This window comes from Sturnus vulgaris, chromosome 3 (assembly GCF_052056855.1).
Source record: "Sturnus vulgaris isolate bStuVul1 chromosome 3, bStuVul1.hap1, whole genome shotgun sequence".
Classification (NCBI taxonomy): Eukaryota; Metazoa; Chordata; class Aves; order Passeriformes; family Sturnidae; genus Sturnus; species Sturnus vulgaris.
This window is the reverse complement of record NC_142245.1, coordinates 16,462,929-17,039,644: the sequence shown is the minus strand read 5'-3', so window position 1 is coordinate 17,039,644 and position 576,716 is coordinate 16,462,929. Positions and strand designations below refer to the sequence as shown.

General features: G+C 42.5%; 6 protein-coding genes and 2 long non-coding RNA genes across 32 annotated transcripts; 4 read left to right on the top strand and 4 right to left on the bottom strand.

The window, feature by feature from the left end:
* Positions 1-45,578: 45,578 nt before the first annotated feature.
* Positions 45,579-57,473, bottom strand: LBH (LBH regulator of Wnt signaling pathway). The gene is made up of 3 exons (XM_014877460.2): positions 57,284-57,473; positions 56,428-56,530; positions 45,579-48,051 (listed from the first exon to the last, which is right to left on the bottom strand). The coding sequence occupies exons 1-3, from the start codon at positions 57,307-57,309 to the stop codon at positions 47,854-47,856; spliced, it is 327 nt and encodes a 108-aa protein (XP_014732946.1). The 5' UTR covers positions 57,310-57,473; the 3' UTR covers positions 45,579-47,853.
* A 37,781-nt stretch (positions 57,474-95,254) lies between these two features.
* Positions 95,255-107,497, bottom strand: YPEL5 (yippee like 5). Of its 20 annotated transcripts, none has more exons than XM_088161056.1 (7): positions 107,436-107,497; positions 104,182-104,315; positions 104,019-104,083; positions 103,691-103,846; positions 102,853-102,956; positions 98,957-99,129; positions 95,255-97,422 (listed from the first exon to the last, which is right to left on the bottom strand). In XM_088161056.1, the coding sequence occupies exons 6-7, from the start codon at positions 99,095-99,097 to the stop codon at positions 97,198-97,200; spliced, it is 366 nt and encodes a 121-aa protein (XP_088017182.1). In that variant the 5' UTR covers positions 99,098-99,129; positions 102,853-102,956; positions 103,691-103,846; positions 104,019-104,083; positions 104,182-104,315; positions 107,436-107,497; the 3' UTR covers positions 95,255-97,197. The 20 variants fall into 20 exon arrangements, with proteins under 20 accessions (XP_088017182.1, XP_088017188.1, XP_088017183.1 ...); XM_088161062.1 differs by having other exon boundaries at positions 104,019-104,078; XM_088161057.1 differs by lacking the exon at positions 107,436-107,497 and adding an exon at positions 107,046-107,158.
* A 28,817-nt stretch (positions 107,498-136,314) lies between these two features.
* Positions 136,315-142,896, bottom strand: LOC148224199 (uncharacterized). The gene is made up of 3 exons (XR_015802163.1): positions 142,757-142,896; positions 138,344-138,559; positions 136,315-138,242 (listed from the first exon to the last, which is right to left on the bottom strand). It is a non-coding gene; the product is annotated as an uncharacterized LOC148224199 (long non-coding RNA).
* On the top strand, positions 141,902-154,715 carry LOC106853893 (ankyrin repeat domain-containing protein 9-like). 2 transcript variants are annotated; one of them, XM_088161054.1, is made up of 3 exons: positions 141,902-147,130; positions 148,409-148,525; positions 152,573-154,715. In XM_088161054.1, the coding sequence occupies exon 1, from the start codon at positions 142,224-142,226 to the stop codon at positions 143,112-143,114; it is 891 nt and encodes a 296-aa protein (XP_088017180.1). In that variant the 5' UTR covers positions 141,902-142,223; the 3' UTR covers positions 143,115-147,130; positions 148,409-148,525; positions 152,573-154,715. The 2 variants fall into 2 exon arrangements, with proteins under 2 accessions (XP_088017180.1, XP_088017181.1); XM_088161055.1 differs by lacking the exons at positions 148,409-148,525; positions 152,573-154,715 and adding an exon at positions 148,151-148,172.
* A 5,747-nt stretch (positions 154,716-160,462) lies between these two features.
* On the top strand, positions 160,463-167,260 carry LOC148224198 (uncharacterized). Its single transcript, XR_015802164.1, has 3 exons — positions 160,463-160,922; positions 163,423-163,508; positions 166,772-167,260. It is a non-coding gene; the product is annotated as an uncharacterized LOC148224198 (long non-coding RNA).
* A 34,489-nt stretch (positions 167,261-201,749) lies between these two features.
* ALK (ALK receptor tyrosine kinase) lies at positions 201,750-512,270 on the top strand. Of its 4 annotated transcripts, none has more exons than XM_014877491.2 (30): positions 201,750-201,795; positions 285,306-285,425; positions 296,657-296,821; positions 344,647-344,848; positions 406,655-406,782; positions 432,993-433,124; positions 440,421-440,552; positions 441,487-441,587; positions 451,391-451,560; positions 464,153-464,247; positions 465,604-465,747; positions 477,091-477,253; positions 481,449-481,599; positions 483,898-484,029; positions 484,848-484,992; positions 485,771-485,953; positions 487,403-487,501; positions 488,181-488,333; positions 489,535-489,633; positions 491,355-491,541; positions 493,737-493,827; positions 494,718-494,782; positions 495,659-495,788; positions 501,394-501,491; positions 502,568-502,660; positions 504,328-504,429; positions 505,307-505,441; positions 506,020-506,110; positions 507,420-509,496; positions 511,402-512,270. In XM_014877491.2, exons 2-29 carry the CDS (start codon positions 285,383-285,385, stop codon positions 508,122-508,124), a joined length of 4,134 nt encoding a protein of 1,377 aa, XP_014732977.2. In that variant the 5' UTR covers positions 201,750-201,795; positions 285,306-285,382; the 3' UTR covers positions 508,125-509,496; positions 511,402-512,270. The 4 variants fall into 4 exon arrangements, with proteins under 4 accessions (XP_014732977.2, XP_088017176.1, XP_088017175.1 ...); XM_088161050.1 differs by lacking the exon at positions 201,750-201,795 and adding an exon at positions 202,596-203,178 and having other exon boundaries at positions 485,771-485,833; XM_088161049.1 differs by lacking the exon at positions 201,750-201,795 and adding an exon at positions 202,596-203,178.
* Positions 512,271-515,262: 2,992 nt separating this feature from the next.
* CLIP4 (CAP-Gly domain containing linker protein family member 4) lies at positions 515,263-548,725 on the bottom strand. Of its 2 annotated transcripts, XM_014877479.2 has the most exons (18): positions 548,632-548,725; positions 547,290-547,326; positions 545,080-545,141; positions 544,355-544,501; positions 539,309-539,448; positions 538,381-538,474; positions 537,350-537,511; positions 534,104-534,222; positions 531,639-531,875; positions 528,257-528,392; positions 527,398-527,538; positions 524,717-524,800; positions 522,283-522,423; positions 521,740-521,868; positions 519,374-519,497; positions 518,534-518,598; positions 517,812-517,884; positions 515,263-517,186 (listed from the first exon to the last, which is right to left on the bottom strand). In XM_014877479.2, exons 4-18 carry the CDS (start codon positions 544,485-544,487, stop codon positions 516,865-516,867), a joined length of 2,100 nt encoding a protein of 699 aa, XP_014732965.2. In that variant the 5' UTR covers positions 544,488-544,501; positions 545,080-545,141; positions 547,290-547,326; positions 548,632-548,725; the 3' UTR covers positions 515,263-516,864. The 2 variants fall into 2 exon arrangements, with proteins under 2 accessions (XP_014732965.2, XP_088017179.1); XM_088161053.1 differs by lacking the exons at positions 545,080-545,141; positions 547,290-547,326; positions 548,632-548,725 and adding an exon at positions 544,863-545,029.
* Positions 548,726-555,746: 7,021 nt separating this feature from the next.
* Positions 555,747-563,745, top strand: PCARE (photoreceptor cilium actin regulator). The gene is made up of 2 exons (XM_014877478.2): positions 555,747-559,477; positions 563,616-563,745. The coding sequence occupies exons 1-2, from the start codon at positions 555,747-555,749 to the stop codon at positions 563,743-563,745; spliced, it is 3,861 nt and encodes a 1,286-aa protein (XP_014732964.2).
* The last annotated feature ends 12,971 nt before the right edge of the window (positions 563,746-576,716 follow it).

The window sequence follows — 576,716 nt, the reverse complement described above, 5'->3', positions numbered from 1 at the left end:
GGAACAGGCTCCCCAGGGCAGTGGTCACAGCACCAAGCCTGACAGAGCTCAAGAATCACTTGGACAATGCTCTCAGGAACGTGGTGTGACTCTTGGGGTGTCCTGTGCAGGGCCAGGAGCTGGACTCGATGATCCTAGTGTGTTCCTTCCAACTTGACTTATTCTGTGATGTCAGGAGTGAGTCCTTAGTGCCTCTTTGGGTACAACACATTTTCAGGGCCTTTAAAGAGCAGCTCTGGAGAGCAGTGGTCACTGCTGCCGTGGCTTGGAGGCCACCTCTCCCTGCTGCTGGCTTATGGGGACAGCTCCCTGTTCACCCACGGGTCCCAGACACACCACAGACCTACCCTCAACTCATAAGGGCAGAGAAGGAAATCCAAGCTCCCAGCACAGCCCTATAGCAAAAGGGGTAAAGGAGCTCCTAGTGTGTTAGTGGTGGGGGTACAGAGGGAAAGCAGGGCTTGCTTTCACCCAGCTCATACTGGGTCACACTGGGTGCTGAGGTCTGGGATTTGGAAAGGGCACTGAAACAGTGGGAATAGCCCAGAGAAAGGAAGGAAGAACCCCAAAGGGCACAGGTGATCCTGAGAGGTGGTTTAATTATAACTCATCTGCTTTCATGGAGACACCAACAGGATTCTAATCCACCAACAAAATGTGGTAGACTAAAACACAAGAAAACCACTCACTGTGGTTAAAGGGAAGAGCATGGGACTGATGTTCCTTGCTGGCTTTAAAGTGTCTGGAAGGAGTACTTCACTTATCTAGGTAGCAGACACCTGCCACTTTGGTGTTTAAGTTCCCTGGATCATAGGCAGCCCAGCTGTGTGGCCAGGGTGTGCTGGGGGCACCAGATCCAGAAAAGGGTCTCCTGCAGAGCCAAGTCTGCTCCTCTCCAGCAGCACTGAAGGGGAAGGTGCTCAGAGGCTGCTGAACCAGAACATGTAAGATACAGCAGAGCCTTTGGGGACCATGAAGGACAAAAGGAAAAAGAAAGAAACCACCAAACATCCCTCACACAGAAATTGACACTGCTGAATACCAGATTTTCAGCATTTCTGTGTTTTTTACTATGTCATTTGCAGCAGTCCATGTCTCTAAGAGAGACATCTCTGTCATGTGCAGGCAGCAGAGAGCCTGTGCCTACCTGCCAGAGGGTCTTCTGCTGGGCACCTCTCCACCTTTGTGAGCCCTCTCCAGCCCCAGGTTAAACTGAACACATTTCCTGAATCCCTGCAGGAATGAGTGGCTCTGAGCACATGCCTCCCCCTCCCCACAACAGCATCCTCCAGACCCATCCTCCTCCAGTCAATCACTCCCTCTCCTAGCTGGGCAATCCCACTGCAGATCCCTTGGATGAGTGAGGATTTTGCCAGAGGATGAAGCAAAGCCCACTGTGCCCTCCCTGCTTCCCCTCTGCAGGATCCCCTGTGCTCACCACCACAGCCAAATCTCCCAACCCACCAGCACTGAGGAGAGCCTGAGTTAAAGGTATCCCATAAAACATCCTCTCCTGCTGCCCAGCTCCTTCTATGGGAACCCTTGCCTTAGGAAACCTCCCTCCATGTTTTCAGCTGAGACTTGCCAGTGCCTCTTTCATATCTCCCCCCCTCCTCCTTTTTTTTTCTTCTCCTCACCCTTTCTAAATATTAGGTTTTATGAGCTTCTTGTTGAGATCATAAAATACTGGGTTGGAGGACTATAAATTCATAAGGAGAAACTCTTTGAAGGGAGCTTTTTTTTTCCTTACTATCAAAATGATAATAATAATAATAACTCTAAAAAAAAAAATCCCCATTCCTTCCTCTCTTGCAAACACCCTCCTGTTTTGCAGCACAACATCAAAGTAAGGATCTTGGCCTTTACACATCATCTTGCCTCTTAGATATAACCAGAGCAGAGTTTTGCAGCCTAGGAACCACTGATAGAGGTAAGCAGCAGCCAGCCCTGATGTCAGAGTCTTGGGCCCAAGGAAAGCAATTTCTTCTGAAGTTTTGCAGAGATAATAGTTACCTGTTCATGCTGGGTCCCCCTTCTTCCAGTCATGGTAGGAAGCATAGGACAGTCAGCCAGAGCTGAGGATGCCTTCCTTCACCTTTTCATCAGGAAGCCTAAAACACTTCATGGAGAGATCAGCACCAGGCTGGTAGAAGATGTTTAAAAGCCCAGCTCTTTTCCCTTCTCACACATGGTGGGTGATAACATCATCCCTCAGAGACACACCTGTGATTAAACCCAGCGCTACAACTACCCCATGTCCATGGCAGGACAGCCTGGGGTGCCCTGCCCCTTTCAGGAGCACCACTGGTTTTGCAGGTGGGGAAACTGAGGCTGGGAGAGTTGCTCTGCTCCCCTCAGTGCCCTGCCCCAGGCTCAGTCTGCCACTCACTCCCTGGTGGGTTGGTGCCAATTGAATAATGTCCTGCCCGTGGCAAAGGAAGAGCTGAGGGGGCACAAGTGACTCTCTAAATGAGGAACACTCTGCTGGGATTTGGGGCACTATTAGCTAAACTTGCAGCCTTTATTCAATCAAGCCTTCAGCTGAGAGGCATCCCTGCCGTGCAGCCTTAATTGGCTTATTTAAGAGCAACTGGGCCAGCTGAGTCAGTGAGGGAGTGTAGGGGGCTTTCCCCCATCTCTGTTAAGGGAGAGCATCCCATCCACCCCTGAGGCTCTGCAAACCTTGATTTGGCTCCAGATTAACCCCAAACTTCACCATGGGAGTTGTGGCTGCTTCCATGAGCTGCCTGGTGGCTGCTCTAGGCTTTGGCTCACACAGGAGAGCAGGGCACGGGGTGCCTGACTGCCAGCTCCCTACCCTTGGGCATCTTCCTGGCCTCTCCCTGTCCACAGGTTAAAGAAGGGATTCACAAGAAGCAGGACTGAGGGCAAAATTTCTGCAAGGCAGATCCCCTGGTCCCCCATTATCGCTGCTTCTTTTGAGAGCAACAATTGTGCACAGGGAGGAGGAGGAGGAGGAGGAGGAGGAGGAGGTCACATGAAGGATGCCTGAAATTCTTTCCAAACCACAGCAATTTCTGACCCATCAGAAATTTCCCCACTTAACTCTGGCCTGTGAACTCTGGAAAATGCAATTAAAAGAGAAAAAGCAGAGGCCTGAAACCTCTGATTCAGGCGGTCTCTCTGACATTCATTAATGAGGCCAGCTTTACCCGATGCTGATTCAATAGGAGCGACTGTCTGCTTCCAGCCCCGGTTCATCAAAAGTTCATTATTGCTCCCTTCCAACAGAAACCTGCCTGAAATTTGTCCTGCTTTCACAGGAGTCAAGGGAGCACCTCTTTTAATGGTTTAATGTGACTGAAACTGGCCTTTTCTTGGTTGACAATGGAGATGAGCAGCCTCATATATACATTTATATATATGTACTTATACATATCCACTATAACTTCCCCCATATAGCATCTTCTTTCTATATCTGGATGCACCTTGGAGAGGTGACAGCAGACAACTGTGGCTCCCACCCCAGCAGGAGCCATCTTTTCAGTGAGGGCACGGGACAAGCTGCCAGTGTCACCCGAGCTGAGCCAGCGACTTCTGGGCACGTTGTCCGCCTGCCCTCCACCCACGTGCCAGCAAGCAGATCCTGACACCACCTCACTGATTTGTCACTTGATATTTGGTTCCTGCCCTGGACTCACACAGCTGCAGACACATGGCCACCTCTGAAATGGTTAATTTTAACTGTGGAGCTCACTTCCAGCAGTAGCAGTGGTGGAAAGCAGTGGCAAAGGCTGATGGAGAGGGATGAATGGCTCCAGCATGTTTTGAGGTAAACCTGGGCTGATGATGAGTCTGGGCAAGAGGAGGTAGAGGAAGATAAATGGCTTTGGCATGTTTGGGAGGTCATCCCAAAATAATCCTTAAAATTTTATAAAATTAAACTAAGCCCTTGTGCTCAAAAAGAGGGGCTACACTCTTGGGAATAGATGGGTTTTATTGAGAGTAGGCCACCCATTCCAGGCGGACTTAACCAGCTTCTTTCCCCAGTAAACCTGCGCCCCACCCGCTGCTCCCTGTGATATCCCTCTGCGTGGCAGGAGAGGCTCCCACTGCTGCCACAGGTAACGCTGTACAGAGCTCACCACTTGATCCCTGAGGTAACATTATCCCCCTCTGTTTAATGCCATTAACCAAAACTACCTGCATGGGGCCACCTGTGTAACCAGAGAGCTCCCCGCTGCCAGGGTGTCTCCTTCCAGCTGCACCCACCTCCAGGGCAAGAGGGGCACAGGCTCAGGAATGATCCAGTGGGGCAGGGGGCTGCTCCAGCTGCTGGCAAAGCGAGAGCAGTCCCACCTGCTCCAGGTCTGCAAAGGGCACCTGTGGTGCAGGGGGGTGTGCACCTCTCCCTGAATGCACGGAATCACCTCCTGCCCTGCCGGGCACTGTGACGATGGGAGGGATGACTTGATTTTTGCGGGCAGAGTCCAGATGGAAGAGGCAGGTGATTGCTCCCCACGTGTCAGCGCTCAGGAGAGCTCCTGGCCGTGCCCCTGTGCTGCTCTGCCTCTTGCCACAGGCTTGGCAGCTCCTCCCTGAGCAGCCTGAAATGGATCCCTTCACACGAGAGGCATTTTACTGCTTTCAGTTGGGAATAATAGATATGAGAAAGCAGAGTATGGCCGGGGTGAGGCCCCATGCCTGAGCCCTGGTGCTTGGTATCCACAACACAAATGTCGAAGCCTGACAATCACAATCGGCAGCAATATTGCTTCCTGCAAGATTTGGTCCAGTGCAAGGCTAAAGTCTTGTGGCAAAAATTTATTTTTAACTCTCCCACCATACCAAAATTATAGAGCTTTCAAAAACCACCCACCCCAACCCCCCTGCAAAAAAAAAGGGTTGAACATTTCCGTAATTCTCTTTATTTCAAAGCACAGAATTAAAACTGTTATGGGTTTGAAAAATGGAAACTCACTCAACTTGGAGCACACTGGCTGATTTCTACCCCAAGTTCCCAGAAAAAATTTTAAAAGGAGATTGAGCAACAAACTCTGTTTTGCAGATGGAGAAACAAATCATATTTTGGATAAGCATCTAAAAGTGAGTCAAGCAAAGTTGGTAGCAACATTGGAAAAGCCATCCATGTCTCCTGACTTCTCCACAGGCTTGCTACCCAGTGACTAAACAAGCAAAATAGATCTCAAACCAATCATGAGATTTCATGAGAGAATGCAGTAAACACAGGTGAGATGCCAATTAAAAAGATACTGAGTTGTACGTGGGTACAACACCATGTGCAGTTAAAGCAATTCATTCCTTCCATGGAGAGAAAAAAATGGTTTTGAAGTCTGTAGCTTTACAGGCAGACTCCTCCCCATGAGAAGAGGTGGGGTGAAGGCCTGGTAGGATGGTCTGGGGAGCAGGAAATGCCAAGAGTGCTACCCAGGGTTGTGTGGAGGAGGCTGAATGGGCTAAAACACTGTGTCAAGGGTAGGGCTGAAGTTGGGGGATCTTTTATTCTTAATTTGTCTGGGTTTATATGGAAAATTGTTGTGTTCAGATTCCAGTTGCAGCTTTTTAGCTGCAAGAAATTATTTTGATTCCCAGCCATACAGAGAGCACATCACATGTGGGGATGGAGATTATAAGAATAGAGGGGGAAAGCTCATGGTGATTATTTAGAATAGACATCCATCTGTAACCAGGGTTTTCAAACTCAGCTTGTGTCTTCCTCACCTCAGAGCATTTCTCTGTGTAGCTCAGGTGTCTTTAAGAAGGGTATCCTGAATTGCAAGGAATGCTAGTGTGTATTTAAAAGTGATTTCTCACAAGCCACTGGAGGGCTGTTGGGGCAGGACTGGCTGGAAGGAAAGCTAAAGACTCCCAGCTATCATCTCTAGGAGCTCAGCTTTTGGATATTCAGGTCCCTTACATGAAAAGTGACTTTCCAGAAGTATTTCACTCTTTAAATGTTTGGCATTGGCTGACTGTCCCATAATTCAGGACAGGTGTAGTTTACTATGGCTTCACAGGAAACATCACTCAACACACACATCCCACAGGTTTGTAGCTGGTAAGCTGTTGGGACTGTAAAAAAACAAAGAGCGAGCCCAAACAATTCTACAGCACACAGTTATGTTTTCACTTATACCAGCTTGACTTTTTTTCTTTAAACACATTTCTGCCCTAATTGGATTTACTGGATGTAGCAGCTCAATGCCAATCGTATTTCCATGGAGAAAACAGTAGGTCCATTCTCCCATGTACTCTTATCTCCAGCTCCCTTGGAGGCACTGCCTTTGTCACTGCTCAAGAAGCACCCTTGCACTGAAGAAAGGAGTCCCAGGGAAACAATCATGAACACAGAAAAATAATCAGGAGCATCGAGACACAGTGTGCTCAGAGCATCCCAACAGCCTCGGATGCAGGTTTGAGGTGTCTCCTTTGCCTGTCCTGCCAGAAGCAGACAGACAGAGCTCCAGGGTATCCTAAAGAGCCCAAACCTCCCTAGCTCTGCTTGAGCTCCTCTTTAGCACCAGAAGGTACCCTCTGCCATAGAACATGCAGCCAGGGGTTCAAGGGCTTACAGGAGCTGATGTCAGGGAGTTTACACTCCTTTCTCCTTGGTCTGGGCACTCTGTCTCTGCCTGCTGTAGGAACTAGTGGAAAATGCTCATTGCAACCTCCAAACAAGTAACACATTGCTTCAGGCCCTTCTTGGTGCTCTCTTTCATGTGCAGCATCATTTGAATGAAGCTGCCCTTCATCTTGGAGGCGGAGCTGCCAGAAAACCATGGCCAGGCCCAATCCCATCTTTCACACCTCATTGCTAATGAAACTGGGCTTTGGGAATCCGGTGGGACCAGCTGGCATCCTCAGCCTGGTCTGCTCTGCACTGCCTCAGGAAGCTGCCCTTCTCGGACCTGTGCCACCCCATGCTCCTGAGTGGTACCCACAGATGGGCTGGAGCTGCCAAAAGCAAGGCAGCCTTCTTAGGGCTAAGGGTGGCTCCCAGCTGTGCAGTGGCTGTTGCAGTGGCCTCCCTCCTCCCTCACCTCCCAGCTTCCTCAGGTTACCCCAGCAACATTTCTTCAGGTGCACCAATCTATAAGCCATGGCTAGCCTGGGTATCTATTGAAAACTGCTTATACCCCACTACTGCCCATGTTAGGCAGACCCCAAAAAGCTCTCTATAGAGAAGCTTAAGTGATTGGGGAGTGGTGGGATGAAAAGGCATCCTCCAGCCTGTCTGACAGGGAGAGAGAGGATGCAGTCTCCTGGGAAGTTTGTCCAAAGCCATGGCACAGCAGTGGTCCTGGTCCCAAAGCTCTGAGCATCCTGCACCCCACAGCCTCTCCTTTTGCTGGCAGTCACTGCTTCCCAAGCCACCTTTGCTGCCTGGCTGTGCCAGGCAAAGGGTGTAATCAATGGTAAGCAGGCTGCATTTTAACTACCCTTTATATAATGCAAACGTGACTGCATTAATAATCCTTGCAAGCCATGGAACAGTCTTACACAACCTTTAATTACTCAGGGAGCTCAGCATTTTCCATTGTCGTACAATTTGCTTTATCTTCTATTATCTCACCGGGCTGCCAGGCCCTGCAATACAAAGGGAAACACTTTCTGCAGCTTCTTCCAAGCCAGGCATCTCAAAGCTTTGTACCTGCTCCAAGACAATCATGTTTCCTCCCCTTTATTTCCTCGGAGCAGAAAGCCAGAACATCATCTAAACATGTTGTTATTAATAAGTGCATATGGATAGGGTGGCCTCCCCTCCAAAAAATCCCCACCTTTGTGGTGAGAGGGTTATTCCCACACAACTATCAGTATTAAAACAATAAAAGATAAGGGTAATGAGTGCTTGACACGTTGCATGAGGCCAGACCCAGCAGAGTCCTTAAGAATGAGAATAAAGCTCTTAAGCACATTTTCCCATTGACTGGAGCTTACCTTTTATTAAGTACTGAACACGAGCATGTGGGTGTTCGCAGAAATGGGAATTAGGTTCTGACGTGACATCCTGGATCAACCAGATTTTTCCAGTGGCTTCAGCAGCAGTAGGAAAAATATTACTCATCAGCCTGTACCAGAAGTTGTCCTCATTCATGGCAATTGGCATGCTACAAAGCACTTTGGGGCACAAGAACCAGAGCTCTCATGTCCCCTTGCATTTCATACCCCCAGTAGCACTCAGGTGCCTCCCAAGTTTCTTTGCTCTATGGCCCCTTGAGGGTAAGACTTGCTCCATTTCATCCCCCCATGTCTGCTGTAAGCTGACAGGTCTGCTGAGATATTGGATATAATAGCCCAATCAAGAATATAAAAAATAGCATAACAATAAAGTAAGGCATCACTTTTTTTGCCAAGCATTCAAGAGGTCTTCAAAACCCAATGGATTGTACTTATTTTGCAGATTTAGCATTGAGATGAACAAACTGGAAAAAACAATAAAGGGATGTTCCTTTCTCACCAGGGGCTTCCTCTCAGTGCTGTCCAACCCATTGCTCAGGCTCCTGCTGCTGTGGATGTGGACTGAGATCCATAAGGAGACCTCAAGCAAAACTGCCTGGAAGAGTATTCAAATTCTTGGATGCACTGATAAAGGGACTTAACTTGAATTTCTTCCCTTAGAAGTCTCCTGCAACTGCTTTTTCACACATCTACCAGTGCCATTAAAAAAAGGTCCCAGCTGGCAAAATGATCCTAGAGCAATTAAAATATATCATCTCTGGGCCTGAGTCTGATACTGGTTTGCACTGGCACCAGATTTAATCAACATCATGCTGAAGTGTATCTGCAGAACTGCAACCAGAATACAGGCTATAAATTAACAAATATTTAGAGACGAAAAATTCAGTATTTAAAGCATTTGCGGATGTTTCCCACAACCCCGCCCCCAAAGCTTTTATGTACAATTAGTTCTCCTAAGGTCACTATTGGGGATCATTTCACTGAATAATAGCTCAACTCTGAGTTACAGAGTGGAGTCTATAAAATATTATAAGGCATGTTAAATTATGTGTGAAGCTCAACTAGGTCAGTTGGGGAATAGGGATTTCTATTGTCTAGAAGGTCACACATCTGTCTCCAATGGACATGACAACAAGCACAGATATGCAGGAGCTACCCCACTGGATTAGGCTGTCAGACCTTTTCCTGCTCTACCTGCTCCTGTTCTCTTCCAAGGATGCAGAGAAGAAAAGTCACTGAACAGCCCTCATGCCTGGCATGAGCAAGAAAGTCCAGATCTAGTGAGCTCTGCCTTCTTGAATTAGCTTTAGTCATGAAAATGGTTTCCTGCTACCATTAGCTTTTCCTGATACAGTAATTATTGTGCCTTCCTGCAGAAGGAATACCAATTTGAAAGGTAAAGCCATTGCCTGGAGAGAGCTGGGCTTCCAAGGAAGTGCTAATTAGTCCTTATTTTGAGAAACCCGGCTAAAGCAATTGAGCAGGTGTTGCTAGAAATTGGAAATAATCTGTACAAACATGTCCTTTCCTATGTGACAGCAGAGCTAATTACACCTCATTGGGTCACCACTCCATTTTACTTAATAACTCTTTGTCAAAAGTGTATTCTTGCTGCCTGGCACTGGCTGCCAGAACAAACACTTTAGCACTTGGTGTCAGGGGTGAATTAACTCCTTCTCCCAACACGGATGTTGCTATCAGCCCCACTTGCTCCAAGGACAGGGCAAACCTCTCCCATCTCCTTTCAGGCACCGTGAAGTGCACCCTGCCCTGTGCCTTGCTGTCCCATTGCCAGCCAGTTCCAGGGGCATCTTGCTGCATGTCTGCGTAGGAAGGGCTTAGGGATGGTTATGTGCTCCATCCCTCCGCTGTGGCGTGCCATTAAAGCTCCGGAACCTCCTGGGAAAGTGGAATATTCCCTGGGGAAAGGCGGTGATTGACATGCCGAGAAGGGATGATGCTGTGGCAGCAGCAGAAGTAATCACGAAGCCCATGACTGTTTATATAAGATGTTACGTGTGCAGGCTGTCTCAGACACAATGGTCTCATTGCATTGCCTCGTCTCAGGCTGGGGGGAGGTGTCCATGCACATCTGCAAAACTGGATCTGAGGAGAATGGGAAGCGATCTCTTGGCACAAGCCAGCACAGGAGGGAAGCAGCCAGCTACAGGTTGATTTCAACAAGAATTTCCTAAGCACCCTCCCAAACCAGAGGTGTCTCTGCATTGTTCAGCAAGAGTCACGCAATCTTAACTCCTGGTTTGCCCCACTTCCATAGGAAGAGACGGGCCAAGCACAGCCTGCATGGACCCAGAGACACCCGTGAGTCACTGCATAACCTGGGAGACCCTCACGGCTCCCTGGGCCTTGGTTTGCTTGGATGCATGGATGTTTTGGTAATGCCTGGGAAGCCAGAACTGCTGGAGGGAAGGAACACAAACACCATGGCTATTTTTGGCAGCAAAAACCCGTTTGTAGGGCGCCTGCTGGGGCAGTGAGGTGTGTGCTCTTCCTGCAGGCAGAGGATGCTGGTTCCCTCAGCAGAGGCTCTGCCATGGCCCTCCAGCTGCAGGATGAGGATGCCCCTGCAGCCCAGGATTCCCTCCTGCCATGAGACACCCTGGCCATTGCACCTGGTAGATGTAGGATAATAAATGAGGACAGATGCAACACTGAGGTTGTAAGAAATGAGCTGAGTGCAGACAGAACACCCTCCTGACAGCTGGCCATGGGACGTTTCAGGACAAAGGTGAAACACGGCCCAGGTACTCAAGAGGTCCAAGGAATGGGGGCTAATTCTCAATATACTGCAGGATAATGTGAGTTTTGCCTCTGTTGCAGCTGCAATGCAGGCTGAGCAGGGCAGAGCCCTCAGTAAAACACCACACACATCAGCCAGCTCAGGCAGCTTTTACAGAAAGCCCTTTCCCTACAGGCAGAACCTGCTCAGCATGCACTGCTGAGCCACCTTTTCAGCAGCAGCAGCACTTTCCCCAGCCCTGGGCACACACAGCCAGGTCTGCAGCTGGCCTGAATGAATGGGAGCTGAGCCTGGGGGATGGCAGCACAGCCGTGGTGGTACCAGCAATGGGATAGCCCCTTTCCAGTTGGAGTAAAGGGGTGTGCTCCTCAGCAGTGCAGCTGCCCCTGCAGTTGCTCCCAGCACTCCTTCTCCCAGCAGCTGAGCATGGTCCATCTGGACACGGGGGGGAAGGCAGGGGATAGGCCCCCTTTGTGAAGCTGATTCCAGACATACTGCCCTACATGTGCACCCTGAAAAGAGGACCTGTTAGGGCTCAGCTCATCAGAGCTGGGATCACACTGGGGGTAAAGTGGCGAAATCGTGGTGAGAGCTGGCATTTAAGACACAGGAGTGAATTACATTCCTATGGAAATATTTGGGTCCTATTTTCCTCCCCTGCCCACCATGAACTGCTGCAGAGGTCCAAGAGGAATGTGTATTATTGCTTGCAGAAGAAGATGGCCAGAGCTGATCAAGGTGTTGTCCTTCTCCACCCACAGGAGAACCCACTTGCATGCTCACTTTTCCTAAAGCCACTGCTGACTCTTGACTCTGCACCACTTGGAGCTATAAATTTACTTATCAGAGGGACTGACATGGCCCTGAAATGATAAGGTGTGATTACTTGTCCTGTTAACATGCATGAGGCAGAATGATGGTGATGATCCCATCCCTGAGATGAGGAGAAGAGATACACAAGTAAAGTGTTTCCCCACTGAAGTCTTAGAGCAGGAGCTAATGCTCCACTGCTCTGCTGTCTCCCTTTCCAATCAGAGATGAACCTATACTTGATTCCACAGAGTTGGGATGCAAGTGTCTTAGCAGAAATGTCTCCCTCTCTCAGCTGGCTTGTGCCCTGGAGAAATGTCCTTCTCTCAGCCTCGGTAGGTCGAGTCAGTTTGATTTTTTCTTGTGGAACACACTTCCTTAGTCCAATGTTTGCCTTTCCCATAACATCACTACACTGCTGACTCATGTCAAATTAAAGTTCAAGTGTTATGCAGGAAGCTTAGAAATGTCCTCCCTGAGACCTGGGAGCTGGCTCCAGTCTGAAGATGGCTGCAGTTCAGGCCTCTTTCAGCCATGATGCTGACTTTAAAAATAAATCCTGTTGATTAAAATAAGAGCATACCTTGGATAGGCCTTTGGGTTTCTGAGCCACCTAGGTCAAAGCTGCTAAAGCCAGATGTGGGATCATTTTGTTTGAGTGAAAGCTGAGATTCGTCATTCAGATGACATCTGACAAGGGGATTTTAAGTGAGTACACACATTTCATAGGGTTTCTAATAAACTGCCTCCACTGACAGGTACTTTAGTCTAGCACAAGGAGTGCTCACCATGTATGACTCACTCCAGCCCCAAAGCCCTGCTTTATCCACGGGTGACTTACCAGCCCTTGCAGTAATGGGGAAATGCTGCTGCCCAGGGTGACTTTCTGAGCATCCTGCCTTTGTAGTGTGGGACAGGGATGGGGAATATAAAACTGAATTAGCTCAGCTTCAGAGATGATGGGCACAGTATGGGCTAAGCAAAGCATATGGGAAGTGTGGCTCCGTGCAAATCCCTGCCTGCAGCTGCTGCTGCTGTGTATGTGCATGATTCTGTGGGAAGCTTTCTGCTTACCAGCTCCTCTGCCCCTTAATCCTGTAGCATCTCCTGCTTTCTGCATGGCTGTGGGATTTTCTGGTCCTCAGAGAAGAGTTGGGGTCCAGACTGGACTAGATTTGGGATTGACAATGGAGAAAATCAAGTGCTCCCTGATCAAGTGCTCCACATTACCTGTTGTGACATCAGAGGCAGATAAAATAAAAGCACACCCCTTCTTGCTCCAACAAGAAGCCAGCTGAGAATTGTGCCTTTCTCCTGCAAAGAAAGGCTGCTAATGTGCTCACCCGTTGACAGAGCAGACTTGAAGAACAGTTTATGGCATCTACTGTAATCTCAGCTCAGAGATGTAAAACAATTTTCACTGTAGCTGCTCTGCAGGGCTTGGCTAGTACAGCCATGTCCAGAAATATCCAGCAGGAGAAAAAAAAAAAAAAAAAAAAAGAAGCTATTAAAAATACTCACACACAAGCCAGGAAACATCTTATTATAGATCTTGGTTTGAAGAAGGGAAATTAAAAACCCATACCCACACTCAGCATATGCCCAGCTATATTTGTCTGATCCGTTTATTATCTTAGCCAATGCAATTTCAGTGTTGCACTACTCCAGCCTTTCACGCTAAAAAAAACAACAACAGCCCAATGCACAAGATGCCATCGCTGGTTTACAGCTGTGGCCTATCCTGTTTCTCTGAACATTTGCTGATTTGGCATCAGCACAATACGGAGGGAAGCGGAAGGTGGGGGTTGAGATCTGCCTGGAAGATGTGAATCACAGTAAAGCAAACCCTTCCTATATTTATGGGAGTGCTCCAGCAGAAGGGCAGCAATTTGTTTGTGCACTGATCTTTAAAATTGTGGCACAGAAGGCATCACTTTGACTGGGACCCTTCACTAAAGATGTGCCTCATGCATGCATTTCCCAGGCCATGGAATTACCAATCCAAGCTCTGGCAAGGGCACGCCACGCATACAGAATTAAATATGCAACGGAAAACATTACAGCTCGGTTAGTTATTGCTCCCATAGTGCAAAGACTGGAAATCGATGCTGCAAGTACTTCATGAAGCAGTGGGAAGCTCCTGGCTCTGGATTAAAGCAGTGTACATGTTCATGGGAAAGAGGGGAAGAAACACAGCCATGCTGTGGGCTGAGGTTGTCCAAAGCCACCTGCAGGTGTAGCCATGCCAAAATCACTTGTGAACCCTCTGCCTCCAAAGGAGAGATGCCACGGGCTGCTCCACAGCGTTCCAGTGCAATGGTGCTGTACCCATGCCCCTAATGCAGGTTTGCACTAACTCCTCCTGCACAGAACGGACACCAAAATATCACAAATTCAACATGAGCTCCAGTGCTCTGTTGGCTGAAAGAGCCAAAATAGTTTGGGTAGCAAATTCAATGTCCTTGATGCAGCAAACTTATACCAGGATCTGCAAAACTCGCTTTTATTAATAGCCTGGATGTCCTGAGCGTTTTTCTTTTTCGGTTCTCACGAGTTATTTTCACTATACAGCCTCCCATGATCACCCAATTTTGGGAGCTGGTTGGACCAACTCGTGGGACAAATCCCCACAGATGAAAAAAACCCAAACCAACGCACACCCAGAGACACAAGAGTGTTTCTATAAAAAGTTAGGAACATGTGCATGGTATTGTGGGTACAAACAAGACTCGACACGTATCTCTCTGCCTTTCCTCTGCTGAAAAAGGCTCATTTTGGTTCGTGGGGCTTTATGTAAAGGAAATGCTGGTCATGCATCATGTGCCACTTTTGGTGGTACCAGTCCCCTGAGTAGCCTGCACGTGCTCAAGGTGCCACTCAACACAGGTGAGGGAATTACATTTCCATGCTAGTTCTCCTGTTTGTAGAGCAGTACTGGGGATCAGATCTGCCTGTGACTTGCTTTTGCATGAAAACCTTCCCTCTTTTAATACTTTGAACATCCTAGGAAAGACTATCGTGCAGGGACAGAAAGTCCTCGAAGACACAACGTGTGCCGGATGGGTGGGGAAAAGCCTTTGGGGCAAATGCTTCACTTAATACCCACAGCCTGTCTAGGCAGAGATGTCAGGCTGTACAGCTACAGCAGTGATTTGAAACACCTACAGCAGCATCTTGGTCCTGTAAAGATCAATAGCAAAACCCTCCTGAACCCTGGACTAAGGGCAGGCCATGGGAATAGCAAATTGTGCAGAAAAAGCCAGAGTTAGAGAAAAGCTACCAGGAGAAAAGGAATCAGTGTTCAGCAGGAGTTTTCAAAGGCCTTTAGGGTTTACTTCCTCCAACAAAGAGGTATCAAGGGAGCTTGCAGGACAGATTTAAGTCACTGTGGTGGAACTTGAACAAATCAAGATCTCCATGAAGATCCAACACAGACTACTGAGGGTACAGCAAAGCATGCACTGAGGTCTCTGGGGATTTTAACTCCTTAACTCACTGTGCAGGTAGTACTGCACAAGCACCAAATGCATGACTGCAGACCATTTCCCCCTCCTACATTCAGGTCCCATTCTGGATCATGATCACTCACTGAATGAGAGTTCTGGATTTTGTTTTATGTTCCCCCTTGCGCCTTTTTGTTGTGCCATGCTCCAGTTCCGCTCTGAAGACACTTCTATTCCTATTCTCAGGGGTTTTGTTTGATCTTTGTCTGTATGTTAGCAGGATGAGCACTAACAGCACAGGAAGACATTCTTCTTGCCTCCAACTCAGGTATTTGGACACAGACTTGCCGGCTGCCAAAGTCTTACTCAGTCCCTGGCTTGGACTTGCTTAAAGCATATAAAATCTTCTGGGAATTTCTCTGTAAAATCCATATGAGCATATGCAAACTACTTTCCTGTCCTCCAAGGTTTGACACAGCATAACCCAGAGGTACTGGGCTGGCAAGCAGACCAGGTCCCAACATATTTCATAATTCCCAGCAGTATGAGTAGTAGAGCTACTCTAGAAAAAAACAGCCAGATTTTTAACTGGGGAAAAACACTGCATTTTTACTCCCTTTATTTTTGGAAATGTCTGAGTATCTCTAAATAAAAGAATAAAAAAGTTATCTGGAAGTAGAATCTGCCAAGGTGAAATATGTCAGGATGAGGCTGAAGCAAATGGGAAGCACATGATGGTCCTTGCATGGATCACAGCTCAGCCCTGCTGTAGGGGAGCCCCTGCCAGCACCCCCAAAGCTGCAGTGGATGGTGCCATCACAGCTGAGACACGGGGAAGGGCCCCACCACATTTCAGTGTCAGCACTGAGCCCGTGGGCAAGCAGCACACCTGGTGTGATGTCATCAAGAAGAGCAATGCAGCAAGCAGATCTGTCTGCTGGCCAAGTTGCCAGAGCCTGCTTTCCCCCCAGCACACACACCCCAGACGTCTCTGCATCCTGCTTGTGATGTGTCTGTGTGCCTCTGGGAGAATGACAGAGGGACCTGGCTGACAACAGCACCCAGAGCTGATGCTGTTGAAGAGACAGGGAGCTGGAAGGTATTTTCTTCACGGCCACTAACAATATGGATATTTTAGCGCCATGCCTCCACATAGCTGAGATAAAAAAAACTTTTCTATAAATGCACCACTGTATTCTGTCGTCACACAAGACTCCCAATAAACTCACTCCAAGGCATTAGAAAACAACTTACTATTTATCTCAATAAAGCAAGCTTGTCTCTCATTTTTCCTTGTTTCTTCCCAGTAAGGCCCTAAAGCCCCTAGGGGATGGCTATTTTGATAAATTGCATAATAAATTGCATTTCAGGGCTGTACATCTCCATCACAGAGTATGGATGTAGTGTAAGGCCACCTGTTTACGTGAGCTATTTTGGGACACAGTGGACAGCCCTGGCTTTCTCAGAATCCATCCAGCAGTGTTTGTTCCCAAGCATGCACATGCACACCCATCGCTGCACGTCTCTCGTTGACCCAATGTTCCCACATATTCCCCCCAAACATTTCCCTTCACACCAGCAGATAACCAGGAAGATGTTCCACTTGAGAAGGTCTGATAGCAAAAGGAAAGAATTCCACTCCTCCCCAGGGTGGGCTTCCAGCTTTGATCTCCTGGATAACCACTGCATGCGGTGACCATCTGTGGTTAAAAATGGCTTCCCAGGAAAAAATGCTTAGGCTCAGCATGGGGAGGTCAGTTATTTTTAACTGAAACCCATTCCACCTTGGTGCCTTTGCCCTGCAAAACAAGCACGTTCAGCAGAACTGGTCCTTCAGAGCCAACTAATGCTATCACCACGTAATGTTGCTTTTGGCAAACAAACCGGTATCACCTACTTGCCCGGGCTCATCCACTTACAGCATGGCTGCCAAGGGAAAACAGGATGAAGAAAGGATGACACATTACTAATCTCTAACCACGCATGTTCAAAGTGCAAATGGAAAGAATGAGCATCCTTGACACCACACTCCCCTGTTTATCACTGGAATAACTGGAACACGGGATGTGACCGGGCAACTTTCCCCCGAGCGTGAGCATGCCTCTGTCCTAAGGAGAGGGTCAAAGGGTGGACTGTGGCTCCAAACTTCTTCAGCTCCAGAGTTTCTGAGCTGGAATCTCAGTTCTGAGAAGTCAGTCACAGCAGTGGCAGGGACACAGTGACACTAAAACTGGGCCATGTCAGACCAGCAACTCCCACTGCAAGGCAACAGAGAGCAAGGTCTCAGTATCTGCACTGCCTACTGTTCAAGAAACCCTAACAAAGCAAAACCAGGAACCCATAGAATGGAAACCCTTCCCTCGTCCTGACCATTTGCCACGGGCAAATAGGAAAAAGGGGAAGAACTGCCCCATCTGCATTCTCTGCCCTGGTCAACACCCCGCCTCATCCTTGGGACCATGGAGCTGGGATGTTGCTTGGCCTCTGCGTTCACAGGAGTGATGCAGTGCAATCACTGCAGATCCTGGTGTGCAGGGCTGGGATGTGCATCCACGCTGAGTCACGGCTGCGCTGTGACTGACAGCCCCCTGCTCCAGGAGCCTCCCAGGGCTTCACGGGGGGAGCTCTGTAAGCAAGGATGGAAGTTATGTAAGTGGGTAGCTATTTCTGTCCAAAGTTTGGTTCTGCACTCTGCAAGACTAAAAATATATGCACACAAAGCTAAAGAACATGTTTCTCCATGCCCCTGCTCCCGTCATCCTTTGCCCAGTGGTAGCATCTTATTTTATGTGCACTACAAAGTGCAAAGCTCTCCTTTGTAACCTGCTTCCTCCCCCTGTACCATCATCATCCCCTGAGCCCACAGTCCAGCATTCCTGACTCAAGAACTCCCACTGTACTTTTCTTGCTGGCCAGGAGGTGAGCAAGGGCCTGGGAGCACAAGCCACGATGAATAAGGTGTAGCTCAGACACAAACTAAGCCTTTTATTCTGCCCCATCAAACTTTTTAAACTGAATAAATCAGACTTGTCATAATTTTAATGCTTTGAAAAAAATCCCATTGAACTTCTAGGAGATTGTCTACTGTTAGTTGAAGACTGCAGACAGTTAAATGATACTTGCTAATTCTGGTGCTATCCCTGGGCCCAGACATCTGTCCCTGCTGGCAGGTCTAATGAGGACTTTGGTCTGCTCAAGAAACAGTTATTCATCATCAGATCTCTTTGCCCCTTATGTAAATGTTCTGCTTCATGTCAGAAGAAAGGGGAGGGAAAAAAGTCTATAAATAAAAAGTCAGCAGCTATTTTTGGAAAAGAATTTTCTTCCTGGTGTATGTGTCTGTGTGCGTGTGTAAACAATTGTCTTCTGCATTTTTGTCAGCTTATCTCTTAAACAAATACCAAAGGGCTTTTTTTAATTATTATTTTTATCTCATTTTTTTTTATTCCTGGTTGTCTTTATCAGTTGGGGTCAGATCCTCCAAGCACCACCACATGTCCACATGGTGCCCACCGTGGTAACTGAGCTGCAACTGATGCTCAAGGCAAAGTCTGGCCCCTAGAGCACCCTTGGCATGGCTTGTAAAGACATCCTTCCCTACAGCTTTCTACCTATATATTTATACATGCTTATTGCAGGTACAATTTCACCCACCACCGTGCTGGGGGACTGGTTTTTGGCTGCAGGGAACTGCTCCCTGCACCAGACCCCTGGCCCATCAGCATCCTCTGAAGCACAACACTGCCACAGCCACAGAGAAGGCTCTTTCCGAAATTAATAGGTGGGGAGAGACATCGCTTGAGTGCCCCCAGAGCAAGCTGGAATGCCCTGCCCTAGGCTCACAGGAGCAGGCAGGCCTGAAGGGATTTCAAAGGAAATGAGGTGGCTGCCGTTTCAGATGGATGGGGACTTCAGGGAGGGGAACAGGCAGGATATATATAAAGTGAAAAGCAACTTTAGGAGAAGAAACGAGCTGCTAACGGCAATGGAAAAGCTCTCCACAAGACACAGCAGCCTTATGCATGCTGATAAGAGATAGGGTTGAGTGGAACATCACATTCCTGAACCATTCATAGCTCTCCTTTCTATGAAAGCAACAAGCTCCGGGGGTCAATAACACAGGAATGTCATTGCAGAGCTAAAAAAAAAAAAAAAAAAAAAAAAAGTGTGCTGCTTTAAATATTCCCACATACTCGGGGCTTGTTGTGCAAGCACTCTATTCAAAGCCTGAGAGGGTGATAACTCTGCTCACCACCTGGGAGGAAGGCAGGCAGAGGCAAGGAGGCTTGAAATGCTGTACTGGCCTTGCTGCATATCAAAACATCTCACCATCAGCAAAGAGATAAACAGCACGGGACAGAAAGAACAGAAATACTCAAATGCTGGAGCTGCCAAGACAATAGCAAGCATGTTAGGGGGCTAAAAAAAGTGATTGCCCTTGTCCCCAACCTCTCACTGTAAGCATCGGAGACAAGCTTGTATAGACCTTAGATCCAACAAGTGATAACACTTCCTGCAAGGAATCATAAATAAATAGTAGCTTTTAAACTATTTAGCTGAGTTTCCATCCTGTTGAACTCAGAGTTCTGTCACTGCACTAAGAAGGGCCAGAAATTCAATGGCTATATGTGGCAGAAAGAACATGCAAGTCCAACCCAACCTCCCAATCAAACCCAATACTTGATCCAAATCTGTCAGCTCATCCTTCTTGCAGTGCAAGAACTCTGTTTCCTTGATCCAGTTACCCAAAGACTCTCGGAGGAGAATATGTTGAGTACTGGGCACCCAAAGGCCCTGACTCCCTTGCTCTCAGAGTTTCACAGACTCCTTCAAAGCCCAAAAAGCCAAAACAGAGAACAGGACTGAAAAGAGTTGGTTTTCCACCCTTCTCTAGTTTTATGCTTTGAGCTATCACGGGAAGGTTTTCAGGGTGGGTTCCTGTGTGTCCAGGCTCCAAGCCCTACACATCCATGCCCTAATCTTAAGTGGCAAATGTCCATGTGCAGTCACACAGGTGACACACACATGTGCTACATCTCTCCAAAAAAAAAAAAAAAAAAATCAGGCCAACCAAGTCTCAGTTTTATCAGTTATAGACTGTGATTCCCAAAACCTCTTCCCCAGATGCCTGAATACAATCCTTTGTCTGAACTCAGCTTTCCTTGCTCAACATCACCTACTACACTGGGAAGCAGAAAAACAATCACAGCTTTTTGATCTTCATGGTGGCAGAAAATGTTCCAGAGAGGCTCCTCTGGTTAACTCCCTGTTGTCAGGGCCACAGGATGCTTTTAGCAGGGCTCCTTCACCACACCAAGCAGGAAACTCAGGGCAGCTTCCAGCCAGAGCTGGCTCTGGAAACAAGAGCCTGTGCTCAGTCTGCTTCAGGCACCAAGCTCTCCATGCACCAGCCTGGTGGAAAAGTAAATATTAGAAATCAAACAAAAAACTCCTCCCCCAGTTTCAGGGGTACACAGTGAATGTACATTCACATGAGCTGGCCAAATCCAGGACTGAGGTGTCTCAGCTTCTGTGGGGGTTAGGGACAAAGGCTGGATTCAGCTCACACACTGAAGTCAGTGTGGTTTTGCAGGTGCAAACTAGACTGGAACTTCACTCTGGTAGTTTGAGGAGGATGGAATAACTTAGCTTTGATTTAAAATGGAAAGAGAAACAAGATAAAGTGGTGCCATTGCTTTGCAAATCTCAAAGTCTCTAGTAGTCCTGCTACAGCAGGCTGCCTTCTCCAGTTCATTGGGGACTAGAGATTGTTTCCACCAGTTAGCTGGTCTCCTGGGGCACGAGAATTTCCTATCCTGTTGGATATTTGGTTCATCTCTCTTTCCTATGGTTCCCTCTCCCTCCAAAGCTGTTCCACAAGGGTGAAGGCAAAGCTTTAAACTTCGTGCAATATCAAATTGGCTTTTCTGTACTTACTCATCTTACAAGCACAGTTTGGATCTCTGCTCCGAGTTCTTTTTGGGTAGGGACTTCCTACCCCTGTTTGCTCATCTGAAGCATCTCCAGGCAGCCGAGTGTCTCACAGTCACCCACTCAGCCTTACAGAACAAGCATATTTCATCTCGGTTTCAATGGAATTTGCTGGATTTCCTCTGCTGCTAGAAGCAAACCAAGTTCCATCTCACCCAAGCAGAATTACTGCAGCACGGAGAAGAAAAGCAAGAGAGGCAGAAAGGACTTTCAGGCAGGGGAAAGGTTTCCTGCAAGAAAGAATAGCAATGATGATGTAGTGCAGCACCCAGGCAAACACTGCCTGCTCCCTGTGGCTGCCCCAGGACCCACTCTGTGGCTTCAGACAGAGCCACCCCAAACTATCATGATGGTTTCACACCACCAACATTTGTCCACACTCTGCCACCAGCTAAGATGGCAAGTGTCTCTCACCACCTCGATTTTCTCCTGTTCCTTGACTGAATTACTTGTTTCAGTCCCTGCCTGAAGTCACAGTGGGTTCTTGAGGGGGTTGCTGGGGAGGCAGGGAGGGTCTGGCAGGTTGGGTAGACTCTACCCAATGCCTTGCCACTCATATCATTGCCTTGGGCCACTAGTGGTGGAAAATGTGAAATCTACATTTGCCCTAATGCTTTCCCAGGCAGTGCAAGCCCTTCTAATATGAGTTTTGTTATTCCTGGCTCACACTCCTGCATGCAGAGGGCTTGGAGCAGTGCCAGCATATCCATATGGAAGTGGCACCCACTTAATTCCTCTTGGTGCCAGCAAAAGGTCTTTAACAAAAGGCATGCTTGCCACCCATGGCCAGCAGTGAGAGTCCCCCAGGAGCTGCCCCATCACCAGCTGGGACCATCCAGGTGTTGACACCACAGTTCCAGTGAGCCTGGGAAGGCCAAGCCAAGGAGTGACTGAACAATGGTGTCCCACACAGAGTGCAGAAATGATGCCCAGGAGTAATCCTGGGAGTGAAAAACTCCAACCAGTTCTTCCCCTGCCCGGCTCTGCAGAGAGGGAGGAGGCTCGAGTTCCCCCCAGCACCTTTTCAGGCAGAAACATCTTTACCTGAGCTGAATTCAAGGAGGCCAGTTATACCACAGAGTGGGATGAGACCATGTCTTCACCACAGAATTCCATGCCGGAAAGTAGCCTTCAAATACTAGCTCGGATGTTTTGTCCCCTGGTCAGAAGGAAACCAGATGCCAATATTGTCAGATTCCATGATAAATTCCTTTCCCATCTGGCCTCCTCTTCTGAGGACTTCAGAGAATGACTGAAATAATCAGATGGTTTTCTGTAGTTCCCTGGTTGCAGTTCTCCTGGTAATGGCAATGGTTCAGTGGCCTCATTCACACTGCCTAGGTGTACAAATACACCTCGAACAGTTCTCCCAAGTAATTTCTTTAGGTAGTGAATGGTAGTCTTGGTGTTTTCTTCTGTTTCAGCTTCAGATGATATCTGAATTAGCAACTAAAAATTAAGAAGAATGAAAGAGGATTTCTAGTAACTGGGGTCCCACCTACACTAGGGACACAGCTGAGCTGGCTGACTGGCAGGTGCATTATTACACGATTAATTTTGGTGTCCCATCTCTGTTCTGTGCTGTGACAGCAACCTTTCAGAAGGTGGAGTCAAGCTTTGATATACAAAGGGCATCTCCACTCAGAAAACCCTCAAAGGGCAATAAAAAGCTTGATCCAAAAATATCCTTCATAATCTTTAGGAGCAAAAAGAAAATCAGTTTTCCGAAGATGAGGTGTTTTCTAGTTTTTGTTGTTTGGGGGGGTGGGGGGGTGGGAGGGTTTGTAGCAAGGTACAATACAGAAAAGCAAGGGAATATTTCAGAGCCTCATTTCCTGTTACTCATATACTATAAACTGTCTCCAGCTTCAGCACAAAGGGCTGAATATTCCCAAAAGCTAAATGAAAAAAATAATTCTTCCATGATTCTATATTTACCCTTTATATATTTTATATCTAAATCTACATTCTCCTCAGACACACAGACTCCCTCATACCTGCACACAGTTTTACCTTCACACATCCACACTGCAGCCTATCTAGTTACCATTTAGAGCAACATGTTTTGTTTCCAGCTCAGCACAAAACCTGGCTGCAGAGGCAGGATTTTCTCCAGATGTCTGACCTGAGCAGGACAGGGGTGCAGGGAATTGTTGTGGTCCAAATTGCCAAAAGCACCACTGCAGTGCCAAGCCTAAGCCTCACCCCAGGCTGCAGTCAGGGATCCCTCATCAGCCTGGATCAAGGCTCCCTTTCACTTTGCAGGTATTTCTGGGCAGTGATTGTTGCCTATTCAGGTAAAGGTTTCCAGTAAGGCCGCTCTGTTTTCCTTACTTAATCCCGGTTTTTCCTTCTTCCTTATTTCAGAACCCATCCCTGCTGCTGGGCCCTCAGTAAAAACCCTCAGGGGACACAGGAGCATTGGGACATTTCCCCTTTCCAGCCCTGAGCACTCAGGGGCAGAAAACGCTGCCAGGCGGATCCCTCTTCTCCCAGCACCCCAATGCCACAGCCGTCCCATGCCTGGAAAAGGCAGCTGGCTGAGCTGCCACTTCCCTCTCTCCCAGCCCAAGTGACCTTAGTGTGAAGAAATGCTTTCCTGGTATTCAACCTACATTTCCCCTCGCCCAGTTTATCCCATTGTTTCTACTTAACACTTCCTCAACAGCCTCATCACCCCGAGTTCTGACTGTATTTAGCTGCCATACACATTTCTGATATGATTTAGGGACAATTAATTCAGGTTAACAACATATGTGGCACCCCAAAAGATAGGTGTGTGTTCCCGTGCCTTTCACATGTCCCTTATTTCAGGTCTTGAATTACCCATGACTTTGCCTTTGAAATCATCAACAAGAAATGTAACATCAATGGATCAAAGCTATGGAGAGAGCCACTTGCCCACAAGGAGCATTCCCTTGGAGCTTCCTGCTCTGTGGGATTTCTCTCTGCATGGTTGGTTTGCCCCACACCTGGCTCCTTCTCACGTGCAACATTCCTCATTGGAGGTGCACACGAAAAGACACCAGCACAGCTTCTGTGTCAGACACTGCAGGGCCACAAGAGTTGGGAAGGGACAGTGGAAGCAGAAGAGCTGTGTTTGGAGCTTGCAGTTCCAAGGTGGAACTGAAAACCCTTCTCCTGGGAATAGAGGTTATTGCAGCTGGTGTGGGGCAATCCCTCTGAAGCCAAAAAAGCGTGGTTGTAACCCTTTAAATACACATCATAACACTTTTAAGAGATAATTTATCAGAAGGGTATTAACAGAATAAGTACTGGGGTGTTGCAAAGCACTTTCATGCTGTGTCTGACTACTGCTACCTGCAAAATCAAAACCTGTTAATAGCAAATTTCCTGGAAATCAGTTTGAGCTTTCTCATGATTTCTTGTTTTCTGTGAATTTCCATTACTCCCTCCAACATCCGCAGAGGAATGTTACAGGATGTCTTCCCTGGGAACCACTTAAGTACAATGAGCATCACTTTGTAAAGGCCAGAAGCCCCTCTGCCCTGTGAGCCTTTTTAACCCTTTAATGCCTGTCACACTCTTCAGAGAGCACTTCATGTCCATATCCTTAAGGCGGGCATGTGAGCTATTACTTTACACTGCCAGATCTTGCCCAGGTTTCCTTCCCAGTGATTTATTGCCTTTCAGGCATTCAAAGTTATGTGCTAGGAACTTTCTTCTTGGTCCCAACACTTCTCATTACCACTGAATCAACAAGAAGCAGAGCATTTCTTCAGCAAAAAGTGGTCCAAATTTGGCCAGCGTAGTTTTCACCTTTGCACAAGCTTGTGGATTAATTAGCAGATTTTTAGAACTTGAGGATGCTCTAAGCATTTTTAAAGGGTTAATGCCGAGACTGTTTGCAGACAGTGAAAGGTCTGGCTACAACTTCCCTGTTTCCCTCTTCCTCCTCCCTTTCCCACCTTCCCTCCTGCTGCTTCTTTTATGGATATGTCTTTACTGTGGCTCAAAAAAAAAAAAAAAGCCTATTGACAGCCTTGTTTTCCCTTGACTGCTTGGGGCCATCAGAGATGCAGTCAGAGGGTGGCTTTTGTAATAAGGAAAGCTTCTTCCAGGCGAGGAAGACACTGCCTGGGGCTTCTATATTCACAGCCTTTCTATTTCTGGCTCTCCCTTTTCACAGGGCTTTGTTTGCTAAACCCTGCTCTCCCCCACGGGACATTAGTGAGCATACCTACCTCAGAAACAGAGCAAACAGAAAAGCCCCCAAGGACTCCAGCACAGCCCACCCCAGAGATAAGGGGCTTTGCATCTTACCTCTCTGCCTTTTCAGGAGACTAATTAATAGGAATGCTTTAATGGCTTAAATCCTGCTCTGTGGATTTCAATTTGCCTCTTGAGGTAAAAAGTAATCCTATTTTCAATACAGACAGGGGTAGACTGTGCAGATACGGAGCCCAAAGCAACGCGAGAAAGGTCACTGCAACGATATGATGCATAGGCTCAGAAAGCCCCAAGCAGCTCTGGGGAGCTGGCACCAGATGTTAAGGCACACCTGAGTGCCCCAGTCCTCCCTCTGATCGCTGACAGAAGGATTTCAGCCCATGGCATCAGCCCGAAGCCCTCCAAGCCCCAGTATCAGAGATGCGACTGCTGCCTGCACCAGGTTTTGAGGAAACATCTAAAGTTGCTTGTCAAGGTGCCTAAAACACATGGGGTGGGAAAAGCATTGCAGTCTCTCAAGATCTGCACCAGAAATGCAGGGATATGCTCTCTTCTTCGTGAGCCTTTTTCCCAAAAGCTTTCATCAGTCTTTGTGCAAAAGCTCTGTTTAGTCCAGACTCATCAGTGAAGCACACAGTTAACTGCTCTCCATCTTCTGAGGGCTCCAAAGCTCCCTCCTGGAGATTTTCCATCAGTGGCTGTGTTGAACATTTTTTTCTGGTGTCTCTTGAAACAAGCCAGTGTTCAAGCACAGCCTGTCTGGCACCTATCCCGAGGTCAAGCCAATTATTTCACTCCTTGCCCAGAGCCGCAGAGGCAGTCACAGCTTGCACCAATCTTTCAGCATTTCCACCACTTCCAGCCGAGTGCAGCCTGACCTGGGAAGTTTACACTTTGTCACTGTTGATGCCTGCAAAGTCACCAAAAGCATATGCCACCTCCCCTGCCCTCTCCTGAACAGCAAGTGCTTTTTATACTTCTCCCTTCCTGAATGTCATATGACTGGTCCTTCAGCCAGAAACTCTCTAATCTTGATTGCAAATTTCTCTAGGGTCTGGCACAGCCACATTTTCATATGTTATTGGTAAGTGTGTAATGGTTTGCACCCGCAAGTGAAGCCACCCTTTTCCCAGGAAGGGACAGTCAGGGAGCTGGTTGTAGTCTTGGATGGTTCTCCAGGCTCCCAACTACCACCACCAAGGATTGATCTTCCCATGGGAATCCACTCTCATTCACTTCTTGTCTTGCCAGTCTAGCCAGTTACTGCTTTTTGATATCCAGCCCATCTCTTCAGCTTTTTGAGTTGAGCACACACATTTTCTCACCTGGCACCAAGCAGATGAGAAGATTTGTGTGCCCACGTCACAAGTGCACACTTGGTCTATCAGCTGGTCTAATTGCAGCCTGCTAATTTCCAATAGGGCAACATCAGTCTTGCCAAAAACAGCTCTTGGTTCCCTAAGGGCTTCTCAGAGAGGAATCAAGTCCCTTTAATTTGACAGAAACCACTGAGCAGCTCTGCCAGAGCAACAATATTCCCCTACTGCTGGCCTGGATGAACACTGTGAACCCAGAGGTGAAGGACTTTCATAGCCCATTACCCAGCCTCCTGAGCCATGCAGTTCCCAGCTGCCACACAGAAGCTCAGACCCTGCTCTTTTCTGTTTTTCTCCTTCACTCTCAGCTTACAGAGTGTGAAAACACATTTCCTTCTTCAGTTTTTTTTTTTTTTATGAGAGTCCTTCTCAGCATATCTGCCCCTAGCTTATCACCTTGAGGTGCAGAGAAGAAGACACTCAGCATTTCAGGAGATGTCATGTTTAACCTTGTACATGATAGAAGCTGAAAACATGAATTATCAGTAGCACTGGGGCACGAAGCTGAGAATAAGGAGGGTTGTAACTTGGAAACTTCAGGCACAGTCATGGGAAGATGCAGTGCTGTGTTATTTTATCTCAGCCTAACTCCCAGAGGGTCACTATCCTAGAAACCCTTGCTAAAACCCAGATTCACCTTCAGTCTCACACAAGTTACAAGTTCAACCCCTTCTCCCCTAGTTAAAATAATTATCAGAGATGGTTATTGGATATGTCAGAAAATCTTGTTCCTATCTTGAAACTTTGCAAGCTTGGTGACCCTCCTGACTACCTACACATGCAAGGGAAGCCCATCAGGTCCTGAGTGCCAAGGCAGAAAATCATAAAATCATTTAGGTTAGAAAAGACCTTTAAAATGATCCAGCCCAACCACTAACCCAGCCAAGTCCACCACTAAGCCATGTCCCTAAGTGCCACATCTACATATCTTCTAAATGCCTCCAGGGATGGTGACTGACCACCTTCCTGGGCAGCCTGTACAAGCCTTGACAACGCTTTTGGTGAAATTTTCCCTAATACCTAATCTAAACCTCCTCTGGTGCAACCTGAGGTCACTTCCTCCTGTCCCATTGCTTGTTACCTGGACACACTCGAGCACCTCAATGTCTTTCTTGGGGTGAGGAGCCCAAAAACCGAACAGAGGATTTGAGGAGTGGCCTGACATCCTTTCCCGACCAGCAGCATAGCAGCACTTTTGGGTGTTTCCATCAACAGATACCAGCATGATTTGCAGATGAAAGCAGCCTGTTATCCTCACTACTGCACTTTTTGGAGAGTGGCAAGGCTGAGGTTAAAGAACAGCAATGGAAATGAGACAGAAGCACAGAAGATGGTCAGGGGAGTAAAGCAAAGTTTTGTCTGCTGTCACCAGCTCAGGTCAGGATGTCCCCATTGCCAGTGAAAGCTGCTAGAAATGGGTCTGCAAAGGGCTGCCTAGAAGTATCCAAGATGCCAGGCTGTGGCTTGTCAAAGCTAGTTTCTTCCTCCATGTGAAATTTCCCATTTTTAGTTACATTTAGCTGCTCAGGAAAACTCCAGGAAATACCAGCTGAAAACATGCTAGAGCGTGTCAATTGCACAAAGGGAGGAACAGCTTTGCTCGTCCTCAGCTCTCTGAATTCTTCTCCCAACCCAGCAAAGCCTAAAGCAATTCAGACACTGATGGAGAGACTCTGTTTGGGTAGAGGCATGACGTGCCAGGCTGTCAGGTAAGGACATGACTACAACTCCAGAGCCCATCCACACACCCAGAGCCTGGATGTGCACCAGTCTTCAGGAAAACTCTGAGGTTTAATGGGTCCCTGAGCTTGGAATCAACCTCTATCCTCCAGGAAGACATCATTGCATCGTTCTTCACCCAGAGGGGAAACTCATTCACACACACTGGAACACCCCTCTTGCAATTATCTTTTCTAAGCATCTCCACTGAGACCCTTCCCAGTCCAAACACTTTCTCAAAGTCAACATCAAAGATTTAGCTCAGGCCACAACATGGTTCCTGCCTTTATACCAGAGGCCAGTGCTGCAGGTACTTCACTTACAGCATAGAAAGATAATTATTACAGCACAAAGACTGGGAGATGGCACTTGCTGCAAAGAGCTCAGTGTAATAGGCACAGCTCCATGATCCTCATTCATACGGGAAGCCAGTCACATCCTGGGGAACAATAGGATTTTCCTGGAAAGGCTCTGGCTGTCCTCAGCACCACCTGATGCCCTGCTGCACCACCACACTTCTGTGCCTGCTCAGCACCACTGACCCACACAGTGCTGTCTCTTTACCATGGAGCAGCACGGGCCCAGCACAAATTAATCTTCTGACACCCAAAATCCAGCACTGTCACATGACTCCTGGGCTGCAGGAGAGGGAGCAGCAGGTCTCAGTCTCTGGAGTCTCATTGAAATGCTGCATGCCCGCTCTCAGGAGCTGAAAACACACCAGGTATGAAGGATGAGAGACGGAGCAAGGGAAGTACTCAGGATGCTCAGGGCAGTTTGAAGCAAGCAGGAGTGAAAGTTGTGCTTTAGTAGAGGTCCTGCAGTCTGGCTGACACATCCAAACTCTCCACCTGGTGTGCATCCCCACTTGGATCAACACCCTTACAGGGCACTTCCTAATGGTCTATTGATTTCAACAGATGCCCCAGTAAATGTGTTAGAGAGGGAACAACACTCCAGTAGCAACTGCAATTCCATGTGCTAAAGCCCTCCTGTTTGGAGCAAAAGGGAAAATGAGTTTGGAGAGGGTAAGTTATTAGCAGGTCAAGGGGATATTGGCAGTTCTGGCAACAAGCAGCCTCCCTCAGAGCCGGGGTAACAGGGGCAGGCACAGCCTCCCCTGTGATCTGACCCCAAAACCAGGGTCACCTCCTTGCTCACCTTCCCAAGGCTCCTGCCACCCTCCCGACATATCTCCATCCTTTTAGGAAACATCACTTGCCAGGGCAAGGCACATTCCAAAATCCACCTGCCTGCCGGTTCCAGGTAGGGGATGACTTCCTGGTGACCATGGTACCGATCCTGGGGAACACAGTGTGGGGCAGAGCAGCTCGGCCACACGAGGAGGGTGTGACAGGCAGCATTCCCTGGGAGCAGCCTCTGCCCAGGAGCAGAGTGAGGACTGGGTTTCTATTCGGGGGCTGTCTGTGCTTCCTGTTTGGTGCGACAGCAAGGTGAGTTAGGATTTATAAGGCTCCAGTCACATCATCCCATTGTTCTCACGAAGGCAAGAGGCTGCTGGGGAGAGAGCAAAGCATCTCAGCAGGCTGCCCCAGCCGTGGCTTCCCTGCCAGCAGGGGCACTTTGCAGGGAAGCAAAGCCAACAGCACAGTGATGTCGCTGATTTCCCAGCACTGAGAGGGTAGTCAGATGCTGGGAGCAGAGCTTTTTGCTCCCCAGGTACCTTCTGATAGTGGAAAAGGCAAAAAGGACAGGAGAACATCTTTTCCCTCTGGCAATCTATAAGATTGCATCTATAAACACACTCCAAAGGCTTTGTAGACCCAGTGACAGGAGCTTTAAAGGCTTTTGAGTGATGTCAGCTTCTCAGCTGGTCCGAAGCCATCCCTCCTCCAGAGCCATTCTGTTTTCTGATGTACACAGACCAATGTCATGCTACGAAGAAGCCCAGTGCCTTCTGCATGGGCAAGGAGAGTAGCATCCTACAGAGGGAGGTGATGCCAGCAGGGCCCAGGAAGAGTCAGGGAGGACGGACAGCAAAGCAGAATCAGGAGAGAGAAGAAAATGAGAGTCTCACTGAAGGAGTTTTGGGAGAAAAGGGGAATACAAGACAGAAGGGGGAAGCAGATGTGGCAAATAGAAACTAGAAATAGCTCCTGAGCACACAGGAGCCTTCAGTGAGAAGCAGCACAGCATGAATAAAAGCTATTTTGGGGCTTACCTTAGGATGTTGGTCTTCAGTGTTGCACAGCACCTCCACTAAATAGAGGAAGGGGCAGAGACAAAAGAGAGGTACACCAGAAAAAGATCATGCATCAGCAGTAAGCCACAGGTGAAGAAAAAGACCTTTTATAGGAGAGCCAGCCAGGTTAAGAGACTTCAGTAAATCTCTGATTATTTGCTTCACCTGTGCTAGGAGAGACTTGCACCTCCTGGTGCTGCACAAGAATGAATGCAATAAAGAGGACAAGCACCAAGATGATAAAGTGATGGGAATTGTGCAAGTCCTTACCTAGGAAAAATTCTTTGTTTCAACTTAATTAGCAGTGGAAATTGTTTGGTCACTACTTTTTCCTAGATTTTGAAGTCTCCCTGTACCTGTAGGACCACATTGACTTGATGCAGGCTGCATCTCAGTCTCTGTTTTTTCATGGATTGGGACTCAGTATTTCCCAAGAACAGCATGAAAACAGATTGCAAAAGGTAAATTTTGCAATCTGATTTTAGGCTAAACAGATTTTAGGCATAATGAAGTACACATGCACAGCCTGGTCTGTGAGAAAGAGCCAGCCTCCAGTTTTGACAGCTTCAGAGGACCTAGAATTTTACCCACAGGATTTGCTGACCTATCGAGCAATTAATTGAATGAGAACTTCTGCTGCTCTATAGCTTTGGCATGGTTTTATATGTGATGTTTGAAGAATTTTTTTGTTGTTGTTTCCCTTCCCTGTTTTATTTCCTCTTTGAATTCCAAGACAACTGCCTGTGTGCAAGGATAGCAGCTGTTTTATTCCTGGAATTAACACTCAGTTACCGGCCGGCCAAACACTGGCCTTTCTGCAGGAAACTTGGCTTTCCTGATTTGTTGCTGTTTTCCTTAGGCTGAAGTTAATGTCTGCTAGAGCCAGAACAGACATTTAGGGTTTTGTCTATGGGAAGAAAGAGTTCACTCCTTGTCAGGAGCAACGTGGGACCTTTCAGAAACAGAAATATTTTCACTCTTAGGTTTCAACGAGACATTTTGGCAGCAGTATGAACCCAAACCTTTGGCAGAATTGCACAGGCAGTGAGACAGAGAGAGGAACTTCATGGGAATATGAAGAGCAAAGGAGATCAGAGCTCAGTACTGCACTGGATGTGCAGGAGTCCTTCCCACACAGCCCTCACTGCTGGCACAAAGGCACTGCAGGACAGGGCTCAGACTGCTCCACCTGCTTTTTACATGGAACAGTTCATCACATAACAATGGCTGCACCTCCAGAAATGTCCTGCAGAACTCGCACAGAAATCCCAGAACCCATTTGGAAGTTGGGGATTTGGATGTTAGACCAAGAGCAAAGCCATGGAGAGCGCACTGTACACACACCTCCTTTGTGAGAGTGGTTGGAGTCAGGGGAAGTGTCTTGGGTAGCCAGAGGGCTGGAATTGCCAATTGGCACTGTGCTTGCATTGCCAGGGCCTGCTGAAACCAGAACACAGGATGTGACAGAGCTCATTTTTTGCCTCCGGGAGCCAGGAGACCCAGTTAAATCCAAACACACTCAAAATAAATGCTGAAGCCTCTGGGTGCTGATCCAGTACAAAGTGGAGCTTCTATAAGAATTAAGTTTTCTCACCTCTGTATCTCCAGTCTTGCTCGAGTGACCACTCTAAGGAAGGAGGGGACAGAGTTGTGGTACTGCTGAAAGTTGCTGTAAAAGCTCACAGCCTATAACAAAAAGCCATTTTCTGAGGGAAAGGTGCATTGTATAAAAAAGCAAAGAGTCTTTTTGCTTTCTGTTTGGGAATCCGTCCCACCTCATGTCTGTATAACAACCTGGAAAGGAAGGGGATGTGTTCTGGTCAAGGCAAACTCCTCTGCTCAGCTGCCTTTCTCCTTCCTTCCTTCCTTCCCTCTCCACCATGTCCACGTGGACACTTTAACTGGTCCTGGAGCTTGCACTCCTCAGGATTCCTTCCATTAAGGGTTCAGCTGCCCTGCAAACCCTTCTAGGGCTCCAAGAGCTGGAGAACTGCAGGTCACAGGTGAAAATGAGGAGAGGAGAGGAGAGGAGAGGAGAGGAGAGGAGAGGAGAGGAGAGGAGAGGAGAGGAGAGGAGAGGAGAGGAGAGGAGAGGAGAGGAGAGGAGAGGAGAGGAGAGGAGAGGAGAGGAGAGGAGAGGAGAGGAGAGGAGAGGAGAGGAGAGGAAGGGTAGAGCCTTGACATCTCCTGCCCCACCCTGAAGCCACCAAAGGCTTTTCCGAGCAAGAACAGAACGCTGGGACAGCCAAGCACAAGTGATTGCAAAGCAGATGTTCAGATAAAAATGGTGACAGGTTTCGTTTTGGCATTGAGTTTTTCCAAAACCAAAAAAACCCCTCCAAATAAGCATGGCTTTGATCATGGATCTTTGCATTAATGCTCTGCTTAATTTTGGTATGACCTGAGTTCTCTTTTCCTTCCATGTCTGAACCTTCAGCTTACTTTACTTTCTAAAGATTTTCTCTGGGAAAAAAGAAGAAAAAAGGACTGGAAATGCTCTTTTTTCGTTTAAAAGGAAGCCGAGATTCCCTAACAATGAGATGACTCCAGCAGCTGGGCTTTTAAGGACACTCTGGAAATTACCAGACTCCTGATAAAATCGTAGGAGCTGGCGAGGCTGCATTTCCCCTGCACAATTACAATTCCTTTGCCTGTGGGTATTGCTGTGTTGAAATGCCTCTAAAGTTCCTGCTATGTCATTGCATTTGCATGCATTTCTTTCCAGTTCTTTCCTTCTCCAGCCCCTGCCAGAGAGTAGACATTCCTGAAAATCAACTAACCACACTCCCATAACTTTACAGCCTGAAGACCTTGAAGCAAATGAGCCTTGAAGAGTAATTGTAGAATTACAGGCACTAAATGATGCTGAATTATGCAGCTCTTAGCGGATGCTGCTTGGTGGTTGGATTTGGGGGAAAACACTGGATAACAGGAAAAAAAGGAATTTTTTCAATGGACAGAGCAATGCTAGTAAACTCTCACTGTTTTCATCTCTATCAGCAAAAAAATATGGGATTAAACAGTTAAACCTGCACTGGGAAAGGTCAGGTTTAGGCATCCCCCTGAGACATTTGCATTGCTGTAAGTGCTGAGAGCAATCACACACCAAATCCGAGCACTTCAGCTAACAAGCATCAGCCAGGATCTACCAGGTCTTGGAGGCAGGTGTGGGCCAAAATTTCCATTCTGGTGGCTCAGATGCTGTGGGATGCATGGACCTTAACCAAGATTTATCTTCCTAACAGGATAAATTAAATCCTATTGACTGTGTGAGATAATTTTCTCTATTTAAAAAACATCTCAAGAGCATCATTGCTGGCCAAGCCAGGAGGAATGCAGCAGCAAGAGAAATAAGGAAAGAAACATGATGGAGACACGTGCAGTGATGTCTCATAATGCAGGTTCATTTCAGGGGGATTGGACATACCATCTTTAAAGGTCTTTTCTGACATAAACCATTCTATGATTATACATTCACTAATCATTGACCATCTCTCTATCTTCACCTTCAGGGTGTTTCTGCACATTCTGTGAATAGTCTTCATTATTAGTAGTATTATTGCAATTATTAATATCATTATCATCATTATTTCTATTCATCACAGGTAGGAATCAAGCTGAAATGTTATCATTAATGAAGAAATTGATGTAGAAAATCAGCAGCCTGCTCAACATCACACAGGAAATGGGTGAGGACAGAGGGATGAGGAGCAGGCGTTCCCCTGACCAGACTGTCAGGTTGTAGTGGATTCCTACCAACAGCTTGGCACTGCACAGGACCCAAAAAACACAAGGCTGCTGTAATGTCTGGAGGTCCTCTTCCCCAAGACAGTGATCTTTTTCATGGACAAGAACTTGAAGAAAGGCAGGAAGGGAATGGGGGAAAGTCTGGGTGCTGGAGAGTGATGGACGAGGCGGTGGGAAGAGCTGGAGCTTTGATGGGTTGACCAAGAAATCCCCAAAAGTGGCAGTACTTGAAGGGCCTGGCATTGCCACCTGTGGCTCAGGTGTGCCCTGCTGTGGCAATAGCCCTGTCACTCGCAGAGCAGGGTGCCAGGGTGCCAGATTTCCCACCTGCCACGCTGTTCCACGTCCACCTTCCTGAGCTTCCCTCCAAGGCTGGTTGATGAGAAGGCAGTGAGTGCCACAGCACGTGATGAAGCAAGAGCCTGAGGGAGGATGGGGAGGAGGGAGGGATAAGTGGGTGACAGTCTAATTAAGGACCATGTGATAATGTCTGGCTCCAGCAGCCCAGGCATTTCCTGGCCCCGGGATGCTGCCAGCTTTGCCACCTCAGAGCTTTGTAGTCACTGGCCACAGCCCCACCGGGCTGATGGAGAAGTGTCCAAATCCATTGTCCTGCCTGCATGCCTGTGAGGAGGTAGAAGCAGAGGCCTTAGGTTACCTTTTGGCTTGCCCCTGTTGTTGGGTGTTTAAGCACAGGTGTCTGCTGCTGTTGACACTGAGTGATAAGTGGAGACATTTTTTCCATCGGAAAGAATCTCAAGAATTTCCCTGTTCTCTTTTTATTCATTTTTTTTCCCCTTCTGCATCGTGGTAAAGAGCCTGTTACTGGGGAGGGGGTAGGGGAGGCTGGCAAGAGACAGAGGTGAGGTGGCACTTATTTAAAAATTAGATCCCACTTCATTCCATTCTTACAAGCATAGCCACTCTGGCCCCAAGCTTAGAATTCTTGTTTAAGTTAAATATTCCTCCCTTTCTGCACACTCAGTTGCCTCTAATAGCTGGTCCTTAATGCTCTAGTCTCTGACTTGCAAGCTGGCTCCCCAAAACAGCAGCCAGCAGCCACCTCAGGGGATTAATTATCTCTCCAGAAGTGGGAAGAGCTGCGGCTCCTTCAGTGCAGTCTCTGATGCTGGATTTGCACCTTTGCATCTGGGCTCACATTTCAGCCCCCTCCTTGACCCCCTCAAAAAGAAGAGTAAAGCACTCAGAGCTTCATGTAGCAGCTGGGAGAAAAGTGTTTGGATGTCAAATATAAAAACAATGCCTTTCCAAGAGGGAAAAAGTAGACATGAGCTGGGAGAGGGCTGCCCTTCCCATTGCTCATCTCGTGACACTGACCTGCCACCATAAAACACCTCAGACTGCCACTACTAGGAAGCTCCTATTATATTTTTCATGCTTTACTGTGTCTCAGCTCTGTTTCAGGTCATTTCTTAGGCATTCAAGTCAGCTAGAATTTTTCCCCAAAAGAGACCAGACCTGCCTTACCCTGGCACACCCTGGGGAGCAGGAGGAAGACCCAGTGACCCCACACGTGTGCTCACACACCCTCCCAGCACTGCCACCACGGGGAAAACCTGGTCTCACAGGGAGATGAGCATCTTGTGTGCAAACCTGTGAGGCTGAGGTGCTCCAACACACAGGGGCACATCCCAGCGTATGCAATTGCTGCCCAGCAAAGCTGCCCAGCCCCTTCAGCTCTCCCAGGACTTTTCTGGAAAGCAGACAAGGCACCTCCAGCCCTCCTGCTGGTGCATCGTCCCACAGGGCATCTCTCCCTCTTGGGGTAATGGTGACACTGATAAGCAGGCACCATCCCCAGCATAGCATGGAAAATATAATGTATGTGCTAAAAAAAACTGGTGCAGTGGAAAACCAGGCCCAGGAGGACTCAACCAAGCAGCTTGGGACACCATCTTGCCTAACACACTCAGAGAGCCTTGGCCACCACACAATTGCCTGAATCTTCAGCTTTCTGCAGCCATGAGCTGGCTCTGGTCATCAGCTGCCCCTGCCTGGGAGTGGGGAGGCACAGGGTCCCCACCACGGTGCTTCCTGGGAATCTGGGCTAGCAGAAAGCCAACAGGAGTTATTTTTATGGTTATATGTTTAAAAACCTTGCAGTGCAAAGGTGCCCTCTCTCTGATCTGCTCCTTGGCTGAGGAAGTGTTGGTGGCAGTGAAGCTGGATGGGTTGGGGTCCTTGCTGCAGAGGGCACCAGCTCTTCTGGAGAGGATACAAACCTGGGGTCCAAAACTCATAATTTGCCTTTTTTTCCCCCTCATCTCCAGTCTGCTGTGTGGGGCTGCACATCCTCACCCTCAGGGAATCAGTAAGCTTCCCCACCCATACCTCCCATCTCAGGGGAGGGGAACCACGGGGGATAAGAAGGAAAAGGCAAACAAGGCTAGTTTTGAACAAAAGCATAAAGAGGCCAAACCACAGATGAAACATTACCACTTCAAAGGGGTAAAAAAATCGATAATAACATTAGTCACCAGCAGTTAACGACCTACAGCCTCCACAGCCTGTGGGGGCTACATGGAGCCTTCCATCCCCCTCATCCTCCTCCTCCTTCCCATCCTCCTGCCCCTGTTCCTGCCTGTTTATCATATGGTTTATGACAAAAAAACTTATTAAAGGAATTACGCAACTGAGATCCTAACCCTTTCCATGCTGGATTTTTCCAAAACCTTACTCTTATCAGGCAGTTGTGCTGGAAACACCAGCTACCTGTCACAAGCCCTGTGGTGTGGTTAGTTTTATTTTAATGAGGCCTCAGCTCTTTCTCTGTTGGGAAACTCAATCACATGAGTGCAAAGGTAATCCAGGAAAAGTGCTATCAGTGCACTCAATTTTGGGGGCTGGCACTGCCTCTGGAATTGGCCTCTGCCCACAGGCTTGAGAGCAGCATCCCAGGAGGTCCCTCAGTGACAGGACATCGTTACACCTCGCAGGGCACACTGTGGTGGCTCTGCAGCTCATGGTCCACGTGCCCCACAGGAAACTTGTCCCTTGACGCAGCCCACGTGCTGGCTGCCCTGGGATTACCCAGGAAGCCTGTGAGAGGACTGAGCAGGAATGTGTGAGCCTGTGCATAGGTACCCTCTGTCTTCTGAGGTGCCTTTGGGTGCCTGAGGCTCCTACCCAGGGCTGGCAGATTTGGTCCAGGAGCTACCAGAGCAGCATCCTCCACCAGAGGCAGATGTACCTCTGGCCTTTCTCCACCCACATGCACCAGGACACTGGACAAACCTCCCCAGGGACCCCTGCCCCTCACCGAGGGCTCACCACCAGCAGGGACCAGCCCTGCCCTGCCCTGTGCAATCATCTCAATTTAGACTGTGGAGTTTGGACCAGAGCTGGTTTCCAAATGCTCCTTAGCAAGGGGCTGGCACACACACACAGAGCAAACCTGTCATACGTGTTAGAGTCACTCCCAGGAGACCCAGCACCGTGGCAGGTTTCGAGCTGGGCACCGTGCATGAACAGGGTGAAGGGCACATTGCATGCGAGTGTGGGCTTGGGTAAAAACCCAGCTCCCACACTTGCAAGAAAATTGTTACCTGCTATTTCAGTTTGCTGGCTTCAGACTTCGCTCCAAGTTTGTGTAAAACAAATAAAATCATCCACAAAAATATGCACCCCTCTAACTGCAGCCCACTGGGTCATCTCAAATCTTCTGGTAAACAATGTGCATAATGACAAACACCAGGCTGCTCCAAGGCTCTGCACACATTTGCAATATGTAACACAGCATATGAAAACTATATCTCTGTGTAATTAGGAGTGCTCAGAGCGGTGACTCAGACATTCCAGTGCACTTTCTTCTTGTCGTTAGTGTGCGAAATCTAACTTTACTCATTTTTTCCAATGACTTTGGACTTTAAAAACAGTAATTAGCAAAGGCAACTTGTTATCAGCTCCTGTCGGTTACTCGTCCTCCTGCCAGTCCTCTGCTGTGTTTTGGTCACAGGCAAAGCCTTGGCACTTATTTCTCAAGACTTGCTTTTGCCCAGAGGACCAGGGCAGCCAAGTGTAGAAAATAGGTGTTAAACCTGAAGCCCATCCACACATCTTCGTGTTAAGAAGGCTACTTCTGATCACTGAAGCAGCTCTACACTGGGCCTTTATGTAACACGGTAAATAGCAGATAAGACATGAAATACAACTTTAGAGGCATCATTTTCTCACTTCTCCTTCTAGTTACTGCTAGGCAGGCATCAACAGATGGAAAGTGAAAATACTGTACTCTAATTGTTGTGCTTCTCCTTCCGTGTTTTTTATGGTGCCTTTCATCTGTGCTGCTCACAGCTGGCTTTACTACCCATGCATTGTCACATACTGCTGCATCTGCATGAATGGCAGGCTGCTGCTTTCCACTGCTGTTGGGTGCTCTGCCTTTCTGTGAAAGGTTTCCAAGGGTGCTACAGAGCTTGTGCTTTGTCAGGGGCAGGGGAAGCTGCTGTTCCCTCTAGCACACTGCTGATCCCTGGTGTATTTTCTTTCCTGGTGGGATAGACTGGTTGTGAGACCCCCAGCAAAAGAGGTTGAAAGAGACCAGAATCCCCCTGAAATCTGTGGGGTGACTCCTGTCAGGCCAACCTGCCCAGGTGAGCCACCACTGATAGCACTTGGACTGACGTGTGGAAACAGAAAAGTGTTCAAGAGAAATACCTAAGTCCACAATATTTTTAATATGAAAAATTAGAGTGGAAATAACATTTCCTGAGACATGGAGGTGATTCCTGGTGAGTAGATCGTGTTTGTTGCCATTTGTTACAGTGAATACCTGACACACACAGAAAGCTGGGGTACTCTGCAGGACCCATGTACACACAGAGGTTTTTGCTCTGGATCAGGATCTGCCCCTACAGTTGGGCTGCAGAAAAGCTCAGCTCAGGTGGGATGAACCTCATGAAGAGTTTGTGAACTAGCTGCATGTACTTTGTCCCTGCCATCTCTCCTTCTGCCTCCATGGTCTTGGTGCAGTCTTGCTGTGTGTTCCTCATTCTTCCCATTTGCCACTGGGTTTTTTTCACCCGGTTGTGTCACTTCATGTGACTGATGTCATGCTGGCTTGGGGTTATTTATTAAGAAATATGAATTTTCCAGCAAATTCAGTCCACTGAGTGCACACAGAATGGCTGGCCCTGCATGCATTAATCTTTTTGCACTACAGAAATGGGGGTATTGTCATGTGATGGGGCAAACCCAACAAGGTGAAAGTACAAAACAAACTAAGGGTGAAGTTCACCTCATCTGGATTCAGCTGCTTGAAAGCTGGGCATACAAACATGAAAAAAACATAGAATGGTTTGGGTTGGAGGGGACCTTAAAGATCATCTAGTTCCAGTCCCCTGCCATGGACAAGGATGTCTTCCAGCAAAGCAGGTTGCTCAGGGCCCCATCTGACCTGGCCTTGAACACTTCCAGGAATGGGTCATCCACAACTTCTCTGGGCAACCTGTGCCAGTGCCTCACCACCCTCACAGCAAAGAATTTCTCCTAAAATCTAATCTAAACCTACTCTCTCACTTTGAAGCTGTTCCCTCTGTCCTGTCACTACAGGCCCTTCTAAATAGTTGTTCTCCATCTTTCTTGTAGTACGCTCCCTTCAGGTACTGCAAGGCTGCAATTAGGTTATCCCAAAGCCTTCTCTTTTCCAGGCTGAACAATCCCAATTCTCTCAGCTTTTCCTCACAGGAGAGCTGCTCCACCCCTCTAATCAACTACATGGTTATCTCCATCCTCTTGCCTGCCCGAGGACATTCTTTCCAGATAGGCAGTTAAAATGATTCACCTTCTGGAGATGTTTACTTCCTTCCATGGAGTACAGCAGGAGACCTAACAACTACCTCAGACGAAACACCCAGATTTTAATTACAATGGAGGCAGCTTAGCATGACTAGCCCAGGGCCAGGGTGGGAGGTGGCATCACAGGGTCTGGAGCTTTCGGGGTCTTTTCTTCCTGGGTCTGGAGCTTTTGTTGGCTCTCTGTGTAAAACTCAGCCAAATAAACCGTTTCTTCTTACACCACTGGTTCTGGATACTTCTTCTGATGAGGTTTCCTCAAAAGTGACTGCAGCTGCATCACACCAGGAACCCTCCCTGTAGACAAACATCTAAGGTTTGTTGGAAGAGACAGGTATGGAAAGTCACTGATGGCAAGTCCCTATAAAGAACGAAATACTCACTGAAGTTAAATTTTATACTTCATGCATTCTGTGGCCAATCCTATTTTACAGAGATCAGAAATAGTTGCAGAGGTTTAGTTGCTCAGATCAAGTGAGGCAGAGATAGGAAGCCTTGGAGAAATTGCTTGGGCTGCTGCTGAGAAAAACTAGGAAGGAGCACATGGACAGAGTGCAGTCTGTGAAACTTGCTGCAGCAAACAGGCAGCTGAGAAAGGCCCTGGAATGGGCCAGGACAGCTTGGGAATCCATCTGGGAGCACCAATGGGGTGCACAGTAGCATGCAGCACGACTTTCCCCTGCCCCATATGAATGCCCACAGGCTCTTCCCTCTTCCACATACAGGCACCCGTGGCAGACCCAGCCAGGAATCCACACCCGAGTGCTGCAGATTTGGGCAAATCCCATTTTAGGTCAGCTGACAGCCCTACAGATAGAGACAGATCATGAGACTGCCCACTACAAAGTCTCTTTGTGCTTGAGTGCAGGGGATAATAGCCCCAGCATGATCTGCTGAGCCAGGCAGGGACTCAAGAGCCCCTGCAAAGTTCCCCTGGTCCTACTGTCAGAGAAGTTTATGCATGAGACCCTGCTCTAAAGCTGCCTCTGTGTTCCCCTCTAGTGAAGGTATCCCAAATCCCAGCAGCTGGAACATTACTGGATTAAACCCACCAAATCAATGTCAGAATGTGCCAATTACTCAGTAGGCTGAGCAGAGGGTAAAGCAAGCTGGGCACTGGAGCAGGGCAACGCAGGGCATGGAGTGGCAAATCTCACATGCACACACACACACACACACACACACAGCCTTCTTGGGGAACTTGGGAAAGGGTTTTCCCACCCGAGGGAACATGGAGAGCAGCTCTGCTGCTTGCATCACCACCCACCTTCAGCCAGATCACCTCCACCCCGGGGGATTCAGCATTTTTGTCACCAAAACCAGGTTTTCAGCAGGGGGAAGTGTGGCTGCAGCTCTGGTGGCAGCAGGGGTCAGTCCTCACCCCTGCAGCAGCATCCACGGCAGGCTTGGCAGTGCTGGCAACAACTGCAGTGGAAAAGAGTTGTCAAACACCGCTCAGGAAGGCTCGTGTTTGACAAATATTTGTTGAGCTGATTGCAACTTGCCTGGCTCATACCTCTGGATGCAGAGAACCTGTGGGAAAGAGCTCAAATCCCTGCAATACAGCCACCCTTTTTTCCTGCCCTGGCACAGCTGGAGAAAGCCACAAACCTGAGCCATCTCCTCACCCCAGCTGAGCTGATCTCAACACGGAGAACAGCAGGAGCAGGCTGTTACACGGCAGTGACCACACTGGGATTACATTCCTGTGTTTTCCCTTGTGCTGATCTTCACCTCTGCAGTCCAGAGCCAAAGGCACCAGCCATTGCAGCCCTGGAGGAGGTGGAGAGCTGCCTGCTGCTCCATCCCTGCAGCTTGCAGCAGAGATGCAGGCTGTGTGCATGAGGCTCCCAGCATCTCTGGCAGGGCGCTGTGCATACAGCATGTGACCAGGAGCACCCCTGGGCCAGGGGATGTTTGGGAGAGGGGCAGGACACACTCTGGGACAGACAGGGCAGGAAATACCTGGGGCTCCTGAGCTGGCTGAGGGCAGAATAAAAAAGGAAGCACTGAAAATGAAAGCAGAGCTGCTGTGACATTTTAATGCTTGTCTTCTGACATCCTCTCCCTCTCATACACTTGACTTCCTTGCTTATTTTTATCAGATGAAGCTGATGGTCGCTGCTAAGGTAACCCTGTGTGGTTACAGCTCTAGCAGCGACCCAGTGCTCAGTGCATGCTTCCTTTGTGGCTTGTGCAGTGTTCCCACCCCTCAGGGCTCTCAGAACAGTGGGTTTGACTTTGTTATGCCTCAGCTGCCTGTTGTGGTGGGTGGAGGTTCACCCCTCCAGGCTCTGTTCCCTTGCCAGCCAGCCACTGCTTTCTTCCATCTCTGCTTGTCCTGTCTTTGGTGGGCAACATACAGGTCTCTGACCCCAAGCATGGGGTGGGGGGATTTGTTTCCACGTGGATAAAGCACAAGACAACTTTCACAGAGATAACTTGGTGTGGGAGAAAAAGCTCTTCATTGACCGGAAAAGGTCTGATTTGAAAGAACAAAAAAAAATTACTTCTTTTGCTTTGACCCCAATCCTTCCTCTTTTAGCCATTATAGGGAAGGTGAGACCAGAGAATAAAGGAATCTCTTCCCCAGCTGGTCTGTCTTCAGTCCTGGCACTCAGCCTGCTACCCCAGGCTTTCAGCTCATGCTGGGGCCATCAGCACAGCATGGTACAGTCGAGCTCCACTCATCTTTTCTTCCAGGTGAATTTCCACTGAGCAAAATTTGGGAACTGCAGAGGTCGGTGGGTGCCCCAGGGTATGCCCTGGTTGCACTTCCAGTCCTTCAGGCATGAAACCATGGAGCCACAAGGACTTTTGGCAGAGCAGCTCTCCACTATCACACCTAAGAACCCCATCCACAGTGCCCTCCCTTTCTTTGCATCACCTCCTGTTCTCTGCATCCCTGCTCATCATCACATAAACACACACAATGCTCCCACCAGTCCCAGGCATGCCCTGGGTGAAGCAGGTTTCTCTGCACTCAGTTTTCCTCCCTAGGTGATGGGCATGAAGCCTCTTCCCTCCCACTCCTAAAAACAGCACTCATAAACCTTCATTTGTAAAAGGATGGCTTTGAGCTTAGCTCAGCAGAGCTGCTCTCCAGCCAGGCTTGCACAGCCCTTTCTGCAGGTGGATGATCACCGGGACTGTAGAAAGTGACACATTTTTAACCCAAGTGGGCTCAAAGCCAGTAACACTGTGCTGCTGACACTGCTGGCCTCCGGGAGAACCCGGGATGGGCCATGCCTCAAGGGATGTCCCTCCTGCTGCAGAGACATTGACACAGACTACTGACACATAACTAAACTCTGCTGTGCTCCTCTCAGATCCAGACACAGAATTTTGCTGTCCAGACATAAGCAGAAAGGCATCATTTGGACCATGAAACACCCAGAGCTTTTCTCCTCAAGTGAGGATTCAGGGATAGTATTATTCTTGTTTGTATAGAGATGCATGGTGCTCAGGATTGCTTTTTGAGAGCTCAGAGCATGTGCATTACAGGCTCTTGCTCCTCACATCCCTTGGTTTGTTCCAGGTGACTGTTGGAGGATTTTGGTTTAGTTTTGATTATGGTTCAAGGCATCTCAAAGCAGGTCAGCATCACAAGGATGAAAACTTCGTGTCCTCATCGGCTGGGAACTTCCTACTGGGATTAAAATTGGAAGGAGACAGCTTACCTGAAGGAAAATTCAGCTTCTCCTGCTGCTTGCAATGATGAAAAGTGTGGTTACACCAGAGCATGACTTTGACCTGCACCAAGGGCGCCTGTATCTTAGGGGTGGCTGCTCTTCACGTGCAGTGCTGGTGCATTATGTTTGCATTCCCACAGAGCAAGGATTTCTCCTGTCTGCACGCAAATGTAGGCAAGGTCAGACGCCAGCAGTTCACATGCAGAGGTTCAAGCGACTTTGATGAACAATAGTGGGTGCACACTGAACACTACAAATGAAATATCTGGGAGAGTGAACCCAGGCTGAGCTAAGCAGGAGAGCAGTGCACAGCTTGCTGTCACCTGTTTCAACCACAGGGCAAAGCTTTGAGGAGGACAAATGCCTCAGGTTTAAATGCGAGCCAGGAGAAACATTGTTCTGTGTGCAAAGAAAGGTCCTTATGTCACCCGTCATTTTTTCTGGATGACTAAGGCTCACCCATTCAGCAGCAAGTCCATTTTCATTTGATGATCCAACTTCCAGTTTGGCCACAGCAGCTGGAGCCAAGGAGCAGGAAAGAGCCTCCTTTCCAGCAGCACTGCTCCAGGCTGATACAAGGCAGAGCCCCTGGCTTAGCAAGCCCTGCTCAGAGGCCAATCCTTGTGGTCTCACCCCAAAAAAGGGTGATACATCAGGGCTCATCCTTATGTGAGTCTGAAAAACCCGTTGGTGTAAAGCACATGGAAGCAGCAGACAAGTTCAATACATCTGCAGTTTCCCTAACCAGTGCTGTGTTAAACAAATCGTTCTGGGTCAAGAATAAACATCTTCAGTGATTTCAGACCAGCACATCTGCTTGTCTTGGAAATCCTGCAGCAGCTTCTACGAGGCAAGCAACTCTGTGCCCAAAGAGAGGAAGAAACCAAAGCAACTCTGCTAGAGGCTTACTGAAGAAAAGGAGAGGTCAGCTTTAATATTGCATTTGTTCCTGTGGCATAAAAAAATCCATGAGGCTTGAGCATGATACAACTAATCTTTGAACTATGGGGTTCACATTGAGCATGCCCTCAGTTCAAGCATTAAATGGAAGGGTCATTAGTTAGTGTATTTAAACTAGTCTCATGTAAACATAACACTTCAGTCTCAGCTGAGCTTGTTTGCCTAGGTCAGATTAGAGTGTTAGCTGCCAAATCATAGGAACTCCTATCCATGTACCTTAAAGATATGGGTATTCCAGGTTATTTGCTTCTTATCACTGGGTTTTAGTGGAAAATTTAATCCAATTAAGTACACAACTTGAATTACTGAATCCTGGCATGGTCAGACTTCTACACCCAGAACAGGGCCTTGGTACCAGAGAAGCTCAGACTCACACTCAGAAATGCCCTTTCCTCCAGCAGCACCATGAACTGCAGCATATAGCCATTGGTGAGTGACAAGAAAACTGCTCAGGAAGAGCTGACCTCTAGACCCAAAATGGCCAACATAGGCAACCCCTGGGGAGCTCAGCTGAGACCCCACAAGCCCACAGCAAGGCAAGACTTGTCTTCATGAGTGCTGCTCAGGGCAGGGAAGAGCATGCACAGGGAACATGACTAACAGCAGCTGTGAATAGTTTCCACTCTCCATTACTTCATGCTCTGTAAGGTTGGGTAAGGGGGTAGATGTAGATGACAGATATAAATACAGATTTTTTTTTTCAAGAACAAATAAGCTGGGGCAGCAGTTTGCTGCAGCCTTTCACACGGCAATGAGCAACCACAAGAGGATGGCAGGCAAAGGCACTGCCCTCCAAAGTTGGCTTAGGTTTCCAATGCCATAGGGAATGATCTGAGACCAGCCATCAGCATCTCCAGGCTCAACTGATAGCCATGATCTGGAAGGTTGACCATCCCAACCCACTTTCACAGTAATAACAAAGCCAGTATGTTTGGAAAGCATTTTCAAACTTTATTTACAACTGTCACAGTGACAAAAATGTAGTTTGAAAAAAATGCTAGCTTCTCCCTGAGGCTCAAAAAAGAATTACAGAAATATAGGATGTATATCATACAACAGGAGGAGTTTTACTGGAGTGCTTTGTTCTTTATATACGTTCAACAACAAATAGAAATATACACAATACTTCCAAAAAAAGGATGCAGACAGAAATATGCAAGTCTTTAGGGCACACAGCAGGTCTGAAGTCCAAGGATTGCCATCTCACTGCTGCCCACATGGTAATATCTTTGATATAGAGCTTTGACTTGGTGGTACAGATGGTAGAGACCAATAGAGTAACACTTAGAAATAAGACGACTGGCTGGTATGCAGGTGTACAAGCTCACTCCAGTAAGACAGCAAGACTAGTACAAGTGTTACAGACACAACAGCTGAATCCATTGCTAGAGAAAATGCTACCACCACATCATGGCCATTCGGTGATCAATCATCCACTAAGGGCAGGGAGAGTGTCTGACTGGGCCTGCATGGCTGGACCAGAGGCCAGCTGCAGTGTAGGAGCACTGAATTTCTCCTGCTTTGTGCTAACGCATCTCCAAACTCTGATCCATCCAAAAATAGTTACACAGAGCTGATAAATTATTGCCATTATGTTGAAACACAAGCAAGACAAGACTAAAACAATCCTGCCAATATGTTAAAAGCAGTTCCCAAACCCCACCAGCGTTTAACTACTCATGAGGTATTAAAAATACAAATACACACATGTCCAAATAGATTTTAAAAATGGAACAAGTTATAAGCAATGGGGGGTGGCATTGGTAATATTATGGAAGTTTGGTTAAGGCCTTGACATTTCTTTTCCTCTTCCATGACCCCAGATTTGGTTTAGGTGGTAACTGTTCTCATCCTATCCCAAGACTGACTGGCTCCCAAGCTGGTCCCCAAAGCTGCAAGATCATCCCTTTGCAGGAAAGCAGCAGGTTACCCTGTCTGGCAGCAGACTGGCCTTCTCCTTGAGGCAGGATATGGTGAAGAGAGAAGACAAACCCAGACTTCACAAGCCAGTCTGCACTTCATTAAAACAACCATGAAGGTTTCACCCTCGCTAAGAAGCAGGAATGCATCTTGTCTCAGGACACTCAGGCTAATCCTCTCCCAGGAGACCCCATCCTGCAAACCCCACTGGTGATCCACACTACATCTGGTGTTTCGTCTTTGGATGACCCCCAGGCCTGGCAGCCCTCCTCACAGCACTCCCCACCAGCCTGTCCTGCACTGAGGAGGCCCTGCAGTCCAAAGCTGCAGAAGAACCCCCCTACCTCAGCCCTCTCAAGCCCGCTGACCAGCAAGTTAAGAGACATAAAACCCTACAAGCTCAAGGACACCAAGGCAAGGAGGCATAAATCTCCACCCCTGGGCTTGGGGCACCGTACAAGACGAGACCACCCACAGCAGCCTCAGCAAATAGGAGAGAAAAATCTGAGGTGTTCAAACCTACATGAGCTCTTGCTGCAGACAGAAGCACCTTTTTACATCACCTCATGCTCACCACCTGCAAGATAAGCTAGGGCATCGCAGGAGAGATGACAAGCAGCAGTCTAACACTATCCTGCAAATATAGCTGCTCAGCATTGAAAGTCTAAAGGCAAACAGGGGGAGAAAGTAACTTTGGGAAAAGTGGCTGGAAAACAGGCTCAACAGCAAGAGCAAGAAACCAGACTACTCCTATGGACGCTCACCTTACCCTAGGAGGTGCCGAACCAGGGAGAGCTACAGGCCCCTTGTCACTAGACCATTTAGCCACGCTTCGCTATGGACACCCTTCCATCCCCCAACACACAAAATGGAAGCTGTAAGAAAGGCAAATCTGAGATATTTTGGCTCTGTTCTCATGCTTTTCGCCAGAGGCAGCTCCCAGCCAAACGCTGCCACCTCCAACTTTCCTCCCCCTTCCCAAGCTCCCCCCTCCAGCAGTCCTCGTGTGGTCACCCTCTGCCATGTGCTTGGAATTTCACTGCTGCCTCCGCCTCGGAAAAATACAGATAATGATCTCGAGAACAGCAAACATTTCTCTGCGTTACTTCCTTCCTTCCTCAGGAGGTCTGGTGACACCGAGGGCTTCAGTTCTCAATACAGAGAATACAAAAAAACTAAGATCTCGCAGGTGCAAAATTGAACTTGTCTTTTTAAAAAGACTTTCAAAGAAAGTGTGGCTCTTCCTTCAGAAGGGTGCAGTCCCTTGCCTTTCCCCAGATGCCATTTATTGCTCCTTGTCCTTCTTTGCGTCTTCACAGTTTTCTTCCTCCTCCTCCTCATCCTCCTCCTGCACGAGGAACTCTTCGGGCGGCCACCTCAGCTCCCCGCTCTCCACGTCCCCCTCCGTGGGCTCCACCACGATGGAGGGCAGGCGGTCCTTCAGCTTACAGTAACGATCAAAGTCTGAGGGGTCGGGGAAGATCTGAAAGAGCCAAGGAACAGTCTGTCAGAGGGGCTGCACCCACACAGCCTCAGCCAAAGCCCAGCTCGAGACGTTTAGGTCTCCAGGGCAGACTAGTCTCGACACAGAGTCAACCACCGAGTGATGAGAATACTCTTGAACTTGTGAATAACCTTTTCAAGTCTCCAAGCAATGGAAATGATCACTGCCCAAGAGGCTCCCGAAGCACACGCTTGCTTGGATAGTGCTCAGCAAATAGGTATCTGCCCTTTTGGATATTTATCCAAATGCCTCCCTGCCCCCCTTCCACCCCTGCTTTTGCATTAATGCTCTTGAGTTTGCACACGGAGCTATCTTGATCAGAGAATCTGAGCTCTCATTTCCTGCTGCTGGTCAGTCTGCACAGGAGAACAGGCTTGTTCTCCAGGCTCTGCTGCTGGAAAGCAGGAGGATCATGGAAACCCAGACCCTTGCAGCAAGGGCCTGTGTCTGGTATCACTCCAGGGCCACAATGCCAGCCTGAAATAGCTCAGCTGCATTTTAGAGATAATTCTGGCAGCTACTACAGCGATCATACATCAGCACTGAAACTCCACAGAATACTCATTTTATGGAAGGGCTGGGGACTGGACCGTATTTCTTCAGGAAAGGGCACAGCACGCAGTTATGCACTGTAGTTCTCATGCAGGGAGTACAAGGACTCCTTGGTCTCCAGCCCCTCAAGGTGCATCTTACCCATTCCCTCCCACATGGATGCACAAGCTTGTGCAGTGCAGCAGCACCAGGGCCCATACTCACTGGTAGTGCCAGTGATGCACACTAGGATCCTACTAGGAACTGAGGCAAAGCAAAGTGAGTAAAGGAAAAAAAACTGCTGGTGCAGCATTAGCAGCACCTTTGCATGACTAGATTGCAATGTGAACAGAAAAGGTTGTGTTACTTGTGGATAACTTTATAGGGGAACAGCTTCAAACCCCAGCTCATCCAGGAGGGAACTGCTAGATGATAAAACCCACCCTACATCAGACCTCCTGATTAGTGGCCATAAGATTAAGAACAACCACCACCTGCCATTTCAAACAATTTTATCAGAGCGCCCATTTCACATTACAGTTGCATTTAAACACCCCAAAGAAGAAAATGGCAAAGTGCATTTTCCCCTTGAGGTTGTAGACCAGGTGAGAAGTCATGTGGCTGCACTTTTCTTTGAACATCATCTGCATTCAAGTGAGTTTCAAGAGCATCTTTGCAGGGAGCAGCACTGCCAGCCTTGGCCTCAGTCTGAGAGCAAGATCTGATCTGCTTTGATCTTTGTGGTTCCAGTTACAAAAGCAGGCTCACCATCCAGGTGCCCTGAGCATTAACCATGAAGCCTCATTCTCCTTGTGCCAATCATGTGGCTACCCATCACCTTGTAAAGCCCTGGCCACAAAAAGTGAAGTAACATCCTATCAACTCCTTCTTCAGCCTAGCAACTATTAGCTACAGCATCACCTCCTTGGAAATATTCAGTCTTCTACTGTGCAGCCTCATTTCTCCTTCACACCCAAAGCTTTGTGGCAATCAGATTGAGAAAAGGCATTGGGCTGCTACCTAATACAAATTCAGGCAAGGTAACAGACGGTAATGCACAAATCAGGGGCTGTTTGCACGTGATCATCAGGTCCTGGGGACAGTGCTGCAGGAGTCCAGCTCCCACCAGCCACGTTTTTCAGGTGCATAAGAGCAGCTGTATCTTCTGAACATATCCACATCAACCTGGGCATTGCAGTGTGAGTCACTTGCTATTAGTCACTCCCAGCACCACTGAGACAGCAACTGTTTTTTGGAGCTTTGTGGCTTCTGCCTGGCCAAACAAAATCAGTTGCAGGCACACAGTGCATAACTGAAAAGTACAGTCAATGGCTCTTAAGCATCAAGTTATCTAAACCCAGGATAGGGAAAAAATACCCTTGACATTACATGGTTTAGAAGGTTGCAATGGAAAAAAAAAAAAAGTGTAGTTCAAGAGGTTACATAAGCTGATAATGTCATGAAAATAGCCTCCTATGGAAGAAAAACAGCAGTATAATAATTAAACTTTGGCTGCTATTATTTTAAGCACATTAGGTCAAATTAGAGCAATTTCTTTGAAAACACTCTGCCAGATTTTTTTTTTCCCAGAAACTAAGTAGTAGTCATTTCCTTACAAACAAATATCCACAAAATGTGGTGTGCAGCTTTTTTAATAAAAAAACCCTTAGCACAATCTTATCTCAAACAGCTGCAGGACAGGCCGAACCCAAGGAGGTCAGGATTTTTTCCACTAAGTCATGCTTTTTAATCGTTGAGACAGCACCGAGGGAGATGTTGCAACTGCACTTTGAAGGGGTGTGGACAGTCAGTGGAAAAAATACAGAAAGGCAGATTTCCTCCAATGTGATGGGCACGGTGACAGCAAGCCAAGCACAGGGGCCCAATGAAAAAAGGTTTAAGACTAACTGAACATCCGAGGAAGCCAAGTGAGAAGGTTAACCCAACCAGCCTCCCCATTCTTCTCCATAGAAAGAGATAAGCAAGCACCAGTAGTGCCCTGCTACATTTGTTGGTTTCACAGGCCTAATCTGGTCCCACTCCAGATTTAGACAATGGCAAGAAAAAAGCCTCCCAGACTTGCAGCACTCCACACTGGGAATTGCAGCAACTCATCTCTGACCCAGGAGCTCTGCAGTGTCTGGCACAGCAGCCAGGACAGCAACACATGCCTCTAAGCCTTTCTGCTCACATGAGCCTGCTCAGGAGTGTGGGAGGAAGGCTCTGCACCTCCCAGCCCACAAAGAGGGCAGCACACATGGGTCTGCTTCTCCCTCTCATCCATGACAGGAAGCCACCTTGCACATGGCTTAGGCAGATGCCTTCCCCTGGTGGCCTTGCTCACTTGATGGGGAACAAGTGACAACCAGCTGGTTGTGATGGCCGCCTAAAAGCAAATATAACACCAATTCAAAGGCATCTTCCACCCCTTCACTTGCATGATACAGCACAAGGGGCTGCAACTGCTTCCACAAAACCTTCCCTGTAGCTGAGCCCCACGTCCTGGCCATGAAGAGACACATCCAACACCTCCAGATCCACAGAGGACACGTTATGTTGCTTCTTACACTACTCAACACAGCTTCTTGCTAACAGCAAGACTGGCTCTTACAGGCCCCTCTGGATTTATGTCTGGGAACTGCTCTCCTCATGAACTTATCCAGATCACATACAAATCAACCAAACTCTTGCCTTGCAGCTGGAAAGGACAAGGAAAAGCAGAACTTGAAAAAAAAAAACAAACTTGAAACGATTTTAGGAAGATCGTGTTTGCCTCTTGTTTCAGATGATCTAGCTCTACTATCCTTGGATGAAGTCTTGGCAACAAGAACGGAAAGTTTTCATTGTCCTGGGGAGGCTCATACCCTCTCTCAGCATTCACAGGGATAGAGAAACATCAAAAGCAGGAGAGATGTCAGAAAATTTAGAAGATAAGCTCAGCACTACCATAATCCAAGTGACACTTGTAAATTCAAAACAACTTCCACATGTGTACTCCACACCAACACCCATAGTTAAAATGCCTGTCTCCCCTGCCATGGAGCTGAAAGTGATTTAAATTGTATTACAGGGAGACTAAAGCAGTGTCTTCTTTCCAAATTAAGTTACTGGTTTGGGGAAAGCTCTGCTTGATTGCAGTAGCACTATACAAGACTGCAAAGTCCATGCTGGGAGACATCCCACTTCAGGTACAGGATACACCCCTAATGGACACATCACTCATCCTCCTTGGACTGAAGATCTGAATTTTGTGCCTCCCCAGCAGTATCAAGCCAATATTCTAAATTCCAAATCAGCACTGAAGTTCTGAAAAAAAAACTTCAGTGCCAGTGAGAAGCATGGCAAGCTCATTTCAGGCAGTACTTCAGACATCTCTCAGTGCCCTCTTTGGGGGACTTCTCCAGCTACAATGCATGCATTTACTCACACAGTAGTCATGACTCGAGAACGAGCTCCAAGTATGTACACAGCAGCTATGACTCACGTTGATGAGCCACAACAACTCCCAAGCCACAGAAATACTGCCCCATTTCAGGGCATGATGTCAGGGAAACGTCCTACATCTAACCATTTCCCCTCAGAGTAACAAGGCATTGAAGCAGGGAGGAAAAAACATGCTCCGAGGTGTTCCGATGAGCTGCTGTCCTCAGTTTGGATTTCAGTGGAACACTTCTGCACAGCATAGCTGCAAGCATGATTGCTTTTGAATCTGTTTATCCCATATCCTGTTTCTGCCTTCATTGAGATCTCAGACCCTGGAATACACGTTGAATCTGCCTACTAATCTTGTCCAGCAGCCATGCTTGCTATCACCACCTTTTCACAGCCTCAAAACCTTCCACAGCAGCAAGCTGCACCTCTGAAGGACTTCCCCTGCACAAATCAAGGCTACACAGACATGAAGCACCTGACAAGAAAACAATTACAGAGGAAGTTAAATTTCCATTGAGCCAACAGCCCATGGGCCAGTAACATACTGGTGGCCCATTTTAACTGGAGAGACCCAGCAGACACAGTTCAAACCCCTCAGCTCCCTGGGAAAGCCAGTGCTTCCCCAAGGCTGGTGAAGAGGTGTTGCACTCGCCAGAAATTACTTCCCCAACACCAAGCTTTTGGCACAGCCACTGGATAGAGCCTTAAGCCTATTTACCCAGATTCAGCCACTCTGACGTGATTCCCAGTGAGCTGTGGCTGTGATTAACCCAGAGAAATCCCAGCATGATGCGATCATGACTTAAAAGAGCTCAAGCTCCCCATGACAACCAAACCTCAGCTGATGGCATGAGGCAAGCTCAGCCTCTGCAGGCCACTCTCCTACATGGGAGCCTAAAGCACCAGCAAGTCACCTGCCAGCCAGCCTGCAGCAAAGCAGCACACTCAACTCAGAACACTGCCTTTGCTCAGAACACACACTTTGGGCATTAAAGCGTTTTCAGTTGTGCTCAGACCCTGCTCCACTTCCAAGAAGGTAGGATTCCAGTAAAGGCACTGCTTTGACAACAGCACCTCAAAATGATTAATTCAGTTTTCAGTGGCATTGTTCATGCTGCTGGGAGACAGCACAAAGGACAAGCTGGCAGAGTGCTGATGAGGCTCTTCAAAGAACAGGTATTTCTAGGGTTGGGAAACAGCAAACAATGCATTAGCTCTGGCTGGCAGCAGAAACAGCCTGGCTTACTGGACATTGCCAGGCAGGAAGTGCATGAAGCCCTCCATAGCCACATCTATTTGTAGCAGGGGCAACTTGAGCCATCAGCTGCATTTCAATGAGTTTTTTGTTTAGTAAATCCCATGGGAATTATGGGACATCTATTAATGATCCAGAAATAGCTTCTCACTGCAGGCACAAGACCCAGCATGACATCATCTCTTCAGTCACATCTTCTGTTTTGTCTATGCTGCCCTGTTCTGAGACTCATGCCCCAAATTCACCACTCACTCCTGCTCAGGCTCTTGAAATCTGTTGGCTGAACCATCTTCAGGGGGATCAGACAGCATCTTGCTGTCACAAATACAGTAATAAAAGCTGTCTTACAGAGGATGACTTTGAAGCTAGCACACTAGCTTATATGCATTTCGTGTATTAACTGGAAAAAAGGCAATCCGATGATGAAAAAGCATGTTTGCCTTAAGCCTATGGAGGCAACCTAGTTAATACTGGTATTCTTTCTGCAGTTTGAGTTTTCACACTGTTGAGCAGTGATGACCAGGCCAGCAAAAGGCACAGTGCTTCACCAGGGAGGAGACTGATGTATACAACAGACAGACTCCCCAGCAGGCAAAAAATGCAGAAGAAAAAAGTCAACAACCCAAGCTCCCTTCATAACCACTGAGACAGAGAGGAGCCAAGAAGTTCAGTGAACTCCACAAGACAGAGGAATCAGATTGCTGAAGTTCATACTCAGAGCATGAGCTTGCTTCCTCAGCTTACTTCCAAGTAAAAGCCAAGAGACTTTGAAACAGTTCTCTTGGTAGGACAAGTCTGTCTGCAGCAGGTATTGATGTGCTCTTGAATTCCAGCAGTGCTGCTGGGCTGTGCCACCTCCTCTGGTCCCAGACCGTTTCATGCCTGCCTCTGGTGGCAGAAGCAGCACCCAGCGTTCTACAGACCAACTCCCAGGCACTTCGTGCTCTACACAGCTTGAAGGGGAAAATTCCGAACCCCGATTTGAGGTCATCTCTGTAGTAAAATAAATTCAAGTTCTACTAAAAGAACAAGACAAAAATTTGAAGCGAAAAGCTTTATTCTGGCTCCACTTTTTATTTTTTGCCTCTCACAGCCAGCCAAGGGCTGTTACACCGTGAGTGCCTGACTGCAGATGAGTGGAGGAAGATGCTGCAGCTTAGAACAACAAGCCTCAGTGTAGGAGCAGTCATGCTCCATTAGCCCTGTCTGGTTTTAAGTTATTGCACTACAGCTCTCAGACAAGCATACAATTTTCCATGTACCAAACTCTCTTCATCAGCAAGAAGAGGCACAGAGTGCCAAAGTCTGAGGTAGAACAAAAAGTTCATGGTGCTGTTTGCATCAGGTTTGCCCTTGCTGGTCTCAGTTGAGTTTTCAACCCTTCAAGGACGCTTTCAACTTACCTTGACTTACACTGAGACATTCTCAGCCTAGCAGCCAGAGAAGGAAGGCTGGATCCTGCTCCCCAATCCTCTTTACACTAAACTGATTTAGAGGTAGACCTCATACACAGCCCACACAGTACTAGTGCCATAAGGGTCTTCCATTTCAACTCCTCTACTCTTGCTGCCATCACTCTTCATCACATCAAGGTGAAGTTCCTCACAGGCATTTAAAAAAAATTATCTATAACTAGACTGCTGAAGAGAATAGATCTAGGATGCAAAAGCCCTACACAGATGAGTTGTCAGCTTTTATGATTCACATGTTCAGGTGATCCACTCAAAACCAAACAGTCCTGTTCCCCAGTTGGCCCAAGCAGACTTATCAAGGTCATTAGCACTTGGGGAAGAACCGCACTGAAGGGATCATTACAACAAGCAGGGCACTAGATTCTGCCTCTCCCTGGGAATTTGGATGGGTAAATAGAGGCATTTGACCTGATCGGGTTAAGCCTCTTCATAAGGTGACCCATAAAGACATCCTATGCAGGTTACTTTGATTGCTTCAGATTTAACAACTGTCATTCCCTCTGCACTGTGTTAGAGAGGAAAGAGGCTGTATACTCCCCACTACCTCAAGTACTGAATCATAGCACAGCTATAAACCAAACAACTTGCATTATCCAGAGCCAGAATCCTGACTAAAAGAAGGAATGCATCCCCTTTTACTCCACATAGCTACGGCTTCTGCTGGAGGCCTGAGCTGTGGCCCAAAGTTCAGGCGATTTCATGCTCCAGTGCACTGCTGCTGCCTTGTAGTTCCCTTTTCAGACATAAATATGCAAACATACAGCACCACATATGAATGCACACTTGGAGCAAGTGCCTCTGTGCAGGTTGTATAACATCTGCAAAGGACGAAGCCTGCATCTGGATCTGCTAGTAAGAGTCACCCAATGCACAGAGCAGACACAAGTCATCTGCCAGCATTCAGCATCTGTGTCACATCTCATCAGTGAGTCTCCTGGAAGGGAAGACATCCATGGAGCTAGGAAGCTAAGGTGCCTAACTTGTACTTTCATTAACTACAGGCTAAGAAATGAAAGGGATATTGAAACTAAAGAATTAAGGTTCAATCTAGCTGAAGACCACTTCACTGAAAACACTTCTTCAGTGATCTAGAGATTAATAGCTAACTACATTGTTCAGAAGTTTCAGAATGAATGCAACTCGTGCCTCCAGGTACTGATATCTCCAGTGACATTTCGTGGCTCATTTAGGCTGTGTCTGGCCTCACTGTATCTTACACAGAACTGTTAACCCTCTCAAATAGGCACATCAGTCAGGAAAATCAAGAACTAGATCAAAAAGATGTGGATGCCATACAAACAGCATCCTCCTGCTTTCAGCAGATCAGCTGTATGCTGTGTTACAAGGCTCTCAAGAGCACTCTCAGCCAGTGAGTGTCATGAATCCTTCTTTAACCCATCTCCCACTGAGCCCTGGGAATGCTGAATGAGCAGGGGCTCGGTCACTTCAAAACAAGAGAATCCTCTGCCAACCCACACTGATAGCAAGTGATATTTTAGACAACTATCTCCTGCCAAGCAAACATTCCAGTCTGTTGACTAGTTCTCACTACCGCAAGACCTGCTATTAGGTCAGGCTATGGAAAGGTACGTTAGACCTAGCTTACAGTCTAGGCCAGGCAATTCCTCATGAGATGAGTGCCTCAGCTGGCGGCAAAACACTTACCTGATACGACAGCCCATCCTTGCGGGGGCTTAGTCCAATCTCATCCATGGCTGGGGTGTTCATCATCACTTCAGTCATTTCAGCGGACCTCAGATAATCAGAGCTAGAGACAAAAGACAGCATTCCAGTGATCTGAGGGGCTCCGGCAGGGCTGAGCACAATTCAAGCGGCAAAGCGAGCAGCAGAGGCTGTAGGCAGCCTATTTCTGGTCCCTTCCTTCCTGCCCCCCCTTGGAAGGCAGCGGAAAAAGCTCAGTACCTCGTAAGCCGGAGCTACATCCAATGCCCTGGGAGCACCTCCCCGGCTCTCCCCCCAAAGCCCGGCTCAAGCACAGCCGGGGACGCTCCGGCAGCGGCGCTTCGCTTTTAACTCCGCTTCCTCCAGCTCTGCCCCGCGGGGACGGCGGGAAGCAAAAAACCACAGTAAATAAACTGCAGGAGCGGGGATTTGGGCTTTTTTTTTTTTTTTTTTTTAATTTCTCAAGCCGCTGTGCTTTAGAGCCCACTGACTTATTTTACAACGTCGGGGACTTCCACGCCAGCGGAGCGCGCGGCGCCAATTCCAGCTCGGCTCTGACAGCCTTAATGGCAATTCCAGCGCGACAAAGTGCAGCGAACTCCCTCCTTCCCTCCCGCAGCGGCTCATCATTCATCCCGCTACCGCCCGGCTCGCCGTGGGAACCAGCGCCACCGGCCCCCGTCCTAAATCGCCCCCCGGAGCCGTTCGCCATCCCGCTGCCTCACCCCCTCCCGGGGCAGGGGGCGGCTGAGGGGGCTCGGCCCCAAGCGCCCCCCCCCGGCTCCGCAGCACCCCGCGACGGCAGAGCCGCCATCCCCCGCGGGAAGCGCCCACTCACCAGGGCAGGGGACACAGCACAGACATGAAGTCCCAGCAGAGGCTGCCCCGGGCGGGGGGTGGCGGGAGAGGCACCCAGGCACTGCGGGACAGGGCGGGACGATGCGCGGCGCTGCCTGGGAACCAACCTAGCTCCCTCACGCCTCGGCCGCCGCCTCCCGTCTGAACCCCGCGCTCGCCGCCGAGCCGCTTTAAATGGCCCGGGGGGCGTGGCCCGCGCCCAGCCCCGCCCACCTGCCTGACGTCAACTTTTTCATGAATGGCCTCGGCGCGCGCCGCCTGCGGGGGGTGTGTGGGGGTGCGTGTCCGTCCGTGTCCGTCCGTGTCCGTCCGTGTCCGTCCGTGTCCGTCCGTGTCCGTCCGTGTCCGTCCGTCCGTCCGTCCTCCCCCCTCCCCCCCCCCCCCCCTTCCATCCCCCCTTCCATCCCTGCGAGCGGGTGGCGGTGGCGACGGCCACCCCATCCCGGGCGTTCCCAGTGCACGGAGGTGCGTTCCCGCTCTTTCACCCCGGGCCGAGGTGGGGTGCGGGTCCCCGCCTCTGCAGAGGGACGCACCGGCGGCACCGCCCCGCATCGCCGGGGCCGGGACTGGGACTGGGTCTCACGAAGCGGGTCTCAAACCCACTCCCTTCACGGCAGTGATGGCGGGGGTGGCCGGGGACACGGCCAGAGAGGCCGCCCAGCCCCGCTCCTGCCAGCATCTTCCGTGCCCCGCACCTCTGCCTGGAGTAAAAGCTGAGCGAGCAGCTTCAAGGGACCGAGCTATATTTAGCAAAACGATGTGAATCAATGACGGGAAGGCGCAGGAGAAGAGAGAGAGGCAAATCCGTTCTCTGCCCGGGCAGCATGAGCACCGTGGGCAGCTGTAGGTGAAGCACATTTCCTGCAGTTCCCTCCCAACATGAAACTCCTGGAAAGCAAAGTGCAGCTTTGGGCAAAAGGCCTGTGCACCCCAAACTCAGCGTGACTCCCGACTCAGTGCATCGATGTGTTTGTGTTCATGCAGCCTGAGGATGTGTTTCTGTTCATGCAGCGTGAGGAAGGGGCTGTGCCCTGAGGCACATGCCTGCCTGGCAGGGCTCTTGGTCACAGGATGGGCCAGGCTCCCCTAGGCTGCTGAGGGATGCTCAGGACTTTGGGGACAGTTTCCTCCTCTGTTTGCTTTCCCAGGGAGCAGTATGTGTTCATACTGCTGACAGGTGAAGTTTAGTGCCGGGACTGTTTGGATTCCACCTGTTGCTCCATGCTGCTGCTCAGACTTTGCCAACATGGTGGAAAACCAAGCACAAACACTTCTCGTGTTTCCTTCAAATGCAGAACACACAGCTGCTGCTGTGCTTCACACGTGTGCCTATGCAGGGGCAAATGCTCAGTTTTTAAGTGCTAAAAAAGCACAAGTTCAGTGTGTCTGAAGGGAAGCTTTGCCCTCAGCTACCCACCAGACTGAGTATAAATGTGTACATCCATACATGCATGCCTTTCCTCAGACCGGATAATTTAATCTTCTTAGATTCATATTATATAATGTGAGCGTATGTGGGTGTTTCACATCGGGCTTCAGCGAGCTGCTGCTTTGTTTTCATTAAAATGAATCAGCAGGAGTCAATAGAGCCCCTGCAAGTGTGGAAATTCAGGTGGGTGCGAGTGGGCTCCCTGCAAAGGGCCACCAGTCACCTTCCACAAGGTTAATTGGAGGGAAGCAGCAGAGGGGACTCGGTGCACACATTCCCTTTGCTCTATGCACACAGTCCCTTTGCCCTCCTTGAGCCTCCTGATAATGAGGTTTGGAGCCAGGGAGAGAGGTAAGAGGACAACTAAGTCTCCAAAGTGCTGGGGAAACATCTTCCCTGTTTTGCTGACCTGTCCACCCGGACCCCCTCTCCCTGCTGCATCCCCTGGGACACACACGTTCACGTTGACTGTCTTTCCTAATTTCTGCACTAAGAGAACACAAAGACTTGATTTATAAAACAATTTTTTGAAGCCCAGGTCAGTACCTGCTGGTATGTACAGAAGCTAGGAGACCACTCTGGGAGAAGGAGAGAGACAGGGTTCTGCTTCAGTCAAGTCTCTAAAAATTAATTTTACAGTCTGCACCAAGTGCTTTCATCTCCCACCATGTCCATTAAAACGTGGGACATGGGATGGGGCCATAGCTCAATTCCCTGGGATGTTTCATCCGAAGCAACCCTGCCTGTGGCCCTCAAACATATGCACACCTGCTATGGATTTCCTGGTGGTGTCTGTACAAAATAAAAGCTAATGAAAAAACCACGTGCCCCCAGTCTCTCTTCCACCAGGCACACTGATTTGTCTCTCTAAATGCCCTCCTACACTAAGCAGGTCTTGAAGTTCAAGGTTTTTCCCTCCTTGGGAAGCTCATTCCTTTAAGTATATAATTTTGATACCTCAAAGTCCCTGAAGAAGGTCAAGGGACAGAACTGCGGCTCACCCACCATTGAGAAAAAGCAGCTCAGATCAGCCCTTTGCCCATGTCCTCTGGACACTGCCTTGCCATCTGGGCTGGCATGGGAAGATATTCAAGTTATCACCTGGGTAAGTGCCTTTAAGAGTGCGTGGTGGGGACAACACGGAACAAAATCCCTGGATGTCTCTGTGCTGAGTACATGGATTACTTCCCATCGACTGGGTGAGAACATGGGCCCTGGCCCTGGCCAATTCCCATCGGGAGGCCTGAGGATCAGTGCTTTTACTGCTCACTTTGGCTCCGAGCCACGGCGAGATTTATTTGTGTGATTAACCCTAAGCGCGTTAATAGTCCTTTTGAAAGCAAAGGCACACCTCCCGTGATTCCCATCAGCCGCGCTTGGCTGCTTCCCTGCATGGGGATGGCTGCACGGCCCCTCGCCACCAGCCCGAGGCTCCGCGGGTGAGCTGCGCACCAGGAACGCTGCACCCTTGGCCCGACCCTTGGGGGAAGTCTTGCTGAAGGTATCCAGGTATCCCAGGGATGGGAGATGCGTCATGAGCCTGGGGAGGCATTCTCCACGCAAGGGAGTTGTCCTGTCACAGCTCCTTCTGCTTTGCTTCCCCCGGCCAGGTGTGAAAAGCTGGGACTGCGGAGGTGAGCTGTTGTACCTGCAGCTCCCACCTTGCTAACAACAAGCTTTCCCCTTTGCTTAAGCCTTTATAGCAATGTCTAGGCTGAAAATGAGGGAGCCCAATTAACCCTTGAGCTGCTGAACTGCCACCTTGGAAGCCACATGTCCAAGAAATGAGTTTTCCTTACATCCCAGATCCTAAAATGCCAAGTCTTCACTTCTCTCAGAAAGCAAAGCAAGAGGAGTTCCCTGCCATCCATGACCCCACAACCACAGAGCAGTACATGGGAGTAGAGAATAAAATGGGATCAGCTCAAAGTCTTTGATCACAAATGAGAATGAACCCCTCTGCTCTTTCTCTGCTATCTTGATAGGGGCATTTCAAATTGCTATTTTTTTGTCTTTTATTTTCAGCCAGTTCTAGTAAATGGTGCTCGACCTGCCCTGATTTCACCTTCTTTCCTCATCTCAATGTTCACCAAATCCCTGTTTCACTGCCCTGTATTTTTACATTAAACACTGGGAACTCGCCAGTTACCTGGGGGCTGGAACAGCAGCACTTGGGCTCTCAGCTGGGGTAAAGGGCTTTCCAGGGCACTGAGATGAGGGGAACCAGATGAGCCCCCATGCCTTTTTTATTACCTTCAGTTAATTTTATAAATCCCTATAGTATTTTGCTTTTCAGGACAGCATAAACCAATAGAGGACAAACAAGTGGTAGCTCGTACGTTCTGGATCAGCAGCAATCCAGCAGGAGCAGAGTGATGGTGAAGTACAGACCATCTCTATAGCCCTGGAAGACACTTGTGCATAAGTAGGGCCAAGGAGATTGGTGATTTCCCCATATTTAGCCCTAACCTGCTTGGAATGTCAGAGTTTTCATTGCATTTGCCTCCAAGCAAATACAAGACACCACGTGTCTGGATTTAGATCCCTCTGGGCACAAGCTGGCTGCACAATAGCCGGCCACGCTGGCTATTTCTGCATCCACCATCCTCTGCAGCCATGCACGTGTGCACCTCCCTTTTCCAAGGGGTAACTGAGGCTGCACGAGGCGACGTGACCACCACAGGGTGACCCTCGGGGTCACCCCCATTCGGGAGCAGAGCTCACTGGTTCTTGTCTCCCGGCCAGCCTTGTGAATCCTACGGGGAAAGTTTCCTAGTGAAAAAATAAACTCTTCCCACTTGGAATTTAAAAACAAAACCATGGAAACATTTCTCTCCGTCCTAATGTTTTGCAAAAAGTTATTTTAACAAATTTAAATTTGGGGCTTGATTTGACCGTCCGGTGCCCTTTGAAATAGTTGAATCCAGGCCATCACCGAAACCATGTTGGAGCCAGACCTCGAGCTCTGGCTTGCCTGACATCCCACCAGCCATTAAAAAAGTCCCCCCTCAGCTGAGAGGTGGTCAGCCTCTCCCCAGTTCTGAGTTCCTGCACACACGATGTGCAGTAGCTTGTTTTGATTCACCACGTTTCATTACCCCCTTGCAAATAGTTTGCATGCCCAGGGATGCTGCAGACAAGCTGAAACAGCTGCCACCTGCAGGCTGCCACCTTGGTGGCACCACCAGAGACTGTCCCATGTGCCTCTGCCCAGCAAAATCTTCCTAAGATGTGGTGACTGCAGCTCAAACAAACTCCAGGCTGTCCCTGCATGGCCCTACCTGTGCATGACCTGGCACAAACCCTCCCCTCTCCGTGCTCATGGCACATAATCTATTTATTTCCTTGGAAAAAATCAGGCTCTTGCAGTGTCATTCTTTCCAGCCACTTTCCACATAGCATCGCATTTCACAGTGACTTTCAGAGTGATTGAGAAGAAAAGGCCACTCAACGTTTGGCCTTTGCTCTGTGTGCCTGGTTGTGAAGGGGATTGGAGAGCATGGAAAAATGGGGTTCATACCCTGTGTTGAAAGGCAAAAAGGATGGATACAGCTGGCAGAGTGGAGGAGTTTGATCTTATGGACCCAGACGGGCTGCTAAGAGCCTGGGAATTAGATCTGCTTTTGCAAGATTGCCTCTGGTTTTATTTTACACTGACCCCCCCAGGAAGGAAGGGGCCATGCTGGAGCCGAGGCTGGAGCCTCTGGTGAGGCTGGCTCAGGGTGGCTCAGCTGGTTTCCATCCAGCTCTGCCGGCCCAATTCAGCAAATTTATCTTGTCCTGATAATTAGGTTTATGCTCAAGGACTGTTCTAAACTGGGGCCCTACCTTGGGTGGTGACAGCCCCTGTAGATAACCAGAAGGAGAGTGGAAAGGCTGGCAGTAGGAGGAAAGGACAGAGGACATGGCTTCTCTGTCTCAAGAAACCTAACATATGATGACCTTGGTTTCTTCATGGTTTCTTCTCTTTTCCTCTCTGTTGCTAGAGGTGGCACAGCTTGTTACCTCATGTCCAACCTGGCCAGTGTTTCACCCAGTGCCTGGTCCTTGTTTCACCCAGCCCTGCCTGGGACATGTCCCCACAAAGCCTGCAGTCTTCCTGCATGTGGCTACTCTCTGTGACTCTTCCCTGGCCCTCTCTGTTGCCCACCACTCTCACCAGGGGGGGCAGAATTTCAGAACCATTTTGCAATAAGGTAAAATTCCACAAAGCAGGAGAGAATTGGGCTCAAAATCCCAGCAAAGGCGGTTTGATGTGGACCTCACATGGTGTAGGTGTCTCACCAGAATCCCCTCCACTTTCCTGCAAAAGGAGGTGTCTTCTCCATCCTTCTGCTGAACCCTGATGGCATCTGCAGGAGATCCACTTGGATAAAGCATGGATGAGCAGGAGAGCCCCATGTTCAGGGCAGGAGGATGTGTCCTTGCTGGACTCTCTGGAGTTGCAGTGAGCACCCTGCACCCTCAAGGAAGCCAGCAGATGTGAGCTCTCAATGTGGCTCCAGATCATGCCAATACAAAAGGACACATTGAGAACAAAGAGTGTCTGGATTAATATTTATATTCTGTCAAGGGAACAGAAATGCCTTTTTGGCTGGAATCAGTGTATGGAAGATTTTTCATTTAAAAAATTGGATCCTTTACTCAATCACTGCATTTCCCCTTTTCATCATCCTAGAGTTTTATTTATCGATGAGCTTATTTTTTTTAACAGGGTATGTTTTTTTAACAGCATAGTTTGGGTTTTTTTAACAGAGTTTATTTTTTTAACGCTGTTATTTATTTCCCTTTTTTAATCTGTTGGTCAGATGAGTGGTTCCCTGAGAAGAGTTGACCCTAGAGGCAACATCACCCCTTCCCAGTTTCTGGCAGGTTACCTGCAAGCATCAGGGAGACAGTGGGAGCATGAGAAACACAAAGATAAATCCCCTCCCTAAGAGGGAGAGGGGCAACATGGAAATCCAAGCAGCAAGAAGGCACCAAAACACAGGAGCTGACTGGGGGAATTTATTGCTTATGTAGTATCTCAGCTGTGCTGTTGTACTTGTTTAGCTTTGGCACTGTAATTAAAGCTGTGACCACTGCTATCACAGCACAGAGCAGCTTTTACACCGGTAATACTATTTTTGCACCAAAAGAGGACTAACATTCTCGATGCCAGGCTCATCTGTCTCAATAGAACTGAGACATTGCTCTCTCTATGGCTGCTGTAAGAGCAGGTAAACCATTGTGTCCCCATCACAAAGCACAGGAGAGGATGAACAGGGACATGGCATCCCCTGGAGTTTCCCCAGCAGTCAGCTTTGTTAAATAGAGTTGAAAGGACCTAGGGCAGAAAGTTAGTGATGAAAATTTAGCACTGATTTAGGGGGATAGCTGCTCACCCAGCAGAACCCCAAGCTCTTCTACTTGTTGGAAGAAAGCCAGACTTAGGAAGAGCTATGGCCACACTGCAGAGGAGGGGCAGGGGACAGTTTGAACCAGGATGTGCTGGGTGGCCTGGCTCCCAGCAGGCATCCAGCTCCTCTGGGTTTGTGGCAAGTCCAACCTTGGGGAGTAAATCCAGGCACTTGGGAGAGAGACACTCTGACCACATGTCTCCCTGCAATGCTCATCTCCACACTCTGTCTTGCATGTGCACAGGTGTGCAAGAGCCAGCACAGCCCCTTGTGGTCATCGGCCTGTCCCATCCCTGTCCTGATGAAAGTTTCTTACTGTTGCCTATTAAACCAAACCATGATGCTCAGCACCGACCTTAGCTCTGACCTAAGAGGACTTACATCTGTCAAGGAGCAAGAAGTAATCCCATAAAATCCTCAGCTTCCTACTTAAGAGTGGAAGCTAGTTATCCTTTTGCCTTCTGCTCCAAGAGCTCACTAAGACAGGGATCGATGCAGTAATTGCTTCTTTGGGGACTCAAGGAATGAATAGCTAAAGTAGCTCAGCTCTGAAGTCCTGTGCCTACTCAGGGGCAGCTCTTCCCTCCCTATCCAAATGCTGCAACATAGCCCCAATGGAGATTTGTGTTCCTGCTCTCGGTGAGACTTCTCAATCCCTGGTTTGTGATCCACTGCCCAGAATAACCATGCGGCAGAATGATTCCTTCCTTCTTTCCCTCACCCACCACTACTCCTACCATTCCCAAAGCAGCAGGGAAAGGATCCTGGCCCCAGCTCATCACATCCCATACAGTTACACACATGGCAGTGGGACAGTCTTCACTATGCAAGCCCTTCATCCAGCGAGGTCGCCAGGAAGAGTCACTGCAGTTTGTCTTACACAGCTCCGGGTACTTCCATGGTCAGCAGCAGCCTGGTGGCTCCTGTCCTCTGGCAGCCGCATTGTCCAGCCAGCCCGCAGAGGAAGGGATGGGCTTTATCTTAAATCTGTCACTACTGCTGAAAAATAGTAATCAGACAGCTCAGTCACTCCACTAAAGAAGGGACAAATTCTCTGCTCACCTAGCTCTACTTGTATGGACTTCAGTGCAATTGCACCAGGAGAAAATCCACTCCTTTTGTCCCTGTCCGGGGACCGCTCCCAGCTGCTGAGGGCACCCAGGACATGCCGTGTCCCCATGCCACCCTGTGCCCATAGGTGGGAGCGGCCCCCCTCCTGCCACTGAAACCTTGGCACTAAAATTCCTGCGGAAAGCATTTTAGCGGGAAATTGCGTCCAGAGCGTGAACCGGCGGCACGAGCTGACGCTCATCCAGGTCTCCGAGTCATCCTGGACCGGTGTCAGGCACGCCAGAGCGTGCCTGGGGAGCAGGGAAGGCGGCCGGCTGCCGAGGTCTCGATCCACGGCTCTCCAGCCCTTCTTCCTCCCCCTTCCTCCTCAGGTTCCCGCGGCGTGCGGGACACGCTCTCTGCCGGGAGCGCCCGGCCCTGCAGCATCCTCTGCGGGGAGCGGCCCCGGCGCTGCGGGACAGACGGACAGGCGGGACAGACGGGACAGACGGACGGGCCGGGCCGTGCGCGGAGCGGCGTTTGGCAGCTGCGGGAGCAAGCCTGCGGGCTGGGTTTGCGGGGGGAGGACTCCCGTTCGGCAGGCAGACGGCAGCAGAGGGTTTGTGGGTGGGAAGGTGTCTCCAAACACAGCCTCAGCCACCACCAGCTCAGTCTTGCAGTCGGGGTGTTTCTGCAATATGGAAAACTATCACCATGGTTCCCCTCTCTGCAGAAGAGCACTTGGCAGCCGAGGAAGTAAGTTGTGAGCGCAGTCACAACCGATGCTGCAAAAAGTGGCACTCGTCCCACAGGAAGCCTCTCAAAATACTCCATGGACCCCGTGCATGAGCATCACCGACACCTCTCTGGTGCAGCCACCCCTACAGGAGGGTTTGCAGATGAGGCCGTGCCACCCTGGCTCTGCAGCAGTTTAACAGGCAAGGGGAAGGATGAGGATGGCCTTCTCCACTTTAAATTAAAGGCTACATAAGCAGGCAGGAGAACTAGCTGACCCTCTGCCAGGGCTGAGCGAGGTGGCTGGAGTTGGCATCAGGTGGCAAATGTGCCTAGGCCTTCAGAGCATCTCAGTTTGTATGAAGGAGGAATTGTCCCACTCACCTGGCTGTGGACCACATGGTCTCACCACCATAGGACACATGGAGGCCAAGCCTGCTCCCAGAGGGAGCCAACAGATTCCCTGGATTATGTTGGACAAAGTCAAAACCTGCAGCTCAGCTGCGGTGCCTGGGAGTAAGGGATGGCACAGAGGCCTGACCAGGGATGGCTTTCTCAAAGCAGCACCAGCTACTGCATCCCACCAAAACCAGCACCTCATTTGAAATATGGTGTTCCCTGACCTGGCCAAAACCATGCTGGGCTTGCAAGGTGGGGCTGACTGGCTGGACATGGAGCTGCACAGGAATCAGGCCCCACATCTGTGTCTTCAAGGAAGCTCATCTCCCTTATCAGTGCCAGGGTTGACCCAGCCTTGCCTGGTCTTGAGAATTATCAGCCCCACCATTCTGAGGGTGTGCTGGGGCAGGTCCTTGCAAAGATAACCCAGCTCTGTGTTAGCAAGTGCCTCTGGAGCCATGCCCCCAAACACCACGACACACCCCACTTCTTGTCCCCACAAGAAAGACCCAGCATTAGGGAAGGAGGATGATACAGCAGCAGGGCTGGCCAAGCCTTACTATGAGCTGCGTCAATAGAAAAGCAATCACTCATACTCCACCTAAAGGGCTGTGATTTAATCCTGGGGGACCAACAAGGGGAGATCCAAGATAAACAACATCTGTGCATTCACAAATAGGAAATGGAGTTGCTTTCATGTCCTGAGCCTGTTGATTAACCGGGTTATTGTTTGGCTTGGCACTAGAAGCTTTGTGACTTGGAAAGAAGGTAACTAAAAGGGATCATTTTGTTACACTCCCTGAATTTGAGAATCTTTAAATAGTGTGCGGGTTTGCATTTTGTCTTCAGAAGACTGATGGGAAAAGGTAGCAGAAGAGTGCAGATGGCTATCAGAAAGGAACCTGTGTTTAGTCTGCTTATGCCAGATGGGAATGGAAAGTTCTCTCCCTTGCCAAGTGTTTAAAAGAGGAAATAGGATGTGATATTCTGCCTCCCACTCCTTTCTCTCCCCTGAAACCAACCCACTGCTCTACTTCCATTTGTTGTAAAAAGGTAAAAAAAAAAAAAAGTAGCTTGGCCCATGTAAAGCCTTGGAGACAGTTGGAGACACACCTTGTTCCTTTTTAATGTGTTTATTATGTGGAGATGGATGGATGGAACAGTGTATTTTTATACGCAGCTGGGCCCAGCACTGCACCTGTCTTTCAGTCGCTCATATTCATCCATGTCACAGAAACAAGACTGCAAAGTCCCTGAACCATCCTCTGCTGTCATCTCCTCCACACAACTCAACATTCAAACACCTTGGCTGACAAACCTACCCATGAAATGGGTGAAAGCTTCTTGCCTGAAATTCCTATGATTTCCCTTGGCTAATAAATCCAGGTTGGCTCTGAACTGCGTCTGCCTGGGGAGCTCATGGAAGTGGGGAGGCTGAGATCGTGAGGCTGGTTTAAGGCATTGCTTTAGGGAGTTCCAGGGATTGACCCAACTCTGCCCTGTTGGCATGAGTGCTGTAGCACTTGGTGATGTGGTGCATCAGTAAACTCTTGGGTTAATTGCAGAAATATCTAATGGATGTGGAGCACATGGATAACAGAATCACAAAGCAGCTCTGGGCAGGGCCTCCTGTCCAGCCCCTGACTGGAGCCAAGCTGAACTGCAAAGTTGAGTAGGCAGCTGAGGGCCAGTCCAGGTGAGCTATAAGTGTTTCCCAGGGCAGAGATCCCACCACCTCCTCAGGCAAGAGGTCCAGGGCCTCACTATCCCCAAGGTGAACATTTTTCTTTCTCTCTAACCAGAACTTCCCTCTGCAATTTGTGCCTGTTGCCTCTTGCTATGTGCCTCCAAGAAGGGTCTGGCCCCACCTTCTCATCAGCCCCCCACAGGAGGTGGATGACAGCAGCCAGATCCCCGCTTTGCTTCTTTCTCTCCAGATGGGACAAACCCCTGTCCAACGTAAAACAATGTCCTCACAGCAAAAAATACCCATCCAGCTGGTCTTAAGCACAGGTGCTTTGGCAGTGTCTTAAAGCTATAACTTCTGAAGGATGGCTTTGATCACTTATTTCCCCAGATAATTGAAGAACATTTGTATAACCTTTTCATAGAGGCAAATGGCCTCTTGTGCTCCAGCCCCGATTGGTGTGTACCTAGAAATTAAACCATGACTGAGCAGAGCAGTCCCGTGTGTAACAGCAGGGCCTTCAGGAGAAAACCATGCATGACTTCTATCACATCTTCCCATACAGTCTTCAGGCCACCCCACAAACACACCTGCCTTGTTCACAAAGCCAGAGAGTGCTGGGTCTGGGCATGGTCCCCACTGCTGCAGAAATCCTTGAGGAGGAGAGGGAACAGGGTCCAGCACCCACCCAGCTGGAGATGCTGGGCACTGGCCACATGGCCATCTCCAGCCTGAAAGGACACAGCTCCTCAGAGTGGGGACAGGGCACAGGGTGGAGGGCTGAATGGCAGCTGGAGTGTGGGCAGGAGGGCAGGCAGGGAGCTGGGGCAGCTGCTTGATTCCAAGGAACTGGGGATTTAGTGAGCAGTTTCAGGAATGCTCTCAGCTTTGCTGCCCCTGGCACTAATTACTAAATGTTTTCATAGCTGCTGTTTGTGTGAAACAAGGCCCTTCTTTACATCAGTGCTGCTGTGTGCAGCAGGGCAATACTGCGAGGATGTCTGCTCAGTCTGGAGGGGGTGTGCATGTTATTCCTACCCTTTTATCACACGGAAAGAAAGGATAAGGCCTCTCTCTCACCATCGTTTGAGAGGTGCTGTCACTTGCCATGCCAGGCACCGGGGTGTCCTGCCTCTGCTCTGGGAGGGTGTCAGCCTCTCAGGTGTGGGGAGCAGAGAATGGGGTAGAAATAGGCCTGCCCAAGATGTGGGGGGAACCTTCCTCCAGCTGGCAGGAAATCCAGATGGAGACTGGTGAGATGAGTTTAGTAATCATCGCAGGAGAGGAGGGGAGAGGGAAAGACAGGGATGGGGAGAGATGAACGCAAGATGGATGGGTGGCTGGGGCCTGACTGGCAAAAAAATAGAGCTGTGGAGTTAGGACAGGGCTGGGTACACATGGGGACAGTTGTGGGAGAGAAGCTTGGATAGTGCTGGCTGTTTTTGTAAAAGAGTTGCCATGGGGAATGGCCACCCAAAGGTCAACCTTTCCCCCTGCCAGTGCCTGTCCCCAGCAAAGGCATGGCACATGGGGATGCAGCTGTACTCCCTCTCTGCCAAAGCACAAGTTCCCATCCCTTGTCCCTTTCTCTGCCTGTAAGAGGCAGGGAGAAATGCTTAACTGCATCCATGGGAGTGCGAAGCCCTGCAGTGCAAGACCTGTTTTTTTCTAAGTGAGACTCCCCAGATCACAGCCCCCTCTAAGCTGCTGGATGGTCACAACCTCCTGACAATGTGCAGGCAGCCTGGCAGGGTCTCGCTCTCCAGCTGCACACTTTGCTCTCAGGTACAGAAAGGTAAAGTCTTTTCCATTGCCCTGGGCTCCTGGAAGGGTTAGCCGTGGTTAAGGAGAGCTCACAAACAAGCAGTTTTACAAGTTGTGCTACCAATGCAGAGAGCTGTGACCACATCTGGGCATGAGTAGGGGCCGAGTGCATCCCTGCTGCTGGGCTGCTGCTGGCTGCACTTAGGCAGGGAGGGATTTAGCCCTAAGAGTCTTAGTGACGCATCTTGGGAGACTTAGGCTGAGCCTGGCTTGCAGAGACGTGACCTGTGCTGCATTTCCCGTGGTCACCTGCCAGTCTGCATTATGTGAGCTGTCACCCACTCCCAGACACAACACGTGAGCACTGTGGCACAAGGAGGGGGGAAAGCAGGCCAATTCCTTACTTGGCCCAGCCTTGCCCCTGCACCAAGGCTGCTGAAACACGATGTGGGGCTGCTCCCAAAGGACAAAACTCACTGCTTAAAGCTGCTAGGGAACCAGCAACCAGCAATCCAGTTTGCTGCTACTTAAACTGGAAGGAGGAGAAGATGAGGGACCTCATGTCTCTGGGTCATCTAGGGGAGAGTCCTTCCCACTGCCTTGGGGGATCAGCATTTACGATGGGGAAGAGCCAGGACTCTGATTGCTGAATTCTGGGTCCTGTTTAACCTGTATTCCCAAGAATTGCAGTATGATTCACTGCAAATAAAGCAGCAAAGATCGAGGCACAATTTAATGACATTGTGGTTTATGATAATTCTATCCACAGGTGTATTTTTATAACTGGAGAAAATGGGGAAAGAATAGTAAAGGTCTTACTTTGACTTTCAGAAAGACAGTCCCAGCGCCAGGACCTGCACTGGGAGAAAGGAGCAACGTGCTGGTTTTCACTGTGGCTTGCACAGAGACCACCCATTCCGAGAACTGACCTGACTTTAGTGATCACGTTCAGCTGAGATGGAAGTTGAAACAAGGCCAGCTGTAATCCCCAAGAAACCAGGCCACTCTCAGGACTCAGGACAATCAGGTCCCATTAAAAAGCATCTGCCAGACTGACGTCCTGTGGGTTTTATTACTGTCCTTAGCTAGAAGTCATTGGTGAGGACTGATCTCCTGTGGCCTGGGGAAGGAGCGCAAAAGCTGCAGGTCAGTTTCAGGTGCAGCAATGTCTGTTTTTAGAATTTCTTGTCTCCCAAAGGCAATGGGATGGTGCCTTTGGCAAGTAGTGTACTCAGCTTCTTCCCTAAAAGACATGGAAACTTAGGAAGAGAAATGTGACAGTCTTGGAAGTGACAGGTGAAATGCTCCAAGTACTCAGTACGTGACAGGGCACAGCTAATAAGCAGCAAAGAGGACACCATGGAAATGCCTGCTGTTGTTTGATTTTTTTCCTCACCATTCATCCATCTTTTGAGTACTGCAAAGTCTCCAAGCCACAATTCAGAGTGAACTTGTTGCAAGAATTGCCGGATTTAATTGAGCTCCCTTGAAATGAAACCATTTATAACAACCTTTTGCAAGGACGAAGCATGATGTACTCTGCTCTGGTACAGCCAGGAATATGCTGTCCTGGGGGCCGGGGAGTCCCACTGCAGCACACAGGGACAGCTGCCACCCAGGGACAAGCTCCAATCCCACTGAAATCAGCAGGAATTTTAAGATCCCTGAAGCAGGAGTCGTGGTATGCAGAACTCAGATCTGGCTGCAGGAAATATATTTAGTAGAGAGGAACAAGAGTGAGTTGCTTAGAAGATGATTCTTTTATTTCATGTATCTCATCTTCCAAAGGTAGTGAGATTCCTGTCCCAGTCCCTAACTGGAGTGCATCTAATGGGACCTTGATTAGACTTTTTTAATCAATGAGGAACACTATCTGCCCTGCCTCTTGGCAGGACAGACAAAAATGCTCACATTACAGTGGTGGAAGCATAGAAGGGCAGATCCAGACCTTGGCTCATGTTCTGGACCTCTTGCTCATCCCTGCTCCTGAACAGCTAGACCTGGGTGGCAGCTGAAGATTTCATCATGTATTTTTGGAAAAGAAGTCTCCTAGCTGTCTAGAAATCATACACTTGCATTTCTGCCTGTCTGAGGAAAGAGCACATGATGCCAAAGTCACGAGCTGACCCTGGGTGACACTTGGGCATCTCTGGCTGGTATAGGAATAGAGCCTGGGGTCATGGCAGGATCAGTCATTTACTCACTAAAAAAAGGCTGGTTTGGACTAAAGGAGAATGTTTGCAAATGTCACCCCAAGTCAGCAGACAGTCACACCAGTGCTTCAGACATTAGGGTTAAATCCAAGTACAAAGAAGCCCTGGCTGGCTTCAGACTTCTTTCAGGGAAGTTCTTTCATTTTGCTGAGCAAACCAAGCTACCAGAAATGTTCGCTTCTGACTAATCTAAAATGAACCCACTTTGACCTTCTTTCTGATTTGATTAATAGGAGGAAGAAATTCGTATTTGTACAGTTTTAATAACAAGCCATCAAGGAGAAGCTGTGAACTGTGGGTGAGCCATGTCAGGAACCTCCTGGAGAAGGGACAATTCTCCCAGCCTGACCTGCAGCAGCTGTAGCACCATGAGTTCAGTGGAGCTCCTCAAGGCTCACTGAGGCGTCATCTCCCAGGCCCTGAATGAAGCAGTTGGAAGGGTGCTGGGGTGCTTAGGAACCCTTAGGAAGGGTGTTCATGGCTTAGGGGTGCTGCCAAGAATGGCTGCATTATCAAAAAAGTCCTCATTGTGGCAGATTTTGCAAGAAAAAGCAGAGTCAGCGTGGGGCACTTGTAGTGGGGATGGAAAGAAGAAAGAGTTGCAGCATTCTTTTACGAATAAAGTTATTTTAAAATGTTGAAATGTACCTAAAATAAAAAAGGCCACTATGCAGAACTGGCCCAAGCCAATATGACAATAAAACAGGAAACCATCTGCTTTGTTTTACGGCCTCCTGCTCCCCATACCCAGCAAACAAAGCCCAACACCAGAGGACCAGCCTTATGTCCAAAGAAGTCATGACTTGCAAGAGCAAATTTGGCAGAAGCTGCGTTGCAGAGTAACTTTGAAGAGAAGCACCTTGTTTGTTTCGTGGACAGGGAGAAAGGGATATTACTAAGGAAAAACTGCCGTGACTTTTATCCGTGTGTGTCTAAACCCAAACCTGACTTTACCCGAGGGCCAGAGGCTTCATGCACTACATGAATGAGCAGACGCTGCTGATGGTTGTTGCCCACCTCTGACATACACTTGTTTTATGCTTTAGCTGGACAAATGGGCCTGGCCGGTTGTGGGGGTGACCCGCGGGGGTTTTTGGGTGGATGACCCATGGGGGCTTTTGGGTGGGTGACCCGCGGGGGGTTTTTGGGTGGGTGACCCGAGGGTTTTAGCGGGGCTGCAGCGGCAGCAGCAGCAGCGGTGCGGACAGCCCGTGCCGCGGTGTTTACCGACAGCAGAGGGGGGTGTTGGGCCGCTTTTCCTGCGCATCCCGTGCCGATCCCGCCGTCCGGGCGGGAACTCCGCGGCTCCCCGGGCCCAGCGCTGCTCTGAGGGCCCAGCCCGGCCGGAGGCACCGAGGGGTGCGCGGGGAAACGCGGCTATGGGGGTTCTGCGAGGGCTTCTCGGGCTGGGAGAGGGGGTCTGTCGTGACGGCTCCTCCTCCTCGGCTGCCCCTCCGCTCCCAGCCGGGAAGTGGCCCCGGTGAGCGGGGCGAGCGGTGGGAATTCATCCGCGCCAGAGAGCTGGAAGTGCTCAGCTCTGCCGGGCCTTGGATCGCAGCCTGTGACAGCCACAGGCCCGAGGTAAATTCATCGAACCCGAGAATGGTTTGGGTTGAGGGAGCCTTAAAGGTCACTTAGTTCCAAACTCCTGCCATGCACAGGGACGCCTTCCGCTAGGCCAGGTAGCTGTAAGTCCCATCCAGCCTGGCCTTCAACACTTCCAGGAAAGGGGCATCCATAGCTTCTCTGTGCCAGTCCCTCACCACCCTCTAAGCAAAGAACTCCTTCCTAACATCTAATCTAAATCGTTCCTCTTTTAATGGTTTACAACCATTCGCCCTTTTCCTATCCCAATCTGCCCATTTAAAAAGTCATTCTCCCTTTTTAAAATAAGTCCCCTTTAGGTACTTGAAGGTGCTCTAGGGTCTCTTTGGAGCCTTCCCTCCTCCAGGCTGGACAGCCCCAGCTCTCTCAGCCTGTCTTCATAGGAGACGTGCTCCAGCTCTCTGAGCATCTTTGTGGCCTTCACTGGACCGTCCATGTCTCTCTTCTGCTGGAGCCCAGAGCTGTGCACAGAATTCCAGGTGGGCTCTCACAAGGACAGAGTAGAGGGGCAGGATCCTCTCCCTCACCCTACTGACAGTGCTGCTTGTGATGCATCCATGAGAACCCCTAAGCCCTCATCAGGTCTGCTCTCAAGGAGTTCTTCTCCCTCTCTCTGCTCATGTCTGGGATTGTCCCAAGCCAGATGGCCTCACTCCAAGCAGGTCCTGGAGCAGGACAAAGGGACAAAGCCCCTCTCTGCTGCCTGGTGCTGGCCAGTCATGCAGCAGGTCCCCCTGAAACCATGTATTTCATGGTTAAAGAAGGCCCTGCAGGGGAAGAGTACACCTTTAATACATTGGTTTAGCTCCTGGGGACAAAAGGTATTCTATGAAGTTAAATATTAAAGCAAGCTTGGATTATTCATTAAGCATCAATTATCATCATCACATTTACTGTCAGATGTTTCAATGCTGCTATTCTGCTCTAGGAGGGAACATATTTTTAGGTTGGTTTCCAAAGGAAGGAGGTTCTTGGGGTCGTTGTACAGTGTGCTTGTCTGTCTGTCCTCACCGATTCGATGAGGACATTTCAGCCAAAGTTTTTGGCAGGCTGGAAGTCTCCACGCACTGTGTTGCTGCAGATGAATTAGCCAAGGGGACGGTGGGGAGCCCCCCCAGACCCAGCTAGAGGTGTGGCTGCAGGAAGAGCAAGCTGATGGCTGCAAGAGAAGCTCCAGGCAGGGCAGGTTTGCCACCAGCACTGGAGAGCTCAGCCATGGGACACAACACCGTGAGAGACTCAGCCTCCCTAACTCTGCTGCCCACTGAATAATTTGTACAAATACCTGCCAGCTGTGAATTGGCTCCTTATTCAGATTCTTTCTGCCTCCCCTTGTTTGTGCTTTTATAGCATTACAAAGTTGGAACAAGCTTTGGTTTAACAATAAAGGCAGCCTCATCTGCAAAACAGGATGTTCCAAAATAAGATCTAATTTTCCTCTGTGAGAACCTAAGGCAAAAGTAAATTGATATCCACTCCAAAGGCAAACACAAACAAGGACTTATTATTTATCATTAAAACATCTTTAAAAGGCTCTAGAGCCCTAAAAGCAAAAGTTTGATGCTGTATAAAAGAATTATGTTTCTGAGATGTATCAGTTCAATAATTAAAACAGCATCTATGAAATATAAATGTGAGATATTAATAAATTAAATTAAATTAAAGCCACTGAAAGCCAATTATCTTGTAAAAGATCTCTGATAGCTAAACTAATGAGATGTAGAAAGATTAATTTAGATCTCCATTTTGGGAGGTGATTATAAATTGCTATAATGCCACATCCAGTTACTAGGTTGTTATTGAAACCTGTGAAATACTTTTGGAAAGGTTTTTAAATATTCAGGATGAAGTAGAAATTAGAAAGGAGTTACAAATAATTAAAAATTAGCTGTCTTGTCATATTGCAGCTTTAATCCTATTATCTCTTCTAGTTTACAAAGCTTCAGATGTCTCTCAAAGCATTAATCTGTGGGGACGGTGGGGTTTATGAGCAGGGATTTATGTGTTTTAATAACTGCTGAACTTCAAATATTTCTCTGGTTTTGCTTATTTGAGGGATTGTTTCTGTGTAGGATTATTGCCCTTGCTGCCAGCACTGCCTGATGGAGTTCCTTGGCCATAGGGCAGGACAGGCCATCACCCGTGGTCCCATTGAGCCCCCAAAGGCCCACTGCTTTCCTTGCAGCTGCTGGTGAAAATGCTGAGGAGCATCAGTGATGGTCTTTTTGGTCAGGGCGAAGCACAAGGCCTTTGTGCCTCTATTTCTGTGGCTGTTGTAGCAAAGCACAGAGCTCTTGGGGAATACAGTAGGGTGATGGTGGTGCAATGCATGCTTATAACCCACAAACTATGCTAGAGGGTGGCCACGAGGTTGGTCAACCCTGTTTTGGTTGGGACTTGCCCATCAGCCCTCAGTTTGTTTCCCCTGGTCCAAGGGGTGCCAAAAGGTCTCCAGCAGCATCTCTTGGCTGTATTTTTGCAGAGCAGTGGTAGCACAGCAATCTCTCCTTGAGCCAGGAGGAAAATTGCATGTCGAGGAGGGCAGTGGGGCCTTGAAACCTCTGGCACAGGGTGATAGCAGCAGCCCTAGAGCTGTGAGCTACTCCCCCAGGGCAGCTGCTGCATCCGTGGGAACACGGCCTTGGGACTGGCAAGCCCCACTCACGGGCAGCAGGGAGGCTGAGGAGCAGCTCTGCCAGGTGTGCACAGCCGTGCCTGCAGGATCAGTGCCTGCCAACATCACCGATCTCCGGGCAGAGGAGCAGGGCCAGGGGAGCCTTAGGGGTGGCACAGACAGCCCCAGGTGGGCTCCAGAAGAGGAGGAGGAGGAGGCAGAATCCCACCAGCAGGAGAACTCTGGAGAGGCAGACAGAGGGGTTCCCTCATCGGCACTGTGCTCCTTGGAGGTGAAGGACTTGTGCCAGGACACCTGCAGCCATCCTCGGGCAGTGGAGGGGTGAGCACAAACCGGGCAAAGGCATAGCAGGCAAGGGAGGGGGTGGGTTTGATACTGATAGGGGGTTGCTTTTCCCTTTTATATCCTTTTTTCTCTAATAGTCTAGATTATATCATCCAGCACTGTAAGTGGATTGATTAGTACTCTTTGATCAGGCTGTTAGAACTCTGAAGCAGTCAAACAGCAGATTCTCCTGTGTGAGCTGTGTTTCTCCAGCCCATGTAAAGGCACAAGCTGTGGTGCACAGAACCAGCGGAGGAAGCAGCAGCCCTCCTCCCTCTGGGGAGCCCTTATGGCATTTTTGTGAGTAGCCCTTCTGAGAGAGCCTTTTTTTGGGTGCCATCCTGTGGCAGTCAGAGACAACCAGCAACAAGGCTACCCTGTGTTCACATAGCCTCAAGTGTCTTGCTGAAAGCATAGCACTCGGTTTTGGGGGCAACACAGACTAGTTGAAAATACTGAAGTGGGAAATCCAGCAGGTTTGAAAGGCTTCTTCCTTCTGTCTAGGGAAATGTTCAAGGGATGCCTCTAACCATCCTTGGACAGAGGAATAAAAGTGCTCTGCCTTGTCTGTGAGAAGAGATAAATTTGAAATCCCTGCTTAGGGGATTTCTTGGTTGAGAAAACCTTCTGGAGGGAAGAAATACACTAGAAAAACAACAGAGGAGCAAGCCCAGATTTGGGTGAGGCTCTGCCATCTTCTCTCAACTTGCTTGAGCTGTAGTTTGTAAACAGACCTTTCTGTAAAGTCTGTAAATACCTTTAGAGAAGACAAAAAAGATGTCAGAGCTGGCAAACTGGGTTATTCAGTGGGGAACAAACCCCTGGGGTCCAAACTCTTGCAGAAGTATGCAGCAGGCTGACCTAGAGTTTGCCAAATTAAAAGAGATGACCAAGTGTAAACTCTTCTCCCAAAAATCCTTAAAATGTGCAGGAGCATGGGCTGTGTGGTTAGTTGCCAAAAGCTTAGCTGAAGAAAAACAGGCAGCCCAGGTAGAAATTCAGAGCCTAAAGGAGGAAAACAAGAAACTGAAAGAAGAAATAAAGGCTCAGCAGCTTAAACTAGAGGAGGGTATAACTCGAGAAGGAGTTGTGGCTGTGGAACAAGTGCAAAGTGTTCTCCAGTATCAAGAGGTGTGTGAACAAAAAAAGGCTATTTTGAATGAAAATCAGGCATTGAAGGAAAAAGTAGCCATCAGTGCAAAAGCTGTAGAGGAGGCACAAGGAATAATCCAATTACTGGTGCAAAAAATACAGACCCTAAAAGAGAGGGGCACAGACCACCGGGCCTGTGAGGTCGAGATGGAGAAGTTAAAAGCTGCATTAGAGGTGAAGCACGGGGCTGTCACGGCCCCTACAAAAACACCCCACCAAAGGGATGATGAGCACTGGGATGGAAAGGAATGGGTTGATCCGGATGGCAGTCCCTCCGCAGAGGAGTGCAAGCCTTCGAGCCCACAGTCAGTGGTTTTGGAGAGGCCAGAAAGGCTTAAAGCAAATCCCGTTTCACTTAGCTGTGCTCCAGTGGCTGGGAAAAGGGAGAAGGGAATAGCGGAGCCGGGAAGCGAGGGCAATGTGCAGCCGCAGGCAGAGCGAGTTATCCCAGAGGGAACAGCCAGCGCTGGCCCAGCTCTTCGCCAATTCAAACCCAGGAGCACCCAGGGAAGGAGAGAGCAGTCGGCAGGGCGCGTCTGGGCAAGGGAGGGCAGAGAGGGATCCGGGAGGGGAAGGGAAAACTCCAGGGATGTGCGGGACGCAGAGGTGCCGCAGAGCCCTGCCTGTGCTGCTGTGACCCCCCAGAGCCCCTTCCTGGGGAAAGGGAGGAAAGGAAGGTGGCAGGGCAAGAGGCAGTGGCAGTACAGTGCAGCCCCCCGGTTTGTGGTACAAAACACCGTGGCCAGGAGGGAGTTAAGCACCATGCGAGTGGACATTTGGAGGGAGCTCCGGAGGCAGGGGGAGAACATGGCCCGCTGGGATAATGCTCCCACCAGGGCATTGCTGGACCGCCTGCTGGAGATCTGCGGGAAAAGAGAGGGAAGCGAGCCCGGGGCTCCTGCCCTCCCTGCCATAGCCTAGGGCAGACAATCCCCCTCTTCCCCGGGCTCGTGGTCACACCAAAACCAGACCACTGGGGAAGGCTCCCACACTGGGAGCACTGGGAGATGGGAAGCAGAGCCCTCGAGGTATCATCCATGTCACACGTAAAGCTGGGGCACCAGACCGTGTCTGGGGCAAATTGAGAAGGCTCCTCTGGTGAGAGAAATGCAGGAGGAGTGAAGTGTTAAGGGGTTTGGGGTTTGCTAATTTTTACAGGAGAAACACGGAGGGAAAAGTTGGCTTTTCCAGCAGGAGCAAGTCAGGGCTGCAGTAAAGCAGAGGCTGCTTGAGCTCTGCCACAGCCGCTTTGCTGCACTGATTCTGGGCAGGGGTATCAAGTGCTGCTCAGGCCAAGTTAGCAGAAGCTGTTTTGGGAAAAAAAGAAGGCTGTTAGGATAAAACACTGGAGCTGTGATGTCAGCTGGGCTGCAGCGTTTGTGAGCAGTGATGTGCAGCAGTAGGACTGGGAACGAGCTCTAGGTATGAAGGGCTGTGCAAGAAAGGTTACAGGATAAATGCTTCACCTGAGGGTGAAGCAAGGAGGAAAGAATAACATCTTTTTGGGTCTTCTGCAGGCAATCCAAAAGGCTTTGGACTTACAAAGAGAAAAAAAGCCCATCATTTAAGAAACTAATACCTGCCTATTGTCAGAGGTACTAGCACAGCAAATTCAAGAGGTACCAGCAAAAGGAAGCAGCTCATGTTTAGCATTAGTATTGTTAAGATCAGTAGTGTGTTCTCATGTAAGTGTGTGGAAGTACGTGCAGCAAAGAAATTTAGGAGTGGTATCTAAACAAAGGAAAAAAGGATGGAAACAGATGAATGTGAACTAATTGCTCCCAATGTTTAAAAGTTACAAGCTGGAAAAGTGGCAGATTATGTATGTACCTATCAAGTTTTGGGGGGATGGTTATTAATGATAAAATAGTCTAATTGACTTGGGACAGAATTCACTCTGAAAGCAAAAAGTTAAATCGGTGATGCATGGTTGGTGTGTTCACACCAGCATTTTTTTTCTTGGAGTGGAGAAAAAGAGAAGTGAAAAAAAAGAATTAAAAAAATCCTATCATGGTATACATATTAATGTAATATTTTTAATTTAAAATATAAAGTTCTTCTGTTACAGAGATAAGATGGAACGAGCTGAAGCAATTATGATGGAGGATTGGTGAGCAACTGTTAAAAAATATAAGCTAATAAATTGTATAAAAATATGTGAAGATGCAGTTTATTAGATCCTTAATATCATCAGAAGTTCTATGGGTGTAAATGTTTTCTACCTTGTTTAACTGAGATAATTATTCATAACAATCTTTGCTGTTTTGTCTTTCATAGGGAGCACAGAAGAATAAGTAACAATTCCAAATTATGGATATTATTAATTGTATGATGCTTAGTGCTTGCTTTCTTGCTTTTATTTTGCTTAGTTATCATACATGCATAGATGTGTGTAATAATATAATCTCCTTTCTTTAGAACCGTTGCTATTACTGAAGCTCAAATAAGAAAAAAGAATTAACAAACTGTGGTGACAAAGAAAAAGTTGATCCCTTTTAAAGGGGTCACCATCTCCAAATAAGAGAAATCTAGTTTCCCTTGATGAATATGGACATAGCTCTTTTTATTGATAGTGATCCTGACTGATAGAGCACCTGTATATGTAAAACAAGAAACACATAGCTGAAAAACATAGTATTTTGAAACAGTATGAGAAGCAGAGATGAACAAACGAAGTGTAGAAATTTTTAGCTGGGTAAGAAATATTTCAAAAATATATACATTAATGTAGCTTTGCACAGTTTTTAGTTTAATTTAGAGCACCTATGTATAAATTGATGGTGCTGGGATAGTTAGAAAGCTAAAGGTCCCCAGTGATGGGGATATCAAATCACTGCATACATGGATGATACATGCGGTGTGCTGATGAAAACTTTTATTTTGTTATGGAGGAGATGAGGAGGTGACTATAGACACTGACAGCAGGAGGTTTCCTGAGATGAGAGCTGCACAGTGGCCATGTCAAGCAGCCCAGCAGGGTGGAGTGCTCCCAGCTGCCTCTCTGGAAGGACACCAGCAAGCAAGAAGTACTTAAACATGCAAATTGCTTACAAAAGGATAAGCAGTTTAGAACTGGGTCTAGCCAGAGGTGAACATGAAATACACCCTTTGGTTTCCAGTGGGAATGTAATCACTTATATGGGATCCAGATGTGTTTGTGTGTGTGTATCTCCAGAATCCAGAAATCACTTCTGCATGTCTACATTTTCTGGTAATGCATGACTGTTTAATGTAATTTTAATTTAAATGTATTATTTTAATGACACAATATTTTTAGAAGTGACACTAAAATTGCTAGAAACTTTTTAACTGAGTGCTGAACAAAGAAACTTTCGAATTGTGTACATTTGGGCTAGGTTTTTATCAGTTGTTGCAGATTACAGCATGTCCCTGTAATTTTTGTAGTCTCACAGGCACCAAAGCAAGGTTTGCAGTATGTCACGAAAACGAGCACAAAAACTGTTGTTCTTATTACAACAGCAATGAAAGATGCTGGCCATCATAGGTGTAAATCCTTCCTTGTTGGCACTCCCGTCACCTACTGAAATTTTAACTAGGCTGTCAAGTCTAGAAGTGTAATCCTGGGAATTACAAGAATTCACTTAATTGTGCAAACTACTAAACTGGCTGTGAAATAAAATATTACATAAACCAAGTAGCAGCCATGCACTAAAGTCAAGAGCTACAGGCCACCCTGAGACCCACACGAGGCAAGACCAGGTAGGAAAGAGCAAATGCCTCCGAGAAGATCAGCTGCTCGGTCCTGGTGAGGAGCCTTGAGCCCCAGGAGGGTTTGCAATGTCCTTGCTGGACTCGTGTGACAGCTCATGCCCAAGGGGTGGCAGAAAGGATCTGTTAGCATGTAGCCCATGAAACACAGCCTGGCCACTGCCAGAAACAGGCCACAGGCCGTTTGCTAATGTTGCAGAACCTGAGAGGGAGGTTTGTGAACCTTGCTTTGGTTGGGACCTGCAGGGACCCGGCAGCCCCGGCGCTCTGAACTACTCCCCTCCCCCCCAGGCAGCCACTGCATCAACAGAGGAACAGACCTTGGGGCTGGGAAACATCGCTCACACAGCCAGGAGGGCCAGGAGCAGCTCTGCAAGGTGTGCACGGCTCTGCCTGGGTCACTGCAATGTGCCCAGCTCTGAGGACTGAGGAGCACTGCGAGGGGAGCCTTGAAGATGGGGTAGAAGCAGCCCCAGGTGGACTCCAGCAGAGGAGGAGGCAGAATCACCATGACCATCCTCCCACCATGGTCACTGTGCTGCTGGAGCAAAGGACTTGTTGGGCCAGTGACACCTGCAGCCCTGCCCCTTCTTCTGGGGGACAGACAGCACCTCTGAATCTGGTAGCCTGGGAGTGGAGGGCTGAGCAAAGCCCAGGGAAAGCTGCAGCACCTAAAGTGCTCTTATGTGTTAGTTTTGAGCCTTTCTCTCTAATACTTTAGATAATATTGCTTATCATTTTTAGCATCGTTGTAATTGATGAGTACTATCTGAGCACTCTGGTAAGACTTTTAAGTAAACTAACAATAAATTAAATGTATTCTCATATCAGCTGTGTTTCTCTGGCTAACATAAATGGCAAAAGTAGTGGTAAAACAGCATTGGCTTCCAGGAGTTAAGTATCATCTAAGCTGAAATAATGATGGAGAGAAAGATGAGCGTCCAAAGGTAACCTCAGAGAATTGGATCTAGTTAAGTGTCACTCTTGGTTGTTGCCTTTCCAGGTTACACCACCAAGCCCAGGCCTTCCTGGCCTTTCTCTGCAGTGCTGCCACTTGCTCAACAAATGATTAAATGATTTCTCTGCTCACAGTGCAGGTAATTCAGTGACATGCCCAATCCCCAAAGCACAGCCTCACAGATACTGAATACCAGTGTGCACAAACCCCTTCTCTGGCACTAGCAGCCTGTGTACAGAGCATAATATATCAGGTATTTTAGGATGTGTACAATGTTGTTCAACCACAGAGCAAGCTGCTGGCTCCTCCATCACACCAGGGAATAACTGGAGTACAAATCTGGGTCAGGTCAGAAGAGCAGCCATTGATTTACAAAAGCTACGGGAGAGAAACAGGTTCTGCTGCTGTGAGCGCTGTTTGCAGAGTGGATACAAGTTTTACACTCCCTTAGAGTGCTGTGTGAAAAACAAACAGTGGGGTATGCATTGTACACATCTGTCACACACACAGGGCTGCCAGACCACTCATGGCCAGGCTGGATTCTTTCCTCAGCACAGAAACTGGTTTGTCACAGAGGTTACACAGTGATTACTGCTTCAGGAGACCGGGTGAAGGTTCAGTCAGGGAGCTACTTACACCCTAGGATTTCTACTTCCACAGTCCTCCAGAAGCTCTCCATGGCAATCAACAGTGCAGGGACACTGCCCATTGAATGGAAACACAGAGCTGCTGGCAGCTGTGATGGGGGGTTTATCCCTCAGGAAGGTGGGTGATACAGACTTCACGCTGTGAGACACAGCTGCTGCACCACACATCTGACACTTGCCTGCGTAAATACTTTTAAACAAAATTCCTGACTCCCCACTGTAAGCCAGCTCAGTCCCTGCTGTTGCCACCAGCCCTCAGGAGACTCACCCTGGAGCATTGCACGGTGCAGCCAGTCCAGCACTGAGAGCCACACCCTACCAGCCATGCCCCTGTCTATCGGGATACTCGGCAGACTCTTGCCTGTCAAGAAGGGGATTTGAAAGGATTTGCTTTACCTTGGCATTGACTTTTACACATCTTCTCATTCAAGGTCCACCACACAATTTCCCTGAGCTCTGCATCAGTGGAGTTTCATCACAGGTTCATGTCCCGGGGGTGAGGAAGAGGTGATCCACCAGCCAAGGCTACCTACACTTCTTACGGACACAACAGAGTACACTTTGGGGGAAGGGGAGCCAGGAGATTTTAATCCAAAAATTGCAAAAACAAGAAGAAATTTCCTTCTCACAAGAGCATCTCCAAGCACTCCTGTATCAGGACAAGGAACCAAAACTGGCAAGGTCAGTATTTACAAAATCAGCTAGTCTGAGAACAGCAAAACCTGATTTTCAGAGCCAGCAGGTACCCATACACCTCACTTGTCTCTGTGCTTGCTGTACCCCTGCAAACCTGTCCCTAGATGGCCCAAGCCAAGCACTGGAACAGCAGCTCCTAGTTGATGTGATTGTGTGATCACTGAGCCCAGCGAGCCTGGCACAGTCACACCTGTGTTCAGGAACCACAGTGATTCCCCATCCTCCTTCAAGGCTGCACATAAACCTCTCCTCCTTCTTCAGGGCACTGTGCATCCCTCAGACAGTGATCTCCTACCAACACTGCAGACCCTTAATTTCTTTTAAAGGGGGCTTTGAAACTCCTCCTAATTACAGCAGCCATCAATTTGTTTAATCATCCAAATTCCTCTGTGTCCCAGGTTGCCTTCCTGGCCTTGGGATTCAGCTTTCTGGCATATCTTAAAAGCACCCCTGCACACCTGACCCTTAAAACATTAACTCTCTTCCTGTCTTCTTGCTCATTATTTAAGGTGGTCTTTGACTACATAATCTGAAGTCATACTCCCCAAATTTCAAATCAACATCAAATCATCTGTTAAAATAATGTACAATTACAGCATTTTCTCTTAGGTCTGAAATGTAAACCATTTCAGTACCTTCTGACTAATAACACTGAACCACAATATTGTCCCTTAGGTTTGACATATAAATCATTTCATAAACCTTATGCCTAGTTACACTGAACTGGTGAAAGTGTGTGGAATAGGGAAGGGGAAAAAATTGTTTACTTGCAATGGTAATTCTTCTTTTCTTTGGCAAAAATAATAGAAAAAATATTTTGCATAAGCCTCAGCCTTTCCCTTTGTCTTCTTATCTTATCCTTTTGATGTCTGAATAAAAAGGGAGTAAGGAAAGTTTACATTCATAGAAATAAATGCTGCAAGATTCACAGAATAGCTTCTGTATTGATTGCTCCCCAGCATCTCCCAAGCCTATTAAAGCACTCAGAGGTATTAAAGAGAATACATTGGAGAAACGTTTTTCTTTAATAAAAATCAATTTAGTCATCCAAACAAGTGTGATGTGTCCAAGGGCAGGCTGCTGTAGTACAGGCAGTCCACAAACTGGCCTGTTTTGTTTGTAACATTGCAAAGTTATTCCAAAATATTACCTGCTACATCTCAGCTCTTTCAGATATCTCAAATTGCTCCCATAGAGAAACAACTTTGTCCTTCTAGGACATATGTTTGCATTTTTGCAGGTAAAATATCTACTGGTTGTTGTGATCTCACATTTCCAGTCTCCAGATAGATGCATTCCTAGAACAAGGAGGAATGCAGGGAGGATAGAAGTTAGCATAACATAAGACAAAGGCAAAATAGGAACTGGTACACATCTGGAAAACCCCTCAGGTACGGCTCCCACAACTTCCCAGTCCCTACAGAAGCAAGCAGTGGTGTAACTCCCCAGCTGCAGATAATTACTAGCAGGAGCATCATTATCATTAAGAATCTTAGCAACGAGAGTCTCAACAGCAGTTCCACTTGCTAGGTCGCCATCCAACATATCCTGTAAACTCATCAGTCTGGCTGAAAAAGAGTAACACCAATAAAAGCAGGGAAACTTTGAGTCATTTGTTGCATTCTTTTGTTCTTCCTTCCCCCCTTATCTGGTAATCCTCTTTTCCTCACCCTATTTAAGGCTATTTTTTGTGACTCCTTCAATGTCCTTCAATTCTGGTAGAAAAGTCTACTTTTAGCCCACACCACAGATGTTTCAAAGGCAGTGACTGACTCAAGTTAGTCTTGTGATGGAAACTGTGCTGTAGCTTTACGTTGCCATGGCTTCTTCAGTTGACAATATAGTACTTTTGACAGACAACTTCTACCTCTTTCACAAAGCCCTCTAATTTCACACAGGGTGGTGGTAACTTGAAATACAGGAAGTGAATTGACCTTGTAAGGAAAAGGGGGTGTAGGGGAAAGCTGGTGGCAGCAGTGGACACAGAAGAGACCCAAGGCCTCTTCATTCCCAAGGCTGTACCACCATCTTCCAGATGCAAGTAGGATTTCTCAGGAGCAAAACGTAGCCCAGCACTGGTAACTGCTGATTCACTCAGGCAATCTGTGACAGTGTCCTGGATTCCGTGAAGCTTGACCAATATGTTTTCCTGTGCTCCTCAGCAGTTGCTGGTGGGGTGACACACAGAGCATCTCCCCCTCCCCACAGTGCAATGCTTATTATGGGCTGCAAAGATCAGAGAATATGCTGAATTGGGAGGGACTCACAAGGATCATCAGTTCCTGGCCCTGCACAGGACTCCCAAAGAATCATGTGCCTGAGAGTTTTGTCCAAATGTTTCTGGAACTCTGGCAGGCTTGGTGCTGGATATCAGAGCATATCCACACTTCAGTTCAGTGCTTCTGCATCTACAGTGAAGGTACTGGCCACCAGCTATTAATTTCTGCTTGTTCCTCCTCTCTTCCTTTGGGAAGGGGGATCTAGGGAGGCACCAGTGTTTGATACTGCAGTGCAGCCCTCTGCAGAGCAGGAGGAAATGTCTAAATCAGTTCCTGTCAGATGTAGGTGTTAAGCCACATTCACCCTCTGTGAAGGCTGTATGTCCCAACTTCTCCAGCCAGAAGCTGGCCCCCATCTTCCTCGATTCTTCCCCATAAATTCTATTATTAAGGAAAGGGGGTAGAAAGAGACAGAGAGAGAGAGAGAGATGTCATTGAAAAAAAAAAAAATCAGTCAAAACATACCAGCTACTGCTTCCCTCTGCATATGCATCTCAGCCTCATTATGTCACCTGAACAATAGGAATTCTCCTGGTCTATTTTAAGGTGGCAGCTGCCTTGGAAAGCTCCAAATCTGGCATTCTCTGTGTGAAATGCTGGGGAAATAAAGTTGCTTCAGATTTCCTATAAATACGTCAACATGAGATGAACAACGTTGGTTCCAAAGCTTATAAACAATAAACAGTGCTGAAACACAGCTTTGGGAAGAACCTGACCCAGGTTTTATTTCAGAAGGAACATGCAAACTTGGGATCAGGCCTGTGAACTTGAAGTGATGCAGACATGTTTTATCCTCAAGATTATAGTCAGATATCATATGTCCTTCAAGTCACTCACAAAGAGTGCTTCCCTTTCAAATCCCACAGATACCTAGCTCAGCCAGATCAGGATGAGCTGGAATCATAAATCACTTTAACCACAAATTGCAACAGCAGCCTCCTTGGGAAGGTTGACTGAAGTTATTCTATGAGGACAAATCAAAGTGGCTTTGTTAGAAGCTTTCACCAATCAGGAAAATGAAATGAGAATTTTGCAGGAAAAGCTTTTAAGGCCCAGGTACACTCCTCAGAGAAAGGCTCTCTCCCCAGAAAGGACAGGGGGTCCCAACCCTGTCAGCTAAAAGTTAGGCAGAGGAGATCTGGCAAAGGCCAAGAAAGCAGGCAGGACCATATCTCCAGGCCACAGGGATTCAATGGAAATCCAGCCCACACTTCTTTGGCTCCTAAGTAATAAATAATTTACAGGCTGCCAAGTTCTGCTTCAGGTTTCACTCCCCAAATTCCTAGATGTTAAAACTCCCACAGTCTTTCTTGTGCTGTCAGAAAATAGCTCTTCATTAAAATACAGGGTTGCTAAAGCATGGCATGTGGTATATCCCCAGCCATTAATATTTCTGAAACACAGACTTTGACTATTAGAATGGGCACATCTCACTGCAAAGCTGGTGATGGGGGAAGGGACATGCAGATGTCCCCAGGAGGTGAGCTGGCACTGAACTGGATTCACACCATGCCATGAGGGTCAGCTCCCAGATGCTTTTGGAAGGGAGTGCAACAGGGATTTTTTAACAGCAGAAATCTTTAAAATAGTGATGATGTGTGGAAGACTGATGCTTTGCAGAGAAGCTGGATTTTTCCACACACACATGAAGCAAGATGTGTAGTAGACATTTGACTGCCAGAGTGGCATTCCTCTCTGAGGTCTGGTCACAAAAAAAAGGATCAGAGGAGCACAAAATACCCCTCTGTAAAAAAATATATTGAAAGGAGTATGCAAGGCAATCCACTGTCTATAGATACACACTGCAGTGCCCAGCTGCAGCATTCTCTTTTGTTTCCTAGGCTGAGGGAGGGAAATAATGGTATCACTATTCAGGGGTCCCTGCCACTGCTCGCTTCACCTCTGTGGAAATTAGTTTTGTCACCTCTATCACACTCCACCAGCTGCAGCCAGGGCAGCTTGGGATTTCATTAAAGGTGAGCTGGGGATGGTTATCAGATACAATCAAAGCAGCCTAGTCAGAAGTACTGCATTTGTTGAGGGAGCCATGAAAAGGACCCTACATTAATCTTAGAAACTTCCAGGATCAGTTTCAAAATAGAAAGGGGGAATGTCTGTAGCGGACCCTTGTTTGAATCTCTGGCACTTTTCACACCAATCCTACCTAGAAAAAAAGGAGTCAATAAGAGCTCTGAACCCTACTTGATCTAGCAGGAAATAACATGGATTTGGTAAGGTAGGAAGAGGATACAGACAACAGCCACAGCCAAGAAAATAAAGTATGTGGTGAATTTGGTGAAGGTCAGAGTGGGTGGCAAAATGGTGAGCAGAAGGTCCTCAAGGAAAAGGATGGTAGTTTGAAAGGATGTCACAGTAAGAAATGTTCAGCTTGTGATGAACAGATAGGGACAAAAGACAGAAGCAAAGGCAGGGAAGAAATTAAGATGGCAGACCACCAAATCTGCTTATCTAAGAAGACTAAAAAGAATCCTTCTGAAAGGTGACTGAAAATTTACACCATTTCATTGCTTTTTAATTCAGCACCAGCTTAAGATTTGCCATGAGGCCCAACTGAGCTAATATTTTGAATGATACTGCCTAAAAAACTGAAATAAAAGATTTATTGTTTTTAAAACAAGTGTGTTATTCTGATCTTCTCTGATGCAGACAGGAAAATTTACAACAGCAAAGTCACACAACACTCTAAAGAACACTTGCAGGTGTAAAGCAGGTATTCTTTAGGGAAGAAGTCCTTACAAGTATGCTTCAAGAGACTGGTAATCCTAGCACATGTGCACAGGATCAAGTGAAACCAAAACCCACCAGGTACTATGATATCATTTCTATTCTATATAATTTCTCTCTACGGATATATACATATTCATATATATATATGTATTTCTACTCATACCAAACCTGCAGGGAATTAGTAGCTCCAATGAAGTAAGCTGATGTCAAGAGAAAAAAAAAAAGTGTAAAGGAGAGAAAAGAATCAGGTCCAGAGTCTTTCAAACACCGATTGTTTGGCAGCTAATCAGTGCTTGAAAAGGTCACTGAATTAAGGCATTTCTAAGGCAATACTGTGAACAACTTTACAATATTAAAAGATGGACAAAAGCATATGCCTCTGACGGATTTTACAAAACTGCCCATTGAAGACAAGAAAAACCAGATGTATGTATGCATCCTGAAAGGACATCTCAAAGCACAGTAAATGAAAGAAAAAACGTCGTTTTCCATTCTCTTGTCCAAACTGATACACTTGATGGCAGCTGGGCTCTTTTCTGTTGAGCTGAAGTTTCTGTGCAAAGAACAATTCCTAAATTAGGGCTGCTTGGCATTTGCCAGCACACAGCTCTTTTTAGCTGGCTATGATTTTGCTTACAAAGCATTACAAAGTTGAAGTTTTCATGCTGGAGGTCTTTGTCAGGATAGGTCATTACATTCTAAAATAGCTCCTCTAGAAAGAGGTATTTCTGAAAATCAGGCTCAGGGAATTTACAATGATTCTGCCCTTTTAAAACAAAGCATCCAATTAATTTGTTAAAAAGTTGAGACACAGCACTTTGGAGCTAAGCCTTGAAATTTGGTAGGGCTGTGAGTACCGTAGCTGCCTTTTGCCATTACCTGTGTGTCTGCAGAGGGCTGTGCATGGCCATCTCAGCTCCTGGGACACGCTGGGTGCCAGCCCCATGCAGCAGACATGAGCAGAGCGTCCTGCAGCCCTGTCTGTCTGTGCTGAGCATCAGTGCCAGCAGGGCAGGAGCAGCAGGACCACTTCACCTGCGTGTGCGTTCTTCACGCCTCCCTGGCAGCACACAGCGGCGGGGATGAAAGCCCGATTCCTGCTGCAGTGTGCCAGCAGGGCTGTGTGTGCTGTTTGCGTGCCAGCCGGGTGATTCAGACCGGCAGCAGCCCCTCCGTGCCCCCGGCTCGCCGCGCCACCAGCAGCGCTGTCGCTGTCACCGCCGGGTCAGCAGGAGCCTGCAGCGACAGCGGAGCCGGCACAGGAACCGCGGCTTGGGTACCCGGCGGCCAGGAACCAGGGCACCGGCTGAAAATCCAGCAGGGATGCAAGGAGCAGGGCAGGAAGGACAGAGTGCAGCCAGCGGTGCTGTGGGGAGGTGACAAGCGGCGGAAGCACAGACTGCAGGAGGAACAAAGTACACTGGGGCTGCAGAGAGCAGGGAGGGAAGGGATCAAAAAGGAGACAGGTAAAGAGCCAGTGATGAGCATCACCTTCCCCAAGGCACCTGGAGCCGATATCTAAGCATCGACAACGCCGACAAGTAACAGCAAAACCTCTGGCAGAGCATCCTTCTCTGCCTTTGCTTTCCCCACACTTCCTGTGGCAAGCACCCCCCACCTTCTCCTTCAACCTTTTTGACATAAAAATACCACTGCTGCTGAGGCGAGTTTTATGGAAGAAATGGCTTTGTGTCGTTTCTTAGGAACAACACTAGAATTTTACGTCCTAAATTTGCACTGGACTGAGTGTTAAAAGCTGTTGTTTTTCTGTGCCCCTGGTTTGTTTTGACAGGCAGCCAAAGCTTCCAGAAGCCCTGAGGTTACCTGCAGCTTGATAGAGCAAATGAAGCAGGGCGAGATAGAAAGCTGCCTCCCACTGCTCCTCCCTTTCCCAGGAATGTAGCACATGAATCTTGGTGCTGTTCTCTCCTTGACAGGGAGCATGCATGGAGCAGGAACCTTCCCAAGCTCAGGAAGCAAGAGTCAGTTCGGCAGCCTGGATAGGAAACACAGCACAATTTTCATCTTCCCATTTCTTCCTGCAAAGTCCTATATGGAGCAGGAAATTCACCAACTCCATATGTCAGAAGAGGAAAAACATAAACCCTAACCAAAACCAAAAATCCACAATTGCCTCAACCAAACCTGAACTAGCATATAAACTGAAAATAAAATTCCTTGTCCCATACTGAAACTTTACATCAAATCTAAAGCCTTCATCTCATCTGCTCAGCTTTCTTCACCAAAAATCTTCCTCCAGCTGCTGATTAAGCAGCAGTCAGCCCTGGAGCTTAAGTAGTGGTGATTCTGCACCAAAAGGGGTTCCCAGTTCAAATCCCAGTCATGAAGAAGCCAGCAATTACAAACACTTAAACTCATTTTCTTTTAGTTGTACCACTTAAATGCACATCAGAAAGTTCATTTTCAAATTGCCTTTAGAAACAAAATTAATAACAAGTCCAGCAGTCTGGAGTTAGGGATGGTGGGATGAAGGCTGTAGCTCCAAGTTCAATGCATACCATATAAAAGGGTGATGACAGTGACATCTTGCTCTTGTGACCACATGCCATTTTCATCCCCAAGCTGCGTGTCCTGCAGGGACAGGATAAGCATGTGCTACCCAATCCATGGGAAATCTAGCATTTTTCAGGTGTTCTACTTCTGTGACCTAATTCTTATCTCTCTGATGTACTTTTGGCTACAATAAGAAATCCCACTGAGGAACTTCATCCCAAGAATGCACTCTCATTGAGTGCATCACTAAGCTAATCCCCCCTCAGCAGGGAGATGTTGAATAGACAATCCATGGATCCCTCTGAGCTGCAACAACTAATCCATTGTACTGGTATAGTACAGGATAGTAGAAGTGACCGTCTAATATTTCCAAAAGCAGGCACTTCCCCAAGCCCTTACACAGCACTAATTCTGCAGGGAAGGTGCAACAATCACTACAGACCAGATCAAAGACAATAAAAAATGGGTAGAACGAGGAAAAGATCTGCTGGCCAAATACCAACAGGAGCACAATCACAGAGGCTCTCTCTGCACTCTGCCCATGGGATGTACCTGAGTTCTCACTACCAAATTCAAAGCATCCCACCTTTTTGACCATGCACATGTGCCAAGATCTACCCCTGAAAATAACAAATGTCCTCTTCATTTTATACTCACCGTATACCTGTGCCTGGAATCTTAGTTTTCAAACTCTTCCAGGGACAGAGGACTGTTGTCTCTAAGGACAGCTGAAAGCCACCAGGCAGTTCTTTGGTTAAGCAGCCTCGTATGAGCCATTCTGCTTTGTGTTCCCCTCATAGAAAAGGGATCTCCCTACTCCACTAACTGCATCTGCCATTAGTGTGCAAACAACCATGGCATGCAGTGTGTTCCAGTAAACTTACTGTTTCTAACACCTGTAAATGTTTACAACGGTCAAATCAAACGCTTACAAAGGGACAAAGCAAAATCCTGTATCTAAACATCCTCAAGTCCCAGAAACAGCACTGGATCTTGATGTCAGGCAAACACACATCTCTCTCCTGCGTAGTCAAAATACAACATCTGAACATCCTTTTTTCTCCCATTTACCCCTCATGCTTTAGAAAATCCAAATTATTACCATACCCTTTTGTTCTTTCTCCTACTTTCACTTCTATACAAATGCAAGTTCCTGATAGTAATAAATGCTTCAGGTAATGAGAACAAAAATAGCTTACTTCGAAGGACAAACATCTTCCAGCTGCCTTCATCCAAACACAACACAGAGCCTGTACCAAAGTTAGCCCTGGTGCTGCACTTCCCACTCCTCTGTTCATCAGGGGACCTTAGATCCTTTGCAATGCCCGAGTGATTTCCACTTTCCCTGAACCCACACAAGGCAAAAAGAAAAGGTGCAAGCTTATCTGTAGAATTTCTCCCACCTCTGCTGCTTCAAATGACCAGTTTAGTTGAGATCTCTCACACACACACACACTTTCACCTGTGTTTCTCCTTCATATCCTAACTCCCATTGCAGGGAGATTTTTGGCCATATCTTGGACAAGCACTGGAGTTCATTTTTGCAGGACCAAGTCACACAGGAACACAGCCACCCCTTCCAACAGAGCAGCACACAGAGCACTCTGTACCAAATTTCAGGTCCATCAGAGGGAAACACCATGTTCAAGAGGCACAGACTGCTGTCTCTTAGTCATCTCCTTTTTAAAAGGAGGACTTGCAATGCAAACTTAAGCAAATCACACTTAAAATAGCATGAAAAGGAAAGAGATGCAGCACAGCAATAAAAGTATCCTGTGAATGGAGGTCTTCCTTCACATCATCTCTACCCAGAGCACAATGTTCAGTCAAGCATCACTCCCAAACAAACTCTGCCTAGACTTGGGGATGAGAGATGATAAAGTCACTAATATTCTGCCAGAAGGGCCTTTAAGTAAAAATACAGCAGCAGCCTGGCAGCAGTTTTACTGAGATCACAGAAATCCATTCAAGTAAGAACAACACTATCAGTAAACAAAAGGCTGGAAGGCAGAAGAGAGATCCTTCCCTTACATTTTCCTACACATATCAGAAATTCTTACATGAGAGGTGGGGAAGGAAGTAACTATGAGACCCGGAAGAGCTCCACACTTGCAGAAACCAGACCCTTCAGCAGCTGTTGAAGGCCTTTGCCACACAACACATTAATGAGACAGACAGGAGCTCACTTTCTTTGGACACAGCTTGCACAGGAACATTATCAACCTCCTTATTAATCCTCCTTATTAAGCATACTCCTCCTCCTCACCACTCAAAGCAATCTTTTAAAGTTTTTGGGCAATTTTAATTCCAGGTTATAAAGATAGGAGTGTCAAAATCACTTAGTTCTTTTAAGTCCCGCAAAACCAGGATTGGACAGCAATTTTTATCAGTGTCCCAAGCAAAATAAGAAGACAGAAGTATTTCTTCTTTGTCAGGGAGTCTGCAAAGCCCTTGGGATCCACAGGAAAGCAAGCTTCACTGGATTTTTAAAATTTATTGTTGTTCTAAGTGAAGGCAGGCCCAAGAAGGAAACACAATACACTATTTCTGACTTTTGCAGAATGGTACTACAGTATCACAGCTTGTGCTCCTTGTCTAAATTTGGGGTTATCAACCAGCTAGCCTCTTCCCACATCAGAGTCAGAGCTTTCCCAGCCACCTCATCCTTGTACCTGGCAATTGTGTCCTCAACTGCGCTTCACCTGTTCCTTACCTGCTCATCCACTGATGATCTGCTGACTTTTTTTCCTAAAGCTCTGACCCCAATCTGCAGAGGCAAGCTTGCCCTGTAAGAATAAGACTGTGGCAGTGACCACAGCCAGCCCCAGAGCCCCGTGCAAGGCCAATTTTTCTAACAGGGCCATGACACATGTATGTAATTTCAGAAGTTCTTCTAACATCTCTGGAGAGCAGAAGTAAAACACTTTTATACTCCACACAAACACACCGTCCAACCTTTTACACTTCCCAAAGCTGTGTTTTGCTGAAACAGTAGCAAGGAAGTATTTCAGTTTAGAGTACACCCACAGGATGAGATCACAGGATGGGTGACATGAACTCTAATCCAGTTCATGGCATGCAAAAGTCACAGCACCACTGCTGGCCCAAGATGCAGCCTACAAGCACAGAGTCTGAGGTCTTGCAGCTGATGCCAAATAGCAATGTCTCCTCTGTCTCTAGACGTGCTGTAACCAATGGCCTTGTTATCTGTGTTACCAAGTGTCTCAAGGAGGAGCAGCCAAAATATAGGAGGCTAAACTCTCTCAGAGACATCAAAAGTGATACAGGAGGGACCAGCATGCAAGCTAAAACAGCAAGCCAAAGTCTACTGTTTAAAAGCTGCAGAGGACTTGCTTAATTCTCACGGGATTTTTAAGAACTCACATGTTTTTGAAATCAAAGGCTTTGTGAAAAGTAGTTTTTAGCATCTCAACCAACATGCTTCCAAAATGGTCTTAATGTAAGTCAGAATAAGAGCCCCGGTCTCCATCATACCAACCCAATGATCCTCTCATCTCAGTTCTTCAGCTACAGCTTTAGAAGTTGAACAGCTGCTAGCAGGTAACATTTGAACACAAAGGAAAAAGTCACAGAAGTCCATAAATATAATACCCAATTCATTAATTCTTAAACCATTTCAAAAGCCAAAATCTCAAGTTTCTTGCAGAAAGTGGATTTTTGCTTAGCTTGCTGTCTTTTCAAAGTCACGGAAAGACATCTGGCACCCAGCATTCAATTAAATGAGACATTTCTTGTTTTCTCTTTAACAGCAGGCTTAATTGAAGGCTTTCAAGTGTCCAAGTAGTATGCATGATGGTCTACTTGGCACCTTCCAAAATCAACAGAACTCTTTTGCCACCTATACAGAGAGGGATGCTCATCAACAGCCTGTCACTGTGCTGCAGAAACTTAACACAAGGAATGAAAGATGGGTTACACGATTTGGCTGACAGACTCTACGACAATGACTCCAAAAGGACAGCAAAGATCAGTTCAGGACAAAACATACTTTATTGTACTGTAATGTCAGAAGTACAAGAAAAGTACTGCAGAGAACCATGCTAATGGCGCTTCCAGGCTAGGGTCTGTGAAGGACAGAAGTACAAGATAATGGGGTACTACTGTACTCAGTGCAAAAACTGATTCATTTGAGGCACAAGTACACTATTGTTTAAGCAGCTTGATTCAAGCACAGCTCTGGTATGTGATCTACTCTGTTTTCTTTCTATGTGACATTTCTAGAACAAAGCTACCTTTACATGAAAGAGGCAGTAGATTCAAGTCAGGGGTGTCCAACTTGCCACTTGGCAACCAAATAAAATGAAGAAAAATACTCTGTATAGTCACCCTCCACATCTTAGTTTCGGATATGGAGCTGTGGCTAGAGAAGAAAAGTTATTCTGAAAGGTCAGAAGCCAGATCTGCTTGGCTGGATGGGGTTCCCCCCCTTTCCTGCATCTGTGGGTAACTTATTTCACATTGACCACAATTTATCCAATAAGAAAAAAAACCACAACCAACTCATATTTTAGGTAAGAAATCATACATATCTCACATTCAAATAAATTTCAGCCCTTGAGATCCTAACTTATGGCTTAAGACACAATGAAAGTGTTTGGGCACCCTTGAGTTAAGTTAACAAAGAGCATTTTAGCTAAAAAAGGCAAGCAAGATCACTGTTTTAAACAGAGCTGACCTCTACAAGAACAAAGCAGGAATCCAAGTCACTAGTTACTACTAGGCTGACATGTACTGCTGCCCAGAAAAATAAAAATGTAACATTACAATGAAAAAGTTCAACAAAGTTGAAAGACAAAGGTTTCAACACCAGAAGCAGCATTTGAAAACAAGCTGTTTAAGTTAATTTTTTCAAGAGACGCAGATTGCATAACTCTATGCATGAACAAACATGCTGGCAATCTTCTCCTTTTACACAGCAGCTGTGTTTAACATAGGAAGTTCTGGGTTTAAAGAAAGCTACTTGAAGAAGAATTAAGATTTGCAATTCCCTGTCTAACTTAATGAGATTAGTAGAGAAATGAAAAAAAATGACTACTGAAACTGTAGTTTCTCAGTGGATCCCTATCATTACAAACACAGCTGGATTTGTAAGCAATGCAAGACTAAACAGACAGCTATTACTTTATATTATTACTATGCTCATAAGTTACATCTGTTAAAGTTTAAAAAAGCCAAGCAGTTTTGCCCTATTTCAAGGATAGTTTCCAATCAACACCAGTTTACACGGTGAATGGGACTTCATGAATAAACAAGGAATGGTGACATCTTTGGGTCAAAAATGACAAGAAATAATGGGCTCTGTGCTACCAATCAACCTCAACAAGAATATGGCACATGGGCCAGCCCAAGCTGTACCAACACTGAACCTTTAGCACTCAGCACAAATTCGGATCTCTTCACTTCAGCTAGCAAACCAGATGAAAAGGCTGGGTTTAAAAAGCCCAAAAAACCAAAAACCTAACTAAAAACTTAAGCCAAAAGTTGGAACATACTTTTAAAAAAATCTTTAGTTCTAAAATAACTTGATGCTGACATCAGTTTGTGCAAACTAAAAAAAAAAACTTCATTGAATTTCTCTCCAACAAAAGACAAATCCTGCAAATATTTTCCTTTTAGCCCACTGTACCTGAAGATGCAATCTCAAATCTAACAGATGTATATGAAAGAGAGAAAAAGTTACAGCATCTGCACAACATTCTTTCTACAAACAGCTGCTGGAGGGAAAGTAAAATATAAAAGGAATAAAGAAAGGAAGGTTCCATCTGAAATATTCTCACAATCTTTCCCACTTTGTAGTCCATGAATCCGACTCTGATGCTAAGGTGACAGTGTATGTAAGCAGATTTTTTTGTTGATTTTATTATATTTGAGTTTCAATTGAAGAGAACCTGAGAAGAGAGCGGAGCCTCTTCAGGAATTGTCGGATGGAACATGCTCCTCGAAGCCTTCGCTCTCCCGAACCAAGGCTCTTTCCAGGATAACGCGGCCTTCCTTGTAGCGCTGGCTGTCTTCAGTGGCAAACTCATAGATCCAGCCCAGTTTGCTGTTGCAGTTCTTGCAGCTCACGTCCCGGACCATGTGGCGGCCAGTGAGCATGACCCGGTCCTGAACTTCACTGTACTGCAGATTTACCACCTGGGACAAACACACGGTGCACAGGGAACAAAGGATTAGTGTGCCTAAGGAAACCTGGTAAATGACTTTCAGCACATTAGAAGGAAAGAGCTTGAGGCACTGCACACGAACTGAAAACTGCAGTGCAAAAAAATCTCCTTCATGAGAAGGTAACACCTTAAAGATGTGCTTCACACTGTAAAACCCTCACATTCTACCTGAGACACATGGATTGTGTTCAATTCTGGGTGAGAAACTCCCAGTGAACAGCTTGTGAATTTGTATTAATCCAGTTGTAATGTCTGCAACCCACTTCTAGCAGCTGAGCAACTTCTTGCTCACCAAGTCCCAGAACTCAGAAACAAAATATTAAAAGAGGCACTTCTTTAAAAATCTTGTGGTGCTTTTGAAATAATTACCTAAGAAAAAGCCAGGGTCAGTGACTGAGAATGTAGATATGAAATATGCACCTTTTTGTGTGCTATATCAGCAGTTTAAAATATACTTTTAATCTCTTTTGCAGCACTACCACAAAAACAAGATGTTTAATTCTTTGAAGAGTTGATGTGAGAACTGTACCCAAACTGCTGATATGCAGATTCTAAAAGACAGGACTGCAGTGCTTCCTGAGCTTTGCACCTGACTGCTCCATTGTACAGCTTCTGACTGCAGAAATGCAACAACTCAAACTGAAGTAATTAAATCCCACTATTTAACATTAAAATAATCTGAACTCCAGGATCCAGAGTTTATTGGACGAGGAGGAAATCTCTCACTACTGATAAGATTCAGAATACCAGAAATCCCAGAGCAAAACATAGTTAAGATACTACTGAAGCCTCTACCAACTCTGCCCATGGCCAAATGGCTTATAAGAAATAAAAACAATTAAAATACACCAAGCATTATATGACCAGTAACTTTGTGAGAAAGCAAGGGACAATTATAACTGTTTCAATTAATCTAATGGACCAGTTTATATACAAGGTTAATAAATAATCCTGCAATTCACTCAAAAATTATGACATTGGTATTTCAATCTATTTAATCTGATCAATTAAAAACTATTCAACTAAATCAGAGTATTATTGCTTGTAAAAAAGATTGATTGTGGCAACGTAAGTTGCCAGACTACTGTTAACTTAAATGCATTTCAGGAATTAAAACAAAATATTATCTAGACTTTTTAACTGCATGAAAGTAAAAACACCTTTGGAATCCCTTTGACAGACACCAGATACTCTCAGAGTGAACTTGAGATTCATATTACAGAAGTCTCTGAAGTTAAAACTCCGTAAATTTTGGCCTGATGCCTCTATATACAGTCTTCTTTATAGTCTTTCAGTATTGCAGACAAAACTAATTTAAATAAGTTTCCCATCAACAGTAAATGCCAAATTTGACTTCAAAGATAGTAGAACAAAACAAAAATAAAAGTTAAAATAGTAATTATGCAACACTTTAGCCAAGAAGCTTTTTCCATCTCATGAGGTATTCATATCCCACAAACTCATTTTTCAGAAGTAAATAGCAGTTCCTCCAGGTTCTTACCAACCTTGTTAAAAAGAAAGGCCCTTCCTGTGGCCCCTGTAAAGCGAGTGGAGATGAGCTCAGAGCGGTTGGTCAGGATTGTGTCGCAGTTTGCACAGGAGAACAGGCGAGTGCCACCAATATGATCCAAAAAAATTCTTCCCATTTTTACAACTTAGGTAAGTTTATACTCAAGACCTGAAAGCAAAAAGAAACATCATGTAAAAAAAGCATTATAGCAAAAAAATTGAAACCCCCAAACATCCCATATGTATGGCAGAATATTCTTCAAACCAATTCAGCTAATGATGGCTCAAAGTCATTCCTCTGCTGGTGAATTACTGAACTTACAGTCTGCCTTCACCCTCTCAAGACAAGTTCTTTCCCGAAGTGACCATTTTACCAATAAGACAACTTAAATACAAACTGAGAATTACATTAAATGAGAAAAACACAAACCAAAACCTTAAAAATAAAATTCAGGCTTTTGCAGAGCCCCTACTGGCCCCTACAGTTCTTAAACTCAGGAGCTTCCACTTCCTTTAACACAATACTGAAATTCTATTTCAGTACATTCCCAATAACTCACTCATCTTAGTCAGCACTAAGAAATGAAGCACTGAGAATTACACTGAATCACCAAGACAATTATAGCTTAATTTTCCCAGGTCACCCCCACTTTTTAAAATACATATTTATAATGTCACTTCCCCATAGCTTTGCACAATTTATGACACACGATCACACAACCCCACCACCCAGAATGTTGGTATAGCACCCTGGCTGCTGTATTTGACTTGGCACTTCTTTGTTTCATATACACACCAACACAGGAAAGGTTTGGATGCTATTTCACATAATAAACAATCCACCCAGTCTTTACACCAGACAGTTTTATATACGAATGTTTTAAGTTGTCTAATCCAAATACAAAATACTGTGTCATTTATCCAAGATATTTCCAAAGCCTCATCACTAAAATAGCTCAGCAACTCCAATTAGAAAAATACCCAGAGCTTAAAACCTTTATAGCACATGACCTGAGTGCCTGATAAATCAGCCTCTTCACTGCTTAGGAAAATTAAAGTGTCTCACCAGCTTCACACCAACTAACATAAATTACTCAAAGTTAACTAGTGAGTAGGCACAGAACATACAGCTGAAAACTTAAATCACGAAGGATGATATAACATGACAAAGGAATTGAATTATGATGTTATTTCCCTTTCAACTGCAGAAGTTAACAACTAAACTTCTATAGTTAAACAAGTTAAATGTACCTCCATTTATGCTTAAGATGTGCAATCAGAAAAATGTATTGTCTCTGCATTGCTCTGCATGACAAAAGCAAAGTAAATCTGACACACTGCAATATTAGAATTGTGTGGGTTTTACTTTTCAGAATAGGAGACTGTGCTGTTCATAGAGAAGTCAATCAAATTTTGTGCTCATCTAATTGAATATTCTAAGTCAAACGCCATTAAGAAGCACAAATACCTAATTTAAACTTATTTCAAGTTTTAGAGGATCAGTTTTTTAAAGTCTACTCTTGACATGCACAAAGCAAATGGACTAAAACTTGCACCTTCACCCACAGAGCTTAACATACCATTTTTACATCTAAAAATCAGAAGTCACTGACATAATGATTTTTTCCCAATTGCTTTATTTCACACTTTGTTTTCTTAAAATGTGAGGCAACAAAAAGGGTTCCTAGTATCGAACAGAGTGATTTTAGCTCAGGCTCCTTACCTTCAGATTTTTCAAATCACTATTAATCTTCTGTATCCCATCTGAAGGATACATAAAAATTGAAAACAACATAATGACTCTTCCTTTTAAAGGTGATATAATACCCATTTCACTTCTTCAAAGGTTAAATAAAGCAGGTCTGAATGTTAGAGGTGTGACTCCATTCAAAATACAGAAAGCATTTTCATTTAGATTTCTCTAAGCTTTATACCTTTCTAATATGCCTTTATCTTTCCCAAAAAAGCAAAAAAAAAAAAAAAAAAATGTGAATAGTGACAGAATGAAGGAAAATCAGACAATAAGTGTGAATAAATAAGTATCAGTAAAAGTCTCCAGCCAGAAGAAACCACAAATACAAGCAATTAAGGCAATTTTAACAGATATGCCCATAAGGCACTTGGCCTAGGTCCATGTGCCATCCTTCCTAATTTTGGATGTTACATTTGTGCTGATTGTATTGTAGATTCAAAACAATTAAATGATGGTAAGTTACAGTAAATGTGGAATCAGAACCCAAAGGGGTATTTCTTTCAGAGTAAACACAATGCCCATCCTGTCAGTATTTCTGAAGAAGGTAACACAGCATAAATCCAAACCCATCCCTATCTCACCAGGAGCAACACAAACACAGAGCTTGGTGTCCAGAACAGATCCTTTACACACACTGACCCTGCACAGCATGACATTTTGGAAAATGCACCTAAACACTTCAAATGCAAGTGCATCACCTGCCTAAAATCATAATTCATGTCACTGCCCTCAGAAAAGCAGTAGCCTAGAGACACTAAAAATGGAAATTAAAAACTTCAGAAGGGAGCACAAGTGCAATTCAAACAAGCAAGTTAGAAGTCACAGCAACATATAAATGTATTACTTCTGGATATGACATTATGGCATGGACTGAAGCCTTGAGTCCCAAAGATCTCAAACATGAAGATAAATGCATAAATAAATATATTCAAAGACGTAAGGCTGAAAAATTTGCCTAGTAATACAAAGCCTAAAATCCTACTTATTTATGTCACCTTAAAGAGCTGAAAGTAACCTAAGTCACAGCAGAATTTAACAAATCAACTGGTACCAGAAAACATTTCCTTCAGAATACAATGCATAAGGAAATGTATATTCTTGAAATAGTACACATTTAAGAATTTAGAAAATTAAATTCTACAATCAGCACTGTAACAGTCAAAACAATGCAGATTTTGTGTCTGTTTTCTTGAGAAACTACTAAAATACTGTAAGGTTACTAGAGTGTCTAACATTTTCAAAGTAACCTCAACACTTAACTACTACCTGGTAGACTTCAGTTAAAATACATAGCAGGCTACAGCTACCTCCAACCTCAGTTTTGATTATTGAATTCAATGACTTTGTAAGGGCCCAGCTGAGGCATTATAAAACTAGTCACCTTACATTAATCTTTATGTTACTGCTTGCAGTAGTAAAAAGTAAGGAAAAAAATTACAAAATGACTGCTAGTAATACAGACTTAAAATGCCACACATTATCATGAATTTTCTAAAAAACCTAACATGGAAATTTTGCTTTTTCCTCTCCTGTAAAATAGAGAAACAAATTTCAACTTGGAATCATTTCATGCTTCCCCCTTTCCTTGTTCTTCCCCCAAGCTAAAAACATAACGTTCACTTATAAGACCAAATCAGAAAGTACTTGCTGTGGATAAAGGCTCCTCTCTCCTTATGTAAGGACCCTGAATCCTGTAGGGTATACTTACTGCACACAGGAAAAACCCAGAGGCACAACCGAACAAGGGAAAAGCAATTTTCCATTGCTCTCAGGCTCCTGCCCCTTACAAACAGAAGCGGTGTGTACAAAGTCACCCCGTTAATGGTGCAGATTTTTTTTCCCTATAGTTTCACTACCAATCAAAAAGGTGCAGGCGTCTATTTATGTTCACACATGCATAAATTATCTGAAAAAGCCACTTATAGGCAGCTTTGATAGGCAGTGGGAGGACTCTCTTAAATGAGGAGAAGCCAAAGAATTGTGAAACATGAAAGCATTTCTAAAGCTTAAGATCCTCCAAATAGAGGGAGGAAAATACAGTAAGTGCACTTGGCCATTCATTCACTATTTACACTTAAAAACACAGAAAATAATTTCCACTGATCCAGAGAACCAGTCAGGTTCCCTAATGCTACTTACAGCTCCAGAAAGTGACACTACTGTATCCCACCGATTCCATCATGCTACCAGCAGAATTTTCAGAAAGAGCAGACAGGGATCTCAGTTATTCACAAAGCCAAATGCTGAGGAAAGAACAGATTTTTTTGGCCCATGATTTCACTTTTAAAGTCAGCAAAGCTTTCTTTACTGGGTATGTATCAGTGATGAAGTTCTATTGCTCCTGCCCTCATGCGAATTACTGAACACAAGTCATTATATTAAATGAATGGCTGCAATGTAAGAAAGGCAAACTTATTTAGTTTCCTTAATGGGATATAAAGATCTATTGCTTGTCAAATCCCCCCAGCTCCAAGAGAGAGGCACTTTCATGAACTGAAAGATAATGACACTGCCATTATTCAGCACCCAGACCACCTTCCTGAGAGGACCTTTAGGAAAGCAATCAATGATAGCTCATATTACCTAGCAGTCAGGCTTGCTGACAGTGCATGATTTTGACAGTACATTATTCCAGCATAAACCTAGATACCACTTCTCAATCATACCTCCTCCCTGCATGCTTCTCCCAGTGAGCACATGGACAGGAAACACAAGCACTGTGGCTGAGTGCTATGTGTATTCCCAGAGCAGTAGCATCCAGACTCCCCAAACACTTTCAGTGTTGATTTCAGCAACACTGAGCAACAACCATATCAAAGGGCTAACATTCAACAGCTTAAATTTGACCACTGTCTGAGCACACACCCTGAAGCACCACTTGGCTGGTATTTGTACTACCTCAAATGCCCACCTTCACCATCAATAAAGAATGAAAAGGTAACACAAAGAATTATTTATTAACATCTTTAAAACTAACAGTCAGTGTTTTCTTGTCCTGGAATGCATCCCTTGAAGACACAGGACCATCAACACTTGGGAGAGCCAGCAAGCACTTTCTCTATACACACTGGACTGTGGAAATTTCACAGGAGGAGCCTCAGTGTTGCTTCAGCACCATCTACTGCATTCATATCTACAACAGAGAACAGCTGCTAGTTAAAGGACAAAAAACTGTGACCGTCTCTCTTCCACTATTTTACCAACTAAAAACATTTTCCTTTGTGAGCAAGTAAGCATTCTCTACCCTTTGATGAAGGGCTATGCATACCCCTAAGCACACTGAAACACTCTCAAGATGTACTTACCCTGGAAGCAGGCCGAAACTTCATCATAGCATCTCAGGAACTGAGCTTCAGCTTCCTCTTCTCGTCTCAGAGATGGACAAAAAAGGAAAGAGAATTCTTAGCACAGCTGCACAAGACTACACGTTAAAGAATCAAAAAGGAAAAAATAAAACTTGCTCCTCACCTTCCCAGGTTTCCCTGCTCACAGGTGAGGGTGCGTCTGAAAATACACGCGTGGTCAGTCTCTTAGGAGGTCGGAGATTCAATGTCTGCCACCAACTTCTGCAACTGTCCAAGCAAATAGGGCCTGGCCTCTGCCTACATGCAGAATTGAAACCACCACATGTAGCTAAGTGAGGAAAGAAACCGAACTGGAACAGCATACTGTGCTCTTCAGAACCATCTACCTACTGCAGCAAACTGTGAAAGGAACTTAATGTAGTCCAATGACAGAAGAGGTTTTGGCAAAGCAATGGAGGCTGTGCCCAGATGCAGGGGACAGCACCCACCAACAAGAGGCTGCCTTGCAGGATGAAAACATCCTTGTGCAAGTTGCAGCAGTGTAATTTTGTATTGCAGGTTGCAGTAGTATCATATCCTATTGCAAACTGGATTTTTTCCTAGGTCAGGCGAGCACGGAGATACTGGCATTTAAATTTGTTTACATCACACTGGTGCACTCAAACACTATTCCAGGGTACTTTGTTTCAAGTCGACAGAGACCAGAGTCACACAGATGGGTGCTTGTTTCTCACACAGCCCCCTATCTCGGCATCTCCCACAGAGTAACTTAAGCCCTCACAATACTCTTGATAGATAACATATAAAAGTATTAGTTTACAAATGGTTTCAGACTCAGATTAATTTTCTTTCCCACCACTACAGTCCAAAACCAGCAACGAGACCTGTCACCCTGCTTCTTTTTCCCTGCATTTTCCTCCTTTCCCGTTCCTAATTACTCCACTGTTTCTAAGAAAGCTGTATTTCCTTGTTTCGTAATAAATATATTCTTATACTACTTAAGCAGTTGAGACAACTTTTGTCTATGAATCCATTCTGTAACCTTCTGAAAGCTAAACTACACATTTTCTGTTTTCATTATTTTTAGTGCTGAAGTGATACAAAACTTCATCCAAGACATCCCTGATTTCATGAGTAATTAAAAATGAAATCAAATTAATAGCCTTTTAAGAAATGGTGTAAAGACAACCATCATCCAAACGAATGACATCCAGCTGGCAAAAAGGGTGCTTATACACTAAGTGCACATAACCAACAGATTTTTATATTAACTAGAAAGGTCCTAAACATAGGTAAAGGCTCCAAAATTAGAGACCACCTTGCTAACAAACATCCATAGTGTACAGGCATTTCATCTACACATTTAGCAAGCAATTTTTAAGTTAAATCTTGCTTAAGGGAATTACATATTTCAGTGGGAGCTGAACAACCCAAGATTTCAACACAGGTCAAATGCTAGTAAACAAAATGAACGAATGACCTGACTTGGACAACATTCCTTCAAGCTTGTGATGATTACCATGTTAAATATGGATATATAAATACGTGTACAGCTCTCAGTGTGTGACAAGTAACAAATCCAGCCTGTTCTTGTCATCTTCTCTGCTGGGCTTTGAGGTGCAGTTTCATTTGTCCTCACACACTTGGCAACCACACTTGAAACTCACTCGTCATTATTAAAATCTATATACAAACAATAAGCTCTGCATCTCTAAGTATTGCCCTAAGTACGGAAGTGAAAGCAGCAGATGACAGAAGCCTCCAAATAGTATTTTTCAAGACTGTGTTAGAAGAAGAGAGCAGCACTCAAAAACCGACAATTTTGTTTGTCACACACGCGACTTGAATTCACCAATCCACAATGAGGGTCCATACAAAAATATATATAGGATTATCTATATAGCAGTTACATACAGTCACGTGAGGGAATGTTTACAACCGGGGAGCAAGTTCCCTCCCTTTCAGCCATCAGTCATAAACATTAGCTAAGCTAATGGTTAATCTAGAGCCATTAGTTGCTGACACCAAGAGCTGTTCTGTGATACCACTTTCGAAAGAGTCCTGCCCTGTTTCTCTCTCATAAACCCCTGTGCACTTACTTTGTTAATGCCTCAGTCTAACCCTAAACCCGTGTTTATTGTCTGAAGAAGCCACAGACGAATAATTTATTAAATTCTACGGCAATACCAGTCCAAAATACGGCCTTTATCCTTAAATAAACACGCTGGATTAATCGAATCTACATCTTGCTTGCACAGTACAGATGAGGGTTGTGCACAAAGTAACAAACGAAGCAGACAGACAACAGTCCTCACATTAATTTTTGCTTTGACTTAGAACCTTTCCCAGAGCAGAAAAGGGCCGGCAGAGTATTTCAGCGCCCTGGGAACCCATACCTCCACGGGGAAAACCCCAACCAAAGCGCCAGCAGGCGAGCGTGCCTCGCTGCTGAGCGAGCCGCGAGCACCTCCACAAAGCAAACAAGCAGCGCGGCTGGATCCGTGACAGCTCCGCGCTGGAGGCACCGGTCCGGCGGGGACAGGGCGCTGCCGCGCCGGCCGCGCTCAGCAAGCGGCACCTTGGCGGGGAGAGGGGCGATGCGTCAGGCGGAGCCGCCACCCCCCGTGCGCCAGGGCAGGGCGGTTCAACCCCTGCGCAAGCCCCGCGGCCGGGCCCGGGGTGGCGCTGCGGGGGGTGTCGGTGCCGGTGCCGGTGTCGGTGCCGATCGCGGTGCCGCGCACACACAAAGCCGCGCGCGCGCGGGGGCGGTGCCCGGCCCGGCTCGGCCCGGCCCGCGCGCCGTCACGGGGGCGCGCGCAGCCAACCGGGGCCGGCTCGTCCCGTCCCCCCCGCCGGGCGCTGCCGGGAGCGCAGGAGCCCTGACAACAAACAGCAGGAAACAGCTGACGGGGAGGCACCGCCACCGCCTCCGCCGCGCCGAGGGGCCGTGCCCAGGGCCCATCGCCGCCCCCCATCTCCGAGCCGCCCCCGCTCCCGCACCGGGCCTGGGCACGGCCCCGCGCTCACCCGCCCGGGGCTCCGCACAAGAACCGGCCGGAAAAGTTGCCCAGTGCGGGTCCGGGGGAGGAAGTTGTGTCGGCGGCGAGGGAGGGGACGCTCGGTACCGGCCCCCGCCGAGAAGGCTGGGCGGCGCTGGGAGACGGTGACGGAGAAGGGGACGCGGCGGGGGAAGGCCGGTGCTTTGTGGCGGCGCCGGGTAACGCACCAGGTCAGGCAGGGCCGGCCGCTGCCCCTCTCCGCGCCCGCCGCCGGACCGGACCGGAGCGGCTCGCCCGGGGCTCCGCCGCGGCCCGACAGACACAGCGCCGCGGCGCGGAGCGGCGGTAGCCACCTCCCTCCCCAGCCGCCCCGGCCTCCCCGGGTAGGGCGAGACGGACGCAGCCCCCGCCCGGTTACCTGGCGCCGGGGAGCGGCGGTGGCGGCAGCTCCGTACCCGGTGTCTCCCCCGCCCTCCACAGCCCCGGCGCTCCGGATCGGCCGCGCAGCTCCGCCCCGCCGTGGCCCCGCCCCGCCTGTCAATCAGCGCGGCGAGGCCCGGCCCCGCCCCCTCGCCGCCGCCGAGGCTCCGCCCCGCCCCGGGTCGCCTCACGGCCGCGCCCGGCGGGTCACGGCGGGTCACGCAGTCACAGAATTATGGAATCGCAGAATTACGGTTATAGATTTACAGAATCACAGAATCATCAAGGCTGGAAGAGACCTTTAAGATAATCTAGTCTGATCGCCCACTCAGCACTACCGCTGTAGCCTCTAAATCACTACACCGCACCACCCAGCACCATGTCCAGAAGCCTCTCGGGCACCTTCAGGGACGGTGACCTCCCTGGATGACCTATTCCAATGCCTCACCATCCTAACGTTGGCAATTTTTTCTGTCTAATCTGAATCTCCAGTGTCTCAGTTTAAGGCCATTTTCTCGTTTTTCTCACTGCAGACACACCAGAGAAGACCAGTCCCACCTCCCTACAGCATCCTCTTAGGTAACTGGAGAGCAGTGGGCTCTCCTCCGGGCTGAACAACCCCAGCTTCCTCAGCCATTGCTCACAACATGTGTTTTCTAGACCCTTCATGAGCCTCGTTGCCCTTTGCTGGGCACACTCCAGCACCTCAATGTCCTTTCTGAAGAGAGAGGCTCAGGACGGAGCACAGTACCAGTGCTGAGGACGGCTGTCAGGGCAGTGCTCAGTGCTGCAGGTGTTGAGGGGCTGGAGTCAGGTCCAGAGCTGGAGATGGAGCCAGGCCTGGAGCCAGTGTCAGAGCCAAAGCTGGAGCTTTATGGCAGTGCTCAGCCCTTCCTCACCTGCCAAGTTCCATTTCCATTTCCTGCCCTGAGCCTGGTGCCCTCCACTCCCCCTCTACAGCCTCCCAGACCCCCTTGCCTCCCTCACAGCCTGGCAGAAATTCCCACTCTCAGGGGAGCTGAATTCCAGAGCCACCCAACACCTCCCTGCACCCCTAGAGCATATTGCCATAGGCCTGGCTGGGAGGAAGGGCAATCCTGTCTCCAGGCATCTGCATTCCCAGGGATTTGGCCTACCCTGGCTGTGAGCTTCACCACACTATGGGGCCCTGTGAGGGCTGGAGGTGTAGAAACGCACAGAGATGACTTTTGGCAACATCCCCACCTCAGTGGAGCTGTGACTCATGCTGCTTACAGGCTTGCAGGCCATTTTCACATTGAAATCTTTGTGGGATATCTTAAACACTGCCCACTGTGGAGATGAAGGATTAGAGGAGAATGAGGCAAAGTGTGGCCCTTGGCCATTGTTTGCAAAAGCTATCAGTTCTCTACCAGTTTTAAGTGCTCACAGACTGCTTCCTTGGCAAATAGTGGTCTTGGACAAAATACAATGGAAAAAAATCTTTTTGAGGATTTGTTGGTTAGGAAAAAGAGATGCAAAAAGACGTTGTTTTCCTTCTATGGGGGAAGCCATGCCATTTTGAGGATTTCTGTTCTAGAGAAAGTGTTTTCATTTCTGAGTCTATCCATGTGGTATCACCAGAGGTGCTGCAGTAATGGCAAGAAGGAATGAGTCAGCAGGATTTTCGCATCATTTCACATAGAGACAAAGGGGCATCTCTGTGGATGTACAGCACACAGGACATGCTTACATACCCAGCTGTTCTTCAGCCTGTGTCTTTTGCAAGGATTCTTTTATCAAAAGAAATGATGAGGTAGACGAGAACACAACAGCCTGTGTGAGGGTAGATAGTGACAGGTCAACCTCAATGTACTAAGGGCTACTGTTTGCTTTGGACAGACCTGCAGAAAATCAGATCTCTTCAGCTCTGGCCTGATCCTGAGCAGAGATGAGCACTGACATTTCTCACTGGCCTCTCATCAGCCCCTCTTTAGATCATGGAAAGGGAGTGAAAGGTGTTAGAGCAATCCATCAGACAGCAATTACCACTTGGTTAATGGCACAGGAACAGCAGAAGTACAGAGAATATTAGAAGGAAGCCATAAAACCCTGTCTGGGGCCCCATTTGCCACCAGCAAATGGAGGAAACAACTGGTCTAACATGCCCCCTTTGTTAACAGGCTGACCTAATCTGCTGCTGATCCTTACTGGGCAACCACGAGCTATGTCTCTCGTGGATCTGCTCCGTCTCGTCACAGGAGCTATATGAAAGTTCATGCCTTACTCATCTCTGCACGGCTCCGATGGAGATCACCATAAACAAAGACAAAACAGAGCAGAAAGAGAGTCAAAACATTGGTGCTTTAGTCTGTGAGCTCAGCTCTGCTGAGGCACCCACACATCCCGGGGCAAGCTGGTTCTTCCTGCCTCATTTTCCCTCTGTACAAGGGGCAGAGCGATGCTCCCTGCCTTGTTGGGAGGTTGCAGGTTTGCTTAAGTACCCTTCTCCAGTCTGGGCATATGGAGGGGTTGTATGTCCGAATATTGCAATCATCACAATAATATTACCATGAAAACAAAGCAAAGCCCAAACCTACGAATAGAATTAAATTCTCAGCAATAAGAAGGGTAGCTGTACCAATCAGAGAGAAACCAAATTGACCATGAGACAAGCAGAGAATGGATTAGCCTGTGCTTGACAGATGGTGCCAGGGACTGATGTTTTTATTTCCCTTGCAGAAGAGCTTAGAGGAAGGGGGGGTAGGGGAGGGTGAGGTAGGGCACGTTTAATAGAACAAAGCAGCAGGCTGTAGCAGCTCTGCTGAAAAACACTAAAAATACCAAAAGCAATTTCCAATTAGCTTGTAGGGGACATGCTACGTGTCAGCTACAGAGTGAAAAACAGGATCAGCAGTATTGTGCCACATGGCACTTTTAATTTTCAAAGCAGCCTGAAAACATTAGTTAATTCTCCTCTGACATAGGGAAATGGAGTGCAGTCAGCAGTTTGTTCCTTTACTTCTTATGCCAGGTTTTGGGAAGACCCTGGCCCTTTTCCACACCTAATTCATATCACAATAGCTCAAATTACTCTGGAGGAGCAAAAAAGGCTGTGTTAGGTCTGGAACTTAATGAACCAGAGAAAAGGGAGATGCCCACACCCAACAGCCTTAGTGAGATCCACCTTTAATATTTGCCCCATCTAAAGCCATTTTTCAGTGCTATGAGCAACTCTATAGGAAGCATTTCAGTGAGAATTGGGTAACTGAGGAATTAATCACAATCTCAGACAGAACTGTGTAGTGAAACTTAACCACCAACATATTAATCTAATTGAAACCTGTGACAAAACTTCAGTGGAACTCAGCAGGACCTGGGTACATCCCACTGAATGAGTGTCAGGGCTTGGGGGCTGCTTGTGTACATCTTCTCCCTTTAAAAACTCACAGCTCAGTGGTTTTTGTTCCTGCTCCGTCTCCAGAACCACTAATAATTTTTTGGTACACTTGTGGATTCCTGTGTGTCAAAGTTAAGCCTACCAAACCAGGCATGCCTGAGGTAGAACAATGATGCAGTGGGATTTTCCATTGCTGTTCCTTCCATGCCCAGGATTTCTGGCAGCAGAGAGGAGGCAGCTGAAATACAGAGCCAGGTTTACAGGCTGGGATCTCTCTGGGAGATAGCGTGACTCCTCACTGCCCCCTCTGTGCCTTCTCAGCTTTGCCTCGCATCAAAGGCTGGGTACATCCCACGAGCTGCTTTTGTTATTTGGCAGTGGCTACTGATAGCCTATGTTTTTCAGAGGAGATGGTACAGCCTGCAGCTTCATTCTCATAAGGTAAGCCTACTGGCACACACAAAAAAGGCATTGTCTTTCATTTTATATCACAAGCAGACACTGCTTTTGGCTCACCTGAAAGCTGACACAGTCGCAAGTGCTACTTACAAATACTTTTTCAAATGGTTGTATTTTTTTGCCAGGGGAAATTATTTGTACAGTTAATCTCAATATCAAAAGATGAAGGTCAGTGATGAAGGAGTCCCTCCACACCCTCTCCATAATGACAGAGCTGGTCTCATTAACCTGTCACCATACCTAGTAGCTGTTGGCTGGATTTTAAAAGATGTTAAAGTGCAAAACCCCAAAACACCCAGGAGCCATATCAGAGAAAGTGCTTAATGTCCAAAGAGGGACTTTGAATTTCCGTGCCATTATAAAGACATCAGGAATGGAGCCAGTAAGCAGGCCTGGTGCCAGGGAATGCAGAACGGTGTCCTGCAGAAAGGAGGAGTCATGGCTGTGCACACAGCAGTTCAGGGAGGTGGCAGACGGACACAGAGCCCCTGGAGCCAGGCACTGCCATGCCCTCGCAAAGAAAGCCTGGTTGCTAAGTAGGATGGATGGCGATACAAACATATCACAGTGGGGCAAGGATCTTGCAGGGCTTTTCATTGCTAAGCCTTCTCTTTTGGGTCCTCCACAGTGAAGGACAGTTACTGAAATAAGGAGAACTTTCAAGTTTAAGTCTCCAAGTCCTGTCTTATAAATCCTGTCCAGTGGCAATGCTCTGCAAGATCACATATGTTATCACTTTGGGGGAGATTTTGTCAGGTGTGCAACTCATGGATGACAGCCATCTGATTATGCCACTTCCTCCACACAAAGGCTTGGTTTGATGCACATGTGTTTGAGTGGAGAGAGGATGCCATGGGGTGGTGGTGGGGTGGTGCCCCACTGACCCAGCTGATGCAATGGGCCAGCTGCCAACTCCCCTCTATTTTATAGGAGGTGATTTCAAGGGAGCTTTTCTCCTCAGCTGAGAAACCTAAGCTGAAACCATTCCCTTGGCACAGAAAAACATCACAACAGCTGTCTACCAGGAGATAAACAGTTCGGGGGAGAGCAGCTACTCCAATGCACGTGGACTTCATCAGAGAGTCTGGGCTGTCCCTATTGTTTGTAAGCACTGGGTGAGAACAAAGACAGATTGGGCTAGAAAGGGCCCCATGCAGAGATATTCAGAGCCAGTACAGAGCAGGACACTTTAGTGTCTGCACTGGATTGCTGGGGTTTTTTATATAATCAGAAGAGTCTACTAACTCGGGAATATATAAATGTACACAGACTGAGGCCCAGATGAATTCCCGTAACTGTTTTGTTTTTGGTTGCACTTACTAAGAGATTAAACTGGTTTGTTACAACTGTCACTTCACAGACTGGGGAGAGAGAAGAAATCTTTGTAGTATTGTCAGTCTTTTCCATTCGCTGTTCCTGGAGCTCTGGGTGGAGTTCCTCAGCCTCAGTCAACACAGCATTTCCTCAAAGGTCTTGAAGCTGATTCAGTATTGCTTTCAGTCTTTTAACAGTACCACCCCCTGCTTAGGAGGCACACTTCTGAGTGTCAAAGGTGAGCCTATTTAAAGGAAAACAGCCAGCCCCACTCTAGGCTTACTACTCTCTTTTGTTAATAGATACCTACCCGAAGACATTTATCAAAGATGCTAAATTCAGAGGGAGCAGAGTGAAAAAAGGCAAGCAGAGCCTGGGGGAAGAAACAGGTGGCCCACATAAAAAGGGGAGAAAAGAGATGCAAGGGAAGGGGACAGAACATGGAAATCTACCCAATAAACAGCTTCATCCATACCACTGAAATGGTGGGGTACAGGCTTCTTTTGTGATCCTTTTGTCATAATCAGGATTCATAATCCTTGGTCATCGTCAAGCAGTCAAACATTGAAGGTACAATGCATGTGAGACCAGGAGGTGTTGGAGTACGTAAAACAGAACTCTCTTGGAGTCCCTTGGAGAGAGATCAGAATGCAGGGACTGAATTAAAACCTTTAGAGAAATTAAAGTATATTTAGCCACACAGACATGAAATGAAGTGTAAGCTTTAGTTTTAAGTAAGTAGAAATATTACTAAGTCACATAAATATGAAGTATAAGTTTTAAGTAAGTAAGAATATGCTTTAAGTGCCCTTAAAAAAGCAAAAGCCTTAGAATCTAGTGTAAAGTGTAAGCCTCGGTAAAAGTTCAGAAACTTAGCTCTGGGCATAATGAAAAGATAGTAAGAACATTGCTTACATTTTTTAGATAGAACAGAGAGAACCATTTGCATGAATAGCTAGAGCTGTATGCGTAAATTGTGTGTAAGAATTAACACCACTTTCATACTATAGAGCTAGAATTCTAATATGTTTAGAAGGAATGTTTTACGTTCCTGTTTTTAACTTCTTGGGTAATTAACAAATAAAACTCTGTGCATTGGAGTGAGAGCTCTCTCGCTCTCTTCCTCCACCGTCATCATCATCACTACCACCACATGGGAGAAGAAGAACAGCAACAAGAAGAGAAGAAGTAAAAGAAATACTAGGAAGAAGCCTCTTCTTGAGACTGTACCAGGGAGCTGCTGCCTCTGCTCAGGACTCTGTACCAGGGAACTGCTGCTCCTGCCTCTGCTTGGGACTTTACACCAGGCTGCAGCTTCTGCTTCTAACTGGGACTCTTTGTCTCAGCACGGACTTTAATGCTTGGGACTCTTTGTCTCTGAGACTGATGTGCTTCCGCAATAAACAATTTTACAGCAACTGACTACTCTTGCCTCTTTGAAGACCTAAACCCTCGACAAGGAGGAGAGCTCAGCAGATCTCTGTCTGTGTTTAACACCAGTCTCCAGGATGGAGAAACCTTGAGAAGAGAGACTTCACATCTGGTTTCCGTCCAGCAGCCATGACATGTGAGTGGCACCACTCCCTGCAGAGACAGTGTGTTCTAGCAAGTGACACCTGTGAGAGGAGCCCACACCTGAGGAAACACAAAACTCCCAGCTCCCCTTCTGCAAGTGCTTCAGAGATCTCTGAGGGGACTGAGCCCAGCTGCATGGCTGAGTAAACAGTAACGTGTTTGCCTCTGGGGCAGCCTAGGAGAGATGATCTATGGTTTATTCCAGGGCATTCCTGAGACCTCCACAGAAGTGAGAAAGGATTTATTTCCTTCCCAGGTACAATAGTAACAAAAAGGAGGAAGGTCTCTGCAGGTCTTACATCAGAACACACAATATCATGCACACAAAGATTTTCAAGTAGTTTGCTAAGCTGAGTAAGCAATGCAGTTCTCGCTGCAGAGATAAAAATTAGGAGTACAAGAGGGTACAGGCAAATGATCTGAAGCTCCTTGTCCTGCCAGAGGGGGACTTGACCAGGAGCACAAGGAAAAGAGTCTTCCATTCCAGGCTCCATTTTGGATGAGAGCCCAAAGGAAGGGTGCTTGAGGGTTTTCATGTGGCCAGTTGCTTATATGGTGAGTAATGAAATTATTCAGCACATGTGACTGGCCTGGTGCAGGACAGGCTCTGAGTTACACTAGCAAGGGACTTTTAGTAAAGGCAGCCTGAGTCACTCATAAGCCAGTAAAACAGGTGAGAACAAGAAGAATAAGAATTACTACAGATTTGAACTCAGGTGGGCTCACAAAACTGTAGCACAGGACTCATGAGCAACCCACAATATGCCTGATTCAGTTCTCTCATTTCACTGCAGATTGCTCACATTTGACAGAGGTGAGCAAGATTCCTTCCTTGGTTTGCAGGATGTGACGGGAGGAGGATATTTGCCTTCACACATGATTATGCATCAACAATTTTAATACAGGAAGACAACAGGGCATCAAGAGTGCAGTGATCTGAGCTGCAGCAGTGACCACTTGATATGTACTCTCCATCACAGGATGGAGGGCATGGTAGGCTAGACCCTTGAAGAGGAAGTCTTTAGGGAAAGAGATGGACACTCCATGCATTTTGAGGAGGCAGAAAGCAGGAACAAAGCAAAAAAGAACCCAAGTAACTTGCCAATAAAGCATAGAAGAGTATTTCATCATGCTGTTGTTGCATCATTATTAGTCAAGCTTCTAGGCACCTGCTAATGTGACAACTATTTATTATTATAACAGTGTTTAGACAGATTTCCAAAAGGCGTCATGTAGGTGCCTCACTCCCGTTCATTTCAGAGAGACTTGGGCAATAGGGACTTAGCTCATAATGCAGCCTCAGCCTGGAATGTGGGAGGCTACCTGGAGGAATCACCCTTTCACGAGCCTCTAAACAGCCAAAACCAAATGGACTTTCACAAGTATCCTATTAAAATCTAGACCAATCAATCTAGTTTGGCAAGACTTATTAGACTGAACCAATTAACCACTCTTAGCCCTTGAAAGCACACGGTGGAAAACAGCCTCCTGAGTATTTGCTGGGGCACAGAAATGGCCTGATGTTCCCAGAAGGCAGGCAAGCCAGCAGCTGGAGGCAGAGCCAGCACAGACAGAGCTCTCAGGGATGCCACATGGTCCCACAAGAGCTAAACAGAGACACTGGTGAGGCCACTCAGTGCAATTAAGGTCTTTGAGTGCCCTCAGAACCATGACTATATTTCAGAGGTAAATTGGCACAAGGAAGTGGATGGCAGGAACTGATTCATTTGAATTTCTTGCAATATAGCACTTACGTTGGAATTTCCTAATTCTTGTTTTTCAATGACTCAGCTATTATAATTTAGTGTGATTTTTCTCCACGGAAATGTACTGACTTCAGTCTGGTAGAATCTGAGGTTCAAGTCTGATCAATTAGCAAGAGAAATACATCTGATCTTATTCCAATCCCTTGCAGATTTTTGCCCAAAAAGTCATGCAGACACTTGGCAGCTTCTAACTCACTTTGGGAAGATCCAGTTTTAGATAGTTGAGAACAAACTGATTCAAGACAAAGTGCATCACAAGGACTGGGATGCTTTTAAACTTGATACTCAATTGGCCTGTGTTTTCCTCTTTTCCTGTCTCCTGGTATCAATTCAGTAGTGACCCCACAGAGCCCTTCCATGCTTCTCCTACCCTGACAGATAAAATGTGGTAGTCAAACCTGCTTGGGATTGCACCTTTTTCTGGGGGTTGTTGTTTTTTCTTCCCTTGCTACCTTAAGCTGAGAAGCAAACTCAGAGGCTCACAGAATGCAGACAGTGTACCTGGCTGTGGGCAAAGGGAGCTGGTTTCTCCCAGGTCGAGTAAGGCAGGAGCAAATGTGTTTCTGTTTGGAATACTCGTTGTGGGTAGCTCCCAAAGGAATAGATCAGTGCAGGACTCCCTCCCCCAAAGTAGCGAACAAATAAGATAAATCCAGTGACACTTACACATGAAAAAATAGGAGCTGATTTAACACCAGGAACAGCTCAGAATTAGAGGCAGGAAAGCAAAATGCCAGAGCCAAGAAACGGATTAAAAAAATAAATCGGTCAAATCAGTTTGAAACAGCAGGAAACGCTTTCTTTCCCTGGCAAATTCACCTGAGCAGCTGTAAGTAACCACAAGGAGAGGTGAACCATGTGTCAGGTAGGTGCGTTTTCTGCGGTTGTTCATTATCCCTGGTTTCTGAAGGCGCTGCTAGTGGCTATTGATAGCGTGTGACACATCACTCCTGCCCACATCCCTCACTTCGGGGACAATGATGCACACATGAGCCACGTTAGGTTGCCACACAGCCCTCCAGGGGCAGCCCACATAGTGGCATCTGCTGGTTCGCTGTCACTAATCCTTGTCGTTCGCTGCTGCAAAAGGAACGCGGTGGCTCTGGGGCAGGGGTGGGGGTGTCCGGGTGCAGTGACTCACTGCGTGCCCCCCCTCGCCCTTTCCCGGTGCTCAAACACAATTGGGACAGAACAAGATATGGTTGTTAAATGGTCGATTTAAGTTAATCAAGACTTCATTAATCACGGGTTTTTATCTTGGGCGACCTGGGAGATTTTCTTGTGTGTGGCATAGTTCTGTCTACAATTGACTCATCACACTTGAGGGCAGATGATACTTAGCCCTGTCCTAGCTATTAAATTACTGCTCTGCAGTTTGTTTGTTTAATGTGTTCCTGGCTTCTTTGGCCCAAACTCACAATCTGATCGTTCATTTGCATGTAGGCAGGGGCAGGCTCCAGCTCGGAGTCAGCTGTTCAACACAACAGTCTGGGTAGTGCTGGGACAAAGCCGAGAAACATAAAGTAAATTGGAACCCAGAGATATTTGTCTTGTCACCACTGTCTAAAGGAAGCAAACTGAGCAAACAGTGTGCTGAAATAACTGTGTATACAAACCACTTGAAAATAGCCTGAGGTGCTTTGTTAAGGCAGGAGACCACCTTACAAATGAGACCTTTTATGCATATCGCACTGTAATATCATAACTCAATGGTTTTCTTGCCTTAAGCAAATCAGCATTTGGGACTTTTCTGACAGGCTGTTTTGTCCTTGCTGTGCACAGCTTGATTCACCATTGCTTTGCTTTTTGTGGAGTCATTTAAGCCTGGGCTAAGTTATGCGATCCTTCCCCTCTGGGAGAGTGTTGTACAATTATAAATACTCAACATGAGACAGGACAGTTTATAAATCAATTTTTGGCTCATGACACCAGCTCTCAAACTGAGAGTCACAGCATCGAGGAATTTTTTCCTGCCAGCTGAGCAGGAAACTTTCCAACTAACACTGGTATTTTTCCTCATTTCTAGAAATCAACCTATGTCAAGTGGAAAGGCAAATATAGGAAATAATTTCCTGACATTGCTCTCGTGGTAGTTTTATGTATACCTGTTGGAGCTGTAGCAAGACTGAGCTGTGGCTTAGGAGGGAAGAGGAGGCCATCTGTGCTATGGTGAACAGGAGAGGGGGTCTCCACACTGCACTTAAATCAGTCTATGCCAAGTAAAAGGCTGCCAAAATGCAAGGACTTTGCTGTTAGTCCTACAAGCAAATCACTTTTAGTGCTCTGTGTGATGGTAGAAACACAGCTCAACTTTTTTTTGTATTAAAGTAGAAGGGAGGTAAAGAAATTGGTTACATCCAGGCATAAGCAGCCCTTCAAAGTACAGAAGTAGCATGCACAGAGATGTGAATAGGTGCAGGTTCCTTCTGTGCCCTGTTCCTGCTATGACTGCAGGGTCTTGGGACCTACCCTGCACACACTGCATGCTGCCTTACATTCTCTCAGGCATCAAGGAAATCAATTCCAAGCTTTGTTCACAGATATTTTCCATATCTTTCCTATTTTAAGCCTTGCTCCTGCCCTCTGAGGTCCTCAGTGGGACCTGGGAGCTGAAAGGGAAACATAGCTGGTTGTGGTTGTAAATACTCCTGGATATAGCCTTTAGAGCAGTTTGGATGCTTGAGAGAAAGGGGTTAATGTGTTCCCAGTTGGGAGCAGTCTGCAGGCAGGGATTTGCAAGGCAGTAGGGGCTGTACCAGATGTGAGGGCAGTGATTAACTCACGCCTGGATCACAGAGGAGCTGTTAGTAATTGGCACCTTATTTTAGCGGCTTTTACGATCCAGTGTATAATTAAGAGTTTAGATTAAATTCACCCTGGCTTGAAAGAGAGAAGCTGAGAAAACAGGGATTGTCTGGGACCATAATGGCCTGGGCCTTATCCATTCTTGGAGAGGAGGGAAGAAAAGCTTTAGGAATCCAGCCATTTCTGTCACAGACTTACTCTGATTTTGTTAGAATCAAACAGAAGCTTTAACTACTCAAGACAGTGTGAATTCTCATAAGTGCTTATTTTTAAAAGGAATGATTCATAGATACTTATTTTTATTTAAAGATGAATTGTTTTCTGAGGCATTTAAATCTTTCTTGACAGTATTTGTAACTTGACATGCCACAAAGCAGGGCTGTCACATAGCAATTGAAGGATAATACTGAGGAGGAACTGGCTCTTCTGGTTGGGCTGTCTGGATGGGAAGGAGCTGCTAACAGTGAGCAAACAGAGCCACGTGAAACGCTGCTACAAGCAACCTCAAGAGGTCACCTCTGTTGCTAGGCAGGATCCACTAACATAAGCAAGGAAAGGAAAATTTAACCTTAGAAAATAATTTCAGCTTTAATAATTCAGGGTGGTGCTGACACTTAGGAATGGATTTGATCTTTAGATGCAGATTTTTTTTAGTGAATGTAACCTTCCCCCTTTACTTTGTTTTCCCATCCTAGTTCACTTTGAGTGGGGAATGATTCTCAGCCCAAGGTCATGATTGATTTTGTCTGGAGTTGACATCTCTGCTGGTGGCCCCCGTTGTGATGCCACCAGTGGAACTAAACCACCTGGAAAATTTGGGCTAGGAGACCTTGTGTGGACAGCCCTCTCGGGGGCGACAGCACTTTTTAATTAATTGGCAGAAACTGTCGGTGGAGAATGATTGCCAATTCCATATGAGGGGAGCAATCCCAGCTGCAGGCTGTAATTCCTGTTACGTGTACAGTGGAAAAATCTCCCACCATTAGCCCTTTTTTCCTCTCAGAGGAGCTAAATATATGCACTTTGAAAACAGTGATGCTGGTTTGAGATGGAAAAGGGAAGAAACAGAGATATCTTACACCTATGTGGAGGGCATGCTAACAAATTTCCAAAGTGTTTTCAGGGACAGCGGTTCACAGGGAGTATTGGGTTCTGAAAATCATTGTCATCTGTCCCACAACTAATTTTGTGAGCAGATTAGTCACTGCTGGATTTGGCAGGGCTTTTCATTTAATTTCCAAAAGGAGGCTACGTTCTTCAGTCCTATCTTACCTGCTTGTGGCAAACTGGCCAAGAAAAGGTCTATGAGGACAGCACAGCACTTGTCTGGGCAAGGTAGACAAAGAATATTGAGTGGCATTTTGTGGGGCAAAAGGAGAGCTCCCTGTTCATATTAGCATTAGACTGTTTGACTTAGTTTAGGTTTTTTTGTTTTGTTTTAATCTGGTACGGTGGAAAGCTCATGGGATCAAGTTAAAAGGTGGAAATATGGACTTTCTTGGAAAAAAGTGCAAAACACTTTTTTGCAAAACAGTTTTTTGAGTTATAGGGTCCTGATATCACACCAAGGTGTGTTTGGTATCATTGGATGAGGCAGATTGTACACAGCCAGCTCAAACCTTCCTGCTGCAGAGCAGGACTGGTGCCTGCCCAGCAGCAAAATGTGAGGCTGCCGACTTGAGCCAGCTCAAGAGCTGCACCAAAGCCATCTGAGCCGTCTCACCAGCCAGGCAGCCTGGGCAGTGGGGTTTGGTAACCTCCTCAGTTGTGCTGGTGAAAATTATCTCACCTCAAGGCTCAGTGAGAAGCTTGAAACCACAGCAGCAGCAGCAGCAATGTCTGAGGGAGAGGGCTTAGAGTCTGGGAGTGTCTGATCGTAAACTTAGGAAACCCTGAAGAACTCTTGCACTCAGATATGAATGTGGTGGCTCTCATTCACACTTCCAGCAGATGTTTATCCAAATGCCATCAAACTGCTGTTTGCAAAGGGATTAAAGGGTACAGGAGTCACAGGTATCTCTTACCTAGATCTGGGTTTAACCATTTCAAGTGTAATTGCAGTTTCCACCTTAAACTGCTCTTGGTTACCTACTTTACTTACTTTTTCATGCTTCCACTTTTTGAAGGATCTGTAGATCCTCCAAATGCAATGACAAATACTGGAACATTTAATCAGCGTTGATTCCCTGAAGTTGATTCACTGGGAAACAACATTTAGAGACAAGAGCTGAGCATGCTGTGTTTGCCAACCATGTGTTGGGATATTTTCTTTCATATTGGGCTACACCAGTAGCTTGTATTTACAGGCGTAGAATTGGAAACAACACAGATTGGGAGTAAACAGCATTCAAAAATCATGTTGAGATTTAGCATCCTTTATTTCAGAGAAGGATGCACAAGGAAGGAAAAAACAGAAAATGAGGTAAGGGCAGCTCACATCAGAGGCTGCTGGGTGAACCACAATTCTCACTGGCATCCCAGAAAAGAGGAGCTAAAAGGCATGATTTGAAGGAGGGTAATTTGTAGACGTTTATAAGGAAGATGAAATTATTATGGTTGTAAGAAGGAAACACCCCATGGAACTGGCTGGTTGCCAAATCCCACCATCAAGTGACTTCTGATGAATAACATAGGCCAGGGTTATGCCAGATATGCATTGCTTCCACATGCACAGAGGAGAGAAAGAATGGACCAAGCTGCCTTATCCCTTCAGCAGGTCACAGGACTGCTCCTGTTCTGACTAACCTTATCTCACTGCTCCACACCAGTTCCTCACCCCCTCTGGGCCCATGAAACTTGCTCTACCCCAGACTGGAAGGCAGCTGTGCTGGGGACAGGGAAGACTGTGGATATGCCAGGACGAGTACATGTGAAAGTCACAGTAGGGATGAGGCAACCAGGATACTGCTTAGAGTGAACCAGAAAAGCAGCTGTTTTGAAGGATCCTCTTAAGACTTGAATTCCACGGTGTAACACAAGTTGTGCAGAAATGCACTGCTCTTAAGCCTAGGTGTTTTTGAGGGGTAGGCCCATCAGCTGGCTCCAAAATGAACTTCCCTGCTTGCCTTGACTGCCTCTCTCTTCCAGCATCTGCCACCTGCAGAAAGACCCCTCACCCCTTTCCCACAGAGCCCACTTCACCTCACAAGCTGCTGTGAACTTTCTCTGCATACAGTCCTTGTCTTACTGACCACCTAGCTCTGCTCCAAAGGCTGGATTCTTTTGGTGAATCTCCATGGGACTGACAGGAGCCAGCACACAGAGGGAAGGCCAAGCTGCTTTGGGTCAATGAGACATTAATTTAGATTCTGCTCTTTAAGATACTTTGCTGCTGTAGCTAAGAGTGGTGGATATGGCAATATTTCATAGGTTTTGTAGCCAGGAGAGACAAGAGGCTGTAGCAAAAGCAGTTGCTGTGCACATGTGAGGCTGTATTTGCTATTCTAAACCAAGAAGGACATTTCAGCCTGGCTTTCTAAGGAAACAAAACTTACGCTCTCACGCTGCTTTTCCATCTGTTTCCCCTTTGATTGTTCCTCAGCAAATCTGGAGCTCATTGGCCAGTGTCAGCCAAATTTGACCACGGAACAATGTGCACTTCCCTCTGCAGAGAGGCGGGTGGTTTGATGCAGGAGAAGGCAGGATTAACCCAGCTCTTTAATTGGGAAAGGCCAGAGCCAGCTGGACCAGAGGGCCAGCTTGGCCTGTCAGCCCACGCTTGGCTCTGGGTCCACCACGGTTGTGCTCAACCACACAGGCTGGGTAAGACCTTGGCTACCTCGGCTAGTAACTGTGCCCAGTGAGGAGAGTTTCCTCCCTAAGCATTGTGCTAATCAGCTTAACCCTGCAAGATGACATCTGATAAACTTGGGCTCCCTAAGAAAATATCTCGTAGCTATTTTGTGTTTGAGTGAGTCAAAGTATCCTGATAGGAGATGATATATTATTAAACTCCTAATTTTCTCAAGAATTTGTATTTTGACCTGGCAATATTTTGAGGAAAATGTTTGTGGGATGTCTTTTTGCAGAGCAATCACAATTGTTACTGTAAACACATGCCCCTATCAGTCCCTCTGTCTGACCTCACACCATCAGATAAATGGGCTTAGCCTTTATATGTCCATAGGGATTGCTTTACATCTGTCCATAGCAGTGACTGGGATAAAGTGATCTTTTCTGCAAATACAGTTTAGCCTTTAGGAAGTTACTGCTTACTCATGTGTTAACCTCAGCTCTGAGCAGGCAACCAAAGACAGGCAGAGACTGCAGCTTGCCTGTGCTAGTGAGCTATAAATAAAGAGGAGCCTGCAGCTACAGCTGCCTGTGCTCTGCTGCAGGTAAATATTTGTCCATGGAAGCTTGGTGAGGGCAGCTTGCATTTGAATGGCTGACCACAAATCCCCACAGGAGACTGCAATAAAAATGATTTGGTGGCATCAGGTGCCACGAGGTATTAAGACTCCCAGGAAAAAAAAATAGTCCAGTTCATTATCTCAGTGACAGGTTGTTGACACAGAAAAGCAGTATTTGATACCAGAGACTCAGATAATGAAGAGTCAGGAGCCAGCTCAGGAGATCACCAATGTCTATCTCATAGGCTAAGGCAGGAGGAAGTACTTCAGGATCAATCTAAGCATATTTTAAATATCTCAAATGGTAAAGATTTCACAGTCTTCCTAGTCAAACATAACGTTTGTGATATATTTTCTTTCTAATGGATATTCCATTCTCATTCTCTGAGCTGCATCCTCACTGAGGTGTATCCAGCCTCTGACTTTGATTACAACTGTTCATGTTTTCAGGAGCTGCTTTCCTATGTTCCAGTGACTTTCCTGGGTTGTAAATAATTTTGAATGTCCTACTTTCCCAATACATTCAGGATGGGGATCACTTTTTACAGATTTCTGGCATGCTAATGAAAAGCTATGGAACAGAGAGGTTATAGTGCAGGACAGTTTGCTAGAACTGCACTTCCAGACACCTCTGGAGTTGTGTATAGCCACAACAGGTTGACTGATCTACTCTTCATCCCTACATGTCTCTGCTTCTTTGTGTTCCTGCATGTGGTGATGAAAACAAGTGCAGAGGGTGTGCAGAGCCCCAGCTTAAACACCAGCCCGGGGTATAAAGATCAGAGCCCATGGAAGAGGCCACCCAGCAGAACAGTCTGTTGGGGCATATTTGACAGAGAGTAGGGGCCACTTGGGTGAGACACTGCAAAAGCAGAGAGGGCAGAGAGCAGAGGAGGGAAAAAGAGGTCAGCACACCACCCCAGCACCATCATCATCATCCCCTGCCACTGCTTTGCCAAACTCCTCTGTCAGCAGCACTAACCCCAGATGTCTTACCTTTGCCCCTTAAAGGCCTTTTTCATGCAGTTCAAGTGTCTCCATTTAGCAAAGCAGAGCATTCTCATTGATAAGGTGTTTTTTTCACACCGCACCACGCAGCAAAGGAGCCCCTCTGTTTAAACACCATGACATCACCTTCAAGGTCATCCTATAAATTCCTTCCTATAATTATTTGTCACAAGCTCTGTGGAAAAGGCAGTGAGAATGAGACTGATGGCATGCATTAAATACACTGCCAAGCATGAACCTCTGCTCTGACCCTCGCCTTTGAGCATGGCTGATCTGTGAGGAGTATCTCTGTTGTATCTCACATTGGGCTAAGTTTCTGGCACATGGGCCACCTTTCTCTTTTATCTTTGCACCCCAGTACAAAACTGGAGCCCCAAGCTGAGACACAGTTAATAAGCAAGCTGGTTACAGCAAAATGGAGAATGAGTATCAGTCCTTTTAATGTCAGATCAGTCTCAAAGCTTTGTTAATACAATTTCAGTATTATTCTTTATGAAACAATTCTGTTTAAAGAAGATGACCAGACCTTTCCCCTCTCTGATTTTAATGTGGTTTTATAAAATGGATACATTTGGCGTGTCATCTGGAGACATTAACCAGTGAGGTTAAGAGGTGAGGCTCTTGGGTTTAAAGCATCCATTTAATAGATAGATAAATGAATTGACTAAGTGCAATCCCATTTGTCATAGGGCTATTATACCTGATTTTTTTTTCTTGCCTAATTATAAGCTATTGGTTAATGGGGTAGAATTAGATTTTTACAGAACTCTGAGCAGATAATTTTCTTGGAAAATATTTCGAAGAGCCTGCCTGTCCAGAATATGAGAGGTGATGTTCCACTGCTGTCTGATGGCTTGGTCCTCAAACAGCAGGACTGCAGCTGCAAGTGGTAGCCTGTGGCTCTTCCATTAGAGTTTCTGCACTAGCACAGGAGAGCTGTAATAAAGAGAAATGACATGTTAATGTGGAAGTAATTCAAAGCCCTCAGATCTGAGCATCATGGGACATTAAGGAAATTTAACATTTGATCTAGAGCAGGGCTACTTGGCCTGGGGAGCCTCAGGTCATTGCATCTTAAAATTCTGTGTGCAGACTGTTTAACTTGGGCTCATCTGTCCTCATGAGATTAATCCAAATAAAGAATAATACCAATGTAATTTCCTCACAACAGGACCCCAGAGCAATGAAGAGTCATCTCAAACAATATAAATACTAGGTAATGTAAAACCTGGCTGGATAAAACACTGTCTATTAAATAACAAAAGTTATCCTGCACCAGTGGGGGTAGAAATAAGGGCAGATTTCCCATTTTCCCTATATTTTCCATTAATATTTTCCTCTGAAAAGCTCCCTGCCTTTGCCATATTCTAACATCTCAGTCAGTCTGAGGAAGGTACAAAGGGAAAGCTCTGGGACATTCCAGGGTTATGAAGTATTTAATCTCCAGGACACCCTTATCTAAAGTTGGTTGAGACACTTCAGACAGAAATAGGTCTCATCCTAACAGAAAGTAAAGGGAACAGAGGATATTTTCTAGTGGATAATTGACAGGATTCCACAAAATCACCACCAAGGCATTACAGACAAGCTATTTTTTTTTTTTTTTGCCCTAGCAGTGAGGCTGAAGGATGCATAAAACACAGAAGTGCTCTGCATAAGGTGAGAGGCAATTCCCTATACACTCATCAGAGCTTATTTGCCCCAACAAGAGGTCTAGAAGAGGGTGGTATTATTCCTTCAGTACATATCTCCTTTGATGCTCTCTTCTTTTATCAAGCAACAATGATCTTCTCTTTCCACAGTGACCTTGACCTTACATATGTTCATTCCCAAGCTCTTCATATCATTTTGTTTTGCTCTTTCCTCCTCTTTTGTTATACTTTCCTTAGCAAACAGAGTCTCATGATGCTCTCTGTGGCTGGGAAAAACTCCCTCAGCCCAGCTCCAGATATCACTTGCTGTTGTCTGTTAAAATCCTGCTCAGGAAGCCCAAATGCCTGAACAAAAGCTGGCAGTGTGTAGGCCGACAGGCTGCTCTCATGTTCACTTTTTGCTCCTAGCCATGCTTTGCTCAGGTTTTTTCTCTGCCTTGAAAACTGTTTGAGAGCATCTTGGCCATTTTGCTGTGGGTCTGTGTCTCAGGCAGCTGAGAGGATTGGGTATGCTGATTAGTACCCCTGTGTTTTAAGATCAAAATGTTAATATTGTGAATAGTGAGCTGCTTTAGGACCACAGATTGACAAGTTCGGTCATGCAGAACTGAAAGTGGACTTGCAGCTGAGGTCCAAAATAGCCTGTGAATGCCTCACCAGGGAGGCTGGGATGACAGGCACCCAGCTTCCTAGCAGGTGTTAATTTCTTTCACATGGAGCACTGTTGGAGGTCAGGGCCTCTTTATTGGAACAGGATGTGACTGCATCACTTCTGTTAGAGTACAAAAAAGAGTCATCCCAGTGACACTGGGAATGGGCCTTTCAGTGAGGTGAATAAATAACAGACTCTCTCACTAAAAACCTGTAATGGTGTCAGTACAAATCAGGGGATAACAAGAAAGAGGTGCTCCCAGCTGCCATATCAGATATATTGTCTCTCTCTAGATTTTGTATCAGAAAGCCCCCACCACTTTTTGGGGGGGTCCTGCAAAATGCAAGTGTTCAATTTTGAATCTGATGCCCATCAAGTCATGGAAATATTGGCTGAAAGTCCCCTCTGCAGGTCTCCTAGTGCAAATGTCTTCTCTAAACTCCTACCTGGCTCTCCCAAACAGCAAACCTTAGATACCACCCCTTGTATTGTCCACTGCTTCTGAAAAGTATCTGTTGTTTGTATGTCTCTGCTGGGTGGTTGTGGCCACCTCCAGCTCACCTCTCAGACACCTTTCCCCAGCCTAAGCAAGCCCAGCTGCCTCCAGCTCTCTGAGGGGGTCCACACTGCAGCCCCCTGAACACATGGCAGCCCCACTGGGCCCTGACAGTTTCCCCACATCCCCCTTGACCTGGGAAGGGGAGCCAAGGCTGAACACAACCCAGGTACAGCCTCACCACCACCAAGCAGTCTGGAATAAATAACTTCTCTCAGAGCTGGCTGTCATCCTCCCCAGGAACACACAGAGGCTTTCTGAGGGAGGAGTTGCTGTCAAAGGCACTCTTGGGTTCTTTTTACCCATGAAGTTGTCCGGCTGCTTTTTGAACCTCTGTAAAGGTTTGAATCTAAAATCTCGTCCAGCAAACTGTAAAACTCTTACAGATTTCTTGCACAGTGTGTGAAGGCCCACTTCCTCCTGCTTGTGGAGAGCTTGCTACTTGGTAGTTTAATTTTTTGTTCTCATACAAGAAAGCACAATGAACCATTTATCATCCCCCTGCCCTTCCTGATTTTATAGATCTCTATAAAAGTGATAACAAAAGAGGACAAAAATACATGAGGAAGACAAATGCTATATTCTGCTTTTCTCTCCCTTTATTTCGTGAAACATGTGACTACTCACACTTCATTTGAGCATCACCTTTGGAGATTGTCTCCCATTATTTCCTTCTGCTTTGTCTTTATTTCACTCCACCAATGAACAGCAACTAGGAGTGACTGAGGCCATAAACAACTATTTTCCTGCTCATTTACCTGTGTTGTTCTGGCAATTGCTTAATGGTAAACATATGATTTACTGACACAGTTTAGACCACAGCATTAACAAGTTTAATTCCTTGCCTTTGAAGGACAGGCTAATACAATTTTCCTCTGCATTCCTCCGGGCCATAGAGTCAAGAACAGTCACAGGCAGAGGTGCTCTCAAGACCCCCAGCTGCATTATAATCTGAATTTCATTAGGATTCTGAATAGTACTGCTGATGAAGTTGACTGGGAAAAAAAAGCAACTTAATCTGTTATAGAGCTGCAAAAAAGAGCTGTAATTCTTTCTAAAATATTGTTTTAGCTTCTTGCTCTGCTAATCTGGTGCTTGTGTTTATGAGGACAGTCAGTATGCATCCTTAAGCAACAATTTTAATGTCTGCTCAACATATGCTGTTTACATGATTTCGAAGTCACTGATCTTGCAGGCAGTTTGACATTCAGCAGAGAACAAGGCCTAAAGGGAAGGAGATCACATGCAGGTTAGAAACAACCAGCTGAACCCCACAGAAACTAACCCCAGTCTCCAGAGGAGCTTTGCTAGGGCAAGGGGTTCAGGCAGGGGCTGAGAGAGGGGCAAACTTCTAAGTGGCTCTTCTGAATCTGACACAGGCAGGCGTCCAAGTCCTCAAAATGTTCTGTTCATCCAAGGCTTGCTGGCCATCTCCATGGAGTAGGAAAACTGATGTGGAGTACAGCTGGTGATGTTCTGCTAATACCAAAACAAGGGGCTCCCACTCTTGACTCTGTTGACTACCCTGAGTCTATCAGCAAGGGAGGACAGCGTGTGTCCTGTGAGCGGGAGATGATGATGTCGGAAGAACAAACAGTCTCTGCATGGGAACGGGAATTATCAGGAGGGCTGACAGTAACCCTTGCCAGGGACTTTCCCGTGCCTATTATCCATCCAAAGCAAACTGAGCTGCTTAGTCTGGGGCCATGAGGTTAAAGGAGGTCTGTTTAACACACAGGTGTGCTAACAGTGAGACGGTCTGGACTGTGAGGTTTTTTTATGCTGCAGAGCTCCCTCATACAGAGGAAAGTTCCTAGGGCTGCATGCAGAGGTGGACACGACCCTGGAACAGGGAAAAGGCTGAAGGAGACACAAGGCAGCAGCCAGAATCCTTGATATGGTCCTTTGGATTGACTGAGTCCTAATGCTCTTTGGGTGATGCTTGGCCTACGGTTTAGAGAACAGTTTGTTGTGCAATGGATCGTAATTCGTAAGGGGAGCTGGATCTTGTTTTTCCCTCTCCAATGCCTCGGTGGTGGCTCTTCTCCTAAAATTATTGAATGGCACCACCTTGTGGGTGCTCGGAGGTGAGGAGACTTCCATTTTTATTCCACGTGCGGACCCTGCAGGGGTACATTTGAATAGCGAGGCATGTAAAGGCTGATTCATTCTCACGCTGCTTCTCAAAGACCGGGCGCTCATCAAGAAGTGCTTTTCTGCTTGTTTGCTGCCAGCTGACAGAAACAGATTTTAGTGCTTAGCGGTTGATTTTCAGAGCTTAACTGATTTTGCTTTTGCTAAAGGTTGTATTGGAAAACTGTAAACAGATAAAATAATTGACACTTTCCAATTTTAGAGAAAGTGCAGAGGAAAAACACTGAAAAATACATTAAAGATCATCTGCCCAGGATGCCACTTCTTACCTTTTTCCACGATGTGAAATCCATGTGTCAGCTGCTCCATGCAACACACAATTCCCTAAACTCCTGAAAGCAAGGTGTAGTGGGAGAATTTACCATATGTACTCTTGAGTTTGCCTTTAGGGATTACCCTGGCAATGACAGACAGCACATGTCCTAAACTGCAGTTTCTGGGAAGCATCAGACATATGTTTGTGAAAAGAACAGCCTGTGTACAACGACTCCAAGACTTTCCAGAAAGCACTGGCTGCATGTTGTGTATTTTATACAGCATTAGGATTCATGTATCATGGGTATGCAGGAACTCAGGATGCTAAATAGCAGCTATGGGACAGTGTGAGTTTTCATTTATGGAGTACCAGGTTTTTTGGTCAAGTGGGATTATCACGTGTAAATCCAAGAAGCTCCATGAAATCTGCCCGGACAAGATTTTGCAAAGTGAATGGGCTGATGTCCTACCAGATATATTGTAGCCTAAAGTACATCAAGAAAATGGAATAGAACCTTAAGCAGAATATAGACAAGTGAGCAGACACATTCATACACTTCTGTTGTCCATGGGGGGAAACTCAATAAAAACATAAATAAATACAAATTATTAAACTGTCAATTAAATTTTTCAAGCCTGCTTCTCAAACTCAGTTTCCATTTTGGAAAGAGCATTTTCATTTTACAGTGTTGTCCCCCAGCCATATGCCCACACAGTTTTTTTTCCTAGGCAAAGTTACAAGAGCTGGATTTAAGGTTGTGCCAGAGATGTGCTGAGACACCATGGGCAGAACAACATGGTCAAAACAATGTGGTCCACAACGGAGGAGGGTGCCAAGAAAAGGAATGAGGAAAGTTTGCCAGGGGATTAGAGAGGTTTCTGAGAGCAGGCATTAGGATAGGAGTGAGGAGGCACCAGGCCAAAGCAAGGCTCTACAAGGGGCCCTTTGCTCTGTGCTCCCAATAACCTGAGGCATCCACAAGGATAACCCCATCTTAGGTGTTGCATGAGCACAGAGTGAATGACAGTCCTGTCCCCAGAGCACCTACAGCCTGACAATAGCCCAAGATGTGCTGAGAGGAAAGCGTGTGCTGTGAGAGCAGGTGGGTGATGTGAGAGGAAGAAATGCTGGCACATCAGGAGCCAGCATTCTGTGGGTGCTTTTTCCAGCCATGACAGTGAAATACAGTTTAAAGCAGGGATCTGGAAGAGGAAAATGAGCCAGTCTCAGAGACAGTGATGGGGATTTCCTCTTCACTACCCTGAACACACTGCCTGTGTCAGAAAAAAGATGAAGATGCTTACTTGGAAATTCAGAAAACTGATGACAGCAGTGACCTCTGGGATAAATCAGTCTGCTATCAATATCCAGTTGTTGAAGAGAAATGGTAAGAAGGAAGGGAATTTACAAGCTGATGAGATCACCAGTGAATGTTTGCAAAAGGGATTAAAGGAAGTGAGGGAGCCCCTCTAGTGGGAGAATCCAAGAAAGGCAATCTCAGCCATTAGCTGAGAAAATGATGTGCCATGAGACTGAGCTGCTCTGCAGGATGTATCAGTTTCATTGCATCTGTCGACAAAACTCATGGTCCAAAAAGGCATGAACATATTTTTTAAATTATTTTTATTGAATCCACTACAAAAGAAAACACCAGGCTGTGCACAACTCTGTAAAACCCCATAGTCTGCAACTTATGAGCCCATAATTAACTGCTGGAAGGAACTGAAAACAATATTCAGCCCCAGTGTAATTACAAAATTATTTGTCAGAAAAGTTATTGCAGTCTCTTCTGAGGTCTAAGAGACTGAGAGGGATCTCAAAGTTAATTCAGTCATCAAGAAGGCCAGTTCCTATGCCCTGCATTTTATTGTCTCACAGACAAACTACTTCCTCTGGAGCCAAAGATAACCACTCATTTCTGTTCTCCACACTTTCCAGTGGTTTTATCCGCAAAGGATTTTTAATCTGGGAGAAGTTCACAGTCTGATCAACAATAAGCTTTTCAGAACTACCTGAAAATGGTATTTATCCAATAAGTTTCCTCTGGACTTTATTATCACTAAGGCTTTGTTCAAAGAATTGTATTGGAAGAGTGAATTCCTTGAATGGGGCACTTGTGATGACTCAGACAGTGACAAATTCTTTCTACTATCATGTGTAATGAGTTTAGATCCTTGCTAACCTGCAGCTGGTCACCATTTTCCTTCATCTTTATGGTTGAGTGTTTTTGTGAAGTTGGATACTGAGAATTCACTCAAGAGCAGATGGATTACTAGCAAAATGAAAGCAGGAAGTTCTATAAGGCTGTTTAAAAGAGGAGCATTTTGGTGCCTCACAAATGCTTTGAGCACTTTCCAGTTCCCATCAAGTCCATTGAGGTACAGTGTTCACTTGGAGAGTGAGCTTCCTGTGGGAGAGCTGTCTCAGCGTTCCTTCATCAGCACCCAGGGAAATACCACCCTGGATACCTCTGAGCTGTGTGACCATGCAAATACTATCAATACCAGAAACTGCTGCTAGTGCCCAACAGCCCTTAATGACATCCCAGCCAACAGCTGCTGAATCGAATAGGATATTTAAAGATCTTCACAAAGTCACCCTTTTGCTGACTGAAGCCTCTGGCTCATATATTTGGTTGATTCAGTACAGAAAAATAAATTCTATTTGTGACTAATTAAAGAGAATGAAATATTTATCAGTAATGTTCCAAAGGTTGTTGGACTGCTTGGCATAATGCAGGATTTCAGTTACTGAATCCTATATTTTGTTTTTATTATAAAGAGTCTTCTGCCCATCATGAGCAAAACTGTTCCCGTTTCAATAAAGTTGATAACTGGTGATGAAGTTACTTTTACTGCAAAGTAATCAGAAGTGAAAGGCAGAAAGAAATCAACCGAACTTTCAGATCACTGAAATTTAGAAGGATGGATTAAATTTTAATATACGTGTCAGTTGAATGCTGGTTTTCTTTTGGGTGGTTTTGGTTTTGCTTTATTGTTTTTGTTTTCTTTAGGTGAAAACTTAAGATGTAGATGCTCTTTCGCTCCTTAACATGAAGTCTGCACAAACTCATGTTTAGAGGCGACTCCTTCAAGATGTCAACAGCAAGGTACTGATATAAAAGAAAAAAGTCAGTCTGGCCCTCTTCTTAATGGCACATGAGATGATTTGAAGAAGAAGAGTTACACCACTGGCAGCAAAATTCCTCTGGGTGCCACCCTAATAATGATGCAGGTTAATGAAGGGCCGTGGCCTATATCCATGTTCTGGGAGTGCTAAGCAGCACATGCCGCAGTTGTGTGTAGCACACTGAGTGTGGCTTCTCCCCTCTTGTTCTCAGGATTTGCCTTCTGCACCAAGCTGTGGTCAGTGAATAAAAATCCAGGCCCTGGGGGCCAAGAGTTAGACTGGAGGGATGCTGCTTTCCCTGACAAGGATCATGGTGAAATTCACCAGATACAGGAGGTGCCCTCCCTTTGCTTTGCCTGGCAGCGATGTTGACAATGACAGACAATTCACATGGGACTGCTGCCCTGAAATGTAACATCTTGTGCCATTTGAGATGGGATAAGGGCACGAGACACCCACACAGAGCTGCTAGAAGGAGCTAGTGAAGCTCCTTAACTTTCCACAAAAGTAGCTGGAGGCCAGGGAAAATGACGTGGGGCTCCTTAGCACCAATGTCAGACAATTCATGTGATTTCACACACTTTAGCAGACACTCTGTGTGACAAGAGCGGGGACTCCTCCACCATGTCAGAGCTGTTCCTTCAGGAGGGAAGGGTGGGTGGCATTGTGCTGTGCCCACACCTCATCTCCTGAAGACTGGATTAGCAACAGTCACTGCTTATTCAATGCAACTGAAGTCTTCCGTGGAAGGACTAGAACATTTTTATGGAAATACTTCTGTGAGTTGCTCCAGAAAAACCTCTGATGAGATCTTATTCTGTTAGGGCTAAAGAACAATCGGTTTCTATGACAGCCTCTCTCTGGTCCTTTTACCTCCAGGGTTGCTGTGGAGCCCAGGAACCCCTGACCACAATCCTGCTGTGCCAAGTCACAGAGACAGTACACGGGCTCAGACTTGTTCCCTGAACACTTGGGAAGTGCACAACCCCCTGAGAAAGGTTCCCAGCCAGCCTTTGCTCCTGACACCCCACAGCTCTGTCAGGCAGGTGACAACAGAGCCAGGACTCCTTGTTCTTCCAGCAGCTTGGATAAACACTGGCAGAAGCTAGCAATCAGCAGGAGCAGTGATGCTGGCAAGATGAAATGTCGTTCATCCCTAAATGATATTTGAATTCGGAAATTTAAATCTTGATATGTGATCTGAAAATACCCTGAAAATAGAATCCTCTTTGTGAAACAGAAATTCACTTTCCCAGCCAGCTCCAGTTGTCAAGACTCACTCTTTCTCCAAAATAAGACCATCTGTCATGGAAACAGGCATCTAACTTTAACCCAGATTTGAAACTGCTTGCTTGGAGGTTTGTAAATAAATCCCAGCAACACCCCAACTGTTCTAGAGCTCACACTGAGGGGCCACATCTGCTTAAAGTAAAAAAAAAAAAATCTGAATTTACATGAGTCACACATCAACTCATTCTGTGTAAAGACTCTGTAAAAGCAATGCCAAAAAAACCCTGTTGGTGTGCCAGCAGTGCCATGTTTACATTAAAGCCTGTCAAATACAGCCCCAAAATACTACATAAATAGGTAGAAATATTGAATGTGTTGCTGCACAATAAAATCCAAATGTTAAACTATTACAGGTGTCTAATGGATGTTATCTTCCTCATCCTCTTCATCAGGCAGGGGGATTGGCCTCCTGACAGCCATGGCTCCTGGAGCAGAAGGTGGCTGTCATAAGCGAGCTTGCTCTGCAGCTGGAGCTGTCCACCCCCCAGCACAGCCCTGCTGGTCTGCTGTCCTGTTTGGCAGCTCTGTGCTCAAACAGAATATGCAAGCTGTAAAAAGTTGGTGCCACTATGCATCAGGCCCAGACACCAGGCTGCTTCCCTCTCCCGAGTATGTTGGCATTTCAGAGCTTTCGTGATTTTTAACATGTAACTTTTATAAGAGCTCTTCACACTATTTTACAAATTGGAAACTGAGGTGGACACAGAGTTAGTGATTTCCCCCAGTAATAGAGGCAGACTGTTTTTTCCCTTCCCATTGTATTTTGGTTTTTGACAAGTCTTTCTGGCTACCTCAGATTCACACAAGAGATGGGACCAATATTTAATTTGAGCATTTTAGTATCTCTGTGACCTTCCCAAGCACCCGGTGAATGAACAGGGAGTTCTGGAGTCCAGGCTAAAAGACTATGAAATATGCTATTGTTTCTACATGTTTTAAAATGTGTGTGCATCACAGTGGTGTTCTGCTCACATGCTCAGGCTTTACTCCTTCATCAGCTATCAAGTCAGGAAAAAGTTTTCTTGTAATCAGCTGGTAGAAGCTGTTGGATGTTTTCTTCAGTTTCGAGGGGGTTCTGCCTTACATAATATAAATGATGCCACACTGTGCATTTTGGGACAATATTGATTTACATTTGCGACCATCCTGGATGCTGCATTAGAAAAACTTACTTTGGAGTCTGTCAAACATCTAGCCTTGCTGATTATCATGTAGCACTGAATTCTGCAGGTTAATTATGGCTGGTGTAGAAAAGCATTGCTTTTTGTCAGTATTGGAAACTAAATGTATTCATGCCTTCCTGAGTGCTTTCTCAGCAGTTGACAGCCTTGACATTTACATAGGGGTGTGGTGAAACAGGGCACCGACACCCATAATCATCATAAGGAAGGAAAGCATCCAATGATATAAAACTGTTTCACAGTCTCTGCCTTTCTCTGGAAAAACAGCATCTGGCTCAATGTATCTGTAGGCACAGACTGTCTGCAAGGGCTTTTTTTGTTCTTGAAACAGAACGTAGCTGACAGGTTACTTTCTGGAAGAGGCATGGTAATCTGTCTATTTACATACTGCCTTCGAGAGACATAGCCTCCAGTTAGGCTAGGAATTGGGAACGGAAACAAATGGGTTTACAGAAATGGGAGACACTGGGATTCTTGGTGTGAAGGCTCTGTGCAATCAGGTCTCAAAAGCATTTTCAAAAAAATCTAATAAAAAGAGTCCTGTTGTTTTTATAGCTGATTAAACTGAACTGATGTCTCATCCTCCAGACATGAACATACTGCTTGATCTAACCCACATTTGAAGATGTCTATGACATTCAGGGAGAGTTGGAAACTTCATTATCCTTCCTTTGGAGTTAGCCCAGTGTTCACTAAGTGCCTACCTTTGGAAATGGGCAATCCCTCCCTGGGAGCTGACAGAGGAAAAGCATTTGATTCGTGGTGGTCAGGATGCTGCCCTGACCAGTCTGCAGCATTTGACAATCTTCAGGCTCTGGCAATCCCACTTGGCTGTCACGTGAGTTTCCCTGAAAATGGAGAGCTCAATAAGCCAAACAGTTTATTTGGGCACTGGATCTCATATCCATGAGAGCCCTGTTCAGAACACAGGATGGTACTGATTGCACCTCATTGCTCCGTGTTTTCTCCAGTGCTCTGATGAAGTTCACGCCTCCATTCTGCCACCTCCTCTGGGTCCTGCTCCAGCTCACTCTTTGTCCTAAGCCCAGTCCAACCTGAAACCTTGGCATCTCTCTCTCTTGCTTGTTCAGACCCCAAACTGAGGGGTTGCTGAGGCTTAGGAGGAAGATGAAGAGTCTTTTGGAAAGACTCAATATCCCCACATCCCTCATCTGAAGGTAAGGAAAGTTGTACCTTAGAGTCATCTGCCACAGGTCTCTGCCACTCAGATCACATAATGACAACCAGACAGCTGTGGCATGTCTTTGCAGCTGGTCAGCACCATGCAGTGAAACACACTGGGATTACATATGCTCAGAGAGATGAGAATGGCTCCAAAAAAAAAAAGCAATCAGCTTTCACCCGGGGTAGAGATAGGCACCTGCCAGGCATTCTATAAATTAAGCTGTCTCTATAAGTTATCCTGTTGTTGCAGCAGACCTCTCATTAGGGGTAGAAACGAGCCAAGACACAGACTCTCATTCAACACCATGAAAAGGGTCCCAGTTTATTCTTCTTCACAGCTTTGCCATCCTGACTCAGCAAGCTCCTACTGCAGGGTCCAGCTGCAGACTCTTGACTGCTGGCTATTTCCTGCTGGACTGTGACTGCAAGTATTGGTTTGCAGACTCTGAGCAGAGGCTTTACCTAGCTGGACTATGACTGCAGGCTCCAACTCCATCAGGCCCACACTAACATCGTAGCAGATCTTTTACTTCAGCAACTCTCTCCCTTACTTTATTGCTCTTTGTGTCTCTCTGGATTATTCCTTCTTCCTCACAGCTCCTCTACCTCCTCAAGGTCCTCTTTCTCCAGATTCTCTTCCTTAAAGGTCTATTCTGACTAGCCAGCCCACCCCTTTTGTTACACGTACCTTTATTAGTCACAGCTGCAACCCATTAAAGGCAAGGCTGTTCTCTTGTTTGGTAATTAGTACAACTGTGACTTATCAGGGGCGAGGTCACCTGTATTTCCTTCTTCTACAGCTACATCTTGTGACACTGGAGATACAGAAGATTCTGTTTGAAGATCTATCTTCAGTCTTACACTTCCCTGCTTTCACAGCTGTGGAGATGCACTCACATTTGTAGCAGGCTCTGCTTTGCCATAAGCAGGGCAGCTCACTGTCTGGCATGGTCTGTAACCATGCTCCTGCTGCACTGACTGCTCTTGGTGGCAAATACACTATCATGTTGCTTCTAAAAGGTTTGCTCCCTGTCAACACCCAGATATGCTGGAAATGTTTCCTATATCAGGGGTTCCGTCTACACCTTGAGTTTAAAAGTGGACAAAGAAAGAGGAGGAGGCACACTCTGGCTGTTTGGGGCTTGTTGCCACAGAGCTCCAGACTAACCACACTTGGGAAGTGAGGCTCTGAGGGGATCTTGGACACAACAGGCCAAGCCCTTCACAGGTGGGATAAACAAGAACCTGCAGAAAACACTGTATTGCCCTGGCTTCCCCAACGTTTATAAGTGCTCCAGGTCTTGGTACAATGTCCAGCTGAGCATCTGTAGCAGCATAAGCAGGACACATGTCTGGATTACAGCAGTGGTCGACCAGCAGCATGGACATCACCTGAAAATCCTCCATTTGTCTCCAGATGAGTTCCTCTTACATATCTTGCATGTCTATTGCATGTGAGTTAGTCATCTTTACTTCCAAAGTTCTGCAGGTAAATAACTGTTTGGTGTTTGATTTGTTCTGCATGCAGCACATCAGCTGGTCCCATTACAAGTAATTCAAAGGCTTTCCAAAGTGATAAATCTCTGTTTATTTTCATTTCCTGCCTCTAACAATGTAGTAAGAGATTGTCTCATTTGCTGTTTGAATCCTGCAAGCAGAAGTGAAATATTCTGTGATCCAGGACAGGTCAGACTATAGATTTTTCTACCATCCCAAAGCCTAATTTAGTCAGCTGGATGGTAAGTGTGTAGCAGGGCATAAAAAACCCCTTTCATGCTCTCTAAAAGCAGCCTTGAGGTGAAGTAGGGCTCTGAACAAGGGCATTACTTCATCCCACAGCATTGTCCCCAAGCTGCACTGCACAGCCCAGGCTGGACGTGGAAAGCAGGACACAGTAAGCATTTCCTAGAGCCTCACTGTGGCTGTAGGGTTATCATCCATCCCCAATAGCTCAATTTTTCTTTCCCAAGGAAAGGAAAAAGACCAGCAGACACGATCTGGGAAAACAGTGTGCCTCTGAAGAAAGACATCCTCTTGCTTTGTGTTCAGGCATGTGATATCTGGCGATTGATTTTCTTCTTTGTACGTCCTGGCTGGATGTCCTGTGTCCCTCCTGTACAAAAGGCACAGAAGAATTAAAATCAGTTTTGCCTGGAAACAGATGCTAATTAACATCACTGGAGAAGGGCAGAAAGGGAACAATAAACATCTCACTGGAGTTGTTGACACAGGTAGAACGCTGGAGATGGTCCCAATCTTTCCCAAAGCCTTTTGTTCTTCTGTTTCCCAAGCAGCTTCTTCCTTGAAGTTTTTCCCGTGAGTGTGCAGGCAAAAACATGATGGAAAGAGCTGACTTGAGCTCTTTCTCATTTCTCAGCTGTCTCTCATGGATCCCATGTCTACTGGAGCTTGTGGCAAGGCTGCTCTTCCCTTAAAAGAGAGAAATGTCATGCTCCCACCAGGCAGTGAAATGACAAACGCGAAAGCCCCACTTCCGATTTATTCCCAGTCCTAATGACAAAAGCTGCTGTTGGTTTTGTCTTTTTCCAGGAGGTATCTTCACTCACTCTTGTCCCCACAGTTCTTCTCATTGCTCTCTGTAACTTTGTACAGAGGGGGAGGAAGGAAAAATGAAAAGGAAAGGTTGCTAAGCCTAAGCCCCACTCTCAGCATGCAGAACACAAAGCCTCTCTGCTTTGGCTTTTTCCAGAAACAGGATCTAGTGGAACCCTCTATCCCTGCAGCACAGTTTGGCCATTGGTTCTGTACTGAGTTTGGCTCAGGATCAAGGCCTGCCAAGCTTGCTTTGCCTGGATTACTGCAGAGTACCTGCTGCTCTGTTTCAGTTTGGTTTAGCTGTAGGAACACTTTCCTCTTTCTAGCCAGGTGCCTACGGCTGACTTGGTTTACTTTCACTAGCACTGCATGGTAGAACCATGGTTTTATACCAGCTCTTCTGTGCACTATGAGGTGTTCACATCTCCAGTTTCATACACTGGAGCTAACAGAGGTCATCATGGGCTTGGTGTGACAGCAGAGGTCCTGCGAAGTGGAAGCACGGGGTGCAGTGTGGGGGGCTGCAGGCCCAATGAGATGGTAAGAGATGGGGCACAGGCCTGATTCTGGAGCACTCACAGCTGTAAACCACTCACCTATGGACAACTAAAGAAATGCAGATACAGAGCTGGATGAGAATGGTTCAAGGGTAGAAAAGAGGACAAATAAAAAATATATTACATTGATATAATCAGCATCTACTATTGTAAATGTGGATGTGAAATGGAGTTGCAGTCCAATGAAGAAAAAACAGGTGTAAAAGCCTGTAACAAATCATAAAACTGATCCCCAGGAGGATCTGGAGTGAGGAAGAAGAAACCATCACCATCAACCTCATATTCCTCCCACAGAACAGCTCCAGATGTTGATGACTTCCTGTAACACCACCATCGGAATGAAACCAGGAACCTTAGGATTTAGATGAGCACAGGCAGGGGGAACATAATGCCAGGAATAGGGATAGGAGATAAGAAGTGTGCATAAGGCTTCAAATTATTTTTTAATTATTATTGTTGTTATTGATTTTTTTTATGAGAGTATTATATATTTTTCTGTAATAATTTGACTTGGACTAATAATGATTCTTTATAACAGGCTAAGATTTCAGTTCTACTAATGTTCAATTCTTGTCTTTATATGTAAGGTATATTTCCCTTTTGCCCAGTATTTTGAGCATAACAATGTAAGAAGGTTTCTGAGTAGCTCAGAAACATTCTGTATTTCTCACGAGTTCAAAATAACCAAATACTTTATAAGCTGAAATCACTATGATATGTGAAAAATGTATCTGCCCAGGAGAGATCTAAAGAGCTTCTCAGTTGAATAGGTAAATGGTGTTTTGGGTATAATCAGATTTTGTTTTTCAGTTTTTCCCTCCAAACCTGTTCCTGCTCTCTTGGATGCTCTCTCTGTTAGTCAAAAGTGATTCTATTCCCCTTCTAGACTGCACTTTGCCAAAGAGGAAAGCCACAGTAAACACCTTATGAATTAGGAGACATTATTTTTAGCCACAGACCAAAGTTCAAAGACATAAATAGAAACATCCAAACTCCTAGTCTCCTTCTAGTTCCTCAGTGAAGCTTTCCACATCAATGTCTTCCATTTCTAATGGTTCTATAATATTTTATGGATGTATTATGCTTACAATAAAATTCAGTAGCAATGCATTGCCATCAAACAGGTGTCCTTAGCACCAGGTTTTCTAAACTCCTGGAGAAAAAAAAGAAGAGGCCAAGGCCAAGAGCCACCAGAGCAGATAGACCTGCGCCATTCAGAACCATAAAGAGGTGAGCAAACCACGAGAGACTCTCCTAGTTTTGTGCTGGGCAGAATTACAGTGCAACTTGTAATTACAAGGTATCATGCAATTACAGATGTTTTCACATCCTGGACATCCTGGACCTGTGGTGTAGAGGTGATTGGCCAGAAGCCTCATGGCCATTCCTTGTTCTGCTTCCCTCTTCATTGGAGATACTTGCAGAACATTTTTCTCTTGATTTCTATGTGTCTCTGCACCAAGTCAACTCACAGGACTGCCTAAAACTAATCTGTATGTCTAAGAGCATGGTGCAGATGCTGCTTGAACACTGACAGGGTGTTGTGAGTACTTCCCTGGGGAACTTTATCTTAATATCTGCAGCAGCTGAGGGTTGCTTAGTGGCTATAATGCTTTGGAAGATGTGCAAGATCTAGACCTGTTTTTTTGAGTGGCTTTGGTTTTCTCTTTGGATGACTCCAAAGGACATTTGGAGATCTGATACTTGAATTCTCTCTAGTTTGAATATACTTATTAGATGTTTGTCTTCTTGTGAAATGAAGATAAGAATTTCTTAATTTGCTGTATTCTCCCTTAAAGGGAAATCCTGTTTTCCTACCAAAAAGGTGAGATACCATTTTATTGCAATCTGTTGATTTATAGGACGCATGGAAACCCTCCTTTCTTAAACAGAGCTTGCCATAAGGACTCTTAGTGCATGTCTTTTCTGTGAATTTAATTTTGGCCAGGTCCTTCTGCCTCATCCAATAGGAACTTCCCCCTCAAATCTGCAGACTTGGTCCTCTGTGTTTTACCCGGGCATTGCACAAATCTGATTGCCTAATCCCACTTCCCCCCGTTGCTGCTGGCTCTGACCCGAGTCCCAAAGCAGGATATCTGAGAAATGCTTAGATCAAAGCTCCCCACCCGCCAGTGGGGTTTGGTTATTAGCCTTTTGTTTATGCCCCTGCTTCGAAGCAGAGGCACTCCAGGTATTTCCTTGCTGAACAAAGGCAGGCGTTTAAACCCAGCAATCTGCTTTATGATTCTGGGAACCCTTACTGCACACACCGTTTGTCTTTTCTCTGCAAAGATTAATGCTGGCATCTTAAACATCACTAATGCCTTATAGACAATCCATTAACATCAGTGTCTCCTAAGTGGCCAGCCATACCATTCTTTATAAAATAGGGATCCTTTCCTAGTGCTATTGCTACCAATCTCTTGATTTCCCGAGCATGGAATCGTGCCTATTATCAGCTGTGGGGTATTTTACACTGCTACATATTTTTTTACTATATAATGAGCTGCCTGTGTGTGAGTGACATGAAAAAAAATAGCGGAATATTGCTATTCCACTTACTGCAGTGTATGAGCTGATCTGGTTAGACACAAAATGCAGACAGAAAACTGCCTCACCTCTCAAGCTAATTTTAGTCTCTCCCTCTGTTCTCTGTGGCTGTGTGTGTATAAAATCACTGGCAGTCTGACAGCGTTTCAGTAACCTGTGCCACGCGCAGAGCGGGATGTACTCACCAACCATCTGCTTGCATGGCACGGGTTAACTGATCCTGTGGGATTGTGCTTACCTAAACAAAACCACTGCAGTGAGGGGAAAAACAATGAATGGGTGGAGATGATCAGCCCATGCATTCCAGCTAGTGCAGTCCAGGCAGCAATGACAGCCTGAAGGTTGCAGCAGCATCGGGATCAGCATTCCAAGTGCACCAATCTTACAGTCTGGAGTGATTTTACGTGGAGCCGTTCTTTATTTGCTGAGCCATGGCCAGTAACCAGGCCAGCCTGCAGGATGATCAGAGCAGGCACTGCAAGTTCTTATCCTATATGTTCTACCAGGCTGTGAGAGATCACAAGCCTGTGTGGATGCTGGAAGATATGAGAACAATGGAGTATTTTTACTGGGAGGAAAATGCCAGCCTACGAACCTACTCACCTTCAGAAGCCCTTCTCTATGCAGTGGTGCATAATCACCTGCCTTATGCTCAGTATCTGCTGTCTCATTTTCCAGAAGAGGCTCTCAAGGTGCCTGGGGAACACTTCTGCTATTGCCCATCCTCTGCTCCTCACTTGGCCATGGCGGTCACATATGACAGGAGAGATATCTTGGGACTGATCATCAAAATTGCACACAAGCTCCCCAGCTTGAACTCCTATATCAATAGGGCTGGCTGCTTTCATCTGGAAGATGGGAAAACACCCCTGCACCTTGCCTGCGAACTGCTGAGGTCAGAGACAGTCCTCATCCTCCTAGGGAATGGAGCATCTCCCAGGATAGAGGACAGTAAAGGGCTTACCCCGCTGGACGTCATCCTGGAGCAGATGTGGGACTCCAAAGTCAATGTTGCATCAAAGAAGCTCTGCCTCGACTACCTCTTGCTCTTCATGCCCAACCCACAGTTTAAGATGCGGAAAGTTCTGCAGGAGCATCCAGACCACTGGACAGCTTTGCTGGGAGAAGACAAATTCAACAGTCTGGTGGGGAACACACCTGCTTCTTTATATCTGCAAGCTATGCAAACTATTCTCCAGACTCTTCCCCCTTCCCACTTCCCTAAAAGCATCCAGGAACTACCTATACCTCAGGCACTAAAGCCCTTACCATCCTATGGCAAAAAGCTACCAGCAAAAAATGTGGTAAATGTTTTTCCTTGACTTTATTCAATGGGTCTTGGATTTTCCAAGACAACTTAGAGGAGCTGGTCATCCACCACCCTCTGCATTTCAGTGTGATTTTAGTCTATTAGCCTATTAGGCTATGCTGGAAATTCCAATATTTTGTGACAAGATTTTAAATGTCTTTTCTAACTGATTGCAGGCAGGGCACTTTTAAAGGCAAAAGCCTTCCTTGTTTTCTGTTATGTTGTGCATGTGAAGGGTTAACTGTAGTTGAGACTGTGTTATGTTTGGTTTCTTAATTGTCAGCTGGTATCAGTGTATTTGAATTCCCAATATGATAACTGTATCGTGTGTAATGCACCTGGGTTAAAGGGAACCAAGTACCCAGTGGGATTTTTAAATGGTGTCACTGCTAGAGCTAGCAGAAATACCATCCCCTACCAACAAAGTTCAAACATCAGGTTTCATTTCTAACAATGCTCAAGCATCATTAGTAATAACCACAATGTGCATGGCTCATGCTGCAGGGATGCAGAGGCAGTTCCTGAGGATAACTGATCCCACCGAATTATTTTACAGCAGGTCATGGTGTGGAAGGTATGAGTTCAGAGAGAAGGAGTGCTTGTACATTCCTGGGGGATGGGAGATAAAGATCCACAGAATAGCTAATGGAAAGCATCCAGTCTCACCTGGGAGCAAGGGGGTTAAAGGCAATCCTAGCCCTGATGCCTCTACAGAGTTGTGCAATGGGGAAGGAACCATTTTCCCTGCTGTCTAGTAAACAAATGGCAATTGGAGCAGGGACAGTGGGAGCCATGTCTTTCATAAGTGACATTATTTCTTCTTGACTTGTGTTTTGGAACTATCTCTACAGGAGATGTAGCTCTCTAACTTGATTTCTCTGGTCTCAGAGCCACAGGCATTTGTTTGTTATCCTAATCTGGGGCATGATAATCTGCTGTTAAAAGTTGTTACTTGTTGTCAATTAGAGTATTTTTGCCATCCAGGTCCCGACAGAAATCCTTATCCTGGAAATTACAAAACGTTGCCACTGACTGGGCAATGCAGGCAGGGTGAGTTTGCAGAAAGCATGGCTGGGGCTGGGCCGCCTTCTGGGTAGCTCTGAACCACACTGCCCTCTCTGCTCAAGGAGCTGGCCCTGCTTTCCTAGCTGTTCTCAGCATCATCAGAGCAGTGGCAGAATCCCAGCTCTCATTGGGGAACTTCCCTTATTTTGGACACCAGTGTTCTCCCTCCTTGTAAGCACAACCCTCTGCTCTGCTGAAGTAGCTTAACTCGCCCCGTCTGCACTGGGCAGCAGGGAAGAACTTGCACTCCTCTTCAGCTGGATTTGGAGCCCAAGGCTGTGGGGCACAAACTGCTTTCCACAGGCAGTAGCTAAGAAAGATGTGCAGTCAAATCTAAATTGCTTTGTGCAAAAATGGCTCGTGCCTCATCCAGCTAATTCCCTGCCTGTGCCAAGGAGGTCTTGGCAGTGCTGGACCTGCGCCCTTCTTTCCGTCAGCACAGGGAGCACTTCCATTTAGTTTCCTTCAGCATGGGCTACCTCGGGTGTGCCAGGACACTGGCAATGCCAGCCATGGCCAGGTGGAGTTTTACTGTGAGGCTCCAGAACATGCTGCTCACAGCCACCTGGAACATCCTTTCTGAGACGCTGGGATGCTCCTCCCAGCCATCTCTTCCTGCATGCCGTGGGAGGACCTCAGTTCCAGTGCCACCTGCACTAGGCCAGGTGAATAAGCAGGCTTGCTTGTGAAGCGGAGAAAATGTCAGCCCAGCCCTAAAAGTGGCAAGCAGGCCATGAGTGGGTTAACCCTTCTGAAATCCCACATCCCTGGTGCTGCATTATCCCTCCACCCCTACCCCTGGGGACTTGAATGTCCTTCTCCATCTGTGTCTATTCCTCCTTGTTCGATGGGGAAGGCTGCGATCAGGGAAATGCAGGGTCAGCACTGGGTGAGGGTTTTGGGGGAAGCCTGCTCGCTCGACAGCCTGTGCTGCAAACAGAGGCTGTCACAGCTTGGGAAGCGAAGCAGAGCCCGAGGCAGATCTGCATTATAAGCGGTGGCGGCTCAGCTGCTTCTGCCAAGCCCTCAGGCTCCCCGGCACTGGCACACACTCCCCCAAAAACTCTGAGCTGGAGGTAGAGGACAGAACAGGCTCTCGCTGCCCATGGCTGCCTGGAATGACTGTGCAAAGCACGGCCCCTGTGGCACCCCGGGAGTCCAGAGGAGCAGGATTGCTTTGTCCCCAGCAGCACTGCAATTCTCATCCGGATGTCGGTGGGTGAGAGGCGGAGGAGGCTGGTGAAGGATATTATTAGAATAGTAATTAGGTCCCGGGAAAGGAGGAAATGGAAATCATCCAGTGCTATTTCACTGGCTCAAAACCATGTGAGTTTCAGTGCTGTGAAGAGTTTCAGAAAAGACAGGAGGGAGGGCTGTTCATCTTGCAAATCCAAGGAGGCAGGTAGGGACTGTCGGCATTAATGGAGAGTGCTTTCTATTAAGGCAGGAGGCCATACTCAGAGTGCCAGAGCAGCCCACTGGGAACAAGTGATTGCAAAATGGTGCAAGGTTTCTTGTTGGCTGCAATAGTTGTGGATCAATGCAGAGGTCAGGAATCAGGCACTTCAGGCTTTATGTTTGCAGGAGACAGCAGGATGTTTATGTACATGCATTTGTCTATGTGGGAGGCTCACCTCAATCCACCTGCCAAGAGGGAGGATAGAAGATGAATTGTCTTGAATAGTTTCTTTCTGAGACATTCCTGTGACTGGTGCTCCAGTGTGGAAGAAAGCTGCTGGTCCACCGTTGGCCAACATGTAAGAATTCTGGTATGTCCAGCCCAGAGTGTAACAGGCAGGTACCCACACAGGAAAGATCACTTCACAGCCCCCCTAATTTCTCCTTTTCCTGACCATTTTAGCAAGAGATCAAGCACTAGCTGGCCCTCAATCACATCGAGCTGCCCATGTTCAGTCCCAGTGGGCCAAAGTTTAGGGTCATTAGCACTGTGGTGACAACTCTTTCCTTTGCCTGTAGCAATATGACTGCAGGATGGGCACTCCTGCTTGAAAGAGGGAATTTTCTCCCTAGACCTTGTTTGCTTATATTATGGTGATCTGCCTGTTAGTTTGAGATCCCAGTTGTGTTCCTCCTCAATATAGTGATGTTACATCAGATATGGCCAAATCTACCTCAGCCCTGTCTGTGTTCGTTTTTTCTCTCCATTCTTTCCAAGCCAGGTCATTAGCAAAAGTAAACTCAAAATATTTTGTAGACTTCCTGCAACCTGGGGGTCTTGAAAAATCCCTGTGCTTGCATGGCAAATATGTTGGTGACCTTGTTAATCAAAAAAGGTGCTGGGTACTGTGTGGTGATGTTTACATTCTGCATATCTGCATACTGAGTAAGTGCCACCCAGATCTGTATTTCTGAACTTGGGAAAAAAGAATAAACACAAGAGAGAAACGGGGAGAGGGTAGTCTTTTCTGATCTTTGGATTTAGGCTGGTTCTGCAGGTTGTATCTCTTTAATTTCAGTTTTGAGGAGCAGCATTTTAAGGATCTGAATTGTCTGTATGTGTGAGCCTTTGGTTTTGGTGAGAAGCACTTCAGTGAGCACAGTGGGGGGAGAGTGAGTGAGTGAGTGAGTGAGTGAGTGAGTGAGTGAGTGAGTGAGTGAGTGAGTGAAAACGTGCAAGTGCGTATGAGTACGTGTGAGTGCCTGCCCTCTTGTCACATGTGTGAGTGTGTCTGCCCTCTTGTCACATGTGCCCGCCTGCCCTCTTGTCACACATGGGAGTGCCTGCCTGCCCTCTTGTCACACATGGGAGTGCCTGCCTGCCCTCTTGTCACACACGTGTGTTTGCCCTCTTGTCACACATGGGAGTGCCTGCCTGCCCTCTCCTGGCAAACGTGTAACAGCTCCCACCCACTGCACTCCTCCTACCAGCAGTGAGCGATGCCCCACGGAAGCAGCATTTTCACGAGGTCGGTGTGCGTGTCCCAGGCCCTGTGCTGCTGACAGGTAAGGACATTTCTTCTCTTGTAAAGAGGCAGCAGTTTTGCTCTTGAAATGGGTGTTTTATCCCCGAACACCAAGCACAAGGGCTTCTACTTGCCGGCAGGTACAATCATCCAGCAAAGGGTTTGTGATGCTGGCCACACTTTATTCTAGAACACATTAAAAAAAAAGTCTTAAACATACATCTTTGTCTTTCTATTCTTCTGGTCTGCAAGCAAAATTCAGCTTCCTATGACTTCCTAACCCTATGCTTCTGTCTATTTCTGCAGCATCATTAGCAGGAAGGACAGGCCAGATTCTGACCTCAATTACACCTCCCTACACCTGAAGTAAAGCTTTTTAAGTCGGTTCCATCACTACTGATGTTTGTTAGTGTAAAGGAAAACAAACTGTTTGTGCATTTGTGTTTTTCAAGGCTCCAAAACTCTGACTTCAGCATACAAATAAATGTGACACTTAATCCCTGAAAACATTTTTCTGAATGTATATAGATATATATTTTCCATCTCTAACATCAGTGGCATTTCCTTGATCCCAGTTCCCTTGACGTTTCTGGAATCAGCATGGCAGTGACAGACACTGTTGTTCACTTATTAAGACTGAATGTTGCCATGTCTGAGTACAAATGAATGTTCATTGTATGATACAGCTTTCTTATAAAGCCATACTTTTGTAATTTTGGTTTTTCTTTTTTAGGGGGGAAAATTTTCCTTATAATTGTGTTTGCACATTACTTGCTGCATGATTAAAGATAAAAAGATTGTAACATGCTGGAATAAACTATATATACATAGCCTGATAGAACTAGGTACACTAACTGTGAAAATAATTTAATCTGATTGTATTAATATAATAAAATTGTAATATAAAATTGATGTCTTTTATTAGCCAATTGGTCAAAACCACCTGCGAGTATCTGTTGCTTTTGCTTTGGCTCGTCTTATTGTTTGATGATTTCATTCTGACTGCTAAGCCATTATCTCAAAAAATGCGATCTGAGGAAAATAGTATTTCCCTTCACAGGCTTACAGTAGCTGACTGTACTGTTGGAGGACGACCCCAAGAGATGAGGTGAACCCACACTCCACTGATCTGCTGAAAGGTAGAGATAAATCAGAAGGAGGGGCTCAACAGGGGTTGAATGGTAATAGGTTTCAGAGATTTTAATTTTTTAGATTTGAGTTCAGCTTATGCAGCTGTTTCCCGTGAACATAAGAGTGCTGGTAGCCTGCTCTCCTTCTCTGGTTTGTGTGCCATCAACCAGCTCCTTTCCTTCCTCAGGTGTTTCTCTGTACAGGAAGATGCCCTGGCAATGCTTCCAGCACCAGCCTCTCCCACAGGCTCAGCTGAAGGCCTTCAGGCACAGGTGCACCTGTCACCCTCTGTGCTCTCCATGGGGTAAGGATCCACCAGATTCTGTGCCAAAACCTGAACCATCCAGATCCTCCTCTGCTCTGATAAAAACAGCTACCCAAAGTGTTTCAGGTGATGGGGTAGCTGGTTTGGATAACGATAATAATCATGGGGTGTAGACTCCAGCTCCAGCTGTACCCACAGATTTCCTCAAGGCACACTAGTACATGCAAGCTATAACCAAAGGATAACTCCTTTGAGCCTGTGCTTGCATAGTAAGTTACTGTTTTCGTGGAAGATTGCAGAGAGGGAAGTTTCACTGATCTCATTTAAAGAAGATCAAGACTATGTCCTTGCCTTCATAGCAGGTGATTTATTCCCTGACTACTTCACCACAAGAAGGTGGTCCCCAAAGATGTAGTTTTCTGGCTTATTTGCTTCCATGTTTCCTGTGTTTGAGAAAGGGAATTTGATTTAGTTTCTCTCATGCCCTGGCAGCTCTGCTGGGGCTGACCATTAGGGAGCCCCGGGCTGATGCATGCCTCAGAGCCAGTCTCATGTAGGTATCGGGTTTTTTACAACTGTGGTTAGTTGGAGCCCACACACCAGCAGGCAGCAAGACAGGGATTTAAATAGAGAAATTTAAAGGGTATATTCCCTTGTGTGGAGGGAAGCACTGTCACAAGCAGATGATGCATTGAGCGAAATCCTGCCCACGCTTCAGTTGCTGGGTGCACCTCCCTAAGTGAGTCACCCAAAAAGCAGCTGACAGGTTTGGCATGTCCCACACTGTCCCGTGTCTGCCTGGCCAGCACAGCAGCAATGCCTTGGGGGAGCATGCTCTGCCTTGCTGCTCCTCCGCTCTCAGCTGGTGACATGGGTGACCACCAGGCTCCGGCTCCACAGATGCCTGCCTGTCTCCAGCACTTTGGAAGCTGCTCTGAAGCCAAGAAGCCAGATTTCTTCAGGGATGACTCCTAAGCAGTGCTTGAGCTGGAAAATCAGTGCCATCTCCAGCTCTAGTAAAATATGTGTGTGTTTTGCTATGGATCTCCTGTGAAGGAGAAGTTTATTACTGGTGGGAAGGCTTTTATCGAATTTCTTGAGTTCATAGAGATAAGAGAGCTGTGCTCTGTACACCAGATCTGCCCACCCACGCAGATCCCCGTGGAGAACAGTGAGGAGGAGGAGGAGGAGGAATGATTATCACAGAGTTGTCAGACTCACACAAGAAAACCTGGAAGGAAGGAAGGAAGGGAAGAAAAGGGTTGGGAGAGGCGGTATGCTAGATGCCTTGTGGGAAGCACATCCCACAGCTGAACAGAAATACGGAAAATAGTCTGGAGAATCCCAAACCACAGTACAAGCTATGAGAAACACAGAAACCCCTCCCTGCCACTTCCTCATGGAGCTTGGCTTCAGGGTCACAGAGAATGTCAGGATGATAAAGAAGAGGCTGAAAAGCATTAGAAAATGAAATAATCACTAGAGCTGACTGGGAATTGATGTTTCTATTCCACCAAACCCAACAATATTGCAAAATACATTTCAGTATGAAAATTCAAAATATCAAAACCAATTTTACAAGGAAGAAAACTGATCCAGATCTATCAAGATAGTTCTTAAAGAAAAGTAAAATTTTGATAATTTAATACTTGGGGTTTTATTTTTAACAGTGTTAAAGCACTGAAAAATAATAAAAATATTATTTTTTTAAAAACCCACTTATTTTAATAGCTGAAAGTGTTTGTTCAGATTTCCTTGTACCAGAATTTTTGTCAAAATAGGAACATAAAGCCCACGGTGCTGGGTGCTCCCAGCATCATGCTATGTCTCCAGCACTCGTGATGGGAGAAGCCAGGTAAGCAGAGCACCTTTGCCTGGCTACTTTGAGCAATACATTCCCTATTTAATTCCCTCAGTCCCCATAGCTGTTGCACTGGGGATATTGGAGGCTATACCCTTGCCTAGTCAGTCCTTCAGAGTATTCATCTTTTGACCTAGTGTCTCGAATTTGTCTAGTTCTTTTCTAAGCCCATTGATAAAGTCACGTCCATGACTTCCTATGGCAGCAGTTTACATTTATCTGCATCCAAGCCCACCTGCACTTCTTTCAGTCCTTCAGGGGTCCTTCAGGTGCCTTGGTGTGGTATTTGGATACTTGGAAAACTCCAGTAGCACTGTGAACACACGGCTATCACTGCTCACTCCTTTCTCCAGCCACAGGTTATATACCAAAAACTGGTTCCCACACCAATCTCCGGGACACCCCACTGCTGACTCTTCCTCACCCTTTGCCATTCGGCAAACAGCTTCCATTGCATGAAATAACTCCTGTGATCTCATGACAGCTTCATTTCTTTAATAATCTTTGGTGTGGAACCTTCCCCACAGGTTGAGAATCCAAGTACATTATGTTCACCAGATCTCTCCTTTATCCTCTATCCTTTTGAGTTAGGTAACTAATTTACAAACAATTCCATTTTTATGAAGGTAAACTTTGCAGTAAAATCTGACAGATGGCAGAATTAAAATGCGTTGTCCGTTAGAAGGACCTAAAGATTTTTATGGATCAGGCAAAGTTTGCTTACATATGTATGGCCCATGGTGTGATTCTTTGGGCTGTCCTGTGCAGGACCAGGAGTTGGACTCAATGATTATTGTGGGTCCCTTCCAACTCAGAATATTCTTTGGTTCTGTGATTCTGTAAAATACATTGCCTTGAGACTGCAGGGGAATTCCAGATAGTATTTCTTTAAAAGTGTCTTCTAATTTTGAAGCTTTGACCGAAGCTGAAACTGAGCAATTATAGGACAAAAATCTCAGTTCTTCTGCCTAGAAGGTGTTAGGGAGTGACACTGTAAGCAGACTCTTCTTCTGAGTTTACAGATCATAGTGAGATGCTATTTTCAGCTGTGATGCATATATTTGCAGACACTAAACTTCTCACGGATAGAGGTGATTGCTTGATCAAATGGGGTTTTTTTATGAGACTTCTCCCATGGGTAGAACTGAGCTTTGTTGATAGCTACAGGTTTTGGCTTACTTCTCTACCAGCCTGCAGAGCCCAGCATGGTGACAGACAGAGATAAAATTACATTCCATGTATAATTTGGGATTTCATGAAAGGAAAGCCAAAATGATAGGAAGAAAGAACTCTGCCTAAATTAGGTTTCTGCTTAGAGGTGTGTTTGCTAAACACTCAGAAATTCACATGCTTACTTAGGCTCACTCAGATCTGGTGAGCTTCAGGAAAGTGTAAGTTATAGCAAGTAACCCAAATTTGGGATTAGGGAGACTGAGAGTAGTTTTCCCACAAAATTACCCAGCTCTTCCTTTGCAGAATTAACAGATTCTAGCAGCAGATCGGTGCTTTGTGTTCTCTGTAAAACACGATCCAGGTTTCAAAATGTCTCAGATCTGCCCTGATACACATGGTCATCATCCCGTCAATTAAAAAACATCACTACAATGGCTAAGTCCAAACCTAGACCTGTCCATGCCCTTTCTTATTCCCCTTTTGCAGACATTTAGAGCCAGGGAGTCCTCTCCATCATGGCCTAGGCCTTTGTCCCCACACCTTGGAGGGGATGAGCACACAAATTTCAAGCTGTAAAATGACTGCACATGATACACAGCATACAGCATGAACGCACATGCAAGCACCATAGCTGATGTGAAAGAAGAGGCCCTTCATGAGTCTTACTTATTTTTAGAGTGAAAAGCCCCTGCCTCAGCCAGGCAGGAGTCCATGACTAATGTCCCAGTTCCTTACTGCCAAGCTACCTGTCAGTGCAACACCTGTAAGATTCAAGCAGGCAACTCTGTCTTTAGGATCAGGTCAGACTTTAAACAGGCAACTTCAGCTTTACTTTTTAGTAGCTACTGCTTTCACTCCATGTGGATCTTTATACCATCCTCAACCAAATCTAGAAACTGTCTGACTTGGCAGAGCTGCTAATGAATATGCTCTCATCAGCCAAAAGGAAGAGGGGAAAAAAAAGGGAATGTATTTTGAAATGAAAGCCTGTGTTTAAGTTCTACATTTTAAATGCTTTAAGCGATTTTTTTCTTCTTCTTTCATTCCTTCAGTGTTGCCTGAAAAGCCAGTTTTACTCAGCTATTTTCGGCTTCACTGCACAGCTCCCTGAGTTTTGACAGTCAGTCCTCAAAACACCACAACTATGAAGTGGATCCATCTTCCAAAAGAACACTTTTTCTTCTTCCTCTCCTCAGCATCAGTAGCATGAGCCCTGGGCGGCTTTTGAACTCAAATACCACCGTTCATTAGAAGAGAAAACAGAGATGGTAACTCATAAAATAAGGAAACTCGGCTTGGCAGGGCCACATAGGAATAAAAAGGAATTATCAGCAGCCTTCCCATCTCCCAGGTGTGTTCTGGCTTGTTGGCTGCCTTAGCTTCGGAGAAGTAAAACCAGCTCCTTACACCTCTGCAGGCGCTACCGGCCATCATTTCTGCACAGTCCCGTTGTCGTACTTTGGGTTTGTTTTTTATTTTTTGACGACTTTTCTCACTTTCCACCCCGGCGGCTCCTGCGCGGGCTCCGGCCGGGCCTGGGCCGCGGCGCCGCCAACGGCCGCCAGGTGGCGCCACCTCCCTTCAGCTGCCTCCGTGAGGGCCCCGGGCCCTGAGGGGCCGCAAAACGCGGAATATGCAACATTTCCCTTAAGAACCGACGTTCTTTGGTGTTTGATCTTCATATGCTTCCCAACCTAATCAGCGGGAAAGGAGATTTTAGAAACAGCAGCTAACGAGCGATCCCTGAGTGACGTCCAGGTGTTAGTATGATAAATTACTCGGTGGAGTTACCTCGTTAAGGTTTAGGGTTCTGTGTAATCTCCAACCTCGAGGGAGGTTAACAAAGCCTGGGGAGAAGGATGCACTGCTGACAGTGGACACAAAGAACGCAGAATTTATGGGCCACGAGGACATTTGGCAGGACCCCAAAGATAAGGAAGAAACTAATAAAGACAACTCAGCAACTGTGCTGAAGCAGCTCCAATTGGGTAAAAGGTAATTCTGGCACGGGGAGATGGTGACCACCATCTCACCAACTCATGGACCCAAGAAACACACTGACCCAAAAGAAGAGAAAGACTGAGTATGGGACTAATTAGCAGGAGAAGCAAGAGAATCATTAATAAGCAGAAGATAGAATACTAATTAAAAAGAGAACTATGTAACTTGTAGCCAATGAACAGAAATTCCTTTGTTTGCTAAAATGTATAAAAAGCAAAAGGTTTTAATAGTTAGTGTGTTTGATTTGTGGAATACCACTGAGCATCCAGGCTTGTGCAACTCTGAGATAATTGATGTCTCTCTCTAGTGCTGCCCACCAATAGCTTGTTGCCCACGAATCCCATTTTTGTGGATGATAAGGTGGCTCCAGGGCTGTGAGAAGACCCTGCCATCATGAGGGGACCCCGGGATTGTGAGGTGACCCCAGTGCTGTTGGCTGCCCCTTGCCCATGCCTGTCTGGTGATCCTACAGCACATCTTTTGGATGCAGTGTCCAAACCAAACTCAAACATACAAACCCAGCTGCAGGAAGGTGGTGCGGGTGCCTTTATTGTCAGCTACCAAAGAAAGGTTTGGGGTTTATTCAGCGGTGGAAAGGCCTCAGGTGCCATGGAAGCTGACCCTGGAGCTGTGCTCTAGACAAAAAGCTACAAACAGAAACAAATTCTTCCCACAGGGCATGTGGGGTCGCTGGGCATAGATGAGCAGACAGACATTCTTCATCCTCTCTGCTGCCTCCAAGAAAAAGGAGAAGCTGTGGTGACTTAGCTGGTCGTGGGCAGCTGGGAGGCTCCATATCTGTGTTTAGCAAAGTACCTAAAATCCAGGGATGTGATGCAGCCCTGTTGGATCACTGCTCCTGTGCAGAAAAGCTCATCAGAGAGTGGTGGTGGAGCTGTGAGAGCCACCATTTCCTGCTTTCCCAGGAGAAGGGTAGCTGGGGCACGAAGCACAGGCACTGCAGCCAGCCAAGGAGCCTGCCTGTGCACAGAGCATGTCTAGCAGAAAGCAAAGAATTGCTGAAGGGCCTGATACCTATCAGGAAACAAGGAAAGGTACTACCAAAAATGTCTTTAGCTCTGTTTCTGGCACATTTATGAAACGTCAAATACCTAGACAGTGGTAGCTGGCCCAATAGCCTGAAGTCTCACCTAATAAAACCCAGTCTGTCTTTTTGGAGCTATCATTCTCTGATCTGAGGGTCTGTTCCTTTATTTTCACTCCTCTCTGCTTCAAGGCTAATCAGCAGAGCTTGCAAACCAATAACAAATTGGTTAAAAATCAGCTTTATATGCAAAGCCTAAAATAAAACATCTGTATATATCCCAGAAGCCTTCACAACCTCCTGTTTTATTAGTATTTCTAAAATAACTTTTCTTTCCTGACTCTAATTCCAGCTAGAAGCACTCTGATAATCCTCATAGGACTGTTATGTGTATTTCCAATTAAGCAATTTATAAGCGCTGGCTGTGAGGAGCTTTTTGTTCTTAAGGAAATTATTTCTTCATTAAGAGTAAAACAAGTATTTTTTTGTCCCTGCTTAATATGAAAGCCCTTGTGTCCCCTTCACATATGTTTTAAGTACTGAACTGTGTAGAAGGAGATTAATCATTTTGTACCCCAACAAGCAGGGAAGAGACAGCAGCTGGGTCAGTTGCTCAGGAAATAGGCTTTTCAGTGTTTGTTTTCAGAGACAAGTAAAAGTCAGACAGACAGACACTTGCTTTCAAGCTCCTTGCCTTTGCCAGAGGCAACCCACACAATCATGAGCCCTTCTGGAGTCTGAGTCATGAAAAGCTGCAGCAGATAAAATGGAGGCAGTCAAGAGGGAAAAAAATCCCATTCATGCCCAGCTAATGAGTAGAAGTTCCAAATTTCCTCTTGTTTTGCAGGCTGTGTACCTTAATTAGATGAATCACAGAACACTGAGGGTGGAAAACACAGGCCAGACAGCTCATAAGAGTCCACTTCATTCTTTCACACTGGCAGCATTATCTACCTCCCCCAAACAGGGAAGAATGTCCCTCCATTTTCCTGGACTGTCATGAGGCATGGGCAAACATGGCAAATGAAGAGCAGAAAGGATGGATGATTGAGTTTAGCTTGTATAGTAACACAAGCATCCTGTTCCTACTTTTGTCCCCAGGTCCAGCCATTTACACTTTCTATAAAGACACTCACGAGCCTGTGTTCTGGACAAGGGCAGCCCCACGACCAAATAGCATGAGTTGCATTGAGCAGCAACATGAGAGAGCTTCAAAGGGAGGGCACACTTGCTAATATCAGGAATTAACTCACCAGAAAGTTTCTGATGTGGTCACAGAAGACATTTTGAGCCTTGAGTGTTCCTGGAACTCTGGAAAGAAACCCTAGGTAATTGTCATAAGTAAACTGCATTCCTTTCATTTTGCTCCAAGCCCAACTAGAAGGAGACAGGCTAATAATAGGATAGCTCCTGAATGTTTAAAGTTAATATCTCATATCTGTTTATAGTAACAAATGGAGAGAAATGGAGAAAAATTGAGAGAATTGGAGAGAAATGGAGGAACTGACAACAAATGAAATTACTACATTAGTAAAGAGCTGATCTATATAAACAGGTTAGAGATCGAGATGCTGCAGCATGTAAGCCTGTGCCAATGCTTGACTTGCACAGGGTCAGTGGGAAATGTGTCATGTATTCCAGCAGCACCAGCAGCCACATGTATTTTTCCCAGGAGTGGGTGCCTAAAGTGGCTGATGAATGAAGATAGAAATGGTGAATTCACCTGTACAGTTCAATGTAGACATTGTATCATTCAGTGAAGAAATTATGAGTTTAGAATGATCTTAAAATCTTGAGGTTTCCTTCTCAGTCTCTCTGTTTCATGCTATGCTCAATAATACCATTTATCATCTCCCTTTGTGTTATGGAATGGATTTTATTTAGCAGCACAAGGAAGAAATGGCTGGCTGTAGTTCCATCAGCAAGCCCAATGGAACTGTGGTTTTTGGTTATTCTGGTTTCATGATGTCACTCTCTGTTTTAAAGGGAAATAGGTTTGAAGAGGGATTTGAAAAAAGATGGAGTAATTTGTGACATTGTGCATTGGCTTCTGGGACAGAGACAGCTCTACTGGCACATGGAGAGTCATTGATATGCCAGGTCAAAAAAAAGTCACTTCTGTCATGGCAGCATGAGAGAAAGAAAGAGGACAGAGTGACAAACAAGTTGTTCTTGGTGCTCAGAGTCAGCACTGCTGTCAGAACGGAGGGAAAAACAGTAAAAGAAATGTCAGAAACAGGCAAGCAGGTTGAGAAAGGTACTGCAGGAAGTGGAAATGCACAGAAAATAATGCTGTAGGGAAATGGAGCATGAGGAGGGAAAAATAAGCATTCATGATACCATCATTATGCAGGGCATGAGGTCAATCTGGAAGCTGTGTTTTGGGTTGGCTACAGTCTCATGGAGGCCAGAAACACAGGAGATAACACTGGGCAAAGATAAAGTGGTCAAGGACATGATCTGTCCTGAGTCCTAGAAACACTGCAGAAGAAAAATCATTTATGTTTAGCTATTGCCCAATGTACAATAGAGTACTGTGAGCAATCAGAGCTATCTGGCTACTTCACCTAGAGGAAAAGGGATATGGCAGCATCTCAGTTATAAAAACTGAGAGAACAAAGGAGGCAGTCAAAGAGAAAGATCAGGATTTAATTTGCTTAGTGTTCAGTCACCAAGAGACGTGGGGGTGGCAATATTGCCAAAGCAAAACTGAGTTGAGGAAAATAGATTAAAAGCAGTGAGTCAGATGTGTGAGCTCATAGTGGCACAGCTGATATTTGAAATTGCAGGAAGAGTGAGGATCATAGGAACCTTTACAGGGACATTTCTTCCTGGGTTTTACAGTTCAAATTTCATCAAAATACACACAGTTCAACAACTCTTAGTCACCACAAACCTGCAAGAGCATATCAGAGCCAGAGATGGGAAAGGGAGAACAGTGGGCAGATATGGAGCTGCAGGAATATTCTTTGGATAGAGGTAGGAATTTTAGAGAAAATCCCTCTCAAATTTAGATCCTCACTGAAGACCTCAGTCCTCAGGGGAGTCTTTTGTGAGTAAAGGTTTAGGACTTGTGAGTCAGCTGCTGTAAAGTCCCTTTTGTGGCCATTCCAGGCACTACCAAACTGGATGATCCGAATCAACACGTGGACCATGGAGGCACAAGTCATATTTCTGTCTATGACTACACACAGTAACATAATTTTGTTTAACCAGCTTATCTTTGTTTGCTTTCCACCAATACCACTGTAATTTCTTTTGGTATCCAAATGCATTTTTCTCCCCTTACTCGAACTTTTGTGAAAAGGGAACCACTTTGCAACAGCTCTTTGATTTTTACATACCTGCCTTAGTGTCTGTGATAGTAACATGCTCCTGTATTGCTCTAGAAAGTAGCTTTACATGCACTGTTTCATCTAGTCTTTAATTCTTCCACTGGGGCACTAAATCTGGACTAAGCTGAAATACTAGGACAATAATTCTTAATCCACTGTGGAACATTAAATGAGTGTTAAGAGTGATTTGCTGTATATTATGAACGTGTCTCCATTTCGTTTCCTCTCTGGAGATGCTGATTCACTGATGGAGTGATGTTCTTCCAGGCAAGAAAAGATTAAGTAGAGACAACAGACTCAGAAGTAATAAATAAGGCTGTAGAACAAAACTGCCTAATATTGTATTATTTTTGAAGCCATATATAATCATGTCATCAGAGATGTGCTTGATGCACACATGCGAGGGAGCAGAGTTAAGGTGGTGCCTCTAATCTTATACTGTGCTAGTTCAGGAGGTTACAGAGCTTGCAACTGTATATTTTATGCTGCATCAATCCAGCACTGGGAAGGTTTGCATCTATTTAGCCACAGCAGTGTCCTCTTCATTCCCATCACAGTCAAAGTGTTCTTCAAAGGAATGAGAGCACTATTTCCCCTGCTTCCCACGTGTGAATCCAAGGTGCTGGAGAAACAGCAGGTCCTTCGGTCCCTGAGATCAAAAGCACATGCAGTACAAAGGAACCAAGTTTCCTGCTCCCTGCTTCTGTGTGCAGTATGTGCTCCCACTGTTCCCTTACTCTTGCCCTATTGCAGGGAGGCTGCATGGCTGAAATTCTGGAGACAGGTTTGGATAGTGCCTCTCTAATACAGACAGAACACAGGCTGGGATCACAGGCAGCCTGCCAGAATTGTCACATCACGCTGTCCGAGGGGACCATCTTCAAAACACAGAAGCAATTGATCAAAGACAAGGTTGTTGCTCTTTTGTTTCTGCGATTCTACTGTCCAGGAGGCACCTGGGCTGATGTTGCTGTCCTGGCTGCTTTTCAAGCCTGGGACAGGCAGCACACAGGGAATATTGGGTGTAGGCTGAAAGAAGGGGCTCACTGGATTCTGTTCCTGGGGGGGTTTTTTGGTGATGGCCAAATGGCATATATCTCAGCATGTGCTCATCTCAGCCTGTGGAGCACAGCAACCTACTCCAACTGCAAAGGTAAATTTTAATTGTAACTGTAAAGATAAATGGTTCATTCTCCTGTGCGTGGATCAAGGTGCAGAAAAGAACCTGAGGTTGCTTGTTCATTACAAGAAGCCACATTGCTATAGGAATTAAAAAAGCAGAATGCTCCTTTTGAGCAAACAAATGTCAGAAGACTGGTTGGTCACTACTAGCAGGTCTCTACTGGGAATCCATTTCACTTAATCCAGACTTGCTGAAGATGACTGAAGAGAGGGCTTGATCGTTCCTGAGCAAAATCAGGTATGCAGCGTGCCCCATTTGTTTTTGATGGTGTGTTGTGTAGCTGTGAGAGTTCAAACCTCCAGACACACTCTGGATCTGACCTTCTCCCAGGCCTGGAGCTTGTGCCTGTAATGCCCAGCTCTTCTCTTGCTATAGGAAGGGATGGGTGCCTGTACTGGTGGTCCCAGTGCTCTGTTACTTCTCACTTCATGCTCTGGGGAACTTCAGTGTTTCACAGTAGAGTCAGAGATGACATTCTTAGCACATTCCTTTCATTTCTTTCCCCTGGCATAGCAATTACTATTCTACACAGTGCTGATTCATGTGGTACTTTACAATTTATTTTTAAGGTTTCCCCAAAAACTTGCTTAGTAAGAGTTTTTGCATAATTAGTCCTCAAGATTTGCATTTCAAAATTTCAACACAGTATTTTTTACCTCTTGGAGCTGGCTGCAGGCTTATGTTACCTCCCATATAGCTCTCAATTGAATGAGCTAAATACAGAAAAATGCATTGCTTTTTGCTTCTATTCTCAGAATAGCATTGTTCTTTCTTAATTTTTTTTTTAAACTATTCCGAATTCAATTGCTTCTGCAATAGGCCTTAAAACTTTCCTAATGGAAGGGGGCTGCAGTAGCTGTCAGAAGAATCTTGTGTATTTTTGCAAGCTTGTCAGATTCTCAAGTTTTGCAACCTTGAGTTAGGCCTGGCTGATTTGTGACTGATGGCATCAAGAGAGGTAGTTCTCTTTTTCCTTACTTGTTAATCATATGCCTTAAATTATTGTCAGTGATGGGTTTATGCTCCTCCTTACAGGTTTACAGAGTTTCTGCACCAGTTATATCAATGGATTCAAAGGGAATGATGACAGACTGAACTGTATTTCCTTTCCAAAATCTAGCTTTAAAGTTTCCCTCTGGACTGCAACTCACTGATTTTAATTAATTTCTGGATGGCACTGATTTAAGTAATTTTTCCACTCCTCTCCTCAGAGAAACTATTCGCTACCTGTTTGTAAATGTTCCTTAATATTCTGTCTTCACTTTGCTCTGGGTCATTTTAAAACTCTCCCATTTTTAACTGTTGCTCCTCTTGTGAAGCTTGGACTCTTACCCGCAATTTAAAAACATCTTCTGTCATTTTTGCCTTTGCACTTGTTACTTTGCCATGCCAGTTCTTTTTGATCTTTTCTCACTTGCTCCAAAAGTTCTTTTTTTCTTTTTTTTTTCTTTAAATCTGGCATATAATGTTCTTCAAGTTCAAGCTTGTGATCGTATCTGCTACTGTCTGCCAGCATCCATAACCTCTTCCTTAGAAATAGTTCTTAGCACTTTGCCAAGATGTCATGATGAGAACAAAGTGGGGAAAAGTGCAGTTTCTAACAACATTCATTGACTCCTCCAAGTAATGATCCTTAGCTTTGTCTCCTGACAAAAAGTGCTTGATATGGTGTCTTTTTTGGTCTACCTGCTATGGGTATAAAAATTACCTTTCTCCCTAGTCTTTTGATGTAATTTTAAATGCTATTGCTCCCAACAGGAAGTTTGACTGCCTGGCTTGACAAGTTTAACAAGCTGAGCACCAGTGGCCTATTTCTTTGATGATAAATGGAAGGGGAGGTAAGTGGGGAGTAAGCTACAGGTGCACCATCTCCCTGTGTTACCACAGTCATTCTTTGGGGTTATGAGCCTGTTTGAACCTCTCTCTGCTTGTAAACAAACTGGTAAGGTAGTAAACAAGTTAGTGAACAGCTGGTAAACTCCTGACAAGACACAGCTAAACTCATGCAGCCTCCAAAACAAGGTATCTGCATTCAAACTGCCTATTGGGAATAATTGCAGACTTAGCCCCCAAACCATGCACAGCCATTATCTGGAAGAACATTTGTTGACCCACACCAAAGCCAGGGCTGTGCTGGCAGCTTCACAGCACAGAGACTCACTGTTTCAAATCTGTGTCCAGGCCTACACTTTGAATCCTTTGGATAAGGTGTATGTTGTGCTTTGCTCATTAATTTTTTCTCTGGTGTCACTCCTGGAGTCAAGAAAGAGGTTCAAGATGCCTCTGCCACGCTTCTTGTTCTGGGAATGATGGTAAGGGGTGTTTCCATTACTGCCATGAGATGTGATTGGGCTTTTCAGTACAGTGATAGAAGGCTGACACTGCAGTGGGATCTAAAATGTTTTATAACACTGCCTTCCTAGGCACCTTTTCCTGAAGGTTATATCAGCCACCCTTTGTAAAATTTTATCTGAAGTTGTTCAGTCACACCTAAAAATAGTATGGCAATTATATTGGCCTGGTTAAAAATCTTACAATACTGTGGCTTGGAATGCTTACTTTTTCCAGGCATCATAGAAAAGGCATTTTTGGTAACAAGTAAGCCCTTTTCACTATCTCTAGGAAAACATATCTTGTCCAAATCATAAACTCTGACTAATTTTAATGTGAACACCCTCAATAGAAGCTTGTTCTCTTGGCAGCTGAATTCTTGGCTGTGACATCTGCAGTGAGCATCCTCCAGCTTCTCCCTGGCAGTTCACCTGCCTGTGTGCAGCTCCATGCTGCAACCTGGGACTGGCACCTTCTCCTTTGGAGTGCAGAGCACTGCAGGGTGTGGAGTGGGGAGCAGGCCAGCAGGAGCCAAAGCTAGACACTTGGACTTAATATTACAGGGAGTAGGGAGCTGAACCAGCATCCATACAGCTTTTAATGTCTGTTCTTTCTCATCCAACACTGAAACAAACCAAGGCTTTCTAGAACCTCCGTGTTTATTTGTTGGCAAGTATCTGCATTATCTGGTGATGAAGGATGTGTCCTACATCCTTCAAATTTGTTGACTGAGTTTCTACCTCATGCAACTGATCCCTATGGATGATAACAGACATCTACTGCTACCAATTACTTATTAGCACATGTGGTAGAGATCTGTACTTCAGACCTAATAGGTTTCAGTTCCATTTGGAGGTCACTAGGGTTTCACATAATATCATTTCTTTTCAATTAACATGGGAAGTGACTTGGTAATTCCAGTAAATGACTAGGTACTTAAAATAAACTTGTCTGGAAATACAAATTTCTGTCCAGCTGGCAATTTTAACAATTGACATTTTACTTGAGACAAAACAGAAAAAGTTTCTGTATTTTTGTGGTAGAACATTTTAAAAAATGCCCTTCTAATTTTCTCTGTGAGTTTTGTCCTCAAAGGCTTAAGATGAAGAAAATAGGGTGATCAAAGATTTAATGGAAGGACGACTTTGATTGCATAGATGGTATAAGGCAGGACTTAATCCAAAATTAACATCCTATATGGGTTAATTAAAGGAAACAAATGTGAGAAAGCTTGTTCTACTGTTGAACAGCTCATTTTGCTTGTCTTTAATGCAAATTATCAATGAGATTCCTGTCATGAAAATAAATCTCCTTAAAAATACATCACTTGTTCACACACATGTAAACTAAGGAAAGAGTGTACTCCTACCAGATGAAATTGATGTTATTCAGCTGCAGAGTGAAGGTGATGTGAGTTTCAAAATGCAGTCACTACTTGCTTTTGTCTGGGTTTATGTTTTCTGAAAAATCTTTCTATTTTACTCAGTGGGCTATCAGAGTCCTTAATTAATACGGAATAATGGGGGGCTGCAAACTGATGACTGAAGGGCAGACTTGGAGCAACAAGGGCTTGAAATCCACATTCCCACTTTACTACTGGACTCACATTGCCAAAGGTTATATGTCCTTAGGCTACAACTTCCTTGAGCCTTTCTATAACCCTCCAATTGAATAGAAGTTCAGATAAAAGGAAGCTGTGAAAGCAAATTTGAAACTGTGTAAAAGTGCAAAAAATTATATTTGGCTTATAAATCATGACATCATATTATTATTCTCTTGGAGCAGTTTATGGAGCAGTAAAACTAGAATTCTGTACAGAGATGAAAGTCAATATCTATCCCCATCCCTATACCAACATTAGTACGAAATATTACCAGCCATTGCAAGCTAGGAAGGAAATAAGAAGAATATTAACTAGGAGCCTTTTTTCCATAATATAGTCCCATATTAGAAAACAAACAAATATGTAGTCCTTCTTTGTATACTTACAGAACTTCCTCTCCACAGAGCAATGAAGAGATTCCTGAATGTTTGATTGTGTGACAATTGCAACATCAGGGATATCTCGGGAGGCAGTGATCACCCCCGGTAAGGTGAGAAACTCTACTACAGCACATTTGTATGGGAAGCAGGCATAGAAAGAATTCTAATGTTTTCATTATGTTTTAAAATATATGTGTGAAGGTCACAGCAAAGCTTTTGTTTCATATTTATGGTCCCAAAGGCTTTATCCATTCATTCTGCATATGCTTTTCAGGCTGAGGTTAGAGCTTGGTCACCTCTGTGAACTTTAGGTCAGGCCCCTGACTAGAAAGAGAGTAAGATACATAGTAGCTGTTTAGCACATTAAAAGCTATTCCGTGTCTGGTACGGCCAGGAGGTGGCGGAGCAAGTCTGATTTACCATGTCTGAGTGGCAGGCTCTGGGTATTTTCCAGTCTTGGCACTGTGGAAGGATGGTGAGTTCCTGCAGTTCTCCCATTTGCACCATTTAGTGGAAACTGCATGCACACCACTCACAGCGTTTGCAAGGCTATAAAGAGGCTTCCAGCAAGCTTGCACAGCTCTCTAGGAAATGATAGCTGGTGTTATTTTTTCTCTCCTTTTTTTCCCTTTCTCTTTTTAAATTATGATTTTGCACTGCTGACTCAATTCTGTTGTTCACTAGCAGTTTGGCCAGCACATCCTTTCAGAGGCAAGAATGAGTGTTCCTTGTGCGCACATCCTTGCAAGCAAATGACACTGACCCTGCCCACAACAGCACATAGTCACAAAAGCACATCGATCAAGCAGGGGCCTGACAAGTAATGGCAAATATATATACATAATTCTGCATAACTGTTAATTCAACTGCCTCTTCTTTCTCTGCTTGTTGCTTCGTCACATTGTAAGTGACCATGTGATAAGCAGAGAGAAACCATTTGAGAGGGCAGAGCAGATAAAAAGAAGAAAAAGCAAATAGAGAGTGACAAACTGGCCACTATCAGCTGGGGTACTTTTTGTATCAACTTCATCTGCAGTCAGCTCTGGGGTGGGTCAGCAGATGATGGGTGTTACCGAGGGAAAAAATCAGATGTTGCACCAAAGTGCTGCCAATAATTTGGTAATCTAAACTGTATCTGCTTGTACATTAGTCTGTTGAAAAAGCAATAGGCTTCAGCAAAACCTGTCTTTTTCTTAAATGCTACTGGTGCCCCTTAGCAACAAACACCAAAAGTTTATTAACATAAAGCAACCCCAAAATCTCTGTATGTTAGGTTTAGTGGGCTGCAGCAGCTGCAGCATAGATACTGGTGCCTTTACAAAAGAAGGCATTTACTGTCTTCTGCCTCTCATGTGGAGTTTTTTAATGTCTGATTCCCTGGGGCAGCTGTGAGAGGGGAGATAGAAGATAGTAATTATTTGTGATCATTTGCCCTCATGTGTGAGGGCAAGAAGAGAAGATAATAATAATTTCCTTAGGGTTTGATCACCTTTGAGAAAACACAGGACCAGTTTTGGTCTTACTGTTTTAAGGGACTCAAAAGCCTAATAGATGGCAATGGAAATAGAGGGAAGCTCCTTCAGTCAGGACTGCAAGAGAAATAGATGATGCAGAGGTTTTTGTGCACAGGATCGGATATGAAGTCAAGAGAACCATGCATGAGGGAGACAGGCAGTGAGGAGAAGTGAACAGAGGATTCTTTGCACTGAAAGTATTGGAGTTATTATGCTCTAAATTCTGCATTTATTGTCTGCTGGCTTCAAAGCAGCAATGTACGATAGAATCTGACCCTAAATGGATGTAGTTGTCAGAATCAACAATAGCAAGCACAGATAGAAAGAGATGTGATATCTTCTCTCAATCTTGCCTCTGGTAATAGTTACTGCTAGAACTCAGAACTCCCTCAGAGGAGGGAGGGAAACCGTATTTCTTCGAATACCTCTGCTAACAGCTCTGTTGTTTTTTAAATTCTAAGAAAGGACCAGCTATATAGCTAGGAAGAAATCACACAAAAATCCCCAGCACTGCCACTCTCCAGGGGTTTTCCCCAACCTTCTAACTGTTTTAGCCAAGTACAGATAAGATCTATGCCCTGAACACTAATGCAGACAGTGCCCCCAGACAGACAGACTCAGACCTGAACAGAATTGCTTGGGTAAGAGAAAAGGTCGCCTACCATGGCCTATGTGGCCCCTGACTGCTCTGCTAATACCAGATGCAGAGATGGCATCTGGAAGACCACCTTATGGCCACAGGTGACTGAAATGAGAGCAATTAGCACAAGCAGACAGACAGAATGTGGAGATCCTTGTAACTACAAGTTTCTCCTCACCAGGCTGGACAGGCATCTATCACTGAAAAGCCACATATCTGTGGTTCCTTCTCTAGGTTTGGAAACAGCTCTGTGCATGTTGCTGCAAGTCCTTTCACATCAAACCTGGGCTGTGGCTGCCATGCATTGCTTTAAGCATCCAGGTCCAAATTTCACATCTAAACCAATGATGCTTGGATCAGAAATGCTATTTTGATCCTCCTCTTTTTTTAGTTGCCCTGGCCTTGAGGGTGATGGCTTAGAATAGCAGAAATATTTAAAAACTCTGCCAAGCACTGTGCTGACAAAACAGCGATTTGTATGAGCTCTGTACTTCTGGCTAATCTCAGCACAGAGTTCAGATGCTGAATGAATCTTCTTTTCTCTCATCACTCAGTGTATTAACTCGAGGTCATGCTCCACTGACACTTGCAAACAGCACCCGCCTCTGTCACAGCCACGCATAGAAGGAGCCTGAAAGGAATTAACTCTGTCTAATAAACATCCCTGGCTTGCACACAGCCCCTCAGGATGGGAGAGACAGCAAACTGGGACTGATGGCAAACTCTTGGAGGAGGGAGTAGGATTTAGCCTACAGAAAAGGAAATACTCCCATTTTCAATGTCATCACAAATGAATAATGTCATAGATATTTCACTTATGGCTTGTTTTCAGACATCTACAAAGTCTAGTAGTCGTTGCAAAGCCAGCTGCCTTTGTTGTTTGTGTTTACAGTTAAAAGACACCAAATGATACTTTGCAGCCCTATGTTCCAAAGCACAGTGCTCTGAATCACTTCAGGAGAAAGAAGTGGTGACAGGATCTAAGAATATAGAGAGAGCAGACCAATAATACCAGCAGTTAAAGAACTTTATTTCTTAAAGGAAAATTAATTCAGCAGCAATAAATAAAAGTGCTGCTCACCAGAAAAACCTCATATTGCTGATGTGCAACATCACATAAATGTGAGGTTAGGAGATGTGAGAACATCTGTGCAACTGTTATCTAAGGGCAGATCAATTCTTCTCCTTTCCTCTTTTTTTCTTTCCCATTTCATTCCAGAAGCTTCAGGAGACTTCTTGCGCTGGTGCAAACTAACTATTTTAGGAGTGGAAGCAATCATTTGTATTCTCATCCCAGAATCACCAGGTACTTCACTGAAAGTTTGATAAGACCTTACTGTGTATGTGCTGTAGGAAAAAAAAAATTGTTTGTATTTTGTGCTCCAACAAGAAACTGAGCCTATGGGAAGAGCTACTGAAGATCCCCATAGGCAATAGTCCAACCTAGGATGGAAGTCAGTACTTCTACCTTTTGTACTCTTCTCCCTGATTAATGCTTTCTCACTAATGAGAAAATCTATCCAGGGCAAAAAGGTTAGGAGTATTCCATCCCAAAGATGAACATTTGGATGTTCTGGTTTGTTTTGCCTCCCTTTATGCCCAGAATAGGTTTACTAGGGTGGTTGGAAGGAAGTGACCAATTCTTCTGTGATATTAATGTTACTTATTTGTCGAGAAGACTATCAAGAACTGTCTTAGAAAAATATTAAAGCTGAACCATATACCAATAAAAACAGACAAATTTACTCTGGCAGCTGCAGTAGTGAATCTAGCTTATTTTTGCTGTGTCTCAGCAGTGTGGTATGTGATTCTATGGTCATTTCATTTCATTTCAGAGTTTCCTTTTGACATAAGATGAAGTCTAATAACATCTCAAATGGAGTTACTGGAAAAGGTAACTATTTTTATTATAAACAAGGAATTTTGTGCATCTTCCTACCACATGCAAAGGCACCTATGACTCTTGCTAGAGAAGTGAACAGCTGTTCTAATCATCTAAATTAGATCTGTGCAAAGACCTCTGCATCTCTAACGTGCAGAGGCAAGCAAGCAGTGCTAGAAGCAGAGGTTGTGTGTAGATTTCCTCCTGACACTGCTTTGATCAAAAGTTCAGGGTGTGAAAAACACTGGTGCTGCCTCAATTCTCAAATTTATTCATCAAGATACAGCCTATGGTTGATAACTATGAGATTCCAAAGTGAGAAGTGACATGTTAAGCAGGTGATAGGATATTTACTGTCTGAAATCACGAGTTTAAATATTATCTTTTTCTTTTGAGAAAATATGCCAGTTTTTGAGGCTACAGGCAGCAAAAAGAATGGTGATGTTTTGGCAGCTAGAATGCAAACTATTAAATGGCACAGTATTCTTATGGATCCTGGAAAATGGAGATGTTGACTGTTTTGGTGAGAGCGCAATACTGACTCTCTGACTATGATTAAGTTGCTATTGCTCAGCTGGGGTATTGTTCACAGTAATCTGGGTCTTGCTCATGCTGACTCACATCTCCTGCGTTCTCAGCAGGGATTTGTGTTTTTTCACAAATTCTGGCCTCTAAGGTTCTGAGCCTCCTGTATCTTGACGAGTGTGGGAGGCCTGGGATCAAACATCAGGGAGCAGGAGCAGTCACTGCTAGAGCTTCCTAATGTGAAGGTGTCATACAATGCCCAGGTCCTGGGATCCAGCATGGATTTTTCCTCTTGAGGGGAGGGCAATGGGAGGAAGCCAGAATGTGAGTCAGAAAGGTACAACATTGTACTTAGAAAAGGATGGCCTTTTCAGTTAGTTTTGTTGTTTTATTTAACTGCTCTGCATCCTATTTTATATAATCTTAGGGAACCAACCAGGCCTCGACCATCATGAATGGCAGAAAGTGAACACTTGTGGAAGTGACTTAAGCAGGTTTTCACAAGACAGTGTGGTGGATGACTCCACAACCTCCATAGGCAGCATTTCCAATGTTTAACCCCCCTTTCAGTGGAAGAATTCTTCCTGATATCCAAAAGGAATCTCTCCTGGTACAACTTGAGGCCATTTCCACTGCTTGCTTGGGAGAAGAGGCTGACACTCACCTGGCTACAGCCTCCTTTCAGGGAGTTGTAAAGAGTGATGAGGTCACCCCTGAGCCTCCTTTTTTCCAGGCTAAACACCCCCAGCTCCCTCAGCTGTTCATCATTAGACTTGTGCCCCAGAGCCTTTCCCAGCCCCACTTCCCTTCTCTGGAGTCAATGTCTTTCTTGTAGTGAGGGGTCCAGAACTGGACACAGGATTTGAGGTCTGGTCTCACCAGTGCCACAGACAGAGGGACAATCACTGCTGGTCCTGCTGGCCACACTCTTGCTGATACAGACCAGGATGCCATTGGCTTTCTTGGCCACCTGGGCACATGCTGGCTCATGTTCGGTGATGTCAGCAGGTCCTTTTCTGCTGGGCAGTTTTCCAGCCACTCTGCCCCTAGTCTGTCAGGCTGAACAGGGTTGTTGTGACTAAAATATTGAAGTATGACAAGTGGAACCAAACAAAGAGATGTCAGTTTGCAGGAGGTGAAAGAAAAATGTGGCAGCAGAGCACAGTGGATTAAACAAGCCATTAAGAGTATGTAAGAGGGATGTGCATGGGGTGATGGGTTTTTTTACCACTCTACATGCCTCTTACTGCAACTGAACAACATGGGCTCTGAGTTACAAAATTTTATAGGACATGTAAAATTCTAATCCTGAATTCTCTAGCCTCAATATGGTCTCTGTTGTAAGGGAGCCCATCTGCACCTCACCAAGTCCTCATAAATTTCTGAATAGGTTTGGGATAGATGACTAGATTATTGCTCTAATTTATCCATGTATACTCTCAGTAGTTACCTACTTGTTCTTTTAATTAGGCTAAAATTTGCCAAAGCATATGAAAAATTGCTTATCCCACTGAAAACTGAATTATCTGCTGAAATCTCACAGCCCATTCTTCAACTTTTGCATAAATATTTTTATTGTATATTTTTATGTTCTGCATTAAAAGTGTGTCACTGGGGACATGTGCTGGTTGTGAATGCTTCCCACCAGCACCTGCTTCTTGAGCAGGCTAAAGGTGGAAACATCGTAATGGCTGAGCTGTGCAGACAGTTTATTCTCTGTTCTGCAGCAGCATGGATAAAGCAGGAAAATTTGTATCTGAGTTGACCCAGCGGGAAACCTGACCAAGAGGCTTTAGCTTTGAACTGAATTCAGTTGTGTTGCTGGGAGACTCTCATTTGTTTTAGCTTCTGAAAAGTAAGTGTGACTGAATTTAGCCTTGAAAGATCCCACTGGGATGAAAAATAAAAGGATTTATATTAGAAAATGTCAAAATCAAAACTAGCAATTTCCTCCACACTCTTTTCTCTTTTTTTTCCCTTTTTGCCAGTCATAAATGATTGTCCCAAATGCATTCAGATTTCCCTGATGGCCTGGGTTATGCCATGGCATTGCATTCTTCTGTAAATGAGCTCCTCATCCCAGGTTTGTGGCTTGGCTACTGAGGATGGCCCTAGAGCAGTACAGCATGGGCTGGAGGGAGAGGAGTCTGGAGATCCTGTACCAGCAACAGTGTCCCTGCCTGTGTGACACTGTGACCCTGCAGGCATAGGAAAAAATTCAAACCCTGGTAGCAGTGGGATAAAACTGCTTAGAAATCCTCAGCTATGACCTTTCTTACTGTCCTGCTGGTCCAACAAGCAGGTTTGTCTATGTAATTAGGAAAAAAGAGGTGAATTAATTGGACTTAAATTCTTGGATTATGAAATTTATATAAACTTCCTAATGTTTGTGTAACACCTCTCCTTCTGCACATGATATACAAAGAAATGCCATATTCTCCCAATTCCAAGATCCTTGCAGAGTTTTAGTTGCATTTATCCCAACAGAGCCCATGTTGTCAGCATGCTTAGGTTTTGCTGCCATTAATCCTTTCAAGCCCAGCAAAAAGGCATTGCATATTTGAAGTCCATCTCTCTTAAAGCTGCCTCAGCCAGAGGCTGCGTGTGTTTGCCAGCTGATTGAAGGTCCACCAAGGCAGCCATTGATTGACTCAGCATCTCCTCTCCTCAGGATACTCTCAGTGAAGAAACTTTTCTGTGAGGGACAAGGTTTGAATAAGCCTTGCTATAAAGAGTGCAAAAGGAGGCTAGATTCCCTTTCTTATCACCACACACTTATTTATTCCATCACTTCACTTTGGATTTTACTGAGGTTATCATCAAATACAGGCATAACCTAGAATATGCTAGGTTATGCTAGGAGGGAAGTAGCTCCACTGGAAACAAGTTGGTTTCCATTTGGGATGTTTCAGAAGTGGTCTCTTTTCCTCACTTGTTTTGAACTGGCTAATTAAACACTGACCACTCATGCCACAGATTTTTTTACACTTACCCATCTTAGAAGGAATTTTTTTGTAAACAAAGCTAAAGCAAGATTTCTGTGAATTGGAGGAGGTCCCATTTGCAAAGTCGAATTAGTGAAGAATATAAGAGTAATATTAAATGCTTTTATGTAAAATAATACCTGATGGTTATTTTGGTGAACTATAGCTATTTGAAGTGATATTGAAATCTGTGGTGAGATTCTCCTCTAGGCCAAATGTACAGTCAGTATCACATGCCCAGCAGGGCCTTTGAGAGACACTGTGCAGACTGATACCTCTTTCTCCACAGAGATGATATGGGATAGCCTCACATTGTACCTCTTGTCCAGTTCCCATCTCTTCTCACAGCAAAATTCCTCCTTGAAGGGACAAAAATCATTCTTAGTGGTCTATGGAGTGATTTTAGTTGTGATATTCTGGACAAACAGTACCTTGAATGGATTGAAAACCACCACTTCACATATTGCTCAATTTATGGCAAGTGTAAGACTATAACAAAGATGTTAGATCATGATCCATGTAGCTCTATGTTCATTACCAACATAGCCATGGAACAGATTCTTTCACCTGCTAGATTTGGCATCTTTCATTGTCAGATTTTTCTTTTGTTGTGAAGGAGCCCAGAATTGCTTCAGTTCTGATGTTGTATGTTCACAGAAAAATGTATGTCGAATTCCAAGTGAAAAAAAAAGAATAGGAAAAAAGCATAGGTATTTTAATGGCTGCATCACTCACCCAAACACCAACAGATATCACAAAACTACATCATATCAGGATGGATGTTTTTATCAAAAGCAAAATTGACCAATTTAGCCACCAAGAACATTTTTTTTTAAATTGCTCAGACCAAGCAAGAGCTGCCCATCTGAGCTCACTATTTGTGACAGCTCTGCTGTGACATCTGGGTGTGGATTTGGCAATAACCTCTAGAAAAAAAATACAATGCTTGGGCACTTCAGAGAGCAGAACCATACAGAGCGCACTGTGGCAGAACAGAAACATTTGGGAAATGCTCCCATCACTACCCATGGTTTCATGTCTCTGCAGAATCCTTCTGTCGTACGTGAGCTGAAAACATACTTCAAACATACATCAGCACCTTTCCATTCATTAAGGTATTTATGTAGAGGTAGGATCTGCACTTGAGTCTACCTTGAGGGTGTAATTGTGTGTTGCTAATGTAATGGCTAGAGCTGGTGATCCAAACGGCAGCATATGAAAGGTCAATGTGCAGAATGCAAGGTTGTGCAGAGCAATTGGAGGAAGAATGGAGTCTGATTGAACAGAGGAAGAAGGAAGAGGGAGGGCAAGGGCAGTGAATGAGAGAGTGATAAAATGACTTCTAAAAATGGGCCCTGCAGAGGTGAAAACAAAAGCATTAACTCTATCCGTTATATCCAATGAATGTCTTAAAAGGATAGATAAAGGAAGAAAGACACAAAACCCAGGAACAGAGCTGGCCATTTAAATGATGTGCATGCAGATTTCAGAGGAGCTGTTTCCACATATATATAATCATCATCGTCATCATCATCATCATCATCGTATACATTATGTGTACGTCCTCATGGATGCCCTTAAAACATCATAGGCAATGGTATGCCTTAAAAGGCAAGTCACAGTATAATATTCTGATCTTATATACCCTAGCAAATGTCCAAAAATCGTTTCTACCAAGAGTCTGCATGGCACTAATGAAAGCAAGACTCAACTCCTACATTCATGTCACGTTTACCACCGTACTTTGCATTTTCTTATGTGCCGTCTGGCAAATCCATGTGAATCTCAATTCTCCTGACAATCAGAAAATGTCAGAACCCAGTGCAGCATTATTAAAGGAATTTATTTATTTCCCACATATTAAAAGTAGTATCATAACTTAAACAAACAAAAAATAAAAATCACAGAATCACAGAATGGCTAGGTTGGAAGAGACCTTCAAGATCATCGAATCCAACCCATGCCCTAACACCCCAACTAGACCATGGCACCAAGTGCCACATCCAGTCTTTTTTTAAATACATCCAGGGATAGTGATTCCACCACCTTCCCAGGCAAAGCATTCGAATACTTTATTACTCTTTCTGTGAAAAACTTCTTCCTAATATCCAACCTCTATCTCCCTTAGTGAAGCTTGAGGCTGTCCTCTGTTTCTGTCAGTTGCTGCCTGGAGAAAGAGACCAACCCCACCTGGCTACAGCCACCTTTCAGGGAGTTGTAGAGAGTGATAAGGTCACTCCTGAGTCTCCTTTTCTCCAGGCTGAACAAGCCCAGCTCCCTCAGCCATTCCTCACAGGGTTTGTGTTCCAAGCCCCTCACCAGCCTCGTGCCTCCTCAGAGCGTCTCAAGGTCCTTCCTAAACTGAGGGGCCAGAACTGGACACAGCACTCAAGGTGTGACCTCACAGTGCTGGGTACAGGGAAAGAATGACCTCCCTGCTCCTGCTGGCCACACTATTCCTGATCCAGGCCAGGATGCCATTCCTGGCCACCAGCAAGGTTCATGTTCAGTTGGCTGTCAGCCAGTACCCCCAGGTCCCTTTCTGCCTGGGCACTGTCCAGCCACACTGTCCCCAGCCTATAACACTGCAGGGGGTTATTGTGGCCAAAATGCAGGACTCAGAACCTGGACTTATTAAACATCATCTTATTGGACTCTGCCCGTCCATCCAACCAACCATTCCAGGTCTCTCTGCAGAGCCCTCCTACCCTCCAACAGATCGACACACACTCCCAGCTTAGTGTCATCTGCAAATTTACTAATGAAAGGCTAAATACCCTCATCCATGTCACTAATAAAAATATTGAACAAGACTGGCCCCAGCACAGATCCCTGAGGGACACCACTGGTGACTGATCCCCACTGGATGCAGCACCATTCACCACCACTCTTTGGGCCCAGCCATCCATCCAGTTCTTAACCCAGCACAGAGTGCTCCTGTCCAAGCCGTGGGCTGCCAGCTTTTCCAGGAGTGTGCTGTGGGAGACAGTGCCAAAGGCATTGCTGAAGTCCAAATAGACAACATCCACGGCCCTTCCCACACCCACCCAGGTGGGTCACCTGGTCATAAAAGGAGATCAGGTTGGTCAAACAGGACCTACCCTCCAAATCCCTGCTGGCTGGGTCTGATACCCTGGCCATCTTGTAAATTCTGCATGATGGCACTTAGCATAAACTGTTCCATAACCTTACCTGGTACTGAGGTCAGGCTAACCGACCTATAATTATTAGGATTCTCCTTCCCACCCTTTTTATAAAGGCTATCATGTTGGCCAGCTTCCAGTCATCTGGAACCTCACCAGTGAGCCAGGACTGCTGGTAAATGATGAAGAGGAGCTTCACAAACTCATCTGCCAGCTTCCTCATCACCCTGGGATGGATCCCATCTGGTCCCATAGATTTATGAACTTCCAAACATCTCAGCAGTTCTCTGACTGCCTCCACTTCGACAACAAGGGCACCATTCTGCTCCCTGGCACCATCTGCCAATCCAGGAGGACAGTTATCCTGAGGACAAGCCGTCTTCCCACTAAAGACTGAGGCAAAGAAGGTGTTAAGCACCTCTGTCTTCTCCTCATCCGCAGTTACCAAGTTCCCTTCCTCATCCAGTAGAGAACAAAGGTTGGTCTTATCCTTCCTTTAATCATTAATATATTTGTATAAACATTTTTCAACCATCCTTTACAGAAATTGCCATTTTAAGTTCATACTGAGCTTTGGCTCCCCTAATTTTTTCCTACATGCCCTAGCAGCCCTCTTAAATACTTCCTGAGACACCTTACCCTCCTACCAAAGATGATACATCCTCTTTTTGGTCCTAAGTTCCTTCAAAATCTCATTGCCCATCTAGGCTGGGTGTTTGCTTTGTCGACTCATCTTTCAGCACACAGGGACAGTCTGCCCCTGTGCCCTCAAGACCTCTGGTTTGAAGCACACCCACCTTTCCTGAACTCCTTTTTTTTAAGGGCTGCTTCCCAAGGAACTCTTTGAGTAAGTCTCCTAAATAGATCAAAGTCTGGCCTCTGGAAATCCAATGTAAAAGCCTTATTGATGTTCCTCCTGATGTCACCAAATATTGAGAATTCTGTAATTTCATGATCACTGTGCCCCAAGCGGCCTCCAACCGCTACATCTCCCACCAGCCCATCTCTATTTGCAAACAACAGCTCTAACATAGTCTCTCCCCTGGCGGGCTCACTCACCAGCTGAAACAAAAAGTTATCCTCCACATACTCTAAAAACATCCTGGACTGTCTTTTTTCTGCTGTATTAAGTTCCCAGCAGGTTATAGTCACCTATGAGAATAAGGGCTGATGATGCTGAAACATTCTCCAGCTGCTTATAGAATAAGTTGTCCACCTCTTCTTCTTGGTTGGGTGGACAATAACAGACTCTCAGTAGGATGTCAGCCTTGTTAGCCTTGCCCTTAATTCTTACCATAGGCATTCAACTCCATCACCATTAGTTTCAACACCTGTGGCATCAAAAGCCTCCCTCCACCTCTTCTCCCTTTCCTATCTCTCCTGAAGAGCTTGTAGCTATCCAGTGCAGTGCTCCAGCTATGTGAGTCATCCCACCACATTTCCGTGATGGCAACTACATCATAGCTCTGCTGCTGTACCATGGCTTCCAGCTTTTCATGTTTATTCCCCATGCTGCATGCATTGGTATACATGCACCTCAGCTGGGCTACTGATTTCACCCCTAACTCAAGCTTACCACCTTTGGGCCTCCTTTCAGACAGCCCAGCTACCTCCCCTTCCCCCTTCAAACCTAGTCTAAAGCCCTCTCAACAAGTTCTGCCAATTCATAAGCTAAAATCCTTCTGCCCTCAACAGATGGAGCCCATCCAGTTTCAGTAGGCCAGGTGCCATAAAAGTTGCCCCATGATCAAAGAACCTGAAATTCTGCTGATGACACCAACCCTTGAGCCACTTGTTAACAATGGGAGCTCTCCTATTCCTTTCACTGTTTTTGTCAGCCACCAAAGGGACTGAGGAAAAGACTACCTGTGCCCCTGCCCTATCAACCACTTGACCCAGTGCCCTAAAATCCCTTTTAATTGCCCTGACACTTTTATTTTCAATCTCATCACTGCCAGCCTGGAGTATCCATAGTGGGTAATAATCAGCCCAGGAAGTCTCTCAGTGATGTCCCATACCTATGTCCCAGGGAGGGAGCACACCTCCCTGAGGAACGGGTCTTGTTGACATATGGGGCCCTCTGTTCCCCTCAGAAGGGAGTCACCCACCACAACTACCTTTCTTTTCTCTTTGATGTTAGAGGTATTGATCCGTCTCACAGATGAAGCATAACTGGGAGGCTCACTGGTCAGATCATTTTCTTCTACACCATCTGGCTGACTCTCTAGATACAGGGTCTTGTACCTTTTCTGAAGTGGCACCTGGCTAGGGGATGGGCGTTGAGAGGAATTTTTATTATGGCCTCCCCAAATAGGGACCCACTTCCACTCCCATTCATCCACCAGGTGTCCTCTTATTGCCTGACAGTGGGAGGTTTGGGAATCCTCTGACTCCTGGTGGGCCTCCCTCAAGGATGGGAGGGCAGAACTCCACCAATCTATTTCCCTTTCACTTTCCCTAATACTCCTTAGCCTTCCAACTTCCTCCCTAAGCTCAGCCACCAGCGAAAGGAGATGATTCACCTGTTCACGCCATAGGCACGCTTCTTCTGCAGCACCTCCTGGTACCACTGATAAGCTCAAACACTCCACACAGGAATGGGTCTGTACAGACACTCCAGGTGATCAGGATAATCGCATGGGCCCATGGGAAACTAATGAGATTCAACAAGTCCAAATGCAAGATGCTGCACTTTAGGTTTGGGGCAATCCCAGACATGAGTACAGACAGTGAGAGCAGCCCACAGAGAAGGACTTGGGGGTCCTTGTAGATGAAAAGTTGGACATGAGTTGGCAGTGTGTACTCTCAATCTAGAAAGCCAAATTCATCCGGAAGGTGATTCTGCTCATGCGACCCCACAGGGAGTGCTGCATCAAGGCCTGGAGTCCTCAACATAGGATGTGAACCTGCAGGAATGGGTCCAGAGGAGGGCCAGGAAGATGGTCAGAGGGCTGGATCATTTCTCCTATGAGTACAGGCTGAGAGAGTTGACATTGTTCAGTCTGAAAAAGACCAGGCTCCAGGGAAGCCTTACTGTGGCCTTTCCCTGCTTAAAGGGGGCTTATAAAAAATAAGTGAGATTTTTTTTATGCAGGCAGATAATGATAGGACAAGGGGGAACAGTTTTAAGCTAAAAGAGGAGAGATTTAGATTAGATGTTAGGAAGAAATTGTTTACTGTGAGCATGGTAAGATACAGGTTCAAGTTTCTCAGAGAAGCTGTGGATACTCCATCCCTATAAGTGTTCAAGTCCAGGTTGAATGGGGCTTTTAGCAACCTGGTCTAGTGGTTTGCATCCCTGCTTATGGCAGGGAAGTAGGAATTGAGTGATCTTTAAGTCCTCTTCCAACCTAGGCCATTCTATGACTTTAACTTTCTACTGATCACTTTTGTGCTTCTATCACTGGTTTGAGGTGCTGTCATTCACTTTAATGTAAAATGGCTTGGACATGCTTATAAGGCTTATTTCAGTTTCTGATTAAATATTTCAGTTGCTGCATAGCTCTTATCCCCATAGCATTTGGATGAGTACATCACTTGTTTAGGGCCAACTCCATTGAAATTAAGAATTTAAATCTCATTAAAATTATGCAACCAAAAAACCAAAAAAGGATCATTGATTTTCTTTGTTGGTTGTTCCCTTGCTTTTCTGCAGATGTAAAAACTCAATTTTGGAAAAGAAAAGCTCTATCTGACAGTATTAACCTGATACAACGACAGCTGTTACACAGTCACAAGTCCATGTGTTGTGTATTCCAAATTGACTTGAGTTCGGTATCCTTGCAATGAGACAAAGGAATGCCATGGGTCCATGACAGTGATAATACCATAACCATAGGCAAGACAAAGAGAAATACAACACTGACACTCTCTCCTCATGAGTGATGCTCCTAATCATGTCAATTTTCAGATACAAATGGCCTGAAAACGATGTCACCACACTGGTTTATGTCAGATGAAAATCTGGCATTTCATTGTTGCTAGACTCTGCCATGGCCTCAGAAGGGCTGGAAGGAGGTGTTTTCATGGACATGGAGTTTTCTAAAGTACTCTGAGTTTCCTCAGGTCACAATTTTAAGTGCTGCTGCATAAACCTGTGTCTCAGGAGGGAGGCAACTCACAGCAATTATATGGAAATCAAGGTAGAGATGCCAAGCTAAATTTTTGGCATGCCTTGGTCAAATAGAAGTAGTTCCCAGAAATCCCTATTCCCTTCACAGTTCCACTGCTGTGGTTTCCACTCAGGGAATTTGGTCTTGGAAGAGACTGTTGCTACAGTGATTTCTAAGGAGCGCTCCAGGAAATATGGGCTGTGGATGCATTCAGAGGGATCACAGACCACCTTGGGGATCCATTACCTGGGAGCATGGACCAGTCTGTCTCCTCAGAGTCAGAGACCTGATACTCAGGACAGTCTATTTATTGTATTTTCTGCATGTGCCTCATCTGATGGTTAAGCTTACTGAAGTCTCTGATCTGAACACTCAGCCAGAATGATTCTATTCAATTCTATTACAAAGTTACCTTTTTACATGCAAGAACAATTCCTGACCAAAAATGTTCATTCTCACGTGGCTTGGATCCACTAAGAGCTCTAGTTAACCCTTCTCACTTTTAAATACCTGACAGGTGAAGTTGGCAGAGCAAAGTGTTCAACTGGGCACTCCTTACAGTGCCTCATTTTCCAAAGGGGTGTTTCTAAAGACCAGAGAAAGCATGAAAAGAATTTTTCAAAGCAAACAAACAAAAGAAATTCTGACTGGTCTCTTTATTCTTTAGCTGGAAGCCACTTCTTCTAAGGGAATCTCATCCAAAAAAGAGTAATCATAGCTGCAACGCTGAGAGCAAAACAACAAGCAATTTCCTGTACTTTTGTCTTTCTCATTTTCCACAAGTGCAAATAGCTTCAATTGCTTCCTCAAAGTTTGATGAGTTCCACAGTGGGGCCAGTGATTAACTGCAAAGGAAATTTTTACTTTGCCCCTTGAACTTCTGCTTTTTTGGTAACCACTGAGCCATTCTACAGCAGCACTGAACGTCAGTCCTAACTAATCACCTGGATGGAAACACAAGGGGAAAGGAAGAGGTGGTGGCAGGAACAGCCCAGCCAAAACGCTGCAGATTAAAAGTCTTCCCATGCAGCCCTCGAGTGTCATGAGTTGGGAATGAGTTGAGTCACACTCTGAACACCAGAGCATGAGTAAGAAAGCTCAGCCCACTCTGAAGCTTGGTTTTATTAATGAGCTGACATCAGCTCCTGTTGCCAGCCAAGCTCCCCCGAGCTGAGTCTCTGTGACTTCCTCTACACTGGCCCTCTCTGCCAAAATAGGTATTCTCACCCACCTGCAGCCAGGGCCAGTCAGAGCCACAGTGACTCAACAGAGCAAGGAAAGGGGCATGCAGGAGTTCTGCCTCACCTTCTCATACATTATTGCCATAATACAGAAATAAAGACTGACTTCAGGAGTAGTGGAGGAAGAGGAAAGGAAGCTTTTATGAGTGCCTGCCCCAGTTTTCATGCTGAACTCGTATCACTGGTTGAGGGCCTTTATCTGAGAGGCCTGGTGTTGACTGGTTAACTGGTTCAGGTAACTTGAGAATGACCATGGTATTTAAAAAAAATACCTTTAGAAGGTTTTCAAAGGAGGTGGACTCCTGATGAGGTACATGGGATATTAGACAGTGTGTGCCCTGAAACTCATAGCATGATGCAGGTTGGCTGGAGAGAGGAGGCAGACACTGGCCCAAAGTGTGGCTTTCCTACCAAGCCCTGGGTGCTGCTGCTCTGTATCAAGTGGATCTGCCATTCAGATGAAAAGCACCCAGACCATTCTACTTATGGAAACCACATCTTCTAAGCACACTAAGAAGCAAGCTTTGGCTCATTTGCTAATGTTCCTGCTAAGAAGATGACCATTTTCATTAGAAAGTTAGCATTTCTTCAGTCAGTGTAGAAAGAAGACCACCTATCTAGTCCGTACTGATCTACACAGCTCTACTACTCATCATGACATCTTTGTCAACAAACTCCACTGGGAAAGAATAGCAAATGGAGCATGTCCAGTCAGTAGTTTGGAATAAGAGTGAGAAAGGGCTGCAAGATTCATGAACCAAAAAGAGGACAGAGTTTCCTGAACAGCTTATTCCCTTGGGTTTGTTTGCTGAGAGCAAATGTAAAGTGAGGGAAAGGTGATGAAGCCAAATAGACAGGAGCCTACTGAGTGCCAGGGGGATGGCAACAGTTGCTGCAGGCACTCTTCCAGCTTGCTTGACAGCTCTGGGGCCTTAACAAGGGGACTCTGGAGTAAAACAGCAGTTACAGACCATGAAAACTTATCCATCCATAACACCAGTGTATGGAAATTCCTTGATCTAGAGGTGAATTCTTTCTTAACAGCTCACCCAGCCACTGATTTTTGCTGGCACTATTGGGCAGCAGTTGCTAGTCTGAATGATAGGCTTGTGAGGCAGGAGTTTGGGCAAAGCTCTCTTTGCCACTCTGTCCCCTTTGCCAAACTCCTAAGTTAAAAAGTTTATCTAAATGGGAAACTGAGGAGCAGATAATAACAGTGTTACGTCTAAAACTCCCCATCTCATTCCCTTCTGTATGAGTTTACCGAATGGGTGAGGAAAATGCAGATATAGTGGTGATTTTCCCTGACCTAATGACCCTCTAGGAACTGCTGCAAGCCTTCAGACTTCCTGAGCTATTTAGAGTATGAGGACCATAGAAAATTGGTACATGATCTCACCCACAGCTCTCCTTCTGCAATGCTTTCATTACTTCCATGCAAAACCTATATGCCAAGACCTGGGCTAGAACTTTACACAGAACACCTTTTAGAGGTGCATCAGTATATGATGCAGATTTCTTCAAAAGATTTTATTGCACCACTATCAGTAGCCTGGCACAGAAAGAAAATTTTGTGAATATTCACCTGCTCTGGAAAATTGCTTATTTAAATGCAGTTTCAACTGAATAGAAAGTTATTCACTTTTTGGCCAAATTATTCTGCAGAGTCACTTGCTCTGCAGCTGCTGCATCCTCCTGCTCCTACAGGGCAGCATTTCAGCAATATTTGAAAGGGAAGCATCTGCCTGTCACAGCATTACGCCAAGCTTTGGGATTCTCCCAAGTGGCACTCATTATATCCGTGTACAGGGATATTATTAGCATATTTTCATCCAGCAATAATCAATGTAGATTGCTTCACGATGAGTTCAACAGGCATCAACATTGCAAAAAACCACCAGACAAATGTCTTTTTACTTGACCTCTTTAATGCAGTCATAGATCATTTGCGTGTTTAACATCTCTCAAAACCTCGATGCGTGTGTGCTTACAAAACAGCTATCTTTTCACTCCTTATTTTCCTCCTTCAAGTGCCATGAGAAATTATTTAAGGAAGTTTTAATGAAATGCATCTGTCACTTATGAAGATAAATAGCCATAGTATGGCTTTCCATTACTGGAAATGGCAGAATTAAATTAGAAAATTACAATCCTCAGCATCTTCCCTGACTTGTTTCTGCATAATGTGTTAGAAAATATGCCCACATAGGCAGAATGCTGCAATTCCAATGGAGCATGTCATAAAACAAGACCCCTTTTAATGGTTGTTTTGTTAGTTTGCATTGAGGAATTTTCTCCCATGGATGAATTTTTGTCCTGTTTCTGGGCAAGGAAGCCAAACTAGTAAAGGGAACCTAACTAGAGTGGCAAATAGATAAAAGTTTCCCTCTCTTCCAAAACCTAAGTTCTGGAATTGATTCTATATTTGCTCCCAAGCCAAATGGGAAGACCACAGTAGAGCATATTTTCCAGACTCTATAATTCCTCATTTCCCATTTAAAAGGCATCTCCATTATGTGGAATAAAATTAGTGTAACCATTAAAATCCTTAGGGCAACACTTTGGACAGTAGGAATAAATATTGTACTCTGAGTCTTCGTAGACAAAAATGTGGCTATTAAATGAGACATTTAAATGGAGAGTGGGATGGTGTGTCTCCTACAATGGAATGGCCACCTCTTCGACCTTCATTAACAAGCTGATCTTTTTGTCCTCAGAAGAAGGTTGTTTGTAACTGGTTTTGTCTCTTGTAGTGAAGAGTTAGACTCCTTAGAGTTTAGCCCAGTTAGAGTGAGCCAGAATGTGATTTGTAGCTTTTAGCTCTGCCAGTCCTGGATGCAAAGGTAGCAATTGAATTAAGCACATAATAGGAAACCTCTTACGTTTCTCACCTGCGCTTCCAGCTAGTAATGAAGGATGTTTGCAGAATACTTGTGTCCCTCAGCCCTCACACCTACTCCATACCAACAGGCGTGTCTTGTTTCCCTGCTCCATTGGCCCCTTGACTCACCTAGCACCCTTCCAGTCATCCTCCTGGTGTTTCTCTCTTCCTCTTCTTAGGGCATATGAGTTTTGCTATTTTTGTGGTTCTGGAGATGGCTTCAGCAGAGGCAGCAGTAATTTGTTCATGCCCACTACTCAAACTCAAATTTCTCTCTAGGTACATTGCTAATGAGCCCTCTTCCCTCAGTTCCTGAATAAATACTTCAACTACTGTTTTTTTTTATTCCAAGCTGGTCACCAATGCTGCAATGCCCTCACCAGCTGGTGTGTGGCCATTGCGCTGCCATTCCTGCTGAGCCCAGTGCAGCCTGTGCATGTCAGGAGCATTCAGCCAGGAATCCTGCAGAAATGAGGCAGGACTGCCTTGCATCAGGTCTTGGGGTAGCCAAATGCAGATGAAAAGGTGTGAGCAGAGAATGTGAGAGCAGAGAATGTCTAATGAATTGTATCATGTCATAGAATGGCTTGGATGACCAGGTTAAAAAAGGAGAGAAGGAATTTCCCTATCCTATTCTAAAAATTATGCTTATTTATTTTCAAATAAAATTATTGTAATTTTTGCTGTTCCTGGTTATCCCAACCTGCTAAATACTGGAAACATCACAAAGATTCCTGTGAGGAAAGGCTGTGCGTGTGTGTGTGTGTGTGTCTGCAGTAACTGAAAGTCTCAATATATTGAATACATTTTGGGTAATCCCAGGGCTCTCTGAGAACAGGAGGGAAGCAGATAAAACATATGGGGCACGAAGATGGGCTTGTTGTGAGATGAGAGCTTTTAAAGCCCCAGATGCTTTCCTTTCAGCCTCATCTTAATTGAACTGCTCAGATAATAGCAAACCTGCATGTAGTTAATGCTGGTTATCCCAGCTTTGACCTTCAGTAATCCTGCAGGAGTATGGATAGGGAGGCACAACACATTGCTGTTTCTCTGACTATATAAAGGGAGAAATACTCAGATTTGAATAGCCAGATGAAGAGGAACAGCATAACTGACAAGTATAAATAGCACCAAGGTCACAGAGAAACAGCATAAGCAGTGGTCAGTGTGGCAAGAGTCTGTTCTCCAGCAGGGATTACTGTTCGGTTCTTGCAGATCAGAACACACCCCTGTAATGCTCCCAGTTAGTGGTGGAATTTTGTTTGAGCATTTACATCTCAAGGTTAGCATGTGTTGGTGGCTTATCCTAGGAAGCTTTGAAATCTGATCACCTCCAAGTTACCTGACACTGCTCTGCATGTTATTAATAATCCCACATTGACCAAACTCTTATAAAAATCCAACCTTATTATTTAGTTCTTTGATTTTCTCTGTGGCATATTCTACAGATTCACTGCATCCAGTGCAGAGAAGCATTTGTTTTTCATTACATGTAATGCCATTTAGTTTCATCAAGTCTTGCTTTTCTCTGCTCCTTCATACAATTTGATAAGAGGTGGGATGGGCAACTTCTCCTCTATGTCTCCTGTCATCTGGAACAGGCTTGTCACTATTTTTCTGCTTTGGTGGCTTTCCATCTCATTACAAGTCTCAGCTGAAAACTCCTCCCTTCTCCCTTACTTCTGTCTTCCTGCTCTTATTTATCTTAGAAACTAGATTACTGGTTTCTGTAAAGTGGTTGAGAGATGGACTTTGCATGAAGGACAGAATTCAAAGACTTAATCCTTTAACTTTTTCTTACTAAGATATGTGCCTATAGTGGAGACAATGGGGTTAGAAGAATCTTCAGGATCAAGGCTATCTGCAGACCAAGTAGACTTTCTCCTTGGATACACAGAGGAAAGAGGAAATGTTTTATTTAGAGCATTCCTAATTGTAAATGCTAACATCAATGCCAGCTCTCATGGGCTACAGGTATACTGCACCAGAGTATGCTGCCCCAGCATGGACCTGGGAGACAGCTGGCCCCCTATAATTAGCAGGTCAGGAAGATAAATGACCAGTGATGAGCTGTAGGAGGCCACAGACAGATTGTAGGAGGGAAATGGTCTTTCATGTCAGATCCTGATACAGGCCAGGCAAGTTAGATGGGAGGAGAGGCTGTCAGTATCCAGAATGGGCTGAGGGAGAGGCAGGACTGAGTTCTGTCTAGGCTGATTTTAAAACTGCCTTGCAACAAGCTTCAGCATGATGGTATTGAGTTGGAAAATGAGGCTAGCAGCCTTACAAAATGCTGGAAAGTATGGAAAGGAGAATGCTATGGAAAACTGACCCTAAGGTATGGACGTGGGCTTTCTTTGCACTTCATACTTCACAGCTGATCTCAGAGGGGAAATGCCTGGTTGACTATGCAGTGATGATACAGAATGGTTACTGCTTTGACAAAATACTGATTCTTTCCATGTCTCACCATGCTAAAAACCCTCAGGATTTTGATTCAGGTTTGGATACCAGGAACAGGAAATGGCACCACACAATGTGACATGTTGCTCTTTGGCCATAAGACAAAGAGGACAAAATGAATGCTGGGCAAGAGGCATTCTTGTAGCAACAGCGACATCGCTTTATCACCCTTTGTGTTTCAAAGTTTCGAGACTCACAGGAGGGCCTGTATTCCAATTAGTCAGCCTGAGCTCTGTGAAATGACTGCTTGGTCTTACTCTACCAGCCCTTGTCTGACACAGAATACTTTTCGTACCCTATCAGGAGTCTTAGACTGTCATCAAAGTTTTTCAGCTTCAGCCATCATCTAGGATAAGCAGGAAGCAATAGATTGACTTTGTCAATAAATTTTGCATATTATAATGTCCAAGATATGTTAGATTAAATTCTCAGGTGGTCTTAGCCTATGCCCCTGAGTGAAAACTGAACTAGGAGAAAATTACCCATTGATATTAGATCAGTAGAAACCTAAGTATGTGGACAATTATATCATCAAAACCATCTGGAAGCTTTTAATACTTTGAAGAATGTCTGTGCATCTACCTCTGCTTCCTTCGGATACTTCAGGGCAAAGAAGGAAAAAAAGCTCATGTCATAGTTTAACTCCAGCAGGCAGCTGAGCACCACACAGCTGCTCACACACTCCACCTGTCCCCCATAGGGAGGGGAATTGGAAAAAAAATGTAAACCTTGTGAGTTAGGAGCAGTTTAATAATTGAAACAAAAATCCCCATAATAATAAAACATAATGAAAAACATAATAATAAAAAATAGTAATAATAATTATAATAATGCCACCAACAATAACAACAACAACAACAACAATAATAATAATGGAAAGGAGAAGTAGAGGGAGAGAAAACCCAGGAGAAACAAGTGACACAATTGCTCACCACCCCCTGACCGATGCCCAGCTCATCCCCTGGCAGCAATTGGTCTCTCCTGGCCAGCTTCCCCCAGTTCATATGCTGAGCATGACATTTAGTGTTATGGAATATCCCTGTGGCCAGTTTTTTGTCAGCTGTCCTGGCTGTTCTCCCTCCCATCTTATTGTTCTCCTCACTGGCAGAGCATGGGAAATTGTAAAATCCTTGATTTTTAGAGTAAGCCTTCCTAGCAACAACTAAAACATCAGTGTATTATCAACATTATCCTCATCCTAAATCCAAAACAGCACTCATAAGCTACGAAGCAGAAAATTAACTCTATCCCTGCCAAAACCAGTACAGCCCTTAGAATCAAAATTACGTATGAAGTGGAAAAAATTCTTTCTGTCCCTGGCAGGTAATCAGTAGAAGCTCCAGAGCACTGAATAAATTTTATGTAAACATATAATGTAGCAACACCTTTTTTCCCAAACCCACTTGGTGATTCAAGGACTCATATCACAAGTTTAAATTGAAGTTTCTGCCCATCACTACTCTATTTGAAAGGCTATTCCAGGATGTCATTCTTCTGATGGTTGGAAACCTTTCCCAATTTCCAGTCTAAATTTATTCATAACCAATTTATATCCATTTGATTTTGTTCCGCCATTATCCTTAAGGTTAAATAATCCTCCTTCCTCCCCAGTATTTACTCCTTGACATATCTATACAGGGTCATTTTCTCCCATCTCCAGTCTTGTTTCACTAGGCCAAACAAACCAAGTTCTTTCTCTCTTTTTGTAAGATAGATCTTCTGTTGTTGAGGAAAGAAACCCTTCTCTTCACCCCTGCTACCTCCAGTTTCTCTGCTTGGAACAGAGGATACAGGAACTGTAGTACCAGAAACAAGGCCTTACCAACACTGTGGGTGGTGTTTCCCTGGGTCCACAAACAAAACCTGTCCTGATGCACCTGAGATTGAGACTGGCTTTTCACCACTGTGCCTCACTCCCAGCTCCCTGCCATCTGTCACTGGGACAGAAGCACAGCTTTTTTTCAATGTTGGCAACATATTATTTCTGCATTATTTGCTTGGATGTCAAAGGATATGTGTATTAGGGAGATGAAAGTTGCACTTTCTTCCATGGCAAATTTGTTCTTTTATGCAGAGAAGTTCCCAAAAGAAACATTCTAAAGAAAATTCTCAGAGTGGAAATTTCCATTCTCCCCCCTCTTCACATGAATACAACATGCTCTTAAATTGGAAGCCTAACTCCTAGGAGGACCTAGTAAGCAAACACAAAGAGACAAGGCTATTTTGGACCTTGCTTTGGAGAAATGTGGGATTTTCTGACTTGTTTTGTTTTAATTAAGGCAACTTTAGAAAAAGATGAAAAAAGAAGACTTGTAAGTCTGAAGTGAATGGAAATAAAACAGTCTCAGAAGCCCTAATCTCCAAGGGCCTTGTCTCAGCTTCATAAGGCAGCTGTACCTCTGCACCTCTGGATTAGAGCCTGAGAAAAGCAAGTGCAGAATGCAACAGAAGCTTAAATTGCTTTTAAACAAGCAAATATGTTAGCAATGTGTGTGATCATATGTTGAGCACAGTAAGAGAAATAATTGTGTAGGGAAGCCGTTTTCCTTCTGTTGCTGTTGTTGTTTGGGGGTATTTGGTTGGGTTTTGTTGTTGTTGTTAATATTATAAAGCAATCAGGAAAGGATGAACTGAAATGGTGCAATACTGAACATGGTTAAGATATGTCCAAGAAGTTCCCAGCACTCCTAATAAATTCTGTGAGCATTCTTCATGGCCAGACTTTGCACTGACCTGTGAAAATGAACTTTTTCACAATGGTTGTGCTCAAGTTTGATGCGTAGATGACACAAAATTGGACCTCTTCTTCATACTAAATTTTTGGAAAAGAGGAATAGATCTCATTCTTCAGGAGGCTGGAGAGCAGCTGCCAGTTCATGGTTTGAATATTGTAATTCTTGAAAAATGCAGATTTAGGTCAGTCAAAATCTGATTATGAAACGTTGTTAATAAATGATTTGTTAGCAACAGACATTTCTGACTGGAAGCTAAAATTGTTTGTTTGCTGTTTCCCCAAGGAGAATGTTTCACTAAAATATTTACACTTACATTTTGAAATAGAAGGATAAAGAAAACCAACCTAAAAACAACGTGACATTTTATTTGGTTGAAATGATTGATGAAAGGAAATGGAAGAGGGGAATAAGGGAGTATTTCATACTGGAAAACTGTTCTCCTTTGTTTACCTGTTTGTTTCAGATCTGAATAAATCAAACCACTTTTTGATGTTTTGGTTTGGCCAGTGCTCTTTATCCTCAGGGCTGTCAGTCAGTCTCAGAGGACCTACAGAACAATCTCCTGGGATCATGCTTATCTGTGACCAAAGCTGATATCTGAGGGGTTTTGGGGAAGCCACAAGTTTCTTTTTAGTAGACCTGGATGCATTTTTCTACATTTCAGTTTTACCACCCTTTGAATCCAGCTAAGTTTTTCACATCTTTGCTAAATATGATACAAATTAGTACTTGCAACAGTATCTCAACTGTATGCCATGTGTACAGCAGTGATCTCAGCTCATTTTCAAGACAGATAATTAAGATTCAGTAAGAATAAATGACTGACCCATTGTTACTTTAATGATTCATTTGTGAGGTGTAAATGATTTATTGGAAGTTCTTGCCATCCTTTCACCTGGCCAGAATGATTCTATCACAATGTAGGGAATAGACCATAAACAAACCTCTCCATCAGAAATCTGTAATCTTTAGTTGATGGCTTGCTTGGCAGGCTCTGTGGATACTCTGGGACATCTTCCAAGCAGGGCCCAAAAAATTAATTGTATCCTAACCTGTTTTGAAATATAGGTCAGTCTTTCATGGCTTTCCTAAAGCAAAGGCAACCTTAATCATCTAAGACAGTAAAACCTGGAAAAGGTAGAGGTTTTCAGGCTCTCCCATTGAGGATGTTCCAGGACAAAATAATAATAAAATAATTCTGACTGCCCGGAAAGGAAAGGAAAGGAAAGGAAAGGAAAGGAAAGGAAAGGAAAGGAAAGGAAAGGAAAGGAAAGGAAAGGAAAGGAAAGGAAAGGAAAGGAAAGGAAAGGAAAGGAAAGGGGAAAGAAGGAAAGGATGTCCTAAAGCCCGGAATTTCTTCTGATAGCTTCTCCTACTCTTTCAGTTTCTTCATTCCTAGCTGCCTTTCAATTCCCAGAGCATGAAGCCAGTTTTTAAAACTGGAAACCGAAGCAGAAATAGTTAAGTGACTCAATCAGAGAAAAAGTAACACGGAGTTCAGAAACTTTGGACTCCCAACACTGGAATCACCAAATAGCTCCTCTCTGGAGTGATTAAGTCATCAGATGGGATGATGAAGCTGACTCCTGTGGGAGGCTGCTGATGTGGTTTTGATGAAATTTACTCCTCAGCCCCACCTGAGACTATTGATCCTTCTGGCCCTAGCATGCTGCATGTGCTCTGCAGGGTAAGCAAAGCCAGCCTGATTGGGCACAACATTCCTATGCTGAGTTCTTACAGAGCTGGTTGGCCTCAGCCCAGAGACACAGTGGCTTTCCCACTTAGGCCAGTCACATGTATGAACATGAATGTTTCTCTGCTTGGCTTATTTGCAGAGCATTTTGTAGTGAATTTGCTTCTTAGAACTCATTCTTCCTCATAACAGTGAAACAACGAGTTAATTTTTAACCTTTCCCCACCGAGAGATTTAATAATTCTTTAGCTCCTTGATGCAAATTTACAGTACCAGTGTCAGAAAAGATGATCATCAGCACTTATTTCCTGGATGACTACAGAAATATCAAGACAAACTGCACTTATTTAAGGGTACATTTCTCAATGCTCTCAGGCTTTCCTGCTGTCTTAACATCAGCAGACATTTAACCACTCTGTAAGCTTTCAGTATTTTTCCTAACTTGGTGTAAGCAAATATTGATCGTGACTAAGATAGTAACTGAGTTCATTCATGATAATGGATGGTCCATTGGCTGCACCCATTAAAGCTCCTTTAAAAGCAAGAAACAACTTTAATTGCCTGGAGAGACATAGGATGATATTGCAGCAGATTGAAACCTATTAATAACAGTAAATTCAAGGTTTACCCTAGCTTGTTTATGCTTGTTAATATTAAAGCTTCCCATGGAATAGAAAGATGACTAAAAGGGTCATTTCAGACAGAATACCAGCCTGATTATGCAGCTTTTATAAAACACCCTCTTTAATCACTAAGAATATCATCATACAAAGCTGCAGTACTTTCTTGAAAAGACTCAGTTCTCTATTAAATGGGCTTTTTCTCCATTACCTGAAAGATCTGTAAATTTGGCATTTGTTTTATGCCCTATGATTTAGTTTGCCATAGGAACAGAGGATCAGAGGGCAGCACTGAATTCCTAGGAATTACTGCAGAGGAAGGATGCACAGTTTTTCAACTTCTAGCATCTGTGTCTATTTGAAAACAAGAAGCAATTACAAATATGTCTGCATGTCTCAATGAATGATTTTAGAGGCTTTTGTAAGCCAAGACCTTCAAGATATTAACAAAACACTGCTTCAAGCAAATAATAGTGCCTGGCAGGTGTATCTCAGGACCTCTCAAACTTCAGTAAACCTGGCTTCACGTGATACACAGGCAATGAGTTTCATTTTTGTAGACACTCAAGAAAAGGGAACTTTAGCCAAGAAGAAAGGATTAGTAATCTGAAGATGAGGTCAGGGTTCCTTTAACATATATTATTCCAGAACCACATGGTGTTCCTTCCGTTCTCAGAATCACCAGTACTTCAAGCACGAGAGCTGCTAAACTTCCTCAGCTTTGTCTCAGAGATCTGTGACCCTGCTAGCACAGCTCCTCCTGTATATATGTCAAAGCACTGTGAAACAATAGCAAATTAGCACGGTGGGGTTTCATAGCCATGCTGCATCAAGAGAAACTGTGAAAGAGATCTCTGGCTTCTTCAACCTATTATCTCCTCTGGGAGATAATATATCTCTAATTTATCTGAAACCAACTGCTTCATTAAAATTGGCAGGCATGTGAAGAGGACTCCTGAGGACAGTTTCCATTACACTCTGCAATATACAAAACTTTGATTTTTCCTGAATTTACAATGAAATTAAATACTATATTTACTATGAGGTCATTCCATAATTTTGGGGGTTTTTAATAAAAAACCCTCCTGTGTTTGTCAGGGTGTCTAAAGCTGACATCAGCAAAATCTGGGTGCGCAGAGTAGCACCTCACAGATGCTGAGCAACAATCTCACTGGAGCTAACAACAAAGATATTTGTTCATTGTATACAAAAATTAGGCCCCCGGCCAACACTTTCCCATTTGAAGTTAGGCACTGCAGTTGCTACCGAGTACCACAAACATGTTCCAAATGTGCCTGCAACAGCACTACATTTTTCAGAAAGAAAAGAAAATCTTCTGCAGTTGAGTATTACTGCCCTTTTTATCCAACCTAAAAAATTTAGAGCAAAGGCAAATGGAAATTTTCCAGATCTGTCATACAGAAAGGCAATATCACTACTTATTCTTCAAGGATTCTTTACACTACCATGCCTTGGCCCCTGCCAACAGCTGAGGGAGACCCTACAGTCACCCTGTCCTGGGCAGTTACTGAGTTTTGGGGAAAGAGTACATTTGAAAATTAATGAGGAAAAGCAACTCCTAAGTGCAGTGGGTTCATCTTCATTTTTTTAAGCACTTTGCTGATTCTGCTGTCAGCCCTAAATGCTACCTTATCAGCAGACTGAGAAGTTCACTCCCTAAAGTTTCTTGCATATGCACTTACAGTTCATTATTTCTCTCACAATGCTTGACTCAGCATTAAATTAGCCTCACAGACAGAAGGTAAATAACTGTGAGTATTTTTTGCTTTGAAATGGGAAAAGTCATGCTTCTGTGATAACACAACAAACATCAAATGAAATGGTTACTTGTATACACCAGCTAAATTTAAGACCACCTCTCAGAAAAGATCTCTTTCACTCCATTTGCAATAAGTTGTGACCTGTGTTCATAACATAATAATCCAAAGACCTCCAGTGAACTTATTCCATTTCCAGAGAATGAGATACAGGAGACCTACTGCCTATTAGGAATTCAAAAATGGTTTCAAATCCCACTGAGGTGTCAAACCATGAGTCTAGAAAACAGAAAGCCTTTATTCTAACAGCAATTTTGGAGGGAGAATGTCTGTGTACTAAGAAGGTGGTCTGGCTGATGCTCTGAAACAGCAAAAACACAAATACCTGGGATTTATGTGAAATGCATTTCAATGTAGCATGGACACAGAGCTGGCTGTTCACAATCCCAGACAGGTGGTTCAAAGTCAGCAGAAGCCTTGAAAGCCACAAAACACAACGACCTGTACAAAATGCAGAAGAATTTTAGGCATATGAAGTCTGGACAGGAAGGAGGAAGACAGCACGTCCTTCCTGAGAGGGGGACTAGCTAAGGGTGAAGGGATATAGCTACACAAGGGAGGCAAGTTCTGTGTTTCAGAGGAAAAGCCATGACCTCAAGAGGACTCCTGAGCATATCAAACACCTGAGAATCTATGAGAGCAGCAAAGGAAGGGAGGCAGAGAAATGTGCACAGTATTTTATTATTTCCTTGTGCTGAAAGTAAAAGGAGATAATGCTTCTAAATCTTTCCATAAGCATGTCTGTATATTTTAGCCATATGCTCAACTAAAACCCTAAAGAAATGTATCATAAACCCAGAGCACCCACAGGGAAAATCCCCTAAGCTATAAAGCAATTTAGTACCAGACCTGGTAACTCACGGAAGCTGAGGTTGCTCTTCCTCTGCAGGGTCTGGAGACAGGGATCCTGTGTCCAAAACTTCATTGGGTCTGCAGTCTGTTCAGATAAATGTCCTCGGGAGAAGGCAAGACCCAGCTGGGAGCTGCCTCATAAGTACCTGGGCAGCAGCGAGAGCTCTTGGCAGTGCAAAAGCAAAGCCCCACCAAGAGCTTTCTAGTGAGGCTCTGTTTCCATGAAGGGCAATTTGTGTCAGTCAGTACAGGATCAGGCTCCACACTGGGACATTACATGATGCTGGAACATTTTCCATTTCACAATATAGCTCTTTAGAATTAGCGTGACCAGCTGAATCCTCTAGGAGAAACTCCTTCCCAGATACAGAATTCCACTGCAAGGTCCTTTGGTGTGTGTGGAACAGGAAAGTTTTAGCTAGCTCGACTGCTTTTAAAATTTCAACCATCACTTGAAATGCCATAAAATTGGCCTTTTCCTTCTTGTGAGCACAATTCACTTGAGGGCACTGAAGCAAGGCAAGATTGTACTTGTGCCTGTGTATTGCTCATTCAGGTGATCAGGGAAAAAATCACACTCCATTGGTGATGTGTTGGATCCTGTAAGGTATGAAAATCACAACACACTCTACACAAACGTGCTGTTTTCCAGCATGCTCTGTTCTTACACATGAACTTTATAAGCCCTCTTGTGCACACCAGTATCTAAAGGCTTGCAAACTGGTGCAGATTTAGGAGTAGATCCCTTCTTTTCTGCAAGGTGGGGCAAGCAGAATTGCAGGACAGGCAATGCTCTCAAATGTCCCCATGCTGTTTTACATAGTGCTAAATATAAGATGAAATCATATATATATACACACATGTATATGTGTATATAGTAATTCATCTTACTTTATTATGCTTACTTTATACTCATATATAGTAATTCATCTTACTTTATTTTTGTCCCCCAACCTGCTTTATAGGATGGGGTTTCCCATTTTATAACCTGACACTCAGCGTTGATTTGTTTGTTTTTCTTAATGGGCAAAACAGTTGTACTGATGCACCCTGGTGCTGGGTGATATTAACAATCAGTGGTTCATGGCTGACACTTGAAAGCAGGAGCTTTAAGTGATGGATTAAACTTGTCATTCAGAAGCTCCACTCCGCTTTTATCTGTGGCATGCTCTGTCCTTGATAAAGATTCTCACCAAATAAGAAAAAATACTCAGGGTACTCAATAACAAAAGAGGAAAGATGAATCTGGATGAAAGTTAGAAAATATTTCATACAAGTGGTGACTCATCTATTTTTATTTTCCATGCATAATTCCAGGGATCTGTAGATAGCTGTGGCTAGGGAATAACTTATGAAAAAGAAGCAGCTTGGCTGGAATTGAGAACCAAATTTGCAATCAGGCACTTAATTAGAACACAAACACTGTCAAATAGTAACATTATCACCTATAATTGGTCCAACAGAAAGAAACACTAATTGTGACATTAGAGGATAGAATGCTTTCAGGCAGGATCTCTGTTAAAATGCAAACACTAATTGACATGATGAGGAAGACAAAAATCCAAGGTAATAAAAGAGGCTATTATGCTTTATCTTGGCAAATGGAAGGCTACTTTAGAAACACTCAATAGCTAAAGAAAGGGCAGGTGGCTTAAGCAAAGCAGTAAATGAAATAATGAGCATTGTTGATTCACTGCCTTTGTCTCAGGGAGCCAGAGTGATTACAAAGTGATGAGCAAGAGCCACAATCTACTTTCTGCCTCATTAGTGTAAATCCAAAGTAGCTTCATTGAAGTCAGTACAGTGGATATTTACAGGCTTTCAGGTCTGGCCCTTCAGTTACAAGCTCTGGACTGTGAGCAGCATGGAGGGAGTAGGGAATTCAGCCCATGCCTTTCATGGATCAGATGCTAATTGATCAGTAGTTCAGCCTAACCCTAGTGAGGGAAGATCTGCCAGAGTACAGGCTGGGCTGGCAGCTGGAACCTGGTGGCCTAAGGTATCTGTCAGGCAGTTTAGCTGGGCAGGCTTAGGAAGCAAGAGTGCACTACATGGACAGACTAAGGCTGCTTCTCCTTAAAGTTTGCTCTCTTCCTGTACAGTCCCAAACAAAATGTGCATCACCAGACCCATTGCCAGTTCCCTCTGTATTCTTCCTTCCAAGCTGACATGTCTAGACACTGAAAATTTTATCTAGAAATAGTACCCATCCTCAGCTGTCTCTTTGAAATAATTGTGTACAGACACTTTGCCTTGAGGCCTTGCCACTGCACCTTGGATCTAACATCACACCCAGAGTACAGATAACAGACGACTTGTAGTAGGAATGCAGTGGAAGAGGGAAAACGTAATCTCCCTCTACACCACCAGGAGTGCTGATACTCAGTAGTCACTATTTCTTTCCAAAATCTAGCTGAAAACACTGCTCCTACACATAATCTCCTTATAGATACCTTGGCTTTGTTCCTCAAGAGTATTTTTCTCCTTTTGCTTTGGTGACACTCTAATGTCTGTCCAAATCAAGATCTCCACATTTGGCTGTGGTGAAGTCTTCCCAAAGCAGTATTTCCTAAGGAGCTGACTGTTTATATTCTCAGCTAAGTACAAGCAGAAGTGCTAGAGCAAAGCAATTTCTGATGCTTGCTCAGTCTATTATAAACCCATCTTTCACATACAGTACTCCATTTCCAAGAGCCTTCTGACTGATTTTGAGGCGGCACAGTATCGCTCAGGTCTATTACCCCAGTAATATTTCTGGCAAAGGTTTGATAGAATGTGGATATGTGAAATTTACTGGGTCTTTTCCAACATCTAAACAGTAGAAATTAGATCCCAAACACGTAATACATTTTTCCTGGCATGAATATCTTAATGCTTGAGGTTTGTGAGTTCTTCATCAGCAGAATGTGCCTTCCATGGGTGTCACACCTCACCTCTCACACTCCACTCTGCTTCCACAGAAGTCCCCTGTCTGACTTGTTCTCTTTCACTTTTTTGCTGATGCTGAAATGCAGACCTACCAATGTGACTTTTCCCCTCCACAGTAAAGGTTAGCACTGTATTTAATCCCCCCACATCCTTTGAGACTACCTTGGTTTTCCTCCACTTTTCAAAATTAATTGCCAGCGACAGAGTCAATTCATTAGCTAAATTAAAAACCTGGGAAGCATATTGTCCAGATCTGCTGATCCCAACCTATCACAGAGTTGAACAAAGTATTTCCTTACCTGGCCTTCATTAGCAGCTGTATTGGCCAGGCTTCTATTCCTTTCCAATTGTCCGTACCACTCTCCCTGTTAAAGACCAATTAAAAAAAGGAGATGAAAAAGCGGGCCAGCAAGTCAACCACTGGAGATCCCTCATTGATTTCTTTGCCTCTCTTCATGCATTAATGGGTCCATTTTCACATTTTCACTTTTTCTCTTTCAAAGTATTAACAGCTGTTCCTGTGCCATTAAAAGACTATTAATAAAGACACCTCTTCATTTCGGTTTTCAGCTCTAACTTTCTTATGGTTTGTGGGAATGAAACAAAGTAACAAAGTGGGAAAAGTACACATCTACATGCTTTGATGCACTACCTAATTTCCTTGGCAGTGGTAAATAACAGTCTGTTAGCTGCCACTTTTCTCAGAACCCTACTTATTTTTAGCTCATCAAGCACCTGCAGATTATTTCATTGAGTGCCATGTGTGCCTTAGGCATGCAAGGCTGCATCACCACTCAAATGCAGGCAAAGATCACACTCCTGTTGTTTTGTGTCCAGGCACCTCAGGGCTTTTTCCATATTGTCCTGAAGGGAACATCTCCTCCACAGGTGGCAGAGCCATTTGGATCTGTACAGTGCCTGCACCGGTGACACTGACCAGAAACAAATTCCCATGTGCTGAAGTCAGGCACATCATAATACCTTCTCCTGATCAACAGCTTTTTTTTGGGGGTGGGAAATATAGTAGAGAAGGAAGAGCCTAAAAAGATTAGAATAGCTGATTCCACTCCAGGCAATATCAGAAATATGAAATATGAAAGAGGAGCATGGAAGAAGTCTGCAGTGTGCCACCACACATTTTTATCTAATTCTCAGAAAAGATCAGAGAGCAAAGGCTCCAGTCATGCCAGCCTGACTTATCACTGGGGCCAACTTTAACTTCGCAGTGAAGATAGAGGTCAATGAGGTGCCCATATAATTTCTGAAATAAAGAGTAAATTTGAGAAGACATGGTCTATCTCAGCAAGATGGTGAGCATAAAGGAATCAATTAAATTGTTCTGCAACATTATCTGTAACAAATTATTCTGTACATTAGTTGAAAATCTGAACTGTGCCCAGGGTCTACCCAGTTACACTCAATAGGAGACTTACTAATCACTGAAATGAGCCTAAGCATTAGGCTCAAATTGATTGAATCCCAGAGGAAAATACTGAGAACTGAAACCTCTAGAAGTCCCACAGCAGCAGATTCATTTGATGGAAATCTGATTGATCTGTGCAAGCAGGAAAAAAGCCCATAAGAAACTGTTTGTTGAGATTTTTAGAACATTTTCTGTGGCCAGAATACAATAATCTGCAATAAAAGACATTTTCAGTAGTGCATAAAGCAGTAGCGCAGACTATGAGAGCCCAAAAGAACATGATGAAGAGGGGCAGATTTGAGGATGTCATTCCCAGTCCAGGGTTGTGCACGTTTATAAGGCCACCCACTAGAGCAGAAGAAGAGGTAGAATGAAAAGACAGGAGCACAGGATTAATTCAGTCCACTTAGCATTTATTTCCATTAAGTAATCTGAGCTCAAAGGAATAGAAGCATACAGATCAATTTGAACTCCTTCTGCACTGGATTGTATGTTACAGCACTTGTTTGTACTTCAGTTTGTTTCCAGCTGTGGACTAGGGAAGCACTAGGCATAATACAACATTCTGACTGTTGTGGCAGGAAAACTGTGATTAAAAGAGAGGGTCCTGTGGAGGTGGGGCAGTGCTGAACTGAGCCAACCTCCTGCTCTGCCTGGAGACTTGTGCTCAGGTCTCACCCTGGACTCACTGAGGAGGGTTCCAAGGGCTAGCTGTACATGTATAAACAAAAGAGTGAGAAAAATCTGATTTAGTTAAGAGGCCTACATCAGATTAACTATGAAAGGAAGTGGGTCAGAGCCCCTCACTCTCGTTTTTCCCCCTCTCTCTTTCACTCTCACTGTTTGCCTCAGCTCTGGACCATCTATGTGAACTGATGGTATTCTCTGCTCCCTCTTGTCCACTTTTATTTCTCTTTTCTCTTGCTTTGCTTGGGCAAAGCACGACTATCATTTTCTATTCCATGTTTGTTGTGGGAGTGAGGAGCTTGTGGAAGTGTGTTGTGACTTGTGAGCCAGCCTCTTTGAGAAGTTCCTTTTGAGGACTTGAAAGTCTATGGAAGTGTACAGTACAAAATTAAAGGCCTGTTAGCACCACATGTGGAAGTTTATTGTACAAATTTAAGGGCTCATTAGTCAACACCTTGTGAGTCTCAGTAGTGGGCTGGCTGCTGGAGTTGAATGACTACACAGTAAAGAACAAGAGTTCCCTGATCCATGGCCTGGTGTCTTTGTTCAGCCTGGTGAGAATTTATAACAAACATCACAGCACTCCCTGCACACTCTTCTTTAATTCAACAACAACAACCACCACCAAAACAAACATTAAAAACCCTGTTGTACATCTGGTTCCCTACACTATGTGAAGTTCTCCTCCCTCTCAAACCCTCCCTGGTGACTCTTCCCCAGGAAAAGTCTTTTTCAGGAGAAAGCCTCTTTTTCTAGGAATTTTTAAGAGAAATGGATGCACACGGCACATTCTATTCCAGGATAGGCACAGTTGCTGACAGCTTTCCATGTCCTGGGTCAGTGATTTCCAGGACCAGCTCCTGGGTCCATGTGCACCGAGGCTCCTGACAGCTGTGGCTCATGGAGGTAATTCAGGTTAAATCCTGTGTGCCCTGACAACCCCTGCAGGCCCAGCAGCACAGACAGTCACAGTGGGCTGGTTTGAGCAGCTGCTGCCCTGGGCTGGGGGCAAATGCTGCATCTGCATTGCTGCTCTTTTCTCCCTTCAAGGGCCTGGTCAGGAACATAATCTGTTTTTCCTGGACATGACCATGGTGGCTGAAGACAGATTCTCCTTGCTGCACACCAGCCAAGCTGTGGGTGTCTCTGGCAGGCCTGCTGTGCCAACTTTGTCCCCAAGATGCTGGAATTAAGGTAGGTCCAAGAGAAAGAAAAGCTTTTAATTCTGAGTGATTGCTTTACTTGCTGATTCTGAGCAATGCCATGACTAAAGGAGAAGTGATAGTTAAAAACCTGCCCTTTTTGACAAAAAATAAAGAAACTCAGAGACCTTTGCAAAAGTCTCCTTTGGCTCTTTTACACTCCAGCTGTTACTACACTGCTGTGTAAAAAAGCCACCACTCAACTTCAGTTCACTGGTAAATAGGAAGGATGAAGGAAGATAAATGTCCTGCTTTGAAAGAAATCCCTTTTTGGACTCCTGTAGCTACCAGTGGATGAACTGTCCTGGGCAGCTTGCTTTGGATGAGCCTGCTCAGGGAGGGGAGTTGGACCTGCACAGATCCCAGAAGCTCATCAGTGGACATTGCTGTGCTGAGTGAAGTGACAGAACAGGCAGGGAGCTGGCAGCTGGAGCTGTGGCTTTGGCTTGGAGACTCCTGAAAACTGGCATGTCACTGGGACATGCCCTTGCCCTGCCCTCCTCCAAGCCCTGGGCAGCAGTGGAGGTTCTCTGTCCCCCCAGAACTGTACCCAGTGGCTACCACCCAATGGCTGTCCTTGCTCATTCAGGTGGGTGGTAGATGTCCTCGCCTGGGGTCCTGCACCTGCGTGGTAACACTCATGGGACAAGTGAGCACAGCTCAGCCAAACAACAAGCTTGCCTTTCCTTCCAAAATTCACCTGGTGAACAGCAAAGTTGTCCTCCATTGCCAGAGAGGGCCATTGGAGGCCCTTTCTTGGGATCAGCCTCCAAGAGCCAGGCTCTGCTCATAGAGCAGCCCCACAACAGAAAGAGCACTGGGGAGCTGCCACCTAGCCTCAGCAGCCTGAGCATGGCAGAGCTGGGACCCTCTGCCCTCCTGGGCTCTCTGCCCTGCACAACAGCATTTCTCCCAGTGCCAGTGGCAAGGACATGCTAGTGTTCCTGGTGGCTCTCCAATTCCTCTGCTTGCTGACAGGCACCACAGACCCTTCCTCCCTCCCACACCATTCCACTAACAACACATCCCTGGCACCCCAGCCCAGTCACAGGGCAGCCGTTCTCACCTTTGCCAGGTCCTCAACCAGTCTCTCCAGACACCTGGCTCTCAATGTCATCCATCGGGTAAAAGACATGGAGTGGAAGAAAGGGAACAGTGATGCCTCTGCTGCTCAGCTGGGGGAGCAGAGCTCAGGGACAGAGCACAGAGCAGAAACACTGCATGGCAGTAGCTCACCTCCTTCTCCAGGGGTTAGATGCTTGGCAGATAGGTCACTTGGGCTCCTTTGTCCTGTGCAGCGGGAAGGGACAGGGAGAGAGCTGGATAAGCCCCCAGCTGCCTCTCCTCTCTTCTTAGACAGCTCTGCACAACAGCGCCCCCAAACACAGGGGCACCTCTGCCCAGCTGGGGAGCTGTGTTCCCTGTCCGGCTGCTCCTGGAGCATCTCCCAGCTTACCCCTGTAGTGTTCCCACCCACAGCTCCTTCAGTGCCTAGGAGCTGCAGAAAGAGGAGAACCAGTGCCAATGTCTGCTGGTCTCCCAGCCCAAGGGCAGGTGTGCCTGCACAGCCCTGCCCCGTGGGAAAGGACACAGGGGCAGGACAAAGGCCCATGATGGGGGCAGGACAGAGATGCTGCCTGAGCCATGGCTCCCTCTGAGCTGCCAGAACAGCAGCTTTTACCCTTCCCTGCTGGGGACGAAAACGTGACCAGGGGATGTAGGACACAGAAACTCCCTGCCAGGGGAGGCAGAGATCATTCCCAGGGTGATGTGTGCATGGCTGGGAACCTCTCCTGCCCTACCATGGAGTGTAACATCACAACTAACCCAGAAGTGGCGCTGCAGGAGCCGGCGGACCAGATGAGGATGATGGAGGTCCCATCCTCATCACTGCCTTCCTCCTGCTCCTGTTCTTCCTGTTCCTCCTCTGCCACTGCCTCCCTCCTGCTGCTCAGCACCCACACCTGTCCCAGGCCCAAGCAGAGCTGTGGGTGCAGGGAGGTGCTGAGCTGCAGAGAGGCAAGCAGTGAGCTGCAGGTGGCCTCCCTGACATTCCCCTGGGCACAGCCTTGGTGTCAATACTGGGATGGACACTGGTGCATCCAGCACTAAGATGCTGGGACTTATGCCATGGCATCTCTGCCCAGTCCCAGAATCAGGGATGGCACCCTACTGGTGGGTTATGACAACACTGAGACCCAAAGTCATTAAAACTGAAAATTGAAGGATTAGGCTTCACATGTTGAACAAGTTGATCTGGTGGACTCTGAAATAAGAAGATCTGGGGGAAAGCAAGGCTGTGTCCAAAGCATTTGCAGCCAGAGAAATGCCAGCCTCTTGGGTAGGCTTTGAATGAGCTTACTTGTATGAGGCTAAACAAAGCACAGAAGTGGCTTTTTTTGGTATTAACTCTATTATCTAACTAATTCTTCAGCAATTGCCCTGAAGTTCCTTCCTCGACGCTTCTGTAGAGAAAAGATCATGGTTCCCTTCTCTAGCATTTTGCCTGCAATTACACTCTGTGGCATTACAATTATGGAGGCATTACACTGTGGTTCTGCTCCACAATATCTGTATATTAACATTAATTTGATATAAGCACAAGAATAACTGCACGACAGAATAATTGCACTCTAACGATTATATAGTTATAGAGTACCTGAATTATAAAAATATACATGCATTAAGTATCAAACTAAAGAGATAATAATAAGTCATTAATTCATATAGGCAACTTCCAGAAATATGAATGAGTTATGATTAGCTATCCTAAGGCACAGCACTAATGTAATTACAGTAATTATATTGTATTTATGAAGGGTAAAAAAGGGGAAATTGTTGCATGAACCTTTCTTAAGGCTGTTGTTTTCATGCAGAAATGGAAGAATTTTGATCAGTTTTTTAGAATGACTTATACTCTTTCTCCCCCTCCCTACTTCTCGCTTGTCATCTTTTTTTTTCTTTTTTTTTTTTTTCCTTTCTCTACAGGGGAAAGACATGCAGGGCTATTTTATGGATGTCAGCATTTAAGAAGGTAAGGAAGGAAAGGAAGGGAAGGAAGAGAGGAAAAGGAAGGATGGGGAGAGAGGACAGAGGAAAGGAAAGGAAAGGAAAGGAAAGGAAAGGAAAGGAAAGGAAAGGAAAGGAAAGGAAAGGAAAGGAAAGGAAAGGAAAGGAAAGGAAAGGAAAGGAAAGGAAAGGAAAGGAAAGGAAAGGAAAGGAAAGGAAAGGAAAGGAAAGGAAAGGAAAGGAAAGGAAAGGAAAGAAGCGGACAGGTCTGTTCATCATTGCCTGCACAGAGAGAAGAGGCGGAGAACGGGACCACAGAGCCCCGCACCACACGGGGGTGGCAGCCGGGCTCGGCGCCCGGTGCCCGCCCCCAGCCCCTCCGGGCCAGCCGTGCTTTTGCCGGAGCGCCGGGTCTCCCCCTGCGGGCAGCAGGCGGCCGCTGCCCGCCCCCGTTCCCGGGGCCCGCGAGTGTCCCAGCCCCGTCCCGGGGGACGGCGCACCCCCAGCCCAGCTCCCGCGGCCGCCGGGCCATTTTTTCCCTCAATGAATGCTCCGCCCGCCCCGCCCCCGTACATTTGCATAATGAGGGCTACCGGGGACGCCATTGGCTGCTGGGGGGCGCGCTCGGCCGTGACGTCAGCGCTCGCTGGGTAATGCCTGCGTTGTGGCGGGTAGTTGGAGCCGGCAAAGCCCGCGCAGCGGCGGCCCCGGGCGGACCGGCCGGCGGTGGCCCCGAGCTCTCGCCACACGGCACCGCGCCGGCATCGCGCTCCCCGGCGCCGCTCCGCGGGAGCAGGACGAGGCGCTGCCGGCTCCCTGCAGGTCATGGCTGGGGGCAGGCTGCCCGCCCGCCTCCTGGCCGCCGCCTGCCTCGCCTTGAGCTTGGTCCCGGGGGCGGCGGGACCGCGGGACACCCCCGGCCTCTCGCGGCTGCAGAGGAGGAGTCTGGCGATGGACTTCGTCGTGCCCTCGCTGTTTCGCACCTACGTGCGGGAGCTGGTGCTGGGGCCGGCGGGGCGCGCCGCGGCGCGGTGCCACCTGCGCCTGGACTGCGCGCCCCTGCTCCGCGCCGCCCGCGGGGCGCTGCCGCGGGCCGAGCTGCCCGCCGCCCCCGTCGGGCCCTCCGCGGCCGGGCGGCGGCTGCGGCGCGCCAAGCAGATGGTGCTGGAGGTGGGCGAGGGCACCGTGCGGGACGGCTGCGCCGCCGAGCCGCCGCCGGGCTCCGGCGGAGCGCACCTGGAGTTCAACCTCACCGAGCTCTTCGCCTGGTGGCTCCGCGCCGGCGACGGGCGGCTGCGGGTGCGGCTGATGCCCGAGCGCCGCGGCGCCCTCCTGGGCAGCGAGCGAGGGCTGTCGGCGGCCATCCGCGCCGCCCGCCCCCGCCTCCTCTTCCACGTCTCCGCGGCAGGTGAGCCGTGCGTTGCATGCCGGGCAGCGCCCCTCGCCCATCCCCGCGCAGCCCCCGCCGTGTCCCGGCGGTGCGGTGCGCCCTCCCCGCCGGGACACGCGTCCAGCGCCCCGCACCGCCCCGGTCACTGACAGCCCCGCGGATGCGGGAAACGCAGCTCCTCCGAGCAGTCGCGCCTTCCCCTCACGGCTTGTCTCTAAGGGCTGCGCTTTACCTGTGCGAAATGTATCGAGGGGCTTTGGTGGGGCCAGGAGGACTGTTTTGAAAGTGATGAGGGATTTTTACGAAACGCCCGACAATTCCTATGTGCTAGAAAGCCGCAAGCAGGACCTAAAGGTTAAAGTGTCATTAGCTGAAGGACAGCAAAATCAGGTTCTTTGAAACTTAAAAAATACCATCCTAAAATGGGATGCTTCCTCAAAGTGCTTCAAGTGTTTTCAAGGTTATGTGCAAGCAGACCAGAGAACAGTACAAAATCTCCAAAGCTGGGTCTGTCTCCCGATTTTGTACATTAATGCTACTCTCTCTGTTACTGGCTATTGATATTAATATTATTACTCTTCTTTAAACATAAAAGATAAAGGCTGATTGACATTTTAAAGCCCCAAAGGATCCTTAGTGAACTGCACTGTATCAGCTATAATACAAGAAGTTGAACATCTGAGAAGGCTCATGCAGCACTGGTACTCGTGTAAAGGGAGAACCTAGCTTAGAATTTTGGTTCTGGTGGGCGGTGATTGGCAGTCACGGTTTGGGGCAGCTCCTTTATCTCAAATCAGGACTCTGTTTTGGGCCAGTGATCAAGAGAAATTTCCATGCCGTGTGTGCATTGTATCTTTAACAGAAGCTGTGATTCAACCTTTCCTACTATAAGAGTATAATACTTAGAGGACTGCAGGTCCAAATAATTTGTCACAGTGAGTTAAGTCAGGTACCTTTTATGAGGCTTTGTAGAAGTCAATGGTGTGTCCCTGAGTAAGCCACCTACTTAATGGACCACAGAATACACTAAAGTAAATTCAGAAGAGGAGAGAGAAATCACTGCTGTGCTTTGAATACAGAGTTGGAGCAACTGATTTTTGATGCTCATCTGAAAAGATGGGGTAGCCATCTGAAGAACTATAAATGGAACCCATCTCCTTCCTTGCTGCCTGAAATGAAAACCAAAGCCGACTGTCAGGGTATGGTCTGTGTCAGTAAGTCCTGCAGCTGTGGCTGAAGTGAGATACTCAGGTTAGCTCTTCCTGTGTTGGATCTGGCAGGGGTAACGCAGAGGTGCTGTTCACCACAAGGTGGCTAGGTGAGGCCAACACCCCCCACCTTCTAGCAGGTCATGCCTTGCTACACTGCCGTATAGAAAGAATAATTAAAAATTAAAGACCATAACCTACTGTCTCCTTTCTGTTCAGGGAATTTGTTGTGATTAGCACTTTTTTCGATTTACAGATCTCCTTGGGCAGTGAAGCCTTAGTTTTGAATGGCATCTTTACTCAGGTACTTATAGCAATGATGGAGCTGGAGGACATTTGTCTTCTTAGAGGATGAAGGTGTGTTTTTAACCTGAGGGAAGGGTATGCATAAGAACTAACAGGTTCTCTGATGTGAATACAATGCAGATGAAGCTTTAACCAAAGCTAGTAGAAGTCACAGGCTTTATTTTGTCTGTTGTCTCACTGTTGAGGAGAAATGCATGTTTTTCCAGATGAGTAGGAAGCTATGCCCCTCTCGTGTTTGAGAGAAAGCTCTGCTGTTCTTACTGCAACACAGTCATGTAAAGTCAATCACAGAGGATGCAGGAAAAGGAGAAGCAGAGGGAAGGAATATGGACCTCCTTTGCCTGTATTGAAGTGGTAACTTGTCCTTGCAGCTGTTCATAATCTCCTGTAAAAATCCTGGTCTCGTTATGAATTGTATCTCTGCATTTTCAGCAGTGACACCTTAGCATAGTTACACTGCTCATGGCTTTGCCCCGCTTTTGTAACATGGGTTTGTTTAACAACATTAGGAAATCCATTCCTCCTGCTTTGCTAAGGTGCTGCCTGTGTGAACGCCATGTGTCACTGCCAGCCTTAAATTTGTGCTGTGTAGCCCTGCCGACAGCAGGATGTGCTGACACAGTGATAACAGCACGAACAGCATCCACCAGCTTGTCAAATTCCAGCAGTTATTGACACCATTGCAGCTAATGTGCATGAGGCTTAACTAAAGCCCTTCCTAAGGCAACTGAGCCTTTCCTTTATTGCTTAAGCTAATTGGAAATGGATTTCAAACAACACAATCCTCCCATCAACAATGGAAAGCTGCTTCACTTTTGTTGGCATACTGGGCTTTTTTTTGTTCCTCTTGTCTGCTGGAGATGTCCAGGGTGCAGTACTTCCCAGAAAAAAAAAAATATCATTACCTTGCCAAATTATTTTCACCACATTATCCTCAATGTGAATGGAGAATGAATTTATATTTTAGGGTGAGAAAAAGTCTCAAAGGGGATGAATTCCCACTGACCTTAGAGGTGACAACAGAGTCCTGTAAATAATGCTTTATTTGCTTTAACTTATGCTTTCATTTGCTGGCTCAAAGATAAATTTAACTGGAGTGAACCTTTTCCTTTTTTAACACCATGTTTGTACAAAGTGTAAAGCACTTTGTCTCAGTCTGTTACTGAACAATTAGTAAAGGATGTACTTAAGGGCAGCTGTTGTTCAGCAGACAAGCTATAAAGTTCACAGGAATTTCTACAAGGCTCTCCTGCAAATATTCTTGATGCCAGATTTCTCTCACACTCATCCTTGTGGGAACAGAGCATCCTGCAAGAAGAAGATTCCATTTAGAGAACCTGTGGTCCTCAGCCCATCTACTATTTCTGTGCAGCTCGGCCTTTTCAAAATTGGGTAGAGAGAGTTTTCTTCTCTTGGAAATGCTTTCAGTCTTAATACTGCCTTCTTAGCCTCCTCTGAGTACTTCTCTGGGACAAAAAAAAAATCAAATGTGAATCTTTCTGTATGAAAGACACACGATAAGAAATGCAGAGGAAGGGAGAAAAAAGCTTGGACAGGAGTGCATCGCTGCAGATCTCCTGTATTTGAGATGAACCTCTCAACTACCCTGTTAACTGTTGACTTTGCTCTCATTGTCTATGGTTTTGACTGGAAACTCTATGCCTCCAAGGAAACCTTTCCCAAAAGAATTTAATGAACACCAGTACATTGCCACGGGGAACTGAACAGCCAGTGTGAACATTACTGTCAGGATATTTTCAGGCCTGCTTTATTTCTGGTCTTACAGGATTTGCTGTATAGTGTTGAAGCACAGTGGGTCTCTGTAGCAGTTAACTGGAAAAGTTATTGAGCTTTCTTGGGGGAAATAATCCAAGGGCCCTTCCACTCTAACCTGGCACTGGTATTTGTATTTTTTTCATGTTAACTTCACAGATAACCAGTTCTCTCACTATAGGGCACCTGAGCCACAAATGTTGCTAAATAGGTTTCTTGTGAGTTTACCCAGGAAATTTAATAATCTAAAATGGCCATAAAATAACTTCCATTGAAAACTAATTGCTACTTACATATGCAAAGGTGGGAAGTGTATGTTAAGAAGGGGCATACAGGGTTGAAAATGAGTCATTCTTCCCTCTAAAGGTCAATGTACTTTCATTCATGAAATAGATTTAACATTCCAATTATATTTTTTAAATAGCAATGCATAACTTTTCATCCTCTGGCTAGGCGAAATATTACCCCTGCACTGTGGCCTTCATCTAAAATTTTATTAACTTGCCACATGTATTCTCCCTGAAACTGTCTGCATTCACTACATACCAACGCTATTATAATGCTGAGGCAATTATGCTTTACATCTTTAGGGGACTGCTACTATACACCTGAACTCATTTGCAGGAGGAACCCTTTGCCTAAAGATTAGAAAGATAGAAGATTAGACTAGATAAAAATGTGGTTTTGAAAGTGGACATTTTGTAAATGAAAATCAGAGCTCCAAGCTGAAATCTGATAGTGGTGAAGTCCACAGAATTATTTCTGTGTATTTTAAAGGTACCAGCATTTAATCAAGGCCTCTTAGTTATATTTTTGTTTTGTTTTGCTGCCTTTAAAGAATAGCATTTGGACTTGAGTTATAGTGAGCAGAAAACTGGTAAAAGATATTGGTCACTTTGGGGTTGCTCTCTGGTTTTCTCTCACCCTCAGCTGTGTGTCACACCTGAGATCTGATCTTGCTCTTCTGATAAAGCAGTGGCAGAATTTGGTGGATAAGACTGAGGCACTGCCATCAGGTTTCTGAAAGGTTTTTGCTGTAGTGCAAGTGGCTTTGCTCTTTGCTGAGGTTTTGTGCTTTGCCTCATCTATCAGGCCAGCTTTGCCAATCCAAAGCTTAAGGATATGTGAGTTGCACTTGAGTTTTCTCTAGACATGAACTAGTGCAAATCAAGGCTTTCCTGTTCTACCCTTGGGTTATCAATGGTACCAGTGGGCTGCATGTGGATTACCAGTTGCTAAATCAGGGAATCATGTGCGTGCTTAAAAGCATCTTTCCCAGACTTTCCTGCCCTATTAGGTATGTAGCACTTCCCTCTAGACCTCCAGTCATGGTGCTTTCCAGAAATTTAGTGGATTTAGTCAGTTCACAATGCCTCTTCTTGAACTGCAAATGCTTCTTGAAGAGGAAACCAACTATTTTGTTGTGGGGTTTGCCTGGCTTTGTGGGCAGTATGATCCTTGATCCTACTGCTGTCCTGCCTGTTTCAGTTCAAGTCACTTTCCTACTCCATCAGCACTAAGAAAACCTGAGAAAAGTCACAGCTTATGACTCTTTAGACTCATGATGCCTTGTCCACTATTTCCATGTTGACCACAAAAATTTGGCTTGCAAAGCCATGAGGCTTTCCCAGTAGAGCCACGAGATTTGGAAATTTGTTGCCAATTATTTGACAGGTAAGGTTAGAAATTATGCTCAGTCTTTGAGTGGTTCACAGAAAGTGTGATGTGATCACGTGGTTTTGTTTTCCCAGAGTTATATGGGGTTGCTGATTCTCACTGGGAGCCAGGATTATGCACAATGTATTTATGATTTCTAGGTCTGTTTTCTGCAAATTTTGTTTACTTTTAGGCTCATTGTTCTTATGAATGTTCTTATTCATAAGCATGTTCAGTAAAATAGCCATAAACAAACACCAAAAGGGGCACAAGTAACAATTTATTATGTTTGAATGAACATTTATGGCATATTGAAAAAATACGTTTTCTCTAAACTTGCTGTGCTTTTATTTCCATGTCCTTAAAAACAGGGAATAAATACCTACAGTAAAGAAGTGCACAGGGAAACTTAAGTGCTTTATTATACAAAAGCAGAGACATTCTTCAAAATCAAAGGCAGTTTTGCAGTGTCTGAGTGAATTGGATCCTGAAATAATCTGGTCATTTGGTTCACTGCACATCTCACCCAAACATTACATGATAGGAAATTAAATGTGTGTTTGTGACAATGTTTGTGAATTAGCCAAAAGAAGTAGAAGAGTTGAAGGGAGACTGGCAGGATTTAGCACTTACAAAGTTCTCAACTAAAAGTGAGCCTTTTCTTAATAAAGAAGATCCCACCTTTTGGATACATCAGTGCAAACTCCCTTGGAGTGATGACTTGAGAATCTAAGTTGCTTCCCAAATGGCAGCAAATTCCACACTGTGCCTGGACATTTCCTGTCTAGTTCTCACACCAAAGCAAGCTTTTGGGCTACCCAGAACTAGAGTGCTTTTCAGATCTCTTTTATCCACTGAGCAACAGCATCTGTTTCCTGGGAAGCCTCTTCTGAGCTCAACATGGTTGCTGAGACTGCAGTGCTGGGCTGAGAAAGGTCTTTTATGAAATGTGCCACATTTGTCTTGCTTCTTTAATTCAGAAAGATTTGGTTGGAGAAAAATGTCATGGAAGCATAAATGCAGATTTGATAAGTCTGACCTTTCTTTTCTTGCGAACAATAAATGTCAGAAAGCTTAAAATGACAAGCTGGAATGGCTGGAGGTTATTTATGTGTTTAAATATTTAGGCAAGAAACACATTTTGAGACTAAACTCTAATTTACATGAGTATTTTAACTTATGACTGAGATGGCTGAGTAGCTTCATGGTTGTCACTATCCTGTTTAGTTAGCATGACTGCTCAGAAATTCCCTGTGACAGCATTGATAGAACTTAGATATCTCTAGTTGCAGAAGCTGTGAACTCTGTCAGTTGTAGTGAGGAGAATCACTTTCCCTTGTTAGTCAAATAGGATCTGTGATGTGGTTGAAGTGTTCGAAGTGTATCCAGTAGACAGAGCTGGTGGCTGGCTTCAAACTGACTTCAGACAAGTATCTAACAACAGGCTTTTCTTTGGCCAAAGAACTTCAGCAGGCTGCTGCAAAAACTGAATTCTAGTTTGACTTCCAACTTAATTATCTTGCAGTACACAGCTCTGCCACTGACATCTTTTGTGACACGAAATACTTCCCTTTGTGGTGGTTACTTCCTTTGCAAAGCAAGGGTAGTTTTGACTGCTTTTCAACTCTGTTGGTAGATGGTGCTTTTTTTGTGGATTAATAATGCTTTGACTTTTTAAGAACCTGAATAAAGGCAGTAAGGTGCTGTCTGAACTCAGCTTTTTAAGGGAGAAGCTAAAAGAGCCAGTATACCATATTGATTTATTCCCATCTCTGCACTGCTGATAGTCAAAGGACTGTTTTTTCCTTCATTTTAGTGATAGCAAACTTAGAGTTTTGGTTGATGCTACAAGAAAGTCAGTTTCTCTTTTATTTTGAAGAATTTTGAGTCCTTTGTCTGTTAAAACACTCATCTTGAAGCCAAAGAATGAAATGTAGATTTGAAATTTGAATACTTTGTGAGTTTTTGACCAAGATTATTTGTACACTCATGAAAAGTGAGGACAGGATAGGCTGTGGCCAGCTGCCCATGTGCTTTTGGCAGCTGCAGCTGGGCTCCATCTCCATTTGCAGTGAGGAGCTGCAGGTGTTGGCTGCTGCTGGCTAATGGGGACTGCTGAGCAAACCAAGCGCTGTTTGTCCTGGCTGGGAAAGGAGAATGTTGTAGAGGCAGCGGGAGAAGGTTTATCCTTTATGGTTTCTTCCTTGCACAGAATGGAGGATTTAAGATTGTTATAAATTAGTGGATTACCTGATTCTTCCTGGATTACAGATGGCTGAAACCTTTCAACTAGATGGGTCTAGAAATTTCGGGCATCCCCTTTACAACTTATCGCCTTTACAACTCTTCAGCTCAGTTTGCAAGTCTCAAGAGTTTCCACTGGTATTCCAATGTTTACATCAAGGCAGAAGAACTACCTTTCCTGCTCAGACCAGGGGGTATGTTGAATGCATTTTGGACTGGGATTTCCATACAGTAATATACTGTGAAGAAAGAGGTGCAGTCTCTGCAAGCTTCTCCCCATTTCCTCACTGACAGGCAATTCTCGCTGGTCTCATATCTTACAAAACCTTGTGATGAAAGAAAACCTTGACTCTATCTTCAAAGTTAGAAGCTGGGCAAAGGGAGAGAAGGCTCTCTGTAAGGCGAAGAGCAGAGAACATTTGCGTGGTGAGTGCAGGGGGAAAAGCCGGATCCTGCAGTATGAGAGAGGGAGATATCCATGTGTGAATTCTTGTGCTATGTATTTCTTGATGTCTGTTAGGAAGAGAAAGTACTAGTCTCGGTAGACATACTGGAAATCGTACATTTCACATGTCATACTCCTAAGAATTTTACGTTATTGAAGTTTTCTTTCCAACTCAGTTTTGAAAGCTGGTGTGGTTCTTCTGAATGCAGTCGCTATAGTGCTTGTGACATGAGTATCTGTGACTTCACTTACTGGAAATCTGTGGTGATGTTTCAGAGCTCTGCAAGTTGCAGCAGACCTCTAATTGCAACTTGTACATCGGCATTGGCCTGCTGTTTCTGCTGGCCCATTGAGTAACGTGTTATCTTAGATGTATCAGTGTCTGGGCTTTTTATAGCCTCTTTCATGTTGGATTCTTAAACTACTTTAAGCCTTATCACCCTAGTGACAATGCTAAGTATTATTATATCTATTTTACAGAGAGATCATAGAAGCCAGGGATTGAAAAAGCATTGTTTGATTATGTTAGACTGCAAGTGCTGAATAGAATTTCCTCATATGGAATATACTATATGGGGAAGTCTCTCTCTTTGCTTCAGCCAAGAGGCCAAGAAAAACCAAGAAATTGGAGTTGAGAGGCTCACTAGCTTGCTGGAAATACTGCAGCAGTTATTGGCAAAACTATTTGAGTCTTCTCTGCTCCACACTGTATTTGTGAAACTCCTCTTTAAATAAATCTGGTTTTGTCACATTTCATACGTTTTGCAATACTGTTTTCTTCTTAATTTTGGGGTCATCTGTGATCTGCTGAGCTTCTCCCTATCTTCAGACATCACCCTGTGGCCTTACCCTTTGTAGGGCAGTATATGTCAGCATTACAGACTGTGATGCAATGGTTATTTCCAAGGGCTGTTTCATTATTGATGTTAATTAAACTTGAAACTAATGAGAAAGAATTACTTTTCAGGGCTGGAGAGGAGGCCAGAATAGTTATTATAGGTTAATTATTCTTCTAAAAGACTCGTTTTAAGTAACAATTCATTTTGTCAACTTTTTTCTTACATTGTACAAGAGACTTGTTTGAAGAGGTTTCAAAATATAATTGCTGCACTGACCTCATCTAGCTCTCAATCAGTAATCTCCTTCCATCAGCAAAAGGTTAATAAAATCTTTAAGGAAAGGAATTTGGTGCCTTATCTATGTGTAGATGATTTAGAATAGGTGTCCCTGCAAGTATTTCCTATTACCCTTCTGAATGATTTCTTTGGCATACTTTTTAGATTTGAAAAATGTTGCATTCCATAAAGCTTCCAAATTTAATGGTTACTTTGCAAAACAGGTGCATTACAGAGTCAGGGAGTGAATCTACTTGAGGCTGGCTGAGAATTGTCACATAAGTCAGAACACACTTCTTCTCAAAGATCTACAGCCTGTGGTGCACCTTAAAAATATGTCCTCACTTTTCAGGCCACTGGGGTGTCCATAATGTGATTAGTATTTGCTAAGTAACCAAGGGAGGAGATGAGACTTGTTTTACATGGGAGCCAAGGTCCCTTTCTGGCTGGGAAGCACTGTGGCTTTTGAAGGGGAGGACACACGCTTGTCCACTTTGCTCCTTCCCAGCTGTTATGGTTGAACCTTTCTTCTTCCTGGCTCTTTGTAGAGATGAGTAATGGCTTCAGATTGTTGCAATATTGTACTACAAAAAGGGTAAGGCAGAGCTGCATTAGTGATATTGTGAGTGCTGAAAGTTGAATAAAATCAAAGAACTGTGTAAGCTGGAAAAGACCTCTAAGATCACCAAGTCCAACTGATAATCCAGGACTGCCAAGTCCACCACTAAACCGTGTCTCTAAGTGCCACATCTATATATATTTTGAACACTTTCAGGAATGGTGATTCCACCATTCCCTGGGCAGCCAGTTCTAATGCTTGATAATCCTATCAGTGAAAAAATTTTCCTAATATCCAATCTAAAGCTCTCCATAACTTTAGGCCATTTCCTCTTAATCTGTCTGTTGTTACCTTGGAGAAGAGATTGACCCATACCTGGCTATGGCCTCCTTTCAGGCAGTTTTAGCTTTCTCTTCTCCAGGCTGTCCCCCCAGCTCCTTCAGCTGCTCCTCATCATTAGACTTGTGCCCCAGACCCATCCCTAGCTCTGTTGTACTTCTCTGGAATCTCTCCAGCATCTTGGTATGTTTCCCATAGTGGGAGGCCAAGAACTGGACACAGCACTTGAGGTGTGGCCTTACCAGTGCCAAGTACAGGGGGGCAATCACTGCACCAGTCCTGCTGGCCACACTCTTGCTGATACAGGCCTGGATGCCATTGGCCTTCTTGGCCACCTGTGGAACAGATCCTTTTCCTCTGGACAGTTTTCCAGATGCACTTCTGCAATGTGGCAGTGCAGGGGGTTGTTGTGACCCAGGAGTTGTGACCTGGCACTTCACCTTGCTGACCCTCATACAGTTGGTCTGGGCCCATCAATCCAGCCTATGCAGATCCTCTGTGGACAGGAAGGAAAACAATCTTTATTAGCTGTAAATGTTAGAATAGCTTATGTGCTCCAGTGACTGGTGGCCTGATGCCTTCTGTCAGGGGACATGCTTTGCATCTTGTATTAATGTGAGAGCTGTGAAGAAAAGCACTCATGAATGAAGGTGATGCTGTGAGCAGCAAGGCCTCAAATGGGACACGGGATGCTGTGCCTTTATGAAAGCCCTTACCTACTAACTCCACATTTCAATCTATCTTAAAAGGGCAGCATTCACCAGGCCTGAGTTCAAGAAAAGTTACATCCTCCATCTGGGTGCTGGTATTAAGTTCAAAGATAAATCACCCTCTGAGTAATCACTCTTGCCACTGGGCTCTGCTTAGGCCAGCTCATAGGATTTGGGATAATATTTGAAGTGCCGAGTCCCTTTTGCGATTAAGGTTTTAAATCACACAAAGATTGATCAAAAGCTCTGTTTCCTTCTTTCCCTTACCAGCCTACTGTCCTTTATCTCTTGAAACAAAGCAGCATTAACTTTTAAGATCCGATTCAATAACATTTTATGGATAATAATTATGACTGATATTAAGCCTTCAGCAACCAGTCTGTACAGAGACTTAATGTATTGAGGTTTATTACCACTGTAACCTATCTTTTTACATTGGTTGTAAAGCAGGATCAACTATACTGATAAGAGGAAAGAGAAGCATCAATGAACTGTTTGCTTCTGCTTCTCTGCAGGGTGTTCATATTCTTGCCACTTAATATTGCTGGCACGGTGGGAGTTTGCTGGTGAAGAGTTTTTGTTTACAGAGTCTGTTTGTGCAATTGCAGAATGAATGAATGAATGAGTGCATGAATGAGCTGCAGCAATCCTATGCTGGGGAAAGGAATCTATTACTGGATAGACCCTGGAGACCAACTGATCATACTTTCCCTTTTCATAATGAGTGTGAGAATGCAAAGTTTTTAGACATGAGCTCAACAGTTTTCTCTAAGGCTTGTCCCAATAATGGAAGCTCTTAAATATATAAAACTTCTTTAAACACTCCATATCAGTGATTTTTTTTTTCCCCAGAAGTTTCCCAGTTTCCTTGATCTTATCAGGATATGGTTTTACCTACACATCATAACAATAAATGGAGATGATCCCTAAACCAAACTGAAGACCAGGCTGAGCTAAAGAAAACTGGTTTCTAGGTCTTTAAAAGCTGTGCACAGTGATCTAAATATAAATTACAATATGAGAAAGGAAATTCACCTTAGTTTCCATACAGGATCTGTAAGGAAAGTTCTCCTGTTGTATTCCCACTGAAGAAGTCACCTGAAGGACCCAGGACTAGGTCCTTGCTCAGCTGAACTTTGTGATGTTCATGCATCATTAACTGTAGCTGTATTATGTAGTTGCCTTTTTTGCCTTGCTTCTCCTCATAACTTTCTGTATAAGGAAATCTACTTCCCTGGTAAGTTCAAATAAGATGCTGTCTGCTTATGTCCTTTTTGCCTTTTTGATGGGAAAGCAGAAGGGAATTCTAAAGTGCTCTGGGAGCTACATGGAGGCCTTGCTTTGACATCTCTAAATATGTGAGTAATGGGGTGCTTAGAACTGATTTTACGTGTGATGGATGCTCAACAATAAGAAATCAGAAATTGCGAGCAGCAGAGCTTGGAGAGGAGAGCTGCTCAACAAGATTAATGGGAAGGGAGACCTTTAGTGTAATGAAAGACAGTTCCAGCTTGAAAACAGACAATGCCACACTAGATGGAGTCTAGAGGATTTGGACAGTCAGATTCCCTCTGTGCCTTTGTAGAGCCCCTTCCGAAGCAGGGAGCACCGAAGAGCTGCAAGAAAAGCGCACTGTAAGTTCCCACTTCACCTGCTAGTACACTGGTGCACCAAGGGAACAGATTGTCCAAGGGATGTCCAAAGGATGCACCAAGGGGGATAGAGGTGTTGAAGGAAGACTAGAAATTTCTTTTAGTTCTGAGAAGTGCAAACCGATAAGGTAAGACTGCAGTAGAATTTAGCTGGGTCTGAGCACAGCAGCGTTTATTTTACAACCATTTTCCTGTGGAGAAATGACCTTAGAAAAATCACACAAGTGAAACCTAACTGGAAAAAAACCCCCAACTTGTCTGCTTTCAATTAGATAGTAATTATCTTCTTATTAGAAGAAATACCAAGTTTAAAAGAAAACAAATATCTCCATACTCAAATAATAAAAAAAACCCTAACAGGTGAAAGTGTAGCTCATCCATCCCTTCCACTGTAAGTTGAAAGCTGCAATTAACTCTGAATATCATGACTAAAGGAGTATAAACAGGGAGCAGAATTAGCAAAATGTTAGTGGAGCTGGCTGCAGGATCATTGTTATGACTGCAACTGTTATTCTCTGTCTCTGACAAGGATAATAGTGTGTGGAAATGAAGCCAGCAAACATGTAAAATACATCTAAATATAGAGGAAAAACAACAAATAATAACTGGACCAGTAATCAGGTGCTGAAGGCCTTATCTGTTAGTACAGTGGCTTGAAAGATGGCAGTGCTGGTAGATAAACATTAGGAGGACTATGAAGCTGAGGATAAATAGAGCAATATCCTCTAAACAGTAAAGAGCTGAAGCATAAGACCCTGGAAAGACATTCAGGACTTATTGCTTGAGAAAGATCCCTAAAGCTGTCAAGCAGATGTGCAGCTGGTAAGTAGATGACTTGCTGGGACGTTGACTGAAATGGTAGAAGGAATAAATCAGAGGGGATTGCATTAGTGTAACTGAAGGCAGTACATTACTTTACTTTGAAGTATAGTGTCCTGTGGAGAAAGCAATGACTGTCATCCCATAAGAGTGATCAAACTGAGTGGAGACATGTCCCAGATTTAGGCTGTAGCATAGTCAGGGGTTTCTTTTCTGAGCACTCATAATTTTCAGGTTTTCTTGAAGGCTTTGGACTAGAGTTTGATGGGAGGTGTAGGGGGCTAATCCTAAACCTACTGAAGCCAATGACATCTCCCTATTGTACGTCTGCTCCCTTCTCCTGCTCTCAGGTACAGACAGACAGGACAAGAACCATCTTTTCTGCTCTTTGCTATTGGGCCATCTGTTGTGAGTGCACAGGGAGACACAGCATACCTCATGTTTGGTGTCAGAAGATAAAAAATAGAACTTATTTTCAACCTGGCATTTTTTGTCAGCACTTAGTCTAGGTGGAAATGCAAAAGAAGGCCTTGGTGCTAGGTTTAGTGATTGGAACAGTAGTGTCTGTGCTGTCTTTACACAGGTCAAATGAGCATGGGAGATACTAAGAACTCTTGTTCTTGAATTCTTAGGGTTTTGTGGAAGGGGCTTTTGGGCACAAGCGTTGCACTGTAGCGTGTGTTAGCCATTAAACATCAAACTGCTGTAGCCCACTCTTAGACATTTGGCATCATATGTCTGGGTTTTGAGTTGAATTAAAAAAGGGAAGCATCAACCCAATAAGGGGAGTGATGGCATGAGAGCATCCTAGTGTAAGCAAAGGGGAAAACAGTTCTCCAGAATTCAGTGACAGGAGGAAGGTGCTTGTCAGGCTTACAGGAATATGCCTAAAGAAAGGGAAGTTCTGATACTCACCTCTTAAAATGTTTACTCACCTCTTAAAATGTTAATATCCACTGTTCATTAAGCATTGCATCCTTGAAGACCTAGTTTCGAGTCCTTTACCTTTATTAAAATGAACGGACCAGGCAGGTCTCCAAACTGAGGGTGAGCACCTTTTACCTTTTTCACTCTGCCTATGCTGCTGTGGTCATGCCTTCATGGTAAGGCACTTTTGCATGGTATCCCGGACTTGAAATTGAAAAGATGAACGAATTTGCCCTTTCTGTCCCATGAAAAAGTTCTCAGTATATAATACTAAATTTTTTTCAAACACACTTTTGTCACTTTAAAGTTTGAAAATAAGTTATTTTTAAAAATAGGGATTGGAAATGGGGAAATGAGGCAATATCCTTTCTGAAAAGAAAAAGACATCTAAATTGAGATGTCCATCTGAAAAGAGAATGACTTTTACTACAGAAGGGATAAAAACTGCCTTGTTCCTGCCTCTAAAATCTTTTCCAACATAGCTGTGATAGTCAAACCTATCTGCAAAGATAAAGAGCTGAACTATGATCTTGTCTCTTAACATGTCTTTTATCACCACTCTCATCTCTTTCTCCAGAAGTACTTGAGGATGGTAGAATGGGGCTCAGATTAAAATGCTCAAGGGAAGGAAAAATAATAGGAAGGTCAGACTAGATTGTATTAAAGTCACATCAGCAGAATTAACAGAAGGAAGAACAGACAAAGTACCTAAGTGAAAACTCTTATCCAAACTAGTTTACAACTAGTAATATGAAAATGTCTTTAATCTTCTGTGTTTGTTCAAGGTAGAATAATTCAGAACTTTTCTTTCCTAGTCTCTAAACTGGTCCATTGATTGTTTCTGTGGAGTAATATCTGTTTTTTTCTTAATTTAGATTTAATGGCAAGACCAAGACTTTTTTCTCCTGGGTGCAGTGTGAGCCATCTTAGTATAAACTTGCATTCTGTCTTGGGACTGCCATAAGAAGAGTTTTATGTGGCAATTTTTGAGCTGCTCCACGCACGTCTCTAGCCTAGCAATGAAAGCCTGACTTTCAGGGTGGCTTTGAGAACATGATACTGTCTAAAGCCTTATCACTGACCTCCCAACCCTGGTCACTGCTTTTCTAGAGCCTCTCTCCAGAGCCTCATGAGCACTTTCATAATCCTGAAATGATCATAATGTCTCTTGAGAACAGAGTTCTACAAGGTCCAGAAATGGTTCTGTTTTCTCTGGGTAAAACATAAGTATCTCTTGCCTCTCTGTAGCATCTATTGTTGATACAGATTGATGGGGTCACACACACGGGGTTTCAGATGTTCCTTTCAGTTCCACACCCAAGGACAGGGAAAGTGCTTGACTTCTGGAGCTGCAGTTCCATGAAGGCTCTGTTTTGAAATTCACCTCTTGTAAAATGTTGTGGGTAAAAGCTCCTGCATCAGAGCTAAAGCTGGAGCAAGTGCAGCAGAGAGGTGAGTTCAGCTCTAATGACCTGAATTTCAGATGCTTTAAATGCAGAGACCAGATAAGCTTTATTTCCCAGGAAAATTAATTTCTTTGGTTTTGCCACAGGCTTCTCTGTTAAGGCCTTTTTTTCCTATCTGAGCAAGCTAGGTTCTGTGTTATGATTCTGTATTACAGCAAACAGGAATCATTTCCCAAAGCAGCGTCTTCCTCCAAAAAGGCTATTTACAGTGGAAGTTGTGCCTTGCTGTGACTGACAGTGTCGTGACTTGATTGTACACAGTTCCTCCTTGATGTGTCTTCCTCTGCAGGTTTTTTCCCGAGTTCTTATTTTTATATTGCATTCTGAACAAGTAGCTCTTCTCATAAAGGCACTTCTTAAAAGCACTGTGTGCAGCGCCTCTGAGTAGCTCTAAATCTGTGACAAACCTAAGGGAGGTTCCACAGAAAGGTGATAAAATACTGACTTGTCAACTATTTTGCTGGCTAAATGGGAAATGCGGCCGGCAGCTTTACCCTTTAAAGTGGAGAGAGATAAGGGCAGTTTCACTGTTTCACAGTCAGCTACAATCATCCATAAAACGAAGTGTTACTTTGTTTATTAAACTGATGTCTCAGTAGTGAAGGACTCCATTTTTCACTAGTATTCATGCTTATTCCTGTGTTATTCAATAATTGAAGATATTCACTAATGAATTAAACAACTAAGATTTCACCTGTTAACCATCTCATCTTCCTTGAAATACAGTTTTTTAAAGTTTTTATTTTATTCTAAAAGTTTTGGAGCTGCTGAGGAGGTCAACACAAGTGAGACTGACACCCAAGAAAATAAAAAATTGCTAGACTTGAGAGATGTGCAAAGTGAACTTTTGTAGGAGTTCCATGGTCCTTCATGATTCTCATTTTTCAATAAAATAATGACATTGATGAACTTTGCAATGTTGCTGAAGGAGAAAGGGAATAGAAATTAATTTGGCTTTCTCTCTGAGACGTTGTGCTGTAATCTGAGTCATTGGGAACCATCTCTGATACTGCTGGGAAGATGAGGGATTCTGACCTCCTCTTCTTTGATGTTGGAACACTTCATGGAGTTCACTTTGTTTTTTTCTTGTCCCTTTTTGGTGTCTGATGTGATTTACTCGTTAGTGCTGATGAGTGTGTGCTTCTACCCCAGCGAAACCCAGCAGTGAGTCACAGCCCCGTGCCTGCCAGGTCAGTGCTTGGCCATGGGTGACAACGGGTGGCAGTGAGCTCCCAAGGTCACTTCAGCCCTCATGCCCCTGTCAAAACTCTGTGTCTGTAAGACGGTGTCAGCTGAGCAAGGCCTGAACATCATGTCTTTCCTCCCTACCTGGATGAGAAAGGTGAAATGCAAACATCTGTACCATTGTGGTTTGATTAGGAGATGCAGAGAAGCTTCTTGGCACAGAAACTTTTAAAACTTTTAAAAGTTTTAGAAGTTTTGTCTTTGCAATTTCTAAACAAGTCCAGTTTTTTTTTAGGGCAGCTTGAGCTGTGCTGTGTTACCCTGTGATACATGTTAGCTGTATTATTCTATCTTTTTTGTGAATGCCAGCAAACTGAATATATCTGTTTGGAATATGGGCTCAGATTTATGGTATTCTGCATATGTGATTGCTCACCACGCACATCAGCAGAACAAAGCAATGCCTCTCATTAGGGAGCTGACAGATTTTTGACAAGATTGTCGAATCCCAAGTCATGCATGAGTTCCCTAACTGCTTTTGGGCACGACCTGGGTGTGTGCTTCTTACACTGGACGAATATTTGGCTCACTAAACAGACAACAGGTCATCCCATTGACACCGGCCCGCTCTGTTAACAGATCAGTGAACCTTCTGCTGTCTAATATTTCTATGATAATGCAACACAGTTGAGAATTGATTTATAAAATGCAGGTCACTCAGTAGATGCAGCAGTCAGTGAGGGAGCACAAGGTGACAATGAAACAATTCAGATTAGCAAGCGGGGGCATTGCAGCTGCTTGTGCTCTAATTACATCTCTCCAGATGTTCCTGTGATGTGCAGGAGATGCCAAGTAGTCTCTAAGCATAACTGTATTTCACCGTTCAGCTTTCCAAACACTCTTCTGTGGTCTGTAGAGAAGAGAGAATTTAAGGACCCAAGCCCTTTCATCTTCTGTGCTGTCAAATAAACTCTGTCATTCTGAAGTAGTATTTCCCAGGCATATTTTTTTCATAGATTTCTTTTCACATTAAGATCAGCAAAAGCTCTTTCTGGGAAGCCTGATTAAAAATGCAGTTCCTCTCAGGAAAGAAAAGAAAATAACATTTTTGGCATCAAAAGAGATCACAAAATTATCATGAAAAAATGAAATTAATTTTGAAGGTTATATATTGCAGGAAAGTAGGTAGAAGTGACCTCAGGGCATTCTGCTGTTTCTAAAATAGTTTGTGGGTTTTTCAAATAGACATCTGCTAAGAGTATAGGTGACAAAGACTCTCAGAGACAAGAAATGTCCTGCATTTGGATTAGCTTCAAGAAACTGAGGGAGATAATTTCTTTGCGAAATTTACTCTACTCTGTATACTAAAAATGAACCAGCAAACTAAAAATCCCCACAAAAAACCCCAACAAAACCCTCCAATAAATACCCTAAGAAACTGCTCTTTCTCTTCAGCTGCACAGTGTTAGCAAACACAGGTGGCTTCCAGCTCTGTTGCAGACCTTTGCCACTTCGGATCAGAGTGGAGAGTTAGCAAGTCAGGGTGTGGAAGTACAAGCACTGCTTTTCCTCTTTTGAGCTGGCTTGTTTTCTTCTGGGGTGGTATGATTAACCATGTAACTGTCTTCATTCTACTTGGGCCTTGACTCTGTTAAGAAAAGAGAGAAAATCTCTGGAAAATAAGTAATTTCTGATTTGGCCTTTTTGATATTTTACAGAGGGTTTGGAACAGAGGATTCCAGTGGCTTCAGATGTTACATTCTACATTGCATATGACCAAAATCTTTTCAAACAGTGTCCTTTTTATGTTTCTAGTCCAGAACAAGAAAGATGGAGAGAAACTATTTACAAGAGCATGTACAAGACGAGGAGGAATGGCTTCAAGCTGAAAAAGAAAAAGTTTAGGTTAGATATTAGGAAGAAGTGGTGAGGCACTGGAACAGGTTGCCTCACTGTGAATGAAGCTGTGGATGCCCCATCCGTAGAAGTGTTCAAAGCCAGGTTGGATGAAGCTCTGAGAAACCTGATCTAGTGAAATATATCCCCACCCATGACAGTGAGGTTGGAACTAGATGATCTTCCAACCAAACCAGTCTATTATTTTCTGATCTTTTGAGAAAAATTAATCTAGTAAGATGTATATCATTGTGTTTTGACAGCCTGAATTCTTTGTAACACCGTAACATTGAATGCTGCTCCAACTTGTGCAACCTCCATCCCTAACGAACCTCTCTCGTGTTTACTCCTCAAACATCCTTTTAGATACACATACATTCCACAGGAATAGAATATGTGTGTTGTTATTAGCAAAAAATAATGGTGCTTCCCTGAGGCCCATGCTTTATCAATAACTTATATAAAGTGGGTTTTGCATCTTGAGATGTATCTAGTATTCCAGCATTGCATACCTGGAAGGCAATAAGTGACTGTCTTTCCAAGTCTTTCATCAATCATTTAAGATAAGTTGTGTAAAATCCAACTGACCCTTCTCTAATAACTAGGGGAAAATAGCTTTGAATTGTCATTTTGATAAATTTTGGAGTATTGGCAGTGTTCTGGGACATAGAGCCAGGCATGCAAGCCTTTCATCTGTCAGTGTCATTATGAAATATCTTAAAAGAACAGGAGGAATAGTGATTCGATAAATCTTATCTCTATGAATGAGTGCATTTTGCATGGTTTCATAATCTACTGAACTCTAATAGCCTATATCCTTTGCTTCAAAAATAGCTGTTAGAGCAAGGTGTTTGATGAGTCTGTGTACTGTTTTCCTGCAACTCCTTAGATTTGTTTATGTCAATGAATGACTTTCAGTGGTGAGTACCATAGGAATTATTTGCCTATGTGGTACATGCATAGTTTTAACTATTTATTGTGTGATAAAACCAAATCTTTTGCTTTTCCCTATGTTTCTCTATAGAGTAGAATACCAAAGGCAGGCGGAACACCTTTCACAGCAGCATTCCAAGAAAAAATTCAAAACTAGGTGAAATCACTTTTGTTACATGTGATACCAAATAAAATGCTGGTTTTAATATCCTATCTAATGTCTACTACATGGTTGAGGCCTATATTGATAATTTAGTGCAGTCTGAGGAGCTATTGTGTTTTACTGTGTTCAGTCTTGACTATGTATCCATTTTAGTACAAATTGGAAGTTGAGTTCATAGGTTCATGCACACCTGAGTTTAAATGCAAATAACAATAGTATTTGAAATTAAAATAAGCTTCCATGATAAGAAGAGACAAAAGTCCCATTTTGCCACTTGTTACCATTTGTTTTTTGGGGAGAAGGCAGAAGAGGAGAGAAGAGTAGAAAGAAGAGGAAAGAAGGTAGCTGTGCTGCTGTGCTGCCTTCCTGTTAGTAAGAATCAGACTGTCATGCAAGTTCATCTCCCAAAACCAGGATATTTCTGGCAAAATAGCATGGGCAGCGCTGCAAATGCCAAAACCCTCAAATTCATATGTAAATATTCCACGTGAAAAGACCCTGGTTTCTCACTAAATTGTTTATAGAGTTCCCCATTAAGAAACAGAACATTATTTGAATTACCTTAGGCATATCTAACTCTTCTAGACTATTAAGCATTCTCCATGGTTTCATGTTGAGTCATTGTGACCACTCTTCATACTGAGGCCAAGACAGCAATGTCTCTACAAGATATTTTGTCCCAAAGAAGCTACTGGTGGTGGGCAGGACTTAGTGAATAATGCATGTAAAAAAACTGGGAACATATGTGTAGCACAGGGGTGACTTGGTGGGCTGCCAGGTGGGAATGAGAGTGGCTATCTAAATTTTTGTTTCTTTCCTGTTTGGTGGAGACAATAGAGCCAGGGCTTATTAGAACAGATTTACAATGCTTGTATTTTGTGGCTGTGATATGTCCTTGTGCTGTGGTTGGCAAAGTTTTCTAGGTGCTGTCTTGTATTTGAGGAATGGTCCTGATTTTCCTGAGCATCTCCACATAGCATGGCAAAACAGGATTATTATTTTTTATCAATGATAAAGGTCTCCCACGCTCTGAAAGTCTGGAGAAAAATAGCATTTCCTCAATATGTGTCCGGACAAAGCATTAGTACAAAAATTAGAATCTTTGCCAGGAAGAGAAAAAAAAGTGCAGCAGTGTCATTTTAGAGGAAATTCAAGCTGAGTTTTGGTATCTAATTATTTAATTTAATTAATATAAACACAACTGTGATTATTTTTTTTCACTAATTCAGCTTTTTTTTAACCGCCAGCTTCCATTTGTGTGACTGTATTTTCAAAAACGAGGCAGCTTAGTTTGCTGGTGAATTAGAAGTTCATAGATAACTTGGTAGAAAAGAGCAAATCGACCTGGTGTTTTGAACACAGTGCAAAGAAAGTCTCAACACGAGAGAAATATGAAGAGGCAGCAGCCGTGTCCTGACAGTGCTGATGAATGGCAGGTGGCCACGAGCCTGACTGCTTCTCTTTGGTTGCTGCTGGTGATTCGCAGGCAGGTGGGTGAGAATGTTAAAGGTCTGACACGTGGAGTGACAGATACCCTTAGTGCTCGTGTGCACAGCGCACTGGCATGGCTTAAAATAGAGCCAGCTGCATGCATAATTAAGGAGCAATAATTGCAATGCACTTATGTAAATTATCTTGTGGTTCATCTCCCCCACCCTCCCACCCTGCTCAGTGTTTTCCATCAGGAAGGTCCTGTAGTCAAAGATTCACGTAATCAGTGCGAAACAATAAAATAATATATTTGGAGCAATGAAAAATTAGTTGTTTTCTGTAAGAGAATAAGAACAACATCTTATGGCAGAAATATGTGGCTCCAAAGTATGTAAGAGTGGATGTTGGTAATCTGGCAGTTCGTTCTACAAACAGAAATTAATTTTAGAAACCTGCATGTGAATTTAGTAGTTCTGTCATTCTTGCTGTCTTTTAACTCAGATAAATATCTTATATTTTCTGCTAGCTGAAATTCTGCCTACATAAGCTTTTCCACTCAGCCTGTTAGAATCATTCTGGCAATATATGACTGTGAATTTAACCTCGTTTTTGTTTGTACTAATTATAAGTTATATTGTATTTTTACTTTCTTTGGGAGAAACACAAAAACTCTATTCCATATGTAATGGTTTTATATATCTCCCGGATGACTGTTCTGGATGCATCTGGAGCATTGTTTTCAATAAAATATTCTTTCACTCCCCTTTGCTTATATTCCCCTTTCTTTCTAAATTGAATAAAACTCTGCATATAGTTCTAACAAATTACTGTATTTCCAGATCACTGGTGACTGCGTGCATCAGATTCAAAAACAGTAGTCCAGAAAGTAGGGGATATATTTCATTGCTTGGGAAGTTTGTAAAATGCTCATATTGGCCATTCAGTTTTCTCAGTACATGATGATTGATTGATCACACAGCACAGATCCTCTGATGAAATCTAAGTTCCTAAATCCTGGACTCGATTTGCAGAGCTGTAACACAAGTGGTGGTATGAGCAGCTTCTGTGTCTGAGACTTCATTCTCGCTTTTATAGGACTATTTTTAGGAGCAGCAAGGAATTGAATCACCCTTAGCTCACACAGTTGCTGAACTGTGCTGAGGCTGCTCTGGAGAGTGCAAGCCATGGCGTGTTGGTCTTGGGGAAACAATTGCCTGTTACTCTTTTCACTCAACCTGTGTTAAATACTGAGTATGTCACTTGGCCACTATCAGAGGTCAATTGTTTGTAATTATCCTGGATCTAGTCTGGACTTAAGCTCATACCATGCAAGTTTTTTCCTGACTTTAATTATTCTTCTGGAGCACAAGAAACACGTAGCAAAAAAGAAACATGGTGACTGCACCACCTCCCTACAGAAATTAATTTGCTTTTGCCTAGGATGTCATGCAGGAGGTCAAGAAACAGGGAAGGCAGCAAAGCAGAAAAAGTAGCATAAAGCAGGAGATGCACATCTGCTCATTCTGTGCTACATTCTATAATCAAAGCCGTGGAAGAAGTAAAACATCAAGTAGTATATGAAGCATGACCATTGATTTCTATTTCATAGTCTCTACCTTTTTCGCTCTTAGGGACAGCTGAATTCAAAATATTTATGGTTGGCTGTACAGCAAATGCTGGAATAAGCCTTTCCTTGCTCCTTTTGTGTTGCAGTGTCCTAACATGCAGAGCTTCTGAAACTTCAGAATGTATTTGAAAAAGATATAAGATATGGTGCAATCATGTGAAACTCTGAGGTGGGAAGAGTCCCTCTCATGCAGCAATCATCAGTAAATCTATTCAGCAGTTCATCGACCTCACTTTAAAGCTGATATTCTCCCCTCGGAGCTGGTGGTGGTGGTCTGTACAACTGTTTTTGAATAGTGGGTCCAAGGGAAGACATTTTCCCTTGAAAGCTGGCAATGTGTTGAAATAATTGAGGTTCTGTGTAAGTGCCCAATGCCATATCCATATTGTGGATATGCAGTCGTAAGTCCTGAATTAATATCAAGCATGGAACTGCTGATATCACATTTTAGTATATGGGATCGTGTAAAACATATCACGTACCAAAAAGGCATGGTGTAAAAGCTACTGAAAGGATTAATTTAGATGCAGTGTTTTGAAGAGGCATCTTGCAGCACTCTAATATTATTGGAGCCAAGATCACAGTGCCTATAGAAAATGTAGCCTAAAACTTTCCATTTTTAATATCCTTTGATTGCTTATAATTTTCAGCCTTTAAAGCATAAGAAAAGAGATTTCTCCATGCTGATCATCTGCCAAAAACTCTTTTCGAGTAGTGTTTCAGCTAGGACATCTTATCCTCTCTCTTAAAAAAAACCCAAAAAACCACATATGAAGGTATTTTATTATGAGAAAACTTAAATTCTAGAGAAATAAAGAAATTGATAACCAAGTCCCTGTACTTGCTTTAAGTTGGGAAAGATGGATCTACTGTTGCAATAGAAGGGCTGCTGGGCAATGTCAGCAATAGCAAAATCTCTCTACCTGCAACATATAAATGAAACAATAGGAACAGTTTTGCCACCGTTGGTCTTCCAAAAGGTTGGCAGCAATTTTAAAGCAATGTATTGATTAAAAGGAATTGCTTCTTCAGTGATAAGTAAAATAGAAAAACTCATATAAATTATATGCCAAATTTCCCCATCACACGTCAAATGTTAGATCTTCAAAAGTTGTTGATCTGTATCTATTTTAGGAAAATATGGTTGAGATGGAGTCAATTGCTTTGACAGCATCAATTTAATCATTCCCTAATATTTGCTTTGTTTTGTGTGTGTGTTTTAAATTAATGAAATGAAAGTGCAAAAAACCATCTCTTTTAAGGACATCTGCAAATAATGAGATTAAAATCAATCACAGTCTGATTTCAAAAAAGTAGCCGGGCTTCCATCTGATAGAGTTTTCTGAGAATTGCAGCTTTGAACTGCAGGGACATAACCAGTTTCCTCAGAAGTAATTTTTATGTGTATGCCCACATGCCAGAGTGAACTCTTACACAAAGTGCTGGTTTTTCCCCTCCTTTTTTGTTGAGTTCGATCTGACACTGCATTTGCCATGAGACTGTGGACAGCTTATGTTGTATCTAAGAACAGAGATCTGAAAGGTCTCTACAGCCATGGATGTTGCTTCTTTCTATTCCATATAACATTAATCCGTTTGGGGAAGTCAAGCTTCATGAATTGCTTATCAGGCACTTTTAGTTTGCAATTCTTAGTTTACCATTTGAAGTCTGCCTTATGTTGTAATCTCCATTTTATATAGATAATCTATTAAAAAGCCATAATAACTGGAACATCTGAAAGTTTCTGTCCTCACAGTCCTATTGCCTGTTCATGTACTGAATTTGTCTTTAAGAAAATTGGAGCCTTAAGCTAGATACTAGTAAATTAACCCAGTTTCTAATCTTCCTACATGGTTTTAAATAATATATTAGTCCAGAAATTATTTGGGCATAAGTATTAGGCATTAATGTATAAATTCAGTGTATAATTCATTAATCAGATGAATAATTTCCAAAGTATCAGCAGAAGTAAAGAAATTCTTAAGGGATGTGTATTTATATGCATATGGACATTATAATGTATAAAATTACCATCCTAATATCCTATTGTGGCTTGTGTTTGATACAAATACTGCACAGAATGCAGCCAAACATTTGCCTCTGCTCTCTGTTGGCTTTATTTTTTTTAACTGAAGTACATATACATGGCCTAAAATAGGCTGAAGCTCTAGAGGCTGGAATTAACAGTCATTTAAGAGAAACTTTTACAGATCTTCTTGAAGTCAAGGCTAAGTCTGTCTCCCAATAGGAGACACTTCCTTTTGGGTGTCCTTGTTTTAGTTTGTTTATTTATTTAGCCTGGCTTGCATAACTATGGCCATGTTTTGGGCTTTTTTCTGAACTCTCTGAAATGTTCTTTATTCATGAACAAGGGATACATCTTTCTCATTTGATATATATTTGGACATCCTGAAAGTTCTGTGACATTCCAAATGACGATGAACGTTTCTGTGTAATTTATTTTTCTCCTTCTTTGGTGAAATAGCTTTTTTCAAATACCACCTCTACCTCTGGAACAAGGTGAACAAATGCAACCCCTGAAATGGGTACATTGTCTTCTGTATTACTTAAACAGCTGCTGAATGGTGCCCTTCATTCATGTGGAAAAAACCTAGTCAAACTGGTAGGTAGTTGCATTCTTTAATCGTCTACTGAGGTCTTCTTTATTTTGTGACAATTTGGTGATTATTTTTGAAGGTCAGGCCAAGGAAAACCAAAATCTGATCAGGTCTTGTGTAATTTTCTTAAAGAAAGGCCTGCGAGTCTGCAACTGCCCTGTTGTATGCTCGTAAGTAAGCTGTCAAAAGGCCCTGTGTCTGGCTGTCTTTGGTGGCTATAAAATGGTAGTTTTTTGAAGTCTTTGTTTGCTCATTTTTTGCTCACTTTTTTGAAGTGAAGTGAGATTTTTGTAAAGGTAAACAGAATTATGGAAAAATTTGACTTTATGCAGTACAGAGTTAAAGGTTGAAGATTGTGTATGGCTAGCCGGAGGATGGCTGAGAAAATTCCCTCAGATGAAGGAAAAGTCCATAGAGATATCTGTGTAACATTTCAACATGAAGTAAAGAATCCCCTAAGTAGTTGAAATGAAAACTGGCCTCTCCCACTCTCCTCTACAGATCATATATCCTTCTTTTTGCTTGCACATCTACACTGTGATCTCATCCTAAACTGGGATTAAGGATACATGAAGAATTTGGTTCAGATGATTTATTACAAAAATGACAAATGAAGTTGTGCCAACAAAGGACGTAAGGGCAACCCAGGCTCCCTATTCATGCAAAGAAAAGCAGCATATGCAGATGCTTGAATGTATGTTCCTGTGTGAGTGTTTCAGCTCTCCTTTTTGCAAGCTCCTCCAAAGGCATTATTTTCTTCCTGTTGTCCTGGTTACAGGGAGAGGTGGAGTTCAGCACTGTGTGGGTGTGACCAGGTTGTTATTCTATGCTACCCACATCATCACTGGGCACATGGTTTCAGTGGGAAAACCTAGGGTGCCCTTTTGGAAGTGGGTTATTTTGCCATGTTCTAGGAAGGTGTAAGCATCAACCATTGTGAACTTGGTGTCTCCACTGCCCCGCTGGTCTTCCCTTCTCCCATTCTGTCTGGAGCACAACCATGGACCTTTGCTGCCGAAAGGGACAGCAGCGGAAACACGGTCAACCATAGTGCTGAAAGCACAGCGCCAGCAGGGAAGCTGCTGGCAGGGAATGGACTGGTGGAGAGAGCGAGTCCAGCAGAACTGAGCTGAAAAGAGTGCAGTGGAGCAGTAGGAAAAGTGGCAGAACCCACAGGTGGCAGGGAGTTCATAGCAGCAGCACAAGCATGTGCGCAGCTTGGAGGGGCTGCAGCACGACCCCTGTTCAGACAATCTAACTTCCAGGAGGGTTTCTTCTCCCTGTTCTTTATTATTTTGGGCTGGGGGAAGGAAAACATTATCTGTGGGAGCTCCCCTGCCATATTGCCTTTTTTCCCATATCCCACTGCATGCAGGAACGGTGTCCATATCGTCTTTGTCTGGGAAAACCCTATGGACATGTCCTGCAGGAAACATTTACCACCTTGTTTTTCTTCCCGGTGGTGAATACCTTTTTGTGGTAAAACACCTTCTCTTTTATTGTATACTTCTGCTATTAATATCACTCCTGTGTGCATCTAATTCCATTGCTCTGGGCTTTTAGTAAATCGTTATCTCAATCCATAATCTTCCCTTTAGTCCCTTCCTTACCAGACAGGGCGGGGGAAGGGGAGTGGCTTATTTGGAGTTTAATTTGAAACTGGCATGAAAACCAGCACACCAGTCTACTGTTTTCGGAAGCTTAGCTGTCATGTGAGGAACTTAGGCATTTTTCTCAGCAGATAAGTTTCTTTTCATTTGCATATGAGTAAAAATTTAGATTAGGACCTCACCAGAAAAAAAGGTGTACTGAAATTCTGTTAGATATTTAGGGTAAATTAACCAATTTTCTTAAATACTTCTACAATTGACATTAAAAGCTACTTCTGAAAAGCAATACATAAAACCAAAATTTGAGAAAAATGGGAAAGAAGTCTTTTTCCATGCCCAGAAGACTTTGGTGGAAGCAAATTACTAGGGCTCCCAAAAACCATGCAGGGAAAGAATTAAACGTCAGGTCTGTGTCACAAAAACATGCCAGATAATAAACTGTGTAGAAATTTTCATCAGTCAAATTTGAGTTCAAACAGATTTGCTGTTTTCTGTTGAACTAATGCCAGGCCATGGACAGCAAATGGGATTTTAATATGTCATAATCTAGCAGCTCAGTGACATTATACATTTCAAATAGCAGTGAGATCTTAGTCTTCACCCTGCTTTCCATTCTGGGCATGAAATAGCATTCTGACGGGTGCTTGACTTAAATACATCGAAGTGGTAACCCTGGAGAATAGTGTGGGCTTGCAGAAAATAGCCTTAAATGGATTCTTCTAGTCTGGAGTATTTAGCATCAACAGGTGTTACAAAATTTCACTAGAAGTGGCCTAGAATGGCGATGGAACCTGTAATTTTTCCCTCTCATTTCAGACTGTATTAAATATGGCTGAAATCCAACTCTTCCCAGGTTGAATTGATTCATTTTCCTTCTGAGATCTGAATACTTCTTGGACTTTTTTATTTGTTCATATCCTATGATTGGTCACTTTTGAGCTGGTCTGTAATAAGCAGGGTTAAAGTACTGCAAGAAAAAGCTACTGCTTTAATTCAAGGATCTCAAAACACTTGAAAAATTAATTAATCCTCATTACAGTCCTATTAGGTAGGTGGATTATACAAATGTGTAGACTATGGCTAAGTGACTTACCACAGATTACTTAGTGAGGCTTTGTAAAGATGACTTTCCTGTTGATACTCTTGATTGCACCACCACATTGTCGTCTGATCTCATGGGTTCTGTGTTCTGCCAGAATTTGATGGGGGAGGTGGGGTGATGAAATTCACCAGCGAGGTTCTACTGCACCTTCTGCTGAGAGGTGACTATGGGGAAACCTGGGCGAGAGTCTCTTAGAGTTGACCTGAACTGCCAAGTCCACTGCAGTTCAGAAAATAATGTTTTGATTATTTAGCAAAAATTCAAAAGGTACAGAACACCTTGGATGTTAAGAAGGAAGTGTTAATGAAATTAGAACTAGTACATTTACAACTGATCTCTCCTCTCCTCTCCTCTCCTCTCCTCTCCTCTCCTCTCCTCTCCTCTCCTCTCCTCTCCTCTCCTCTCCTCTCCTCTCCTCTCCTCTCCTCTCCTCTCCTCTCCTCTCCTCTCCTCTCCTCTCCTCTCCTCTCCTCTCCTCTCCTCTCCTCTCCTCTCCTCTCCTCTCCTCTCCTCTCCTCTCCTCTCCTCTCCTCTCCTCTCCTCTCCTCTCCTCTCCTCTCCTCTCCTCTCCTCTCCTCTCCTCTCCTCTCCTCTCCTCTCCTCTCCTCTCCTCCCCTCCCCTCCCCTCCCCTCCCCTCCCCTCCCCTCCCCTCCCCTCCCCTCCCCTCCCCTCCCCTCCCCCTGTTTTTTTTCCACAGAATAGGGATTAAATCTTGTTATCTCTTCAGAAAAATGTTTTTTCTCTGTTCATGCACTCTTGTCTTGTCTGATTCTGAAATGCACTAACTAATTGCTTGTATCTCTTACACTAATGCTCCTGAAAGTTCAAGGATGTTGTGCTTGGATGTCTGCTAATTAATTAAAGGTTATGAGTTGGCTCCTAATCAAGGATTTGGTCTGAAATTCCAATCTCAAATAAGTGTATAATGTTCCTGGTTGAAATGGGCAGGTAATGAGACTATTAGCACATTAAAATGAATCTCCATGAATCTCTGTCTCTGTGATCCAATGGATGAAATCTGGTACAAATGTGTACAAAATTGCTGATCAGTGTGTAAAGCAAAGCTCTGACACGTGGCCCACACCTGGATACCATTTTGCTTTGTATGAGTGTTCACACAGTCAAACACAGTCAGCACAGCTTCGGGAGACTGCTGGAGGTAACAGCAACAACTTTTAGTTCTGTGGCAGATCAAGGCCTGGACTCACCTACATGAAACAGTTTGGACATAAGACGTGTATTTATTTTTCTCATCTCTATATTTCTCCCCCCCCCTGCTTTGGGTACAGGTACTGAGTTTAAATAACAGCATAGCTGAATTTATTGTTCCCTCAGTCACAGTTGGTTATTTAATAAAATAAAAGCAATTATTTCAGGTATTATTTACTGCTGTCTTTTCTGAGGACTGTGTTTTCCTAGTAGTATAATACTCTTTTTTTCCCCCTTTCTTTGCTCTGATTTTCATTATGGCGTAGAAAATGCATGGTTAGAAATTTGCAGAGGAGCACAGAAGGAACGTGAGGGGGCAAATTGTCCCCTCTTCTCTCCCATGAGCTGCCCCTCACCTTGAATGTAAGGTTTTCTTCAGCATTGTCTCATGACTCCCCTGATGTCTCACTTGACAGTTGAACTGTTCAGTCTGAAGTCTGAGTGGTTGGAAACTGGCTCAGAAGATGCTTTTCTATTTTTGTCTAGGTACAGATTATTAATGGGCTCTTCTCAGTTATACACACTAGTATGTAAATTATTCAAATTTAAAACAAAATAGCTAGAGGAGGCATTTAATATTATCTTTAAGCAGATCAGCCCTGAGGATTGCTATCACTAAACCAGTCCCATTTTCTGCTGACCAGGAATGCCCAGCAGGTTTCAGAACATATAACACAGGTTAGTACATTAATGTGGCAGATTTCCTCCAAGGAATCAAAACCAAGATCAGGCTAGAGATCTGTTTCCATAGGATTATATTTGTCATCCAAAGGTAATCAGAACCAGGCTAGAGGAACTCTCCAGTGTATTGAAAGCCTTTATAGGAGTGAAGTGAGCATTTGTTTATGCAGGTATCAGACAGCTACACAGATTTATTTAGCTATTAGGCATTAGTCAATCATGATCACTATTTTCATTCTTACTTCATTATTACTCAGAAAGGTAAAGTACTTGTTCTCTCCCCACTTGAGGAATACAAAAAATGTTAGACCAACCTTTAAAATTGCTTGGTCAGTGGTTCTCAATATCTCATTATTTCATCCAACTGCCAAGACTCTGTAATTAGGATATTAAGACGTGCTCTTGATTAGATAGATACACCTCATTGTAATTCAGATCCTACTTTCTCGGAATCTGAATGTGCTGTAGTACCTTCTCTTGTGTACTCAAAAAGAATCAAAGTTCTCTGTAGCTAAGCCATAAAATCCTAGGTGTCAATGAACTGCACGTCTAAGTATATGGCTGAACCATGGTATGGTCTCTCCAAAGCTAATACTGGCTAAAACAGATCTCAGCTTTGAGTCATAGCCATCTTACTTTTATCACATAGAGAAACAGCTTAATCATAGTATTACTGCCTTTATTTCTTAAGAAAGCATTGCACTCTTGAAAATTTGCAGGGTATGCAAAAAATAAACCCCCCCCAAAATCTTACAGTGTCAAATCACAAATATAATTTATGTGAATACTAGATCTTTCCCTCTCACTCTTGTGATCCATACCTGCTAAACACAGCTAAAAACCTGCTGTATTCTGGGCTGTTGCAGCACCAGCTTTCATGAGCAAAGCTGGACTATCACCATGTCAGTGCTGGAGATGGTACCTTGGGATGATGTCCCCAAATTGTCAGACAGTGGTGCTGCTGTTGCCTTTTGAGCCCTAAAATCAAGAGCCAAACAAGTTTAGGTGATAAAATGTGGTTACCATTAAATGAAGGGTCCCTCCAGGTGCACAACATGCTGAAATATACATTGAAGATGCTCACGTGACATAGAGCAAGTACAGTTTTTAAAGTTTAGCAAATTAGCATAATTGACAAGAATCGCTAATTAGAAACACAGGTAATGAAGTAATTTCCCCTCTTGGTTCAACCCCTTCTGAAGTCCCCCTCCTTGCTAGTTTTTTATGTTAATTACATGAGAAAGAGTCTTGGGAAGGTGTCTTGTCCTAATTCCCATAAGAAGCAAGATTAGAACAGGCCTTCAGGTATTATTTTGTCGTAAGAGGAAAAGTGCTGAAGTTAGGCAACTCTATAATAACAGTCTACAGAACTATGAATATATATGAAGAATACATAAAAACAAAAATCATTTTGGCATCACTGCCAGTGAGGCTGCCTGCACTACCTGGCCCTGCTCTGGCCCATGGATGGATGTTGGTGTGACTGCTCTGTTGGCTTCTAGCTGATGGAACCCACCCATATATAAATATTCTGCAACTTCACACAGAAGAGAATAACAGCCCTTTATAGCTACAGCTGCATTTTGCCAACTCCTGCAATTTTACAGCAAGCCTTACAGTATTTGCTATCTTTTCTTGAAAAAAATGAAACCAAAACCACAGAACAACCCTCCACTCATGGAATCGATACGACTGTCAAGTTTTTCTGGAAAAGCCATCTCTTCTTCATGTGGTGAGGTGGGAGGAAAGGAGCAAGTAAAGCAGAGCATACCCAGCCTCCCAATACTCGGGTTTAAAATCACAAGCTTTCAAAAACATAACAACTTGAATGCTTGCCTGTGAATATTTGGAGAAGAGAACTCCCCTGTGGGGTTGGCATCAGCTCAGCTACACTATCCGTGGTGCTTCTCAGCCAGGGATATCAACAATCCGTGAGTTTGGCTCACCTGGAGGGTTTAGTGCACTGCAGGGGCTGGACTGCAGCAATGAGCAGCAGATTGACTTGCTTCAGCTGTTGTGGCTGTGAGCTGCTGTAGCAACATTGCCAGGTTGGAATCACACCTGGTTTAGCCAGTTCTTTTAAATAGAATTTTGATTTACAGTTTTACGTGAGGTAGTGGAAAATGTTCTTAACTCTTTCTACTTTTTTTTTTTTTTCAGCCTTTTCCTTCCTGTAGAAGGGCAGGAAAAAACAAGGAGAGGAGTTGGCCTTTACTCAAAAATTTTTTTTAAGCATTCAAAGAAGTAAATAGCATTTTGAAGAAGAAGCTTTAGCTGTGCACACACATGTGTATTGTGGTCCCATGGTGCCTGAAAATGTTGCAGTATATCCTCTGTAAATTCCTAATATGCCATTAACAGGTTTCAGCATCCACAATAAGCTGCCTATAGTTTCATCTTGCAGTTGCTCTATTTTTGTCAGTTATGCTAGCAGCTTAGAGATCAGCTAATGTACCATTGACAAATGGTTCCCTTTGAAAGGAGGCTGTATACATTATATAAATTCATTTACATTGTATATATTCATTTGGAAATGAAACGCACAAGAGAAAAATCAGTGCTTTTCAAATCAAACATGACAAATTCACCAGTGGAAGATATTTGATTTTCTAGCTTTTAAAAAGCAGACAAGATATTTACCATTCTGATGTATTTTGTTATAACGTAAAAAGACTAAAATAGAGCTGAATTTGTTTGATTGAGAAAAGTGATCTTATGGGCCCTCTTCTTTTTCTTTCTCTCTGATTTTCAAGATGAGTTTGAATTCGCAAGGCTGTATTTTGAACACCTTGATTGAAATGCCGCAACTTTGATATCCTTTGGGCAGTTCTAATGAGACAGGAAGGAAGGAAGGGAGTACCTGAATGGCAAATGCCTTCCACCTAGAAATATAAACTCTCATACATTATTATTAATTTATGCTAATACAATTTAGAATTTTCTGGGCTTGGATCCATAAAGGTTCCCAGGCACCTACATTCCACATAAATCCTGCTCAGGCAATTCAGTTGAAGACTGAGAACCCCAAAACTGCTGTCTGGTATATTGGGGACCATATGTGCAGCACCATGCCAGATCCTCCAAGTGAGATGCTCACAGAGGTCCCAGCCACTGGGGCAGTTCCCCCATGTGAACTGTGGTCACAGCACTTCAGAGGGGTTGGGAGGGTGTCACTGTACCAGCTCCTGTTAAAAACACTTCCTAGTGCCTTGTGCACTATTATTTACTGGGAGTTTTATCTGATAATGTTCTAATTGTTTGGGTGTAAACTGATGAAGTAAATATTGTTGATTCTTGAAGGTTTTGCCTGAGAACCATACAAGGTCCCAGCTACACTGTTGTTCAGCATTGGGTAAAGAGAGCAGTTCTTTCATCCTTGCCCTGGAGAAGTCATTGTCAAATGATACCTCACTGTTCCTGATTGTACATCTGCAGTAAATTTTTTTTATGAAGAAAGAAATCTATATTTCCTTGGAACTACTTACACATTCTGGATATATTAACTTAATAGTTGCAGCAGTAAAAATGTATGAGGAGTTAGTTTTATTAAAATGGCCAGTGGCTTTCTTTTGTGTATTTAACAAACTGGTTAGAGGGGTCACCCAGGTTGTAGAAAGCTGGGGTTTAATTTCTTTCTCTGCCTGAAGGAGTTTGGACATGCAACTCCCTCCTCACAGAAGAGAACTAAGCCATCAGGTAGTGCTGCATTTAGTGAGACAGGACTGTCTGCATGTCTGTCAGATGTGCTCCAATCTGTGCAGAGGTCTTGAATATCGGTTTCATCAAGAGCTGGTGCTCCAGTGCCAGGTGAGATGTATCTCCAGGAGGCCACTGCATCATCATCTCTCTATTGGATGAGCCACAAACCTTCAGACCTTTTGTACAAAAAGGGACAACTCCATCAGGAGAAACAGAAGGCAGTGTCCCTGATAAGGCCTTGCAACTCTGTGGTTATAGGCCACTTTCCCAGGAAGCCGGTCTCAGATGAGCTGTAGTCTTGGACCAGATCAAGGGATATGAGATGTAAAAACATTGTATCCTCTTTCCCACAGTGACTTCCCCTCCCTACCATACATATTCTCTCCCAGTTCTGCAGCAGAACTGAGAATTCAATTCCTCACATAACATTAATCTGAAGAGAGAAGAGATGAGCAAGTTAGGGCAGAGAAAAGCAGAAAAGAAAAAGAATGAGAAAACAGGAAGTCTTTCTGGAGGGAGCAGTTCAGTGTTTTTTGTTCTGGGTTTAGAGTAATCAAATGAGGTGGTAATAGAAGAGTGTATTTGGGCTGATTTTTAACTGTCTGTGATATTAAATGAACCAATACTCTGCCTAGAAACAAGGGGGAAACACTGCTAGATATTTATAGGTGCTAGTTTTCTGCAGCTCTTTTGTTAGACTGAATGAATGCTGCATAGAGTCTTGTCAAGCCTTTCATTTTCTCCCCTTTTGTGAAACCTAGTGCCTTCAAACTCTTTCTGAAAAAGAATCACTTTTGAGAATCTCTGAAAGTAAACAAGCTAAGAAGGATCAATAATCCTGGCTGGTTGATACATGGAACTCATCACTGGATCAAACAACCAATGCATGTTGGGCTGTGTGTTGCTGGGAAGTGTCTGACTGGGTTAAAATGAGCTAGTGCAGGCTGTGCTTCGCTGTGCAGTGTGGAAACCTCAGGCTGTTCTTAAGGTTATGGGCTGGCTCAGAGCAGGCAGCACAGTACTGGGTACAAGGCTGCTCAGATGGCACTGGGTGGTCTTCAGAAACCATGTTTGAATGTGTTATTTGTAACAGGAACATCAATTAGGGGGTTTGCAAACACATGATTTCCACACTGTTAGTGAAGGATGCAAACCCTGCTGTTCTAAATAATAAAACCTTTTTAAGGTAATTTAAAAAATAGTAAAAAAGAAAGCAATTGAAGTCTCCTTGTGATTATCTCTGAAGGCAGTAGCAGGGGATTAAACAGTCTTCTGGCACCTTGTTAAAATGCCATTTTGAGAATTGCTGTTCATCCCAGGGGTTCCTGCAGGGCCTTTGCTAGTGCATATACAGCTCACCATGCTCATCAGGGGGCTCCCAATCAAGCATGACAGCAGCTGTGTGAGTGATGGTCAAACAAAGAGCAGATCATGAATTTTTCAGTTTGGCTTTATCTGAGTTCTTTAACAGACAGCACATAGTAAGATGCTTAACTTTACAGTTAATGAGGAAACATCATAAAAAGAGCTGATGGAAATGAAGGCAAAGAATTTCTTGGTTATCATCCAGACTGGTATCAGGATCCAGCTTTACTATGTAGATAAAGTATCCTGCTCAGTGGTATCAGTGGTGAGGAGATGCGATCATGCAGTCCCTTGTGCACATAACCCAAACCTATGACTAAGCTTGACTTTTTTACTCTGGCCAGAACTGCAGCTAACTGAGAGAGCCAGATGTGAGCTGGGAACCAAGCTTGAGCTTTGCACACAGTGTAAATGGAGCATTTCTGCAGTAGAGAGGACCAGAAAAGTAATGTGCTGATGAAAACTGCATGGGATGAAGATCTGCTGCTTCCATCTGAATTGTGGTTCAAGACTCCAAGGGGGTATGTGAGGAGTACAGACATTGGCATGAAACCTCCAGAGGGTACAAGAGTAGAGCTCTGCTTACCCATGTTTCTCTTTTTCCTCTGTGAGTCTGAAAACAGTCCCATTCCAGCTGTGCATCCCAGCAAACTGATCCTCGGAGTCCCCTCACACAAAGCAGGACCCTTTTCTGCCTTTTTCCTCCTAGTTTTTATTTCCCTTTTTTACTCTGCCCATGATAGGTTGCCATGAAGCAATTCATGCTGCTAAGCCAAGGTATAATGAAGGGGAGATCTTCCCCACATCCTCTGAAGCTTGCTGCTTACAGCACTTACATCTCATTAAGCAGCAAGTGGTTCTCTAAATTGCCACGTAGATCAAAGAGTCAGGCTTTTTTTAGGTATTTTAATCTTTGTTTCGTGATTTACAACTTGACTGCTTTACTTGTAGAAACTAAATTATTTTGAAGAGACAATTTTTTGAAATAAAAACATGATCTTTAGCTTATTGATGCAACTGAGCCCACAAAGAAATTCCAAAACACGTGTCAATAGAGGAAGTGGTGGAATGCAAATGGTGCTAAGTGAGGTAAAAATTACAGTTCTAGTTAATCATAATGTGTCTCGGAGATCACTGTTTGATTGGAGTAGGGTTTTCTTCTGAGATGTGGAACCTATTTTTTCTTGTTCTCTGCACACTCAGAACTTGTTGTTGCTGCTTACTGCACAGAGAGGGGTTGCATAAACATTTTAATATTGCATGAGGCTTCTGTAAGCCTGAATGATCTTAGGAATGCTAAAACCATGACATACAAGCACAAATGAAAGCAAGCAGCAAAGATTGTGTAGTCTTACCCAGATGAACTGATAGATAAGCCTACACATTTTGGTGTGTTGTCATGTTTTGTTTTCCCTCCTGGGATAATTCAGCCACAAGCCTTAAAAACACCCTCCCTCCCATTATTCTTATTTTCAGCATTCTCTTAATATTTAAATTCACCTGGCAGAATAGCAGTTACACAGCTGCATACTGTGACTTAAAAAAAAAAGAATCATGGGTGAACAAGGTCTTTCATTTGGATAAATGCCTCTGCACTTTCTGATCTTATTAATTGCACAAGGAATGCTGGAGACTTCTTCAGTTGTTCTTGCTGATACAAGTTGTATGGCTGGAGTAAAGTAGCTGAATATCTGAGTAATACCAATTCAGAAATGAGATAAAGACTTGGAATGGTAACCAGCTAAGGCAGCAATCCACAAAGTAATTGGTGACTCATATCATTTGCAGGCTTGTAACAACATCCTCCATGTAGTAGCTGTACTACAAATCGGACACTGAGGCAGAGGTTTGGTGGTGCAGCTCTGTAACATTCATTGGTTCTGTGGAATAAGGAATCATCCCTGCTAGCTTCCATAAATAGATGACACCTGCCAAACCCTGAAAGTTTATGCCACATCAGACCAGGAACCTGTGACTCTGCCAATGGTCATAAGTTAAAAAAAAATAAAAAAATTAAAGAGTATATTTAAAGTGATACAGTCTTTGGTATTATTGTGCCCAAATTTCCAGCAATTCATAGCACAGGAACTTCTTGAGACTTCTTGCAGTCCCACCAGCATCATCTTGTTGAATAGCTTTTAATGGCCCTTTCTTCTAAGGTTTTTTTTCTTATTTCTTTTGGAACTTTCTTTGTACTCCCATAGAACTTTTGAACCAGAGTGTCACTATTTAATGGCTGCATCATTTGAGAAACAATTGTGGTTTAAAAGTTTTTGGATGACATTGCTATAAACTTCTAGGTTTTGACTTATAAAAAATAATTATCATGTATTCTCTGCAAGTCATAACTTCATATTCCCTTATTATAAATTACTTCAGTCATTTCTTTTCCAGGATGATGAACTCTAGTATGTTGAAGTTCTGCAGGTGTGCCATTTGCCTGATCATTTTCCTTGGCTATTGTTGCCTGAAACTTTCTAGTTGCACTGAAACAGGTTCCCCATGGCAGTGGTCACAGCTCAAATCGTGTCTGAGTTCAAGAAGCACTTGGACAACACTCTCAGGTACATGGTGTGACTTGTGGAATATTGTGTGCAGGGACAGGAATTGGACTCAATGATCCTTGTGGGTCCCTTCCAACTCAGCACATTCTGTGATTCTAGTGCTTTCGTGTCTGTGTTGAGAATGAGGGGAAGAGGAAGGCATCTCAGAGGGGAAAATGGGACCAGGGTTGTAAAATCATGACATTTCCTGCATTTTTACAAAAAATATTTTCTGAAGTTGCCTTTTTGACTCTGTTGAGTGCTGAGATGGTATTTTCAGGGAGCTAGGAACAAGAAGTTCAAAATCTTTCTTTAGAGAAGCACTGGCTAATTTAGTCATTGTTGAATAAATACATTGGGGCTGTTGATCACAATCTAATTAAATTTTTCAGAAAGGTGTACTAATTCTTGAGCTGTCCTACTCTGCCTAATAAAGCCTAGTGTTTGATGTTCTTTGTTGAAGAGGTTAATGGATACTCTCTGCTTCATCTCAGTATTTCTCCTCATTCCTCAGCCTGTGTTTCATTGCAGCTGTGAGGGAATACAGGTAGGGCCTGTATGGTTGAGATCTTGTTTATTTCCTGCAATGATAACTGCCTGAGAAAGCAGGAGTTGGTTGTGGGAGGATGGAAGGTACTGAAGAGAAATATGGATAATTAGGGTAGTTTAGTGTGCTTCAATTATCTCAAAGATCTGCCTTTTTCACCTTGCTTTTCTCAGAAATGAAGTGGGCCTCAGGTAGAGCCTTTCATTATCTAGCAATTATCAAGCACATGTTCAAAAGCAAGGCCACTTCTGTCACTCTAAGTTATTAATATCATAACATCTGGGTACTTCACAATCTTTTCAGGTACTTACCTTTGCAGTAACCATGTGGAACTAATGGGTGGTGTTCCCATCTTCAAAACCTTAAATAAAGATTAGAAGACTTCAGCCTGTACCATGTGGCTTCTGGACTCACAGAGTCCAGGGGCACATCAGATGGCAGAGAACTGAACCTTGGTCCTCAAGGATAGTATGGTATTTTCCCTTTTCTCGGCATACAGCACATACTTTCTCTGGCTAATTTTTAAACTGCAGCACGAACCCCATGTTTTTCTGGCACTCCAGGGCTACTGCTTTCTATAGAGCTGTGCACCAGCTTTGTCAGAGAGCCTTACATGTGCTTCTGGTGACAGCAGGAACGGTGGCAGTGCTGGAATCTCCCTCTGTGGTTTGTTTGTCCTTGTGCCATCCTGTCCACAAGTATTGTCTCCTCCCACTACTTGGTATTTTCTAATACATACCCTGAATCTGCCTCTTTGCAGCAACTTGTCCAAGACACCTCCTTCCTTCACTGAGTGCCTGAACAGATCCTGAGTGGCAACAGTTTTCAACTGCTGCTGTGACCCTCAGTGCAGGCAAGACTGACCCTTACAGCAGCAGTGGCATTCAGTTTCTAGTTTGCAGTTCCCTTACCAAGGAACTACTGAGCTGCTAAGAGCCAGGGGCTCTGGCTGTGCAGACATTTGCCTGTAGTCTTTGCTTGCTGGGATTCTTCTCTGTGCCATGTTAAAGTAGTTTCTCCCAGTTTTATGCCAGGCTAAAAAGCCAAAAACTGACCATTGATGCTTTATGACATTTTCAGTACAGGCTGTGCTGGGTTTGGCTGGGGTAAAGTTAATTTTCTTCACAGTGGCTGGTATGGGGCTGTGTTTTGCATTTGTGCTAAACACCATGATGATGATAGAGATGTTTTTGTTATGGCTGAGCAGGGCTTACACAGATCCAAGGCCTTTTCTCCTATTTGAACTGTCATACTGGCGTGGAGACTGGGGTTCACAGGAGGAGAGACATCTGGGACAGGTGACACCAGCTGACCATGAGGATATTCCAAGCCATATGGTCTCATGTCAGTATATAAAACTGGGAGAAGAAGGAAGGAGAGGACATTTTGAGCAATGGCATTTTTCTTCCCAAATCACCATGGCACGTGAAGGGGCCTGTCTCTCCTGGAGATGGCTGAACACCTGCCTGCCCAGGGGAAGCAGTGAACTAATCCCTTGTTTTGCTTTGCTTATGTGTGTGGCTTTTGCTTTTGCTTTCTGTATTGTACTGTCTTTATCTCAACCTATGAGTCTTCCAGCTTTTATCCTTCCAACTCTCTCCCCAGTCCTGCTGGTGGGGGAGTGAGCGAGTGGTTGTGTGGGGCTTGGCTGCTGGCTGGGGTTAAGTCACAGTACATGCCCAGGGTTAACCACATGTAATAATGACATTAACATGTTTGAATGCATTTTCCCCAGCTTTTCCATCCTCCCTTTCATAATCTGGCAGAAAACTCAAAATACACTTCCACCTAGTTCACAATGGACAGGAATGATAGCACATGAACTCTGCTGCCTTCCTTTAGTTTGGTTTGCTATTTGGTTGCTTGAGCATCCTGTTCTGTGCAGGTCCAAGTACATTTACAGCAATACTAGATGCACTGTAGAAGACCAAAAATGAGGAAAAGGCATGCAGAATGTCTGTTACAGAGTTCAGTGGTTTTCAGGTGTGTGCTAAATACATGGTGTTTCTCTGGGAGATGTATTAAACAGAAGCCTCTTAGTAGAAGAACCTTGCATCAATTACTCTGGATGCTATTCGTCTTCATGTGGACTGAAGGGCTTCAGAACCTTCCAAGAACAGACTGGAAATTATAGGATTACAATTAACTACTTCAGTGGCTAAAGGAAACGTTGCTAACACGTGACCCTAACCATCCTCTTACTTTCATGATAAAGAAGAGGTGCTCTGTAAGAAGACAAGGAAGGATCTCCAGTTTGCAGTATTATGACAAAACTAATGTAGGAGGAATGGTATATACTGGGTTATGGTGTTTGCTTCCCCACAGTTTCAGTTGTAAAGAGTTAAATTTAAAAAAGACTTTTAAAAGTAGCTAAGACTCCCTTCCTGCTTCCAATTACTGCTGCAAAAAATTTACTGCTAGACCTTGTTCCTCTGCTGTTCAGAAGTGTTGTTTTTGTTTCCAGGTGTACTTTCTGAGCATCAATTTGTATTTGTTTGCTCATATGCCAATAACACTGCTTGGCTTTAATGACTGTTTTTCCCTGCTATTTATCTCCAGATATATTAAAGACAGCACTCCTCTACCTTTTCACTCTGTATTTCTATTTATTATTTGATCCTCTTCCATTTTTCTGTCCACACTAATAGCCATGCATGTGATCCAAGCCAAACTCATGCTGCTGGAATGCACTAGAGCAGACCTGTACTCAGATTGACAGCTCAAATGTGTCTTATGTTTCATTCTGGCTGATAATTATTGGCTAATAATTACTGTCAATCATTAAATGTAGGTCAATATGGGTACTCTCTCCATAGTCTGGTACATCTATCCAGGTATCCAGTTTTTCATTTGAGGCTCAATGTTCCTCCTCCTCTTCCCAGAAGGGTGAGCTGCTGTCATTGTGAATAACACAGAAATAGTCCCTTTCTGTGTGCAGGTAGCTTCCCCAACACTCCTTACAGCTCTCTAATATATAGTTGTTGCAGTGTACTCTGGAAAGCAGCTACAGAATTTTTATCCAGCAATATTTGCAGGAATGGTCTGAAGACCTCTTGTGTTGAGTTCCCCTTTCAGGACAGCTGGTTATCATTGCTTCACTTTTAGCTACTCCCTTGTTTTTCTCTCAGCTCCCTCATTGACCTTCAGCTTTTCCAGTCTCATAGATTCTCTCCATGGTGTTGCCTCGAATATTTTGGCAGTGCACACTGCTCTTGTTTAAAAAACCAATTATCTTAGCAAATACTTGTGTAGGATCTGCCAGCTTTTGCTAAACCCAAGATACCTTTCAACCCTTTTTCTATTCCTCCCCTCTATCCCCATCCAAAATCTTTTGCGCTGCAGAACATGTTCAGCCTTGAATTCTGGCAGGGTAAGGCTGACAGCTCTACATGTCTGGATCACCCAATTCTCTACTAAATATAGGTGCTATATCTCTGGTCATATGGTAACATCACTGACTTAATAGATTTATTTAAAAAATCTTTGCTGCTGACCTGGAATTACATGTGCCTTGTGGCAGACAGCAGGCCAGAAAAGACTGTAATGTATATAGAGCAGACTCTGAGCAGAGAGACTGCTGGACAGAAACAAAATTCTGTGTTTTGTTTCAGTTCAAGACTGAAACAGTCTGTGTAGTATCTAATGGCATAATTTAGAGGTATCAGGAAATAGTTTTCTGTTTTTCACACGAAATCTCAGTAAAAAAAGCAATTCACTTTCATTAGGAAAATAGTACTGAAAATTTTCACTCTGTGAAAACCTTGTTGTTTCAGAAGAAAAACAATGCTTTCATTGTTCTAACCAGAAGCTTGCAATAATGGTGGTGTAGGCTTAGAGAGGGATGATTGAAAGACTTAGGAAGGAATGGTGGAAAGGCTGGACCACAATTCTACACCTTGGTGCTTCTGATTTTCATTTTAGAAGCTTTGTGGCTTTTCTTTGTTCTGCCTAATTCATGAAGCAGGCAATAGCGGTAATCCTGGGTTTTGGGGGAAGCTAGATTATACTGAAGAAACAGGGCAAATTAGGAGAGAAGGATGTCATTCAAGATGATCCTAAATGGCATGAAGGCTATGCACTCTCTCACCAAATTTGCAATTTGCAGGCTGATAGACATGGTCCAGTTTGCCTAACCCCTCTGCCTATCACCTGGGACTGCTGGTAAAAGCTACCTTTTTAACTAAAGTGATTTGAAATCCTTTAATGAAAAGTAGTCAATATTAAAAATTCTTACATCTTCAATTCAAGTTTAGTGATTGTTCTCACGCTATGGATTATGTATTTCCTGTGCCTGGCTCTTGAAGGTGCAGTGGGAAGTGCAGGAAGCTTCATTAGCTCAGGGTTGCAAAGGGGCAGGAGTGTATTCCTGGCTGTTTCTGGGCTATTTTCTTGTTGTGGCCTTCATCCTGCAGCACTAGCTCTGCACTTCTGTATCTGACATGATATGGCCTTCAAATCCTGGGTGTGGAAATATGGCTTTCAGCATGGCATCCACATGCTGCATATATGTTGTTTTGTATTCCTTCTATTGCTGTTGGGTGTAAATTCGATGAGGTTTCACTGTCTAAGAAGGAAATGTTATCTTTCTTTATGTGGGGGAGGGAGATTTAGTGTTTGAGCCATCAGCAAATTATCATATTCTGAGGCTGGAAGTGTCAGAAACAGTTTTGACTGCTTTCCCAGGTACTGCGCTCCTGTTAGCAACTGTTTAGCTCACTCAGCACACTGGTTTTGTTGCATGTGGAGAGAAGACAGAAAGAATAGGGTGACAAGTAGTTGATCGTTTCAGTGACACCTGGTTGAAGGGCACTGACATTTGGAATAGCATGACTGTTTAGGCGGTATTCCCTTATTAATGTCCATCTCTCCATGGATATAACTTCTGTCTCTAAAGGCAAAACATAGTTCTTCTGCTCTTGCTTTCCAAATTCTACTTGGGGACATTTTGTGTGTTGAGCAGATAAAGGACAGCTACTACTATGTTGTTTGTTTTCATGAGGAGTACATGGATTGCCAGGCCAATAGGATAAAGAAATGTCCCAGGCAAGACTCAGATGGTATTTTTATTCACATGCGTGCATGTGTCTAGATACCAAGGCAGCTGGGCACATCTGAGTCCTGTTCCTTTAAGAACATTGCTAGAGATATACCTCCTGAATGATGACATTTATATATTTTAATATAATTCATTGTGGTCAGAGGAATGTCCAATACAGTAATTTGGTACTCTGTATCAGTTCTCAGCAAGTGACTAATCCATCAAATTTGTTCAGCATTACAAGTCAGAACATGATTTTTTTCTAGCTGCTGATGTGGCTAGCTCACACAGCTTTTAGAAAAATCAAGTTGTGGGTTTTTTCCATCCTATATATCATCATCTCTGTCCACAGTAAAGAATTTAGAATCAGGGCTTGACTGACTGGCTATTTTTCTCAGAGTCGCATGAGGCAAAGCAGTGTACAGCTTACTCATCCAAACCTATTCAGAATTTGAAGGTACCCTGTGATACAAATTTACTGAGCAGATAAGAAAACTTGGAAGGCACAAATGGGGCAGATAAGGACGACTGCAAAATCCCATGGATCCTTTCAGAATTGGTTTGAGAGTTTTTGGTGTTTTGCTTTATTGTCTTTTTCTGGCATTGGTGCAGTGTATTTTTGACAAGCCTCAGCAGTTTTAGAAAAGCATTCAGAAGTTTTTGATGCTCATCTGAACCAATTCCATCTAATCAGAACAAGAGCTGAATGTTACTATTCTCAGGAAGCAATTGTATTCACAGAATTTCATCTTTTCTGATGTCCTCAATTTGTCCTCTGACAGAAGCAACTTTTATTAATCTGTCCTTTCACTGTTATTGATTGGCCGCTTATTATGCCAATGCATCCAGCTTATGTCTGCACATAAGCTGTGCAGTGAATCCAGTTGACAGCCATAATTTGAAACTCACATAGACTGAACAAAAGCAACTGTCATATTCTTGTCACTTGCCATATTCCATCTTCCAGGGCTGATGGGACAGACTTGTGATTTCAAATGGTAGAGTCCTTTGAGTTCCTCTTACATTGCTGCTTTGGGAAGTCCTGTGTTAGTACCTCGTACCTTGCTCTTCAGGTGGGCTCTGCAGCATGTGGTGGTTGGATACTGAGAGCTGCTTTGAAGCCATTACAGTTTGTGTGTGCCTTAGCCTGTAGCTGTTGTGGTACCTGCAGATTCCACACTCTGTGCTGGGAGTTCACTAATGAATGCTGAAGTGCAGAAATATTACCCAGAGCTCATTAAAGTTGATTGCCAGTCTGGGCTAAAATTGCCAAGGCAGTTGGCTTCTTCCTTTCTACTTGAAGCTGAGCCAGGTATAAGAGCAGCTCTCACTGTGTTACATGGATACCATGTGTGTAAGTGGCAAAAGGCAACACATAACCAGACGTTCCTTCAGCTCACTGTTTTTATTTTGGATCAGCAGTATGATGAAGCATGGAATTCAAAGGCACTTTGCTCTGAACAGGCACTCCAAGTGGTCTTTCCTGTAGGTCCTCTTTTCCTTCATGAGAAATGGGATTGTTTGTTCTCAGCACATAAGAAGAGTGACTGCCAAACTAATACCCACAGCAGTAGTCCCTCGAATCACCAGGCTTTAAGTAAATGCACTGCCAACTTACTGGCTGTTTGCACCACGTGATGTGGCTTCTCCAAAGTCACTGAGAACACAGCTCTGCTGTTTAAGTAGTGCTGCAGTTTTCCCTGCACATGGCATTTCACTGACCTTTGTCATGACTCATTGCTAAGCTGTTGGCCAGCTCTGCCATTTCTCAAGTTGGTTGCAGTTGGTTTGCTTTTCTTCGCAAGGCTTGGCACCAGTGCTGGAGGTGCCTGCCAGTCACTCCACGAGCTCATTTAAACCCATTTCCCTCATGTGGAGGTGTAGGGAAGACAATGAAAACAAGGCACTTGTTTATGGATACCATGCAGAAATTGTCATCTGGAGCTGGTTGCATTGAACCTGGTACCAGGAGGCTCTGTTTGTCCTGTGGGGAGCTCTCTGATGAGTGCTTTGCCCTGTGTAGATAGCACAAGCTATTGAGTGCTGCTGCTGATGACATAAGATTGGAAAGAGCCCAGAGCTTGTCCATGAGTTTGTGAGGAGAAAACGGCAGTTTATCCAAGAATCAAACAGATACTGATTTTTGGTGATGTTGAAGTTGGTGAACTGTCAAGACTGGGGAACACAGTAATACCATTTCTCCAAGCACAGTTTTGTTAGGTTAAAAATCACAATTTATGTGGCTTGAGCAAGTGAGTCTGTAGTTTTCGAAAAACTACTTTTATTCTTTCTGAATGAATATTTTCCCCTCTGGTTGTATATTCATTTCACAGCCTCAGTATAAAGGTAAAACTGTTTCATTTCACAGTGGAATTACCATTTTCCTGTTGTTCTCTAGTTTCCTGAGTACCTCATCATAATATCAAATCCAGCTTTGTCTCTGGGTGGTTCCATAACATTTTCCTATAAGTAATTTCTTTGCTATTCTGAGGTGGGCTGGCAGAGGGACACAGTGGTATGCAGATGATACAAGCCCTCATTGCACAACCTTAATAGCTGGGAGAAGGTAAAGGTACAGCTCATACCCTAATGCGTTGGTTGTTTTTGGCTGACAGAGGTTTTCTTCTTGGGGAGTTTGTGCTTATGAGGTTGTTTTCTAAGAGGTTACCTGCAGGGCCTGATGGCAGCTCTTGCAAGGGTGATAAATTAATACTTTGCACACTAATCTCAGAACAGCTACTTGCAAAGTAAAGCAGTCATCAACATGGGAGAAGTTGGCTGCACTGTACAGCTTAGTTGAGGAAGGAAATAAGACTTGCAGTATATTGTCTCCTGTAGGCTCAGGACTAAGTATCTATGTTTCTGTGGACCAGCTTTATTAACTGGGGCTGGTCCTGCAAGGAAGTGCTAAATAAGTCCTGAAGTTAAGTTATTAATGTCACTCTGGAGACTGCAGTTGAAGGGAGACAGAACATAATGCTTCTCTTGATGAAGTCCTGAGGTGAGGCATGAGCTCTGGAACACAAAGATAGGGAGATTTCTTTGGCCAAACCTTCTTTATTCTCATTTTAGTTTGTTCCTGTTTGTTTGTTTTTTCTTAATAAAATCAAATTTTGGGAAAGCTGAAGAGAGGACAGTGTGGAGGAAAGAAGTCATGAGAGGAGGTTATAGTTGTTATATAGAGCAGATCTGGAAAATTTGGAAAGCCATGAGACTGCATCATATTTGGGCATTTCTAGGATGTGACAATGGTTGTAAATAGCCTTAGTGTGGCATCATCTGTTGGCCTTTATTATTTTTATTTGCTGATGACATTCCTGTTAGTCCTTGAAACATGCTGGGCATTTCTCCATTTCCTTTTGGTTAGCTCCCCAGCATGCTTTGTCTAAAGCCTAGTATTACAGCCAGAGCCAGGAGATACACAGTTACTATCCTGCTTGAAAATACGTTTTGAATAATGCTGCATATATTTTACAGATTTTATATCCATTCTGCAATATTCTAACTGCCTCCTTCGCTGATATACAGCCTCTAGATTTGGTCCTATAGTAATGGGAAAAAATACTACATTACTTCCTGGCTCTTCTCTCCTCAGTCTCCAATTCTCTCCTTCCTTGAAATATGATCTATTTTGTTCTTTCTATTTCTGTTTCAAACATACATTGATACATCCATATTCCCATATGCACTTGCTATTGCTGCTTAGTACTTAATTCAGGGTTATTTGACTTTACTGAAGCTAGCTGGCTAGCTTAACCCTCCTTGTGTTCTCCTTCATTCCTCCTCTTTCCCCCCATCCCCATCTCTCCTCTCTCTCCATGCCTCCTTTTCTCACAGAATCACAATATTCTGAGTTGGAAGGGACCCACAAGGATCATTGAGTCCAGCTCTTAAGTGAATGGTTCATATTCTCATCTTCTATTCATAGAATCACAGAATCATAAAATGTTCTGCATTAGAAGGGACCTTAAAGATCATCTCATTCCAAATCCCCCCAACAGGCAGGGACACCTTCCACTAGACCAGGCTGTTCACGGTCCCAATCCCATTCATCTGCCTGTCTGTTTACTTCATTTGCATGGAATTTTCTCAAGATAAAATTAATATATTTATGAGAAAAGCCTTCTTTCATACTCACTAGAAAGACTTTACCAAATATCAGCTGTAAGAGTGTTTTAAAAATCGAGTTTCTGGGGTTTTATAGGGGAAAAATGTGTCTCTTTAAGCATTGTGCTATGTAAGTATAATTTCTTTTAACCATCTATTTTGTGTATTACTTCATCATTTATTTCCCCAGTGAAATAAGACGAGTGAGTTTTGCTTTTTTTCAGTAAGTCCTGGTTTGCATGCTGGTATCTTGGTTAGATGCTGAGTTTACAAGAATTGCAGAGAATATTTGATTGCTTTGTTCCTTTTCATTGAAAGGAATGAAAGATAAAATGCTAAGAAAGTGAAATTTCAATATCTCTTCTTCTGTGTAGCTCCTCATCTGTCACTGGAAAAGAAGGAATTTTTTTAAGCAAATATTTGATTGCTTATGTTTCTATTTCAAAGCAAGATTTGGAGTATCAATGCTGGAAAGCATTTCTGGGGAGAGAGAGATCTGTATCATTCCTCCACACTGAGGATAGGAATGGATAGGACATTTCCCACATATTTCTTTTTTTTTTCTTTTAAATTTCTTAGAAAGTTGGAGGCAACAAAGCATCCATCCCCTTTGCCTGGTAAGAAACAAGGGCTGGCCTTAGCATGGTGCTGATCACCTAACAGGAATTCAGCTGGTAAATCTGTGCCTGGAGGTTGAACTTGAAGAGAGATCAACTCAGCATGGAAATTGCTTTTTCTCTTTTTTCCTTTTCTTTTCTTTTTTTTTTTTTTTTTTTTTTTTTTTTTTTTTTTTTTTTGTATCTGTATTGCTGCCCTTGGAGATGATACTCTGCAGATACTGCAGACCCTGACTTTTGTGTAGGTGTCAGTGGGTACTTTCCTAAACAGCTCTTTTAAATCAGTGGGCATTTTGTCCCACCAGCATTGTTTCTAATCAGCCATAAAATCAGTAGGAGGGTCTGAGATTTGGTTCTCCTGTGAAATGTCAGCTTACATCTCCCATGTCCCTTTTCCAGAAAGTCACTCCTGCCCTCCTTAACTCTGGAATTCTTCCCCTTAGTGTGACTGCAAAACCTGCAGGCATTTCTTGTAGGGGATCTGAGTGCCTGCAGACAGACATCTTGCACCAGACAAATACTGCCTGCCTGCAAGAGGCCTTTGATGTGCTTTTAAAAAGCAATATCCAGTTCCTTCAAAAAGGCTGACCTGTCCCATTTGTGATATACTTTCACTTGCATGTAACTTTGCTGAAGCAATAATCAGCTTCTTTAAAATTCTGCTCTCTGCTCACTTCTAAACCACTTGAATATTTGTCTCTATCCAGGATTCAAGCAGCTTGCTCCTGTGCCTGCTTTCATTTTTTTTAAAGTAACTGAGAAATTTTCATGAACAATGATCTCATTGAAGCAACGAGAATTATTTGGCTGAAAATTCCATCTTTCTATGAACTGACAATACTACAGATTATCTGCTGAGCTATCTGTCTGTAATTCAGAGAAATGCATGACTTCTCTGGCTTTATTGCTGCATTTGTGTGGGTGAGCCAGTCCTACTCCCCTGCATTTTACAGGTCTTGCTGTTTTCCTCCTGCTGACTAACATTTTATACTGCTAAACAGTGCTTTGGTTCCCTTGTTGGGTGTATTTGATGGCCTCACTGTCTTAAATAGTGACTGGAGCAAAAATTGCAACTTTCTGGTTTAGAGCTTCTGGAAGAAGCCATTTTTTCCCCATTTGAGAAGCACTTGTGAACATCTCTGACCTGCAATTACAGATAAGTGGAGAATATAGGCCCATTCTGGTGACTTGTTCTCCAAGAGATTTTCTTTAATAGCCAGCCTGAGATGGCCAAGACTATCCTGCTTTCAGGATGTCATTCCATTAATTCTAAGGAGAAAGTGTTACTCTGACAAGGGTTTTCCACTTAGTCTCTTGTCTGCTACTGCTCTGAGCCTTCTTATCAGTTGGACTTTGGGTTTTCCTTCCATGTGCAAGGGTGAAAATGACTTGTTCCTTATCTCATGTTGAGATTTAGTAAATCATGGTGATGTAGGAGCTAAACAGGAAAATGGAGAGGATTTACACAGGAGAAAAGCCTTGTATTGCTTTTTCTTGCAAGTTCTCTTCAGCTCCAGAGGTGTATATTTCTAGAGAGATCATTCTTGCATTTTTAATCTGAGACAGAAATCAAGATGTAATTTGTCAAACCTATCAAGAGCATTGCATAATGCCAATGAAACATCAGATTTGCTTAATGACATGCAGTGGACCTGATTCTATGTGCAGTGTGCACCTGCACAGAACTGTGCACACCTAAGCATGGCACAAGAATGATTTTAACTTTGAGTAACATCTCATGCAACTGCTCTCTGATCAGCAGATGGAGATACTTGAAAAGGTTGTGAGCAGTGTTGTGGGTTATCTGCCTCCAAATCCAACTGGCTCATCTTGGAAACATTTTATTAGTGTTCAGATGCTGCCTTGTCTTTCAATTTGATCCAACAGAGCTTTCTCTGAATTGCAATGTCTGGTGGATCATGCAGGCTGTGATCCAATATCCTGGCTTTATTTTCAATTTGGTAGCAGCACAGTAAGTTCCTCCAAGTAATTGCACAGGATGGATGAAAATAAAGCAATTCCAAAATGCTGAATAAATATGAATGGTAGAATCCAGAACAGGAAAGTACATACAAGGAGATTAAGGAAGATGGAGGGCTCACACTTTGAATGGCTGCTGTGGCAGGATTCCACCACGGTTCAGTCATGCATGCAGCCATCACCACTGCTTTCAGCAGCCTGTGTGTAGCTGCTGCTCCATAGGTAGACAGACACTGCCTTCTTGATCGTGGTAGAAAAATCCTAGTGTGGCTGAATTTCCCAGGACTGTGAGTCCAGTAAAACATAGTTCAATCAAGTATCTCCACAGGCCTGAATACACCTACCAGGTATCATTTCATAAAAGTAGTCATGTCTCCAGAATCTCAGCCAAAATCACAATCTGTTCCTTCTTTAACACTAGAACTATTTTCTTTCTACACTACACTGTAATGTTACTGTTAACAATAGATGATTTTTCTCTTTGGTACATCCTGACAACACAGTAGAAAAACTGAACATGGCTACAGAGACTGAAAATAAAGATTTATTACATAGTCTTTAGTGTTGTATCAATGCACAGGCAAAGTGTATGTCCTAATCCTTCATTCTTACGGCAAAGAAAGGATTATTCTATATTTAAAATGAAAATGGCATTGAATTAAAATGTTATTTTATTGAAGGCCATTGTAAAACGAGGGCTTGCAGAGAGGAGACAAAACTAATTCATCCTTATTATAATTGCAAGGCTCTGATCTTGTTTGCTTAGATGCTATGGTGATAGACTCAAAATTGGCTCTTGGTAAATATAACATACTTTTTGCATAATATTGGTTAAGCTGTTCCAGGAATTTTTCACCTCCGGGTGAAATTGCCTGCTAAAGCAATGTTGAAATTGGCCTTGGTTGTGTGGAAGCTTTGCCTGATGATTTTGTAATAGATCATAGTAAATTTGTTTCATGGTCCTATTAAGAAAGAACTGAGGAGACTGAGCATTCATCATTATAAAAATTGCTGTTTGACTGAAGGCTCTTTCACAAGTGCAAATCTGCCTTGTTAATCTTCTGTTTCCTTTACCCTCATTGGTACCATTCCTCAAATTTTGTGCAAAGTGCAGATGTACAATTTAGCAGATGTAGAAAACAAAAGCCCTGAAACAATCAGTTGTCACTAAAAAGCCCCTTGTGGTCTCCTGACAACTTTGCCAAGCATGAAGGCTTCACTCTGTGGTGTCTCTAGTGGCAAAGGCAGTTTTGCACCATGTCCTCTCATTCCTGCCTTCATCCTTCTGGCTCTCACCATAGGTGTATCAGCACACTTATTTGAGGGACTTACTTGGAAGACCAAACAATGAAGTGAACAGGGCTTTAAAAAAGTCAATTGCTGTAGGAGTGTGTGTGCTCTGCTTCATTTTGATTGAAGAGAACAGCTGCTTAGCCAAAAAATGGGTTTTCAGCTCCTGAAGTTGTTGATAGGTAGGAGGAGGGATGTTGGTAAACAGTTTAATAGAATGAAAAATGAAATAAAAATGAAAAATGGTGTCCCACTGCACCTTGCTGTAGAGATTCACAAGCTGTAGGAACCAAAGAGCTTTGCTTCTCCCTGGTATCAGCAGAGACATTCCTCTAGGAGACCCATGTTCTCTGCTCCATTTGGGACACTTTTGTCAGTGACACACTCTGACAGACTGCCAGGCATATCTCAGCACTCCCTCCCTCCCTCTAAAGCAGTTGAATTTATCATAAAATAATTGTGTATTGATTGAGATGGAGAGCAAATGTAAAGTTGCCCCAGTGGCTGGGCTGTGGCATTCCCTGAGCCTTTCCATTTGTTGGCTGGGCAGACTGGAGGTCACAGTCTCTCTTCACATGTCTGAGAGCCCTCGCCAGCAGCCAGTAAATTACATCCTTACCTGGCACTTTTTCTTGTGGTATACCCATTATCTGACCCCAAACAAATATTTATTTTCCCTTTATCCACCTGTCTTTGATCTTTTTCTTTTCCTTGCCAAACTGTGAAAATACAGATTGAAAAGACTCAAATGACATTGCACTTGACTTAGTGTAAATCCTAGTCATAGATTCTATAATATCACAAAATTACTGTATTGATCCAGCACAGTTTAAAACATGTTTGAGGTATTTTATTTTATCCAATATGATATGTATGACAAAGCACTACATAATATTGGCCATATTAAATAAATTTAGCACTTTGAGGTTAGAAGATATTGCACAAAGGGATTATTATTACACAGGATTTTCCAGAAACTTCTTTATACATAACCTTGCATCGGAGATCTGGGGAAATTGCAAAATAATTGCAAATTCTGCAAATGAGACAAAGAGCAAGATAAGGTGAACAGCAAGCTTAGTGCTCCTGTGCATGAAGTAGTTTCATCTAGCAGTAGCTAGATGAGCTCTGTTAAGCAACGTGCATTGAAGCATTGCCAGGTGTAAACTCTGCTAAAGAAATGGGGCTTCCTGTCGTTATCTCATGTGGCATGAGTATGCAGCATTTTGCAAAGCCATGGCATTGAAAAGGAAATTTCACCTCTAGGGTCCTATCCTTTAGAGCATTTTGGCTTTTTTTTTATTGGTGGGTGCTCAGCACAGCTAAGGCCCAGAGCATTTGTAAAGAGCTCAGTGTGAATTGAATCATCTGACTTTTCAGCCCTTGACTTTGAGCGCTGTGTTTGACTTTTACTCCAGAGAGGTTGCTGTGATGAGCCAAATGCAAACAGGGCATTTTTCTGACACCGCTCCTGTGAGCAGTAGGAGTTGAGCAAAACATAACATGCATATTTACTTTGCTCATTTAACATGCAACAAATAATTTAAATAAATTAAAATGCTAACACCTTGGTGGGAAATCAATGAATCACTTAACAACAATAGATTCTCCTGTACCTTTTGTGTCTGCATTAATGCTGCATTAAATCAAATTAGTTTCATTATGATGGATGTGAACCGAACTCTTTTAGCAACAGAACAACCAGCACTTTCTTACTCTTAGAATCTCCATGTTTCCATCAGAGATCTCGGTTGAGGAAAACATGACAGTTCAAGCTAGGTGTGAGTTTCTGTACTTCAGGCTTCTGCAGAAATACCTTTCATAAGGAGAGCTGAGGTCGAATGTGTGCCCAATGTGCAGTGGGTTACACAAAACAAATAAAAATGAATTGCTGAAATCTCACACAAATTCTTTCTTCCAGAGTATTTTTGCCATCCAGAAAAAAGACATGAATGGTTTTTGGGTTGGTCCTGTCATCTCTCTGTCCCTCCCTGCCCTTATCACAAAATCAACTATTGAATAATAACAATATTAGCAACTTCAGAATAAAAAAACTTGGACAGCTGATTTTACTTGCAAATTTGTCCTCTTCACAGAAAAATAAAATTGTTTATGTGCAAAACTGACCTGATCTTAGAGTTAACCAGAGATATTTAATTCCTGTTTTAAGACTCTGGGTCAGCCCTAAGGGATTGATACCTGCCTAAGGAAACCAAGGTACCCACAACTTTTGTTGTTTACAATAATCTTGAACAAAATTCTAGGAAACTCCCTGATCATAAAAGGCAGTTCAGCTTAGCTACATGTTTCCCAGCCCATCTGCTGTTTCTTTTACAAAGGTTATGCTGTCATTGTACGTTTTATTAGGAGTGATTTTTGTGTCTAGTGTACCATGTGCCATTAGCATGAGGTACACTGTTCATTCAAGAGACTTGAACCAGGGGCAGCAGGACTAAAGAACCAGACCTTTCCATTAGCTGCAGAAATCATTCTGGCATGGGTGAGTGGAAGGTTCTTCAGGTTCCTCTGACCATCCTCTAGAGGTGGAATGTTGTATCCTGGGTTCTGTATCTTGCCTCTGAAACGGATGTTGAGGGCATACGCACGTGGATGTGTTTAGGTGATGTTGTGGTTCAGGAGTGGTAGTCTCCAGTTTAGTGCTCCCTGATTTAGGCTCTCCAAACCACACTGCCAGTTGCATGCTCTCCCTTCCCCTCTCCCTGCCCCCCTGCACTGAGCTGGAGAGGAGAACTGAAGGCACAAAAGGCAAAGATCACGAGTTGAGCTAAGAACAATTTACTGGAAACAGCAATGAGATAAGAAAACAAACAGTAACAGCAGCAATATTAATAACAAAAGTGTACAAAATAGGGAGTGATTCACATGCAAAAGTGCTCATCAGGAGCTCGACCTGACCACAGCCACACCACCCTGACCAGTCTCACAGGCTTGGAACTGGCATCACCCAACCACTCCCTCTGGCTCAGCATCAGCACCACTCTTCCTCAACCAGAAGGAGCTCCTTCTCCCTGGAAGAAAGACCCTTTCCCTACCCCTGGCAAGGAGGTGAGGTGGTATAGAATAACTTCCATGTCCTAGCCATGCCTCCTCCTGACTATTGCAAAAAATTAACTCTATCATGGCCGGAAACAGGGCAGGCATCCTGGAACTAACTCTGCCTCTATTTGGCATCAACTTATTGCAGCAGTGTGAGAAATCTGATGTATCCCACTGGCAAGGCATGCTCAGAAAGAGTACCTATTGTACTGCTGAATAAGATATGCACAGGAATTCTGGAATGGCAGTTGCATTGTAAATCCACATGCTAGTTTATCCTCCCATACTACATCTGTCTAGTCAGACCCTTAAATTTATTGAATGAATTCTGTGTAAGAGCTGTTGTAGTATGTATAAGGACATTTGACTGTGTTAAAAAGTCCTGCATGAAATTCAGAGCACAGTACCTAACCTAAATTTACATGAGTGGGACTTGGATGTAACTTTTTATTTGCATCTGAATCCTTACAGAGAAGTGAACTTCTGCTGTGAGATAGACTGATATTTACTGAACTCGCTTTTCACTTGCCTCTGTCACATTGCAAGCCATTTAAAAGACATCTTTTTTGCATTTCTGAGCACAGGAGTAAGTGCAGGAGCTTCATGCATTATTGAAAAGCGTGGCCTCGGCTCATACAATATAGCAGGGATCCAAATGATCTCCAGACTCAAGCTTTTTATATACACACAGGCGGGTCAAAAATGAGGTTCCAGAGAGGTGTAAGAGTGAAAGGACTGAAAGCAAATGCAGAATATAAAAAAAAAAGTTGGGCTTATGCAAAAACGAACAGATTTTTACTGGGGAGGCAGCAGATGAAGATACCAAGTGTTAGAAGTTCAAGTGACCTCTAAATTCATTTTTGTGGTAATCTCAGCTGGCCAGGCACTCTCCCTCTCTCTCTCTCAACTTCTTGTCTGGAAGCTACTTTGCTCTGTCTATAACTATTGAATATTCTTTGAAGCAGAACCTCAGTAACCCATTTCCTGGTTGAATGCTCTCACCTGAAGGTCATATTTAGTCATCCATTCCCTTCACCTAACCTGCACTATAATGAAGAAAAGCCTGAAAAGTTATCTAATAGCTGATGGAAATGCTGTAGTGTGAGAGAATTGAAGCACTTGGCCCCTTTAGGAAAAGATCAAGGTGTCACTTTGGGCAACTTTATGTCCTGTTTTTCTCCTTCTGGCACCAGTTATGGATGTTAATCCAACAAAGTGAGATAGGAAAAGGACCTGTGTGTGCAAAGTGACAAATCCCGACATGAAACACAGATTTCTGTCAAGGGGAAGGGGTAATGAGGTGTTGAAACAAAGTGTAAAAACAAATCCTTCCCCTTCAGGTCACAACTGGATGCCTCCTCTTGAAGTTCTGTTTTAAACAGAAGAGATGGGGCTTTAAAAAGGGGCAGCTGGATGAAATGCAGGGGCCAGTACTATGGAAGAGCTCAGATTAGATCTAAACCTATGTCACTGAATTCATGACGTAGTGTGCTTCCAGGTGTTATTTCATACAAGTGTGTGCATTTGAGATTTTGGAAATTTTCTGTTTTCCTGAGCAAGGAAGGATTTTCAAAAATTTATTTTTACTTTTCCCTTTCAGAACAAACAAACAAACAAACAAAAGCACCCAAACCCAGAACTAACTCTGGTCTACCCCAGCAGCTAGACCAAATTCTTTCCCTCTCCAAGATTTTTCCAAAGCGTGTTCCCTCATGAGCTTCCCCTTTCTTGTGCATCAGCTTGAACACCAATACAGCCACATACTGTGCTGTTCACTCATTTGTTGGCATTTAATGTCATTTGGGTTTGTGGTAACTCATGGGTCCCTAAAAATTCTATTCACAACTCTGTCTATTTGTCTTTCCATGTGGTTTTGCTAATTGGGCCTGGAAAAATACCATCTGCAGGCATGCTGCTGTATACCTATAAAATATTCATACTAAGATTGGCAAGTCAGTGTAGCTGGGACCTAAGTTAAGCTAGTAATACCCATTTAAGATTCTGGTAAATATACCATGTTTTTTTGTTATCAGCTTTTTTTTTTTCAAGTGTTAGGTCTACACACATATGAGATGGGTAAGCAGACTTCTTGTTTAAGATGTGCTAAATTATTTCCATAAATCTTATATTGTTGGCTGTTTAAATTATTATGAGCCAAGGCCCCTGGCACTAGAGGCTACACACTACAATGAAACGTGTTCATATTTTCTGTGTTTATGAATCCAAATTATGACAGGGTACTTTTTTTCTCTTCTGTCTCATACTTTTTCTCCTCAGAGCACTCCACTGTGGATATTCACAGATGGGCTAATAACAATCGCAATTGTTGTCTATTTGTCACTCTGTCATAGGTTGCCAGAGATTCTTTATTTATGCTATTAAAAACATACAAATAAAAAACACCTTTTAGTTGTCTGATGGTCCTGCTTGAAGGCCTATTTAGTTTCCAGAGACACATTGAAAAATCAAGTCTTTAATGCCTATAAAGAATAAAGAATGAGAAAGAAACTTCTTTCCTGCCTAATTGTAATTTATCCAGGTCTGCTTTCTGCAGACCAGCCACATAGCACTTATGCAGTGTGTTTCCTTCCTTTATCCAAAGGTAGGATAAGAGCAAGGTTCAGATCACAACTAACCAATGAAGAACAAATGACACAATGTGCTCACCAGTTTGACAATAGCTTTATCTACATCATCTGTGTGTTAAAGGATTTTCTCTTTTTGGGCTTTTTTTTAGAGCAAAAGCTTTTCCTACTTTTGTCAACCAGGTGGCTTTACCTTTTTTTCTCTCGCACATTTCCAGCAATTCAGCTCCCATTTTTACCATTGAAACAATGACTTTTGGGTCCTAAAATAGAAACTAGTTTCTAGTAGAAGGGAGCACATATCCAGCCATTGCAAGACAAGGTGTAATGTTGCACGTGAAATCACAGGTAAAACCTGAGTATGAAGCCCCAAGCAATGCTCCCAAGCAGGACTTACTTGGCACTCTGTACTTCACATCCACATTTCCCCAAAAACCTTCTAAGAGGCTTTTACAGATTAGAAGTCATGAAAAGCTTCCTCTCATAGCTCTGGTGCTGATACATGTAGCACCACACTCATACCTGTATGCTGAGCCTGGCTATTTGCTTGGCATGTGTCTTCAAAAAACCTGTGCAGCAGGATCCAGTCCTCTGCCTGCCAACACACATCTCCTGTGGCTTTGTTCAGAGCACAGAGAAAGTTTTCGGGGCAGGGAATGTATTTATCTTTGTTTTCAGACCACACATAGAAAAACAGAGCTGACCTTGGTTGGAGGTGATAGGTCAGGTGATGACAGAAGCAGGGAATGCTTGTAGTGGCAACCAGTGTAATTCTCCTCCTCTGTGGCTGGACTTTACAGAAAGCTTCAAAGTTTTTGCACAGCGCCATCTTCTAGGAGCCTAATAAATTATGCACAATTGCTGGAGTTGGCTATCTGATCCTCTCCCTTCTGGTGTTTTCTTACACAATTACTTCCTCTGGGAACTTCTAGTAATGGAAGACATGGCCAAGATAAAGTGGGAGCTTGCTAATTGGTAGTGATAGTCTACTGAAGCATTAAGTAAAGTAATCTTGCTTTATACTCTTTTTCTCAGATCTCATTTTTATCTAAATCTGCTGCTATATCTCCAGCTGGAAAACAGAGCTTGTCTCAAAGAAGATGCACTTTTCCCACGTTTTACAACTGGTCACTCATTATAATAAATACGTGCAGCACACTTCCAGAGTTCTGTCCCTGTTACAGTCCACTGTCCACATTCACACTAATGTGGCCGTTTTGCTTAGGGTTTGCTGTGTGGAAGTGATAAAAGACATTAATGTTTCCCTGGAGTAGCTAATGGCTCTTTCATAATTTGCATGTCCCCTGTTGGCATTGGCTGACTTGTGGTCCAGAATGGGCACTTCTTCAGCTTTGCAAGAGGTATAATATTATTTTGCTAAATATAATGGCACTAAGGGGACTGAGTTTCTTGGAGCTGAGATTCCACAGAATTATAAAATCTAATCACCAGTTAGAGATGTCAATTCTGACATGTAAAAAAGGGCAAAAGGCAGGTGAGCACCCCCAATCTTGAACATGAAAGAACAAGCAATAAATTTGTGCATAGTCCTATAGACTCGATCCTAAACTGTGTCACATGGCTGAACCAACACAGCTAATGAGCAGCTGTCCCAGCTCTGCCCAGTGCTGCCCCCCGACTGGGGAACACCCAGGAGGTCTCAGCTAGTACTAAAATGCTTCAGACCCTTATGTAGACCAGACAGACCTGAAAAATGAGGTGGCTGATTGTTTGAGGATCAAAAAACTATGGTTTCTTTTATAGTCGTAGGTGTTCTGTTGCACATGGTTAGTAAGTTCAATAATAACAGATAAATGGCTGATGTATCCTGCCATGGTTGTCCTTGGTATGTATTTACTTTTGACATTCAGGATAATCTTAAGCATGTTTTAAATGTCAGAAGAAGAGGCACTACGAAACATCAAGGCTGTTCATTTTTAGCTTAACTCTTTTATTAATTTCAAATGCTTTCATTCTACTGTAATAATCTTTTATTCACTTCATCTTACTTTTCTGTCCATCAGAAATTACCTTTGCTTAGCAATGATTATTTTTATATGCTTGAAATTTTAGGTCTTGGCATCTTTTGTGAGCTGCCCTGTGTGGGCACAGCACTGAGTGTGTGTGTACATGTGAGCTGCTCTAGCTCAGGAACACCCTCATACAGGAATAATTCAAAGTTAGTTGTGTAATGAAGGTTGCAGCAGTGTCTGCTGGCTCATCAGAGCTACTTGTAAGGCTTCTCTAAACCTCAGTGGAGCTAGGGAATCCTGAGGAGTTATGAATTGCAGTGCAGGATTCACTCACCACCCAATATGTTCTCCTGCTTCTCGGCCTGCTGTTCTTCTTCATGTTCCTTTCCCATGCTTTCTTGTCTGTCTTTTCAATCAATCCAGGTTTTTTTCTTCCTTGCTCCTCTCCAGCTCCCAAGGTACTGACTGTATTTTCCTCCACAAGAGGCCTGGACAAAGGCTACACTGGGATTCGTATTTCTAGGGAGAGTAGTTTGTGAAAGCCTGTGCTGCAGTAAAGATGCATAGTCTCTAGTGAAGCAATGCATGTACCAAGATAGGAGTAGTTTCTCTTGGGTGAGCAATACTGGATGCAGCTGGGTTTTATTTTTTTAGCAACTAATGAGTATTTCTGTTGTTTGACATTGTATAGTCTGTGATATTAGAAATTATACTACCCTTTAAGCCTTAAGTTCAGAGGCTCAGTTGCAGAATATTTTTTTGTTTGCTGAAAAGAAACCCCTCACTGTTCCAGATTTAATGGTAAATAGCTTTTTAAACTTTGAATTGGCACCGAGCAAAGGTGGTGTATTAAAATCATCATAGTTTGATTATAAATCAGGGCAGCAAACACTGGCAGGATCATAGGCACCAAAAATATTCCAGTATCAATAATATTCATCCAGACATGTGCATGTCTCCCTGGAGGAAAGTGGTGGTGCTGTCCTGAAGGCTCTCCTTGGCTTGCCCAAGCAGAGTGGTGGAGGAGAGCTCATGTCCTTATGGGCTGAATGGGGAATGTGGGACTCACAGTGGTGCATGGGGAAGGGCAGATTGTGCTTTGGAAGCCAGAGAGAGGGAAGGAGAGGATCAAACACGTTGCAAGCTCCCACGAGCAGCAGGTCCCAGGGCCCCAGGAGGATCAGATTGACTGGAAGGAAGAGTGAGAGAGAATTACATTTTCCTGCAGCACACCAAAACCCATGTGCTACAGAATAAACAGAATTGTGATATTTGATGGAGGCACAGTCCAGTACCACTCTGATGGTTTCCCCAAGCAGGGGATGAAGTTGTGTTTGACCCATTATTTTTCATCATGGTTTGCACTGTGTATTCAGAGATATTCACTGGGGGAACAGCTTCTTGATGCATCATTGTGTCTTAGGGATGCTTCAGTGGGACTGAGACAGAATTCCTTGACTTATTCTACAGCAGTGTGTTCATGTCCTAAATAGGGAAGAAATGCCGGTGAGACACTATTATACTCACCTTCCAGGTGATGGATTGGTTATTCCTGCCACAAGGTCCATTGAAGTGAGATCAGAAGATAATTGACTGTCAAGCTTTTGAGCAATGTTAAAGTCAATTGCTGCAGAGGTCAGTTTATTTGAACAATGGTCCCGTTTACAAAGGGTTACAGAATGCTAATAATAATTTTTGTTTTAATGGAAGTTCTAATCATTGTCAAGGGAGAATTAACTTTTAAATGTTAAACTTGAATATCCTTTTGCAATGAAGGCACTTGGTCTAAGAACCATTTTTTTCTATTGCAATGAATGTGAAAGATTTGAAAAAAAAATATTATAAGGAAAATGCCAGAAATCAATGCTTGGATTACATGCCAAAAATAATTGATTTTTACCTACAGTCAGTCAGCTGAATTGCAAATGTGTGCATATGTATTTCAGACTTTTTTTTTTTTTCCAAATTTCTCAAGGATTGAGAAAATAACTTGTTGGCAATACATAGAAACATGACTGAGGTGAATAGCATGACTGGGTTAATAGTGCAGAAAAAAAATCTTAATTGTTAATGAGGAGAAAATAAGTTCAACTGCTCAAATTTCTGAGGCTTCTGTCCTGAATGCCTATCAGACTTGAGGCTCAGGACACTGCTGGTAAGGCTCTGGAACAGACTGGAGCAGCTGTGCTTAGAATAAAACTTTTTTTATTTGTTTTGTTTTGTTTCCTGGAGGACTCACCATACCTTAAAAAGAAAAAGAAAAAAAAGGAAAAAAAAAAAAAAAAGAGATAATTCCTTAAGTTATTTTTGCCTACTTCATGTATGTGTAATTAACAGGAAAGCTGTAAGTCCGCCAAGAACCAAAGGGTTGTCTATTGCATGTATTAGATGTTCATACTGCATTTCTGTTTTCAAATCAAGCTTAGTGCTTAGTATCAGTGAGATTTCTGGTAAAAATCTTCAAGATTTCAAGGTTGATCCATTTGTTATGTTTACAGAAAGTGTTCTTTCTACTACTCAAAGTCTTTAGAAAAATCTCACAGTCCTGCTTCCAGTAAAATGTTGGAGAGCACTAATTTTGACACACACTTGCTGAGCCTCCCTACTCTTGCTAGTAGGAGTCCTTGGAAGGAGGAGGAAACCTCTTAAACACACACACAGAAATTACTCTTCATTTTTAGTTTCTCTTTATTTTTGTGTGTATATAGAATGACACAGTGAAGCAGCAGTGATGGGAGCTCCCATGTGTCTCAGCCTGCCCATTGTGCAAGAACACGTTCTTTTTTATCTGTTATTAATACATTTTGTTGAGGGCTCAGTTGACCTAACGTGGAGAGCTGCCACCAGGACCCCCCTTGGCTGCACATGAGCTCAATTCTAAGGACACCAATTCCTTTTGTTACTGTGGCAATAGCTTTGAGTCTTCTAGGGCACTGGGGAGCATTGAGCCTGCATGCTACTGTCGGGCTGTAGCCAAAACTGGATCTATAGGAGGAAGAGATATGCTCAAGAAACCTGAGGAAAATTGCAGGTTTATTAGGAAGAAAACAAATCAGGTCTTGTTCCTTTGGTGGACAGAGCTGGCGTCCAACAGAGCTTTGAACAGCTTACAGAGGAGTGACTGTGGGACTGTGTCTGGTGGTAGGAAGTACAAGGTTCCCTGAAGCCTCTCTCCATGATATTTTGCAGGCAGAGGAGAGGGGTGTTCTTAACCTGCTGATGGTTACAGGACCATGGGAAAGCTGAACCCTTGCAGAGCTGCTGTGCCATGCTGGAAGAGGGGATATTCGCCTGGCACTGCCCCTCTGTGTCAGCTCCTTCCTGTCTGATGTGGGGCATGGTGGGCTTGCAGAGCAAATTCACATCTCCTGCAGAGCACCAGAACGCCAGATACTTGAATGGATCTTTTCAGTTTAAGAGATATGAAACCTCCCAAGTTTCTAGCCTTCTTCAACCATCTAAGTGGTTTAAAGAAGTGGTAAAACACATGAAAATCCCTTTTTTCTAATTAATCACTACACTTGGAAACTAGAAGATTAAATTAGCTCCGTAATATCCCTGAGAAAATGAAACAATCTATAAACTTTTGATTTTTATATGTCTTCATTCTTTTCCTATCCAACACTTCAGTTGGAGTATTCTGACCTACACACTTCAGTTTTATTGCTTTTCTTTCTTTATGATATTTGTTCAAGCTAAAACAACTTTGGGAAGGCAAACAGTACCTCCACATAACTGTTTTGTCTTCTGGGTCTCATGTGCTAACATGCCCCCGAATGTTTTTGCTGTGTTTTCCTTAAAGGAAATCTTTATTGCTCAGCTTCCAGTCCAAACAAGTGAGATCCTAAGAAACCTGGAGTTTTCTAGAAGAGCTTAGCTGTATAATGTAATTACAAGACTGAAGAAATGTTCAAGTGCTACCCCTATGCCATATTTGTATGAGGAATCCCATATGACTGCTTCTGGGAATCTCGTGAGGAGCTGGCTGTGATCCCTTTCTGTGTGAGTGCCACCTGAATAACAGCAATGAAAAGGGGAATGTGCCCAGTGGATGTAAAGTATATGAGGGCTAAGTCCATGTTAGTCACATGCTGAAACAAAAACACTGTACTATCCACTGCCTCAAGGGAATCTCTGTCACATGTACAAAGCCAACTCCGTTTGGATTCCTCTGAAAAGCCACACCTCAGCTGGAAAAAAAAGCATGGTTCCCATATGAATCCAGGTCTGTACAAGATTCCTGTTAGTCTGGAGTCCAGGTAGTGAGAGGTGGTCAAGAGAAGGCAGAGGAGAAACATCAAGAATCTGCTGTAATGCAAATGATGTCATGGGTTTGGTTAAAGCAGCAGCAGCATGTTGCTTAGTGTTGCTGCATCTGCTCCAGTTCATCCATCTCTACTTAATAGTCTTTTAGCTTTTGTCAGTTGATACACTTATAAAATATAACTTATCTGATGATACTAAATATATGATTATTCTCTGTATGTTCAGATGTTTTTTAATGCTTTGCTATATTCTAGTTTCTAAATTAAGACATTATGGGTATACACATATGAAGTAGCATAAGAAAAAAGTAGTTTTAGCATGTCTTCTTTAACTTTCAGCTTAAATGATGACACAAAATACCAAAAGAGAAACAACATGATTACATGATCTATAGAAGGTCACCACAGGCGGAAACAGAAGCAAAAGACAGAATTTGGGATATGATAAGTGCAGGAGTCTTGTTCACAAGTCCTTAAGCAAGTTTGTCTAGGAAGAAGTGAGTTTACCCTGCCTAATTTCTAAGTTCACATTGGAAGATACATTTATTGGTTTTGGGGTTGGACTTTTTTTTATTACCTTTCAAAAAATCAGGTTAACTGTTGCTTTACTGTATCTCACAGTTTGGTGAACTATTTTTCACACCCTTAGGAGTAGTGGATATTTTGTATATAGGGATAAGCCAAAGATTGTAGCAGTGGCTCCTTACTTGCAGGCAGTAAAACGTTATGATGCTCATTTGCAGTACAAATACCCAAGCCTGTTCATCACATTGCCCAACGCTAATGCATTTATATGCTACAAATTCCATTACTTTGTGCAACTGAAACGACAGAGGACTTTGCCAGATAGGGAGAAATCCCAGAGCACTCTTATTAAGAACCTGATGTCAGTCCAGAAAGGGATGGTGTATCTTGTTTTAAACATTCAACAAACCAAAGCTGAAAAAGAATCAAACTAGAGATGGTTTAAGTTCTGCTTCTGGGCATAGGCAGACTGCTACAGAAAGGTAGAGGAGTAATTGTCTGCTAAGCAGACCTCATCACTGGAACAGGCATAGCTTCTTCAGAAAATTATACTAAACTCAGACTATTCTTCTTCTACTCACTGAAGAATGAGAAGTCTTATATACTGCAGGAGGTTGTTTTAAAGGCAGTTTTATTGAAGATAAGCTTTCAAAATATTCCTATAATTTTTTTTTTAAGACAGTCAAGTGGAGCCTGGAATTTTTCTACAGTACTATTCGTTTAAAAATATCACTAAAATCAGAGGGCACAGATCTGCCAGTCTCACAGTGTTCTGATAGCAGAGACTTAGCTCTGTTCAGTGTTTAGAGGAAAGGCTTTCCTAGAAGCCTTTAGTTTCAGAGGCTGATCCAATCCTGGCTATGACCAAGGGTGACTCCTATGGACTGTGGATGTGAAGGAGGCAGCTCTTTCACTTACCTGGAAGATGTCAGGGTAATACTGAGTCTAAAGGCAGCTGGATCTGAGCAGAATCAGTCAGCAGCATAGTCAGGAGGGCTGGGGCAGAGCTAAGGAGCTCTGGAAAGGCAATTTTAGGGATCTTTGTGCAGCCTGTTTGCTGTAAGCAAAAGCTGGTGCCCCTCAACATGATTACAAGGTTGCAGCTCTCACTATGCCAGCTAAAGGTCTGAGTTCCTCAGCCTGCCTTTTTCCAAGCTCTGCTGGGCACAAGCAGGGCCAGCAGAAAATGCATGCAAGTGTAGTGTTTTGCAATTCCTCCAAATGACTCATGAGTCAGAGATGGGGTAGCACAAGGGGGAAAGGAGAAAGAGGAAAGCAAGTGTAAAGGGTAGCTTAGAATTCAGAGGGAGTTGTGTAACCAAAAATAGGAGTCTTCTACTATTTTTCCTGTTTCTCAACTAGAACACAGTCACAACCCAGTGGAGCCAAAGTTGTCAAAACGCCTCTGAAAATCCTTCTGGGTACCCACTGCATCACTAGGTAATTAGTGACACCCAGGGACACTTTGGCACCTCTGACTTGCTGCAGATGACATGGAATCACTTTTGAAAAATCCCTTCTTTGTGAGTGAAAATAAAGACTAGGAGAGTGGTTTAATTTGTGTCTTTATTTTTCTGGTTGGTAAAGAGAAGCCTTGAAAGAGACTCGAGAGCGAAGCAGAATAATCAAGCAACTCATTGATCTAAAGTTAATCTGCTGCAACTGCCTCAGCAAATGCTAAAAATGGCCTCCTTTGCTCCTTTCTATAACTGAGGAAACGGCTTCTGCCAATATTCCTCTAACACCAGCAGCCCTTGGCGCTTTTGTTAAACATGCTCTGTGTTTGAACAGATCAAATGAAACTCATTTGTTGTCATTGTTTAAGATTAAGCTGTACTTATGGAATTACCGTGGCATTATTAGGCCAGTTTCCTAGAACACAAAGAGAATGAAAAACAAAAATTAAAAAGAAAAGGAAATGTTGTTTATTTTTTTGTTTCAGAACTCAGTACTGAGCTTTGAGTTTCTGCTGTTCTCAGTAGTGAATTGTACAGCATTCTTTTCTTCAAAGAAGCACCAAGAAGTTGTTTCTAAAACATTATAGATGTTTTAAAAAGGTACTAGGTACTATACAAAGCATTCAGAATGTTTCCAAAATGCTTAGGAGGTGAGTTTCTGGTGAAAAATAAGAGCAAATCATGCCTTTTAGCTCTGGGCTCTGATATAGAATCTGTACAAGCATGAGCAGGTCACTTAAATGTACTATCTACTGCTCCCTCTGCAAAATGAAGCTATTGAGTACATCAAACTACCCAGGGAAGCCAGAAAATATATCTGTAGGCAAAATGTTTGGTGCTGACCTGCTGGGATTTATGCAAGCTGAATTTTCTTTTGTGCTTTCACTGATGGAAAGCATTTCTGCCAAGCCATCAGAAGCCATAATTTTCTTAAAAGAAAACTCATCAGTCCTCTAAGTCATCTTAAAAATATGCTGTGGCTCACAACTAGTATTTTCATAGAATCTTAGAGCAATTCATGTTGGAAGGGAACATGGAAGGTCTCTAGTCCACCTTCCTGCTTAAAACAGGGACAAGAGTGAATTTTGACAGCACTGCTGCCCAGCTGGGCAGTGCCCAGCCTATATATCATTCCAGCATGGGGCTTCACATTTGTCCCAGCTGAATACCACAGGATTCCCAGTGGCCCATTTCCCTGGCCTGGCCTTGTCCCTTTGGATGGCAGCCCTGCCCTCTGGCACACCAGCTGCACCCCTTGGTTCACTGTCATCCACATTATTGATTTTAAAACAAAAAGCTTATTTTAAATTGAAAAATACATCTAAGCACCGAGGACTTATATTCATCCTTCGTGTAATTCCACTAGTTTTGGTGAATTTAACAAGATTTCAGAAATGTTCTGCCAGGAGAGTTTTCCTTGTTTAAGAAAATTGACTGGCCTGCAAACCTCTCCTGTCTTTGTGTTCAGCGGCAAGTAAACTTCTCCAGCTCCATTAGATCATGTATTCCTGGAGATCAAAACTTTCTTCAGATGCAAACAGAAAAATAGAAAAATAGCACATTCCTCCCTACCCACTGCCATTGCAGTTTGAAGTTAAGTTCCAAAGAATATTTGTTGTAAAAAAAATGAGTCTAGAAAAATCAATACATTGACAGAGGAAACTTTGTTTCTCTGACTCTGCCAGAGGATGCTATTAGCTTGTATCCCACTTGGGTTTAGGATTTTTGCTAGTTCTGTATTGCCTGGAGCTTAGCCACTAGTAAGATACTGGTAGAGGTAATTCTTTAACCACACAGAGGATTTTAGCCAGTGCAGGGAAGCTTTACATATTAGCACAATCTTTGGTTTTGAGGCTACAATATCTGGGGATTGTGCTGACTTTTACTTCCACTTCCAGCCACCCATGCAGGCAGGTGATATAAGATATTTAGCTCTTACTGCAGGACCAGAGCATCCTGATGAACTCCCCAAATGAATGTAATTCCCTACATATCTTAAAATGCTATTTTACTTTAGAGAATGACTATTCAAAAAAGGTCCTAATTTAATCAATAGAGTAACTCCCCACCTACATTCAGACATACATATAAAATCTGTTAGTGACAACATGACAGTTTTTACTGCTTTTTACTTCTGTTAGCATTGCAGAACCAATTCTGATTTGAGCAAGCTGGAATCTCCGCTTTCCTGTATTTTATCCACTGAAAAATAATATCTGGAACAGCACAGAGGGTCTCAGCACCTGAGTGCTGTCAATTATGGTGCTGTTAACCCAGCTTCTGGTGAGTAACCTACCCTGACTACTGAAAGCACTGTGACTGCACCAGTTTTACCGAGACCATTATTTTAGTCTACAGAGGGGTTGCTACTGGGTACATTCTACAAGGACAGAAGGTCTCAATTCTGACCCCAGGATGTCTTTGAAGGTTAGGAAATGATTGTATTTTTCATTGTCCATCTGAGTGCTGTTCCTGCATTAATATATATCCCCATTATAATATTTTTACACAGCTGACTCTTGTGTGATAGAATTATATTAAAAAGCTGGTGGGGTCTCATTCAATTTAGGCAAGGAAGCAATCATTTGAATACTGACCTCCAACACCTGCAAAACTGGGTGGAAAAAAAACAACAGAGAACATGTGTGCCTGCAGAATTCTGATCTATTTCTGTGGCTGGTAGGAATATGCCATGAGTTTATATTACTGGAAAGGTAACATTGCCTTGAAAAGAGAAAAAAAAAAGCCATATTATCTTAAAAAGTTGAGAAGAAATTCTGAGCAATCTCACCTTATTTCATCCCATATCAGTTCTGATTGTGTGATGTCAAGTTTTCAAAAAAAAAAAAAAAAACAGACTTAAAAGTAGCAGTTTGAATTTTGATTACAGCACTGTGATTGACCTGTCAGTGGTGATAGGTCTGCAATAAATCCTTTCTACACTACAACAGGATTGGCATCATCCCATGCAGTTCTGAATGTGAGGTGATCCAGATCCCTCTTAGCCAGGATTCCAGGCTGGATTTTGATACTGCACACCTCAACAACCAGGAGAGTTTGACTTAGATTCACTTTTAGTGGATGCAATGTGGGAAGCTTCCTGCCCTAGCTGGTAATGATGAAAATGCAGGTTGGGTGCTGCTGTAGACGCTGAGGCCAGTGCCCTGAGGAAGCAGGACAGTCTGCATTTGAGAATAGGGAACAGAGAGGAAGGAAGAAAAGCTCTTGATGTTCCCACATGCTGCCCAGGGTGTGATGGTCAGAAAGCAGAATAACTACCAGCAGATTAAAACCTAGAGCCACGAAAGTGAATTTGCAACTCAGGCAGTCTGTACAAGGAGATAATGATGCTAATTCCTATGGGTAGTGAGCTGGATTCTGATCAACCCTGTGTAAGCAGGTGTACTCCAGAGATAGTGAAGAGCAGAAAAACAGGTTAATTACTATTTTTAGCAATGTAATAAGGACAGACTGGACAAGTTAGCACTATTTCTCTGTTAAATATTAGATTGTGGGTTCTCAGGGAGCACAAGCATCTGAGATGGTGACTGCTAATAGAAAACTCTGCAGGAGCTGAACAGGGGCAGGTTTCATCCACAGGAGAACATACTCAGTTCCTCACTGTGAGAATCAGGCTGCTCCCATACCCTTATCATCTGTTCAGTGGCCTTCGGGTGCTCCAGAGTGATACTTGCTCTGGTGAGAGACTCCTGGCTGTAAAATGCCAGGGAAGACCTCCCCTCAGATCCAGTGCTATCTCTGGTATTCACTCACAGAGCCAAAAAAGTAGATACCTCTCAATGGCACAAGAAATCCTATACCTCCCTCAGCTCAGTCATGGATCAGGAGCAGGGATATAGAACAAAAAAGAGGGCAGAAGGAGAGCCTGTTCTTCCTACTTTCCTCAAGTAGAGGAGGGGAAGGGAAGAAATAAGGCAAAACTGACACAGATACACTGAATTCCTGAAGACTGCTTCTAGCAGCCCAGCAGATTGGCTGTAGGACATCAATGAGCAGGAAGACACAACAGTTTAGGGATGCTTCAGGGGGTGACAGATATGCACAGAGGAGAACCTGGATGAGGGGCCTGACTATTGAAATATGTGGAGCAAGTGTCCTCAAGGCAACAAGACCCTGACCATCAACTGAATTAGAGTTGTGGCCAGGCAGTGAAATTAGTGAGCTGGTGGTAAAAATCCCCTTACCATGCCTTACCATGCTCTGTTCTTTTGCATCTTCTGGTCACCTCTGTATAATTTAGAAGCTATTAAGAATTATTCATATCCTCACTCTGCATGTTGTAATGCATCTGGAGGATGATGATGTCTTTCTCTATTAACTATTTGTCTTCAAAGACTTAAGACACCCTGCTGTACTAGGGTCTTTCCTAAGACCAAGTTAACACGGGAGAAAAGCATGCTCCCTGGTTTTATTTTTGCTTGGATTTCTTTTAGTAAATGGGAAAGGAAGAAGGCTGCTTATCTTCCCAAAGTACTTCTTTGCTTAGAGAGAAATAAATACAGCTTTGTGACTCTAACACAGCAGCTGAGTGGGTTGAGCCTGAGGTGCCTTTTGCCATGTGCAATGCTGGGCAGTCTCTGTTCGTGTCTTGAGGCCACACGGTCACCTCACAGCTCACAGATTAGTGGGGGGAGGATGATCTGAGACAATGTTGTGGCATGCAGCAAATCTTTTAAGGCAGGATAACTCTCTACAACAGAATTTAATAACAAGTTACTTAGTACAAGTGTTTTATTCCTCATGTAATTTTATAGTTTCCCAGAATGTCTCAAGCTGTAGTCCTGGCTAATGCATAGTCAGTTCAATAGCAAGCTCTGGAGGGCTGACTGCTAAGGTGATACTCGCTCCTGTTTATTTCTACTTGCTAAGCCATATGACAAGAACTTTAAAATACCCCAAATCTTTACCTGATGGTTTCTATGCTTACTTATACTGCTATTGACAGAGAGATGTTAGGCAGGCCTTGGAAGAAGTTTGGATAACTGATTGTTTTTCAAAAGACATCTCATTTAAAAACCAGTAATTATAAAAGTCCGAATGCTCTTACCTCCCTGATGGGATTCAAACTTGCAGAGAGGTTCTCTTCAGCTCCACGGTGCCAGTTCAGCTTAATGCCCTCAGTGATGAATCAGCTGTTTGCACTGCAAGACAGCCAAAGGTGTGACTGTGACTGCAGGCGTGGGCAGCTTGTAAACAGGAAGGCCAGTATTTTTTTGCAAAGGAAAGAGAATGTGTGCTTTCCATCCTGAAACTGCCTGACTGTTATTAGAGCAGGATATGGATATGAGGAGCAGTGTATCATTCTGGTGGGGATTCAGTCTGTTGTTGTAATTCCCACAGTGTGTTGTGCTGCCTCTGACATGCAGTTCCCTCTCTGTCAATAAAAATAAATATCTGCCTGAGGTTTGTTGCCAATAGAGATTTTTTAAAATTTGAATTTCTTATGAGTTTACCATAGCTGTACTCATTCATTTTGCTCTTTACTAAATTTTCTAAAAGACCTCGTTGACTCTCCACGAGTGTTTTTCTGAGTGGCTTTTCCAGTTCAAGGTCTCTATCAGGGGACTCTCAGAGAGATGCTCTGGCAGCGGAATAGCAAACTCTTATCATGTCAGATGCATAAGAATTAGAATTGCTTAAGTTGTTTTCTAATGGCAGATTTTCCATCAAGAAATATCATTTTGAAAACTAGACTTCCTCTGGGAATATGTCAATTTATACAAAATGCCAAGGTCTTTTTCTGTCTGAGAGAAAATCAAAATGAAGTATTTTGGCCTTCCTATGATGAAGCAGTGCTATAATTTACTTCATTTGCAACTATACTATGGTATATTTTACTGTAAAATTGACATGAAACACTTTAATTTTAATTCCTTTACACAGAAACATTTGCTCTCCAGCTGTTTTCCTATATAAGATTTTATTTTGAGGAAACTTCAGTTTTATTCTTGTTCATTCCAACACATGGATTGGAAACAAAAAGAAATCATGGAGTGTCCTGCAAAGCAGAAATTTGTAATGTTGTTCAGATCCAGCACCTATTGTGTATCACAGGCATTTGAAAGACCAACTGGTGCATGACTGGAGTACCACACAAAGCAAACAAACACAAAACCCCAAGGGCTGAAATCTGTTCCCAGTAAATATTTGAGTAATTTCAAAGTATTCATCAACTGCATTCTGCCCATGAACTATTTGCAGCCAGCCAACAAGTTCCAGATTTCACAAGCAAATGGTTCACTGCAAACAGTTTGCCTCTTCACTGTGATGGAGATGGGCTCTCCTTAAAAGCCAACCGTGCTTCTTACACAAGCTTTTAACCATAGCCATAGTAAAAGCTGCAGTAAAAAAGCTGCTCCTGTGAGGAGCAGGACAGTAGAATTTTAGGGAAATTATATTTTGAAAACCTTGCTTAAATATTTCTTCATAAAAATATTTACTGCCTTTTATTCAAAGATATCTAAACCCAGTGAGAATCATTACTTCCATTTTAGTAGCAGAATAAAACGGCAGAAGGAGAAACTACAAAATTCATCTTAGATCCCATTGCAGATAAAATGAGGTGAGAATGGAATTAGCTCTTGAGATCCAGTTCACAAAACAGTATATATGAAACGATGAATTCACCTTTATTTATAATGTGTGTTAGTGTGGTGTTCATCACAGAAGGTGTTCGGCACTGTATAACTCAAATAAATTCAGCTTAGCAGTTTCCATAGCAGATGTACAATAGAGCATATATTCTTTCTTTCCTGGATGTGGAAAATGAGGCATAGATTACATATTGCTTTGCAGCATTTGAGGCTGGCAGTGGAAGAGTAGTGGAAGGCTCACAGTGCTGCCTCAGCCTTTTCAGGACTCCTCTCTTAATTTGTCTCTCTTATCATTCTCTCTAAATTCACCTTTAGAGCAACTGCCAAAACTACTTTGATTTCCAGACATGCACACAGATAAAACATTCCACACTCAGAGACTAAAAAGACCAAAAACCAACAAGCCCCATCATGGAAGCAGCTCATGAGGACAGCTGGTGATGAATCCTCCTTGATTATTGCTTAAGGACGACTATTTGCAAGCGCCTCATCCCAAGAGATTTTATTTGGGAAAAGTCACGGGAGGAAGTCTTCCCAAAGAGGTGTCATCTGTCATGACAAGTTGCCTGTCCTGATGACCCTAGTGCTGAGATCGCCTTATGATGACTGATGAGGCCGTCAGTAGCAGTTAACTCAGCCATTTGTAATCATTCCTCTTACAGGCTTTTGGTAATCACTTTGGGAAATTCTTATTTGAACAGCGCAGGTTCTGTGGGGGGAAGAAAAGCAAAGCTATTTCTCCTGTTGCAGGGTAGGATTTAGACAGATATATGGGGAGAAATGGAAAACAAAAAATCCACATAAAGTGGCCTGTCCTTCTAGATATTTCTGCAAAGCTATTTTGTTTTATTTTTGAGTAGCTCACAGCCCCCATCCACACACTGGCTCTGTTCCAAATGCTCAGAATTTCCCTTTCACAAGGTAGGGTGAAGTCATTTGACAGACACAGGGCTGGACCACCAGAATTGGGGACTTCTGGGAAGAAGGAAACAGTGAAAGTAGTTTCTTTTCTAAACTCTACTACTGCTTTGCAGTGTGAATTTGAGCAGGTCATTTAATTCCATGGCTTCTTAGTATCCTTACACATAAGAGGTATGTAATTTATATGTCCATTTTTTTTTCTGTGTAGCTCATGTCTTCTTATGGGTCAGCTTTTCAGCCTAGCCTACCTCATCAGTTTTTTCCCCCAAAGGAAGGCTGTAGCAGCATGTAGGAATATACATGTAAGAGAGACACCTCCTCTGTGTCACAGGCAGGTGATGCTAACCTGCCTCTTTCTACTCACCTTAGACTGTGTCTTGTTGGGTATTTGAACAGTTGTCTTTATATCAGAGGCCAAATACAAGCCTGAGTAGAACTTCACAGCAGCATAATTGGCATCAAAAGAGAGAATCTTGCCCATCCTACCCCATACACAGAGGGGGTACCTTGAGCTGGAGCTCCTTCTTTTATATCATATAACTGATCTGCTCTAGTGCCATCCAGCAGGGAATACTGGGAGCTGGTGGCATCAGCTGCTTTACATCACTCACCTCTCTTTCAGGAATGCTGAGGATCAGTTAACAGTAAAGATCTTTGGAAAGCAGCTGCACAGAACAAAATTGTGCCAAGGAACCCAAAGCATCCTACAGAACTCAGGGTATCTTCACAGATACTGCTTATTTTAATTCAGCACCTGAAAAACAGAATGACAAGTAATTTCCCTTTTACAATCTTTACTCATAGTCAATTCAGAGATGTCTGTGTGAGTGAGACAGGAGTTTCTGATGCCTCGCTCAAATGCTTTATGGCCTTCATTTTGGCAGCACTTACAGAACTTCCTTGAGCAGTACTTTCACATCTAAATACCCCACAGTTGTAGTCAGAGATGCTGTCCTTTACCTTAAGCAAAATTAAATGCTGCAGTGAAAACAGACAATATAAGAACATTGGCATCCTTCCCAGTAAAGGGAATATGAAGTAGTTTTTATTGTTCCTGCCAAGACAGCTGTGTTTTAGATTGAAATAGTCATCACACCCTTTTTCTATTTCTAGAAATAATGCAGCTTGCCTAACAATAAAAAATGTCTTGTATTTTCTCTGGTACCAGAACACCCTGCACTTTTGTTGCAACTCTGCAACATTATAGCTTAACAGAAGTGTCTAATGCAGCAAATAAATGGGTTTGGCCATGCAAATAGTAGGAAATGCATAACTGCCCCTTCTTCACAATTTTTGTCTGTTATACACATGTAGGGCTTCATCTGATTCCTCTGAGCATTCATTTCATGTTTTGATATGGTAGGCATAATTTAAATGTTTCTGCTTTTAAAATGCCAACTTTGGATTCAAAGATTTCAGAACTAATCTATGTATTAAGAGTGGACAAGGTCTCTGCAGCTGTAGTGACCTTTCTACAGGTCTTTCCTCTGTTTTCATGATACAGCTGAGGCAAAGTTTCTATGGGAAATATCACTTCATGATTTCTGCCTCTATTGTACAGGAAAACCCCAGTTTTTAACTGGTTTTTTTTTAACTGTTTTAATTGTTGTATTTTATTGCCTTTGTTTGTGGCCTATTTTAAGTGTAAAGTGGTGGGGATGTCTGATTAAAAAAAAAGCCCTGGATTTGTATTTCTATATGAAGAGCCATTATTGAGCTTCTCGCAAACATTAACTTGCACATGTACTTTTGCAGTAAGCATAGAATTCCCCTCCTTTCACCAAAGCAATAATAGTAATAATGATAATAACAAGGAAAAATAAGGCTGACTTATGCCACTGCTCTTGCTTTCTTCCAAATAACCATTATTTACTGGCTGCTCTTTGCTGCTGGCATTATTGCATGGTTCCAGGCAGCAAAACATGGCCAGCTTGCACCTAAGGTGGGTTTATGCCAGAGACTGCCATTCTGATGTTCTGGACATAGTCCCATGCTCTTTGAGGAAGAAGGATGGTGCACACCTTCAAAAAGCTTTTTTTTTTTTTCCCCCACAAAGAAAGATGGATTTGTAACAGTATTATGGGCTGCAGGGAATGAGGGTTCCCAGGCAAATCCAGACAAATCAGGTGGAGCAAAGTAGACACTTCCCAAATTAACTCAGGCTAAACTTGGACCTTTAAACTGCAGTGAATAACAGTGTGGTTTTCCCTTGATATGCAACAGATGTGTGAAACTGAACTGTGTTTCCTCTCTCCTCACTATCCAAGCTCAATGCTGTAGTGCAGTAAAAGAAAGGGTTGTAAACACTCAGGTTATGTGTGGCTGTGGATGGCTTTGGTAGAGAATGGAGGCATTTAGATGCTGTATAGGAAAGAAAAGATAAATGTTCCCTAAACTTCATTACGAGTGTCTCCAGAGCCAGAGGTACTGACATGGCATGAAAGTGTGGGAGGAGAAGTGAATTACCACCTTTTTCATCCTGATCAAAGAAGTGTTTAAAAGATGATGCAGGCTGCCTGCTCTGGGGGTGAAAGCCTTCCTTCAGACCAAAGATTCAAATCTGAAAAGCCTTCAAATACTCATTTCTCCAGCATTTAAATGTTTGAGGAATTTTTGCATGTGTTTTTGTCCACTAACAAGAAATATAGAGATGAAAATAAGTGAGTACTGAATACTGCATCTTAAAGCATGAGACAGAGATTCAAAATGCAGATGTTGAGAAAAATATGAGCTTGTATTAAAATTTGCAGGGGCTGTGGGCCACTGAATATCTAAATATCTGCAGTTGTGTTAAAGTGATAACTGTTTAGTGGTGTACGTTTGTGTGTGTATTCTGATTTAGAAGGCAGTCAATGTAGCACAAAAAAAAGGCTTTACATGTATAAAGAGCAGGGGGTTGTTTCAGGGTTTGTTTCTTTCTATGTCTTTAATCCCACCACTTAAAATTATATAGGAAGTGTGTGGATCTGATGAGACTCCAGCTGGGTGTCTGTGTACCTATGCAGAAATCTGAGGTGAAGGCACTAAATGGTTTGAAGTCAATGTATGTAATGAATTATTAAAACACTGTCAAAACAACTATTTCTTTTGCTTGAAAGTCTGGCAACTGTGGTTCTAGAAGTTACATTAGCTGGGTACAGAGTAGGGGAAAGTACAGAGTGCAGAGGGGTAATACGAGACATGCAAGGAGATGAACATTGGCAATATGTGGGATCAGGACCCCAGGTCTGAAAGATAAGAACCATACTGGTATAGCAGATATACCAGCATAGAGATCATTTTGGTCTGGTGTGTGTGTGTTTGTGTATATATACACACACAATAATAGTCAATATGACAATAATAGTCATATAAATGACAATAATAGTCTTACTGATGAGCAACTTCTCAAAAATCCTTTGGATGAAGAACACTTAAAGCAGGGGGCCAGTGCAGCACATTCCCAATGACCATGAATGAACTCTCTATGGTTGACACACGTACCAGACATTAATTCTGTCTCTCAGTTGTTCCTTTGGAAGTTTTCCTAAGCTACAGCACACAAATACCCCAGATGACAGTGGAAGGGTCACTTTATTTCCACATGTACAGAAACAAATTCAGATACCAGCAAGCTGAAGTACTTTAGTGTGCCTGAGTAGAAAGGTTTCCAATTCTGCAGATTCCTACCTGGCATTTTCCTACTGTTTGCAGTGTCTGGAGGTCTGTCTGTGCTGCAGGAAACAGCTAAACGTGATTCCTTTTGGTTTTCACTGCATGTCTGGTCAGTAATTCAGATGCGTTTGAACCAGTCCAAAGCAAGGACAAGTATTGCCTTGTGTTGAAATACCATAGCCCTACAAAATCACGACCCCAATGCTCCTTTTCCCGTTGTGACCCTGAAATGTCTAATAGCTGATACGAAGAACAAGCATGCAAAATTCAGAAGATGTGTTTGCACATGGAGCTTTGCTGCTGCAGGTCTTCCCCCACGTATTTAGCTAAGCTGCAGGCTAGGCAAGCCAGAGAAGCCTTGACGCAGTCCTGCCAGCAGCCTCAGCTTTTGAGGCTCTGAACCAGAGTTAAGAGCAGTTTGATTATTAATACTCAGTCCTTTGTTTTCTCTGCATTGCCCACAGAGGTGATTAATTCTGCTGTAAAATATTATTGCAGCAAAACTCAGTCTGCAGTAGGATTTTTTAAAGGTTTCTTGTCCACACAGATGAGTAACAACATTAAGCCATTCCTAGCCTGGTCTGTAATTGAGGCCCTGAGTTCTTTATCAGGGAATCATGGCTATTTTGTGGTGTCTTACTGGGCAGGTCTTCGGCAGCTGCAGAGCATCTGAGATTCAGTAGTGTGCCCTAGATGGCAGTACATTTAAAACCTGTATTAATTATTATATGCTTGGTCCTCTTAATTGGTTTATTTTAATGCTCTTTGTAAGGAAAATGTGGATTATTTCTTCTTTTGTAATGAGCAGCAGCACATTATACCTAGCTAATCTTTTCCTATTGCAATGTCTTGGTCAAATTGCAATTTGGGTGTTTTGTGTTTCTCTTCCTCCAGTTCCAAGGTCCAGGATCAGGCCACCTCTCCCAGACTTAGCACAGACTCTCCTTGCATCAGTAAAAGTTTATGGGTCATGTTTGGCAGAAGAATTGCCTTGTCAGTAGAAAAAGAATGGAGCTGTGAAGTGCCTACTTGCTGATTAATCAGTTATGATGCGTTTGGGTTTTTTTCAATAAAAAGTTAATATTCCAGTTGAAAAGGAGGTGGGGAAAAGTACATGGCTAACAGAAAGGATTTAAAAGAAAATTTTAAACAAGGCTTACAAAGGAAGAAAAATGTAGCCAGGGTCAGAAGGATAACCCAGTGGTTGAGTTAATACAGTTTTGTTAGAGACACATGCTTCATGTACTGGAAGTGTATGCTATTCCCAGATTAATTCATCAAGCACTTGCCAGTCAGTATTGTGTATCACTCCTGTGCCTCATGCAGACTGAATTCACTATCTACAGGTCTGCTACAGCCCACTAAATGCAAACTCCCTCTCTGTAGTAATCCAGCACAGTTTTTTTTGACACACACACGCTATAGTTTATTTGCACTCATCAGGTTTTCAATATGACATAAAATCATTGTAACATAATGCATTATTAAATATATTTTCCAGCTGAAAAAGATAAACTTGACAGACTGTCAGTAAACATTTTCATACTGTAGAAAAGGTTCGTTAAAAAAAAAACCCTGGAGTACATCTATCAATGTAAAAAAAGCTCACCAACTACTCACAGCAAGAAACTGCATGCAAAGAGCTTGCCCTCTGCCTTGTTCTGCATCAGGACCATAAACAGAATTTGAATTTTACTGCTAAATTTCATTTAGACAATGATTTGTATGAGCATAGTTGAGTGTATGGATTATTCACAAAGCATTTACTTGGGCTGTTTGTTGGGTTTGGTGTTGCTTGGTCACCTCAATATAATGTGTTTTTTGTACTTTCATGGGTGACTGAGTATGTTGGTAGATGGGAAGAAGGGAAAAATGAAAGCTTCTAAGTGGTGTGAGTACTGTTAGTGTGATTGTGAGGATCAGTTGTTAATTTGAGAGGGAATTCTCAGGAGATCTTTTCTAGTTAGGGATGGAAGGGTACCCTCCAAAAAACAGAAGCCAAGAATTTCTGTGGAGCAAGGAGCTCAGCAATCCTTTATCAAGGCCTCTGGAATTTACACTTCCAGCTGAACAGAGGCAAGCCCAAACAACCCACTGGTCACAGCCAGCCAAGGCTTCCTAAAGGCAGGGTCCTGAGAGCTCTTTTGCAAGATCAAGGTGTTTGGCTTCATGATCCTGCAGTGTGGGATCTGCCTCTTCCCAAGGATGTCTTTGGCCTGCCTCTGGTTCATAGAAGTCTGCAGAGGTTTCCTTACCTGGGGCAGTCAGTTCTCTGTAAGATTTCTGGTTTTAATCAAATGAAGTTGCCTTAGTTCTGACTAGTTTAGTCCTTCTTAACAGTGGAAAGATGACTGCATATTATCCTTTCTGTGGAAAATTGCTACCTTTTACTTAAAACTGGAGTAACCTTTTCTGAAATGTCAGGCTTTCCCAGAGACTGGAAAATCCAGATTTTAATGTTGTAATATCCTTTCTGTGGAAAATCACTACCTTTTTCTTAGAACTGGAATAAACTTTTCTGAAATGTCAGGTTTTCCCAGAGACTGGAAATGTAATGATCATAATGGTGGCTGTTTCTAAACACATTATTGTAATAATTACTAGGAACTGCTCTATTGGTAGCTGTTATAAGTTAGAGCCACAAATACTAATAATGTTGACTTTTGATTTCCACACAAACAAACATGAGGGATTTTGAGATATTTTTTAGATGTAGATGTAGCTGAAAGTACATGTTGATATCAGTTATTATCTTACACATCTGTTGCAACTGTGAAATCTAGAGAACAGGTACATGCTGGTCTGTCACCTCAGATTTACCACTGAGAAACTGCAAATAATACATCTCAGCACCGTGAGAGAGCTGAGTAATCAAGCAGTATCCAAAGAGCAATAAGCAATATTTGGTTACGTGGTGGAGCATCTTTTGGTTAAAGAAAACGTGAGTGTTTTGGGTAAAAATTTGTTTACATTTCTGCACTGCATGAACCCCTAGAAAATTACGTATGTTAATTGCTGGGGATATTCCTTCTTCCAGAGAAGATAAAAAAGGAAGGAAATCCTGTTTGTTTGAAAATGACCCATGTAGAAAGCTCTTCTTGTTCCATTTCAACATGAAGGGTTGCTCTATTAAAGAGGTATTTTTCATTAAAATAATACATAAATATTTTATTTAATGAATTTGTAGCCTTAAGGCTTGATTTCAGCACACATGAGCCATTTTCTTTTTTCCAAAACTCCTGGCAAACTGACTGAATTTCACATCCCCTAAGGAGATACCTTTGCACAAGTTTAAAAAACAGAAATGTCAAATGTTCTCTTCAGGTGCATGTTTCTTGCTGTGATGGAGCACCTAGGGCCAGGATTTGGTCCTGGATATGTCTCCAGGCAGGAATATCAAAGAAACCTCTCTTGTACCTTGCCATGTGTCTGGCTACTAAAAATGGAGTTGTCAGCTTCCAGTTGCCAATCCATTAATTTATTTTTAAAGGTTAGGGTTACTTTTGACAAGTGACAGAGTACCCAGATACAAATAACTGGAATTGGAGGTTAGCATATCTAAAAAGAAGGAGATAAATTTTCTCAGTGCCTTTTGGATTAAATTGAATTATTTTGGAGAGGGAAAACCCCTTTATTTTGTAAAAGGGCTAGAGCGTGGTCTAAGTTCGCATTATCCTTGCTGCACAAGAAGCATTTATTTAACTGAAATGGTCTCCTATTATTATCTTCCTCAATATAAAATGCCCTGAAGGTGGAAGAGGAAAGGTCTCTCCTTTTCTAGCCTAAAGCTGACGCTTAAATCAAATCATTCCTCACTGTGAAGAGTGGCCTCTTGGCTATACAAAAAGCTTTTACCCAGCATCTTTTGTGGAAGATAACTTAATTGGGAAAGATTCATAACTTCTGATACAATCTTCCTGTCTTCAAGTTCAGACCAATAGCCTAAGCAAATCATTTGAGATGAAGTTCCAAAATTAACCCCAAAGAATATGGGGTAAAATAGTTCTAAGGTTAAAATGAATTGAACTGAATCCATTCCATTCTTTAAAAATAGAGGAAAAACTTTCAATTTTTTGTATTATCTCTTATCGACCTCTTGCTGCTGAGGGGAGATTCAGGTGCCTGGACTGCCTTGTCTTCTCTGCTCAGATGTTCAACCTTATTTTTTATCTCAATTTACTGCATGTATTGGTTCCAGAGGGAACGTTTCCACTTATCTGAGGCTGGTAGGCAGGATTTCTGAAGAATGCAACATGAAGAGGCATTTTTTGGAATGTGAGAATTGCCGGGGAATTTGGAGTACTGCAGCTGATTGCTGTGGTGCTGATTCTTGTGGTAGTGATTCCCAGGTAAGGCTGGTCAGGGTAGTTGAAGAGATTTAATTTTAGGTTCTGTGACTGAAGCATTAGGGAGAGAAATGCACCTCAGTGAGTTTCTTTCTGATTATTTTGCTATGGGAACAGAGGTGGGAAGCAGGTCAGTTTTTAAGGCTTTTGTGAAGTTTTCAAAGGATTGCAGCACAAGGTCTTGGCTCTCTGGTAGCACAAAATGAGTGACATCTGCATGCAATTGTGTCTTTTTGGGGTAAAGGAGCCCCGGAGTTCTTGCCTAGGGGAGATCCATGATCTGGGATCAGGATATTAAATCATTCCCTCTTTTGGAGAGTCACTGGGTACAGATGTTATATAACGAGGGTATTGATACTGGTCAGACACCTCACATGAGGCAAAACACATGTGGCTTTGAAACCCAACATTTAAGGGGCTCATTTTTTATTAATATGAGTCTTTTATTTATTATTTTATAGCAGCATCAAAATGAAGCACATTTGTAGGGGAAAAAAATCTGCTTTTAGTAGCTATTATAACTGTTGTAATGAAACCTGACATTATTTTCCACAACCAGCTTTATCAGGGGCTGCTGGAAGATGTGTCTTGATATTAGGGAGGGAAAGCCAATATAAAGATTACTCCATGGTTACCTATCACTTTGTCAATGACAGCTGCAGGCAGAACACCAAGTTTGCTACCTCCCTTCACAAATCTGTGCAGCCACATTTTAGGCAACAATAGGGGGTATTTAGTTACGGCACTTTAATTTAGCATAGAGACCGGGTTTAATTGAACCATTAGGGATATTCATTTTTTTTGCCACTCAAGAATGTCTTACAATACAGCGTCAAGTCCATTTTTATCTTGAAGATTAGTGCTCTAAGCAAGGAGTAGGAGTTACAGCTCTTACATAAGAGTGGTTACTTTTCTCTTGGTTGTGCTATAGTTACTTGGTTACAAGAGTGTGCTAAAAATGAGATTGCACTGAGAGCAAGATAGGACACAACCAACACCTGGTGTTTAAGCTTCTGACAAGTCCTTATGAAATTTTCCAGTTTTTCTTTGTTGGAAGTGGAAAGTAGAATTTTTTACAAAATCGAAGTAGTGTTTTCCCCAAGACTTCAGTAATTTACTTTGTTTACTGTTATTCTCTTAAATGTGTCCCTTTTTTATGGCTTCTGTAGAGAAATCCAGAGATTTGGGGGTTTTTTCTATCAAGCAAATCTCCCAAATACATGTTTTTCCTGCCTGTGTTCCTACACTTTTAAATCCTGCCTTGCTTCTGAGGACACCAGAAAATGAGACCAAGATCCTGACATGTTCAGAAAATCCAACTTAAACATTCACAGGGAAGATTTGTACTTTCAAAGATTGCAGAATTCCACTTTGCTCATTGATCTTGTGTGTTATTCCAGACACTGTTTCTCTTTACACCTCTAATGTCATCATGGTCTTGCAGAGTTAGTGCAGGTTTGCACAGAACTCGCCTATTCTGGGTCACTGTAGTATTTGGATCACGAAAAGCATCTTTGAGATGCATTGGGTTGTTGAACACAAGCTGGGTACGTTTGCTTGTTCCATGTACAAGATCTCCTTATGCTAGCAGAACTTAAAATAAAAATAAAAGATAACCAAATTGGGGGACTGAAAGGTCAAAGAGAACTTAGCGTGAGATGAAACTTGACAAATTTTCTGGATGATTTTCCACTGTAAAGTAGTGACTCTCCTGTGTCCCTGTGCATGCACAGAAGGAAGAACCAACCAAGAAGCAGATGAAAATTGGTGCTTATTGCATATGGTCAATAAAGCTGCTTAAGTTCTTTGCACTTGATGTGTAGCATGCAAACAGCTACATCATACCTAATGGGCTTTTCTTTCTTGGCTTCCTTCTTTTTATAAAAGGTCTGAGCCCTTCGGATCACACAGCAAGGAGCCCTTCTCTTCCTCCTGGTTACTCTGCCTGGAACCTGACCTGGGTTATGAGAGATACATCCCCTTTTTTCTCCCACAGAGGACGACACAGTGAGTAGCATGAATATATTATCCTCGAGATGCTGCAACTCTGTGCCTAAGGTTTTGGTGTAATACTGGAGTAAAGCAATACAAGTCAAATGTTTCATGGTAAAATATCCATACTGGCAGCATCTGAGGGCACTAGTAAGCCTTAGTGTCCCTGATTAGCTGCCCCTGGGACTTCCCCCACCATACCCAAGGGCCCAGATGTCCCATTTCAGCCCAGCCCAGCCTGAGGTCATTGCCATCTCTATGGAGGTGCCTGGTGACCTGGGCTGCCCCAGCCTGCCCTGCTGCCTTCAAAAACAAGGGCCCAGACTGTAATATTTGAGTGATATGTTGAAATTCACCAATAGTACAAAGAGAAGAGCTGTGTACTGAACATTTTGCTTTCCATCTCCTTATCTAACACCTATCCCTTCCAAAATCTGGGAATGTGTTTTCATCTGTTCTCTGGTATGACCTATCCATGGCCATTCCACTGTGAAGTACGATGGTCATAGTTAGGACTGGACTGCACAAGGCAATATCTAACGTGCAGTCCAGAAAGTGACTGCAGTAGAATATATCTACTATATATCTACTACCAGTCTCTATGCAGGGAGATAAGGTGCTGAGAGGCTAATAAGATTTACTCACCCCAAGCCTGTAATTATCTGCTTGAGGGAAAAGTTTGACCTACCTATATGAAGGAGCCCCATATTTCTTCAAATTTATGTTGCAGCCTTTTATGTGTGCAATATATATTCTTTCCACTGGCATACAATATCTGCTCCTAGCTGTTGTATCTGCTTGAGTGATGAGGACACACCAATTTCATTTTGGAAGCAACAGTAGTACAATCTTTTTTCCCTTACTTGGTTTTCTCAGAAGTTGCAAGAATGATTTTTAATTTATCCTTTATTACTTCCTCCTAAACTCTTTCAGTTCCACAGTAATACTATTCTAAGGGAAGGCTTTGTTCTTAAAACCTAAGAGCACTGATTCCATCTGACAGCATCACATGGAGATAAATGTACTGCATCTCAGCAGAAATGATTTATGATGATTTTAGCTGATTGCACAAGACCAAATCCTACCATGTTCCAACCATCTGTTTTGCAAGGAAAGGCAGGAATTTGATGAGGTGTTACACAAAATAGAATATTCACTCAGGACAACTCTAAACTGCTTTCTCCCTCAGCAGGTGTAATTTAGGACATGCACCTTGAAATTTCTAGAGAATCTTGAGGAGAGGCAGGATTAATTTTCTTTTTCTAGCTTTGCAAATTAACATTTACAAAAATTTAAATGTAAGGGTAGTGGCCTTTGATAAAATTAAATTAAATTAAATTAACGGTTAGTAGCCCTGGAAGGCACACATTTCAGGCTGGAACACCCCATAGCATCACTGTGCAGACACTTCCTGCCATTTAAGATTTGCAGCCCACAGAGAGCTGATGTGTGTATGTGCAGCAGAGCCTGTAGGCATAGCCCAAGACTAAGAGGACACTTCTTAAAACTTCTATTCCTCTGCATACCTTCAGCTTATAGCCACTGGCATGTTTATTACTAAACTTCCCAGGGAGCTGGATTTCTGTTGAGAACTGCTCAGTCCATGACAGGGTGGACAGTTCCTTTCAGCGGCTGATTACTGGCCCTGGATCTACATGGCTCTGTGGAGGTCATGCAGGCACTCAGCAGAGTGAAGAAGAAGACAAAGTTAGACCATTCAAGCTCTTGGCAAGTACTCTTGTCCCAGGACCCAGCCTTCTAATTAGTGGTTAATCCAAAATCACACAATAAATCATAAGCAGAAATAAAACTCAGCAGCCTTTTACTACTAGAGTGATTTCTTCTTCTGTCAGCTTTCCTTACTGCTCCCAGCGTGACTGATTATGGAGTGCTTAATAAAACTTCTATCAAAACTTTGTTTGCCTAATCATCTGATGGGACCCATCTAATTAACTGGCTGACATTGCTGGAGTGGGGCAACATTAGTTGTCTTAATTACACTTTCTCTGTGTTCCACCGTTGGAGAAATCTCTGATTGTAAGAGTGAGTAAATTGATATGTGGTGTCCTTCTTCCTCTGCCAAACTAAGTTCTCTTCTCTTTTGCTCAGAATTAAAAATTCTGACAGACTCTCTCTGGTAGTTCTGGCAGCAACTGATGTGACTGATGATATCTTTGAAACCATATGCAGCAATCCAGAAAGATAATCCCTGGCACAAGAAGATACTTGAATGGTGCATTCAGAAGACTTTTCTTCTGTTTTGTCTAGAGATTTTTTTAGATTTGTCTCGATCCAAGCATTGATTAATCATCAGTCATCTCAGAGATGCAAAATCCACATGCCTTTCAGAAAATAGAGTAAAAATCACATGTGAAGTCAAAATTATCTGGGAATTCAACCTGTGAGGCAGGAAGAGACTTTAAAACTCCAAATTTTTTATGTCCTTTTCTTCTCATGAGGTACACTCAGACTGTTTCCTGTGGCTAGAACACATTTTAATGCATTCTGCATATGTGGACTTATGGTAGCATATTAATCTCCCATTTGCAGATCTGATAGATCTCTGTCCTGAGGCTTACATGATTAACTGCACCCAGCCACATATTTCATTTCTTGTCCTGGCTGGTTGAATGTTAATTTTCTCTTCTGTACAGGTATTCTATAAGAAATCAATTGTCCCCTACATAAAATCTTAAAAGCTTGTGTAATAGAGGTTCCAGATGACAGCTGCCCCTCTGGACCTTCATGCAGTTAACACATCTCTCTCTGCCCCATCCTCTCCATCTCCCTGGGCCAGCCAACAACCTTGCACCTGGAGCATGATCCTGGCAGGGTGTGTTGGCAGCTGTGGAAAGTGCTATTGATTGGAGCAAAAACCAAATGCAATTCAACCCACCTAAACTCTGCTTTGAAAGAAGAACACATTTCATGGGACTAACAGGCCTAAGGTTGCCATGCTGGACTGTTGGAATTGGCTTTTTTCTTTTTAACTGTTCTTATATTACTGTGCTGGCTTTGTGTCTCTTTGCCACATTGTCCAGTTGCAGCTGAACTCCTTGGCTGCTCTGAATCAGCTCTGGGCAAAGTACTGAAGTACCTCTCAGAGATTATATAGTTTACAGATTTTTTTTTTTTTTGCCCCCCTAAAGTTTAGAAAACTGTGGTGTTTGAATGGCGAAGTCAACTGGGACTAAAACTTAGAATGAGAGCAAATTTGGCTACCTAGTCACTACTGCACTTAAAAACATCTAGAAAAGGTGAGTTCAGCAGAGGAGGAACACACACCTACAGGAATGCATAATTATTCACAGCTTTGATTTAATAGGTACTAAAAGCCTAATCCACAGGATGGCCTCTATTAACAACTTATTAATAATTTCACTCAGCTCTGTGTCTTCAGAAAACTAATTTGACAGGGTTGTTGGGTTTTTTTAACACTTTCTAATGGAATGTCGTCTGTGATGAGTTCCTAATTTCCTGAATTTGGTTTGCTGACTAAAAAAATAAAAATGCATTGGACTAATTTTACTGTGGGATAATTTGGGGTCATTCTTGCTGCTTGTTTGATGCTCAGTGGCATGGAAGTTGCTCAGCAAGGTGTTAGATGATTAATTTTTTTCCCTGGTAGGTCATATGCACCATTTCATTCATGTCAGCTGGGTACCAGATAGACACAACTGCCACAAATCTCAGTGAGTCTGAACATTGAACGAAAGGGAAGATGGAGAGAAAGAGGGCACCAGGCAGGTGAATTCGTGTTGCAGTTAGAATCCCATGACTACTTGTTTGATAATTCTACAACAAATCATCTACTGACATCTTCAGAATGATAAAGCTGTTGTGATTCTTGGCTCAGCATGGCATAGTGAGATGTATGGATACAAACTGATTGTTACAGCAAGATCATGTTCAGAGGTGAGATAAAGTCAGGAGTGGGACAAGGAGAATTCTACTTCATTCCAGAGGAAAACTGAATCAATGCTTTCTTAGTAAAGACACTGCAAAAGTGATGTGTCATCTTAATTCAAACATATCCTTTTTGCAATCTTACACGTATTGAAATGTAGTTTGGAAATATCTTTATGAATGGAATAGGGCAAGGCTTCAATTAACAGCAGTTACTCACACCACATTAATAGAATTGCTCAGATTGCACAGATACTGTGACTCCGGATACATTTGTAGGAACTCTTCTTTAACAATTAGATGGTTTTTTGGCTAGGTGCAGTGGTGCTGAAGTCCAAAAGGATGAAAGTCAGGAAGTGCAGCATCTGTCTAGGTAAACCAAAGGCTGTGTTAAGTAAGAAGGAAGAAAAAATCTTATTAGGGAGAAATTTTAACTTTCTTTTCCTTATATCATCTTTCATCTGCAGATAATATGTCTATGACAGCTCAATATTTTTCAATAATAAAATAACACACAGTAAGACAACAAATGTCTTTTCTCGCCATCTCTCAAGTATTCATTTTCTCTAGAGATCTTTTGAAATTCATGCAAGTGGTTCCTTGTATGAATTGACAAAATATGACAGTTCATCCAACTACTGTTTTGTGCCAACTGGAGCATATTTTCTAACAACTGCTGTTAGTCAGTACTTCATTTTTTTTGGCCAGAACTGGCATTTGAAATGCATTTTCATGTATTGTTTTTTGCTGCAAGCATGGGAGACTTGGTGGACAAATATTTCTTGTGTGGAGAATGAGGTCTGACACTTCTTGGAGCAGGAGGAATGAAAACGAGAGCTGTTGCTAGTTGTTCTCCCAACACCCGTTCCTCACACCTCTCTCTGTAGCTGTCTTGAAAGACTGTGCTTATAATTGATTGATGAAGGAGTCCTGGCCCTTCCTTTGTAGTTTGATTTTCACTGAACAAAGCAGCTGTCAGAGATTTTGGTGATTCAGTCCCTGGTGTACGCTGAGGGGCTGGGTGGATATAAAGTAGATGCTGTCATTTTTATGATTCTCTTAACAAATAAATGAATAGCTGCATTATTGCTGTTTTCTCTAAGCAGTGGCCCATCCATTGTGGCTCACTCCCCAGAGAATTAATTTAAATGCATCTGGCATGAGGAGAGCTCTGGGCTCCACAGGAAGGCAGGCAGCTTGCTCTGTTCTTGTAATCCAGGCCCAAGCACCTTTCCCAGGATGTTGCTGGGATGTTCCCCAGGTAGTTGCTCCTCTAAAGTTTTTTTTCTGCAGAATGCAATCTAACCTTAAAGCCCCTTCCAAAGGAAACCCAAGTGGTTTTCCTTCAAGGTGGGCATCAAAGGGACGAAGCGGTGCTGGCGGTGCCAGCCTTGACCCTGCCCAACAGCCACCATTCCTGAGTGCTGGGGAGAAACTGCCCCCCTGAACTCTGCCTTGCAGGCAGCAAGCTCTGAGGAGCCCTTGGAGCCCTGTGAGGGTACAGCAGCAGCCCTGTCTCTAATGTCAAGGTCAGGGCATCGTGCTCAGAGACCTGCTGGTGCGGAGGAAGGACACAGAGAGCGATAAGCTAACTTGTGCTAAGTAGCTTGAAATTAAAAGGAGGTCCCTGGTGAGCACGGGCTGTGTCTCAGGGCAGGGAGAGGAGCTGGCGTGGTGCCCAGCTGATCGCACTGCTGCACTTGCAGGTGACTGAGGTACATCAGGCAGGGTGGACCCCAAAGCTGTGCTGAACAGACCAATGCTGTGGGGCTCCTCAAGTGCCTCCCCAGTTCCTCACATCCCCTGTCAGGCATGCTGCTGCTCTCGCGTGTGTCAGCTCCTGGAGCAGCAGCCCAAAGAGCAGGCAGTGATTGTTGGCACAGGCATTTGCTAAGGATAGTACCAGCCAGAGTGCCTGGCAGGGAGACATGTGACATAAGCATCCCTTAAAATGTGCAGTTTGCCCTTTCTCAGGGCTAGACAATGGAAGGAAATAGGTGAAATTGTCTCTTCATACTTGCTTGCTCAGCAGGAACAAGGCAGTTAAGCCCTGCAATTGTTTTTGCTCTTGAATTTGTGTGACTGCCAACACCTTTTCCCTTTTCTTTTTTTGCTGTGCCCTTCCATCCTGTGGTAGATTCCCTTATTTTAAATTGCTGCTGTGACTCCAGCTGCAAAGGTAAAATATAGCACCAGGAATTCATTTGCAAGAAGTTTCACCTCTTCTTTGTGCCAGTAGGTCAATGCTTCCTTCCAAGGACCTGGCCTCTATTTGGGTCCTCCTGGGTGCTCAGCAGGTGGGTGAGCTGACAGCCAGGGAGCACAGTGTCTCCAATTTATGTTCTATTTTCAGGGAGAAATACTTATCGCTGCAGGCTTCTTTGTGGCACCCCACATGTGCACCCTGGTTTGGTGAATAGAAATTCAGAAAGGCCTGATGAGGCAATTGAAACCCTTAGATTGAATGCCTTGTGCCCTTTTGTACTCAGAGGGAATGGGAAGGCTTTAGGAACTGGCTCTGTCACTAGGATTAATAACTGGAAAATCAATTTGTCATTTCTCTGTCATAAATTAAAAGCTTATAGGCCTTATAACACGAGTAAAATAGAGGTTAGTAGGTATTGATGGAGGTCTCAAAGCTCACTCAGCAGAGCAGATCTCTACTACACAATTTAAATTATGTCTCCTCCACAAGGAATATCTATCAATATTTGTATTGCAAAAAGACATCCTCTGCAAGAATATTTTATCTGTTTCTGCACTGCTGCTGCGATTGTTACTGCTGAAAGAGTTCTTGAGGGAGATTGTGGTCGTGACTTGATCGGTGTGAGTGACCTTTACATTGTGCATTTGTCTGTAGATGTTGTATAAATTAGTCATGTGTAAGCTGATGAGGTGCCAGCGAAGATGTACCTCAGTAAGCTGGTCCTGCTGAGAACAGAGAACTTCTCTCTGCTCCCTTGGCTGTGGCAGAGTCCTGAGAAAGCGACCACACCCTTTCAAAGGTGTGCCCCTCTGAGAGTGATTGACGAGGAGTGATTTGTAAGAGTCAGCAGACCAGGAGAGAAAAGGACCTTAGAGTCAGACATGTGTAGAACTAGAAAGGAGCAATCTAAGAGGAAACTACCTGCTGGTAAGATTTTTGTGGTTGAAAGGAGAGGTGGTTTAGACCAAATATACTTAATCTTTTGTTGGACAGCTGAAGAAAGGATAATCAAACTAGTTTCTTTCCAAGAACAGGTTTTATCTATCTTTCAATATTAGGTTGTTTTTGTTCTAAATAAGGTATGTTTCTGTGATGGGTGGTTACACAAATGATCCAAGATGACCCAAAAGTGAATGATCCATAATTTGACCTGCTGCAATGTAAAAGAATGCTTCCCACTGATTACTGTGTTTTGGTGTATTACTTATACTACTATTTTAAGGCATTTGTTTATTAGAAAACTCTAATCAGTTTAATTGAAACAGATGTGCTTGCCAGATATTTTAGTTATCTGTGCCCAAATTATTGTTGTTAAGTATGTTGATAAAATATAAATAAATTGAAACACTCACAAGACTCTAATATAATCAGACATACATAGATTCCAGTGTCTTTTTAATTGAATGGTAGCTTAATTGGCTTTTCAATCCGTGGTTAATATTCTGTGTCTTTTTACATACCAAAAGCTGAACTGGTTTATATCTACAGCCTTTCTTAAACAGGTTATTATCTTACTTTGATTATAAACATCACTTTTATTTCTTCTTTAAAGGCAGAATGATGATGAAATAGACTTCTAATAAATTATCTGTTCTGCTCTCTCATGCCTAGCAGTTGCAAATAAAAGAGATTGTTGGGCAAATAGTTGTTTGTTCCGTTTTGGGGGTTTTAAATTTATTATTTAAGAAGATACTTTACTATTCTTCTTCTATATAGAACTTAAACTCCTGTAGAGCATTTAGGATCTGTAGTGTGAATATAGCTCTGACATAAATGCGTGTATTTTTTTAAAATTTCTGTGACATCTCCTTTCGAAAATCATCAGAAGTCACGAAAAATCACCCCAGTTTACTGACTAGGCACAGTATTCAAGTCCAAAAGCTCTGTATATAGTCAACTTATATTGATATAGGGTTTAAGAAAATAACCACTAGAAGTTTTGTTGCTTTCAATTGCCTTTCCTGCAGTGTTTAGTTTTTCATTTAAAAAAAAGGCAGAAATGGCCTTTTTCCAACTTCCAAAGGTACATGGCTACTGCTTTCTGTGCTTAACTGGGCAAGAAAACAATAAACTCGGTGTAGCCTTTAAATGTTAAGACAAAAGTGAAAAAGGAAAGAGAAACATTGTTTTTTTATGCAGAGGTGTAAAAAAATGGCAGGTGATTTGTGGCAGCAATTCAAGTATTATGCGGGTTTTGTATTTGCAAGTGTGGCTTATGTGGTCTTGTAATAGCTAACACACCAAGACCAGCTTCTCAGTCAAAAAAAAAAAAAAGTATTGTATATAATTCTTTTTTTTATGAGGTATATTACATTGTCGATAGTGAAGGACATTGTGAAAGAAGGAAAGCCTGAGGGTAGGAAGTTAATGTTAGCCTTGGAAAACTGGATGCTGTTTGCACAGATTTTTTTGTGTTGCATCAGATAGTATTTCTTTGTACTGAATAGGATAATAACACTGAAATTTGTGTCTGATACAGGACTAATTTAAATAAGAGCTTATAAAAAGTACTGATATTCTGGTGATGTGAGGGGACTATTGAATCATGTAAAAGTTGCAAGTGTGTTTCCACTGAATCACAGAAAATGTCGGATGCGTGAGCCGAATAGTCTCCCTCTCTTCCAAGGAGCAACCTGTTGTGAAGGGCATTCAGTGTGACCACAGCAGGCATGTTAGATCATGTCCACTCTCTGTAGGCCATTCCTTGCAAGGGAAGGGAATGACATTGCTGCTTGTCTTTTCTTCCTTTACCTTCCCTGCTTCAGGCAGAGGCTTTAGCTGTCTGCAGGGGTCATAACACTGGTTATGACCAGTGACTGGTAATTAATCACGTACCCCAATTAAGTTGTACCAGTTGTAGGTCAGAGTCCTGCTGTGTTAAGGGCTCCACAGCTGATTGATAGCTCTCTTTTGAGATGGGGACTCTGGAAAGTGAGACCAAAGTGGGGAGCAGAGCTGGCTATTGAGTGCTTGTGGCACCACAATCAGACAGTCAGGGGGACTGGAGGAGGAGAATGAGAGTGCCTTGTGGATATCCATAAAGGGCCTCTCTGCTTGGGTCAAGAGGGTTAGAGAGCACAAAGGCTTCTGTTCCCAGCAGCTGGGCAGGAGAGAAGAGGGAGCAAGCAGCAACCGCTGGAAAGCTGAAGAAAATATGAGATTGATCGGGAAGAGAAGTGCACAAAGAATGAAATAGTTGATTTGAAATTACTGTTCTTGCCGTGTGTGGTCCTTGGCCTGGGCTTGCCCATTTGTCATCCAGTGAGTTCCATCAAAAAAATCCTTATATGAGCTGTGTTTCTCCCCTCCATATTTTTTTTGACAGTGCCTTAAAATACATACTGCTCAAGGTGTTCCCTATGACCAGTACAGATAATATATGTTCTGTAAACTATAGTTGAGTGTTTGGTTGCTCTTTTGTCCATCTGAGCTTAGGTATTAAGTTTAACAGACTCCTAACACTTCACAGAGTTAAAAAAAAATTTTTTTTTGGTTTTTACTTTTTGGGTTTGGTTTTGCTTTGTTTTTTTGGTTTCTTTTTAAGACCATCTAAGGGACTAGAAATAACTGGTCTGAGGTTTGATATGATATTGCAGTAGTAAACTGCATGAATATATCCACAGTTCTCTGCTGCCTAAATTGAAGTGTGCTTCATGTATCATGAAATTTATATTGATAACTTAGAGGCCTGAAGAGAGTAGGGGCTTGTGCATTTGGATTTAAGGAAATGTGTGTAATTCTTGTTACTGCTGCTTGTGGTGTAAATGAATTCCTTGTGTTATATGGTTTCCCTGGTGTTGTGAAGTGTTTAAAACACCGAGTGAATGATAAAGTACTTGGTTAAGAAAATCAAATATAAACTGGAAAAAAGACTGTTCCTTCCAACTTGCTGTTAAAAAGGGTAATTAACTGGGAAAAGTATAGCAAGAGGGCAATAGTATTAACCTTCAGATTAGAAAATATTTTATCACCAGGAGAATAGGCTGAACTACATAAATCTGTGCCCACAAAGAAGAAATTAGATTTCAACAGAGAATGTAATTGAAGTTTAAAAAAATTAGTTAATTTCACTAATGTTGATTCAGATTATCTGTTTCACCTGCATAGTATCCCAAGACAGAACGACAGTGCAGAATACTCCAAGGAGCAGCTGTATTTTTTTTCTCCCTTGGCTTTTTCAAATGGATCTAGCCTGTTCAGAAACACTGAGTTAGTTCTAAAATCATTTCTTTCTCTTATTGAATATTGTGTTGATTGCTGACTGTGGTGACAAAAGCAAATGTATACTGGGCATTCCAGAAAACAGAATGATCTTGGCAATTAAAAGTAAAATCCTTGCAGGTTTTCACTGCATGTTGTGGTAAGCAACTTGAGCTGTGTGTGATGGTAAACTGGACACTGCAGAGTGAATCATAGTTGTACCAGCAAGGTAATGGGTTTCCCTAGAGAAACATCTCAAAAAGAGAAATTTCTGTTGGAGGCAATTGCTGTCTGTGCTGCCTGGAGGCTGAAACTGTACAGCAGCAAGTCTGATCTCTGCTGGTTCTGTTGTCTCAGGAAAGAGTTTCAAACCCCAGGGGTCAGAATGTCACCTCCTGGGGTACAGTGCCTATGATTTCCAGCACATTCCATATGCCCAGGATAGGTGACTGTCTTTGTAGAGACCTGGACTCACTGAGATGGAACATGGGTGTGAATCACGTTAGGAGTCTTTGCACTTTAATGGTCCTGGTTGAATTTGAAGCAGCATCCCAGAAAAGATTGGCTTTCTGTCCAATTTCATCCATTGACTAAGCTATTTTCCTTTTAATCCAGATGATGCCTTTCCCTAATTTAGCTTGAGCTGCCCTTTGACCTGTCCTGAAGGGGAATTACTGGCTCTTGGGTATTCCTTTTGATTTGCTGCTGCCTCTATAATGAACCTCCTTGTGCAGCCCATTTCAGGCCCATTTTTTGCCTGTCTGTTTATGGAATTCCCTATTGCTTTTTACCTCATTATAGGAAAAAAATCAAGCCCTAACTTACTGAAGTATAAAATGAATGTGCATGCACATGTATGTATACCTACCTTCGAGCACAGAAGACACGAGATTTAATTAACCTGGCATGTTTTATGTCCATTTTATTTTTCCAGTATTCGACTGCAACTTTGAATCTCCTTGTGAACTAGAGTATTCCTTTATCTCAAAAGATCAAGAAACCCCCAACAATGCCTGGGTCAGACTGAATGCAGAGGAAATCTCGAAGCTAAACTTCCCAGATGGGCTGGAGAGAGATCACTCTGAGGGCACATCCAAAGGTAAGATGAATACAGCTGTGTAAGGCCATCGGTAGTGGTTGGTTTTAAAATAAAAACACCCTTGCTTCCACTCCCTAAAATAACCATAACAGAAAAACCCAAAACCCTGCCCAAACAAACAAGTCCTCTTGAAGTGCTAAAGACAGCTATAATCCCTTTGCTTCAACAGACAATGAATGAAAACAAAGTGACAAACAAAAGGAGGGTCGTTCTGTACAGGAGACATCTGCTTTCACCTAAAGGCAAGCTCCATCATATATCCAGGAAGCAAAGTATCAAATACAGTCTTGTGCAAAATCTGAATTGGGCTGGCCCATGGCATGGATGATATTTGGATGAAAACTGTACTATGGTGCCTGTGTTTAAGGTCATTCAGTGTTTGGAAGAGTCTGGCCTTATCTTTGCTTTAGGTCCTGTTTACCACTTGTGTGTTTGCAGACCATTTTAGGCAATATCCTTTTGTCCAGGGCTTAGGTTGTCTGTTTGGTAAGAAAACAAAGATGGGCTTTGTCCTTAATATAAGAAAAAAGATCCTGTCTCTAAAGAGAGCTAGGAGGTCTCAAAAGATGAGAGTGCAACAGACTTTTTTCTTTTCTTGGAAAAAAAACTGGTTTGTTGGAATTTTTTCCTGCTTAATGATCATATCTGTGAACTGCAGCATATTTCATTAAGACTGTAAGTTTTGAAAAGATTTTTAGGTATATTTGTGTTCTTCTAATCCTTCTTCTGGGAAAGCAGAAAAATTCTTAACATCCTTTCAGCTGTTAGTGACACCTGCTTGGAACTTTTCTCTGGAAGGTGGTGTTGATGAGAATGGACCTACGAAAATGAAAAATGGGGAGTTAGAGCTACAAACTTTATCCAGGAAAACAAAGGTGTCAGGAAGGAAAACATAAATTTCAAGGGATATGGAACAGTTCCCATAGTAGGAAAAACTAAACAGACAAAGATTCACTATTCTATCTCTGATAGCAGGGGTTAGAGGTCTTTAAAAAGCAGATTGAAGAGCACTGGAAAGCAGCTGTGAAGTCGCTGGGTTCCGGGTTTAGGAGACATTTTTCATACAGTACCTGAATAAATGGTGCTAATAAAATACCTGAATTAATGTTGTGGGGCCAGAAGTGTGCATAAGTTTAAAGAAAGATCAGATGAATTCTTGCAGAATACATTCACCACTGGATGTTTAATTTAATAGTCTGTTTAGAGTCAAGAAGCCTCTTACCCCAAAGACTGCAAGTGAAAGGGTTCTTTTCTTAGGTGCCAGCATTGGAGACAGAATTTGACTTTGCAGAGCTGCAGTCTGACTGCTCATGACAGTTCTTATGTTCAGGCAAATATTGAGGAAATTTTCTGTGCCGCTTTCATTCATATTCCATTTTCTCATCCATACCAAGAGTATAGTACTTTTCCCCAGATAGCCATTATAAATTAACTTTTAAGGCCCATTGATTCATCAGCAGACCAAGTCATTTTGCTGTGATCTGTGTCATGTGTAAAGCAGATGAACCACATTTGTGCTGCATGCAAATATCTTCTAATTTCTGCATCAATGAACATCCACACGCATACTGAATTTCTTCCTACAAAGGTACAGTTCAGGGAAAGTTTGAGGTAAATCAGAATTTCTTCTTTGTTCTTCTTTTTCTTAAATTCTAGTGCAAGCTGTCTGCCCCTGAAATTTAGGAGTTAAAACCTTGTTTTGAATTGGGAAGAAGAGCTGTAATTTTCCTGGAGTGGGGGAAAAAATGGGGAAAACCCACAAGGAAGTAAATGTATCATTCCAGGTGAAGAGTCTGGCCAGGACTCCATGGTGCTACGTGTTGTCAATGTATGATTCTTTTGGATCCTTTTCAGTAAAGTTATATCTTTGTCTAACAAAGTTTTAGATATCTGTCAAAGCAGGAGAAAGGGAGATCGTTGGCTGGCCTTGCAGCCCAAAACCAAAGGTGGTATTGGTTGATGATTTCCAATTGCCTATTGGGTTAAAATTCTATTTCTAAGCCCAAAGGTTAGGGGTTCTCATCTGGAATATAGGCAGCTTAGGCTGAAACTTGTGTTCTTCTGTTTTCTTCTATTCTGAGGGGCAGGTAACCAGTGTCAAATTGATCGAGTGGATTTAGATTTGTGGGGCATTAGAGTGGATTATTTTGCATGGATTATTTGCTTGTGTATGTGTGTGCTTGTTTTTTTAAATTACCAGGCATGTTGGACATAGTGGTAATTTTTTCCCAGTAGATCTGTAGGTCTGCAACTCATCGATGACTGTAACTCTTGCATGTATAAAGACTCATTTGAAAATCAACACTTGGAGCTAGCATCTCTCTATTTTAAATCACTTTAATTACAGCTGTTTGGCACAGATAGTTGTGTGGTCTGTTTCCATCTGAAATAATTAAGCACAGTAGTTCCAACCCCCACTGTTTCCTGCAAATTGTACTTGCAATTATCTCAATCTCATTTCATCTCCTTTGCAGACAGTAATGCACAGAGATAAACAGATAGCTTAACTAGATTTTGGGATGGTTTAGCTCATCCTTGTCACCTGGTTATCAAGTCATGGCAAGACATTGATAGAGACAAATGGCTCTGGTATGATTCATTAGATTACACATGAGTTTCTGTAAAACGTTCAGTAGAAAATAATTGGTAGATCTCCCAAAGAGACACATTGGAAGAATTTCTGTATTTTTACTCCTGTCCCAGCAGCATGGTACGGCTCAGTGTCAAGAAATCAGAAGTCAGCATGAATTAAGCCTCCTAGAGGAAGAGCTAACTCCTGATGTCTCAGCATCTGGTTGCAGTCACAGCTGAGCAATCCACTCACTTGGCATGTTCAGCATGTAGTGTCACACAAATCATTGATCTTCTGGATAGGAATAGATGGTGAGGTGGCAGAGTTTGATATTAAATTATTCAGGGTAAAAGATGGAAGGTCTAGTTTGCAAGGAATTGAAAAGGGATGCTTAACCAGCTAATAGTGGCAGGTGAAATTTAGTGCAGATTATTTGAATTGAGGTGGTGGGAGACACAATCAGAGTTTGGGATATATGCAGACAGATTCTGAGCTGGTTACTGTCACTTAAGCTGATTTAAGGGTTAGAATAGAACTGTGAAAGCATCACCTCAGTAGCAGTCACAAAATAAATGTGATTTGGGGGCTTACTGGGAAGGGAGTGGAAAATAGGAACTCTATGCTGTAGTGTAAATGTGTGGGGCAGCTGTATTTAGAACTCAGTCTTCTGTTCTGCATCCCATGCATCAAAACTCTTTTAGTACAGCTGGGAAAGTTTTTAAAAGAATGGAAACAAAGATGATGAAGTATGTAATAGCTGTCTTCTAGGAACACTTAAATTGACTAGGGCTACCCTGCCTGCAAGAGGCATCTAAAGGAATACATGCAGGGTTGTATAGAAATCAGAAATTTATAAAATATATATAAAGGTTTATAAGCTCCCAAGGGTTTGTAAAGCACTGAAAGGATGAGTACAGAAGGAATATTTGATATTTCTTCTAATACAGTATTGAACAGCATCAAGCAAAATTATTAGATGTCAGGTGAAACAAAAGGAGATCCCTCAGTATTTAACAAACAGTGAAACTGGAACTTTTTTCCCAGGGTATTGTTGTTGCTGGAACCTTCTGTGGGTGTGCAAATTGACAGGATATGTGCAGAGAAGAGAAATAGTTACAGCTACTAAATTCTCTGTAGAATCTTTTGTGGTTCAGAAAGTCCTCGTGTGACTGGAGGCCAGGGTGGTGAGGGACAACTGTTTGCTTTCCCTGTTCATACATTCTTTTTCTATTTCCAGCTGTCTGTTCTCAGAGGCAAATGTTTAAAGTTAATAGATCTTTGGTCTGAGAGGGTTGGTGTGGTGGTGTGTTCCTTGCTCACCTCCCAGCCTGGGCTTAGCTTCCTTTTGAAAAATGGTAGCAATGTATTAACAGTTTTAGACCAATTCAGAGAGAAAAGTTGCTATTTAAATATTTGATATTATTTGCTCTTCTGCTAAAGCCTTGGGAATGCTATCAAACCATGCAAAAATATCGAGTATTTGGTAGGAAGAACTGCAGGACTGTTTGCCTATAGAAATGTAGGTTAGGGAGGCTAGCAAGGTTTTGATTTTTTAAAATTTTTGCTAAAATGCTTCACTCTCTCCTGTTCCCCCCATCTTGTAAGCGGACAAGTAAGTGAGAGAATCACTGGTGTCTGCCAGCGAGGCCCCTGAAGATCTGCTGGAGTTATTCACATTTCCAAGTCTAACTTATGTAACTTTCTGCAGGGTCAGAGATTTAAGGTTAAAGTTCCACTGATGTGCTCAAGACCAACAGGAAAACCCCCACTGTTGGGATCTGAATTGGGTCTGTACATGCTGTAATGAGTAGAAAATCCATTGTGGATTACTAGACTTCTTTTAATTCATGAATAAGCAAAAAGATGCTATAAAAAATTCAAGCATTCTGCATCACTGACTGCATTTATTTATTTTGACAAGTGTGATTAATTTTTAATTATTCATGATCCTTCATAATATATTATACCAGAAAATGCACTGCAGTCTATTGTAATGAAAGATGAGGAACTGGAGATCTTGCAACTGTGGCAGTATTTCCTAAGGAGGCAGGTGAGACAACCCAGTCTGTGGTTAGAAGGAAGGAATCTGCAGGCCAAGGAAGTTGCACTTTCAGCTGCATGGATATATGTTTTTGTCATGCTCAAGGTAGAGAGTCATTTGCCTCTCTGATAAACCTGAAATGGGTCAAACCATCCATAAATTCTATGCCTCTCAACTCTTTGACTCTCTTGAGTCAAACCCAGAGTTTTCTGTACTATGGAGCCTCTAAGATACAGCACTGAGTTTGACATCCATCAGGGATGGCTTAAGAATCATCAGCAAGTGGGACTTTTCAGAATTTGCCTTTCCTGTTAGCTTATTGCAGTGCAGGTATTTTCCTTCCTCCAGAGATGCACTGGTTCAGCTTCCTGCAATGTTGTGCTGCCCAGGGACTTTGGCAGGCAGTAATTGTGGTCCCTGATCCAAGACCACAGTTGGGGCTTCATTCTGAATCTTACAAGGAAGAGAGAGACCCACTACTACAAAGTTAATCCTTTCTATTTAAGGAGGCAGGACCAGTAGCAGCTGGACCAAAAACATCTGCATGCAAACTGATTCCAGGTCTGATCAAATGTCAGAGTGATCTGGTTTTAACCATAAATGCAGTTTTAAATGGGAAGGATTAAATTCTTGACCGCTCCTGACTATGGTTGTGCAAGTGGGTTGCCTGCTTCTCTTTTAAATCTTGTGATTCTAGATGAAATAAGTGAATTTCTGCTTCTGTGATTTGAAGATTTCAGGAACAGGAAAATATGCAGCTGCTTGATAAAAATTTCAGATGAAGAGATAAGTTGTGGAGGTATGACCACTATTGCAAGTAAAAATCAAAAAAGTAATAAGTCACCCTGTGCAAATGTGAAGACCAGTTGAGACAACTTCTTAATGGAAAATGTAGATTAAACTTTCATGAAGGATGGCAGGGGAATTGGGAGATGAATGAGGACAGTGGCCCTAACCAGCCACTGATTAGTTGAAGAGCTCTTATGTAAGTTCTAAAACAAGAAGTATCTGCATATTGTGTTAATGTGGTTTTAATTTTTGTAATTATTTCTAAAGAAATGGAGCAAGGCTAAGGCCCTGAGCATATTAGCAAATGGAAGATAATGAACTGCAGGATTATAAAATGGCTGTTGACTTTAATTTATGATTCCTCAGACAAAGAAGAATGAGGCGGATAATAAAAGATAATAAATAATATTTTGTTTCAGATTATCACTTTATTAACAAAACAGTAGAGTATAAATCAGTGTGGGCTTGCAAGAAATAAGTAGGTGATAAGTTATTTTTCATGTAAAACTCAAGCAGAAAAAATACTTGTATCACTTAAAATTCCACCAAAAAAAAAATTTAAAAAAGGGGAAAAACCATCTTAGAAAGAGATAGCTATTTACCACGGGAAAGAATAAAGAGTAAGGAGAGTAGCTGGGCTCACACTCGACAGACAAAAGTTTTCCCTTTACATTAATTCTTATACTGGTTTGAGGATATGCCTTGATCTTGTAGAATTGATCCAGCTTATGTGTCTTTTGAACAAGCTATCAGAGGTATTTCTCATTTAGTAAATCGTTACATGGAGTTTGAGATCTTGACACCTTAGGCCTGGAAAAAGAAACAACAAACCAAGAACTGTTTTTCAGGAGAATTTCTATCTAGAGAAAAAATGCTTTTGAACCTGTCACAAATTTTGACAAAAAACTTGCATACCTAAATGTTTATTGCCTCCCTCTCTAATGCTAGAGAAGAATGTGGATCATCCTAGTTCAATCTAGATGGCTGAATAGTCTTTAAAATATCACTGCTATGATATGATGCCACCCTAGTTTTGTTATTTATATGCCTTCAGATAAACTGCAGTATCCCATGAAGATTTGAGAACTTCTGGACTTTTTGTACTTTCATTTACTTCAAGTGGGATTCAGTTTCCTATTAGTTATTTTCCTCTTTAAGATTTAGTCAGTGACTCAGTGGAAATAATTGTTGTGTGTGAGTTGAAGGATCAGCTACATACCACAAGTGAAACAGGAGAAGAATTAAGCGAGGTCTGGAAGTAACACTGACTGAAAATTATTCATCAATCTTACTGCAAATGAGAGATTTATGGATTTGTAGGGATGACTATCAAGTTATTTGTATACAAAGAGGGTGTTTAGAATTAAAAATATTATTTACAGCGAATAGTTCTGGCTGTTCTTGATGAGATTTAGATTTTGAGACTCAATTTGGCAGCATAAACGTATCAAGTGTTACAGCACATACCCATAGGAATTTATGTAACATTAAGACACTAAATGCAAACCAAACTTGCTTCCAGGGTCCACTGGGCTGTGGAGAAGGAAAAATACAGCCTTTTTATAAGGATCAGATGCCATCTCATACTGTGTCAGTAAAAAAATGGACCAGGTGTTCCTAGCATTTTGCAGCTTGCTCTTCTCATTAGGGCTACACTCGTGCTTTGCTATTTCAAAATTATTTCCCTTTAATGAGCCTGCTCTAAAGAGGCAAATGATTGTCTCACTGTAGGACAGTGTGTTTGTTTATAGTGTAGGTATGTATTTATACAGACTATGGATAAGCACGTGGGTTTGTTGATTTTAGAAGTCTTGTTTGTTCACTCCTTAATTCAGTGAAGACTTGCATGCAACATTCAGCAGTCTGTTCCCCAAGCTGAAGAAGAAAAATTAATTTCAGTGTGCATCAGATGTTAGTATGCTCTAATGGCTTGCTGCATACCTGTGACTAATGTACTCCAACAAGTATATCCAGAAAAGGCAGAGACAATGAAGAACAAATGGGTTGTAAAATGGTCTCTTTCTCACTCCTAATGACAGCTTCTCCTCAGCAAGACGAGAGGCATGTTAAAAGGACAGCTGGAGGGAAGTGTGTCCAGTTCTTGGCTGTGTTTGACCTTTTTATAGGAATTTACTGGATTAACACGCATATGTAATTTTTTCCCCTCTGTAGTGTAGAGACAATATCCTTTATCATGAAATGCTTGTGTATGTCCATGCACATGTTGTGTTCAGAGGGTTTTTAAAATTGAACTTTTTAAACATGGAAAACTCACATTTGCAAAAAATCTTCAATGGATTAATAAGTTGTTTGGTAGTTTTGATTTCTTTCTAGCCTACCTGCTTCTTCTGTTTTCTGTGTGTTTATTTTTTTACCATGCCAAATGCAATGTATGGTAAAGAAGTGTCAGCAAGACCCTGTGAGCCTGGCAGCCCCTTGGCTGCATTTTGGCAAACCTTACCAAGCATGGTCTCACTATATCCATTGCCAAATACTACAATAACTTGTGCTTCTCCAGCACTTCACCTAGGAGGCTCTGAGAATGCTCTACTAAATAAGGCACTTCTTATGGCTTTAAAGAATTGGGAGAAGTGTTTCTCCCTGTTGTCACAGAGTGTGATTAAATCAGTAGCCCAAGGTGAGTTGTGTTCCCTGCTGCACCAAACTCGTGTCCTTAACAGCTTGCACCTTAGCTGGTGCTAACAATTGTTGGAGCCTCTTGATCCCCATGAAGTTGGCTTGCTCCACTGGTAGTGAATAAATGTTATCATGTGGGATTTTCTACACAACTCTTCTGTGAGATTATGTTAAAAACATCATCAAATTGACAAGAACTGAAGAGTTTTTTGCTGTTATTCTTCTCCTCAGTGTTCCATTACAGAACATATCTTACATATCTGTGCTTGGGTGAATACATTAAAAGAACTTTAAAAAGCTAAGAGGTTTTACTGCTGTGACTCTTGCCAAGAACAAAGTCCAGCTAATTAATCAGAAATAAGAAATTGGTAATTTAGAACTGTGGTAGAGAAAATATCATGATTCAGTCAGGATCTTAGTGTGGATGAAGCTAAACCCAAGTACAGTTTAACCACTTTGGTAAATTTGGGTAAAGAGAGGATTGATTTTTAATATTTCTGTCCTTGGTTTTCTGATTAAGTTCAAGTTGTTTAGCTGTAATTCTGTAAAGAATGTGTTGATACCAATGCTTTTTTAATATCTTTTTTCTCACAATTACATGTACTAATTCAGAGGTGTTGCAAGAAATATTCCCCTAGCTGTACCTTCAGAAGTTAACTCTTACAGAAATTGTTAATATTAAAGCTCACTGAAGTAGTTTTGTTTACCTTTACCTTGAAGGGGATGGGACCTCTGAGCTTAGTCGTTTTCTCGTATAGTAGCTTAAACTCAGCATGCTTATTTTATCCCACTCAAAATAACCAAACAAGGTTGCAGAGTTCAAGACAAGATATTGAATGAGAATTGTTTCCTATCTTTAAAAACTAAATTTCATTATATCATGCAATGCCTGTTTTGGGGGCCCCAAGCAACTTGCCTACATTCTAATGAATAATCATCCTTTCAATTATGAGCTAGAAGCTATCCCTGAAGTTTCATCTGTTTTCTTTGTTTGCTTGTTTTGAGAGCACAGTGAACAAACAGATGGTAGAATGCATGAAGATGAGAATGGCCATACTGGGAGAGCAGGAGAGGGAAGAAAACTGATGGCTGGACTTCCCCAGATGTTGTCTCACTCCTCAGACAGGCTGTGCCAGAGACTGTGAGCCAAGGGAAGCAATAGAACATGGCCCTCCCGTGTTATGTTGTAACTCTGCTGGGGAACATACCACAGTATTTCCTTGTTGATTTGGGACCTCCAGTCCTAGGCCCTGTTCCTTTGTTGAGCAACAGTTCCTTTCTGTGCAATAAATTAAATTGTAAGGAAATCGCTTTCTCTAAGTCCCTCTGAGTCCCTTTAGTCTCAGTAGCTCAGGCTTTCTCATCTATCAAATGCATGCAATTTGGAAATATGTGCCCTTCATCTTTCACCTTCCACAACTAAACAGGCTTTTATAAAAGTTAAATACAAGTCACTATCTTTTGTTAAAATTAAAACACTGCATTTAAAAAAAAATAATTTATAATTCACATTAGTGGTTCTTATCAGATGTAAAGTCAAATGAAAGCCAGCCTTGATAGCTGAATGCTTCAGTGTCACAACAGAGATGAGAGAAGTGAGGACCACTTACTTCTAAATGGAATTTCCTTATGAATTTAAGAAATGTAATAGTGGGCTTCTAGCCATTGTTCTGCTTTTTTTTTTTTTCCTATTCTGTGTCTCTGAGAAGATCTAACCACTCTTCTGGGAGAGGCTGTCTTTCTAAATTATCTCATGTAAACATGAGTAAAAAAGGTGATGAGTAGATTTCTCCACGTTTGAAAATATGTTCAAACAGCAGAAGCAGAAGATTTGTTACTTGCCATTGCCTGTGTTAAAAGGATAAACTTGATGAAGGACTGAACTGCAATAATTCACCTTGTGTGTTGCTTTTAGTGGAGGACATGTTGCTGCTTTCCTGTGCCTCCAGTGGGGAAGTGGAAAGGTCAGGCACTGAAGGGAAGCATTTTTCTGTGTACCACAGATCTCTGGCAGTAATTTAGAACTTTGCAAGGCACTTAAACAGCATAATAAAGGTTAGATCACAACTCCTTTTCACCTGTCGCAGTAGGTTTGTTTATCAGAGAAAAGCCCAAGCTGCAGAGCTCCAGTATTGATTTTGAGCAGAAGGTTCAAGGATGTTCCATTTTCAAGGTGTTTACTCAGAGCATGGAAGAAACAAAAAGCCCATGTTAAAACAACATTAGGATGCAGGTGTAATTCCGGTCTCTGTGTTTTTCTCTGAAGGTGTGAAAGAATTTGAGGAGGAGACAGAGGTTGTTCTGTATTTGGCTGCTCTAAAATATAAGAGCTTTTCAGACTACTTTTCAGTCTGGTTTGCTGCAACCCTGAACCTGGTCCAGCTGGGGGAGCGTGGCAAAAATAGAGGGATGGGAACAATGAAGTTGCCCAAAGAATAAAGAACTTTGGTGGATAAAATAACAAACATAGAAACTGAACGAACTGAGGGGCAAGAGCCAAAGACCCGGGGGTGTTTCTTGAGTAACAATATATACAGGGGTATCTGAGGGCAGGGGTCCCACCATGAGTGTGAACTGGGAACACAACCTTATATGTGACAGGTCCCAAAACAGCTGAGAACAAGAACCAGAAACACGGCCTATTATAGAATAACTCCCTTAACATACCAACTCCCATGGATACACTCTTGCCATAACCTGGCCAGGTGTCTCCCTCTCAGTATCCTTCTTCCCATGGTCTCAGGTTGATGCCTCCTGCATAAACTATTGAGGCTAAATCACTATTTATCCCAGCCAGTTCTGTTCCCACAGACTACCAGCTATTGATAGGGCAGGGTCTGCCTGCCTGCCTGAGCTGATTCTACATGTCAACAACACCACTTCATTAGAGGGGAAAGTCTGCTGTGACACATGCCTTGGAATTTTACAAACGGAACTTTCTCAGACTGGGGGAAAAGAAAAGATTGTTCTGGTGGCCTTAGTGCCCAATTGCACAGTAAGGAAATCTGTTTTAATTTTGTAGTCGTTGGTTTAGTTATCCAGCTGTCTAAGGGCGATATATTCAGTGTTATCATGTTATTAACAAATCATGATTTCTGAGGAAATAATAGCTTGCCTAGTTAATCTTTGTTTTATCATTAATTAAGGGTAAAAGGCAAGAATATGAGCAGGTATTACAAAATGTTGTATAACTTAATTCAGAAACTGTGGCTTACACCCAAAGTAATGACCTTCTCAATGACTAACCATGGCAAAGAGGTACCTGTTAAGCAAGAATAGGTTCTAAAATCAATTTCTTAGTAAAGATGCCAGGCCATTTGCAATTGGTGGCAACGGCTGAGTGAACAGCAACAATTAACATTTTTAATAGCAAGTTTCTTTAAGGACATTTATTTAAGTATGACTACCAGTGTGGCATATGTAGCTGGTTGACTTATCTGTCAATGGAGAAAAGTGAATAAGGTGTAGAAGGAGTTTTTATCTTTGAAGGATATGATCACTTAATGAGAGGACAGAAAATCTGGATCCTGGTTATACTGGAAAAACCCCAGCGATAAATGTAATGGCTTTGAAGCAAAGGATGATTAAAATGTACTCCAGGCCTTTTCAGGGTTGGTGGCTGACTTACTTCAGGCAGTTCTCTCTGTGGTCACCTTGCAAAACAGGTGGTTAATGGCAGGTGTTTGCTGTCCAAGAAGTGATTTTTGTTATGTGTTAGGCTGAACTGAATACAGAGACTTTTGGAATATTTGATGTGCTTGGATTCAGCAGTACTATTCCCAATTACCTTAAAATTAAAGAATACTCAAGAACTAGAAGTTAAAATGCTGATTATTTAGAAACTGAATGTTGGCTTCCATTAACACTACGTCTCCTATTCTGTTGTACATTGGGCTTTTGCCATAACTAAGGGATGTTTCACTGCAGGTGAAATGTTGGGAATCAGCGTTCAGTTTTTCTTTGCAGTGAGGAGACAAACCCTTGCAAAATCATGTCAGAGCTAATATGCTTCCAATAATATTGGTATTGTGCATTTGCTTATGTGCTTAGATGAATGTTTGTGTAATAGATGAGTGTTGTGTGAAGCTGAGTGCATCCATTTCTTTCCACTGATTTACAGGGGAAGGTGTCTGTCTGGACAGGTAAGGGCAGCCATAAGAATATGCTGGAGTAGTGTCAGTGCTTGAGTGATTTTTGAGCTATACTGTCATTACAGAGTGAGTGACAAAGTGTAATTGAAATAACTGAGCTCCAAATAGCTGAGGGACCTCACCTGGATGTAAAGCACTGCTTACCTTGGGGAGAGACCTTTTTTGCATGAAGGAGTTTGGCTGGGATGTTCCTGAATTAAGAGACAGGAATTGGCTGTATGGAAAAGAGGCACATTAGAGACAATGCCCTTAACCACCCTCTACTATGCTTTGGGGTTTTTTATTTTATTTGAATGAAATGATACATCTTAGAGTGCTTTGTGGGTGGACAGGTGAATTCTACTCCATTACAGCAACAAATAGATTGCCCTGTGCCTCAGTCAATGTTATATCCATTAACTCTTTGAGAGGGCGGGGTACCAAAACTGACCCTGAGTGCAAAGCTTGTAATGGGCATTGCATCAGGAATGACCTAAACAGCTTACAAAAATTAAGATTTGTTGGTTACTTGATCGGTTACTTATTACACTACTTTTATCAGCAAGCTGAACTTTTTAAAAATTAGACCGAGTTACTGAACAATTCCTTGTTGCTAAAACTATTGGTAATACAAACTGCAGAAACTTGAGTGAACTGCAGATTAGCCTCTTTCACTACCAAATGTAATCAAAGCCCCTTGTTTATTTGTGTGGCTTGTGTTTTGCTGGAGGATTTTTTTTGCTGATTTTTCTTAAAAAATGTTTTCTAAAAGGCTGCTCTGCTCCCCTCCTCTGATTTTTATCCTGTATTGTCCTTTGAAGGTATCTTTGGGATTGCTGGATGAAGGGGTACAGACTTCAGGAGGTGGCATTTTGCTAGCCCACAATTTTAATAAGTCTGTTTGTGAAATTGCTGAAGATGGTCCCAATTTCTTATTGTCGGGCTAAAGTCTGGGATAGTTTTTAAAGCCTGACAGTGTCACAAAGTGATACAAATGTGCATTGTGTCACTGGAAGCCTTGCTGCAGGTACGAGAGCAAGCATAGCAACAGCTCTTTAATCTTGGTTTTTTATTTTCTGGTGGTTTTTGCTGCAAATAAAACATGCAAAAAACTTCTTTATTTCTTATGACTGCCCAAATACTTACAGAATTTGCTTAAAATCGTGGTTAGATTTGCAAGGCTTGTCTCTTCAGGATTGGGTCTATGTGGCCCCACACAAAGCTGTTTGTTCTCCTTTTCAGAACAAGATAAGACCATAAAAATTTCTCTTCTGCACTACCTTTGGTCTTCAAAGTACTAGCACTGAGAAAATGAGATAATTTATCACCTTTTCCGTATTACCAGATGTCTCTTTAATTGATGGGAATCTTTTTACAATCACTTTAAAGAAAAAAAACTGCTTTTGAGGAATTTTTCCCTCAACTGACAGCAACTTAATGAGGGGTTGTGACTTTGTAATCAATTTTAATTATTGTGTAGTTAATACTGCTAAAAATAACAACTTTAGCTTTGATACTGGATGATTGATTTGTGAAGCAACTTGTAAATAATTGATCTCTTGTTCCCTAATGGTTTTTCTGTTAAAGCTTTTTAAAGTAAAAAGGAAAGAAAAAAATTCAGTCAAACATTTCAGTAGCTAAAGCAGTGATAATGTAATGTCATAGTAACCACTACTACCATAACTGGAGTCTTATACACTGAGAACTTTGTGTTTTAATGGTTAAACCATGAAACAGAAAATCAGTATTTCTAGGTGTTTTTCCCATTCAATCACTGACTCTGTAGGAATGTGATCACACACAGCAGCCATTTCATCTTTCAGTTTGCCATCTTTAAAATAGTGAGTAGACTCTGTCACATGTTGTAATGCTAATTAGGATCAGTCCTGGTAAAATTATTCTACAAAAGATGGCAAAACCGTGCATCATTCTGTTATTTTCAGAATACATGTGCCCAGTTTAGAGATGACAAGATGGCTCTTTATTTTCCACTGGTAGCTTCCAGTCCAAAAGACCAGTTCCCTTTGGGTTATTCCACGCTGTCAGTACTAGGTCTCTGACTGGACCTTAAGGCAGCCTTCTCCTCTGTTACTACTGAGAATTTTAATATTTGAAGTGAAGGAGAATCATTCTTCATTTCCAGCAGTTGTTAGCCTTGTGGCATCAGAGATTTAAATGACCTGTTAGACCAAGGCTGTTTGCCTTCACGTATTTTAAATGAGGTGAGACATGCCAACATGTTTGGGTCCTTATTTAGAGTAGGGCCATGTTCTGCATGTTCACAAAGTACTCAGAGTTCCTTCAGAGGGAGGGTGCTATCAGTGACTATTGCTGTTCTGTGTGCGACTGTGGGCCATTGGCAGTAATGGGACAGTGAAAATGGATTATCATTAATGTCAGCAAATACAGTTTTAATCATGTTAAAACCATATCTTTGTGAAACTAAATGAGATTTCTCATAACACAGCTACTTATTTGTATTCACCATGCATTGCACAGACTACCTCACTATTCTTAAAGCAACTACCAATCACCACAAGGAGTCAAGCAGACGCTGCATTCTCCATAATTACAAGCAATTTTCCAATTGAATTATCCCATGATTTAATTCCTTACCTTGCATCTGGAGAGCATCAGCAATGTGCAGCTGTTTTGGCTTTGAGAATTAATTGTTGCTAAATGCATTAAGAGTGGTCTTGCTGCAATGGTTTCAGAAAAAGAGTTAAATCCTAACTAATTTCTGGATTGAACTTCTATTTCTTTTTACTCTTCTCTTGACTCAGGACCATGATACAGGCCATGGGTTTACTAGCATTTGCCTTGTCTAGTGGAGAGTCTTAATTCAAAATAAATACATTTAGTCACTAAATTGAAATATTACAATGAGGCACAAAGTTTAATAGAACATGCCAGAGTCAGTAAAGAGTGGAGGGCTGGGGATTAATTCTAAATTATGTTAGTTTATCCTGCTGGTATGACTTCTTAGCTATACCAAAAGAAAAGAAGAGATGGTAACTTTGCAAAGTACCCAGTGATATAGGTACATTTTTTTTTTACATCACAGGAATTTTTTATGCAGGCCAAGTACTGCAAAAGTAGGAAGAGTGTCTTAGTCATTTGTCCTTGAGGGAAGAATGGACAAGTATTTAGACTGGGAGTAGCATGGGGTTTATTTCTGAAAGTAGAAAAAGAATGGAAGAAATATTGAGTTTTGTGAGGTTGAGATTATCATCAGGGGTTTCCAGAGTCTATTAGATTCCAGTAAGAATGGAATTTTTTTAATCTAGAGATCTGGAGTCTCTCATCATATTTTTTTTTCATTAAGTACAAAGACTGAAGCTAAGGGTCTTAGGAATCTTAAAATACAGAGGTGTATTTTCATAACTCTTGCAAGCTAATGAGAACATTCTCGAACTGCACTTAGTTAAATAAGGATACAAAGATGCATTTACTGCTGGGTTTCCTTGACTGCAGCAAAGTGTGTTATGTTGAATCAAATTTACAAAGAAATTGAGAGTCCAGGATTTTATCTTCTGTACCTTGCAATAGAAGAAGGGAGTGCTAAGCCCTCTGCTATCAACACTATGCTTTTCAAACACCTTACAATGATGAGAACAAGCAGGTTCTGATTATATCTGAATAATATAAACATTATTGAATTTGCCTAATGATTGTCTGGCTCATGATTACTCTTCAATGAGAATCATATTGTGCAGGTTTAACATAACCAGGGCACTAAGGCAAGAAGCAATTGAATTAGCTGCTTCTTGCAAAACTTTCCTTTGTTCTCACCCATAAAGCAGCTTTCTTGAAGGGCTTGTCTGCTAAAGAGTTTCACACTGTTATTTTTATTCCTGTAAGAAAGGTTTAATTTAGGAACATGAACAAGTAGCAAATGCCCTAAATTAGCTTCCTTCTCTTAAAAATTTTAAATTTAATAATTTAAATAATAAATTTAATAATTTTTATCAGTTCTATTCTGTGATTGGAGATGTCTTATCTTGTTCCTATACAAACAAATTGTGGTTGCCTTTGGAAAGCCTGTGTGGGCTACTGTGGATTTCTCACAAGCTGAAGAGAGGAATTCCTGAAGGAGGAGCAGTGAGAAAGGCATAGGATTGTTGGACCAACCAATACAAGAATTTATGAGTCATTGCCTCTAGACAGTGCAGAAAACACAGAATAAATGTAGCCACATGGGTCTGAAAGGCATTGCTAATATAATAGTGGAATAAAGTAAGGAAGAATGTGACGCCTTTAGGACTGGAATCCTGGAGGCAATTACTGTAGCAGAAAATGAAAAATCTTGTATGTGGAGCAGAGTAAGAATTTGTGTTCCAAGCAGAGATTACTGCCCATAAGTGGAAGCTGTAAGAGAGTTCAGAGTGTCTGTTAATTGCCACAGCAGTCAGCTACAAGGCTGGTGAAGATTTTTCTGGAAAAAACAAGAATATTCTATTGCCATTGCATAAAACAATAACAGAGCCTAATGCAGAGTGCTGCATACTAGTCTGCCTTGCTCTGTTTGAGATAAAGGAAATGTAAAATGGGAATAGGTGTAGAAAAGAGCTCCTAGAATGGATCTTAGCACACCAAGTGAGATTACAAAATAGCCCTTTTCAGTCTACTGACGTGAGAAGTAGATGCTGATGTTTATAAATATATTTGAAGAAAGGCAGGCAAGTGTTGGAAGTCTAGCTGAAGGAGAAGGAAGTGCTGACCAAGGAACATGTGAGCAAATAAATACAGGCCACAAATGCTTTTAGCGTGGAAGTAAGACAAAGTTAATGAAATATCAGAGCTATGATTTAGCCTTCCAGTAAAAGGGGCTGGTAATCTAGATAGTTTTGATGTAACACTTCATGTTGTCCATCGACAAATGGAAGAACTGGTGTTATTTTTATGTGTACACCTTTTAGTTGTGACTTCTGAATTATCCATAACACAGATATTAGGGCAGGCTGATGTTGCACCCATCCATTTAGTATGATGAGCTGAAAATTTCTGTAGCTCAGACCATACAGATCCTGTACTGAGTTCCCAGCCTGCAGCAGCAGCCTGTGCCACACCAGAGAGCTGCCAGTTTGGGCAGCAGTGCTGTTTCATACCAATATATGGGCTCTGACTTGCCATTGTTGACAGGATGCTGGGTTTCCTCTGCCTTTCAAAAGTCCTGAGTTTATTGTTTTATTTTCAAGTAGATTTGGATGTGCTGAAATAGAGTGTCTTCGCTGAATTTCCTTTTACTCCTCAGAATGAAAGGCCTTCCCACACCCCACAGGAGAACAGTAAGCCACCCATGCTGTTTGCTGTGCTCTTCTGTGAAAGAGGAAAAGCTGGCACTTGGCAGCTGCCTTGGTTCCCCCAAGTCCTCTGCCAGTCAAGCACTGCGTGCTGCACCGTTTACGTTTGGTAACTGAGCAATTAAGGATTTGTATTCTAATTACCTGGCCAATTATGTGCAGTGCAAAATTCCCTGCTAGTAGTGCTGTGATAGCCTGAACTGCAGACAGTCTTGTGATTAAACTGTCCCTCGATGATGAAGTCGATAATTAACAAGAAGGCATTTTGCTGAGTAGTGAACAAAGTCAAAGAAAGAACAGAATCGAGTTTTCAATGCTTTAATATGGTTTTAATGGTGCTCTTCTCAGGGACAAGAACTTCTCTGACCTCCCCTGAAATTAGAAAGGCATAGCCACGTTCAAAAATGTAAACTTGATTTCTTTACAGAGAGCATAATATTGATGATCAACGGGCTGGAGAACCTACCATGTGAAGGAAGACTGAAGAAGTTAGGTCTTTTTTCCCAGGAGAGAAGAAGGTCCAAGGGAAACCACTGCAGTATTCCAGTACTTGAAAAAGGGGCAACAGAAACAAGTTGAATTGGGAAAAGTTTCATAAAAATGAGAGCAAAATTATACTTTTTATGGTAACAATCATTGGCTGGAAGAACTTCCCCACTGCTGGGTATTTTCAAGGTGAGACTGGACAGGGGGATAGATAATCTCCTTTAGGCTTCTTTTCTATGAAAGGTTGGACCAGATGATCTTCTGAGGCCTCTCCCACTCTGAATTGTTCTATGATTTGAATTTTAACTGGGTAAAGTTCCTTAACAACATTTTTTTCAGTGATAATTTCATCACAGTTAAAACCTGTGCAGCCCATGCCAGCTCTAATGGTATTTGTAGTGGAGTGTCCTGTGTGTAGTTCTGTGCTTTCAGCCCAGGAAGTTTGAGAGTCACTTTCAAGTGATAACTGAAGATGAAATTTTTATTGCTCATTCATCCTACAGTACCAAAGTAATTAGACATTTAGTCCTCACAGTGTTAAGTGATGTATGAACATGCAGTAAACAGGACAGAAAGCCACATAGCTCATCAATGTCAGCCTGGCATGAGCTATGAGACAGGCAGACAGAAAAAACTATTCCATGTTATAACATTTTATTTGAGCTGGTTTTTCTGTGAATGTCTACTTGAGCAGATACGCATTGAATTCTCTTTGGAATGTATTAGCTTTTATTGAGGGCTATCCACTTAAAAAATTTAATCCCTGTGAAGATGTCAGCTGTGAAAAATTGAAATACTATAGCAAATGTATTTTTGTCCTTTGAAAAATTCAAAATGTTGACAGAAGTAATTATCCTGAGTGAGCAAATCTTACAATTACAAGTTATCCTTAACATTGTGGACATAATTAAATTATGGTAACTGATTTATATGAAATAAACCTGGATTTTTAAAAATTCTTGGTAAAAGTTGTATCAAGACAACTGAAAAATATAAATGGGCTTGTATAAATATCCTTTGGTCTGATAAATTTAATTTTGTACATGGAAGAAGATATTTTCCTTAAAAGAAACTTCTGAAAAGGACCTTTTGAAGACAAGAACAAGCAAAATCAAGGGCTCTGCTCCTGCTAATATAGTTCACATACCCAGCCATCATCATTTGATAAATTAGTTCCTGAAAATGGATCAACAAACATAGGAACGTGGCACCCACAGACCCCATGCAATTACTCCATTATACTTTCTAGGTCTTAGAGATTTTCAACTAAATCAAATCTGAGAAGTTTTGGTTTGGTTTTGGGTTTTTTTTGGGGGGGCGTTGTTGTTTTTGGGGGGTTTTTTTGTTTTTTTTTTTAGTTTTGTGCTTAGATTCTGAAATAGCTCCTCATGGTTAAACATGGTACCATATTCTGTAAAAGAGGAATGTGTTGTCTTCTGGTGTTTTTTGAGCAATACTTGTCCTTAGAGCAAGGAGTTTGTGAGTTCTTGTATGCAGAAGCTTCTACTTCACTGGTTTTTATATTGTAAAACTTGCATGGGATCTCTCTAAGTCAAATCTTACTATGTCATTCATCACCTTAACGAGATTAATGGAAATAGCAAAGCTAAAGAGAATTTCATCTGTTACAGCTGATATACTGGCAAGCTCGACTTTTCTTTAACCAAAAGAAAGTAGCAGTAACTTCCTTTAACATCTTTGGTGTTTGTTCATGTCAACCAACCGTATTGTATGTGACATCAAAACTGAGCTGGACTTCCAAAAAGGAATACTTATCATGCAGTTTGCACTGTGAAACCTGGCTGCAAGTCCTGAAATGCGATAACATGGTCCTATTCAATTTAATTTTCCTTTCCTGTGTTTAACTTGGTACAAGAACATGCAAATGTGAAATATGTTAGCTCTATTTGATAGGAATTCATGCTTTTCTCTAGAAGTACCTGAAAATTTGGGGATCAGCACTTCTTAAGTCCAGGGAATTTCTCTCATCTTACAGAATTTCATCAAAGCATGAAAAAATCTAAACTTGACTTTATGTTTTGGTGGTTGTAAGAATATGTTTAGGTATCTTTTAGAAAAGCTTTGTAAAATTACTTATCTGCCCCTGTAAATTGTTAGAAATCAAACCAGAATTCCCTACAGGTGCTAATTTTTAAAAGGTTGTAGTTTAATGATGACCTCCAGTGAACTAACCCTTGGGGAGGACCTAATTTGGGAATGACAATGATAACATTTCTAATTTTGTTTGAGACTGAAGGTGAGAGCTCCTATGCCATAAAACAAGAATTTCAGCATGTCTGAGACATTTTTGCAGACACTCATACTATATCATACCCTTTGAGAGACTGGTGCAAGGAGGACTCTAATGCATAGTTATGGAATAAATACCTAAACCAACTTCCAGCCTTGTCCGTGTTTGATCTCTATAAAAACATGGATCTTGCAGTTTTAAATTTTTTCTTTGTTCTTTTTTTAATGCCAGCTTTAATTGCCTTCAATACTTTATTGCAATGAGTACCAGAAGCTAAGAGTTTGTTCTATTAAAGGTTTTCCTTTTATCAGTTTTCATCCTGATACATTTAAATGGCTACACTTCACTTCATCCTAGTGTTAGTACTGATCAATTTAACATACAGAAAATTATCTTCTTGGCTAAAGACAAAAAAAAAATAAGGAATTCTGGATTTATTGAATTATTTTTTCAGAATTTTCAGAACCTGACTCTCTTTTATTCCCATGGGATTGAGATATCTGGGCACTATTATGTACTTAACACCCTGTAAAAAATCTGTCTGTAGTAGATGTGTGCTATTTATTTATGGGTTTTCTTTAAACCTTGCCAGCCTATAATTAGAATGTTTGATACAAATGGGACTTTTTAATCTGGTCAAGTCATTTCACTGATTTGGTGGTGTTCTTTCATAGTTTGCTAAGTGATTTGTGCTTTCCTTTTGAATGAGAGTTGGCAAATCTCCTAAAATTTATTATCATAATAATTTAATGTATACGAATATACTTCAAATCTGTTGTTCTTGAGAAGCTTATTATTGGAGTAGTATGGCTTAATTCATTTCTTGGGTAAAATACTCTGTTACTCTTAGATCATCTTTATTCACCAGCTTTCAAAGAATGCAGATAAAGACCATTAATTACTTTTTATCAACAGTGTAGGTTTAGCAGGTCATGCTGATTATGCAGCTGGTATATCATTTTATAATTGACTGTATATTTCTGACTGCTACACAAAACTTGTTTGTAATTGGGAAAGATCAGAGACAAGTGTAAGGAGTTTTCAAGTTACAAAACTGCCTTGGGGAGCTGAGCTCTTAGAAAGTTAAACAAGTGTCTTCCCATTACCCTGAATAAAATGCACTTGGAAGGCACTGATGAGAGGGGAGGGACAAGGAGCTCTATGACAGGGCTGCTGCTGCATAGCTGGAGACAGACTCCCACTGGTGCAGTAATTCTGGCTTCACAACTTAAGGGCTCCTCCATGGCTTTACAATATGGGGAGATGGCAGGAGGGCTGACAAGATAAGTAATTATTTTGTTCTTATTATCTTATTTTCAACTTAGTGATTGAAAGGACATGCAAAAATTCTGAAAATTGGTTCTAAAGCAGAAACCTATAGCTCTGGCAGCATCAAGGTAAAACCAACTCCTGTGCCCAACACTTGGGTATATTCTTTTCAGAATGTCAGGACTCACAAAGCTTGGCATTCTGTTGCTATAATTTTATCTGGTTGGTTAGGAGTAGACTCATTACACTGGGACCACAGAGAGGAATGAATCAACAATGAGCCTTGTAAGAGACAAGTAACTAAGTTGCTGGGGAAACTGGGAATTGTTCCTAGTAATCTTGTTTACTAGTAAGTGCTGTAGTCTGTAAAAGCAGAAACGTTTTCCTCTGCCAATACAAATTCATTAGTTTGCAATTTACAGTCTAAGTTGATACAAAGCCAAAATCTACAAGAGCAAAGTTTTATCTGCAAAGAGACTGTGCTGTTGGTATAGTAGTCAATTGACTGGAAAATGTATTCTCGCTTTTCTTGAAATTTAGTTTAAAAACATAAATGCATGTGGATTTCTCTAAATAATGTTTCATAAATGATAAAAAGTAGAGAAGGTGGCAACAGATTTCCTCACTCTAATATGAGAACAAACTGTATTTCTCTAGAGTTGCTCAAGGAAAGGAGGAAGCCTGGAGAGCCAGGGAAGGAGGTTGGTTGGAATCACAACCTGTGGACTGTTGTATCTGCTGCTGCAGTGTGGAGCAACATTGTCAGGGGGCTGAGAAGCTGTGGTCACAGGGAGATTTATTGCAGGGGAAATGGCCTTTAGCATAGGAGCTGTGGATTTACAAAGGTCAGGGCAGTGAAAACGGGAAATGGGTCAAGCCCTCTCCCTTCAGTGGCATAAAAGGAGGGGGAGTGACTGCAAATGAACTCTCATCACAACTCGTTCCCGGGAACCTTCGCTGGTGTGCTTTAGGATATATACAAAGATGCACACGTTTAGGCACACAACCTTGTACTGCTGTCGTTTTGTACTTAAAATATCTTATAAAGTATGGTGTTCTCTCAATAAAACAATATGCCAGGGCTTGAAGTTAAGGTGAAGAGACCCAGAGAACCTTAGATTCTAAAATCTGAAGTGAAAAAAGGCTGGGTTTGAAGCATTGTCTTTTCAGGAAATCAGTATAAAAAACAATTGGTATGAATGATTGAAAGGGTTTAGAGTCTATACTTAGAACAGAAACTGTTCTGCTTGTAACTATTCTTACCTTTCATGTCCTTAGTTATGCCCTAAAAAAAACCACCATGTAACTGCTGTGTATGATGTATAAACTTAAATGCTAGAGAAAGTTTCTAAATTATTTTATATGAAATCAATATAAAATGGCAAAAACTTAACAAATTCTTTGTTGGAGATTCAAGAGAAGCTGCCAGTCACATTGATTTATTTTTGATGGAGGTGAAACTTGTTTAGGCAATGCAATCTACAACCTGCAGACCAAATTGTTGGGGTTTTGTTTGCTTGTTTAATTCCACAAAGCATTCCTATATTTTCCTTGCAGAGATATCACTCCGGGTTTCAAAGAAAAACCTTTTTCTCAACATGGGGCTTCATAGCAGTCACTGGTAGAAATGCCATTGACTGGTACCTTTCACAGGGCTTGGAATGACTTGTAGTCTTTCTTCACTAAAGAGATGCGTGTGATTAAACTATCCCAAAAACAGAAGGGGGAAAAAAACATTTCTCCCTTTCCTTTTTCTCCTTTTTTTTTTTTTTTTTCTTCTCAAAATCCCATCCCTGGTAGAGGCCTTCTCAGTGAAACATTTATGCATGGGAAGCATCCTGGTTTCAGTTGGCTTGAATAGTTTCATTGAAGGATCAGTCCTTCTTTGGACTGTCCTGAGGCATTGTGGGCACCTCCAAGCAGTCTCCTGCTCTCTCTGCAACTGCTTCTCTTTTTTCTGTAATCCATTCAACATTGTTCCTTTTTTATGCTTAAAATGGCAATTATCTCTTCTTGAGTAGAACTGTATTTGCAACTGAATAAAAATATACAATAGTTTTGATAGTTTAGATAACTGAATAGTTTCTGGGAGAAATTATATTAAAATACTTTAAAAACATATCCTTTTTCAAAAGAGAAGTGGTCTTTTCTTAAAAGGAGTCTGTATACTTTACTGAAGGAGTGCTGTTAAAGGGAATGATTAGACACGTTTTTATTAATAATTCAGAAGGATACAGTCCCACTTCTATTTGTAGTCCTGCCCAGCAAATGATAGCGTCACATTTGTAACTTTGTATTTCAGCTCAGTGTCCTCAAAGTAAGAATGTATGTGCTGGCATGGCAGGGATATTATAAGACTAAACTTTGCAAAACAGAAAAAAATCTTTTCATCAGCATTGCTTTAAGAAGCAGAGAGCTCATGGAATATTAAATTTTTTGGGGGGAAATAGTTTTATTGTTCCTTAATTTTCTCCATATTTTCTCATGGTTTACTTGCAGTCTGGAAGTAGCACACTGTTCTGACTTGGATACTTATAAATCTGGGCAGTATTGCTTCAGAGTGTTCTTTTCCCAGATTTGGGAATTCTCTGGAAGCTGTTGCCAGCCAGGCTTCACAGGGTTGGTGGGACTGCACAGAGTTTTAAATAAGACTGAGCTGTGAGACTTGTCTCCCATACTGTGCTGCTACAGATATGATCATATAAAGAAATCAAACTAATGCTGTGGTTTAAATGTGTTGGGATGATTGTTAGGGTTTTCTTAATGAGGAGGATATTCTTCAGAGTTCTTTTTAGGAGTGAATGCATTTGTTGGATTTATGTGGTGGTGGGTGTGTTGTTTTGTTGGTTTTGTTTGTTAGTTTTTCTTTCCTTTCCTGCAATGCAGATTTAAAAATTACTTGCTTTTGTAGTCTCCCAGTCTCCCTCTTTAGGCTAGGATGTCCAAAAAGCCTGAGAGTTGAAGTAGGAGCCTTACTCATTGCTGGAGGAGCACTTGCAGTATGCTCAAGTCAGCCCCCAGAGAGATCACATTTGCAGGCAGTTGTTTTAAGCTTGTGAATAGCTGTTGAGTGACATGATTGTCTTGACATTTGATTTAATGCACAAGATTCTTCAAAATGTTACAAGTAGTTAAAGATGGTGGATAGGGTGAAACTAAATTAATTCCTTCCCTTCTTAGGGTGGCTTCCCCTGCCCTTTCCTTGTGAGGGGTGGTAGACTGTGAAGGCTGCTCTTCTTGGAGTCATGTTTGGTCATCTGTGGAAAACAAATTAGTTAATAGATTTTAAGGACAAAGGAGACCATTAGATCATCTTACCTAGTAGTAGATAGAAATTGATCTAGCAATCTTTGTATTGATTCCAGCAAGTTTTTTATTAAAAATGCACCTTGATGAGAGATGGCTACCATTTGCTTTGCTTGCTGTGTTGAGTGGCAGTGTGTAAGGCACACTAAACTTTGTCGAAGCTTTTTATTGTTTAAATTGTTTTGAAGAGCGAGGATGAAAAAATCAGGTTTCTGATAAAGGCAGTAGATTGCACTTGTAATTTATGTGGGAATCTCATGAGACTGAAATATAGGAAAAGGATTTTGAGAGTAGAAAGGTCATGTTCAGTTTATCCTCTATACGATAGTTATCCTGAAAATGAAATCATTGCTTGGCTGAAAATGTTTATTATTTACCATGTGAAAGAACTGCTTTAGAAGATGCCATGGTCAAGACTCTGTATAAAAGGCCTGCATGGTTGTAGTCAAACTTCTTCTGGGCTCTGCTTCCTTTCACAGCCTGGCTCAAATCCATGTCAGTGGTACTGAGAGCTGTAGCCAGGTACCTGCTCCCTGCAACTTCTGCCTGTGCTCGAAATCCAGTTCCCTTGTGATGTCAGAGCAGCACAGGCTGGGCCTCCCACCACAGCTGGTGGCAGTGCCTGGCTGCAGTGCCAAGTGCAGCTGACCATCTGATGTTATGAGTGCAACCTTTTTCCTGTCACTGCCGAAACAAGTGTCTTCATACAGCCACTACTGCCATGATTTTCTTCCTGCATGTCATTTGACACTGAGCTTTGTTTTGGTATAGGTTGCTTGTACTATCCTTTCTATTTATCAATTATTTGACTTTTTATTTATGGTTGCCCTACCTTTATGACAGCTTGTATTCTCAGTGTATATTATATAGCAAGGATCACTCCTTGTGAAAATATTTCCTTAGTACTCAGCTCCTCTGTATCATTTTGTAAGACTCATTTCTCAGCTCTGAAGCCATTTAATTTGTCCCCTGTTGATTCTCTGGTGTTCAGAATGTCAGGATCACCTCTTTAATCCTTTAAAAATACTGGTTTAATGCTGAGTTTCTCTTTGAAATTCTGTTATTCTAAGAGTTATTAAACGTAAAAACTCTAATATTTTGGATAACTCCTTTAGCCATGTCTTTCAGAACATGCCAGTATTACCCCAGAGTAGGTCAATTGTGTTCAAAAGAACCCAAAAAAGGGACAAAAAAGGCAAATGTTCAATGAACGGTGATTTGCTCAAAATTGTGCAAAGTCACCAAGTATCATCTGAGTGTACAAATACAACATCTGTGAACAATAAGCAGCCACTGGTGAAATGAAACAGTTGCAAACAATTAGCAAGCACTCTTTTTGTACCCCTTATACTTGTTTTGTCACCTTTACAAACCCCAGTGATTGCAGCTGCTACAGTTGTCTCCTGCATCAGCGCTGAGTATGTTTGCTTTCCAGTGACCAAGAATCCAAAGGGTGGGATGTGTCTGAGCAGTGCTTTTCACCACCATTCGAGTCAGTCAGCCAAACACCGTCTTGGCAAGAGGCTTCCATTTTCAAAGTAGTCAAGACTATAATCAAACAGCTCAGCTGCCACCAGGTGAACTGTGATCTAGGCCTCTGACTGCTGTTTTGAACCAGAAATAACTCAGCTGCTCATTTGAGTTGAATTTATTTTAATAATGTATTGTGCTTTTAAAATGCATGACTGCAGTGGGTCAGCCTGAGCAGGAAAGGTATCTCTTCAGTGCTCAGCAGAACCTTAGTTGCTCTCACACTGGAGTGTGTCTTCTGATAGCAGAAACTCATTTTTAAGTGACTGCAGAATACTTGGATAGACATCAAGTGAGTCAGCTCTTTAATTTCAGTTTGAGGGCATTAACGATCGATTTATATACAATTGGAGAGTAAATGGTGAGCATGGAGTTTGGTTGGCCTGTTGGGGTTTTTTAACATATTGTGATTGTTTGTATGAGGTTCATGTATTCCCCTAAAAGTAAATTACATTCATTTATACATCATTGAAGCCTAAGAGCAGAATTTTAATATTTTTGGTTATTGTATAGTATTTCTGGTTTTATGAAAACATCTGCTTCATAAAATATTAGTGTGAAATTCTTGCTGTGTTTATCTAGGGGTCTCACACACCATACTTTAAAGGTATGCTGCTAAGCCAACAGATGTTCTTGTATTAATTATGATACAGTTCTTCCTTCTTTTCCTTCCTTCTTGCTTTTTTCTACTTCTTCCAGATCCACGGTGAAGGGTAGGATACTTCACTATTTCATCTGATGGAGTGAAATAAATGCTTTCTGAGAGCTTTCAGCATTTTAATTAAATATGCAGATAGCTGAGGAGCAGTATAGATTACATTTTTTTATTAAAAACATGGATAAGGTACAACGTTAATCAGTGAAAAAGATCTTGCCCTTGCTTTTCTTAATGGATTATATTACTCATTAGATCATTAGAATGAGTTCAAAGCGCTCCCTCTTCGTCTCATACTGTCACTTTGCTAATACCACTCTCTTATGAGTCACCTTCCCTTTTAGGCAGTAATAAATTTTACCTTTCCTCCTCTCTTCTTTGCTTCCCAGCACTCACTTATTTGATTTGTTGTGTAACTTTCAATGAAAGGCCATGTTACCTGGCTGAGGAGATTGAGAAAGATGCAACTGAAATGAAACAGTGAGGCAGTGAATTAGCTCTGCCAGTTCATATTCTGCCCTGATTTATATTCTTTCAAATGCTTTTGAAGCACAAACCATGTGCTGGTCTCCGGAAATGAACACTTAATCTCCTCCCCTCCCCCCAAGGCTGACATTAGCTACTTATGCAAAATCTAATTTATACAATGGGCCAAGGCTTCTGTTTGACACCTCCAATCACGTTCCAAGTGGGGAACTTGAAACAAAACAAAGTGCTTGGAGAAGAGCTCTTTGCCCCTCATCCAGCACAGGTGTGCTGGGAACAGCAGGCTGGTAGGAACAGCTCTCTGTCTTCATAGCAATCAACAGTACCAGTGAGACAGGAGATTGGTAATGGGTGTGGGACCTTTTCAGACTTGGCTCAAATTCAGCTGCTCACCAGGTGCTGGAAGTCACGGCTGCCTGCAGGGCGCTTGATGGTCAGCGGGAAATGTGTTGGAGAACTTTGTCTTTTCCATCAAAGCACTGTCCACAGGAGCTGGCACTAATTGGCCATACCTGTTGGTGGTTTCAGCAGTGAAACCAAAGATTCTGAGCTATTCTGTCAATCAGTTCTTCGAGGATATTCACATTGTGGTAGCAAGGTAATACGTTGGGACACATTCTAAAATTTTGACCTATATAATTGTTCTAAGAAAATCACTGACTTTTCATACTTTGAACTGGGAAATTGGCTGTGAATACTTCATTTATTCCAATCTCTTCCCCAAAAATATAGGATAATAGTTTCCAAAAACACTGGCTTTTCCTATGATGCAAGAGAGAAATGCACTGACCCTCACCCACCTTGCTACCATGCCCAAGGAACTGTGAGAGTAACAAAAACTTGTAGCTCATAGCTGACTCATGGGACCAAACCCATAGCAGATCATGGAGCGCTTTGTGGGAGAGGATCCTGGTAAAGGAGGATTTTTAAGGAAAGCCTGTTGTGCAGGATCAGATCGGTGTTTTGCACCCTGACTCTGGTAGAGGTCTCCAGTAATAAGATGGCCATGGTGTAATGAGAAGTGTCTTACCTGAAGAATGTAGAATTGAATGCTTCTAAAAACACTATCTTAGGCATGTTGCTTGCTCATCTAAATAGTTCTGTTTGAAAGCTTATTTGTGTTATGGCTTAATTGTCTCCTTCTGTTTGACGCTTCTTAGGAGTGAGCTGCATCTTTCATATTTTCTTGGGTAGCATAGAAGTGCTGCATTCAGTCCTAGGAAGGAGTGTTATCTCTTAAGACTTAATGCTCATCCAGTCAGAGTGTGTGTTTGCATTTCAGTGCAAACATAAAGTTCAAACAGTGAATTAAGAATGACTTCTCTAAAACACATACTTCCTAAGCAGTTGAAGAGTGATCTATAGTGCACACAAAGAACACTTCAAATAATTTCCAAGGGGGAAAAAAGTGTTTGTAGAACTTTCCATCTGTTTGCAGATTATTCATGGCTGAATTAATAAACTATTCCTATGTTATTTGGTTATGGCAATGTGCGCCTTAGAAATGCCTTGATAAGGTGTGCTACAAAGACCATCTGTATTTAAAATAGAACAGAACAAACTCACCTGATCTAGTGGTACATCAGAGGGATATTTCATGATTCATACTATTTGTAGTCTAGTGGTTTACAGGATCTGCATTTCTGGTAAAGGTAAGGTCATTTACAAAAGCACTTATATTGTAGAAGATTAAATGAAAAAGGTTATCTCAAAGTTTCCTGAAGCTAATGAGAAGACTACAAACCCCAGATGCTGAAATGGAAAATTTCAGTGTCCTTTGGATGAGGCCAACTATTTATATATTTTTATTATAGAATTGAATTTTTTATCAGGAAATACTTCTGATTTCCTTTCACTGTTTTCTTGCTTATAAAGATTTTAAAGAAAACCTAGTTCTGATTTTTGCAAATGAAATATGGAGGCAAAAAAAAACGTTTCACAAAAGACCACAAAGTGCTGGATGCAGAGATCTGAACTGTATGGTAGCTGTACTTCCTCAGAGGTTGTGTTTGCTGCTGAGTTTCCTGTGCTGGTAGCCAGATCTTGTTTGAGTTATGGCCTTAGCTTGTACACACTTTATTATCCATTTATTAGGCTTGTAGCATAGCTTGGTCCCAGAAATAAATTTGGGCAGTTGTCTGATATTTCATGTTTTCTCTTTTTTTTTCCCCACCCTTCATTTTCTCTCATTGCAAGCAATGTAACATACAGCTGCAATAAATCTAATCTGATGACAATGTTTATGTCTGGTATCTGACTCATCTTTGATTTCATGGCTGAATCCCAAAGAAGGGAGAGAAGGATGGAACTGGGGGATCATGGTGGCAAGCAGGATTTAGGTGCTGGTAGAGATGATGAGTATCAGCAAGACTCACTCAAGCAGAGAAGTAAGTAGCTAAAGAGAAACCAGTGTGCATGGGTGGAAAAATACTAAACCTGGAGATAAGAAAAATGCAAATTAAATATCAGTGATTTAAGAATTAGTGTGTAAGGCCATCAAGAAAACTGCTGGGTGGTTGTCACTGGAGCAGAGACAGATACGTACAGGAACTGACATTGATTGCCGGAATTCACCCATCCAGTTCCATCAGCAAAGTTCATTCAGCCATCCCCTTTACCTCTCCTAGACCACTTCACAGAATACAAATACCTTTGCTACTGCCACTACTGAATGCTAAATAAATAAGTTAATCCTCTAATAAAATTTAGACATGAAATAAATAGGTCAATCCATTTATTCTTTAACTAGGGTTCAGAAGGATAATGAGGTTTGGCTGGAGGCAGCACAGTGTCCTAGAAGCATATTGCTGTTTAGACTGCTAATGATTATGGTCTGCTTAATCCTAATTCGTTTTAAGGCATTCTTTTGTTCTGGCTTTTTAAAATTTAGCTTAACAAACCACTGAAATCATTATTTTGAGAAACAAGCCTACCAACAAACAAAACTTTAGTGTCTTGTTCTTCTGCTTAGAATAAGTGTAAATGTTTGTGATTTTGGTCCTGCCTTGTTCTGTAGGTACCTGTCTTGCATCCTCTCATTGCTGCTTTTGAGTTACCTTTGTTATTCAGCTATGCAAAGTCCTCAGAGAGGTTATATGTTCACGTCTGTGTTCCAGACACTTCCATGTCTGTTCAGCGACTCCGTTGATTTTGTAGGTGGTTACATTTCTGAAGATCAGCTCTGAGCAGTCCCAGTAGTACTCTCTGAATGATCAGTGCAGTAACATTTTACTTCATTTCCATCTTTCTCCCCAGAGGGAAATTTGTCAGTGTGTAAGCCAGTGTATGAGGTATTTGCCATAATGAGGACATGATTCAATGAGGTGCAAGGGTATTCCCCCTTTTCTGAGGATTTGTAATCTAACTTTTATGAGAGTACAAGAGTCTTGGTTTTTTTGCCTTAAGCAGCAGACATATTCTGGTAAAAGACAGTTGTGGGTACCAGCTCAGGTCTTGAGACCAGGCTATATTCCTCTCTCTTTAGATGTGACTTGGTTGGATAAGAGCCACTGCATTTGTTATCCTATTTCATAGGGTTACCTGATTCCATTAAAAGCTTGCTGGCCTTTTCTAAAAATGTGCTGCCTTTCTGGGCAAGTAAATTAAATCCCTGTGTGACATTTGCTTACACGAGAATTAATCTGTTATGAATCACATTTTAAGGCTCAGATGAAAAGTTCTACAGAAATACAAAATATTTATTATGTCCTTTATGAACAATTCTCATGTTGTGTGTGCATATTCACTGCAAATTCATATTGGCATTTATATCCAAAAATGTCCTGCCTTTTTTGCTGTTATTGTTGTAGGATTGATTTCAGCACAGTCTAGTTTTTGAAAGGCTTTCTTTTTTAAACTGTAATATGTAAATCACACCAGTAGCAGAATCTTCAACTTCTTTTCCCTTAATTAAATTTAGCAATTACAGTGCCATGGCACCTATGTGAACCACCATATGTTATTCATCTTTCTTATTGTTCTCAATTAGGGTGTTGTCTGGTATGGAGGTTTTTGTCTGCTTCTTCTGCAGTGATTAATGTAATAGAGTTATAATCTCACTTATAATCGGACTTTCAGGAAAGGTTATTGGATTTGAGGTGACTTGTATGCAAGCAATTTCCCAACAGCCAAACTGAATGCTTGCAATTTATGGGTTGTCAAACCTTTATCATTTCATGGCCAGATTATTACTACATCTAATAGACAGGTTTCTGGATTGTTGAGTTTTGTTTTTTTGGTTTTCTTTCCATTTTAGGAGCAGTATCTGTGCTTCATTAACTACAGTGTAATTTTATAGGAGGCCGTATTTTTCAGATACTTTGTAATTGGCTTGTTATCGAGGCAGCACAAAGCAATCGCCTGCCACCATGAATGCTCCATGGTGAGGCGTAAGCAGAGCTGACTGGAAAATATTCTTTGCTTTCATGAAAAAACACAGATTTCTTCTTTCAAACTATATATTCTCTTATGTATTAGGAAGATTAAATTTATAGATATATATATATTTAGAAACTGCCTTTACAAGAACAGGAGAAGCACTCTGAACCAGTACACACACATTCTCTCTACAAGATTTTCTTGTTCTCTCCTTGCAATAAGTGCCATGTGCATTCAAGGAGTGATGTCACTAGGCTTGGTACTTTGTGAATTCTAGAGGAGGGAGAGAGAAAGTGTGGAATAGTTCCTTTGCTTATAGAAGATAAAGATTGATTTTATTCATGACTGAAGTAGATAATTTTCTAGCCATAGGAGAATAAACGTTGGGCTAGAAGTGTCTTTGTTTTCTCATTATATAAAGGTTTTAGTTTCAACCGGACCATCATACTAAGAAGCTATGACAGACACTGGAGCATTTCCCCAAAAAATGACAGTTCTCTTGTAGTTGAGATCATCCTAAGTCTCACCTGATATGCTGAGTGCTATGGCAGGACAGATCTTTCTAATCTATCTGAAATAATAACTGCAAAATTGAAGGAAGTGTCAGCACCTATGAGAGAGTACATCACTGACAAAATGGAAAGGCAGATATGATTTTTTTGAAGCAGCTGGCTAGGGAGGAAGAGTACTACATTAAAAGCATCTGAATTATAAAGGCCAACATTAACCAGCTCTGAAGGTTTTAGGGTGATCTTCATGAAATAAATGGCAGCTGCAACTCTGTTTCTGACTAGGGAGGTATCCACGTGCCAGAAAGCCTCTGTCATAAATTGATAGCCCTGCTGGAAGTCTAGAGGCCAAGGAACACATTGCCACTATTTCTAGGAAGCCAAGATTATTCTGTATGCTATAGTGTAGGTGGTACTAGCTTTACCCAATACTTAACCCTCCTAGAAAATATGAAATCTTTTGGTTCTTTTAAGTGCTGCTATATTTCAAAATGGTTTATGTTCCAATTATTTATGAACCATGGTCCTTGATCAGTCTTCATCTTCCCCACATAAGGTGTTAAAATCTGCAAATAGCAGTCTGTTATCAAACCCTTGAACACTCTTTAATATTTCAAGCAATAGCATCAAGCTGTGTTTTCTGGATACTGCTCTTTTCAAGGATTGCAGACTGAATTGTAAAGGACCATGGAGGTTGTTTTTTATGCTTTATATATCGTTTTTCTCCATCTTATTTGGTGTGGTTTGGGTCTTGTACACTTCATTTACTATAAAGTAGATGCTTTTACCTTAATACAAGGTGGTATCTGATTTCCATCTGGCTGTACCAGGTTAGTATTTCCTCAAAAGAGCATTTTATTGGCTTTGTAGGCTGTGCAGTGATATAAAATGGTTACCAAGCTCTAGTTGTCTGCCATTTCCAAATGAAGTCAATCTTAGATTTAGAAGCATTCTGTGATTTGTATTTGAAACTTTCAAAAGTGGCAGAGCTTATACAGCATTTTAAAAGAGAAAAGCATACGTGCAACATTATTCATGATTAGGCTCTGGGAGACGTTACAGTGCTCTCCCAGTTCTTAAAGGAAGCCTACAGAACAGATGGAGAGAGAATTTTTCAGGTAAAGTAGTGGTAGGATGAGTGGTAATGGTTTTAAATTGACAGAGAGCAGATGGAGATTATTTAGTAGGAAGAAATTCTTCCCTGTGAGGACAGTGAGGCACTGGCATAGGTTTCCCAGAGAAGCTGTGAATGCCCCATTCCTGGAAGTGTTCAAGCCCAGATTGTTTGGGATTTTGAGCACCCTGGTCTAGTGGAACATGTGTTTGCCCATGGCAGGTGGATTGGAACCGGATAATCTTGAAGTTCCCTTCTAACCCAAACCACTCTATGATTCTATTAATTTTTTTCAGAGTCACCCTTAAAAAATGTGAGGATTTGCCTTAGTTTCTTTGCAAAATCAGTCAAAAGTACCGTGTTGTTTTTTCAAATTATGCCTCTCAGACTCACTATACAAGCAGTAATGAAAACTTTATTTACCATTCATACTTGACATTAGCGACCATCCTTGGAGTATCCACTGCATGTGAAAGCCTTTGTCTTAGAAACAGTGCTAGAAAGAGATCCCAGGTAAGTGTCACTGCAAAAAGAACTGGAAGGATTAGCAGGTCTTATTTAAACTTCCTAAATATGAGATCCAGTGCTAATACTGACATCGGTTCTATTTTCTATGCAAATTGAAAAATTGTGGGAAAACGCATTGACATGTTTGGAAGGGACCAGTGTATAAACGATAGCAAGAGATGGTCACTGGAAGTCAGGACTGTAATTTTTGGCTTTTATATCAGGATGTTTAGGAAGAGGTTTGAACATCAAGTATCTCAAATCACAAAGGTTTGAAGTTTCCACATCTCATTTTTCTGTGCTTGAAGCTGAATTATAGCTGTAGAGAGAGAATGCTGGTTTCTTGTACCTTACCAGCTTTCTTCTTGTTTCCATCTCCTTCTGTTCTGAGTTCCAAATCAGTTAATTTTCCTAAGAATGCCAAAAGTTGAAAGTGACTGCTGTGCCTTTCCTCCCAATGTGAGAGTCATAGGTGTATGATTACATTTAATGGAAATACAGAATTCCTCTGAACAGTTAATTTCAGTAAAATTCAGTAGTTGTTCCGTGTTGAATGCCACCAAAAGAATGCAGTTTTTGTTTCAGCAGTTTTTGTTTGCTTCCTTTTATACATTTCTCCTAAAGGAAAAAAATCTATCAACCATATCTAGAACAAGGGCTACAGCCATAGTGAGACTTAATTATATTAAATACCCTGATAGCTCATCTTCAAAGATGGAAGTGGTTTGAAAGCTTTCTCAGTCTACAAGTCTCTGCTATGTTCCCTTCAGGATCAGTTCCATGTTTGTAATGAACAGAAAAGACATGTTGTTTTCCCTTTTTTAAAAAAAAAAACAAACCCAACCAGTTTAATAGAAAAGCCATTAACACCTTGCCAGTTGGGATGAAAAATGCTGCCTGCAGGAACTGTGAGAGTGCATGCTGTCAGATATGACATATATGCACAAACACCTATGGGCTTATTACAGCCTCCATAGTGACATGCTGTCAGCAGCATGTTTCTGCTGCATATGACTTTACAATATTTATTTTTATCTAAAAGGCAAAGAGGGAGGGAGCATTATTCACTGAAGCTTGGGTATCTCCTGTAACCTTTATGGAATCTCTGCCAACCACTTCATAACAGTCTATAGCACATTCACTCTCTGTAGGACTCGGGTTATTGAAAAGCCATAGTGGTAAATCCTGTGTGGCTGGAATTCACTGGAAATAGGAGAATTCTCTGCTCTTCCCTGTTGTATTGCAGCTTACATGTCTGCTGCCTCCACTAGCTTATTCCTAGGGGAGTTTATTTTCCACCCTTAAAAGAAGGCTGCCAGGTGGATTTAAGGCCAGAAGTGATGCTTTCAAAAAAACATGGGTCTGTTGAACCTTGGATCATTTGACAGGTGGTCATAAGGTTTTGTTTGAAGTCCAAGAAAGCTGAATCTTGTCTGATTTTAAATAACATCCCTTGCCACAAGATTTGGAAGCCTTGTGCTAATGCCTCCAATTAGGAAAGGAAGGCAGCACAATCATGAAAAGAAAAGTGACCTGCAGGTGAAATGCAAAATGTAGGTAAATTATGTGAATTGTGTAAAAGTGAAATAACAGGTAAGATCTCCCCTCTCTTATTAATATGGTGTTTCACAGTATGGGCTTTTAAAAACAGCCTTATTAGAACTAAGGCTAAGCATCTTTCCTTGCTGTCCTGTAGAACACCAGTGACCATTGTGAATTTAAGGACAACTTGGGTGGTTTCCCAGAAATACCTTAAATTCACTCAGCTTACTTTTGAATTCTATCTGTACCATGTTGCATAAAATACTGCACCAGTTACCATAACGTATCAGTTTGTGAAATGAAGTGTTTCCACTCGTTCTTCACTAGCAGGAAAGTCATCTGTCACCAGAGTGGGAAGTAAAGGGCAAGTATAGTTGTGTTAAGGCAACCTGTCCCCACTCATATGCCATGTCTCTTGGGCTCCTGAATCACTTCTGTGCATCCTGCATGTGTTATTCAGGAGTAACATTCACTGGGGTTTTGCTCCATGGGGATAAGCACTGGGAGGCACTTAGGGCTCAGTGCAGATAGAATGAGACAGCACTGAGGTCAAAATCCACTGTGTTTCTGCAGTACAGAAACCACGAAAGTTTCATTTATGCCAGCTTACCATTGAGATGTCTCACTGTGGTACTGATAATGGTAATGGCTTTGTGGTGGGGATTCACTGAAACCATCAGCAGCAATCTCTCTGTTGGGCAGAGCCAGCTTCTAAACTCTGGAGTGTCATTCTGGGCTGTGTAAAATCCATGTTATGAGCCACAATCCATTTCCGATTCACCCTGCCATTCATTCCTTATTCTGTTATCTCCAGGCTAAAGCTAGAGCAGAGAGATAGCCTTTTAATAAGACAGTAGTTCTTTCATTCTGCAGCTAACAAAAACCAAATAAAATGGGATTTTTCATTTATGCTATATCTTATGGAAGTGAAAAGAGCATAGAATAATTGTAACCAAGATAAATACACAAGTCATAACCTTTCTAGCATAACTATGCCTCTTTCTAGAAAATTAGAATGTCAATGAGCTAAAGGTAATTTGTTCAGGATGCCAACTGAATGATAAGTCTGACTACTTGATTTTTTTTCTCATTAGATAGTTTCAGTAAGGCTGAAAAGTGAATGTAGTTGGCTGGAAGTGCTTTGTACATCTTTGCAAATACACCTCGACTCACCTTTCCCCTGACAATCTATATGGCAGTTTGTTTTTTGAGGCAGGAATGCTTAGTTAGGGCTATGGTGACATTTCGGAGACATTTAACTATTATTTTTGGAAGAATACAACTCACATGATGTATCATGGTTAGTCCTGTTTAGTTAAATTTCATGTAACATTCCTCGATTATAATTAGGCTTTGTGCTGTCAAAATTTGTTGTTTTTTGAGATAAACATTTCTCTCTCAAGACAAAGAATTGATTTTTAAGTCATGCTGAATGTAGGATTGCAACATGTGAGATGATTGACATGCTGCGTTCAGTGGGCAGATCCCCTGTGGTCGTGTTTTTTGTTTTTAGAGCAAAAGAGCTGTACAGTCTTTCATCCATAATGTGCATTGAGAGCTTCAACTTCTACGGTTTGTACTCATGTGAAACCCACATTGAAGCCTCATGGGTATTTGCTTGCATGAAGAGTGGAAACTTTTTCCAGCTCTTTCACTGCTGGAAAAAGTAGTGTCCTTATTATTTCAGTCAGTTCACAGTATTCAGAGCCCAAAAGTGTGATAGGCAGTTTGCAGAACAAGTAAAGAAAAAATGGCTCTTCCTCAGCAGCAATGTAATTTTCAAGTGAATCGCAGTGCAATCACAGTAAGAAAAGCCAACTGAGGAGGAAAGGCACAGAAATTATGGTTTGGCATTGTAGCAAAAATATTTTGGACTATATGTGCTTTAGTGGTCACTGTTGACACAAATGAAGCTCCTCTTTGTTTCCATGTGTGCTGTTGATATTGTCTCTTTGTAGCTGCCAGTTGTCTTTTCCCTGGGAACGTGAATTTCAGTGAATTTCTTTGCCTTTACAGGCCAAGACAACCCCCAGACCTCAGCATGTAACAGCAAGGGTTCAAGGAAAGGCCAGCAAGGATTGGGAGAGTCACAACTGGGGCTGGTAGTGCTCAGAATTCTCAGCCATGACCTTGAAAATGAGACACTGGTCAAATTTGTAGATGATCCTCAGCTGAAAGGAGAGGGACTCTGCTGATGCAGTGAATGGCAAAACTTTGCTCCAGAAGGGCCTTGGTAAACTTGAGGAATGGCTTAACAGGAGCCTTGTGGAGCCATCAGAAGTAATAAGCTCTGCTCTTGCACCAGGATTTGCTGGTGTGTTATCCCATTCCCCAGACTGGGAAGTGATGGCCTTGAATAGTCCTGCTGAAGAGGACCTGCAGGTTGTGGAGGACCCAACCCATAACAAATAGGGTAGGCAGCCATCCAAAATAAGATAGGAGGAAGACATCCAACTGTGAGAAGTTCCTTATTCTGGACTGGTCAGTGGTGGTGAGGCCACACCTCAAGGCTGTATCTGGCCTTGGCTCCCCTTCCCAGGTCAAGGGGGATGTGGGGAAACTGTCAGGGCCCAGTGGGGCTGCAGTGTGGACCCCCTCAGAGAGCTGGAGGGAGCTGGGCTTGCTTAGGCTGGGGAGAGGTGTCTGAGAGGTGAGCTGGAGGTGGCCACAACCACCCGGCAGAGACATACAAAGAAGGCAAAGCCAAATACTTTTCCTCCATAGCAGGAGGTGGCAACAGCTTCCCATTTGGGAGGTCCAGGTTGGATTTCAGAGATTCACCAGGAGTAGGGTGCAGTGCAGGAACAGGTTGCCCAGAGAAGCTGTCAAATCTCCATCCCTGGAGGCTTTTGAGACTTGACTGAACGAAGTTGTAACTGCCCTCATCTGGTGCCAGTGATAGTTCTGCTCAGGGCAGGACATTGGATGGAGACCTACAGAAGGACCTTCCAGTTCCTGTGGTTCAGTGATCCCATTTTAAAACAGTGACAGCAATGGACAGGCTGTTTGCTTCTTTGTGCTGGAAGGTCTTTGAGAGGCCAGAACCGAGAACAGACAGCTGGAGTCCAGCATGCTGAGTTCTCATCCCACCAGGACATGTAGCCTTCATGTGAACCACCTGTGCAACTGTCTCTAGAATAGAAAGGAGAATCTGTTTTATTTTACAGAAAAGCCAGATAAGGTAGAGTTTTAATTAAAGAGTTAACAGCAAGAAGCAGATTAGCTCTTTCAAATAAATGTTGCCATCATAAATAAGATTGTTGGCACTTGAGCAGTTTAGACTACTAATTCTGTGTGATGCCTGACTTTATCACATTATGAGGCAAGCCCCCCACTTTTGTATTGTCATTTTCAATTCTGCAATGCTTCGAATTTATAAAATGCTATCTAAGTGTGAAGTTTAACTGTGTTGTTGGAGAACACAGAAACTATTGAAGGCCCAGGGAACAGAAACTGTGTAAGCTGATGGAATCTTCTTCTGTCATAGACATGCTGTAAAATGCTGAGGCAATCAGTCAACATTCAGAGAAGCTCTCAGTGTCAGACCCAGGGGGAAAGGTCATTGTCCCCTCACTTGTCTGCTCACTGACTGGTACGTGGGTGAAGCTTGCTTGTTTTCTTACACGTGAATGTCAAGTAGGGAGCATAAGGAAAACCAGCAGCCAGGACAGCTTTCACAGTAGAGCAGATAGTCCTCAAAAGGTTTCTGCCATCTGCATTTCTTTCCATCCTCTAACTGGTGTGCCAAGGCACTTTCCTCCCTTTTCATCCTTGCAGTGATGACTTAGGAAAGCACAGAAAGTATGAGGAAGCTCTAGGACGAAATGATGAGTGAAAAGGGGTCTGCCAAATAAAACTGGGATGAGGAAGTGATACCTGAATTACTGACAGGCAGGTGGATGGAACTGGTGTGGACTAGAGATGAAGGATAGCTGAACCTTAGGATGGGCAGGGATTTGGTGACAGATGCTTTATGCTATGAGGCATTTAACAAGCTCTGGATAGGATCATCACATTTCCCACTACTTATGGTGACAGCTGGCCAGCTAATAGAGTCCTGGCACTGTGTGCATGGATGTACATGCATGTATGTGGAGAAGATGATGACAACAACAAATTGAAATGCATGAGGCATTAAAATGCATCATCTTGTCATTATTTATCTTATTTATGTTATCTGTGGACCAGTGTCATGGTTCTCCAATGGTCTGAGTTATGACTCTTGTGCACTAAAAGCTGACATAATGGCAGCTTCTGTGTGATGAGTTTAATCCTGACAGAGAATGCAAAAGGAGGAGTGCTACATCAGAGATGTAATTAGATGCCTTCTCTTGTAGCTTTCTAGTTCTTCAGAGGACTAACTTGCAATACTAACTGCTTATTTAACATGGTCTCTGACATTACTGAACTGTGAGTGGCTGCAATTCTGTTCCAGGCACATTTCTATTCAGGTACTTGTGCGTCATAGTATTGCTGAACTTCTTAATTTTTAAGCTTCCAGCCTCCTGAGTGTAATTGAATAAGCACACTCGAGGGCAAAACAGCAACTAGAGGCACAGCTTCTAGGCTTCTTTTCACACCCTCCCCTTAACTACTGCATACACTGAGCTCCTGAACAGGCATTCTGCCTCTGTTTTTACTGGCAGGACCAGCTTCCTCTTAGCTTTCCCTTTAGGTCTGTCTTGCTCACAATGACAGAAAATTCTCCCATCCTGTAGTCTCAGAGCAGACATCTCATAATCAACTTGCTGTTCGCCTCTGTCAGCAGCAAAAGAGAAGATGCATGTTGGTTAATCAGCTGTGCAAGGCTGAATTATTTAAAGACTCTTCTGTCATTCTCTAGGAAAGATTTTAATTTCAGCATTGAATTTTAAGTTTTTAATTAACTAACTACTTTTCTTCAGTTCAGTGCTTTTTTAGCTGGGAGCAAACATTGCTGAGTCATTTAGGAATTGGGCTGTAACAGCATCTGGCTCTAGCTCCTGTTACAGAAGGCAATACCTGGAGCTTTTAATTGTTTTCTTCTTCTTCCATCTGACTTTCCTTTTGAAAAACTGCATCTAAACTGCTTTGTGAGAAAAACATATTTTATTGTTGTCTGTCTAAAGAGTACTGTGATGAGATCCAGCTTTTCCATATGACTATGCTAGGGATTTTTGGAATTTAAACTGATAAATAGTAATAAATCTTTAAAGGGTGTTCATTTGGACTTCAGCTCACGCACTGCACCTGAGCATAGGGAAGTGACAGGGGAAATCTGTGAAAGAATTGTGTGAAGGTCATTGCTAGGAGACTCTTCCGTCTGTGTGTAAGGCTTCGAGATTGCCTCCAAGAGAATAGTTAAAATAATAAAGAAAATTTCTGGGACTGGAGTGTGAGAAAATGAAGGACTCCTGTCTTTCCTAACTTCAAGTCATATTTCTATAACACAGCTGCAGTTCCCAAGGGTGACAGTGAACACTTCTTGTTTGAGGGACAAGGTTTCATATGAGTGAAGCCATTGAATTTAAGAGAAATCATAGGGGCAGATCAAATTTGCTTGGTGCCTTAGTAACAGGACAAAATTTTACTTTATTTTGCTTTGATGGATTATTTGCCTTCCCCATTATACTTAGGAAATAAAAAATACTTGAAATAGAAGGTAATTTTTAAAGAGTTTTGACTTGCAGATCTCAGCTCCCATCCCAATCCTGCTGCATGCTTTTTGCAGTTGTTTAATGTCTGCCCTACCTTGTCCATTTGTAAAATGTATGACATGCCCAACAGAGTTAGTATGAATTCATTAGTGCTTGTGAATTGCTCTTGCATCATTCAGAGAAACGTGCTCACAACTCCTGCTCGGTATTAGAAGTTAAATCCCTGTTCTGTTTCAGCTAATGGCAGGAACTCTAATCGACTCCCAAAGAGGTAAGATATCATCCAATTACCATAATTAGATTGTTAAGAATTGTTCAGCTCCAAATTTTGTAATAATTCAAAGGCTGTTACCTTCATGAATTTTAAGTCAGATGCAAGTATAGCAGGTTGCAAATCTTCTGGTGCTTATGCAGTCACATTGCATTCAGCACTAGAGACCGTTCACATCCTTCACATTCAGCACATTTTGGAGCCTTGATGAGGCAATTAGAAAATCTGTGTATATAAGCCCAAAAAAAGTATAACAGAATATTTTCTTTAATGTTGTCACTCAGGTGGTGCCCAGTTCTTTCATGGCTTTTGCCAACTATTGAGCTCCTGCTACGAGAGTTTTGCTTGAATAGTTAATTTGAAAGTCAAGTGTGAAATGAAGAATGCAAAAACCAGCTCTTTGGGATGCTTTGTGATACTAGTGGAAATGTTCTTTCCAGTCAGCATCTCTAAAGACTATAAAACTTGATTTAAATATTTTTTTTCTACTGTACAGTCCCCAGCAGACGTTGACTGTTAATAGTTTTTACCGCTCTAATTTAATCTGGTAGAGTATTGAACTTGTATATGAAAGGTAATAAAATCCTTTTACTAGGAAGATGGAGTTTATGTTCAGAATAACAATCTATCGGTTTTGCAAAGATTGTTAAATTGCTGCTTTATAAGTGTGATCAGATTAAGCCTACCTGTATTTTGAGTCCTGCTTTTCACAGAATCACAGAATTGTAATGGTTAGAAGAGACCTCAGGATAGCATTCATTCCAGCCACCTGCCAAGGCAGGGTCACCTGGAGCAGGTGACACAGGAGCGTGTCCAGGTGGGGTTTGAATGTCACCAGGGAAGGAGAGTCCTTAACCTCCCTGGGCAGCTGTGCCAGTGCTCTGCCACCTTCAATGTAAAGAAATTCTTCCTCGTGCTGAGGTGGAACTTCTTGTGTTTTAGTTTATGGCCAGTGCTCCTTGTTCTGTCACTTGGCACCACTGAAAAGAGCCTGGCACCATCCCCTTGGCACTTTGAGATATTTACATGCATTGATAAGATCCCCTCTCAGTATTTTCTTCTCCACACTGTGCAGGCCCAGATCCCCAGCCTCTTCTCACAGGAGAGAGAAACCCCTCATCATCTTTATGGCCTCTTTTGGACCCTCTCCAGCAGCACTCTGTCTGTCTTGTACTAAGGAGCCCAAAACTGGACACAGAGCTCCAGATATGGCCTCATCAGGGCCAAGAAGAGGGGCAGGATCAGCTCCATTGCCTTGCTGGCCACACTCTTCCCAATATGTTCCAGGATCCCATTGGCCCTCCTGGCCGCAAGGACATGTTGCTGGCTCACAGTCAATTTGTCACCCACCAGGACTCCCTGGTCCTTCTCCCCAGAGCTGCTCTTTAGTAGGTCAGCCCCATCACATGCTGGAAATCCTAAACCTCAGCTGCAAGTTGAGGAATTGCCTCAATGGATTTGTCTCAGAAGAGCTGTTTGCTATTTTCTGTGGTGAAAACTTTGCTGAGGACTCATTGTTTCTCATTGTGACTTCTCAGGCTGCTGACTTTTTGGGCTGCACCCATCTTTCCTGGGCTGGTGGCTCAGAAAGGTCCAAGAATGCAATGGGGTTGCACTGACCTCACTGAGCATCATAACAACTGACCTTGTTGAGCAGAAGAACCTCTGACCTGGCTCAGTCCATGCTTTTTACTCAAGACTGACCAGGGAGTCAGTCCTGGATATGAGGATATCCAGGATATGAGCTGTTAGCAGGGTGCATTCAAAGCTATTGGGTAACTTTCAGATGGCCTTTTCAAAGGGCTTGCAATAGGATTCCAAGTTTGCCCAGTTCCTCGGGCCAAAGGAATGGCTCTGTGTTGAGAGCATCTCAGGGTTGCCTCAGCATTCACTGGCATGAGTTTCTCAGGTGGTTTGTGCATCCGTATCAGATAAGGATGTTTGTTGGGCTGGAGATTGTGGGAATGGGCTTTGTTGCTGATGTGGGTTTATGCTGTAGGCTTACCAGTTTGTATTTCTTCATTTGAAAACTTTTTTGGACAGGTGCTTTGTTCATAGTGTGTCTGTGCGTGCATAGTACTGTAACATCAGTTTTCTTCTTTATAAAAAATCTGTTACCTCATTAGTCCTGAACAGTAGAACTTAAAGCTGTCTTCATCACCTCAAAAACATCTTGCTACTAAGCTGATAAACCGTTCTTCCCTTTCTGTGACATGAATGTTAAAATGTTGTAAACGCATTTCCAAAGGATCAACAGCAATTTTTCATGCAGGATATATTAATTTGTCTTGTAATATTCCTTTTATGTCAACTGCAATAATCGACTGTGCTTAGAGCATAAATATCTTTTCATGTGTGTTTGTCTGAAGTGGCAGCAAGTTGCCAGAGATGTTATCAGACACAACATATGAGGATGAGTAACACCATTTCCTTATGACTGCAGCTATTTAAAAAGCAGGGGAAAATTATCGTTAGAAGCTGAATATTATTGGTAGGTTTGTCACACAGTATGTGAGTGTTTAGAGGGAATATGAAAAATAAAGTATTTGCATTTATACCAGCACTTTTTGGAACACCACAGAGCAGTATCAGCTAGTAGATTTTGTCATATAATGTAAACATGGGTATATAGGGGGCAAAATATTGACTGCTGTTTCTTCTGCAAACCTCAGGTTCTGTGTGATGATGATGACTGAGCTCAGGACCCCAGAAGTGCTAAGTGCCTGGGTCTGTGGGTGTATATCTAGTTACAATTTCATTATTTTGACTGCATCTCTTCAATATCAGCATTTCATTCTGTAGCCAGAGTCCAATTTAAAACATGTAGCAAAAGACTCCTGCAGTGACTCATTGGTGAAGATCTTTGTGATAAGTAACAGACCCTTCAGAGTACTGAGCAGCAGAATGTGATGCTGGAAGCATGAACCATGATGGGGCCCTTTCATCTCAGCTTATGTCCCCTGGTATCTAAATAGCAGCAGAAGTTTGGTAGAAGCTTCATTGCTTTTTCTATCTATTCACCCAGTGGGATCCCAAGAGTCTTATTAGAACTGCAATCCAATAGGAGAAAAAAAGTGCAAGGAAATTCTAGCTGGAACCTTAGAGTCTTACAGTCTACAGAATGATCTCAAAGTATGCCACATGATTTCCCACTGTGGGGAAATACAGGTGAACAGGTAGTTTCTGGTTTTGCTGAGAAAGTCTCTTGCTGTGAAATAGCATATTCTTGTATCCCTTGGCATGGATGTGTAATCGACCTCCAGGTGATCTCTTAACTTAAAATAGCAGTCTCTAGGCTGATCCTGGAAATGGTAGTCATATTGATCCTGTGGGAGAGCATCGCAGGAAACAGTGTCAAGCAGTGCCCGAGAGATTGTGCTTTTCAGGGAATGGAGAAGCATAGGGATTTGTGTTCAAAATGTGTAATTTCTCATATTAAATACAGTAATTATTCCTTTGGGGGTACCATGGCTTAATCCCATAATCTTCAAATTCTGCTGTATAAAAAAATGTCTGTGATGTTAAAGCAAGTACCCCCATTTCAACTTTGGAAACTGTTCCCGTAACACCAGAGCTAAATGATGCTTGGATAGTTCCTTGCTTGGCATTTACAAACTAAAGAGCAGTAAGAGCAAAAAGAGAACAGACAAGGAAGTCATCCATGAGGTAGCTGAGCTTTCAAAAACAAGAACAAAGTTGTCTTTATTCTGTCCTCTTTTAAAATAAAATAAAAATGTATATATAAAAAATACAATCTCTCATAGTATTTGCCCAGATAAGTGATCTCCCCAAAAGTATGCACTGGGAGGACATTTCTGACAAGTCTGCTGGTGGTGATGCCAACACAGCGTAATCCATTTTGGAGCTGTGTCCTCTGTAATGATTTCCTAGGCATCACTTCACAGCAGCTGGTGTGGGGCTGTTCCTCCTGGGAACAGCATCCTGGGAGAGTGTGCTGGGGTAACCCCACCATGGCAAAATTGTACTCGTTTTAGCAAAATAAATCAGTAAGTACAACTGGCCATGTGATGAGTAATAAGCTGCAACTGCACAGTATGAGCTCTGCAGACAGGGAGTAGAAATAAAAAAGTCAGAACAAAGGAGATTTGTGACTGTCTCACAAATTTGCTGTAGCAGCCACCCTGGTCTACTACTGGACTTCACTGATGTTTCAAACCTGACCTCAAGTCAGGGCATAAGAGGAACTATCCTTGGCAGCTCCCTAGATTTAGAACCACTGCAAGAAAAGAAGGAATGAGAGCTGCCTTTGTTATTTTTAAAATCTGACTCCCTGTTGCAAGGCAGTAAGATGTGCAAATGGCTCTTGCACCTGGCAAGTTACCATCAGCAATTATTGCAACACTTAGTGTCTTTCTGCCACCAGCAGAAATCTCTTTGCTCCCTTTCATGTCAGAGATTTCATTGTTCTTATGGGGATGGTAAAATTAAAGCCACAAGATTTACTGTTCTAATTCTCTTTTGTTTGCAACAAAAGGGAGAGACAGGGAAGAATGATACATGTAGCTGGATTTTGTTTTGTTGGGGTTTTTTCTCTTTTACTGACCAACAAAAATAACTGACAAAACTATTTGTTTAAAGTCATCAAACAATTCCATTAGCAACTGTATTAAAGACCATTATTCAGATATAGGAATCTTGTTATTGAGAAAAAAAAAAATCTGTGACTGCATTTCCCTCTTCTCTGTTTGAAAACCTTGACATCTGAGCAGGCTGTACTTCATGTATTTCTTCCTGTTTCTTTCAGTACAGATGTTTTCTAGTTTTAGATATGTCATTAATGTGGTGTAAATGTCAAGAACAGTTTTTGACAAATATGTCAAAAATGCTGTTTATGATAAATGTATATATGTGAGGGAAACACTGTTTGGTGGGAATCCAGTTTTCATTTGTAGCCCTTCCATTATTGCCTGTTAGCATTATTGCCCACAGTTCACTGTGCCCAGGTGTGACCTGAGATGATTTGCCAAATCAGACTTTTTCAAAGGGGACATCTATGAACACAACTTCAATTCCCATGTTCTAAACCAGCATCTGTCAGTGAGATATTAAAATCTGAGCTCTTGACTCTCAGTTCAGTGGAGAGAAATGACAACAATCAGATAAGGACAATTCACCAGATGGCTCGTGGAAGGAGGTGAGCTGCTGCAGGAGCTCAGAGTGGCTGTTTTGCACCTCCTGACCCAGAGCTTACACACTGCGGTGAAAACAAGAAGGATTCATTTGTAGCCCCTCAACAGTATTTCTTAGACACCCTGGGTATCACATGAGCCATGCCCAGTGATGTAGGAGATCATTTCTCTGAAGCTACAACCTTGGCATTTTCAAAAACAAGCTTCTGCTCTGGTTAAAATTCATGCACATTTAAAAATAAGTTTCAATTAGAGTCCTGTTGAGCCTTAATTTCTCTCTCAATGAAATTAAGCTCTTCATCAGACCTGCATGTTTTCAGTATTAACTGACCGGCTGCAGTAATGGATGCTCCAGGTAATCAAGACAATGAGATTCCATTACCTGACCAGTCTTGCTAGAATTTGTGGAATAGCATACTTTTTCTTGCTTCAAGGGTTGGTCCCTTTCATTTGCCAACTACAGGCCCCAGCGTGCTTGTTCTGTGGACAAATTGATAAATTAGTCAGCTGCCAAAAGGGAGTCATTTGACTCACCTGAAATGAGCAGCAATGGGATAAAAATACATTACCTCTGTCCCACTGGATAAGCCTCAGATTGTATTGAAATAGAATTAGGCCGAGGGAGTCAATGTAGTGGATAATAATGAAATGTTTAATGTGGATTAGCTGCATACAAAATTAATACATTAGAATGAATTGCTGAAGAAATGAAACTGTGTCAGACCTTTATCCTGTCTCTAATATTAGACTTAAAACCGCCACAGTCCTCTGTTTATAGAAGAGCATAAGAAAAGCTATTGAATCTGTGTTCTTTATTTGGGTGAGAGGACTAGATACAGTATAAAGTATTATAAATAAATATGTATATACCAGAACTGTCAAATCAGGATCCAACTGAACCAATGCTAATATATTTGGGTCTGAACCAGACAAAAATCCAAACAAGAGAGGTTCCAGACGAGAATCTAAACCTAAAACTCCTTAATCACCTGTGTGGGCTTTTTTCTTCTGGGAGTTAAATCTCAATAGAATATTTGTTTGGGACGATTCAGAGCTAAGTTGAAGTGTTGCTTTAATCATAATAGGTTTAATACAAAATGGGCAAACTTTCCAAACTAATTGGCCAATATAATCTTTGACTGTGAGGTATGGAATGACTGCAGAATAAGATGAGACATAAAACTTGAAAGTATTCATCTGAAATCTAGGAGGCCTTGGTGTTTTTTGAATTTTTAAAGCTTTCTTGTTGCATCCTCTGTTCTAGGTTCTTTTCTGTTTCTCAATGCATCAGAGAGGCCAAGCCCCACCATCCTGAGCCCTTGGCTGAGGAGCAACAGTGATCAGTGTGTAGTTCAAGTGGCTGTGTACAAGTTTTACCAGCAGAGTGGAGAATATATTGCTCGTGTCCATCCCATTGATGAGAGCGGCAGTGAAATCCTATCAGAGGAGAGCCCAGAGAAACATGGGTAAGTCTCATCCCCTCGCTTGACTCACAGCTTGAATAGAGAGAAATCACTTGGCTGTGTAGCAGCAGAGCCACAAAATGCATGCTGCACATCTGAGGGGAGCAGGACACCCCACTGAGGAGATGCTTGTCTTGCATGGGTCTAAAATATCGTAGAAGGTGGAGATTGCTGCTTATTTTATTATACAAAGCATTAGCAAACTTCCAGATCCAGGTAATTGAGTCTCTAGGTCAACACCAGATTTATTCTCAGTGCTTGCAGGTACAGATTGAGCATGGATACTCATCCTCAGGTTAAAGCTTTTCTGCCTAATTCTCTCTGTGATTGCTTTTTACTACTTCTTTACCCACATATACTATTGGGCTTACAATATCTACTGAGTCTTTGCAATTTCATGTGCCTGAATACATTTTCAGTTTTGTCTTCACTTCTGGCTTTTTTGCCCATAAAGCTCTTCAGAACTACTGGTAGGGAAAGCTTTTGATCTTTCAAGGGTGCAACTGTTTGAAATGTTTTATCCTCTTTGTGCAATTAATCTTGATGATGTTTTAATTTGTCAGACTTCCTGTGTATTCTTTTAAATTTTTGTTAGCAGCAAAACAGCAGGAGATGAACACAGTAAATATTTCAAGATGCTGTAGGAGTAGAGTAACTCAAAATTTAATTAGGATATATGTGAGGCTAATGTTCTACCTGCTCTATATACTGACTATTTAAAATTTTTATTTCTTACCTTTGTTGTGAAAAGTGTTAAGAAGCATAATTTTTACGAAACATCTCAAATGTTCTTTGTTTTGATGTGATAAATTAGAGAGTTTCTAATAGCAAATCCTGCTGGCTTGTGCTCGTAACAAGATGTGATTATCTGATTACTGTCTACAGCAAATTCTGTATGTTCCAGTAGCAAAAGGAGAATGTGCAATAAAAAGCCTTGCAGGAGATAACCTAACTCATAGAAACAGTTTGAATAGTTGTAATTCTCATATAACACATGGCCTATAAAAGTGAGGAGGAGAGCTTGTGTGTGGATCTAGATCATACTTAGTTCCAGCAACATCATCCAAATTGTAAATTGCTGTTGATGTCTGGGGAGAGGTAATTAGAGGAGCCACAGCAGCTGTCTTCTTCCTTAGCTCTTTGCAAATGCTGTGTTCTGTGTCACAGCTAATAAACATGCTTTGTGCAAAGAGCCTCCTGCGTTGGCACTGCCACTGCTCCTTGGCACTCGCAGGGAATATCGCTGGGTGTAAAATGCTCTGTCTGCTGCATGGAGGAGCTGCGGCTTGGATCTGTGGGTGGGCAGAACTCACCAGGAGCACAGGCAAGTGCCAAATGTAAGGAGCCTTGAAGGGAAGGGAAAAATTGCTTTAAGTACAGTAACAAATTCCTACCTTTGCCATCTGCTGGAGATAACATGGATGACTCAGCTGTGTGTTGCAGATGGAGATCGTCGCCACAGTAAAGAGGGTTTGTGCTTTTACAGAAGGTGGCTGTGGTTGTAACTTGCCTGTCCCATATGCTTGCCAGAAGTGCAGCTTGCTCCCCAACAACATCTCTGTGGTGTGTGGAGGGGTAAGAATGTGCCTGTGGCTTTCATGGGTTTGTGTGTCTGACTCCTTGGTACTCTCTGCTGGAAAACTCCAGTTGGAGCAACCAGCTGGTTCATTTTCCCCTCCTCTTTTGGTCTTGTCCCTTCACTGCAAGAGGCAGTAACTCTTCTCTCAGCTCAGCCATGCAGAAAAAATCTGCTACTGTGCCCACATAAATGTCACATGGGGATGGTTAAATAGCTTCTCACAGCCACAGATGAGAAGGTAGCAATTTGTCACTATTTGCCCTGAATCTTCGTTCCAGAATTTGAGTGACCCTCCTTTGTTTGGAGGGATAATATTAGCTATTCCAGCTCTGATAACAAAACATGTAAATCTCACCTTTTAAAGCATCTTTTTTTTCCTTTAAATAGGAATCCAGTATAGCTGATTGAAAGTCAAGAATAATTCAATGGAGTTCTTAAATGAACCAGCAGTCCTACAGTGGAAATCTGTTCTGTTCAATATTTTATTTTGTCTTGGAAATTGCAAACAATTGTGTTCTTTTATAATGAGTTCTTTGACCATGCTATAACCAAATAATTTCTAAAATTTTGTAAGGATTTTAGCTCTAGGCACAAAGTAATTGAATTCCTCAAAGATGAGTCTGTGCTAGAAATAAAAAAACTTTAAAGTTTCACAGCTGATACTTCTTTGATTCTATATGCTTTATATATTGCTTTTCAAACAAGAGGTGTAAAGTGTGTGTAGCTGCCAGCGACTGTGTATTGCTCAGTACTGAGTCCATGCCATTGCTTGAAATCAAGCTCATAACAGGAAGAATGTGTTTTATTGAAAAAAAAATGCATCTGAAGGGTGATAAAGCAGTAATTTAATTCCAGGGTGGATTTTCTCATATCTTGAACTATGCACAGCACTAATATCTTCTTTAATTTTATTTTTTTTTTTAATTTTTAAATTGTATAACCCGAATTAGATATATTAAGATCTTACAATTTCTTCACATTTCACCTACATTTACAAGAGAAAAAAGCAGATGCTGTCAGGTATTACTGTCTTACTCAGGGTGAAACCAGGCAAGCCAAGGTTTTGTTTGACATCTCTTGAGGCTGATTTTAAGTAGAATATATGTAAAGCTATTAAACTGTATTAGGTAAAGACAGCATGGCACCCAAATATTTATTTGTTACCAGAGTTCATCTGTGTTGTCTTTGTGTGTAAACTACCAGGTGTGATTATGCATAAAGACTCAAAGCAGAACTATGGATTGTTCTGTTTGCTCCTCTGGTCTCATTCTTTTGAAAAATGCAGGCACAGCCTGTGGACTAGAGTTCCATAATGAGCCAGAGGGATTACAGAAATCGTTGTGTGGAAGACACCTGCTTGTTTTATTTTCTTACTGGACATATTTCACTGCAGCTGATGTATTGCATGCAGGAAGAAAGGTGGCTAAGATAAGATGCATCACACTGCAGTAGGGTGGGGCAGATGGAATACTCACCAGGAACAGAATGGCAGAAGTGATGGCTGGAAATGTTTCCTGAGTGATGAATACCAGAGGCTGACAAAGGGGTATTTGTTTTGTGGTACACAGAAACTCTGCCAAATACAGTCATAACTTTTATATATAATATTTACAAGAATACATGCTACTCAAAAGATAACTATGTCCTTGTTTATTGATTCAGCAGAATTGTATACTTTTAAAAATTATTTTTAAAGAGAAGAAAGGTCTTACTCCAATTTAACCTGTGGGTTTTGGAACACCTTTGGTTAGACCTTCCTAACTTAACTCCTAAACAATCAGTAGGACTCCTCTGTAGGGAACAACACATCACTGTGTTCTAGTTAGAGTTAGATTTGTTGCATAGAAGTGTTTCCAGCTGCTCTGAGTCTGTGGATGTTTTGATGTGGTTAGTCTCTTCTGACACCTCTTGCAATTCTGTTGGGTTTTACAAGCACCCGCAGATGATATAGAGAGAGAACCAGTGCACTGCTATTGATCCTTTGTAATGGCAAAAGAGTTGTTATAATTCCTGCCATGGAGCACAGCACTCTCTGATTTATCTCAAATGACACCAGATGTGGGTACTGTCTTTTGCTGTTTTTCTGTTCCCATGGTGCTGTATACAATCCTTTCTTGCTGTTTAACGGGATTCCCATTTTCTGTTTCTGTAGGTGAGGAGACATCAAATATGTTTATGTTGCGTATTGGTAATTTAGCAAAGCAGAATTGCTGCCACAATTTGAATGTTGACTTCTGGGTAGGTGCTTGTCAGACTGTCACTGTGGCCAGTGATTTAATTTCACCTCTCATCTTTTTTTCCTCATGTGTTAAATTTATAATTATAAAGCAAGTAAGATTGTAAGTGTGCTTAGTAGAGTGGAGAAAACACAAAGGAAATCAAGGAAATCTTGTCACAAGGTTAGAGTTTGTAATAAAGGATTGATTTTCATTTATTTTAATCTGTATATTTTGGAGAAATTAGATTATCATGGTTCAATTTAATTATCCTTATTACTTTACACCTCTACTTGCACTATTAATGGTGAGCTGCAGTATTATATACTATATATTAAACCAAACCTTTTATAAGAATGTAGCAAATGGCACCTAATTTCAACATGGTCTTTTATTGTAGACCTCCCTCATCACCAAGCTTGAGATTGATTGGAAGACTTCTGTGTAAATATGTGAAGGTGAAGGTGTTTCTTAAATAAAACATGAAATGTGAACATGCATGTAATGAGAAAGGAAGCCATAAAACACTAATCCTTCACATAGCCAGTACTTCAGTAGGTATATGAATACTGGTGCACAGAGCACTTCCAACTGAGAAAGTTCACCTGGCTCTGAAGGTTGCTGCAAATCATGATAGGCTATTCCCTTTCTGGCATCTACAACTTCACTTAAGATTGATTGCATTGATAGATGTCAAGGAAAATATATGAAGGAATCAGTAGCATCTGTCACATTTGACCTTGGGGCTTGAAATCTGAAGGTTATTTCTTGTACTAGTCTTGTTCCTTTTCTTTCTTTCTTACCAGTAGCTTCAGTAACCTGTCTCAGAGACCAGGGAACTAATAAGAAGATTTTTTGTTTGTTTGTTTTATATTATTTTTGTGAGGATGGAGGATGTTTGCTTGTTTGTTTCCGCCTTTTCCTTGAAAAACTTCACTAAATTCAAGCCTTTGTTTTGCAAATGCCTGGGCTAAGACATAAAAAGAATGAAGACCAAAGTCTTAGTGTGCATTTGGGGCATTTAAACTTATTTTTCTGTATTAAAATATGTCTCAAAATTTACAAGACATTTTTACTCTCAGAGAATTTTAAATCAGGAGTTTAAGTGATTCAGTTCAAACTATGCATTTAAGAAATTCAGGTAATCTAGGAAAATAATTTGGATTTATGGATTCGTTAGAAACTAAGCTCTCTCACCCTGATGGCCAGGCACCACTAATCCTTAATTTTAAAGAGATACCTTGAATTGTTCTAGACAGAAAATTAGTACTTAAACTTTTTCTGTGCTATTACCCACTAGCCACCTTTTAGTCCCTTTCAGTCTGTGAAATGAAGTGCAAAGGAAGGAAAATAAGGGGAAAGAAAAGTAAAGACAAGGTTGGTGTTGCTTTTCTGCCATTCCCTTTTCAAATGATATGGTACTTGATACCTAGGAAGAATCAGTTTGATTTCTTTGATAGCAAATGCTTGCATGTGGAAAAAAAGGTTTTCTTCTCCACCTAATAAACTTTTGGTTCTTCCAGTACCTCAAGTCTAGACCTGAGGAAAGCTTTAACTCTGTTGATCATGGCACCTTAAGGAGTTCATTGCTATTTAGTTTTCAGTTTGTGCAGCATCACAGAATCAATTAGGCTGGAAAAGACCTCTGAGATCATGGAGTCCAACCTATATCCAAACACCACCATGTGTGTCAACAAGACCATGGCACCAAGTGCCATGTCCAGTGTTTTCTTAAACACTTCCAGAGATGGTGACTCCACCACCTCACTGGGCAGCCCATTCCAATGTCTAGTCATCCTTTCTATGAAGGAATTCCTCATCATGTCCAGCCTTAGCCTCTCCTGGTGCAGTTTGAGACTGTGTCCTCTCATGCCAGCACTGGTTGCCTGGGAGAAGAGACTTATCCCCACCTGGCTTAAACTTCCTTTCAGAGAGTTGTGAAGAGTGATAAGGTCTTCCCTAAGCCTCCTTTTCTCTAGGCAAAACACCCACAGCTCCCCCAGCAGCTCCTCATAGGACTTGTGCTCTAGACTCTTCATCAGCTCCATTGTCCTCCTCTGGACACACTCGAACACCTCCATGTGTTTCCTGTAGTGAGGAGCCCAGAGATGGACACAGGATTTGAGGTGTGGCCTCACCAGTGTCAACTTCAGGAGGACAATACTGCCCTCGTCCTGCTGCCACACTCTTGCTGATCCAGGCCAGGATACCTCTGGCCACCTGGGCACACTCTAGCTTGTGTTCAGCACTGCCAGCCAGCACCTCCAGGTCATTTTGGGCTGGGCAGTTTTCCAGCCACTCTGCCCCCAGCCTGCAATGCTGAAGGCCATTGTTGTGGTTAAGGTGTAGGCTCCAGTACTTGGTCTTGTTTAACCTCATTCTGCTGAGGAGATTTAAATTAAAATCATTCAGGATCTGTAAGGTAAAGTACAGCACTGCTGTTTTAGGCAATAGTACGAACCTGGTATACAAATGTCTGCACATTTGTAGACCATTTTCTCATTCCACTTGGGCACAAGATTATGTGGCTCAAGTTGTCACTTTCCCACTAGGGTGAAGTAAATGTCTGTATACTTCTATTTTAAAAGTCTTAGTGGTTTTGCTGCTGCAGAAGTGCTCTATTATTACTTGAGATAAACATGGGTCCTTTATAGACATTTTCTTTGCTTTAGAGCATGCCTTATTTTTCCACGTAGCCCTAAGGCAACAAAGCAGTGTCTTCAAAGGGCTCAAGAAAGGGTTTGCTCTATTGTCAGTTGAGATTGGGCTGTAGCACCTTATTTCTTCTTACATCTATATGGAAGTGAACTATTTATTACAATTAAAGGTATATTAATACCACCAGAAATTGAATTTTGAGTGCCATTCACTATTGTGGCAGATCATATTGTGAAGGAACAATATCCTATGACCTCCTGGACCAACCAAAGCCAACCAGCTTAATTCAATAGTGAATAATTGCAATTACTTTTTTTTAGCAGGCAATCACAGTCCTAACCAAACTGATAGAAAATCATTTTGGGGCAATGTGGGGGGAAGATGCCCTTTCTTTTCTTGTAGTATAAGTTATCTGACAGCTACTAGCTGGCAGTGCTGCCTTTAATCGATGTTTTCCAGATTCATGCAAATGAGAAGACCAAAGTTGTGTAGTATACTTCCAATTACAACGATGAAACAGGATGGGGGACATAATTTTAAAGTTGAAATACAGTAGAAAATGAGAAGCGTATGTCAAACATGAAAATTTTGCTTATGTCTTGGTTTGAAAAACAGATGTCTGCTAAGGGAGGCAGGAGCCTCCCTTGAAATGGCAGATGCAAGCCCCCTCCCTCTGAAATATTATAATTTTGAAATTAAGGGGCTCTCAGGCAAGGATGTGGGAATAGGAATAACAGTTCTTTATTAGTATGTGTAAATATAAAAAACCCAAACAAGCAAACTACAATTTAATAGGAAAATCAAAATAAATTGCAGTAGTACAAAAAAACACTGACAGAGTCAGAATACAACCTGACACCCCATCAGTCAGGGTGTTGGTAGCAGTCCCATTAAATGGTGGCTGCATCCTCCTGGATGACCGATGTGGTTCTGTTGAAGCAGTGCTCCTGTAGAAGGGTGCAGTTCTCCTCCAAAGGTCCAGTGATGATGTAGAAGGGTCTGGTTTTCCTCTGGAGTCCAGTGGAAAAAGGCTGCTCTGATGTTCCCAATCTCAGTTTTTATCTAGGTAGGAAATGATTGGCTCCTCCCCCGGGTGGAGCATCTCCCAATGGGATGATGTAATTTTGTCAGTCATGCAGTGGCAGTCAATGGCCCATTAACAGAAGATATCTTCTGGAGGAAGGATGGGTTGGGGAAAAGATAAGGAACACTGCCCCATCTGGTTTTAACAGAAGGCCCATTAGCAGAAGATATCCACCCCCACCCCAGAGATAAAGATTACTGCCCCACCTGGTTTCAAGAGATGTTGATAGAATACATACTTTTGGTTACGTCCTGCATTGCAACCCAAGACAGCCTACTACTGAAAGCACATTAATTACTGTGTAGAGAACAGGGGAAAAAAAGAAAAAATAAAAGAGAAGTGTATTGTTCAGGATAAGGGCTCACTTTTTACCAAGTGGAATAGCCTTTTCTGCTGCTTTGGATACAGTGCTGAGCACACTGTAGTGTAGGAGGACTGGGGTGAGGAGGTAGATTCCCAGTATGCCTTGGCATGAGGATCCTTGTGGCTTCCCAAATAATCACATCATTATTCCCAAATAATGTTGGTGACCTTCAACTGTGGGAGCTACTTCTGTGCAAGAAACCTCAGAGTCTGGCACATCTGACTCTGTAGAAATGATGCCAAACTGACCACACTAAGAGACTTCAGCCACCCTTTGTTCAGCTGGTTTGGATATTTGTTCTTTGAAACCAAAGATTCCTTAATGTAAATCATTTCTTACAGGGCTAAAACAATTTCTTTAGACCACTCTGAGCAACCTAGTCCAACTTCTATACTGTCCAAATCCTGGGCACAAAGATTTGTCAACTTAAACTTTTTGCACCTTGTATCCTTCAGAATTATTTTCAGTTTCCTCTTCTCTGGTTGTTATGCTATTCTCACTTTCCAAAGTATGGGTTGGCTTTTTGCCCCCCATTCTATCATTCTTGTTTCCTTGTTTTATAGATTTTGTGTTTTATTCTCTACACAAAGACTCCTACTTCAATTTTAAAAAGTCGTCCTAAACTAATCTTCACAGCCTCATGTTGATGTTAGTCCCTGCTACAGTTCCTATCAGTTTGGACATGTCAGGATGAATTGAGTTTTGCTAAAGCCTAAGCAAGCAAACCACCTGCCACACATCCACACACCACCCAGCCTTGTCTTCCCAAGCCTGCACAAACACTTCAGTTTGTCATCTTTTTCTTTGTTTAGATGTCCTTTCTGCTGTATGAAATTGCAATAGTCTTTTTAGTCCTTTGCTGTGTCCAAGTATCTTTGCCCATAGCCAAACGCTTCCGACATTTGTTTCCAGACACTAGGCAATTAATATTGCCAGCCTTGTTTCTAGTTATTTTTCCACTCCCCTCCAGCTAAGCTCTCTGTCATTCTGCTGTTGGCCAAGTTTTATAACAAGCCTGTGGTATAATTGCTTTCAGTATCTCCTACTTACTTTTGACCTTAAAATCCTTCTGAGTTCTGTGCAACCTCCTCTGCAGCTGTCCCATTTTGGAGCATGGTTTTGTCATTCTGTGCAATTTCCTTGGGGCTTTTCCTGCTAATGCTTCAGAATCTCTTTCTTATCCAAGGCAAATCTACCCTGCTGTAGGAAGTACTGTAGAAGATTTACAAGGTAACATTCCTGCTTTCAATTTCAGGGAGTAATTAACTAGGTGCTGATAACTTTGCAAGACTTTAAAGTCATGTCCTTGACCCATCCACCTACTAAAAGCGTTCCTGTAGTGAGAATGCAGTAAATTCTGCATTCTAAGTCAGGTTCTTCTGCATTCTAAGTCAGGTTCTTGGTTATCTCCCCTGAAATTCTCAGTGGTGTGCCATGCCTTGCAGCACAGGGTTGAAGTTTTGTGGGGCAGCTTTGCACCCTTGCTTTAAAGAGCACTGTTTGTATTGCTGCTCACCAAATATTTCCTATTTTTCTAAAGTGCTGGTAAATTGTGTATTTTTCACACAAGAAAAAAGAGAGCTCTGATAAACTTGACCTCTAGCTTACAATTTGCTTCTGCATATTAAAAAAATCAAAGGCTTATTCAACAGGAATTAAGAAGCTAATTCTCAATAAATTCCCACATGGGAAATTGAATGAAGGCTTAGAAATTATTTAGATTCGGATGTGTGCTGCAGTTGCAGAGGCTGCAGCTTGAAATTATTTTCAGTGATTGAGGAAAGCACTGCATGACTTTCCACAGGGATACAGTGGGGGCTGAGCTGTATGACACTAGTGTGAAACACTTTGCAGAGCTTTACATTTAAAACTCATGTACTGCATTTGTTAAATAGTATTGCTCCTGCCTGAAAGCATTTTTCTGTCAAATACCTACCTTTGTTTTGTTTTGAATTTTATTGCTTTCTATGGCACACATCTAGTACAGTAGAAATTATATTCCTTTAATAAAATACTTGTCCAAGAGCTCTTTTTTGTACTAGCAGGGTAAATCATTACTGTCAGCAGCTACTCTAGCAAAAACATGGGGTTTGGGGTTGACACCAACACCAAAGGCACAGGTTTCAGACGGCCTTATCAGAACTATTTTAAATAGTGCTTGAGTCAGATTATTTCTTCACTTGTGCACTTTTGTAAAAGGCTTTGCTTGCACTGTGCTGGTTGTTCTTCAGGGAAGCCATGAACATTCATGGCTTGCACAGTAGCATTTTAGTGTCTTGTCTAGAGAAATGAACAGTCCTCCCCAACATATTTGGAAGAGCTGGCCTTTTCCTTTTTTTTCCTTTTTTTTTCCTCAAAGGGTTGTGTTCATGTGTTTTACTTTATGGACATTGAGTTCTCTGAGTCATCAAGAACACTTGCCAGCTTTTTATAAACATCAATCCATAACCCTATGGTATTTGTTATGTCTTAGATCAGGCTGACTAAATATGATTTTCTGTTGGGAATAGTAGCAATGAAGTTTGTCTGCTGAATGTAATTGGAGCTTTACTTGATCATCCCTGGCTTGGTGTGCCATTCCTGCTGATGGATTGTGGCCACAAAGATGCATAATAAAGTTCCTTTGGACAAAAGGCAAAGATATGCCAAGCTGGGACTTGAACCTGCAGTACCTCTTTCATCATTGGTGAACTTCACATGACGGTAAGATTGCAGAAGATTGGCACAAGTCTAAATTTTTCACAAGGCAATGAAGTTTTTATGACTCTGCTTTATCTAGCAAGGAATCCAAGCAGTAGAATAAATGAGACAAAGTCAACAGCCTCTTATATTCAGATTAGTGAGCAGTTATTATGATGCCTTTATAATAGAAAAAAACTACACTAAGGGGGAGATTTTATCAAAATATTTGCATTGAAATACTTTTTAATAAGGAGGCAATCTGATTTTCTTCAGCAGTAGAAAATTCCAAAGTGTAGAAGTTTCCCTGTGCATGAGATGTTAAGATAATTTTAGTTAGATAATTGATTAGGGGCAATGGACGACCTGATTATTTTTAGGATGTTAAAACATCCTAAGAGTGCCTAGTTAAATTTACGGCCACACCAGAAAATAAAACCATGAGATGGTCTAGCTGGATACTGTCTTAGTTTAAATGTGCTCTCAAATCTAGCAACTGGGGTTTTTTTGGTCTCTGCCCCTTTCTTCTCTAAATGCCTGTCTTTCTGGAGGCTGTGGTTTGGGAAGTGTGGGCTAAAGCTTTTGACATCTCAGATCCATATCAAAACCATGATGATTGCAATTTGTTATTATTTCATGCCAGATGAGCTGTTAAAAGGCTCGATTCTTAGAGACATCTGACACAAGTTGATTTCCCTTTTTTATAAAATCTGTTGTCTGAGAACTTGGGCTTATTTCATTCCTTTAGGCAGTTTCTCCAGGTCAAGGCTGGGACATGTATGTGGGTCTCTTTGAAAGAGCATTGACTGCTCTTAGTTTCTGTTTTAGATGGGGCATTTTGATTGCTGGTATCAAGGCGGTTACAGCTGTCAGTAAAAACAGCTGCTCTCAGACAGTGAGAGATACCATCAACTTCATTGTTTATCAACAATCAGACCACTATCAATATAATACTTTTGTCAAGAACATCTTGCTTTCTTTTTACTTACTGCCTTCCACAACTATTCTATTATGGAAGGGGGAGGAAATATCCTATAGAATTTTACTGATCTCTTTCCTTAATAATTCAAAAATGGAAAGATTGGTGTGGTATTGGCTGACAGAATTTTTGACTTCCCATCAGCTTTTCTATCTATTCTTGATATTCCCAGGGATCACTTCTCCCCCGTTCCCTCTGTTTCCACACTTTTGCCTTCTAGTTTAATATTCCACGCTCTTCTTCTGAACAGGTTTCCAAACCGTCAGCAGGTCTCATTTAATCTTCACTCCCTCTCTCTTGCTCCTGTCCTACTTGTTTTTGATTTGGATATATTTCTTCATCACAAATTCTGGGCCCAAAAACTGGGCGAACTGTGAAGAAAATTAGCTCTACCCCAGCCCAAACCAGCACAGGGAGGCACTGAACAGCTGATTTTGTGTGCCCAGCTCTGGTACTGCCTGTTGCAGCCCAGGGTGTGCACTGGACACCTTCCCTTGTGCAATTCAGCTGCTGCTTGCATAGGAAAATTGCCAAGAAGGCACAAATATCAGCTTCTTAGAGCTTGCAAACTGTCCTCGGTGAGGTGAATTTTCACAGCAACGGCCACATAAAGCAAGTGCTTCTATAGCTCTCCAGCAATGCTTTCATCAAGTGGTCTGAAGGACTCTTAATAACGCTAAGACCCAGCTGAAGGAGGTGGCATTATACAGGTGGACACAGTCGAGCATTAAAGAGGTGTTCTAGCAGATCATTAGTGAGCTTGGTATTCAATAGATGTGTGACTGAGTGGCACTGAATTTATGGTCATTTTTTACTAGAAGAGTGCAGGTTTTGACAGAGAGAGATAATGTTGATGTCTGGGTTTTCAGAGTCAAAGGAATTGATTCCAGTGGATATTTTAATGTGTATCTTCTCTGCCTCATCTGAGTGGCCCAACACTCTTTGGAGAATGGGCATTAATACATTGCATTTCAGCATGACCACAAAATCTAGATTTTGCATTTGTTGCAATGCAGAAACATTTGTATGGGCAAAGTTAAGAGGAAGAAATAATTGTTCATAGGCTAGGACTATTCTAGCTGTGCATCTGTCCCTAAGTCCTCATCATGAGCAGCACTTGGCAGATACATTTCTACCCTCCATGGGACAGACACTGCATGTGCTCTTTCCATCTTCTATTCCCTGTGCTCCTCTCAGCTCTCCTCAGTGCATTAATACTTCCCATTCCTGAGCTATGAATGCCTGATTTGCATCCGTCTAGCTAAATTGTGAACGTTTTTTTCCACAAATTAATCACTACTCCATCCCAATTTCATGTGCCTTTGATGCCTGGTTTTAATTGCCTAAATGCAGAAAGCTTCAATGAGCAGAAAAATTAAAATTGCAAAATCCTGATGGCTTTTTGTAGTTGAGTTATTTGCCTCGAACATCAACCTGAAGAGTATGTTTTACGCTTGGGTTTTTTCTTTTTTTTCCTTAAGTGAGTGAATGTCTTATTAGTTTTCCATTTCTGACAGAGTTGCAGGCTTAACTTCAATGGATAGACAACATTTTAGCTCCAGAGCATGAACCAAGTTCTTTGTTCCTAGATTCTGAGAGAGATCTTGCAAGTCAGTGAAACAAGCTCTCCCCTTCTTTTGTAGCAGGACTTGACTTAGGAATGAAACTGCTATTTCAAAAGATTGAAACCCCTAATATATAGCAGAGTTTCAGGGATTTCATGAAGGGGATAGAAGTGGGAATGAAGCACATTGTATCCAGCTGAAAAACCGGAAATAATTTAGGACAGTTGCATTATTTCTTTTATTCGGAGAATGTCTTCCATTAAATCAGGACTTTTTTCATTAAAAAAATTGTGTTTCCCATATTGGTTTCTCAGACTGACCCCAAATGCCTTCTTAACTCTGTTCAGGATTACAGTGGCTGTCATTTTGCTGCCTGAGTTCGCACACAGCAAAATTTGTCCTTTTCCACAAGGATGGTTCTTTATTCCTATGAGGCAGCATGTCTTCTCCAGCCACTCTGTGGCATGTCATGGAAGTGACATGACTTGCAGAGCATGATCAGAATGCTGCTGGGAAAACTCTTTCTACAAGGAATCATAGCACTGGAGTGTATTTCTATCAGTGCTGTACAGCAGCACAGCTTCATAAGAGAGTGCAGAGTGCAGTTGAATGATTAATCTACTCAGACAAATATTGCAAGTCACATATGTAAAGCAAAGGAAAGCGTGCTGATAAATTAATATATTTATTTTTGTTTGCCTTAAAGAAGACAAAAATATGCTCCTACTTTACAAATTGTTTGGGCATATAGAACTTAATGAAGTGTAATAGCAGAGCCAAAGGGTCCCATGTTTTCTCAGACTGAAGAGTAAAGTTACTTTGTGAAGAAAAATCCCCCTGGTGTAGAACAAGTTAATTAATTATTGAGTGGAAAACAAGCTGTCTGTCACATTGCTAAATTTCAAATCTGAAATTTGTTGCCTTTTATCCACTTGGGTTTTTTTTTCTAGAACTGATATAACTGTTTCTCCCAGTATTGACTTTTTCTTAATCACTTCTGCTTGTAGTCTTCTGTAATAATTTATGCCATGATCATGCTCAGCTATTATCTGCTGACTGATAATAGAGTTTGTTTTACAAACAGCATTCATTGTAGTGTAACTGTTCAGTACTGGCACAGCAACCCATGGTAATAAATTCTGTGGGTTAATGTCCTTCTTTACTCAGTTTTTTTCAGTTATCCATCAGAAAGTATTTTATTTTCTGTTCCTTGCCCATGACAGCCCCAGTGAGAGTAGCTTGGGCTAGTGGGTTTTTTCAGCATTTAGGTGTAAAAGCAATTTTGATGCCTTTTTACCTCTGAAATTTATTTTAAACATCCTATTGGAATGTTCAGGATGTTCTTCAGGGGCAAAGACACAGCCTATATTGACTGTCTTTTTATACAGTTACCCTTTTTGACCATAATAGTTATTCTGAGTTGATGATCCACAGGTTGCCATTGGAAGGAAGAAAAGTTGGCAGTGACACCAAAGGTTTGGATCATCCTGTTGATTTGAAAGTCTTGTGTTCCTGAAAATGAGATACATCAAACCCCACAAAAAACTGCGTTCACAGCTTGTGTGGCCCAGGAGCCTCTTAGTCTTGTTTCTGGGCCACTCTCAGTTCTTACTGAGCTCTGTCTGATGTTTGCTCTTTTCTGAATATGATATTCCTGAGTTTCTTCCTTGTTGTCTCTCCTTCATATATGCATTATACCATATACAGGAACTAGTCTTTTCTCTCCCACTCCCTAAAAAAATACTTTTTTTCTCTCTCTTTTTGCTTGACTTTATGAAGAATGAGAGATTTTTGGTATTGGATATGCTGGGTATTGCTTGTGTAGGTAGTTTGTGTGTGTGTAAGAGAGACATGCTGAGTGTGATACAGTATATTAATCCTGGAATGACTGCTGAAGGGTGGCTTTGTAGATCCTTATTCCCCCTTGGAAAAGCCATCAATGTTATGCCAGTCTCATCCATCTTTTAGAGAATGTAGGTATAAAATTATTTGATGCATAAGCTCAATATGTTTTCTACCACAGAAGGAGAAGGGAAGGAGTGTTCCTCCAGCTCATTAATCAGAATGAGAATGAGAAATTGTAACTACTTCCCAGTCATTTACTATTTGCTCCAAAGTAAATCTGTCTAAATATTAGTGCACTGGTGATAGTACAAAAAAAAGGGGGGGTGAGAGGGTGGGCAGGAAAAGAACCTTGTCATTAGCTTGTCTCATGCTGTACATGGTGGACCAAAGATATATGTCCTGTGGCATCTCTGTAATGAAAACTTGAGCAATAAAAATAGTTTCTGCCATGTTCTGGAACAGGAACTCTCTGAGGAAGCACATTAACAGTATTTCACATTACAAATTATTATTGCATATTCAGCTATTGTTTCAAATGAAAACTGTGTGTATTACAGGGCAAGGGAAGGAAATGTTTCTTCTGTAAGCAGAATTAAGGCTTTATGCATCTGACTATGTCAGTTCTGGCCTATAAATTTAAGTTAATATTTCAACAAAATAATGAATTTCTTGTACCTAGGATGCTTGATGGACTTACATATGTAGTTCAGGGTACCCTGGCAGTGACTGAATATGTGAATCTCTTCACTTTCACTGTGCCTAGACAGAAGAAGTATTGTAGTGTAAAAATGAGACTTTTTGGATGTATCTAGCAAGGAGTCATCTCCCATGTTGTATATAAAGACAGCAAGTTGCAGAGGTTGAATATTACAAATAACAGTATTTTGTGCAAAGAGTGAGTTTTCTGCCATGCCTAAAATTTTTGAATAATTAAATGCTTTGTTTCATGCACTCATCTCTTTCCACTCTGGAGGTTGTGTGTTTGGAAAGCTGGTCATCTTCATTAACTGCTTACTTTCTAATTAACTGTGTGACCTTGCACATGAGATCACCATTGTCTTCACAACAATTTGGAAGAAATTTTAAAACATCACTGAGTGTTTCTAACGTGTTGCCAGCAGACAGTTAGTTGTTAGAATGCCGATTTTTTTCCTCCTCCAGCCTCCTTTCTAGAGGAAGCATGTTCCTACCTCTTCTACCCTTTATGGTGCCAGGAAACATCCTCCAGCCCTTCTCTCTCAGTTATGTGTTGTTGGCTCTGACTGCATAGTTCAGCTTCCATTTTCTGATTTGTGAATGAAGTGAGTATGTGTAAAAGTGAGAGAGAAAAAAAATACTTCTATTGGTACATTATTTTCTGGGTATGTAAATTGGAAAGTGTTAGAGACAACAGTTGCTCCAGACATAGTTCTTTGTTTGCCCTATTAAGCATCAGAAAACTGAACCTAGGGGGAACTAAGTCCTATTTCCAATTTCTGCATTAGCTTATGTAAAAGGCAGGAGGAAGAAGTGGTGTTTTATTTTATGGTCCTTCAGTTTGCTGTGAAGCTGGCTTGAGATTAAATGGGGTGAGAGCAGTCAGTACCTGTACACTTTGACAAATCACTTCAAACTTAGAGAAGAGCCAGGCTGGTGTTAGTAGGAACCAAGAGAAGCAAACCAAAGTATGCAGAAAACATTGATTTAATTTTTCTGTTATAATTACTGCTTTCTAGAGACACAGCAGTGTCTTACCCTGCTCACCTTTGTTGTGGCCTGGCAGGGTGGGATGCTGGATGTAGCTGCCTTGGAGAAGGCCCTAAAAGAGCATTGCATAAAGCTTATATTTTTAATCTCATTTACTGCTCATATTTGTGGCTCAATGATACTGCATCAAGGCAGCAGGATGTCTAATCTGTATCAGCAGTGCATTTATATTACAGAATCACAGAATGGCTAGGTTGGAAGAGACCTTCAAGATCATCGAATCCAACCCATGCCCTAACACCTCAACTAGACCATGGCACCAAGTGCCACATCCAGTCTTTTTTTAAATACATCCAGGGATAGTGATTCCACCACCTTCCCAGGCAAAGCATTCCAATACTTTATTACTCCTTCTGTGAAAAACTTCTTCCTAATATCCAACCTCTATCTCCCTTAGTGAAGCTTGAGGCTGTGTCCTCTGTTTCTGTCAGTTGCTGCCTGGAGAAAGAGACCAACCCCACCTGGCTGCAGCCACCTTTCAGGGAGTTGTAGAGAGTGATGAGGTCACTCCTGAGTCTCCTTTTCTCCAGGCTGAACAAGCCCAGCTCCCTCAGCCATTCCTCACAGGGTTTGTGTTCCAAGCCCCTCACCAGCCTCGTGCCTCCTCAGAGCGTCTCAAGGTCCTTCCTAAACTGAGGGGCCAGAACTGGACACAGCACTCAAGGTGTGACCTCACAGTGCTGGGTACAGGGAAAGAATGACCTCCCTGCTCCTGCTGGCCACACTATTCCTGATCCAGGCCAGGATGCCATTCCTGGCCACCAGGGCACACTGCTGGCTCATGTTCAGTCGGCTGTCAACCAGTACCATACTGACCATTACTAACTGAAACCCCAAAACTCAGCGAAGCAACAGAAATGCAGTAAACAACACACAGCAGACCTTGCTAGCAGGAAGAAACCTACAACCCTACCTGCTTGTCCTGCCTATGCAAACTGCCATACCACACCCCCAGAGATGTGTCACACCCTCAGAGACATGCCACACCCCTGCTTGCCCGCTCCCTCCCGATGGTTGTCACACTCCCTTAGGTGCCTCTTTTACCCAGCCTGCTGCTCACCAGCGGAGGAAGCCCCACCCCGCACCTGTGTAACTCACAAGAACGAGGAGCACACCTGCTTTGTGCTTTTTCAATCAGCAAATACATTAAACTCATGCTAACAGTATAACTAACCTCTTAGTGATGTTATAGCATAGCCTTATAAGTGTACTTTCAAAATGCTTCTTGTTGAAAGAGATTTGTGAAGTACTTTATTACTAGCCGGAAATGGTTCTAGCAAACCAGTGAAAGACTTTCTAATTAAATGAAAGTAGTTAATTTTCACTTTTCTTCCATTGAGATTGCAAGCCACAGTGGCAGCCACAGATATCCTGCCTCAAAATGACAGTGAGCTGCTTTCCTCTTTACAAGTGCCTGGCAGAGATCTGAGCCACTCAATTTACTTGCAGTCCTGCATGCTGTCAGGATACAAGCCTGAAAAGTTCTGGAAGATGGGAGTGAGGCACTGTTGCAGAATGAGTAATTGAAGTGTTGATTTGCCATAAAGTTGCCCATTTGAGGCAGGTTAATCTTGCAGCTCAGGTGTGGGTGAGGGCATCTTAATTAACAATGCACTGACGACATACTGTGACAAAACTATGTAATTTTGTAGAGGAAACACGACTGGCCAATATATAATTTGCAGTATGTTACACATGTGCTTATCAGTGTCCAGCTGACTAGAAATCCAGAAGCTTGACTCAGAAGATAATAGAAAGGGTTTTTATAATTCCTTCCTTATTTTCTTCTTTATTTCTAGTGTTTACAAGTTATGTTTTTCCTGTGGTGTTCATAATTCCTTAGAAACAAGAGAGATGAAAGTGGGCTTGTTTTGAATACTGTGTTGTATCTTAATATTTCTCTTCCATGACCGCTTGTGGTAGTAAATGTCTATAATGATATTTGCAGGAAACACACATGGAGCAGGTACAGTCTGAATCAAACCAAACTGAATTTAAAAGATCAAATGCCTGCAGAAAACATCCTTGTTGCTTTCTTGCATAAATGAAAACCTGTCAAGTAATGGGTGCCATGATGCTGGATGCCATATGTGTAAAACAAAGAGCTGGCAACTGGAAGAGTGTCATCAGGTGGGCACAGCAGAAATTAAGTGAAGCATGAGGGTCTTAATGTTTAGATAAATGGATATCTTATGGTGTGTGTCCTCAACAAAGTAACATCAAGATTTTTCAGAGCCCATTTCAAGCCCTCTTGGTCAGGAATCTCTCCATAGAGTTTACCAGTCTTTTAGTCCTGAATCAGTTGCCAGGAATACAGCCATGGTTTAGATGTGATTTGTGTTTCTAATATGCTTTGAAATATTTCGAATCAGGGGCCGCATCTGTGGAGTATTTTTACATCTTCCTGTTTTAATATATGCAATGAGTTGCACATAAGTTTGGTGAAAGAAATATGTGGAAGTATCCCAGCAAGTAAATGTCACTCCCCACACCCTTTTTTTTAATTTAAAAAAGGGAAATTGTGCCCAGATCTCCCTTGCAATTTGTATCTTCTTTCATTTCAGAAAGTAAATTTCAGAAAGTAAATTTCAACACATCAGTTTCAAGCAGCAACAGTCAGACAAGTAAACTGTGGCTATAAATGTTGATTTTAAGTATTCTGAATGCTGACTGCCAACAGACTTTATCTTGGATACTGGGGTAGAGAATGTGAGCAGTTCCCTAAGGCAGAAAGACGAACTGCTAGAGGAACAAAGAAGTTATGCTAATAATATATGACATGGGTTTAGCCATATATAATTTAATGCTTTGCCCTTCAGCAACACCTTTCAAGTAAAAATCTGCTAGGCTTTATCAAATAATAAGTTTTTTATGACATCTTTTCTGTTTTCCCACAGAAGCTGATTGGAAGAAATGTTAAGAGACTCATCACAGCTCTGTATTCAGAGCCCTGCAGTCTTGTGTCACTGTTGTGACACACAGTTGTATATGGTGTTGTTAGAATTCTTAATTTTTGAGCCTATGTCCTGCTGAATGCTTGCTCTGAACCTTGAAGAATTTTTGTCACCACATTGGTTATACTGATCCCTTATTTTTTGGGCTGGTTTTTTGTTGTTGTTTCTCTGTGAGCACTGTTTCTCTATCACATAATTGGATCATAAGGGATCCCATCTCTTAGCCATCTAACTGCTAAAAGCAAAATTCTAGCAAGGGATTTTCATGGCTTTAGCCTTATAAAATAGAGTAATAGATGGAATCAATTCAGTGTTCAGGTTAGACTGTGGCCCAGAGCAGGTAAGATATCTTAAAATGCCTCCCAGAGTTCACTGGATATAGTAACAGAGACATTCTTCTGTGTAAAATAAAACCTGCTCTAAATTGTGCATGTTGGACAAAGCTTGACATTTGGAAAGATTGCAAAATTTTTGACTTCTATAGAGGGAGTGTAGTACTCTATACCACCACTGAGGCTGGACGTGTTTTCTGTCTTCTTACAGGCTAGGAGAGGCTGGAAGACACACCTGTGACAACTTCATATTTCATTATTATTATAATTTATCTATCTTTCTACAGTGAGTGTTATCCTGTCAACAGACTATCAGGGGTGGTGGTAGTGGTGGGCTCTTGCCAAGCCTAGCACTAGTTGCCAGCACCAGCCAGTATGTAACCTGGACAGAATATTTTCCTGTTAGCTGGAAAGGTTCACTTGACCAGCTGGGTGGAATGTGCCTGGCCTTGCACTCTTCATAACCTTTGCAGTTGCCTTGTATCAGAAGAATGTAATTGTCAGATATTAATATCTGACAATTTTACAGCATAGGGAGGGTTAGGTCAGACTGGAGACTACTCCCCAGCCCTGTGTCCCTGTTGTTCCATTTTGTACTCCTCTTATCACAGGGAGTCTTTTTTTCTCCCCTCTCAGAATAACAAAATAAATTAGTATCTAAGTTTAAGAGCCCAATCCCAAACATTCTGAGAGTAGAGTCTCCTGCTATAAAGATTCTAATATTAACTCAAATCTCTATTTATTATTACAGCTATCAACATTAATCTCTCCCAGAAATTGTTAATATAAGTGTGAGATCAAACCAGGTTTCCTTGAGTAGGACAAGTGTCAGGAAAGCCCTGTTCTGGAAAGATGAGCAGTACTAGTGATGCAGAAGCACAGTTGCAAAGAATGAAATTTTGGAATCTGCTGAGTTCTCCTTTTATTCTTTAGCTCTTCACACACCATTATCCACTATCTAGTTCAGTGTGATACTTCAGCATAAGTTGAATCTTCACAGCACAGAGTGCTGGTGTTGCAGACTTTCATGTCCTTTAGTTACACACAGTTTCATTAGATCTCAAGTGGTCTTTGAAAATTCATTCATTCCTTGCTTCTCACTGAATCAGTGGAGATGTGTTCACTTGGAATCTGCTAAATTAGGTATCTTTCCTTTTTACCATTTCCATTGTCGTTTCTAGAGTACAGTTTACAGATCTCCCCCGTGGTGTTCCATCAGAAGTGCACACAGCAGCTTGCAGGGCATTCAGCCTTCTGTACCACACTCTGCAGGCTGCTAGCATCTTGTGATGGATCCAGGCATACAGGTGGGGGGATTGTGTTCATGTGTAATATGGCTTGCCCTGTTTTTCCATGTGGACTTGGAGAGTTTGCCAAACACGATAGTTGACCCAAATGTAAAAGTTAACCTTTGGCTTTGAGAATTATTAAGAACACAGGTTAGATCAGATCTTTCTTGGGCTAATATTCAGTTTCCAGGAATGGAATAGGCTTTTAAAAAAACTTTTACGCTCATGCTGAATTATCTGCTTTTCTACATCTTAGATTTTATCTCCTTTTTAAAAAATCTAGTATTTTCTTTAGTTGTGCTAGGCTTTGAAAGAATAAGTTAATAAAAGAACATGTTAGGAAGATTTTTTTGTCATTAGGGGTTTTTTTTTAACTTTAATTGTTTTATATTGAAAGAAAGCCAACACCTTTTCAGGGGGTGAATATGTGTTTCCTTGTCAGGCCACTCTCTTCTGTTCTACAGAACAGCCTGAAATATATCCTGCTGCACATGGTAGACCCACAGCTTGGACCACTCTCTCCCCTATGAGTATCATCATTGTTCTCTCTGGCTCCTTGCTAGTATTTTTCCCTTGTAATGGTGTTTGGGGTCAGGTGAGTATTGATCCCTCTTTCTGGGGAAACAGAATTTCCAGATGAAGCAGAAATTCCACCATTAAATGAAAACTTTTTTGAGATAGAACTATAACTAAGGTTGGTATATTTCTATCCAATTTTTTCCCAGTACATCTTCATTTTCATGAAAATATCTTTAGTCAGAAATAGTCAAATTGTCACAGAATCATAGCAGAGATTGTGTTGGAAGGGATCTCATAGACCATCTAGTTCTAACCCCACTGCCATGGGCAGGGACATCTTCCACTAGATCAGGTTGCTCCAAGCCCCATCCAACTTGACCATGAACACTTCCAGGGATGGGGCATCCACAGCTTCTCCAGGCAACCTGTGCCAGTGTCACACTACCCTCATGGTAATGAATTTCCTCCTCATATGTAATCGAAATCTACCCTCTGTCTGTCTAAAGCCATTCCCCTTGTCCTGTCACTCCATACCTTTTTAAGTTTTCTTGTAGTCCCCTCCAGGTACTGGAAGGTGCTATAAAGTCTCCCCTTACAGCCTTCTCCTCCAGGCTGAACGCTCCCAGTTCTCTCCACCTTTCCTCACAGGAGAGATGCTCCAGCCCCTTGATCATCTTAGTGAACTCCTCTGGGTTCATTTCAACAGGTCCATGTCCTTCTCATGTTGGGGTCCCAGAGCTGGGTGCAGCACTCCAGGTGGGGGTCTCACAAGGACAGAGTAGAGGGGCAGGATCCCCTCCCTTGCCCAGCTGGCCGTGCTGCCTTTGGCAAAGCCCAGGATACTGGTGGATTCTGGGCTGCAAGTGAACGTTGCCATGTCATGTCAAGTTGCTTACAAGATTCCCAATCGTGTCTTACTAACAAATCCTTCTTAATAATTTTAACATTAGGTGCTATTACAAGCCTTTTCTGACCAGGTAGTTTGAATGCCATGTGTTACACCTGACAGCTTGTTCATTAGTATTACTTGCTTTGCAGCTTGTATTGCTTGGAAGTATGAATAATCACCATTACTGTGGTAGAACCCTTTGACAACTATTTGTGACAACTATTATAGCTGTGTGCTGATTTTATGAGGAGTAAGTGCAAGTGAGTTAACAGCTTAATCTGCTCCCTTTCTCCCAACATGACTCACTAGAGCATTTCTGTATGCACTGCTTCCACCTCTCTCCCCAGTTGCTGCTTGATTGACAATGATCTGATCTCTCCATAAGTGTTACCTTCTCTGTGCCATACAACTTTTGTCACAGTGCTGATGCCACTGACTTTCAGATTCTCATGTGAGCTTCCCCTGCAAGAGGATGTGACTCATAGGCCCCTCCTGAGATCCATTTAACACACTGACTTAAATTCAAGTAGCTCTTGCTGCTTGTTAGCATGTTCTGACTGACTGACTGGGACCTTAGCCCTTAGTCTTGAGATTGTTTGTAATACTAGATGTGTACATGCTATATCACAGATTTATGTCACTCCAGGGTCCCAATTGCTTTTTATTTTGGAGTGGTTTTTGCTGACTGTGTCTCCATGAAGAGCTACAGAATATGTGGTCTCACTTTACAGCATGTCCTTAGTGTGCAAATATTTCTCCACTTGCTTTCTTAGCAATTCCTCTTCTTATAATAATATATTGTGCCCTCCACTGCTCATACAAACAATGAATTCCAGTGTCATTAACTAAGCAGCAAAGAGAACAAAGGGCTGCGTCCAGCTCAGCTATTGAGCTACTGGATGATCCTAAGCAAGGCTTTGTCTTGAATTCCTTAGCCTGGAGATCCACCAGGACCCTTTTGAAGAGGATTTGGGTGTTGGACTATCCAAAGTGTAAACATTTGCCTGCTCTGTCTTTTAGAAATGATCAAGCCTTCGTGTAGTTTTGAAATAAGGTCCTAGTTGGGACTTTCTTCATTTCACAGAAATCATTCTCTTGTGGTGCTTTAAGCTGTGTCTTTGTATCTGCTAAGTCTTACTGAGGTTTTGGTTGGCCAGTTAGCAATGCTTCAGGGGATTTTCACATCACTTCCACAGGCTAATCTCACTATCCATTTCCTGTTCCAAGGGCTTAAGTTCCTCACGGAGATCCCCCAAGTTATATCTTAAGCTTGTGTCAGTTCTTACCTTCAGGTAAAATTATAAACCCAAAGTAGTGGGCACTTGTTAAAACGCTGACCTAAGTAGTTCTTGCTAAATCATATCAAAGCCCAGCTGGAGATGAATGAGCAGCAAACATCAAAGCTGACAAGAAGGTGCTCCACTGGTACAAGGAAATTCAGCAGAAATGTTTGTCTGTTATGAATAGGAAAAGCCAAAAGTAAAGGATATTCTTTCTAACTTGAGTCTTCATGAGCAAAGGTTGATCTGGGATCTGTTTGCATATTCTTATAGCTTGAGAAGGAGAAGTACAGCTAACATCAGAGGCAGCAGCAAGTCAAGGATTCTACAGAGGTGAATGTGATCAAATCCATATCCTGTATGTGCCCAGGGGGCTGAAAAAATAGGCTAATGTGTTTGTGGGGTTGGTATACCTTTGTGACAAATGTATGGTGACTGGGAAGGAGGCCGAAAAATTTCTGATGATTAAAAATAACAAGTCTTGTATCCATATTTTGGAAAGGCAATAAAATTGAGTCCTTTAGATCTCATCAACCCCATTCCCATCCCTGGGCAGGGCCTGGTGCACATCAGCTTTGAGTCAGTTGGAATCAATGACTTCTAACCAACATTTTTATGATTCTATTTTCTTCAAATGGAATCCTGATCTCTGGTTTTCATTTCTTTGTTTCAGCTAAAGCTCTGTTTCTCATCCCCACCTGTGTTCTACTAAATGTTGTGTACTCCTGATGGGCCTCATATTTTTCAGAATCAGAATTCCTGTGAACTTTCAGAAAAGTTAAGGTCAGGTCTGAAGCTACACATTGCAGCTTAGGCAGCTTGTATTTGGTCATTATCCTTAGAAAATCAATATTCAAAAGTGAGTTTCCCCTTTTCTGTGAGATCTTTGAATTTGGGTTCATCTAATACCTGGGAAGAGAAGAAATGCAGGGAATTTCATGTCTTGCAGAGGTCAGGAAAGACTGATCTCTTTTAAGTAAATCATGCTGTAACAATTATTTACCATATTTAAGCATTGCTGTTTTTTTCTGTCATTCCCAAGTATTGTGCAGTGGGTATGTGATAGAGGCTGAGCTGGGGGGATCAGTGCTCAGCTGATACACAAGTAGAAAAACACATACTGCACTTCCAGAGCACAATGCAAGCTTATGAAGGCTTATTTATTACTACTTTAGGTATAAAAATATTAAATTTCATTTTTCCAATTATACCGTACAATTCTATTTTGCTAAAATATTTCTAAATAGACTTAGGCATTAGTAGCTCTGAAATGAGGAGAGACGTCTCAGTTTAATGAGAAGGACATTTTTATTGCTGTTTGTACACTTTGATTAAATAGAAGATGCAGAAATTTAAGTCTGATTATATTTTCAGGATAACATAATTAACAATAATATGCTCTTTTCCTAATCCACTGAATGCATTTGAGAGATGGTATTTGTGAAATGTCAGCGTTCTCACGGAAATGAGGACAGTGTAATCATGCCCAAAAGTGAACCTCGCATTCCAGACCTGTTTGCATTGACACCACACTGCAGCCCCAGCTCTCTGGTGCTGCGCTTGCTGAGCCCTCTGTCCCTGGCACACATCTTTTACTGTCGTGTGGAACATCAGGGCACACAGCAAGGTCAGGGCTCCTGCCAGCAAAGTCAGAGTGACCCAGCCCCGCACAAATCAACCTGCGTGTGAAATGAAAGCAATTAGTACTGGAAGGTAGAAATTAGCTGGAAAAGTTGGTGCCAATGCTGACTTTCATTCTTACACTTCCTACTCCTCCTATGCCCTTCCAAGCGCCTTCCTGGTGCTGTGCATTAGTGCCGACATCCGTGTGCTCAGAGCAGACAGGCGGATGGTCCGAGTCCTGCGCTGGCCGTGCCAGGGCTGCCACTGCTCTAGGGCTGGATGCCATGTGTGGCACAGCACCAATCTCCCTGGGACACCCAGCTGAGAGGGCAGAACTCTGCACAAGGAGGGCTGCTGGCACCAAGGAGGAGTTTGCACATGATGCAGCCGTGGCCCAGGGCAGATGAAGCCACATGTCCTGTGACAAGCCACCTCTGTATTGCAGGTGTGCTTGTTCCCTGAGAGCACGGCTGGGACAGGATTCTCCTGGGAGTTATTGCACTGGATTTGTGCCACGTCTTGACTGGGAATTACCCAGACTATCTAATTCCAGAAACAAACCTGCTGCAGGAGAGGAAAGATATTTTCCCTGCCTTCTGTGCTGCGTCAGTGAGAGAGTGGCTTTGTTTTTTGAAAATAAAAACCCCCAAGAAAACAAAACAAAAATGCCAGAAGCTCCGAGCTCTTATTGATCAGCTTCAGTGTGATACCAGTGCTGCTGGCTCTGTATTTATGTTCCCTCCTACCCCATATATTGCGATTCTATCAACAAGAGTGATCTGTGAGGATGGAAATGGAGAAAATACCCACAGGGTCAGCATGTCATTGTGAAGGAGAAGGAATCATTGTGTTTTATCAAGTCCTCAACAGCTTGATCTTCTGGGGATAAATGTTTTTCCCTTATTGCTCTTTGGAATCCTGGTATTCTTCATCCAGCATGATCCCATGGTGTGCAATTGAATTGAGATTCATACGGTGTGGATTGCCATCACAAAAGCATATTTGAGGAGAATTGCCTGAACAACTTGCCATCTGAAGGGAGATGTTTACAGGATAAATGCTTTCTCCAGCCTCAATTACCTTCAAAAGTAAGTCAAAGGTTGCCATATTGAATATACCAAACTCTGCTGAGTAAATGCCAGAATATCAGTGACCTCCTCATCCCCACAGGCAGGACAGGTGGCACCAGGCGTGACTCAGGGAGGGCCTGCCTTGATTTAGTCATGCTTTTTCCTAAACAACCTTGGGGAAATGCTTTAACTACAGGTGCTCTAGGGCTGTAAATCAGTGCCCTTTGCATCGACTTCTGCTGCAAACATCTTTTTAGGGGTGGTGGCAGAATTTTGTCTTTCTATTTCCTGTCATTACAAAAGTGATCAGATTTGGGACATTAAATGAAAGCAAAGTGAATTCTCACGCTGGCTTTTTAAGAAGTATATTATCTCTCACATGCTTCACTAGCACATTTTGATTTGCAGCTCTGGAGTAAGGATGGGCAGGAGTTACCCCATCTGTAACTAATGCCTTCTTGTGTTGGAGGTTAATAATCAGATTGCCTTAAAATATCTGTTAATTTATAATTGTTAATGGGAGCATAAGGCTCTGGTTTGTGTTTTTGTATATGATTATCTGCTCAAATTCTTTATCTTGTGTACCTAGTACACTTAAGTAGACCATGAGCTTTATAAAGCATACCTTTTGTATAAAATGTTACTTTTATTAGTCATATTTCCAGTCCTTCATATTCATAAATTATGCATCTGGCTTTAAATGAATACTACTGGCAAGTGCTGTTAATCTACCTCAAGGTTTTAAAACCTTACCTCACACTTTTAAATGTTGTTTTTTCCCCCAAAGCGATGATGACCAGAAACTTTTAAAGATAACTAGTTATTTGACATTGAGAAAGACATCAAATATGGGAAGACTTGTAATGAATTCATGGAGAGGCAGAGCACTTTGGAGACGTAGATGACTACACACCTATTACATCCACTTTTCTAAATCATTAGTAAGTAGCTGTGTACAGAACGTGTCAATCAGTAGTTGCTCATTTTCACATTCGAGCTCCTGTCTTGCTCATAGCCCAAGGGCTGCGTTTTGGGTACAAACGAGCCTGGCTGAAATGGACCATGGGCTCAAGCACAGTATTTCCTCCATGTAACAGAAACCACTCGTACTTACTGCCCACTCTTGTTTGTGCTTTTCTGCTGGAGAACCAAACACATTAAATGACCAGCAAAGTGGTGTTGGTGCTGAGGGTTCAGCCCTCACTGCTGGGCTGGGTGCTTCTCTTGGAGTGCACACACCGTGGTGCTCACACCCTGTGCCACATGTCACTGCCACAGTGCAGCCCAGTGTTTCACCCCTGCTGCTGCTGACACCTGGCCACATCTGCAAAGACCTAGTGAGATGTTTTAGCATCTCACGTTTAATGTGCTTCATTTCTGTGCTAGGGCATAAGGCAGGTACATGCATATAAACCTGATGAAAGTGGTGATCCTTCTCCATCTTGATCCCAAAAGTCTGGGATAATGGGAGAGGAGGAGTAGTGTCTGAATACAGTGCTGCTTCTTGAAGACGCTGTGGCAAGAGAAATACTACTAATTCAAATGTTGCAGTGATTAGGCTGAGGTTTACAGTTGTTTTGTGGGCTATGTAAGGAATTATGAATTTGAGGAAAACTTCCATTTTGTTTTCTAGCTAGCTGTCCATTTACATGGTTCAAAGTTGAAGGAAATGTTGAAAAGCAAATAGCCTTTCAATGAGATTCAGTCTTTTTTGATGCTCTGAGGTTTTTTTGTTTGGTTGGGGTTTTTTTAAAAAAGGCATGATAAATGTCTTTATTCTTTGATCAAGACTGAGTTAAGCTTGGTTTCTATTAACAGCAGAGGATGGCAAAGTTAGGCTTGTTCTCTTATTCTCTGCATTTTGCAGCACTCACACTGTTTATAGTTTCTAACTATACAGTGTTTTACACTTTCTGTATTTAATTTTAACTTTAAAAATAATTGAACAGCTATTTGTCAGGAGATAGGAAATTCCATGTAAACATCTGCAATCAAGGAGATGTGCTACTAAATGTGATACCTGAAATACATAATTCTGATATTAAAGTATTCTTTACTTAGTGGCTTTAATGTCGTATTAGACTACAGCATCAGCAAAACCTTTGCTTCTTCATTTAGTGCAGTATCTCCTGTCTCACAATGCAGCCTGGTTCAGGCTATAATGCCTGAGCAAGCTATCTAAAAATCTGCTGACTCTGGTTATAAGCACAAATGATGTGTGATTTAAAACTAAAGGAGTGTTGGGCTTTCCATCCCTCCAAATAACCATGAAATGGTAAGTTTGTGTCAAGGTACCACAACAGTATAAGGCTTAGAACCATCTTAGCCATCTTCTTCAAAAACCAGAGCCCAAGGCACAAAGAGCAGAGGCAATTTCCTAAGGTTCTACAGGCCTGAATGACAACACAAGATCTGACTGTATTTTTTTTAAGCTGGTTCTCCTTTCATAAGTCTCTGCTTATCTTTACCTATATTTTTTACTTAGTTGTCTCTTCAATATCAATTCTTTCCTTTTCAGAAATTGCTGGAGGTAGTGATCGGGTTTCAAACCGGGTTGGATCCAAGCACTTGAACACATCAGTATAAGGATATTGAATGTCTCTGAATTCCTCGTTGATGGGTCAAATCTGCACGATCAATATAAACATCTCACATTCTTTCATTGTATTTTAATTTGCATTCTGATCAGATGGCTGGCCATTTGAATCCATCTACAGTTAGAGCTGATTTGAAAGAAACATCAAGTACACATGTCCAATTAAACTGAAGGTATTGTGCAGCATATAAATTGCAATCTATCGTTCTTTTCAGCCCTCCTAAAATTCACTGCTGTATTTAATTCAGAACAGCTATCTTTGTGATTTAGGAATGTACAATAGTAGGGCAGAGGAGGAATGAGCACAGCTGTCTGGGGTGCCTAGCCTTGGTGGTCTCAAAATGGATCTCAGCATATTTATGGTCAACTTAGCAGTGGAAAGGGCAGCATATCATTTCTCTGCTCTGCTTTCCTGCTCTAACCATGCCCTGTCATCCTGGGGGTGCTTCCCTGGGCTCTGATGGACACTCCAGTCCTTACCTGCACTACATTCTGCTACCTTTATAGGTAATATTTTGTATACATCCCAGGACATAAATCGGTACCTAATTTAAAATGTCATTTCAACAGCTTCTCTGCACTGCTTGCTTATGGTCAGGAGTCCCAAGTGGCTTCTCTGATAAGCATTCCAAAAATAGACTTTGAATCTGTTCTTTAATAGATGTTTTCTGTAAAAAGAGGATGAAGGGGAGGTGATGTGAATGTTAATGTAAAGAGAGTACCTAGCTTGGAGGGGAGGGCTATGAACTGCTATGGTCTGTGCTCACCTGTGAGGGAGGAAGTTGATTCCTCCACACTTTCATGTTCCTTTTTTATATGCATACTCCAGAGGTCTTTACCTTCCTGTTTCATTTAATATTTCTATATTCCATTAATAATGCAGAAACATACAGATTTCTACAAAGATCTATCTAATCCAAATTGTTAGGTTACATATTCATGACAGAGTTTCACATGGTTACCTGTTGAGGGGGAGCTTAATAAGATTGGTTTTTTCCACCTGTGCTGTTTCTAGTGTCCCTGGCACGCAGTATTTAGCATGAGTATTTAGTATGTAGCAAAATCCTCTAAAACACAAGGATTAGAGGGCTTGCTTTGAAGAGAAGTCTAAGTAGAAACTACTCCCCAGTCTGTAAGTGAGAAGTTCTGGCTCCAATGGCCTGATTCATTGCAATGTTTATAAATAGTGCCTTAAGCAAAGTGAAAAATAGGAATTTTAGCCATCCTAACATTTTTCACCAGCATGTTTAAGACAACAAACTGGGGCTAAGAAATATGTAAAATGCTTTCTAATTAAAGTAGCTCAATATACTAAAGCTTCCTGGTGCTGTAACTTTAAGGTACAATATGCATTTAATTATCCCCAAGGCAAAAATTACTTTCAGAGTGGTGTAGTTCTCCCCATACACAGAATAATATGGTTTACTGAACTGGACCAGGTTTTTACTGAACTGGCCTGCAACAGCAGTGATTTTTAGTGGCTCCTTGGAGATTACAGAGTAAACATTTTAAAATCTCATTTATAGGAAATGCTTTATTATAGTTTTGGTCAAGCCTAATTTATTGTTAACTGGATTATAAGTGATATAAACTGAGGGTTTTTCCTGCTGGGTATTCCATACCCTCTGCTCCCAGCAAGGTTGATCAAGATTCAGCATCCTCATTTCCCTAACTTATGCAGAAGCATAATATTCTTACAGAAATAACACTTATCTAGCTCTCTCACAGATCGAATATTTTATCCCAAGCTAGCCCACCTCTTGTTTGTTAGACTTTTTTTTCCCTTGAATTAGAACTAAACAAGGTGTGGAACGTGTTAAACTATCTAATAGCAGTCATTGTTTGGTTTACTGTTACAACTGCCCTTTAAAAGGCAATTGAATTTTTTTCTCCATCAGAGCTTAATAATAACATCTTAAATTTTTTCAGGAAAAGGGTCTGAGTTTCCTCATAAACCTCAGAGCAAATTTTAGCTTTATTATTTAGTTTAATTGCCAAAATCCAGGCACAATGTTTGTTATTTCAAATTCAGTTTGTACTGCTGAAACATGTCTTTTTTTAGACAAATAATCTGAATCTGGTTAAAAGTTGGACTCTTGCTGTATATTTCTGGGCTTTGTCCTTGTGTAAAGTGTCCTACAAAGCCGTATTGACTGAAGATGTGCAGAGCCTGGAGCAAAGACTTTGGTATCTTGTACTGCCTTAAAATGACCAATAGATTCATTGAGGGGCATCAAAATGTTCCGTGTGCTGTATTTCTTATTTACTCTTTGCAATTTAATTAAGGAAGGGGAAAGAAGCGGGTGGAGAGATTTCTGAAGACGTGGCTCCCCAGAGCTTTGGGAAGTGGGGATGTACAGCGACTGCTGCTGTCACTGTCAGATGGAAGTGTTGGAATCCTGTTTGTTCAGAAGTCCTTTATGCCCAGTTTTCCTGAACCCTGTTAGATTGGATTTGTTCTTGCCAGCTGATCATGAGAGATGATCAGTAACTTACACAATGACTTCTACTAGGGCAATATTCATGTCTGGTAATGTACCTCGTGGTTCATTAATTGTAACTGACCTGTCATGGCTGAAGAGGGCCAGACAGGGTCGGGGCAGATGTAAGAAACTTGAGTGCAAACTCAAATTTTGCAGAAATTCAGGATTTGTAGCTGACCTCTTTTTAGAGAAAAGTTTTACTTTGGTGTTTCTGTGACCAGGAATTGAAGAACTCTGAGCTAGGATTTGGAAGAGTTTCTCCAGATATTTCCATCTCTATTTTACAAGCAGAAATACTTGCACACGTTTACACACTTCTCAGAAGTCTTTGCTTTAAACCTTGAAGCAGTGATGTATTTTAAGCTACTGGTGTTATGGGACATGTTTTGGAGATCAAGCCAAACTGTAGCAAGTTCTGAGCTGTGTGAATTATTTTATCAAAGATACTTTCTCAAAATGCTGTGCAGTTTGACCATGAGTTCTTCTCTGACCATCCTTTGGAAATGATCAGTAAGGAACAGGTTACACTGAGTAGTGGTAGTTTCTGTTCTGTATTGACTTCCTTCTGAAAGTTTGTGTAGCTATTTGGACACTACCTGTTGTTTAAAAGGAAAAACAGTAGGAATTGAGGTTAATCAAGCTATTTGCTGCTCCTCTCTTCATTTGCACAAGCTATTATTTTATTTATTTTCCACATCAATAGAGTTAGCTTAGTTGAAGGAATTAGGAGTTTGCTTGTGATGTTTTGGAATAGAGCTAGCAGAAGTTCTTGGAAACAAGAGTCTCTTTCTTCAGGATTTGTCACTTGAATTTGTATCAAATGTTCAAATAACTTACAGAGGTCCCACCTGAGAGCTTGGTCACGCCTCCACTTCTTCACTCTTACTAATAGAGAAGATGTTCAGGAATTAAACTTTGATGCTTGAATTCTAGTCAGCTGTGGTATGTAAAAAGCTGGGGTTTTTTTTCCCTGGCAGGAGGAAAGGAAAACAGCAACAAAACCCACTTGTGCTTATCCTGGCATAAAATAGATTATAAAATCCTGATACTAAACTGATGATTATTTCCAAATCTGTAGAAGAGCTTAGTAAAATACTTGCTCTTGTTTATGTTCATATTATAAATTTGAAAAAGATTAATTTTCCAACTCACTGTCTCTTAAATCAACTAATCATCAACTATGGAAAATTGTGCAGAGCTCTTTGACTGTGCCACTGATGTTGTTTTTATATTTTGTGTGGAAAGTTCATCACCTTTTCTCTTCCATCAGGAAAACCCTCTGTGCACACAAATACATACAAGAAAAAGTAAGAAGCGATTGAGTTTTTTTTTGTTTCTGTGAAATGTTCAGAATTACGTGCAGTGACAGTATATCAAGGGAGAAAAAAAAGCGTATGACATCTTTCATTCCCAAGTATTCTGGGTACAAATATACAAATCATGAATACAATTAACTAAAGTCTCGCTGGGTTTGCATTGATCAACCCAAGTACTGCATATCTCAGATTAATTCTCTTGGTTTATGCAATGGTTATTAGAACTTCAACACAGCTGGTGATGTTGCTGGTCTAATGAAAATTGATTAATGGTAACCTTGAGAATGCAACAAAAGAACAGGTCAGACAAAAAGTGAGTCTCCACTTTCTCATTTCATGTATGCAGTGACATTTAATTTGAAGCATGTCTCTTCATTAACTGCAGACATATCTCAAGTTCTCTCTTTTGTGTGCTCCTCAAAAGCATCTGGTATGCCAGTTTTAGGCTCTTGGTGCCAGTGGGCCTCTAGAGAGAGCTCCATGAGCAGATCATTGCATCTGATGCTCTTCTGAACTGAGAGCATTCTGTAGCCAAATGCCTAAACTTTGCACCAAATGCCATTTCTCCAAATTTTTCAAAGAATGGACATAATCCTGAGCACACCAGTGAAGGGTTGGTCACTTGTGGCTCGACCACTCCTAAAGAAAGCAAGAGGGAGTACCCAATGCACACAGACATGGCCCATGAGCAGGGTTTGTGGACATGCCCAGCCTCTAAGAAGCTGAGGAGGGCTTTGCCAGGGTGGAAGCAAGACTGTGAACCTGACGGAGCTTAGTCCAGTGCCTGGGAGTCGGTGCATGCCTCAGCTCTGCTGGGCAGAGCTGCCCTGACCACTGCATCAGCATTTTCCACAGCTGTCACTGGTGGAAATGAGGGCAGAGCTGTCACTGTTTTGTCTTCAGCCACTCAAGGCCCTCCCTCGGTGAGACTGGCTTGCCTTTGTGAGCTGTGCCATGGTTAAGCCTTGTCCTACTGGTGGGTCAGTTCTGATTTGCAGGAGACAGGCTTTGGCTCACAAGATCTGAAGGCAACCTCTGCCTCATACTGCTGTGTACCTGGATGATCAGAAGAACATAAAATCCTCTTGAACTTTGTCTGCTGAAAGAACAGCATCTCTGGGAGGTTTCATCTTAGTGCACTGTTTCCAGAGGAAGACACAAACATATTCTGGAACTAAAAGCTGACGTTTTCATTAGAGCTGCCCAGAAAATTTGATCGTCTGAGGTTTTGTGAAATGCTGGATTTTGGCAGAAAAATAAAAAAGTTTGTGGAAGCTTTCAAGAAACGTGGATACAGTTTTTTGACTGCCTGTAGTTAGTGTTTAGACTAATACAGAGCATCTTTATAAATTTGGGGTCTCTTTTTGTAGCCCAAAGCATTTAGCAGCATTTAAAGAGAACTTTTTAAAGCATACCTGGCAGAAAGGAGCGTATTTAAAATCTTGTTGGAGCAGAAGTAGATAAGTATGAGGTATGGCTGTATGAAAAAAATAATTAACCTGTGAATTTTGTGTGTGTGTGTGCTTGGCCTGAGAAAACTACTTATCGTGGAAAAAACTGAGACTGGAGGAGAATCTATCCCCAAAATTCAAAAAAATTGAAGTTTAGGAGATTGTTGGAAAGTAGTAGCTGTACTCATCGTTATTGTAAGATTTTTATTAATCGATTCTGGTAAATACAGGCATTGCAGAAATGCCATGTCTTATCCAGTGACTTTGTTATTCCACAGTTTCATTTTATTGTATATTTGTTTTGATTTGGTTTGGTTTTTTGGGGTTTTGTTGTTCTTTTGTTTATTTGTTTGTTTTTCACTGTGGAAGAGAAAGGGAATTTCTTCTTCAGAACAGATTTATCTGGAATCTAAATTTTCCACCTGAACAATAATGTTCATAGGAAAAACTCTTGCTTAAACAGAACAGCATTTCTTAAAAATGAATTGTTTCTTATGAAGATCTTGGCTGGCTGTATTGTAAAGTTCATTTGAGCAGCACTTCAGTAGACAGGACTTGAGGAAGCATCAGGGACACGTCTTATACTTCTATTATTTTCCTTTTATTTTTTTAATTGACTGATTGAGATCACATCTATGAACTGTTCCACTCTAATTTCGGCATTGTAACTCATGATTGGATTTCATGAAAATAGTTACTTACCTTTTCCTTCACATGAAATTGACTGCTGGTATGGTGAGTATTTAATCTTTGTCCTTATGAAAAAATGCACTGGCCTGATTGTGATCATTCTGGTTTAAACATAATTGTGAAAGTCATTAAATGTCTTGAAAGAGAGGACAGTTATTAAATATCCTGGAAGATAAGATATTCAGAACTACATGAGATTTTTCTCTGAGGTGACTCCTGATTTTCCTAGAGCGTGGAAGGAGCTTCTGTTTATACAATGCTAAATGCTACAGCTTCTGCATAGGCAAAACACCCCTAAACTACTTGGCATAAAACAGTTTTTGTTTCTAAGATCTTAGCTTTCTTAAATGTCTCTTAAGTCTCTTTCTAAATGACAGGGAGAACAAATTATGTTAATAATTTTTTATTCTGTTTCTATGGTGGGATTTTTCAGTTTGGGGGTGCTATATTTTTAAATTTATATTATATTATATATTATATATACTATAATAATAATTTTATATATATATATATATACATATATATAATATTTATATTTTTACAGCTGTTCTGGCATTGCTCTTTATGTTGTTAAACAGCTCTAAACCCAGGCTGAAATCGTTATGGTTGTTGGCCTTTTTTTAAATGTTAGCATGATTGAAAGCAGAATCTGTCATGTTTAATGCATGGTAAGGCCAAACTAGAAGGCCAAACTAGAAGCCTTTATTCAATGTTTAAGATTTCAATAATAGAAACAGAAGACATGTTAGCTTTAGAGTAGATTAAATTAGGTTAGATTAGTTTAGAGTTTAGATTAGATTAGATTAAGTCTCTCCCTATATATTTAGGACTGAAAAATGGAGTCATTTTGGAGGTGTCTGTAATTTTTCTCAAGTTTTAAATTCTGTGCTGCTGCTATTCACTTATACACTTCCAAAGCAGGATTTTCCAGCATTTTGGCGTTAAAATCCCAAACCCTGGTTTGTGTAAGGGCTGCTGAGGAAATTTGCACATCCTTTTTACCCCAGGTGCATACATGCCAATCCTGTATTACTGTGAGCTAATTTGTACCGTTGGAAGTTCTGCCTTATCCATATTCTCTCATCTAGAGTTTTTCTAGACAAACAAAGAAATTGAGAGTTTTAAAAAGTTTGAAGTAGATCAGCATTAACAAATGCTGCCTTGGTTTTCAGAAATGCATGATAATTCTGACCACCCAAATTCTGATCTAAGTCTTATCCTGTGGCCTGTTAACATCCTGATCCTTTCAGAATTCTTGGTGGGGTGAAACAACTCTCAACACCTTCCCAGAATTCTGATGCTCTGAGCAAGATCAAATGACTTCTATCAGCAGGAAAAGGCAGGTATCAGAGATGGTGCAGTCCACCTCAGTGGAGTCCCTCCATATATATAACTGGGGATGAATTTGTGTTTGTGTGTGCAAGGAGGAATTGATGAAAGTGTCATCTGTGGTAAAGGACAGATTACTCTGACATATAAATAAAGCAAATCTCTATCCTATATTCCTTGTATTCTTTTTGTCTTAACTTCTGTTATCAGTTGTTTGCTTCATTGGCAACTTCATGATGACACCAAGGAATGTTAAAGTAGAATACTCCACATGGGAGAATCCAGCAATTTTTTTGTTTGTTTGTTTTATGTTTTGGTTTTTGGGGTTTTGTTTTGGCTAACATATGGAGAAGATCAAGTGGTGTAAATTACAGTGGTTTTGACAGCCTTTCTTTGTGTTTAGATCCATTTCTGAATTTCTCTGTGCTGCCCATGGAAACTGTTCTTTCTTTCCTGGTACTTAAGTCTGTCATGCAAAAGGAGTTTAATGATACCCTAAGAGAGACTGATCTAGACCTTCTCTAAGCCCATGTTTCCCAGACAACATGGTGTTGTAATCAAAGCACCTGAAACATATCACTTCTGTTTAGGCTGGATGCAGAATCATTTTCTCAGGAGTTGAAAAGAAGGAGAAGGAATAAGATTGTTTTCCCTCTATACTTCACAAAATCCTACAAAGCAGGCTAGACCTCCTTGCTCTCACATCATTACATGTAGAGAAATGTTAGGGCTTTCACTGCAGACTTGTTCAAAACTCATTGTGTGAACTCCAGAAGAACATAGGCTTAAAATTGTCCAGCACAATTTTCAGGAGAGAATTCAGGAAGAATTCAGGAGAGAAGAACAGCAAGAAAGTCATACAGAGTTGAGCAAATGCTGAAATAATGAGTGTTGCTCTGTGTTGTAAAAGCTCAGAAGGAGGCTGAAATCATCACTCTCTGCTTCACAGCCCCTATCCTTAATGTCTCCTCATTTCACCCGCATCTGCACGGTGATCTGTGGAACTTGAGGAAAGGACATGAGCAGAGAAGGAATAACTGACAAAATATGTGGGCTGTGCTTTTGGGCTGGTCCTCTTCAGAGCTACAGAATTAGAACTGGATCCAAAAAGCGAGGAGAGCCAGCACTGGATATCATCTCTGTCCCACGCAAATTTGGAGATGCTACAGGGACAAGTGGTGTGAAGAGAATCTGAAGCTCTCCTGAGAGCTGCTCTTCCTTGTGCTTGCCTGCAGCTCATGTTGCTGCTGGAGTCTCCCTTCCAATGACCAGTTTGGCATCAGGCTTTCTGTCACTGCCATGTTGACAACAACTCCTTCCTGGTCTCTTGGGGCTTCTCTGCCTTCATTGCATCACCTCAGCAGCACCCAGGGATCATGGCAGGCATAGAATTAGCTCAGCTTTTCAAAGGTGATGAGTGCAGAAAATGCATTGCCTATATTCACTATTTGAAAGGGGAATTTCATTTTCCCACCCTTCCCTCCTGACACTTTATAAAGGAAGGGATAGGATTGTATTTCTCATAAAACTAAATTTTTCTTTATCTTTTTGTCTGGAGGAGTCTCCTTACCATAGTTCCCACAGCTGCAGCTTCTTCAGCCTCCAGATGAATAGCAAGACCATTTTTGCAAAGTGATTCTTTTCTAAACCTTGTTTCTCAGGAATTGAAAACAAGTGTTCTGTCTTGCTGACTTAATATTCTCTCAGGGCTGCTTGTACAGGAAGGTTATGGCTTTTGTGGAGTGATAACCTTCCACCTAATGAGTCTTCCAGTACAAGGAAAGGCCTGATCTTTTTGTAATAAAAGACAGGCATGAGAGACAAAAGAAACAAAACAAAATCCTCGAATAAAAATCTTTTGTATTTTCTCTGTTCCTCACAGAGAGAGGAGTCAGTGACCAAACCTTTGTTTTCAATCTTTTTTGGCTGTTGGACAAAGAGCATGACAAAGGCGAAGTCATAATTATATTTTAATAAAAAATAACAAAGTTGGAAAACAATTTTATTGCCTGATTGTTCCAAAGTGTTGATCCGCTTCTCTTCTTCATCACACCATCAGCACTGGGGAAAGAGAAGAGCAGGAAAACACTGAAGAAGAGAGAGACAGAAATAAAAGAAAACTACTTCTGACAACCAGCAGCATTTTCATGAGTCACCAATCCGTGTGATTTGATGGGGTAAACTCAGCTTGCATTTTCGAGCTCTCGCAGCCAATGCTGTGTGTCTCAGAACCAGCTCTGAGTAACCAATAGTGAATTCTGGCTGAGCCAGGGACTGGGGAATTCCAGGTGAATTTCCCAATCAACAAGATCTGTCTCACCCACTTGCTTGCTTTGGCCTTGCACATATTTTATGTTATATAGAAGCATGTACCACAGACAAGTGCATTTTGGAGTTACATCATCCTGATGGTTGAGGTGGGATTTCAATTTGACCTTCTAAACCGAAGAAAGGAGGTTTCAATCAAGTGCACATTTATTTAGCCAAACTGCTCTTGGCATTCACCCAGCAGACTTTTGGGCAAGACAGGTTTTTGAAAAACCCTCACTACTAGCACCTTTGGGATGTCAAGCAGCCTGGGTGTGTAGAGAATAGACTCATTTTAGTATAATTCAATGTTTGTGTTGAAAGGGATATGAACAAAACAGTTTCTAACTTCCCCCTCCTCAGTAAGAGCACTGATTCATGTTCACAGTCACTCAGAAAGCAGAATGCTGAATTAGAGTTATCTGTAATTGTTTTTATTTCCAGTTCTCCCTAACACTGAGCTATTACATTCACAGTCAGTAGAAAGGCATCTGTTAACAGAATTAATTTAAAGATTTACTTATAAACTAAGATATTCTCTTCTAGGGTAACCTCCCTTAGGCATTTAATTGGTACAGCATATTTCTCCAGCCTCCTTCTTAGAACATAAAATACCAACTGAGCATTTGGCTTTATGGCTGCTGGCAGAATTGGGAAAAGAAGGTAAGCATTCAGTCCCATCCCCTTGCTTCAAAATCTAAAAATCCAGTAAAAAAAATTTATTTTATTGTGTTATGTTCTTGCTGTACTGTGAGAGATCTTGCCCTTAAAACCACATCTTCTACATTGAATTTTTCAGTACTTTCTTTCTCCTGTTTCACGATGAAACTGAAGGTAACAATACATTTTTACTAGGGGGAAAACTGTTTCCCTTGAAGGAAGGATTATTTTTAAGAATTCTTCAACATATGCTGTTTATTCTGAGGGCAGAAAAGATGTAAAAATTTCATGAAGTAATCAAAACTTGAAAAGAGCAGAGAGGCATCGCCTGATCAATGCCTTCGAGGGCTGTGTTTGCCAGCACATTCACTCACTAACCGAGTTTGACACTGAAAGCGTCACATTTCTGGTTTTAGTTCACTGCCCTGAGGTTTTAAGCAAGATGTGTTACAGAAAGACACGTTCTAATGTTTTGTAAAGTGACGAAATTTGCATCGTTCTGTCAGATTATAGTACTGTGAGCATTAACTAACTGTTGTGGTATTGGGGTGGATCCATGTGCATCAGACCACAGGATTATGCCAGGATTATTAGAGTTCATGCCCTCTGCTGCAACTTTGTATGACTCCCCGAGCTGTGGAGTTGCAGCATGAAACACCAATTGCTGCCAGAGAGATTGGTAATCAGTGCTGATTAACAGCAGAAGGCTTTTTGAACACAGAACTGTATGGGGGGGAAACATGCCCAGCAGATGCCCTCTCTGGTATTTAATTATGAGGGAACCTGATGCAGAGAGATGTTTACAAGGCTGGCTCTGGATTACCTGCAAGGGCTTTCTCACAGGAAAGGTTTAAAATAAAGTGCACAGTGGTGTCAGGCACAGGTTGGGACACCAGCTCAATTAGAGTTAATTAACGTCCTGTGGGCGCTTTGCTGTTTCAGCCATGTTGCATAACATCATCTGTGGTGCTTCAGGCACAAGGGCTTTCTGCTGTGAGCTGGAAAAGTCTGATTCTTAAGTGTCTTAAAGAGCTACAAGATGCTGCTATTAGAAATCATAGTTTGCAAATGATCTTTGGGGGATTTATGTGTGAAGGCTGTGACCAATGTTGGTTTTTTGTGTGTGGGTGGATACTTAAGTGCCATATAGATATATGAGATACTGCAGATTATGGCTTGATTGATCATGGGTGTTTTGGTGAAGTTCAGGATCAGCTGGTGGGCTGTCCCCTGAAGAATTAGGTTAGAGTAAACAGAAGTTAAATAGAAAATTGGAATAATGTATTCTTTGTATGAAGAAAACTGAAATATTTTGAACACTTGGTCATTTGTTGCACATTATTTTTGATTGAAGTCTCTCCAGTTTATTTTGAAATGAGTTGGTGAACTTGGCATAACTCTTAATGGACCCAGGTGGTAGGAATATTTGTCTGACTGTTGTCCCAGTGAAGCAGGTGTGCATTCATCCCTGATTTTGCCTGGAGTGAAGTTCAGTCACTTCTCAGTGCCTGCTTTTGAGGAGCCTGTGTTTGGTGCCCAGATCTCAGCAATCTGCCTCACATCTGACCATACTTGGTTCTTTTGTTTGCAGTCCTGGTGGAGAGGCCAAGGAATAGAGAGATGCTGGATAGCAGCCTTGCTTTCTGCTTTTTAATAAAAAGTTGCTGTAAAGGTCATGGGTAGGTCAGGCTGATAGGCAGTGAGCAAACACTTTAAGTTCTGCCTCTAGTCCATAATTGCTCTGACGATAACAGAGCAAGGCATGTCAGTCCAACATAGCAAAGGTGAAGGTGACCACAATGGGCTGAGAATATTGTACCAGAGCTTACACATAAAGCTTTCTCAAAGTGAAACTTTGCAAATTATTTTCTTCTTTCAAAAAAGAAGAAAAGGAACAGCAACAACAACAGCAACAAAAAAAACCAACAACACCCAACAAGAAAAAAACAAACAAACAAACAAACAAAAAAAAACAACCCTAAGGAAAGAGGAGCATCAGTTTGAATAGGTTTTCAAATTGGAGCAGACTGGCTGATTAAAATGTGAGAAGTAGTAGTGCCAGTTCCTGCTTTCTGACAGTAATGGATTGTGAGAGAATGGAGGCCAGCAGACTTTCCTCAGCTCCTCCAAATAGTTCAGGTACTTTGGGGCAGGTGTATCCTCACAGTGTCTCTACCAAGGCTTCTACTCACGAGTCTCTGACTTGGTTAGAGCACTGATATATTACTTAATAGAAATTAAATCTTTTCAGCATCTTTTTCTGTCTCCTCCTTTTGAAGATCATTTAAGATGTCTTTTGATGTAGCTGTGAAATCAGAATCATTGGCTTGTCACATGTATTTGACTGGAGACAGACAATGCACTGTCTTAATCTTCAAAATGATGTTGTGATAAATACAAATTAAATCTTTTTCAATGTTTTGTTCTGTCACTTTTTGCAATCTTTAACAGTTTAAACACTTTAACATTTCCATCATTCACTGATTGAATCACCCAGAAGGATAGGACATATGCATTTACTCTTGAATTACTGAAATATTTTTGTGTGTGTATATGCAGTGGTCTCAAGTCTTGCACATTTTAAGTACAATGAGTACAATCTTGGCAAGTTAGCAAATGATACTGAGGCTTTCCACATTAGTTTTTTGTTAAAGGAGAAGTCAGTGATCTGAAGCCTGAATTTATGCTCAGAAAATTGCTTTTTATCCTACAGCATGGGTTCTTGAGCAGAGGCAGGCTCGAACAATATGTTGAAAATTATCTTTTCACAGAACTTTGATCAAAGTACAAGTGTCCTTGCCTCAGGAAGCAGTTTGTTTTCCCTTGAGAAGTGATGCTGGAAAAATCAAAGAGAGCAAAGTCTGCTTGCTGGCCAAAATTAATCTATGAATAAATTGTATCACAAAGCTACCAGCAACATAACATTTTCAAAGACTATATCATGGTGTTGCTATAAGAAAGGTGATTTGTAAAATTCACCGTTGGATGGGAACTCTTGCCATAACAATATTACCAGAAACTAGTATATTTTATAATGCAATGGAGTATACTTATCTAGTGATATTTCTGATTTACTGGAATCTAGATGTAAACCAGTTCTTGCCAGCTTCATGATTTGCCTGTTTGGAAGTTTGTTTCTGGGAAATTATTTTGAAGCTTTTTGTAGGAACATACCTATATTAGTCCTCTGTTGTTTCCAGTACGAAAAAATTTAATTACTAGATCTCATTTGAGTCCTAAAGGATCCAAAGGAATTATCTAAATAATGCTAAATGTCCACTGATGTATCATTTTACTTATTTTAATTTTGCTTGTGTGTTCCAAAGCTGAGATTCAAGGCTTCTTTTTTCTTCCTTAATATAAATTTTGGGAATCCAGGAATCCTCATGTGTCAGGAGTCTCTGAATAACTGTTTGTGACATGCAATTTTGCTTTTCTTTTAGTATTTCCCTTTTACTGAATATACCTGCTTCTCGGTCTCTTATATGCGGTGACAGAGTTTTAAATAGAGAAGTTCTGGTGAAAAATTATTCTGTTTACTACATCATTTTTTGGTGTCCCAGTATTATTTTCATATGTTTCTTACATGCTTTGGAAGATAAGAATTCCTTCCTCCATCCAGACTCTGTCTTTTAAAGCGACATCTGCAAGGCCAGAAGAGTTTCAGCCTAACTTTCCCCTGAAAAGAAAAATGTATCTGCAGCTGAGACTTCTAATGTGACTGATTGAAAGATAGAATTCTTTTGGTAATGGTGAATTCATCTCCAATTTCACACCAGACTGTGAGGTTGAGTAATACTGTTGGAATCCTTTCCCCAGTAATTGGTCAGTGGAATCCCTAGTGGGTTGTGAAGTTTTGCTGCTGGCAGTTTTTGCTGAATGTTTCAAGTTGTAGTGTCTAGCACAGGCAGGACACAGCTGCTGTACAATGCCAGCTTGTGCACACTTTTTTAGCAGCCTTGGCTAAAAGAACATCTCAAAGTGCTGTTCAGGCCACCTGTTGCTTTCATGGATTATTCCCACACCTCTGTGGAATACAAATTATTCAGCTCCAGACCCCTGTTCTATGCAAGTGAAGAGAGATGAAGAAAATGTGCATAGGAAAAACAACTTAACAGAAAACCGTGTCATGGCACTGAAAGGCCCTGTCAAGAAAATGTCTTTGTATGAGAGCTAAGGGTAGGTAAATCTATTCAGATGAAAAAGAATAATTTAGATAGGAATCTGAACCTTGATGGAAAACTTCTACAAATACTTGCTGAGTTTCTCATTACTCCACACATGGTGCCTGGTGCAATAGAGCATAGCTGGTGGTAACCCTAGATCTGATCAGGAGCAGAGTCCTGCCCATTTTCATTACTCCTCAGGCATGATTCGAAACGCTGCAGACATTTAGTATCCTCCTGGTATGTTTTTAGCTGGTTTAAATGCATTAAGTGGAACTAGCCTCTTTGGAGACTAAGTGTCCCATTTATTCAGAAATGTCTTCCTGCAAGGTCTTCCTGCCAGTATATTTAAACCACAAACTACAGGAAGAATTTTAGTACCAAGAAAAGGATTTAGACTTCACAGTCTGCACAGACTCCAAGCAGAATGTTGAAGATAGCCTCACCCTGAAATGGAGAAGGAATAGCTACAGGGTGAAAATATGAATCATCAGCTTTTGTACTTCAGCAGACATCATGTAAATATGAATAGAGCATCCTTGTCTATTGCAATTAGGTCTGTGTCTGTCTCATGTTCCTGTCCCTAGAAGTTTTCCTTGTCTCTGTGCCTCAGCTGACTTCTTTTCACTCCAGCTACCCTGGCCCCTACATACCTTTCTGTTGACACTTTGGCTTCATTGTTGATGCATAATCCTCATGTTGATACAATTTTTTCTTTAGGATAAGTTTAGAGATGAGTGATTATTGAACTCATATAAATTTTGTAGTTATTTGCATAAAAATAGAGGGATTTTTAAAAAGATATTTAGCAGATGTTTTTCAGTGGAATTTATAGATGCTACTGAAGCAATAGTCCAACATTGAATCTCAGTTTGTCCTCGGAGGTGATAACCTCTGAGATATCAGGGATGGTAATCTAGAGTCTTGACAGTTTCAGAAGGAAAAAAAAAAGAAAGAAAGAAAAAGAAGAGGGGCATAAGGCTTTGCTGAACTCTTTGAACCTAAAAGGCTGTTTGCTTCTAATAGCTTTTGATCACCATCAGCTTTTGCCTGAGTAACACATATGACTTGAAGTTAGGAACATAAGACTGGGAAAAATCAGTAAGATTGTAAGAGCTGGGGCATTAGTCTGTGCCTTTCTGGTCTCTCTGCTGTAATGGAATTTTTTTTTCCTCTCTGCAAATGTACTGAAGTTCACTAGTCTCACCCATTTGTACAGAGATTGCTTATTTCAGGAGTCTGTGTTCTGTCTTTAATCTGCTGTCTTCACCTTGTCCCCATTCTTTCTTCTTTTCCCTTCGCATGAGTCCTCATCTTCATCTCCTCATTTCCCAGTAAATTATGTTGAAAGTCACTATTAAAACTCTTTTATAGTATTTTTTTTCCTCAGGCATTTTTAGATAGGCTTTCTGATTCACACCTTTAAGTTTCAGTTATATGTTCTTTTTGATATTACCAGATATTTCTGTGAGGTTTGTAAGTACACAATTATTCATAAAGATTACACTGGGAAAAGAACAACAGCTGAGGTCTCCTCTGGACTGTAATTTGTGAAGCTCAGTTTACTACGCTAGAAAAATCACTCCACTCTTTTTTTCAGTGGCTTTCTTCCTGAAACATTTCACGGATTGCATGGTGTCCTTTAGAGAATGTTGAATAGCACACAGAGCGTTTCTTTGCTTTTGGCTCATGAATGCACCCTGACATACCAAGAGCTGAAGGAAAAGGAAAATAAAACAGAGCTGAGGCAGGAGTTTACCTAGTGAAAGAGTCAACCCATGTTGGTATTTAAGTATTTAAATATACTTGTTTGTTTCCCTCGCACTAGGCTGTTGTTTTGGACAGTTGAACAGGAGGGTTCAAAGAGCACCTGTTTTCCCATCTCATGTAAATCACAAACTACAACTGCAGCGACAATGTGGTCACAGTCCTGGCTGCCTCTGGGGCGTTGTGCCAGCTGGCCAAGGGAGGGGATTGTCCTGCTCTGCTCTGATGTGGCCTCACCTTGAGACCTGTGAGCAGTTTTGGGCACCACAATATAAGAATGACATTAGACTATTCAGAGTGTCCAGAGGGCAGCCACAAAGATGAAGGGCCTTGAGGGGAAGCCGTATGAGGGCACTTGGTCTGTTCAGCCTGGAGGGGACTGAGGGGAGACCTCACTGCAGTCACAACTTCCAGTGAGGGGAAGCAGAGGAGCAGGACTGATCTCTGCTCTCTGGTGACAGTGACAAGGGGATGGCCTGAAGTTGTCTCAGGGGAAATTTAGGTTGGATGTCAGGAAAAGATTCTTCAGCCAGAGGGTGGCTGGGCACTGGAACAGGATCCCCAGGGCAGTGGTCACAGCACCAAGCCTGGCAGAGCTCAAGAAGCATTTGGACAATGCTGTCAGACATGCGGTGTAATTCTTGGGGTGTTCTGTGCAGGGCCAGGAGCTGGACTCAATGAACCTGTGGGTCCCTTTCAACTCAGCTTATTCTGTGATTCTGTGTCAGAAACAGCTAGTCCTGTTGCATACATTTTGGCTTTCTCTTATCCACATGCTGTGCTCTGCCTCATTCCTTGCTTACTAGTGCTGTTCTTTTCCCTCTCCCCCTCTATCCTTTTTCCTGGCTCCTGCTCTTTGACTCACTCATCAAGAGATGAGTTTTCTAGACTGGATATGAACTGCCCATGTTCTCTAGTGCCCTGTTTACAAAGACATGTATACATTTCAGAGTTTTTAATGTTGCCCTTTGCTAGCACAAAGTAACAAGAAAAAGTAACCTTTTCTCCTTTCTTCCTTCCTGTTCTGTTCTTAGAGAATTGTGACCAGAAAAGAAACCCCAACAAAGGTAAACCAAGTACAGAGCAGGATGTCTAATAGGGTCTGAAGGGCTTCCCTCCAGGGAGTAGCTGCTTGAAACTTACTAACTTTTGTACATTTTACAGGAAAATGTTTCTTTCACTCTGAGATTGGTTTCAGAGGAGAAAAAGGTCTGAAACATTTGACAAAGGCTTCATTAATAGCTCTTGACATTCTTCTAACTCTGCATTTTCAAGCCCTCCATTAACAGGAACAAAGCACAGATTACTTCAATAAGCTGATAATAATATGCATTTTCTTATTCACATATCCTGTTTCAGTGCACTTTAGTTCATTCAAGTGAAGTTCTGACTCTATAGCTGAAAAGGAAAAATTGAAGATGTGGCCACTATTGACCCTCCAGTAGCATTGATCCAGGAGCACCAGTAATTCAGCATGTTTTGTTAAAGAAATCAATAATGAAGACAAAGATCTTTAGCCAGTGGAACATTTTATACCTGTGCAGGATCACAGAATGACTGAGGTTGAAGGGCACCTCTGGAAATCGTTTAGTCCAGCCCCTTTGCTCAAGGCACAGCCAAACCAGGGTATTAGTACATAATGATAAGAGCCTTCTCCAGACTAAACAATGCCAGCTGTCCCAGCCTCTCCTTGCATGTCAGTTGCTCCAGTCCATACTGGCCATTATCTGTGCTCTTCATCTAACACCCACTTATCAAAGTATCTGGAAGTATTCCTCCTGTAGGGTTGGGAAATGTCTCTTCTAGAGGCACAATTCATGTCTGAGTTACCTGAAGTGGGATGTTCATGGAAACAGAGTTCAGGGATTCTGGCAGAGGGGGGCCTTGCCCTATCCGTCCATCCTAGAAAGAGGGTTGCTGCTCTCAGCAGGTTGCCACGTTCATTGCTTTGACCTCAGGCTGCAGTTTCTGGGAGCCTTTAGCAGAGTCTTGTGTACTCCTGTGTGTTGCATCTTTGCTTCACCCCTTTCATAATAAGCAGGCTTCTTGTAGCTTTATTTAGCAGTGTACTGAGGTTTTCAGTGTGTCTTTCCCTCACACTTTGTATTCAAGCTCAGGAGATTACTTTATGCAATAGTAACACTGGCAGGTCTTCTTCCAGAAGTAACTATATTATGCTCATATATATCAGTATGGTCAGAGGAATAAACCTGATTTTTTTGGTTAGTCAGAGTTTAGTAAAATTGAATTCACTTTGTTTGTCCACTCAGTGGTGTGTGTTTGAACAGAAATTCTCCAGGGAAGAATCTCTGCGAGTGCTTTTGAGCCAATTCCATTATCTTCTGTATAATCATTGCTGTCTGAGAGCTTAGATGTCTAACTAAAAAAGTTATAAGGCAAGTTTCTGAATTTACAAGAGTTTGCGTAAGCAGGCATGAAATATAAAATATAGATTCACCATTTCTTTTATTGAACTGGGGTGATGATTTACATGGGACATTAACTGCTTGGAAATTAATATTTTGCCACTGACGGCCTCAGGATGTAAACTTGTCCCTGCGAAAGCAGAAGGGGAAAGGAGATGCCCAAATTTTTATTCCCCCCATGCAGTAGAAACTGCAAAACATATAAACAGCAGGATGGGATTCTTGGAGTTGCTTGTATTTGACATATTCTCAAAGGGGTTTGTTCATATTTGCAAAGCAAAAAAAACAAAAAAAAAAAACCTGGAAGGCTGAAACAGAAAATGACCAACTGCAACCAAAGCATTTGCTGCCTGTTTGTTCTGAATGTGCAATTGGCCTTGGTCTTTTAATTATAATCCGTAGAAATGGCTCTGTTCCCTACCCACCCTTGGGCTTCCAGGAGCACTGAGTGCTTAGGGCTTGGGCTGCTAATGCTATAATTGAAACAGCTGCTCTGCTTTCTAAGTACTTTATTCATTCACCTTCTAAAATGTTGATGGATCTGTGGCGTGTTCTGGGCCTTTTCTGTAGATATGAATCTCAAACACAGCCGCTTGCTAGATAGAACTACTGAAGAGCATTTACCACAGCTTTTAGTGTGCTGTCTCAGTTTTCAAAGAGGGAAGAAAATGGGAGCAGGTGGCAAGGAGGCTGCTCTGAGGCCATAGTGGTCTTTAGACTAAATTCACTTCACCTACCAAACCAGACGTCCTAATTCTCTACTATTCTCAGTGATTTAAACTGAAAGTGAAGGTAAAATATTACTAGGCCAAAAGGCCATTATTTTTACATTCTGCACTGATTTTTAAATTAGCTCACACAGAGAAATGTCTCTTGAAATTGTGCTCTAAATGAGCATAGCATGGGGAGGGCCTGGCACTAATTCACCCCAGGCCAGGGGTTGCTCTGCAGCCCCTCCCTTCTCTCTTGCCTTGAGGCAGCAATGATCAAGGTAAGTTGCTGCTGAAGTCCTTGATAACATTTGAAAACTTCATGCAGCCAATAGAAGCTGAAGTATACCCATGACCTTTCTCTATATACCTTCCTTTACCCACTGTTTTTCCATATCCTTGCGTTCAGCTCAATTCTGAATTGCTATCTGGAAAAGGAGAGTTTAGTCATCATGTCAGATGAATTCCACTTATTAGTGGAAAGTTAATCCCAGTGTGGGCTAATGGCAAAGTTGGTATGAGGCTGACAGTGGCTAACATGGATATATTCAATAGGGCTGTGGTAGAAATGGAGTTATAAACTAAAACACAATCACTTGTCTGCTGTGATGGAGCTTTAGCATAATTTCGTCTTCTTTCAGCCCACTGCTCAGCACATCCTATGGACTGAGGCAACTTTAACCTCCTTGTGACTAGAAATCAGTATATCCTGAGGCAATGTACCCAAGCAAAAAGGGTGCAGAAGCATTTGGATTTGAACTCTTTAATTCCTCTGGAGCTGATTTACCCCAAAACAAGCTGAAACTGCATAAAATCTTTGAGCTAGGCAGAGGTAGTGGCTGCTGTGGTCCATAGCTTCATTTTAATCGAACAGTACTGATTGTTCTTGGCAGATATGGAGCTGGAGAGCTTTGTGGTTATGCCTGTTAGGGAAAATTAGAGGTCATTGTGGGACTTTGAGAGTCAATAAAGCTAAATTTTGATGAAAAAGGCAAAATCTTACTTTGAAGTAGGCAACCCATGCAGAAAAGCAGTGAGAGAGGAAAGAAAGAGTGGAAATTTTACTGTATTTCGTGTCAGCCTACAGAATTTGGGTTATGGTTGTATTCTGCTCAGGAAAAGAAGAACAGCAAGGAAATAGTTCTAGAAAATAGTAGATTGAAAAATCCTCTTGATGTGGTATGAAACAGATAATTAATGTTAAGAAATGCAGTCTTGGTGTTTGTTCCCTAGTTTTTGCTACCTATAGGTGGCCTGACAATATATACCCTTGCATATGGATGTTTTGTATACCTGAAGCCTTATTGTCTGAAGTGCTCAAAGGTTCATGTAGAAAAACTCATCCTCGTTCAGAGTTTAATTTATATGTTATATTGAAAACAGGGTTTAAGTCAGAGGGTAGGAACAGTGCCTGAATTTGTTTGGCCTTTTTCACTGAGCTGGGTATTAACTTCATCAAGCCTTACAATACCCTTAGGTACCAAGTATACCTTTTTATACTGATGTTCATAGAAATGTCACAGTGTTTCTAAAGTCACACTGAAATATCATGGCAAGGACCTTTTCCCTCATTTTTGCCCCATGAGGAAATTGTGGAATCGTTTTCTTTCCAGCCTTTGCCCAATACAGGCGAGCTTGTGAGACTTGCTCTTTGAGGCTAAGCTCATATTTCTGAGCTTCTGAGCTTCCCAGGATGCTGCAGTGCATGGTCTTCTTCCGAGAAGGGTGTCTAAAGACAAGAGCTACCCCAGAAAATATTATTGAATTGCAATTACTGATGTTAGAAAAAAGGACTACTTGAATTTGAAAAACAACTTAATGTAATACTGAGATGAACAGCATTGTCATTCCCAATTTGCTATTTTGGGAATGCATGAAAAGGCCTAGGTATTTTCTTTATCAGTAAATACTAGAGACAGTCATCATGTTCTCGTGTGCTTTTAAAATCACTGTTCAAAAACACCTTCAATTTCATCATGAGATTTTTGGTTTAGGAACCTTTTCATTTGATTGTGAGGAGCCAGGATATTATACTGGAACATCTTGTGGAGTCTGTTTTCTATGCATGTTTCTTGTCATGATTTTCGTATTTATGCTCAAAGGAAGTGTGTGTGCCAAATGTTGAGACTAAGAGGCAAATGTATGCTGAGCTAAATAAAACATCTACGTGCTCCAGGTTCTGGGAAGCTGAGAAATCAGACAGTGCCTTAAACTCATATCTGCAGGCAGTCATAGATGCAGCTGGCTAGTCCTGACTTCCCTTCTGGATATTCTGCATGGCTTACTCCAATTCTCTTTCAGAAATACCTAATACTAAATGCAGGAGATTTAGATCAGTGGGACAGAAACAGTCTCAACATGTGTGGAAAAAAGTAGACTTGACTGCTGGTAGCATTTTTGGACCTACCCAGCAGATGTTACTGGTGTATATGTTGCAAATGTGGTAGGATGGGGCAGACGTTGTCAGTGCTGGGCATTGCTATGAGTGCTGCTGTGTTGAAAGCTGTGCAAACCTCACTTTGTTGGCATTTCTGTCTCTTTAAAGTTGACATTTCAGTTGCTAAGTGGTATGATCTGTCTGACTTCTGAAGTGTCATTTGCTCTGAAGAGCAGACACTGGCCTCCCAAGTTCCTTGTCTTTGAGGACACTGACAAAGTGACTGTTTTAGTCACTCTTTTTTTTTCTTTTTTTTAAACTTCCTTCTCCACTGAAAATTGAGTCATACAATTCAAAGACCCCTTCCCCAACAGTGTAACTCTTACAATACCTGCTACATAAACAGTAATGGACAAAACCTTTCATCTTTCTGCATTCCAAGCCTCATATTTCCAACACACACCCTTCCTAATGAATAATTTCCTTCAAATGACTATATTTGAAGGAAGTAAATTAAATTGGAAGAGGAAGTTTTTCATCAAGAAATGCATCTTTTATTTTCACACCTGCAATTTCCTCTCATGTTACCCCTCACATTGCCTGTGCACAGATATCCTCTGTATTGTACAGTTATATGAGAAGCATTTCACTTCTCTTTGTTCTGCACCATGTTTTATTCTTATTTACTTAGCTATTTTGCATCTCATATGGCACATGCTCTGCCCAGTGCAATCACTTGCTACCTCTGTGCTGCAGGCAAAGACTGGAAACAGCTGAAGTTATGGGAAAGGTGGTATTTGCTGAGGATTATCTGCCAGCCTTTTTTGTTTCTGGGAATCGCTAATAGCCACTCAGGCTATTTTTTCTTTCTAACCAGACAGCTTTTTATGGAGTTTGACCTGATGAAATGGGATTTAGGAGCTTCTTAGAATGTCTTGTAGGGGTGGGATTGCCTGGAGTAGATGTTCCATAAATCCTTCTGAGCCTAATGCTTCAAACGGCTCTTCATCTAGTCTTTAATCTTTCTTTAGCTGTATTGATATCTGATTTTCAAGTCTAGCTGATTACAGCTGCTAGATAATTGCAGCATATCCGTAAAGGATACACAGTTAAGCACAGCTGTTCTCTTAAGTGAAATCTTCTCTTTCACTCACTCTTTGAACCTAACTTTGAACCTAAAATCTTTCATGGCTTTATTTCCACCAGATAGGTGGTAAGCAGGTATAATATTCTTACTTCCCTTTACCTGTGCAATGAAAAGCCATTGCTGAGTGTGGAGGTAAAAATCCTGGTTTAATTGGTCTCTAAGAACAAAGTTGTTGAGAACTAAAGAATTTCAGAGTATTTTGCCACTACTCTTCCTTTTGAAGAATAGTCTTTCTGAAGCCTTGAATGCATTTGGCTGTAATTAGGATTAGATTGTTTAACATTCAATATTTAAATAAAAAATGAAAACTACTCTTTGGCACACCTGAGCAGTGTTGTACATTGTGTTGAAAGGATGGAGTTTCCTTCTGATCCTCAAAGACAATTAAGTTACTTCCTGAAGCATGAAATTTAATTACCCTCATCAGAAGCAGCATGATGCACTGGATTAGGACATAGGAATAAGAATCAGAAACTTTTATCTCTGATCCTAATTCTATCTAGCTACTGACTAAATCACTCATGTAGCCTTGCTGTGCCTCCTTTTCACCCACCTGAAAAATTAGGTGTTTGATTTCTTTGCTAAGGTGCTGTGAGATCTGTATAACCACCTAAAGATACCATGGTTTATGTGAATGCTCAGTGTTCTTGGGATTGCTCGGGTTTGCATGTTGCCAACAGTTATTGCAACTTGGTTTCATATGATGAAATTTCATTTTTTGGCAGTGTTAGTTTTGTTAAAGTAGGTGTAATTAAGCTGATATGCAGATAGGGAGAGAGCTACAAGAGGAGGTGACACTAAAGAGCCATTGTGCACCAGACAAGTCTGCTGAGCTATTCTTTTCACATCACTTTTGGTGCTACATCTTGGATGTGATAACTGATTTTAGCATCAAGGGAGTGCCTCCAACTACATATTGGTCAAGAGGCAGAAGAAAGTTCCATCATGATTGGTTTTACTGGGGAATGTAAAAGGAAGTTCAGGGCCAGAGGAACACATTCCTCTGAGCAAGCTGTTGAGCTCCACTGTAATTGCCATTGCAGAAGTCTCTTACTGGAGTGATTAGCCATGTCATGTCCATGGGGAGTCACACAAAAAGCCTCAGAACTGTTTATTGGATGTGATGAAGTAGCTAATTAGAATAATTGGTTCTGTCATTTAAAAAACCAACAATGCTTTCTCATGTCTCAACCACTCTTGTCCGATAGAGTTTTTATTCAATGAGTTTCTTAGCATGTGTGGAGCACTAAATTTACATTTTGGAATGGTCAGTAACAAAAATTATCCTGTAAAAACCTGGATTACTCATTCCACAGACTTTTTGAAAAGATTAGCTGAATTAATAACCCTGCCATTTATTTAGTGGGTTACCTTCCAGGGGGAAGTTGATTACTCTCTTGGAAAGAGCTTTGCCTCCACTGTACAGCATAAATTCGTCGTCTGACTTCAAATCCCTCTGCAGTTCCTCTGCTCTTTGTTCCAGGGCTGAGTCAGTATGAAATTCCATTAAAAGCTTCTCATTTGTAATCACAAGAATAAGATTTAATTGTGAGTGTGCAGCTCTTCAGTCAGTGACCTTTTCAGTTCTTCTCAGTGCTCAAATGGAAGTCTTCACATTTTCAGAGCAGAGAATTTTCTTGAAACAGGTTAGGAAGGCAAAATCTTGGTAACAGTGATTTTTCTAAGAGGCATTCAGGAAAGGGATTAAAAAAATAAAATTTTAACTCTGTGGAAGTTAAAAAGGACAGATATTTTTTCTGTAGGTTTTATCTTCTGCCATTTTATAACTTTTCCCATGTAGAGTGTTTTCTCATGTGTTGAGGTTGTGTAGTGTGCTCTCTACACAGGAGAAGAGTCTACTGCCAAAGAAACTGTAATGGCTTAATTGCAAACTTCCATTGTTGGCCAGGAATAAGTAGAACATAAAAAAATATCCTTCGTGGGCAACTTGTGATTCAGTGAAGCTTAAAGCAGTTTCTTCCATATTGCAATATCTTCCCAGCTGTACAATTCTCAGTAGAGCAGCTGTACAAAGGAGCCCAGCACTGCACTTCTAGAAAGATGGTAGATTTAACCTCCTTCCCAGCACTCATGAGGGGATATCATCGCATTTTGGAGTCAAAATTTTGTTTGCCTCCTGTTCTAGGCAAGGGAATTACTCAATGCCTAACTTACTGGTCAAACCGAGCACAGTTACAGCACATTTTATTGGGAGGAGGGGCAGTGGTTTTAGTTTCATCTTAAAATCACTAAAAGAGTAACAGGAAAGAAAACAATTGCAATTTTTTTTTTCATTTCATTTTTTTAAAGGAAAAACTTTCATGAAAGCATCTTCTGAAGGCATTTTGAGGAAAGGGTGGGGAAGCATTCTTGGATCCACTCACAGGGATGTTAAAGGTCTGATCCAATGACACTAACAAAGGTCTCAACTGTATTTAACCTACCAGTTACAGTTATGTCTTGCTTATACAAAAGGCCAAAGAAAAGGGTAGAAAGACAGTCGGCATTAAATCAATAGAGGAAAAGGAATACCATTTCACTTTCTCTTAAAAAGTAAAGTTTTCCCATTTTTCTTGCTCTTATACAGTAAAGTTATCAATGAGCAGAGGAATTAACATTGCAAACTTTGTGTTGCACATCAAGAATTTCTTCCTTTAATGTTAAATAGTCTCTTGCATTATTGTGCAGTATTTTTATTTGTTACCATTTTTCAAGACTATATCATCCCACTTCAATTTCTGGACCTGGTGTTGTTTAAGTAATTTTAAGATCAGTAAACTGAAATTACTTTAATGTTGTAATTACAAAACGATATATTGCATTGTTTGAATTAATGAAAAAAGACTTTACCCAAACTCCTATAGGTGATTTCATTTTTAATCCTCTGTCTCTATAAATTTTATTGGCATCCTCTTGAAAACGTTCTTTAGTTTTCTGTTCGCTGGAGCCTGAAAAGGTCTAATGTGGTTCTTCCTTTTTTGCACTGCCCATTAATTGTTGGAGCAAAGGAAAGTCTAAAGCAATATGGAGGCATGATTAAAACATATTATTAACTTCTGCATAATTATTCAGGGGCATGCAGGATGAAAAAGTTGTGTTCTTTCCCCTATTTATCCATTAAAGAGAAAAAATTCTCTTTTGGACTCCTAGTGCTAATTTTAATTCCACCCTTAACAGGGTTTCATTCTCAAAAATCAGCTTCTAATATTTTCGCTGCTGCAGGCAGATTTTGATGTGAAATACTCTGACACAGCTGCTATTATTTCTATTTAATTTTGTAATTCCCAAAAGTTTCCAGAACCTTTTATCAAAGAGATAAAATCTAAGCCCTTGCCAAGATACACTGCATTTTCCCCACAGCCATACCATGATAAGTGCTGGTAGCAACAGGAGTATTTTAGATGAGGGCCTGGACCTGAAGAAATAAAATCACACTGTCACTCAATTTAGCTGTGAGGAGTCTGTTAAATTCCACAATTTTTGTTCTGGGCAAGTGGAGATGAGAGAGCAGAATACAGCTTGAATTCACATAACTTTTTTTTCAAGGAGAGGAGATAGTTGGAAGTTCCTGTGTTCCCTCAACCTGCCATTAGTTGTTGCTGAGAGCACATGAGCCAATTCATGATCCTTGGAGGGCCCATGCAGCTCTTCATTTCCCACAACATAGTTCAAGCACAGTTATCCCTGATTTACTAGGATTTAAGCATTGGTTTTTTGGGGCTTTTTGCTAATAATTTCTATATTTTTCTTGTAAGTTGTAGGCTTGCTTTCAAATTTTCTCTAAAAGTGAGAAATTTTTTTTTTTTTTTTTTTTTAGTGTATCTGTCAAGGCTAGGACAGTATTCTGGGTGAAACTTAACTTCTGCCTTTGGGCCAGTGCAAACTGCACTCCACTGAAGACATAGGTGGTGACACAGGTGGCAGCACAGGTGGCAGGCTGGCTGACAGCACAGAAATTAATTCTACCTTTCAGAATTAGTTGGAAGTCTGGGGAATGATCACAAAGATGATTGCTGTACATGGGATGTCAAAACTGTAATCCCAAAGCTTGCTGCAATCAAGCATTTTGAAACTCCTCTTTAACAGGATGAAAGAGTATGTGAGTGTTAATTGGATTCAAAATCATTTAGCCATGAAGGCAGACAAATGCAGGATTGCAAGTATTATGGTTTGAGACTTTACTTGAGAGTTCTAGAACTTCTTTTTTTTTAATGCACTGCCTCTAAGAGATCATCCTGACTTGCACTTGCAATTAATCAGTGCTGGCATGATCCAGAGGAGCATGCAAAATGGCATCCAAAGCATTAGTGTGTCGATTAGAATTAATCAGCAAAGTGTTCCTTCTGAAGCTACGTGCTGCATGAACAACCAGAGTGTCTAAACTATCTCTCTTAAGTTTCCATGACAACTGGATTGTGGCTTCTGAAACATAAAGCCTGGCCAACTGAGTCATGGATGGGGGGACCTCAGAAAAGTTAGGTTACAGAGAAGTGCTTTGGCATGTTTGGGAACTAGCGCCTCACCCTTGCAGGACTGGGAGAGGCCAAAGGTTGTCTCCAGCACACCTTCACATTAAGGACTGAATATGAAGAAGCCATTTGAAGATTTAGCCCTTGCTCTCCTGTGTAAACTTGGGCTCAGGATCTGTCAGCAGCGTTTTCTATTTTGGAGAGGAGCCTTTTGAGAGAATTTCTGGGTGTTGCCCAGGCTTCCTTTAAGCAACTAATTCTTTCTAGGTGACATATCCAGGTCTGTACTTCTCAAAAGTCTGAAAATATTTGTATCTTGGATTCTGGGTTACTCTGTCACTGAAGACCACAGTGTTATTAGTTTCTGTCTAAACTGATGTATATTTCAGATTCTAAATATCTGAGCCAATTTCTTTCTTACTGCAGCTTCAGTGAAAGATCTGATGCATCTGACTTGTAACAAGACACTGAGCAGTGCTTAAACAATACAACATAGTGTGTTGCTTTGCAGCATAAAGGTTTAAATTAAAATGTTAAACTGCAGAATTTTTTATTGCTTGAGGCAGTATCCAGAGAGATCATCATAGTTATTATGGCCACTGTTGTGGTAGAAATAGGCCATAATGTTGAAGGCTATGTGATGATAGCTCTGGGTACAATAAGTGATGCCTTTGTCCTTGCAGTTGTCAGCTTACTGGGCTGATTCATCACTCTGTAGAGTGCTTGGAGGTCATGCAGAGGATAACAGGAGTAATCTGTTACCTGCTGTTGTTTGCTTTTGGGTCCTATGTTTCACAGATGCAGAATGGTTGAGGTTGGAAGGAACCCCTGAGACTGAGTAGTCCAACTTCCCTTCTTGATGCAGGGTGAGATAAAGCAGGTTACCTAGAGATGTAATCCACTCCTATTTCAAATATCTGGAAATAGAGACTCCATAAAATTTCTGGGCAACTTATTCCAGTGTTCAGTTACCCTTAATGCAAGTAAGCTTTCTCTTGTGTTTTAATGGAATTTCTGGTCTTTCAGTCCAGGGAAAGTGCCTTGTACTTGCCTGTTGTCCTTTCATTGGATACCCCTGTCCAAATCTGTCCCCTTTTCATTCATCCATAACATATCAACACTGATAAGATTCTTCCTGAGCCTCCTCTTCTCCCAGCTAAGCAATCCCAATTGCCTCAGCCTCCTCTTGTATGTCAGATGCTCCAGTCCCTCAATCATCTCTGGCTGTTTGCTGGACTCACTTCTGTAACTCATGTCTGTCTCGTGCTGGAGAGTGCTGCATTGGACCTGGTCCTGCAGAAGTGTCTCTCCAGTGCTCAGTAATGAGGAAGAATCACCCCTTTCATCTGTGGTTCCCAGTGCAGCCCAAGAAACTATTGGCCTTTCTTGTCACTGGGGACACGTTTCTAGCTTAGGCTCAGTATTTTGTACACCAGGACCCACAGGTTGTCTCCTGCAAAACCAGTTTCTGGCCTGTGCTGAAGCATGAGGTTGTTCTCCACAGAGGGAGTGCTTTGCATTCCTTTTTCTTGAACTTCAGGAGGTTCCTGTTGACCCAAATTTCCAGCCTGTCAAGACCTCTCTTCGGTGGCAGCCCAACTGTCCTGTATATCAATTGCTTCTCCCAGTCTTGCTGGAAGCTTGTTGATAGTGAGGCCTGTCCCATGATCCAGGTCATTAATGAGGACACAAAACACTATAAAACCATAGGTGAGTCACCCTAGTGACTGGCTGCCAGCTGGGCTTGGTACACTGATGACAACCCTCTAAGCCAGGCCACCTCACTGCCCACTCACAGTCTGTGCTTCCATCAGTCAGTGAAGATGGCATGGGAGACAGTACTGCAAACCTTATCAAAGTCAAGATAAGCAATATCCACTGCCCTCCTCCTCCAACAAGCCTGTCATCTCAGCACAGAAACCTGTCAGGCTGGTGAACTATGACTCCAGTATGAGGAGGTTCCATACATGGTGTTTCCCCATCTATTCCAAAAGATGGCTTTCTGTTACCTTGCTAAAATGCTTTCTAAAATTAGAATCGTGACATGTAGGCCACTGATAGAAATTTAATAAAGCTACTACTAATTAACATCTAATACATATTGGTCATGCTGAAGTAGATCTTGCTGATGCTGCTGCCAGGCAGCCTATATATAGTACAGGACGTGCAAATGTGTGTGGGTCTGTGTAATACAGTGTGTTGTGTAGAAGATGTGGAGATCAGAGTCCCAAATCTGCCACAGAATAATGGCAGAACTGATTCCTATCTGAATTTGCCCACAGGTACCTCTGCTGACCCTGGAGCTATTTTTAGAATTTAGTATTTAGTATTTTTAGTATCTGATAAATCCACCAGATAATGTCATCTTTGTCTCCAATGAGGCTGATACTTGGTATTTCTTTTCACATGAATCTCTGAATCTCAGGCAAATTCCTACCTATTGTAGGAATTTGTACCACAAAGTATGAATATTTTTTGTAATGAATCTGGGCTTGAGTGAGTCTGCCTTTTCCAGTCTTGCATTGTGGTGATATAAAACACCTGCTTGGCAACAGCTCTGGGAGTTAATAAAGTTTCTGTGGTAAACTATGAGAGGCCTGAGAATCTCAAACTAAAGTTATTGCACCAGTAACTCAAAAAAGCAATTCCTAAAACTCCTGGCACATTTATCCAGAGGGTTAGCAGTAGCACAGAAATGGAAATCATTGTTGAGAGCCACTGCGTACTTGGAATTAAAATCCATCAGTCTTCTGAAGCTGAGGAAAACAATTTTCATGGCATACAGATGCTTTTGTATTTCATAATCAAAATTAATCTAGGGTTGGTTTTGGCTCTATTTGTAGGGAAATTCGTATCCACTAATCCTTATAATATACCTAAGCTGAGATGACATCAGAAGAAATAACTCGCACAGAAGCTAGGCATTTAAAATATTCTCAATGCTTTATTCTATTTAATTTCAGCAAAAGCAGATTTATCTCTTGGGGGAGTGGGACAGAAAAAGAGTGAGGATGCCAACATCCTCCTCTCGAGTGGGAGCCTAGAGCACAGACGGTGGAAAATGAGATGTGGAAATGAAAATAACTGTAAACAAAAAAATGAAATTCAGCAGTCTATTTTCACTCTTCTCAATGGAAAAAGGGGGAGGAGAACACCTAGTAAATCATTAGAAAACTGTGTTTGCTTTTCTGAGTTACACATTGAACTGTAATAGCTGCCAGCAGGGTCCTTTTGCAGCCTTTGCTTCAGACTCTTCTTTAGGTCCTTCACACACCTGTCTGCCGCTTCCTTGGCTGCTGGGAATTTTGTTTAGTTCAGTGGAGCATAATGACACCCCTGTGTCCGTGAGGAGACAAACAACATGTCTGCCTTTGGAACCAAGAAAAGCCTCCTAGCTTTTGTCACAGTGTGGGTTCTGCAATTTGGGATTGATCCGTGCTCATAGCAGGCACAAATGATGGTCAATTGGTGCAAATGTCATACACACATGCTTTTATTTTTCCTTTCAGAAGGGTGTCTTAACTTCCTAACATCCCAATTTTGGCACGCTTCTGGAGAAAGAGATTCTTGTAATGGATGCCAGATAAACTGTGTTTATCTGTATATTCTTGTGCTCAGAAGATCTGTTCCATAGGGTTCCTTTCCCTGAAAAAAATGTGTTCTTTTTCACAGCTCATGGACAAGCACAAACACGTATACAGGGAGGTGATGAGGGTACTTGACAAGGACATCTTTTTTTAAGAGCAATAAAAAATGTGGGGTTTTGTCAAAGGGCAATGAAAAATTTCTGACAACTAGAAATATTTACAGTCTTCCCCTAAAATGCTTAATATTGGTGTTTAAAAACAACTTAAGGAAACACAATAAGTTTTTGTGCTCATCTTTCAAAAGTTTCAGCTGGAGCTGCATTTCCTAATAACTTTGTTAGGCCCTGTTTGTTGGACTCCAGCTAACCACTTAGAGTGTGCTATAAAGAGACTTTTTCCTTGGAACTCTGAATTCTTCCTGTAACAGAAATGTGAAAAAATGAATTAGTAGTGGCTGAATGACCTTACAGAATCTCTTGTCTCTGATCATGTTTATGGTTAGTGAACAGGCCCTGATAAACTGGAGTGAAACAGGGGATGGGATCCACATCACTGCTGAGGTAATAAGTGTTTCTTGGGAAGCAGCCCTTCACAAATGGTGTTGAGTGGTTTTACTGGAAGCCTGTGCCCAAGGATGAAAAGGGAGATAGGCCAGACCATGTTATTGTACAAGTATTTAATTCCTTAACGTTTTCCTTGCAGAATTCCAATATATTGGCAAAAAGACAGATACTTGTATTTTTACTGTCTACCTTTAGACATGTCTTGAGGGGTACAGAATTGGAATCAGAGATCTGGGAATAGTTCTTGTGCTCTCTGGCTGGAAGTTATTTCAGGTAAAGCAGCAGATCAGAGGGGAGGAGGTGGACATTAAAGACAGAAGGCATTGATGTCTTCTAGCATCTCAGGGAATAAATTAAGCTCATGCAGGCTTTTTTTCTCATTTACCCTTGGCAACAATAGATTAAGTTGAAGCACTCTTGAAGTGTGGATGTTAATCTCCAGGGCTGCTAATCGCTTCCTTGATTTACTTGCTGGGAATTTTTGTCATTTGGGAGGGAGGTAAGTAGGAAAAGAGGGACAGGAAGTGGAGGAGGAGAAATGGCATGTTTTAGATGTGGCACTTCATGCACAGATAGACGTTCCAGCCTGCTGCTTTAGAAGCAAAGTGTGTTATCTCAACCAGTGATGCAGTGCTGGGAATTACAGTTATTGTACAGCCCTGGAGACTGCCTTATTTCCTGAGTGACTAAGAGACTTTTTGGTGAAACTCAGGAATGATATTTAAAGGGGGTGTGCATGTGTGCTACAGATTTCATAACTTGCTTTGCACAGAGAGTTAAGCTTCCTTTAAACAGCAGACAGACATCTGGGGGCACAGAAGTGTGACAGAAGAGAGAAATAAGCTACTCTTCAGTTGGGTTTCCACATCTTAGCTGGGTGGAAACCTTGGTGCTTAGAATCTTGCTTTTGCAAAATCCATGGGAGAGAAAGGCCCTGACCATGGGCACTGTGAGGGAAGTGAGGACGGGGGTAGGAGGCACAGTGTGACCAGCCATAAGTGGAGCTGCTCCTTTGGGGGATTTGGTTCTTGTAAAGTAGGCTTCCTTACAGCTCTTCTCCTTTGTTCTTTCCTCTTGCTGTATGATGAGACCAGATGGGTGTTGCTTCAAAGGAGAGTTGGACACCTGGAGAAACCATTTCGGGTCTCATTGGAGTATATTCCTAATGGGAACAAGAGCGTGGCAGCCGTGGATTCCTTCGCCATGAAGAACTGCAGTTCAGGTAACAGAATATTTATTTTATTGTTTCTAGCTCATAGTACTTTGATGCCTTTTTGGAGAGAAGCACGATTTCTGACTGCTGCACACCCCACAGAAGGAAAGGTTCTTGTCAAATAAATAATTAACATTTTTTAAAAATTAAGTAGATCCTTTCAGGGAAGGATCTTTTTTAATGTTGCCTTAAAACTTCCCTTCAAGAAGTTAAAAACAAGTTTGTTGTTTTGGTTTGGGTTGCTTTGGTTTTTTTTTCATATGGAAAGAATAGCTATGAAAATTTAATTTTGGGAGACAAGAAGCAGTATTCATCCTGTCTTGCCAGATGCATATCCTGACAACTTCACTTTTCTGCAGCAGTAAGTAGAACAGATGAAGGGTTCCTAGATAGACATCTTGCAAACTATCTTTTTTTATGTTCATGGTTACAAATTTCGGGGTTGTTTTTTAAACAACTGTGGAAAACTTGATTCTAATAAAGCATGTCTTTCTTTGGCAATGTTCCAAAGCAGTTATTGCTGAGCAGCCCCTAATAGCTTCATGTAATGTGTGGAATTTTAATAATGGGCAACCTAAATGGGGGTTACTTTTTTAAATACAAGCTATGTAATCAATCCAAGTATGTAAATTCAGTGCTCTGTGCCAGAAGCAGCTGCATATTAGTTCTACCAGTTTTATGGACTCTGTGAATCATACTGAAATCTTTAGGTGGCATGTCAGTGAAGAATATTACTACTTATAGCTCTTAACACATTACTTTTTGTCCATTTTATTTATTTGGAGCAGTGCTGAGTTGAGCTGCATGTCCTTCTTTTCAACCTCTCTAGAACAGGGAAATGTGCTGCAGAACATACATTATTTTGGTCATTTACCTTGCTCTCCACAAAGGCCAGTTGTATTAAAGGATTTATTGTGCTGTTTGTACATAAAGGTGCTCTCTAAGCTCCAACAAGGAGCAGCCTGGCATTGTTCTGGAAGCAAAGGCATGTTCAGACAGTAGATGCTTGCTCTGCTGCTGGTGTAAGGACACAAGTCATCCACAGTGCTTTGGGAATTCAGTGCAACAGATTGTGGCACAGGAACTGCTCCCTTGGGAGCACTCAAGGGCGAGCCCGAGGTGCTGGGCTGTGAGTTCTTACCAATACCAAGCACTGTGTGCAGATGACAGATGTCAAGTGCTGAAGCAATTAAAATACGTTCTGAGCAAAAGAGGGAACAAATCTCCCATTTTGCCTGCAGATTTGTAGCAAACAGCTACTCCTCTGCCCTGCTTATAGGACACAGTGTAAGAACAACACCACCAGAGAGCAAAACCACTTGTTCTCTTATTTTCAGTTGGTTTAGGTCACTAAGCCTTTTGTGCACAGCTGCAGATGTGGCAGTGTACTTTTATGAGGAAAGAGGTGGTGATGAGCAGCTGAGGGTGACACCTTAAGCTTGGAGAAAATAGGGAAAGCAATAAGAAAAGATTAATCTAAATCTAATTTTTCTGCAGCTGTTAGAAGCCTTTGGGCAGCTTAGCTACTTGGATACCTTAATGCCACTGAAGCACATAAAACATGGGTAAATTTGAGAAAGAAACGTTTGAGAAATAGAAACATGCTTTCAGCCTGATTTTTCTAAGCCTTTTGAAGACCATAAACACAATTTTTAAATAAATTAAGGTGTACATACAATCATAGAAAGGTAGGCTACCATTTCATAGGCACAGATATAGAAAGAATCACAGAGTGACAGAATATGCTGAGTTGGAAGGCGCCCATGAGGATCATTGATTCCAAATTCCAGCCCTGCACAGGGTGCCCCAAGAGTCACAACGTGACTGAGAGCATTGTCCAAATCCTACTGGAACTCTGTCAACCTTGGTGCTGTGACACTGCCCTGGGGAGCCTGTTCTGGTGCCCAACCACCCTCTGGGTGAAAAACAACAAGGGCTTGACGAAGGTCAAAGTTTGAGGTTGGAATTTGCTTTTGCATGTTGGTGAATCCATTTTTTAAAATTCCTTAATCATAGAAAAGATTTTTCATAGAAAAAAAATTTCATCTGAACTGAAAAAATAACAGTTTATATGGGATTGTATGGGAAATTAAAATTAAGAACTTCAGTAGATTCTGATGCTGATAAAATTCTGAATTTTTAAAAAATTCAAGATTAAAAGATTCTAGTTAATTGCCACTTGATTATCTTCACATTTCTCAATTCCCATAATAGAAGGAAAGCTCTTACAGTTTTTTCTCAACCTTAGGATTTGAATCGGATCAGAGAGCCCCTACAGTCAATACAAAGACTGCTGGTATTCTATATGTTTTGTCTCAGGACAGCTAACAGGTAGCATTGCCTGGACTGCTACAACCAATTGACTTTCAATTACTGACTAAAATGTGAAGCAAATTGTGTTTGTCAGTGTGTAAAACCTAAGCTATTGATTGCCTAATTCTCTTCTTTACAACTTACTACTTAAATAAGTGCTTTGGCAGTAGCCAAAGAAAAAAAAATGCAAATTGCAGAGAAGTAATGTATTAATTTAATAACAACAGTTAAGAAATTTGTTACTTATACAAGTAAAGTAATTGGTACAGTGGCATTTTATAGTTGATGGTAATTTCTAGTAATAAAAATAGAGTTCATTTCCTAAGTAATGTATTGACTTATTTATGATATTTAATGGGTTTCTTACTGATTTTTTATTGCAGTTGTAAATTAATTAATTTGCTAACTTATTTCCAAAAGTCTTAATTAAAGTACTTATTAGTAGACACAAGTAAATGACAAGACATTGTTTTGCTTAGCAATGTTTGATTTACCAATTCTAAGTAAATTTTTACCTAAAGGGTGTGGAGACCAAATGCTTCTGAAATGTCTTAAAGGTTTAATGATGCTCCAGGGCTGTTAAAAGAAGTTATTTCAGACACTCAGCCTGCCCAAGAGGAAGCACTTAGCTTTCAAGTTTTCAAGCTCAGTAAGCAACATAAAAACCATTTATTTTGGAGGGGGGAGAGACTATGTGCTGTTGATTAAGTTAATGCTTCTGTCCACTCAGCAATAGCCTTTTTTCAGAAGATACTGAAAGTACACAGAAACACACATTACCTTCGGAGCTGGTAGGCAGTTAGTTCTGTAATGATCTGAAGGCTGCAATATGTATGCAAATTTCTGAAATTTGGAGTTAAGGTTGTACTAAAGGCGAAATCCTTGATCTAAAGCACAGGACCTCTCATGAAAGGAAAAATTTTGAAGATCAGGAGATGATTTTACTGAAAGAAGAGGTAGCAAAGGAGGAGTAAAAATACAGACTTAAAACACATCTGAAGATATATGACCAACTTCCAGATAGAATTTTTCATTATTCCACTTGATAAATATTCTAGCAACGGATTTATGAATCAGCTGCAGGAGATCAATAAGAACTTTCTCCAGACAGGATTGCTTATGCATCTGAATCATTACTAAAATGATGTTTCTGTGCATTCGGACAAAACCTGGATATGTATCATTTCAGTTTTCCCACGTGCTCTCTTTTTGCAGTTTGTCTTGTAAATTAATTCAATGACAGGATGTTGTGGTTAACTGAACTTAATGAAATACCAGTGAGGCCCTTTTGAAAATGAGTTCTTGATGCTTCCTATTGGAAAATTGCATAGAAAAGTTAACCTCTTCCCAACAGAAAACTGAGATTATATCAGTGTATGAGAAATAATCACAGAACAGGCCAGGTGGAAGGAACCTCAAAAGAGAATCTGGCACAACCTTTTGTGTGAAAGGGAGTCTAGGTGAGATTATCCAGGACCCTGACCAGCTGCATCATGAGAACTTCCAGTGATGGGGACTCTACCACATCCCTGGGGAGTTGCTCCAGCAACTGCATCTTCTCACTGTAAAAATAATCAAACATGCATTTCAAATTGAAGCCCCACATGGCACACAGATCATTTAGATGTTAATAATTACTTGAAAAAAATTGTATAACATTTAAGTAATTTTCAGTCAGGTAGAATTGCAAGATATTTACAGAAGTTTTATTAAACTACTAGATTAATTGTGACATGAGTTTATGTTTCATTATTTGCTTGGTTGTATTTATGGAATGGAGGAGAGAAGGTATGAGCCTTTAGTAGAATCAACCATGTCATCTTTTGGGGTCTGGAGATCCACCTCTGTCCAGATATTCTGGGGAACAGGTGAATAGAATAATGAGCAGTCCGTATTTTGTCATTGTCACAAAACTGAATAATAAAAATGATTTAAAAAAAAAAAAAAAAAAAAAGTAGCCCTGATTTCAGAACTAGCTGTCTCTATCTGAGGTTTAGGATTAACATTTACCATAATATTACTTGGCCGATCCAGGTAATTTTTGTGTAAAAGAAGCTGGATAATTTCCTTTGGCATTAATGCCATGGTTAAGAACCTTTCCAAGCCAGAGAAAAGGTCCAGAGCTAAGTGAAATCAGCAGGATTATTCAGTGTGTTGGTATTATGTTGCTTCATTTAAAAAAATAAAATTAGGCAGATTTACTGCATTTTTCATTGAGTGGCCTATGATATTTATACAGTTCAACTGGTCTGGTTTTCCTGTGGGTGTAATTTCACTAAGTAGGCATTTGGAAAAGCCTTACTATTTTAAGAATATTTGCTTCCTAATGCTTTGGTGACCACCTTCTTCCCCATTCACCTCTGCTCCCTCGTGAGCTATGATTGATTATTCTGACTTCAGCTTGTGTGCCAAAAACTATCTCCAACCTGCTTGTGCTTTAATCCTGTAGGGATCTTGTTTTGGAGAAAATACTGCTTTGCAGATGAGGGTGGTGACTGTAGTGAAGTTAAATCACTTTAAAGTCATTCTAAAGTGAAAGTTATTTCACTTGTGGTTTGTGCCAATTTAAGTAAAATAAATTTAATGAACTTGTTATGGGGCTTATCTTTGTTTTCACTTTCATCTTTTAAAAATGAAGTTATTGTAATGCTGGGAATAAAAAAATTAAGCAAATTTAGTTCTAATACTGTTTCCAGAAAAGGCACAGTAACTCAATTAGTGGTAGAGTAGCTTCTTACAGTTATGAATTAGTGATTATGCATTTCTGTTACTGGCTGTGAACACCTACTTCTTGCAGAGCCGGATTTAGACAGTGCTGGATATGTTGAATAATTTAATCTATTTAGAACCTTCATGTGCTCATCAAAGGAGCGGGGGGGGGGAGCAAAACTGAATATCTAGTGAATTTGGGTTTCATAGGTCTGCCATGCCAGTTTGGTGACAAATGGGACAGAATGTCCCATTGTTTTATTACATAATCAGCTGGCAATATATTTGGTGTTGTAAGATATGGAGGAGAAAGATAAAAAGATATGTTTTATAATGCACTTAAAACTCATCTTTAAAATAGATATTTTCATGCAGAAGGTGGAAAGGCTTGAATCTGCCACAGCAGCTCGAAATAGGTGTCCCTTACCAGTGAGCAGGTTCATCCTCTCTAACTCAGAACTCAGACTTCGGTTAAGAAACAGAGCTGAGAAATCCCAGCCTTTAAAATCCAAAGCCTTAATAGTCTGAAGAGAAGGACCTGCTCATAAGAAGTATTAGGAGCTGCTCAAGAGACATTGCAAATGTTGGCACTTGTGGGTCTTAAGTACTTTTTAACACCTTGAAGAATTGGCCAATACATTATCTTTTTAATGCTGTATATGATTTTTATCCTGACCTTCTCCTTTAATTAAGGCTTATTTCAACAGGGGAGCCATTGATTCAGTGAAAGAAAATGAACTCTGTAATCTGCTTTCCCCAAATTGAACTTATTTTTATTACTATTAATTGCTGCCACTTACTTCTTGTGATGTTTTAACTGCTTGGATTTATTAAAACAATCATAGGATTTGCTATTATCACTTGAGAAATGGGAAGGACAATGATGATTTACAGATGACCCAACGATTTTAAGCTGGTATTACTCCAGATTTAAAGATTTATGCAATCTGACTCCACTGTATAAGTAGATGACAGTCTCACTCTTCCTTTTTCTCTCCACAATAAACCCCAAAAGACTGCTAGCCTGTAACAGAGGGCATGGAGATCCTTGATTTTGCCAAAGAGTCAGGGATAGTTTTGCTCTGAGTTTTGTTTTCTATCCGTGAAGTTCCCTATTAGCTGTAGAAAAGTTTTGTTGGTTGAAATAGGGCCAGTGTTTGGAGTTGTTAAGACCTGACTATGCAACTTGATTCGTGTTGTGAAGAATTGCAGTGGTCTTTGTGAAGAACTGAGAGACAGTGGAGAAGCTTAGAAAGTCAGAACAGAAGAGGGAGATGATGGGACAGAAAGGAAATGAGTCAGACTGAGTCAGCAAATGAAGAGAAACATAGAATCCCAGAATGGTTCGGGTTGGAAGGGACTTTAAAGATCATCTAATTCCAACTCTCCTGCCATGGAAAGGGACACTTCCCACTAGACCTGTTTACTCAGAGCCCCATCCAACCTGGCCTTGAACACTTCCAGGGATGGGGCAACCACAGCTTCTCTGGGCAATCTGTTCCAGTGCTTCACCACAGTGAAGAACTTCTTCCCAATACCTGATCTGAACAGCCTCTCTCTCGGCTTGAAGCCATTCCCTCTTGTCCTGTCACTACATGCTCCTGTGAAAAGCATCTGTCCACCTTTCTTGTAGGATCCCTTCAGGTAACAGAGAGAGGGAGAGATGGTGACAAAGCACTAACACTGGAAACAAACAACAGGATATGAGGCAGGAATAATTGCTCTAGATGGTGGAAATTATTAAAAGGTTTGACCGGTTACAAAGTGATTAGAAGAAACATTTACAATCCAATTAATTAACTAGAGCAATCAAGCTTAATCAGATAGTCAGTCAAACAGACTGAACTAACTAGGTGGATCATCTGTTGAACCTGCAAAGAAACCAAGCGAGGAAAATGCAGTGAATTGACAAAATTTAATGAAATGCACAAGAATTAATCCATTAACATTTAAAATTATCAGAAGCAAAGATAAATATGCAGAATGTTCAGATGAAAATTAGTCCCTTTTTGTGGCACATCTCACTGGAGCCTCAGAGGCATTAATGAGCAAAATAGATTTTGGAAGATGAAGAACAAGAATGAGGAGAAGATGGCACAATAAGGAAAGAAGATATTCTATGTTTGCTTGAAAATGAAATAATGCCAACAGCAAGAATCTTATTATTTTAAAAGCCTGCTTAAGTGTCACACACAAATGGTGGCTGCTGAGCTGGTTACCACTTCTCTGCAGTAGTGCAATGCATACAAGATTGAAAAAAAGGTGTAATTCCTCCTCTTTCTTCACAGGATAGAGTCCTCTAGATTTTAGCTCAGGGCACTTCTATACCTCAGGACTTATCCTCTGAAATGTTCAAGTCCAGCTTGGTTTCTGTGTCTGAGAGGTCTCACTGTAAATCTGCCCCAGTCATGCTATAAGACACTGTCCAGTTCTTCCCTCTTTTTGTCCAAAGCCTTCTCCTTCTCTCAGAAGCCTTGCTTGCTTTGTCCTGTTGTTCTGTTTTTCCCAGGTCTACTGCAGTCAGCTTCCTAAGCAAACCAATTGCTAAATCCACCCACGGACATTTCTTTACAGCCCTGCACTGTATCCAGCATGGGAGAAGTGTGGCATCTTGGTGCCAACACGGATGGATACAGTGACAGTCTGCGATAGAAAAACTGAAACCGAAAAGCCTCGACCTTGTCATTCCAAATCAAATCCATAATTCGTAAATAGAAATGACAACTGAATAAAAACTACTGCATTGGGGTTTTTGTCCCCTGAAAAGTTTAAGAACCTGTAAATGGGGTTTTCTGAAAGTTTTCCAAAAGCAATGTGTGCCCTTTCAACAAATGAAAGTCCTTTGTGCTGTATTTGGAAACTAACAACCAGTGGCTGCTCATCAGAGTCTCAGTCAGTATCATTAAGCCTGTAATTTGCAATTCTTTTACTCTGAAGTTGTGAAAAACGTGGGGAGAGAGAGGAATGCTTAAAAGCTGCCAAGTGACTTAGGAGCACAAATTAATGGGAACCACCTTCCTTAGTCCCCTAGGAGTTCTCAAAAGTGCCATCATTACTACCTGGCACTGAGGCATGCCTTCCATCATGAGGATGAGAAGGGAGGCAGCTTTACCAAGTGCCTCCATAAATGAGGTGTACAGGGCTTTTATGAATTGAGCCTTTGAAAGCCCTGCTAGCAAGGCTTATTGATCCAGAAGTCACACATGGATGGCAAGATCTTAAATTGCAGTCAGTTTTTATTACAGAAAGAAATTTTAAGAATATACCTTTTCCCCCTCCCTCCCTTTTTAAAATTACTGCCGGCTGAAGTAATATAACTGGGAGGTTGCAAGCAATTAAATGAGTCAGCTGGATCCTGGGTCCAATTCCAGACTGAAGTGTACTGTTCATGGAACATGATTGATGGAGTATCAGTGAATTTGTAAGCATAGGCAGAGGTTTGGAAATGTTTTTCAGATCTATGAGGAAATATAATTTAGTCAACTCTGTAAGAAACATTTATCATGTTCCAAAAATATCATCAGTGGTAGATCTTTCATTTGATGTGAATACAGATGAACAATGCAGCTCTTTGGATACCTAAAAACTTTGAGGGTTGAGAAGCAATTTGTCTGGTTCTATGAGATGATGGGTCGTGCCATACCGGGATCTAAGCTATTTTGGTGGAATTGGGTGCACCACAATCCAGAGTAAATGATTTCTTGGAGACTACAGAATATGCCTTGCACTTAAGCCCAAATGGTGCACATCATTTAAAGCTGTAAGCAACAACTTCATAAATCCAGCTTCAGGTTATGCAGTTAAAAAAAATAAAATTTAAAAATCAATATTTCTGAAATATTATCAATGTTGCTATTAGTTTCTAAAAAGACACAAAGACACCGTTGTCTCTTTAAGCATCTCGTGGAATAACAATGAATGTAGATATGTTCATGAACATCAGTTCATGAAACCATAACAAAAAGGAAGCAATTGCTAGAAGACCAGAAACATTAAGTGCAAAATTTTGGCAGCAGTGTTAACTCAGCCCTCCTGTGTACTCTTGTTGTACACGTCAGTAACAAAACAGTAGCAAAATGACTCACCTGTCTGCAAAATTTGCCAAGTGGCTTAGCCAAGTAAATGAAGTATTTCTTGCATGGGAGCTATTTCCCAAAGCAAAGGAAGTGAGTAACTATGCAGGTACTGGTGAGTTTTTGCCAGTGAAATTACTAAAGTGCATTATGCGTCATCTCAATAATTGTTGGAGCTTCAACTATTTGCATCAGCTGAAGATCTGCCCCTAAATATTTATCAAAGCTTTTGAAAAAGGAGGAGCCTAACAAGAGGTTTGATAGCAACATTGCTGATTTGGACTTCGGTTTCTTCATCATTGCTCATCTCTTCACAGCCAAGAGAGGAGTTAGGTTTAAGTTACAGCTGTTCTTTCACTGCAGATAAAGGAGGCTGAAGCTGACAGAGGATTTGCAATTATACATATTTTGTATACATATTGTACCATTATATCAAATTTTTTTTATTAAAAACTGGTAAGACAACTGAGAAATGGGAATAATCTTTTCTGTTCTATGTTGGAGAAGTTCTCCAAGAGATGTTTGCGCTGCTCATGTTTGCAAAGAGTGCTTTGCCATGGTCTTCAATGTTTATGGTGTTTATCTTCTGTTTTCTTCTAACTTTATCTTTGGAGCACATCTAGCTTTCTCTGATCCCAAGTGAAATCAGGCAATTCCTCTCATTTGGACAAGCCCACTTCTCCTCTTTCCCTTTAGTCCTAAAACATTCCTGCCTGTATAATCTAATCACAAACCTTTAAGGCAATTTTTATTCCATTATAAGTTTATATTGTATCAAGTAGTCTTCATCTTAATTGTTGGTTCATAGAATGTGGACTAATTTGTGGCTTTGTGTAGCTCCCCTCAAATTATAATAAATGTGTTTCTTGCTGCTTCTGTTCCTAGCAGTACCAGGCACCAGCAATAATGCATTACAGTTGTCTTTCTCAGAACATTTCTCCCTAGTTCATTTTACTTTTTTTGATTTTTAAGCAAACAGTGCCTTCCTTTCCTGGACAATTAGGGTAATTGCTAAAATGAAACTAAAGTGTCATGACGAGGCAGATGCCACCAAATGTTAATCAGTCATGCAAAATAACTCTTCCTACAGTGCAAGCCCGCCATGATATTGTGCTGTAAAGACTGCAGAGAAGTTTATGACGGTTTCCATTTATTCATATTGCTATAGCATCTCAAAACAGTGGTCTCAGATGAAATGAAGACCGTTTCTTTTCCAGTTTACAGTGCCAAGCAATCGACTTGTCCCTTTCTCCCTATTTCTTTATCTTAATAGCTTATAGGTGACCTTTTTCTTAGCACTTCTACATTCTGCTGATGCTACCTGATTTTTTCAGTGTTTGAACAAAGGCCAGAAAATCTTTTCCATGTATAGGAGAGAAAAAAAATCTTCCCCTAAACTCCAAGTTGCAAAGCTAATTCAGTTTGCAATTCTCAGTCTCGACCTCAACTGAACTGTCAGGGAATAAAATCTGTATAATAAACCAACCATCTAATTCACAATATCACAAGATTCAATCTTCCTAGGCAAGATTTAGTTCAGACATTCAGGTGCTTTGTTGTATGAAGTTAGACAAGATGGTATTCATCTTTTGTGACTTCAGCTATCTGAAAGTTAGGCATCATGTCAAAGTTGGTCTCTAGGGTCCCTCTGTAGTCAACAGAGAGAAAAAGAGGCACTTCAGAGGGCAATTCATTCCACCTTTAACATCATCACATCATCAGAGTGTCAGAAAGGGGACAATGCTTTGGTTGAAGAATTGTTGTCTGGGATTTCTAACAGCAGTATCCTTTTAAAGCCAGTGGGTGCTTTAACACCTGTGATCTATAAAGTCTGCCCACCAATTCCTCACTTGTGAATGAATAGGGTCAGGCAAGGAATCTTTAACAAACAGATTCTCTATTGAACATTCTCAACACTCACTGGTTACCACGCCAGATCAATCATTTTAGAGTAATTATTTTGCAGGAGTTTATTCAGACTCTGTTAGAATAAACCCTGAAAAAAATTAAATGACTGTTGCATGCAAGATTAATGGTGCTATCCAGGCATACTTTACAAAACCAGCATTACCAAAACAAGCTTAATTCGTGCAGCTTTTAAAGAGCGCTTCCAGTCAGACCTACAAGCTTCTCTGCACTGGGAAGCCTCAATGATTTATAAATCAGAAATCAACCTTGTGCTTTTCATCCTCTCTAGATGTTTTATGAATGGGTCAAGAAAAGAAGGCATATTGCAAAAAATACAAGAAACACAGTTCTTTCACAGGGAAGAACATTCAGATACAGGAGTGGTTTGTAAACAGTAAAGTGGTTGCTGGTAGCAGAAGAACTACAACCCAGAGCACTCTAATGGAGTCCTGTAGATCATATTTGAGACCCCAAATAAGGCTTTTTGAAAAATCTACTTAAATTGAGTTGCAATTGGAGATTGGATCCCATGCTGCTTTCCAAAGAGTGGTAATAGAAGATCCACATTAATTTTTCACTTACTTCCTTACTAGGAGATGCAATTCCTTCTATTGCATTATTTTGTTTATTTTTATTACCCTTGTGAATGACTCTGTCACTTCTGTTTAAGCAGAAGCAGTAACTCAATACCTTAATACAGCCTTAAACAACATTGATTCTAAATGAGGTTAAGATCTGAATTATATGCAGCATTTGTCTTGAACCTTAATTCAGCCTGCTTCTGAAAGGATATCTTGTTACATTCAGGAGTAAGTAATTTCAGATCCAGTTCCTGGTGATCATTGAGTTCTAGACTAAATTTCAACTGACAGGACTTCTTAGGCATAATGCACTGTTAAGATGCATGTCAGGGAATTTCTGTTCCATTGTATTAGTGTAATCAGTGTTTCTTCCTTACCAGAAAAATTTAAACCAAAATTTTTTACTGAAGAGAAAATTGTACCAAGTGTGGTGTTCTTTGGGGCTTTTTGTTACATGACCATTCTGCTTTAGTAAAATTAAATACTATTAAAAAAAAAAAAGCTTTAATAATTTCCTGTCTATAACCCAATCCCTTTATTTCCATCTTTGATTTAAAGAGAAGTCCCTCTTGTGCAGTTCTAAATCGAGACACAATTTTCTCAGAGCTTGACCATGCTTGCAGTTTCTTTTTTCCTATTCCCTTTGGTTTAGAAGCAGACTTGATATGAATATCTAGATAAAGGCCAAGCTGTGTTTGAGTTTTCCCAAAGCTGCAAAGGTAATGGGAGTTAGCAGCCTGATGTTCCACAGTATGCCCTCTTTTAAAAAATAGTCCTCTTCCATAAAGTTCTTTGCATGGGCTAGTAAGAACATTATCATGTATCAGAATTATCTCATGTACTAAAATGATGGTTTTTAAAAGGGACTAGAGAACAGCCTGTCAGCAGGTTACACGAGTCTGGGAGATGCTGCAACACAGCCCAGAGAGCAGCTGTCACTTGGAGATGAGAGAGGGTCACATAAAATCCTTGAGTAGGTAAGAATTGTTGTGCTGGTGTCACCTGTCTGACTTTGCCTGAAATAAATTAGGGAGTGCTTGCACATGCTGCTTGATCAGCGGATCAGGAGGGAGAGAGGTGGTGAACAGATGGAGGCAATAACCTCTCCTGCCAATGCAGCTGGGGAAGGATGCCTACCTGTAACCTGAGGGACTTACCTGTACCACAGCTACAAATAACTCCAGGATCTCACCACGGTCTGCATTAACTCATTAGTGCTGACAGCTGTGAGCTGAAGTGTTGTTGCTAAGGCTGGAGCCTTGTACTGCCAGGAATTTGTGGAGAGGGATACCCTCACCTTGTGAATTTGGGACAGTGTGGTTGAAAATAATACTTGAGGTCTGTTGACTCACAGTGAGCAATGTCCATAGAAAAGCATAAGAGACAAACTCCGCCTTGTTTACAGTACTTGAGCCAAATACTCAGATCTCAGGGCCCTTCTGGGGCATTTCTTGCTGCAATTTCCTCAAGTATCTCTAAGACTCAGAGATGGGTGTTTCATGAAAGCACCATTTTTGAGAAATAAATTATGTTTGTAAAGCATCTCACTACCTTCAAATATGTGTGTCCACTTAAAAGATGTTTGGGTCCAGACTTGGTGCTGTTAGGTTTCTTCTGCTGTTTTCCACTACAATGGAAAGCAATTTCCATTTGAATTTTGGAAATCTGAGCAGTTCTAACACTATCAAGTAATTTTGATCAGAAATTGAAAGTGCCTTTTCATAATCTCATCCTAAAACTGTAACAGATATTCAGTGCATCATCTACAGAAAATTTAATAACTTAGCCACCATCAAAAATTGTTTGACACCAAATATGCATTGCTGAGTGAAGGTAATGATTTATAACATTGCATGAGAGATGTTAGTATCTAATTTACTGCATTAATCAGTGAATGCCAGATCAGTTCGCAGATTGCATGTAGATCAGTTTAATCTGTCATCTTAATTGTCAGTGAAATTTTTAATGTTGAGTTTACTTTAACTGTTTTCTATGCTGCTTCTCGCTGAGATGGAAATAGCAGTATAATAACTCTACAGTGCCCACGTGAGACCGTGCAGGCTTCATGGCTGGTTTTTTGCTACTTTCCACGTCTGAGGTTACCTCAGGTAGACCTGAGTTTTGCTAACATTTGCATGGTTTGATGTGTGCCAAGAGGAGAGAACGTTGTCAGCCCTGTCAGTGCTAATATGGTAAAAAGTTGTCTCTTTGGTGCTCTGAGTGAGGAGATTTCAGGGCACAGAATGGAGCTGAGATGACCCAGAGCTTTCGTAGACAGATGCTGCATTAGCATGCAGCAATTGTTACAGATGAGAACTGTGATGGTTGGCTCTGACAATTAAAGGATGAATATTGTGTGTATGTTACGTTTTGTGGATGTATATGTTATTGCAATATATCCTCCCCTAGTGCTCTTCCCCTCCCCCTTGTATTGTTTTTGTGAGATATCCAGGGTAGTTGGGGCATTTGGGAAGGACCAGCTGACCTCCAGCCAAGGTGTAAAAAAGTGTCTCCAGCAATGGAAGGCAGAGAAGGAGTTAACCAGCAAAGCTTTGGGAGGACCTAGGGGCATAAAAATCAAAGTATCTATTTTGTGGGCGAGCACTTGGTACTTTAGTCCTGTGCTCCCAGCGCTGCTCTTTCTCATTATTCAGTATTTTGTTGTATTTTTGTTAAGGTTTAATAAACCTTTGAAATTCTGAAAGTGAGGGTTGTTTCTCACACAATGACTCCAGTGATTCTGTCACCCTCCGTGCTTATGATTTGCATTTGGTGACACAGTCGGTATTGCCATCCACTTGAGAGCCTCTGTGGTGTTACACTGGGTAAGTAGTGTGTTCATTTTTATTCTAGCTTGTTAAAAAAGCAACCTGGTGGGACAAAGCTATTCAAAGTGCAAACTTAATGTGTGTTTTGGCAAAACAAAACAAAAAATTAATGGAAGAAACCAAGTTTTCACACCTTTCCCCTGGACTCTAAGAGGTTTTTTTATTGGAAAATATGTTAAAAGGCATAAAGAAAGCATGAAGTATATGAACTGAAAAAAAAAAAATTTGAACAATAGCAAGTTTCCTGAAGCTAACCAGTGTTTTATTTCAGGTCAAATAAAATCTTTTGAAGTACTGCTGAGCAAACATTTTCCTCTACAGGAGACATTTTCATTTTAGATAGCTCTTAAAAATGAGATTTTTTTTTTTCCGTAAAAAAAAATTATGCTATTCTAAAAAGTAGCAAGGCCATATATTCCCCACAAAATGGTTTTTAGGGTTTTTTTTCTGTCACAGCAAAAAGAGACTTATCCAAGGTCACAGCAGAAGAACCGTTTTGGAGATCCTGACCATCAGATTCCTGATTTGAGAGGCAGCATTTCTGGAGGTGATTTGCTAGCAGTGCAAGGCCCCTGCACACACAGATGGAGTCTGGTTTGAAGGACCCCAAGAAATGATGCTTGGCTGCTGTGTTTGGGCTGTTTTGTGCTCAGTCCTTTATTATTTAATGCTTTCTTAATTCCATTGAGTACTGGGGTAAAGATATCAGGCTTTTTATTTCCAATAATAGCCTTGGTGACCGATGGCATGGATTTGGCACCCTGTCTTTGCCAGGTCTCAGTTCCCTTAGCTGCCCTACTGCTCTCCTGAACAGAGAATGCAGCTGCTGCTGTGGGCCCAGAGGTCTCTGAGCTTTCTGACTCTCTGTCACCACCCAGGGGACCTTGGATCATTGATTTTATCCACATTAGATGCTAGGGCAAGGCACTTTTATCATCTTTGTGATACCACATTGACAGACTGTTTAAAATTATATTGCTCACTAAAAAGCAGCAGTAATGACCTGTGGGATGGGAAGGAAGGGCATGGTCCAAGGGAAATTGAGAGCCTTTGTGGTAACTGCAGCTGCATAAGAGTCCTACTGCTGTCTCTCAAGAGATCCTGGAAAATGAGGCAAGGCATTTTTCCTGGAGTAAGGAGTAGAGCAGTTGATTTTGTTGCTGGTATTTCAGTAAATTTTCTATATGAAGATTCCCTGTGTCCTATGGGTTGCCTTCCTTGCTTTGAGATACTGTGGTGATGTAAGCCAGTGACATTCTTTATGGCTGGTGAACTGCATCCACGTCCCATTAAGTTAAAGCCCTGGGAGACCTGGAAGTCAGGTATTTTAACTATTCTCTTTGTAAAAAATATATAGTGGGCATATAAAACCTTTGCACTCAGTATAACTTTACTGTAGCACAGAGAGGAACCATGGATAGCTTAAGGTGAATGGAAGAACAAATACAGTGACCAGTGGGGCAGAGTAAGAAACAGGAAGAGTGTCTGTCCCCTAAGGTGGCTGCCCTTGTCCAGACAGCTACTGACAAAGAGAATTCCTAATGAAATGTGTATAAAAATTAATGGCAATGATTTCTTGGTCTTTCAAATTGATAGTTCAAGATCAAATGTAAACGTGTGTAAAGGAGCTTCTAAGTATCCCCTAGTCTAGTTTATGGCCGAAAGAAAGTTTGGTGGTTCATTTTTTTCTTATTCAATGTGTATGTGTGCACTTTGTACTCTCAAGTGAGTCCTGTCCAGTACAGCTTGCTTACTGTATCCCTCTCCTAAACTGGTGGTGATTTTTGCCAATATGTTCTTTGAAACTGCACCATGATCCAGTAGATGTTTGGTGGAGCATATAGATAATTTCATTCCTTCCTATAGCTGGTAAATTGGCTTGTATTTCTCTTTTCACCTAAATATTTTTTGATTGCCAGTCATTTGGAATACTGTGCATTTATGGCTGGTTATTCAAGGGTACTGTGCTACCCCTGCCTGCCACAAGACCAGACTAACCCCATTCACTTTGCAGTGGGGCTATCATTTCATATTCTCTTTTTATCACTTTTTTTTAACCAAAATGTTTATGTTTGCTAGGACTTCATTAAGAGCTGTATGTCTTCCTAATTCTTTATTTTGTATAATGAATCATTGAGCAGTTACAAAGGATTTGCCTGCCAAGGAAAGGTACATTTGCATTTTATAAATAGATTTATCCAAAGTCAACAAGGTGTTATGCTTTGCTGAAACCTAACCAGCTGGGAGGAGCATTTTACATACTTTTACTTTTGTTAAAGTAGCAAGTTTCTGAGAATTTAGTACTACTGCTGATAGTAATTAAGTGATTAATTGATGGCCAACTGAGTAAGTTAGCAAAATGGGGGGGTGAAACAAGTTGGAAAAATCTTGAAGGGGAGCTTGCACTGAGCAGAAAGCTTATTGACAAAGACGACATAAAGGGATATTTTGAGGAGACATACGCTTTATGATCCGAATTTAAAGATGAGAACTGCTAACAAAATTGCTCATTCTGAGTAATTGTATAAAATCTCCTGAGAGTTGACTGCACAATCTATTCATTGATGGGTAAAGGTCTTAGAGAAAACCTAGAGCAGGAGAGAGAGAGAGAGAAGACGTGGTTTGTCTCCTTGATCTGTCTTTACTCATAGCAACTGTTTTCTAAAATTCCTATCACTGTATTTAAAATAAGTTCAAAAGCCATTTTAATACTATTTAACTATTCCACTATTAGTTCTACTGTGGCTGGCAGCCCACAGGCGTCTCAACCTGAGGGCATGCTTATTCTCTGTACTGATACTGGTCAACTCTTGCAACCCTCTCTGCATGTCCTTATGCTTTTGGAAAGTGATCTCACATGGAAAGCATTAATCAAAGAGGCTTTCAGCATGCCACAGGAGAGTAGAGAGTCTGCCTGAAACCAGGGTGGTAATGTTGGAATTGTAATATTATCCCTTCTTCCATTTTTCCCTGATATATTCAGTATGTGTCTTGGCTTACACAGAGCTAATCACTTTGTTATTCACAGACATCTATCTTTTTCAGTAAGCGTTCCCAACTTCCATAAGTTTCATGCACACTCTATTAATGTTTGAGGTCCTTGGGCAGAGATGTGGACTCCAGGAGGGAGTCCTTCTCCAGGCTTTTTTTAATGTTGTGGGCCACTGACCTTCAGCAGTTTTGCTCCTAGGATAATGTCATTCAAGCATAGCAAGGCCTTGAAGCACAGCCTGGAACATAAGCACACAGAACTGTGCTGGTCCTCCATCCCTCTGGACTGGCTTCAGAGCACTGAGATGTTGGAAGTTGTCGGTGCACTCAGCTGGAAGAGTCACTGCATCCATAACTTCCTGGTGTTCAGCGGTGTGTGGAGATAGGGTGACACTGAGAGTTTCCTTTTGGCTCCCCAGAACTAAAAGCTGGAAGCATCCACGTACATGAAGCCCCTCCCAGTGGCAAACCTGATGTGTGTAGCTACTGCTCTCCCTCACAGCAAGTGTTCAGGTGCAATTTCATTTTTGCTCTCTATTTGTGGGTTTGAGGTATCATTGCTCACTTTTCAAACAGAGTGGGAATCAGCTGCTTGATGGCAACTTGCTGCCTTCACACAACTGCAGAAGTTGGCACAGTGGAAAGGGGCACAACAGGAAATTTACTTCCCCAAGCAATCTTCTGCTTCTAATTGGAACAACAATTGCTCTTCCACTGTGGGGCCACTGCTTTGCACAGTAAGGGATTGGCTGTGGTGTGAGGATGAGTCCCTGCAGTCTGCTGAGAGGGACCACATGTGCATGCACAGGGTTCTGCTGATCTGTGATATTCCACCCACCACCCCCAGCAACCCACCTGTAAGGCCAAAAACCTTAATGCTACTGACAGCTAAAGCAGAAAGATTGCTTAAAACAGTTACGGAAAGATAATTGCATTTTAGAAATGAAAAATCTCATTCCTATCTAAAATGCTGTTTGAATACAGTTAAGTCTCATACTTTTATTTGTGCTTTTCATGATCAGGCATATGAATATACCTCTCTTGTTAACTGGATTGGCAATGCTAAAAGAGAGCTTGCTGAGATGCTGCTGTTGCAGGATTGAGAGAGAGGTTATATCTGACCTGTGTGGAATCAGCTCTTGATGAGCCATGAAAATATTCTCCTGTCTCTTCTTTTTCCTTGAATCTGGGCTTCTTCAGTCCAACTGATACAGGAAGCAGCAGGAGTCAGAGAGATTGTCTGGTTTGGGCAATTTACAGGCTCATTTACATGACTGAAATTGGTTGACAAGTACCTTAGTTTCCTCATCTTTAAAATGTTATTGATGTTTGTGTTTTTCTTGCTGTGCTGTTTTTAAGAATCAAGAATTGAAAAATATCTGCTGTGTATAGTGGCAGTGTTGGTTGTGCTTGGAACTGCAGAACTAGAAGAGGCAAAGATAACACTTACCTTAATAATGGAAAATGGATTTGAACTAAGCCTCCTAAGAAGCAAAAGGTGGAAAATTGCATGTATTTCCTATCTAATCAGCTCTTACAGTTCCCCCAAGAGGCAGACATGAGGTTTGGAAGCACAATTTTCATGTTTTTTCTTCAGCAGCCTTGTTTTATTTCACATTCAGTTCTGTGTCTGATGCTGAGGTAGGACCTGTGCTAAATCTGTTCCTGTTGTCTGTAAATAAGCTTAGGGATCTTAACCACCTCATGATTTTGTCAGCGCCTGCCACATGTGGCAATGTGGCACATTGCTGGCTCATCTTCCAGTGAGCCAGCCATCAGCCTGCTGCTGTTTCCCATGGAAAAGATTGCTCCCTGATATGAGCTGGTCTCCAAACCTGTTCAGACCCAGAAAAGTCTGCTAGCGAATAGCAGAGCTAATAATAGAAGCTGGACCTTTTTATTTTCCCCTCTACAAAGTATGAATTTTGAAACAATCACAGGAAGTCACAGAAAAAGGTTTTTTGGCTTTGTTTTTGTGGGGATTTTTTGGTTTTTTTTTTCTTTTAACAGTTGCTTACTGTTACAAATATATAGTACTCACTTGTTTTAGGAGAAACATGAAACCTAGGGGAGAGGGTTTTTTGTTGGTGTTTTTTTAATCTCACAAAGATGCAGTGGTACCTAGAAAGATGCAATTGTATCTGAGAGAAGAGGGAAAGGAACAGCAAATGCAGCCTGGTATTGAAACAAGGGCAATGAAAAGCAACTAAAAGAAATGAGATTTGGGGTTTTAACAAAATTACTCTATCCCACTGGATTATTCTAACTCAGAATGTTCATATTTATGGATGAAAGCCTTAAAGATCTACTGCATTAGATGAAATTTATAAAAGGTTCAATGACTATGAATGCACAGTATTTCCTACTGTAAGTATTCTCTTTCTCTTTTGGCCCTTTTCAATTTAATAGCTGCCACAGAATATGTAGGTATCACTGTCTGATGGAAAATCACTCTTTGATTATAAAGTTCACTGCTGCTGTTTACTTGTTTACTGTTAATTTTTGAATGTGCAGTTGGAGCTGCTTATTGACTGGTAACAAATCACCAGAAAAATATACATGTTACCATGAGCCCTAGCAAAAAAAAAAAAACCAAAAAAAAAAAAACAAAACAAAGGAATAGCTAGATTTTGTGCAAGATTAATAGGGGAAAACATCATCATATCATTTACTGCACTCAAAGATTTTTTATTGTCTCAGGAGCTGTGAAGACTCTCAGACAACTTTCCTAAATGAAAATTGAGAAAGTGTGAAATCCGTCTAACTTTCTCTTTCCACATTCTTATTTCATTATAGTTTTTTAAGGAAGCTGTTTTTCAAATTCAGGGAAGATACATCACACCAACACTACTGTTGGGAAGTCATTCAGTCAAAAGGTAAGAAAAGCAACTAGACCTGGTCAAAAACATTTCTGAGAGAACACAGAGGGCCTGGATAGTCTGAATGCTGCACAGCTCTGGAGAGAGTTCTTGCTGCTGAAATGTGGCAGTGAGCAAGTGCCAGCTCCTCAGGTGTGCTGAGAGCTCTCTTCTGTGTAAGCAATCCTGCTGGCATCAGGCAGTGCTGAAGGAGCAGATGTTGAAAATTTGTATATTAAACACAGCATCCGTACTTTGAAGTGGCAGAGAGGGAAAGCACATTAGAAATGAGCTGGCTGAATTATTGGCATGAATGTGTTCCAAACTAATAAGTTCCCTCTTGAGTTTCCTGCCCAACATTTTATTTTTGTCTTAATTCGAGTGTTTTCAAATTTCTGGGGTTTATGACAGTATTATTCATATGTTGAAATCGCTAAAGTCAGTTTTTTAACCTAGAATTGATTTAAATCTTTTGTTTTGTGAGAACTTTGGGCATTTTTATTTTCTGGTTAGATGCATTTTGAAATGTTGACATTGTCTTTGAGATGAAAATTCTGTCTCTACATTGCTCTAATGAGCAAGTTTTCCCTTCTTGTAGTAGCTCGCTGTGGGAATGCTGCACCCTTAGTGTCCAGGGCAGGGGATGCTCTCACACAGGGAAATTATTTGCTGCCCTCTGTCCTGCCTTCATCAAAGGTGTGTTCATTTTATACTGTAAATTATTCAAGCTGCACTGTGAAGACAGAGTAAATAATTTCCTTACAGGTTTTTTCATGCCTGTTATCATAGCATCTCAGTTCCTTACAAATGTTAATGAAATGAACATCACAGAGCTCTTGGGATGAGTTTATTCCCATTTATGTTTAGGAAGTGAAGTAAGAAGATTAAAGGCAGTTTATGTAACTGGAAAAATGGGTGAGCTTTCAGGCATTTAGGAACACAGGCTGTTTTTTCAACCTGTGGCAGGCAGAACACTTCTTCCTACAAATGAATCCTTAGGCAATGACAGTAATACTAACAATGCTGTTACAAATATTAAAGTCAGAAATTATGAAGTGTTGACCAATTTTGACTGCCTGGTGTGAGAAACATGGCATCCAGCCTTTTGTTTGTTTGTTTGTTTGTTTGCAAAGCATTTTTTGAGGACAATGTGTTTTCTAAGTATTTCTCTCACTGGTCTCATTTGCAGCTGCAACTACTCGGGTTCCTTGCAGATGTCCCGGGGTTGGGTGGCTGGAAAATGAGAGCAGTGTAGCTTGCTGTGAACGTTCTGATTTATGTGATCTGCCCCGTATCATGTGGAGTTCAGTGGCCATTTGCCAAGGATGGCTTCACTCTCCTCAAACATGAACTTACCTTTCACTTCTCTCACTTTCTCTCCTCCTTTATTTCGTACCTTCTGACTTCTCTAATGGTGAAAGCATGGATATTAGTGACTTGTATCAATAGCAGATTTAGTTTGTCCTGGAATATGGCTATCCTCAGCACAAAGTGAACCAGCAGCCTTTGAATGCCTGTGCTGCTGGAGGACAGAAGATAAAGAGTGAGGAAATATGTAACCATCAGAAATGGCAAGTCATTGGAAAAATCAATAATCAGAAACTCCCCCAAATTCTCACTATCCTTTTATAGCTAGACAGCAGCTTCTATGTTTTCACACAACCTTTCAATCCCCCAAGTAATATTTTTGTAAATATCTGAGTCAAAGCTTTCAACTCAAGGCAAGGAGGGGCAGGTGTAATTGAGAAGTTAATGACAAATACTTGTGATGGACACACATCATCAACAAGGTTGTACAGTCCCGGGTTTTTAGTGACATTTAGTGGAGGCATCTTAAGCTGCAGCGCTAGCCCATTGGAAAACATTTTTTAAGAGATGCAATCAGATAGTAGGAAGCTTTCTCTGTTTTGAGAGGTAATGCATATGGTTAGATAAACACAATGGACTTCCATGGGTAGGTATTTTTGCTACATATATGCAATTAAAAATGGAAAATTTTCACATTGTGGGCATATAGGGTCTTGCCTTGAGAACCACTGCAATAAACTCAACTCTGTACAATGGGGCTCGTCAAGGATAGCCCAGAGAGAAGCTGCTTGCTGATAAAATGTGACAAGGCTGTACATTTATCCCAGGTCTTTGGAATTTTTACAGAGTACAAATGAGACAATTTTTAAACAGCAGCAAAATTCTGTGCTATTAGGCTCTTGTGTTTTAATGTGTGCTCAGCAGGAGTGCTTCACCCAACTGTGTTTGTCCCGAAAGCTTTTGGTAGAATTAAAAATCATGGTCTAAGAAGTTGAATGTAGTATGTGAAGGTATAATTATGTTTGGTTTCATTAAACCCTGCCTGATAATTAGCAGCATAGCCAGTTTGGCAGATAAGAGATATTTTTGTGGATGCCTGTAAGAATTTCTTCCATCCCACTTGGCCAAGTGTGGTGGCAGGAAGGCAAAGTTTCCCATTTTGCAGTGATCTTCACCAGAGACAGACTCACCAGATTTTGCCAGCACACTGTGATTTCTCTGCTGGTCAAGGAACAGGGAAAGAGAGAACAGGAAAACCAAGTCAGAGAAAATCTGTTGAGACTTGAAATACATCCTCTTGGGTCCCACAGTGCAAGTAGTAAGTTGCTGATCCTGCTTAAGCTAAGCCACGTGATTTTCCACTTTCCATCCTGATATATGGAAACCAAGTCCAAAAGCATGGGCAGTAAAGATCCCAGGCATTTGTGTCCTGGGTCTGGTACTGGATTTGAACACTGCCAGGGCTGGCCTGTGTTGAGAAGCAGGACCTGTGAGGTACAAAGTAAGCACTTGTTCTCCAAGGAGTTGTTTCTGCTTTCAATTTGAGCCTGAAATGCCATTTATTTAATGCTGCTGTTTAAATAATGATTTATAAGCCTCCAAGCCAGCCATGGTACAGCTTAATTACTACTGTAATTTATGGATGCCACTGGCTACATAAACACTGCTGTAAATATAAAGGATGTCTCCCACAAATTTTACTCTGATACTTATTTGATACCATTCATTTTCCTTTCCTAACACATCTTCTGTGTGTGACTTGAGGCCACTTCACTCAGTGATCCAGGTCATTCTGGTTCACTTTGCCAGGGGTAATTGGGTCTGGAAACTGAAAAGATCAAATGTCTGTTTTTCTTGCAAAGTATTTTAATTAAAATTAGAGTTTCCTTGAGCTTGGATGCAAATACCTGCATTAAGTGGCCCATTAAAAGGATTATTTGTATTTGGGCTTTTTTTGGTTATCTATTTGTTTTACTTGTTAATCATCTCCTTTCTCCAATTCATTTTGCCTTTGTGCTCACAGTAAGCAAGCAAACAAGATGGGAATAAATCATGTACTGTTAATAGAGCACAGGCATTCCCCTGGCTGCAGCTTTGCTATTTGTGTTCTCTAACCTATACAAAGAGCACATATATATAGGTCTAATGCAAATCTGAGCTAATTCAGACCCTGTCTCCACAGAGATGAATGAGCATGCAAATCTGCTGCTTTGTTTTGGAGGAATAGCTCCTGGAATTGCCTGATTCCCAGTTGCAACTGACATATTTCAAATACTACAGTCAGTTGGCTTCAGGAGATTTGTGCCCCTAGGCTGCAACAAAACACCTGGGAAGACAAGTTGGTTCTCCTGGATGCCTTGGTTCCATTATAATTAGTGTTAATGCAGTTGTGTGCTCAGAAAAGTGAGTGCCTTTAAAAAGTTAGAATTAATTGAGTAAACAGAACAACATCATTGTCTACAATAACCACTCCTCCGAATCTCTGTGTATCTCTGCAGCTGCTGAGGTAAAACACAGACATTGCTGAAAAGATTGCAGATAAACTGAGTGGGATATGAAAGCTGGTACTAAACAAGGGGCTCAAAACCATCTATGGGGTAATTCAGAGACACGAGAGTAATTCTGAATTTCAGCAGAACTTAAGAATCTTTTAAGAATGTCATGATGTTGCTAACTCATGGAAGTGCTCTGGGACATGTCTCCTAACTTTTCTTCAAGTGGTGCTTCCAACAACGGGGTGCAATTCAGGCTCATTGCACACCCCTAGGAGAAGGGATCACCTGCTGAGTTACCACAGTCCCTTCTTACAGCTTTGTAGTGCCCATTTGCACACTGACCTGAGCCCCAAGTGTCTCACCTGTGGCATGTGGAGAGCTTTGCACCACACATAGGGAAAGCTCTCAGCTGTGTCTCTGAAGGTGCATTTTTTGTAGGAAGTTCAGCAAAGCCAAGGGAGATAACATCTCGCTGCCTTAAGCCCTCACCAAGGAGCCCACAGAAATTGTCAGCAGCCAGCTCCAAGTTACTTGGTCTACTTTTCCTTCTCCTCTGTAGCCATGCCTTGACCTGGACTAGAATACAAGGGCCTTATGCAGTCTGTATGTGGCAAGCCAGAATTGCTCTAAGGAAGGGAAAAAAATTGACCTGACAATAACAGAGCACCCTTTTCAGGATCCATCGTCCTTTATGAATAAAGTGTGGCATGTATTCCCTCCACTCCTGAATGATTTGCACCATAAAATAAGCTGGAAGAGAAAGAGTAGTTGTTTTCCTACATGCTTCATTAATTTTTAGTTTTGGCAGGCAATATAAATAAAAATATCAAGTGCACATCTAATTGAATCACCAGTGATTTCCAACTCCCTGTAGTACCAGAGTACACGATGTAGCTGCACTGTTTAGTGAGCGTGGATGAATTAGGCAAACAATGGCTCTCTCTGCCCAGAGGCTTTGGTTTAATCTGGAGCATTTACCCATTTAATATGGGACAGGGCAGTTATTGCTGTAATGGGGAATTCACAGCACAGATCTCTTTGTTCTTCCAGACTTGTCTTCCAGCAGTGACTGGAAGCATGTCTTGTCAGATTCAGGATGGTGTCAGTGAACTGCATCCACACTCAGATTTTTGTGGAAGGAACTCTGGCATTTCTCAAGCTTAGACTCCTCCATACACATTGACTTCAGGATGTGGCTGAACTAATTCCTGACTTCTTCGGGTGTCTGATCTAGAGCATATACCTCTTTAAAAAAAAAAACAAATTAAAAAAAGAAGGCCTTGTCATAAGTATCATCACAAAGGACTTGGGATGAGATAATTCCTACAGTAAGGAAAATTATACCTGTCAGGCTACTTGATATCTGACTTCTCAGGTGCCTTGTGAAAAGGATGGTTCTTAGGGAAAATTACTCAGGGTCATTTCGGAGTGGATGATACTGACCTCTAATTGTAATGTTTGGTGACCTCATTTGATAAGAGATATCGCCTTTGCACATTGCTGGATGTCTTTTGCTGCTTAGCCCAGGTAAAATGAACTGGTGACTTCTGTCTCTTGGTAGGTGTAGTCTGCTGTGGGCTCCCTGACTCAAGGGAGTGCAGGATACAGGAGCAGGAGTAGGCATAGAAGAGAAAGAAAATTGCAAGTAGAGATGAAACTGTTTTCTCTCCTGCAGAGAATATGACAACACAATACACCCAAAGCAAGTGTAATGCAGGAGAGCATGATGAAAGCTTGTGCTCTTTCTAACTCCTGTAAGCATGTTGCTCCTGAGCTAAACAGAGAGGATAACGGCCTTCAAAACTGTCAGTGCAACAGTAAATTCACACACAATTAAAAATCTTCATGTGTATTGTGTTGTTCTTGAGAAGTACCACAGCAGGCTGTAGGATTTAAGTCCTCCCTCCAGAGGTCAAAGCTGCATTTCATATTATAGCACCAGAAAGGCCTGTGGAACTGAAATTCCCTATTAGGTGGACCATTAGACATTTGACAAGATTAAATAGGTAAAAAAAAAATATCAAGCAAGTATTGAATTGAGATTTCACGAAGTGTTTGTCCCTTTAGTGTTATGCAGGATGCTATGACCTGTTGGTTGAAAGGAAGGCAGTTTGGTTATCTGAAGTGTTTTTGCTGGTTTTGTCTTTTTCTCTAGGATCTGCTACTCTCTCAAAAATGGCTCTGGAGGGTTCCTTCAGCTGCTGGAATGGAACAGTGATCAAGCTGGGGCAGGCATGTGACTTCATCCAGGACTGCGCTGAGGGAGAGGATGAGGGAGATATGTGCAGTGAGTAAATCCTAACCCCCAGGTTGTACCATCCTTTTCCAGAAGCATTGATTGGTTTGAACTTCAGTGTCTGAGCACTAACAGGCTCATTTGGTGCTATCAAAAGACCTGTATCTCCCATAACAAATGCTCTTTCCCTGGGTGTCTGCCTGGAGTCCACCATTTGATATTTCTGGGCTCACTTACTTCAGTTCTACAGAAGCTTCTTAACATGCTCTTGGTGCTTCATCACTTCCAGTGTCCTGATCAAAAATGCAAAGGAAGTATAGCCTGAATAGCTAGATGTCTTAAAGAATTATGAAATGTGTAGTTGGTGAGAAACTTTAATCAAAATGTAGTGCAGCATGTGGCAGAGGGAGAGAGGAAGGAGAAAACTTCTAAGATGAAAAATGAGTAGAGCGAGTAGCTTGTCTTTGACCAACTCCTGTGTCTTTGTAATTCCTCTGGTTTTCTACCCTCTCTTCAGGAGTCAGTAGTCCAATAACATACAGCAGAAGATAGATAGCAGCCTGAGTTTTCTCAGAACTTGCTGCGCCTGAGTACTTTCTAAAATGTGCTGTGGAACTTTAGGACCTTCCTTTAACTATCTTGAAGGTGCCTTATCACTTTTTCTATACCTCTGTACATTTTACCTCCAGCATCCTCCCATCTGCCAGCCTAAAAACAGTTAGGAGTGGTGGGTTGTCAGCTGTATGGTTGTCTACAGGGCAAATATATCAAGAAAAATTAATATAGAGAGTTCATTATTCAAAATATGTGCCAAAGCTGATCTAGCCTGTGGGCTGTTACACTAGAATGGTATTGATTTGGTATGTAAAAAACATGTTTGCTGTTTCTAGCAAGAACTTAACAGGAGTGATATACAACTTCTAGCAGATTTCACTTATTTTCTGATAATAAAGAAATAAAGTTATAGACTTTACTGGCGTGGAGAACATTGGTTTGACCTGGGATCATCTAGGAAACTAGCTAAAAGCTTGAAATTACATGCTTCTCCATCATTTTAGACATTGTTACAATTTGAAATTATATTCTTTAATGACACACTCAGTGGACATTAAATTCACAGGAACAATGTCAGCACTGTGGACTTGCAGCTTCTTAGAACCAATAATGCTTCATATTAGTAATATTGAAACCTTATTTCCATCTAAGAGCTTTAAAATAGAACTCTAAAACCTCATAATGGCATTTTTGTAGTGTTCTACTCTATAATTAAAAAAGAGTTGAATGCATTTTCATTTCATGGGAAGTAGAGAAACATCATTTACCCTCAACTGTATGTTCAGACACACTTTGGTGCCTGTGTGCCATAAAGGGCTCTTCCTCGTGGGGGTAGTCTTTTCTATACCAGGGGGAAGGGCAGAGTTCACCAGCTGGAGTTGTACCAATCATGGATGCAAATTAATGCCACCATGGGATGGAGCAGGCCTAGAGGAACATGCATGCCTGGTATTTTCAGACATTGGGTGCACTTTTGGCCAGTCTGTTGTTCATATTCACAGATCAGGAGGGTGGCTCTGCTTTTGCCCCTTGTTGTCACCCTCTATCCCATGGTGAGCCCAGTGGAAAAGCAGCCAATGCCTCCCTGGCATATGTTATCCACAGGGCTTGGTTTGGTTGTCTTCTCCCTCCATTCATCTATAGCTGTTTCCACAGGGCAATATGGCACTTGCAGCTGTGTTGGCAGAGGAATGTACTGAGAATGTCAGTGAGAAAATGTAAAAAGCAGAAAATATTTAGCCAGCTGTTTAGCAGAGCATCACTCCCAGCTTGAGGAGAGCACATGGCTTGCATTCACCCATAGATACTGGAAATGAGATTTCTTACTTCCAGCCAAAAGATCCAAAAACTCTATCTTCTACTCAAGGAACACAAAAGCACGGCTTGCCTGAGCAAGAGCCCAGGCTGTGGAAATGCCTGCTTATCCACCTACAAGCTTGCTCAGTTCTATGGCTGATCCTTCTGCTTTTGCTTCTTTATGGTGCTGAATATTGTTGGCATAAGGTTTCTTACACAAAACAGAGAACTGATCTAATGTTTGAGGTGTCAGATATATCTGCATGGCAGCCTAACACAAAACATATGTCATCTTTCAGCATTTTAGTTGTCATTTTACCCCTGAGCAACACGGATATTTTCATCAGCTTTTTGCAAGTGTGGTAAAAAGTGATTCAGATTTATCAAGCAGAGAAAAGGGTTTCCCAAATGATTCTGCTTAAACATAAGAGCTGTCAAAAAAAGATGAGCTATGCTCAAAACTGAGGCAAGAGGTTTTAAAAATGCCATTATCAAAGGCTTCTATCTTTGAGCTTCAGGGAGGTGTTGGAGTTTTTTGCCTTTCACAATCTTTTAGCTTTACAGGTATTGATTGGTTTTATTATGATTTTAATTTTTTTTCCCTAATATTTGATTTTTGTTCCTGTCTTGGCTGAAAAGGATCTCTCTACAGCCTGCTGTTTGCTAACATCTCTTTACTTATTAATGGCCACAGAAACATCATGGTGCTTGTTCTGCTTTGCAACCAATTAGTCTGTGTAGAAATTGTAAAATCAGAGAGGGATGACCCCTAGAGAAAAGCGTGTTGCTGTTTGAGTCACAATATCCTTGCAGGAGTAAATGACAGCTTCAGAGAGGCAGATGCGGGATGAGGCGCGTGTGTGTTGACTCGGGATCAGACACACGGATTCACCAGCCTGATGGAAGTGCCACGCTGGAAATTACTTTGCAGAGCATTCATTGCAGGCAAACATTAATATTTCAGATAGCACTGGTGCTGTGTCTCTGCTAGTAAATTCATGTCTTTCCAGACACAGAAACTACATGTGCCACCCACCATGGCGGGCTTTGACTCTAAGTTTCTGCTGAATTCATAAATTGAAAGATAGATTCCTCTATAAAAGTACCTTTTTTAAATGGTGTAATAGCTGGAGCTGGGTGCCTCCAAAGATGACCTTGAACAAAGAAGTCCCTGGTTGATTATACTCAAACAATCTGAATTCGCCAGCCTTCATGTGACTGTTTGGACCAGTTGTCTCCCATATGAGGCTCTGGGAGCTCTTCCTATTCTTCATCATGTCCCTTGCTTGCCTCTAGGTAGGATGTTTCTTATTTCTAAGGTTGCAGCTTCTGTTAATGAATTCCTTATCTTCTGTCTTGAACCAGCCCTTGGGTCTTCTGTTATTTGACAGAGTGGAAAGTTCAGCATATCTGGTGAAAGTTCACAGCTTGTGCCTTAGGCTTCAGCAAATTTATCTATTAATGCTAGGCAACAAATTCTATATAAGTAGTTTACCAAATCACTCAACATATGGATAAAACTTACTGCAAAAAACCCTGACATATTTTCTCTTATTGTAGTAATCACATGTAATATACTTTGTGTGGTACAAGACAGACATGAAAACTCAAATTATTTACTAACACAGATGGGCAGGACTCTGTTTTACAGAAAGGGTGAATTTGTTTTAGCAGTTTTGTACTTCTCTTTTTCGTTAACAATATCTGGGATTTTGGTTCAATAATCTTTCATTGCGGGGCAGCAAGTCAGGGCAAAAGTTAAAACTTTATTGAAAAGGGATGCATATAATTCTGGCTAGTCCAAAACTATATTACTTTCTGTGACAAATTCACACCAAAAAAATCATCCTTGGAAAACATTGGTCAATCAGTCCAAGCATGTTAGGTAAGTAAATGGATGTATTTTTAAAACTATAACATATAAGACAATGGAGGTATCAGTAGTATATTTGTTATCTAGAGACCTAGAATTTTTAGGATTCACTCAAGATACAATTAACCCAGGACTGGTTCTTCTGTGACTTTGAACCCATATTTTCTATTTCCATAAAGAGTTTCCAAGCTTGTGGTCTGGAGTTCAGAAGAAAATGGTAACCCAAGTCTCAGCTGGAACAGGAAGTAATGTCCTCTTTATCTTTCAAATAAATCTCATAGTCACTGGGTTATAGGGTAATTTTCACTCTACTTCATTGAATATTTAAGGATGTTAAACACCTTAGCAGGTGAGATAAGGAAGACAAGTGTCTGATTCCTAAAAGGAGGGACCCAGGCTGTGCTACGTGGCTGGAGGACAGCATGCACACATCAGTCAAAAGAGCAGATGGCAGCTAGGATAGGAACCTATAAAGTTTGATTTTCTGATAATGTGTATGAGTGACCAAAAAAGCATTGATAATCAATTCTATAGGGACCAGTTTGCCTTCCAAATACAAAAATAAATGAAGAAATCGTGGGATTTGGTTTTGTCCAGATACAGCCCAGAAGGGTCTTCCTGCAAGCAAAATGATGAAGTAGCAACCTGTTGCCATGCCTTGCCATGCTCTTAAGGTTCTTGTCTTGTATACACTAATCCTTCTGCTTCTTTCTTTATCAAAAGCTGTACTTAGAGAAACAAATTCTAACCTCTGGCAGTTTTGAGCTCAGCAAAGCCATCTGCCATTAAAGGATAACTCTGCTGACTGTTGAAAAGTATTTTCTCTTTTTATGCTTCATTTCTGGTAGAAGTTGGCTGGCCAACTTCGCTAGCATAGAAGCAATCATTGAAACAAACTCATGTTTAAGCTTCATGTGATTCTTTAAATTCAGTAGCTGATCTGTTTGGCTTCTGAGATTTCCTCCTAAACTTGTAAAGGTTTGTACATACAGAGTAGACTTTAATGCTTTTGTTCTTTATAATACCAGTTTGGAATTTCACCGAAAAGTTTAAACTGTAGTATCTGGTTGATTTTCACCTAGTTTTGAAGCAAGAGATAACTCCATCTGCTTCATAACTTATATTACTGATTCTCTTGCTGTTAATGGACGAAAAATCTGAGTTAAAAAGAACTTATTTAGATTGTTCTTGAAAGGTATTTAATTCTGAAGGCTTGAAAATATTTGCTTAAGAACAAGTTTAACATCTGACAGCTTTTCCCTACTTCCTCACTCATATAAAAGGAGAGACTCATTCTCAGAGTGCTTCAGTTTCACTGGAGTACTCTGTTCTCCATCTCATACCCACAAGTTGTATCTAAATCTTACTAAGGCTAAATCTTCTGAGGGGCCTGTCACTGGTATTTATATCCAAAATGGCAGGTTTCAGTAAAAGTAACCCCTGCCCCCTCATTTCCTTGATTTTCCTATAAAGTCAGACCAGCTTCCCCTCATCAGTGCAGTGTCTGTGCTAATGTGAGTTTCAATCACAAACACATGAAATGGAGAAGTACAGGTTGGAGAGAAGTGGTAGCCAAAGAGGTCTCTGTGGAGTACCAACACATGGAATCACAGATGCTGTACATATTCAAGGTAAGAAAGAGTGGCAAAGAAAATGCATCCAGGGCATGAGACATCTGAAAACTCATAAAACATTAATTTGGGAAAAGGGAATGAAATATTCTGTGAAAGTAACAGCTTCTTATTTATGCCCTTACTTGTTCATCGACAGTGAACTTTTTCTGGCCTTCAGGCAGGGATTGCTACTTAGATGACTCCTCCTGCTGCTGTGACTTGTTTACATCCTAGATAGCAAATGGCCATGACATGAATTCCATTGGATACCGAGCCAAGCTGTTTCAGTGGGAATTCAGGGCACATTATAATTTGTCATTTTCTTTGTATCCCAGCCTCAGGCTGTGCAATGAAATATAATCAAGTTCTGCAGAGGGGGGAAACACAGGGAAGTAACTCTCTGCTTAACAGCTTCACATTTAAAGACCAGGCTGAATGAATTTAGAGACTTTTAAAAGGAAAGACTTGAAAAAGCCCTAACTTCAGTACAGGTTTTGATTTTTTCATGACAGGTTTAGATGCTTGCACAAAATACCACTAAAATGTGGCTCTTGCCTCGATGTCAGGTTCCAGGTCCAAAACTAGCCCTACTAAAAAGCTACAGATACAGGATTTGTTTCACTTTCCTCTGACAAGTGAGTTGTAATTCAGAGTCCCAGAAAATCAAATGTTTGTGGTCTAGATGCTGCAGCTGTGCTGTTCCACAGTTGTTTCCTCTGGGTACACCAAGGTACCCGTGCATGTGCCAATGACAATCAATTGCCTTTTGAGGTGTGTTAGTCAAAGCTGGGGCCCTGTGAGCAGGTATTTTGTTGATCTAAAACCTCAACCGGGGGGATCTGCTGGTACTTAAACATTTTGAATGATCTGGAGCTTGAATACTGGTGCCCCATTGTCTGACAGCCACTTTATAGATACATAATTTCAGGGGGAAAAGAAATTAGTAATCACAACAAATTATGTTCAAGAGCCTCCTCTTCTTGTAGAGGAGCTAATGAAATTACTGGTATCACTTGACCAGAAGACTCTCTTGCTTTAGAAGTTTGTGGTCTATCCTACTGCTTGTAAGTGAAGAAGTTTTTATTCTGATTTTATCAAGCAGCTAAAAGTAAAAAGAAAAAATTCTGGATATGTATTTGCACGTGAAATTTCACTTTTATCTTGCAATTTTAAACAGAGTTCTTGTATCATTCTCCTTTCTTGGAGCAAAAGGAACAATACTTTGCACCTTTTATAAGAAGAGCTTGCAGTTGTAGGTAGAGAAGTAAATGGAAGGCATGAGATTACCTTCTGCTTTGAATGAGATGAGTAATGCTTTAAAACTGGCAAATTTCAAGGCAATAAGCTAATTGAGCTCTATTGTTTGGAGCTGGAAACTGAAATCCTAAGCCAGTGACAGAATGAGCGGGCTTCAAAGCCTGAAAGTACGGATTAAAATAAACTATCTTCTTTTCAGCCATTCATCTCATGGAAGAGACTCACAGGTGAAAAAACTGAGGCACAAAAGGATTCAGTGCTTTACCTGAGGCCACATCAGTGCTCACAGAGAGATCATGTTGCTGAGCTGGGCTGAGTAGAAACCTGGACCGTAAAGGAGGGAATCTTGTAGGGAATTTATCCCTCTCCAAGATTTCCCTCTGGGGCTGCAGAAGCAGTGCTTAGGAAAGTCATCTCCAAGATGTAACCTTGAGAGAGCTGATACTGGCAGAGTTGAGAGCCCGGGTATTTAGGAGACCCCCATGGTGTGTAATGAGATGTGTCCTCTCACTCAGGTTTGTCTAAGTGTGTGGGGAGTCACTTAGTCACGACCTGGGGATTGTTTCCCTCTGCTCCTCCCTCCCCATGGTCAGGCACGTGTGTGATTCCACACAAAAGGACTGAGGAGCTGGGAGAGCCCACACACCCTGGGCAAACCGGGTTGGAATAGTGGCTGCAGCTCCTGTGTGAGCCCAGGAGCAGCCTCCTCAGCTCACCTGGCTGCTTCTGTCTGTGTGTCTTTCCCTCTTGCAGGAAAGCTTCCCTCTGGCTTTTACTGTTCGTTTGAAGAAGAGGACTGTGGCTGGATGCCAGGCTCCTCTATGTCCCATCCTTCTCCATGGCGGATTGGACACCCAGAACAGAACCGTTTCCCTTCGATAGAAGGTGTGTGAGAGTGAACAGTAAGTGTAAAGCATAAACAGCAAAAATGATACACACGTGGTGAGGAGAGGGAATGAGACACACGGCAAGCTTTCCTGTGTACTTACATATTCAGCCTCCAGTGAAACAAATCACAACTTTCTGCTCTCAAATGCCATCTTTCAACTCTGAGTGCTTTGAGCAAAAGACTGTCCTTCTCCCTTTTTGTCTTGAGCATACAAAGTGGTTCCTCAGTCTCTACCACTGACACCAGATACAGATCTTGACCCCTTCTAAAAAACTTCATACCAAGTGTTCACCTGCCTGACCCTCTGCCATACTGACCTGTGTTTTTCTTTCTGATTTTCCAATTTATTTCCTCTATTTTTCTGTACTTCTGTTTTTTCCCCTCTTCATATCCTAATTTTTCTTCTTTGCTTCATGATCCCTTGAGTTGCACTTTTATGTACAATTTCTATGTACTTGGTTCTCCTACCTAAATGCCAGTCATTTCTAATCCTTCTCATACGAACAGCTGAAGGCTCAAGCTGCTGAGAGAAAACTCAATACTGCCCTTGTTCCTCTTGTTTACAGCAAATTATTCAAGTAGCAAAGAGCTATAGCTGTATTTTTATTTGATTTTGGTCAAAATAAATTATCTCCTTCCAAGTTACTTTTTGTTCATAAAAGATACACTTTATTATTTGCCTTGCAAGTAGGATGAATTTGAAGTCATGGAGCAACAGCAGGTAGCAGTGGAGGGAAGGCAGACAGACTCCTTATATATGGTTACTGAGTGCGTTTGTTAGGTAAGTGAAGCTGCATCCCTAAGAAATGGAAAAAGCCTGGAATTCTGCTGTGGTAGGAGCCAGCTAACATAGGCTTGGGGCAGGTTTCACAAATCCTGAAACCCAAAGGTGAGTGATGCAGTTTGACCTTCTTCCTTCTCTTCATCCAGGTTGTGCACTCCTCCTTAACACCAGCAAGGCACCAGCAGTAGCAAAGACTGTCATGACCAGCATGGCATTTCCAGCTCCTTTGAGGAATTCCCCCTGTGAGGCAAGTCATAATGTTTTCTTTTCTTGTGTAATTTACAGAACTTTTATTGTGTGTTTGACTCAGGTTTTCAAATATAGCTACTAGGTCGGTAGGAAGGCAAACACTATCTCTGATTTTATTTTCTATAAAATATACTTATTTATGCCCACTGTGCAGGGGAAAGATATGGTTTTCTGCTTGAATACCACAAAATATGCTTTGAAAATCCTATCATATCCTGTCCTCATTGCATCACATGATGTATTACAATCTTCATAATTAGGTGTGTATGCTGTAAGAGAAGAGCAGCCAGCGTTACATAAACACAGAGAGGAAGAATCTTACTGCATGAACAAGCATTATATTTGCAACATCCAAGACAGAACAGGCTTCAGGACTGCCCCTGAGCCATTCAGAAAAGGCAGTACATGCTTTCTCTAGCACAGCTGGGATTTGGGCTGGCAGCTCTTCATGCTGCTGCACTTCAAACCTACCAGTCTTTGTGTAGCCTCGTTCATAGGAGTGCTGAAGTTAGCAGCAACAGAAATTCATCCAGAATGGAGCCAGGTTCATATTCAAGCAGAAAAGCTATTGACAGTCATAAGACATCAGCCTAAGAGAGTACATCAAGGCTTGCCAGACAACCTTGCTCATGTTTGTCATTTCTGAGTCCGTTGTATTTAACCCTTAAAGTGCACCTTCAGAAAGATTACCTGTCTGCATCTTCTTATTCTGTGGCTTCACAGTTGTAGAATCACTGATAAGATTTATTTCTAACTTTGAACCATGCCTGGTGAGTTAAAGCATTTCACATCCTCACAGTCACTCAGAAATCTCACATAAGCCTCTGTATCCTGGAGCAGAGGGATTTAGGAAAACTGATACTAACAGAGTGCAGCTGTTTGTTGGTTGAGCACTGAACAGACAAAAGAATCTGTTCCAGTGAACTTAAAATGCAGAAAGGAAAAGAAGGGATGTGTTAGAAAGTTCTGTGGAATGAAACTACACAGAAGAAGGTGTTTCTTTGCCTTAAAGTTTGTTTTGCTTCACTTCTGTTGGGTATCTCAGTTCATACAGCAAAGCACCTCTGGTTTTGCTCTCTTGATATTCATGTTCTCTGTCTTTGAAATATATTCTACCTTGTTTTTCCTCCCATCTGTGACAAAGGCGTATGCAGGTTCTGAATATTTTAAGACCTTGTTCTGCCATGGACCAGCAAGAGCGAGTGTTTTCCATAATCCACCTGACACAGGAATCACAGTGAATGATTTCCCAATATCTGTGTATTTTTTTCTTGTGTATACAACACTGCAAATAATTAAACTTGCCGTCGGGGGAGAAGCTGCCATGTATTTCATCTGCTCACATGCCATCCCACCTCCGTCACTCCCCTTGGCACTTAAAAGGCATCCGGACGCATCCAGCGTTGCAGCTGTCGGTAATAAAGAGTGAAGGAGTTTTGGCAAGGGTTTTGTCTCTTGCCTTTTCATATAGTGTAAAAGCTTCTCTTCTCCGTGGGTCCCTGGTGGCTTCAAATTCTATTTTACTGGAACAATCTGTCTGTGCACAGAATAATTTAATTCCACTTCTCAACACGACAGAGGAGGAGAAAGGAGATATGCCTCCCTAACACACTTTTTCCTCCATCAGGTGCTAACAAACTTCCTAATAGTGAAACTATAGTCAGAAAAGGGGTTGTGAAAATACTATAATGCTGTTTTCTTTTACCTGTCACTGCTGACAGCTTTACCTGGCATGTCACAACTGAGACAGATTCTCTGGCAACTGAAATCCCACAGAAAATACACAAAACTCACATTACAAAGGGATTTCAGCAAGCATGTGTGTGAATTAGACCCATTTATTCTTCCACCATCAGATCCAGCCATAAATCTGCCCTTCCTCTTGTATTTGATCCAGCTCTCATGATCCTTGAAATATCTGTTCGCTCTCCTGAGAGCAACAAGGAGGTCAGCAAACATCCCCAGTTTGGTCGTTTTGACTCCTCTCTCTTCTCCCCTGCTACATTGAAGCTCTGGAGCACCTGCTGTTCAACGAAGTTATTTTTCCCCTTTATCCCTTAATTTTCTTTTATCTAGTCATCTTAGACCAATCACACTCACCACAGCAGAAGCTTGACACCATGCTTTTTAGCCTGAGGTGTTCATAGGAATTAATTACTTCAGCTTCAGCATGAGGAACATAACCTGCCATAGTGCTCTTTACCAGGCCTGGAGCATTCTGGGGTTTGGCCAGGACGTCCATGAAACCAGAACTCAAAGCTGATAAGGAAACAGTCCACAGTGGGTGCCAACCACAAGGAGTTTCTAATGCTTCAAGCTTGTTTTTCCTCCCTGAGCCTGGCTGTTTAATCTTATACTGGGGGATACTGGCAAAGGAGGTGACTGACCAGCCTGGTCCAAAGAGCTTCCCTGCTGAGGTTCTGGGCAGCTGTATGAAGTGGTGTTGGTGTTAGCACTTGGAGACACCACAGTACGGATGAGCTTGGCATATGAACTGTCACTGAGTGTGGGACTAGTGTGACACTCCATCTTTGTGTTCCCTGCAGCCTGAGCTCAGTCACCAGGAGCATGCAGGGCTGCCTGCCCTTTCCATGCCCTGCAGGAGGTTCCTTGTTAACTCAGGAAGGGAACTCTGCACTGCCCCACATGCATTAGAAGATGGGAAAAGGATAAAAATGCACACAGGAGATGCTGTAATAAACACAGCCTGTACTTTCCCACACTTTTGAGATTGGCCCTAATGTGCCTTGCACTTTGTATATAGCTTTGTATTGCACTTCACTCCTGTTTGTTTTGAGCAGCCTTATATTTTCATTTTCTTTGTTCTTCAGTGCTTTTGGCAGGTCAGAGCAGTCAGTTTGGGATGCTGACCTTTATTCTTGGTTCAGTTAGTTTTTCTCTTTCCTTTTGTTGTTTTATTAAATCTTGGCTGGAGTATCCTGGCTTCAAAGAGTCTCTCTTGTTTGCAGTCCAGACAGCCTTTGTTATCTTTTTCATGTTGCACTTTCAGTAGAGCCCTTTGCTTGTTGACCCCTTTAAGTCTGTGTTTAAAACCCACTCTGTATGGAAGAGGGAAACTGTGGCACTTCTACTAAATCTTGAGTGAATGCAGGAAGTGATTCACATAGTCTGTGAAGGGTACTCCATTGCCCTGAAGTAGCCACAGAGGGGAGATGCAACAAAAAGCTCAGGAAATGCTTCTGGAACCAAACAGTCACAGTAATCAAGAGTGAAAACCTTTTAACCCACTGTAAAAGTTCACTGGAAGCAAAGCACGTGTAATTGAGCATAGGAATGCATGTGAAGTGCAAAGAATTAAGCCAAATAGTGGCCTGGTTTAAAGGCAGAGTTTTTAGAGCTCAAGCAGTAAAGCACTGCATTATTTTCCCCTTCTGTCACACTGAGATTCCCCTCCTCTGAGTGGGAATCAGCTGGCATGTACAAGGCTGACAGGGCAAAGAGGAGCATGGGACGGATAGGCGTTTCCTCATTTTGAAGAAGAAATGCCTATACATGTTAAATCCAAGGAAGTGCTGTCATCTCAGACACCACCCATTGCAAAACTAATTGCTTTCCACAGCTGACAGCCCCTAGGTGTGCAGTTTCCAAACTATCATGGCCACCTACTTCTCAGTACTTCACAAAGAAGTCAGAGAGCTGACAGAAGTGTTGCAGGTGCCCAGGGACTACTCACCTTTGTGTGGAAGCTGGAGACTCAGTTCTGACCCCCATTTCTAGACAACAAGGTAATCTCATCTCCCTCAGTCTCGCATTATTCCTGCAAGGTGCAATGACATGTGCTGACTTGCTTTTCCTTAATTTTTTAGAGGTGTTCCCTGATGTCTGCATCCTCAGGGCTTGAAGGACCTTGTGATACCTTTAGATCATAAGAAACATGCCTGTTTCTTCCTAAAGTGTGTGGGTTTCTCTCATAAAGACATATAAGAGGCTGGTACAGTTATGCCTGCCTGGGCTGTAGTCTGGCATCTATCCTGCAATATTTCATTTCATGGTGGGTTGTTACTACTCCTTATGCTTGGAAGTCCCTCCAGAAACATGAGGAGTCTGGAGAATGATTTTTAGAAAGGCTGTGCTTTGCTCAACTCAAGGGAATCTGTGGCAGAATCTCAGTGCCATGCCTGATAAGTAAAAGCCGAGCATGCAGCTTTGGTGTGGGCTGTCACAGAGAAGGAAAGTAACAGCAGAGCTGCTGTTGCCTGCGTGGGGGTGAATTTGAAATTAGCCTGAAATGTTATTGCTTGCACCTCCATAGAGTAAGGTAACTCTGCAAGAGAGACTGCTTTGTGATTAGGAACCAGATTATTTCATTTTCCTGGTAGGTCCTGGGTCAAATTTAAAGGGTATAGTTGTGCTGGAAAACAATACAGATTCCTGTGACAGTAAATGTGCTTTGTGCTTTTGTCTGTGTTTAAAATAATGAAAATATTTTTCTGATGCTATTTTGACATTTCAACTACCTGGTTCTTGAAAGCCACCATGATGTTATGTAAGTTAGTACTAAACTGGGCCAGATTTCTTGAATACCTGAAATTATTTTTTGAATGTAAATATAGTCTCTCTCTAAAATAAATATAACATGTTGATGTAGAACAGTATAGTTGAAGTTTGCCTTCTCAGTCAGGTTTACAGATATAAAGATGTGTTCACCCTCTCTGTTTATTAATTCAGTTCTCTTTTCTATGCAGAAGCGTTGCTTTTTTTCAAGGCATATAAGTCAATAATATAAATCATTCCTTGAGTGCATTCTGAGCCCCATGCTTACACCTGCAGAGTGTGTCTCCTTTTCTCCTCTACTCCTTGAGATTTAAATAACTTAGGAGCGTACATGGTAATAACATTGACACTGAAAATTTACGAGCATGAAAAATGCAACATAGATATGCCTCTAGCTCAGCCTTTCATGAGCTTTATTTGCAGAATATTCTTAGCATACTTTTTTATTTTAAAATACTGTTTTTAAAATCTGTACAGCTTATTCACTGTCATCTGTCTTCTCTTGCTCCCTTTCCCACCCAGCTTTTGTGTCATTGGATCAGAGGATCTATAACATCTGAAATCTCTTGAATGCTGGTCATTCCACAGAACTCTGACAGCAAAATTCTGAACACTTTCTCTTTTGTTGTTGCTTTTATTTTTCTCTTTGTCTGTTTTCTGAAATAAAGTAAGAAATAATGTGAGAATAAATAGTGGGAGAGTCTGTTCATATAAAACATTAGCTTCTCTTGCCTGCCTAGGTATTTTAAAGCTACATAATCAGATCAGTTAATTATAATTCTATCATTTACAAAAGGTTTTTGCTTGCACACCTGAGTCCTCATCTAAAGCAGAAATGTCTGCAGACTACAAGAGAGTCTGATCATGCATTGTTGTAGATCTGGCCAAAAACCAGGAACAAGACCTTTTGATCCTCTTTATTATTCATAAGAGTCCAAGTCTGAATTGCTGAACAGTAGTAATAGATGTCTTTGCTTGTACTGTTGTGTGCAACTGTTTCTCGTTTCTAGTAAGAAAAAAAATATCAACAGTATGATAAACTCCACATGTCAAAGGTAGCTCAAATTCATGTACAAAGCTAACTGAGACTTGGCAAATGTGTCTGCAGCTATTGCCTAATTCTGTGCAAATCGTATTCCAAATTTCAGCTTCAGTTTCTCCTCAACAATGAGATGTTTTCCAAGCTTCTTTAGTACCTGAGTTACATTTACTGGGTCAGTGCATTCACAGGTGAAAACAATTTCTACTGTTTCCCTTCCAGTGAAGAAGACACAAGAAAACAATGATGTTTTTCAGGAGAATAAATGTCTGTATTTCAAGAATCCACTGTTTGCCTGACAAAGGCAAATTTTGAACAATTCCTTTGAGCAAGCATCATGGAGCAAGGAAGCAAGCACTTGGGTGCATCATAACTAAGTAATGTGATGTCTCACAAGATGAAAACCTATGGTCTAGAGTTGAGGTGTTGCTGGCCAGAGAGCCACCAGTGAGATCCAGCTACAGCAGTTCCTTGGGAGCAAAATGCCTGTTGACATTTCTCTGTCTTCTTAAAAACACTCTACTCCAAGCCCTGTTTGAAGTATATTTTTCTTTTCCAGTTTCTTTTTTGATGGCCAGGTATCTATTCCTGCCGGGTAGGATCATGATGCTAATAGTCAAGCATCACTGCGATGCAGAAAGGGGGGAAAAAGAAACAGCAGCTCTCCAGGGTGTCACTGCAGAATGTTTTATTTATGCTGCTGCAAGTGTGTGTCATTGGTCCTCGGTCAGGCATCTTGGAGACAGTTTATGCTGGAATGTTTCTAGCCATTAAAGTAGATTCACAGGTGTCAGCAAGTTCAAACTTCACCCAGAAGGTTCTTGGGATTTTATTTCTCTTTTTTTGCATAAGGAAGTAAAATAGAAGTCTCAGTTCTCAAGTAGTTGTGAAATTATGCAGCTTGGGCTGGAAAATCTACCTTCCTTGTTTTTCTTCACTTGCCAAGCCCTGTTGATATTGATAAGGATTATTTTTTAGGTGTTTTTCTCTTTGGGATGAATTGAGTCTCCTGTTAGTCAGGTCAGAAATTCCACCATCTCAGAGGCTAAGGGGATTCTCAGAAGTCACCCTTCCAGATGATGTTTGCAGTGTAGTACATGTAGCCATCTGACCTGAGTTTTGCCTCAATATGCTATGTATTTACCATGGGCTCTCTCTCCCGTTAATTTTCCCCAGACTGGTTTAGAGCATTTCATTTACTGAGTCAGTGGGTTTGCATATGAACAGCTGATCACCAGCTCTGGTGGGTTCTAAAGCCAGAAAGCAACGTGCCATTGAGCCACTACCTTATATGCTTAATTAATTTCTCAGTGATGTTTCTAGCTTCTGAATATTTTGCTGCTAGTTTAACACAGAAGGAGATGTTTGATGCATAATGTTGGGGTATTCCTCCAACAGCCCAGATTTAGAATTTTCCAAATGTGCCACTGCTCTGCTTGCAGGGCGCACTGTGTATATACTGCCATCTGCCATCATTGATGCTGTATTCTACAGAATGAATGCCAGCTCCATTCAGAAGTCTTTACTATGGTATCCAGCTCATCATCTGCTCTGGTTCACTTCAGCAGGTGTGAAAAGACCTGGACTGCCCTGCTGTGAAGCTTAGAAACCATGGAAATCGCAGCCAAAAATGCCCATTTGGACACAGTGCCAGTCGATTCACTCAGAGCCAGTTCATTAGAGCTTGCATATTGCACTTTGCCAATGAGCTGATCTCCCACATCTATTGCCAGCTACTTCTTTCCTTCAAACAGCTGACATGTGTGCAAAGGCATTCATTCCAATTCATCAATTGCTTCAGCTTTTGCTCTAGTGTAACGTTAACAGCTACCAAAGGCTTGCTCTTCCCTCGCTTCTGACCACGTAGATGTTGCCTCTTACCTTCTGGTAGGTCTCCAGAAGAGACAGAGGTCTGAAAGCTTCTGCCTAGTGGGAGCTTTACCTCTCAAATTTTAAGCTACCAAAATGGCACAGTGAAGTGCCAACTCACCTGCATTAAAAATGTCACGTAGTGTGTTGCACAGGGAGTAGACACTTGGGTCCTAAAAGTGGACTCTCAGTAAGAGGTATTGCTTTCCCTGGTATAGGTGGAGGGTTTTAAATGTCCACTGGCATTCCAAACTTATTAAAACAAATAGTTAAGTCCTGATCAGTTTTCTCAAGGGAAATTACTTTATTGGGTCTGAAAGGTGTACATTTTTACTTTACATTCACACTAAAATAAAATGCCTTCTATTGTAGGCATTTGAAAATACAGAATACCCAACAAGTTCTTTCATCTTGATTGTCACCTATTAGGAGTAGCCATGCAGACACCAAGCTTGACAGCATTAGCCTCCTATACCACAAACATTTGTCAGCAGCCTCTCTCATCAGTGTTGGTTCTGATTGTTGGGTATGAACTCAGTCCTCCTCATCTGCCTCCATGGCCATCATGTTGTGAATCTGATATAGTTCCTGGCCATCCTGCTTGACTCTGCTTTTTCTCTCTGGTGTCTGGGAGGTGAAAATCCTCACACTTGATGCTGTGTTTTCCACTCCATCTGTGGAAATAGCCATGGGACTCTGTGAATCCTTTCCCAGAACTGGGGTGGGAGTGAGCTGGAAGTTAGACTTGACCAGCTTGTCCCCAGAAGCACTGTGTGGAACCTGTGATGGCTGAACCACTCAAAATCTTACACATCAATTTTGGATGTATGGCCAAAATAATGTAACAAAATGGTTTCACAGACACAAACTGGCATATCTGTTTGTACATTTATCAGTCCTTGGGTCACACAGTACAATGGATTCCAGGCAAATCCAGAGATTTTTGGACTGGAGAGACAGAAGAGCCCTATCTAGATTATTTAGTCTCTGCCACAGTTTTGCAGTATAAAGTCACTTCTTTCTTTGTAGCTTTGGAGACAGGAGGATGAACCATTGTGTTTACCCAAATCCAGTAGTGATAATTAATACAATCGATATCCAGAATTTTGTTCCACCCACTCCAAAATTGTGATCATAAACTAGGAATAATAACAACACTTCTGTCATTTTGATGCCTACATCTGATTTGGCTGCCAGAACAAACTCTACACCATGACATAGGAACAGCAAGTAAAATTCAGCAGATTTGGTTTATGTTGAGAAATGGATATGGATGTTCTGTGCTATCAAAGCAAGGAAGTAATGTTATCAGATGTTCCTTTGTAAAACACAAACTTAATTCCAAGCCTCCTGACTTTGGTGGTGGCTTTGAAGTGCTAAAAAACAGAGTGCTTTATTTAATATATATGGATACCAGATACTGTGCTGAACACTTTCTTGTGTCCAAAACATCCGGTTTTAATGTAGCTTTAACAAACTCATTCCTTCAGCATTCTCACCTCTACTGGTTATTGAGATGAAACCCAGCTCCTGAATATAATATATATGGGTATTTTATTTATGCTCTTTATCAACAAAGAGCTAGCTCCTCTTCTTTTTTGCAAGAAACTAAGAAGACAATGTTCATATACTATGGATTGTGAAACTAGCCTGATGTGGAAGGAATTGTTTCTCTTTTTATACAATGAGAGAAAAGTCATAAAATGAGAAAACTACATAAAATAATTTTACATACAGGGATAAATGCATAGAAATTGATTAAATTACATTATCATTACAAAAATGTCAGAAAAACGGTTCCCTGAAGTTTTTTAATTAATAAAAAACCCACCAAATTATTACTGAACTTTAAGTGAAAAATCTGTAGAAACTTGGATGGGAAGTAAAAACTGATTTTTGAAAAGAGTATCTGGGGGATGAGGATGTGATTACTAGTAATGCCTGTTTATTGCAGTCTTCTCCCTGTGTTTTTTGCTGCTACTGCTGCTGGAATATAAAAGTTTATTACTGAATAAGTTGTTAGTCTTAACTTGAATCTCTTAGGTGGCATCTTAGGGGAGTGTAGTCTTTGTAGTGCTCAAAATAGAAGTATAATCTTATCCCTGTCGAATTAGCCACATATGTGAAAGCTAAAACAGACTGTTTAGACTGAACTTTACAAACAAAACATTTTTAAACAGTAGTTTCAATGTTTAATAGCATATACTAAGTATTACAGGCTTCCATATCTGTGGAGTTTCCTAAAGGGATGACATGAGTATGAGGATGGGATAATCAACTTTTTGGTGACTGGACAACAAGGAAAGAAGAATTGAGAACTTTGCTAACTTTTGAATAATGTTTGTGATGTTTAATCTCATATGTTTTATTTCTTCTAGCTACGCATGTCATGGCTCATCCATGGTGTCTTGCTGGGAAATGTATCCCTGGTGCTGGTCGAGAACAAGACAGGGAAGGAGCAGAGCTGGACGTTCTGGCATTCAGAGAACAGTGGAGGTTTGGGAATATGGCAGTGGATGATCTTACCACTCCCAGAGATATTGGATAGGTATGAGTCTTCTCCTCATTGTCCTGCTTGATGATCAATCCTGTTAGCACTAGCTACCTGGTGATGAAAATGGCCAACATTGCTCCTGGAAGCTGCTCCCTCAGGTGGAAGTGCTTTTCCTCTGTTAGAAGCAGACAATGAGAAAAACTTGAGTATTTTAGGAAAAGCACACCATTTTACAACTCTCAAGTGAAAGTTTTGGTTCAAAAACTGATTCCATGGGTAGTCTACAGCAAGGTGCTTAAACTTCTGTGTCTCCATTTCATTGACTGGGAACCACTCTCTTTGCATACTGTTCTATGTTGCATGTTTGGTGCTCACTCATGGCTTGCTAGAGTTGGAGGTGAGCTCTATAGTTGATATTTTTCTGGGTATCAAAGCCCCTGGTGTTTAATGTGTCTAGATCTGAGGATGAAGAGGTGGGAAAAAGCCTGCTGCAAAATCAGACAAGGATCCATCTGAACACCTTTGTATTACCTGTAGCAGAAGCTCACCTTGCTAAAGGGCTGTGGCAGTCGTGGCTCTATTCTGGTTTTAAGCATGGAAAGTTTATGTGGTAGTATATGCTTATTTAGAGTGGTGTTTTAGCTGTTTCTTGCCAGTTATCTTTAAAGGAATACTCTTGTTCATTGTTTACTTTTAATGTGTGATGTTTCTAGAGAAGGCACAGACATACTTCACCTCCTGCTGCCCTAGCCCTTAGGCTGCAAGTTGCATCTACTATCTGTGCCATGAGCACTGGTGTCCCTTGTCGTTTTGGAAACCTCTGCCCTAAAAAAATGGATTTCATTAAGGGGTAGTTTGCCTTCTAAGGACTTTGAACAAACATTATATGAATATGTCTTTTATCTTCCTGGCACTTGGGGATGCACATAGGCTGCAAATACCACAAGGACACTGCCAATGCTTTGGTCCTGAATGTATAATTAATATGTGTGCGTCAAAGATTTTAAAAATGCCAGCATTAAGCTTACTGTGCAGTCACTGGTGAAGCACCATTTGTAAAAATACCTGGTTGCTTCATTCCCCTCAGCTCTGTTTCCTTTGAAGAATGGTGTATTTTGCCATTATTATTTATGTGATTTATTTCCTAATGTTGCCAGGGAAATGTTTTGTACCTGAATTATTCTGTACCCTTGTACTATTGCTTTCCTTTAAATTCTCTCTGGTTGCACAGTCAGGCAGAGAACACTTTGATCTTAGGAGTCAGGCTAGTAGTGGTTCATGAGAAATCATGGATTCAGCTGATAACACGGTGCTATTATGTATCAGGTGCTGACATGCTTTCTTCCCCCTTGCTTACAAAAAAAGACAAATGGGTTCCCTGAAGGAAGAGAGTTTGTTTGAGGTTAAAACATAAGCAAGGAAAACTTTGAAGTTTTGGCATCTCTTGAAAAGTTTTTGTCCTTATTTATTCACAGAAACTGCACTATGTTAATGATTTTTTCTTCTAAGGTTAATTTAATTGAAACCAAACCTTCCTGGGAAGACGGAAGTCTCCTGTGAGACTTGGAAATACTGTAAGCATCTTTCTTGCCATCTCAAAACCTGTTTCGTAGGAAATCTGGTTGTACAGATTAGGAAGGAATTCTATGGAAATATATCCCAAAATGGTGAGACTCCAGTGTATAAATGGAGATAAATGACAGTTTTATTGAACTGTAAGAAGTAGATAATTGATGAGAACACAGTGCTGGTGCTGCTGAAAGCTTGTCGTGTCTGTCTTTTTCTTATTGGTTCTTGTGTCAGAAGCTGTGAGGGTCTATGTTAGAACCACGATATTGCAGATATTCCTACAGGACGAGCTGAAAGTTTAAATCACCTTGCAGAAGTCAAGATCTAGAGTAAAGCACACCGGTGTACCAGTTTCACACAAAATTAAAGTACATTCCATTGTGACTGGGAAACTGAATGGAAAGTGTTATTAATAACAGGATAATATGCTCTAAAAGTGCTCAAAAGCATGCTTGTTTAAAAGCTGCTTAGCCATAATTTCCATGTTTGGCTTACAGCACTTCAAAGAATCATTAGGAAGACTTCCAAGAAATTAGATCAGCTCTATCTTTAGAAGCAGACATTTCTTAAATGTTTGATATCCCTCAGGCTGTTGTGAGAAATTATACTTTGGCAGAAAATCACAGCTAGAACATTTCAGGTGAATTGGCAATAGCAGAAAAGAGGAGGAGTAAGACAAAGAAGTTAAATTGTGACCGAGGGATGATCGATTTCTAGCTCTGTGTTAGCTTGGGCAACCTTGGACACATGCAATCGCAATTTCACCCTGTGTGAGGTCTTATCTCTTCTACATGGACTTGAAAGAAGCTGAAGTTCTGGCACTTTACATCTTCCCGAAGTTATCTACCTGCTTTTGTTCTGGAAGATGTTAGCAGAACAGTCCTGAGAGCTCATATGTTGTGTTGATCAACAGTGTTGTAACCCAATTCCAAATGCTCGGTATCCTTTGTGCATGGGGGAGGCAGGGCTAAGGCCCTGGCCAAGGATGTGTCATCAAAGCAGCTACAATTAAAGAAGCCAGTCGTGGGCAAGAGCTCCTTAAGTTGTTGGATGAACAGGTTGTGCCTACCAGAGGCAAAAGGCAGCACCTCCAGAGCTGCTGCATTTTAAGTTGCCATTTGAGATATACTCAACATCAACGAACAATCCTTGCTGTGATTTGTTATCCCCTGTAGAGCTGCTTACCCCTCTCTAAAGGATGCATTATCTACAAATCAAATAATCTACACAGATTAGTGAAAGCTAGAGAGACGTTTTTTTCACTTACTGGAATTTGCAAATTAGTGCAATACTACAACATTTGGATTGAGAGTAGAGTAGAGAATCACCTTATGGTAAGATTATTTTACTTGATGGAAAATTGCTATTTGTTTTCCAGTGAAAAGTGATGAGCCTGTCAAGGATTGTTCTCTTTTAACTTCACAGAAATGCAAGGAGGAAACAGTCTTGAAAACTATGTTGTAGCTGGCAGTTTGGGATTGTGTTTGGTTTTTTTTTTTAATATTTGCTTTTAGTTAGTACACGTGAATTTAAATTTTAGTAATGATAATGTTGTGGGAATGTGACAGCAAGAGCAAACAGAAGCCTGATGTAATTGAAGATGAGTGATTTGTGTAGCTAATAATTAGACATTCTGTTAGTTAAACAGTGTGGTCAAGGTACAGCACATAGATAAAATACAATCACATGTAACTAAGTGATTCTCTGGAGCTTGCTGTAGCTGATGCTCATTATCACCAACACTTAGCAACTGTTTGCTACGCAGTGTGAGAGGTGGAAAAGGATTAACTCTAATAGGCTGAAGCCTGACTGGAAAATTAAAGCTGTAAGAAACAAATTCTAAATCTCTTGATTTTTGTGCCCTTGAAGCTGAGGCCAGCCATGTGGAGCAGCATGTAGACTAAAAGTTCTCAGGGACCCTCTACCACCTGACTGAAGTTGCCTGGAAGTAGATTTCATGTGAGTCAGCCCAGCCCAACTCTGGACTTTTAAGGCCTACGTTCTCTACTAACCCTGTCCTTTTCTTTAAAAATATTTCACTGTAACCTCTGTAATCTGGTAAAAATGGCTAATATTAATCGTAACCTGTCCCACCTCAATGCAGTCTCATGACAGAAGAAAACTGTGTAGAAATATAAAAGGAATTTACAGGTGTTTACTGGTTAGAAAGGTTTCTTTGGTTTCCTTCTCAAGTTCAATTTTTTTGGCATTACAACATCTAAATTTTTAGCAAGTCTTTATTAGTAGTGTCCAGATGGAGAAAGGAATAAGAGGAGTTTACTTGAGGTCCCTAGAAATTAAATTTTCAGTCATGAATAGCAGTACCATTTGCCTTGTCACTGATAGCAAGGCCAGGCCATGTCCTTCTAGCAGGGAAGCATGTTCAGAAAGTGAAAAACTAATTTTCTTTTGGTCCCATAGTGCTCAGAGAGCTTCAAAATTGTTTTCTTGCTGATGACCTTCTCCTGAACACAGACTGAGAATTTTATTATGTTGGAAGGGATCAGTAAGGTGACTTACCTGGAAGGCTGGGTAAGGAAGAGAGCTTCCTGAGGAAGAAAGCAGAAAGGCCTCCAGACAGCACTTACCTCAGAGGGTAATATTCTGTTGCAACAAGTCAGAATTCATGTCCCAACAACTGCACTTTCTATTTTGTTTTACCTGCCTTCGTTACCTATTCCGATTTTGCTGACTGGCTGGGTTTTTACAAGCTACACTGGCTCTCGTTAGGTGCCATGGTTTCGTGTAGGTTTGGGTTTTGGTTGGGGAGGGAGTCCGCTACCTGCGGAACTGATGGGACCGGGCAGAACCAATCAGCTGCCTAGTTTGGAAGATTGACAGCCGGCTGGACCACTCAAAAGAGCTCGTTACGCCTCTGTGGAAAAGCACCTTTAAAGATGAGCAAAGGCCTGGAAAGCTCTCTTGGCTTCCAGCCTGGAACAGGTAATTGGGGACCAGGCCGGGGCACTGCTGCAACGCTGGCCCCTTCCCAGAAAACCACCGGGTGGCCAGGCCCCCTTCAGGAGGAGCTGAGCCCTTCTCCCACTGTACCCCGCCCCAGCAGGCGGCTGGGCCTCCTTCCCATTGCGGCCGGGCCCTCTTTCCCGGCAGAGCCTGCCAGTCCCTTTTTTCCAGCGGCTGGAGGCTATATCAGTGCTGGGAGCAACCATGTGGCAAGGACCAGAGCCGGGAGTGGCTGCTGCCATCCCAGAGCAGGAGCAGCCACGTGGCTAAGACTGTGCAGCCAAAAATTGGCACAGCCAGAGACAATGGCATGCGGCCGTGGCTGCCTCGGCATGGCTTTGTTTGCTTGGCCACTCTTAGCCAGCCATGCTGCAGACAGAAGGACAAAACCAGCAGCAGCAGTTTTTTCTTGTTTTCGGCACTCTGTGTGAAGAAAAGCACTGAGTAGAGTTGGCAGCCCACACAGCTCACACTGTATGAGCAGAGACCACGTGAGCAGCAGCAAGAGGCACGGTGAACAATTTCTCTGATGCAGGGCCTGGATGAGATCAACTTTTCAGCACTGCAAGACTCTATAAAACCTGTTTCAATTGATAGAGCTTCACAACAAATAAACCTACAATCACCAATCATCTCCCAAATCAGAAAAAAAAGAAAGGGTGAAGATACTTAGAGATGACAACACGGGACTCTAAGGTCAGTGAAGAAGGAGTCAAATTCTAGATAGGAGGGGATTGAGGAGACGCCTTAGTCTTTGGCTGAAATTATTTTTTGTGAGGCTATGGTGAAGATATATTTGGTATATCAGACTTTGTTTTTTTCCCTGGAACTCATGAAAATGCATTGGGAGGATGTAGCATTCTAACGCAACTATAAGCCGAGGCACCAGTACTGAAGCAAGTAAATATTGCTATGATCTGAGAAATTTGAACAGAGAGAGATGAGAAACTTCACCCCAGGAATAAAAGAAGAAACCCTCTGCTCCCAGAAATTGATGAAAAGAACTTTTCTTTTTTATGCTAGAACAGCTCATCCTTAAAATAGTACCCCAATAAGTTGACATGGCCCATAAACACAGCTGAGGGAAGGCTGCAAAAGATGGGAGGGACTTCACGATTGATGATTGCAGATTTCTGGGTGGCTGCTATTCGTAGAAATTAAAAGCCACAAGAGAACTGTTTCTTGTAAAGAAGTCTCCATGGCATGGCAAGAGAGACTCCTCTCCCGAAGTAGACTAGATAATTTTAGAGGTGGTAAGCTGACCAAAAGTTCCAAGTTTTGTCTCTTTATGTTGTCAGTGGGAAGGAAAAGAGGTTGTGGGTGGAGGAGAAGTGTTCTGAAGGTTTATTCTGATTTTCTTATTTTTCTTTCAATTTTGTTAATAAAGTTTTTCTTTATATCCTTTAAAGTTTTGAGCCTGTTTTGCCCTCTTCCTCCTAATCCATATCTCACAGCAGGAAATGAGTAAATAATGTCTAGTGGGTGCACTGGTGTTTGGCCAGCACTAAACCCACTAGATAATTGGTGCATTGGCCAGGAAACTCAAATTAGCAAACCAAAACTGCTACATTAGGTTTTGGTTTCCATATCCATGTGGCATTTCCCTTTCAGTCCAGTCCTGGGAGTGAGATTGTCTGTTCTGTCTGGCTCCTTCAGCAGCTCTGGTCTCAATGGCAGCCACAGCACCTGGGGACTTTCTCACTCATTGCAGCAGTAAGAATTGTCTCATCTCATACCCCTGTTTCTCCACCAGCTGTGGCTAGGCACTCTTCTTGTCCAGTAATTTTTCTTGTATTGCTCTGTCTTTCCCTCTCACTCTTTTCAGAATTTACTTATACATAAGTTTCTGAGTGTCAGGTTTCCCATTTGGAAAGAAAAGGAAAAGGAAGGTTCTTGGCAATATTTTTGACCCAGGTGCCTGTTTATCTCATGTTATTCCTAAATTTTTCCCATTCTTGAAGAAGAAACAGGGATCCTCCATACAAGCTAGACATATGTGTGCCTGCACCATTACCACATATGTATTAATTGGCCACGTCTGCACCCAGATCTCTTCAATCTGTCTTGCATCCACTCAGCCAGCCTAGGCTGTGTTGCTCTGAGATGGCCACACATTACTTTGTTAAAAGCAGTGAGACCTTAACAACCAGATCACTGCTCTTCTGCTCTCTAGCATTAATTATGTCTGTCTGTGACTGTCCTTCTGAAAGAGTTATTCTGAAAATAATTGTTGTTCTGTGCATCTGAAAAGGGGTTTTGGTGACAGTGTGTGCAGAGGACCTGTGACAGATTTTGTACATGCGTGGTTGTCTTTAATACCACCTTTGAATCTCAATCTTTATTACTAGCTATTGAGTAACTTCCTGCATGGCAATTCTGCCACTGTAAATGAGTTTGGTTAGCATGCATATATTTCTCCAAATAATCTTAGTTCATCTAAATGCATCTTTTATCCCAAATAGTAAGTATTCCTTTGTGAAGTGAGCTAACAATGCCTCATTTGTAACAGAGAAGATAATGGGAACCCAAATGTAATAAGGGTTAGTGACCTGAAATTTCTCCATTCTGTGAATACCTCGGTCTCAAGCAGGTTCAGATGTAATTATTTTAGCTAGGTAGAGAGAGAAATCACTTCCATCAGAGGCAAAACATTACCAGTTATGAAATGAGATCTGTACATACAGACACGCTGTGTTCGTGTCACTGCATGGGGGATTGAGTACAGAGGAGATTAACGTTCAATCTTGGTTAATAATCCCTGTCTTTTATGATAAAAAGAAAAAAAAATAATGATTATGAGGTTTCTAAAATAATGGCATGAAGACAGCTGCCTGAGTCTCGATAATGAAAACCTGAACTGTCTGTATGAGCCAGGGAACAATATTTAGGTGAAATTCAGAGTAGTTACTGAAGGGAGAGAGCTGCAGAATTTGCACAAAATCAGCTTGCAGAGGTCTTCAATGCAATGAGAATGGGTTTTTTATTTCCCTTTCATCAAAAGAAGACAGAATACATGCAAAACCTAATATTTCTGTGCAATGAAGATCTAGGGATAGATGATGTGAGTAAAGGAGTTTGTCCTCATGGAGACTATACCAACATAGCTATAAATATATCTCCACACTTCTGGTTCTTCATTTCCCTCTCTAGTAAACCCCAAATATTTTGGGAAGAACCAGTCTTCTGTTAGAATCAAGAAAAAAAATAAGTAATAAAAAAGAATGAGCTGAACAGAAAATGTGACCAAGCTCAAATACTGACCACACTGAAATAAAACCCAAGATTCAGAAAACCTGAGGAATGAGAAAGGTTACAGACCAGAAGGTTTGATGTAGTCCAGTTTTGGTCAAATTTAACTGAGTTAAAATACGTTTTCAAAGAACTGTTCATCTGGATTGATATTTCATAGATGGCGCCAAAGATACAAACCAAAAGAAGCTCATTTTGTGTCATTTCTTATCTGTGACTGAAATATTTGAGCAGTGGTCACCCTTGAGAGGTTTTTGAATTTATGTAAAATTTGTATCCTTCAAACAGAGGAGCTGATTTTCCCCAGAGAGGAGATTGAAACAAGGGGGGAGGGTGTCCCCCTGGTACAGCATTTCCTATTTACCTCAAACAGAATTTCTTTTAAAAAGGCTTTTGTATGTGTTTGCTTTCACAGCTCAGCCAACACTCAACTCTACAGGGTATAACTTGTACTTCCCAGTTGTCATACATCTAAGGAATCTCCTTTCCAGCTGTGCTCCAGGTTGAGTAGGGCAAAAGGAGACAGTTAAGAAGTAATTTCCACCAGTCCTCAAGTCATAATTTTTCTAATATCCACGTCATTAAAGTGTTTCATAGCTGCCATACTTTCATTCCTATGAAGAAATCTAGCTAACAAATACAGGCTTATCTGATGAGGATCTGGCTTCCTTGTGAAGAAGTTGCTGGGATTTATTAAGCAACAAAGTCATGACAAACTTGCCAGCAGTAATTTGGCTGCTCCTGTATAATTGCCTTCAGGAATATTCTTTCCTGACCATTCACTGCAGCATCTGTGTTTGCAGTGGGTGTCTGTGCACGGCTGTGGACCACTGGAGATACTGGGTGTGCAGTCAGCATTACCCCTCTTTGATCTGTGCACAGGCACCAGTGAGACATTGTCACCTCCAGCACAGTTCTGAGTCACTGCAGTAACACGTGCTGCTGCTGCTGCTGCTGCTTCCGTATCAGCTCCCACCAAAGTCAGAGGGAGTTATTTCATTGATTTCAGAGATCAAACAGAAAGGGGAAAAAAAAAGGAGAGAGAGAGTAAGCAAGTGAATGAGGTTGTCTGTGGGGTTTTCTCCATCTCACTGATGTGTGACATTTCCATCTTGAGTTTTGATTAAATTTCCCTTAATTAGCCCATTAAGCTAAAGCCACCAAAGCTAATGATTGAAATGTTGGTTAACTGATGATCTTGTTTCACTGGAATTTGAAAGACATCGTATTTCTAAATTAATAGTGACATTAAACTAGAGAAGATAAAATGATGAACTATTTGTTGCAGAAATGCTGGTCTCAAGAGAAGGTTTGTACTGAAACTCCTTTCTTGTTAGCAAAAAATAAGATTAATAGGCAACCAAAGCAGCACTGATGGTCCTAATAGTGTTTAGCATTCACAGAATTTTTGTATTTTTGAGGCATATCTGCCATTTTTTTTTCATCCCTAGTGAAGTTGTGGAAATTTCTCAAGAGATCTGGTCTCAGTGTTCCTGCAGGTGAAATCAGCAAGGCTGTCTCTTAACTCGAATGAACTGTAAATAAAAGTAAAAAGCAACCTATTGCATTCTGATATGGGCATGTTACATGGCACTCCCTTCAACAACAGAAATACTGGTTTGTATCATGCCTTCAAGGTCTTAGGAGCTGAATATTTGATAATTCTCATAAGAACAACCCTTTATTGACTGAAGAGGCACAACATGAAAAGTGCATCAAAGCATAACACTTTGGGACATGAACCTTAGGTTCTGCCAAGGAAATTGCCTGAAGATATTTTTAGAACTGCTTCATTGCCTGGAGGCAGAAAGAAGGTGCATCGTAGTCTTTGCAGAAGTATCTGTCTCTTGTTCTCCCTGACCTAAAGTCTGCAGTACTGGAGGGAAAAGCTGACAGAGAGGAATTGCTTATTTGCCTTTCTAATTAATTTTGCACCCTCAGTTTAACACCTTACAAACATAAATTCACATCAAATTGTTCTTGTCTCCAAGTAGCATTTAGTGTGCGCCCTGAGGAAATAGGCTGAGGCTCAAATACACCAGACTTGTTCCCTTCAATGCAGCACCAATGCTCACTGTGTGCAGGGCACTGATTTTCACACAGAGCTATCTGAAAGACGTGCAGCTGAGCCAGGTTCCACCCTACCTCTTCCTGGGCATTTCAGCAGCACACAACAGGGAAGGAGAAGCTTCTGCTGAGCTACAGTCTGTATTTTACAGCCTGAGGTAGGTGCTGGTTCTCCATAATACACCAGAATGTGACCTGTGATGCTTTAGGATCTGTTTCACACACACACTTCAGTCATCTCTGCTGCTGGCACTGTGACTTGCAGGAAAAAGTAGATCAGAGCCCACTGTGCCTGTCCAACAGCTTTTGTTTAAGTCTTGTATGGCATGTCTCAAACTGAACAGCTTATGTTTATGCTAGAGCTTGTAATTTCATTTGAAGTGTTGCGGGATGTCAGCTGTAGAGCAAATGAGGGAGGGAGGCAGGGGGAGGGCAGCCAGTTCAGTCAGAAGCCAATTTAATATCCAAGGATTTTATGTTCCCTGCTGTTCTCTTCCTAGACATACCCACAAGGGGTTTCAGGTATCCCAATTAAGAACTGCAAGACTCCTGGCAACATCAGACTGCAGTTGTACTTTTTATGGATTTGGGAAGGCTAAAAATATGCTTTTGTGATACTTAGATTTCTATGGATGGAGCTGCCACCTTTTGAGATGATAAAGATGAATCATTTAGCAAGGAAAATTGTCTTGCAATTTGGAGTTTCCTTTGATGCTAGGGATACTCTTCCTTCACCATATCCACTATTATTCGTGTCAGTCACCTGCTCTTTCATGGCAGCTGCTCATGTCTTTAGAACATATAAAGTGCATTTTAGGGAAGTCTCTCCATCTGTGCAATGCATATCTCCAAGGAGTGAGAAATTTCAGTGTTGGAGCATTGTTGCTTTTCTTCACCAGAAATAAAGAAGGAGGAGCATAGTAACTATATAAATCTTTTCTGTTGTGAATGGATTGTGGTCTGTTCTAAACCCTTTGCACCTTTTGGAGGCTGACAGGAGTTTTTTCTGGTTTAAGTTTTTGCTTTGATTTTGTCAACTTTTCTGACTGTGTCCCCAGCTTCAGCTTAGCAAGAACACCAGTTGCAGAAGACGACAACATTCCAATCTACATATCCTCGAAGTCACAAATATCCCTGGGGGTCTGCTTTAGCTTTTGCCAAACCTCACTGTTGCCTCTGGAAAGCTGCCCTATGTTTGAGAACAACATGGAAGTTGGTTACATTTGCTGACAGGAGAGTCAGGAGGCTCAGTCAAAATCCACATTCAAAACACAGGAATATGCTGCATCATAGTAAATATGTGCATGATCAGGGCAACTTCACTGGAATTTTGGTTTTGAGGTTGGCTTGCTGGTAAAGGAGGGGTGGTATTTAAAAACAGTAGGAATCACCAACACTAATATAAGAATGCTAATAACATATACAAAGCTGAGAGAAAATATTTTAAACCCAGTGCCATGCAGAAAGGACTGGAGTCTGTGAGAAGAAATAAAATTCTGCTGGTGTTTAGATCCTTGCTGCAAGAAAGAGACAGGATTTCTAAAGCCTTTCAAATAAACAGGGCTGCTCATCTAAAATGCCTTGTTCTGTCATCATTTTCTTGTCTAAACTGAGACACCTGCAAGAATTCACATTATGACTGAACATTTATCTCTAAAAGATAGAGCAGGAAACACCAGCAATAGATCTACATTAAAGAGACACACAAATGGTTTAACGTCTGCTGGCGTAAAACGTCAAGATACAACAGAGAATTAGGTTTAAATAATATTTTGTATTCACTTGCAGCTTGTTCTGCATCATGTGATCATTTCATGTTTTTATAGTCTTGATGCAACCTCTGAGCATTGTATCTGACTGCTGAGCTATGGTTGGCTGCTCTCAGAAATTGTTCTCTTTCCTAAGCAGAGTATTATGATTTTATGTGGCAGATAAGCATTGAGAGAACATGAACTTGCTAAGCTAAGAGAAAACCTAAATCCATGAGCACACAAAATTAATGCAAGGCCAATATACTGTCAGATTTGAAGTATTTGATTATGGGTAATTTTTGCTCTTCCTGTTGACGTGTAATATCACTGAGGGGTGAATTTACAATGATTTTTCTTCTGGAAATGTAAGAGTGGCATAACTTCCTGGCTAAAGCCAGCTTTCCTTAAATCAGGAAGTGGTTTAAGGCAAACCTCCTCAGCTTCTATAAGGAGATGATGAGTTCTGCTCTTCCTGTGGACTACCCAATGTCAGTTCCTCTCTTTTGTGACTGTCAGGGCTGTTTGATATCCTTTGCTTCCTACAGAGAACATCAACACAATACTTTCTAAAATGGTTTCGGCCTTTGATTGCCAGTTCCTTTTTGGAACTCCAAATTACTTCAGGAGCCCTGCCTACTTATTTTTCTTAACTCTTTAGGGTGTAAATCACTTGTGAGAATAAAACCACTTAGGGGTCTGTCTGTTCAGCTGTTTTTTTTTAATTTGTGCCAGAATCCAGGGGACCTTGTTTTCTGATGACACCCATACACACACTTCTGCTTCCTTCAGGCTGTTTGTCTGGAAGGAAGAGAGGCTGTATTCTCTTACTCTCTCCACCTATATTACTGTATAGCTCCCCTCCTCAGATCATCTTTCCTTGTTAGGAGTGAGGATACTTTCTCTATCAGTTTAGTATTTTAATATGTGAAAAGCTTTTCTCCACCAAAAACTTAATTAAACCAGTTCAAAAACTGCTTTAATTGTGAAGAGCTCTGAGTTGCATGTTCTTTAGCAGAATTTAATCCCATTTTTTCCAATCTGTGCAGGTTTTGGTTTCAGATCACTGCTTCATGGGAAGAAGGTTCCGATGCCATTATTGCTTTTGACAATGTCTCCCTTAGTCTGGACTGTTATTTAACAAGTAAGTTTTCCTTTTATCTGCAAGCAGCTTGTCTTTTATTTGCCATGTAATTGAAATTTGGAAACTGTGGGGAATGGGTTGGGTGTCATTATCTTCAAAAGACTCTTGAAAGGTAAAGGTCTGTGTCAGAAATCACTGTGCTTAGGCAGAGGACCCCCTGTTCAGGTGCATCCCTTACTGGTGGAGCCGAGCAGGGAATGGGTTCCCAGTTTGGCATAAGTGGGTAGTGAGACATAGGGTGTGGGACATCAGCTTCCAGCTGAGGCAAAACCATCACCTATCCAGCCAGGCTGATGCAAAAGCCAGTCTGTGATTATAGATTTCCACATGACCTGATTTACTGTGTGACAGTCATCAAAATGAATGACAGTTGGACACTGGCTGGGAAAAGACAGGCATCCTGTGATTGACATTAACTTTGCAATAACATTGGGCACAATACTCCAGTTAAATTAGAACAAGGTTATTTTATTTAGACTGACGTGCATTTAAGTCTGAATCGGAAACTAGGATCTTCACACTCTACTACTCTGGAAAAAATTTGGATTCTGATCCTGGTTTTGTGATTGACTGGCCTCTACATTATGCCCAGTCTATACATCTGATGCCACATGTAGATTTTTATTAAACGTTTGTGTCTGATTCATCTTTCATAATCTCATGCATAGTGAATTGCTTAATTTTTAAATGTATTCAATGATCTGTCACTCTGTACCTCAGACCAACAACTTACATGAGGGCTGGAGAATTGCTGCTCTGAACAGATTAAACTTCTGCCTTGGGCTGAGCAACAGAACTTAAGTGCATCCTTTCTTCTCCAACGCTTGAAGCTGTGACCTCTGTAGCCCTGTTCAGACTGAAAACCTCTAAACCACTTCTGCAGTCAGAATATTTCATCTGCTTTGTGTTATGTTAATTTGCATTGCCTGGGGCATGAGTCTCCATTTGTGCAGTAATACCTCTTGGTTTCTGTGCATAAATACAACATACTTCAAGTTCCAGTACTCAAAGAGAACTTAAAATTAGGATAGAATTAAAGAAAATGCCTCATACTTTTACTGGCTAAATAAATTTTATAACAGGTGCTAAGATTGTACTCTGTATTTCTGCTTTGTGTCTTCATTCACTTAATGTTTTGCCTACCACTCATTCCTGTTTATTTGCCTTTTGTCTCAGTTCCATAACAACAATGGAAAGTAAATCCGCCCGTTTCTTTTAATTATGTTATATCCTGTGACTGCAGGCTCTTATTCTCAGCACAGAAGTCTGCAGCCCTTATTTTAGCTTCAGTTTTGGATTACATACTGACTCAGTCCCCCTCAACCATAAACCAATCTGTGATTTCTTGTTTTTTAGTCAGTGGAGAGAAGACACCTCGAGGTACCCCTCCAGACTCAAGCAATTTGCTCACCATTAGAGGTGGCCAGAAGAAATTTGGATGGGAACAAAAGCTTCTGGGAAATCTCCAGCTCAGCAGTGCCCCCTTTTCTGATCCAGCAGGTAACTGTCGAATCAGAGAAACATCATCAGATAGGAGAGATTTCTAACTAGTACAGATTTAATTTAGATGTGGCTAAATGCAATTTTTTCCCCCAAAGCCTTTGTTTAGCACTTTTCCCAAGTCCCTTACAAATAAAACAAAATATGCTCTAGAAAGAAATTACCTTTATCTGCTAACTGTAACTTGGGTTTAACTGTAACAGACTGGAAGCTAGTGAAAGAACCAGAGGAGGCCGCTTGAAGTAAAACATGGGTTTAAACTGTAAGATAAGTGTGTTTGGCATTTCTTAACCTGAACACCCAACTGTACTTAATACAGACTTGGTTTGAACTAATATAGCCTCACTTTTTCAGTAAATACTCATTGTCCATTTGAAGCAGTTCAACACTGGACTTAGAAATGTCAGTCTTATATGTTCATGTTACTTCATTCTTCCCTACCCTTCAGCTTGTCTTTCCAACCTAACTGTAATGATGTGGGCCAAATAAATGGCAAGAGTTCCCTTCCCTGAGTTTGCCCTCCCATTGCTGTCTCCCAAATGTTTCCCTCTTTCCTCTCCCACGTTTTCCCACATACTCACAGTATCTTCTTTTGGGCCTTTAAAGGTGCATTTCCATTTTAATCTGCTTCCTTCCCTCCTCCTTGCCAGCCTCTCTTCCTGAACTGGTTCAAGCAGCCACAACCTCCAGCCTGCCTGGGGCAGCAGGGCTGACCATGGAAGTGAGGGGTAGCAAAAGGAGACAAGCACCTGTTACAACTGCAGCCCTCAGCACTGTGTCTAGCTGTTTCTCCTCACTTGGGACCAGCTACTTATCTGCCAATTTGAAATACCAGCCCTCTTAAGTTAGAGAGCAGGGTTGATGTATGCCTCCTTTGCTCTGTCAGTAAACCTAGGGATTTGTTCCTGCTTGCCTCCTTCTCTCCCACTCTTCTGCCTAAGAAGAGTTCTTTGCATCTGTTCTTTTCCAGGCTGTATTCCACTTTGCCACCTGCAGTGTTCTGTTGAGGTGCACGAAGTAATGGTGTTAGCTCTGATGCTGACAGCAGTCTGGTCAATGTGGCCAAAAGCCCCACACAGCCTTCAAAGCCTCCCTGAAAAGCTGGATCCAGGAGCCCACTCCGTGCTGCCATAGCAGGGCAGCTGCTGCTGCCTGAGCTCTCTTGTGAAGCGAGCTCTGGCAGCAGAGGCTGAGGGGACCTGCAGGGTCAGCTGAGTTGTCATCACATGGAGTTTACTGATATTTTATGTCCTGAGCATCCCACAGCAAGAAAAGTGCAGAAGCATTGTCAGGAGCCTTGAGGGAACAAGACAGAGGCAATAAGCCTGTATGGGCTGGGTGAAGCTGCAGTTCAGCTATAAAGACTGTGTTACAGATGTTGTGTGTGAGCTTGGGCTGTCACAAAGGTATAATTTACAAAAGTATCTTTATATGTTCTCTTTGAAGATCCTTTGAAGTCCTCCCTTCAATATCTCTGTCTCTGTTTCCTGCCTGTAAGTGGAGTTGTCTTCTAAGTGCTGTCAGTATTGCCCTTGGGTCAATACTGATCTCATGGTAGGATCTGTAGGCAGATGTAGACTATGGATTTCTGGCTGACTTTCTGTAGGTGGTGATGTAGTTTTCTAAGGCAGCTATACATTTCCTTCCAGGGTACCTACTCTTTTAGCAACAAAAAACCCATTCGATTTTAGATGCAAAGTTAATGTAAAGTGCGTGGGAGCTAGAAATCCTGTGGCTGTAAATTTTTTGGGGAATTTTTTTATTCCTACTTCTCACTAGACTTGACATCATTTAGCTCTTCTGCTCTCTGTCCTATCTGAGGAATTCAATTTGGAGAAAGGCTTGGATAGTAGAAATAAAGGGAATCAGATTGCATGAGGGTAGAAGACAAGGTCACTGAGGTACTTTGAGCAATTAAAATAATTTGTGATGACCTTGGGGTGAAAATTCAAGGCAATTCCAATCTAAAACAGCTTGCCTATTTTCTGGGCTTTATCCTTGGTCTTGTTCATATTCTGTCTAAAATTGTCTCTAGCCCTTGGGGTTTAAAATTACTCCTACAGCAATTTTCTCCCCTTGTGCCCTCAGAGTAGACAGGGCAGAAACAGAGAAGCTGAGTGGCAGTGAAAGTCATTGCATTTCTGAGGGTCTCTGCAGCACCAAATCCCCTTTTTCCTTTGTGTTCCTGAGCCCCTGGTTGCTGTCAGGAAACACTGCAGATGCTTGTTTGGTCCCTAGGCTATGTATTTTACCCGACTTTAATCTTGTTTCTTTCTGCATCCCATAATGCATTTAAGAAACCTCAGGCTGAGTCTGTTCAAGGCCTTTCCTTTGATGGGCACATATTTACTGTTGTGTGAGTGAACCAACAGCATCAGCACCACCCTGAAGACCAATATGAGCTCAGCTAAAAGTAATTACAGTTAATAGGATCTTTGACTTGTGTGATGGATCACACACTATAGTGTTTCCTTCTTAAGAAATCTTACTAAAACAAAGAACTGTGTTCCTAAAGCTGATGAGACAACAGGATAATAAAATGCCCTCCCTAAGTCCCCAGGCCAGTTCAGCCTTCGCAGCAGGAGCTACAGTCTGAAAGACAGGTAGCACTTTATTTACACAACATTAAATCCAAAGAATCTCAGTTGTTTTCAAGGGCATGGGCTCACCACTTGCTCCTTTGTATCTGGGCACAACCTCTTACATACACCTGCTGCTTTTGCCTGTGCTTGGAAATCCATTTTCAACAGAAGTGATGGTTGGCACCACCAGCCCCTGTCCTCTGTTCTCAGGCCCTGTAGCTACTGACTTGCTTCTTCAGCCTTGCCACTGTTGGTCACGACTCAGAGTGCCCCCAGGTCATGCACACTGGAGATTCAAAACACACAATACAGTCACACTGTCAAATATCCTGAAGCATCCAGAAATGCATTACCCACTGTAGTGTGTCACACCTGGGATAATGAATACACTGGGTAGAATAAGACCTGAAATGTCTACAACTAATGTGGTGATGTTACTCTCTCAAGTTTCTTGATGACCAGGACCAGCACAGAAAAATTCCTGTGTTTTCAAATCACAGTTACTTGCAGTGCGAGGTGCCATTTGCACAGGGCAGTGCAAATGCTTTCCTTTTCAATTAACTAATGATGTGTTATTTGCTGGAATACCAGCTTCTTGCTGAAAGGTTGCAGGTGAAACTTGATTCTAGAAGCAGCCTGGAAAAACAGTTATAACAAGGTCTGCATATACCAGAAGATTGAAACAGCTTTAATGGAACCAAGATTTTTCATTGAGATGGTTAAATCTGTACAGAAGGCTGAGTGCTGTTTATTCTGTTGTAAACCCAGGCTTAGTTTGGCTTTGGTTTTAAATTGTTTATGTGTTAGTTTAAGTAAAACTGAAAGCTTCTCAAACCACACTATCATTCAACTACCAATTAAAAAGTCAATTTATATCAAACCAACACTATTTCCTTTTATACATAAGGCTAGAATATGGGAAATTCGGGCATATGAAGATACAGTGAGCAATAATGAGGAACTCGAGGTAAACAAATTACTATCACAGAAGCTGAAAGAGACAAAATAGGATTCTCAGTAGGCAAAAGGAGATAACAAGACACAGAGCAATCAAGCTTTAATTAAAGATTTCTGGTGCTTCTGAATAGTCTTTAAATACCATGAGGATAGCTTCTCTTTTGATGTTTCACCTTCTCTTCTGTCCCACTAACTACTTATTTGTGTCAGGGCACACAGTACAAAAATATTAACCTTTTTCCCCCCCAAATCTTGCATTGTTTTGTCCCTTCTGCCCTGCATATCCTCCAGCCATTGTGCAGCCCTGGTTTCTTGCATGGAAACTGCCATCAAATCATTTTCTCACCCAGACTGAGTTACTGTTTTCCTCCAGTCTCTTCCCCACAGCATTTAGTGGTTGCACAGATTTTGTGTGAAGATCAGGGAGAGTCCTGTTTTGAGTACTTCCATGGCTGTTTCTCGGAAGAACTCTCAGTCACATTAGTTAATCAGATGAAGGAGCTGAAAGGGACAGCGGAGCAAGTATTAAGTAAAAGAAAATTACATTTGGTTGCTCTTTGTATGCAATTATACTAACTGAACTATTGGTATAATGCAATAAAGGTATCTGCAGAATTGTATTTTTGTATTATGCATCAATTAACACAGTGAATAACAGCCCAGTGCCCTCTCCCCAACAAAAGTAACATTCTGAACAGTGATGGAAATGTTTGGACACAACAGTGGGATCTCACAATATGTAGGTATGAATTTCTTTATTGCAGTGTTTACACTTGCTTTCTCTGTAGGATTAAAAATAGCAACGGTGCAATACTGAAAATCAGCATGCAACCAGATACAACCTAGCAAAGTTGAATTGGCATAATTGCTCTCTAGAGTTAATCATGCACTTGAAATAAACAGGGCAATTCACAGGTTTCAGACCTACGTTTCAAAGCTGCTCACTCTTAAGAACTGCAGTTTAAATTGTACAGAAACTGCTGTAAATCTCAAAATGCTGAAAATGTTTTTTAATCATTTTTCCACCTCCACCCAACTTGGTCTTTGTTATGTAATGTGCATTTCTACCATCCTTTGTAATTATGAACAAAAAAAAATTCCAAAAAGTTGGTAGCATGTATCACTTAACATCCTTTATGGAAGGCTCTTTGTGAAACATAAAAGGGAAAATAAATTCGTTTTCTTTGTGCTGCTCTGTTAGTGCTTGGTTTCAGAAGGTGGCAAGAACAAGGCCTTCTCATTGTTCTCCAGTGCTCTTACCCACTTACACTGACAACAATTTCCTACAAGAATGCCCTGATAGTGTTCCCTATTTATAAAAACTCAACAAAAATCTAAAGCATGTGTCTTGGTTTGAAAGACAGGTGTCTGCTAAGGAAGGCAGGAGCCTGTCTTGAAATGGAAAATGTAAACCTCCTCCTTCCAAATTATTATAATTTTGAAATTCAGGAGCTCTCAGGCAAAGATATGGGAATAGGAATAGCAGTTCTTTACTAGGGAAATCAAAATAGAAAGACAGTATTACAGAGCACAAACCCAAATACACTGACAGAGTCAGAATACAACCTGACACCCTATCAGGGTGCTGGTAGCAATCCCATTAAATGGTGGCTGCATCCTCCTGGATGACAGATGTGGTTCTGTTGAAGCAGTGCTCCTGTAGAAGGGTGCAGTTTTCCTCCAAAGGTCCTGTGATGATGTAGAAGGGTCTGGTTTTCCTCTGGAATCCTGTGGAAAAAAGCTGCCCTGATGTTCCAAATCTCAGATTTTATTTAGGTAGGAAATGCTTGGCTCCTCCCCCTGGGTGGAGCATCTCCCAATGGGATGATGTAATTTTATCAGTCATGCAGTGGGACTCAATGGCCCATTAACAGAAGATACTTCCATGGAGGAAGGATGGATTGGGGAAAAGATAAAGATCACTGCCCCACCTGTTTTAACAGATGGGGATAGAATACATACTTTTGGTTACATCCTGTATTGCAACCCAAGACAGTACAAATCAAGATTTTGAGTACTTCTTTGAAATGATACTCAGGATCAATCTGGCATACGTTTGACATCACTGCAGATACTCTTCCTGATGAACCGAAAGACATATCCAAGTCTTCCACTGCTGCCCTTATTTAGAAAATAAAGACAGAAATAGTAACTCCAGAAAGAATGGAAAAGCCAGTCTCTATTAGTCTAGCCATACCTCAGCAACTGGTTCTCATATTACTGGCAAGTCTTACTAATTTCTGTGATCATTTCAAATCCCCTTAATATTATTTTGTAGATACACTTAACAGATATGGGACTGTGATTGTGAACACAACCTAATTCTGCCAGTTACCATCATCTTTCAACCCCCTGCCCCATTAATCTCTGGCAAATTCAATCCTGGTAAGGGTAATTATCTCCGATTACTGCGCACAGAACACTGTTAAACATCAGAACCCAAAGCAAAACTGAAATCCTTACCTCACTGAGCATGTTTCTTATATATGCTTGTAGTGTATTTTGCCTACAGGTTTCCAGCATGGACCAACCCTGGAATTACTGGTAATGCATAACTGAGATTGCTCATGCACTGAATAAAATCTACAGCCCTCCACACGACCCATGGTGCCAAATGTTAGTGAAGATTATGGTGGGCATTTTCCTGTAAGCCTCTGATTTCCCATATTGGCCAAATATTGCCAGGCAAGGGAAGCTTATGGAAGTTTTTACAAATAGGTGAAGCAAACATTCCACTTGTTCATGGCATCAAGCTCGATGACATCTGCCTGAGAAGAAGAGGTAAAATGAACTCTGTGAGGAAGAATGAATTGCATCCAGAAGTTAAGCCAGTGGGCTTCTTATGCCTCTGAAACATGAGAATTTATTGCCATTATTAATGTGGTTTTTTACTCTATTGAAAGTAGGAATAGCCTTTTGATCTGAATAGAGGTAGTCACAGGAAGTTACACAAACTATCTACACATGTGGTTTTAAAGTACTGATGCATTTCACTAACATGTTACTCTAGGTTCCAAAGTAAGCCATGTACTATGGTGCTTGGTTGGCAATTTCCTCAAATCACTGAAGTTTCAGTCAGCAGTGAGCTTAAACTAGGTTCAAACCAGCTTGATTTGACAAATGCCAGTTAATACACTTAGGGCCTTGGGGTACAGCCAAAATGCCTCTGTTTTGTGGCATGGAGTTTGTGTGCTGTACATGTGCCAGTGAAATCACTTTCTATGTTAGAAGTACAAATGTGCCTTAGGCTGTCCTCCACGGTTTTCTCTTCAATGTTGCTGGTTGTTATTTGCAACAGTGCCTTCAGCAGCATTGCCTCAGGCTGTAAGGAGTATCAGAGCTTCAAACAAATTAGTCATTTTAAGTCTTGTGGGGTTTGGTTCATTTTGTTTTCCAAGAGCAGGACATCATTCCCCTTTTGCTGTGGCTGAAATCCAGTACCTTGATTGCTGTGCATTTCATGTATCTTGACAAACTGTGTGAAACCACTGTGCAAAAGGATGAGTGACTGAGTGTGTAAATATATCAGTGAGTGAATTCATTATGGAAAGAAAACTAATGAAGGAAGAATTTTTTTTTCAATTGTTTTAATAGAGCCAAAAATACTTTTTTTGCAAAATGTTGCTTCTGGGACCTTGCCACTGTGTTGGGAAGCTTGCCAGGGAGCAGGAGGGCAGGTGAGTGGGTGAACAGACAGAAACTTAATGTTTCCTCTGTTGTGTTTCTTTTAAAAGGGAGGATTCTATCAAATTGAACTGATGTATAAATTATTCATTGAAACTTAGTACCCCAATCTGAATCTCACTGTAATCTCCACTTTTTTTTTTTTCTCCCACTTCAAACAGAGATTTCCATTTTTTAAACCTGAGGAGCAGCTTGCAGCTCCCAATGGAAGAATATACAGGGACCCTACATTAAACTATCTTGTTTTTGTCATGGGAATGCCCAGCTGTTTCTGGACACTGGGCTTATGTAACTTGTGTGAAGTTGGGCAGAATTCCACAATCTGATAGTTTTTGGGGGAGGTTTAGCCTGGAGAGTCCTACTGTTCTTCCCCTGATGTGTGAGGTGCTTGGCAGAGTTATCCTGCCGCACACTGCAGAAGGAAGGAGGGACGTGTTGTGCACTATGCAACAGACCACAGTTATTCACAGATGGAAAAAATCTATGCTTCTCACCAAGCTACTTAAGAATTTTCGATTCAGTGCTGCTGCTTTAGTCTTTGGAGATCAAAATAATGCTGCAAACTGAATTACTCTAAACTGCTGTGGTATGCAGCAACCTGTAGAAATGCTCTCTCCAAGCTCATAAGACATGCTGCAGTCATTTCTAGAATCAAGAGAAAATCAATACTTTGCAGGGAGTGAAATCTTATTTTTAAAAAAGCAGAGATGGGTTATTAAGGGAGGCAGCACTCAGTTTTGCTACTGGGTTAGTGGTGTCAGATCTTAGGCTGCTGTTACATCTGGACACTGAGGGTTGGCTTTGTGAGACGTGTAAGAGAGGAGGCGGGGAGGGGAAGTGTGGGGGTTTTAGTTTTGTATCCAGAATTGTAACTAAGATCCATCTGTCCTAATTATCTTGAAATGAGGGGCAGCTTCTTCCTGTGTCGTATTATGTCACATTTAATTCGGTGACAAAGTTGTTCCATCTTGGACTGGCTTCCAGTATTTATGAACAGGAGTAGGGCTGTTTGCACATCAGTGCAGCAATGACAAATGGGGAGATGGTGCAACACCTGCTGTAGGTTTTACTAAAATCCCTGCTGGTTTAAATCAGGTGCAGTCTCTCCATGGACTTCACCTGGGCCGTGTTTTGGGAAAAGATCACTACTCAGCTCTGCTAGGTCTGAAACACATCTTTTCTGTTCTTGTCTACCATCTATTGAATAAAGCAGATAAATATTCTTGCTAGCACCGGCTGCAGCTGCTGCAGAACCTGGGAGGCTTTGCAAACAATCTTGTATACACCACTGTATCCATTACAACAGGACCACTTTAGAAATCCAAGACACAACCTCCTGTGCTCAGTCATCTCCAAGTTCCTTACATTGTACTCCCTGGCATAACATTGCTGTGGTTTTTCATTCTCCATCCTTTTAAGCTCTGAAAAACCAGATTCTAAAATCTTAATGCATATTAACTAATCTCAAACTGCCAGCAGTGTTTGCCTTTACTCTGATACTGCCTCTGCACTGGAAGTGAGTCCCCTCTAGTCTGCCCTAAAGAAAATACAGAAAATACAAAAGCTGTTCTGGTTGCTTCAGCTCAGAGACTGAAGGCATAAGGTCTAAAGCAGAAGGACCTTCTCCTTCTGTCCTACCAGGGCTTTTAAGGAACTAGAAGGCCATTTCAAAGCATTTTGGAATAAAATGTATTTCGCTGATCCCCAGTCCCTGGAACCCAGTGGGAGCCAAGAGCAGCCAATTTCAGGTCCAGCTGTGCTGTGTATTATATGTGGAATTGTCTAGAGATAATTTTTCTAAAGTCAGGTATGCAGACACCTAAGGAACAAGTATTATTTCAAGGGACTAAATCAGAAATGCAAAGCTTAACCATAGCAGCAGTCTGCACATGCTGTGGTCTGTCCTAGGTTTTATCACTTCCAGTGTTCCATTTTGATTCTCATGTTTTGGGCTTATTGTCCCCTTGAAGGTCACCCACATCTACCTTTGGGAACATGTTTGATATTTCTCTGAAGACATCCAAGCAGTTTCTTACTGTTCCACTTACCTGCCTGCTTTACTAAACATATGTTTCAGTGCAGGTGGCTAAGCCCACTGGGGTATTGCAATGTTAAATCACTGTGATAGCTGACAGAATGAGTCTCTCATCTTCCAGTTAGTGTAAGATTTTCCTTTGGGTTTGGGGTGGGTTTTGCAAGGATAAACACAAGTAACTTCTGGTGCCAGACTATTCAGAGCTACTGAAGCATTTTGCTTTAGTAGCTTCTAGACCTTTCTTTCTTTCTACCCTCTTGGCTGTTGTTTTGGGTGTTTTTGTGGGGGCACATGAGAAGCAAAGGAGGAGAGGGAAATTCTTCCATTTGCTGTCTAATAATTTTAAGATTTCATACTGTCACCCACTGCAGAAGAATTGAAGGAATAAGTGAAATTAGTATGCAAATGAAACAAGTAACAGTGACGAAATCTGTAGAGGACCCTTGAAGGGGAGTTTTGAGGAGGGGTGGTGTAGATTTTTCAGTAAAATGGCATTATTCTCTCAGCAGCACTTAGATTGGGAAATTTTCTTACAGAGTGGTATTTTTGCACAACACTGTATTACCAAGGTTTTTCATAAATACCAGTCGCTTTATTTCTTGAAGTTCTGTCAAATTATTTGATCCATTTCATTCACTGAACTTTTTTTGTAAGAAGGAATTTAGCTCATCTTCAAGATTAGTTTGTGATAAGGTAATTCAGACATTTTTTCTGGCTAAGCTAATGTGTTTTCTTGTTTTTCTGGAGGGTGAACCTCTCCAGTAACAGTAATGGTAGAACTTTTGGCCCTACTCATCCAGACACATGCAGACCGTAATTTCTAGACCACATCAGCTTAGACAATAGCTCTGAATTCCAAGAAGCAGGTCAAGCTAATCACAGAACATCCTAAGCTGGAAGGGATCTGCAAGGATCATTGAGCCCAAGTCCTGGTCATTGAGTCCAATTAATGCCCTGTCTGAAGTAATTAGTATCACCACAGAGGAATCTGCATGTGTGGCATTGCTTTTTTGGAAACTGGTGGAGAAATGGTGCCCTGTGAGGAGGCCAAATGGAAGGCTGACTGGACTGGCATAATTCAGATGTATTCCAAATCTTTTATCTTCAATGACAATAGAACTACCTAATGGAGTTTATTAGATTGTGTATATTAGATTATTAATAAGTATGTTTGATATATCATGCCATGTTGACAAAAAATGCTCTGTCCACTTATTTACCATCTAGCTCTTAGTTTTGATTATATATTAATTATTTCCTGATATACTAGAAAATAGGACAAGGTGGGTTTACCAAAAGCATTGTGGTCTTGAGACTACAATGCCCCTAAAATGAATCTTTAAGGGAAAAGGAGATAGTTGTCACCATCATGTATTCAAATTTTAAAAATTCAATTTTCTTGAGACACAAATTAGCAAAGCCTTGTTCTAGAAATCTGTACAGGATTAGTTCTTCCAGTTGATGGAAATGGCTGTAATAGGGAGGCATTGATTTGCACCTACAGATCCAGCGTAGAAAATGCAGAGCTTCATGCTTGTTTTACACGCCTCAGTCAGGTGGTTTGCTTTCTGAAGCTTAATTTGAGTCTCCTGTGAGCAAAAAATTATTCAAAACGCAATTAATCTATTGTTATGTTTTAATCACTGTGATGGTGTTATATTTACATGTTTTTATCTAATTAACAGTTACTTTCCCATTTAAAATAAATTCAATAACCATATGTCTCTAGAAACTGAAAGGGCTAGAATGCACCAGCCTTGAGATTATGAATGAACACTTACAGCCCAGAGAGCAGAGCCTGAAACTGGGATGACTGTTGGACTTTAGTCTGTGCTCTTTGCCTTTTCAAGCCTGAGGAAAAATAAAACTGTGTTTATTGTTGTGATAGATTTCTGGAGATGTTGATGAAAAGCTATAAAATACTGAGATACACAGAACTATGAGACTTTTAAAATAATTCTGTGTGTATTTGTTTGGGTTAAAACCTCAGGGCCAGTTCTGCTCTTGGTCCAAGATGCTAAAGAGCAGAAGAACTACTCGGTCTTTGGATGTTGGGGTCATGCTTTGCACGTGTCCTCCTTTCAGATCAGTGGCTGTTCACAACCTGTGGTGCCAGTGGACCCTATGGCCCCACACAGAGCCAGTGCAATGATGCCTACAGGAACTCCAAGCTCAGAGTGGTGGTGGGAGCTGAAGGGATTCTCCAAGGCATTCAGATCTGGAGAGTACCAGCAACCAACACATACAGGTAAGGGAACCGTCTCTGACTGTGGTGATATATATGTGTTTGAAACTGTCCAAGCTGCAGATACACACTAGGCATTTTTGAAGGATTACATTCAGAAGTTTGGCCACATCTGCTGGGGTTTTATTTACCACTGAGCCTTTGATTTCCAGTCTCTCCCATCTCAGATTTGTTCGCTAGAAGATGCAAGTTTTTTGGTGAAAGAGAAGAAACTTTCTGAGGCAGGCAAATCTTTAGCCTAAATGGTTACAGGTTGGGAGAGCTCTATCAGTAGCTGAAAATGAAGCATTTTTACCTCCTCAGACTAAGAGGAATGCATTTCCCATTTGTCATTCATTGAGCCCTGGGATTTGAATGAGTTTTTCCTGCCCTCTACTTGGAGTGGAAGGCACAATCATGTGTCAGAATTTCTTAAAGGACAGCTTGCATCAACCTCTGCTCAGCTTCTCCACTTTTTTGAATCTAGACACAGCAAGTTGAGCTTGTAAGCCTGGCTTACCACAGTAGAATTGATTTTGGAAGCCAGCCACCTAAATGGTAGGCTCTGTGATACTGAGGGTTCTAACACTTAAATCCCCCTGTGGAGTTATTTTCAAAGAGAGATGATCAGATACTGTTCAATGCTACTTAATCAGATTTTTACCAATCATTTTTTCTTTTTGCTCTTGCTGGGGAAAGAAGTACAATCGAAGTGTAGTTCTCTGTATCTGAATGGTAACATGAAGCCATTACATACATCATTTTGTAAGCAGAACTCTCAGTTTGAACCAGTGACTGTCTAGTGGTGTTTTTTTCTGCAGCATTCCATATTGAAAACAGTGATGGAATCTTGGATTTCAAAGCAAAACATTCCATTGAAGGCTTTGAACAAATTTCAGCTAGAGCTTTCTGATCCCATCTTTTTTTTTTTCCCCTTTATATTGAATAAGAATGTTAATGATAAGGCTAGAAGTCAGTCTCTTAAAGAGGCCTAGGGCAAAGCAGTTTTGAGACTGGCTAGGCTAGGCACAAGTTCTGCCTGAGTGCCTATTCCTACAAGGATGGATGGTAATGCAGAAAGCATATTTTACCCAGCTATCAACAAGGAGTTGCCTGAGGTGAATAGAATTTTTCAGAACCAGCATCCAGTAAATATGGTTATAAAGTACAGCCCAAAAATGAAGAGGCCAAACAGCCCAAAAGCTTTACAGCATTGTCATTTCTTTAATATCAGAATCCAAGAAGAGCCAGAATTCCTGTGCAACAGTAAGTTGTTTTTTTGCTGCACAATACAAACCCTGGGCCCTGCAGGGGTGACCTGTCTATTTAATTCCTGTAAATGACCTAACAGATTTTAGGTTCTGTATAGATAATAGATGTATAATGTCGTGCATAACATATATATATATAGGGATGACATTCTCTTCTGCACCTCTTAAGGCTGTAGTAGAAAATTCACAGCCTGGGGAAAGCAGGAGGCAATTGTGGGCTTAAATTAACTTGACATCTTCCTGATTCTGGTCTGCTGAAGGGGAAGCAGAGTCCACCAGCATAGGATAGCCCTAGGAAAATGTCAAGTTGCAACATCAATTCCAGGGCTTCCCAGAGTCTGGACTTACTGCCTGTGTTCAGCTCTGCCCTGCGGTCCTGCTGCAGTGTGGGTCCTGTAAGTTTTCCTGATGGGCACTGCTGAAACACCTGATCCAGGCAGAAATCCCTCCTGCTGTCTGCAGGGCTCTCAAGAAAGCTGATGTTCTGCCATGTCAGTGCTTTATACTGTGTAATGTACACTCCTGGTAATTGCTCAATAAGGATATTGATTTTGTGAACATGAGGCAGAATATGTATTATTAAAATACAGACAGCTCAATTATGCACAAAACTCCGCCAACACAAACCAACCACACCCATAAAACCCCACTAGCTGTGAAGGTCTGAGTGGGCTGCCACACACTCTAGTGCTGACATCTGAAAACTGGAATTTTACATGCTCTGGTTCACTCCCATGGGACTTCACATTGTGTAACAGTGAAGTTAAACATTATAAAAGAATATTTTTTGTTTCAGATTTCCTTCTAAGCATTCAGAAGGTCTGGTTATCTAGGTCTTATGAGCAAGTATGAGAGGAGTGGACTGTAATATATTATAATACACATTACTATCCTTTATATGACTTCTTTCCATCTTTAAAGGAAGAGGTTTAGGTCCATTTTGCTGAGTGCCCCATTTGAGGTCACTTCTACTGTCCTCTCTTCTCTATGGTCCCTTCATTTAAGGTGGCTCAAGAACACAGCCAGTGGTGTGCGAAAAAGTGTCATTCAGAGTCAGCCAGCCTAGGCACAGCATTTCCTCATGCTCTCAAGACTAGCTTGAGTTTTTCCCATGACCTGGATATTGGGATACGTGTTTTTCTCCAGCCATGGTTTGTGCAGCCTGGTTTGCACTCTGCACATCCTGACCCTTCCTGAAGGTGTGGGCTTCTTTTTCAGATCCCACAAGTGTCATAGTAAAAGAAAAGAAGAAAGGCAGTGGAAGGTACTCTATATTCTTGCTCTGGATGGGCTGAACCTTTCTTCAGGGCCAGTATGGAAGGCTTCCTTCCTCCTGTAAAAGAAAGGTGGTCCTAATGAAAGAGATCCTCTTAAAGTTTGAAGTCAAGATAACTGTTTAAATAGTGACACCCATTTTGAATAGGGAATGACTGACATCTGAATATACTTGGTTTTATTTGTCTTCAGCCTTTGAATGAGGCCAGTCTGGGTTTCCTGAACTTTCCGATATCACTGCTTGTATGCAAAATCTGTTCTTACATGGAAAAGTATGGCCCCTACTGGCAGCCAATTAGTCCTGCCAGCTTGCTGTGCCTGGTAGTGCACCTCATTAGCCATTGCAAAATTCCACAGCAAATCAACTCAGTCTTCAGATTCGTTCAGCATCTGTTCGGTGTGGCCCAGTGCTGTGTCCATCACTTTTTCTGCTGGCTCTGGTACAGCCTAACTGAGGACTGATTGCTTTGGTTATCAGCAGTGGCATGAACATAATCATGTCACATTGCCAAGATCTAATATGCTTTATGAGAACTGCCTGTTTGCAGGCAGGAGTTTGCTGGGCAGAGAGAAGCCAGGTGCTGGAGGAAAGGAGGTGTTAAAGCAGAGCACCTAAGCTGTGCCTGGTAGGAAGCCGAGAGCAATTTTTGATTTCTGAGTCCTGCAGTCTGTGGTTACGTGCTCCAGGTGGAATTTTGCTCTCCCAGAAATAGATGGAAAGTTATTAATGTCAGTGGAGAATTGCCTGCTTATTTCAGATCTAAACTGAGTTGCTGTACCATCATTCACCTGCTCAGAAAGTTGAGTAACTCTGTGTTTTGTTGCAGCAGAAATGTGTTTTATCATGATCTTTAAAAAGTGCTTTGAAGTCCTTTGCTAAAAGCTGCTTTAAGTATGTCCATTGTTAGGAAGGGAGAGGGAGGAGCTGAGAAATACAGTGTTACAGCCACATCTTTAGGTACACCAGCAACAGTAAGTACCTCTGGATCTTGACTGTTTAAGATAAAAATCCCAGAGCCTCAACTGAGACTGCAGCAGCCTGTGTGTAACATGGCCATTCCACAGTGAGGTGTTCCTGATCACCATGAGTTCAGCCAGGGGGCTTTACCTTCTTTGTTTACTGCAGGTAGTGTCATTTCCATCTACTTTTCTTTCTGTATTCCTCTGGTCATGGGAATAAGAGAGCTGTTTTCCATCTGGTCCATGCTACCAGGACCAGTTATGCTGTCTGCTTTCTCAAAGTCTCCCTCTGTCAATCTCATGCTTAATGTTCTCTTTAGCCATATGTCCTATTTTTACCAGTTCTTCTCCTTCTGTTCTTTCTCTTCCTTGCTTCAAACTTCTCAAGCATGTGCCTTCTGGGAAACAAGATGTGTTTCATATATTAAAACTAGAAACTGTAGGGACTTGCTTACTCTGTTCTCAGCAGTGTTTGCCCAATAATCAATGTGAAAGAATCTGTTTTGTAGCTACCCGAGCTCACAGATTCAAACAGAGCAGATAAACAGTCTTCGGGCTTTGGGTTTAGATTTATTTAGAATGTCAGGTCCTCAGAGCTCAGCTTTGTGTACATCTGGTGTACAAAAAGCTTAGTGCTCAGAAGTGGTTTGTGCTTCTTTCCACCTGTCTGGGACAACCCAGGTGGCAGCCTCTTGTTTTCTTTTTTTCTGCAGCATCTCAGGCTATGGAGCTGCAGGTGGGAAAGGAGGGAAGAACACCATGGTGCGGTCCCACGGAGTGTCTGTGCTGGGAATTTTTGACCTCCAGAAGGATGATACACTGTATATCTTGGTGGGACAGCAAGGAGAAGATGCTTGTCCTAGTGTAAGTGATTGCCTTTCTTATTTGCTTTCATCCCTTCTAGCAATCCATGGAGTTTTGTCTTTTCACACAGAAAAATATTGTCCTCAAGGGGTTTTGGGGCTACAGGAGTCAAGAACTGTTATAGTTTTACTTGAACACCATGAGAATATGAAGCACCATGTCCCTCTGCTCTCTTCTTTTCAACATTTGGGTACCATTACACAACAGGTGTTGATATTACACAGCAGGTTCCTGACTGATCTGAGTTTCTCAGAGCACATGTGTGGGGACTTGGAGACAAAAGACAATCCTGCTTTCCATTCCTCTGGAGATGAGTCTTCAAGGCTGACTTTGAAGGGTTTTGCCCTTGTTCCACTAGTGAGCCCAGCCCTGCCATTATGATATGCTCTGCACCTCTAGAGATACCCACATCACAGGGCCTGCTTGGTTATTCTCCATGTAGGAATAGGAAAGGCAGATCAATCGTTGTTGGGTTAGCCCTGATTTCTGTGTTATTAACCAACCCTTGCTGCAAATGTCTGGACAGAAAGACGGGCACTATCTGCCTGCACAGTAGTTTATTCATTGTTTGGAGGAGGATGTGGGAATAGGACTCTCTTATGGAAAAAACTAAGCATTATCTGATGAAATTTCACCTACAGGTTTGAGCTGGACATTTAAATGATGTGCATTTCTCAGCTGTTAATGGCTGGCATCCAAGAGATGAAAGCTTAGCAGTCTGTTAGAGCAGAGAAAGGTTGAAGGATATAGACAAGTAAGAGGGGTTCTCAAGGCTGCTGCTGAAGTAAATAATGTTAAAACTAGAATTACACATCTCTACAAACAAACCATTAATATAAAGCCTTTTTGAAATGAGAAATGGCCTAACTCAAACGTCCATCCAACGTCTTTAACTAGGACATTCCAGCTGAGGGTAATATATGGACTCATTAAATTGCAGGCCACTGTAATCTTAGTGAGAATTTATTGAGGGCTAATGTAATTCTTTCATTGAGGCAAAGAGATTGCATTGACTCGTAGAGGGGACTTTTACTAGATTGGATTGTAATCAGTTATGTCTTTGCCATGAAGGATTATATTTTTTTGTAATCTAGTGGTTCCTTTGGGTCATTGATTTTGTCATTTTATTAATCATTCCCACCCAACTCCAAATCAATTAAGGAGAGGGAAAAAAACAGGGAAAGAAGGACTGTTAGTTCTTTAGGCAAGGCACACATAAAATTAATGCTGCGCATTCTGTGGCTCAACTGAGAAGATATTTTGTGGTCAGCAGAATAATTTGGAATTTGAATATGGTTTTATCAGGTTCTTATTCCAAAAGAAAACACATGCATGAAAGTAGAAGGAAGAAGAAGGTCAATCCTACTATAACAAATGTTTGTGCATTTTCCCCTAAAAGTTGGTTTAGTAGGTTCAATGTGCAATATATGTGCAATATAACAAAATAGTGTTACTGAGACAAAACCTGTAAAATAAAATAAGATAGATACAAAGTTTGAAACTTGAAAATGGTCACAGAAGAGTCCTTGTCATGCACTTTAGTGCTCCAATTTTAAATCAAAAAAATACTTAGGTCATAGTCCTGAAGCAGCTATAAATGGTGGTTTAATGTTGTGATTGAAATCAGTTAGTGAATTCAGGGATTTACCTAGTACAGAAAGTTCACTATGTTCAGTGATAATTGATGGAAAGGAAGAAATGCTAAGTAGGAAATGTGGAGGATTTTTAGTGAGGTATTTTCATTAACATCAGGGAAACATTGCAACCCAAAGGTGGGTTTGCTGCTGTTTTGGTAGATACTGGTAGTTGCAGTAAAATTGCTTTTAAAATCAGCAGCACATTGGCTACTTAGCCCCAACCAACAGAGGGCTGGAAACAGTTTGAGGTAAACAAACGTGGGGTTTCTCTGTCTCTGCCATTTGGCTGTCATGTGACATGGAACAAGACACATCCTTGCTGAGTTACTCCCTTCCTACACTTATGAAATACAGACTGTTAATGCTGGGAAACATTTGCAGCTACATTTTATGGAGCTGTTTTACATGATAATACCATGTAAAACATGACGTCATTTTACATGGTAATAGGTATCAGCACTGAGCTTGCTTCAAAATAATTCAATTAAAGGTTGAGGCAAAAAGCAGATTCTTCTAGAAGAGCACTCACTTGGTTCTGGTCACGTAGTTTCACTGGAGGACAATTTCTTGCTTTGGGGCAGTGAAGGGTTCATGAGGCCTCCGTGTGTACAAGGGCATGGAGGTTCCTTAGCTGAACTCACATCTGGTCTTCTGCTTGCAGACTAATGATGTTATTCAGAAAGTCTGCATTGGAGAGAACAACGTGATTGAAGAAGAGATCCGTGTGAACAGAAGTGTCAATGAATGGGCAGGAGGAGGTGGAGGCGGGGGCGGTGCCACTTACATATTTAAGGTATGGAAACACAGTCCCCATGACCTCCAGCATCAGCACATCCTGCCACCTGCCTCTGAAAAATCTTTTATACACCTCAGGGAGAGGGTCCACAGAGTGACCTCCGGGTATCCTTAATTTCCACTTGAAAGATGAAGGGATCTGACTTGGCCCTTCACACTTCTTTGAACTGCTTTGCAATATGGCCACACTTGCTTCAATGGCTTGGAGAATCCTTTGCAAACATAATGGGTAGAACTGGGTTAGGGTTTTTTTTATAAAAACCGAGATGCAAAAGAATAGTTCTACAGCAAAAGGCAAATTCTGCAGGACTTCATTCAATTCTGCCGTAGTAGAATGCGAGACTTCAGCTACACATTTGGCCTGACAAGGAAAGTTGAGGATGGCCTGTACGTTTTCTGTTGGCAGTCCTGTAGCTGCAGACCACTGGTGTTTCCTGTCCTGTGCTAGTGAGACAGTACTCATTCCAAACACTGGTTTCAGTCAGTCCTTTGCCAGAGGAGACACTGTGCAGAGCAATGCTCCTTAGCTGTTTCATTTGATAAGAGTCATCACATGGGACATTACAGGCTTTCTAAGAGTCATCACCATAATAGATACAGTTCATAGAGCGACTGACACTGCTGTTTCCTGTAGCAGAACTTGGTAGGACTATTCTTTAATTTTCTATCCATTAAATTTCTGGGTGTGGGTGCATAAATAATGCAATGGCCCTAGATGCCTGCTTGATGCAACATGCCATAACTGTCATGTGGCTGAACTTCCATTTACATGTCTGACTCAGTTTGAACATTGCCTTTATTTCTGAATTTGTTAAGATGGAGAACGGAGAACCGGTCCCCTTGATAATTGCAGCAGGGGGTGGTGGCAGGGCCTACAGGGCCAAAACGGACACATTTCATCCAGAAAGACTGGAGAATGATTCCTCTATTCCAGGGTTGAATGGAAATTCAGGAGCTGCAGGTAAGAAAAGTTTATTCCTTTTAAGAAAACCTTTGTGAGTATGTGGTACTCCCAGATTCCTCCTCCTCACAAGAAGGTGAGGCAAAACTGAAAATACAGTTCAGGGGAGCAGAGGATTATAACAGATGCAAATAGAAGGTACCCACAGTGCTGGATACTTGGCATAAATAAGGGTATCAGAGATGGTATAGCCACAGTAATGGCAACATCCTCCCAAAATAATGTAGTACCTTTCATAAACAAAGTTGTTTGATTTTTGATGCGGGAGTTTGCAGTGCCAATGTGGCTGTCCTGCTCCCTGCACTGTTTTGTGCTCTGTGGACATACTCAGTTTCTCTGGCTTATGCAGAAAGACCATAATTGCACCATGTCTAGAAGTCTCTGTGAAGAGACCTTAGACTAAGCAACCAGCAGAGCTGAAAGTCTGTCACTGGTGAGTATGTTATGTGGAGAGCAGGAGTGGAAATGTTTTCACACCCCTTTCAATAAATTCAGTTTGTTCTAATTTAGAACTGACATTGTTTTTTTACAAAAGTATTTTATTCAAGGAGAAGGGGAAGGCTCTGTTAACCAGCCATAAGTGGTTGGAGAGTAGGTAGGGTTATCTTTTTACATTTTCTATATAAAATACTCGTCCTTGTATGGTAGGTGAACAGAGGTGCAGGTGATGACGTTCAGCTGAGCTGTTTGGAATGGATGCTTGTCCTGCAGATCCCTGCAGCGTTTATTACACAAAAAGTAACCCCTGGCTGTCCCTTTTCTCTTCTCTCAACTGCAGGTGGTGGAGGTGGCTGGAATGATAACACTTCCTTCCTGTGGTCAGGAAAATCCTTGCTGGAAGGTGCTACTGGAGGAAGATCCTGCCCCCAGGCCATGAAGAAGTGGGGGTGGGAGACAAGAGGGGGTTTCGGAGGGGGTGGAGGGGGGTGCTCCTCAGGTGGAGGAGGCGGAGGATATATAGGTAAAGTGGCTTCGTGTTCAAGGTGTCCCTTCCCCTCCTTTAGTGCTAATGATCAGCAAAATGCTGATGATAACTCTCCTGTAGCTAGCATATTTGACTGTTATGTACTAGTATGTCTGTGTGTTGCCTTTTTAGCACTAGATGAACTTATGGCATTTAGTCTTTGAGCAAAGAGCCAGATGCCAGTCCTTCAGCTGCAACCCTGGCTTTGTGCTCTGAAAAATGTGACATTAAGGTCCTGCTGTGATTCATGAACCTTTCATGTTGGGGTGGCAGTGCTGGAGAAGGAGGAGCCACAACAATGTGCTCCTGTTGCCTGTGTTTGGAGGACTTTGGTCCTGGAAACTGGCAGCCAGGCTTTATGCCAGGGGAAAGACACAGTTTCTCCCCTGCCCTGCCTTGGTCCTGCACAGGTGGTCTCTGGGGGCAGAGGCTCAGGCTGCCAGCCAGCACCCTTCTTAATATGACTTCAGTCAACAAGGAGCTAATTTCATGTGCCTCTGTGTCTCAGGGCAGCTGTCAGATGGCATTATGTTGATTACAACTGGTGTGGACCAGATTCAAGATCTCTACTAACCCATAGTCTCCTGGACCACGTAGTTTTTGCAGCCATCTGTGCTGTGGTGGACTCTTTAACCCCTGGTTCTCCACAGCTTAAATTAAGTGTATGGTAGACTGGAAATCTTGAGAGGAAGTAATGAGTTTAAATTATTAAGTACATGTTTTGTACCAATGTTCCTGCATAATGCTTTTTTTCCCAACAGAATAATTCACATCATGTTGGTTTTTTTTTTATTTCACTGAAGGCAACTAAAGGGAAAAAGCTATTTTTTGGTGGGGTGGGGGAATTGTTGCATGCTTGAAGTACAAAATATATGGCCTATACTGTGTTTCTAATATTTGTTATATATTGCCCATACTTTGCTTCTGGTGTGTTCTATATGCTCAAGCACAAATGAGCAACTCATAAATTCCTTCAGTCCTCACTTCTGGTGGACCACCCTTCTTTTAGGGTGCAAAGGAGAGCAAGGATATCAGGTTATTCATTCCCTCTGCTGAGACTGTACATACCTTGATCAGCAAGGGTACTAACTTAGCCCTGAAGTACTGGTGCTTTCCAGTCTCTTGGCTACATAAATTTTAAGAAGGACTTGTATGTTTCACAGCATATCCAAATGGTTAAAGATGAAGTTTGTGCCTTAGTTTGCAACAGTCTACCTAAACAGGGCTAGTTAATTGATTGTCACAAGCTTCTGTAATTTAAGTTCTAGTCCAGTAGTTCATGCCACAACTTGCTAAAACTCCCTATATATTAAATGCTTTAATTTTTCTCTTTTTTCATTTGGATGCCTCCCTAAATATGCTGAATTCATGCATGTTGCTATGTTTATCTGTGTTTTATTGTTTTATGAGCCTTAGTCTGTTAAGGTAACTTCTGGTTTGACATAGGTGGCAATGCTGCAGTGGACAATGACCCAGAGATGGATGGGGAGGATGGTGTGTCCTTTATTAATCCAATTGGTACTTTATACACCCCAGCACTTAAAGGTATTCATATTGGTCAGAAGTCTTCTCGTGGGCTTATTTCATTTTAAAAATAGTAGGACCCTTACAACCTTTTGGGATACAGCTCAGTGTCATGAACATGAGGAGGCAGAAAGTATACAGAGTACAGCAGAGAATAGACAGAAGTAGCAGGAAAGAAACAGAGAGAGGAAACATCAAGCCTATTAGGAAACACTCCCAGCGGTACAGTCTACCAGCCTACAGAATAATTTTTGGAGAAGGAAAGTGATAACAGAACCTCATAGCTCAGATACTTCAGGAAAGAAACAGACAAAACACCTGACTATTCACTTAAAAGTTCCTTAGAGCATCCCTTGGTAAAATATCCAAGTGCTGCCCAGCAGTGCACGGAAGTGATAAATACTGCCACGCCAACCTGTGTTTTCCTAGAAATCAATGTCTTTAATATGTTTGCAATGTGTTCAGAAAACAACAAAAAAATCTTCTTGTTAAAAAAAAACAAAAAATGTTTGCTTTAGAATAGCCAGAAGTATTTTGAAATACAGATGCACTCTGGTCTGGTAGATTCAGCCAGAAAGTTTTGATATTGCAATGATTGCTCTTGAAGGGAGTAAAGGCTGGGAAAGAAAAGGGTGAGCCCAAGGAAATTATGAGAATGGTCTTTGCAGTAATTAACTCAGCTTCTTCATCCACTCCCTAGTGACAGAGGGGCATGGAGAGGTGGAAATTAGGCTGCACCTTAACTGCAGTCACTGTGAAATGGACGAGTGCCATGTTGATCTTGAGACTCAAAAAGTCATTTGCTTTTGTGAGCCAGGCACAGAGTTGGCTGAGGATGGTGTGTCTTGCACAGGTGAGTAGGTGTGTGGGGTACTGCTGACATGTGGGACAGAAAATGCATGGCCAAAATCTGTAGTTTGGACTGTAATACATCCTGAAAGTGCTGTCTAATCTTTCTTAAACCTAGTTGCAGTTGAATGTTGCCTTCTTTCTTGCTGGTGTATGCTGCAGAGCTATTTTGCCAGGATACAGCCTCATCAATGCTGAGGACTGGGGCACTGAGCAGCAGTGCTGCTTTGCTCCACAGTGTATGTTTGGTATTCCAGGCAGATCTGAGAAGAGTCAAATTTTGTGCCAGCTTGTGCTGGTGTTCAGCATCTGCTCTGAAATCCTAGAAGTTTGCTTGCTGAAAGAATTTTCCATCTGAACTTAAATTCCAGCTTCGTTCTCTAAAGAACAAACAAACAAAAAGAAAAAAAGTGCAAGGTGAAGGAAAATATGATTCCTGTGGATTTGGACGCTTAAGGTAAAACTTCAGACGCTGTAAGAAATTCTGTGCAAGATTTCTCTGAGAAAAACAAAATACAGTGCCTGTACTTGCCTTTATCTCAAAACGAGGTGCTCAGAGCTCTGTTAATAGGTTTGCTTCATATTCTTGTGCAGCAGTTAGAGCAGGTCACCCCAGGGGTTTGGGATCCTGCTTTCAGCTTTGTCACCAGTATGGGAAAATTGTTGTGTTTTTACCATTCCTGCCTGTAAGATGGATAAAAGTATGGTCATTTTGTCAAGGTGAAGTAAACCTTAATAGCACGATCCCACATGAGGATGCAGCTTCACTACACTGTTACCAGGTTTTTCTGCCTGGATTACATGCATTTAGGAGATGATATATTGCAGTCCTCCTGCTTTTGCTGTGATTTGGCATTGATAGCAGCACTTTAACCCTGACAATGTAATGTTCTTTCCACCCCCCCCAAACCTCCTGCCCCTGATTTTTATGGTCTTGTTTTCACACCCAGGGAGTTCACATGTTAATTCATTGATAGTGAACCATCTGTTTTAATGGCTTGATATTAATTGAGGAAAGTGAAACAATGAGGTATGAGAAGTCATAGATCCTGAGAACTGGTCATGCCAGAGGTTGCTCCTACGCTATTGGAGCAGCAGATGAGTAAATGGAAGAGCAGAAAACAATTTGATGGCAAAAAAGTGGCTCCTGGAAGATAATTTCAAATATGAATTCTTTCTCCTGTTTCTTCTTATTTCTGTTGCAGCTGAGCCAGTAGTTCGTCTCCCTTTCTCCTTGGTCTTGTCTGTAGTGACTTCAGCATTGGTGGCTGCTTTAATTTTGGCTTTTTCGGGAATCATGATAGGTGAGTGTTTCTCTGCAAAAGATATTTTCATATAAGGGCTGGATCTGAGCCAGGGATAATTGGGCCCTGAGAGGCAAAAGGATTCAGGTTTTCAGCTACTGCTGTATTTAATGACACCTTCCCACACACAACTTCAGATTTCTGTAGTTGTTTCTAACCACAATGACCAATTCAAGGAGGCTTCAGTTACTGACTGCATCTCAAAAGAGACATTATTGTTTGTGTTACACTGTGAAGCTGCCAGAACACAGCTGCTTCTGGTTTTGTGAAATCTGGTGCTGTTTAATACCTAAAAGCTTCTTTATTTGTGTTCCTACTACAGATTTCACCTCTTAATGTATGACATTTAAGCTTAAGCTCTCACATAGGTTCCCCTTTCAAAAACTGCTACTTAGTAGGATGTGGGTATTCTTGGCATTTTTGTTGGAAATTCTAAAAGGCATTTTTCACCTTTTTGTGTTCTTGATTTAAACAATTGCTCACCTGCATTTGGTGCAAGCAGAATAGATTTGAATCAATGAAAAGCAGTCAGGGGTTCAAACCACGGCTTTGCCACCTTTCTTTGTCCACACTCTGTGTGTGGTCTGGGGGAGGAGAGGGATGAACCTAGAACAGGAAATTAGATTTGCACAGCTGTTTCAGTTTTAAGAATTTCAGGAGTTATCAGTTACACACACATGGTCCTACATCTGTGATTTCTGTCCTGACCGTACCTTTTTACAATGACTAAATACTTCTGAGGAGTGGAAGAGTAATCCTCTTTCCATCCAACGAGCCTATCATTTCCATCTCAGGAAAGGGCAACGATTTAAAAAATCAAAGCAAAGCCAATGAGGAGGAAAGTGGAGGACAGGAAGGGTTTGTGGATAGGTCATTACATCCATCTACCTTTGCAAGTGCATGTTTACCCCTTAAATTTTTCCCCTGAGCAACATCTGCTGGAGAAGATGCAATAACTATTACCGTCACAGTCTCTGGGCTCAATCCAGCTCCCACAGAAATCAATAGTGATTTAACCTGCTCATGATTGTCATCTCTTTTGGAAAAAATCCTGCAATATCAGTTACTATTTCAAGGAATATCCTCAGGATGTCTTCTTTCAAGGTGTGGTTTTTAATGGCGTTGCAGAAGCATCAGTGAAGCAATGCAAGGAATATAACACTACCATAAACTGACTTCAAATATAATCCTACTCTGTTGTTTAGAAACAGAGGAAGCTTTGAAAAAATAGCTTTTTTTGTGTGTGTACAATGTGTTATTCTGAGGAAACAGTTTAGGCTATACATTTTGAACAATATGATGCAATAATTCACTGTTGCAGACTTTAGTCACTTCTGTGTGATTTAGGAAAGTTGGTTATACCCCAGCTCCCGCAAGTTTCAAACTGAAGTTGTATTTGGAAGGTCTGGTTAAACTGAACAGAGCAGAACAAAAAGATCAGAACTGTGAACTCTGAGATCTCTCCAAGTGAAATTCATTTCACTTTTTCCAGATAGTCCATGAGCAATCCTGTTTCTTCATAAGATGTGTAAATCAAAGGTTCCCGGATATCTTCAGATTCCATTTTCTATCTGTAGTTATTTGATGTACAGAAATATGCCAGTTTCACTGGCTGGTTTGATTCCCTGAAGTCTGGCCACACCACAGTGAATCCCAGTGAGAGAGAGGGTCTGTCACGAATCCAGTCTCTGTACGTGGTTAACTGTGTTCTCCACATTTAGTGTACCGCCGCAAGCACCAGGAGCTGCAAGCCATGCAGATGGAGCTGCAGAGCCCAGAGTACAAACTGAGCAAGCTGCGTACCTCCACCATCATGACAGACTACAACCCCAACTACTGCTTTGCAGGAAAAACCACATCCATTAGTGACCTTAAAGAGGTGCCTCGAAAAAACATCTCCCTCATCCGGTAAATTCATCTTTGCCTTCCCCATCCTTCACACCGTACACCCACATATCCTGGCTCTCCTAAGAGGTGTGAGCACACAGCTTTGTGCAGGCACATGCAAATTCTTGCCCACTTTTAGGTTCATACCGCTTTTCATAAAATGTAAAGGTGCAGTAGTTAGGCTCGTGTGGATGGGACTAGATTTTGGCATTCACCTTGACCCTCTACAGGTGCAGTGTTCATCTCCTGGGATTGTGAGGAGAACGGAATAGCCAACGCCAGTAATTCGCTTACATCTTTTACAGGCTATGCAGTGAATGGCCCATTGCCATGAGCTGATGAAATTCTGGGATGGCTGAAGCTTGTAGAAGGCTCTTTTAAATCTTTGATGGTAAATCAAATATTTGGTAAAGACAATTACATCCTTAAATGCAATAACAAGGAAAGCAATGGATTTGAAAATGCCAGACAGTATTAAAAAGTCAGGGATATAAAGCCAGCAAGATAATCACATCTAGATGAGAACTTCTGGAAAACTTAGAAGTGTCTCCTAAGAAAAACTTGAAAATTCTGAGTTCTTGCACACTTTGCTCTACTGCAGGATATTTGTGAATGTGAATGTGACAGTACCCTGGTACCATACAGTGTTACACAAAAAAAAAGTGGAAGCAGGAGTCCTTGGAAAACTGAGGAGCTTAAGGTGCTGAAAAAAATGATGCTCAGAGCAGTTTATGCAGTCTGCAATGTTTTGCTCTTACCTCATTCCCCTTTACCTGCACATCTTGCTGGACTGCACCTAGAGGTTTCCAGTGTACCCTGTGCTGCTGCTTCCTTTGTCACTTGGACTTTGAAAGGATTTTTGAATTGTGGCGATGAGATAGCAGAGGATAAAGCTGGGAACTGACAAGGGAAGAGAAAGTGGACTTTTTGGAAGGAGGGTGAGTTATGAGCTGTAAAGATCTGGTTTATCCCCTCAGTTTGTAATAGGTTGGTGAGGCAGAGCCAAGAATGGTGTCTCAAGTTGATACTTACAAAATGTTATTACACAAAGTGGTTGAGTCATAGGCAGCAATGTGGTTTCACTGCCCAGACTGATTCTATCCTGGCAAAACTACAGACAGGGCTTATGGAACAGCAGAGCAGACTGTTCCTCCTTGTTCATGTGGACAGGAGGGCAACAGCCCATGCAAAAGCAGCCCACTGATACAGCAGAGAACAGAATCAATGCAGCTCTCAGCCCAGACCTGGCTCTGACAGGAGAGTGCATGCTGTAGCAGAGAGCTTTTCTGAGAGCCTTTTCCCCAGGCTGAGATAGAGGAAAGCCTCTTAGAGGCTGGAAATACTATTGCCCAATGTGCAGCCTATGCAGGGTTAAGAGAGACTCAGGATTTGGGGTGCAGCCTCATCCTCTGCCATATTTCACCATGTCATTATGACAGGCCACTGATGTGAAATAACTATTGTTATTCCAGTTGACTTAATGTTGAGAGAGTGAGGACTGAATAGACGGGTATGCAAAATCTGTATCACAAGGACATGGGACAGGATCTATTGTATGATTACTCTTATTCTATTCTCTTTTTCTTGTAATCTTATACAAAATAAAACTTCAAGTTTCATAATATGATCACTGCCAGAAACAATTCTCAGCACAAATTCCTAGAGCTGAGTGCTTTACAAAGCACTGTCATCACCATTTACTGGCTAAGGTACTTGCCCAGAATCACACAATAAATCAGAAAAAGTTACTTGGTTTAGAATTCAGGTCTTTTGAGAATCATTGTGCCTCGTAGTTTCTTGCTCTATGTTTTCTTTAATGGTGATGCAGAAATATCAGGGGAACTGCTAATGTGCTCAGGGTGTGGAAACACCAAGACTAAAGTTCTGTCTTTATTGATCTGTTTTGGAGCACCCACCACTGAGCACTGATACCAAAGCCATAGATGAGTGCTCTCTGCAATGCCAGCAGCTCAATTTCACTCGGGAATGTTCACTTCCATGGATTGCTTTCCTGTCCATGATAAATGTCCCATCCTAAATAAAATGTAGGTCCATGAAAGATCTTGCCAAGGTCTGGTCCCCTGCATATTGTCAATATCCAGTTCTTCCTGTGACTCTGCCATGAAAATTGTGAGCCGGTTCTGTGAGCTGTGTCCACAGTGTTATAATGTTTGTTCTCTCTAGTAAAACCTTCTTGTCTTCTCTGGTCTGTCCAGGGGTTTGGGCCACGGAGCCTTTGGTGAGGTATATGAAGGTCAGGTGACAGGGATCCCCAGCGACCCCACTCCCTTGCAGGTGGCTGTGAAAGTAAGTGACAGTGTATGAGTTATCATGATGGTTTCATGCACCTTTTACTCAAGAGTCCCAATGCATTTTAACAGTGAAGATGAATGAAGCATTGCTGTGAGTCCTGAAGGACGTGGCTAGAAATGCTGCTGCTCTGTTGCAGCACTTTAATCCATCACAGCAATGGTACAGCTTGTCGCATATGAGTATGTGAGACTACTCAAAAGAGTAAAATGAGTAAAAGAGGTCTGGGAATAGTAAACAGGGAAATATTTCCCACTGTGGCAAAGAGCCACAGTAGACTGCAGGAATGAGAACTAAATCCATCCTCTGTCCATCTTCCCCATGCTACACCTGGTTGGTAATCTGTCCAAAGCCTTGTAAGTCAGAGGCCAAGTAGGAGATGGCAGGTTTTCCAGGGATCTCACCACTTCCTTACAGGATGGATATGCATTGGATGTGAAGCTAAATCCTAAGAGACCCTGGTAGAGTTCTCCAGGCCTTCAGCAGTCTAGCTGGCTTGTTTTCTCATAGAGATTACATAGCAGCACAGTTCTGCTGCTGGTTATAGATCCCAGTCTTTTTGGAAGATAGGGTAATTGAACTGCAGAGAACTCAGGAACTGTGATCTCATTCCTCATCCTCAATACAACAGAGTCCCATATATTGAACTTTACTCTGTGTACTCTGGGCTATTTCCTTTGCTGGGAGGAGGATGACAGCGGCATTGATGGGCCAGGAGTTCTGATATTTACCTTTCAACAGGCTTCACAGTCTAGTTTAGCAGTACTAAATGGTTGTCTTAGAGTGAGGTTTCTTTTGAGAAAGGATTGCTGCAGATAATATTAATGCCAGGTGTTCTAACCTGTAAGCTGAAGTATCTTCTTGTTAACCTGTTCCTTCTTTCCCAGACATTGCCAGAAGTGTGTTCAGAGCAAGATGAGCTCGACTTCCTCATGGAAGCTCTCATTATTAGGTGTGTATGAATCACATGAACACCATTTGTGTAGGCTTGCAAAGCCCAGCAAAATAAAGAAAAAAGTTTCTTCACAGGTGGTGTCCTCTCAGCACATCTATGCAGTAGTTTTAGCACAAAGAGAATACGCATTACCATCCTTTTCTGTTCTTCTTACAAATGAAGAGGCATCAAATGATTAAAGGCTAAATTTTCAAAAGGGTCCACATTGGTTTCCATTACCCAAAGTGAAAAATTTAAAGCCCAAATTTTAGAATTGATAAGATATTATTGATTTCTTTTGAGAGGAGAACATACCTTAGGAATTTGGGTTTGACTAGTCAAAACCACCAGATGGCATTGACTTTATGCTGCTGTCATACCATGTGTCAGTGTCTGAATCCCAGAATCCATGCAACTACTTTTTCCCATCATATTTGAGAGGTGGGGAAATAATGAAGTATTTGAGACTAGACCTCAAGAAACATCCCCCACAAGCAGATCCCCATGTCAGTGTGTTGCTTAGAACAACATTGCCCTAGCCACACTTCTGCCTCTTGGATGGGGAAAATTACAAGTAGACTTTTCTCTGTTATCAGACATGTTCTGCTTCCTGTGCCCCACAAGTCTTGCTGTAGCCCAAAAAGAATGCAGAAAATAGGGAGAGAAAAAGCAGCCAAAAGCGACTGCTTCCCCACCTCCGTGTGTCCTGCAGTATCCAGACAGACACAGAATGCAGGGGTAGTGCTTTAGCTTTATCCAGTTGCCCTATCTTTGAGATTTGTTAATTTCTGGGGGAAAAAAAAAAATCCCTGCAGCAAAAAGGTTTGAATGTTTTCTGCTACTGTGCTTTTTGGGTCAAAGTTGCTCCACAGCTGGGTGTCCCTATCTCCACAGCAAGTTCAACCACCAGAACATCGTGCGCTGTATCGGGGTGAGCTTGCAGGCCCTGCCCCGCTTCATCCTGCTGGAGCTCATGGCTGGAGGAGACCTGAAATCCTTCCTGAGGGAGACACGGCCCAGACCGGTAAGGAAAGAGTAAATTGCATTTTATTTAGAGAGCTGCTGCCACAAGGCAAACACTTAGCTATAAAAGAGCTGATCCATACAGATACTATTTCCCAGCCTTTTAGATGGTCACAAAATTTCTGTTGCTATAAGACTGTGGAGGCAGGAGCCAGGAGGATAGGGAACAGATGCTGCTGGGGCTATGCAGAGCTGCCTCATCCCTGGACTTTGCTAGATAACATTGCAGATACTACCTAAAGAAAGAAAAAAAGCAAAAACAAAAATGTTAAACTCAACTCTTACCTTACTCTCACCAGCTGGGGGCAGGCTGGGGGAAAATATTGAGCTAGTAATATTAAAAATATAAATCCATTATTCATATTGCTGATCAGATACATTTCTGTGGATATCTGTCAATTCAAATTTGGCATAGGCAAGGAGGCAATCCTGCCTGGAGCTGTCAACTTAATAGAAAATATCTTTAGTCCAGAGTTTTAAAGATTTTCCCCACTGAAATCAGCATCAATAGGAAGAGACAATCAGCTAGGAATGTGGAAGAAATTAATTATGACTTCTAGAGAGAATTCGTTTTTTCAGAAGAATAAAGTTTTCTCTGAGTCCGTGGGTCAGACAGTCACACAGATATTGCTGAAAGTGAAGACCAGGGCCCAGCTTCATCCTTTGTCTCTAAGTTCGACAGAGGACAAAATGCTGCATTTTATCAGTACAAGAGAGACACAAATTCGCTCTAACAGATATCAGTAAGATTTTTCCTTGAGGCATCTGGGAACAGATCAGCTTTCTTATTTTTTCCATGCAGTGTGGTTTTCAGACATATAAAATGGTCTGTGAGACTCAGAAGCACTGCAGTCTTGAATAGATTGCAGTAAAGTGGCTCCTTGATGGATAAGGAGGGTAAACACCCAGAAAGGAAAATCCGAAATCTGAGCAAGCAGACTTTATAAATACAGGTTGTTTTTCCGAAGCACCAAGAGATGCTCCTACAAATGGGCTGAACTTCGTGGTAGGTGAATGGGAAATTCATGTTTTGCAACGTGGTCTCCACTCTCACCCAGTGCCGTGTAAAATGGCTTGGGCAAGATATGCTGCCAGGTAAATGCTGTGCTCAAAACTGCCAGGCCAGGCTGTGCAAGACGTGTGAAGAGGCAGGTGAAACAGGATGAGGTTTGGTTGCTTAAATTAGAGAAGCCAGCTCAGTGATGGTACAGATCTTGTGAGGAACTACCAAGAACACTAGTCCTGCACAGCAGAAATTTTTACCTACTTGCAGTAAAATGAGCCAGCTGCTTTTGTAGATGAAACAGCCCTTAATCTTGATAGGATGAAGTCATGGGAGCCTTCTGAGGAGTTTTTTTTCTGTTTGGCCCTACCTCAGTCGTGAGTTCATCCTTACCACGACTTCTCTTCCTGTCAGCAGTAGCTATGTGCAACCCCTGTGAAAGCCCACGTCAGAAGAGGCTGATGGTTCACTCCATTGCTTCCTTAGTATTTCTCTTTCTGCCTTCACAGTCACTCCTTCCGTTCCTCCCCTTTCCTTGTCTTTCCTGACCTGTTTGGGGTTACCTGAGACTGACCATAACAACTAGCAGGCACAAGGCCAGTTCCCATCAGCTTGAAGATTCTCCCTGGTTTCTGCATTTAACTTGCTCCCACGAGTGAAGCAGACCTTGGATTGATGCCTGTTTTCTGCTTTGTCCCATGTCTTCCAAACTTTGGGAAAGCTGAACTTCAAATGCAGATGGGTAGTCGCAAGCTGGAAATGATTCAGAAAAGCAGTTTCCATTCCCTCTTTAACTGCTGGGTCAATGTGGACAGCCTGACTCTGTGCAGACACAGATCCACACGATTTTGCTCCATTCTAATACTTTCCTTCCCCTTGCCTTGCCCTGCTTCTGCAACCATCCCATGTGGTGTCTGCCTGGCAAGAATGACAGGGTAATCCATTATCTGGCTGCTGGGGCAGCTTCTGAGGAGACAATGGCACCTGTGAGCACTGAGAAATCAGCCTCTGGTGCGTTTTTGATTGCTGGCTCACAAACTATGAGGCAAGGAGACTATGACTGATGAGAAATGAGATGTATGCAGGGCACTGTGCTCTGTGAAGTATGGGATCTGGCCCTGGAAGTGCATTTACCCTCTGCATACACTCGAGGTGTGACAGAGTCTCTGTACATAAGGCCTGTGGCTCAGTGCTAGTGGATGTGTCTTTGCACTGCTCTTAATGAGCCCTGAGCTGCTTTGTTCCTCCTATTGCTCATTCAGGGAAGACAGGCAGAAGGTAGGCATGGCAGGCTGGATGTCTAGCTTTTCAGGGCCATTAAAGGAAGGGAAAGACAAGGGACAGTGTAGAGTGAAGAGGCCTTGATGAGCTTTGCATCCGAAAGGAATTAATTGAACACAAAAGCCCTGTCTGACTGACTGGGTGGCAGAGGTGCACTTCTTACTCTGCAGTAAGCACCATATGAATTACTGCCTTTCCCCATATTTTCTTTCAACTTTTGTATTTTACAGCTAATTTCTTTTACTACCTTGTCTTTCCTACCTACTTTTGCTTTCAGCCTAATTACAAAAAAGCGATTTGTGTATTCAGTCTCTACCTTCATCCCCAGTTGCTCTTTGCACTGCCTTGCCAGTAACATCAAATTCATTTACTAATTTTGGATAGACTCAATAGAGGTGTGAAAGATATTGGCACTAATTCCAAGGCTTATGGAAGAAGAAAGCACCATGCTGGAGAGACCAATTGCCACTGGCCAGCTACAACCTGTGTGGCTTGGAAAAAGACACATGCAGCATGCTGCCATGCACTTGCACACTGAAAAGCAGGAAAGGGAGCAGAGGGAATGGTGAAGGAGAAGGTGAAGGGAAGAGGACACTTAAGGCATTGCCAAGGACATGGAATAGAAATTTAAAGCAACTGCAGGAAGTATCAGAACACGGGATCCAACTTAATGAGAGATGGAGATGAGGCCAGCACTGCTGCATATTGTTCATCTGTGTTCTTCACGTAAAAAATGAAGTTTCAGTTCAGCCAACATGTAATGATTTTTCTGGACTCTAAGCAAGAATGATAGTGTCTCCATCCAACATCACTGATACAAGACCAGTGATTCTCATGGGATATGTCAATTTATGACAGCTAGGTCCACTCCATAAGGTTCAGATTCATCATTCCCCATGAGCCCATGGTTGACAGCCCTGAAGACTTTCTCTCTTCCATTTCTAATAGAGTTTCACATCTATTACAGGATTACCTCTTCTCCCTCTCTCCAGAGAGGCAACCTGGTCGGTTCAGAGATGCCTGGAATTGGAGCCTGAGCTCCAAGTTTGAGCATAGCAGAATTTTCCATTCTGGGAGGTTCAGTGCTGATCTTTCTCACACACAGCACAACCCAGCTCTGGGAGAGAAATCATATATGGATAAATGATTTCCCTCCTTTGTGCTGTGCAGCCTGTTGCACAGAGCAGCGATTACACTGAACAATACACAGAATTTCATTCACCTTTAGCAAGATTCAGCCTCACCTGGGAGGTGTCACACCAGTGCTTCCAGCATGCCCACTGCCCTGAGCAGCAGAGCATTGCAGCTGGCATCATCCATTCATCTGGGGAACAAAAGCTGTAAAGTGAATCCTTTGGTTTGTCTCAAGGCTGCCCCCTTGCAAAATGAATCCCAAACCTCCATTTTTCAAACAAATTACATGGCTAAATTGTCCTTGGCTGGGCAGTCACATCTGTTTTAGGATTGTATTTAGCCAAATAAAAGGTGGAAGGAATTCCTCTAAGGAGTTAAAGGAAAGCAAAAAATGAAAAGGAGAAAAAAGGTATACAGTTCAAATCAGCTTGTGGCTTCAGTGTACTGACTGCTTTGCAGTATAGCTTGAGTCTGAAATCGATTGTAGAGTAAAGAATAGGGCTTTTTACTCAGCTTTCACTTCAGGTTTCTGACCCTTGCTCAAAAGAGCAGGGAACGGGTAGATTGAGATATTAATTTCCCCTTGGTTATGCCCTGCAAGGAAAAAAGAAGATGTGCATTCTTTCTTACTGAAGCCATCTTGTGTAGCTGGTGAGTCACTTTAACTCACAGAGGTAAAAGAGATTATTCCTCCTTCCCCACAAAATGGCAGGGAAAGAGCTGCTCTATGTTTGCAGAAAATAGTTATTCTGTAAAGAGGAAAGTTTAAGGGGAGATGCAGTCCAGTGTTTTAAAAAATCAGTGAAGTTTGTATATATATGCAATGAACTATACTGTGTAAATAATAAAATATAGGCAGGTGGAACAAGATCACATTTTGGTTTATGGCCCTACATTGGAAAAAACAGGCTTTGTTCACACGGAGATGCACCATTTTTCAATTATTTCATTAGTCAAGTATTGAGGCCAGGTTTTTTGGGTTTTTTTCCTAATACCTTCAGAGGTCATTAAGTTGGGGTTTTTTTTCAAATTTTAAGGGGTTTTTGTTTGGTTTTGGGTTTTGTTTTGCTTTTGTGGGGTTTTTTGTTTGTTTGGGTTTGGGGGAGATTGTTTGTTTGGTTTGGTTTTTTGTTTTACTAGCCAATGTTTAACTACTGGCTGCTGCAGAGCCTGAATTTATTTCCAGTCCCAATTTGCAGTGGTTTAGATCAGGTGGGACGGCCAGCACAGCATTGCATCCATCTGGAGACACGTTTCATTACAACAGATGGGCTGGAGAGCCAGCAGTCCCTGTGCTGATTTGTGTACTGGTGTGAGAGCCCCAAGGGCAGGTGTGCCCTCTGGGGACTAGGCTGACTGGTTGGAGTCCTAAGAGAGAGCTGAGGAGTGTGATAACCTTGTTTGGTCCAATAACTAAGGCTGACAAACACTTAGCTATGAAGTGGTTGTTGTGGCATGAGCAGTCACTGCCACCCGGTTGTTTCTCATCACTCCACTGGCAGCAGCAGCTTCCTCCTCCCCCACAGGACTGACCACAGGGATCACTGATTCACACCTCAGGGCAGCAGCTGATGGTTTGGCTTCAGGGGCTGAAAGTGCTGGTGCAAATCCTGCCCTTTCCACTAGAGCATCTGGCTCCTCCTGGCAAGTGCTGTGGACTTCATCAGAGGGGCAGGAGCAAGGAGTTGGCAGCCTTTGTCTTCCATAGCCATTGGCTACACAAAACTGTCAGTGCTCCAAGGGGCAAGATAAAACCTACACAGATGTGGAGGAGGGAAGGAGCAAATGTGACTCATGCCATTATGCAAAATGTCATTCCTGTGGTTCAAGGTGACTAGAGAGAAGCTGGCAATAATACAAAGAAACTCAGTGAAGAACAGGTCAGGCTACAGACCTCAAAAGTCGTGCTGGAAATTCAGAAGAATCCCATAAGAGCTGGGGGAAATTCTTACAGGGGCATCCCAAAGGAGCTGGAAAGTCAGATCCAGCTGATTCTGTCTGTTGTGATTCTTTTTCTGGGATCTGTATAACATTGTGTCTGCACATCATCTCCTGTGCATTTTCCCAATCCCTTTGTGTATTAACATCCGAGGTATGTCACTTGCTGGAGAGCTCCCAGAGATGTATCAGCAACGACTCCCACCATGTTTCTGCTTTTAACCCATGTGTGTCCCTTGTCTTTTGGCAGAATCAGCCCTCCTCCCTTTCCATGCTGGACTTGCTCCACGTGGCCCGTGACATTGCTTGTGGGTGTCAGTACCTGGAGGAGAACCACTTCATTCACAGGTAGGTGAGCACAGCCTGGGCAGGGCTTGCAGACAGGCCAGCAGGGGCAGGTAATGCCCTGCTCCATATATTTATGCCCTGCTGCACTCTAGTGGCTGGATACCTTTAAACAAGGTAGACAAAATCAGAATCATAGAAGCAATAAGGAGAGGAGCTGCTATAAATCAGGCTGGCAAAGGTCTGTAGTTTTGCCGAAGATCCTGAGCCCTGTCTCAGGGCCTGCACTTGTGCAGCCTATTTGGCTACTCTGCAAATGGACACAATCTTGTGGCAAAAGTCTTTAAAGCTCATCCTGTCATGAATTTTATTTAGTGCCTGTCTGCTCATTTTGGAAGCCTGTTCTCCCTCTTGAAGAACACCTGTACAAGCACAGCCAGGGGGGCAACATCAGGTGACCATTGCTCCTGCAAAACAGGGTATTTGGCAAGCATCTAAAATCTGCCTGTCGAGTAGAAATGAGTAGAGAGGTGGCAGTTCACGGTTCTGAGAGTCACCCACAAGTTGTGCCATTGTGTTATTCAGACCTCAAGGTTAACTCCAGCCCAGCAGAGGTGGAGCTTGGAGCTTTACCTGCATACACAGGTTCAGGGCCATGGCTTCAGTATTCAGAGCAACAACTGTACATTGGTGTTCTGCCTGTCTCTGGCAATACAACAGCCTTTTGACAACACTTGAGCAAGCACAGCAGGGGCAGATCTGTGCATCATTCCCCAGACAGCTTGATGTTGGGACTAGTGCACTGCTGAAATCAGCTCCTCTTCTTGCAGTCCTTAGAGACATAAAAATAGCTCCTGAGGTGAAGGGAGGCTCACAGGAGACCCACCCTTTCAACTGGAAGATGTTACGTGAAGTTTAAAGAGAAAATGTTAAAAAACAAAACTCTTCCTGCTGTGGGGATAAATTGGAACTGGGGACATTGCTGTTATCCATAAACACTGACTTTTCTGGATGTTCTAGATTCTCTGCAGCTCAGGAAAGTAGGTACTATTTTTTTTCCTTTTTGATTTGCAAAACTTTCAAATTATTAAATGGTTCTTCTCTTTCTTTTTCTTTTCTTTTCTTCCCTTTCTTTTTAGGGACATTGCTGCCAGGAACTGCCTCCTTACCTGTCGAGGGCCTGGGAGAGTGGCTAAGATTGGAGACTTTGGAATGGCCCGGGATATATACAGGTAGCAGAGCCAAGCTCAGGGTACCTGCAAGTGGAAGGTCGCTGAAATGAGGGAGGAGCAGTGTTTATGCAGGCTCTTGTGCTGCTCTGTGTAAGCCTGGTGAGGCGAGAGTAGAGAGATCCCAGCCTGGTGAATCCCAGCTGATGCCTTCCTAGTGTTTGCCTTAAACTGTCCTGGAGACTTTTCCCAGTCCTGACAGTTTTCTCCTGGGCAGTGAAGTCTAATGATCATGGAAGGTGTTTTTCCTCCCTCTTTAGACTCTGTCTTCAGTTTCCTTGCTTTGCCTTCTCCACATTGAATGGCATTGATGTACCCTTTTGTTTTGTGATCCCAAATCATTCTGAGTTTAATCTCTCTCCTTGATGCTACCCCTGCACCTTTGGTTTGGAGTCATCAGTAAATCTCCTCAATTTACTGCAGCAGAAGGAGGAAGGTGCAGAAGAAGGTCAGGAAAATGTAATCACCCAAACTGGAATTCAGCCAGGACACAGGGTTAACTACCTCTGCTCTTGCAAGAAGTGCCAGAAACTCTTTAATAACCATAAGCAGTGAGGACTGCAGTTTGATGTCTCATCTTCCATAGAGCACCTCTAGAAGTGCAGCTCCATATCCTGCTGTGCTGAGGAATTGATTTGCCCTGACTCGAGAGAAGGAATGCCTTGTGCTCAGTCACCCACACAGTTTATTCCGGTGCCTTGCCTTCTTTTTTTTCTGATTGGGGATTCTCCTGTGCAATTACTAAGCCAGGCTTGGCTCTGCTTAGCTTGAGCTCTGACAGCATCACAGCCTGAGGTGATGCAAACAGAGTGCTAGCTTTGAAAAACCCAGGTGTATCAGAGCTGCTTGGGTTTTTTCCCTCCACAAAGAGCCCCCATGCTGCCCACTGTCAGATGGGGCTCTGCTGGGACAAAGTAGCATCTGTCACCCTCACACAATCAGCAGAACTGACTGCCAAGATGAACACTTTGGTGCTGAGCTTTCAAAGGTGCCTTTGAAGCCTGCATATGTTTCTTTGTCCACGAATATCCTTTGGATGCTCAGGCTGTGCATTTATGATCACTGATACCAGCTTGCATGAGCAGCCTCCTGCAACTGCCAGGATGGGATTTGGGTCTTGCAGGTTTTATTTTAAATGACAGTCACTCTAAAGGACTGTTGTAACTCCTGTCTCAGGAACATTTCTGTGATACTATCCCAGCTTTAATGGCCTGGCATCCTCCTCAACAAGCTCCTTGTTCCTACAGAGGGGTTTGGATTTTACTCACAGTGCTTTAGACTGGGTATATGGGATAGGTTTGGTTTATTCTTGCTGGGTATGCCCAAGATGACCATGTGTGAGATGAGATGAGGAGATCTTGCTGTGGTTGAAGAGGGCAGGAGGAGGTTCTGCCAGCAGCAGTTACTTTGTTAGTAATTCACTAGGAGGATGAGGATAACTGGTTTACCAGATCAGGCCTGGAGTGATGTAGATTAAACAGCACTTCCATGGTTTGTTCTTTTCCACTACTTTTATGAGAAGAAACAGGTCATTTCAGCACTTAGATTGTTCCACCTAAATTAGTCTCTCCTCTGGCTCATAATTTTAATATTTGTAATTACAAAAATCCGGTATTAATGGCATTTTCTGAATTCTTGGCTGATTCTTTTGCTTTGTTTGTTCTTTGCAGAGCCAGCTACTATCGTAAGGGTGGGTGTGCTATGTTGCCTGTCAAATGGATGCCTCCTGAGGCTTTCATGGAAGGGATATTTACATCAAAAACAGACACATGGTGCGCTTCCTTTCCTCCGCTGTCCGGTCTGTCTGTGTTGTAACCCCTTTTGTAAACTGTGAATATTTTCACACGTTCTTGTTCACTTCCCACTTACTAAAAAGACAAACTGGGTCTTTCAGAGCCAGCAGTGTTTGGGGAGACAAGGGATCAGAAAGGTCAGACCTGTGCAGAGGTGGGTGCTGCAGGGCAGGTGAGCGGGCAGGGAAGGTGCTGCTCCAGGGAGGAGAGCATTAGTCCCACACTGAGGAAAGCAGCATGGAAGGAAGGGTGTTGTACATTGGGAGTTTGCCTTTCTCCTGGCCTACAGCAGCACTTGGAGCTCTTGAGTGGCTAGAGATGGGGAGGAAAATTGGATGAGCAGGAGGCAAGAGCTCAGGGAGTGTGTGGAGGGGGAAGGGGCTGGTGGCCAGGACGCAGCTCCTGAGTGACAGGTGTGACCTGTGGGCCTCAGAGCACCAGTGGGGATTCACTAGCATTATATTTCATACAGGATAGCTATTCCAGAGGAAAAGCTTGATGTAACTCCTGTCTCCAGCAGTGGTCAGTGTCTCAGAAAAGGATAACCTGACTTTCACGTTTGTTACCTCCAGCTGAGCAGGGCTGAGTACAAGGGCAAAGCAACCATATTTGCCTACCTACATCATAGGCTTCACTCACCTAACAGTCAACTACTGGTATTTGTTAAAAGTTCTAAAGTTCACTGCTAACAACTGTGCAGCTTATTTATGTCTGAATCCTACTGCAGGATTCCCACCAGCTGCCTGACCAAAGGTTGCAAAGAGCAATGCTGATGGTACTGAACCTAAGGGCATTGCCCACTGGTGATGGTCATTCCAGTATCCCTCACTTTATTTTCCTTTGCTTCTGTACTCAGGTCCTTTGGTGTACTGCTGTGGGAGATATTCTCTTTGGGATACATGCCCTACCCCAGCAAAAGCAACCAGGAGGTTCTGGAGTTTGTCACCAATGGAGGAAGGATGGATCCACCTAAAAACTGCCCTGGCCCTGTGTATGAGACTATAACTTTGATATATTCATGCAATTAAGTTTCTGTTCCAAATGCTTTTTCTCTACTCAAAAGTTAATGACTTTTAAGGTTGACCTAATCATGGCTAATCTACGTTATTAAACTTCAGTGTCAGTGATTTCTCTAATATTTAATTTTTCTGTTATTTTGGAGAATAATTCACAGCCCATTTGAGAAGTCTTGGCCACTGCTTGTTTGGTCAAAGATGACACAATATTTCTCTGTCTTAGGTTAACTGTGAAACTTCAATGCATCAGACTGTTCACAGGAAGGGAAAATTGAGCTCCTTTATCTGTATCCCTGCCTATCTTTAGTGTATTATCCAAGGGATTTCAGGTGAATGAGTAATTTCTCTGAAAGACTGTGGATTTCACCCCACTGGTGGTCACATTCCAGTGGTTACCAGTGCATGAGCTGTCCAACTCCAGGGAAGGCAGGGAGCTCTCATTTGTTAGAAGCAAGAATGGTGATGGATGTCTATGACTCCTAAGCTGCCATGAGTAGTTGTCACATCCCATGGGATCTGCTGTTCACGAATGTCTCCTGTTCTGCCCTTCCAGCTACCGCATTATGACCCAGTGTTGGCAGCACCAGCCTGAGGACCGGCCAAACTTCGCCATCATCCTGGAGAGGATTGAGTACTGCACTCAGGTATCAGTGTTCATCTGCCTTGGATGACAGGGGTGGAGAGGGCTCTTCTTGAGGAGCTGTCTAGACAAGCCGGGACACAAGATGAGGAGGCAGCATTGCACTACTGCACTACTGCAGTCAGCAGTCCAGGGAGACTGATGTCAGCCTGGGACCCCTGGCTGGGATGTTTGCCTCATCAGGTGCTTGATCTTTTTGCTTGTCTTTTGCTGCTGAAAGGCACCGGCTGGCACAGGCTTGCACAGCTTTACAAAGAGCACACCTGTAGCTCTGCTTCTGTTTATAGAGGCACAGATTTCAACAAGCAAAAGAGCAAAGATAGGCCAGCACCTGCACTGCTTTCACATGCCTCTTCCCAGCCACTCCATCCCAGTGTTTACCCTTAAGGCACAGTCAGCACTGGACAGAAATGGTCCCAGCTCAGAGCACCCTTTGCAGGTGTTTTCAGCAGCTGTTGGCAATGTTTTAATCTGACAGTGCTGGAGAAGGAGATGGCCAGGCTAAAGGACTGGGGATTCTTAGGCTGGGCAACAGTGAAAAGATGTGGCTGGCTTTCCAGAACAAAAAATTTTTTTCTGACCAGTTTAGCTTGTGAGGAGTAGAGCAGTTTGGAAAATGTTCTCCTGCCTGCATCAGCACAGGCTCCTTGTATGATCTCACGGTTGTTCACTTCAGTCGGTTTGCTTTCCCTTTCTATTTGGGAAGCTTGATCTGTTTTTTTATGTGTGTTTGGATCCTGAGATTGGGAGGCAATTTATTCTGCTGTCTGTAGCTTGCCATGGCATACAGCAATAAGTAAAGGTTGCCAGGATCACCACGTTTTCTCTCAGTTTAATTTTCAAAACTGCTTAAATAGCTCAGAACTGCAGTCTCTATGGATTCGGGCTTCAATGGGTCTGCCAGTATCGTCTTCACTCTGCATTCCCATTCCTGCCTTGTTGTGTGGAGACAATGCTTACATGGCTCCAACTTTCTCAATATTATCTGAGAGTGTTATGAGCTCTGAGATGATATAGATTCCAAAAAACATTCCCACAGGAAATTTTGCTGGACATAAAAAATGCTTTTCATTGGTTTTGTGCCTCTGCTGTTCTATGGTGAGTTTAGGGGTTACTTTCTTTTAAAGAGTTGGATTTTAAGGATATCCTGTTGCATCTCACACCTAACTGCACTTTGTCTGCATCCTCTCCTCATGGAATGAGGGCACTGGGTGGTGGGATGTGTTGAGATCACAGCATGGCAGCTGCTAGATGTGTCATTCAATGCCTGATGGCTGCAGACTTTGAGAAATTCCCGTTGTTCCCTTCGGCAGGATCCCGATGTCATCAACACCGCCTTGCCGGTAGAATACGGCCCATCAGCTGAGGAGGAGGAGAAGGTGGCCATGCGCCCTGACGATCCAGAAGGAATTCCCCCTCTCCTGGTATCAACACACCAAGACAGAAAGGATGATAAGCAAACCCTGCCATCTCCACCACCCCTGCCGTCAGCTGTCACTGCTGGAAAATCTCTAGGGAAAGTGGGAGCCTTGGAACAGCCAGTGCCAGGGAAGCTGCAGTCGGCCACAGCGGGGGGACACATCAACATGGCCTATGCCCAGTCCAATCCCCCTTCCGAGCTTCACAAAAGCCGGGGCTCCAGAAACAAGCCCACCAATCTCTGGAATCCAACCTACGGTTCCTGGTTTGCGGAGAAGCAGGCCAGCAAAAACAGTTCTCTGCTGGAGAAGGAGAGGCCCGAGAGGGAGAATTTGGGACAGGAAGGAAACTGTACTGTGGGGCCCAACATTGTGACTGGCAGGCTGCCAGGCTCCTCCCTGCTCTTAGAGCCATCTTCCCTAACCGCAAGTGTTAAAGAAGTGCCTCTCTTTAGGCTCCGCCACTTCCCCTGTGGGAATGTCAACTACGGATACCAACAGCAGGGCTTACCCTTGGAAAACTCCACACCACCTTGCGCTAGCAGTTACGAGGACCCTGTCCTTAGAAACAAGAGCCACATAACCCAGCAGGGGCCCTGAGAGCCCTCGACCCTCTCTTGACTTTTCCCCCCCGTGGCCCCTGAGCCTTGAAGAGATGTCCTGTTACCCAACACACCGCGAGCAAGGCGTCGGACAGCATCACCTCCTATTTTGTGCAAACTTGCTCCAAAAGTGCCACCCTTGACGCTGTAATTTCTACTAACCCGAGAGGCTTCAAACCACCGGAGCCCCAGTAGAGTCAAAGGAACAAGGGGGAGGGAGGATGCAGGGAACAGCTGTTAACTGCAAGGCCCAGCTGCTGTTGCATCAACTCATCCGCATGGTTGTCGTCATGCCCTTCCTGTGAGCTTTTCCCAGTTGTGCGTCCTCTGCTTCTGTGTCAAGCTGCGGCTCACTGCCATGAGTGTTTCATGTCTGGGCTTTTCTGTGCCAAACTTGTCGTTGCTGTGGAAGACTTGAAGGTCTCCTGCTGCTGGCAGAGCTTGTAGTGAGTTTGGGAAGAGCGTCCTCTATCCAAGCCAAAAAACAATACGACAGAGCTGAATGGTGGCACGATGGCACATCCTCAAGTCTTGTTCCAGCTAGAATCCAGTCGTCAAAAGTCCTTGAATGCACGGTGTTGTGGGGGTGCTGGCAGGGTAATGGAAAAACCCTGGTCACACTGCATCACTTGAAGGGGGCGGGAGAGGAAGCAGAGGATGGGTGTAGGTGATAGGAGGCATTCAGGGGGCGAGCATTGTTTGGTTGGGGTTTTCTCTGGTTTGTTTTTGTTTACCTATACTTAAGCACCAGAACCAAGTAAAGCCCTTTAAAATTCCTTCTGTCCTACAAAAGTAGGAATGTCCTTCATCAGGAACATGTGAATGTCAAGTGGAATCAAGGTGAAGCTTTAAAGGACCGTGGTCATGAGAGAGGCTTTCACCATGCTCTGAAAATGGACATCCACCTGCATACCTCGAAGGTTGGAAATAGACTTTGACATACCCTCTACGAACACCACCATAAAGGCAGAAGACTGCATCGTGCCACTGTCTGGAAGCCAGATACTGTCCGTATTGAAGGGTTTAGAACCCTCTTTCCTTTGACAAAATACATGTATGATAGTGGTTTAAGGACAAACACTCCATTGACTCACTTTGTACACCCCGTGCATGAAAAGTATTCCAGTTAAGTGTATTGTCAAAACATAGATGTAGGAAATAATTAATGTGTAAAGATGTGCATTAGTAACTTCAGCTTAGGGTTGGGAGGAGCTGTTTTAGCATGAACGCTATCCAAAAAAAGGGGTGCTTATTTCCATAGAAATGGGAGTACTGGAGCATCAGCAAAGGAGTGGGAAGGTGTTCTTCAGTCTGAGACTCTTTGTTTCAGTGAAGTGACCCTGAGTCTGGCCCTGGATCCAAATGTTGAGGTAAGTTTCCTGTCTTTATAAGGGAACAAACCAGAATCCCTATATATCCTGAACTTTGGGATTGAAATTGGAGGACATGTCTTGGGCCGCCCCCCCCTTGTAAAAAACACATTGTGGGGGGACCACTAGTGTGCTTTCCTGATCTGCCTTTCTGATGTCATCTCTGATACACGAAATTAAATCCTTTTTTTAAACCAAAGCCAAAAGTAGATTTGGTGACTGGTTAACAGGCTGTGCTCCTGTGTTGGAAAGCTTGGATCAGGGGCTGCTCTGAATTTCACGTTCATCTGCTAGAGATCCATCCCACTGCTGCTGCATGGGTTAGGGGGGATACCAAGGGTTACACTTAGAGGTTTCTTTGGGTTCAGCTAAGAGGGTATTTGTCATCTCCAAGGTCATTAGGCTCGCAGCTCTTGCTGTGAAATAGCCACTGGGGAGGGATTCTGTCTAGCTTAGGACTCTGTTAGTGTTATACCAGTCTCTTTCTCTCTAGCTCAGTAAACCCAGTGGGGTAGTTTCTCAAGTCTCAAGAAAGCTGATTAATTCAGGAGGCAAGCACTATCTGAACAATGTATTATACTAGTACATTATTCACATATAGTAGCAATTTTCATTTAAGTATTCCAGCTTTCTCATAAGAGCTGAAGCTCCTCATTGCTTTCTTTAGTTTATCTTTGCACTCTGAGTTTTTGCTGCCTTACAAAGTTACTGAGGGCAGAAGCTGACCTGTTTACTGATGAGTGTTTTCAACAGAATGCACAAGAAAAAGAGTTGCTAAGTTAATGATCTTTGACTAGCTGAAATTATTCATTCTTGGATCTGGGGCAGCACCTTCGATGCTGCACAAATACAGATAAGCTGCCAGGTTATGATGTTAAAGGTGGAATTTCTAAAGAAACTTAAAAAGCACAAGCAGCAAGAGATGATTTTAAGTCTGTAGGTGTGAAAGGCAGAGAGTGTGGTTACTGCTCTGGGCTTGTGCTATGCAGTTATTTTATCATAGAATTTCTGCTGAAATACTCTTACAGAATGGGAGATGTAAAAAAAATGAAGTTAAAAACGTTCCTGCTTCTTACCTATGGAATATGTCAAGAGATAATTGTGATGAGGGGAAATGGTGAATTACCACTGAAATTCTCCAGTCTGCTGAGTACAGTGCATTGAGACAAATACTGTTCAGCACTGGAAGCTGCTTTTAAGTGAACTTCTCCCTAGTGTCTCCAGTGCAAAATGCTTTGTTGTGGGTTCTTTAATCGTTTGGATTTTCTTGGTTGGTTGGAGTTTTGGGGTTTGTTTTTATTATTGAGGGGTTTTTTTAATCCCTCTCAACTCTTGGAATTCAGAAATCCACTATGGGCTTATTTTTTAATGTTAAAACCATACTGTTTCTGAGCTCTTCCACAGCAAGCATCCCTGTATGCTGTACCCCAGGTTCAAAAGCTGGTTGGTGCTAGTCAAATCTTCTCATTTAGAAACAAGAGCTGGAACATTTGCCTGTCGTCTTTCTTAGAAAACAAATACTACCATTAATTGCTTAGACCAAAGGGTGCTCTGTTACTTGTGTTCAGGCTGCAGTTGCCATGAGCATGAACCAGAAATTTTGATTTCTGTGTCTAGGACAATTCACCTGTTCAGTACTCAGAGCTGCTGGGACCAGAAGGGATTTAAATCACCATGGGCTCAGCAGACCAAAGCACTCTGTTAATCCCAAATTCCTCTATCAAACCCCTCCATGGCAGGAGAAAAACAGATTCAAGTTATTTTAACCCTCTTACCCATTTTTTTACTTATTTTTTAAATTAGTTTGTTGACACACTGTATATTTTTAAGGAACTTGTTGTAAGACTGTTAATCTTTTGTGTTGGTAATAATGATGTTCTGATTTATGTCTTCCTCATTCTACAGTGGAAAAGCGGAAAGCAGTCTGATCTACAAGACGTAAAGCACAACTGGGAGAAACCCTGTGCTACCCCTCTTATGCTCTGGAAATGGCTTATTTCCATGTGGATGTTACCTGGTATCCTATAGAAGAGAAGTAGTTTCTGATTCTGTGAGCTGCTGGAGGTAACCTCGGTTCGGATGCCTGTCTCTCTACCTTTCCAGTTGTCCCATCATCTTCCCTTTGTGCCACTGAACCTTGTTTCTCCACCATGTGCCTGGGAATGAAGTGAGGGTGGTTCTGCTCCCCGGAGGCGCAGTGAGGGAGGGGGGTGGGAGAGGGGCTCGGCCACAGCGAGAGGAGGTGCAGGGGCCACAGGTGGGAAGCCTCAGAGCTGCGTTAATTCGGCTGAGTGGGTCTCGGACAGCGGTGCCAGACCGTGGGTGCTCCGGCTTCCCTGCACAGGCTCCACGGGAGCAGCCACAGCACGGCCCACGAGGGCTGGAACAGGGAATGACTGGTGCCACTTTGCATGTCTGCTCCTGGTACTGCGCCTGGCTTCTGGGGGATGAGAACCTTGACACGGGAATAGCATAAAACAGCCTTCCACAGCAGCAAAGACATAGCCATTCGTCTGTCCCAGAGGTAAACCCATCACAGTGTGTCCACATCTGGCTTCTTTTAGTACCGAGCTTCATTATAGGAGTGTCTGTCTCATGTACAGCCATTTATGCAACATTGTTTATAAAGGAAGGGCCTGTGCACTTCAGGGATACTATGAAGAAAAATACTAATATATGGTCATTGAGTATTTTGTATTGAATAGTGTATTTGTATTGTAAACAAGTGTAGTGAACCACGAGGCATGAAGACAAATAAAGTGACAGTAGCTGGATTTCTCCGTGTTGGGCTGTGCAATGATTGGATCAACATCAGGGGGAGGTCTCTGGACATCCATTTTTACTTGGCAAAGTTGCAGAAGTATTAAGGTGATGTGTAACAGTGGTGAGAGTTTTGCATCACTTAATTAGTGGTTTGTCTCAGTTTCTTCTGTCTTCACTCAGAGCCAGGATTAAAAAATACACGAAGGAAACGGATACTTTCGTGTTCAGGCTTGGTTGTTTATTAAATCTTATCACAAAGTACAATGCGTTCAACAGCACTCCTAGCTACCTGCTAGAAGTAAGGGAAATGGAGGAAGATCTAGCTGCTACAAGGTCTCTTAAAGCTAAACAATCCAATAGAGAATTAACACCTATATTATTTATCCTTTTACCCAATAACTAACTTCCCATGAGCCTCAGTGTGACACTGATTGACCAACCAGAAACTACTACCTGAAACCATGAAGAAGAAGGAAGAAGAAGGAAGATGAACACTGAAAGAGACACCACCCAAAATCCTCCATCTTGTCCCATACCTATTACTATACTATAAAAACCTCAAATTTAAAACCCTTCGCCATATGAAAGCACACACTTCTATTTCACTACACACCCGTGATTTTGACTTCATCACTCAAATTTAGAAGCCCTCTCCAAGGCCTCAGGTCAAAAGCAGTGTTCTCCAGGGGGTCAGTGCCAGAAAGCACAGAAAGCTTGAAAACCCCAGGTTTCTGGGATCCAACAGTGATGAACACCCTGAAGAGCAGGTTTGGTGGTACCCCGAGCCACTTTTGGGCTCGCAGCAGCTGTTCCAGACTTCTTTGCATTGCCGATGTTACACACCAAGTTTCTTCCAGGGGAAGGTGTCCTTCCCTCTATCACAAGGAAGACTGGCTTTTACCCACAGCAAACTGGCCAGTACAAAAAGAGAACAAAGGGGTAGCATTTGGGTGTTTTCCTTAATGTATATATCTAAGACAGCCTTTGAGTCTGGACTTAGGGTAGTTCTACCCAAAAGCACTATTTTAATACATTTTCAATAGCTCCTGCCCTGAGACACGCATTTTTTATCCCATCCCGTATCACTCCTAAGGCCCAGGTAGCTGCATTCTCAAGAAATGCTCCTTGAAATTAGGACTGACTTATAAACTTTCTCCTTCACAGGCTCATTCTACTGCAGGATAGTGCTGTGGTTTGGTTAACAAGACCTTTCCAATAGGCACCTCTCTCCTTCCTTCTTTGTTTTCTTCCCTGTCTTAACTCAAAAAGGAGCTCTCCTATGCTCTTCTGGGAACAGGGCTGGTCAGCAGCTGGATCTGGCACTGGCTGGAATCTCTGCTCTAATTCCCCTTTCTTCCAGAGTTATCTGTCTGCAGCCAGGCAGGGAAAAGGATAAAGGTGGGTACTCTGCCATGTGGCTTTCATGGAGAGTTTCAGTTTCCACCTGGTCCTTGACAAGGCTTTTGCAAACTCTGAACTCTGAAAAAGCCATGACAAAAGTGCTGGATTTGCCACCTCTCACAGGTCAGAGTGAACATGTCAGAGGAACTGCGCCACATCTTGCAGATCTGCTCAGCCAGCCTTAGTTCCGTGTGCCTCAGATGTTGCTGATCAGCAGCACTCCAAAAATGCAGGCTCCCTGCCCAGAAAACCACTACTGTCACCATCTACAAAACAGTCACTGAGTCCAGCTGAGCTGAACTCCCCAGAAATTAATTGCCCATCCTCAGACACCTCAAGAAAATTCTCATCCTCCTGTCACATCCACCTGTGGTCTCTCTCTCCTTTACAGACAGTGTTCAAGAAAATTTTAAAGATTTAATTGCTAAGAGTACTGAGGAAGGACATTTTCTTTATTGGGATCTGAGACATGCTATGGGACAAAGACTGGCCCCACAGTCTGCACAGAGTGCACAGAATTGCTGGGGACCATCTGTTTATTTATTTATTTATAAACTACAGATGTTTTACTTATGTAGTTTCTCGGAACTTTGAAGAGCATTTGGCTTTTTTTTCTAACCAGACAAGCTGTGATAGTACAGTCCTCTGCACAGCACCTAATTTCAAACTTCACTGCCACTTATTTTCAGAACTTTTTTATGACACAGTATCCTCCTGCACAAGTTGGAGTAAAGGATTATGGCAACTTACCTTGGATTTAGGGAAGCACAAATCCCTTCCCATCATCGCCTTGAAGAGAGCCATCAGTAATCCTTTCTGGAATGGACTGATTTATTTCTGTTTGAAACAGCTTATATTTACAGTGCTTCTTGCTTCCTGGCAGAAGATTCTGAGAGTTACTGAAACAGCTCCATCCTGGTAAGGGTGAGGCTTGCTCCTCTAAGCTACAGCGCTCAAGCCAATTACAGCCAGAGCTTCCAGGAGAGCTGTGCTGCTGGCTGGAGCTGGAATGGAAGGTAGAGCACAATACACCAGTGCCAGATGGTACCTGTGCCCTCTCCTGTACCCAGCAGGCAGCTTCAGTGAGGCCCAGGCCAAGACCCTGCTTCCAACTGAACTGAGTGGAGCTGCAGAAGGTACAGCCTGACACCCTTGCAGGAAAAACAAGCTCCCACTGAATCATCTGTGCAAGACAGACCACACAGAAGTGGTGTGACTCTTAACAAGCTGCCCCAGGTTGCTGCCTCACCCACACACTTCTTTCCATATCTACCTCCTGGGGAACTCCAGCTACTCCTCAGATAAAGCAGTTCCACCCATTCCATCTTGTCAGGCAGGAAAAAGAGCATTCCTGATAATAAGTGTCTCCTCACAAACTCCACTGCTCACCCAGGAGCACCAGGCTGTGACAGAGTGTGCTGTCCAAAGGCTTTGTTTGGAACTGGCAGTTCTGTGCTGAACAGCCAGGAGAGAGAAAAGATCCTGAGTCACAGCTGGCAGTTGCTGTTCCACACTGAAGCCGATGCACTTAATTTGTACAAAGAACAGAATTAAGAACATACATTCTGTAAAGACCCAATGAAAATTCTTTTTGCTCTACTATTTAACAGGGTTTCATTTTATTAACACCAGCAGGAAACAGATACTAGACAAAGTAAAGTTCAGTACATCAATGAATATCTGCATCTCTAAATATAATGCATTACTTCTTTTTTTTTTACATTCAAAATTTACAGCTTTTATATTCAATTAAAAATTTCCATGAGTTAGAATACAATGTGCATTATTTTAAACACAGATCAGGAAAAATAACTACAGCAACATTTAAAAGAAGGTTACAGCAGCAGGATTCTGTCTAAAAATAGGATATTACAATTTAAAGTGTCACTTCTTCAAGTAGGCAAGAGCAAGCAAATCATTTAAGAGTAAAATGACTGTTCTGGAACACAAACCCAGTTAAGATAATGTTTACATATGCTGAAGAATTAAAATATATTCCATGTTTAAAACATGGACAAAAGATTAGCTGTTCTAAAAGGCTGGTACACAAATGATGTCACATGAAGGCCCATTACGGTGTTGTACCTAAAATTATCCTTAATTCATCATAAGATCTCACAAAAAATTATACTGGAAACTGTTCCAAAGCAAACAAAAAGAAACATGTAGCACAAACTAATCAAATAATGACAAGAGCTTGCTTGAAAACCCTGTATCTGTTCCATACCATTGGCAGGAATTACCTTGCTGTATTTATACAGACTTAATTTACGGGTATTACGTATTCCACTCTGCATTTATTTGCATTTTACAACTGTGATACTCATTGCCTGCAGCATCCCAAACAAAAAAATAGTCTCTAAAAATGAGGGAAAGCTCTCCAGGAGAGTGCAAAGTGCATTACTTTAAAGAGTGCATCTTGTACGTAGCTCCTTCTACAAATGCAGAACAAAAAGTGCTTGTTACTGTACAGACTGACATGCAGCATATTTGTGCTTTTTAAAGGCTTTTTAGTTAGTTGCTGCTCTTCACTAGGAGAGGGGCAAATCCTTGTATTTATCAGCCCTTTTGCATTATGGAGAGGAAGAGCAGAGGAGGGGGAAAGAAGAAGAGAGAGATGAATGATATAATGCAAAAATACTCCACAACTGCTTGAAGGGGAGGGGTGGGGAGAAGGTTTGGCTTTTTTTCCCCCTCCTTTTTTATTGCTAGCAGCTGGTATTGAAATTGACAAAGTCCCCAGGAACCAGGCTAATGTCACCCATCAACCACCTCCACTGTCAAAAGCAGGCAATGCACAAACATTTCCAGTTCATTACTACATGGAGAAAAACCCTCTAAATAGTGCATGAACCATACAGGAACTTTAGAGAACACTGCAGACACTCTGTTCTCCAACTGGAATGGCTAATGGCTTTCAAATGATGCAGCATCTTAAACTTAAGATGCTTTAATAACCTTCCAGGCAAGGATCATTAAAGTAAGAGAAACTCAACAGTGGATTTACTTCTTAATATGACTGAACACTTTTTAAATCTATTTTTATATATATATTTATATAAAATATATATATATTATATACACACACATACATATATACTTATATATGTAAAACGCAAATGCAGATTTAACGATTCCAACGTAAGTTTGCATTCTAGGCGGGGTTGCTCTGTGCTTTAAAATACTGTGTGAGCACAGTGTGGCTCAGCAAATGTCATCCACCAGCTTTGTGCCATTGATGCCACGGTAGGTGACCCTGCTGGGCCGCACCAGGACGCCGTGGTTCGGCTTGCAGGTGAAGTAGCGCTTCTCCCCCACGGAGCCGTCGTTCTTTCCCTTGGCGCTGCGCAGCTCCAGCCCCAGCCAGACCCCTGGGGCAAAGTCTGTGGGGCCGATGTACCTGATGGTGCCCATTTCATTGGAGCTGGTCAGCAGAACCTGGGAGCCCTCGTGCAGCTTCACGGGCCCCTCGGAGGGAGCTGCAGTGCTGCTGCTCCAGCTGCGCCGCAACACAGAGCTCTTGGATCTAGCGAGAAAAAAGAAACGAACCAAAAAAGTCCTGTCTTTTTTTGTTATAAAACATCCAGGGCAAATCTGTAACTCAAGGAAGTGCATGGGGGAAAAAACACATGCTCAAATCCCTTTTTAGGAAAACTGGGTTCGATCTCGTGTCACTAACAAACCATGAAATAACAGTAACAGGCTGCTACACTCAGCAGCCTGAAGTACTGGAAAAGCAATTTCCTTCACTCGATGCTAGGATCTACAATATTTATAGCAGGTGATAGTATTGGTAAATTAAGCCACACAAAACATTTTATTTGGGGTTTAAAACAGCTTAACCACAACAACTTTTAACATACATCTGTCAGTCAGGATCACCCAAAAAAGTGAAGTTCTTTACCAAGAGCCTCTGAACTTCAGCCAGCTGTGTGAAAATACAAGAATTTGGAGAATATGCACTGATGAATGATTGGAAAACAACTTTAATGCCAACCTGAATTCACTGAAAACAGTGTACTACTGGTCCATTTTGGAAAGAAAAAAATAAACATGTAAAGGTCTAGATATCCTATAGGCATTTTGAGCATAGTTTTTTGAGCAAAGCTAACAGCCAGCTCACCCAAGCACTTGAAACTCATAACACTCACCTAACAAAGGCATTTCTTCTGTTTATCTCCTTTTGAGAAGATGCAGAAGTGGTGCTTAGACTGCGTCTAAAACCTGAGTGGAAAGATTAATAAGCTGTGTAGGACTTCTTAAGGGAAAAAAAAAAAAAACTTTATGAACACATTCTTTGTATTTTTATACTGCTTCCACTACATTTGCTGCACATTCTCCCTCTAATTTGGAAATTAAACGATGAAACTTTTCATATATGCCTATGTTTGGCTGTTCAGAGGGAAAAGAAATTTGATTGAACAAACCAAACAAGGGTAATTTGAAGGTCTTTTACAAAAAGCTTAAGTAAAGGAAAAGAAAACTACTTCAAGTACCTCACATAAGTTTTAGTCATTTCATAGGGATGTCCCCCTACAGATCTCTTCATCAATCTCAATTTGTATTACAGAGAAGGTTCCATTTCCCTTTCTCTCTGATTAGAATGCAATATTAACAATAAGGGAAGACTGCCAACAATCGTAACTGACCTAATTCTTTCTGCCAATAGAGTGTTAAGAACAATATAGCACTCCACAGTTCCTTCTGCAGGCCACATTTTTAGGACAGGAGCAGCCAGACTATTGGCTGGCATTTGGGGTCCCTGAAAATCTCCTGTGCTTTTGGAGAAGCTGGCTTTGTGCAGATGGTTCTGGCTGCAGAGCAGGGCCTGTGGGGGCTGCCTCACCCAAATCCCAGTGTCTCACACTCCTACCTGGAAAAGTGTGAGTTACTTTACTCCACGAAGTCTCTGTGAGAGAGTCCAGAGAACCTGTTAATCTGAAAAGTAGTAACACAATAAAGAGGTCATTTCAACTCAACTCTGAACAAACCTACTGGCTTCTTGTCAAATATTAATGAGGTTTTGATTCTTTCCTTCTCCATCTGCCCCCAAGAGACACCAAGATTCCTACTGCACTCAGGCTGTTGTGCAAGAAGTGCCTGGAGCAAATCAGTGTATTTGAGTTACTTGCCTCTCAACCCACTGAGACAGCAGGTATGATTCTGAGGCAAGTTCCTAACAGTTTGCCTGAGCTGGCTTATTCAGAGAAATAAAAGCAAGAACAGGTCTGGCAGGGTAACTACAGACAAATACAGGAAGAAAGAATACAGAACTCCTTGGATGTTCTTCCTGGAACCTAAGGAAGAGACTACAAGCAATCAGTGCGTGCTTTGGATATTCTGCAGTTAGCTGGGATAAAAAGTGCATTTCCAGTCATGTCATAGAGTAATTTCCTTTCATAACTGAATTTAGCAGAACACATCAGGATTGGGTCATGAAAGTAAGGTTTATTGAACACAGACTATCAGAGGCCCTGGAATAAAAATACTGGAGGTAGATGCAAGAGAAACAGGGAGAGATGCATTTCCAGTTTTACACTCTGCTTTCAAAAAGCTGATCTAAAACCAACAGATTTTAATGTAGGTTATAAACTTCCATTTGTAGAAGAAAACATCTGTATCTTCTGTATCTGTTCAAAAAATTTGTTTCACATTGGAAATGTATTAAGAAATCCTCTGGCAACCCAAACATGACAAGAGCTTCAGTGCTCACCTCTGTACACGAGATGGGGGTGCAAATATGCCATATCTAGGAAGGCAACTGAAGTACTGCACTCCTCCCACAGAGCCATCATTCTTCCCATGGGGCTTGTCCAATTCAATTCCACACCAGAACCCTACATTGCAAAACAGTAAAATCAAGGCATTTTGAACAAAGCACTAAGGCTTTTCTTCATCTAGACCACTGGCACAGCTGGCATTCATCCACATCAAGGAAAACAGTTTCTAGTCAGAAAATGTCAATATGCTAATAATAAATATGAATATTATAAAATATGCAATTATGCAAAAACCATACCTTAATAAATCTAATTATCTCAGCATTTTTATATGCTTTCAGTAAAATTATTGAGATTTTAATTAATACAAAGAAGGTAAAACATTTGAGGAATATATATGTGTATGTATAATATGTACACTAAAGTCAAATAGAATGTTACTGAGCATAAATAGCTATTGGACAACAAGGAGACAGCAAGGAGCAGCACTGCTGTTTCACATTTCCCTCTTTAGTCCTCTGACCACATGGTTTATGCCTCATCTGAGATCATCAACAGTTAAATTAAAGTTTTGATATTAATTCGTTCCTTCTCTCCATCTAGAAAGTTATAATTAACACAAATTTCAAGGTTGGTTGTGTGATATCAAGAGAAGAGTGCAAGAATTGGAACTGGCCATCAATTAATCTCGTACAGAACACTGAATAGGCAGCAAGATGTTAATGAGCTTGATCATTCATAACCTGTGATAAATGTGAGCTAATTACTAAAGGTGCTAAATTTCATACTCCATTAGTAGTCCTTATGCTATTCATCCCCAGAAGATTCAGAATTTAATTCAAGTCACTTGGTACTAAGACACTGGATAAAATCGTAATTCTAATTATCAGCTCAAGAAACTCAAGAATGACAGCTTATGAATTAGGAGGGCTCAGCGTATCAGAAGTTCTCCCCTTCCCATTTTTAGAATTAAATAAAGATCTGCATTGCAGCAAAAAGAACAAACCTTGGGTAACTTCCAGAACTTTGATACACATTAGAACTGAAATACTTAAACATGCATCTGTTACATTTTCTATAAATTACTGGGTTAGCAAATGGTGATGATTTGTCATCTTTCCATCCTCACTTCTTACAATAGCATGTTTTCCTCCAAAAAATTATGTTCCTGATTTAAAGCAGGAGGGAGGAGACTTAACACTGTCAAACAGCTTTCTGATTTCACAGTTGTTAGTGTATGTGGGAAACAGCCCTCTTCTCCCTGATCACTTTGTCAGCAACAACACAAAGAGCGATGACATTCAAGTCAACTGCAGTTACCTGAGGGGGCAAAACCTGAGCAAGGGCTGTCTACAGTGAAACTGAGCAACTGGGCAGGGATGAAACAAGTACAGAGCTTGTACCATGACCTTGTATCCTGACGTGGTTTTTTACATGCTGATGCCACCCAGTGTCACGACAGAGTATTGCCAATCACCTACCAATCACACAGCCCTCACCCAAACCAGATACTCACACCAACACTCACCAACTGCTTCTGCATTACTCTTGCAGTAAGATTATAGACAGGGCCATAGAGAAGATAAATTTGGTTACAATATTGGATTCGGAAATTAATTTCCACAATGTAGAAGAACCGCTGCCTCTGACAGCGCTTGGCTTCACTGCAAAGTGTTTTCAGCAAAGGGGAGGGAGAAGCAGAAAGGGAGAAGGATGAGAAAACGGTGGTAGGGGTTGGGACTTCTTGAGATATTTGCAACTTTATTGATCTTGTGACCTAAATGTTTGTTAGTTAAAATTTTAACGTCCACAATTACCCTCTTAAAGATGCCAATAAGTTAAGAAATGAGACTGGGACATGACCTAAGAGTGCCACTATTGCAAGAGACAAGCTGTGTCAAAAAGCCTTAATAAAAAGTGAGGAGTAAATGCAATAAACTATATAGCCCTCTGGAGACTAAACTGAGGATTTTCAGAAAGCTCTGTTAAGAAGTTGGACTCTGATCGTTTTGGGGGTCCTGTAGAACTCAGAATATTCTGTGATTCTGTAATACCTACAACTTCACCAAAGTACCTCTCCTACTTAAGTCACGATAGTAGACAAGTAAAAGTCATTTTTTAAACCATTCTCTTTTCCTGACAGTTGTATTAAAGTAAAAAATACTCAGTGAAACATATGAGGGGGGAAGGGAGAGACGGAGAGGGAGAAGGGGAGAGAGAGAAAGAACTTGGAAACAAACCAATTTAAATTTAGAATTCTTTTGGAAGCAGTGAAGGGAAAAGATGGATTTCCATTCATGTGCTTACATGTAAGCTATTCCATACCGATTTGACAACATACACAGAGCATTGCACATACCTGGTGCAAATTTTGTTGTCCCACAAAATCTAACAATGCCTGTTCTCTGTCCCACTACCAGTACTCTGTCCCCAACCTGGATTTCTCCATCAAGAGCATTTTTCCTCGTGGTTGGGGAACTATACAGCCCTGGTCAAAAGAACAAGATCTGAAATTAATGAAATTAAAACTTTAAGAAAGTTTTCAGTAGCAAGCCAACTGATTAGTGAACGGAGTATTTATCTCTAACCCAGTGTACTTCCAACACATGGCAACACAAATTTTGCTTAGAAAAAAACTTGCTTTGTGCCAGCATAAAAACTGGACTACAGCTTTTTCTCTGCTCTGAAAAGGTACAGTGACCAACTGTAATAAAAACATTTTGCATCTTGAAGATGCTACAAAAATCTTTCTAAAAGTTGCCAAACTTAGGTTTATTGTTAAACTACTTCACAAGTATCTTTCTTGAACTATCTCAGATTCTGAAACAACGCAAGTAGTTCTACCTACGTACTTAATGCAGCAGTGAACTCCCCCCCTGTGAAAACACACAACAGACCATACCAGCACTAATCTTAGATGAGGCAGAAGACACTCTAGTCAGGGCCTTTTTACTGCTGCTCGTTGAGTTCCTCTTCTTGGAGTAATTCCGTTTGCCTTCCAAGGAGGCAGTAGAAGAGGAAGAGCTGCTGTACCCAGGAAAACCTTAAAGGCATAAATGAAAATTGTCCTTCAGGGACTGTATTCTGGAAACGGACAGATTAAGCAGAAAGCAAAGCTTTTGTAACATGGAAGTTATCTGCTCTTCATGGAGGGCAGAATATAAAGAGCCAAAGTTAGACCTTGTTATACAGCGTTTGCACAAACGCCTGTCAGGAAATGACACGGGTGCACATGACCCTGCCTTGGGAATATGGTGAGAGCTGAGTGCTAGAAGAGGTCTCCAAAAGCCCATCTTTATTATTCTATGAAAGTTCATCTAAACAGTCCCAAGCATATTTATTAAAACACATGAGCTTCAGTAATAAGAGATCATACCACCAGCCTTTCAGCATCCAGGCTACTAAAGATTTGATGAGAAGTGGAAGGAAGGTGATATTATGTGAGTGAATTATTGCCTGGATTAAAGCCTACTATATTCCATTACATACTATATTAATATTAAAATCTGTACTATAAAACAAGAACGGGAAATAAATCACTTAGCTCCATTTGCAAACCCTAAAGTCTAAACTGTCCAGTAAGACTTATGTTCATCTTTCCTACTTCCTATTTAAGGTTTTTCCTCTTCTCCCCCTTCTGAACCCCGTCTGCCCAAAATGAGGAAGGGTACAGCAAGACACATCTATGCCTCATCAATGTGAAAAATTAAGATACCGTTGCTCATCAAACTTTACAGACTTGCGAGAAGCTTAATCCATTAGTTTTCACAAACAGCTTGATATAGACACAGGGTTAGTTTATTCAATGTAATTTAATTCTCCAATTTTGCAAAACAGTAAAGAACTGAGGAAAGGCAGTGGGTCCAAACAAAAGCTGAGGACAGAAATCTGAAGACTCTGAGATACTCACTGCAGCTATGCTACAGTGAAGAAAATGCAAATTACTGACTAAGCAGGCTCCACGTCCGAGATATAAACACACGTGTGCAAACATGCTACGAGTTCTATTTGGCAGCCAGTCCAGGGATGGATGTACTGGAGGTCAGACCACCATTTTTACAGGGATGAAACAAAAATGGCTCCAACTAAACCTGTCATCGAGATACTTCATTTTGTGGGAAATCACAGGGTGGGAGAAGGAAGAGCAGAAAGGACTTCAGTAGGCTGTGTAATTGATTCCTTTTCCTTCAGGCAAAATAATTATTCGTTATAACACTCCTGACAGCTGAGTACTTGGCCTGTTCCTAAAAACCTCTCATCAGGGAGATCTCAAGACTTCCTCAGTAGCGTATTTCATCACACAATTGTCTCTAGTGTTAGAGAGCTTCCCCCTCAATATAAAACCTCAATCACCACCCATTTAGATCAAGGTTTTTTTACCCCTACTACATATGCATGGTTATACTAGCCTTTGTGTTCCAAAGCTTCCAGTTTTCCTCTCCTGTCTTTTTAATCATACAATCACAAATTTGAAGTCTTTACTCCTAAGTGACGTTTTATAAATCCAGTTGTCTTTTCTGAATCCTCTCTGAATTCACAATTGTTCGCCCACAGAAGATACAAAAAGATGCTTTCCTTCACAGACCTGCTGGAGCAAGTCCAAAGGAGGCCATGAAGATGTTTGCTTTTACCAACACTTATACTATGATTTTATAGACAAAACCTCAAAGGAAACAACTTTTAGAGTTTGTGCAAGACAGCTGAAAGTGAGATCCCTTTGTGTTTCAAGTTCAACAAAGTACTGCTGTGGTAGAAGTTACCCAATTGTGAAACTAGATAATTGCAGAGAATAATTCACATGCAAAAGGCACTCTTTAAAAGCTAGTTTCATTTTTCATATTTGAAGCCTGTTATTGTGAGTCTACCGTGATACAACACCAACACTGTTAAGCACTGTTACATGGTAACACTTTATTACAGAAGCATGAACACACAGATAGAGGAGAGAAAAAAATGACAACAGAATATTAAAATCTAGGCAGCAACAATACAGGGCAAAAGGTCTCCCTCAGAAACCTCAGCTGATAATTCTGCAGATCTTCTGCAAGATCATTTACTAAGAGCCACCTTTAAGGGCCTTTCTATGTTCCTGCCCAAGTATTCGGACAGAAGTGGTTACCAAACCAACACAGAACACCAGCCAAATTTCCATACAAATTACTTTGCTCCTAGAAAACTAAATACCTACAACCTGCTTGGGACTTGAATTGCATGGCAACTTTTTTTCTGTAGTGTAGATACAGGGCTTTGGCAGAGGTAGGCAGCAATAATACTAACTCTACCATACGGATAGTTTTCTTAAGAGGTTAAAAAAAAATTTACAATTATTTCATTACCATCTTTTGCAGGTACAGTTTTTCCTCTGTTAGCAGTCAGAAAGTTGTTTTCAGAAGCACTGTCTCTTTTTGCCCTATTTAGGCCTAGAAAAATAATATATACAATTAAATATACACATCCTAACAAGTAACAATAATTTTACAAGAAAGTCACGTACAAAAACAATTTGACAGATTTGCAGATTACTGGATGCGTGGAAAAATGGATAAAACTGTACAATTCCTGAGCCACTTGATAAATGGGTAAAAGAACTGTTTTGATGGATAAGCACAGATATTAAACCCCTTAACACATTAAACCAGTCCAAACTATCTTGCCAAATAATAAACAAATGGTCTATAAAAATAGCAATTTTTATATTGAAGGAGTTTTATGTACATCTTTCAAACAGTCATATCTATAACATTCACTTTAATAGTACTTAAGGTCTACTATTCACCAGTATTAATTTCACAATTTCTGCTTTAAAGATTACACATCAAGGTTTTGAGAAAGATTTCAGATCACATCTTCATTCAGACTACAAATAATGATGTAAGCATGCCAATATGATTTTTAAGAACTTAACTCTCAGCAGCAATGCTGTGGTATGTGTAGGAACTCATACTCTCACCTAAGTTATAATTTGAAAATTTTGCATTTCTGACAGTTTCCTATCCTAACTCAATGAAGAACAAGTTTATCTATGGTTTATCACCTCCCTGTCATGAAAGAAAAATCACATCTGTTTTATTTAACTACATCTCAGCTTAATTTAGCCACAGGAACTGAACTAGGTTGTGAATGTAGTCTATTTCCCAAAATGTTATGGCCATTAAGGCATCAGATCAAAAACCTATTTGTTTATGACTAAGAACACATTTCTTAATTTTATCTCAGCAATCCTTTTTCTAGGAACTCGAAAAAGATCTTTTCTCATCAATTTGATGGATTATTCAAATCCAGTAGAACCAAATAAAATTTAAAAAAACCCCTATCCAATATTAAAAGTATATTTTACTTGGCAGCTTATAACCTTATCTACAAAAAGCACATTAATTTTTCATGCATCATTACAAATCAGTGTATTCCAGAGAGGAAGTTTAAAGGGAAGAAATGTGACCTGATGATGCACAAACACTGCAAACCCAAGTTCTGCTTCTGCAGCTTTGTCCTTCCCCCAGTCCTGCCAGCCAATCAGCCAGGCACATTAATTCCAATGGAATTCTGTGCAAGGACTCCCTGCACAAAGCAGCTTCCAGACACTCACATCCAATGGATGTAAGCTCTCCTGGGTAAACAATGCTTAATTCACTCTGATTTCTACCTTAAAGCAAGATACCAAATGTTTAAATTTCACAAAGACACAACTGCACCTTTGGGACAGAAAAGGTGAGTTATGACTAAACTGTCTGGAATGAGGCTGTCTGTGACAAAGGAAAAGTCCCTCCCATTATTTTTATGGGTTACAAACAGTTCAGAGTAAAGTGGATAAAACACTGGAAAATATTTAACAGAAGAAGTCAGCTTGGATCTACTCCTGAGCAATACTCCTAACAAACTGCTTATCCCAAGAAGCTTTTTACGCAAGATGCCCATTTATAAATAGCTTGAATCTTGTGCTAATTTTAAGTACAGACGCTTAAAACTTATTCCTCCCTCAATCTATGCAGAGAAAAGTTACATAAGTCATCCAAAAAGCTGTCAAAATGCATCTTTTCCTGGCACCAGCCTGCTGCATTGTTTCTACAGCCTGCATATTATGGGTAAAGCGTGCAGTGTTTTAGGGTGCTGGGGTAAATTCAGTAAGAATATGTGTTATCTTCCATCCCTTAAGCTCTGCTGCCTTAGTGTGAGTTGCCTAAACAGGGCTCAAAAGGTAGAAGAAATGCTAATGAGATATTTACTGACATTATTACGTAAGCAGCCAAACACAGGGGGCCAGATTATGCATGGCCAGCACTGCACACAGCAGGGATGAGCCTGTTCTCCCAACAACTTGGAACCTGAACAGTCAGAAACCATGGATCATGCACTCCACAGGGAAGAAAGTTACACAGAAGGATTAAGTCATTTGAGCAAATTACTAAGAAACTAAACCAGAGCCAGAGACTGAGCCCATAACTCCAATCAGTGGACTGAGGCCTTATTACAACGACAACCTTTCTCTTCTAATTTGGCATTGGCTTTACTCAGATAATTTTAATTAGCAGATAAAACATAATGAGTTAAATAGTTCATCATGTTGCCAGAAAATGAATCTCTTCAATTTCTAGGCATAAAGGTGTATAGATTATTTACTAGATTTTCATTCTTTGCAATTTCTCCAGGAATGTCTTCGTAAATGGTACCTCATTAAGTTGAGACACTTAACTGGTATCACAGCCAATTAGAAATTACTTTAATGGCTCAAGAATAAATGTTGTGGTGAGGGCTTTTCTGTATAGAGTATGTAAAAGAGTAGAAACTGTCACAGTACATCAGATCACTGTAATCATCCCACAGCTACACACAACGTCCTTCCAGTACCACTTCCAGTGCCCAGTGAACTTCCAACCACGACAACATGGAGTTAATGAATACCTTATCACTTCATGCCAGGTTATGAACTAATTCCAAACAAGAATTTTAATACCAAGATTTACTCATTCTTGAAGATTAGTATCTCTCCATCCTGTGTCAACAAGCAAGAACTACTTACCAGAATTCACTTTGGAAGTTATGCGTGTCACATCTACTTTCCTGGATTTGACCAAAGGTGAAGACTGCACGGAAGAGCTTCGTACGGAGCTTTTTCTGTGGTCAGAAGCCTTGCTTATTTTGGAAAGGGGTGCAAAGATACCTGGAGAGAAAATTGTATGTGCCAACAAAGAACCATGGATAATGGTAAAGTAATAAAAATTTGCAGCTACTCTCTCTCACATCAGTTAATTCAGGTGGGTTTTTTTAGGCACCATCATAACTTGCTGTGCTGACAAAACACGTGCAGGGTAGGAAGGATAAGCTCAATTGAACAGTGAAATCAAAATCCTTATCAAGCAACTTGAGCAGGGTAAGATGGAAACACTCAGTAAGACTATCAATTAGAATCTGCTTTTTGTCCTAACAGTAACATTCAGTCTCCACTGCTACAAAACACAATGCCTTTGTATGTCCCGTGTGGCCATGGCACCTCAGTTGAAATACCTGAAGTGCAAAGTTGAAAACAACTATAAGCCTGAATGTCTTACCAAGGAAGACAAAGCAGGTAAAGAAACATGGCTACTCTTGTTACAGTACAAACAAGTAGTTTCAACAGTATAGAATAAAAACCAGGAAATCTCACAGTTTCACAGAAATAACCAGGAATTTTGACTGGTTGGTTGTTTCAGTCGTTTTTCAAATAGCTGCAGCCAAAACCTTAGGAGCAGCTAAAGAACCAAAAAATCAAACAAAGCACTACAAAGAAAAGCAACAAAATCTGCTACCTGTTTTTATCCTCTAAAACAGTTAATATCTTCCAGTACTCTTTAAAATTTTGGGGGTTAAAAATTGAAGAAAAAAGAAAATAAAGGCTATACCGTGTTTTGGTGCACACTTGAAGTACTGGACTTTTCCAACACTTCCATTGTTCTTTCCTTCTGGTTCATCCAGCTCTACACCAGCCCACTGGCCACTGGCAAATTCCGTTGTGCCACAAAATCTTAAGGTACCAACCTAAGAGAAAAAGCATCAACATAGAATGGGTTTGTTAAGCAAGTATTGTTTATAAGAAAATAACACTGGTTATGAAAGAGACAGCAAGTCACCTCCAAGCTTTTCATCACAAAAATGCAAACATCATTTCCCTCACTTACTCACATTCCTACCTTTCAACACCACTCAATACATTTTCCAAAAGGTCTTAGTCCTTCTGTGTATGTTTTGCATTAAACAGCAGCCATGGTTAAGGACAGATGTCCCAATAGACAAGAATTAGACAGTAAGAACCACTGTAAACACAGCTCTAGGTCAGCAAGGTACAAAAGCACTGCCCAATGAGAGGTTTTACTTTCACTGTTTATACAACAAGAATTCCAGAATCAGGGATAGGCATCTTCCTGAACTGGAGGTTCCATAGAAAAATTAGATTAGACAAATCTGTGTGTGCATAAATACATACATACAAGTTTATATATTTATATATATATATCTAGCAAAGGTTCAACTTCAGAGCATAATTAATTTTTTCTTTGGAAAAGATTCATAAGTCTTCTATTTCCTCCTTATGATTAAACAAAATTTTAAAAACCAGCAAATGTTTTAAACATTTGCTGTTGCTTCAATATATACTATAAATTCTGAGCAGATAAGCATATGAAGAATATCAAGACAGACCAGTCTTGCTGGTTGACCTAATTCTCTGCAAATACACATTATAAGCTCACACACTTCAACCAAACAAGGGAGGAAAAACTACAAGAGATGCATTTAACATTGATTCAAATTCCTTTTTATATTTGATTTTTAAATTAGTTTTAGCAATAAACTTTGATCTTTCAGTTGCTCCGTTTTCCTCATCTCATGTGACCTTAATATTAGTTCATTTTACACTATGCCTCTACTGTTTAATCCAACCCTCAGAGAGCAAACAAATAGAAACAATTTTTTTAACTATAAAACCTTCCAGCTACTCTTTCCTTCTTTCCTAATGTCTGTAAAGAAATAAACACGACCCAGAGCCTCTTCTCTTATGCTGAAGATCTCCTTTATACCTGATTGTTATAGGCAGGTGTGCCACACTAATCTAGACTGAGACCTTTCAGCTACCGACACAGGGATCAAATTCAGCCAAGGGAAGTTCAGCCAAGCAGCACCACAGATTCCTACAATTCCTCCACTTACTTTCCAGGCACCAGCCAAAGGGCATTTATATTTACTGAGCCCAGAGATCAGCCAGCATCTTTAACTGGAGGTGGGAGATGGCAAAACTGCAGCTCCAATTTTGCCCGAGGACCCGTGCAAGCAATGAGCAGGGGCTCTCTCACATGAGACAGAGCAGGCGCGGTTTTCTCCCAGCTGCTGGTCTCCCTGCACTCCCATTTCATCAGATGTGATCCAAATGGACACTCAATCCAGCAGAGCAGGAGCTGGTGGAGCTGTGGGGCCCCAGTCACGTACACATAAACACCTGCTTACACAGCTTCCTACCCTGTAAGACAACTGGAATGACAGCAGTAGGAGTCAAGAGAGGAATCCATTCTCCCTCTGGCATCTACTGTGCTTGGCTCTCAAGCTTCATTAAAGCTGACATATTAGGAGACTGCAGAAGCAGGACAGACAACAGGAACCTGTAAATATAGCTCAAAAAACCGCTGCTGTTCCAAGTGCCCTCATCTCAGCTTCCATGTTCCAGAAGGAGAACGGATGCAGGAGAAGGTTAAAAACGGGGCACCATTTTCATCATCCTGTTTTCACTTTTGCTCCACCCAGCAGGAATTTAGGAGTACCGAGGGGGAGGGAAAGGCAGGGCTGAGAACAACTTCTCCATTCAGGCAAAGGAGAAAAGGGGTGGGAAGCAATGTGGGAGCACTGCACAACAGCTCCTCACACACAAAGGAAGGAAGGGAGGAAAACTGCTGTGGAAATCAAGTTCAAACAGCACAATCACATTCCTTCTTCCCACCTGCTCTAGAACAGATTTGGCTCCCTTAAAGAAAAACAAGCTAGCTGCAAAGCCCTGCTGGACTTTGGCAACACAAAAACAGCTTCCAACAACTTCTTAAAAGACACTGCAGTAGCATAATCAATTAGAACAATAAAAGTAACCAAACCCAGGCAGCTCTATCCATGCACAGTGACCACATTACAGCACAACCATTCTGTAGGCCTCACTTAGAGGAAAGATACACAAGAGCACCAATTTTATCACTTTCTTGCTCTAAAGCCTTCATTAACTTGCACTTACATTATCTACCCTTGCCGTCACTGTGATTTCTGATAAAGCAACTTCTTTCTTTAAGAATAAGTGGCTTTCTGTACATACTTCAGTTAAAACACTTTCTGCATAGCTAGTGATTCCTTCGCTTTCCCTGACCCAATTTCAAGAATACACCAAATTAAAATACACAATGGAAGCTGCTTCACACTCTTGCTGGAGATCACTTTAGAACATTTCAGCTGTGACAGTTAAAAATCTGAAGTTATATCAGGAAAGCTATTAAAGCGAAAGCTATTCAAATATAAAATTTTACTCACAAATGCTTTCAATATTTACCAGGAAAAAAGTACTTCTTTAAAAGAGTTCTAGCACTTATATCCCTTGCTATCAGAGAAAATAAAAAGTCTGAATACTGAATGCAATATTAATGTTATAGTTTTCAAATAGATTTTTAGAAAGGTGGTCATCATGGTAGCTTCTAAAAACCTATTAACATTTGAGCTGGACCTCTATTAGCTACATCCTTATACTTCCACAGAACCATGTAACAACCCTGTTGGCACAGCACTGCTTCAAAGATTTTAACTGCATTGCACCAGTAAAATTGGGTTACTGTAGGCTAAGCAGAACTGAAGGGTTTTTCCCCTGCCTTCTGGAAACTATCAGGAGTACTTCATAAATGCACATTCCTAACAAAGCCAGGCAACTCACAAAGTAATTTGTGAATTTTACCATCACTTTGATGTGACACCAAAAACACTAATAAAAGCTGAGCCGTGCTGATGTACTACAGAGACTGTTTAAAACCATTTAAAGACACAAAATGCAGCCTACGGCTGTCTAAACTGCTTTTCATAATAATGGCTTTACCACACAACTCTTCAGCTTATTACTTTCCATAGCCAATTCTTTGCTGCCATCCAGAGATCACACCTTCCAGAAAGCATTTCAGACCCTCAAATTGAGGTACATCTCCAAAGTGGTAAATAAATGGAATGGACTCTCCAGGAATTATGAGAGTAGTACCAGGTTGGTGGCCATACCTTCTGTCCTGCAATAACAACACGATCTCCCAGTTTCAGGCCAAGTGATAAAAGCATGGCCCTGCCTGTGACGTGGTCATAGGTTGGAATCATGGCTTTGGAGATGTCACACGAGAGAGGCACTGCATCCAGCAGGATCTGCTTGATTTCCTTTGCACTGGCTGCTGCATCTGCCATTTCCAGTGGCATATCTACTGGATCAGGAACCACATCTGCTGGAATCTGCCCTTTGTCATTCTGTAGAAACATAACACAGCACAGGATTTAATGTTGCTAAAAGATAAACCTGATCATGTGAAACCACAGCATTTTATGAATTGTTTAATCATCTTGATTAGATATTTTTCCTAGAATACAAACAGCTATGAAAAAAATCCACATTTTTAAATAAGGATGCCAAAACATCCTTAGATCAGCTAGCATGTACAGCATCTCAATTTTGAAACCGACAAGTAACCAACATTTTCAAATTTAAGAACATTATTGGGACTCGGAATACCTGAAACAAAACACTTGTGTGTATCTGCGTACCTGAACACAGAGTAAGGAAAGCAAGGCAAACTTCTGGTCTGTAATGCCAATACCAAAATGCCAACTCCTCCCAAAAAATCTATCTTTACCCAGCAGATAGCTTGCTCCTTGGTAAGGCTCATTCCAAATATAAGAGGGAATTTAATTATGTATGTTGTGTGTATATAATATGCAAATGTGATGGTTCACATGAGCACCTAAATAAATCTGTTCAGGTTTGTCTAGACACAGACTATCCTATGAGAGGTGGGTTAAGGACAGAGTCCTTTCCAAACATGCCCCATTCCCAGAGAGCCGTGATCATGATTCCCTGCATGTCCTATGTGACAGGACAAGTTGTTGGGAGTACCAGCTCCCCTGGAGTTAACCTCAACTCCAGGCCAGTTGCCCAGACAGCAGGTACTGTCAGGTTGCTCCAGGGACAGTTCTGCCTATACTCTTCAGCAAAGTCACTGGTGTGGAGCTTCAGCCGTCTGCCTGTTTCCATATTTGTGGAAAAATAATCATTGCAGTCTTCCAAATTTGTCTCAGCTGAGCCCCTGGACTTGGACATTACCAGAAGGAATGATGCAGAGTAAGACTGCATTTGTTTTGGTCCCTTCAAAACAAACTACAAGTTCAGTGTTTCCTGAGCTCCCTCTCAATCCATCTCAAAGCTAGAAAAGTATAATCCTTACTCAGAATTTACACTGCTGTTCCCAAATGATCAAACTCTACACACTGTCTCTAGTCAAAATTTTATTGCAGGTTTGAGCAATTCAACACCCACCATTCCTTAAAAATCTCCAATCACTCTGTAAGTAAAAATCACAGTACCTTAAAAACAGGATATAATTGGGTTGAACTTGAATAGGGAGTTTGAGTTTGTAGTCATGACAATTAGTGATTATTTTAAAGTCCCACAATTCAGCCCATCAGGTGCCCTGCAAACCTCTGTGCCAACACAAAGCAGGGGCAGAGCAGTGGCAAGAAGGCAAAGTGGAAGCTCAGGGGAAGCCCAGGATTTCCCTTCTCAAGGGCACAGCCACCTCTGCCAGCTCAGAAGGCTTGTGCAACTACAAAGCAGAGTTCCCTGTGACAACAGACTCCTAAACATACAACTGCCAGAGAACTTGAGACAGATTCATGCACAGTGAATGAAGAGACAAAGAAACCCACCATTTTTTAAGAGATCTAGACTGAATATCATGGACAGTAATGTTCTAGAAGATTTCACACCAACAGTGCTACATAAAATAATGACTTTTGAGTACCCTTAAAACAACTGTGATTTCTCATTTAAAATAACCCCCTGCTTTTGAAAATGGAGAACTGAGATACTGGTTTTGCTAAAGAAAAATAAACTTAGCAAGCCCTTCCCCCCCAAAAAATAAACAACAAAAACCACCACACAAAACAACAAACACCCAAATCAAACACAAAACTTAATCAAAACCCAAAACTGTCACTAGACACATAAAGCAACACTTTGCACTATAACCTATGCCTACTGTTAAGTTATTAAGCAGAGCAGGTGATGTTTGTGCATTCTCAGTTACTCATGCTAACTCCAGGCTCACTGCTAAGGACAACACTGCACTTCTGGAGGGCAAAGACTGCACTCCTCCATTTCTGAAAAGATGCCCCACTGCCATGGGGACTCAGCTGTTTCAAGACACCCTGAGTAATAATAAATGAAAGTTCAAACAACAAACAGAAGAACCTCTTGAAAGTTATTTGAACTAATGAATTAGACCATGACACAAAAATACAAATTTCAACACACAAGTAAGACAATGCACACAAAATCAACCCCTATGAGTTGCAAATACCTTTTTCTGAGGCAATCTCACTCCATGTAGCACACTTTCAGCTAATCAAAATCCTGGACAGACTATTCAGTTTTTCCAGGTACCTTTTACACCTTCTGGTGAATCCACAACATAACTCCTTACCCTAAAGGCAGGATTTGCTCCATGTTCCAGTAAACACTTGACAGCTCCTGTGCATAGGTTAAATGCAGCAATATGCAAAGCTGTTCCAAAATCAAAATCACTACAGGTGGCATCCACATCTGCAATTAAACATCACATGTGAGGTATGCAAGTCTGTTACACGAACATTTCCCCCTACAGATTCCTTGCAAGGACATTCATTTTTACAGTTTATGTTAGCATTTACACAGACACCATTATTTATGTACCAAATGCATATGACAAGTAATTCGACATAGAATATCAACCTTATTCACATCTGTTTATTCACACCACGAACCAACCTGGAAGATGAGCATGTACTTTCACTCATTTTTTAATACTGATGGCTTAACTGCAAAGTTGCTGCTACTCAGGATGCCCAATCTACTGTGCCAAGATTAACAAGTGAGTAACTTCAGGTTTGCAAGTAAATTAATGTTTTAATGTTTCAGAAACATTTATATTTTATTGGTTCTAGGTGCCAAACATTAAAATGAGATGCATCTTCAACCAGTTGTTTTCATTTGTGAGCAGGCAGTAGGGCGAGGGAAAACTGATTATACATCTGCTTTACACTGATTTAATTATAATGGCCAAGAATGAAGTAAGAGCTGGTGATTGTTAAAATTTCTTTGTTTTCAAAGAATTGCACTCTGAAGGGTCTCACACTGATAGTTTGGAAAATGGAGCGCTGCATTTGACTGGAAGCAATTTAACACAAGATATATTTCTATCAGTTGTTCCCAATATATCTTTCAATCTGCTATGAAGTTACTGTTCTAGAAGATTGGAGTTTAAATGTCTGTTTACTTCTGAAGCTCCTCTCCTAAATTATACAAGAGAAATGTCATTTTGAGTCAATTAGGTATAGGACTGTTAATTAAAAGTGCCAGTTGATTTAATACACAAATTAAAAGACCGCAAGTATTAGCAATCATGTTCCAATTCGAAATACCAGAGAGGAACATGAAACTTTCCACCTCAGGGCTGGAGAGTCGCCTCATATTTTCCAGTTTCAGCCTCCATCCCAAAAAACACCAGCCCCTCTCACAATGCCATAAACAAAGTATATCCCAACTGCATCAACATCCTTATATAGTTACACTAAATGAACAAATAAAACATCAACATACATAGAAGATACACAGTTATATACGTCTCTATAGACATGTTAAGTTCATACATACTAATAAAATTGATTCAATTTTATAAACATCAAAGGTAACAAACTTGCAATCAGAATTTAATTTTGCAATCAGAATTTAGTTTTGTAATTGCACTGATTGAACACAAACATGAAAAAAGACTGCCTTCACATGCCTCAAGTAATAATGAGAGCTACTGCAGGTGTACCCTTTATATACCAAAGGTCAGAAGACATTACCAGTTAAAAACCAGCTAGAAGCTGAGGAGCTGTATATAGTCACTGAAACTGTATGGGATACAGCCAAATATTTTCTGCACACATAACAACCAATCTGCAGAAATACTGGTCAGTAGCATCAGCTACCGAGCCAGCAACAGTTGCCTATATTCCTATTTTGAAAAACAACTGATTTGTGGTTTGGTTTTTTGAGTTAGACTCTGACTTCCTCAGACTTGCAAACTTCATGCTTAGATTTTCTGAACAGTTCTCTTACAGCTTTCATCTAAGTGGGCATAGTAGAGGTGACAGAAAGAAAGACAAATATCAAATGCTACCTGGTAACTACCCCCAAACTATCTAGGTGAAAATAATATATAACTTTTGCATTTAAAACCTCTAAAAATCCAAGATCAAACTAGCTCTCTCCTGTAACAACTGAGGAGTAAATCTGTATGAGAAATTTAACTACAGAGCATCATAAAGAAAGTAGTTTTGCAATAAATCAAAAGGAAACATCTGTGCTTCACAATGGCAGTCTCAGAGTGAAAATTTATTTATATATTAACAGCCATTTTTTCTCCAGTTCAGTAAGGATCCACCCAAAGCATGTTCTCTTTCTACGTATGCTCTTTCTTCTCTGCAAACTGCCTGATGAAGTATGGAGCTAAAATTATTCTACTAATTCAGACTATCCATTGTTTCCATGTCACAGGACAAATAATTTTATGTATTTCCTGAGATAAAAAACATTAGCTGCTATCCAAGAATTGCCAACTGCCGAGACGTTTAACCAGAGTGGTTTCCTTGGAAATCCGAGCAAGTCCCACCCCTTCTGTACAAACTGCACAGGAGAACACTGAATGCAAATAAGGTCTGAAAGGAGACCTAAACTGCTGATGCAAATTATGGAGACCAGGCTATTGAAATGTGATGTGGACTTAACTACTGTGCAGTCTGATCTTGTCTTTTGTTACCAACCCACACTTGCTTAGGAGGTAGCAAGTCACACAAGTAACAGCACTGCTTATCACTTCCATGGAGATTCAAGATCTGGTAAGTAAGCCTTGGGTACTCTAAAAGCCTAGCTTTTCAAACTGTTAAGACAGAGTCCCTAGATAAAAAATTCTTTTGCAAATTGGCACAATCAGAAGGCTATTCAGCAGAACAAATTCACATCTGTATGATTTTAGTGATAAAGTTGCTTACTAGTTTTGCTGTCCTGATCAAATTAGAAACAAACAATTCTGGTTCAGAACCATTTCTGTATTTCCCTTTGCATTAGTATAAATAGGGCTCCAATTACCAATCCTTCACAGTATCATTCCAAAAGGTGTTTTATGCCAAACACTGAAGTCAAATTGCCCCTTAAACAAGACCCTCTACATAGCTGAGAAATGGGAAAAACGAGCATGTCAAAATTGCCTGTCACAGGTTTGCTACATGCAATTGCCAAATCCCCACTACTCCTTTAACCTTCTCCCCACATCTCAAACATACTTCTCAATGTTTAAGCAACCTTAAAAAACACACGATTTTGCTAGAATAGTTGTATCTTTGGTTTTCTGCAAATAATTCTCTTAGTTCTCAGTAACTTAAGATTAACTTGCGTGCTTTCCAGTGTATTTGAAACTTCTACTGTCTTGTACAGAGCTCAAGTTTAAACACCAGCAATGGAAACAGTACAGTAAACCACTAAAAAATAGGTTAAGAGAAAAATGAACCAATGAGACTGAATAAAAGAATAAGAAATTATTTATGCATAATGGATAAATGAACACCATGCTTACAGACCACTATACATCAGCTTAGGGTCTACAAAAAGATGAACAACTACATGAAACAAAGGTCACAATGCCTACCTTTTGGCTTTGCATTTTTCAAAATAACACTGATCAGTTCTGGAACATCAAAGTAGGCAGCATAATGCAAGGCATTCATATTTGTCCAGCGGCTGCGTAAGCTGCTGTCAGCACCCAAATCAATAAGCTGTGTTGCAAATTTTACTGCAGTTTCAACATCACCTGCAGGGTAATTTTTGTAAATTGTGAATTAGTAATTTATTTATTTGACCTGAAAAAACACACGTTTATGTGCAACACAAAATGTACATGAAGACCTTCAAACTCAGAGCAGAACTATTACTATGCCTTTCCTTTCAGGATTAGGATACAGAAATCTTTGCCCTCTATCATAAAGGGCTGAAATCTCTAGTGTTTAATACCATTATCTGTTTTTCTCGAATATAAGAACTGTGTCAGCTATCAAACCCATGAGTTTAAGTATCTGATAGAAGAAAAAGAATTGCACATCACAAATGCTGAAGTTTATGTTAAAAGATCTGCCAACACCAGGGAAGATGACCTATGCCAGACTTCTCTCAAACTCAGAGGAGAAGTGGGCTTAGGTCAACAAAAAAGTAATGTAACATTAAAAAGTTAACAGGGGTACTCAGAGTTAAATGTGCTCTCATTTCCAGTATTTATGACCATAACAATGCCAATGAAGTTTATTGTTCTCTTCTGACATGAACAGGGTGAAAGAAACAAAACAGAAAGAACAGCCAGTTGCCTGAATGTTCTGCTGTAAGAAAACTACAGCAAAAACTAGATCAAACTTGCAGCTTGCAGGTCAGTCTGAAACTGCCTTTGTTACGTGAAGTATGTGTTTAAGCTGGTACTACTGTGTGTAATACCTATACCACTAACTCAGCTTGCTCCCCATGGCTACACCTGCAGTTCTGCACCTTCCTTGTTCACGGCCACTATAAGAGAGAAAACCAAGCACTAAAAAGAGAATCTACTGCAAGGAACAATTCTGTAACAGTCAGTGGGATTAGTTTATGTGAGTCAATTAGGTTTTTACATCTATAATGGCTTCCTTTTTTACTCACCGATGCCATGAGCCCCTGATTTGCAAGTGTAATGCAGGAGAGTCATATCAGTCAGTCCATCTCTGTCATTCACATTGCAACCCCTTTTAATGATCTGACAGGCAAATGGAAAACAAGCACATTTTAGCTCTGGCATAGCACTGATATCACTAAAATTTCCTTAGTTATTTCAGATATATTGACCCCTGATTCATTGAAAGAGCTAGCAACAAAGAAGCCTACCAAAACAGACTCTTAACTGCAGAACTGAGCAACATACACAAATGTAATAAACAGCATTATAATTAACCTTCATTATTTACAGATTTAAAAAGTCCTTTACATTGCTCCTTCTAACATACACTTCACATGCTAAAAAGCAGTTAACTGGATGGGAAAATGATTTATGAAGCTTTCCCTTTGTTCTTTGATGTCTCAACAACTACCCACCCCACTCCCACACACCCCCAAAATGAAGCCCTCAGTTATAATATGGTAGGGTTAATCTTCACTTCCCCACATGACCAGAAAAACCTGTAATCCAGAAAAAAAAAATAATAAAGTAGGATGGAAATACTAGAAACACATTTTGTGCCTAGGAAAGATTGCCCTTAAGGTCAGGCTTCAACTGTAAATTCATATATTGGAGTTTGGGATTACTGCTAAGTAGGAAACAAACACAAGGTGAAGGGTCTCAAAACAATTGCCTTGAGAGAAACATTGTTTATACCATCTATGCAAATGTACTGAATTTTACCCATCATCTTTCTTTTTCCAAATAAAAGCTGACAACATGTGGAATACAAGGTATGATCAGTCACTACTTGTTAAAAGGCAGAAATTGTACCTGCATTTATGATTAATTCTGCTTCTGAAGGAACTGGTTTTATTCACTGTCAACACAGTATCTGACATTGAGAGCACTCAAGGACCTTTATCTGTATCTCACCTCATTCCCAATAATATCAATATTCTGCTGGACCTGTGGAACCCACTGCCTTAAGATAGCAAACAATTCAGAAACTGATGTTTTGGGATCAAAGAGTATTTCTTGGCATGCTGCATCATTGGGATCAAAGAAGGAAAACTCTGTAAAAAAAAAAAAGAAAAAGTCCTTATATAAAATCTTGACATTTAACATGCATCTAGTTTTTCAAAGAATGCTGAATTAATTTGGAAAATTCTCCCTAGCGTCTTGTTATAGTTTTGACTTGCCAATTTAAATATACTCATTTTCTGTTGTGAGACAGAATCAGGAGCAAAAGAGCAAAGCAGGCCTAAAACTTAAAAGGGTATAAAAAACTTTATTAACTACACAAAGAAAGAAAAAGCAAAACAAATTCAGAATAAGATCTTCAGACCACTCATTCCTTCCCTCTCTCAACCTTCATAACGACAAAACAAACATATAAAAAACTACTTCAGTCAGTTCCCAACTTAAATAGTCCTTTTCAGTTCAATTCAGAGAGAGAAGTTTCTTCTTGTCAGGCCATAGGGACTTCTCCACAAGAAGGGAAAAAATACAGTCCTCTCGTGGCTTCACTTTCATGATTTGCATCCCCCCGGAAAAAACTTGCAAAGTCGTGAAGCTCCTCCCAACTTCACAGCTTTCCCAAAGCTGTGCTTATGGGCCATGTTAAACTCATGGGGTATTTCCTTTTAAGAATGAATGTTCCAAACTAAAAATTCTCTTCATCTCTTTTTCTCTGTTTATGCTTCATCTCCAGAAAAAGAGATCCCCTTTTCTCCTTGGGGCAAAGGATTCTCAACACAGATGCTTTTTGATTAACAATCTATTAAATGGAACATCTCCAATCCCCCATGTCTTTCTCTATGGTTTACAGGAATATTCAGTACATCAGTTCATCCCTACAATCTTACAAAAGGATTTTCAGCTATCTTCACAGCATTTCCTCATTCTCCTTCCACCTAAAGAAACTTAGCTCTTGCTTCACTGACTTCGGAGTATCTCCTTTTTCCCCTCTCATATTCAAAGGAAAGACACAGGTTTGCAAATGTTATCTGAGCACTAAAGAGTTAAAGTTTCACACAGCAGTCACAGCGCTGGGCCAGGCCCAGGCCGCGCTGGGTGGGGGCGGCTGAGATGTCCATCAGCCTTTCTGGGGCTGGGCTGCAGCCCCGCACTGCCCATGGCCACCCCTGCTCCCACACAGGCCCGGCTGCCTCCCCCCAGGCTGTGCTGGGTGAAGGGTGGCTGAGATGTCCATCAGCCTTTCTGGGGTTTGCTGCAGCCCCACACTGCCCATGGCCACCCCTGCTCCCACACAGGCCCGGCTGCCTCCCCCAGGCCGTGCTGGGTGAAGGGTGGCTGAAACGTCCATCAGCCTTTCTGGGGCCGGGCTGCAGCCCCACACTGCCCATGGCCACCCCTGCTCCCCACACAGGCCCGGCTGCCTCCCCCAGGCCGTGCGGGGCTGGGCGGGCTCGGCCCCTCCGAAGCTGCTCCGAGGCAGCAGCAGGAGCCGGGGCCCCCCCAGAGCCGCGGGCCCGTAGGGGAGGAAGCCGGGCTAAGGTCTCATCAATGAGCCTTTCCTCCCCCTGGTTCCTTGGTTTGCAAACGGGGCCCAGCGGCCGCCTGAGCCCCCCCAACATGGGAGGGAGCCCGGGTTGGTGTTACCTGCTCAGCCACCAGAAATAAAAGAGAGCTTTTTCCCGGGTTGCCTCCTTCAAAATGTGTGTTCACGGAGCGAACTAACTTTCTCCAATTGGTTTCTCAGGCTGTCAATAACCAAACCAGCCTTCATTTGGTCCCATCAACTCACAGAGAAAGTTTTCTCATAGAGAAAAACCTCTGAATCTGTCCTTCCCCAGGTGAAACCAGCACACATCTGCTCTATTTTTCCTTTAATACTTATGTCCTGCTTATACTTCTGAAAAAGCTTTGCATCAGCAACCAATACAATACAAAGGTACTGCAGGAGTGATTTTAAGTTTAGGCAAGGAGTAACGGATGCATGGTGATTCTGCTAGTAAGGGTTTACTGTTGTTCAAGCCAGGCAAAGGTTGCAGCTTCCAAGCTGCTCCCAAGCACAGACAAGCCTATTGATCTCTCAAGGATCAAATGCATAGATGATTTCTCCATATGCTACAAAACATGTCTTTTCCTTCTTCCATCACAATTTACATAGAACATACTAAAATAAAAGCACCACACTCTAATCAGGAAGGCATTCTGTGACCTCCGCTATTTTCAGATATTCCATGAATGCATCAATCCCAGCTCGTGGCAGCTGCAGGAAAGAAACACCTTCAAAAATTAAGGCACCAAATCAAGACCAGAAAAGAACACCACTTTTAAAGATTAAGCCTCATGTTCTTTCAGGCAACCCAAACTATAAGTGTATAAAACACCTTTTATAATAAGTATATATCACATTACTTACAGGTGTGTATGTGTGTGTATGTCTACACACATCCTCTACTTTAAATTTGTGGAATTTCTTTTAACCCTGGCAAATTATATGAAACAGTCTGGATAGCAATGGCTATGAGGAGAGGGAATGGAAGCAGAGTCTATTGTCATCAGCAAACGAATCATGGCAAACACTGAACTTTTTCCCCTGCTGCAGCTACTGGGGAGTTGCCTTTTAAACAGGTTTGGGAGAAACGTTCAACATTCACGGCTCTCAGAGAGGACAGACGGGTTAAGCACCACACACCATCACACATCTGGGTGTGTGACATGGCATAAACCACCCCTGGGTGAATCATCCCAACCTTTCCCCAAAAACAGCATACCTGACTTGCAGATTGCATAACAGATAAAAGTGCATACAGAGTTTGCTTCCTGGCTATTTAGAGTTCCTCAAACTGCATCACCTTGATTCAACAAGAATGAAAAAGGAGGACAACTTCACTGATATTTAACATTAATTTTTTATTTTCACCTAGCATATAAAAAAACCCAAACACTTTATCTCCCAGCACTACATGAAGTGTGCTTCTTCCCTACATCCCATGCATCAACACACATTTACAGATTTATCCACTAATATTTACCTTCCACATAAATCACAGTTGATCTACACCTGAAAGCTCAGAAGTAAACAGACAACTAGGCAACAAGATTAATGATCCTGCATGATATTCACAGTTGTTACTCTACCAGGAAGATTTCTAGCCAAAAACCTGATTCAGATCATCTATCAGAAATCAACTCTTACAATCAGCACGGTAGGGTAAAAATCTGAGACTCTATCAAGTATTAATAACAACCACCCTAACTGCTTAACAGGTCATCAGCTGTAGTCTTTGCAAACCAAAGCAATGCTATAGATGATCTGTTAAAGCAATGTATCCTATGAAAGGATGGCAATGGCATCTAGATACTTTAAAATATTGCTTTCTCCCCCTCTGTCTTTCTCAAGTTTTAATTACAGTGCTCAGCTGCATTAAGGAAAAATAAATGCACTGTGGGACACATATTGAGAAAGTAAGAAAATTACAGCCTGAAAAATATTCCAGGCTGGAGCTTTTCAGCTCAGTTCCCAGCCGATAAGCTGGTCCAGCTCAAGGCTAGGGAGAATTTCTCCCAGGGTGACAATTTGGTCAAAATAAAAAGGAATTAATAACAAGATAGAACACCTGTTGTGGTGCATGACCAAGCCCTGGGAATGGGGTGTCTTCTCTCTGAACCAATCACCTTTTCTCTACTCTTGGAGTTGCGAGTCATGCTATAAAACCAAGTATGTTTCTGAATAAACTTGTCTCTTTCTTCCTGTCATGAAAGACGACCATTATTATTATTACTATAATTATTATTATCATTATTATTATTATTTCTGCCGCACTTAAAGGGTTAAAACCTCTTTCCACGGCTACATTGCACTGAAGGTAAAGACCAAGAATCTCTCTCTGTCGTGATTTAATCTCCTTCATCCAGATTCAGCAATGTTACTGTTACACAGATGACTGCAATAGCCTATAAAAGGATTTCTTTTTATTTAATGAGTAGGCAGAAACCAAGTAGAGCAGATAGCAGTGAGATCAAAAGGTTATTAGAAGATACCACAACAAAACAATGCTTAAAGAAGGTAAATGGAAAGTTTATCTAAGGGGTAAGAAAGCAGAATGGAATAAATCATGGCAGTACTGAGAAGTAGACTAGGAGAGTGATGAGAACAGGACTAAACCAAGTAAAGACACACACTCATGTACTGAAATGTATCATATGGAACACTTACATTCTCAACCTCAACTAACTTATAAAATGGGTCTCAAGCATGCCGAGTCTGTCAAAGACACATTACACATATTTATTTTTCCTGAATACAGCTGATGGCTCTAATCAATGCATGGAAAACAGAGGGGGAGGGTGACTTTTAAGGCACATAGATGCTATTAATATATTCTGCAACATTCAGAGGCATAATAAATGCAGATATCAGTGAAACTTCTTACCTACAGTGACATTTTAACACATTACATACTCTTAGAAATTTTATTATAATTTATACATGTGAAGACAGTTACTGAAGACAAATATTATCCTAACACTGATCAGAATTGTACTTCGTATAATTTTCTACCACTCACTTTACAATCCTTACCATCACAAAAATGTATACTTCCAACAGAAATATCCTCTTTTAGCACATAATTTACATACTAATGCACAAGAAAAAGTGTAACTCTAGGAGTTTTAAATGTGGTGTAAATTAACTTCCCTTACTTACTCCAATTTTACATCTTAACATAATATCCAATTCTACATTGAGATGTGAAAGAACTACAAACATGACCACACATGCACAGAAGTGTACAAAGGAAAAGATATAATTTATAGTGTAAGCAATAAGAAAAATGGAAAAAAGCATGGGTCTTCATCTTTCACTTCATTTAACAGAGAGTCTATTTAACAAAAAAAAACTTTTTCTGGAAAGAAATAACTAAGAGTTGATAGCTTTTCTTAAAATTTATAATTCAAATTTATTCTCTGCTAATTAGAAGTTTATTTTCTGTTTAAAGTACATACCACAGTCTGAAGGCATCGGTGCTGCAGCAACAGAGAAAGTAACAGATGTTTCAGAGTTTGGGAATAAGAATCGTTCTCTATCAATGAGGGAATCTCCTTCGAAGGAAGGTTCTGGGAGATCCTCTATGGTCATCTTCTAGAAAGCCACTTTAGGAGGGAAACAAAAAACAGTAAATAACCTCATTGGAAATACTTTGCATTGGTTCTATCATAGTAAGGTAGAACGTGCAATGAAACTAAGGTCTTGCAAACAAACTATTACTGCCATTACATTCTTACAAAAAAATAAATTAACAAAGCTCATAGAGTATTGTGTCAAGGTTAGTCAACTTCTAGTTTTGACTTTCACCACTAAACTTGCATGTAAGTCATGGAAAACATCATATTTCTCCCCAGTTTCCCACTTGAGCAGTAAAGAAAATATTAATGTTCTGATTAGCAAGCACACACTGAGAATAAGTGGATTAGTGTGTTTCACAGCTTTATAAAAATGTGAAGCATCAAGTACCTGCCTTCATATTCTGCAAGCACATTCCCACCCTTCACCATGAGCAAGAACATGCTGCCAGCTTCTCCTGCCTCCTCTTTTTAAATTCTCAGCTCTTTCATCTTCCCACACACAGCTGCAGACAATTCATCACCGAGTGATTCACTCCTGGACTCACAATTCCATATCAGCTCCTTTCCCAGCTCTTCTCCTCGATGTTTTAAAATAGCACACTTACCACAGCACTGTAACCTTCACCCTCGTGTTGTTTCCAGTCAACTTCCCAGGCCTTACAGCAATCTAGGAAAGAGAATCAAGACTAAATGGTTGTAGAGTTATAGTGACAAAATCTAACAACCAGCCCAAGTTACATCCTTGTTATGGTTCACAGGTTAAGATCAGAGGAAATCTGGCTAATACTTGTAAGACATTTTATCAGGCAAATCCATTAACAAATAACAAAAGATTCATTATTTTTAATAGAAACAAACATGATTGCACCATCATGAGTGGTGCATCTCACAGCTGAAAAATTGAAATTTTGCATCTTGAATGATCATTATTAAACACTTAAACAACATTTCTACTAAACAAACTATATTTTTATTCTGGAGATTGCTATACAGTGTTTTTTTCTTAGGATTTTTTTTAGCCAGCTCGCTTGACAGAAAGAAGCCATGGAGCTTCAAGTTTGTTTTTATTTATTTAATTTAATTTAATTTAAACCCAAGTAAATATGAAAAACTAAAAGAAGACTGATTTTGGTTTTTGTACCTAACACACAATAAGCTATGAGAAGATTTAGTAAAAAAAAAAATCTGTCACATTACTTGGGACCTCTCAATCTACGTGCTAATATAAAATATTTTAGCAATGGATTACAGACGCTAATCTTGAAGTAAATAAATTAAAGCCTCCTTTTCTTGCTCATCATACACAGTTCTCCTTGTGCTCAAGTTGGAAATAAAGGTACACATGAAAAATACTCATTTTTCTCCCACCTAGTTTATTTCCTTAGTCTTATACAGCTGCACAAATTCATGTTCTGGCATGAAGATCAAGGAGGCCACTGGGAGGACAGGACTATTTTTTCCCACAGCATTATCAAATTGCATTGGCTTATGTGTTCTTTTATTCAACGAGGCCAAAAATATCTCTAATTATTTCAGTTAATATTTTGTTACAGTCAGGAAAAGTTAAGAGTTTACATTTCAATGGCTTAATAACTGTCATAAAGATGACAGCAACAGCTTTCTTGTATGAGGGACTAGAAAGTCCCTTAAGCTGCAAACACCTAATTAAATTGCTTTTGAAGGGCAGCAGTGAAATAAATCTGCTACAATCTGATATTTCTTCAGAGGCTATGGCAAAACAAAACAAAGCTTTGTAAGACTCATAAAGCCACAAGTTTCTCACAGGCAGCACCTCAGAGCTCTCATGAAATGCACAAAGGAACAAGTAATATGCATGACTATAAAAGATGTATTAGCTGAGCCTCTTACGCTGGAAAAAGACACAAAAGAAATTAAAAGCTTTTTGTACAGCCCTGCACTGAGGGAACAAAAGAAACACAGTGAAAAGTAGCCAGACCTGACTGAACAGATGGTAACAGGAAAAGGTGAATTTCGTGAAGTAGGACAAGGTAAGTTGTTGGAACTTGAAATCAACAGAGACATTTCAAAATTAATACAAGAAAGAGTGTTTATGGCACACAGGAAAGCAAACCAAACAGAACACAACTTGTGCAAGTAGCCAGGGCATCTTTTATTCTGCAGGGCCAGAGACAAGATCACCATCTATATTCTGCCAAAGCAAAGCAGGCAGGGAAACAACCCATGCTGCCAGGTAGGAGGCACAAAGACCCAAGGGCTACAATGCAGATGCTGACACAACTCCATAAAGAATGAATTTACATGTCCACAAGAGTGCAAACACCTCCCATGTAAGCGTGCACACCCTCACACTGCGGGGTTTTCATGTGACTCTAGAAATGTAGCACATGTCACGACACAGCACTGAACCACACAATGTCAAGACAAGACGTTCTGCACCCACAACCACCTCCAGAGGCTGCCAGCTCAGGTGTAAGAGCTTCCCAACCAGCTAACAACCCCCACACACAGCTGGAAAGGCAAAGGAAAAGGCTGAAAAGTATTACAAAGGAAGTGAAAAGGCATCCTCATGACTTCTGCTGTAAGCAAAACCAAAAGTGCCTGAGATATTAACAATACCCAAGACACACTTTCCACCAAGATTCAGCTGGAAAGTCCTGGTGCAATGGAATGGGAGGCCTTCCAAAAGAGCAGTGACTTTCCTATATTAGTAAAAGAGTTTAGAGCAGAAACAATTAGAGAAATTATATGAAAGAAAAGACAAAATTTTTCTGTTCACAGCATTGTCAAACTGCCACTGACCATAGTTCAGCACAGCAGAGAGTATCATACTTACTATTTGCCAGCCATGCGTTCTTCCAACTGAATTATATCTGAAAATGAAAAACCAGAAATATCAGGGAAAAAAACTTCAAAGAGTCATCAGATGCACACACCCTTTTGTTGATAAAACTGAACAGCAACTACAGGTTTCTTGATATCCACGCATCACCAATGCATGGTAGCTCTGGATATACATGAAAAAAAAGTTCTGTAATAGAAGATCCAACTTTTTCATGTACTCTGGTTTGTTACTTATGTTAAAGCACAAAGCTTTCCTGCAAGTGCTGTAAGAACTAGCAAATGCTAAAGCACTTCAAGCTACAACATACAGTTATTCCAGGCTTTGATAGCTGAACCTGTCACAAATGTGATGCTATTTTTGACAACAACTATGTATAATGCACTCTTTACCATGTGCTTAGATGTGCTCAAGAAAAATTCTCTGAACAAGCCTCTCGCACATACACCACCTGCGCACTTCAGAACATTTACAGCACGAGTAGAAGACATGCTATACACATGTAGTAAACCCAAAATTTGGGTGGTGTGCAGGGCCCTCTTGCAACATGGCATTGCTTTCACAGATTCACTGAATTGTCGGGGTTGGAAGGGACCTGGGAATCACCCATTCCAACCCCCTGCCAAGGCAGGGTCACCTGGAGCAGGTGACACAGGAGCGTATCCAGGTGGGGTTTGAATGTCACCAGGGAAGGATAGTCCTTAACCTCCCTGGGCAACTGTGCCAGTGCTCTGCCACCTTCAATGTAAAGAAATTCTTCCTCATGCTGAGGTGGAACTTCTTGTGTTTTAGTTTTGGCCAGTGCTCCTTGTCCTGTCACTGGGCACCACTGAAAAGAGCCTGGCACCGTCCCTTTGGCACCTGCCTTCGAGATTTGCCTATTTATATGCATTAATGGGATCCTGTCTGTCTTCTCTTCTGCGGACTGCACAGGCCCAGCTCCCGCAGTCTCTCCTCATAAGAAAGATGCTCCCGACCCGCACCTTTGTCACCTCCGCTGGACAGGCGCTTTGACAAACTGCAGGTTCCAGGGAGCTCAGGCCCCGCACTCTGCAGGCTGTCTCTGCTCGCTCGGAGCTCTCCCGGTCACCTCCCCGGTACACGGGCGAGCCCCGCTCTCACGGGGCGCTATCAGAGCGGACTCCTCGGGGCAGGGGACACGCGGTGACACTGCCCGAGCCGTGCCTCCCCCGGCCCGTGTGCCGCAGCCAGGCGGGCGGGATGCAGGCCGAGGCCCTCCCGCTGCGGCGGACCCTGCACCGCCACCCCGCCCCCCACTACGCGCCGAGGGAGGATGGGAAGCGCCAGGGAAACGCCGGGAAGGCGCCAGCCCTACCTGCTCTCGGCCGAGCGCCGCCCGGGCCTCCCGCGCCCGCCCGCAGTCCAGGCAGCCGAGCGAGGCCCAGGCCCCGCCCATCGCGGGGTAAACCACGCCCCTTCCTACCCTCCGGCCAATGGGCGGCAAGCACGCCCCGCCCCACAGGCCACGCCCCCGGCACCTGCGGGGTGCTGGAGTGGGGCCGGAGGGAGGGACCGGGCGGGGATGGTGGGAGCTGGGAGAGTGTGGAGGTGGCACAGGGTGGAGATGGTACAGGCCCGAGGTGGGAGAGGCCCGAGGTGGCGCACGTTGGAGTGGCACAGGCTGGAGGTGACACACGTTAGAGTGGCACAAGTTGGAGTAGCACAGATAGGAGGTGGGACCGGTTGGAGATGGCACAGGCCAGAGGTGAGACAAGTTGGAGGTGGGACAGGCTGGAGCTGGCGCAGGCTGGAGGTGGGGCAGGCTGGAGGTGACACACGTTAGAGTGGCACAAGTTGGAGTAGCACAGGTTGGAGGTGGCACAAGTTGGAGGTGGGACAGGCCATTGGTGGCACAGGTACAGGTGAGGCGAGCTGGAGGTGACACACGTTGGTGTGGCACAAGGTGGAGTAGCACAGGCCGGAGGTGACACAGGCTGGAGGTGGCACAAATTGGAGTAGCACAGGTTGGAGGTGGCACAGATTGAAGACCACACGGCACCACTGGCACGGTTCAGCACTCAGCTCAGGCGTCAGAACTGCCCGGTTGTCTCAGTAGGCAGGTGGAAGAACGAAAGGAGCAACTCCCAAGAAGGATTTTCAAAGGGTGCTCGTCCCATGCTGTAAAATCAAATGAGGTTCTAAATCCAAAGATTGGCACACTTGGGAAACGCCTACGATGGTAATCTGAGCTTCGTACTGGAGCCCAGGCTGCATGAAGGGAATTTGACCTGGATAAGACCTCAGCCAAGTGCTGCTGTATTTTTATGCTCTACATGGGTCACTATTAAATAAACATAACTGATGTTTACAATCAGGTTTTTAGCATTGTGTTCCCAGTGATGATATTAAAAGGGGTGGGAGCAGGACAAATAATAGGAATGACAAGTGGAAATTTCCTCAAGTGAAGTGCTGGAAAGGTCAAGAGTTGAAAATTCTCTCAGCTCCCAGAGACTCTAAAACTGAAAGGAGAGAATTGAATTGCAGTTGTGAGAGTAAACGTGATACCAGATGGCTACAAAAAAGCTAGGAAATTCTTCTACTTCTTAGAATGTTCCATACCTTGGAAAAGGCAAAGGAAAAATGTTCCAGGAAAATGCAGGCCTGCTACTTTCACCTCAAGGCTACTTAGGTTCAAACTCTTTTTATAAAGACAAGCATGTAAGCAAGATCAAATCTGAGCTTTGTACGGGCAGTCAGTGTTTGCCTTTTTTGAGATGCTTGGTGCTCTGGGCAAAGGAAATGTTTTATTGCTGATACTGAATGCAGACTTTAGTGAAGAGCCTGGAATGGAAATTATTAGCAGTACTGGAGAAGACTAGAATTTAGGAGAACTTAAACAAAGGTAAAGCACAAGCACGGGGGAAACAGTGTTAAGTAGAGTTGAAGGCAAAGTACTGAGCTTAGTGAGGTTACTGATGACATCCTGGGATATTATCCTTGGAACTGACCTTTGTTTCATATTTTCATTTAATGTTTTTTTTGGAAAAAAAATAAAAGAACCAGCAAACTGATGAGATTTAAAAAAAGCCAAAAGGAAAGAATTGCTGTTAGAAAGGAATGAACTGATAAAAGAGAGATGTATGGGATCATTGTGTGGAAGTGAGTGAGGAACCAAACGATGCAAGACAGCTACACAAGGAGCATCATTGCCAGTATGAAGCAATGGCACAAAAACATTTATCTTAGGATGTGTAACTGGAGAGTTGTGGCAGGGAAGGGAAGTGTTTGTGCCAGCAGGTCTGGCCTTCTCCTTGAGGAATCACATATCAGTACTGTTCTTCAGCGAGCAGCAGCTAATCCAGTGTGTCTAGAGAGGGTCAGCACAGCCAAGGAAAAGAACACTATTTTAGGAGGTTACCAGAGCACAGCTTGTTTGATGCAGCAGAATGAAAGCTGAGATAGAGGATATAGTCACCATAAACCACAGAAAATGGGGTGTGAATTCAAAGATGCTGTTGAACATGAGGACAAAACTGTGTGTGATTAATTTTTATGCTAGAAAATGAAAGGATCTAACAAAGCATCTCAGGTTCTAGAACATCCTTCTGATCAGGGCAGCAATGGCAGAACCCCAAACATCTTAGCTCAGAGTGAGTCCTGAGTGCTGCAGCTGCAGAGGAGACTGGATGTCATTGCCTGACAAAACCCCTGCCTGTCTGGACTTCCACCTCTGGGCCCTGCAATGGAAATTTTAAAAGAATATATATTTAAACCATTTTCTGTACCTCAGCGCATTGTCTTTCTCAGCTACTCCTACAAGCCAGGATGTGAATGAAAATAAAAACCTGTTCTGCCTATCCTGTCTGACTCATTTGGTGCTGCCATGGGCAGCAAGGCTGCTGAACACCTGGAGAACTCAAAACAATGGGCTGCACCAGCTCTGACCACCTTGGGAGGAAAACAAGGAAACAATGCGTGTGAGCAACAAGCCTGTTTCAACTGAAATATTATTTCATTTCTTGTTTCTTCTTCAGGCAGAAATAGAGCATTACTAACCCATTCATCTCCACAGACTGAGGTACCAGAGGAGAGCAATCATTAAATGCCTTAGGAAGGCATTGCAGCTTCAAGTAGAGTCACTCTGGAGCAAGGCTTAGGGCAGCAGGGAGGTTCTTACAGACACTGTGGTTAGAGACACTCTCTGAGGGAAAGCCAGGAGGAATCCTGTGTTTACCTCGGGTTTCAGGGAAAGCCTGAGATACTTTAGGTAGGGGAACCCTTGGGAACTGGAAAGGCTAAATAGCTGCACTCTTTTCTGTAGCATCTTTGGATAATTTTCAGGAATACAAATTCCTGGACCTCACGTCTAGATCCAAAATTAATACTACCACCCTCCATCAGAAAGTGCTGAAGCCCTTGCCAGCCAGTTAAATTGCCAGTCCCTCACCTGAAAGGAACTGGCTTGTCTTGAAATTGCTCCACAACCACAAACCTGCTTTTACTCATGTGAACTGATGTAACTGTTGCCAAGGCCAGTGGAACCCTCTCCTTTTAATTTTCTAAATTTGCATAACTGGAAATCTGTGCTTAAGACTTCATGCTGTTTCATATGGTTCTTTATCCTAACTCTTATCTTTTGACATTTGTCAAATCTTTATCTTTTTATCTGTTGTCTTACCCACTGAAACCAGCAGTGAATGTATTGGTTGGGGTAGATGGCAAGCACCTAAAATACTGATGGAATACCTTGCAAAGAGAAACTGTCACTAACTGACCAGAACACACTATCCAAAAATAACAGACAAATGTAAATATATCTCACAAAATTACTGCTGACACTAGTCTGACAATTTTTCTTGACCCCTTTGGGTCATCTGAGTGTACCAACAGTCCTGTGTAGGCAAACCCCCCAAAATTATTTTCTTTAGTTTTCAACTTGTATTTCTTCCTTCATTAATTCCTTAATAAAGTATTTTTGCTGGAGAGGGAAACCAGTTTTCTAGCTGTTTTCAACAACTTCTGTTTTTACTTGTCCTTTTGCTGTTTAAAAAGTCCAGATGTTTTTGCAAAACAGGCTTTTGAAAGCATTTGGGTCGTATTTATTGCCTCATGCAATGAGACTGAACCACTTTACTTAGAAGTTAGAATTAAAAAAATTTTTAAAAAGCCAATTCTGAGAATTTTGTTTTTCACTTGCATCACCACCATTAGTAAAGGCTCTGTATAGACTCACTGGTTCTATTCAGTTCTTTGCAACTACATTTCCTTCAAATCATGATGCTCCTATTCTTTGCCATTGTCAACAGGTTTCCACAGGGGAAACAAAATGAAGGTTCATATGTATCTCTGCTAGTGATTACAGAAAAGAGAGAACCTACTCTATATCCCAAACTAGTGCCAGCTCTGCAGGAGAAGCTGAAATAAAAAGAGACTATTTCTTATTTACTTATTTAGTGCTATCTAGGCCAACAATATGAACAGCTCCCTGGTTATATTCAATTTGCTCACACAAAAAAAGAAAAAGGGCATTTCTTTGAGAGTAAAATAGCTCTTTAAAATTGTTGTTATCACTCAAGTTCTCCATAGTTCCTCGGTGAGCTCTTTTCCACAAATACAAACCTAGATTTTTCAGACTTGGCATAATCATTTATGTGCATTACCTATTTTATCCTCTCTTTTGTTGTATGATCATGAGATAAAGTACTTTCCTTATAATTTTTCATGAGGTAAAGCACTGGGATTTTTCTGAAGTGCCTCAGAAGTACAAAGGAATATATACCTACTTGGTAATAAGAGTATTGATAAGAAAAATGCAGCTACATAAGTGTTTGGAAGCAGGTACATCAAAGATCTCACAGAAGCTAATAAATCTTGGGCAACATTAAATATTGCATATACATGCAGAAAGCAACTAAAGCTGGGATAAAAGAGATTCCTTGTTAAAATATATTTTCTATGAGCCTGGATCTTGATTTAGTAATAAATAAATTATAACATGTATTGGTTTACTATTAATATTTAAAATAATAAATGACTGCATCATTCATAATCATAAACCAGAATTTTGCATTTTTTTAACCATGTATTTATTTCCTGTAACATGTTAATGCAAGGTGTGAAAATAAGTAGAACAAAAATTCAAACAAAAGTAACATGACTGATTGAAGGTAAAGAGAAGAGGTTCCTAAATACGACCACCAACTCACAAAGAGTTAATTGTCAAAATTCCCAGTGTGAACAATGGAGCTGTTGGAGCTGCTTCTTGAAAAAAAGACACCAGAGATTCTGTAGCACAAATATTAAGCAGCTACACAGAGATGTCTCTCAAGTCACATTGTAAGCAGAAGAGGGACATCAAGGCTATTTGCTTGTTCTCCTGCATTTTCCTAGACTAACTGTGGAGGGTTACAGCATCCTGACCATTAGCATCACCAGGATGAATCTGCTCCACTTCTCCCTTTTGAACACATTAGATATATGCCCAACAGGGAATACAGAAAGTGTTATGATGGTTCTGTAGAGAACACATTGTGGTGAGACACAGAAGCAGCCAGAGCCTGAGCTAAATGACTGGCCAGAAGCAGAGTCAGGAGGTTATTGCCTGATGCTTCCCAGAAAACCATTGTGGGAAATGACTATGTCATCATGTATATTAAGTGCAATGTATGTGTTCCTGAAAACTTACTTTGGAGAGAGAACAGAGCGTTTTAAAACTCTTCCTGGGAATCACTATAGTGCCTTCTTCCCTGTAAAACCAGGTAATTTTTCTGCCTCTGCTGAAAAGATAAAATGATTTGAACAATAGGGCTACAGAATAACAACTAGAGAATAACAACTTCCCACACAGATTGCAGTCCAGCCCCAAGGAATCAATCATGTAAGCAGTTACCTAAAGTCTGAGAATGTTTCATAGGCTTGGCAGCATGTAAAGATTTTTGGGAATTGGGGAAGATACACATGGCCACGCAGGTGGATATTGCTAGAGAGAAGCTGTAGACTTCTAGTCAGCGTTCGAGTTGGCCACTGTTGTCTGCAATGCCTGCAACACTGAGGAAGGGCCACCTTCAGTGTAAAAGCTGTGCCTGGAAAATAAAAAACAAATCCATTTAGGCCAGTCTAGTAAAGAGGGAAGTTGGGGGTGGTTGTTGTTATGACCCTCATCCACATGCCACCCTTCACAAATAAGTACCTGGAAAAGACAAGTATCTTCTGCCTCATCCAATTCCTACTTTGGCTTCCCTAGTTTCTCTTTCAGAGTAGTATTATACTATCCTGACCTTAGAAGTGATTCAAACAACAGGTTTCCCTTCCCTTCCCTTCCCTTCCCTTCCCTTTTCGAAATATGGATCTCTATTTTTATAATTATTAATTTTTTTTTCTTTCTTAGAGTTTTAGCCCATGAAGTCTTGCATTTAAGAGAACTAAGCCCTGGCAAATGAAAAAAAAGAAATAAAGGTAAGCAAGTCACTTTTGTGAGTTCAAATTTTATCCCAGGACACTCAGACAAAGGGAAAAAATGAATTTTCATTTAATTTTTAATTTTATTTTGAAAATAAACAGTTTGGATCCACTAGATCCAGATGCTGTCTTAACAAGATATGCAAAACTTGTTTCACTGAATTACGTAATTCAAATACTGTTGTGCAGTTACCATTTTCAGGTTGGGAAAGTATCTAGAAGGAAAAGAATAATTTTCAAGATGATCATCAAGAGGAAGGAAAAAAAACCCAAAATCTTGTTTGGAAGTCACAGAAGGAAAAAGTAAACAGCTTGTCACTTGCAAGCAGGGGAAAATTCTGAAGACTCTCAAGGCAGAAGTCTTAACAGGCATTTCTGACCCATTTGATTTCCTGTCTTTTACTCTCCAGCGGGTACATCCGTGGTCAAGGTCACCTTTCTCTTAGTTAAGGAGTATCTAATGATGCTTACATGCCACGTTCAAATAGCTTCCCTTCAAAAAGGCTCCAAAATCCAGCCTCTTCCTTTGGATCTCTGCATTCAGTTGTATGTTATGATTTTGCAACAAGGGAAAAAAGCAGGGACAGTTACCAAGTTCTTCTACCCCCAATACGCAGGAAAAAATATCTGCCTTTATAAATACAACACTGGTGCTGACTGGCTGAAGTCTGCTTACCCTAATGAGCTTAAAATCTTATTTGCAGAGGACATCTGTCAAGGCAGAAGTGAGGTACACAAGTGCTCTTAATCCATTAGCTCTAAATCCAGCCGAGCTCTCACACTCCTTTTTTTGAATCAAAGAAGAAAACCCAAGTGGGAACGTGCAATGGAACAGGGCACAACTTCAAGAGCAGATCCTATGGAATAAGCACATGGGATTTTAAGGCGAACAACAAAGGAAACTGACAACAAAACCGGGATCATGGAGAAACAGGCCAGTCTGCAGCTCAGGATGACACAGTGAGTTTTATTTTTACTTGTGTTTTCCCTAGTTCTTCTGGATTTTTGACCAAAAATAAAGACGAAGAAGAGATGGGCTGCACACCTTCTCGCAGTGAGACTGCTGGTACTGCTGCAAGAAGCGGTCTTAAGGCTTTGAATAAACCCAAAAGTGTTTTGCCGATTGATTCAAGGGATAAAGGAATCCCTCTGCTGGTTAAAGGTTCATCTTGCTACAATATTGATGAATATGGGATTCAGAGGAAGGACTATGTGGAAGAAGAGGAGGAAGATGGACTGTCAGAGCTGGACAAAAATTATAATTCACAGTTACCTTCCAAGGCTCATTCAGATTCCCAGATTTCCAGGGAAGACAAGAAAATTGAGAGGATCGCCACAGATGCTGAAGTCGTTATGTCTGAACTGATTGAGTCTCAAAAACACATCAGGGAGTCCATAGAGATCAGAAAGCAAACCTCCTGCGAATCAGAAGCATCAGCATTCGTCTGGGATGACAAGAATGAAAGCAATGCAAAGCAAATCCCAAAGAAAGGAAAGAAGAAAAAAACCCATAAGCTGGCAAAGCAAGGTCAACCCAACAAAAGTAAAGAAAAGTCCATTCTGGCCCCATGTGAGACAGAGAAGAAGGTAGACTTCCCTGAAGAGCTCGTCAAGGCTCACCAGAGCGCGTACGCTTACTTACATCCCAACCTCTCCAAGTATGAGGCTATTCTGCACATGGCCAACCAGGCCACCCAAACTCAGCTTTTCCTGCAGCAGATGATCAGCTTCCTTGTGCTTCGCTTTGATGAAATCAACCAGCTCTTGGAAGAAATTGCCAATGATGGGGAAAGTCTTCTCAAAGATGTAGGTGGGAATCTGGCATGGCCAGCAGAAAAGGACGATCTGAAGGAGCATCCAGATCTTCTGCAACAGCTACTGCAGTACACAGTCAACAAAATGCAATTGGTGAGTGGGATGCTGGCCTCCCTCACGTCCAACGCCCTGCAGGAGACGTGCAGCTACCTGCAGTCTGCTGCAAGCAACTTGGAAGGTAAACTGAAAGCAAAGCAGAGCTTTGATGAGCACCTGCTACGGACAGTAAAGCTGCTCGAAGCCTCAACTGTGGGGCCCTCTCAGTCCCACGGTGATGACAGGACTCTCTGTTCTGAGGACAGTGGCATTGGTGTGGACAATGAATCCCTCAAAGAGTTCAGTGCCCTCAGCCAGCATGGAGGGCAGCCAAGTGACTCCTGTGCACACGGACATCCATCCCGAAAGCATGCCGGAACAGTGGAGCGTGGGAATGGTGGGACAGCGTCAGTGGGCACAGCTGCATCCCATGTCTGTGCTCTTGAAAGGCATTTTAAAGACGTGATTCATTCATCTATGCAAAGTAGGGAAGCAACTTCTTGTCAGGGTGGAGTAGCAGAAGGCACTTCTACCATGCCCCAATATGCAAACTTGAGCAAAAGTCAATCCTACAACTCCTTGCAGTCTGATTCTACTCAGGAAGGGGAACATTTCAAAATCTGTGAATCAACAGATTTTCCTTCTGATGAGGATGATGATGATGATGAAGAAGAGAGCACGCTGGGGGAGGATGATGACAACACAAGTTTATCAGAAATGGGGAAGGATACTCTGCCGAGGTCTCTGTCTTCACCTGCACTCACTGATAACATTCAAAGGCAGTCCATCAAAAGGACAGAAAATGTAGATACAGAAGAAATCATTTTGAAGATGAAAGATGCCATCAGTGAAAAAATCAAGTTCGTCCCAGCTAAATCCAGGCGTAAAGAGTGGATAGAGGATGAGAGTGGAAGAGCAGTCCTAGCAAAAAGGCCCAGTACAGCAACAGGCAGACAGAGAAAGTTGGGGAAACAACGGCGGTCCAGGTCAGAGGAGTCCCTCAGAAGCCAGGCAGAGGACCCAACTCTCCTAGAGCTTCAGAGGACTCAAAAGGAGCTCAGCAAAAGGCTGGAGATGTTGTGTGGAAAGGATATAGCTAACAACCTGGAGCTTTGGAAATCAAGAACAGCACCTTATTTGCAGGATGAGCAAATTACAGCTAAGTCTTCCCGCAAGCTGAAGGCAGGCCTCTCAAAAAATTTCAGCATCCTGCCTAACCAGGATAAAGTCCCCTTGTTCACATCTGATCAAAATCCTGCCCTTCCACTGAATGAAAAGAGAGTCAGGAAGCCTGTAACAGCTACTGTGCCTACCCAGGAGACACCAGAAGGCAAAGAAAATGGTCCTCCTGGAGCACAAATGTCGAGTGGCAGCAGCTGTACCTCCCGGCAGTCTGTCAAAAAACTGATTGAAACCTTCAGTCCTACTGGTGATCTTGCAAAAACCACACCTCTAAGATCCTTAGGACCAATAAAGTGCATCAGAAAATTTGGACTTCCAGTCATCCCACCCACCACTCCCTTTCAGAGAGGCCTGGCACCTTTAAATATTAAGCATCGTATTTCACCAGTAGAAGACACAAACACCAATGATGTTTCTTCTAGCTTTCCAAATGCCTTTTTTCCTGCACCACCTGCAGAATTAAACAAGAAGGACACAAAGGAAGAGACCGATGAAGACACTGAGAACCTGCCACCACCACCACCTGAAATGTTAATGGACACTTTTTCTGAAAATTTATCCAACCCTGAAGAAACTTCAAGTATAGAAAGAAATTCTTCAGAAGATGCCAAAAAGACCACCAAACCAGAACTGCATGCCGCTAAGAGATCACAAGTTTCCCCAAAAATGAAAGCTTCCCTTCAGTCCATCGACTTATTGCCAAGTAAAAATATCAGTGGCCCCAGTGTGGTGGCTAATAAAGGTCTAAATAATACCAGGTCAGAGGATGAGAAACCGCACAGGTACTCTCTGGAGCTGAACCCTACCAACGTGCGCATCCCTAGCCAGGAGGAGATATTAGCAACCCAGAGGAAAGAGGCTGCGGATTTATACAAGCAAACCCATAAAATTATTCCTCTTCGAAATCCCAGTGAGGTTTCAAACCCACACAGCAACAGCTCAGACAGCAAGGGCCCCAATCCACCTGCGCCTTCAGTGCCGTGCCAGAAGCGCGGCTCTCCCGATCTGCTCCGGAGCAACGAGAAAGGCTCACTGTTCACCAGGAGGGTCTCCCCAACGAGAACTGCTCCTTCTTCACCAACTGAGAAACTGCTTTCCAGCCCCCCAGCGCATCACAGGCATTCTCTGCAGGCTTTTAGCAACACACAACCGAGCTCACCCACCATGCAGAGGAAGCCCAGTCCCCCTTCTAGCCCCAGGATGCCCAGCCCACCTTTGCAGAAGAAGGTGCCCTCTCCACCACCACAGCGGAAACCACTCAGCCCTCCTGTGGGGCACAAGCAAAGCTCACCAACAGCACAGCGGCTGGCAGGCTCCCCACCTCCATTCCCCACCACCCCCTCCCCACCAGCCTCCCCATCTCGCTCCTACAAGGGTCCAAGAGCTGGGCTGGATGCTGGGGATGAGCACCAGCTCTCCTCCTCCAAGAGGGGCAGCAATGTCCGTTCCATATTTTGCCCGGCCACCTCTTCCTTATTTGAAGCCAGACCTCCAGTGGTACCCAGCAAAGGCACTGCTGAGGTGACTAGCCAGCTTGAAGCTGCATCACATTCCCCAAAGAGCAGCCTGATGTTCCGGCAGCCCGGAGACCGGACCAGGAAGCTGTCCCTGAGCACCACCAATCCTCAGCCATTCGTAAGGAGAAGTTTCTCTGACCGCCGACCAGGGGCCCAGCCTCATCTTCCAGCTCCTCTAACAGCTGGCAGTGAACCTGCACTCAACCAAGCAAGGTAAGGAACTTCATGCCAGAAAAGTGGACCTATAGCACTGTGTTGGCTTTCTAAACTTCTGATGGGAATTTAACGTTGTTAAGAAGTTTCCCAGAAAGGTGTCCTGTTCATGTGCAGAAGAGATGGCTGGGCAAAGATAGCACTGTATGATTATTGTCAGTCCCTTCCAAATGAAATAATCTGTTCTCTTTTCTTGCCTCAGATTTCAGTGGAATACCAGTCTGAATGAAGAGTTAACTTTGCATGGCTTGCTCAAGCCTTACCCTTACACATAAGCTGTGACAGGCACCCTGGGGAAAATGCAGTGTTGGTTTCATGGCACAGAACTCCCCTTATCTGTTGGGGGGGGGGGGGGCGCTAAGGGCATCCACATTCAATTCTTAAAAGCTCTGAAGCAGCCCTCAGGTTATAAACATAAATATTTATGAGAAGATAGGCTTGAGCCAAGAGGAAGGGTGTTGTTCTATCATCAGCTTCTAATGCAATATAAACTGTTCGTCTGAAAGCTGTGTGGGAATGTTTCAAGTCAGCTGGCAAGAATGAGAGACAGATATTATATAGGCAAGGATCTGTATGGACATAATTATAGGCTTGAATTTTGAGCTTCTTGTGCACAATTTCAGACCTAGGTGCTGATGTCAAGTCTGCTGGGTCCACAGCCCAAGCCAAGTTTTCCAAATGGAAAAGCATCCCATGGCTTCTGGAGATTCATTGCTCTGGAAAAGAAATCAAAACATCAACACATGCCAATTCAATATTTGGTAAAATTGGTGGCCTCTTATTAAAAAAATGGGCTTAGCTTTAAATTTTGTCTATCACCTAAGAAAAGAAAAAAATCATAAAACCAGCCAGGAAATAGAAGTGGGTATTTGGGAATACTCAAAGATGTGTAACAGCCTGGAAGTACAGTGTTGTTATTCTAGTTTCTTAACATCTTAGGATGTGTAAGTCAATTAAGCTTTAAGCTTCTCCGGTAACCTTTCCACACATGAGCAGTATTTTTGCTCTTGTCCCAGAAGAGCTCCAGTCACATGACTCATTCCCTTGAGGAAGGATAGGGATTGCAAGAACAACCCCAACAGGATGAAATTGCACATGTAGGTGCACAAGCACTCAGGGCACTGTGAGCACAGGGACAGTCATGGGCACTGAAGACAGATGTCCATGCATTCCCAATCCAAAGACAGAATAAGGACTGAGTATCCCATGCTGGCAGTAGAGGAATGTGCTGAACAAAACATGTAAAAAACACTGGGAAATGCAAACCATTTTGCATTCCTAGTTCTAATATTGTATTGTAGTCTGACATTTGAATATCTCCTAAAATTCCTGTACAATGTTGCTAGGTTTTCTGTTGTTTTTATGTACTGTGTGAAGTCAGCTTTGTCTACTCCAGTGCCTGCCAGGATAAATAAATGTTTTCAAAAGAAGTTTTATGTAAAACCTTGCAAGACAAAAGCCCCTGCACTTTTATGGATGGGTTTTAAAACCAGTCTATTATAAACTGCTAGCAAATTTATAATTCAGTGGGGTGTATTATCTTTCTATCACAGTCTGTCAGAGTACAGTGAGTAATATAAAAAAAACTCACTGTAAATAAAATCATCCCTTTTGTGAGAAAAGTCATATATCCTAGTGTTATGATCTACAAGTATTTTGGAAAAATGAAATATATATCGTGGGTCAAATTCAGCTTATCATTCATCCCAATGAACATCAACAGTGGTACTAGTCAGTTATGCCAAATTTATATCAACATAAGTAAAAGAGAAATTTAGGCCATTAATTGCCACACACACCTGATTTAAGATTCAATACACAACTGTGTGTTTTCTTACACCCAAAATAAGCTTCCTGAGTAAATTTTATGGACCTTGCATTGGATGGCCTTAAAATGAATTATCACAGCCAATGTGCTGATGGGCAGAGAAGGACCATTTTAGGAATGAACACGGGGAAAAAGCTCTGCAAGCTCCTCACCATCAGTGTAGGTTCTCTCCTCCTGCTCAGGACTGGGGTGGTTGCCACAGCTGTGTGCTCCACATCACCCTGTGCAGATTCTGAGCCCTGCTCTTTTAGCAAGTGCCTTAACAGACAAAACACCACACTCTGATCCTTCTTTCTCCTCCAAGTTCATTAAACAGCCAGGACTTTTTTTGCTTTGTAATTGATGTAGCTGATTGAGGAAAATCTCAAAATGTCTAAACCTAAACCTAAACCTAAACCTAAACCTAAACCTAAACCTAAACCTAAACCTAAACCTAAACCTAAACCTAAACCTCCTCATTCTAGCAGTGTTTGCATCTGGTCTCAAATTCACAAGCCATTACCACATAGCTGTCAGTCTCCTTTCCTTCATTTCTTCCCTTGCTTTACCTCTTCTTTCCAAATATAACCATGCCCTTATTTGGTCTGTGTGGTGTTTTCCTGTGTTATTTTTCTGTGTTATTAGCAGCTTCATTAGTAGAAGGGAGAGGACACACAGTCAAACCTGAGATACTATCAATCTTTTATATATAAAACATTCTGAAGACCAGTGAGTCATCCAGTTTCTCCCATGTTCACAAACTCAGGGATATAAGAGATATATCCCCCCACTTTTCCCATACCAAATTAAAATATCCATTTGCTGAGAAGCAGGTTGCCAAAGACAATCTGGCAGAGCTTGTACAAGCAAAAAGAGGCAACTGAGTTGCCTCTCCCACATACATCCTTTTAGCAGAAACACACACCAAAAAAAGAGGCAACTTCCATCTTATTTTGCAAGCTGGCATTGCTGGGCATTAAATGTCAGCATTGTACACAGATTTGTGTGTCTCCTGCACACTCACTGCTCTCCTAGAATTTTACCCACTCTTTTTCCAAGCATGTCTTCTGCCCATCCCATCTTGAAAGGACTTAAAACATTAGTAGCCCTAACTGGGCTGGAGCTGGAGCTTTTGCATTTAGTCTTAGGGTACCTGACAAGAACTTCCATTCTCAAGTCAGTTCAACTGGTTCCTATTTGAACAGCCTGTGGCTGGATAGACTGAGATAACTTGGCTGGTTTGTAAGCTTGGTCATTTGACAGCAATCAGCAATTATTGGCCTCTCAGTAAGGCACAACATGTACAATTCCTCTGTTAATAGAAATTCTGTTAATCTATAATAGTTTCTGTGTATGCACCTTAACAAAATAGTATTTCATTGAGACTGCTCCTCTCCCAAGTGGTAGAGCAGAGAGAGAAGATAAAATACTATTGTCTTTAACATACTGTTTAATGAGAGCTTGAGAATGGATTGGGTTGACTGACTCAGGCTCAAAGCAAGTAGCCCAAATGAGCCCTTCTGCAACTGGGGGATATTTGAATCTGGATTAGTTTCATGTGTCACAAATCTCTTAATTTAGCAGTTCAAATCATTAAAGTCCTAGGAGTTAAGAGTAGGAACATAACAGCTTGTCTGTAGTTGAAAGCTCATTCAGTTAAGCAGTTTATATGCTTAAAATACAGTAATGATTCCCAGATAGCTCTGAAATATTTCCCCATGTTGAGCTTAAACCATGAATTATCTGCAGCAATACAGGGCACACTTCACACACTTCAGCAGGACGGCACAGGATGTGAGATACTCGTGACTTGATCAGTCTTGATACATAAAGTCCCTGTACCCCTAGGGAGTGCCAGAGCAACCTCAGGAACATCATTCACACTTTCTGTGTCTCAGTGCTCCTGTCACCAGAGTGAGAGTAGCAGATTTGTAATTCCCCTCCCACAGTCATGCTGGTGTGCTCAGAAATTACTGTAGCCAGGCTAAGCAGATGCCCGTCAGAGGTAAGACCTTTCCTTTCCTCCAGCAGTCTGAAACAAGGCTTTTCACTCAAATCTGCCCCTGTCTGCAGGGAAACCCAGTCTCACACTGATCCCCTGTTAAATGTACAAAATGTTTTCTTCCCACAAGGAGTCTGGAAGAGTACAGTGCATTTGGCACGACAAGAGTGAAATCTGGATGGTGCACATGAGGAGCGTGTTCAGGAGGAGATGGAGAATGACAGGGTATTGTGCAGCGTTGGTGCTTTGTGGGTTAACATGGTCTAATCAGTGCTGGTTTAAAAAGTCACGATTCATTAGCCTCTTAAGCCTCATCTTTCCTTCTGCAGCTTGGAGAAGAGCCCTAGAAAAGCAGGTGACTCTTGGAACAGCTCTGGCGTTCCTGAAACCAAAGAGTCCAACAGATCTGCTTCCCACCCCGAGCTCTTCATCGTGGGCCAGGGGCTGCAGAGGGACTGACAGCAGAAGCACCCCCAGAGGCAGAGGCACAAGCAAGGCCAGAGACCCCAGAGGGAGGAAACAGCCTTAGCAAAGCCTCCAAGACACGGCTTCATCTTCTCTTGCAAGGAAACTGTATGATGGCATTGCACCAAAAACCCCAAACTGGGCTCAAAAATCTAATGAAATACCAGCCGGCTGCTTCTCCTTTCATTCCATGGTTTAGCTCAGAGATCTACATGGAGCAAAAGAAACACTTTTGGTGAGTCCCAGGAAACTTTGGTTGATGAAGACAGGACTATAGCTAAGTCCTTGTCTCCCAGTTTAGACAAAAGAGTTAAAAAAACTAATACAAATTATCATTATTCAGCATGTTATTTATTCAGCAGGCATCACAGTCTGTGTAAAAAGGGCTGCTGTGACTTTTCCAGGAGGGAGGTAAAACCCTGAACCAATTGAACATTACTGCAATTAAGCATCCATGGCTTCAGCATAGCCACATTTTCACCCTAGATGTTTATCAACATGCAGGGAGAGAATAATGTCATATGCAAGCTAAAACAAAGCAACCCCTTTTGAAGGAAAAAAAATTAGGGATCTTACTCCCTCAAAAAAGCCTTTGATCTTCTAAATCACCTTTGATTACCAGATAATCTTATCACCTCTAGTTTCCAGGCTTAATCCTGATTAGTTTTGCAATAGCCCGATCAAACAACATTATAAATCACAAGGCATCTAAGGACACATTTGGAGGTTTTGTTTGTGGTTTTAGATTTTTGTAAAAGAAAAAAAATATGCCACCATAGAGCCATAGAGAATCCTGTTCTCCCTGAAAAAGTTTTATTTTTTTTTCTGATTTATGCAGTTTGAGGGTATTTATTGTAATTTCACTGGATAGTCTAGATAGATTATTGTTAATAAAAACACAAGTTATTTACAGTCAATCCTAAGATTCTACAGCATTCACTGAAACAGTCTCAAAAATTACTGGATCTTCCTTACCCAACTAATATGTTATCATGGTTAAGATGTAGCTTTTAATTAATGTAGTTTTAGTTTCATTTGACATGTTTTCATCTACAGCTTCAGTACAGAATAAGATCTGTTAAAAAAAAATTGTAGTATACTTTGTTAGGGATAGTTTAAATTTTTTCCTACAGTTTTCATCAAGGTGCTGTCTGAGAACTTCACCTTCACACAGCATTTTCACCCTTCCTGCCCACCTTCATGATGAGGGGAACAGAGTTTCACCTTCTCCAGTACAAAGGCTACCCTCTGGATACTGAACTCCTGAGTTTTAGTCCTGTGCCTTAACCACAAGCATCTTTCACCAAGTACAGTGCCATTTTGCACCACAGACACAAGGAAACCTTAACTTTTATGTTTAAAGTGGGGGTTTGAGTATAGAGATGCAACTCACAGTGAATAGGTACTTCGGATGGTCAGGGGTTTATGAGCTTAAGGAGGCCAAGCAGCCACACCCACACAGACATCAGCCAATACAGGCAGATGCACCATCCCTTATCAAGCTGGAAAATCACCAGGGAGATACTGCAAAGTTTGCCAGCAGTGTAAAATCTGCAAGTTAGTCCTCCCCCTCATCAGAAGTGCAGTTCTCTCCCTCCTGGGTAAGAATACAAATGTATTTTTGCATGCATTTTGGGTTGGTTTGTTCTGCTGACAGTAACCCCCCAGAACAGAAGCAAACCAGAAACATGACAGCAGGAAACTGGCACTTTGCATGCCTAAATGCAGCTTTGCAGAGGAAAACAGAGCAGAGTGGGAGGACAGCTTCTCCTCAGCTACTACAATCAGTTCATCTCCTTATGGCTTCATGCTGAAACTTCCCAGCACAACTAATGGAGAATAAAAGAAAGTATTTCTTTACATCCCTCAAGCAGCAGATTCTTCTACAACAGCACATGGGGCAATACTTCACTTCAGCAGTCAAACTGGAAACCTCCTCGTACATGTGCTCTCTGGACCTGGAATCAGCCAAAGCATCTTTGCCCAAAGCTAGGTTCCCTTGAAGATGTGTACATGAGCTGCATCCTAGCACTTCATCCCTCCTGGCTCTGACTGTGGTCATCAGGAGGCTCCTTGCAAACACAGTCCCACCTAAAGACTGTAGCTGCTGAAGGATTCTGATGCTGCCCAAAGGATGCTGCAGCAAGCTGCTCATTGCACACAAGACACGTCTTCTGGGGGAGTGATCTGCAAGTCTGTAACGGGAACTCATGATTACATGTAGTTAAGAGACTCTCTTTAGTCCAGTAATGTACAGGACTCTTGCAAAAAATGTGTTTACCTTCGATTTGTATTGTTGGCATGAAATTGAGAGTAACTCTAGTATGCAGGAAACGATAGCTTGCCTCACCACTTTTTTTTTTTTTAATAATTTTTTAACAGTTTTTTTGGTCAACAATTCAATTTCCACAAATACAACATTTCTGGAATATAGTTGTTTTGTAAGACCAGGCTCGATTTTAACATTTATTTTTTACTGATGTAAATAAAACAGAGATTTTATATACAAGGTATGAGTTTGATCTCCCATATTCTGTAAGCAACCAGTTTCAATCTTAGCCCAATGTTATACTATGGAATGTTATACTATGGAATGTTATATATTCCTTAGTGTACTAATTAGTGCCCTGAATTATAAAAAGTCCTTTTGCTTCCTCTTCCCCCATCCCAGCACAAGCTTGTCTTGTTTTGTGTTTTGCTGGTACATCATTAACTTAGGTTGCATTTCCACTCAGCAAGTATGTCTTTTTTTAGGCTACAAGATCCAGCCTGGGCACTGACAGACCAGAGTATAGGTCAGCTACGCTTCCACCCCTCCCCTGCCCTGATTTAAGCCTGAGCTGCCTGGCAGTCTTGTACTCATTTCAGTAGAGCTGCTGTGCAAAATCACAGCTAACTCAGGAGGCACTGGCTTGGTCTTAAGGGTTAAAATCAGAGTGTACTCGCTGCAGTGGAGTCAGATTGCAGAGGGATTGAGCAGGCAGGATCAGATTTCCAGCCAGAGATTCTTCATGGCTTTGAAAAGAGCAGCCAACAGCTCTGTGCTGCGTTTTATCTGCAGACCTTTAAAAAGTTGGCAGCTGCCCTAGTGTTTCCAGTGACACTGCTCAAATCTCAGACTTTGAAAGGGGTTGTCATTTAATTCCCTTGGCATCTGAAGATGACTAGAACACTAAGGCAACCACACACACTCCAGTTTCTTTTTTTCTAACTTCAAGAACTACCTCAGACAGCCTGAAGGAGAGTGAGAGGAAACCTCATCGAAGTCTAGCTTCCTTGTGAGGGGAAGCAGAGGGGCGGGCACTGATTTCCTCTGTGTGGTGACAGTGACAGGACCCAAGGAAATGGCCTGAAATTGTGTCAGGGGAGGTTTAGGTTGGGTGTTAGGAAGAGGGTTTTCACCCAGAGGATGGCTGGGCACTGGAACAGGCTCCCCAGGGCAATGGTCAGAGCACCAAGCCTGACAGAGGTCAAGAAGTGTTTTGAGAACTCTCAGGCACGTGTTGTCAGTCTTAGGGTGTCCTGTGCAAGGCCAGAAGCTGGACTTGATGATCCTTGTGAGTCCCTGTCAATTCAGAATATTCTGTGATTCTGTGATTAGCAACATGGCTGAGAATGCTGTGCAGGTTATCAATAAATTCAGCATAATGCACTTAGTACTGCCAATACCACTTAACATTCAAGGCATTTCATAACTATTTATGAAGTTTTACCATTAAGAGAAATATTTTGAGAAGGTATCACGTTTTCTATAGGAAGGAAAGAAACCATAACATAAAGTAACCTTTTCTTACTGTCATGTCTCATCTGTAAAGAATTGCCAGTATCTCCTGAAGAGAAAACCTGCTAGATTAGCAAATCATTAATTCTTCCACATCAAATGAACTCAGTGCCATCATGACTACAGCAGGTGGAGATGCATTTTGCAGGTATGAACTTCAAACTGTGGATTTGATCTTCCTGGGCAAGATCCTATGGGCAAGATCCATAGTGCCTGCAGTATGGATTGGGGGCTCACTCCCACACTGTCCTCAGGTAAAGGTGAAGGGTCACACAGACTCACAATTGTATACTGGATCATCTCAAAACCAGGGGCAAAGATCCCAAGTTTGCATTTCTTACCCACAGCCCTTTTTGGATGAGTAATGAAAATGTTAATGTCAAAAGAAAACACTGCAGACAGAGACAGTAGATACTCAGTGGGACAAGATGATCAAGGCCCAGGACCACATTATCCATCCCATTTCCATTCATCTCACATATACCTGCCCTGCACCTATTCTGTTCCACCACTTCTAGCACAAAATTACCTACAGCCCTCACAGCCCATAATTTTTCTCCTCTCAGTGACATTCTGATTTTCAAAATCTTACATCTCTTCCTTTATTCTTTCCTCTTTCTTTATTAACATACAACTCTGTGATTGCACTAAGTAATAATGTGAGAATTTCTGAAGTTGGACTATATAGAACACACCTTTTATCAAGGTTATTTCAAAGGGAAAAGGGCTGATAAGCCTATCCTACTCCCTATCGATGCCTCTTGCTTTAGTAACGTTTTCCTCAAGGCACAGATTAATTGATTGTATAGCAATCAAGAAGAAACTGAAAGCTTGCAGTGCAACAGGCTGCCCTTCATTTATTAATACTACTGAACTCTGGTTCCTTAGGATATGAGTGAACCAAAGTCAAAGCCTGAGGATGCTAATAAAGACCATCCTTCCCCAGAGCAGTAGCTATAAAGCTGTGAACAAAACTTTCCAGGCATTCCAGCAGATACACAGATATGTGGCAAGGCAGGGATGACTCTGCAGTTAAAATCTAAACCAACAAATTTACCAGCTGCTTGGCTTTTAAGTGTGACTCTGTCAATCTTATGGGGCCATTTCATTGCAGCCTTACCCCCTCTTATAATTAGTAGAAGTTGAATATGTCCTACACCCAAACTGGAAATTCAACCTGCCAATACAATACAATGGCCTTAGTTTTGGAATGTTTTACTCCTCTTGGAAGCTTTGTGTCTCTTTGCTAGTAAGTATAGTTAACATGGACAACCAAGGCACAAAGCAATGCATCTTTTGGTTCTTTTTGAATAGTGAAGGTTTCATCAATAACCAGATATCCATGCAGATCCTTTCACCTTTATATTTTCAGGGAAAGCACATGCATATACATGCACATGTTAACTATTGTTAGGGACCTGGATTGCAAGGAGGTTCTCATTGCAGGGTTTCTCATGTGGGTAAGTCAGAAAACAGGGAGCATCAGGGACACACTGCTATCACAGTGCTCTGCAGTTGAGCATCTAGTTAGAAAGGACTCCTGGTAAGTAGTTACTTAATTATGAGTCTTAAACAAATTTCACATTAGTCCAAATAACATATCAACAACAGCTTTAAACAAGGTGCAAAAAATAAGAAAAATACAAAACCAAAACCCTCTAAGGTACAAAACAAAGAAAGAACCTAGAATACACCATGGACAATTTTTAAAAACCTACAAAAAATACTATGCTCTTCATGTTGAAAAACTCAGTACTTCAGAACTATTTATCCTACCAAGAGCCAAGAGAAGAAGAAAGCATGTACTGCACCTCAGAGCTCTGCTAGCCTAGGCAAGTAAATGATATCCCATTTTCAGCCCTACAGAGTTCCCTTGACAGCCAAATAACTGTATTAAGCTTTTCCACAGAAGAACATCCACTGCAAACACTACAGCAAAGGATTGCAGTAGGCATTTAGATGCTTGGTGTATTCCCAGTTTCCCTGGACTGATGAGTGGCTCTGCAACCTGTCTTCTCACAACACACAGTGAAGATTGTTATGATCTTTTCAGAGGCTATTTACAAACCAGTGAAAATAGAAAAGTATCACCAAATAAGCTTAATAGCTCTTAAAGCCTCTTAAATAAATTCTTAATAATTTTAAGAATCCTTTGATAGGTTTAGCTTAGACTCCTTGCAGCAAAAAGGAGACTAGGACTTCTGTGAGTTTCTTTACTCTTTGGATGATAATTCCCAGAAGACTGATACATTCCAGAAGTACAAAGCAACAGCTCTGGGGGTGACAACTTCCCAGTCACTCCTTTAGGGATGAGAAGCCAATCCTGCAAAAAAGTAGGCAGAAAGCTAGCATAGGTGCCAATGTATCCAAGTATCCTAAGCTTCTTATCTCAGATTTTCTTTTCCTTCTAAACTTACACAAAACTGAGCCAAGACCCAAGCAATATCTACCTTTAATTTTGTAAGCCAAGCACTTACCAGTACTCTGAAGCACCAGCAGGAGGACCAGGCATCATTCCCATTTGTGGATGTTCGTGTTTCTGGTGTGCAAGAGCAATGACTTTGAGGAGGGACAAAAATGCTCCCATTCAAACAGTGGGTGTGCAAAGAGATGTGAGGTTTCACTGCCTTTTCCAGGATATTTTAGAAAGATCTAAGAGAATATTGGGGTATGGAGCAGGTCCCTTATTTTGTCTCCAGAGGAATCCCCAAAGGACACATTCACTCTGCTGGTAATGGCAACCCCATAAGCTCATGGACTAGTTTTCCCTGCAGCCTGCCACTCTGCCTGGGCTTTACTAGGCCAGGACTAGACCCATAGCCAAGCAAATACGTGCAACCATGTGATATAGAGTTTTTCCTTCAGAAAACCTTATTAGCACATTCTCATGTGTTTTCTTCTGTAACATCAGAGGCTGGCAACCATGAGAACTTTGCTGTCAAAAGGCTACAGTTTGGACTGGGCCCAGAAGTGCTCTTCCCCAAGGCAAAGCAAATTGAAATGTGAAGTTTAAAAAGCTTCAAATGACTATGAAAGGAAATTGCAAAATAATTTCTGGAAAGGCAGCATTGTCAATGATCATGCAGCCCACCAAGAGCTGCAGCTGAATCCAGAATTGCTTGTTCCAGCTATGCAAGAATTCATTACACTGGCAAGCACTAATCCATGGTAACAAATGACCCCATACCCCCGGGCTGAATGGATCCCAGGCTGTGGTATAGATTTGAGGAACCATTGACAAATGTTACTGACCTCACAGTCCACTCATCGTTCTGCAAACAAGTTGCAAACAACGCTGTTGGACAGATGTCCTGGATAAATGTACATTCAGATGACTTTTCCAAAGCAGTGCATCTCTTCCCGTGATCTCTTCTAAGCTATGAAATTGTGATTGAAGACACCTCTGAGCCAGATCTGGGTGAGATTGCAAAGGAGCAAAGCTTTGGGATTTGGGCACACTTCTCATTGTTTGTCTCTTTGCTCAGGCCTTTTGTGAGCACAAAATACATCTAGGTAGAAAACTTTAGACTATACAGGATCTTTTGGTCCATCATCCCCCAAACATGTCAATAGGTGGCACCGTTGTAATGCCAAGTCACAAACAGCAGCACAAATGACACAAAGAAAACATGGCAAAAGAGAAAGAAGAGTTTTGAACTATTCAAAAGATAACTTTGTTTTTATTTTTCATGAAACTACCATCACTATAATTCCTCTGAACAGTATGGAGCTGGCAAACCAGGAGAGAGACTCACTGCTTTGCTTATGTGTTGTTTGTTATCCATTCACTACTTTGGGATCCCTTTCCTTCCAAACAGCAACCCCCAGTGGTCTCCAGAATTTGACAATTACACCTAGGAAGCAATTGTTTTCAAAAGCTACTTTTCAAGGTCTTTGTTTCTGTAACTCTCAGTTCTGGGCTGGGTTTTGTTGGTTGTCTATATTTTACTTCTCTTCACAAAAAAGGAAATGCTGAGACACGAACCATGGCACCATGCCTTAGAAGTAGAAGAAGCTTTGCCCTCCCCATTAGATGTTCCCAGTGTTCAGGGAGCTTGTATCTGTAGGGAACAAAATGGCCCATCCAAACGTTCCACTTTTGCTCTGCTTCATCGTCAAAGGGAGTTAACTTCCTGCATTTGTGTGTGCAGAGACACCCAAACTCAACATAAACATGACCTGCCTCGAAACATTTCTGATCTTGGAAGTTCCTAACAATTCAAAAGTTCCTTAATGGAAATGGCATGGGGCAGATCATTCTGAAATACTCTCCAACAGAGCTCTTAGAACTCAGAGAACTAATCATTCTTTACATGGCTTCACAGATGATAAAACCATGTGGCAGCCAAGCAGTAAAAAAACAATACTTTTCTTAAATCTGCATTTTTTTCCCCCCCATAGAACGGTCAGGTCAGTAATAAAAAAGCAACAGGTAAGGTTTAATGATATAGATCATTTCTAATCCAGAATTTATCCAGCAAAAATGCCACCTAAATTACTGAGTAATACTTCTCCCCAGCTGCATTAAGTATTCCTGCTGCATATCAGCAATAACTGAATCATTCCAAAGGGTCCATGCCCAGGATTCGGCAGAACTAACCCTGAGCAAAGGGACCAGTGGATGTTATCCCTTTTTTTGCATCAGCAAAACTGTTCAAGTCTCATCTCTCCCATCATTACAGGCCCAGAGAGGGCAAAGGAACAAAAACAGTGTCATTAATGCTTTCAACTTGAAAGCATTGGCTGACACAGATGCACCAGAGATGATGTTTTCACACAATTCTACTTGTCAGGGATCAGCCAAGGCAGGGACAGGGGGACAAGGCAGAAGGCATCTCCTCCCCCAGCCTCAGCCTGTGACACTGACACAGACAGAGAGAGTCGGGCAAGAGATTTGTCATCATGAACCTGCCATAGGTGGCTTTGGCCTTGTGCTGTCAGAGGATGACAAATTCACACCCTGCATAGGCTGCATCCATGTTGACGTCTCTTTCTCCTTAACTGGAAAATTCAGAAGGACTTTCTGTCATAAGAGGTTCCCCTGTTTCTCCCAGTGCAAAATCAGGCAGTGACCATGAATCTCCTTCAGATCTCAGAAACTGCCCCAAGGAAAGGTTTTCTCCTTCAAAAGCAGGAGGAAGGAGTGGGAATATTTCTCATTTCATGCTAAATGCCTTCTTTTTCTCTACTAATTGTGACACAAGAAAGGCTGCAGGGAGATAAAAGCCATGTGCAGGATGGAGAGGAATATTTCCTTTTATTGCACTGCATTTCCAGGGCCCCAAGGTCACACTCCAGCTCCTGCCACTCAACACTTCACACTGGAGGAATTTTCACAGCAGCACCGGAGCACAATCCCAGCTACTGGGCTCTAGGGGAGTCCACTGAGCCCATCAAGGAATTAGAAAAAATTTGAAGAAGTTTTTTAAATAATGGTTTTTAACCAAGCTTTCAAAATTTCACCTCTGAGTCAGGATTCCAATGGTCATTTTAGGACAGACATGCCCTGTACCAGCCTGCATGTTCAGAGTTCTCTTTGCTTCTGCTGCTGGATCTTGGCCTTGAGAAAATGGAAGACAAAAGAAAATATGAGGAGGTAGAAAGAGAAGGGAGGGAACAGGTGTAACATGAAAGGAGGCAAACCTTCTTAGCTTGGTCACTCTGATGAAGGGAGGAACACAACACATAAACCCAAGATACAAAACTGATTAATTGTCCTTAAGCTTTCAGTTGCTGCTGTCAGACCGAGCTGGCCAAGCTCCAGGTGAAACACAAGCAGTCATTCTTCAACTTGCATCATAACTCCCCATTTCTGCTGTCTGTCCTTTTGGAGCCAAGGAGCTCCTACAGCCTCTCTGCAGCAGCAAGAGTTGCTGAGCTGAGACACGAGTCTGTATGGAAGGCAGCTCCTTTGGTACTGCTGCTGAAGCTTGACTTTGCCTTCTTGTGCCTTACACTGGTGACAGCCTCGTGCTACATGTGGTCAGAGCACAGCTGTGTCCTGAGAAGGATATTCCACCTACTTGCTCTTTCAAGAAGAAAAGGGCTTTTTCCAGCTCAGCTGCTAGGGAAGGATATTCAGGTTGCACTTTAAAAGCCTACTAAAACTTTTCAATTGGAATGATACTTCAGTGACTCCTTTATTGTTATCACTCAGATAAGCTTCACAGCTACATTTTCTCACACATATCCAAGCCAATATCTGTCCATCACATACAGTCCTATAACTCTTCTCTAGCACCTTGCCCTCCTTGACCTTAAGCCCAGATGTAAATATTGAACAGGTGTTGGATTATACATCTATAACCCCAAATTTATCTGGGATCTCATTTCACAGTGGAGGGCCAGAAACACACAAGTTACACCTGACTTTTACAGAAGCAGCACCAGAATTTGCAGACACCTCTCCAGTAGCCAATATCTGCCCAAACACATTCTTGTAGGTGCAGAAGTTGACAGTCAAGGATCAGAGTATTCAAAGATCTGCAGGATCCAGAGCCATGCAATACAGTTCCCAAATGACACCACAAACTTTACAGAGAGAATCAACAGCCAGTCAGACAATCAAGAGCAGAGGACCTGTTTTGCAGTGCTTTTAAACCCTGCCTCCTCTTCCCCACCACCACCTCTGCTCTTGGTGCATATGGTGTGGGGTTGGACACTGTGCTGGATCATCATGGATGGGCAAAATTGGGAATACACAGTGGTTTGCGCAAATACATGCAAGAGCTGACTGTGCAAAATAAACTCATGAGATGGGAAGAGGGAGGTGAACAGCACACTGGGGCAGCAGACACCTTGGCTTACCTCATCTCCTGGGACTCTTGGACATCCAGCTGCAGAGAGCTGTGCAGAGACCCTGAAGCACTGCCAACACAGGGACTTATTGCCTTGGGTATAGGGGGGATCAAAGGTGGTCCCAATGACCCCTTCTTCATATCCCCTTCAGTGGAATACAGCAAGGAAGCCAGGAAAGAGTAGAACACAGTGCTCAGGTCAAACATGCAGCCTTGCCTCCATTCATGCCTTAAGATGTTTAGCCATGCTCTTAGCTACACCTTTTCAGGAAAAGTCAAACTGATGTTGCAGCTTGGCCCAGGATGGGGAATGGAAAGGGAAGTGGTGAGGGAGAGCCTATGTCCCACATTTGCCACCTCTCTCCTTGTCCTCACTTCTCTTCCAGTGTGGCTACCTTCCCAGCTGGAATCCATGCTTGACATCAAGATGTTCTTAGGTGCCACTGCCTCCACTGGCCTTTTGGATGGTATGGGAATGGGTTTAGATCTCTAGTCTCTCCCTATCCTTTAGGTACCTCACAGCCAGTGCTGATCTCCAGCCAAGTACCCACAAAACCATTCTGTAGGATGTCAAAACCTGCTTTTCTCAAGCCTCTCAATTTTTCTGCTGCTGCCCTTCCCTCTTACAGTCCCCCAGCAGCCTTTCAGCCCAGAAGCTGCCGAGCTCTTGGGATGCTCACTGCTCTCCAGCTCCCACACCTCCATAATCTCAGGCTCACTGGCATCTAGGAAGTTCAGCAGGTCTCCCTGCCCTGCTGCTCTCTGGCAGGTCTCTGCCTGCCCAAGTTGCTCCAGGGGCCCCATGCCATGGCCACGAAGTGGGGTGGAGACAGCTGGGGCATATGCACACCATTCCTTAGTATCCTATCATTCCTGACACAGCTAAAGAGCCAAATCAGGACCTGTTCAAATTCCATTGAAAGGCTCAGATCCTGTCAGGGATACATTGGACCCTTTCTCAGCAAGGCTGAAATCAAGTACACACGCCTTTTATTGGACACACTTTGTTTACCAAAGCTGTTGTTCATCTGCCTCCTGCTGCACCCCACAGCAAACCCAAAACAACTGCAGGTGCTGGCCCTGCTGCAAAGGCAATGGTGTGTTTGGGCTCTGGGCTGCTCTCCCATGGCCACCTCCCATCCCTTCCCTCTGGACAAAGCCATGCCAGAGCACACAGCTGCCCAGAAGCTGATGAAGTCTAGAAATAGCATCAGAGACAACTGTGCAGAAGGCCATGGCTGTGCAGCTCAGAAGCTGAGACAACATGGAACTGACTTTGCAGGACTGCCTGTTCCAGCAAACACCTTTTCCATCCAAACCAGACACAGCTGTCAGTAAACACCACCAAGACACAGACATGGTTCACAGATTCCGTAGGTTGCTAAATCTAGGATTGCTTGTCCAGATTGGACAGCTTTAGTCGCTCTGACAGCTTGTTGGGATTTTCTCAGATATAAGGCAGAGCAGGAGCCACAACACAGCCCAGAAACCATTCAAAGACCTCTCCTGCTATTGATACATGCTGAGGACGTGAAGTCCGTGGTACACACCCATTGCAAAGACAGCCTGAAGTGTGGAGTCCAGCTGAGCTCTTCCTTGCCTCAGCTGCTTCCCTGGGGTCACACCACAGGAAAAGGTCTCAGAGCTCTGTCTACAGCATATAAACTGAAAATCTACCACACAAGACTTAGCTTGGTCTTATTACCTTACATTCTTTTCCCTCTGAACTCAGTTCCTGGTTGTTTCTACTGCTGTCTTCATATCCTGTGCCATTTTTCCCACTCTCCTGCTCTCCACTGCATGTCTTGTTTGTCTCAGGAGAAGGAGAGATCTTCTGGATGGGAAGAAAGGGCTTGGAGAGAAGGAGCATAGAAGGAGATGCCGGAGAAAACTTCTTGGAAACTAAGAACTAAGACTAAGGCCTGCAAAGTGGAGGCACAAAATGTATCAGAGGCCACAATGCAAACTTAAAGCATCTGAAGCTCCATATTTCATGAGACGGGTTTCCTGGGAAGTTCTAAATAGCTGCCCAGGGAAACATGCTCCTGCCAGCAGCCACCTGAAGAGCAGGGAGCCCAGAGCCCTGTGCTTTCCAGTAATGGCTCAGCTGCACATGCAGCCTCCTGCTCCTCTCCCTGCCCCACAGCTCAGCAGCCCTGCAGCTCCACGGGGCACTGGGAGCAGCAGAGCTGATGGCAGGGGGCACCGGCAGGGCAGAAGTGTTCCCTGGCAATGTGCACAGGCTCTCCAGGCTGGCACAAAGCCCTTCCTCCCGCCCAGCTGCAGCCTTAGCTGTTTGTGAGCCTGAGCCATGCTGGACCTTCACCTCGTCCTCCTTTCCAGCAGTGACCCTGGGGACAGCGCTGCTCTGCTGCTCCTGGCAGCCC

Coding starts and splice junctions, on each gene's coding strand:
- LOC106853893 (XM_088161054.1), top strand. CDS start 142,224: ATGGCCAGTAACCAGGCCAGCCTGCAGGATGATCAGAGCAGGCACTGC.
- CLIP4 (XM_014877479.2), bottom strand. CDS start 544,487: ATGACCATAGAGGATCTCCCAGAACCTTCCTTCGAAGGAGATTCCCTC. Junction 531,876..534,103: donor GAGCAAATCCTGCCTTTAGG/GTAAGGAGTTAT, acceptor ATGTTTCTACAG/AATGACAAAGGGCAGATTCC. Junction 521,869..522,282: donor CTCATCTAAGATTAGTGCTG/GTATGGTCTGTT, acceptor TCTTTTGACCAG/GGCTGTATAGTTCCCCAACC.
- LBH (XM_014877460.2), bottom strand. CDS start 57,309: ATGTCTGTGCTGTGTCCCCTGCCCTG. Junction 56,531..57,283: donor GTGCTGTGTCCCCTGCCCTG/GTGAGTGGGCGC, acceptor TTTTGTCTCTAG/CTCTGATTATCTGAGGTCCG. Junction 48,052..56,427: donor AGGATGGGCTGTCGTATCAG/GTAAGTGTTTTG, acceptor TGGCTCTTTCAG/ATCTTCCCCGACCCCTCAGA.
- YPEL5 (XM_088161056.1), bottom strand. CDS start 99,097: ATGGGAAGAATTTTTTTGGATCATATTGGTGGCACTCGCCTGTTCTCC. Junction 97,423..98,956: donor GGGCCTTTCTTTTTAACAAG/GTTGGTAAGAAC, acceptor TGTTTGTCCCAG/GTGGTAAATCTGCAGTACAG.
- PCARE (XM_014877478.2), top strand. CDS start 555,747: ATGGGCTGCACACCTTCTCGCAGTGAGACTGCTGGTACTGCTGCAAGA. Junction 559,478..563,615: donor CCTGCACTCAACCAAGCAAG/GTAAGGAACTTC, acceptor TTCCTTCTGCAG/CTTGGAGAAGAGCCCTAGAA.
- ALK (XM_088161049.1), top strand. CDS start 202,596: ATGGCTGGGGGCAGGCTGCCCGCCCGCCTCCTGGCCGCCGCCTGCCTC. Junction 465,748..477,090: donor CCCCTTTTCTGATCCAGCAG/GTAACTGTCGAA, acceptor TCCTCCTTTCAG/ATCAGTGGCTGTTCACAACC. Junction 494,783..495,658: donor ATGGAAGCTCTCATTATTAG/GTGTGTATGAAT, acceptor CTATCTCCACAG/CAAGTTCAACCACCAGAACA.